The following is a 442,532-nucleotide window of genomic DNA, read 5'->3' on the forward strand; positions in this document are numbered from 1 at the left end:
AGCTGATGAAAGTGGCCGGGGTCGCTTCCTCCTGCTCGGAGATGGGACTTTCCCCACAGCCTTTGCAGCAGCACATGGCCGGTGTCTCCCGTGGAGCTTGGCCACCGGGGCACTGGGGCCTGCAGTGGCTTCTGAGGGGCCCATCCCTGCGGACAACTCTCAAGCTGAAATCCACTGCCACCCCCTCTTCCTGCAGTTCCAAGTCTGGGGGAGCCATCCGGGCCCGCAGCACGTACCTGGAGTCATGTGCTCCCCCATCTGACGGGTCACTTCAGGAACCCCTTCTTGCCATTATTACTGCTCATTTGAGGTGCTCACCCCACTTGTGGCAAATTGCTGGGTTTCTCTGCACCTCCCATGCCCATCAAGCACCTTCCAGCCGGCCTTTCTATCTCTTTCTACCCTGCTCTTGCCAGGGTGCGATACCCACTCCCCTGGGGAGAGAAGCCAGCGGCCCACTTACCACTTCCAGCCTCTCTCTGCCACGCCACTGCCCTCCCCCACCCACACCTTTCCCCAGGGGAGGATGCCTCCAAGGCGCTCCGCTGGCTGCCGCTGGCTGGAGCCCTTCCTCACGCCCCTGGTGTCCCGCTGCTTCCTCCACGGTGCACTGCTGCCTCGAGCTCCGCCCACGGGCTGGTGCCTCCAGGGCCTCTCGAGGGGGTTCCCGAGGGGGTTCCCGAGCACCTGGCAAGTGACCAGGCAGGGGAGCAAGGTGGGTGGAAGGAGGCCTCCCTGCTCCAGGGTCACTGGGCCGAAAGCTCCTGGCCCTCCCGCCCCACCCTCACGAATGCCTACGAGTTGGTCACTGCCAGGCTCAGTGGTGGGCACCGGAGGACTCACTGCCCTTTCTATGTTTCTATGTTTTCAAATCTCTTCATACTAACAATTTTTTTTAGTGCCGTTGAGCCATAAACAAAGAATGAGGAAGATGTCCCCCATGGGCAGATTTTCATGATCCCCGAGAGAGATAAAGTGGAAAGGCCAAGCCACAGAGGGGCCGTCGTGTTTTCCCTTGTGCAAGGAAGAGGAATTGCAGAACAAAACAGGAAGGAGCATGAATACAATCAAAGACATTTAGAAAAATCAGTTGAATTTGAATTAGAAATGTCAGAACCTGAGTTCATGATTCAAAAAAAAAAAAAATTCCCCACCTCCTGCCACTGACAGGGACAGAGGCCTCGGCCCCTCGGCCCAGCGCGTACCTGAAGGGCCCAGTCTTCCCCCCCCAGAAGGAACCAGGCCTCCTTGGAGGAATGGCTGACCCTGAAATCTCAGTAGGGCTTGGGGGTGTTTTTTCCAGAAAGAAGACGAGGGTGTTTCAAGAGGTCAGAGGACGCGCTTTGAAACGATCTCCTGCTGGCCAGACTTGGTCCGCAGCTCGGTCTGCCGAAAGAACAACTGCAATGATTGTCCAAAAAGGAAAAACTCCTTTGTTTCCTGTGCATTGTTACACCACCCACAAAACACTGACACGCGATGTGTGGGATTTTCCACACCGAGTAATCTGGCACCAGCGGTTACAGTTCATGTGGACCACACAGGCTCCAGATGGCCCCGGCAGACACCAGCTGCAAGCCCAGGCTCCCCCAGACTTCTGACCAACTGCCTAGCCATCGGGCATCCCATAACCCCCTGCCCAGGCTCAGTCATTTGCTGGCATGGCCCGCAGGACTCAGGAAAACTGCTGGATTCCTGGCCACTTATATAACAAGACACTCAAGGAGAGTCAGATGGGAGATGCTGAGGGCACAGTGCCGGGTGGGGTGTGTGCCTGCTCTGGGTGCCCCACCCTCCCAGCACCTGCAAGTGTGAAGCAACCTGGAAGCTCCTTGAACCCCCTTCGGGTTGGGATTTTATGGCGGCTTCATTACTAGGCGCGGTTGAGTAAGTCGCAGACCATTGGTGTGGGCTCAGCCCCCACCCTCTCCCTACCCCAGAGGTGAGGTGGGAGGGAGGCGTTGACTTGAGAGTTCCCTAATCACATGGTTGGTTACCCTTGCAGTCAGCGCCCCATCCTCAGTGACTTTTGGAAAGTCACCTCATTATCATAAGCTGGAGTGGTTGAAAAGGGGCTTGTTATGAAGAACAAAAAAATCCTTTCAGGGCCTCCCTGGTGGTGGCGCAGCGGGTTGAGCAAGCGCTGTGAAGCTGTCCGCAGCCTCTGCAGTGCAGGTTCGATTCCCAGCTGGCCGGGGAGATTCCCACATGGCCCAGCAGACCTCTCCTGCCTCGTCCACTGCTCCTGTCAGCAGTGTACTTTGGTCCTGCCTGCTCTGCTCCCTGCTCTGTCTCTGGTGAATTCTCTCACCCTCTGGAGCCCCTGGTCGGTACCCCAGTGCTTGTATAAATAAATAAAATCTTAAAAAAAAAAAAAAAAAGAACAACAATCCTTTTACCTTGATCACTGCGGGCCCTTCCAGGACCAGGGACCTAAATCCAATGATCTGTTTTCTACCCATATCACAACCTCAGAATTGTAAACGATTGAATAAATGAAAGTCCATACATTGTGTATTTGAAAAAAAGGAAAAATGTATCCCCTGCCATCAGAATTGAGCCTTTCCTTTCTTTAGTCTGAAATGGATCATTGAAAGTATCTCCTGTGCATGATGGATGAAATAGGAATTCCACCTGCTCCCTTAACCCCACTTTGGGGATATAGCGAGAAGAATTGAAGGGTCTTAAAGAGGTATTTGCACACCCATGTCCATAACAGCATTCCTCCCAGTAACCAAGAGGTAGAAGCGACTCCCTTGTCTATCAGCTATTGAGTGACTCTACCAAACACAGTTCATCCCTACTGTGGAATATTATACAGCCCCCAAAAGGAAGGAAATCCTACCACGTGCTACAGCATGAATGAACCTGGAGGGCATCATGCTAAGTGAAATCAGTCACAAAAAGACAAGTACCCTAGGGCGTCCCCGGTGGCGCAGCGGTTGAGCGCTGGGCTGTGAAGCTGCCCACAGCCTCAGCAGCGCCGGTTCGATCCCCGGCCGCCAGCGAGGGTCCCACATGGCGCACAGACCCCTCCTGTCTCCCTGCTGCTCCCCTCAGCAGTGCACTTCATCAGTCTGCCTGTTCTGCTCCCCGCTCTGGCTCTGGTGGATTCTCTCGCCCTCCCACGCTTCTGACTGTACCCAGTGCTTGTAAAAATAAATAAATCTTTTTTAAAATGTTAAAGAGACAAGTACTCTATGATTCTACTTATGTGAGGTGTGGAAACAGGTTCATAGAGACAGAAAACAAAACGGCAATTAATGAGGGGGAGAAGGAAAATGGGAAGCTGTTTAATGGGCACAAAGTTTCAGTTTGCAAAATGAAAAGGTTTGAGAGCTCAATTGCACAACAATGTGAATATCTTAATACTACTGGACTATCCATTTAATTTTCATGTTGCATGCATGTTTTTGCCACTATTTGAAAACAATCTTTTGAGTTGATTTATAATAATAGTAAGGTTTAAAGTGTCTCTAGCTCAAAATGAAAAGCATTTACCCTAATTTTTTGGAAGCACATTGTTCACCCCACCCCACACTGTGTCCTCAGCATCTCCCATCCGACTCTCCTTGCTTGTGTTGCTTTATAATTGGCCAGGAATCCAGCAGTTTTCCTGAGTTCTGTGGGCCATGCTAGCAAATGACTGAGCCTGGGGAGGGGGTCATGGGGTGCCTGATGTATTCAGGCTAGGATGCTAGGATGCCCAGGGGCAGCTAAAACCATTTGGTGAAAATTTGCTGGGTCCAGGCCATTACCCCCATAGATTATTCTGAGTCATAGAGTGAAAAAGGTGTTTGACAGTGGAGAGAGATGGCTTCCTGTCCTAAATCATCAACAGCCGGTACCTGACATCACACGCCACCCAACAAAACAGCCCCATCTCTGACCAACCTCGCCAAAAAGAGTTAACCCGAATGTAATCAAACATTTAGGCCAGTTTATAGGAGGCTAAGAAAACAAATCCAGGGACATCATGAGGAAACAATCAGATATCCAGCCAGCCCTGGACACCCAGCAGGTCAACTGGCCGGTCTCTTTAGAAGGTTAATGGGGAGGGGGAGGGAGCGGCATCAAAACAGGGGAGGGGAGAGCAGGAGAAACTGGGGCCAGTTCACAGGGGACTTGAGGATGGGAATTTTATGGTAAATAAAGAGGTAAATCAAACATCCATCACACAAAAATGAGCAACAATGTAATATACACACACACACACACATGCATATACATATATATACACATACAGCTCCTTTTCCAAGGTGCGATGGCTGGCGTGTTGTGGTTGTAGGGGTGTGGGGGCTGCTTTTGAGAGAGGCAGGTGAAATGTTGAAGTGCCTTGATGTCTTCGGCTTAAATTCGAATAAAAAGATGCATAAATACATAACCAGCATGCATAAAGCAAAAGTGGTGAAATGTTAACTCTAACTCGGGTCTGACGGGTAGAAATACAGTCATCTACGGTGACTGGAGTTTTAAGAGGTGACCTTCCACTTCATGTATGTTTAACAATATTCCACAGAAGACTGAGATCCTGGTGGCTTGTCTGAGGGCCTCTCCGGGCAACTCCCTCCTCTCAGCTGCTGCAGGGCAGCAGCATTGTCCCCTTGACGATGAGGAGAGGAAGGGGCTGCTGAGTTGGGTGGAGTCTGTGGCATCACCACCTCTGGACCTGGGTCTCCTTCTCCAGGAGACCACAGTGGGTATGTGCCACCCACCCAGCCTTTGCTGATGGGCTGCAGGCTGCTCTCGGTGCTCCTCGTTCCCGGGGTGGTGGGCAGGGCACATACACTCACCTGGCACCCCCAGACCTGGGTGCTTCAATCAAATGGGAGCTCGCGTCCAAGTCCAGGAACCAGCCTCTCTGCGCCCCAGGCCTGGGCAGAGCAACTGTCAGATGACTGGGCGCGGTGGCCAAGGGGTGAGGGTTGCGCACTGTGGTGCACACATGCATGTCCATGGCACAGGCCCCTCCAGTCCCAGGGCTCCTGCCAGCACTCTGCGAGCTGGCTGTGTCTGTTTAGGGATGAGAACGCTGAAGCTCCAGGAAGCTGGGGGGCAATCAGCTTTGATTCAGCCACACTTTTATTGAGCACCTGCTATGTGCCAGGCACTGTCCTGGGCTCAGGGCTCACAGTCCAGCGGGGAAGAGACCCCTCATCCCGTCATTTCAAAGCAACAGTCAAATGTGATGAAGAGCTGTGGGGGGGGGCGGGGGAGTTATGGGGACACAGAAGCCACCGGGGTGCAGGGAGGCTTTCTGGAGCTGTGCATCAGCAGGGTGCTTTCAAGGGTGAAAAAGATAAAGCAGGAGCCTCCCTGGTGGCGCAGGGGTTAAGCACAGCACTGTGAAGCAATCTGCAGCCTCTGCAGCAGGAGAGCGATCCCCGGCCAGGGAGATACCCACATGGCGCAGCAGACCTCGCCTGCTGCTCCCTTCCGCAGTGTATTTCAGTCAATTCACCTGTTCTGCTGCCCACTCTGTCTCTGGTGAATCCTCTCACCCCCGCACCTCTGGCCTGTATCCCAGATCTTGTATGCATGAATAAGTAAATCTTTTAAAAAAAAAAAAAAACAAGAAAAGAAAAGGACAAAGCAGGCTGGTAAGAGGGGCTCCCTGGCAGAGTGACGGGGGTCTGCAGGCATTGGGTTGGCAGGTGTTGGCAGGTGGGGCTGGGGAAACAGACCACGCCGGCGTCTAGGAGTGACTTGCAAGGCTTGAACTTGAACACACATTAACCAGCCGCGCTCGAGAGACGGCAGGCACAGGCCCGCAGGGGTCGGATTTGTGAACCCGCTTGTCAGGAACAACCCCAACAGTCTGAGGGCCACTCCACTCCAGGTTGGCCGGCCTCCGGATGGGTGCTATGACACTTCAAGGAGGCCTGAGTGGCTTGCCTGCGGACACCCAGGGACCCGGTCTTTGCTCAGATCTCCCTATGGGTAAACTTGGGGAGCCAGTTCTCCGACCTGGGCCCATCCCTGGCGCTGGCACAGGGAGAAGGGAGGTGGCCGTGGCGTGCGCAGCGGGCTGGATCGCCGTGGGGACAGCGGCCGTGGCTCCCGGCCCAGGGTCTGGAGGAGGGAGGGCGGCGGATCAGGGCAGGGGGCTCAGAGGCCACCCCCAGCCTGGGGAGGCGGGACGCCCGCAGGTTGGGGGCGCTGGGGAGGCGCTGCCCGAAGCTGGGCTGGAAAGGGGTGTGGCTCCTCCCCTCCCGGCCGCCGACGGTCGGGGCGCGGGGCTGGGCGCCGCGGGAGCCGCAGCCTTTTCCGGGGGGCGGGCCCGGCGGCCGCAGCGCCCCGGCTCCTGCCCCGACAGGTGCGCGCCGCGCGCAGGAATGCGGCGGGCCTGACTCACCAGCGCCTCCTTCTACCTGCCGCCCGCCCCATAAAGCGGTCCCGCCCGCGCTCGCCGCCCGCCCTGCAGCCCGCCCTCCGGACAGTCCCGGCTCGGGGCGCGCTGCAGCCGGAGCCGCCGAGCGGAGCCCGCGCGGAGAGGGCGCCCGCGCGCGCCAAGGTAGGTCCAGCCTCCGACCCGGGCAGGAGCAGGGGCGCGGAACGGGAGCGCCGTCGGGGGATCGGGGCCGCACTTCGCCAGCCCCCTCCATGCCCTGCGCCCCCGTCGGGGAGACAGAGGCCCGGAGAGAGAGGGAGCGCCCCAGCTTGGCAGCCCCGCAGGGGAGCTGGTTGGGAGGGTCGGTGGCTTTTGTCTCCTGGCACTTCCCCTTCCTGAAGCCTGGCAGGCTCTGGCCCCCTCTACCTTCGCTGCCCAGGGCAGGTGCCCAGCCGGCCAGGGTATGCCCAGGGGCCAGCTGGGAGCAGAGAGGCAGGGGGAGCTCGAGGAGGTTCTCTGGGTCACACCTCTGGGCCGAGGAGTGGCCAGGGTGAAAGGCCAGGGTGCCGGGTGGGTGTGCACCAGTGCAGAGGCCGGGCCGGGGCCCCGCAGACCTGCTGGGCTGGCTCTGGGGGTTGCAAAGAGGGGAGGGTGGGTGCAGCCACCTAGATGGGCAGGGCCCATTGGGGGGGGGGCACAGTCAACAGGGACCTGGGGAGTCCCTGACGCTCCACTCCTCTTGGCAAGCACATGCCTACCCTCCTCCCGGAGCTGACTCAGAACACCCTTCCTCCAGGAAGCCCTCCTGACCTCACCCGACAGCTCTGGGGGCTGTGCCTCCTCCAGTGCCGCCCCCTGGGTGGTCTGCCTCTGGCTCCCAAGGTAGGGACCAGGCTCGGCCCCCTCCCCAGGGCCTCGGCACACGAGTCCCAGAACCTGGCACAAGTGGCCTGGTTGTTGCTGCTTCCGACAGCGCTGGGAGGAAGCTCCCCATGCTGGGGCCCGAGGGAGGAGGAGAGCCGGAGGGGCGGGGAAGGTGCTCTCCTTTGACACTGGGATCTGTGGGTGACACAGCAGCTGAGGGGCTGGCAGAGCGCCGTGCTCAGCAGGGATGGGGTTCGTGGGGAGACCTCCGAATCCGTGCGCGTTTGGGTCTCAGCCGTGCCCGTGCGTGAGCGTGTCCCTGCGTGCGGGAGCCTGGGTGTGCCGCAGCGTGCCCGCACTCGGTGTGGCAGTCACACTCCCCGACTGGGCTGGTACGGCCCGGGGGGCCCTTAGGGCCTCCTCCTCCGATGAGCCCACAGACATTCTATGTGTAATCTCATTGTTTTTAATCACTTTTAAAACTTGACACACAAGTCGATTCAAACAAAACACTCCTGAGCGCACAGCTCACCCCCTGCGTGTAAAGTAGAGGTTAAACGGGGGTGAGGGGTGGTGTGGACTGCAGGGGCTGGGCCAGGCCCCCCATGGCCTGCTGCAGGATGGGGGAGCCTTTGTGTCTCACCTCCTCACCTGGGAGATAGGGGCGTGCAGACCCCCCCTGCCCAGGTGGAAGAGCAGCCGCGCAGGTGAAGTGCTGAGCACGCTGTGTGCCCGGCCTGTGGGCACGGGAGGATGACTAAGGGCGGGCTGGGCATCCGGTGCCCAGCCCGCCTGTGTAATGGTGCCCCGGGGCGCCCAGGTCTGCGCCTGCATTGTGTGAGTGGGTGTGGTGCCTGGGCCTCAGGCTGCAGGAAAGTCACTTTCTGGGGACCCCCCTCCCACTGGCCAAGGGCCCTCTTAGAACCCCAACTGGTTCTGCCTGTGGATGTGGGAGCTGCTAGTGGCTTTGGGGGCTCCTGCCTTGCAGGGAGGAAGATGCTGCCTTCCTGGCCCCCGACACCTCCAGCCTCCCAGCACCGGGGCCTCAGCCCCGAGACCCCTGGCTGCCCCCGCCCCACTAGCCAGGGACCGAGAAAGAGCCCAGGGAGGGAAGCCAGCGGGGGGGTGTGGTCCTGAGCCGCGGGGAGGTGAGGGTCCTGAGGAGGCCAGGCCACTCCGCTCACTTTTGCCCTCAGCGGGCTGCAGGCCTGGTGGCTGCCACCAGTTCCTCTTCCCAGCGCGAGGCTGCCCATCTTTAAAAGGCCTCAACGATGCCAGTGCCCGGCCCCTGGGGCTCTGACACGCTGAGACGGTTTATAGTGAACCAGAGGCAGCAGGCGGGCGTTGGAGGGGGCAGGAGGAGGACTCTAGGTCCAGACGCTCTCTGGGAAGGGAGAATGGCTCCAGGGCCCCCAAAAACCTCACTCTGGGGCAGGCCGTGTAGCGGGGAGCGCAGGGAGCCACCCTGGCAGGCGGGTCAGCCACTGGGGAAGAAGCCGGGTGCTGCCAGCTGCCTCTCCGCCCCAGGCCCCGATGTTGGGAGGCGCCCTTCTCCTGAGCTCACCGCCCTCACCGAAGGGTGAAGGGCGAGGGCTGGGGCAGCCAGCGGGTGGGAAGGGAGAGCCAGGCCTTCCCAGGGGCGCCCTCTCCCCACCCAGACTGAGCCAGGCCCGCAGGGATCTGAAAGGCAAAGGCCAAACCGTTTCTGCTCACCCGCGGGGAGCCGGACGGAAGCCCCGCTTGGGACCAGCCCGGAGCCCGAGTTCTCCAAGGCGAGGGAGCCCCCTGGGCAGGTGCAGGCCCGCGGCAGACAGCCGCCCAGGCCGGCGGGGAAGGGCGCGCCTTTCTCCACTGGGCGGGCTGCGTGGCCTCTGGGCCCGTTTCCACGCCCGTGCTGAGGGGATGGTAGCGCCTCTCCTGCGGCGCCCTGGGGGGACCGGCGAGCCGGGCGTGGGGCGGTGCCCGTGACACTTGTGGCCGTTCCGCAGGAGGAAGAGCATGGCGGGGCCGCGGGCCTGCCCGTGGACCAGGCTGCTGCTGGCCGCGCTGCTGAGCGCCAGCTTCCCGGGGGACGCCGGTGAGTCCAGCATGGCCCTCGCTGGGGCCTCACCCAGACGCTCTGGGGGTCCCCGGGCCTGAGCCGCGTGGCCCAAGGACCCCGAGGGGAGGGAGGCTCGGTCTCAAGGGGGATGGAAGATGCCACTCAGAGACCGGGGCCCCGCTGGGTGCGCTGAGGCCTCAGAGCTCTGGGGGAGCCCTGCGGGAGCTGGAGGGGGAGGGACGGCAGGACGACTCGTCACCCGCTCTGGGAGGCCCGCGCGTGGCCGGAGCCGTCTCTGACCGTGGGCACATGGCCACGTGGCAGCTTGTAACTGGCCATGGCGGGAGACCACCCCTGGGTGCGCATCGTGGGTCCTGACCCTGATTCCAACTGTACAAAACCAAAGGGACTCCCAGTAACCTCTGAAGAATCTCTGAAGTTTTGCCTCATTCACTGACCTACTACGTGCTGGGCTGGGGCCAGGCACTGCGGCCAGAGCCGCCCACGAGACACACCCGCGGTCCCTTTTGCCCCCGGGCAGTGAATGAGAGAGAAGGCCAGGGTGTCCCAGGCAGCAGCGGGGCCAGGCCCCACCTCCCCTCCCGACTTGAATGGACAGCTCCAGGCGTGAGACCTGGCCCTGCCGGTTTCTCGCGCTACCTGGGGCCCACCATGTTCTCTCGGCCTCCATTTCCCCTCCGAAACTCGGGGGAGGGCCCCCCTCTCTCCGGTGAGGAAGGTCTAGCCAGCGCCGCCCGTCTCTGCCCTCCAGCGAACCGCTGCAAGAAGGCCCAGGTCAGGACCTGCACCGAGTGCATCCGCGTGGACAAGGACTGCGCCTACTGCACGGACGAGGTGACGCTGCCGCCCGGCCTGCCGCGCTGAGCTGGGGCCAGCTGGGGCCACCGCCCAACCCGGGCCGCTCCCCGCCGGGCACCCCAGGCTCATGCCAAGTCCACGTTCCCATACCCTCGGCCCAGCGCCTGGCCAGGCGGGAGCAGGAGCACGGGCTGGGGTCAGGGGGAACAGTCCAGGGAAAGCCAGCAGGGCGGCACTGCCCCCTGACCCCATCTCCTTCTGCCCAGATGTTCAGGGAACGGCGCTGCAACACCCAGGCTGAGCTGCTGGCCGCGGGCTGCCGGCTGGAAAGCGTGGTGGTCATGGAGAGCAGCTTCGAGATCACAGAGGTGCCGGAGTGGAATCGGGGGGAGCGGGGCTCTTCTTGCTCAAGGCCCGCGGTTGATGGGGGCTTGCTCTGTCCATCGACGGGGCTGAGACTCTGGAGTGACCCCCAGCTAACTGACCCCTCCTCTGAACACAGGATACCCAGATAGACACCACCCTGCGACGCAGCCAGATGTCCCCCCAGGGGCTGCGGGTCCGGCTGCGGCCTGGCGAGGAGCGGCACTTTGAGCTGGAAGTGTTCGAGCCCCAGGAGAGCCCTGTGGATCTGTACATCCTCATGGACTTCTCCAACTCCATGTCCGATGATCTGGACAACCTCAAGCAGATGGGACAGGATCTGGGTACCGCGGGGCTGGTGTGGAGGATGGGACAGGGGCTCACCCAGCTGGCCAACACCGGCTAGGGCAGGCAGGGCTCAGGGAGCTGCACCCACCGCACAGGAGAGACACCTGAGTCTCCCCAGGAGAGACTCCCCCATTCCCCGCTCCTTTCCTTGCAGGGACAAGCTCCCAGTCAGACCCCAATAATCTCTGGGGACTCGTCCTGGCCCTGCCAAGGGAGGCGCCTGCTGTGACAGCCGCTCCGGTTTCTCAGTGTCTCCCCTCCAGCTCGCTCCCTGCGTCCCTCTGGGACCCCCGAGTCTCATTCTCCTCTATAAGAGGGACAAGGACTCTTGCGAGCAGGAACTGGTGTCTCCTGTGCAGCGTGGTGACCCTCGGATGCTAGTTTCCCTCTTTCCCTGCCCGAGCCAGCCGGGGCCCCTGTGCAGGATCGGGGGTGCGGGACTCAGGGGCCTCTCTCTTGTCCTGTTAGCCCAGGTCCTGAGCAAGCTCACCAGAGACTACACCATTGGATTCGGCAAGTTTGTGGACAAGGTCAGCGTCCCTCAGACGGACATGAGGCCTGAGAAGTGAGTGGCTGAGTGGGCAGGACTTCAGTCAGGCGGCCCCCAGGCCCTTGACCTCTCGTTGAAGTGGGTTCTAGAAGACTGACCATAAATTCTTTGCCACAAATATTTTTGCCACGCAACTCACTGACCATAGGTAATTTTTTTGTTAAAAAGGCACAATTACAAAACTAAAAGAGGGACACTAGTCAAAAAGGACAGAATGAAACATGAACAATTAATACCAAAATTCAAAAGATATTTTTCAGTGAATTTTTTTCTTAATGAAAAGAGGCATATGTTTCCAAATACCAGGCTGAATTTTTTTTTAAGATTTATTTTATTTATTTATGCATATGACAGCTGGGGTATAGGCCAGAGGCACAGGGGGTGAGAGGATTCATCAGAGACAGAGTGGGGAGCAGAACAGGCAGATTGGCTGAAAGGCCAATCTGCTGAGGGGAGCAGCGGGGAGACAGGAGGGGTCTGCTGTGCCATGTGGGCAGCTCCCTGGCCCGGGATCGAACTTGTGCTGCAGTGGCTGCAGATAGCTTCATAGTGCTGCGACTCACCTTGCGCCACCAGGGAGGCCGCCCGATAGTCCATTCTGTGGGAGAAAGTAAAACAATCAAATCTGAAGTAATAAATCACAAAATCCTGTGGGAAATGTGAGTTCGCTCTGTGCCTCCCAGGCCCTTGGCCTCTTTCTCCTCCAGTAGTGTATGTTTCAAATAAGAAACCAACTCCTAGGGGCCTCCCTGGTGGCACAAGGGGTTGAGCACAGCACTTCGAAGCAATCTGCAGCCACTACAGCATGAGTTCGATCCCTGGCCAGGGAGCTACCCACATGGTGCAGCAGACCTCTCCTCGCTCCCCGCTGCTCCCCTCAGCAGTGTATTTCCATCCTTCTGCCTGTTCTGTTCCCCACTCTCTCTGGTGAATTCTCTGACCCCCTGCACCTCTGGCCTGTACCCCAGTTCTTGTATGCATAAGTAAATAAATCTTAAAAAAAAAATAAAAGGAAAAGAAACCAACTCTTGGACAAATCACTGTGACCTCAGCTCCGTCACTGGCAGCATCTCCAACCGACGAGCCGCTCCCATGGCCGGGCATCGCATGCTTGTGGTCACCGGCGTCTGTGTGCTAAATTGGGCATAGATGGTGTTCGAGAACAAGTCTCAGTTGAATTCGCTGGAGAAGTGATGTTCTCCGTGACGGCTGGGAATTGTAGCCGCCTCTTATATCCTCTGCCACTTGGTAAACTTGACTTGGGCGGCGGGAGGGCGGGTGGCAAGGGTGTGCAAACTGGCATGTGGCCCTGTGCCAGGGGAGACGGCCGTCTGGCTCTTCCGCTTCTGTTTCACGCTTCCAGCAGGTTTTATCACAGTGTTTGCTATCAAGTCGCCAGTTGTCATCACCCACTATTTTAAGGCCACCCCATCTGCTCCTCACGATGCAGATCAAAGGATCCAACCAAACTGTCAACCAGCTAGTTTATCTTTTTTTTTTAATGGCAGAATTGCCCCACGTGGTGAAAATGTTTGTGGCAAAGAATTGACTGTGAATCAACTAGATACGGTTGCAAGGAGCCGGGGTTTCTCCGGGGAGGGTGGCGCTGCCCGCACACCCTCGTGGGGTTTGCGCCGTCTTCTCCCCCTGACTCTCTCTCCCCGCCCTCTCTGTCCAGGCTGAAGGAGCCCTGGCCTAACAGCGACGCTCCCTTCTCCTTCAAGAACGTCATCAGCCTGACGCAGGACGTGACTGAGTTCCGGAGTAAGCTGCAGGGAGAGAGGATATCGGGCAACCTGGACGCCCCCGAAGGCGGGTTCGACGCCATCTTGCAGACGGCCGTGTGCACGGTGAGTGCGGGGATGGGGGGTCCTCTAGGGCTGGTGCCTCTCTGCAAGGGCATGAGCTGCCCCTGGTCTGCTCTGGTACCAGGCTCAGCGGAGCACAGACCCTCCCGACGGTGCTCGGACTTAAGTGTGCGGGGAGCAGAGGGTGCCTGGCCTGAGCCGCTGCTTTTGCTTTGGCCGGTGAGGCAGACCCGAGTCGTGTGGCTCTGGAATCTTCAGCACCTCCATCCGGTCTGCCGGGACCCACAAGGTGCCCGTGCCCACCTGGGCAGGGCAGCTGAGAGGGCATGTCTTTCTATGTGCACGACCATTTTCCTTCATTCTGAAGACAGTACCCCCATCTACAATTTGGAACATGAAAAGCAGAAAGTGCCACATTTCATCAACAGCAGCAGCCAGACGCTCACAGACCACGAGCAAGCCTTGTTCCCTTTCCCGTATCGTAGAGCTGGAATTAGTGGCTTGTACCTCTGAAACCTGCTCTTTTTTTGCTGAACCCCCTATAAGCTTTTTTGGTTGTAACATGTTGTCAAAGTCACCCCATATTTTCTTTTTTTAAGACTTATTTATTTATGCATACAAGAGCTGGGGTACAGGCCAGAGGTGCGGGGGGTGAGAGGATTCACCAGAGACAGAGTGGGGAGCAGAACAGGCAGCCTGACTGAAACACACTGCTGAGGCTCAGAGCAGCAGGCGAGACAGGAGAGGTCTGCTGCACCCTGTGGGTAGCTCCCTGGCCAGCCAGGGATCCGGGATCGAACTCATTCTGTAGAGGCTGCGGATAGCTTCATAGTGTTGCGACTCAACCCCTTGTGCCACCAGGGAGGCCCCACCCCATATTTTCTCTAACAAATGTTCATGCACCACCACAGCTCGTCCAGCCCATCTTTTTCTTTAACCTGCAGCAGAATGTTAAAGTTTTCTCACAGTGCAGTAAAGAGCCTGGAGGGATGATCCAAGAAAGAGGAGCCTGGTTCCATCTTGCGTGGCCCAGGGGCACGCACCACCCCCACATCACTGCCGCCCCCATCTCTGGTCTCTGAGAGTTGCTGTCACCAATGTTTGTGATGGCGGCATCGGCTCCCGGCCACATGGGAAGCCCTTGAGTCGCAGGGATGCACGTCCCCATGGGACACGACACGGGAGTGCCCGTCCCAGCAGAAGCCCAGCTTCACGGGCACCCCCTTGCATCCCCAGAGGGACATCGGCTGGCGCCCCGACAGCACCCACCTGCTGGTGTTCTCCACCGAGTCGGCCTTCCACTACGAGGCGGACGGGGCCAACGTGCTGGCCGGCATCATGCCCCGCAACGACGAGGAATGCCACCTGGACGCCAGGGGCACCTACACCCAGTACCGGGCGCAGGACTACCCGTCCGTGCCCACCCTGGTGCGCCTGCTCGCCAAACACAACATCATCCCCATCTTCGCCGTCACCAACTACTCCTACAGCTACTACGAGGTGAGGGGCCAGCCTGGCTGGGCAAGGGGGGGCTCAACTGGGGTGCAGACGCCCCCTTCCCCTTTCCCCTTCCCTCCGGCCTTCTCTTCCTGCTTTCCCTCCCCACTAACCCCCTTCTCTTCAGCCAAGGGTGGCGGGTAGGAAAGGTCACATACCCACCCCCCAGCCCAGCTCCCAAGCAGGAGGGGTGGAACGCACCAGCAGGCTCCCGGCCTCCGTCCCCATCTGCACGTGGGGCCGACCCCGCAGCTCTTGTCTGGATGCAGTGACCTGCTGCCCTCCCAGGACTCACCCAGCGTGTCTTCTCTCCTGCAGAAGCTGCACACTTACTTCCCTGTCTCCTGGGTGGGGCTGCTGCAGGAGGACTCGTCCAACATCGTGGATCTGCTGGAGGAGGCCTTTAAAGTGAGAGGGGCTCGGGCCTGAAGGGGAGGCAGAGTGGGCAAAGGATATCTCCAGTCAGGGCTGAGAAGTGGGACAGGGCAGAGAGGACGATGTCCCAGAGCACTGGTGTCCCTGGGCGCCCACAGCTGCCCGCCTTGACCTGGCCCCCAGCTCCTGTGGGCTCCACCGCTGTGACCTCCACCAGCCCCAGCCCTCCAGGCCAGGCTGGCGTGGGTGAGCCCAGCTGGCTCTCTGTCCTCCTACAGGCCATTCGCTCCAACCTGGGCATCTGGGCCTTGGAAAGCCCCCGAGGCCTGCGGACAGAGGTCAACTCCAAGATGTTCCAGAAGACAAAGACTGGGTCCTTTCACATCCGTCGGGGGGAAGTGGTATGCCTCTTGGGGGCCCTGGGGCAGCGAGACGGGCCCAGTGCCCTGCGGGGTGTGAGGGGGCATCTACCTGAGTAGAGGTCGAGCATGTGGCCTCTGAAGGCAGCCGGGCCTGGGTTGGAAGCCCCTGAGTCAGCCACTTGCACACACCTGGCGCCTACCTTTGCTTGTCTGTCACCTCCTCTGTGTGGCGGGGTTAGACAGCAGGGGGAGTTCAGGGCCTGCCGCAGGAGCGGGCCACGGGGGCGCCCACCCGGTGTTCCGTGCGGCAGCTGGAAGAGCAAGCTGTCAGCCCGAGGGGGTGGGCAGGGAGCGGCGTCAGGACCCTGAGGCTCGGCCACCAGGGCACACTGGCCTCGGTGGGGCTGACAGCAGAGCCCCTGCCTGCAGGGCACATACCAGGTGCAGCTACGGGCCGTGCAGGACGTGGACGGGATGCACATATGCCAGCTGCCGGAGGAGGACCAGAAGGGCGTCGTCCACCTGAAGCCGTCCTTCTCCGACGGCCTCAAGATGGACGTGGGCATCATCTGTGATGTCTGCACCTGTGAGCTGGTACGGCCCTGCCTTCCCGGGCCCGGGAGGGGGCTTGGGACCCCGCGTGAGGAAGCAGCCTGAGGCCACATGTCCCCGTGGGGTCCCCCGAGGGACAGAGGTGGCGGAGGGTCTGGTGGCCCTGGCTCCCTTCTCCCTACACACCCTCCACGATCTCTTTCCAGCAAAAAGAGGTGCGGTCTGCTCAGTGCAACTTCAACGGGGACTTCATGTGCGGACACTGTGTGTGCAATGAGGGCTGGTGAGTGTGGGGGCGAAGGCGGCTCCAGAGAGGGGCCCGGCCCCGGCAAGGTCCGCAGGCACGGCTGAGGGGGGCAGGAGATCACAGAAAGGGCTGGGGCGTCCAGTCAAAGCACTTTGAGACAGATAAGCGGGCCCCCAGGAGAGACAGGGTGCCCTCGGGACGGGGGGACGGGTGTCGGGCCAGAGAGACGAGCTCCTCTCCTTAGTGTTCTCAGCCCAGTGCGCGTGTCACCTCCATGAGCCCAGGAACCGGGGGCCGCGGGGGTCTTTAAAGCCTCAGCACCCTAAGTCTGCCGGCGTGCGCGGGAGGGCCCCAGGGGCGTCCGGGAGTCCAAGGTTTGGGGCTGGGCTCGGCCCCCGCTGTCTGGCACTTGGGCCTCAGCTTTCCCGTCTGTAAAATGGGTCAGGAAGGCCGAGCCTTCCTCGCAGTGGTGAGCAAGCGACCGGCTCCCCCTCAGGAGCGGCAAGACCTGCAACTGCTCCACGGGCTCCCTGAGCGACCTGAAGCCCTGCCTGCGGGAGAACGAGGTCGAGGCGTGCTCGGGGCGCGGCGAGTGCCAGTGCGGCCGCTGCGTGTGCTACGGCGAGGGCCGCTACGAGGGCGACTTCTGCGAGCACGACAACTTCCAGTGTCCCCGCGCCTCTGGGTTCCTCTGCAACGGTAGGCTCACCGGAGGGCGGCAGGGAGCCAGGGCCCCACAGGCGCAGTGCCTCTGCACCCCCAAATCCAGCCCCAGCCAGCATGACATTCGCCTTGAGCCCCTGCGTCCTCCAGCCTGTGCCGCCTCCCCACCCCGACACTCCCATTCACCCAGCTCCAGCCTCACGATTGGGGTACGGAGCAGGGCCTCTCCTCTCTCAGAAGAGGCCACGTTTCTAGCAGGCAGGGCCTAACCGTGTGTCCAAGGGCGAGGGTCACAGAGTCCGCACCAGGAGCGCGTGGAAGGGCCTGGTGGCCGCGAGGAGAGATGGGCGACAACCCACTCATCGCTGCTTATGCAGCCCAGCTCCGCACGGCCACAGGGTTCAGGCCCCGCTTTTCTCGGCTTTCCCTCCGTCCTTGCTTCTGTGCGCCTCTCCCTCCCTCTGCGTGCACGCCAGGCCAGCATTTGCAGAGAAGTGAAGGGAGCCCCCGGAAGGCAGGGCCTGGGCGCACACAGGGACGCAGAGTGGGGGAGTGTTGCCGGGAAGGAGGCAGGATCAGCGTGCGAGGGGTTTGGGTTCCAGTCCAGGGCAGGGCCAGTTCTAGTCTAATCCAAACTTTTTTTTTTAAAGATTTATTTATTTATTTTATACAAGAACCAGGGTACAGGCCAGATGCACGGGAGGATGAGAGGATTCACCAGAGACAGAGAGGGAACAGAACAGGCAGACTGATGAAATACACTGCTGAGGGGAGTAGCGGGCGCGACAGGAGAGGTCTGCCGCGCCATGTGGGAACCTCACCAGCCGGCCGGGATCAAACCAGTGCTGCAGAGGCTGCGGACAGCTTCACAGCGCTGCGCTCAACCGCCTGCGCCACCAGGAGAGGCCCTAATCCAAACATGTTTAAGGGGCCAGAACATGATTATTTTTAGCTTTGTGTATGGCCTCAGTCATGACTAAGTCTGCCCCTGTGCAGAAGGCAGCTGCAGAGACCATGTAACACAGTCACGTGGTCCCAAAATAACTTACACAAACTGGCGGAGAGCCGGATTTGGCCTGCAGGCCACAGTTAATAAACCTTTATTCTAGTCTAAGGGTGCTGGACTTTGTCCTTTGGACGAAAGGGAGTCATTGGAGGTTTTGATTTCATTTTCTACCTGTTTGTTCACCTTGTATCCAGCACCTTGCCAGGCTCACTTAACGAAAGCTGAAAATTCATCTCTAGATTCTTCTTGGCGTCTGGTGACATGTTCTGACACTTGCAAATAGTGACAGTTTTATTTCTTTCTTTTGATTAGTTAAATGTTTTATTTCTTTTTCTTACCTCATTGCATTGGACAGAACTCACTAGAGGTTCTTAAACAGGGGGATCACATGGCTGGTCTGTGTTGGGGGAAGGTGGGATGGAGGGAGGAGGTCCAAGGAGGTGAGGAGGAGATGGCCGTGCCTCTGGGTTCAGCTCCCGGAGGCTCTCCCCGAGGTGGGCAGCCTGGAGGGCCCATGCCAATGTGACTCCCTCTCTGCAGACCGGGGACGCTGCTCCATGGGCCGGTGTGATTGTGAACCTGGCTGGACAGGCCTGAGCTGTGACTGTCCTCTCAGCAATGCCACCTGCATCGACAGCAATGGGGTAGGTCTGAGGCCAGCAGCGTGGGGCCCAGAGAGGGCTGGGAAGCAGCAAGGATGGGGGTGCAGCTTGGCTCACGGCCTCTCTCGCCTCAGGGCATCTGTAACGGGCGTGGTCACTGCGAATGTGGCCGCTGCCACTGCAACCAGCAGTCCATCTACACGGACACCATCTGCGAGATCAACTACTCAGCGGTGAGGCCCGGATCACAGGGTGTGGACATGGGGCTCCAGGTGCAAGGTGGGGCGATGGATGGGGGGCTCCACCCAGGGCCATGGAAGCTGGCCAAGGTTTCGAGGCTGGAGGTGCAGGCTTGGGGCAGCCCGCTCAGCACAGCGCCCTCTTGCCTCTCCCCCAGATCCGCCTGGGCCTCTGCGAGGACCTGCGCTCTTGCGTGCAGTGCCAGGCCTGGGGCACTGGGGAGAAAAAGGGGCGCAAGTGCGAGGAGTGCAGCTTCAAGGTCAAGATGGTGGACCAGCTTAAGAAAGGTGTGGGGGCAGGGGCAGGATGGGGTGCTGGGGCAGGGACGGCCACTCATCTGGGCGGGAGGCTCATTAGCTAAGTGGCGGTCATACCATCCAGACAGGGGTTCCAGGCCTGAGAGCAGTTGCAGAACCCAGACAGACAGGGTAGGGGCACAGCTGAGCAGCAACCAAAGGGGCTGGGGAGGAGGCAGTGGCCTCGGCAGGGGCAGAGGCTGGGCAGGGGTAGGAACACCATGGGGGTGCAGAGCCTCCTCTCCTCCAGGTCAGAGACATTTTCTAGAAGCTTCCAAGCTGGGTGATGCCCAGGATGGGAAAGAAGGGGGCCCAGATTTTTGGAAGCTCCTGGGCAGAGCAGCCCCCCACTCACCCTTCCCTGCAGTTTGCCAGGAACGTGCCTTCTTCCCCAGAGATGTGCCTCCTGGCCCGGGGTGGGTGGGCAATATGGACCCCAGAGTAGAGGACACCCCACCAGGCCATGGGGTGCTGTGGGGGGAGTGGGGTGCCCTGCTGACTGACTGTGGGTGCAGCGGAGGAGGTGGTGGAGTATTGCTCCTTCCGGGACGAGGATGACGACTGCACCTACAGCTACACGGTGGAGGGTGACGGCACCCCCGGGCCCAACAGCACCGTCCTGGTGCACAAGAGCAAGGGTGAGCTGGGGGCCGGCGGGGCTGGGCAGGCCTATCCCACCGGCCAGGAGGGGCAAGGGCCTCCCTCCTCCGCTCCCTCCTTCCTCCCCAGACTGCCCTCCCGGCTCCTTCTGGTGGCTCATCCCTCTCATCATCTTCCTCCTGCTGCTCCTGGCGCTGCTCCTGCTGCTCTGCTGGAAGTTCTGTGCATGCTGCAAGGTGAGGGCCCAGGGGCACTGCCAAGGCCCCCACCTCACTGGAGACCCCCACCAGGGTTTCCATCACCCCTAGAGCCCCCGCCAGGGTCCCCGCCCCCACCAGGGCTGCAGGTGCCAGGCAAATCCAGCTCTAGTGCCCTACCCACCCCAGCCCCTCGACCTCCCAGTGGCCGATCCTGAGAACCCCTGTCCTGGGCCAGCCACCTGCGGAGGCCGCGGCGCCATCGGGGAAGGAAGGGCCCTGCCTGCCAGGAGCTGACAGTCTCCCGGGAGAGAAGAGACAAGAGACAGGAGTGCATGGGGGTTGCAGGGACGGGGACTGGGGTGCTCTGTAGTGACCCCAGTGTTGCAGGGTATTTGTGTGCGCTGGAGAGGAAACAAGTTCCGTGAGCAAATCCATTTGAGAAGCAGGTTTCTCCCGTGCAGGACTTCTCAGAGCCTTTGGCCTGGCAGTTTGCACAGGGAACCTCTAAGTGGGCCCAGGGATGAATTCAGCGAGTCCTAGACAGAGGCGATCCCAAGACCTTTGCGGGCAGTGGCAGGACCAGGGTCTCTTGGCACACACTTTGGGAACCCACCACACTGCCACCCTCTGTGCCCACACCTAGATTGCTGCCCCTGTCTGGCTCTCGCTGCCTCTGGGGAAAGCACAGGTGCCCTCCGGGCCACACGCTGGGGTGGGGCGGGCTGGAGCAGCTCACCTGGCTCCCAGCCTGGGGCAACTGTCCAAGCCTCCTCCCCACCCGCTTGCCTCCTAGACCTGCCTGGCCTGTCTTCCCTGCTGCAACCAAGGTAGGTGGCGGCCGGCGTGGGCAGGGCGGGGTTCTGCTGCCCTTTCCTCCGGCCAGCGCGGAGGGAAGCGGAGGCCGAACGTGCTTCGGGGTCCACCTGCAGAGGTGTGGCTGGGGGGCTGGGGGGACCCCAAGCTGAGGCCCCTGCCCCGCAGGCCACATGGTGGGCTTCAAGGAAGACCACTACATGCTGCGGGAGAGCCTGATGGCCTCGGACCACCTGGACACGCCCATGCTGCGCAGCGGGAACCTCAAGGGGAGAGACACGGTGCGCTGGAAGATCACCAACAACGTGCAGCGGCCCGGCTTCGCCAGCCACGCCGCCAGCACCAACCCCTCGGAGCTGGGTGAGCGCGGGGCCGGGCCCTGGCGCTGCCCTGGGGGCCTCGCACGGCACAGCTGCCCCGGGCCTGGGGCCACAGGAAGGGGCGCAGGCTTGCGCTGGCCACCCCGCCCTTCGCGATGAGCTCGCGGCCCACGGCCCCTGAGCGGCTCCCCGAGGGGGCTTCTGTGGTGCCGCTGGGCAGAGGGCTGAGGCGCCCCACCCCTACCTCCGCAGTGCCCTACGGGCTGTCCCTGCGCCTCGCCCGCCTCTGCACGGAGAGCCTGCTGAAGCCCGACACGCGGGAGTGCGACCAGCTGCGCCGGGAGGTGGAGGAGAACGTAAGGGCCGTGGGCGCCATCTCTGGGCCCGGGTGGGAGCAGGAGGGTGGGAGCATGACGGGAAAGCCGCCGGGAGCTGGTGTCTCCAGACAGGGAAGAGGGGCGCCCTTGGACATGTGCCCGGCCCGGGGGGTGTCCTGGGGTCGTCCCCTGCGGACGCTTCCAGAAGGGGGTGAGGTGATGGGCGTGCCCACCTGAGCGGCCCCTGGGCCTGGACGGCCTGGGCAGAGCTCGCCCCGCGCCCAGCCTCACGGCCCTCCCTTGCCCGGCAGCTGAACGAGGTGTACAGACAGATCCCAGGCGCACACAAGCTGCAGCAGACCAAGTTCCGGTGGGTGCTGGGCCTGGGTGGGTGCGGGGCAGCCTGGCTGTGCAGCCCGTGCCAGCGCCGAGCCTGCTGCAGGGTCCCTGGGGTTGGGACGGGCGGCCGCTAGCTGGCTCCGGTGCATCTGCCGGGGCAGCTTGTCCCTCCAGCCCAGGGACCTTTGTCTCACGCTCCCCTCTGTCCCCCACAGGCAACAGCCCAACGCTGGGAAGAAGTGAGTTGAAGACACGGGGTGCAGGTGCCCCCAGCCCCAACTTCCCCCCTGCCATCCTCCATCCCAGCACACTGCCCCCCTGCAGCCTGCTGCCCCCCTGCAGCCTGCTTTCCCCTGCTCCCTCCCCCCATTTTGCAGATGAGGACAGTGAGGGCCCCGGAGGTGCAGTGCTGGGCGGAGGCTGGTGCTGGGGGCTGAGGCTTGGGCAGGTGGAGGGGCCAGTGCGCGTCCCCCCGGGACTATGGAGTCCTGAATTTCCTGTGCTTGTTCCCTGATGGGGCGAGGACAGGCAGGAGGGACAGGCGGGACGGGACCCGCTCCTGGCCGGCCTGACGCCCCCCGCCTGCCCCCCCCAGGCAGGACCACACCATCGTGGACACGGTGCTGACGGCGCCGCGCTCGGCCAAGCAGTCCCTGCTGAAGCTGACGGAGAAGCACGTGGAGCAGAGGTCCTTCCACGAGCTCAAGGTGGCCCCCGGCTACTACACCCTCACCGCGGACCAGGGTAGGCGGCCGCCCCCACCCCACGCGCCCCGTCCGGCCCGGCGCCCCCTGGCCTGACCGCGCCCCGCCCCCAGAGGCCCGAGGCATGGTGGAGTTCCAGGAGGGCGTGGAGCTGGTGGACGTGCGGGTGCCCCTGTTCATCCGCCCCGAGGACGACGACGAGAAGCAGCTGCTGGTGGAGGCCATCGACGTGCCGGTGGGCACGGCCACCCTCGGGCGCCGCCTGGTCAACATCACCATCATCAAGGAGCAAGGTTGGCTGGCAGGGGGGCGGGTCCCCTCTGTTCCTCCTGAGACCCGAGTAGTGGGGGGCCTGGCCTGGCCGCCTCAGCGTGTCCCCTGCCCTCTGTGCCCCTTGGTCTCTCCCTCCGTACAGTGGGTCTCAGGCCCCTGGAGGGGGGTGAGCACCCCTGAGTCACCTCTCAGGGTAGGAGTGGTTGCTTCCGGGTCCCCTGGAGCTCACCCCCTCCTTCCCCTGGTTCTTCTCTCCCCCGTGGCCTCTGAACTCCGGGGACTGACCAAGCCAGGTCACCAGACAGGGTTGCTAGAGCAAAGGTGGCAGGGCCTGGCTTCTTGGCCTCTGCATCCATAGGGCCTGTTCTGGGCCCCAGCCCCACCTCCCCCTGTCCCAGGGCCACCCACCCTTGTCCTGCTCCCCACCCTCACCCCTGCCCACAGTCTCGGGGGCTCGTCTCTGGTCCTGGCTCTTCCTGGCCTCCTTTCTCTGCCCTGACCCTTCCAGGATGTGTACTGGACACTGATCCAGCTCCTCCACATTTTTTTCTGGAACAATTTCCACCCCCTTCCTCTGATCTCCCCCCTGCCCCGAGAGTGGTGGGCTGAGGGGTGACCAGCAGACTGCGGGGGTGAGAGGGAGGGTGGCGGGAGGTGGCAGCGGCAAAGGGCCGAGGCCAGGCCCTGACCGGCACCCGGGCTCCTTGCAGCCAGCGGGATCGTGTCCTTCGAGCAGCCCGAGTACATGGTGAGCAGAGGGGAGCAGGCGGCCCGCATCCCCGTCACCCGGCGCATCCTGGACAATGGCAAGTCCCAGGTCTCCTACCGCACACAGGACAACACGGCGCAGGCCCGACGGGTAAGGGGCTCTGCTGCGGGGGGAGGGCTCACACAGGGGCCCGGAGCGAGCAGCCGGCCAAACCCCTGGCTGCTGCTGGTGCCCGGCTGGCCTCCCCCACACATGTTCGTGTGCTCCTGTCAGCCTGGAGCAGGGGTGTCCCGCTCCCCCCAAGAGCCAGCGACACCTGGGAGAGACAGGACATGTTGCAGGGACATGTCCTGACCATTAATGTCCTCGTTCCACCATCCTTGGGGCCACCAGAGTAGCCAGCCCCCTACAGAGAGATGGACCCATCAGCTCAGGTTGGGGGGCTTTCGCCACACTCCCCAAGGGCCTGCCTGGGTCAGCTCCACTCAGCCACCATGTACACACGTGCCCCCACCCCCTTCGCCCCTGGCCCGGTCAGGAGCAGCCGGGTCCTGGCGGCGGACGTGCAGTTTGGCTTACAGGTGAGTTTGTTGTCCGACTTCACTACCAACTTTTAAAAACGGCAACTATCCATATCAAAAATTCTCCCCAAAAGGGCCTCCCGGTGGCGCAGCGGTTGAGCGCAGCTGCCTGCAGCCTCTGCAGCCGGTCGATCCCGGCTGCTCCCCGGCCACCGGAGGAGGGTCCCACATGGCGCGCAGATCAGCAGTGTAGTGAATTCTCTCACCCTCCTACGCTTCTGACTGTACCCAGTGCATGGACATGCCTCTAGGAAAAAAAAAAAAAATTCTCCCCAAAAGTAACCAAGTCTAGTGTCCCTGCACCATCAGGCCCATCAGGCAGACGCAGGGGAGCGGTGCTCAGAGGCTGCCTCGGCCCACCCCGCCCTACCCTTCCCTACTTCTCTTTACTGGAAGGAACAGTCCCCTTCCTGCTCCAGGGCCTCCCACCGGAATTCCAAGGAGTCAGTATGTCCAGAGATTGCCTGGAATGTGCGTATTATACGAGAGAGTCTGGCCGTCGGGGTATGCTTTCATAAAGGGACTTTGGCTCTACATAATTTTCAGAGACGATTTTATCATTTCCCAACTTTTCATTTTGGAAAATGCCAAGCCTACAGAAAAACAGGAGAATAATTACTCGTCTTTGCATGGACTCTCCACTGTTAGTACTTGCTTTCTCTCTTTCCATATAGATCTAGGACTTTCCATGCAGATCTAGGTGGATAGGCATGTAGCTGCGTACACAGACATACAGCTAGGTCTCCAGATCTCTTGGCTGTTTTTCATTTTTTTAAAAATTTTTAAAGTTTTTTCATTTTTATTTTCTTCAGACACGTCTCTTGCTAGAGAAAGGGAGAATTGTGCTTAGGTTTTTTTTTTTTTTGTTTTTTGTTTTTTGAGATTAAAATCTTACGAGAACTGGGGTGCAGGCCAGAAGTGCAGGGGGTGAGAGGATTCACCAGAGACAGAGTGGGGAACAGAACAGGCAGATTGACTAATACACTGCTGAGGGTTGCAGCGGGCAAGCCAGGAGAGGTCTGCTGTGCCATGTGAGTCAGCTCCCTGGCCGGAGATCGAACTCGTGCTGCAGTGGCTGCAGATAGCTTATAAGTTGCAACTTAACCCCTTGTGCCACCAGGGAGGCCCCTGTGCTTAGTTTCGGTTGCTGAAATACTCCTCAAAGCTGTAGACATGTAGCCCCAACACACTTCTGCAGCACCTGCTGAGAACAGGTCACAGCATTGTCCAGCCCGGTGGACCACACCAATCTTTGGTCCATGCTCAGATTTCCCCCGGCTTTCCCTCGTCTAGTAACCAGTCAAGGATCTGGCTTTGCATTTTGCAGTTCTGTGTCTTTATTCTCCTTTAATATAGAACAACCCCCAAGCTTTGTCTTTGGTCACTCTGACAGCTTTGAGGTGTGCCCAGGTCGGGTGTGCCCAGGTCAGATGCGCCCAGGTCAGTGGCAGAGGAGTCTGCTTTCACCCTTGAGCTTGCCCGAGGGGCGTGCATGGAACTGAAATGGTGGCTTGAGGCGCCACCTAGTGGCCATGCGTGAGAGGCTGCTCCCCTGCCGCTGATGACCCCAACCCCGCTGGGGTGTACAAACGCCACACAGGTACACACTCATCCTGGGGTGCTCAGGATACTCTGGGCATTGAAAGAAGAGAGCCAGAGCTGATGGGAGCGCCCCACCTTGGAGGCAGGGCCTGGAGGGATGCCAGACTTAAGTGTCATGAAAACCCAGCTCCCCCAGGTTGGGTCTTCACCTGCATGGGGCCCTCCCGCTCAAATCCCAGTGCCAGCCCCAGACCCGTGTGACCTTGGCGTGTCTCTTCACCTCTGTGTGCCTCATCTGTAAAACGAGGACAATAGCGCTGCCTCTTACCCGCTAGCCCTGCTGTGAGGGGTGAACGAGCTAGTGTGTGATTGTGAGGAGCTCCGTGCTTGGCACCCAGGGGTGCTGTATAAGTGCAGTCTGTTGACGCGTGGGCCGGCCTGTGCAGGATGGTCCCTGCAGCACGTGTGAGGTGGGGGCCGAGCATGTGGCCATGACCTCTCCGGCTTGTCTGACCCTGACACTGCCCCCCCACCCCCCAGGACTATGTGCCCGTGGAGGGTGACCTGGTGTTCCAACCTGGTGAGACCTGGAAGGAGCTGCAGGTGAAGCTCCTGGAAAAGCAGGAGATGGACTCCCTCCTGCAGGGCCGCCAGACCCGCCGCTTCTATGTCCATCTCTTCAACCCCAAGTTTGGGGCCCGCCTGGGTCAGCTCCACTCAGCCACCATCATCATTGGGGACCGAGGTGGGCACAGCCTGGGGTCAGCTCAAGTGGGTGTGGAGGAAGGGCTTGGGGGGGGGGCTCTGAACGGAGGTTTCCAGCCTCAGCAAGTGCAAATGCAGAACACGCAGGTCACCTGAACTTCAGAGAAACAGCAGACACGCTCGTATTGTGAGTCTGTCCCAGGCAATGCTGGGATATACTGACCTTAAAAAGCATGTGTTGTTTGAGATTCTGGTTTAACTAAGTGTCCTACATTTCATCTGGCAACTCTGCTCCCTGCCCGAGAGGCTGGGGTCATGCTGTGGCAGCCGGTGGCGCTGGGAATCCCACCCAAGTTAGGTCTTCACGCTTTGACCTAGTTTTTACTAATCCGCAGGCCTCCCTGGAAGCGGGGACACAGTCAGCTCTGTGCTGTCAGTCCTCACCCCCAGTGTGGTGGCCTCTAGCCCATGGTTTGCTGGGAAGGTGGGAGATGGGAGGATTCTCGGTGTGGGGGTGACAGTGGGGTGTGTGGATGAGAAGGAGCAAATGTTCTCATATGGAACATTCCCTTGACTGACAATGGAGACAGTGGGGCTGACAAATGCCATCCTCGTTCCTCCAGAGACACCCCTGGGCGCTCTACCACACTTGGCAGGATGCCCTCTGAGGCACCAGTGGGGCACCAGCCCCCTGTGGTGGGCAGGAGCTCTTCCTTGAGAACTGTGGGGAAAGAGCCTTGGGGGTTTAACTGGGTCTGTGGAGCCCCGAGGTGGTGAGAGTGGGTTCCTGCCTCCCTCAAAGAGGGGGTGTCTGAGCTGGCTGCCCTCTGACTTGACCACTATAGATGAACTTGATGAGATTATGAATCAGACACTGTTATCATCCGCACCCCCCCACTGTGAACTGGGCACCCCACAGAACCCCAATGCCAAGGCCGCTGGGTCCCGGAAGATCCACTTCAACTGGCTCCCCCCTCCTGGCAAGCCCAGAGGGTACAGGGTACGATGGGGCGTGGGGGAGGTGGATGGGGAGGTCGGCACCCCCTGGGGGGTGGGATGCTGCAGGCCAGAGGGTCCCTGAGGGAGGGGACAGGGGAAAATCCCGTCTGTGCCCAGGGAAAGGGGCAGTCCCTTTCCTGGCACGTGCCTCCCCCGGACACCCGTGCTCTGCCCCAGCGCTGCTGCGTGAACCCGGCCACTCGGCCCCTCCTTGTCCCACCCGCACAAAGGGGGGCGGTGAGTGGAGGGACGAGCAGCACTGCCCCGGCCGAGCCCCACTAACTGTCCCCCCGGGAGCAGGTGAAGTACTGGATCCAGGGCGACTCTGAGTCCGAAGCCCACCTGCTGGACAGCAAGGTGCCCTCTGTGGAGCTCACCAACCTGTACCCGTACTGTGACTACGAGATGAAGGTGTGCGCCTACGGGGAGCAGGGCGAGGGCCCCTACAGCTCCCTGGTGTCCTGCCGCACCCACCAGGAAGGTGAGGCTCGCCGGATCCGTCCATCTGTCTGTCCCCCGGCTGCCCTGATGCCAGCATGCCTGGCCCTGCCCTCCTGCCTCCCAGGACCCAGCCGTCCCTCTGCCACTGACAGCTCTCTTCCCCCACCCCCAGTGCCCAGCGAGCCGGGGCGACTGGCCTTCAACGTGGTCTCCTCCACGGTGACCCAGCTGAGCTGGGCTGAGCCGGCCGAGACCAACGGCGAGATCACAGCCTACGAGGTCTGCTACGGCCTGGTCAACGAGGACAACCGTAAGGCCCTGGACCCTCCATCCCCCGGGGGGTGGAGGGGAGTCGGGTCGCCCCGGGGGCCCAGGCAGCACTAAGTTTGTGGTTGGGGCCGGGCGGACGCCTTCTGAAGCGAGGGTGAGCAGCTCACGGGATGGCGGGGCTGGGCCTAGACGTGGGCAGTGCCCTGGCCCCACACCCTCACGGCTGCTTGGTCTGTCCTAGTAATGGGCAGTTCAGCGCCCCCATATGACCTGTGCACCCTAACGTGGGTCAGGCTCAGCACTCTGGGGGCCCAGTGGGGCAGAGGGCAGCACAGCGTGCTGGGTGCAGGCTCCTGGCAGACAAGCTCTGCCGCCTCGGGGTGCACCGCCTCCTCAGCCTGTCTGGGCTCACGGCTGGTCAACCCACGGGCCTCTGTCCTGGGGGGCCTCTGTCCTCAACCCCTGATGGTGTCAGCCTGTGGCCTGAGGTTGCTGAGACTCCCCAAAGGCCTGGAGTGTTCCGGGCAGCCCTCCTGGTCCCAGGATGTCTGCGTGGGTGCTCGGCCCCCCTCCCTCTTCCCCCTGGCCAACAGATGGGGGGGAGGCAACAAGCGCCACCTGGGCAGCTAGAGCCCTCCCACCCCACCCCAGGCAGGTGGCCTCCGCCCACGAAGCTTCTGGAGCACAAGCTTGACATCAAACTTCTCAGGTGTCATCTCCCAGAATCCCCTTTGGAAACTGGGGTATTTTCTGCCTCCATTCTGTTCCTTCTCTAGCTTCCCCAAAGTGTCCAAGTGGGGCCAGCCGGCTCCCCTCTTGTAGAGCCCTCACTCACTCGGACCAGAGGGGTTGTCCTTTCTCCCAGGGCCGCCTGTGCATCCAGGCGTGGGCAGAGGACCTCGGCTCAGCCTCCCTCTCGCGTGCCCTGTCAGCCTTCTTCCCCTACGTGGCCCCCAAGGCACCCCACATCTCGGCTCCCACAAGCCCCAGCCCGTCCTGTAGAGCAGCCCCCTGGGCCCACTCCTCCCACCCTCGCCCAAGGGACCTGAGGGCCATGGCTGGCCCTGCGCCTCCTCCACCGAGCGTCTGGGGTTCGGCGCTGGGCCGGGAGCGTGCCCGCACCGCCGCAGTGGGAGGCCTCCCGCGGGGGCACCTGGGGCGTAGGACCCGTCGCCCATGGGCGGAGGTGACGGTGGCCAGTGTAGTCTCCACTGGCCCTGCCACCAGCCAGAACCCCACGAACCCCTTGGCGAACCAGTGCCACCTCTCTAAGCCAGTCACCCCAATTCTAGGCTCGGCACATGCCGAGTTCACCAGCTCCTCGCTCCCTGCCTGTTCCCAAGCCCCCGGGGCGCAGTTCAGGGGCTGTTGGGGGAGGAGGGGTCCTGCCACCTCCCAGACGAGCTGGCACCAGGCTGGAGCCTGGGCGGCCCCGTGACGCGCTCCCCCCGCCAGGCCCCATCGGGCCCATGAAGAAGGTGCTGGTGGACAGCCCCAAGAAGCGGACGCTGCTCATCGAGAACCTGCGCGAGTCCCAGCCGTACCGCTACACCGTGAAGGCCCGCAACGGGGCGGGCTGGGGGCCCGAGCGCGAGGCCATCATCAACCTGGCCACCCAGCCCAAGCGGCCCATGTCCAGTGAGTGGCGGGCGGGGAGGCACCGGGGGACCGGCGGCCAAGGCTGGGGCCCCGGCTCACCGCCCCCCTCCCCGCCCCGCAGTCCCCATCATCCCGGACATCCCCATCGTGGACGCGCAGGGCGGGGAGGACTACGACAGCTTCCTCATGTACAGCGACGACGTCCTGCGCTCCCCGACCGGCAGCCAGAGGCCCAGCGTCTCCGACGACACGGGTGAGCCACGGGGTCCACGAGAGGAATTTGGGGGCCTGGTCAGCGGGGGGACTGTCGCTGGTGTCCAGGGAGCAAAGGGGCCGGTGACCCCTGGGCAGGGAAGTCAAGGCTGAAGTTCCCTTCCCGGCACCAGAGCAGGGGCCGCGGAGCCCGCGGTGGGGCGAGAGACCGCCCCGCGCCGGGACAGGGGGGCGGGCTCGCGGTCACGGGCGGCGCGCGCAGACGGGCAGGTGTGCGCAGCCTCGGGCGCGGGGCCTTGGAAACGGCCTCGCGACTCAAGGGTCCCCCGGCCGTGCCAGGGAGTCAGGGCCGGGGCCAGGAGGAGGGGCAGGCCCAGGAGCCCCAGAACAGCCACTGGGCGGGGGTGACAGGCTGTCCCCTCCTTGGCTGCCTGCCCAGTGTGGCTCGGAGACCCCCGCTGGGACTGTCTTAGCTCTGGCCCCGCGTGGGCATTCCGAGGCACCCCTCACCCTGCGTCATTTCTGCTCTTTAAAATGAGGCGCCGGGAGCGGAGTGCCGGAGGGAACACGCGCCTGCCCGGAGGCTCAGGGGCCCCACCCCGAGGGCTCGGGAGGGCCTGAGGCACAAGCAGTGGGAATGGAAGGGCCCGGCCCAGCGGCGGCTTGGGCTTCGGAACCTGCCCGAGCGAGTGGACAGCAGGGGAGACTCGCGGACGGGAAAGTGAGGTTCAGTGCAGTCAAGTCAGGAGACCAGGGCTCCCCATCTCTGGGCTGGTCCCCCGCCCTTCCCCACGAGGGCGAGTCTTCGGCCGCCGGGCTCCCCACGCCTGCAGCTCATCCCCGCCGACACCCCAACCTGGATCCCCTCCTCCGAGCCGCCGCCCGCGCCCCCGGCGGTGCCAACGCGGCCCTTCGTTGTTCCCAAGGCGGCGGCTGGACGTCGGAGCCCCGGCTGGGCGCGGAGCCGGACCAGCGGCGCGTCACGTGGCGGCTGCCCCCGGAGCTCATCCCGCGCCTGTCGGTCAGCAGCGGGCGCTCCTCCGACGCCGCCGCCGAGCCGTCCCGCGGCTCCCCGGACCTCGGCGCCCACCCCGGCGCAGGGCCCGTGGGCTGGGACGGCAGCAGCCGCGGCGCAGCGCCCGGGCCCTCCGGAGGTGACGGGTCCTGCCCCGAGCGCCCGGCCCCGCGCCCACCCAGCCTGAGCCCGCCGCTGCCCAGGGGCCCCGCAGGCGTTCGGGCGCTCGGGCGAGCAAGCCTGGCCCCCCAGTTGCGATGCTTCTGGCCCAGCGCAGTTCTGGACGAGTTACGGCCAGGGAGGCAGGCCCTGGGACCAAGGAGATCCCTCAGCGGCCTCAGGGGACACGTGGGCATTGGGGGTGCCCCCAGGGCGGGGCTGGCTGCAGGGGCAGTGTGTCTCCATGGGGGGCCTGGGGTGCTCAGACCACGCATAGTGCTGTCCTGCCTGGAGGACATGGGCTGCACAAGCCGGCGAGGCCCCGTGGACTCAGGGACGCTGGGCTTCTGGCCTTGGTTGGCCCGGGGAGGCCGGCTGTACCTAGCCGAGGTCCCACAGAGGATGGGTAACCCCGGGAGTTCCTGCCTCACGGGCTGCAGGCCTGCCCAGGCTGACCCTGCTGTCCTCCCCCAGAGCACCTGCTGAACGGGCGGATGGACTTTGCCTACCCAGGCAGCGCCAACTCCCTGCAAAGGATGACCATAGCCAACGCTGCCTACGGCACCCACCTGAGCCCGCGCCTGCCGCACCGCATGCTGAGCACGTCCTCCACCCTCACCCGGGACTACAACTCCCTCACCCGCACGGAGTGCTCATCCACGCTGCCCCGGGACTGCGGCACCCTCGGCTCCCGCAGCCTGCACAGTGAGTGCCGCGCTCCTCGCTAACCCTCTCTTCCAGCTCCAGGATGCTCGCTGGTCCTCCCACCGCCATCCTCTGCGCACACCCTCCCCCTCACTGTCGTTTTGTCCCGCCCTAGGCCTCCCTCCCATCTGGGAAGACGGGAGGAGCAGGCTTCCGCTGTCCTGGGCCCTGGGGTCCCAGAGTCTGGCTCAGATGAAGGGGTTCCCCACCGCCAGAGACTCACAAGACTCTATAATCCTGGCTGGGCAGCCAGCAGCGCCCTCTTGGGGCCCAGGTAGTATTAGGGTGGCCAGCCTGTCTCCACAGCTGTCCTGCTCCATCTGCCATCCATCCACACTGCCACCGCCGCTGCCCACGCCGCCCCCTTACGCTCCCTTCCATCCACATCCGCATCCGCATCCGCGCTGATGCCTGACGCAGCCTCTGCCCCGCCAGCAGTGGGGGCTGGGGCCGGGGCCGGAGGGGCCAGGCAGGTGGAGGGAGGCGGGCCGGGCACTGGCCAGCTCATGATGCTCGTGCTCACCCCCACTCGGAGGACGTACGGGAGGAGCTGGGCAGCCTGGAGAGGGCGTTTGCAGAGGGAGCTGCTCCCGGAGAGACTGGACAGCCGGAGGTCCAGGGGCCCCAACCCCGGCTAACTGTGGCCTCTATCTCCAGGCTCGCGCTCGGCTGCAGGTGTCACACCCAGCCGCCTGGTGTTCTCAGCCCTGGGACCCACGTCTCTGAAAGTGAGCTGGCAGGAGCCGCAGTGTGACCGGGGGCTGCAGGGCTACAGCGTGGAATACCAGCTGCTGAATGGCGGTGAGGGGCGGCTGCGGCAGGCTGGGAGGAGGGGTCTCGCGGGGCCTACCCCACCGCCACCATGGACACCCGGGGCACCCGGCTCTGTCAGGAATCCACCCAGACCCCCTGAATGTGAATGCTCCCCACTGCTCTTCACTGCCCCCCTCTTCTGAGGCTTTGCCTAACAAGGCCTCTGCTGGCCTATGAGCTGCCTCTGTGGGAACTGGGACGTGGCACTTCTCTGGCACACACACGGCAGGGTCCCAGGACCTAGGTCCATGAGGACATAGAGGGGCTCCAGGATTGTGCATCTGCGTACAGTGCACAACCTGAACAGCCAACCATGCCCTACTAGGCTGATCCCACCTATAGCCAAGCTACAGCTAATCCTGGGTAGGGGATGACCAGGTCTGGGGGGAACCTTCGGGAAGGGGGCAGCACCAGGCCAGGGGGCGGAATAAAGCTGCTCCATGATCTGCCCCACCCCCCACCACAGGAGAGGTGTATCGACTGGACATCCCCAACCCCAGCCAGACCTCAGTGGTGGTGGAAGACCTTCTGCCCAACCACTCGTATGTGTTCCACGTGCGGGCGCAGAGCCAGGACGGCTGGGGCCCGGAGCGTGAGGGCGTCATCACCATCGAGTCGCAGGTGCACCCGCAGAGCCCGCTCTGCCCCCTGCCCGGTGAGTTGCGCCACCCCCCGAGGGGGGCTGCCTGCATCGTGCCCACCCCCACCCCCACTGACCCTCTTCCCCGGCTGCACCCAGGCTCCGCCTTCACCCTGAGCACCCCCAGTGCCCCGGGCCCACTGGTGTTCACCGCCCTGAGCCCAGACTCGCTGCAGATCAGCTGGGAGCGGCCGCGCAGGCCCGATGGGGACATCCTCGGCTACCTGGTGACCTGCGAGCGGGCCCAAGGAGCAGGTGCTGGCCACCCCAGGGTCAGGGGAGCCCAGGGGAGGGTGGCGAGAGAGCCACAGAGGCTAAGGGCTTCTTCCCTGCCCAGAGCCAGCCACCACGTTCATGGTGGAGGGCGACAGCCCCGAGAGCCGCCTGACAGTGCCGGGCCTCCAGGAGAACGTGCCCTACAAGTTCAAGGTGCAGGCCAAGACCACCAACGGCTATGGGCCGGAGCGTGAGGGCATCATCACCATCGAGTCCCAGGACGGAGGTAGGAAGCCTCACCCTCTTCTCCCCGGCCCTCTGGCCACGCCCTCGGTGGCCCCCCTCCTGACTGGCCCATCTGGCCATCCCAGGCCACTTCCCACAGCTGGGCAGCCACTGCGGGCTCTTCCAGTACTCACTGCCCGGCGAGTACAGCAGCGTTACCACCACCCACACCAGCACCACCGAGCCCTTCCTCCTGGGTGAGTCGCCCGGTGGGGCTCCTGGCTCTCCTCGGGGGCGCGGAGGACTAACAGGGGCCCAAGCAGCATCCTCCGATGTCTCTTCCCTGGCAGATGGGCTGACCCGGGGTTCCCAGCGCCTGGAAGCGGGGGGTTCCCTCACCCGGCATGTGACCCAGGAGTTTGTGAGCCGGACGCTGACCACCAGTGGCACCCTCAGCACCCAGATGGACCAACAGTTCTTCCAGACCTGAGCCCCTTCCCCCACCCTATGGCGCCCTGGAATCCGAGCCCCACTCGCCTCCCCTCCCTGGCGCTGCTTCAGCCTCTCCATTCTCGGACCCCGGGTGCCCCAGCCCAGGGCGGGCCGATCCCAGGGCCGGTGCCTCTGACCACAGCAGGTCCCGGAAGGCCCTTCTGGCTGCCCCCCAGCCCCACCCCAGCCCAGAGCCCATCGGTAACCAAAGAGCTGGGACCAGCATGGCTAAGACCCAACTTTGTTCTGCACTTAATAAAAGATTTTGCTACCGCTGGGCTTCACCCTCTCCCGTCTGCGGGGCCGGAGAGGTGCCGGCGCGGAGCAGGGGAGCGGTTCGGACACCCCCTCCTCTGAGGCGCAAGCGCACCCACCTCGAGGCAGGCGGGCACGGTGGTCGGAGGCACATGTTTATTGAGACCCAGAAGCAGAGCACGGGCACCGGGCGAGGCGGGGCTTCGAGACCTGCCTGCCCAGGGCCCCCCCGGGCGCCTCAGAAGCTCAGCACCTTGGCACCGTCGGCCGCCTGGGAGAGGTAGAAGGTGGCGGTGCCACCGTAGCGGTCCTGTGGGAGAGGTGGGGAGGGTGGGAGGGTGGCCAAACCCCGGGAACCCCTTTCTCCTCCCTGGCCCCCGGCCCCCGGCTCCCGCCCACCTGTATGTGCTGCATGGCTCGGGGGGCGGCAGAGGCTTCCAGCAGCGTCACCGTGCAGCCCCCAAAGCCCCCGCCCGTCATGCGGCTGCCGTACACCCCGGGTGCGGAGAGCGCGGCCTCCACCAGCTGGTCCAGCTCCGGGCAGCTCACCTCGTAGTCGTCCCTGCGGGGCGTCAACAGGAGAGGGGCTGAGACCCACCGCCTGCGGGCAGCCTGTGCCCGGGTGGGGGGGGGCGGGCACCCCAGGGGCCTCACCTGAGCGAGTGGTGGCTTTCCACCATGAGGCGGCCGAAGGCTCTGTAGTCCCCGCGGCCGAGGGCGGCCGCAGCCTGGGCCGTGCGCCGGATCTCCCCCACGACGTGCCGCGCCCGCCGGAAGCCCTCCTTGCTCACCAGCTCTCTGCCAGCTGGGGAGGGAACGGGGTCAGCCCTGCTGCCGCCACCCGACGGCTCCAGGGCTCTGGGGAGGCAGCCGGGGGTGGAAGGCCGGGTGGGGGGCAGGGCTGAGCCGGGCCGGGGACCAGGTTCTGACGAGGCAGTGGGCAGAGCCCAGGGAGCGCTGGACAGGGCTCCCGGCCCTCCCTTCCTCACCAGCTGGAAAGCGGAGCCTGCCTTGTTGGGGTTCGGTGGGGACAGAGTGAGTGAACACAGTAGACTCCCAACGGGTGTGCAACGCAGCAGTTTAGCCCCCAGGCCCCAAGGTAGGACACAGGCCTCGGCAGCGTGGGGGAGATGCCCTAGCGCGGGGGAGATGCCCTGCTGGTGCAACAGGATGCGCTGGAGCCACAATGGCGCCTGGGAGCCTAGGGCGCCCTGCTGGGCAGGGAAGGCCCAGCAAAGCTCAGGAGGCAGGGCCCAGGCACCCCAGGGACCCCGCCAGCCGCCCCTGGCTCAGCTGTGTGTACCGGCAGCCCTGACACCCGGGGACTTTGCCACCCAATTCCAGGTGCCAGAGCGCTTCTGGGGCAGGGAGGGACAGCGCCGCAGACAGAAGAGGCTGCCTCAGACGGGGCCCCAGCTGGGAGGGGCAGGCCCGGAGGCCCAGCAGGCAGCTCTGAAGCAGTCAGAGGCCGACCGGGGGCCAAGGGGGAGAGGAAAGAAGGAGGGGACAGAGGTCAGAGACAAGGGAGGGTAGCCTCGAGGGGGGACAGTGAGGACTCAGCAGTGACTGAAGTTTCAAACAAGAGTGACAAAGGGGAGGGAGGGAGAGGCCAGGGGAAGTCAGGAGAGGCCTGTAGAGGAAGGATGATGAGTTCCGTTGTGGGTCAGTGAAGGATCCAGAAACCCAGGAGGAAGTGGGGACTGCAGCCGGGCGAGCAAGGCGCTGTGAACTCCGAGCTGGGCCCTGAGCCCTCCGTGGGCTGTGGGGGCTGTGGGCAGAGGACAGAGCCTGGGCAGGCTTGGGCAGGGCAGCAGGGCCGTGGAGGAGGCTTCTGGCTCCCACAGGGGGCCAGGACAAGAAGGCTGGGGTCAAGGTCAAGCGTGGAGTGGGGAGCCCCGGGGAGCTGAAGGTGGAGGCATGTGAGGGGGCAGGCAGGTTCGGGTTAGGAGATGAGTGGAGATGAGACGCACGTGCGCCCCAGATGGTCCAGGCAGGGAGGATCCATGGTGGGGAAAATGGAGGCATCGGAAGGGGAGGAGCCAGGCCGGGGCCGGAAGAAGGAAAGTGTAAGAGGGTGAGTGGGGGATGTTGGGGCAGACTGTGGAGAAGGCAGAGGGCGACCCCCCACCCCCGCCCCCAGGAGGGGCGCACACAGGCTGAGCGAGGAGGGACGGCTGAAGCATTCAAGCGCGAAAACGTGAGCCAAGGTCACCTGCACGGCTCTGCCTGTGAACGTTCACCAAGGAGGACAAGACAGTCCCTTGGGGCTGACCAGTGAGTCTGAGATGGACACCTCTGCACCGCCAGGGAGGGCCTGACCCCAAGGCCAGCAGCAAGGTCTGGGGGTGAAGTGTATGGGCTCACGGGACTGAGGCCCGCGTTCAGGTCTCAGCACCTCCACCCTCCGCGACATTGGAAGCGAATACAGTGAGTTAACATTTATGTGACCTTCTAACTGTTCAACACGCCTTCCTGGCCACCCACATCAGGAACCCTGAAAACACAGGTATCTCTTGACACTGTAATCCTACTCTTAAGGGCTTATCCTAACCAAAAAAGCATGCAGAGAGCAGACTTCTGTATGAAAACGTGCATCAGGGGCCTCCCTGGCGGCACAGGGGGTTAAGTGTCAGCACTGTGAAGCTACTGGCAGCGAATACAGTGTGAGTTCGATCCCTGGCCAGGGAGCTACCCACATGGCGCAGAAGGCCTCTTCTGTCTCCCCGCTGCTCCCCTCAGCAGTGTCTTTCAGTCAACCCGCCTGTTCTGTTCCCCACTCTGTCTCTGGTGAACCTCTTACCCCCGACACCTCTGGCCTACACCCCAACTCTTGTATGCATAAATAAATAACATAAATCTAAAAAACAAAAACAAAAAGCAAAAAACGTGCACCAGAACCTTCTGTGAACCTACCGGAAAAGGGTTAAGTCAACTCCAGCACACCTGTGAGCAGTACCAGGCTCTTAAAAAAGCCGAGTGGCTCACAGGCCTTTCGGGCACAGGAACAGGTCTGGGGCGTGAGCCAGTACAAAGGCGGGGGGCGAGACTGCATGTGCTCAACTTTGAAAAAAGAAGCATGGAAAAACACTGCAAGGAAATGTGTCCAAATGCTAACGGCGGCTGCAGCATTTGCAGCTCTGAGCGGAGGCCTGAGAGCTGATTATTTTCTCCTTTGCGCGCTGCTACATTTTCCAGCACGAAAACTTAGTTCTCATATAAAAAGAACAATATTGGGATTTCAAGCAGCCCCAATAAGGTTGGAGCCCGAGGCCTGCAGAGTTTGGGGGAGTAGGCAGAGCACGGCAAATCCCCGAGATGAGGGGTGCACGACAGGGTCAAAGACGGTGTCCAGCGCCTCCAGGACACGGCACACCCCTAGCGCTCACCTTCGAGTTCCTCCAGCTGCACCTCCCGGAGGCTCTCCTTGCCCAGCGCGCGGGCCACCTCCTCACACTGGCGCCGCCGCGCCGGGTACTCGCTGGAGCCCAGCGAGTGGCGGACGTTGGAGTTGGTGATGAGCACGGCCAGCCGGGGGTCCGACAGCGGCACCAGGTTTGTCTCCAGAGACCTGGGATGCAGTTGGAGTGGGGGGGGGTGGGCGACAAGGCCAAGTGTCTGCTTGGCGCACTGGGCAGCGGGCAGGCTCTACCCAGGAGCTCCTGGTTCTGCGGTAGAGGGGTACAAGGGGAGCCCTGACCTGCAGTCAATGAGCAGCGCGTGGCCCTTCTGCCCCAGCAGTGCGATGAGCTGGTCCATGATGCCACAGGGCACGCCTGCGAAGCTGTGCTCGGCCCGCTGACACACCTGGGCCCGGGCGGCTAGCGGCCCAGAATCTACAGCAGAGTGAGGTGAGGGGGGGGCCTAGGAGGGGGCCTCAGGGGAGGGGGTAGCTCCCAGACGCTCAAGGGAGATTCTCTCCTCCCTCCCAAAGCCACAGAGGGGAAGAAGCTCTGAACACAGGAGACCTCGGGGCGGGCGGGTTAGCCCAGGGTTAGGTGATACCTGGGCAGAGCTGCTGCAGGAAGGTGTACGTGGCCACTTCCAGGGATGCCGAGCTGGACAGCCCGCCCCCCAGCGGCACTGAGCTCACCATCACTGCACTGAAGCCGGGGAGGGGGGCGGCTGCAGGGAAAGTGGGGTGATGGTGAGATGGGCCGTCGTGAGGTGGGCGCGGAAGAGCAGGTTCTGGTGTGAGGGAGGTGGCTGCTACCAGACAATACGCCTCAACTGCCAGAGGTTACCAACCTGCTAAGCCAAGGGGCCCACGGCCCTCCCCCCTCCCCCCCTGAGGTTCCTGGCATAGTCCTCCTACTTCTGATTTAGGGTTCTGAAGGTCAACCAGCTGGGGTTGGAATCCTGGCCCCTTCCATCATGTCATGAACAAGTTCTGGACCCTCCCTTGGGCCTCAGTTTCCTCTTCTGTACAGAGGGGGTGCTCAGCCTTACCAGTCTAGCCCACAGTGGATTCAATGAGCTGAGGAGCGTGTGTCCGAGAGATGGTGTTTCTGGCACGAGTGTGCACGTGACCCTGACCTGGGCCCATACCTGGGTAGTGCTGAATCACGCCCTTGACATAGTTGGCCCAGCGGGGCGTCCCGGGCTCCAGGGACCGCTGGGCTGTGGGCAGTGGAAACTGCAGCCGCCGGGGCTCGTCAGCATCCTCAGAGGTGGTGAGGAGGGAGACAAGCCCGTCTGTCCGGGGGCTGCCCACCAGCACCGTCACGAGCTCCAGCGCCTGGCAGGAAAGGCAAGGGGTACAGATACCCACCCAGGTTCCGAGGGAGGGCAGTGACCTTGAGGCCCCACTTGGAATGGGAGTGTCTAGGTGCTGAGCTGGCCGTAGGGACTGGGGCCCCGGCCCCTTTAGCAATGCAGATGTGGACTGTGCCCGGAGCAAAGGCCCCCAGCTGTGAGGACAAGGGCCCCCTGCCCCCATAGCTCAACAGGAAATGGGGATCAGAGGCGCTCACAAAAGAATCTTTCTACTTTGGGGTGGCCTCTGCTGCAGGGTACTCAGTCCCTTGCCAAGCCGCTCAGTGGGGCCGGGAGAGGTCAGGCTCTGGTCCTGGCCCCACCAAGAAACAGCTGTGTGACCTTGGGCCGCTCACGAGCCCTCTCTGGGCCTCAGTTTCCTCCTCTGGAAAGTGCCCGGCCCGCGTCGGGAGGCCAGAGCTAGTTCACCCCGGCTGCTGAGGCCAGAGCCCCAAGCGCACCCTTCGCCTGCAACAACAGCGCCCCCGCATTTTGAGGGGGCCCGGGAGGAAGGCGCGGACCAGCAGCCCCGGAGGGCGGGCTCGAGCGAGAGGCGCCGGCACAGCCTCCCGGACGACCTCCCCGGGCGGCCCCGGGCCGTGGCCACGTGCCTGTCCCGCAACTCCGCGAGGGGAACCGCTGGGCGCGCACCTCCCGCGCCCCGGAGGCCCGGCCCGGCCCGGCTGCAGGCCAGGCTTCGGGGATCCCCGCCCGGCCCCTCACCATGGGCAGCACCAGGCCCTGGTTGTAGTCCGTGTGCTCCCCGATGAGGTTGACGCGGCCCGGCGCCGACACGGCCAGCTCGGGCGCGGCCCCGAACTCCTCCTGGAAGGCCCTGCGCGCCTCGGCCAGCAGCTCCCCGACCTGGGGCTGTCGCGAAGCGGCCATGACTCTCGCCAGCAGCTCGGCCCGCGCCGCCGGGTCGGAACGGGAGTCGGGGCGGGGCCGCATTCCTGCACGCGCCGCCCCCGCCCCGCCCCCGCCGCGCGCCCCGGCCCGGCCCGGCCCGGCCCGGCCCGGCCCACCTGCGCGCGCCCCCATCTCTGCGCGGCCGCGAGCGCCTGCCGGCGGCCCCGGAAGATCCGAGCTACCCTTCCCCGCGGGCCTGTCCCCGTCCTGCCAGCGCCACCCCCGGCCAGAGCGGCAGAGCGCGCGTCCAGAGGGCCAGGGTCCCCCAAGGGGCCGGCTAGTGCTGAGGCTGGGGGAGGTCGCCGGCTCTAAGAGGCTGGCAGTGGAAGGCTGAGGGGGGCAGGCAGTGGACAGCAGTAGAGCCAGATGCACCTGGAAGGATCCAGGCCCCTGCCTAGGTGGGTGGGCTGTGAGCCCCCCTGGCAGGTGCTTCCTGAGCCCCCAGCCTTGGTCTCAGAGGCTTGGTCTCATGCCCGACTGGCATAGTGGCCACTCTCCCCTCCTGCCAGTCTGCACCCCAAACCTTTGCGCTGGCCCAAGCCTAGTGTGGATCCAGCTCACTGCAGCCCACCCCACATGAAACCTTGAGGCAGAAATGCTGCAGCGTGAGCAGCCTGTTTGGGATGAGGGGGGCTTTGTGGAGAGATGCAGCCAGCAATATGGGCTGGGGTCTGCGAGGGTCAAGCTGCTCTGAAAATGCTGGAGGTTAACTTAGGGGTGAGTTGCCGTGACCTTGGCTTATGCAGGATTTTTTTAGATATGACATCAAAAGCCCCCACGACAAGGGAAAAAAAGGTCAATCGTACTTCATTAAAATAAAATGCTTTTATGCATCAGAGACACCATCAAAGTCAGTAAAAAGACCCTGGGCACTATGACGCTGTCTCCAGCCACTGTGGCATGAATTCGATCCCCGGCCAGGGAGCTACCCACACCGCACAGCAGACCTCTCCTGTCTCGCCCGCTGCTCCCCTCAGCAGTGGATTTCATCGGTCTGCCTGTTCTGCCCCCCACTCTGTCTCTGGTGAATCCTCTCACCACCCCCCACACCTATGGTCTGCACCCCAGCTCTTGTATGCATAAATCTTTAAAAATAAATAAATAACTCTTAAAATAAATAAGACATGATAACAAGTGCTGGTGAGGACAAGGTGAAATTGTAACAGGGTGCTCCCCAGGGAAAGGGGAGGTTCCAGGTTCCCTGACCCCTCAAGGAAGGGAGGCGCTGAGCAGGGAGGAGAAGCCAGGAAGGAGACTGGGGAAGGAGGGGGCAGGTTGGGGATCCAGAGGAGACCTGGAGGGGGCCCATGGAGCAGAGGGACATGTGCAGAAATTGTGCTGGCTTCTTGGTCTTGGCCTTGTGCCGGGGACTTGGGGGACATGGAAGGAGACACTTGAAACAGACGTGGGTGAGAGGCCCGAGGGGAGGTTAACAATGGCAGCCTTGATCTTGATTTTGATGTTCTCCTCCTGTCTCAGACGTGCGGGGCCCCTTCTGCCTCTTTCCTGTGGGTCCCCATGGGGAGGCACCTTAGATGATGGCAGGTTTTCGGCCTCAGTGGCCCTGCTTTGGGCCAACCCTGTTTGGCTGGACATGTACCCACGAGGGGACGGGTAACTTCGGGTGCTTGATTTGGAAACTGTTCTTTGTCTTCTCTTTGTTGAGCAGTAACTGTATTAAGGTCCTTCCCATTGAAGGTCTCATGCACTAGAGTATGTTTTGTCTTGATGCAGCAGATGGCAGGACCTACTTAGAGCAGGCAGGTTTGGGGTGCCCCCTCCCTGGCTTGTAACAAATGGGAACCCTCACACACCACTGGCGGGAATATGAAGCAGTTAAGCAGACCCACGAAATATGAGGCCTGCAGTCATCACAGGACCCAGCGACTTCACACCTAAACATGCTAATGTTTGCAGCAGCACAGTCCACATCTGCCAAAAAGTGGAAATAACCCAGAGATGCACAAAGTGTGGCGTAGCCTCATGATGGACTATTATACAGGCATAAAAAGAGAAGGGTGAGCTCTGAAAACACTCAGGTAAATGAAGGGAGCCTGGCGTGAAAGACCTCACAGCCCATGAGCCCTTCTCTATAAAATGTGCAGAACAGGCCAACTGTGGAGACAAAGTAGATCAGTGGTTGCTTGGGGCTGGGGGGTGCTAGCGACGGACACTGAGTACTCTCTGCTGTGAGGAAAATGGACTAAGATTGGCTATGACTGTACTGTATGTCTGTGACTGTACTAAAGCCATGGAACTGGGCAAATTGGACGGGATGTATATTATATCTCAATAAAGCTGTGGGGTTTTTTGAAGATTTATTTTATGTATTTGCACATACAAGAGCTGGGAAGTGGGCCAGAGGTGCAGGGGGTGAGTGGATTCACCAGAGGCAGAGTGGGGAGCAGAACAGGCAGACTGAGTGAAATCCACTGCTGAGGGGAGCAGCGGGCAAGGCAGGAGATGTCTGCTGCGCCATGTGGGTTGCTCCCTGGCCGGCCGGGGGATCGAACTCCTGCTGCAGAGGCTGCAGATTGCTTCACAGTGCCGTGCTTAACCCCTTGCGCCACCCGGGAGGCCCAGCAGTTGTAAATTTCACCTGACATCCTTTCCTTCTGAGCGCTCTTTGGCAGCTGCAAAACAAAACAATGCAGGAGTAACCCTGGGGCCTGGATGCAAGGGAATTAAACTCAGAAGCCTTGTGTCCCAGCGGCAGCATTGGGACGAGTCCCCTTCTCTAAGGATCCTCTGCCCACCTACGCACCCCTCCACCAATGCAGCCTTCCAGTCTCTGTCCTTCCCGTAGTGTGACTGCAGGCAGGTGACCAGCTCCTCTCTGAGCCTCAGTTTCTCATCTGCATTGTGAGGCTAGTGCTTCCCCACACTGTTTTCAGAGGAACTGAATAAGAATATCTTTGTGGAGCGCGCACCCAGCTCCAGGCGCTTAGTGAGAACAGAATAAATGTTTGCTATTACATCAGTCATCCATTCACTCAACAGCTGTTATTGGACTCTTCCCGTGTGCACTTGGCCAGACAGATAAAAGTTAAAAGCTTCAGGCTCTCATGCTTGCTGGGGGCAGAGGCAATCTAGGCCCCGTCTGACAGATAAACACTTGGTCGGGGAGCCCAGAATTTTCTGGGTAAGAGGGCAGTGGAGGAATCCTAACCGCTGCAGCCCCCACCCTTGTTTTCTACTTCCACTGTCTCTTTTTGATTGAAAACACACCCACTGGCCCCCTCTCCATCTTTTCTATTGTTTGGGTTGTTCTTGGAGAAACTTTTTTTTTTTTTTTTTTTTTTTAAAGATTTATTTATTTATTTATCCATTCATTTATTTAATTATGCAGGCACTGGGTACAGTCAGAAGCGCGGGAGGGTGAGAGAATTCACCAGAGCCAGAGCGGGGAGCAGAACAGGCAGAAGGACCGAGGTACACTGCTGAGGGGAGCAGCGGGCGGCAGGAGAGGTCTGCGTGCCATGTGGGACCCTCTTCCGATGGCCGGGGAGCAGCCGGGGATCGAACCGGCGCTGCAGAGGCTGCGGGCAGCTTTGCAACCCAGCGCTCAACCGCTGCGCCACCGGGGAGGCCCTTCTTGGAGAAACTTGATTTGTCCTAATTATTATTATTATTGTCCTAGTTATTCAAGATGGACTCTGGAACATTGATTTCATGTGGGAGATGTGTTTACTCTCCGTTTTTAAATCCTGAACCCCATGTATCATGTTACATGAAATTTGTTCAGGGGAAGTCGGCCTTGACCTTTGATTCTTCCTTCCATTTCCTGGCCAGATGTCCCACGAAGGGGGTGGCACCTTAAGAGGGACTCTGCACCCCAAGGTCTGCCTTCTACTCTGCTGGCTAAAAAACTCACTTGTGCCTGCTCAGCCGCCTGTCACACAGGCTGGTGTGTTGTGATAGAATTCCCAGTAGTGGGCGCCACAGGGGCACCCCATTCAGCCAGGCGGCCAGCGGCCCAGGCAGGCCTAAAGGTCGCCAAGACACTTTGTCCAGGACAGGCGCTCCGGAATGGCCTCCTGTGTTCTGGAGTCTGTTCTATGCCCCACTCCTGCGTCCTGTGGCCCCACTCAGTCTCTCTTCAAGGCATGGGGTCTGTTTATGCTCTGGATTCTCGATGCTGTCACAGCCTGGTTCTCCCAGACCTGGCCTCTGAACACACTCTCAGCACATGGCTCACGCCTCACCCACCCTGGAAGGTTCTTTGTGTTGCTATTCCCAGAGAGTAAACTACCTCCTAATTTGCACCCCCGGGGCCCTTCTGAAATATTGATGATAACAGCATATAATATTTCTTAAATGTAACTTTTATTGTTTTCCTTGCGGTAACTGGTTTACAACATTGTCCGTGAGTTCAAGGTAAAAGATCTCCCCCTTCAGGTATTGTCACACATCACACCCACCACGAGGTGCCTTCGCCCTCTGCCACGGTCCGGGTTCCTCCTCCGACTTTTTTCTCTCTCCTCCGCCCTCTCTCGTGGCTTCAGTTGTACACCCAGATTTCTAGGGTTTGTTACGAGCTCTGTCGGTACTGACCCTCTATCCCACACGTGACGCCATCCAGAATTTGTCTTTCTCCCTCTGATTTATTTCCCCGGCAACCCCCACCGCCCCCGCCTTCCCCGCAGCACGTACTGTTGGCGCTAGCACTGAGCCGTGGCACCTGCTTAGGGACTCGTGTGCTGGTTTACTCCCTGTGTCTGTTCTGATGGGTCATTTTTTTTTAATTTATTTTATTTATTTATGAATACAAGAACTGGGGTGTAGGCCAGAGGTGCGGAGGTGAGAGGATTCACCAGAGGTAGTGGGGAACAGAACAGATGAATCTACTGAAATCCACTGCTGAGGGGAGCAGCGGGGAGACAGGAGAGGTCTGCTGCGCCCTGCGGGTAGCTCCCTGGCTGGGGATCGAACTCGTGCGGCAGTGGCTGCAGTTAGCGCCATAGGTTGCGTCTTAACCCTTTGCGCCACCAGGGAGGCCCTGATGGGTCATTTTAAAGTCATGAAGCTTTGCACAGCTGGGAGGTAGGCCAGAGGTGCAGGGGGTGAGAGGATTGCTTGCACTAAACCCTTACAAGTGTGTTGGATCGGCACAGTTTTCACTCCCACTTCACAGATGCGGAAAGGCAGGACGGGGACGGATGGGTTAAGGAACTTGTCCGAGTGGAAGAGCTGGGCCTTAAACTTGCATCTGTCTGGCCTGAGCCCCTCCTCTCAGCCTGGCCCCTGAGGCCCTGACCTCCGCCTCTGTTGGCTGAAGGGCTCTGCCCTGAAGCTCAGCCTCTGGGTGAGGCACTAGTGGGACATCTGCTCTCCCAGGCCACTGCGGTCCCGGTTCCTCCATGGGACACGCCCTACTTGGGAGCCAGGCCAGCATCCAAAGCTCTTGGGAAGTGGACATCTTCTTTACCACCTGTGCCAGGGGCAGACCCAGCCAGCTGTGCTGTGAGGCTGCCAGGGCCACTCACTTTGGTCAGCAAACATGCCTGGAGCCTCCGCCAAGTGCCAGGCACCACTCCAGAGGCGGCCAAGACTCAGCCCCCGCCTTCAGAGCGCTGGGAGTTTCCTGTTCCCCCGTGGCCTCAGATGCCCTGCTAAGAGGGGCCAGCAGAAGGCCTTGTGTTTATTTGGTGCCCCCAACCTCTCCCTCAAGTTCTTGCTGTCTAGGCTGACGATCACCCCGCTGACGGCCAGGGAGCAGATCCAGACTCACGAGAGGCCGCCGACAGCTCAGTGCCTCCTCTGTCTCTTCCCGCCTCCCAGCAGGCCGCTCCCCCCCCCCAACAGAAACCGGAAGCCACCCAAACTGTCCCACCCTGGCCCACAGCACCACTGAGAAGATGTCAGGATTGGGGTCAGCAACTTGGGCAGGAGCCTGGCTCTTCCCTCCCCCGACTCCCTCCCTCCCCACCCAGCCCTGGCGAAAGCAGCTGTAAGACCAGCTAGCGGTGGGTGCTTCAGTGGCTGGCCAGAAGCCAGGTCCCGCCGGCTGGCGTGGTCCAGGCTGGTGACCCCTGAGGAATGCCCACAGGGGGCTGGCAGGTCCACCAGTGAGGTGAGGGGAGCAAGAGGCTATGCTGTGGGGGCCCAGGCGAGGTGCAGATAGCTCAGTTGTGGTCTCAGATGAGTGCCTGGGTGGGGTTGCGGGCAGTGGGCTGTGATTCCTTCAGTGGGGTGACTTCGAAGTGCTCCCACCCCAAGGGATGGGGAGGGGGTGGGGCTGGATATCCGGGAGCAGGGGAGCTCAGGGCTCATGCCCAGTAGGCCACGCCCCGCCCAGGGAGAAAGCAGCTGCAGGCAGGTGTGGTGAAAACCCCAGCCCTCAGCCTTGCCGTGGCAGGCTGGGTTGGCCGGACCCTGCAGCTCTGATGCCCGGCCCTTGGCGGCTACTCCCAAAACAGGCAGGCCGCATCCTGCAGGAGGTCCAGGGTAAGACTGTTTTTCCTGCCAGTCTAATGGCGGACAGCCAGCCAGGCTGTGTCCACCCTCTGCTGCTACGCCCGGAGGTGATGGAGGCCGGTTCCCAACGGCTGCGTCGGCCCCCAGCAGATGCCCATAGCACAAGACAGTGATGGTGAGGGGCCAGGGAGGGGGGCCCTGCAGAGTGGCGCTGGGGGAAGCTGGGAATGATGGGGAAGTGAGAGTGGAGGTGCAGTACAGCCCAGCCCAGTGGGTCGGCGCCCATTTCCCTGCATTCCCTGCATTCAGAGACATGGGTGAGGCGGCACCAGAGGTCCCTGGCAGGGGCAGGCCTGGCCAGGGTTGTGGGTGGTCCCCGCTGGTCTCCCTCCCCCTGGCCTATGTGTGATGGGGACTCTGAATCTTTTGAATAAGAACAGAGTTCAGAAAAGAAGCTGGCCTTGAAGTGTTTGGTTCCCTCATTTTCTTTTATGCCCCCTTACATTTTGTAAACAGGATGTCATTTGTTTTGTCTCTCAGATGCAAATTTTTTAAAAAGATTTATTTATGCATACAAGAGCTGGGGGACAGGCCAGAGATGGTGGGGGGGGGGGTGAGAGGATTCAGCAGAGACAGAACGGGGAACAGGCAGGCTGACTGAAATCCACTGCTGAGGGGAGCAGCGGGTGAGACAGGAGAGGTCTGCTGCGCCCTGCGGGTTGCTCCCTGTATTTCTTAGATGTAAATTGTCTGTCTGCGCCCTGCGGGTGGCTCCCTGTATTTCTTAAATGTAAATTGTCTGGTCCTATGTAACAGTCTGGGGTAAAGATCCAGAATCACGGCCACAGGCAGTCCATGAAGCATAACTGCCTAGTAGGGGAGAGGCCTGAGGAGACAGAGATGGGACCTGGGTTCTGGGCAGCAGTTTCACAAACATGTGGCCCTCGAGCCACCTTCCCAGGGCACAGGCTGCAGACTCCGGGGTGAGTGAGGGAGGCGGCAGGGAGGACAGGGCTTGCTTCTGCGCCTCCTCGGAGCTGATCAAGGACTTCTGGCTCTTCAGAATCACCTTACCAGGTGAGTCTGCGGCCTGACGGGGCAGCTGACGGTGAAGGGCAGCGTCCAATCAATACACAGGGCCCACGCCCCAAAACTGGCACCAACCTGGGCAAACTGACACACCACTAGGTAATGTGCTCCCACCCCCACCCCGCTGAGCGGGGCCAGGCTTTTCTGGATATTTCCCCACAGGGAATTTTGTGAGATCATCATTGAAATGAAAACCATTAACAATAGTTTCCTAACTTCAAGAACTTTTTGTCTTCTCAATCACGAGCACAGGATGCCTTTGTCAGCTCTTTTGTTTGCTTCCCCCATAACAGGCTCCCTTCCCTCACCTATTCCCCGGGGTATCTTGTGTGGGCAGCTTCCTAAAACAGCGTTATTTTTGCCTTCTGGGTCAAGTGCACTCACACAAGTGTGTTAATAAGTGCTTGTTGCCGCTTATTCAGACTCCAGCTGCCTGGTAAAATCAAAGACCTTTTCCACCTTCTCCATCAGGAAGCAGAGCAGGTCGGGGTCAAGGTGTTGCCCGCCTTGGGTTACCACAGGCAGCGCTCACAGCCAGCTCATCACCACAGCTAAGTGTCTCCACTCCAGTGTGCTCAGATGCCGCCGGAAACCCCAGGGCACAGGTGTTCCACCACCACGAGATGGTCCTGACTGCCAGGTGTTCTAGACCAGGTTACCATGGACCTTCTAGAAACCGTGTATTTTATTGGACCCACCTTTTACATCTCACAAGGCTATTACCCAGAATCTTGAGGCTTCCCAGGTGGTGTGAAGGGTTTAGTCTCAGCACTATGAAGTTATCAGCAGCCACTGCAGCAGTTGGATCCCAGATCCCTGGACCAGGGACCCCAGCCAGGGGGCTACCCACAGGGCGCAGCAGACCTCGCCTGTCCCCAATCCGCTCATCCCCTTCATCTCTGGCCTACACCCCAGCTCTCGTATGCACAAATCCTCAAAAAAAAAAAAAAAAAAGCTATCCCAATTCTTACTCTAGCTTCCCACCCCTTCCAAGGCCCTAAAACTTTTAAATATGGCAGGAATGTCTACCTTCAAATTTACTTTTGTCTGTTGACTGGCTGTCGTGCCGACTCATACTTTCTACATCGTGACTTAACCGTTGGCCACCAAGGATCAAGAAAACCAGCCTCACGCTGCAAGGGTGTCTTCAGACGGAGAGAGCTACGTCCTCCGGACCGTTAATGTGCCTGCTCTACATGCGCGTCAACAGGCTCACGAACCACCTCAGGTGAGCCCTTGAATTTTAAAGAAATTTATTTTCCTTGTCTTGTGTTGCACCTTGAGTAAAAGTATTTTTATTCCTTGAAAATATGGGGGTGCATACTAATACACTTCCAAGCTCACACTGCAGATATGGCAATCATATAGCATTTTTATAGAGAACCGTTTACATGCTTTCTACAATTATCTTTGTAAATGAAAGGTTCCTTTGCCAAGCAAAACGTGATTAAGTCAAACTAGAATACAAAGAACCTAGGTCATGGAAGTAATCAAAGCTCTGTACATTCAGTTTAGGTTTTCGACAGTTGGATAAACAAGTTTATTTGTAAATTTAGTCAACATACATAATTGACCTGAACGCTCCAAAAGGATCAATTTTAAAACCACTTGGAAGGCCACCGCTACGGTGCCTCTCCCGGGCGTGCACCAGATGTAACCTAAGCCAACACCCTCGGAACTGGCGGGGCGCAAGAAGCTGGCGCCGAGCACGCCGCCCCGCGCCCAAGTTTACTCTAAGGGTTATGATAATACAAATGCCGCAGGGAAGGCTGCTGTGCTCCTCCTGGCGGGAGAGAAACTCAGTCTGGTTAAGAGACCGACCACAACACAAAGGAAAGCTGCTGCAACTAGTGTGGACTATTCGTTAACAGATGATGCTGGTGTGAATTAACTTGTAGTATCTTCTAGAGCCCTTATAAATAAACCCCGCCCCCGTTAGTGTCTGCGTCATCAGCTAGAGGGTTAGTTAACATGTGGTAGAATGAGGACTTATGCAAGGCATAGAATGTGCAAAGCATCACTACTATGAGAACAAGCGCAGTCTAGTCAGGAGAAAACCAACTGGACTCTACATTACACACACCTTAATGACAAGACTCCCCACCACATGTGGATGTAAAACATTTAATTTAAAAATGTTGACACTACAATATATAAAATAGCTATTATAAATGCACATAGTGTATTCTATAGCTGCCAGGTTTACTTTTTTTTTTTTTCGTTTTCTTTTTTAGGAAACTGTAAGTTACACTGTGGTCAAGACTCCTCTTCGCCCTTGAAAAAGCCCACATTCTATCACAGTGATGTATGGTCAGACTTAACAGCCCCAATTGTTAAACACTTGGATCAAGTCATAACCAGTTTTATTGCAAAAGGACCCTGTACACATTTATCAATTCTAGTACCTTAATAGCTACCCAACAAGTCATTAACATACAGAAACATGCATCATGAGAAGCAGGAAGCATCACCCATCCCATCTGCATATTAGCAACTTGTCACTCCTGAGCAAGCGCTCACATCACTGAGGTCTGTGAACAGTCACTTTCGCAGTCATCCTGAGTGAGAGATGGAATGACTTAAGTACAAATGCAACATATTATAAACAATTTCTTACAAAAAAAGTCACAAATTAAACCAAAGTATTGTACAGAATTTACTACAAAACGCCTTAAAAACCGCCGTCCCTCAGGCTCGCTCCCCCCGTATCCGGCGCGCCAGCTGGATGTCTTTGGGCATGATGGTGACTCTCTTGGCGTGGATGGCGCACAGGTTGGTGTCCTCGAACAGCCCCACCAGGTACGCCTCGCTGGCCTCCTGCCGGCAGAGCCCCAGCGTTAGCCTCGGGCCGCGGGCGGGCGGGCGGGAGGCCCCCGCCGCCCGCCGCCGCCGCGCCGCGCCTCACCTGCAGCGCCCCGATGGCGGCGCTCTGGAAGCGCAGGTCGGTCTTGAAGTCCTGCGCGATCTCGCGCACCAGGCGCTGGAAGGGCAGCTTGCGGATCAGCAGCTCCGTGGACTTCTGGTAGCGGCGGATCTCGCGCAGCGCCACGGTGCCGGGCCTGCGGCGGCGACGCCCGGGTGAGGGCGCGGCCCGAGCGCGGCCGCCCCCCGCCCGCCGCCGCCATTGTCCCCGCGCCTACCTGTAGCGGTGCGGCTTCTTCACGCCGCCCGTGGAGGGGGCGCTTTTCCGGGCCGCCTTCGTGGCCAGCTGCTTGCGGGGCGCCTTCCCCCCCGTGGACTTGCGCGCCGTCTGCTTGGTGCGGGCCATTTCCCCTCACCTGAGGGGGACGGCCGTGAGCGGGCGGGGGCGGGCCCGCGCGGCGCCGCGGCCGGGGCGCCGCCTCCCTCCGCGGGTGACTCAGGCGGCGGGAGCGGCGGCCTCCCCCGGGCGGGGGGCGCGGGGAGGAGCCACTTCCCCCCGGCGGGCGGAGGCCCGCGGCGCGGCGGCCGGCGGCGACCCCGAGCCGCCGCGGGGAGCGAGCGGGCCGCGCCGCCCGGGCGCAGCCCCCGGGGACCCTCCCGGCCCCGCGCCCGCGCCGAGCCGCCCGCCCCCGGGCTCAACGGCCGCGGCCCGCCGCCTCAACGGCCGCCGGCGCCGCGGCCTCGGCCCAAGCGGCGCCCACCTACCTCCTGTGGAAGTCCCGGGCCGCTCCGCCGACCGCCGCGCCGCTTCGCCCGCCCAACGGAGAGCCGCAGTCGCCAGGCACAGGACAGACGCTCCCCCAACGAACGGCCAAACAGCTCTGCGCTCCAAACCCCCCCGATGCGCCTGGCTTTATACCCACGCTTCACGCTGCGTCTCTGCGTCATAGGACCCTTATTTGCATACACCAACGACTCTTTCTATTGGCGGGCGCCCTCGCCGACGCGCTGACATCCCCCGACACAAAGGCCGTGCTTCGGCCCCGTTCCCTGATTGGTGAACATCTAAGCTGCTGATTGGCTGTTAAAGTGGCCCGCTGATTGGACGAATGCAAAGAGGAATGGACGAATCAGGGTTTAGCACTCAGCGGCTCTTCTGATTGGATAAAATGGAGCTATGTTTGGATCCTTCCCTTGGTTCCAAAGCTCTACAATAGAAAGTCAATGCAAATGAATTGCATTGGTCCCTGTTAGGATTTAAGACTCAGGGTGGCCAGGCGCCTAATCTTATTTGTATCAAGCTAAAGCCATGCAGGAGAAGGAGAGGTTACTTTAAATAAACTTTTCTAAATATTTTCCAGTGTAAAATATGTTCCCTGATTAGTTTTCACTGACATTTTGACTAAGTGTGTAGTGTAGAGGATAATGAGAACTCAGTAACGTATGTTATATTACTAGGTATTTTATATGCCACACATGTACATTTTCACCAAAAAGCAATTCTTTTGTTTGTTGGGGTGAGGCCAATAATAGATAAAAAGAAAATGTCAATTAAAGATTTTATACGAACTGTTCTGTATATTCTTAGGCTATCACAAAATGCTTTGTTATTTCAATATACTTACAGAAGAAGGACCCTACTAAGGAACAAGTTTTTTAATTGTGTAATTCAACAGTAGGAAATAACCACAATCACAAAGGCAATCGTCCTAAAACTGTATTTGCATGTCCTTCAAGAGTAAAGACAACAGAATTAACTATGTGTTTAATGATACATCCTGGTAGATAGTACTTCTGAAGAAACATGACAAATGTGTGAAAATGGTAATCCTCACTTTTGCCTAAACAAATGTCTTGGATGGATTGCGATATCCAGTTCTTCAGCCGACTAAGGTATACAAAATACCAAAGTAAGCTTAAGGTTAAGACCAGCCAAACAAAACTCAGAAAATTCGGCCTCCCTGGTGGCGCAAGGGGTTAAGATGTTGCCTAGGAAGGTATCTTCAGCCACTGAAGCCCAGGTTCGATCCCCAGCCAGGGAGATTCCCACATGGCACAGTGGACCTCTCCTGTCTCGCCTACTGCTCCCCTCAGCAGCGTATTTCAGTCGTCGATTTGCCTATTCTGTTCTCCACTCTGTCTCTGGTAAGCCTCTTCCCCTGCCCCCCCGCACCTCTGGCCTGTACCCCAGTTTTTGTATGCATAAATAAATAAATTTAAAAACAAAAGAAACAAGGCTCAGGGCCTCCCCAGTGGCGCAGCGGTTGAGCGCTGGGTTGCGAAGCTGCCCGCGGCCTCTGCGGCGCCGGTTTAATCCCCGGCTGCTCCCCGGCCACCGGAGGAGGGTCCCACATGGCGCGCAGACCTCTCCTGCCGCCCGCTGCTCCCCTCAGCAGTGTCCTTCGGTCCTTCTGCCTGTTCTGTTTCCCACTCTGGCTCTGGTGAATTCTCTCACCCTCCCGTGCTTCTGACTGTACCCAGTGCTTGTATAAATAAAAATAAATCTTTAAAAAAAAAAATAAATGTTAATGTGATAACTTTTATCAATGTTAATTTTTGTTAATTCTGCCCAATGTTTAGGGTACAGGAGGAAATGAAGCTTTCTCATGCCATGCCGAAACTAGGCTGGAGACTCTTGTCCTGTTCTCAGAGCTGGTAAAAACCTGTCTAGCTGGCTGTCAGATATTCTGGGATGTAACTATAAAATACTTTCATCTTTTTACTGACTATTTAAATGACCTGGAGAAGGAACAAGCACCTAAATGAATGATGTTTGTGTTCCAAGTTTTGTTTAGGAAAATCCAGAACTGTCTCTTGCCCTCGACAGGAGAGACTGTTTTTGTTTCCATTTTGTTAATTATTGGAAAACTAAAACTGCTCGAGGAGAAGGTAGATACGGATTTATATTCATCTATTTAAGGATGATTAGTGGAAATACTTTGGCAGTCATATGATTTCCTTTATTCTGTTGTTACAGGGGAGGAAAAGCAATGCAGGAAAAGTTTAAACAATCAAAATAATGTAGAATGCGAGGCAGCAGTGTTGGCTACTGTCCTAGTTCCTGTTCTGTCAGAACTTGCTGAGTAACTCTGTGCAAGTTACTTAACCTCTCTGAGTTTCAGTTTCCTCTTGTAAATGAAGCCCGTTGGATGATCGCTCCCACTTCTGCCAGTACACACTTGTCCTGAAGCTCATGGTATCACTTAAGATCACTCGGGTATTTTGGGGATAACATATAAACCAATTACTTGGACTTACTAATAGGATTAAAGTAATACACTACAATTGTTTATACTCTTGGAATTTTTCATCTTCAAACGCCCCTAGTAGTTAAACAATTGATTTAGCCTGTTTAGGAAATAGCAATTTCTCAACTTTGTAGTAGACTATTTGGCTTCTGATGTGAGGTTAGTAAGAACTAAGTGTGTGTCATTCTGAAACACTAACAATTTTCCATTCACCCTACATTCCCTCATCCCTAAGGTTATTCGAACTCTTTAATGAGAAGATTCCTAGTTACCATAATGCTACCTAGTAAAATACGAGTCTTAAAAACAATGGATTTAAATATCAATAAATCCAATAGGGGAAACAAAGCTAAATGACAAGTGTTAAACAGCTCTAAAGACCTTTGTATAAAGCTTACGGAATCACACGCCTAGGGTGTGGGGGAATCTGGCTTATTCTACAAAGACCACAAATGATGAACTTGGCTGACTGCTAGGAAGCGGGGAGGGATGAAGTATTTCTCTAAAAAGAAAGGGAACTGGACTGGATTAGAAACCGCACCCGCTACCAAGTCCAGGCCCTCCTGGATCCTATGATTTGTTTCTCAACACCCCTGCAATTTGCCAGTGTACCCGAGACTATTCTAGACGGAGATTAAATTCTTCCTTGGCCCCTAATGTACTGGAAACAAGTTGGTCGGGCCAGGTGTCGAGAAGGGAGCCAAGTCGTGGAGTTCCAGGCTGCCGGGCTGATGAAGGATTATGGAGCCTCAGCACAGGCGGGAGACCAGAGGGCTGTGTGGCGTCGTCTTCTTTATCAGAGCTTCTGGAGCTGCCTTCCAGCAGGCAGCGTGGCCTTCACGCCTCCCAGGAGGCCCATGCCGCTGCAGAGTCAGGAGGAGGCTGGCGAATTCCAGGGGCCCGCAGCACAGAGGCCCAGATCTAAGAACGCACCATACAGATTCTTCAGCATCGCTCGGGGCCGGCATCGGAACCGAGCCCACGGCGCACTGAATACGGAGGCGGGGTACCGTGGACACTGTTGAAAGGGAATTTACACTTGGAGCTGTTTCACGGGTGTCGGCAGGGCCTCCCCAGCCCGGGACCTTTCCACTCCAGGGGCTCCGTTTCGGAGAAAAGGTTCCCCCATGAAGCTGAAGACGCGACGTACGAGCGAGAAACGCGGCGGACTGCAATCCCCACAAGCCGTCTCGGGCCGCCGGCATCCGGGACACCGTCTGCAAGGACCCCTGGGTATTGTGGTCCTTTCCTTTGGCAGCAACCCTCTACCGACGGTAAAATTCCAGTCGAAGCATGGACCACAACTCCCAGCAGCCCTTGCTGCCGTGCGGGGGGTCTTCACGTTCTCGTGGCGCGGCGCAGGCGCACTGGGTCCTCGGCGCGGACCGCGCAGACTGAATAATAAAAGGGGAGCGGCGAAGAGGCAGGAAGACAGGACCATGTCGAAGGGCCCCGGGCCCGGCGGCTCCGCAGCTTCCTCGGCGCCCCCGGCCGCTACCGCTCAGGTGCTGCAGGCACAGCCCGAGAAACCGCAGCACTACACGTACGTAGAGCCCCCCCCGCCGCGCGCGCACGCCTGACGTCAGCGGCCAGCGTGAGTCACGCGCGCAGGGAGAGCGCGAGGCGGCCTCTCCCTCCCCCCTTCCTCCTCCTCCGGCCCGGCCCAGACCGGTTCCAACCTGCTGGGGCCGGTCCCAACTGCCTCCTACCGCCACCAAGCTCTGGTCGGGCCGTGGGGCGGGAAACTCGGTCCCCGCCGCCGAGTGGGGAAGGCGGGAGCGCCGGCTGCGGAGCGCACACACCTCAGGCCGGGCCTTCGAGGCCTAAGTGTTCCTCAGACCGTAAAACCACAGTCCCGGGCCCTGGCGGGGCGTGAGGCGTTCGCGGCGCCGCCAGGATGGTGCCTGCGGGCCGGCGCGAGCGCCACCCGCGAAGGACGCTGGCGTGAGGCCCCGGCCGGCGACCCCGCGTCCTGGGCGCGGGAGGCCTTTTGTGTGGCCGAGGCCCGAGCGCGCTCCGCCGCGGCCGCTCCCGCCTGAGTCCCCCTCAGCCGTCGCCCCAGCCCTGCTCAGGGGCCGGGGGGTCCGAGTGTGGCCTCGGCCCCACCGAGACGTGGCACCAGAGGGAGCCCCAGATGCTGACACTGCGGCCAGGGAGCTGGAAGGCCTCTCTGGGACTGGTGGGGACGTGCAGGTCCCTGCGGGGCCCTGAAGCGAGGTGCTTTGGGGGAGACGGACGAATCAGGCGGCCCCTCCGGCTGAGCAAAACGCTGCGAAGTGCCCCGAGGGCCCGCGAGCGGCGGCTCCCCACGGGCGCCCGAGGGACGCGCACCCCCGGCAGCGCCCCTGCGTGTGCCGGGCTCTGACATGTGGAGCCCGGAGTCGGCACCTCAGAGCCGCCCAGCGACGCCCCCTGCCGAGCCCAGGCCCGGGAGGCGGGAGGGAGAGGCAGGCAGGGGCGCCGAGGTTGGCGCTCGGAGGACGGGCCCGGGGGGAAACCGGGTCGGGGCTGGCAGCCGCGGCTGTGGGACGCGGGGCTGCTTGTTGAGGTTCTCTGCTGTTAGCGGATAAAACGTGAAACTTTGTGCACAGCGGCCTGACTCCTGTTGACTGTAACTTCCCCGACGTGGCCCGGTGGCCCTGGGGCCTCGCTGGCGCCCGCGGTGCCCCGGGGGTTTGGGGGAGCTGGTCTGCCCCAGAGTCCGGTCAGGTTGGGTGGTGCCGTCCCCGTTCGGACAGGGGCGAACTTCACATATTTGGACCTAGTTAGGTTAGGGGGAAGGGATGTTCTGAGCTAATCCCATGCTGGTGAGGACCCACAGTCAGGCACCCCGTTTTGTATCGGGGCTGCCCTGTAACAGTTACAGCCTCGTTGCCGGGGTCACCGTTGCAGTAAAACGCCTGTAACATTTTGAGGGATGTGAGTCTGGGTCGTGGCCACCGCTGCTCGCGCGCGGTGTCAGCGAGCTCGCGGGGGCCTGGGGGGCGTCTCGTCGAGGCGGGGTTGCTAGGTGAGGCGGGCAGCCGCGGTGCGAGTGTCGGCATCGGGGTCGTCGTCCTCCTGGTGCTCTCGGGTTGGAAATCTGCCCTTGTGGGGCAGATGCAGCGCGGTCACCCTGGCGCTCGCAGAGGCTTAAGAAAATCAGCAGCAGTCGATGCCCGAGCGCAGTTGGAAGTTGTAGGTGTTGCCGTCTCTTTATTTCCTGTTGTCTGTTCATTGGTGTGTGTGTTTATGTCTTTATTCCTAAAAATCAGAGATGGAAATCCGTTGTCTTCCTGGGTAGATTGAAGTGGTTATTTATTTGTCTTTCAAAGATTTATTTATTTATACAAGAACCGGGGTACAGGCCAGATGTGCAGGAGAGTGATGGCATCCACCAGAGTCAGAGCGGGGAACAGAACAGGCAGAGTGAGGAAGTACACTGCAGAGGGGAGCAGCGGGGAGACAGGAGGATGTGGGACCCTCGCCTGCCCAGCGCAGCCTCAACTGCCCGTGCCACCGGGGAGGCCCTGAAGTGATTATTTTGAAAACTTCATCCTCTTACCACCCCAGGCCTGAGGAACAGGGAGCGTCAGGGCACTTGTTGGCTCTGCTTTCTTTTCTTTTTCTTCTTTTTTAAGGTGAATCCATTTGTTGATTTTGAGGATGAGGGAACAAGATCATTTTGATTGTAGGATTCGCTATGTAATTTGGAGCCGCCTTGCATTGTTTCATTCATCTTCTTGCAGCATGAATTTCCAGATTTTGTCCCAAACTGAATATGACTTTACGTGTTACATTGATCCCATTGTTAAATACAGATATAGACCTTTTTTTTAGTGTTGTTACCTGTCAAGATTTTTTTTTACCTTTTAAGTCTTCTTTATTCTTTAATTTTGTGGGTTTTGTGCCTGCTATTATTTGAGATGATGTAATTCATTTTTGCAATAATCCAGAAGAAACTTGCATTAAAATTGAGCCTCAGTGATCATAATGGCAGACAATCTTGGCAACACAATTGAATCCACCAAAAGCAAAAATTGCCTTCCCATAGGTGTGCTTTCTTGCCCTTTATTCTTGCCCCACAACTAAAGTCTTAGGGTATGAGCCCTTTTCCTAAACCAAAATGATTATTCATAACATAGTCTGAAGGGTAATTATTTTGTTGGCATTTTTCCCTGAACTTTCTTTTTTTTTTTTGAGGGGAGGTTTATTAGGGAAAGGGACAGAAGAATAAAGGACACTTGCATAGACACAAGCGGACAGGAAGAGCTGCCCTGAAGGAACAGGTTTGCTCAGAGAGGCCTGCATGGTTGCAGGCAGGCGCTCATGAGGAGAGCGGCCTCCACTGAGGGAGGTCAGTGAGGAGAAGCCCTGGCATAGTGCAGGTAGGAGGGCTGCTGCCCTGAGAGGGAGAGAGTTGGTGAAAAGAAGCACCTGCATAGTCACAGGTGGGCAGTGGGAGTGCTGCCTTCCCTGAACTCTTGAACCATCTTGCTTTAAGGAAAACTGAAGTAAATAATCCTCTCATCAAATTGGTACAGCAAGTGTGTGTGCTAGACTGGAGGAATCCAACCCTTTTAGAAAGTGATGATTGCAAATTTTCCTGTGTTGTACTATGCCAGGTATTTGATTAGCACTTCGTAAAATGCTGGTGTGAGTATGTTAGTATTCTTCCAAGAACAGAATCACGTGACCTCGCAGTAGGTAATCCAGCTTCATTTAGAACAAATCCATTTTGTACGTTACATTTTTATTAAAAAAAGAACAAACAGACTTAAGAATGGGAAATTTTGGAGCACTTACAATCTGAAATGTATGTGCAAGGTTAGTTAACTTTGGGCTTTTTACAATATAATGATTATATTAGTAAGTATATAGTTGGGGAGAAAAACCAGCCACATGAGATACCCAGGTTTCTGACCTCATTATTTTGACTTTATAGGGAAATAAATCCCAGAGATATAAAATCATTTTTGGATTTTTTAAACTGTAGCTGATTCTGAGACTTCTTAATGCCCTTGTGTTAAAGGAAGACAAAATTCTAGTTTAGCGAAATTTTGTTTGAGTCTTCTGACCACTGGGTGAGTTCTTATAGATGGAGAAGAGATAACGTTAAAGTCTCATCTACCCAGGCATTTTAGTTTAGGACTGTTTCTTGGGCATCTTTAAATAAGCATAATGTAGCAGTACTATCATAGATAACTATTTCAAGGCAAATTTGTTACTTACATAAATGTCATGAACTTCACCTGACTGTGTTTGATTGTATTCTGGAAGTCAAGGAAATGAATATGTATTTAAATCATTTATTGCAAATCACAATAAAATTGTAAATACATTACCATAGTACAAGTTGTTGTATAACAGGAAGGCACTGGAAGCATTGGTTAACAACGTCAGTAAGAATGAGTTAAATTACCAATAACTATTTCTGGATCTTGTTTACTTGCTTATCAAAAAGAACTGACTCCTTGCAGGACAAAAATTCAGAACCCACTGTGGCCTCTCATCAAACCCATAGAATCCCTATTAATAAGTGTGAAGCGCCCATGCTGAGGATAGACTCAAGCTTAGCACCTAGCTAATATTTGCTATAATCTAAATTAATGATTAAAGTCAAGATTTGCTTAATGGTTAAGTTTTTTTGTTTTAATCCAGCTATGTTAGATACTAAAGAAGGCTTCCCCACAATCCATATGCATCTGCTTTGACTGGTGGTTTCTGTCAACCTACAAAGACTGTGACTTATTGGTGAGGGCAGCTGGACAACTCTGAGAGCAACTTAGAGAAATCCATCTTGGGCACACTCTATAAAGGAGCTCCTTCTGTGGAAATAGCACCCCAGATAAGTGCACAAAAGCAAGACACCCTCGTGGACCTACTTCCTCCCGCTTTCAACACCCTGCTGCCTGAAGGTGAGGTCTCCTTCCTGTGTGTCTTAGAAGCCATGCGCGCACGTAGGTCATGAGCGCACTGCAGCAGCCTGAGCAGCATACTTCTGCAGGCTTTCCCGCCAGACCTTTGCCTAAAGGTTGTTTCCTCATTAGGAGACTCTAGGTCAGGAGAGTGATAGAAGTAAAGTTGCATTTAAAGCTACATTACTTTCAGTAGCGAATTGGCCTAGGGATGATTTTCCCAAGTAGGGTAATATTTACATAATGATTACGTGTTTTCATGTTTTGTGTTTTTAATCCAGCTATGCTTGATACTAAAGGAGGTTTCCCTACATAAACATCTTCTATATTTTGAAATTGCAACTATGGACAGTTATGGCTAATCCTTATAGATTGTCTTCCCTTCTTTTAACATCTTGGATGAATTTGGGGCACACTAATGTGTTATGTGAAGATGGATGTTGAATGTAAGTTTCTCTGCTATTCTTAGCCAATATATAAAAATTACATTTAGCTTAATTGCAAAAAAAAGTCAAGATTTTAAGTTCATTATCTTTCTGGACACTGAAGCTTTTTTGTTTTCTTACCATATAGATAAATACTCTCTAGATTAACTCCACCCAACCATCTTTAAAAACCTGCATGGGCGCTAGACATAGCTGCAGAGAAACTGGGGATAAAATCAGTGCATGTGATAGTAGGTATGGGTTTGGGGGTGATGGAAATGTTTTGGAATTAGATCGTGGTGAACATACTTGAAATGGGCCTCCCTGGTGGCGCCAGGGGTTAAGTCTCAGCACCTTGAAGCTATCCAGCTATCCGCAGCCACTGCAGCATGAGTTCATTCCCCGGCCAGGGAGCTGACGCACATGGCGCAGCAGACCTCTCCCTTCTCCCCACTGCTCCCCTCAGCAGTGTATCTCAGTAGATCTGCCTGTTCTGTTCCCTACTCTGTCTCTGGTAAATCCTCTCACCCTCCCACGCCTCTGGCCTACACCCCAGCTCTTGTAAGCTTAAATAAATTTTTTTTTAAAAAAAGAATCCTTGAAATGTAAACTTTAAAATGGTAAATTTTTATGTTGTGTAAATGACATCCTCTCATTTTTTTTTTTAAGGGTTGAAAAGATAACCCTTTGAGTGCATAGAGTTTGGAGCCCCTATTACTCGAGGGACATTAGATAATATGGCCAGACAGCACAGGTCAGTACAGGAAAGCCTGCATTTTGTTAAAAGCTGAGTGCCCTTTTCCCAGACTTCCCAGTGACTTAGTCCCATGTACCCATTTTAGATGAGTGTCCCGATGCCGTAAGTCTGCGAAGATGCTTTTGAGATAAGTGAAGTTTGAGATTCCTAGTTGATATTAGTTGTGCTTTAACTTGTGTAGTATCAGTATCGGAACTGATACTCATTATGAGGAACAAGCAGGTTGTCCCCAATGCCTTTGCAAAATGGATTGTGTTTAGTTCCCGTGGTGGGTGGAATGTAGAAGAGAAGGTGCTGTCCTACTAAATGTAGGATTCCCTCCTCCAGTGTTGTAATGATGGTTTGAATGCTCCCATGGCATCCTTGAAGGATAAATCATGTTTTAGGCATTTAAGATGATTATCAGTGGCTGTAATCACAAACTTTTTTACTATTTCTCTATAAAATTCCTCAACTTTCACCCCTTTTTTCTTTGCCAGTGTGTAGAATTTGACAGCAGTATCAAGAACTGATGAGGAGGAGAAGATGGAAAGGAGTCTAGCGACTTAAAAATCTCATAGCATTCTCTGTGAGGTGACCTTTTCCTGTTGGTGGCTCAATTTATTTAGGTGATAAAGAAGATACTAAGGCCTGTGACAGTATCATCACGTCATATCTGAATTTGTTGAAATGTTTTCCTCTTTTTCCTTGTTCTTTATATCACAGTTTGCTTTTTATGTTCGACTCATTTGTTTCCCATGAGTATTTGAAACACCGTATGGCCACCCTAAGTCTGAACAAAATGACTTCTAATGAGGAAGGGGAAGACCTGTGTTCCTACCTTCCTGTGAAATTTTGGCCGTTCATTAAGCTGCTACCCCTATTGAAGAAAAGTAGTTATGCTTAGAAAAGAAGAGGCTGATAAAAAAAGTTTATCGTGGTCTTTTATGACTCAGTGGTTTGAAGTAGTAGTTTTTATATCTAAACTTTTAATTTTGGTAACAACATATCTGTTCTATGTCATTTCTCCTGATAAGAGGTACCAGGTATTTGGTAGCTGAGTATTTGTATAAATCAAACCTACTCAGCCATATATGTTAGACTGCTACTTATATTAAAAAAAGAAAAAACACTTAAATTTGATAGTAAATTTTACTGTTGAATGAAGAATATAATGAATACCTAAAATGCATTTTAAATATACAGTATGTTAAACATTTCTATTATTACTTTTAGTAACTTAACGGTATTACAAGTTTGACCTGTCAAAAACTGACATATTTTAGGGCCTCCCCGGTGGCGCAGCGGCTGAGCACTGGGTTGCGAAGCTGCCCACAGCCTCTGCAGCGCCGGTTCGATCCCCGGCTGCTCCCCGGCCACCGGAGGAGGGTCCCACATGGCGCGCAGACCTCTCCTGCCGCCCGCTGCTCCCCTCAGCAGTGTCCTTCGGTCCTTCTGGCTGCTCTGCTCCCCGCTCTGGCTCTGGTGAATTCTCTCACCCTCCCATGCTTCTGACTGTGCCCAGTGCTTGTATGTATGTATGTATAAATCAATCAATCGATCAATCAATCAATAAATCTTTAAAAAAAAAAAAACTGACATTTTAAACAGCTTCTAGAGACTCACGTATACATATTTGCTGCTGCTCTTGTTTTTCCTTTAGCTCAATAAAGAAAAGCATAGTTAGCAGTTGTGGTGGCAAGTACTGACTCCGGGGCCAGACTGTCGAATTGAAGCCCAGCTCTGCCTCTTACTGGCTGTGGGCCTTTGAGCAAGTGACTTCCGCTTTGGGTGACACTTTCATGTGGATAGTGCCTGTCTCCTGGGGCTGTATGAGGGTTAGGTGAGTTGATACATGCAAAGTGCTTAAAACAGCTCCTGGCACTTAGCACAGTAAGTGCTGTTCTTACCTGTATTTGAACAAGACCCAAGTTACTGTTGTCATTTGCATTGCTGTCCCCTTCGGCAGCCTTACTCCAGGGCTTCCTTCAGCCACCTCTGCACTAAGGGACATTCTCTGGCTTTTAGGGCACATGTGGGTCAGTATTGTCCTCAGAGCACACGCCTCTCTTCCACATGGGTGGGACTTTTTCTTCAGTTGCCATCTCTGTGTAGCCTCCATCAAAACTGCTTTTATCCTTCATGATCGATTTGTGTTCTAAATGGATCCACTGCACAAAATAATACATCATTTAAACTTAATATATTAGAAAATGTTCAAATTGGAGGTATTTCAGTCCAGCTATATACAGAAAGACTTTGAATCAAGTTGTTATCTAGAAAGAATGAATTAGGATTTTTAGTACTACTCACATATTCTCCAAAATCAGTGTTATGACTGACCTCTCACTTGAACTTTTTCTCCTCTTAGCACTTCCAGGATCCTTGGAGTGAGAAAGTAGGATCCAGTTCTTGTTAGTCCTTGGGGCCAGGACAACTCCCAGGCGTCAGATCTTTCCCAGTGAAGAGGGGCCGAAGTAACTTGCCAGTGAGAGAGGCTCCCGGACCTCAACATCCATGCTTGTTTAAGTGCCTGCAGTGCTGTTGCGGAGGCATCCTTTGTATGGGCCTGTGTGTGGGGAGAGTCTGTAGCTAGGGGCTTCATACACCTCTAAGGTTTAACTGTTTCTGCTGCTTGGCTAAAAGCCAGTTACAAGATCAAAGCTGCCCTAAAAGTTCAGACACACTCAGAAACTCACTAGATACTTACTTTGAGGGAATAATATTCTCTGAGCTTTTTCTGCCAGAGAGAATGTTCTAAAGCAGGATCATTTCAGAAGATTTGGAAGCCAAATCCCTGTAGCCATACAATGCTTTAACAGAATCATCCAATTATTTGCCAACCTCCAGTTTTGGCTTTGTTTGGCCTGGCTTTTTAGTTGTTAACTCCCACTGGTGGTTATTGTTACAAAGTTATATGGTTTCTGGGTTATGTTTGGTGTCAAAACAATGTGTATTTATGTCCTTATTAACATTGAATCTAGAACTGCTAGTAGTTTACCTAAAGCTTTTCAAAAAGGAAAGATTTTCTAGCATTGTAAGGAGTGTGTGTGTGTGTGTGTGTGTGTGTGTGTGTGTGTCTGCGCATGCATGCGCCACACACACTTGGATAATTTATTTAAGATTCTTAATCTCTTTATATGATCTATTATTCTCCCTGAAGTAAAAAAAAAAAAAGTTCTCAACCCTTAAAAGAATGATTTTTTTTTTTTTTTTTTAATTTTTTTTTTTTGTGTGCGACCCCTGCCAGTGGCCGGGAATCGAACTGGCACTGCAGAGGCTGCGGGCACCCTTGCAATGTAGCGCTCATCCGCTGCGCCACCAGAGGAGGCCCAAGAATGAATATTTGATAAGCTATGAACTATGATCTCTGTGACTAAATTTCTTTTTAGGAGTTATCTGTGGGGAAGAAAAAAAAATGGCCGTAGGGCTACTATGAGTATAGAGACTAGCGGATTACAGGTTGGGGTCGCTGAGCCTTTGGTTATTACAATGGACTCTCCAGTGGTTTCTGGGTTGGTTGGTTGGTTGGTTGGTTGGTTGGTTGTTTTTTCTTTGCTAGTTTACAACCCTTTCATATCGTGGTTAGATGTCAATAAAGATTTTTTTTTAAAGAATGTTTAAGAATAGGATTATTTCTTATAATTTGAGATCTTATTTCTGATAAAGCTTTATAAATAGCTTTAAAAAGGCAAAATTCAGTTTTTATAAAATTGGCTACGATAAAGTTGAACAACTAGTGGCTTCTTAGGGATATGGGCTTATATTTCTAGTTGCCAGATTTCTGCCACCCTCTGTGAGTGGCTCACAAGACTGAGTGCCGAGTGCTCAGTGGGCTCCCCTCAATCGGACGCTTTGTCCGTGACCTCCAGGTTAAGGGACATACAGGGTGGGGGTCTTCTATCTGCTCAGTCTGTTACCCCCATTTTGTTGGGCTCACATCTCCATTCGCTGTTCATACTGCATTTTATCAGGCCGCAGCACTTTGTCTTCTCATTACTTCTCCTGATGCCGTCAGCAGCAACATCTTGCTTGTTTGCCTCTTTATACAAATCTGACCATTCTACATACATGTCTTCGTAAGATGTTGCAGATGATAAACTTGGGACTTAACCATGAAGAAGTTTCTGGTTTCTGAATTTCCAGAAGCATGTAACTCAGAGGTCAGCATTGCTTCTTAGCACACAGCTGCTGTGGACAAGGCATGTACCACTTGGATAGACAGAGCTATACACAAAGCATTTGGCATAGTATTTCAGTTGAAATGTGCTAGGGCCAAACTGGCTGTGTTCTCACAGTGCAGTGAGAATATGGGGGGCGGGGGGCTGGTGATTAAACCACTGTACAGTCAGGGAGCCCAGAAAAGTCGGAGAGTGAACCCCACATGGATGGAAAGTACAGAGAGGTGAGGGGAGCATATGGTGTGTTGGGGAATACCAGCTCCTCAGATCCGAGGTCGGCGAACTACGGTTCACATGCCAAATCCAGCCCGCCACCTGCATTTGTGTAACCCAGGAGCTAAGAAGTGGTTTTCACTTCTATGACACAATGAAAATCAAATTTTGGCATCCATAAATAAAGCTTTATTGCAATCCATGCTGATTGGTTTACAGATTTGGATTTTTTAGCACCTCAGAGTGAAGTGATTGTAGCAGAAACCGACCGTGGCAGTCTCAGGCTTTGCCCTGCTGTCCAGTGCCATGGACAGCAGCCCGCCACCATGGTGTGTGAGTTCTTCATCCGCTTGGAATGGCATGCTTTTAGGGCGCAGTGCAGTGTGGATTATTAGGAATTACAGAGTAGGCCTATTTTTAATAAAAAAGAACAGTAGGGAAAATGTCAGTGTTGTTACTCTCAGCAGCAGCACAGTGCCCCCAGCTGCCAGCAAGGCAGTGGTCAGAAAAGTTGGGACATTTTTAAAGGGACTCCGTCATCGCAGCAGAACTTCTTCACCAACATGAAAACGAGGCTACAACTGAAGTAAGTTTCCTAGTGGCTCATTTGTCAGTCAACCATTTACTGATGTTGAATTTCGTAAATTGTGCTTGCAGCAGCTGAAGAAATGTGTCCAGAGAAAACAAACTGCTTTAGGAGTGTCAGCCTTTCAGCAGGAACGATTTCTCAAAATGTTGATGTCATTGGGAGCAACATAAATAGTCAAAGAAGGAGACAGTGACTGCCTGCAGTTTTCCTTGGCCATTGATGAGTCAGCAGAGGTTGCTGTTACTGTTCAGTTATTCTGGAATCAAGGCTACCTTTCAAGTGACTGAGGTGCTGGCCTCTGAATAGATACAATAGCAGCTTTTGAGGATGGTCTCCAGAATGTTGAGAAAATGCTAATGTAGGCGACCTAAAGTATGATCTGCTAATGGCAACACTATCAGTTACAAGTGGTGATAGTAAGAAAATGTGTGGAGGGCCTCCCCAGTGGCACAGGGGTTCAAGTCTCAGCGCTATCAAGCTGTCTCAGCCACTGCAGCCTGAGTTTGATCTCTGGCCAGGAAGCTGACCTACATGTGGCAACAGACCTCTCCTGTCTCCCCGCTGCTCTCTGGTGAATCCTCTTACCACCACCCCCGCACCTCTGGCCTGCACCCCCCCCATGTTTCTATGCATAAGTAAACAAATCTTTAAAAAAAATGTGTGGAGCAGAAAAAGTCTTAAATGAACAAATTTACAAAGTTTATAGCCTATGAATGTGTAAGGTGCTTAAAGCCTGTGGTTATTCATTGTGTTATTCATCAGCAGGCACTTGGCAGGATGCTTGACTCTATTATTTGTTAATGAACCATTTGGATCAGTGAAGAACTTGGGGATTTAACCATCAATCCCATGAATTTTTGTCAGAAATAGATGCTGGGTATTGTGATACATCCCACTATACAACAGTTTGATGACTTAGCAGTAACGTTTTCTTGCAGTTTTTTCAGTTCAGGGCTGAGATTGAAAAAAAATTATTTTAAAGATTTATTTATTTATGCATACAAGAGCTGGGGTACAGGCGAGCAGCACACAAGACAGGAGAGGTCTGTCTCATCATGTGGGTTTCTCCCTGGCCGTGGAACCGGTGCTGCAGAGTCTGCAGATTGCGTCATAGTGCGGTGGTGCTTAACCCCTTGCGCCATCAGGGAGACGCGGGATTGAAATTTTTGTAGATGAGAGAAATCATTCTCAGACATAACTGAATGGCTCTGGAAATTAGTTTTGCTGTAGACTTGGTAACTTTTTTTTTTATGAATTCACCCTGAAATTATGAAGCAGAATATCACTTATATGTAAGCCTTACATTGCAGTGAGGTAATTTCAACACTAACTAAATTCTAAATTATGTCAAACTGCCTTCCTGTGCTGTCAAAAGTTAAAACGGAGCTGATTCCTCATTCCTATACTTATTTACCCCGCTATGATTTCAAACACACTACAGTTCTACCAGTGATTTTATATCTTGGTGTGACTGCAAAAGAAATGCCCCTATTTTAGGATCCAACTAAGGAGTTTATATCAAAACTTACATTGGAAGTGATTAAAAGGCCAGTAGCAAACTGTAATAGAATCTATAAATGTCTTAGAAACAGACATACTCAAAATCATGCTTAGGGGATGAGGTTGGCACTCAGCACCTATGTATGTGAAAGACATTTCTAAAAATGAAAAATGTAAAATCTTATTCAGAGTCAGCACTAACATTTGCAGCTCGATATTTGCAATCAGTTTTGAACATTTGCAATCAGTTTTGATATAAGAATCAACAACTTTGTAGATTTTATTATCCCCACCCCCAAAAAATCCTTTCTTACTTTGTTAATGTATGATTTTATTTTGCATTACGCAAATATTAAACATCCACTAGTCAGATGAATGACAAGCAATATAAGACATTTTCTATAATTAAACAATTTCTCAGGTTTTAGTCTATTTAAGAATTAACTGTGGAATTTGTCTTAGAATTGCAGATTTTGAGGCCTAGTCCCAGATTTTAATTTAGTAGGACTGTAGTGGAGCCTAAGAACTTGCAAATTATTGACCAACTCTGTGACTCTGCTAGGAGATAGATTATTATAGCTTGCTCTTTTTTCTTATGTGAACTACATAAATGGATGATGAGTAGGAGAATGGACATTAATAAGAACAGCAAAGGCGAGGCCAGATTGTTTTAGCCAAAGCTAAGCTGTTTTAGCCTCACTTATATAAAAATTTCAGATTAGAAAGACTAAGTGTCAAACTGAAAAACCCAGAGATTAGAATTTGGAAATTGTCTAAGGGCTTGAAATAGGGGTTAATGATGAGAGTGATTTTCTAGGGATGCTGACGTGGTGGGATGAACTATAAATAGCTGGAGAGCAAGAAGGTTTGCAGGAGGTGGTAAAGTGAGCATCGAGGAGTCACCAACAAGGACATGGGTGAAGGAAATGGGTGTGTCCGACTTCTTCACGTACTAAGGATGGGAAGTTAACGCTGTCCACCTCCTTACAGAACATGTACCATAAGTAATAGCAGCCGTGTGAACAGTAAGGCGACATCTTGAACAGGTTTTTCAGCTGGTACTCGGTGATTCTGGAAAGGCCACGAGAGAGAAGCAGCGGTCTGCGTTGCCCTCGTTGATGAGGTTCTGAGAAGAGAATTTTCTTTATTTTCATGACGAAAAGTGTTTGAAGGAGAGTTTTTGATGCCCAGAACTTGATTCATTTCCTTCTGAAGCTTTGCATCGCCTTTTCTGTGGCAAGTGGAGAGTGCAGTTTTGACACTAACAAAAAAAAGTCCATTCTCTCCACTAGACTGTATTACCAAACATTGTAGTCAGTTATCTTTATTTTTCTTTTCTTTTTTTTTTTTTTTGTAGTCAGTTATTTTTTATTTCATCAATAAAAATTTGTGGAAATTTGGCTTCTCATTATGTTGGTACAGAACATCTCGGTTTGGCCCTCGAAGTCTAAAACACTATCCGGTATTTTATTTATTTATTTTTTTAATAGAGGCATGTTTTATTTCTTTGTTTGTTTGTTTTGTTTATACATGCACTGGGTACAGTCAGAAGCGCAGGAGGGTGAGAGAATTCACCAGAGCCAGAGCAGGGAGCAGAGCAGGCAGAAGGACCGAAGTACACTACTGAGGGGAGCAGCGGATGGCAGGAGAGGTCTGCGCGCCATGTGGGACCCTCCTCTGGTGGCCAGGGAGCTGCCAGGGATTGAACCGGCGCTGCAGAGGCCGCGGGCAGCTTTGCAACCCAGCGCTCAACTGCTGCGCCACCAGGCAGGCCCCCTATCCGGTATTTTAGAAAAAGTTTGCAGAAAAAGTTGGCTGACCCTGCTCTGGAGTGTGGTGTGCTGGGCAGGGTGAGGAGCTGGCCAGTGGCGGCTGGGCAGGTAGAGTTGAGGAGGCTGTGCGGGCCCCTCCTCTGGCAGCGGGGAGCTAGATGCGCTTTAGGGCACCAGCTGCTTGCTCCCTGTTGTCTCCAAACTTGCCAGGTTTTCCTGTCAGGCATCTTAACAGTCTTCTGTTTCGTCACTGCTGAGGGCAGCAGCGGGGCGGCAGGAGAGGTCTGCTGGGCCGTGTTGGTCAGCAGCCTGGCTGGGGGTCAAACTCCTGCTGCAGTGGCTGCTGATAGCTTCACAGTGCTGCGACTTAACCCCTTGTGCCACCAGGGAGGCCCTGATTTGAAAAGTTTTTAAAGAAAAGTATTAGTTTAGCAAAGCAGTTTAGCAGTGTGGTACGGGAAGAAAATTTACCAAAAAGCTAATGTTATTTGTAGTGGGATTGAGGGTGATTTTCGCCCTTCTCCAAATTCTTTTGTAAAGTGGCTGTTTCTCTCATGACAATATTTAACATTTACAGATAGACGGTGAGTAGGATCGAGTGAGTGATGTCCCAGGAGGGAAGGACACCTTTGATGCGAAGCCAGCCCCAGCGGGGTGGACTCCAGAGACTGTTCTTCAGCCAGGGGGCTGCGCTCACAGTTGCTGCCCCTCTGCCCGCGGGTCAAAGGGTGGCTTTCTCCGCCGAGCCGAGCCCAGGGCCTCTCGCGGATCTTGACTCATCCCAGCCCCTGAGACGGCGCGCGGGGAAGCTAGCCTGTGTTTCTCTGCTCGGCGCTTACCCTCGAGCGTGGTGGGTCTTCTGGGAGGTGGGGGTGTGAGGAATTCAGCCCCATGGCCCTGTCCCCTCTCGCCCCCTTCTTGGTTAGACCCCACAGTTTGAGTTGCCTGAGAGTTGGCTGAACTGAGGAGTGTGCCTCAGCCTATTGGTTTCTTAGCTCTCGTGCTTTCAAACCTGTGAGGTGGCTCCACGGGTCGGGCTTCAGGGAGTGCATTTCCATGGGAAATTGAGGTTTCGTCCCAGTGCATGAGAATAGGAGCGCGCCTGTCCTCGCCTTCCGGCCCTGGGCTGCCTGTTCACCGGCTGGAGGGGCCGCGCGAGGAGGGGAAGGCTAGCCACCCCTTCCGGCGCTCAGGTCGCGGTGGCACGGCTCTGAGTGACTTACGCACAAGTTTAGACTCTTGCCTCGTCTGGTCATAGTGGGTTGAAAGTGGGTGCTCTTCCCCCAAGATCCGGTCACGCAGCCCCTCCCCCATGCGGGCTTCCTGCAGGGAAGTCTGCCCCCTCCCTCAGGGACCATTTTCTGCACTGTCAAGCCTTTCACAAGGGAAGGACACGGTTTCCAGCGCTCAGTGCCCTGCCTGCTGGTGCCTTGTAGTGTTGCCTTGTGGACTCGGCCTGTCATTTGGCAGACTTGGCATTTTAACCCTGCCTCATTGAAGGCACTGTGGTGACTTCTTAGATGCTTGCTCTCAGGACTTTATAATTTAGTAGAGAAAAGTACACACATTTTAATATGCAGTGCAGGGTAAGGGCTGTAAGTGTCTAGACGAGTGACGTAAACACTTGGAGAGGATTACTTACCCCTGAGGACAAGGGCAGGCAGGGAGGAGAGTTGAGACCTCAAGGAAGGCTTCATGGAGGGGTGCCTCAGAACAGTGTTGAGTTCAGCCTTGACAGATTTCTACAGGTAAGGAAGGGGACAGGAACGCTAGGCAAGTTACAGCTCTGTTTGCCAAACGCCAAGAACTCCAGCTTCACGGCTGGCATGGAGAGGAACCGGGGAGCCGCGGCGGAAAGGCACGTTGAGCCTGGAACGCCAGGCTGAGCAGTGGGTGCTCATCAGTTGCTCCTGGGGTTGCTGAAGGTGTTTAAGAAAGTCCCTTCACTGTGAGCTCCAGGACGAGCACAGCCCTGTGCAGTGTAAATTGGACGGGAAGGGCTGAAGCAAAGAGACAGGTTTACTGGAAGGTGCCAGGCTCCTGACCCGTGGCAATGGGGTGGAAATGAAGAGGCTTAAAATGAGGTGATGTGTTTCCTCTGTCCTCTCTGGCATCCCTGCTTCTCGTGCCCTCAAGCCACAGCATCTATGTGTGGCGCTGTGGACATGGCTGCCGCAAGTAGGCAGGCTGCCCAGTACCTTCTCCAAAAGGACAAGGTTGTGCCCAAACCAGGGGCAGCACATCCTAGGGTTCTTCCCCTGAGGGGAGTTCTCCCACCTCCCTAGGTGGACACGGAGGGCTGACACCAAACAGGCACTGCTCTCAGGGATGCCTGATTAGGCAAATAAAAACACGGTGCCAGTTAGATCAGAATTCAGATACACAATAGGTCAGTTGTACGTTTTCTCATGAAATACTTGGTGTATCTGAGATTTCTCTTTCACTGAGTGTCCTGTACGTGATCTGCCCATCCTGACCACATCCAGCTCCTGGCCCGGGACTCCACAGTGCCCTCTGCCATTCCCACCTGTCATCTGCTGAGTGAGTCTCAGCAGGAACAGTCAGGGCGCTGCCCACGAGAGGGACCAGCCTAGTTTGGGGGATTGGTATCGCAGTTCAGTGCCCAGGGGACAGGAAAGCTTGAGGCCCTCGCCTTCCTGAATTCTGTGCAGTGTCTCAGAATGGGCCTGGGGTTTGTGGTAATAACCCTAAAATTGGGCTCCTCCCATGCCTCACCTCATCATTTCTCCTGTACCTCAGTTTTTCCCCTCTCGTATCCCACAAAGGCACTTCAAGTTCTTGGACCCAGACATACCATTTCAAAGCTCATGGTGTTCCCTTTGCCTGAAACACCCCACATTCTTCACCCTCCTTCCACCTTCCTCTGTCCAGCCTGGGTCAAGGACACTCCTCTGGGTTCTCAGAGCCTGAACAACCTCGCTTGTAAGCGCCCGTGAAAATGTGGGTTACCTGGTATGGCTGGGCCCTGCTCCTCATCAGTGTCCTCGGTGCCCACACTGCCCTCACCTAGTAGGTGCTCAGTAAAGATGTGCTGAATGAGCACGATTGGATTTGGAGGCTTAACTGCCAGTTAACTCCCTCACCCTAGTTGTGCCCTTTGGGGAGCACCCTGTCCCAGCCTCTCCTTGCCAGTACATACCTGCACACTTAAGATGGGGGGTGGGGTGGAGGTTCAGCTCTTCATTCGCATTAAAGAAAGTCTTGTCCCTGACCTTACCTGTCCCCACACCTTCCGTGTGCCCAGTGGGCACTCAAGACACTGGCGAGACTGCCTTACCTGCTAGGTTCTGCACACACCCTCACCTTCTAGAACCATCTTTGCTGGCATCAAATGCCTTTTTTTTTTTTTTTTTTTAAATATTTATTTATTTATTTATACAAGCACTGGGTACAGTCAGAATCATGGGAGGGTGAGAGAATTCACCAGAGCCAGAGCGGGGAACAGAGCAGGCAGAAGGACCGAAGTACACTGCTGAGGGGAGCAGCGGGCGGCAGGAGAGGTCTGTGTGCCATGTGGGACCCTCGCCTGGCGACTGGGGATCGAACCTGCGCTGCAGAGGCTGCGGGGTTGCTTCGCAACCCAGCGCTCAACCGCTGCGCCACCAGGGAGGCCCCTCAAATGCCTTCTGTCAAACAGCTTGTTGCCCACGTTAGGGCTTCAGAGAATGAATAGAGAACTGCACTGCCTGTTTGTCTCCCCTGCCCCTCCCTGAACCTAAGAGCCCGCCTACGTGGACACATAGAGCTAGTGGACACCGCGTGTGTTCTGGGATGGGGTAAGTGGGTCTGGCTCCCTTCTCCGGGTGTGTCGAGGGTGTCTTTGCTATTAACATTCAGGGCAAAGGGGAGAGATGATGGTTGGGAGGAGACCTCCCCCCCAGTCCCCAGGTCAGTCAGGCTGCAAATCACTCCACTGCTGCAGCACTCGTGTGAGTACTGGGGTCAGGCCAGTACTGGGGTCAGGGCACACCTACCTGGTGAGTGCTGGGAATGTCTGGGAGCCATTTATTGTCCAGAGGACATCTTGTGACCTGGGCGGTCGGCCCTCACCCCGGAGCCCCAGGCCCATCCTTGTGACAGATGGGTGCAGCCTCTGGGGACTGGCAGGTGGGTGTGGGCCGCAGGGAATGCCACGGGAAGCTGGGAGTGGCTCCTCACACTCCTGGAACCTCAGAGAGGGCACAGAGAACAGACCCCGAGGTCTGGCTCTGCACTGTGCTTTGAAGTCTCGGTGGAATGCACACCCAGAGCAGGGCCCTCGGGGGACGTGGCAACTAACTTCTTGCTGGGAAGAGGGACTTAACTCTTGGCTTGGGGCTCTCCCCGCAGGTACCTGAAGGAGTTCCGCACGGAGCAGTGTCCGCTCTTCGTGCAACACAAATGCACGCAGCATCGGCCCTACACCTGCTTCCACTGGCACTTTGTGAATCAGCGACGCCGCCGGTCCATCCGTCGTCGGGACGGCACTTTCAACTATAGCCCCGACGTTTACTGCACCAAGTACGACGAGGCCACTGGCCTCTGCCCGGAGGGCGACGAGTAAGTGCCCCCGCCCCCCCAGCCTGCCTCTACGGGAGCCCCGCGTTCCCTGGGCCATATGTCCTCCAAGTAGGCCAGGGGACACAGGAAACCTGGAGGCGTGGGAGAGGCCTCTCCAGCCTGGCCGCCTCTGCACGGCCTGGACCTGGACTCCAACCTGGCATCCTCTGGGCAGACCCTTCCCCTTGCTCTGCTTTTGGGAAACCCTCCACAGGCCTGTCTCCCGCTAAGCCTGAGGGCCACATCTCAACCAAAGTGGCTCCCTGCGCATTCTTTCCTCATCTGTGCAGCTCTCAAGAACCCCCTCCCCAGCTCACCACTACCCGCTCACCCACCCCCTTCCAGCTGGGCAGGCTCTTTCAAGGCAGAGCCTCTCTAGTTCCTCAGATCCCCCAGATGTTTACTACAGAGCTCTGGGGAGAGACGGGTGCAACACGCAAGTAAGGAGGCGGCATGCCTGGGACGCTCAACGCTGCTTGTCACTTACTGACCTTGCAGAGGTGGTGACGGGCAGCCAGGGCCTCTCTGGATGCAGCTCACTGCATGCCTCTGTAGCAGCTCTTCTCACAGAAGTCACGGCCTATGGCCACACCCCCTCCCCTCGCAGAATCAGCCCTTGTGAGAAGCCATCATGGGACCTCTGGGCTGGGCAGCATTTGCTTGCACAGGCTTTCCCCCGCAGCATCTCCAGGATGCCCCTGGGCCCTGGCTAAGTTGCTAAGAGAGGACTTGCTGAGTGGCGGCTGCAGTGGGAACACTGGGCTCCTTCGGACATCCTGCCCAGAGGGCAGCCAGGGCCTCTCTGGGCGCTCCCCAGTTCCTGGCGGGGGTGGGAGGTTCTGCTCCCAGTGCGGGGCATCACCGCCGGCCTCCTTGACTCAACCAGCAGTGCCCCCTCGGGGCCGAGGGCAAAGCCTTCAGCAAGCACGGGAGGGCAGAGCTCAGGCTACAGGGCACAGGCAAGTGACTCCCCTGCCGTGCTGCAGGTGCCCGTTCCTGCACAGGACCACAGGGGACACCGAGCGCAGGTACCACCTGCGCTACTACAAAACTGGGATCTGCATCCACGAGACGGACTCCAAAGGCAACTGCACCAAAAACGGCCTGCACTGTGCGTTTGCCCACGGGCCCCATGACCTCCGCTCCCCTGTCTACGACATCAGGTGGGCCATGACTGCGGGTGTGGCCTGGGGAGCGCACGAGGAGCGGTGTGCGTGGTGCAGGAGACACGCAGCTCACCCACACCCCCGCCCTGCTCGCCTCCCCTCCCAGGGAGCTCCAGGCCATGGAGGCTTTGCAGAACGGCCAGACTACAGTCGAGGGCAGCAGCGTCGAGGGCCAGTCAGCTGGGGCCGCGAGCCATGCCATGATAGAAAAAATCCTCAGTGAGGAGCCGCGGTGGCAAGGTAAAGGCGGCCACACAGATGGCCGGGCCCCCTCCCACCCCTGCCGGGGCTGTCCAAGGACTGGACTTGAGCCGCTGTGCCTTCTCCAACCCCAGCCCCTACCTCTACCCCACCTTATATCCCCGTGACTGGGGGGAGCCTTCTGGGGGGGCTTCCACAGATACACCTTGCACTGCTCGCGTCACCCCTGCTGCTGCCCATGCCCCGTGGGGGCTTGGAAACATGCGTGCTCCTGCGTGGGTGTGAGTGACATGCCCACTTCCCTGTGAGTTGTGTCTCTACAGTGGCCTCGCTACTGGGTCCGTCATGGCCTTGCCCCATGAGGAATGTCCCTGTTCCTGCCTCTCCCAGGAGCCTCAGCTCCTGGGCCCTTTCCCAGGGACCTCTCCTTCCGCTTCCCTTGCCCTACCTGCCTGACCCCTCCTCTGGCCCCTGTGCAGAGACCACTTACGTGCTGGGCAACTATAAGACGGAGCCGTGCAGGAAACCCCCGAGGTTGTGCCGCCAGGGCTATGCCTGCCCGTACTACCACAACAGCAAGGACCGACGGCGGAGCCCCCGGAAGCACAAATACAGGTGCTTTATCAAAGTAGGCCAGCCTTGGGGGGTTGGGGGGTCCTGGTGGGGGCTGCTTCCTCTGTGCTCTCAGCCCTGGCATCATAGATCACGGAGAGGAAGGGGGAGTAGTCAGGATAGGGGAGCCTGCCTGGTCCAGATGATCTGAGGTGCCTCCAGTTCTATCCCAAGGGCCCTCTGCTAGGCCCACCCACACTGTGGAAAGTATCGTGACTGTAGCGGGGCCTCCTTGGGCTGCAGCTTGGTGGGAGGGCCTGGCCAAAGGCAATAAAACTGTCCTTGGTGACGCCACCAGGCTAGGCCAAGACACGGTCCCGACTTCCAGCCTCAGTATGACCCTCCCTCTGCAGCTACTCTCTATTTTTGAACCTGGTGTTGCCAGGTAGGGAGGCCAGAGAGGGGCTGTGGCGGGGTCTACCTGGCCTCCCACAGATCTTAATCTCTCTCCATCTGACCCCACCCTCCGGGACCAGGTCGTCTCCGTGTCCAAACGTAAAACACGGGGATGAGTGGGGAGACCCCGGCAAGTGTGAGAACGGGGACGCCTGCCAGTACTGCCACACCCGCACGGAGCAGCAGTTCCACCCGGAGGTGGGCCCTCGGGCTGGGGCTGGGCCTTTGGCGGGCAGCGGGTGGCCTAGCTTATCATTTTTCAGAAGTGAGGAGGGAAACAAGGGTCTGGGCAGAATCTAGCAGGACCTTCCCTGCCACCGTCCTGGAAGAGGGCGCACAGCCACAGGCTCCCCTGCACGGCGCCTCAAGGAGTCCTGCTCCCTCAGTTGGAACTCCCTGTTCTGGGCCCACAGAGACCCTCTGCTCCCAGTTTTGTTTCCCACAGGCCCCCTGACAGGGAGGACTGGACTGGGCATGGTGTGCCGCTCACGCCTTTGTACCACTCAGGATGTTTACAATCCAGTGACTGGGTTTTAAAAATTAGCATGCCCCTCTGGCCGCCCTGTTTTAGATTAGGGTGCCAGCAACCTCCCTAGGGCAGTTCCTGACCTACTGGCCCCAATGTGCGGCCTGGGCCGTGTCAGTGGGCTGAGACCTTGTGGGGGTCCGTGGAGTCACAGGCCGCCCCGCCCCTAGCTCTGCAGAGGCCAGAACCCTGAGATACTCACTGACAGCGCCTGTCGGACTGCAGATGGCAGGTGGGAAAGTTAGGCTCAGCGTAGATCCTACCCAGCATGCCTTGGGGTTGGTGGGTGTGGGCCGTGATCTTGGCTCCCTGGATACCCAGAGGCACAGTTGGCGGTCACAGCCATGGCCGAGACCAGGAGTAAAGAGCGCATGGAAGGCCCCTGGGTCAGGGCTGCTCGGTCCTGCACCCAGAAGAGAGGGCGGCCTTGGCATGGGGGTGGCAGTGTCTGTCTTGGGGTCTGAGTAAGAAGGTGGGGAGGCTTGGGGAAGGTGTGGAATGGAGGAGGAAGAGACTGCTAGGCTGAGCTTCCCACGTCCGCGTTCCTATGTCCCAGCCTGACTGCTCTGCTCTGCCCACCAGATCTATAAATCCACCAAGTGCAACGACATGCAGCAGTCGGGCAGCTGTCCCCGCGGACCCTTCTGCGCCTTCGCCCACGTAGAACGTAAGCTCTTCCCATGGCCCCCGGGTGCGCCCCTATCCACCCCTTCTCAGTCAGGGGAGGGGCCTCTCCCCCAACCAGAAGGACACTGTCCCCGCTGGCAGTTCCACTGCTCTGTCTCTCGGAACTGGCCTCAAAGCCCCGGAGTTCCAGGGTCACAAGACAGGCTGCCCTCAGTCAGGCCCACGTCCCTGGCCGCAGGAGGCACACTCCCAGGTCCCTGTAGGGCCCGGCAGGGCCACCCGTGACCTCACTAAGGCACCAGCACTGCCCTGCTGAGCCCCGGCCGAGCTGAGCTGTCCAGTCAAATACAGCACAAGAACCCCCTCCACCCCGTCCTCTTAGTAAGAGAAAAAAGAGAGAGAGAGAGAAACAGGTTACGTTAAATTTAACAATGTTTTAATCTAATACAAAATGTTATTTCAAAAATAACATCAAAGCATAAAGCTACTTTCCTTGTCTTTGAGGACTAAGTCTTCGGTCTCTGGTGCGCGTGTGCCCAGCCGCAGACCCGGCCTCAGGCTGCCTGTTCCAAGCGCACAGCAGCCTTGCGCCGCTCGGGCTGCTCCGTCTCCGCGCGCACCCTGGCCACCCTCCCAGCCGCAGCGAGGGGACTCAAGTGAAAACTGTCCACCCCAGGCCCCTTCCTGGTCCTCTTCCACCTCCTCCCGGCTCAGGCCGCCTCTCCAGGATGAGAGTGAAAAATGAGCTGAGGCCCCAGGCAGAGAAGTGTCTTCCTGACGCCACGGCGTCCCCGCCGTGGGCACTGTGACCTCGATTGAGGCAGCACCAACAAGTGCCATTAATGACTCAGGCTTTGGAGTCCCAAAGAACCGGATTCAAATCCCAGCCCTGCTGTTTCTCGGCTGGGTCGCGTTGGGAGACGGACCTGACCTCTCTGCGCCGTCTGCGTCTGTAAGCCGGGGGCCGGGACCCGGCCTGCATCCTGCAGTCGCGGTGCAGACGCACAGTGCACATGCCAGTCCCACGGGGGGCTCCGCACACGACAGTGACAGAAACCGGGCGAGCTGCCCTCGTGTGCAGGGGCAGGCGTGGTCTGCCTGGAGAGGGGCCGCGACGCGGCTGTGGATGGAAGGGGGTGCCTGGCAGCCTGCTGACCCTGCCCTGCCCCTTCCAGAGCCTTCCCTCAGTGACGACCTGCAGCCCTCCTCTGCCGTGTCCAGCCCCACCCAGCCGGGTCCCGTCCTGTACATGCCGTCTGCTGCCGGAGACTCGGTGCCCGTGAGCCCCTCCAGCCCGCATGCCCCTGACCTCAGCGCCGTACGTGCCTGTCCAGGGGGTGGGGGGCCCCCAGGCCTGCCCAGGGCCAACACCTGCCTCGCATGCCCCCCACACCCTCACGGCCTGTTGGGGGCAGGGAGGCCCTGGTATTTGGCCTTGGGCCAAGGGGTTCTGCCCTTTGTGACCCAGAGTTTTCTCTGTCAAGAGCTGGCGGGGGTGGGGCAGCTTCCCTGGAACCGGTGCTGGTCCATCTCGGTAGCGCTGGGGGAGCGAGCCTTCGGTCCCAATTCCCTCATGAGGTTTGGGGTCCTGGGGTGGTGGCTGCTGCCCATCGGTGAAAGTGGAACTGAGCCCATCTGAAGACGCCCCCTCTGCGGAGGGCACGGAGGCCGGGCTGCATCCCAGCCGGCAGGGTACCCACCAGCCACTTGCCTCCTCTGCAGCTCCTCTGTCGAAACAGCAGCCTAGGCAGCCCATCTAACCTCTGTGGCTCCCCACCGGGTTCTGTCAGGAAGCCCCCCAACCTGGAAGGCATTGTGTTTCCTGGGGAGCCCGGCCTTGCCCCCGGCAGCTATAAGAAGGCACCCGGCTTCGAGAGGGAAGACCAGGTGGGAGCCGAGTACCTGAAAAACTTCAAATGCCAGGTAAGGGCTGAGAGGGGTAGCAGGCGATGCTTCCGAGGCGATGGGGTTAGTTGCCTCCTGCTTGGGGCCCGAGAAGGCCGGCTCTGGGGAGCCCCGCTCCTCAGCCCTTCAAGACAGCTCTTCAAGGAGCAGAGCCGCCCCATATTATGTGTGAAGACAGGAGGCTCGAGGGGCAGAGCCATCGCTCAGTGCCATGAGGCCAGCCGACAGGAGCAGGGGCTTTGGATGCAGTGGCAGGGTCTAGAGAGTAGAGCCAAGGGCCCAGCGGCATCTAGCTGAGAGGTGGAGTCACTTGGGAGGAGAGGAGCAGCTCCCCTGATTCCTGGAGTAGGGGCAGCAGGAGCGAGGAGGAGGTAGGATAGGCCGTGTAGATAGGGGGTTGCCTGGCAGGTGCCCATGCCTCCCTGCCCCTGGCACCTGCAGCCCTGGTGAGCTGGGCAGGCTGGTGCTCGGGAGCACTCCCGAACTTGGGCTCCCAGCCCCACATTCATCTGCTGCTCCCTGACTTTTCTCTCTCAGGCCAAATTAAAACCCCACTCTTTAGAACCCAGGAGTCAAGAGCAGCCTCTGCTTCAACCTAAACAGGTACAGAGCTCAGCCCTGCCTCCCTTCCGGGTGCCCACTGGGAGCAGATGGCCCAGAACCCCTGGAGGCTTCAGGGAGTGGGGGGCACTACTTTCCCCACAGGCCAAGGGCAGGGCGATGGTGGAGCCCCGGCCCTCGCCTCCTGCACTCACTCACTCAAAAAATACTGAGCACTGGCCTCCTCCCTCCTTCTGCAGGATTTGAGGGGTGTGCGGGCCTGCAGCCCCCGAGCTGCACCTCTCCTCCAGTCTCTCGGAGGGGGTGGCAGTCCCCATCCAGGCGTGGGACAAGTGTTTCTCCAACCTTTCCTGCCCCACACCACGGCTTTTGCAGTGACCTCCCGTCACCTCTATTTGCTCTCTCGTTGCAGGACATGCTGGGCATCCTCCCCGTGGGCAGCCCCCTGACCTCAAGCATCTCTTCTAGTATCACCTCCAGCTTGGCAGCTACTCCCCCTAGCCCAGCGGGCACCAGCAGCGTCCCTGGCATGAATGCAAATGCCCTGCCCTTCTACCCCACCAGCGACACGGTAGAGTCAGTCATAGGTAATTAGGCGCTTCCGCTGCCCGGCCCAGGACTGGGTCTGCCGTCCGAGGCACCAGGTCTCCAGAGTGAGACTCAGTCAGCATGCCTGTCACCTGAGACCCGTCTTGGGAGAGCCAGGGGGTGGGCCCTCTGCTAAAGGGGCTCCGAGCCCAAGGTGCAGGACCAAGGCCAGCCCTTGGGGAAACTGGCCTTCCGCTTGCTCTGGGCGGGTGCAGCACCGCTCTGTGGGTAGGTCATTCTGCCCTCATGCACCAGAGGCATCCTCGGGCAGGGACTGCGAACATGCTGCCCCCGGAGTTCCAGTTGTGGAAGCCACTGCCCTTCCTAACGGTCACTTATGGTCCTCTTTGTGCAGCTCCTACTGCAGGCACTGGGGTAACAGAGGCAAAGAAGTGCTTCTGCCCTCGGAGAGGGACTCTGTTCCTACCTCCCAGCCTATTTCAGTGGGTGCAGGGGAGACAGCACCCGCTCAACACTAGCTACTGAGGCTTCAGACCTGCCTGCCCTCAGCCAGCTCCGGGGTGGGCTGCACAAACTGCAGCATCGGGACGAGACCTCCGTCGGAGGCGGGGCCGGCATTGGCACTCAGTCTCTCCCGGGGCATCAGACTCCTGTGGGCTGCACCTGCCTGGCTAGGCTGCAGCGCCTACAGAGGCTCAAGAGGGCCAGCCGGCCCGCTGCTCAATGTGAGGATGAGGCAGGCAGTGAAGGGCCGGTGGTCCAGGAGGTGAGGCCTGGAGCCTTGGGGCTGTGTGGATGGTGAGGCCGGGGCTCACACCGGCTCACTCTGTCCCTAGAGTCTGCCCTCGATGACCTGGACCTGAACGAGTTTGGGGTGGCCGCCCTGGAGAAGACTTTTGACAACAGCACAGCACCCCACCCGGGCAGCATCACCATCGGTAATGGGCAGTGGTCGGGCAGGGTGGCGTGGGAGGCTCCTGGGGCCCTGCCTGCCCCCCTCACTCTGGCCCTCTGCCCTCTTGCAGGCGGCAGTTTGCTGCAGAGCTCTGCGCCCGTCAACATCCCTGGCTCCTTGGGCAGCTCCGCCTCCTTCCATTCGGCCTCCCCCTCCCCGCCTGTCAGTCTCTCCTCACATTTCCTGCAGCAGCCGCAGGCCCACCTGAGCCAGTCAGAAAACACATTTTTGGGGACTTCGGCATCACACGGATCTTTGGGTAAGAGAGGTTGTGGCTTCTGGGATGAGGCAAGAACCTGGGCTTTTGGAAAGTGTTTTGGGGTGGGGGGTGCAAGTGTGTGTGTGTGCACGCGCATGTGGTTTGTGGCCAAAGGCAGCAAAGAACCAGTGTAGGGCAGGGGCTGTGACCCTGGAGGTGAGGTCAGTGCCTGAGCACAGCTCTCTCAGCCCTGTGAACCTGGACAGGCGACTGAGCTGTTCTACCTCAGTTTCCTCTGCTATAAAAAGGTGTAATGGCAGCACCACCTCATAGTGGTCGTGAGGCCTGAACAAAATCATGTGAATGAAGTGCCAGGGCCAGAGCCCAGGAACCCTGGCCTCAGGCTCACTGGTCTGGGTCCTCTCTTTACTCCTGTGTCCAGCTCCTCAGCCGCCCTGAGCTCACAACAGCCAGCTCCACAAGGGGCCAAGGGAGAAGTCCAAGCAGCGCCCCCCAGGCCCAGGGTGGCCTTCCTGGCAGGATCCACGCTAGGCCCGAAGACTGCAAACCCAGGGTTAGCCCCGTGTGGACTGGGTGCCAGAGGGCACGGTGGTTAGATGCAGGGTTGTGACCTGGGCCAGGGTCTTCATTGGCTTGTGGCTGGGGCTGGCCTGTAGATTCATTGAGGTGACCTCAGTACACAGCACAGCACTTCAGCCTGCTTCTTAGCAAACTATTCAAGATCAGACTCCCCTCCCCTGAGAGTGCTGGGTGCCGAGCCACCCTCTGACCAAATTTGGGACCTTCCCATATCTCCGAGGTGGGGCAGCCCGTGGATTTCTCAGCTCTTTTCCAGTTGTGAAGGTGGCTGTTCTGTGTCGAGCTGTTGTCCTCACTGCTCAGTGTGGATGTGTCTAACTGCCCCATGTTCTCGAGGCATCGTGACTGTAGCCTGACCTGCCCCACCATCCCGCCTCCCCACAGTCACCAAGCGGTCCTGTGGCTTTGGTGTGAGTGCAGCTGGCCCTGCCAGCCAGGAGCCAGGTCTGGTGGGAGGCAAAGGGGCAGACATTAGACCAGACTTAGGGGCGGTCACTACTGTGTGGGCCAGAGGCAGAGCCCGGCGGGACATGGTCTCGTGGGCCCTCTGCACCCGAGGTGCGTCTCTGAAAGCAGACAGGCGCCGAAACAGTGCAGCCTCCACAGGCCTGCGTTGCCACTGTGCGTGCGCCTGTGGTGTTTGCAGGACAGACTGTCGTAAACCCATTTGGTTCTGGAACATCCTGGCTGGATTAATGGGAAAAGGAGCAGGGAAGAATTCTGGAAGGATGTGGGGCAGAATGAGGCCAGGGGTGGATAGGGGACCCCCTCGGGAAGATGGGCTGACCAGAGGGCAGAGAGCAAGGCAGGTGGAGTTGCAAATGCCTGTGGGGGTGGGGAGAGCAGCCAAGCTTGTGGGGAAATGCCTTTATAGCCATACACCCTGCCACACGGGCCCCACCGCCTGCTGTGAGTGGACTCTCAGCACACTAGCTCAGCCTCCTTGCTGCAAGGCCGGGGGAGGGGCCCAGGGCTCTCCGCTCGTGCTGAGCCAGCTCTGCCAGCCTCAGCATCGGAGGCACTGGTCTGTCTTCTCTGAGTCTCCTCATGGGCCTCACCTCAGGGTGCATAAAAACATCCCCTCCCCGTAAGCCTAAAAGCGCTCACCTTCCCAGGCTGCTCTCCTGCAGCACTTCCCTGAGAGCAAGTGAGGGACCGGTTTTACAAATGCAGCTGACAGGCGGCTGATGTGACTCGGCCGTGGCGCCTGTGTGTTCCTCAGCCCGAGTCCCTGGGGCCTTACTCAGCCAGCCCTGGGCAGACTGGTCAGGTCCCAGGCCCTCGGCCCTGATGTTCTCCCCCTTCTCTGGCAGGTCTGAACGGGATGAACAGCAGCATCTGGGAGCATTTTGCCTCTGGAAGCTTCTCCCCAGGCACTTCCCCTGCGTTCCTGTCAGGGCCAGGGGCTGCCGAGCTGGCCCGACTGCGGCAAGAGCTGGAAGAAGCCAATGGCACCATCAAGCAGTGGGAGGAGTCCTGGAAGCAGGCTAAGCAGGTACGGCCCATGCCCACCGCCTTCCCCAGGGCTGCTGGCACCTGGCCCCGGCGGCTGGGGGTTGGGAGAGGCCAGGGGTCCTGGAGCACAGGGCAGAAACTCGGTTTTGTATGTCCCCCATGCATGGGAAGGCATCGGGATCTTGCCCATTGGGACCAAGGTGGCTGGTGTCCCGGGCCAGGATCACCCCTGAATCTCCTTTCTGGTCCCGCAGCACCCCTGCCTCTCCCGAGAAGCCTGCCTCTCCAGGCCCCTGGGTCTGGGGTTCTAGGTTCTGAGCTGAGCCCTGTCCTGCCGAAGCCTGCCCGCCCCTGGAGGTGCTGGCCAGCTCGCAGAGCTCTCCTCAGGCCGCCTTTCCCTACCCACAGGGCTCTCTGGCGTGTCCTGAAACCTCTCTTCTCTGCAGGCAGCATCTGCTCCTCCTTGCCCCCCTCCCCAGACAGCTGACCCAGCTTCCCAGCAGGCCCTACAGCCCCAGTGGCCCACACCGGCTCCCGGGGGGCAGGGGGCAGGGGCAGGGACCCATCGTGATGAGGTGCTGCCTGTTGGGCCCACAGGCTTGTGATGCCTGGAAGAAGGAGGCCGAGGAGGCCGGCGAGCGGGCCAGTGTGGCCGGCGCCGAGTGTGAGCTGGCCCGGGAGCAGCGGGATGCGCTGGAGGTTCAGGTGAAGAAGCTCCAGGAGGAGCTGGAGCGGCTGCACTCGGGCCCCGACCCGCAGGCTCTGCCCGCCTTCTCTGACCTGGAGGCCCTCTCGCTTTCCACTCTCTACTCTCTCCAGAAGCAGCTGCGGGCCCACCTGGAGCAAGTGGATAAGGTCAGCCCCGGGGGTCAGGGTAGCGCCGGTGGGGGAGCCATCGCCTTAGCCAGTGCGTGGGCCAAGGCATGTGGAACACGGCCTGCATGTGGGCCCTGCATGTGGGACACGGGCCCCTGAGGGGCCCTGGCTGCTCCAGGGATGGCCACCTCCTGAGTGGTCCTGCCTAGCGCCAGGGCCAGCAGAGGCCGGCCTGTTGGAGGGCAGTTAGGAGGAGTCCACCACTGCCCGGGAGGGAGGAAGTGGAGGTGCACAGCCTGGTGCCCACCACCAGCACTTCGTTTTTTTTATAGACGAACTGGCGGGAGCGGGGGTGGTGCAGGCCAGAGGTGCAGGGGTGAGAGGATTCCCCAGAAACAGAGTGGGGAGCAGAACAGGTGGATCTACTGAAATCCACTGCTGAGGGGGGCAGCGGGGAGACAGGAGAGGTCTGCTGCGCCGTGTGGGCAGCTCCCTGGCCGGGAATCGAACTCAGACCGTAGGGGTGAGAGCACTGGGACTTCACCCCTAGGCCACCAGGGAGGCCCGGCCGCCATCACTTCTGAGGGCCGGCACTGATCTGGGCCAGGCTGCCTCTCCGGGAGCGCTGCACGCAGCAGCAGACCTTCCAGAGAGGCCGGCCCAGAGCTCTGTGGTCTGCACGCACAGGTGTCCGGCTGGGTGCCTGGCAGCAGGGTGGCCCAGCAGGCAGAGCGTTCTCCCCTTCACGGGGACGCTGTCAGTATGACGCTCCGACCCCAGGGGCTGAAGTGAGAGCCGGGGGGCCCGCTCCGTGACCCGTGTCCTGTTCCCCGCAGGCCGTGTTCCACATGCAGTCGGTGAAATGCCTTAAGTGTCAGGAGCAGAACCGAGCGGTGCTGCCGTGCCAACACGCTGTGCTGTGCGAGCTCTGTGCCGAGGGCAGCGAGTGCCCCGTCTGCCAGCCGGGCCGGGCCCACGCCCTCCAGTCGTGACCCCACAGGCCCGGCCCCGGCCCGGCCCACCCTCTCACCTAGGACTTTTTAAAGTATATATATATATGTATGTATGTATGTATGTATGTATGTATATGTATATGACCCTGTATATGTATACATTTCCGTGCGCGTGCAGGTATGCGTGGTGGCCAGTGTGTGAACAGTGTCCGTGTGTATATCTGTATGTAGATATAGACACACACTTTAAAACAGACTTACCAAGCACTTTTTAAAAGAAGAACCTATTTTGCAGTCCAACCCCCGCTCCCCCCACCTCCCCACAGCGGAGACAAGTCCCCTCTCCCGCCGGCCTTTTGGCAGGGAATCTGTTTTTGTCTCTTTTTTATGTAGGAACTAACTATTTTTAACTTCTTCCTGGGGCCCGAGCAGGGAAGGGGGGGAAGCCCGAAGGGGCCGAGGGGAAGGGGGCAGCCTTCGGGGCAGGCTCTGCACCCCGCCGCACCAGGCCAGGCGTGTGGGGCGCCCGGGAGCAGACCTGGTCCCCAGCTGTGAGGCCTGAGGGGTGCGCCGGGGTCCGGGCCAGCCTGGCACCTAGGTTTACCAAATGTGTATTGAGTGCGGGGCTGGCCCCCCGTCCCCGTCCTGGGCCCTTGACGCTCCTCGAGGGGCAAGGCCCAGGAGTGCTACCCCTCAGGTTCCTGAGGCCTGGGCCCGCCCCGGTCCTCTCCGCGAGCCTCTCTGCAGGCCCCCTGGCCCCCACAGGCTGGCACTGCCCTCTGTTATCCCCCGGCTGTCCTCAGCTGTCCCCCTTCTGGCATGGCCCTCGTGCTGTCCGCCCCCTCCCTCTGGCAGCTAGCAGGGCATTGGTGGGGAGGAGCCGCGGACTGTGAGGACCAAGGGGGCGCAGGCCCTGCCCTCCCCGCCGGGAGGGGCTCCGTATGCATTCCTTGGTGCTCTCCGAGTGCAGCTGACGTCCTCCCCGCTGGGGGCGGGCGCCGTGTGCATGTGTGTGCGTGCCTGTCCGATGTATATTGTGTCTTAGCTTCCATTTAAAAAATTGTTCTGTACAGAGAGATACAGCAGGGGCGGGAGGGCAGCGCGGGCGGAGGGAGGCCCCCCCACTCCCAGCACCGGGGGCCGGGGTGGGCGCCAGAGGGCTGCGGAGGGTCTGACCCCAGCCTGGATCCCCCTTGGGCTCAGCACGAAAGGGCTTTCAATGAATTAAGTGAAAACTTTTTTTTACAAAAATGCAAAAATCAACAAAGCTCCAAACCTATTGGAAATAAAATATGAACTCGCAGCTCGCGGTGGGAGTGTGGTGACGTGGGGCGCACGGGAGAGGGCCGCCCGGGGGGCGCCGGACTGCGAGCCGAGCCGGCCTGGTGGTCGGAACCCGGCTTCCAGCCAGGCAGGCAACTCGGCCCCCTGACCCAGGCCTGCCGGGTGGGGTCGATGAGGGGACCTTTCGCCCTGGACACAGACCTCCCGGGCCTACGACTCGGGGCTGTCTCAGCTGCAACGATCTACTTCTCCCAGAGACCCCGGCCCCCTCGTTTCTCCGAAGACGGGCCTTCTCGCCAGGATGAGCCACGGAGGTTGGCCCCCCCCTTACCAGGTGCTGCGCTCTGAGCCACTCTCCACCCCTGCCCCGGCTGGCGTGGGGTGTGGGGGAGCCACCTCGTGGGCTCTTCCCTAGATGTCGCAGGTTCCGAGCCGAAAGGGGCTTCGGAGCTGATCTTACCTGCCCCCGCCCCCTCCAGGCTCCGTGTGGGCGCAGAGAGGTTAAGTGCCTCAACCGGGGTCACGCAGCTAGCTTGAGCGCCGAGCCTCTGCTCCCAGACCCGGGCAGCGCCTCCCAGGCAGGGCTGGGCCCCCGCTCCTGTAAGCCTGGCTACGTGGAGCAGCCACTCGCCTCAGCCTGGCTCCTGGGCAACCCCTGCTCATGGTGCCCCTACTGCCTTTGCTGGCAGAAACTGATGCGCCAGATACTTCTGTTCAAAGTCCCTGGCCAAGAGACATGATGCCAACTGTCCCAGCCCCTGCTTTGGCACCTGACCCCGACCTGCCCTCTCTGGAGTGGAAGCTCAGGCGGTCCAGAAGGCTGGACCGGGGCTTGGCATGGCCTCATGCAACCTGGGCCCACTACAGGCCAACGGTATATGGTCTAAGAGGACAATGGGTGGTTTTTGTTTTTTTATTTTTGGTAAGAAAGGTTCTAGGTGACCTCCCAGGGAGGAGGTGACAGCAGACACAGCCAGGCTGGCCTTTCTGCGCCCGCCTCTCGTACCAGCCCCACTGCCTGACGCCTCTCACCCCTTCAGAACAAGAAGGCCCGTGGCCTGAGGTGCCTTAGCCTGGGTGTCCGCAGGCCCCCTCAGGAGCGGACCTGGGCTACGTTCACTGTGTCGGCCACCCTCCCAGGGCAGCTGTGGCCAGTCTTTGGCAGGAGGGCCCCCTGCCTCCCCTGGGAGCCTATGTGCCTGCAGCCTCTGTCCCCATGAGCCTGGGTGGGGGTGCTGAAACAGGGCCCAGGGGGCCAGGCTCCCCACAGTGGCTGGAGGAGGCGCGCTGGGGGGCAGTAGCTGAGACCCTGCTCTTCAGGGAAGCTGATCCCAAAGAGGGGAGCAGAGGCAGGAGATGCCAGGCCGGATGGCTGCCCGCCTCCCTCCCCAGTTCTGCCACTGAGAAGACAGGCCAGGGCTGAAGGGTAGGAGGGAGTATAAATATTACCAATGGCACCCCCACCCTGTGGGCCCTGCTCTCATCAGAGGACCAGAGGGGGCTGTTCTCTGGCCTCCTGTGTCTGGCGCTCCCACGACGCCCTGGACCCTTTGGGGTATGAGGAGCCCCGGGCTCCTCAGGCAAGCCTGTCCTACCGGGGACCCAACCCCAGCCCAGCCTCCAGTGCTACTGCTCTGGCTGAGGGCTATGCTGGGAGGCCTGCTTGGCCCGCTGCCGCCGCAGCCTCACAAACTGCTGGGCCTCTCGATCCCCCTTCCTGCTCTCCAGTAGCTGCAGAATCGGATCCCCTGCGAAGAGAGGCGCTGGGGGTCAGCCGCTGGGGGAGGCCGTGGCGGAGGGGGCAGGGGACGCAGGGCTGCCCCATCCATCCTGCAGCTGACCTAGAAACCGCTTGGGGCGCCCCCCGGCCAAGGGCACGGGCAGCGGCAGTGCGAGAGGCGGAGGGGTGCGCCTGGGGTTGCCGCTGCCCCCTTGCACAGGCCCCGAGGCCAGCTAGTCAGTGCTCGGGACTGGCCCCTCATCTACACCCACAAAGGACACCAGTTCCTGTCACCAAGCTGGGGGTACGCTTCCCCAGGACGGCCCCCGTCACTGAGCGGCGCCCCTCCTCCCGGGCGAACGTGGCGGCAACCTGGCCACGGGGGAGCCGCACACGCCGGGCCCCGCCGAGCTCCCTGGCGCCCATCAAGCCGGAGAGGGACGCAGCAGCCGCCACCGCCGGGCCAGCCGGTTGCCTTCCCGGGAGCCCCTGAGTCCTCCCAGGCCGCCCGCCCTCCCCGCACCCTCGTGCTGGGCCAGGCCTGCACCTGGGACGTGCGGGGCTCAGGCCTACCGTTGGGCGCGGGGTAGGTGAGGGGCAGGCGGGTCTGAGGCACCTCGCCCGGCTCCTCGGCCCCGGTCAGGCCGGGCACCGAGCACAGCGGCAGGAAGGCCTCCCCCTCCAGGTCGTCGGCCCCCAGCGTGTCGTGGTCCAGCACCGTGAGCAGGAGGCACGCCCCGTCCTTGCGGCACGGCTCGGCGGGCACCAGGCTGCGGGGGGCAGTCGTTCAGCGGCCTGCCCCCGCCCGGCACCGGGCCCCTGCTTCTCGCGGACAGGCCGAGGCCGAGGTCGGCAGGAGGATGCCGCGGGCCGGCGGGACAGGGCGGCAGGGCCCGCTCGGCAGGGCCGGTCTCAGGCCTGCGGGTGCCGCCGGCGGAAACGGGAAAGCAGGGCCGCGGAGACCGGCCCTCCCCGGGAAGCCTCGCAGTCCCCTGGGAGCAGGTTTGGGCCTGTGCTAGCAAACTCTCGCCCCACATGCCCCCTTCCTAGGGCCCAGAGCTGGTGTCGCCAGGGCGCCCCTGCACCCCGGCCAGGAGCTGGGGACCCACTCACAATTCGAAGGTCTCATCAAACAGGGGGTGAAGGTCCTTCTTGTGCTTCTGGGTTTCCCGGGGGGCCAGCTCCGGGAACTCATACCTGGGCTCCAAGGTCAGCTGGACGAAGGGGTCACTGGAGCCTGTGGAGCGCGCCCCGGGAAGGATGCTGACTGCTGCTCCCCAGGTCCACCTGAGCCCCGGCCCCCAGCCCGGAAGCCAGGCCCGCTCTGCTGCATTGCCCCCTGCTGGCACTCCGGAGGAAGCGCGCCGGGGCTCCTGAGGGGCGTGGGAGCAGCACCTGGGCTCCTGAGAGGCGTGGGAGCAGGTGGGGGACCGCAGGTGGCCCTGGGTGGCCCTGGGCAGCCTCACTCACCGTTGGAGTCCAGGGGCAGCAGGCTGGAGGCGCTGAGCAGCTCCACACGCAGCTTCTGCTCCGAGGCTCGGTAGGAGGCCTTGACGGTCACAGCCCCCAGCTGCTCAGTGGTGGTTTCGGCCTGTGCATGGGTGGGGCGTGAGCAGCGTCAGCTGGGCCGGGGCAGGCCAGGGAGGCTCCAGGCGCTGGGTGCTGGGGAAGGAGCCTCACCTGCTGCTGGATACGGCTGCAGAAGTACTTCCGGATGAGTTCCCGGCTGGAGGCCGCCTGCAGCTCCAGGTCCCGCTGCAGAGCCTGGGGAGGGGACGCGGCCAGACCTCAGGGACTGTGACACCAGCCCTGGGAGCTCCCAGCAGCGGGGAGACGTCCGTGGATCTGGGAAGCCCCGGGGTGAGGGGCCACAGCAGGGCACACGCCCGCAGGTGCCCTAGCAGTGTCAGAGGCGCTCACTCAGTGGGTTCCCCAGGTGTGCCCCACCCAGGCTGACAAGACCCCACGCTTGGTTGATGCTCCGCTGTTGCTGTCTTAAAATTTCAAAACATTTTGGGGAGGGCCTCCCCTGGTGGTGCAGCGGTTGAGTGCTGGGCTGCAAAGCTGCCCGCAGCCTCTTCAGTGCCGGTTCGATCCCCGGCCGCCAGCGAGGGTCCCACATGGCGCGCAGACCTCTCCTGCCGCGCCCACTGCTCCCCTCAGCAGTGTCCTTCGGTCCTTCTGCCTGTTCTTCTCCCCGCTCTGGCTCTGGTGAATCCTCTCACCCTCCCGCGCTTCTGACAGTACCCAGTGCTTGTATAAATAAATAAATCTTTAAAAAAAAAAAAGTGTGGGGTAAATGGTGCCCATTTCCATTTGGGCTGGACCGTCTACATTATGTAGGTGTTCTTGGCTGGGGGCGAGCCCGACTTCCTGTCCCATCAGCCCTCAGGGGCCCTACCTGGAAGGTGGCCGTGTGCAGGGCCTCGGGCGGCAGCCCACAACCCTCTGCGTAGAAGCAGATCTCCAGGTTCTAGGGGTGAGACAGCGGGGGTGAGCCCGGGCCCTCTCCCAGCGGGTGAGCCCCGTGGCCCTGGCGCTTTACCTGCAGCGCTGTCTTCAGCCTGCTGGAGGCCAGGGGGCAGGTCCGCTGGGAGGCGGCCTCGGCCACCAGCACCGCGAGCGTGTGGGTCCAGAGCAGGGCCAGAAGGCTGGGGCGCGGGCAGAGCCGGACACGGCCAGGAGGGCGGGAGAGGAGGGTGCAGAGATGCTCTTGAGACAGGGGTAGCCTCGTGGAATGCAGGCCCGCCCCAGCTGCTCCCCACCCTCACACTCCACCTCCACCTGCACCCCAGGTGAGGCTGGGGTCAGGACTGCGGGCAGGAGGGTAAGCGGGGGGCAGACGGGGCCGGTCCCACCCTAAGTATCTCAAACCTAGTGAAAAATCCTTGGCAGGATTATCAAAAAACAATAAACAAGGGGGGCTGTTTATTGTTGATTGTCCCCCAGGGACAGAATCATGATTTGAGGTGAGAGTGGCCAATGGGCGTGGGACGTCCCGCGGGGAGGAGAGAAGAACAATCAAGCCACAGCCCTGACACGCCCTGGGACGACTCAAAGGCCCCAAGCCAAGCAGAGGCAGGAAGTTAAGACAAAATTAAATGTGTGATTAAGACTCTGGCCTCCCTGGTGGCCCAGGGCTCACGTCTCTGCACGCTACGGGCTGAGCTTGATCCCCGGCCGGCCAGGGAGCTCCTCACAGGGCGCAGCAGACCTCGCCTGTCTCCCCACTGCTCCCCTCAGCAGCGTGTTTCGTCAGTCTGCCTGTTCTGCTCCCCGTTCTGTCTCTGGTGAATTCTCTCACCACCCCAAAGATCTGGCCTGCCCCCCAGTTCTTGGATGCATAAATAAACAAAAAAAAAATCTTAAAAAAGAAAAAGAATCGGCAGCAGCTCACTCAGGCAAAGCCTCTGAGCGCTGATGTGCGCCGCAGTCCCAGGGGCCTTTGGGGCTGTCGCGGCAGGCGCGTCTTGGGGGAGAGTAACTTCCATTTTAGGTGAAAATCTCGGTGGAACAAGTGGTCCCCTATGGACGCCTATGGTCAGTCAGTGAAGAAGGCGGGCTCCTGGGGCCCACTCTGGAGACCCGAGGGCAGCCTGCTGGGCCCCGAGTGGCCCCCAGGTCATGGTGCCTGCAGCCCACTGCCACCGGCCCGCGCACTTCACAGCACTCAGAGTCCTCCAAAGGGCTCGGGCCATTGGCGCCATCTGCTCAAGCCCCACACCTCCCCACACCCTGACCTCTGCCTCCTGCTGCCCCGCGTGCCGCGCCTTGCTTTAAGGGAGGTCCTAGAAGTCCCCGGGCGGCAGGAGAGGACCCCGCTGCCTGTAAGGCTAGGAGGGCAGAGATGCAGCGGGGTGGGGAGTCCCTGAAGGTGGCCCGGGGCTTGGGGGCCTAGGATGGATGGGCGGGCTTGCTGGGCCGGGTGCCCCCCGTCCCTGGGAGCACGGAAGCGGCGGCTGGCGGCAGCCTCCCCCCGAAGGAAAGCCGAGGCGGGCCCGGAGCGGCTGCTGCAGACCTGCTGAAGTTCTCCTGCACCAAGTTGGTGTTCATGTAGCAGAGCTCCACCTCCAGGAACTTCATCAGCGGCAGGATGGCCTGGGGAGAGGGCGGCCAGAGGTCCGGCTCGGCTCACCCCGGCCACCCCACAGCCTGCCCCGCCGGGAGGAAGCGGGCCGGAGCCCCCGCACGCGGTCGAACGCCCGTAGGAGCAGAGCCAGGCCTGCCCCCGTCAGCCGCTGCCCCGGCCTCCGCTCTAGACCTCAAGCCTGCCCAGCTGGGCCTGCCTCAGGGCCTTGGCTCTGGCGCTTCCCGCCCCGGACACCCCCTCGTCTTCTCTGGCCTCTCCGAGGGTGGCGTCCCCCTCTGCCGGGGCTTGCCCTGACCGCCGTCAAACTCACAACCCCGACCCGCCTGTCCTGTGTTTGTGTTTCTCCTTGGCACGCCGGCTCCGGAACACACCGCGTGTGCACACGCGTCCGCACAGGCCCATGAGCGTGGACACATGCACGCGTTGGTCCTTGGGGCTCGCGGCTGCACTTCTAGCTCGACCCGCTCACGTCGCACTCCTGCCCTCCCCCTGCCAGACGCAGCTCCGGGGAGCCAGGGGTCTTGTGCTCGTTCACCGGCACTGCCCATGGCCTTTCATGGAAAAGCGCCCAGGAAGTCACGGCCGCCTCCCCCGCACAGTCGAGGGCGTTTCCCACGAGGCGCGGCCGGCCGGCTCTGCAGACACGACGGCTAGGCCGGCAGCCGCTGGGAAGGTTGCCCGCCGCGGCTGCGCGTGACCGTCAGTGCGGGGAGCGCCTGGGGGGCCCGCCCCTGCCCCCCTCAGCTTCCCGGGAGGAAGCCTTCCTTGCCCAAGCCTGGGGGACTCTTCTCGGACACCACCACCCCCTTCAGTCCCCTGCCCGCCCGACCCCTCTGCAATCTCAGGCCACGGAGCGGGGAAGGGCGGCGAGCAGGAGGCCACTCACATCCTCGGGCAGGACGGACTTCTTGACGTCCACGAGTTTCTGGATGTGCTTGGCGATGCCCACCTCCAGCTGGGGACACCGACGGCAGGCGGGAGGCCAGGGCGTGAGCGGAGGTCAGGAGAGGTGGGTTGGGGGATGGATTGAGGTTCAGGCTGGGGTGGGGTGGGTATCAGCCCAGGCCCTGCTGGGGGGCTTCGGGCCAAGGGTGGGCAGGGCGGGGTTACTCTGGGGACCAACAGGCACCTGTTCGGCCAGCGTGCGGACTCCTGTGCGGATCTCGTGGCCCAGTCCAGCCAGTGCGCCCTGCAGCTGGGCGTGCAGCGTGTTCTGCAGCTGCCCCTGCTCCAGCACGTCCCCCACCCGCTGCTCCAGGACGTCCCATGCCAGCTGGGCGGGCAGCTTGCCGATCACCAGGCGCAGCTGCTCCATGTCGTTCACCACCACGCACAGCTGGGGGCAGGCCAGGCACAGGATGCAGCGCCCCCCCTGCCAGGACCGCGGGGCCACCCCTGCCCAGGCCCAGCGCGGCTCTGGCCTTACCATGTTGGCTGCCTGGCCCTGGTCCTTCTGGCCTGCAGAGAGCTCACGGGCCCGGGCCTTTATGAGGCTGCAGTACACCAAGGCCAGCCGGCAGGTGTCCTGGGGAGGGGTTAGAGGGGATGATCAAATGGGGGGGACGGCCAGGAGGGATATATGGGAATCCTGGCCACTGGGGGGCTTTAGTACAGGCCTTTGGAGGCTGCTGGGGTGAGAGCTTGGGAGAAGCAAGGTGGGGCGGGAATGAGGTTGTCCTGGAAAGGTGGAGGATGCCGCACCTCCACGAACTTGACAGTGATCATGAAGTCCACCTCAGGGTCAGGCCAGTCCAGCTGCCGGGCGGTGTGACTGATCTGGGCGAAGCAGGTGGACAGATCCACTGCCGAGGTGCTGTGCTTGGTCAGCTCACCCAGGGGCACAAGCTGGGGGCAGGGAAGAAGCCAACAGGAAGGCTCAGGGCTGGCCAAATCCATGCCCCGCCCTCCCTCCTTGGCAAGCACAGGGCTGGGCTGGGGGCTGCAGGGGAACAAGCCAGGCTCTGGCCGGACCCCCACTGGCTGCAAGAATCAGTCTGTAAAGGGGAGCCACAGTGAACCCCAAGGATGTCAGGAGTCAGCTGTTTGCCCTCAACTGGCCTCAAGAGCACCTTTCAGTTGGGTCATCCCATTCTATGAGGTCCTGGAGGTGGGAGCAGAGCTGTAGCCCCAGCCCCAAGATGGAGACCCCGGCCGCCCAGGCCCTGCCCCCACCTCGTCCATCTGCACCGCTCGCTGCACCCGCTCCAGAGCCACGTTGTACGTCTTCTGCAGCCAGGAGGGGATGGCCAGCTGGAACCAGCGGTGGAAGCCATCCAGGGCCATCGCTCGGTCCCTGGGGAGAGCCGAGGCTCAGCCTGGGGGAGGGTCCGTGAGCCTCCTCGCCCCTGCGCCTGCAGCCGCCGCCCACCTCCGCACGGAGGCCTGGCCCAGCTGGTGGAGCTCCTTGAGGCTGACGTAGAGCTGGAACAGGTTCTCGCCCATCTCGGGAGACACGGGGCTGCGCACGGCCGCCACATGGTCCTGGACGCGCTTGGCCACCTGCAGAGGGAGACGGGGGGTGGGCTCCGGGCCCCGCGGGGGCGGCGCAGCAGGATCAGAGAGACTCACCAGCCACTGCAGCTCCAGGAAAGCCGTGGAGAAAAGGTCGATCTTGAGGACTCTGCAGGGAAGGCAGCCGGACGTGACCCCAAGACTCCGGGACTGAGCCCGGCGGCCCCCCCGGCCCCCCCCCACCCCCCACCTGCTCACTTCTGGAAGATCTTGTTCCACGTGCGCTGGCACTGGTGCAGGTCGCCGATGATGTCCTGCACCAGGCTCAGCAAGGCCTTGCCCACCTCCACCACGCCCTGGCGGGGACAGGGGTGGCCTGAGCAGAGCCTCGAGGGACAGGCACCCCACCCGCCCGGCCCCTGTCCTCGCCCCTCACCTGCACCATGGGCTGATGGTGCTGCTGCTTCAGGTGGAACCACTCGGCAGTGCCAGCCTGGGGGCACACAGGCGGTGAGCAGGGAGGGGCCTGGTCCCTGGCCTCAGCCCGCCCCCTCCCGGGCTGGGCCCCATACCCGCAGGGCCTCGGTGACCAGGTGAAGCAGCGGGGGGCTGTCGGGGCACAGTTCTCCAAAGGCCTTCATTTTGCACATCTGGACCAGCACCCTGCAGAGACAGAGCTGGGTCCGAGAGGCCCCGGACCCCGACTCCTCCTCCCGCGGGAGCCCCACTGAGCGAGGGTCGCGGGGAGCCACCGACCTGAAGAGGGACTGCAGCCGCGCTGGGGAGTCGGAGACGGAGAGCGGGAAGACAGACCGGAACCGCCGGACGAGGGACAGCCCGTAGGCCAGCAGCGAGCTGAACGAGGCGGCCAGCTCCTCCAGCTGTAGCCAGGGGCCTGGAGGTCACGGGGGCGCCCCAGCCCCGAGCATCCCCCCTGATCCCTGCCCCCCCACCCCGCCCACCTGCTCCTGCTTGAGCCGGCCCTGGATCCACTGGTACTCCATGCTGGTGATGGGGTGCAGGAGGCAGCTGCTGGGGATCTCCAGGTTCTGGTAGAGACGGCTGTAGGCCAGCCACTGCCTGCGGCAGACAGGAAGCCCTCAGCCCGGCCAGGGGGCACCTCCCTTCCTGCTGCGCCTCCCCGGAAGTCTCCTGTGGACCCCCGGGCCCCGGCAGAGGCGGAGGGCGAGCGCAGGACTGGCTGTTCCCACGGGGGCTTGTCAAACGCGCACGCGGCCCCCGCCTCTGAAAGAGAGGCGTCTGCGGCCTAAGAATTCAGGGTTTCCTGTTTCTTTTGAAAAGTCAGATTTGGAACTTGAGCCTTTGAGTGCAAGTGGCACGCCTGATGTTCGGGGACACGAGTGGGGGTGAGGCGGAGAGGGTGGGGGGCCCAGCGGCCGCCACGTAAGGCGCTTGGGGCCCCCGCAGTCAGACTAGACCCTCGGGCTCCGAGCCTGCTCCAGCGTCCGGGCTCCTACGTCCCCCTCTCAGGAAAGCCCATTTTCCCGGGGCCTGGGCGCTGTCCTCCTTCCCGAGCCCCTGCCCCTCCCCTCCCCCTCGAAGGCCAAGTGTCGGCCTGGTCCCAGGCAGCACCTCACTCCTCCGCCTGCCGCACCCGGGGGTGCCCCCTGCTTCTACATTCCTCATGGGAACTGAAAGGTCTTTGACCTCGAGTGTGCCCCTTCCTGGCCTCCCCAGGCCTCCGGTGGCGCTGGGTTGACAGGCCCTCCACACGGACGGGCGAGGTCAGTGCACAGGTCTGCCAGCCCGAGGCTGTGCACCGGGGATCAGGGCTGGGGCTGGGGCTGGGGCTGGGGCGGAGACCAAATGGTCGGGGGACTCAGGCGATGGGGGAGTGAAGCGGGCAGGTGGCACCGTGATGCCCTGGGCCCAACTGCCACCCAACAGCACAGCCTGCACGCGTAGCCCGCGGCAGGACACAGGCAGGTCTGCAGGAGCGGGTGGCACAGGGACGCTCCAGCGAATTAAGAGTTAGCTGCTGAGGGGGCCTCTCTGGGGGTGCAGGGTTGCAAAGTCTCAACGCTGTGAAGCTGTCACCAGCCACTGGAGCCTGAGTTCAATCCCCGGCCAGGGAGCTACCCACATGGTGCAGCAGACCCCTCCTGTCTCCCCGCTGCTCCCCTCAGCAGTGGATTTCAGTCAGTCTGCCTGTTCTGCTCCCCGCTCTGTCTCTGGTGAGTCCTCTCACCCCCTGCACCTCTGGCCTATACCCCAGCTCTTGTGTGCATAAATAAATGAAAATCTTTTTTAAAAATTGGTAGCTGATTCAAAACTTAAAATGCAACTGGGGTCAAGACAGGCGTCCCCGGGGCCGGGCACTCACGCCAGGGACTGGTGGAAGTCAGACAGGTCCTTCTGCGTGGCGTGGAGGAAGAGGATGGTGGCAGCCTGGGGACTCAGAGATCCATCCCAGGAGGTACTGCCCGCCTGAGGGGACACAGGGAGGGTGTCAGGAGTGGGCGGCAGGCCCTGACCCGGCCACCCAGGGCAGACTGTACCTGGTGCTGGGTGACCTCGTGAGAGACGAGCTGCTGCAGGAGGTGCAGGTGCACCCAGTAGCTGGGCTGGGAGCGACTGGCCTCGGTGGCTCTCTGCGGGGAGCCCGGGTGGTGTGAGCAGGGGGCCTGCACCGGTACCGCCCATCCTTCCAACCCAGCACGGCCTCCAGGAAGCCCCTGGCCCGGGCCCCAAGTCTACCCGCTTGTGAATGAGCTGGAACTGGAGGTGGCACTGGCCGCGGTCCGGGTAGGTCTCGGTGCGGGGCTCCAGCGGGTACCACTGATCCTCCCGGCAGTGCAGGTCCTGGCCCCGCAGGCAGACACGCCCGTGCCCATGAGCAGCGTGAGGTGCCCGGTGGGGCGCAGGCGAGGGGACAGGAGGCAGACACTCCCCAGGCCCTCATCACCCCCCACCTCTTTCCTGGGCCCCTTGGTGCCGCTCACCTGCAGCCTCAGAACCACATTCCCCAGAAAGTCGTCCTGGCCCTTGTCCTTCCGGGCCTCCTTGAAGATCCTGTTCCCATTGGGGTCCCGTGAGGAAGGTGGACCCAGAGACTGGGATCGACCCCGCAGCTGCGGCCACCCGGGCCTGCACGGAGCCTGCAGCTCGCTCCAGCTGTGCCCGGGTGGGGAGGGCAGAGCCCCAGCCCCCTGTGGCGCGGCCTCTCACCTGCGGAGCCCGTGCAGGTCCGTGAGCTCCCCGAGCTTCTGCCTGACAGACTCCACGGTGTCCAGGTCCCTGGCGCAGAGATGCGAGTGGGAAGCACCGGGGTGTCCCGGGTGCCCCAACCCCCTTGGGAGGAGGCGCTGCCACCCCCACACCCACCCCTGCCAGCCCCGTGGGCAGGGCCTGTCCTCACCACATGTCCAGATGAAAGCTCGCGCTGCTGATGTCCTCGAACTCCCTGCAGGGAGAGGGCGTGGCTAACAGTCTGGGCCGGGCCGAAGGCAGACCCCCCTGACCAGCCACCGGTCACTCCTGCCCAGAGCCTGCCCCAAGCTGCCATCCCTCGCAGCCCCACCCACCTCCTGTCCCTCCTTTAAGGCGAGGCTCGGGCTACCTCGCAGATGGACCCAGACTCGCCGGATCCCCCCAGCCCCACCGGTCCCTGCGGCCCTTGGCATTGCTCTGTCCTGCCCGGCCTCCTGTCTGCCCCTGCCTCGGACCAGGCCCAGAGGTGCCCCCTCTCCGGAGCCAGGAAGTCCTGCCGCGCTCACTGACTGGGCGACCCCTGACCGGCAGGCGGTGGGCGCGCGGCTCACGTACAGGATGAAAGTCTCCTCCCAGACAGGGTTCAGCGTCTGGGCAATGACCTGCGTGCGGTGGGTCTGCTCCTCTGGGATGGTGTGCTTCACCACGGCCTTCTGCCGGCGCCGGGACCCCGGGCTGCCCGCGAGCACGCCCACCCCCTGCTCGATGCCCAGCAGGCAGTAGGGGTCACTGAACCCTAGGGAGGGGCGAGGACAAGGCAGCCAGGCCATTGGCTGAGGTCCATGAGGGCCCCCGCACCCCCATCCCGCCTCCTGTGGGAAGAGGACTCCAAGGGTCAGGGGCCAGCAGCACCAGGGCAGATGGGGTGGGGGGCTGGGGCCTGGGGTGATGTCTGGGAATGGGCCAGGAGGTCTGGGACAGGCCGTGATGGGGAGAGGAAGGAGTCAGGAGAAGGCCTCGGAGCGCCAGCCCCGCTCACCACTGACATCCTTGCCCAGAATGCCCTTGGCCTGTTTCACTGTCGCCTTCAGGCAGAATACTGGCTTCTGCGGGGACAGGAGGCAGACCTGAGTGCCGGGGGGGCTGGGCTTCCCAGCCCATCCTGCCCAGGCTGGCCCTGAACCAGAGTTACCTGGAGCGCTTGGACCTGCTGCAGCCGCTGCTGGTGCTCCCCAGACTCCATGTGGAAGGCCTGGGGGCGTGGGGGAAGATAGCAGGAGGCCTGGGGTACAGGCTGAGGCCAGTGGGAGGGAGGAGAGGGCTCCCGGGTCCAGCTGCGGCCGGCTGGGTGGGGGCTGGGCTCACCTCCTGCAGGTATCGCAGCAGCTCGGAGGCCTCGGTCACGTGGCCAGGCTCAGGCTGACCCAGGCGGTGCAGGACGGTGTAGACAGCTTCCTCGTAGAGCAGGGCCCGCTGAGATGCAACAGGATCACCGCAGGAACCCCATCCACGTCCACACACCGCAGAGCTGAGCCCGCCAGCCACCCCCACCCCCACATCACAGGCCCAGATGCGGGTGGTGCAGGAAGCCCCCCACTCCCAGGCTGCAGCCATCAGCTTTGGCCAGTAGCCAAGGGGGGTGTCTTAGGAGGATGCCAGGCAGCTCCCCAGCACCTGCCCGCCCCCCACCACACCCCTGCCTACCTCTTCAGGGGACAGGTGGTGGGATGGCGGCTTGATCTAGAGAGTAAGAGAAGACAAGGTGCCTGGGGCCGGGGCAGGGCAGGCCCAGGCCTCAGCCAGCAGCAGCCCAGCACCCAGCCTCTGACCCCTCCGGGCTGCACACCTGCTCCCAGGGCAGGTCTCCCGGGGGTCCGGCCCCTGGGCCACCCTCCTCGTCCCCCAGCCCATCCCCTGGCCCGCTGTGGCTGGGGTCCATGGGCGCTGGAGGCTCCACAGCTGAGATCTCAAGGCCCCGATCTTCCTTCCTCCCCGCCCCCCCACCGAGAGGAAACTGCTGCTTATCGGGTGTCTTTGCTCACACCCCAGCAACGGAAGTGAGGCCCAAAAGTGGAGGTGGGAAACTGGGGGCACACCGAGCCAGCTTGGGGCTGCGAAGCTGGCCTGAACAGGGCCTCCCCCCCACCTGCTGGTGACTGGAGCTGGAGCAGCTGTGGGCTCATCAGCGGAGCGGTTGGGGGGGCTCAGACCCCTGACCTGAGGCCCAGGGGACACCTGGCAGACCCCCTGCTGCTCTGCTGACCCAGGGGTTGGAGGAGGCAGGAGAGGGGACCACACCCTCACTCCCAGCCAGAGAGGTGGGGCCGTGCGCCCGGAGAACGCAGAGCCCCACCCAGGCTGGGTACTTCTCCCCATTGGGGTCACTCCTACCTCCTGAGCTCTCTGGGGCAAAGGCTCCTGTTCTCTGACCCTGCGGTGCCTTATCTTGATGGCCTGGCGCAAGAGGGGAGGGCGCCTCCGCGAGTGGGAGAGGGGTGTCGCCATGGCGGCCGCGTTGCCCTCCTGGCTGTGCCCGCTGACGCTGGGTGAAGATAGTGAAGCCACAGGATTATGCAAAGCGCCCAGGCTGCCACCCTGTGCCAACGGAGGGGAGATGGCGGCTGTGGGGGAGGGTGTGGCCAGGGCTTCACCACCTCAGGAGGGCCCTGCTCCTTCCTGCCTCCAGCGAGTGGGATCCTGCGCAGATCTCTCCCAGAATGGAGGCAGAAGGTGGACCCAGTGGGCGGGTCCGGCCCCACCCCACCATCCCCCTGAGGCTGGGGGGAGGGTCCCATGCTCCCCAGCAGGGGGCGACAGCGCCGTCTAGGGCGATCCTGCCCCATCTCAAGTTCTGCGCCCAGCTGGGCTGGGATGGTGGGAACACAGCCGGACGCATGGGGCTCACACCCACCTCAGAAACCCCATGGGGGTTGGTAGGGTGGGGGCACCAGAGAGGCGTCTCCCCAGCGGGCAAATGCAGACCAGCTCAGCCTGCTCCACCCCACCGGCGACATTCCACTGAGGTGACAGGCCCAGCCCGTGCCCAGCAAGGACAGCCCTTCGGCCCCTGTCCCAGCAAGGACGGCCAGGAGGGTGCTCCCTTCAAACGCCCTTGTAGGGGGTTTGGTCAACCCGAGGAGCTCCTGGGCGGGGCCGGCCAGAAGGAAGAAGCTGAGGAGGTGGTGCCATTGGCCTCTCTGGAGAGGGTGACTTGTTCTAGGACAGGGAAGTGGACACTCCGCTGTTTCAGAGCTTGGAGACCCATGGGTGCCCCACCCAGGGCCTTCCTGCAGGCCAGGGCATGGACTGGCACCCTCCCCCCAAGGTTTTCGAGGAGGGCTGCCCCTCCCTCTGACACCTGCAGGCCTGGGGCTGGGCTGGGCCTTCGAGGAGCTGCCCTCCAGCTGCCCTGTCGCTGCCAGCCAGGCCCCAGGGGAATCAACGGGTGGGCTCAGTGGCTAAGCAATTGCCCGGAAGTGTGGACAGAGCTTGCCTGAGAGCAAATGGGCCCCAGAACAAGGGGCTCCGACAGAGGGAACGCGCTCTCCCCAGGGCCCTTGGCAGCAGCCGCCGGCCCGAGCACAGAGGTCAGCACACAGAGTCATGCAGGGTCCAGGTACTTCGTTTTTACTACTTCACATTTTCAGCAAACAAATCAAGGTGCAAACGAGGTTTATTTCACATTAATATATTAACTGGAATTTTTTTTTTGTCAAATAAATAGGGAATTCTCTTTAAATAACCATCTCCTCGCTTCACAGCCAGTCCAGGAGCAAATGAGAGCAAATGTGAGCGCATCCGAGGGCACGTCACCGACCAGGCGTGACGCTGAAAGGGGGGCCGAGGGCAGGGGAGAGATCACGGTCGGCTCACAGGCCTGGCCAGGACCCCAGGGACGTGGGGCCCGGTTCCCGCCCACCCAGCAGCCCCCAAGTGGCGTGAAGGGACAGACATGCACGCTCCACTTCTGGTCCGAGAAGTCCCTTCCAGAGGGCAGCGACGAGAGGAGGGAGACGAGCTCCAGAAACAGCAGAGGGAAGCAGAGTGGCCTGCTCTGAAGTCACCCAGCCCTGCCAGCTCCCATTACAGCGCCAAGGTCCCCCCGCAGGGACGAGAGTGACCAGGGCAAGACCTGGGATGGGGCGGGGCCCGAGCGGACCGGCGCGGGGAATGTGAGCGGCCCGGCTGGAGTAGAAAGTGGCTACCAAAGGAGGGCGCTGGACGGCAGACGAGGAGGTGGCCAGAGAGTCCCGCCATGGGCAGAGCTCCGGGAGCAGCACAGAAGAGGGGACACCCCCCGCTCCTGAGCGCCCCGGAGAGGGTGAGAGGGAAGTGCGCTGAGCAGCGCCTGGGCTCCGCGCTAGGGTGGGAGGCGGGGTGGGGGGCCCCGAGCGCAGGGGCCCCAGTTCCCCTCACACTAGTTCCTGTCAGTGCTTTATCATCACACCTGGAGAAGAACAAGCTCTCCCGCCCCGCCAGCCCCAGACTCGCCCCAGGGGAGGGGAATGAAAGAGCAATGGGAGCAGGGAGGAAGGGACGAGAAGGGCCTACTGGGTCTTCTTATCTTCCGGGGGGTAGTAGGGAGGCGGCGGCGGCTGGTTCTGAGGAAAGAAAGGAAAGGTCACGTTAGGAGGCTCGAAACAAGATGCGGTCTCCCCACCCCTAAATCCCAGCCAACCGTGGGCGCAGGGGCCCCTCCCTCGCCCCTTACCGTGGGCATGTACACATTGTGAGGGTTGCCCGGGTTGTAGTAGGCGCTGGCAGCTGCTTCCGCGGCCTTGGCTTCGGCTGTGAGAGCAAGCACACCCGGGCTGAGCCCCGCTGTCCCCCCGCCCCAGAGCACCGCGCAGCCGGCCAGCCCGGCCCCCTCTGTGAGGAGCAGCCCGGCCCCTCTGCCCCCGGCAGCCAGTGCGGAAGGTCCAGACCCAACAGTGAAACAGCAGCCAGGAGGGCCCGAGCCTTCCCGCGCGCTCCACGGCCTTTCCGGCCTCAACACCTCCCCCATCTGTGCCCCACCCACCCCACCGGGGGCCGATGAGACCGAGGTACTGAGGGGCCAGGACACACGCTGGCTGAGGCACAGGCCAGGCCGTGGCAAGGCCTCCCCTGAGGTAGCTGCAGACCAAGGGCCATGCAGCATTTGGGGCTCCCTGTGCACCAGGGAAGGTGAGGGCTGGCCCCCCAGGACGGCCGGCAGCCCAGGGCCTCACCTGCAGGAGTGGAGGGGACATCAGGCCCGCTGACTGGAGGCTCCATGGGCCCAGGATAGGGCGGCGGCGGGGGCTGCACATATCCCATAGCCCCATCCATCATGGGGGGTCCCGGATAAAACTCTGCTTGGCGAGAGAGCCACAGGGAGCCGTGAGCAGCCGGGCCTGGCTCCCATGGCCCGGACCCTCCGAGGCCTGTCTCCATTGCTCCGTCAGACCTGCCCCCTGGCCTGGGTGGGGTGGTTGGTGGGTAGGTGGGTGGGGAGCAAAGGACACACTCACCAGGTGGGGGCGGTGGGTAGGGGTAGCCAGGAGGGCAGGGGTACATTCCATTGGCGACTGGTGGGGGATAGACATAGGCCCCGCTGGGCATGTAAGAGTACCCATAGGCTCCATTGGGGGCTTCACCTCGGGAGGCTACAAGCACAAGGGGAGAGAGAAGTGAGTGTCGCCTGCCTGGGGCTGGGGAGAGAGCAGCCTCGGTGCTGGTGGAGGGGCGCTGCAGGGCCCGAGGAAGGTGCACAGCAGACACCTCCCCACTCCCCACTCCCCGCCGCACCTGAGCAGCCTGCTCAGGGACAGGGCGAAGGGCTGGATGGGAGGAGAGGTCAGCACTGGGTGGGGGAGGTCAAGGAAGGCTGGAGGCTGGGGGGTGGGTGAGTGGAGAAGGAGCTGGGCGCGTCTGCGCATGGGGTGCTGTCTGCGGAACACCCCCAAGACTGCAGACGGTGTGCCACGGAAGCGTGTTTGGGTTGTTTTTACGAGGTCACAGTAAATGTCCTAGAGTCCAGACAGCTTCGTCAAAGTGTCCACCACCTGCTCCAGGCAGGGGACCCGGCCTTTGAGTATCGAACAGAGTCGGTGCTAATTACAGGCCTTCCCAGTGCCCGGCCCTGCCAGCCGGGCCCCGCAGACTTGGCACTTGAGCGCTCAAAACACGGACCAAAGGTGACTAAATTCAAGTGAACGAACAAGACCACAAACAGGCCCAGCCCATACACTGAGCGCCTCCGTACCTTGCGAAGCCACCTGTAGCATCCGCTGCCCGAACTCGATGGCGCCCCCTGCCGTAAAGGTCAACTTGTAAGACGCGGAGCCTTCCCAGCCGCCTGCCAAGGGAACGAGGGCAGAAACCCATTAAGGCCGCTAAGGCCGTCGGAAGAGGCAGTGTGGGCGTGGGTCCAGGCCCCCGAAGGCCGGGGGGAAAGGCCAACTCTCCGGCGCCTGCCTCCCTGCTGCCCACGGGGCTGCCCCAGTGCGGCCACCTGCTCCTTGTCTGCGCCTGGAGCGGGGCCGGAGGGGAGCGCGGCGGCGGGGGGCCTCTCCTTCCTGGAACAAGCCTATCCTCCCACCCCCAATAAAGCAGCTCCCCGGAAGTGGGGACACGCAACAAAGCAACAACTGACGTTCAAGCTGAGAGCAGCTCTCGCATCATGAGGGGCCTGAGCTGGACCCTGGCCTCCCTCGCCTGGCGTCATCCGGGGGGAACCGTGCTCGGCAACAGCCGCGCGGCCTAGCCGGGTGCAGGGGTGGCAAGTTCGTCATGGCCCGCTCTCTGGTGTCTGCGCAAGAGCTGCCCCCAAGCAGGGCCTCTCTGGGTGGCCCCGAGGGGGAGCTGGCTACTCGGGACTCGGGGGAAGATCCTTCTTCCCCGGGCCCACCGGACAGCTGCGTGCACGTCCCCAGCCACAGCGAGCATCTCTCCTGAGCTAGTGTCACTGACCGCACTCCGAAGTGGTGGCCCAGCAGCCATCTGCCAGCAGCCCCAGGTCCTGGCAAGCAGAACCCACTCCTGCGCGCAGGGCAGCCCTGGGCTTGTCTTGGAAACTAACCCAGAGCCAGGAAGAGGACAAGACTGGGGTGCTGAGGGCCCAAGGCAGCAGTCAAGGGTGCCCCAGAGCACCTCTTTTGAAGCCCCATGTCCCTGCGTCCCCCATGACCCACCTCCTGCTTCGGCCTTCACTGTCCCCTTGACGTAGTTGGCGCCGAACACAGGCTGCTTGATCTCACAGTCCTTCATCAGGTAGAAGGGCATCATGAACGACTGCATGGCGTCCTTCCCCTTAGACAGAAAGATGACCTGCGGGGGGAGGGGAGGCCCTCACTGTCTGCGCGCGCTGCAGGGGCACCTGCGCCAGGGCCAGCGCCAGGGCTCCCTCTGCACCAGACCAGGAGGGCTTTTAAAGCAGAGGCCCGGAACAGCCGGGCGGAGAGGCAGGCGCGTCTGCCCAGGGAGCTGCACTGCCCGGGACAGCACGCGAGGGCACGGCTTGTCCCACGGTGGTGGGGAGGTGGCAGCGAAGGTGCTGTAGGGAGGAGCCTCTGGAGGAGGAGAGCCCCCGCTTGGCAGAAGTGGAAAGGATGGTGTGGCAGGGGCGGCAGGCCCCAGTAGGGGGCTGCCGTAACGTCCCACACTCCCCGCCTCAACAGCGACGAGTCTCCCAGCCCACACTTGGCGAACCTTCTGTCTCCAACCCCGGCTTCCATCTGTGGCTGAAGATGCCAATTTGAACCACCAGAGATGGGCTTTTGAGAGTCTCCCGTCTGCACTCAGCCCTGGGGACTAAAACCTGAAGACGGGCCCCTCTGCTCCGGCCATCTTTAAGGCCAACTCTCGGGCAGTTACAGGCCGCGATCCTTTCCCAGAAGAGTCATCTGCGTTTCTGCGACGGCTCTCAGAGCTGGCGCGGGTGACTCTCAGGCCAGGCCCATTCTGCTGCCTGGCAGTTCTCGCTCTGCAGGGTTCTGCCAAGCTCTCTGCCCAGTCCCGAGGTTGGGGCCAGGCAACTGTATCCCGTCTACCCCTTCACACTGTGGATGGGCACAAAGGCTTCCAGGCTACTTCTGGACAAATCAAGTAGTAACTGCCCGTCCCTGCCGGGCCTTGGTCGTCCCCGCAGCTGCGTCCAACTACGGAGATTTTGCAGCAACAGTTCTGGAACTTGCGTGAATTCACTGCCTGGTAGTTCACCTGGTGATTCTAGACCCCAAGGGCACATGACAGAGAAACACATGGAAGGAGGCGCTAACATTCCCCAGGGTTCAGAGGTCACTGCACTCACGAAGTTGAAGCTGGCCAAGACTCGCATCACCCCTGCCCCCCTGGGAGCCACCCCAAATCAACCGTGCAACTCACCCGGTAAGGGGTAAGGTAGACAGTGCCTTTCTTGGTCCCTTTGAAGGCCTCGGGCACATTCTTCATGTCATTAAAGGTAAGTTCCACATGGTCATAGGACATCAGGATGCTGCGGGGGGAGCAGAGGCCCTGATGAGACACCGCAGACGCGGACCTGGGGCTCAGGGATGGGGCCCTCCAGGTAAGCGGCTGCTGGGTGCTGTCCCTCCCAGCAGCAGCGACGTGCTTCGAGGACGGTTCACACGGCCACGGAAAAGACAAGCTAGTTGAGATGGACAGAATCCCCCAAACCCCCTCAGCCTAAGCAGCCCGTGCAGAAGAGCAGCCTCTGGAGAAGCCCTAATCCCCCAAATCAGGTTCATGAGCCGAGTCAACGCTTCTGTTTTCTTCTGAGTCCGTGGGGTAGGTGTTGTCTCTGTTGGTTTGTTTCTTAAGCCTGACCCACAAGCATTCTGGGACACAGTGCTATACGTCACCAAAGGGCTTACTTCAGAGTTCCTTTCAACCTGGGGTTCAGGAGCTGGGTCTGCGGGGATGTCAGCCCACGAGCCCTGGAGATGAAGCCCTGCGCGAGTCCGTAGTGTTCATCATGCTCAAAGTGGCTCAGGACTTGGAGAGTGAACGGTTCCTATTTTACACGGCAAATGCTAAGCGCTGACTTCAAACTGCAACTACACACACAATTTCCTCAGAAAAGAGGCTGACGCGTTTCCTGAAAGAAGGCGCGCCATTACTTAGCAGCACCGAGGCAGGCCAGGCAGGCGGCCCAGCAAGACAAAGGCATTCTTGTCCCAGAAAAGTCTGCTGAGAAAGAAAAACAGTCCCAAGAGATGCCACAGTGGCACCAAAAGGGTGTCCAGGCCGGGGGCCGGCTCACGCGCAGACACGCTAGACAGGAGGCACGGAGCTTTCTGGTTGCGAGCTATGAAGGTCCACAGGGCTGCTCTGTCATCTTCCTCTTCCCAAACACCACACCTTCCCTCACTGGGGCCGGGGAGTAGGAGGGAGAGCAGCCGGCAGGAGAGAGCAGCAGCAGGAGAGAGCAGCAGCGCCTGGAGGTCACCACCAGCAGCAGCTGGGGCCTCAGCCCCCAGCAGGTACGAGGGAGGGACTGCGGTGTCCAGCCATCTGGGGCCCAGGGCTTTCTCCAACGACTCGAGCATTCCTGGTGCCCTGGGCGGGGTGCTGGCCTGAGCTGGTACAGGGTTCTCACCCCACTGTCTCCTCTGGGGCCTAAGCTTCCTGCCGAGGTGCTTCTGCCTTCAAGAGGGGCCTCAGGGTCTGCACGGCTCCGCAGGGTCGGTCTGGTTTGACTCCCCACACCCAAGGAGCCCAGAGGCTGGAGAGAGTGAACCCATGGGGTGGACTGGGGTGGCAGGAAAAACCCTGACGTTGGGAGCGTGCTCTGAGGAGTGACCCAAGTCCGCGGCTGGTGAGGGAGCGAGGCAGGGACCCACCCACAAGGAAGGACACGGTGCCCGTGCCAGTACGACAGTCCACAAGTGCCGTGGGCCGACTTTCACCTCGGGCCTCTGTTTCCCTTCTGCCAACAGCAGAGGTGGGGCACGCAGGCGATCCCCTGGGAGTCCAGGGAAGGGCTTTGGGGGCCTCTCCTGCAATTCCACCTCTGCTGCGCACAGCGCTGTGAGCTCAGGCAAGTCACGGCGCCGCTCTGTGCCTCAGTTTCCCCACAGGGAAGAGGCGCACGAATCAGTAGCTGGGACCCAGGGTTGGCGTTTTGCGTGACCGCGGGGACAGGACACGCAGTGAGGGGCCGGCCGCTCGCTCTCGGCCCTTCCCGTCGCTCGGGCACCGACGCTGGCAGAGGCCGCTCCGAGACCCCACAACCCCCCCAGTCCGGCCCGGGCGCCCCATCCCGCCCCGCGCGGCCCCACAGCCGGCCCCGCCCCGCCCCGCCCCGCCCCAGCCGTTACCCGTCCCCGCCCCCCACCCAGCGCCCCTTCGCCGGTTCAAGCCCCCGCCCGCGCCCGCCCCCTGGGCGCCCCCACGCGTGCCCCGGCCCCCTCGCGCAGCGGGCCCACCTCTCCGTGTTGTTGACGATCACCCCGCCGCCCTCCGAGTGGTTCTTGTTGAGCGCCATAGTCTCTCGGAAAAGGATCCCGAGACTCGCAACGCACTGCGCTTGCGCGGCTCTTCGGCCCGCCCCTAGTGGCGTCGTCCGTAGAGAGCCAGCCAATCACAGCTCGGCGAGGAGGCGGCCCGCCCACCTGACCCGGGCGTCACGTAGCAATAGTTTACTCCCTCTTCCGCGGCCCCTTAGTTTCGTCTGCGTCACAAACAAGTACGAGACTACAATTCCCAGAAGGCAACGCTCCCTCAATCGCGACTTCTTCCTACGCTAATAATTGGGCGCATTCTGGGACTTGTAGTCCTCCGGGTCGGAGACCTGAGTTGACTCGGCAAATTACGTAACTACTCCGCCCTGCCAGCGCGCACACCCCCCTCCGAGCAAACAGGTGGGGGCGTCGCTGCGAGCTGATCGCTAAGGTCCGGGCCGCCTAAAGCTGTGCCCGCGGGAAGCGGGGTGTCCCCTGAGCCTGTCGTTCTCTGTCGTTCTCTCCCCTCCGCGAAGCCTGGAGCCGAGCGCGAGCCCCGGCTCTGCTCCGGGAAGCGGGGGGCCGGCCGCCGAGAGGAGGCAGGACAAGCGGGCGCCCCGCTGCGAGGGGGACCCGCACCCCGAGGAGAGCGGCGGGGCCCGCGCGGGACGGGGGCGGCCTGCGCCCCGACACCCCGCCGCGCTCGCGGCACAGCCGGCCTCGCGGCGGCGCTGCTGCTTCTAGAATGTTCTGTTGACCCGGTCCCGCCCGTCGGAACGGGACTCGGCGAAAGGCGGGGCGGCCGCTTGCAAACGGCCGGCGACCCGCGGCGGTGAAGACGCCCCACCGCCCAGGCGGAGGGGGAGGGGGAGGGGGATGGGGTCCCCCCCCCCCCGTGATGGGGCCGGGCGTCGTCGCCAGGCTGAGGGATCGGGCCTGACTGTCAGCCGGGGCTGATTTCCTGCGCCCGGGTCCGCGCCTGCCCCACCCGCGAGTGCGGCTTCCTTCCCGCGGGGAGGCTCGGAAACCGCCTCACGGGGAAAGGCCGCCGCCCGGTGGCCTCCCGTGTGGGGTCCGCGCGCGCGCAGGCCGGCCCGTGCGGGGCGGCGGCGGTGGGTGCGCGCGGGCACCTCTCCCCCCGGGCCGCGGGAGTCTGGCGCCGGCCCCTGCGCGGCCCTCACGGGAGGCGGTGCGGGCGCGACGCTCCCCGGGCAGGTTCGGTGCAGAGCGGGTGCAAATATATTCCCGTGCGGCGCCGGTTCGATCCCCAGTCGCGATCCCCAGTCGCCGGGCGAGGGTCCCACAGGGCGCGCAGACCTCTCCTGCCGCCCGCTGCTCCCCTCAGCAGTGTCCTTCGGTCCTTCTGCCTGCTCTGCTCCCCGCTCTGGCTCTGGTGAATCCTCTCACCCTCCCGCGCTTCTCACTGTACCCAGTGCTTGTATAAACAAAACAAACAAATAAAACATGTCTCTATTAAAAAAATTTTTTAAAAAAATCTAGATACGGATCTAGTTATAAAATTTCTGGAAAGATCCTCCAGACCGTGTTCCGCGGATCACGGAGGCGCGGCGCTGGGACCTGGGGCGGGCCGGTGACTCCGGGATACCCTGGTGCTGTGTATTTACCGTGTGCCTGTAAATGTGAGTAACAAATTTCAGAAAGAACATCCACCCCGGTAGTGGGTAGTCAAGGATGGCTGCTGCCCGGGGCCCATAGAAGGTCAGGCGGGGCAGCCCACCCCCACCCCCACCCCCTCTGTGGGTCTGGGTGATGGCAGAGGCAGGCTCTGAGGGGCTGAAGCCTTCACAGTTCTGCAGAGCCGGTGTAAGAAGGACTGTGCACATTCTGAACACTGCTGTGGTCCCCGGAGCCTCCTGACAGGAGGGGAAATGTGATGGGGAGGAAGTCTGCCCGCGGAGAGATAACAGGCTGAGCTGATTCTGGCTTCAGTGTCCAACTTAGGCAACTTGATGAAAACATATGGCCGTGGGAATACAGGGCTGGGGAGCTCCCAGGCCCTGGAGGGGGCTGGTTTCCAGTGCCCACTCAGAGGGCCTCAAGGACTGGTCAGCGCTGGACCAAGCCAGCAGGGGGCTGGCCTCAGACCTCCCCTGCCTTGAGGTCCACACAGGCTCTGTCCCTTACAGGTGACAGCGCTTTGCTGGCTGTCATTCTCCTGTTTCCAGACCTGCCTTCCCTGAGCGGTGGCACCTGAGATTTTTCTCCCTCATCCCCAACAACCATCAGGGTGCAGGGTGATTGCACCCCAGAAGCACTCACCTCTTTTTTTTTAATATTTATTATTTTATTTTTTATTTATTTATACAAGCACTGGGTACAGTCAGAAGCGCGGGAGGGTGAGAGAATTCACCAGAGCCAGAGCGGGGAGCACAGCAGGCAGAAGGACCGAAGTACACTGCTGAGGGGAGCAGGGGGCGGCAGGAGAGGTGGGGGTGGCAGGAGAGGTCTGCGTGCCATGTGGGACCCTCACTGGTGGCCGGGGAGCAGCCAGGGATCGAACCGGCGCTGCAGAGGCTGCGGGCAGCTTTGCAACTCAGCGCTCAACTGCTGCGCCACCAGGGAGGCCCATACACCTCTTAACCCCTAAGACACTTCTCCCATTTGCCCCAAGATGGGAACAGTTGTCCTGTGTGCTCCCAGACCATCATCGTCTGTGTGCCATCTTTTCAGTTTGTTAGCTGCTTCACTTCCTTTTTTTTTTTTTTAACCTTGACCCACAGAAGGCCTTCCTGGTGGCGAAGGGGTTAAAGACAGTGCTATCAAGCTATCGCCAGCCACTGCAGCAGGAGTTCAATCCCTGGCTGGCCAGGGAGCAACCCACATGGTGCAGCAGACCTCTCCTGCCTCGCCCGCTGCTCCCCTCAGCAGTGGATTTCAGTAAATGCGCCTGTTCTGCTCCCCACCCTGTCTCTGCTGAATCCTTTCACCCCCGACACCTCTGGCTTACACCCCAGTTCTTGTATGCATAAATAAATAAATATTTAAATAAAAAAGACCCATAGACACAAATGTATATTTATACATGAAATTGCAAGAGTGGAAACTTTCTGGGGCTTGAAAGAGTAAAAATCAGCTGAGGTTGAAATAGAAAACCCAGCCTTGCAGTGGGCTAATCAGGCTGGCAGGAGAGAGAAGCTGGCAGACAAGCTGGCAAGGAACCCGCTCTGCCTCAAGGTCACGCAGCAATCCCCTCTTTGCGGGATTGCTGCTTTCTTACCTGCAACACCTCCTCCAGCCAGGCTCTACCGTTCCCAACTGTTAGTGGGGGCACCCCAAGACTCAGCCGCTTGCTTCCTGACAGTACCCACTGGAAGGAGACAGCGGAAGAGACATGAGTGAGAGACCCGCGAGGAGCTGACCGTGGCGGCTGTCACCTTGGCTCATACTCTGATTTTGCTCCTCTCTTCCAGACTTGCCCGGCCCCTCCTCCCCGGTCCTGTGGTTCCCCACAGAAGTTGCCTTAGACTCGGGGCAAACTTTCAGGCCTCAGTAACCCCGCTTTGGGCCAACCCTATTTGGCTGGGCATTTACCCACGAAGGCATGGGTAGCAGGTGTTTTACTGAAAAACTATTATCCTTTTCTCTCTCTCTCTCTCTCTCTCTCTCTCTCTCTCTCTCTGCACCCTAATCCTATTAAAGTTCTTTCACTCCAAGAGAATACTTTGTCTTTATGCGGCAGAGGGCAGAACCCATTTAGAGTGTGTAGGTTTGGGGGGGCCCCATGGTACCGCTCAGTCTGCCCACTAACAAATTTCCCAGAACAAATCTTAATGCCATTAAAAGTTTATCTAAGAATAGCTTAAGCATTTTATCACAAGTGCTTTTCTCTCCAGAAGGAGACTGAATTACATCAGCTTTAAAAGAAATTATTTCCCCGAAACCAGGTTTGGGACCATTTTTCTTTTATATTGTAAGGCTGTTGTAGTTTGTCATTTTTAAATTGCTAGTTATTACACACTATATGGATTTTACCGTCCTCACCGTCAAAGTCTGTGTTCCAGAAGGAAAGGGGGGGGGCCGGGAGGCGGGGAAGGACAGTACTGGAATGGAGGGGGACACTGCCCGCCCCGTGGAAGACTCCGGGGGCGAAGACCACCCACATGTGCAGATCCCAGATAAGGGTGCTCGGGGTGTATCAGCGTGACTTAGGCGGATTCTCAGCCTCTTGGTGTGTGGGGGGTGGCTCTTTATATCTTACTTTTTGGTTCATTCTTCACGGATGAAGAGACTCAAAAGGCAGAGATTTTTCCAGCTCTCAACGGAGAGGGCAGGCAGCTTTCCTGCCCGCAGCGTGGGCTCCCAGGGTTCTCTAGCAACTGTCCCCCTGCTGGCTGAAGGCAGAAGTCGCCAGCGACTTTGAGGATACCAGGCCCCAGACCTTTGAGGGGCCAAGGCCTTGTGTGTGGACAGGGCTCAGGGTTAGAGGGCCGGAAGGGGCAAAATGAGAAGGGAGGTGTTTTCAGAGTCCGAGAACAGGAGCAGAGTTTGGGGGAATTGCTAGTGCTTGTCCCCTTGTGCTGCTCCCCAAGAAGTGGGCTGTGGTTTCAGGGTGCCTGAAAGGGGCCAGTCAGGAGACAGAAACCACAGTAGGTAGGAGAACAGAGAGAATGCAGAGCGTTGGGCCTCCCCGGTGACGCAGCGGTTGAGCGCTGGGTTGCGAAGCTGCCCGCGGCCTCTGCAGCACCGGTTCGATCCCCGGCTGCTCCCAGGCCACCGGGGGAGGGTCCCACATGGCGCGCAGACCTCTCCTGCTGCCCGCTGCTCCCCTCAGCAGTGTGCTTCGGTCCTTCTGCCTGCTCTGCTTCCCGCTCTGGCTCTGGTGAATTCTCTCACCCTCCCGCGCTTCTGACTGTACCCAGTGCTTGTATAAATAAATAAATAAATAAATCTTAAAAAAAAAAACAAAGCATGCAGAGATTTAACAGAAAGCTGGCTAGGTAACGCGATGACTGGCAAGGTGAACAATTCTCAGGTGTCAGGAGTGCATGAATCAGCCCCAGAAATTACCTTCTGAGCCAGGGCACAAAGGGCAAAGATGGCATTATTAAAACACAGAAGCTCGAAAGAAGAGCCTTCAAACCCAACCCTCTAAGGAGGGGCAGGGGCCGCTGGTGCTGGCGCTTCCGAAGGGGCCTCAGACTTGGGGGAAATGGCCAGCTGCGTATATGGGCTGGAGGAGCCGCAGCTGCCGGCGGTCATGGTGGACTCGAAGCCCCTGGCAGCAGGTGCTGGTCAGCAGCCCTGCCGGCCCTCCAGCGCCCCCTGCTGGCCGGGACTGCGAGGCGCCTCCCGCCGGTGATGCGCAGTCCCAGCCCGGGCACCGCCGGAGCTGAGTTGGGGGGGGTCACAGGCGGAATGGCGCCCGCCCCGCGCGCTAAATACGTGTACTGACTTATTCTGGTACCTCAGAAAGTGACCTTACTTGGAAACAGTGCTGCCGCAGGTGCAACGTTAGGGTGAGGTCATTCTGGTGGGCGCTGGTCCAGCACGACCCAGGGCCTTACAAAGAGGGGCAGTGGGGACCGCCCCGGCGGCGCAGCGGCTGAGCGCTGGGTTCGAAGCTGCCCGCAGCCTCTGCGACGCCGGTTCGATCCCCGGCCACGGGCGAGGGTCCCACATGGCACGCAGACCTCTCCTGCCGCCCGCTGCTCCCCTCAGCAGTGCATTTCGTGGGTCGTCTGTTCTGCTCCCCGCTCTGGCTCTGGTGAATTCTCTCACCCTCACGTGCCTCTGACTGTAGCCAGTGCTTGTATAAATAAATAAATAAATCTTTAAAAAAAATAAAAATAAAAAGAGGGGCAATGAGGAGTAGACACATTTCGAGTGGTAGTGCCCCCCCTCTCAAGGAAGGCCTTGTGCAGATGAAGGCAGAAATCAGGGGGACACAGCAGTGAGCCAAGGGCTGGCAGATATTGCTAGTAAGCCGCCCGGAGAGGCAGACTCAGAGGGACCCCGCCCGCACCTTGACTTCAGGCCTCTGCCTCCAGAACCAGGAGACAATTGATGGGTGTTGTAGGATGGCTGAGCTCAGAGCAGAAAGGGAGGTGGGCCTAATCCCTAACCTTGCCTAGAGGGCTGGGGCATGGGGGGGAAGGCTCAGCACACAACCGCTGCGTGGGCTGGCACAAAGGGCATCTCAGCAGCAGCCCCAGAGGACAGCAGAAGCTCTGCTACCCCCTAGCTCCTCGAGGTTACCTTTCTACAAAGGGAGAAACCACCCCTCTGACATACCCGTGGTGGAGTTTCTTACCCTCTTGGCCAAGGGCAGCTCATAATTCAATTTTATTTGATTTAAGACAAAATACCAACACTGACATTTCTTGTGCCTGAGTGTGACGGAGCAGATTCATGCTCAGTGCACTGGGCCAGTTCGTCGTGACCTTTCAAATAAGCCAGCGGGAGAAAGAAAACTCTGGGGACCCTCAGCTTCTGCCATTCGGTCGGTGGGGCCTGGCCTGGCCGGGGATCTGGAAGTGGGCTGTTTCTGGGCTGGTCTTCTGGCGGGATTGTTTCAGTAGTGGTTCCTCTGGGGAGGCAGAGCCTGGGGCTGTTACTGGTAGCTATGGAGATGCGGCTCAGCTGGAGGTTCCCGGTCCAGCCGGCCTGGCTGGGCCCTGTCAAGTCCAGTTTCCCCAGAGGCAGCTGTGAGCTCTGTTCTGAGCGATTCCTGCTGTCGGAGTGTTGACACAAGCCTCCTGCCTTCCATTCCACTGGTTGCCTCCCAAACCCCACAAAGTCAAAAAGAGGCAGGGGGCCCCTCCAAAGGAGCCGGTCTGGATCCCTCTGCAGGAGGGGGCACAGGGACGGAGGCGCCAAGAGAGGCCATTGTGCGACTGGCCCCTTTGTGCTACTTCTGGCTCCTCCCTCCTGGAGTTGGGGGGCTCTTCTCCAATTGGAGAAAGGTGCAAAGTGAGGTAGCCTTCAGTCCCCCATTTCCTCTCCTTGAACCATTTCTCACCAGCTCTCCTGTCACCTGTGACTATGCAGGTGCCTCTTTTTCTGTCTCCTTTTCTGCATACACCTGTCTTTTTAAAGTGTTAAAAAAAAAATTCAAATTTGATCTTTTCATTTCCCCAAGTGAAACCCTGCCTCGGCTTTCCATTTCTCTCTGGAAAAGTCCAGAATCTTTCCCAGACTCCGCCCTGCCAGGCCTGCCCACTCATCTCCGGCCACTCACCCTCCTTCCTCCATGGGGGCCCATTCCCTGCCCACGTGCCCTTTTTCTCCTGCCAACTCCTCATCCTTCAGGCCTGCGCCAGGGGCGCGTGGGGAGGGGCTCCCTGGAAATGCCCCTCCCCACCCCCATGAGGGCCCCTCCCCCAGGCCCCTGTCCTTTCCTCTTTTCTGCCTGCGGGAAATGTGTGTGCTGTTTTGTGGCATTGTGTGTGGAAGACACAACTTCCTCTGCCTCCTTAGTGTCCCCAGCCGCGCCTGCGCATTAAGTTGGCATCAGTCAGATTAGCAGGAGAAAAGCCAGTTTTATTTTCACATGTCCCTGGGAGCAGGAGAACAAGACTGAAAGCAGACCTCGGTGCTGCGAAATGAGGTTGTGTTATAGAGCAGCCCCGATATTGAACGGGTGCCTGCATGGAATTAGCTTTAGGACATCCTTTTCCCCCTAACAGCTGAACAAGGAGCAGAGATGGTGGGAAAGTCACTGAGTTCTAAGCGGGGCTGACCCGGGCTGCCGGGAGAGGAGGTCCTCTTCACCAGCTGGTTTGTGCAGACATCTCCCAGCCCTAGCACCCGCTCTGCTTCTGCTTTTATCCCTGTTTTACAGAGGGGCTGATGGCCTCGCCCGCCTGAAGACACGCAGCTAGAAAGTGGTGAAGTGTAATTTTTAGCCAAGGCTGATTCTAGAACTCACAAAACTTTCTCTGATGCTGGGGCAGAAAACATTTTTTTTTTTAAAGATTTATTTATGGGGGTCTCCCCAGTGGCGCAGCAGGTTGAACGCAGCGCTGTGAAGCTGTCCGCAGCCTCTGCAGCGCGGGTTCGATTCCCAGCAGGCCAGGGAGAATCCCACATGGCATGGCAGACCTCTCCTGTGTTGCCTGCTGCTCCCCTCAACAGTATCTTTGGTCTGTCTGCCTGTTCTGCTCCCCGTTCTGTCTCTGGTGAATTCTCTCACCCTCCCGCACCTCTGACTGTACCCCAGTTCTTGTATAAATAAATAAATCTATAAAAAAATAAAGATTTATTTATGCATAAAAGAGCTGGGGTGTAGGCCAGAGGTACGGGGGTGAGAGGATTCAGCAGAGACATAGTGGGGAGCAGAACAGGCGGATCTATTGAAGTCCACTGCTGAGGGGAGCAGCGGGGAGACCGGAGAGGTCTGCTGCCCCATGTGGATAGCTCCCTGGCGAGGGATTGAACTTGTGCTGCAGTGGCTGCGGATAGCTTCATAGTGCTGCAACTTAACCCCTTGCTCCACCGGGGAGGGCCAGAAAACATTTTTATGGTAAAGCAAAATCAGAGATTATGGCATAAAATACAGCATGTGAGTGTCACGTAAAGACAAAGGACACAGGACATAGATGCCTATTTCCTGCCTGGGGGTGGTCCCAGGTACCCCTGCGTCTTTAAGCTGGGGTGAGCTCCTTCTGTCCTTTCTTGGAGGACTCTTGGGAGACTGAGGCTTGGAGGACTCTTGGGAATCTGGGGCGATACCAGGGGACCCCAGGGCTGCCCACAGTTCCTAGACAGCTTCTGGAAGATGTAACTGCAGAAAGGGAGTGATTTTGTGCTCCAGAGTTTGGAGGTTGGCATCAAATGGGAAGGTGCCTCGGGAGGATGACACCAGACACAGTCCCTGCAGCTAAATGTTATTTTCCTCCCTGCGGAGAAAGCCCAGCCTGGGCCAGCAGAGTTGGCTGCAAACCTCTGCCCCACCCAGTACAGCCCCATCTCCCCAGCCAGGCCCCGGGGTTTGGCCACAGCAGGGATCCAGCCTCCAGTCTCAGGGCCTGGAGGAGGGGAGGTGGAGGCAGGCTCTTCTGGGAGCTTCCTTGGGGCTTGGGCGGGGGAGAAGAGAAGCAGGCGGAGGCGGGAAGATGAGAAGGCTCCCCCCTTCCTCCTGAGTGTGGAAAGGGTGTGATCAGGGAGGGTGCGGGACTGGCAGCCCATAGCTGCCAAGGGGCCTGAGCCCAGTGCGCAATCATTGTTTGGGACTCCAGAGCTCGCTTTCCCACAGAAACAGCTCAAGTGGAGGTTGGCGCCTCGCCGAGCCAGATTAGGCTAATAGCAATTCAGCCCCTGAAGACCAGAACTCTCAAGGCCATTGTCTGTGACTGGCGGGGCTCCAGGGAGCCCGGGAGACCACCGAGCTGGACAGTCCTGCCAAGGATTCTGCTGCCCTGGGAATGGGGGCCCAGCGACTCTTCCAGGGCTTGTGTGGAGACGTGTGAAGTGTGTGTGGATGTTTGCTGTGTGTTTGTGTGAATGTGTGTGATTGTTTAAACATCCCTAAGCCATGGAGCATGGATGGAGCTCCGCCAGACTGGGTGGCCTTGGGCAGCTCCTGCAGGTCTGTGCCTCAGTTTCTTCATTTGCAAATGGTAGTGGAAGAAAAGGTTTGCTTAGATGGGTGGGGTTCTCACACTTACCTTTTTAAAAAATGTCTTTCTTCAAACAGTCTTGATTCAAAGCCCCAGGAGCTGAGGGCAGGGGGTGGGGTGGGGGGTGTTGGTGGCTGCCTAGGGAACCGTGTGGAAAACACAAAACGCCAGGAGCAAGGAGGTCCCGCCCGGAAAAACAACATCCTGGCGGCTGGGGCAAAAGCTGGGCTCCTCGGGAGGGGCTATTTTTAGCAGTGGAGGCTGCAGGGGCAGGACTTGTAAGGCCCTGCTGTCTGGCTGTATAACTCACCCATTGTCCCTGCTGACCTTGGCGGGGAGGCCCATCTGCCCCTACAAGGCCAGGCCTCTTCTCTCTAGAGGGCACCTGGGTTGCAGAGAACCCAGGGAGCGGGGGGGGGGGGGGGGGGGCTGCCCTGGAAACCCCCTCTAGCCTCAGGGAGCAAGCCTCCCCTGGAAAGCAGGACCTAGGCTTCCCAGGCCTGATGGAGGGTCTGGGGCAAAGGGCCTGGGTCCTTCTTGGGAGAGACGCAGAGGTGTGTCGGGCTTCTGGGCCCAGGTCTCCCTGGTGGGGGCTGAGCACACTTTTGGGTCCAGCGATACCAGGCCCATGCCAGGGCAGGATGCAGGTCCGTTGGACGGAAGCTGAGGGTACAGAAATTTAGATGCAAGATCTCACAAGGATAAAAGCCAGCGCTGGGAGGGATGATTAACCAGTTGTTAAACCGGCTGTGGAATTCCCCAGGAATCTGAGGTAGGGTCAGAAAGGATTATCTGTTCCAGAAAACCAACCCAACAAGACCCCAAAGTGATAAAATTCCACAAGGGAATGACCCCCCACATGCAAGAACACTGTACAAAACACCCCTTGCTTTTGCAAAATGCAGCTCCTGCCCCCAAGACGGCCCACCTGTGTCTATGCAGGTGTCTCTTTTTCTGAATAAACCTTTGCCTGTTAGTGTCTAAGCGAATGTCTTTCTCCCGAAGAAGCTGGCCGGTGCTGCGGAGGGGCAACTGCTGAAATCTTTCCCAGAGGGACCCAAGAACCCCATGCGCCAAACCCTAACATCCGAACCCCATTATTTTTACTGTGGATGTTCTCACCTCCAGCCACACCCGGGGACGGCAGCCACATCCCTTCCCAGGCTGAGAAGGTGCGTGTGTGACACAAGTTCTAGGTCTCAAGCTTGCCCACGCCCCGAAGCCGTGCCCTGCTTTCTGGGGGCAACGTCTGCATTTCTTCCTGGGCACAGAGACCACAGGGCGGCCCGGAACGGGATGAAAATAGCCCCTGGGAACCAGCCCAACCAAAGCAAACATTCGGGCAGCCAGAATGACTCTAGGTGGGACCTGCCCAGAACCAGAAAGTGGGGGGCCCATAGGGTAGAGACCCCATCCTAGCCCTCTCCTTCTCAACCAGCATTTCCCTCCCAACTGGCATCCTAGGACCAATGGCCTCGGCTCCCATCTCCTGCCTTTCAAGCCCAGCTCTTGAAAGATGAGAGGTACTGGCAATTCTTGGTGGGCGGAGGAGAGAAAAGGGAGTCGTTCATTCCATCAACGTTTATTGAGCACCTACTGTATGCCAGGCACTGTCTCAGGAACCTGGAACAGGAGGATGGGGTAGCTTGGATCTGTCCCAGCCACACGCCCTCTCCCTGAAATGAGGCTATAGGGAGACAGGGTCTGAGGGGCACCGGAAGGGATCCGGGGTGGGCCTCCTCCCTGAGAAGTGGAAGCCCCATTGTCTGGAAGGCAGAGGCCTCTAGAAGTGAGAAGGCTGGAGATATGGGGGCCTCCAAGCCTGGTGCCTTCCCTGGGGCTCATGGGAGCACGGAGAAGCAAGCTTCCTGGGAGCTGAAACAGCTGGGGGGGGGCGTGCCCCCCAGCATCACCTCCTCTTCAGCACAGATATGCAGGACTTCTTGAGGGGCCCGATCTGCAGGTGGGCATCCACGCTCTCCAGGAAGAAGGCTGGCTTGAGCCTGCGTGTGAAGAGCCCGGCAAAGTGGCTGTCCAGGCGGCTCTGGAAGGGGTCAATGGGGGAGGCTGGGGCGCCACCCCGGCGGGCCCGGGAGGCCTTGAGCCTCCTCAGAAGGCTCATCTTGCCGTCCCGCACAGCATAGAAGGCCAGGGCGCGATCGGCGTATTCCAGGCAGACCCCAACCGTGGGCGAGAAGGGCTGGGACAGGGACGCCTCCAGCCCATGGAACCAGACGGAGTAGCTGCGGCCGTTCCACTGCAGACAGCAGGAGTGCGGGTTGCGGCCCAGCCGGCCCCGGTCGTAGGGCTCTTGCGGGCAGAAGTCTTCGGTGATGACTCCCACGCTCACCCAGCCCTCGATGATCTCCACCTCCCAGTAGTAGGTGCCCCGGTCCAGGGCACCCTCCCCCAGCACCTGCTCACAGTGGGTGAAGCGGGTGGGCGACTCAGGGTAGTTGATGGGGCACAGCACCCTCTTCACCCCTTTGGCCCCGTACAGCTGCAGGAACTTGTCTGCGGTGTCGCTGTCCAGGTCCACGATGTAGGCAACTGCTCCAAGGGCAGGAGGGGGAGCCGGGCTCAGGGCCAGGCTCCCCACTGGGCGCCCACCTGCCCGGGCTCTGCCTCTCCCCCCTGTGCTGCCAGCACAGCTCAGCTGGCTGGAGAGTACCCCACACGCTGCCTAGCTCACCCCAGGGGCGAGGGAGGGGAATCTAGGGCCTCAGGCACTGGGTCGGGCCCAGCTCCTCAGGAGAGCCCAGGGTGCGTGGAGTCCACTTACACTTGAGGAAGTAATCCCTGGGGGGCTCACTCTCCAGAGGGTCGGAGCTGTCGGGGTCCGGCAGCTCTGCGTCTGCCGGGGATGGGGAAGTCAGTGAGGGGGGCTCTGTAGTTGCCGGATGTCTATCCCCTCTGAACGTGCAACCCCCACCCCCCTCTGGCCCTTTCCTCCCACATCCCAAGCCACTTGGGCCCATGCAGGCTGGCACCACTGCTCTACGGGCCTCAGCCCCTCTGGGGCTTGGAACTCCCTTTGCCCCCAGGCTGTGGCCAATGGGCGACTGGCTACGACAGGGTGGTGGCTCTGGCCACTGGCAGGATTTGGGTCCCACCCTGCGCCAGGCACAGTTTCCATCCTCCACTCTTGAATGGGCACCAGGCCTGGGGCCTGTGCAGGGAGCCTGGGGAAGGGTGAGTCACGGGGTGGGGGGTGCACCCACCTTCCATGCCTGGCTTCCGAGGCCCGTCCTCGTCACTGCCCAGCCCCCGCAGCTGCTCCCACTGGCTGGCACAGGCTGCAGCCAACACGTCTCTCACAGCCCGAACAGCTTGGGATGACTGGGTGAAGCTGAGCTCCCACGGGGGACTGGGCCCCGGGCCGCACCCCTCCTCCAGGGCCAGCCTGAGGGCCAGAAGCTCCTGTGCCAGACAAATGCCTATTAAGGCCCTGTGGCCACAGCTCCTCTGGCTGGGGGGGCGGGGGTGAGGGCAGCTCTGCGAGGAGCCTGGCACAGCCTCCAGACTAGGCACCCCAGCTGTCTCGTCCCGGCCTTCAGGGGGTCAGCACGGCCCTCACCTGCAGGAAGCCGACTGAGTCTGCCTCGGGGACCTGGCTGAGGTTGTGCTGGGCGCGGCTTAGCCGGCTGCGCTGTTCCTCCTGCCGCCGCAGGTCGCCCTGGGAGCCGCCCAGCATGGTGGCCTCGCCCTCCTCGATGAAGCCCAGCACCTCGGCCTGGAACCTCTGCAGGGTGGCTTCGGCCTCCGCGAACAGCCGGCTCACTCTCTCCCGCTCCGCTGCGGCGGCGCTCTGCGCAGGGCGACAGAGGGGGCGTCACTGTTTTGGCCCCAGCCTCCCCACACCCCACCTTCCCACAGGGCCCTCTTGGGGACACGGAGGAACCAGCCCGAGCTGCCCTGGATCTCTGCCAGGTCAGGGGGCTGCACACGCTTGGTGCCACAGGCCCCAGCCCAGGCCCTTTTGCCGCGAATGGCACCACACGGCTGTGGCAGGAGGAGGGGGTATGCAGGAGGGGAGGCGAGGGGTGTCTGACCTTGATGAGGGTCACCGTGCGCCGGGCCTGTGCGATGCCAGCGCCCAGTTCGTCCATGCGGTCCTCCACGGCGCTCAGGACCTTGGGCCGCTCAGCCTGCAGAGGACACCCTCCGTGAGCACAGGGCCAGCCCTGAGCTGGGCCTCCAGGCTTCTCCAAGGCGAGGGGTGACCTGGTGTCCGTGCATGAGGGGGACCTGGAGTGGCCATGATGTCCCCTAATATGCCAGAGGTGCATCCCCAGCGCCCAGGGACAGTGCAGGCTGGCCAGCTGCGGGTTGCACGCCCCTCCCCTCTGACCAGACGTAAGCACAGCATCGGCCATGGCCCTCAGCGCTGTTCACACTCGTTTGAGAACTCCCTTCATTGGGAAAGAGGCAAAGAATGGGCGGGGGGCGCACAAGCCGGGGTTCAGCTGTCCAGGGGAGCACTGTTCCCAAAGGGTTCCCACTCCAGGCCCAAGAAAAGGGGATTCCAGGCAAATCCCCTGGGCCTTATGAGTCACTGCTCCAGGCAGGAGAGACGGAAAATCCCAAGCCAGAGGCGCCAAGACCCGGCTGGAGGCCAAAGGAAACAGGGGGGGGGGGGGGGGGGAGCGGCAGAGATTGCACAGGCCCCCGACACCCGCGGCCGCTGGACAGAGCGTCTGTGTGCGCGGCCCACCCTTCGCCGGCTCGGGCGCCTGCCACACCCATCCAAAGCCGCTGCAGATGCGAGCCGGGACCGGCACCAGCGCTGCGCAGCCGGCCTCCCGCCCGCTCCCGCTTCAGGTCCCGCGCGCCCTCGGTCCTCCGAGTTCTCACCGGTCGGTCCCTGCTCCCACCTCCCCATTCCCACGGAGCAGAAGATCCCACAGCGAACCGACGGCCCCGTCAGGGGGGACGGGGCCTCATAGACCCTCAGCTTGGAGGAGGAAACTAAGACCCAAGCCGGGAAGGATGCGCGCGCCCCGCGGGGCCTGTCGCCCGCCCGGCCGCCCGCGCGCCCTGGGCCCACCTCCTGGAGCGCGCGCTCCTGCTCCAGCGGCACCAGCTCGTGGCCCCGGTGGTCCTGGGCGGCGCAGGCCTCGCACAGGCACAGGCGCTCGGCGCGGCAGTAGCGCTCGAGCGGCCGCAGGTGGCGCGGGCACAGGCTGTCCTCCAGCCGGCGCAGCGGGGCCACCAGGCGGTGTCCGCGCAGCGCGGGGCTGCGCTCGTGCGGGCCCAGGTGCGCGGAGCAGAAGGAGGCGAGGCAGGTGAGGCAGGAGAGCGCGGCCGGGCGCGCGGCGCCCTCGGGGCACGCGTCGCATGGCACCGGCTCCTCGCCCGCGGGCCACGGCTCGGGCGCGCAGGGAGCCGACGGCTCCGGGGCGCTGGGCGTCGGCTCCGGGGCGCTGGGCGGCGCGCTGGGGGCCGTGGGCTCGGGGGCCGGCGCCAGGCCCGGGCCGGGGCCCGAGCCCTGGCGCAGCTGCAGCAGCTCGGACAGCGTGTGGTTCTTGCGGAGCTGCAGGCCGTCGGGGAAGGGCTCCTGGCACAGCGGGCAGCGCGCCGCGCCGCCGGGTCCGCCCGCGCCGCCCGCGCCTCGGTGCGGCCAGAGCGCGCCCAGGCAGGCCAGGCAGAAGTTGTGGCCGCAGGGCAGAGTCACCGGCTCCCTGAGCGGCTCCAGGCAGATGGGGCAGCTGAAGGGCCCGCTGCCGTCCATAGCTCCCGGCCGCCGCGGGCACCGCCTGTTCTGCTCCCGCCTGGGAGGGACCGGGGGCCGTTCGCGCCGCGGCGCCACCCCTTGGGACCGAGGCCAAGGGTCCGGCCCGCCAGTCCCCGACTCAGACGTCCGGGCAGCGCCACGGGCCCGCCCTCTGGACGGGGAGGGCCTACAGGGGCAAACGCCCCTCCCAGGGCGCCTGAGGGAAGGCGCAGCTGAAAAGGGTTGTACAGAGCGCGCGGGGCAGAGAGCGCGAGGGGGGCTCGCTGGAAGGAGGCCAAGGAGGAGTCCACGTCCCCTCCAGCCCTTGGCCAGGCTTGGGGCCCGGGAGGGGCAGGCAGCCCACCTTGGCAGGTCAGCACCTTTGCCCCAGGGCCCTCCAACCCACCCAGCAAAGGTCCTGAGCTTCTGGCTGCGGGTAGAATTGCTGAGGCCTCTTAGCGACTCTATTTACCCCAAGGGGAACTTGGGCTTTTCTAAGCTTGACATGGGAAATTGATGCACTGGCCCAAGTCCCTTGTCTGAGGAAATTAGTTCAGGTCAGCAGACACTTGTGGGCACTGGGCTGTGAGTGTAGCAGGGGTCCCCAAGTGGAGGCACTGTCAACACTCATCCAACGATGCACTTAAAGCCACGCATTTTATCCTATTTTGTAAGCTATACCGCCACCGTGCAATTTAAAGATTTATTCTTATTTGTTATACATACAAGAACTAGGGTATAGACCAGTGGGGGGGGGTGAGGACTCACCAGAGACAGAGTGGGGAGCAGAACAGGCGGATCTGCTGAAATCCACTGCTGAGAGGAGCAGCGGGGAGACAGAGAAGGTCTGCTGCGCCATGTGGGTAGCTCCCTGGCCGGGGATCGAACTCAGCCCAGTGTCTTCAAGGTGATAGCCTGAGACTTAACCCCTAGGCCACCAGGGAGGCTCCTATTAAATGTGGAGGGAGAGTTGTGACCCACTCTTGAGTGACTAATGGGTTGGCTGGCATCGCATTAGGCCAGGTTCTGTGGACTGCTAAGACGCAGGCATGCAGGAACGAGGGAGAGAGATCTCGGGGCTGAAGGAGTAGACGTGAACCGGCCTGGGTGTGCCCCGCTTGGCAGGAAGGCGGGTAATGAGTTCCATACGTTGGTTTCCACAAGAAGCACTTGATCATGACAGTCCCTTGTTTGCCAAGACCCAGGAACAGTTCGAGGCTCAGGCGTCAGCACCACCCAGTTCCGTGGCTTGGCCGCCAGGCTGCCTGGGCTTGCTGAGACCTCAGACCCGCAGGGTTCTGGAAGGGTGAGGGGAGTCTGCTGGTTGGGGGTTACTCGGGCATGAGACCCAGCCTGCCTCTGCTCCCCTCCCCGCAGCCTGGTCGGGGTCATCTGCCACCCTGGGAGGAAGGCCTGGGAAAGTGACTTATCAGGGTGGTGCCGTTTTGTTAATTTTATTTCCACTTTTAGCTTTAAAGCTGTTTGTACAATACATGAATTCCCTTTAAAATGATCAGCTAAGGGAAAAGGGTAACTGGCACTTTTGAGCCCTATGGGAGCATGTTCCTGCCCGCTTTTCCTCTCCCCTTGCAGGGGCTGTGGTAAAGCACGGGAAATGGAATCCCGACAGGTTACATATCTTGCCGGAGGTCACACAAGTAATCTTGTGGAGGAGGAAGAATTTAGACCCAGAAAATGCAACCTGAAAATAATCCTGCACCTCATGTATGATTCTGTCTGACCACAGTATTGCTTAAAAAAATAAAAAGCCAGGGCCACCCTGGTGGTGCAAGGGGTTAAGTCTCAGCACTATGAAGCTGTCCGCAGCCACTGCAGCATGAATTTGATCCCCGGCCAGGGAGCTACCCACACGGTGCAGCAGACCTCTCCTGTCTCGCCTGCTGCTCCCCGCAGCAGTATACTTCGGTCCATCTGCCTGTTCTGTTCCCTGCTCTGTCTCTGGTGAATCCTCTCACCCCTGCACCTCTGGCCTGCACCCCAGTTCTTGTATGCATCCATAAATAAGTCTTTAAAAAAAATAAAAATTTAAAAAGGTGTTTTTTTTTTTTTATTTTACACTTTAGGTAATTTAGCCCAAGTCCACAGCCATAAATATGGCTAAAGAGTCCTGTTACACATCTCTTGCAACAATGTTTTGATAGCCCCAAATCAAAGAATTTGAACGTCATTCGTGGCTACTCATTCTGATCAACGTTGGAAGGGTTGCTTATAACATGATCAGTCTGGGAAAATTTTTAATGACATGAAAAATGTTTATTAAATCAAAAAATGCACAAGGGGTTGAGCACACGGCCGTGAAGCTGTCCATGGCCTTTGCAGTGCGAGTTCAATCCCCAGCTGGCCAGGGAGCCACCCACATGGCGCAGCAGACCTCTCCTGCCTCACCCGCTGCTCCCCTCAGCAGTGGATTTCGGTGCATATGCCTGTTCTGCCCCCTGCTCTCTCTGGTGAATCTTCTCACCCCCTGCAACTCTGGCCTATACCCCACTTCTTAAAAAAATTAAAAAAAAAATACCCCACTTCTTAAAAAAATTAAAAAAAAATGCATTGTATAAATGGTCTTTTCTGCCATCAAAAGGCTGTGCAATGTAAAAACAAATTAAAATATATCAAAATGTTAAGGTTAAAAAAAAAAAGGACAAGAAAACAGACTAAGATGAGGAGGGGGAAGACCAGTATCAAATTTCCCCAGGACTCCTCAGTGGTCTCCACAGCCCCCTTGTGTCTGCGGGCTGCACAGAGCTGACTGGACAATCACTTTGCCACACACTCTGCCGCGCCCTCTTCCGGAGCACCAGGGCTCCCAGGCGCTGCGCTGGTCGTGGAGGCGATTCCCGTTGGAGCCGTGGCCTCAGGTGCGCAGGTCAGGGGCTGGGGCAGCTCTTCGGCACCCGGGTTTGGTGGCACCTGTGCCGGGCCCACAGCGCCACCAGGTTCCGTGCCTTCCTTCACAGCCTCATCCTGGAGCTCTGCAGGGAGCTTGGCCTCGGGCTGGTGACAGAGGGTCAGGGTCCGACCCTCGAGTAGCCAAAAGACAGGGTAGAGGGGCTGCGTGAAGACAGTGTGGAAGGTGTGTAGGGGCTGGGTCTTGGGCTCCAGGCTGTAGAAAGTGAGGGAGCCGGAGGTCAGGTCCACGTCCACGCCCAGGAGCCGCCCTGACACCCGCGGGAGGTACTTGGCCTTGCCGTCGTGCCAGGCCTGGGTTCGGTCCTCCTGAATGCACAGCCCCCAGGAGCTGGGCCCGCGGCCGATGTTGTCTGTGTGGGTCTCCAGCTTGCGGCGGGCCAGGTCTGGGTAGGCGACGCCCAGCGTCACCGAGTGGTTGGACAACTGCACCTCCCAGTAGTGGCGCCCGGCGTGGAAGCTCTGGGCACACCGCACCTGCCAGAGCTCGAAGCTGCCTGGCCCGGCCGCGCCCTGCGGCTTCTGGCAGTGCTTCACCTGCTGGGCCTGTCGGGACAGGTAGAAATGGCGGTTGGCGCTGTCTGGATCGAAGGTCAGGTTGCGATAATCTGTCGGGGAGACATGGAGCGAAGCTGAGTGCCAGGGAGCCACGGCCCCCCTCCTGTCCCCAGAGGAGGCAGCTCCACCGCTGGGACGAAGTGTCCACCAGGCGCGCGAGCGGCTGAGCGGCCCCGGCAGCCGCACCGCCTCACCGCGCTCTCCTCCCCAGCGGCCTCGGCGCGGGACCTTCCGTTAGCCTCAGTGCACAGATGAGGAAATAGAGGCTCACAGAGTGTCCCCGACTTGGGAGGAAGGGGAAGAATCAGGAGGACCCCGAGTCTGTGTGCCCAGAATCTCAACACCGCACGGGCCGCAGCGGCCTTGTGTGAAAGGCCTGCCCCCCTCGACAGCTGTGCAGGGCCAGGCCAGACCCGGGAGGGGGCAGGAAGCAGTCACTCTGGGCTGGACGGTCACAGCCTGCGCGCCACATCTGTGCGCTCAGTGCACACGCGTGTGCACACACACCCAGCTGAGTCTCCTTACTCTGCCAGAGTTTCCTCCTCAGTGGACAGACCGGGCTCCGGACTGGTGCAGGGGGACCTGGGGCCTCTAGGGGACAAAGCAGTGATAGGGTGAAGGGGAGGGGTGGTCCTGGGGGGCTGACCCCACTCTTACCCCCCATGGGAGCTGGGCCACAAGGGTAGGGAGAGATCTCGGGTCAGCCTTACTGCTGGAGAGCATGTCTGCAGGCTCAGCTGGGACCCTGGGGCTGCTGGCCTCGGTCAGGAGGCGGCCACACGGCTGATTCAGCATTTCCTTCAGGCCACCCACGTGCTGCTCTTCGTCCCACTGCAGGGGAGACAGTGGCCCGAGAGGCCCCGGATGCACAAGGAGCTGCAATTCCTGAGTTCCGGGGACAGCATGGTCGGCCCAGGCAGCAGAGGGGACACCAGTCCCCGCAACCTGCCGCCCTAGGCCTGGTACCTGGTACAAGGTCTGGTCATCCGACTCCTCCAGAAGGTCCCGGGCCCTGCGGTCATAGCGAGCCAGGGCCTCCAGGTGGCCCCGCACACGCTGCTCCTCCTCCTGTACCTGCGCCAGCGCCTGCGTCTTGGCCACCTCGATGTCCTCCAGCGCCCAAGTCTCCCATCTCTTCAGCGCCTGCAGCAGGCTGGTGACCTTGCTGGAGACCATGGAGGCCATGGTGCAGGCCGAGCTCTGGGTGGGCACAGGAAGAGCTGGTGGTCACCAGGGCCCTGCCCCGGGGGAAGACGGGCCAGGGGTCAGGGCCGCCCACTGGGCTGAAGGGTGGGAATATGGGGTCCCTGGAAAGTCTTTCCCCACTTGGCCCCTCACTGCTGCCAGGAGGGATGTTGAAGGTAGCTCACGCCCACGACCCAGGCCCCACGTCCAGCTGGGGCTGCTTGAAGGACACCGCGGAGCACCGTGTTGGGGGGCGCACACGGCCTCGCTCGCACCTGGATCTGGCTGCTTCGCTGCTGCAGCTCCTGGAGCTGGCTCTCGGCCTCGGCCGTCTGCTGCTGGGTGACTTCCAGGCTTGCTCTCAGCTGGGTCTGTCGTGCCCACCGGGGACCAAGCAACAAGAGGGCCAGAATTAGTAGTGAAGACCCCCCCAGTCAGTCAACAAACACCTGCAGGTGCTAGACACCCCCTCTGTGCCCCACCCCAGGCGAGACGGAGAGCGGGCCCGCACCAGCCCCTCGGTACGCACCCGGGAGACCAGGTCACACCCCAGGGGACTAGACGGTCTTCTCCCCACCCGGAGCAGGTGGCGCCTGGGCAGAGGGCGGGCCTCTGGCGTGCAGGTGCGGCCTTCCGGTGCCTCAAGGGGGCGCGCCCCTGACGCCAGGGGCCACCTCTCCCTGCAGCCGCCCCTTCCCCCCACTGGGCTGGGGCTGGAGAGCCTGTTGCGCTGCTTCCCCTCCCAGCAACGCTCTGAGGCCAGGACCGGCTCATCTCTGATCACGTGGTCAAAGCCATGAGAACTTTCTACACCCAGAGCGTGTGCTCTGTCCTGTCCCTTCTGCCTCCAACATGGCAAGATGTGAGGCTTTAGGAGGGAGGGCAGACTCCCAGGTCCCAGGGGGCTCCCTGGGACTGTCCCTGAGGTGCTCTTGTTCCCCAACACCACACAGCCCCAAGTGTTAGGGGGAGAGGATGTCCTGAGCCAATCCCCTGCAGGCTTGTGGACGCCACCCCCACCCCAGACCACAGCGTCGGGACAGCGGCAGAGACACATCCCGTCACCACCAGAGGGAAGGTGGCTGGGACCTGAGGGTGGGGTGAAGCAGCCTGGTGGGTATAAAACCAGACACGGGCTTTGGTGGTGGTGGTGGGGGGGGGGGTCCCCTTTTTGGCTCTCCGCCAGCTCCCAGCGCCCGGCCAGCTCTCAGGCCAGCTCTGGGAGTGCCACTGGGTTCCCAGGTCGGCGGATCCCGTAGGACGCATTTAAGACTTTGTCTCATTTCCCTTCCCTTGTAGATGCGCCCGTCATGAACCTTGCGCGCCCGCAGTGGAGGATTAAGTCCCTTTGAAGCGCTAACACCCTCTCTTCCCCGCCTCGGAGCAAAACTCGGCTGCTTTGTAGAACGTGCTCCCCTGAGCCCCATCCCGGAGCGGCGGCTGCTCTGCGCTCCCGTGGCGCGGGGCCTCCACCTCGGGGCCCCTGCGCGCTGTGCCCGCACCCTCTGACGTCTGCGGCCGGGGAAGGGCGCCCCCCACGCCACCCCACCCCACCCCACCCCACCCCCGTCCTCCCCGCGGCTCCCTCCCGCAGGCCTGTCGCCAGCTCCCAGATCTCCGGGCTCAGGGTCTGTTCTGACCCCCCTCCTTTGACCCGCGAAGAGGGCGCCCCAGCCGCCGGGGCTGAAGCTGCCGGCGCCGCCCGGGGGTGGAGAGGCGGTGGGCCCGGCCGACGCCCCTCCGCCTCCCGGCCCCGCAACGCCCCCCGGCCCCCGGCACCTGGCTCCCGCCGCCCCGCGCGCCGCGCCGCGCGCGCACCGCCTCCACCAGGCTGCTGAGCGCCAGGCTGCGGGGCGGCGAGGCGGCCGGGGCGCAGGGCCGGCGGCACTCGGGGCACTCCCGGGCGCGCGCGCGCCACCAGCCGCGGATGCAGCCCGCGCAGTAGCTGTGGCCGCAGGGCAGCGTCACCGGCTCGCGGAAGAGGCCCAGGCAGATGGCGCAGCTCAGCCGCTCCTCCAGCTGCTGCGCCGCCATGGCGGAGAGGGCGCCGGGGCGCGCGGGGTGCCCGGGCCTCGCCGCTTAAAGGGGCCGCGGCGGGGCGGGCGGGGCGCGGGCCAGGCCGGGGCGCCGGCGGCGACCTGCCCCCGTGACCCCCCAGGGCCGGTTCCGCTTTCCTTTCGGCCACGCGCTCCCCCTGGGCTCCGCGGCACCCCTGCTTGCTTCCCGGCACCCCTGCTTGTTTCCCGGTACCCCAGGCCAACTCTGGGACCTCCCTCGACCCTCAGTCCAGCTCCTGTGCGGGGACAGCCCTCACCTCTAGGAGGCCAGGGCCGCAGGAGCCCCCAGGAACCCGCGGGGCCTCCTGCCTAAGAACCACCACGAACCTCTTCCAGCCCCGGCCCCTGGTCCCAGCACCACCTCTCCATAGCATCTCCCCCCGCGCTTGGGCAGGCAGAGCAAGGGGCGCTGAGCAGGCCCATGAAGGCTCCCTCCTGACCCCGCGCACCTCCACTTTTTCCCCTCCAGCCCAGTTTCAGGCATTTGCCAGACTGGGGTGTCTCCCTTCTCAAGGCCAGGCCTTATTTTGGTGCTTTTAAAGTAAACAGTGAGATGGAAATGTCTGGTCACCCAGAGACAGAGACCAGTCAGCAGAGGTTTACTCATCACCCCCATAATGGAAACCCCACACAACCTCAACTGCACTGGAATCCCTGGCCGGCCTCTTGGCTAGCTGCTGGGGAGAGCATCTTGCTCACAGGCCCAAAAAGTGGAACCTCACTTTTTGGGAGAGAACACACAGTTCCTGCGGCCCAGCGGGGCTCCTGGCCTCCAGCTCCCTGGCTGGGGAGGGCGAGCGCGGCTGGGCGGGGGCTGGAGGGAGGAGAGCATTAACTCGTGACACCGGCCTCGTGGTGAGGGTTCACGGTGACGCAGCAGGGATTATGTCTTCCGTGTTGTAAAACCAGGACTTTCTCCTCTGGAAAAGGCACATGGACCACCTCACCTCTTGACTGGTTCCTAGGCGGCCTCTTCCCCTAGAGGAGGAAAGTGCCAGCACCACCCAGCGGGCCAGGCCTCCACCATGCTGTGCACAAAGGGCTGTTGCTTGGGGGGGACAACTCACTTTTTTTTTTAAAAGATTTTATTTATTTATGCAAGCACTGGGTACAGTCAGGAGCGCTGGAAGGTGAGAGGATTCACCAGAGCCAGAGCGGGGAACAGAACAGGCAGACTGATGAACTATACTGCTGAGGGGAGCAGCAGGCACGGCAGGAGAGGTCTGCGCGCCATGTGGGACCCTCATCGGTGGCCGGGGATTGAACCGGCGCAGCAGAGGCTGCGGGCAGCTTCGCAGCCCAGCGCTCAACCGCTGCACCATGGGGGAGGCTCGCAACTCACTTTTTCACCATTTACTTATGTAAGCATACAAGAACTGGGGTACAGGCCAGAGGTGTGGAGGGTGAGAGGACTCATCAGAGACAGAGTGGGGAACAGAACAGGCAGCAGCAGGTGAGTCAGGAGAGGTCTGCTGCGCCATGTGGGTTTCTCCCTGGCTGGGGATTGAACTTGTGCTGCAGTGGCTGCGGATAGCTTCATAGGTTGCGTCTTATCCCCTTGCGGCACCAGGGAGGCCCTGGCAACTCACTTTCAAGAGGCCTGTGGGAGCAGCCTGGGGCCAACACTAGTGTTTTCTTTTGAACTGGTCTTCAGCCCCTGGATCACAGGGCCCATGACATCCTCAGGAGGCAGAGGCGAGGGGTCACTTCCTGGTGGGGGGTCGGGGGGAGGAGGCCCTCTTCCCACCACACGTCCCTAGGTCTCACCAGAGGGATTCCTGCTGCTTCCAGAACACAGACCAAGACCTGCTCCAGCAAAAATCAGCTTTATTCACACCCCACCCCTGCTTCCCCCCGGAGGGGCCAGCCCCTTCACTCCAGAGCCCTGGTCCTGCTGGAGGGCTCCGAGGCTTCCTCAGGCAGGGCCCTGGCGAGCCGTGTCTTCTGTTCCTGCATGTACAGCCTGACGCGGGTGGGGGCTCAGGAGGCCGGGCCCACTCACTTTGAGGTAGGGGGCGCTCTGCCACTCAGTAGATCCCATAAGTGGGTTCGTGACTGTCCCTGTACCGGTCCAGGTAGCGCAGGGGCTGCCGGTGGGGGAAGCGCTTCTGCTTGGGGTGGTAAGGGGGCGGCCGCACAAATTCAAACACAGGCTCTCGCATGTCTGCAGGAAGAGGGAGCTCAGGTGTGACTGCTGCTGGCCTGCGCCCCTCGACCCGAGTCCCTCTCCCTCATCTGCTGGGCTGGGCCCAGGGCAGGACTGCCCAACCAGCCCGCCCAGGAGGCCCGTGGCGGCGCCCTCCCAGAGGCGCTTCTGGGGGAGGGTCAGGAAGTCTGAGCTCAGCCTCGCACCCCTCTTACCCAGAAGCTGGTGGAAGACGTGGGTGACCGAGTCATCCCAGCGGCACTGGAAGAAGGCCAGGCCGGCTGGAGTCATGGCTTCCTCGTGCTTCTTGTAGAAATCAAAAGTTCGGAAGGTTCGCTGGGCCAGCTGGTAGCTGTGAGAAAAGCGGGAGCATTTGAGAATGGAGCGGGGCCCCCAGCACCCCACACCCCCCTCCACCTCCACAGGCAGTGCTGAGAAGCCCCTAGTGCCTGCCTAGCACAACGACCCTCTGCTTGTCTTGAGAGAGACTTGAGCAAGAACCAGCAAGCCCGGGAAGTGGCTGAGCTTGGGGGTGCACGTGGAGAGACGGAGATTACCAGGGCGAGGGCCGGGCGTCCTCAGAGACGTCGATGGGCTTGTCCTGCTTGAAGAGCAAAAAGGTGAAGCGGTGGAAGCCGGAGCCCCGGGCGGGGAAGGGGGGCAGGTAGGGACAGGCCTCCTGCCCTTCGGCCACCCTGCTGCCCGGGATGTTGGTTCTGGTGGGAGGAAAAGTCTGTTAATGGTTGCCCGAGGCAGGTGGCAGCAGGAGCCTCTGCACCGGGTACTCCTCGGAGGCTGACACAGCTCCCGGGAAATGCGCTCAGCCGCAGTTGGAGCTCTGTGAACCCCGGATCAACTGCGGGCTTGCGGAGGGAGCAGTGGGCTCCGGCCGGGGAGGCGAGCTGAGCCGAGCAGCCAGCTTACTAGGCCCTGAGGAGCCGCTGGGGCTGCAGAGCCGCCACCTTTGGGTTGCTTCCCTCTGTGTCTGCTGAAGGCTCTGGGGCTTGCTAGGGGCTTGGCCTGGCCCGGTGCAGGATGGCCAGTGTACCTGCCCCAGATGCAGCTCCAAAGGGAGCCTGCTGCTCAGGCTGCCAACTGCGGTTGAACACAAATGACAGAAACCAGTCTCCAAGTCACTGGCCACGATGACCCAAAGTCCCAAAGCTGGGATCCCTTAGCCCCCAGACTGGTGCTCAGGGCCAAAGGCCACCAGGAAAATAAAAGGCAGCCCAGCTGGGGCCTGTGAGAGTTTCCAGGGGTCACAGAGGCCCTCGGTGGTAAGGCATATGGTGGCATAACCCCAGTTTTACAAGTGAGGCCAAGAGGCCTGTGGGAGTGGCCACTGGCTGCTCCTGCTTCTGGCTCTGTCTTCAGCTATTGGACCATAGGTCCTTGACATCCTCAGGAAGGGGTAAGAGGCTAATTAAAAATCTGTGGTTGTTGAGGCCTCCCTGGTGGCCCAGGGGTTTAGTCTCAGCGCTCTGAAGCTATCTGCGATCCCTGGCCAGGGAGCTGACCCACAGGGCGCAGCAGACCTCTCCTCTCTCCCCGCCGTCCCCTCTGCAGCATATTTCAGTAGATCCGCCTGTTCTGCTCCCCACTCTGTCGCTGGTGAATCTTCTCACCCGCACCCCACCCCCTCCTCTGGCCTACACCCCAGCTCTTGTATGCATAAATTAAAAAAAAAAAATTCTGTGGTTGATCCAGTGCAGCCAAGACTGGATCATTCACATGTGGCTCTTTCCAGGATACCAGGACCTCCCCCAAGGCCCCTGACCCCACGCCTGGGACTCACACCAGCCAGTGGACATATTCGGCATCCGGCTCCAGCAGGTGTCCATCTGCGCACAAACACACCCAGTGACCTTGGGCTCGGCTGCCCCCCACCCTGTCCCTTAGAAGGAGCTAAGGAACTCTAGCCGGCCCCACCCCCGGCTCCCCGGGGCCCTGGCTCATGGGAGGTCAGGGAGGCAGCAGGCCCTGTGGGTCCCAGACACTTACCCAAGTTGGTGAGCAGCAGCGTCCACAGGGAGCCCAGGTTTGCATCATAGGTCACCTCTGGGGCCCGGGCAGCCTGGTGAGGGAACGGGGGACCCATCGCCCCCACCAGGGTCAGAAAAGTGGTTGCAAACAGATCTTTCTGGAGGACAGGAGTCTGAGGGAGCCTTGGAGGAAGGGGCGCCCACTCCGATCCACATATTCCCGACAGCCCCTCACAAGGCAAAGAGGCTCACTGAAGAGCTCCTGCAGCTGCCGCCAGGAAGCCCACCTTCCCCCGCCCCCCAGAAGGCCCACGTGTCACAGACGGGAGCTCGAAGACGCGGGCAGTCCCGGAGAACACAAGACGGAGAGCGTTTCTTTCTTTCTACGCTCCTCTCTTTGCAATTACCATGGTTTTGTTTACCGGGAACCCAAAGAGACAGAATAAAACCCCTAATCTGGTTGCACAATAGCGGCCATGCTTGTGTCCCTCACCCACTCCTATAAATGCCTCCAAAAGGAGTTGCCTGTGGCCCTGCTCTGGGAGGGCTGTGCACGCGGGGCGGGGAGGGGCGCAGGTGGCCGTTACCTCAGTGGGCGTGACCTCATTGCCGTGGTACACAGGCATCACTTCGTCCTCCCCCACAGCGTAGGCCACGTGCAGGGCCACTCGGGGCACGAAGGTAGCACCATGGAACAGGTCTCGGTAGAGGCCATGGTACTCCGCCAGGCGCTGCTTGTGGTAGGGGCCGCAGGTTCTCTCCCACTCGGCCCGCACAGCCTCCAGTGGGATGCTTGCTGGGAAGGCATGATGGCAGTTGGGATGCAGGGTGGGACAGGGACACCGGGGCCCCTCCATGGGGAGAGCTTACCTGTCCGAAGGCGGGCAGCCCGCTCCTCCTCCACATTGGCCCGAAGCTCTCGGAGGACCTGTTTGCGCTCCAGCAACTGTTGGGTCCGGCAGACCTTCGGCGGAGGTAGCCCGATGTCAATCTTGTCTTTGGGATCTGGGAGGGGGGCGAAGGGCATGTTAGAGAAAGCAGGTTCAAGTCCCCATTAAGCTGACTGTTCCCACCGGGCCCTCTCACTTGCCCAGGCTGTGCTGCTAAAGCTCTCCCTTTAATCCACCAAACAAACACATCATGCGGTCTGTTCCACCTGCTGGTTATGGTCCAGTGCTAAGCCCACTGGCTGGAATTTGAGACTTCATTCTTATCGATAGCTAGACCAAGTTCTAGTGTGAATAGGTCAGGGGAAGTGGAGGCAGGTGATCATCCCAATTATAGTTGGGATCATGTCAAGTTCATTCACAGCTGACCATGGAAACATATATGGAGAACTAATACCTGAAGCTAGAAGCATGTCTCACAGTTTACTGGACAGCCATTTACACTCTAATTCAGCAGATGAGGGTGGGGCCTGGCACTCAGTATTTCTTACAAGCTCCTAGGCAATGCCAGTGCCGCTGGTCCCACAAGCCCTAGAAAAATTTTAATCCAAAACTTTCCCCTTTTTTTAGGCAGCAATAATACGATGCATTGACCTTTCACCATGGACGGCTTTAGTCTGAGAATTCCAATGGACTGTGAATCCTCACAGAATTTTTGTGGCATAGATCCATTTTTTTTTAAAGATTTATTTATTTATGCATACAAGAGCTGGGGTACAGGCCAGAGATGCGGGGGGTGAGAGGATCCACCAGAGACAGAGTGGGGAGCAGAACAGGCAGATCCACTGAAATACACTGCTGAGGGGAGCAGCGGGGAGACAGGAGAGGTCTGCCTCGCCATGTGGGTTTCTGCCTGGCCGGCTGGGGATCAAACTTGTGCTGCAGAGGCTGTGGATTGCTTCTTAGTGCTGTGCTTAACCCCTTGCACCACCAAGGAGGCCCGGATCCAATTATTTTAATTTACAATTGAGAAAACGGAAGTTCAGGGAAGTCACTCCTGGGACATTGACGTGTTTAAATCAGTGGTAGGAATTCCATGCCAGGGCCCTTCACCACCAAAAACAGGGCTCCATTCAGTAAAGTGTGCGCTCCTCAAGGGCAGGCGTCCTAGTCACCTGGTTCAAGGCTTTCAATCTTGTTCAGCAAAGCGTTGCCCGCCCAGGTGCCAAGCCTTCAGCGCACGCGAGGAGCCAATGGTGACCAAGACTGGCAGGACCCCGCTCTTACGGAGCTTAGAATTTGGGATGAAAGTAGTGAAAAGAAAGTCAGGAGACAGCCTGGTCGGGGCGGCGTGCACACACAGTATTTTAGGTGCACAGGGAGGGGGGTTCTAAGCCGGGGATGGGGGTGTCAGCAAAGGATTTCAGGAGTAGGCACATCTCCGCCTTCGGTGTGCGCAAAGGTCGGCAAAGCCCGGGGAGCGCGCTGGGGGCCCCCCGAGGCCGGCGGCCGCCGCCCCTCCTCCAGCCGGCCGCACCTGGCTTCTCCACGAAGTGCTCCCGGTAGGTCCGCCACCAGTGCGGGGCCCGCGCCTCCTGCTCCGCCCGGCGCCGGTAGCGGTCGAAGCTTCGGTACTTCTCCAACCGGTCCAGGTTGCCCACGTCGATGTCCTCGTTGGGCATCGGCCCCAGGGGGGCGGTCCGGCGGCTCAGGGGAGCTGCGGGCAGACAGGGGACGTCAGGCCGGCTCCGGCCCGGTCCGCGGAGGCCAGGGCGACCGCGGGCTCGGCTCCCAGGGGCAGGGCCGGGCCGGGCCCTCCGAGGCCGCTCCCCCCTCAGACCTCTCACCCGAGGTGCCGAAGCCCCGCCACCGCCGACTGCCCAGCAGCGCGGCTCGCCAGCAGGGCGCCGCCATCTTGCCCCGCGTCGCGCCGCCGCTCGAGGACCCGGCAGAGGCGGCCTGAGGCGCGCCTGAAAGCCCTGCGGGAGCCCCGCCCCGCCGGCTCGCCCGCTAGCCCCGCCCCGGAAGGCCCCGCCCCGCCGGCTCGCCCCGCCCCGCAGGCCCGCCCGCTAGCCCCGCCCCCGGAAGGCCCCGCCCCGCCAGCTAACCCCGCCCTCGGGAGGCCCCGCCCCGCCCGCTAGCCCCGCCCCAGGCCCAGGCCTCGGGTAGGCGCGGCCGGGCGGAGCGGAGTCGCGAGCGGCGCCGGCCGCTTCCACCAGGGGGTGGCGCTCATGGGGGCGGTCGGCCGGGCCTGGCAGCCCCTTCGACCCGCGCGGGTCGGCGAAGTCACCCACCCGACCCCAGAAACGGCGCCCGGAGCCCCCAGCGGAGCTGCAGAGGGGCGCGGGGAGGGGCGCCAGCAGGTTCAAGTCCCAGATGTGCCCTTCCTGCCGCCCTTGCAGTCCTGTCTCGGAAGGCAAGCCAGCAATGCCGGTGCGAACCTCGCAGGCTTGAGGAACCCTACACAGAGCTTTCACTGTGGCACACGAGTCGGCTTTCAGCACCTCTAATTTCCTATTATGCTTAATTTCCTTTTACGTAGTTTACTATAACGGGTCTTCGGAGATGTAAACACGGCCCAATCTGTTTAACCCCACCCGCCCCAGTGCCCTGCAGAGAAAGGCTCAATGACCCCGTCTAACTCTAAACTCATCTCACTGCTCTGGAAGACCAAGTTGTGGCCTGCGGATGTCCCTGCACCTGCCCCCCTCATGCATCAGGTGACCTGTTGGCCCCCCACCCTCAGGGCCCTGCCTCCTCTCTGCAGAATATGTTCAGAGGAGGCCTTCAAATGCCAGGCTGCCAAGGCTCTTAAGGGCACCACTGCCTTCCTCCTGGGGAGGGACGAGCCCCTAGCAGCGCGGACACCGTCCACCCAAGTGCTGTGCTACTCCTGAGGTGTGGCTGGGAGCTGGGCTTTGAAATCTGCCCAAGAACTCAGCCCCGGGCCCTCTCTTTGCTGTGCCACTTCAGGCAAGTTATTCAGCCTCCCGGGGCCTCTGTCTCTTCATCTGTGAAATAGGGGTGATGATCACCCTCTTCTGGTACAGCCCAGTCAGCAGGTGAGGAGCACAGGGTGGCGGCAGCGGGCGCGTGGCCAGGGTGGCCCTGCCAGCTTTCCAGCAAATAGCAAGGCTGCAGAGCAGACACTTCTAAGCAGTAAGTGCAAACTCTGATGAGCCGTGACAACAGGTAAGAACCCGGTTAATAAGAACATCGCAATGTAACGGGCCAGGCAAAGGCTGTAAACTGTTGGTCTGAAAGAGCAGGGACACAAGCCTGCCGCCCAGCGTTGTCCCCCTGCCTTCTGTGCACCCCGCATTTCCTCGGATAGGGGATGTCACTGGCTGAGAGAAGCTGCTTTGCAAGTGACTGACTTTATTAGTGGAGTCCCTCTGTCCTTGGGTCGCCTCCAGCTGGCCTTGGCACTCTGCCCAAGGTGGAGGAGGACACGGGGCAGCAGCTGGGTACGGCGGGGCCTGGGGCTCCCCCACGCTGTGGGCCCAGGCCAGAGGCTCTGGCTGTCATCTTCACTCCCACACAGCGGTGGCTTCATGGCGGGAAACAGCACAGCGAGGAACCTTCTCTCCCCATCGCTCTCCACACCCCACTGACACCCACCGTCCCCCACTCCTGGCTCTGGGAAGCCTATTAGAAGAGCTGAGATCAGTGCCCCTGCTGCGGCAGCTGGGGGCCGGATGCAGGCCGGCCTGAGAGGCGGGGCATGTCTGGCCTGCAGGTAAAACCTGACTAGGCAGCAAGACACCAGCCCTGCAACCTCCCAACCCCTGGGCCAGGGGCTAACGGCCCTTCAGATGTGCAGGTTGACTCTGCGTCCCTATTTAGAAGGCACTGGGCATTGTCTCCGGCCTCTCAGAAAGGGAGGGGAGGAGGCCGCTTGGAGCTTCCCTCGCGAGGACCCCAGAAGAGGTTCATCTGCCTGTGGAGGAGGGCAGGGCCTGTGGTGTCCCGTCAGACCCTTAGGATCTGAGCTGGGCATTTTTGGGGCAGGAGACCCAAGCTGTGGCTGACAGTGTTGGGGTGACATCCTCGAGGCAGGGGGTGTGTCTGTCTTAGCTGGAGCGCTGGGGAAGAAGGCGCTGGCACCCTGTCCACAGGAAGAGCTGTAATCAGGCCTCATGGCCCTCCCCGGGGCACCCCCTCCTGGGGATTGCAGCCAGGGGTGATGGCGAGGAGTTTGGGTGTGAGGCCTCTGGCGAGGAGGGTGGGGCCCTCAGGCTGAGTGGGACGTCACGTTGTAGGTGGCTTTCTTCAGCGTGTCCAGGAAGAACTGCTCGTTCTCCAGGAAGTCACGATCCTGAAAGGCAGACATGGTACGGTGGTAGCCCCCAGCTCCCTCCTATCCCGGCCTCCCTGGACAGGGACGCCAGCTCGGGGAACTGAGAGCAAGGAGGACCCCTGGGTGCCAGCCCAGCCCAACCTCACTTGGGGAGCAACCTCCCCACTTCCTCCCCGGCTCTGGGAAGCACCAGGGGCCATGGAAAGAGCACATGCACACAAGTGACAAAGACCAGGGCTCAGTCGCGGCGAGGCCACCTGCTAGCAGTAACTTCAGCCTCAGAGCCCCCGTGTGTGAGCTGCAGACTCCCACGTGGGAGGTAGAAACTCATAATGCCCGTGAACCCCTCAGCCCACAGGAGGTGCCCCCGAATGGCAGCTGCTGTCACTGTAATCACAGGTCACCATCAGGTCCAGCTGGGATGACACAGACACAGAACCTGGCCCAGAGGAAGGTCTCGGGGCCAGGACATGCTCCTCCCTGGTCACCACGGTGAGCACGAGGGCCTCGGGCCTAGGGGGTGCTGGGGAGCGCGCCTGGCTGGCTGTCTCTGCTCTGGACTCACCTGCTCCGCCGCGTGCCTCAGCAGCACCAGCTTGGCATAGAGGTTGGAGGGCCCCAGGCCGACAGGAGGCTGGCTGCACTGGGCGGCGGAAGCGGGAGCCATGACGGCTGGAAAGAGCGAGGAGGAAGTCAGGGGGCGCACGTGGGAGAGGCGGCTGCACACCCTGGGGCCAGGCTCCAACTCTCTAAAGCCTCTCTAAGCGCCCTGGTGCTCTGGCCTGCCGGGTCCAACTCCAGCACTTATCAAGGGGACTAGTCAGGCGGAGGGGCAAGATGCAGGCACAGACTCCACTGGGCCGCTGCTCATCTTGGCGACCGAGAAAAAATCATTCCCTGGGGAATCAGTAAGAAACCAGGGACCCACCTCATCGTGGAGGCTATGGTGGCTCAGAGACTTAATTACTGCTGTGAAAGCATGTTCCACATGTCTGTTTCTGAATGAAGAAAATCAGGATACGAAGCATGTGATATGATCTTGTCAGAAAACCCCAGAGTGTGCAACGTTACACGCCCGGGTGTTCAGGGTGGGTCTCTCGAGACTGGGGAGTGGGCTGAAGATGTTTTTAACAGTTTTCCTCGCTCCATCTCTTACCTCTCAGTCTGTGATTATCGTGCGTCACTTGTGTAAAAGAGGAACCCACTGGCCCCCCAGCTTGAGCGGGAGGGGGGCTCCCGCCGTGGACTTGCCCCGTGGCCACCCGTCCTTCCGCAGCCACTTACCACTCAGGCTGGGAGCCGCCAGGCCCTGGGCCTTGGGGAATAGCACTAAGGGGCTGGAGGGCAGGTTCTGTCGGACCCGGTCCAGCTGGATCCTCTGCTGGGCCAGACTCAGATGCTCCTGTCCCGAGAGAGGACACATGGTGAGGGTGGGAGGCCGGCGGGGTCTGGGGGAGCCAGACTGGGGGGAGCCTTGCCTGGTGCACGTGCTGCTCCTGCTGCCGTAGCTGCTCTTGCTGCTGCTGCACCAGCTGTAGCCGGGCCTGCTGCTCCGACTGCACCTGCCGGGCCTCCCGAAGCGCCTGCTCCCCCTCCTTGTACTTCTCTGAGGCCACCTGGGGGAGCCACCAGGTCAGCGTGCTGGCGGGGTCGAGCAGCGCCCGTGCCCACCCAGCTCGGGAGTTGTAGTGCGGGCACCTGGCTCATGCCCTCCACCTCCTGGGCGCGGAGCCGGAGGCGCTGGGCCAAGGCGCTGACCCGCTCCTTCTCCAGCCGTAGTTCCTGCCGCTCCCGCTCCAGAGCCTCCCTTTCAGCCACCAGCTGGTCCTCTTTGGCCCGGAGCTCGCTCGCTTTGATCTTGAGCTCTGCCTGCTCCTGGAGGCAGAAAGTCCTTGCTGTATTCTCCTCCAGGAGGAGCTCAGCGGGTTCTGCTCCGGTTTGGGGACCCCTCGACTGCCCTGCCATGTGATGGTGGATCAGTGCCACCTGATTCTGGCAGGAGGGGACAGGCCTAGAGGCCTGGGGCCAAGACTTGTGCAGCTCCTCTGAGCCCCAATGTCCTTTTTTTCGAGAGCATCTAAGTTACGGGGACACGGTGAGGACTGGATGAGGAGTGTGGGAAGCACAGGGACAACGGGTGGAGCAGTCAGGATGACGTGACAGGTTGTGATGACGTCATGGGGCTTGGCCTCCACTCTCAGGGTGCTATGCACTTTGCTAAGCTGATGCAACTAATGGAGGGGCACACAGAGGGCTGCCCGCTGCCCCACAGGCTCCAGGCCCTACCTTGGCCAGGCTGATGAGGGTGCCCTCCCGCTGGCTGTCCACCTGCATCGCCCGCTCCGCCTCGCGCTCTGCTCTCTCCTTACTCAGCTTCTGCTGCGCGTAGAAATCGGCCCACTCGGCCGCCAGGCGCCGCCGCTCCTCCCCACACTTGTGCATGACAGACTTCTGCTCCTCCAGCAAGGCACTCTGGGACGAGGGCAGGCAGGCAGGGGTGAGCATCTCTGGGCGTCTCGGCAGGGACAGCTGCTGAGCGTGGCGTGGGTGGACTCACCTTGGCCCTCTCCAGCTCCTCCCGCTCCATGGCCATCTGCTGGGCCGTGACCTTCCTCTGCTCCTCCAGAGCACATTTCGTGGACTCCACCTTGGTATGCTCGGCGTTCACCCGCCAGCGCTCCTGCAGGCAGGCCGGGGCTCAGAGCGTGCACCTCTGGGACTCTCCTGACTCCCATCAGGCTTGAGTGCTCCCTGGGAGCTGCGAAAACCCACCCGCATCTCCCATGCTGGGCCACAAACACCCCCTTCCCAGAGAGGTGCCAAAAGAGGATGTCTAGGAAAGCTGCCAGGGCCCAGGCCCCGGATTCGCCAGACATGCCTGGCTTGAGAATCATGGCTGAGAGGCACAGAGCAGCAACACCCACACTTGCTGCAGTGCCAGCCACAGCTCCCTGCCTGCCCGAGTCCTGGCAGAGGTAGAGCACCAGGTGGCTGCCACACTCCGTATGCCAGGGGGCACGGCACGGCAGGAGCTGAGGAGCTGAACTGTGCCTGGCCTGAGGCAGGCGCTTAGTAAAACTACCAAATGAAGCCTGAAGGTGGCTCACAACGCGAAGGTGTCTACACACCAACTATACGTGACGTCATCAGTGGTCACGTCTGGCTCAGGTAATTTTCATTTTCCTCATTTTGCCTGTATTTTAGTATCTTCCAGTGAAATGTTTCATTTTATAAGGTATTATTTATTTTTAAACTATTTTTGCGTTGGAGAGCTGGGGTGCAGGCCAGAGATGGGGGCAGTGAGAGGATTCACCAGAGACAGAGTGGGGAGCAGAACAGGCAGATCCACTGAAGTCCACTGCTGAGGGGAGCAGCGGGGAGACAGGAGAGGTCTGCTGCGCCATGTGGGTAGCTCCCTGGCTGGGGATCGAACTCAGGCTGTCAAGGTGGACCTTCATGGTGGTAACGCTGAGACTTAACCCCAAGGCCACCAGGGAGGCCCCAAGGTATTTTTTAAACTGTGATATTTGCTCATACAGGAGAGAGACGCGGGGAGTTCAGAAGCACGGCTGCCACGGCTTGGAGGTGCGCGCATCTCTCCCAGTGCCAGACCCCAGTGTTGGGAAGGAAGACGGGCGCTTCTGGAGTGGGAGGTCAGAACCCCCCCCCCCCGCCCGGGGCAGGGGGGAGGACGGGCCCACCTGCTCCAGCAGCCGGCTCTGCTCGTTGAGGCGCGCCTCCATCTTCCCGATGACCTCCTGCAGCCGGCTCCGCTCTTCCTCCATGTCCCGCTGCTGCTGGCCCAGCCTCTCCTGCAGTGCTGGGAGGGCCCACGAGCGTCAGTGCCCGCCCACCCGCCCCGCTGGCGCTGTGCTGGGAGAGGGAGGGACGCACCACCCCCGGCACCTCGGAGCTGCTCATCCCGCTGCCGTATGCCCAGCTCCCGCTCCTGGGCGGTGGTGACGTGCGAGGCCTCCACGCGCGAGGAGAGCTCGTTGAGGCTGCTGGAGAACTTCTCCATCTGCTCGATGATGCCGTTCAGGGACCTGGGGGAGGAGGGGGTCACCCTGGCCCGGGGACCTAGGCACCAGCCCCGGGGCGGCAGGGCCCAGGCAGCGCACGTACCGCGTGTGGGAGGTGGCGCTGGTGACGGCATCGATCTCTCGGTCCTTTAGCAGCTTCAGCCGCTGCAGCTGCTCCTCGTGGTCCGTGCGCATCGCCAGGATGGACGCCCTGCGGGCAGGCAGCAGGAGCCCACCTGAGCAGGACCAGGCGGACGGACCATGCAGTCGACACCACGGACAGCTCCCAGCCCCAAGCACAGTGCACCTCCCGGCCTCTCCTCCTCTGGCCCTGCCTCAGTTTCCCTGGCCCTTCTGCTTTAATGGTCCTGGGCCTCAGTGCCTCATCTACTCCTAAGGGGGAGGGCCCTTGCGACTCAGCAAAGGACTCTTCACACAGTGGTGGCGGGTGTCCTCAGTCCTTTCACGTGTGGCCTGGCTGAGGGGTGTTACAAGGCCTGCTCCACCGCTGATAACTCCCTCAGCCTCTGCTGAGTTCTATTCTTATTTAGGAACACTGCCCTGGGCACAAGAGCACCCCCTCTCCAGGGTCCGCCAGGTTTCCGGGTCCAGCTAGAAGTCAGGCAGGTAAGCTGCCCACTGGTCTATTAGGCCCTGGGTGGCTTCCTGCAGGTCCTGCCCGAAAAGCCAGTGACCTGCAGGCCCTGAGTCACGCCCCCCACCTCTGGAGGACCGGCTCCCCACTGTTGGGGGTGAGAGGTCAGTGTGCACAGCCTCCCTTGGTCTTCACCCAGATGGGGAGGGGTCAAGTGTGGCTCATGTCCGAGAGAGAGCTGGGGCTGAGAACTGGCTTCCTCCCGCCATCCGCCGAGCCAGGCCCTGTCCTCACCGCTGCAGCTCCTGGAGCCGCTCCATCTCCTGGTCCTTCTCTTGTGTGGCGGCTGCCAAGCGCCGCTGGTGCTGGGCTGTGAGCTCGTTGCGGGCCTGCTCAGCTTCCTGGCAGTGTGCCAGATACCGCGCCGACAGCTCCTCATTCTCTCTCTGCAGCCGCTCCTCCCGCTGCTGGTAAGATGTTTCCAGCACCTTGACACGGCTTCTGCCAACACACCACCAGCCGTGGGGCTCGGAAAGCTGCCTCCCAAGGGCTGTGAGTGCACTTGGGCTGGGGCAGGCCCTGAGGGTTGCGCAGGAGCCACGGGTACCTGTGGGCCTTCTCAATGAGCTCCAGGTCTGCCTGGTGTCGCTGCTGCAAACTCTCCAGCAGCAGCTGGTGCTGGGCCCGTTCCAGCTCCAGCTTCCTCACCTGGGATGCAATGCGAGGGACACAGTGGAGGGGCGTGCTCCTCACAACAGGGGAAGCCTTCCAGCCCTCAGTGACACCTTCCTACCCCCACCCGCCTTCACCTGGGCCTCCAGCTCAGCCTGCCGGGCCTCACTCTGCAGAAGCTGCATCTGGAGCTCGGCCGTGCCACTCTGGAGCTGCGCCTGAGCAGCCAGGAGCTGCTTCTGGTATCCTGCGCCGGGCAGCAGGCTCCAGGCCAGGGACTCTGGGAACAGGCGCTGTAGAAGAGCGCGAGAGATGTTTCAGGTTAGCTGGGGACAGGAAGCCGATGACCTCGGCCCTCTGGTCACAGCACTGCCCAGGCCCTGTGCCTGCCCTCTGGCTGTAGAGATGGACGAGGACGTGCCACTAAGAGGCCAAGGATGAGGCGAGAGTCATATGGACACGGCACCTGCCCCCTCGGGTCTGGTAAGGAACCTCCCCTTCCTCCTCAGAGCAAGATCTGTCCAAGCAGAGGCCCAGTCAGTCAGGCCTGACATCCCGTGTTAATAATCTGGTTCCTGAGGCCACCCACACCCTCAATCTCCCAAAGGTGTTGTGGGTTCCAGGGACCTGCTCCTGGGCGATGCGGGGAGATTAGGCCTCTTAGGCCCAGAGGTCAGAGGAGACCTCCACACCTGGGAAAGGGGTAGCAGGGTGGTCGGTGGGGGCATGGCAAGGACGGAGGAGGCTTTCTAGAAGGAACAGCAGGCTCCTACAGCACTGCTTTCTGACCGGAGCCTTCCTGCGGCTCTGGCTGGTGCTACCTCTGCTTCCATACTCGTGCTGGCAGACCAGCACCCCGCTCTGCCTGGGAGCAGCAGCTACATGCTGAGGAGCGCCAGGGAGGCCATCGGCCACCATGCATGCTCTTCCTGGCAGGTGGTGAAGCCCAGGCCTGGTTTCCCTTCCCTACCTGGACGGGCACAGAAGGCCCCGGGGGCTCCTGGGCGCTCGGGAGACAGATGGTAGGCTCTGAAATATCCACAGCACAGAGGTGAGTAGGTTGAAAAGACCCAGCAGGCCTGTGTGTGCGTCGGGGGAATTTCGCTTCACTCATCTTAGGGGGACCCAAAGAAGCTTGAGCCTCTTCCTCACCCAGAGTTAAACCCCCAAACAGCAGAAAACAAACCAGTGCTGGGGAGGTTTCCAGGGGCTGCTCCCCTCTCCGGGTCACCTGCACGGGGGGCCGGGGCATCCTGCTTCCACGGCTCGAGGGACCTGAGGACACGGGAGGGGTGGCGGGTGAGCAGCCTTCTGTGCAGGACACAGGGAGTAAGGGGAGCGGGCACGGGTCATCAAGGTCAAGTCAGGTTCAAAGCGCTGATGGGAAAGGCGGGGCGTCTCCGCGTGGTGAGGGAGACGGGAATGGGCTTAGGAAGCTCTTTACCCCGTGGGCCTGGTACCAGCCCCGCCCCTGTGTCAGTCCATAAGGCCGCACCCCCCACGTACCCTCCACTGTGGACATGCCCCGAGGGGGCAGGCCTGGCAGGTGGCTTTTGTGCTGCTGTTTCTGGCGTCCCCCCGGCCGCGGCGGCGGCGGCTTGCTCGAGCCCCGGCGTGCTGGCCCCGGGCTGGCTGCGGGAGCGAGTGTTCACTGACCGTGTGGCGGGCCCGGGTCGGCCGGAACGAGAAGGGGCCGGGACAAACCCCCACGTGAAGCCGTGTCGACATCTCCCCTTGCCGCTGCCTCCGGCCCGTTCCCACTGCCTGTCTCGCTGATTCTCCTCCCATCTTAACCCTGCGATTCGTGGGTCTCCCCCACCTTCCACATCCCCTTCCCTGTCTCAGCAGCCACCGCAGCACAATGTGTGGACACTGACCATCGGCCAGTGAGAGGTTAAGGAAGAAGATGGGCTGGCTGCAGGCACAAGGTGAAGCTCAAGTTCACGGCCTGGTTTGGGCCTGCTCAACTTCACACCGAGGCGCCACTTAACGAGCTACATCCTCATTCCCACCACCCTTAGGGGGGGGACATGCCTGGCCTCTCACAGAAGTGTCCAATTCACCTCCCCTTTGCTCTGGCTGCATCTTGTCACTCCCTCTGGACAAGCCCAGCTTTGCAGCCCCTTCCTCAGGCGTCACTCTGTCCTGCCCCACTGCACTGGCATTCTGGCTGCCAGGCATTGCCTCCTGGCCACTACCTTCTCTAAAAGTCTCAGCTTACACATGCTTCATTGATATTAGCCCAGCTGGCGGAGGCGCTGACACTATGGACACCAGGCTTCTACCAGCTCCAGGGCACTGTGGGCAGAGCCCCTGCTCCGAGGCCCCATGGCCTGTTTGGCAGACCAAGTCAGCATGTGCCCCAGCAGTCAGTCTCCGAGACCCAGCAGCACCTGGGCCTAGCAGGGAGCCAGACATTTCGCAGAGCCCGGGGAGGGAGAGAGGTGAAGCTGCAGGCTGCGCTCCGGACAGACCTCCAGACAGGAAGGTTAGCCTTCCCAAGGCCCCTGCCCCGTCCTCCCGCCACCAGAGATGCAGCCCAAGCTGGTACCTGCTGGAAGGCGGATGGCCCGCTGCCGCCACTGAGGTCAGGTGCTGCTCTCTGGCCAGACCTTGGGACTTCTTCTGCGCCAAGGCATGGCTTAGCCAATCCTCCGCCTCCTCCTCAGGTGCTCCTGGCCTGGACGCCTGGCCGGCTTTGGCAGGGGACCCCGTACCCTTGGTGGGTGGTTTAGTCCCTGAGGAGGGGGGCAGCCTGCTGGGGACCAATGGCAATTTCTGGCTTCCAGGAGGGAGTACAGGGGGTGTGGGGAGCACTGAGCCTCCCCTTTCAGCTTCTTTGGTGGGAAGGGGAGGGAGCAGGTCCGAATCGTCATCCTTGAGGCCCAACCAGTCAGCGCCTCCCTTCCTGGGGTGTGGGGGGCTGGATGTTGCTGGGGTGCTCTGTTTGCAGCCTGCTTCTCCCTTCGGATCTGCACCACCTTCTGCTAAGAACCTACTTCAAGACAGAAAGGAGGGGGTTTAAGGCAGGGGAGCCACTGCAGAAACATCCCCTGTGGGCGGTGAGTTTGAGGCGCAGGTGCCTGCACAGCTGCCGAGGCCCAGGGGCCAGCAGTCGGGAGGCAGTGCAGTGGAGGCCATCAGGACACACGGCGCGCCCGACCCCTGGTGTGAGCCTGGACTTGCACCCAGAGACAGGGCGGAACTCCCACCACAGGCCCTCCTCCTGAGAAAATTCAGTGGGAACAAGAGGTTTTTGATTTTCCACTGGCAGCCATTTTGTCGCCTTTTCATTGATTCGGCCGCTGTCTCTGTTGCTGGCCAGCGGCGGCAGGTTCCGAGGGTTAAGAAAAACTCGGGATGGGGAAAAAGGTCCGCATGCACAGAGCTCCCGCAGGCAGGAGAGAGGCTATGAGGCCAGTGCAGCGTAACGTGAGCAACTGCTGAGCGCGAGGCAAGGGTGGCGGGGAGTTCTTTGTAGCTATTCTTACAACTTTTCTGTAAGTTTGAAATTATTTCTAAACAAAAAGTTTAAAATAAGTATCAGAAGAGACCCTAAGTTTAGAAAATTCTATCCAACAGTTTTTTTTATTTTGGTGGCTGAAGAGCTCTTAGATGCAAACTGGAAGGAGAACCCTGCAGGATGGGCACAGCAAAGACCAGGGCACTGTTCTTGGGGAGCAGGGTTAGGGGTCCCCCTGGGACTGTGTGTTCCTCAGAGAGGTGTGCATTTGTGGCTTTCGGGGCCTTAGGGGCAGGGGGTCCAGCTACCTCCTTTTTCTTCCACGGAGGTGGGGGTGGGGGCTAGAATCCAATCTGGGCTCCTCTGCTCAGCCTGGGCTGGTGAGGACTGGAGAAGCACCGGTTCCTTCAGCACCCGCAGAGCCCAGCGTCTGGCTCCCAAACAGACAGAGGGTGGGGGAGGGAGGGGTGGCTGGTCTCCATCTCTGGGGCGAAGCTCCCTGCAGGCCTGCTTACCTGACTGACTGCCGGCGGGACTGCCGCCCTTCAGTGGAGCCCATGGTAGGCTGATAGGCCCCAAAGGTGAAGTCCTCATCGGCCCAGGTATCGTCTTTGTCTGTGAATTCAGGAGCCTGTGATCAAACTCTTTTGTGGCTGCAGAAGTTTGTTAAAAATTACCTGACTGGGGGCCTCCCTGGTGGTGCAAGGGGTTAAGATGCAACCAATGAAGCTGTCCGCAGCTACTGTAGCACGAGTTCAATCCCCGGGCAGGGAGCTACCCACATGGTGCGGCAGACCTCTCCTGTTTTGCCCGCTGCTCCCCTCAGCAGTGTATTTCAGTCCGTCTGCCTGTACCCCAGGCCAGAAGTGTGTGTGTGGGGAGAGGATTCACCAGAGACAGAGTGGGGAACAGAACAGGCAGACTGACTGAAATACACTGCTGAGGGGAGTAGCGGGTGAGACAGGAGAGGTGTGCCGTGCCATGTGGGTATCTCCCCAATTGGCAGGATCGAACCTGTGCTGCAGAGGCTGCGGACAGCTTCACAGTGCTGCGCTCAACTGCCTGAGCCACCGGGGAGGCCCCAAATCTTTAAAAAAATAAAATAAAACAAGCTGACTGGCAGTTTCACAGGAAGGACCAGGAAAGGTGAGGCTGCTCTGCAGGAAACAGGGGCGAGGGGCCGGTGTCAGTGCTCAGAGGGTTACGGGTCTGCCCCAGGCACCCATGTGCTGTGTGGGTTATAGGGCTGTTCTGAACAGAGGCTGGTGGGCCCAGGCTTCGAGAAACACCAGTCCAGAGCAGTGTTTCTCAAACTGAGTGCCACCTAGCAGCAGGTCAGATATGCAACCGATGTATTTACAAAGTGAACAGCGTACGGGTAAAAAGGAAACAGTGCTGAACGTGATGGCTGTCTCGTGACACATGCTTTCAGTGATCAACGTGTGGGTGATGTGTGTGAACCCTATTTTAGAGGGAGGGCTCTGACACGACCCAGGTTGGGGCCTCCCTCCTCGCCTCCCCGGCCCCGCCAGCGCCCTCACCCTGTGGCCTCTGGTACTTTCTGTCCAGCTTGAACTCCCTGTGCTCCCCGGTGCCGGGGCGGGCCAGGAGTTTCGGGGCAGTGCCTCGACCCAGCAGCTCATCCAGCTTGGAGCGCGCGGGGCGCGTCCCTTCCCTGCAGGATGGGACCCAGGGGAGGTTTCTGAAGAGAGGGCTTCCTGGGGGCCCCTGCTGCACCCACCCTCCAGCCTTTCCCTGGACCGGAAGCAGCAGGCTGGCCAGGGACTCACGCTCGAAAGGATCCTTACTGGTCTCCCGCCCGCTGCCGCTCTGCTTCGGGGCTGTCTCCGAACCCCAGCGTGGCCATGAAGTCATCCCCATCGTCAAACAGCGATTCTTTCTTCCGGATGGGTGTGTCTCCCGGGGTCAGAGGAATGGAGGGCCCTCAAAGACAGGACACGGGCACCTGGCTACAGGCGCTTTGGCCTGTGGCCTCACATGTGATATCTGAATGGTGTGTGTGTGGGGGGGGCCTCTGCACCCCCGGCCTTAGGGTGGGGTGGCAAGCACACACGGCAGCCGTCTGGTCTGCCCATGGCTCCTGACTCCTTGGCTTTGCAGACCGATAGGGCTCGGACTTGTGGCCCCCACCCCGGGGTGCAGCTGGGGTTCCCTGGTCCTACACAGGGGTGTTCAGAGAGCTCACTGCCAGTTGAACCACCCCAGGATGGGTCCTAGTGCGCGCCCTACCTTGCTCCCTGACAGGGGGCAGGCTCTTCGCCGATGCCGGTGGACGCTCTGCCCCTGGTGGAGCAGACATCTTCCTGGCGACATCTTCCTCCTCCCCGTCCGAGAGCAGTCCTGCCAACGGGTCCTCCAGGTCTGGTGGCCAGAGGGGAGAGCGCAGCTCAGAGACAGTGCTTGTCAGGAAAACCGGCCTGTCGGGGGCGAGTCTAGCTGCTCTGATGGTACCAATGCATAAACATGCCCTGCTGTGGGGTGGGAGGGGGCTGTGGCAAGGGGTCTGCGATCCAGACCAGGTGGGGGCTGGGCCTGTGCTGCGGAGGGGTGCCCGTGGGACCCCATGCTGCCGTCTACACAGCCATCTAGTAATGCTCCTAAGTCATGAGCAATGGAACTTGCACGCGTTCATAAGGGGAAGGGAACTTTCCCTCTGCTTTATAAGGTCTTCAGTTTGACATCTGGCTTCCTGGTCCTTGCCAGTAAGTTCCCCCAATATCCCAGCCAATACGACATGATTAGCCCCGCCCCAGTTCAGGGTGAGCTCCATCGTGGCGCCAGCTGTCTGCTCCTCTGATCTATGCAGAGCCCTGGCGGTGGGTGAGCAAGCAAGGGTTACCCTGGCTGTTCACTCGCAAAACAAGAAGGCCCAGCCAGCAGGCCTACGGTACCTTCAAAAGAAAACTTCCTGTACTGGTGCCCGAAGGGAGGTGACTTCTTGGTGGGAATGGCGTCCCCTGCAGGAAGCAAAGGGAAGGCAAGGTCATGGCCCAAGGTTCTCACGCTACATCCTGGTGGGGCCCAGGGACAGCATGCCCTGCTTCCTGGAGCGCTGAGGACTGGCATGGGACACCCCTCCGCGTTCTCACGCAAGGTTCGGGAAGTTACCTCCTGTGCCACTCACAAGTCACTCAAACAGAGATGTGCGTTTGGGAGAAGCTCACGCTACGCTAAGATTCTCCAGTTTAACTCCGTTGCTTCTCCAGGAGGGGCCGGATTGGACTTAAAGGTGCTGGAACGGCATCGCCCACGTCCCCAGTGTGTCCCTAACCTGAGGAGGTGTTTCTCACTGACACACCAGCAGGTTTGGGACCACTCGGCAGTTCTTCTTTCCCAGAACCCTTTGCGGCTCTTTTGCTTGAGCCTGGAGCAGATTTCTGCAGACCTAAGAGATCAGCATCCATGTCATCCAGATCCTGGAAAAGGAGGGAGGAGGAAAAGCCCACGGCTGCTCAGCTGGCAGATGTGATCTGCTGGTGTGACTCCACTTCCTCTGTGGGACACGCGGGGACCTGAGCACCATGGTCTTACGCTCTTATAAACTGTTCAAAATTGATGTCTTAAAATTCTTCTGCAAGGGCCTCCCTGGTGGTGCAAGGGGTTGAGTCTCAGCACTGTGAAGCTATCCACAGCCACTGCAGCATGAGTTTGATCTCCAGTCAGGGAGCTACTCCCCCGGCGCAGCAGACCTCTCCTGCCTTGCCTGCTGCTTCTGCTCCCCACTCTGTCTCTGAAGAAACCTCTCACCCCCCACACCTCTGGCCTACAGCTCTTGTATGCATAAATAAATAAAATAAATCTTTAAAAAATAATTCTGCTGCAAAGATTAGTCTGGGGCTCGATCTGTTAAGCAAGCAGCCAAAGGAATTGGGGGGTGGGGGCGGTGTGAAGAGACATTTGGAAAAAGAGAAAACTTCAGAGGCCATAAGCCGCCCCCCCCATCCCACGGTGGTGAGACCTAGTCAGGCGAGGCCCGGCCATCAACCACCTCTCACGAGCCTGGGGCACGACTGTCTCAAGGGTGAATCTATAAACCAGAAAAACTGACGTGCAGCTGGGGGGCAGGAAGGGCAACAGGTCACAGGCAAGGTCCATTCTTGCAGGAAGAATGGCTCAGAAACAATGTAAGGGGAGAAACTGGAGAAATGAAGGCTTGGTAAAGAATGTCCCTACTCCTCCCGCCCCGCCCGCACAGCTCGGGGCTCCTTTACCTTCATGGCCTGGAGCAAAACCTGCGGGTCTGCTTCGGAGACATCTGAGACCTGAGACCACGGAGGGCAAGGACGCAGGTTAGCCGAGGCCCCATCACCCCGGCATGACCCCGTCACCAGGTTCCGTTAGGGCAGGGGGAGAGCTTGGCTGTGGGGCACACACGGGTGTGGGAATGGACCCAGCTCACCTCGGCATCAGCGCCTGCCAGGCCTGCCAGGCTGCTGAAGGCATCGTCTTTCAGGAGGGACCTGCAAAGGGCCAGAGTTGGCACCCACCCACACCCTCAGGCACTAGAAGTTTCTAAGAAAGGAAGAGTATGTTACAGCATCACATAGCTTGGACAGACCCTCTCCGAGAAATAAGAATTGCTAAAAGGTGCATCACTGCCCAGCCAATGATTTTTAACTTTTTTAAAGCACCAACGCCCCTTTAAAACCATCAGGGAGGCCAAGGGGTTAAGTGGCAGCACTATGAAGCTATTGGCAGCCTGTGCAGCATGAGTTCTATCCCCTGCCAGGGAGGTGACCCACAGGGCGCAGCAGACCTCTCCTGTCTCCCTACTGCTCCCCGCAGCAGTGTATTTCAGTCAATCCACCTGTTCTGCTCCCCACTCTGTCTCTGGTGAGTCCTCTCACCCCCCTCCCCACACCTCTGGCCTGTACCCCAGCTCTTGCATGCAGAAATAAATAAAAATAAATCTTAAAAAAAAAATGATAAAGACAACAGTGAAGAGAAGAAACCAGAACTGCTCTGGCTAGAACAAGGGTGGCAGGGAAAGCTCACAGCTTCTTCCTATCTCCCAACTGCCAGGAGAACCTTAGAAGCACTTCAGCGAGCACAACCCAAAAGTTACTATCGAGGCCATCCTCTTATTCTGAGGACAAGAAAATGGAGGCTCAGAGATGTTCAGCGACCACCCAGGGTCACAGAGCAAGTGAAAGACAGGCCAGAAGGCGGGGCCTCTCCCCTGCAGCTCAGTTCTCGTTCTGCTCCCTGGGCTCCTTCGCCGCCCAGGAGCTGAGGGGAGGAGGCGTTCCAAGGGGCCACAGAGGGGAAGAGGCAAGAGCCCCCGGGCTGAAATGGGTCAGGGCGCCCCTGCCAGGCCTGGGCTTACTTTGTTCTGGCCCCGGAGAGAGGGTGCACCGGCGCTGCCCCGGTGGTGTCTTTGGCACGTGAAGCAAGTTTCCCAGGCTTCTCAGGAAGTGTGTCTGGAACACAAAGCAGAAGAGTCGTCACTCCGCTGGAGAACCCCAATCAAGAAGGCGAGAATTGCCAGCTCCCCACCGAGCTGTCTCCCAGGCCTTCGTACCGAAAGACGGGCCCATGGGCAGGTCCTGACTTTATCCTTTGACAAACCTGAAGGGGACGGGGAGGTCTATTCCCAGCAGAAAGTCAACCCTTGATGCCCACTAGTGCCAAATGAAGAGCCCCACTCCACACCGCCTCCCCGACCCGGCCAGGAAGAACCTCGTCACCCCCCAGCTGCCTGGGATCCACAGGCTTGGACATTGTGGGCGCTGCTCCTCTGGCCAGCAGACACGGGTCCACGGGCTAAGGCACGCATGTGCAGAATATGTAAGGAACTCTTGCAAGTCAATACTATTTTAAAAATAGGCCAGGCTCCGCATAGGCCTTTCTCCAAAGAAGGTACAAATGGCCATAAACACATGGAAAACTGCTCAACGCCATTAACCATCAGAGAAATGCACGTCAAGCCTGCAAGGAGAGGCAACTTTACATCCACCGGACAGGCTAGACTCAGACAGAAACAAGTGCAGGTTCCCCCCACTATGTGAACTAGACCGGTCCTCCTTGGTTATGAGTTGGTAGGTTATTTTTTTGGGTCTGGGATCATGCAGAATTTTTTTTTTTTTGTATAATGTAATTATTAATAGCACTTAGTAGTGTAATAGCATGATGGTAATAGCATTTCAAATCAAATCACGTAGGAATGCTCTACTGCCGGGTAGCGGGGGAAACCTGTATAGGCAAGAACATGGGGAAACGGAACCTTCACACGTTACCAGTGGGAATGTGTAAATGGTTTAGCTGCTGTGGACAATTGTTTGGCTGGCACATCTTCAAAAAGTTAACACAAAGTTACCATATAGTCTGGTCATCAAGAACTGAGAACATATGTCCACATGAAAAACGTGTGCATGAATGTTCACCATAGCATTATTCTTAAGTCTCGCCAAAATATGGAAACCACCCAAATCTTCATCAACTGATCATGAATAAACAAGTATCCATGCAATGGAGGAGCGTCCCGCCACAGAGAGGGGTGAAGGAAAGAATGCTGCAGTCTGGGTGAGCCTTGGATCCTCGGATACACGGTCAAAGGAAGCAGGTGCCAAAGTCACATACTGTGTGAATCCATTTTATGTAAAATGTTCAGGATAGGCAAATCCATAGCGGAAGAAAGTAGGTGAGTGGGTACCTAGGGTTGGGTATAGAGTTTCTTCATGAGATGATGAGAATGTTCTGGAATTAGTGTGAGGATGGTTGTACCACCTTGTGAATAAACTGACTGTACACTTGCAAAAAGTAAGTTTTATGTGAATTATGTCTCAATGAAAAGAAAAGGAACAAACTTAGAGAATTCTGGGGCACTTACTATCATCCCCCAGGAGGTCACCCAGGACGTCATCGATGGAGCCTGGAACAGAAGAGGAGCCGGCATGACACAGGAGAAAGGAGAACGTCCTCAGAAGCCTCACATCTTGAGGCCTTGCACTGGGAGTTCAGCGTCTCGCCTATTGGGACTTGGGCTCAGTTTGTCTTCATTGGCTGACTTCCTAACTCCCCGCAGCAGTTGAAAGACCTTGTGGAAAGAGACCCCCCTCCAGGGTAAAGGAGCTCCCTGGTGGCCCAGGGGTTAGTCTCAGTGCTATCACCTCTACCGCATGAGTTCGATCCCCAGCCAGGGAGCTGACCCACATGGTGCAGCAGACCCCTCCTGACTCGACCGCTGTTCCCCTCAGCAGTGTATTTCAGTCTACTACCCTGTTCTGCTCCCCACTCTGTCTCTGGGGAATCCTCTTACCCCTTGCACCTCTGGCCTGTATCCCAGTTCTTCTATGCAAAAAAAAAAAAAAAAAAAAAAAAAAAGACAGACCCCAGGGTAGAAACTGAAGATGATGGTGAAGATTTTCAGGAGAACCTAAATTCCATTTGACACACTGGTCGATAAGCCAGTCGGTCATACTCTGAACAAAGACTGTGCTTCTTCGGGAAAAGTCTCCAAGTTCTAGGCACACAGGAGCTTCTGTAGTACCGACAGCTTCCTTGTACCCACCCATCTAAGACCCCCAGAACTGGTCTGGAGGTAAGTCTCCTTGGCCACCCCCTCCTAAGAAGACAGAATCTGCCATGAAGAAATCAGAAAGACTCACACCAAGAAAATATAGCAGAACATAGGCCTAAACGATTATTGGACTCCAGGAATTATTTTTGGTTTAAAGGTGATGTTCCTTCTATCTTCCCACTCACCTTTTAGTCCTTTCTTGGTTTTTGGTGCCTATATTGGGAAAAACAGATCACATCAACAAATCAGTGAACGTGTGTTGAAACTGAGCACACAGGAAGAGTTATTCTACCTTTCTCCAAGTCAACAGAGGAAAAAAGATGCCAGAGGCATGTAGAGAAGGAAGCATTAGTGCTTTCCTAGAGTTTCTGAGAACAGACTTGCTGAGATCATGGGAACAAGCCCCACTAACCAGCTGGGGTGGGGGGACACTGCTGTGGGTGCCACAGGGTGGGCATAAGTCAGCTGATGTCCCCTGCGGGGCTGAAATCTGGGCTGGGGATGCTTCCTTCTATTTCATGTCTCTGACTCAACACCAGCGACAGACACTTCAAAATGCTTCCAGCAGGACACGGAAGAAATGTCTGCTCATTGCTTAATAAGACGATTAACATCAATGCTACTTTCCATCATTCTTCATCCTGGTCCTTGTCTTCCAGTCTCCAAGGTACTCCATGCAGTCAAGATCCCAGGAGTGAGGGTGTGTGGGCTAGAAGGTCCACATTTCCATATATCTCACTCTGCAAACCACCTACCATCCTCGAGGCCTTGGGGGCCACTGGCAGCTCCTTCACAGCCTGTCCGGGTCATTTGGATTCTGCCCACACCAGGTTCATCCTCCCTAATGAAGGGAATTAAACATGATGTAGCTTAAACATGATAGCGCAAGGCCTATCAAGGGTCTCTCCTTACCCACCCCAGAATCCAAAACCTACTTCTGTAAATTAAAAATTCTTTTTAGGGGAACAATTTAGGTGAGAAGCAAAGTGCCTCAGGTACATTAATGAGCTTCTGATGGCACGGGGTGACGTGGCATTGACACCAGTGGTCCTCATCCCTCATCCTGGAGGAGAATTCTGAGCTGGCCTGTACCCATCTCAGAAGGGAAGTGGGTGCCTGCTCTGTGGCCATACACCACCTGGATGCCCACCACGACCGTACAGGCAGCATTCAGCAGAGTGGATGTGAGTTCTGGTGACCCCTTGACAGGATTTTGACCCACTGTGGGACTCTCCTTCTACCCCCTCCATCCCCCAACATTCCCAAACCCCAACTTAGGCCTGTCTTGGAAGAAAGGAGTCAGAGGGGACCATTTTTATTCCTCGGATGTTGGCCCGTCCTGTTATTAGATTGGAAAGTTGACCCTGGGCCACTCTGAGTATCTGTGGTTCTCTTTCTGCAACGGCAAATTTCACGGCCTGCAAGTCCAAACACCCGCGTCTCACACCCCGGGACCTCTGCCCGCTGAGGCTCCCGCCCCGCCTCCCCGCCGCGGGAGTTTCTGAGGGTGGCAAGGGCCGATCGCGTCGTCGCAACTGCTCAGCCTACCCCCTGGGCAGCATCTTTAAAAGCCCGCGGCCGCCCTGAGCAAGGGCTCTCCGGACTCCCGCCCTCGGGTGCCAGACGGTGCGTCCCCTCAGGGCCGCCCCCCGCCCTCCCCGCCCAGCTCGACTCCGAGCGCAGCCTGTGGGCCCCCAGCCCCTGCAAAGCCCCCGGCCCCGCGCCTCGGAGGCGCAGATGGGGCCTGTCCCAGTCAAAGCTGCTGGACCCGGTACCGCTGAGCCCGGTTCGGTCAGGCCTCCCGCTCTGGGGCCCCACGGACGCCCATCTCTGCCTCCGGCCACCGGAAGAAAGGGGCGCGTGGCATCCTGGGAGCTGTAGTCCGCGACCAGCTCACCTGCAGGAGCCAAGGGAAGAGGGAGCGCCCGCAGGAACTACATTTCCCAGGGTGCTCCGCCACGGCCGTTGGCCGGGGCGGGGCCTCCGTTGCGGCTCCGTACGTTGCTAGGAGCTGCCCACACGCCGCTTTGGGAGAGGCCGCCGACCCGGAGGCTAGTGGTTCGCTTCTTCCAGCCCTCTCCGGAGGCCTCGCGGGCCTAGTCTGCAGGACCGACCAAAGTCCTCCAGCACGTTTCTGAGGACTGACTCGTGGGTGGGGGGTGAGGAATGTAGGGTTGGAAGATGGACGGGGAAACCAAACATGAGCGCGTTTATCCCACACCCCTAAGCTTAGGGAAGCGGCTGTAACTTTCTCCTTCTATTAGTCACATTGTTACAGGGCAGGGAGAGGGGCAGCCCAGACCCCGCAAACCTGCCTGTTCTAAATGGGTTCTGCCATCCGCCTCATTAACACTAAACATATGAGACTTTAATGGGAAGGAACTTTAATACAACTAGGAAACCATACAGAGAAGGCAAAGAATATATTTCTAAATCAAGCACCCAAAGTGACCCGTCCCCTCGTGGGTAAAAGCCCCACAAAGGGGATTGGCCCAGAGTGAGGCCAGAGAACTACCACAGTCTAAAGCATCTTCCAGTGGGGACCCACAGAAAAGGGTCAGAACCAACCAGACAAGCCCGGAAGGAAAAGAGCAAAATCAACATCAAGATAAAAGCTGCCATGGTCCCCTCCCCACGGGTCTCACCCACATCTGTGTCACCCCGTCCACGACCAAAAAGGCAAACGCAGTTTCTTCATGTCTCTTGGCTCCATGCGCCTCCTCCAGGTCTCCTCCCTGCTCTCCATCCCGCTTCCTTCCTCAGTCACCTCTGCAGCAGCTTCTCTCTGCTCAGCTCCACCCTCCTTTTGGGTGGGACAGGAAACCTGGAACCTCCCCCTTTCCTGGGGACCACCCTATTACACTATCAAAGCTGCGAAGCCAGAAGGAAAGCAGCACCAATAAAGACACACTTTTGTGTTAGAGTTTATTAAGTGTTTAATTTTACAAAGGAAAAAGGGGTTAGTTTGGTTTACCCGCAGGCCGAGCAGGGCTGGTGGGTCACCTCTGTCCAACCAGGAGTCACATGCTCTGGACCCAGGCACGGACTTGGTGCCCCCACCCCACTGATGTGTCCATCAGGGATGAGACGCAATGTAGGAAAATTGCACTGTCAGGAAGAAACCTCAAACCACAACAATAAAAGGAAAAGGACACAAGTTATTTCTTTGAACCCATAGCAACTGGAAACTACAAAGTAGTAGTCTGAGTGGTCTGGAAGATCACATACTGTTGCCTAATCTATGAAACAGGCAACAGTGTTGTTGCAAAACTATTTATTTAGGCTCACAATTCTTAAAATCACCTCCAATTTTCCATAATCTTCAAGATAAACAAGGGCCCACTTAAGGCAAAATCAAAACCAAACATTCTATTTACTATCATGAACTACAGAAAAAGATCCTGAACCCCACTGCCAAACATTCACGATGGAGTCATTTACATTGTGACTTCGTCTAATCTGCTAAGAAGGCAGTAAATACTGAGTTAGCTGAGATGATCTCTGTATTACTCCATGAAAAGGATCAGCTTTATCTGAGTCAGGAAGATCACCAAGACTTTTGGTCAGGGGTAGAATCATCAGTTTCCTGGCAAGGCTCCTCTTCCCAGTGGTGGTAGGGGCCCCCACAAACTAACAAGATTAGCAGTTGTTACTTATCATCTGCATCTAATTCTCTTCCTAAGGGGATGGGCGGAAAGAACTGAGGGAGTGGAGCAGGCTTCATGTAAAGAATTTTCCTTCCCCAGAAAACTCTAGGATCATGATTTTAACGTGCTACCTTTTGGAACTATAAAGCACCTGCGATTGGAAATTATAGGCATTGTGTTCTCAGAAAGCGTGAACATGGTTCCTGTTGCAATTAGGTCAACATTCTGAAGATAAACTGATCTTAGCAGTGCTGTTCTGAGACCAGACAGGGAAGGCCCCCAGGGCTTTGGGACCAACTGCGCCTTGAGGTCATCAATGTCCCAATACTAAAACACACCTCGGGACAGATCTGGTGAAGCCTATGAGAAAGCAGCTCCAAATACTTGAGCAAGAACCACCAACCAATCCTCATCCACTGTAAGTAGCAAAAATGTCTGTTATAGCGCAGCTTTTCAATCCTGGCTACTGTTTTTTATTTTTATTTTTTAAAAAGCCTAGCTCAGTATCAAAAGAATCATTCATTCTACACCATACTTATAATTTTGGTGAAGAACTGGTTGAAACTTATCTTTGCACCTTTTATAAAGGCAGCTCACGAGAGCCCAACCGGGTTGAACGTGGGTGATCTGGCTTCACAGAAGGCAGACAGGCCACTGCTTGTCTGCAGTGAGAAGCCAGCGGCCAGCGGAGCAGCCCCTCAGGCTACCACACCTTGTCTGCTGACACCCACTACCTGCTCAGGCAAGTCTCCTGCTTTCTCTTTTTTGTTCTTATGTGTTGCCTAAACATAAAACCTGTATCTTAAAATTCTGTCTTGAAATGTATGCTTAATGGTGCAGCGTTCTTTCTCTTGAAAGTACACTCACTGAGGTTTTATTCCATCTTTATTCTTTGATTACACTGAATAAAGTTCAAGGTAAAACATTCCAATATTAATAAAAATAGTAGCAAATATCAGATTTAGCTTTTAAGTAAAACTCAAGGTGCTAGACTGAGGCGGCTCTGAACCGACCACGACCAGTCTAAACCGGCCCAGCCAGACCCCAGATCCATGCAGCTGGCCCAGGCAGGCGTCATTTCCAACACCCTGAGAGCGGGGTGCCAGCTGCTCCCTGTGACTGAGTATTTAGCCACTAACTGAAATAATTCTGTATTTGACAGGTCATTATTAAGCAATTTAAATTAGTTATTTCCTAGAATTGGAACTATTGTCAAAATACACCCGAGAGAGAGATTAACTGAGTACTTCCCCACTTCAGTCTTGACACATTTATCAGCTGGTCCTCCCGGTGCAAGGATAAGGCTTGTCAGTATTTCTGCTGGACCTAAACATCTATTATCCTGTTCTCCTGGGACAGGTTCCAAGACAGAAACTACAATTCCACTGACTTACACCTCATTCTCAAGACTGTCTCTACATCTGGTTTCGTGAGGCAGATGGCACAGACAGAGTTAACAGGTTAAAAAAAATCAAGTGACATGTTGCTTTACACTGATTTCAGAAAAAAGGCATAGAGAGGTACACGTGTAATCTTAAAACACGGAATGATTGTGTAAATTATATTTGAGCTGAAAGGACATTAAAATTCAGATAAACTCAGAGAAACATTGAAAAAAGTCAGATAAAACCAGATATATGGTAAGAAGTCCTTTAGCTATAGTTTAATGATTATATTTTCTGAATCAAAAATCAGAACCCACAGTTAATGAAAGATTTTCTGCGCTACTCCTGGGTACAGGAGACCTGAGTGACACTTTTATTTTTGGAGTGCCAAATATTGTAACCTCCAAGCATTTTAATGGCTTATACCAAGATATTTTAAATCTGGATTGTTCCAGAAAATCCAATTAACATGATCACCAAAGTACAATAACCGTAACAGAGTTCTCACATGAGTTCTACTAAGAACTGTGACTTTCTTCTCCTCCCTGCAGCATCTCGTTTAGGGGAGGGAGAAGAGATGGCGGGAGGGAGAGCAAATACCACCACGAGTTGCCCAGAGTCCTACGTACAGATGACTGGGCCACCTGCCCCTTTCCCAAGAAGCCGGGCCCAGGGAGGGGCAGTGCTGCTAGAGTGACAACTCGGGAATCCTTTGAAGGGAAGATTCATGTCTAATTACATGGGACAGTGACCCTGCAGTAGGCCTGCGCTGCGGAAAATTCTCGTGTTGGAAAACACGCCACGATGGAGAGTTAGGCAGGAACACAGGGCAGAGGGCAGGCAGGCAGAAAACATGTCGAGCACAAACTCACATTTAGGTTCCTGATTCCTTTCTTTCCCCAGCCCTTTTCAGCCTGGCTCCAGGATAGGAAATTTAGCAGGAAAGCTAGGAAAGATTCCACCCCACTGAAAATACCTTTTCAAAACACTTATATATCCAGTGATAAGCAAGTAAGCCGTTAAATTCTGCTAATTATCCAAAGTCACAGCCTACTGGGATCAGCAGCATTGCAAAAGGAAGTCATACTGCATTTCTTAAAGCTTCTTTTGAATGCTTAACAGGTCTCTTTCAGTGTTAATTGCACTTAAAACACATCTGTTTTCTCACTTAATCTCGGCAATCTGTTCATTGTTTTCTTCATTTACAAAAAGAGGAAAGAAAGGGGTTGTCAATTTTTCATTTGCTTTAGAGCTCTCTGAATAGGACAAAAACTCCAGGCAGATTAGTGTGCAAGGTGTGAGGGAAGGAAGTAGACACAGTGGCTTTCAGCAGCAGGACGCCCCAGGACACTTCAGAGCTTGGACTGCAGACGCTTCAGGTACTTATGGTAGGACTCATGGACCTTTAAGGGAAGGAGAGAGAAGAAATAACTATAAGGAGCTTGCAGTGTAAAACAGCCCAGCTTTTTGAAAATCAAATTTGATACCCCTTGTTCACAAAGTGATGGCATTTGGGAAGTATGCGCCACACCAACGTGCACCTGCTCCCCCCACCGCCCAGCTCCAGGCCTCTGGATAAAACTGCCCTCCTGGGTCACTGCAACTTGATCTTGGGGAGAGGCTGCAGGCAGTCGCTCCTTGAAGCAGACCAAGGGCAAGTGCATCCTAGTGCCCCACTATGTACGCAACTGAACTTCTCAGCTCATTATTAAAGAGTCAAGGGATGAAAACTGCTCACTGAGGCAACAGGTTCTTTTCGACCTGCTGTTCAGGAAAGTGGCCCCAAGGCCATTGGGCTGCACCAGGGACTGCTCTTGCTTAAATGTTTAAATGAAGAATTTCAAAAGGTGAAAAGATAGGTTTTTTACCTCTGTTTTATTCAGTGGGGAGTTCTTGGCCCACTCAAACAAGTTTTCATACACATTCCCATCATAGCGGCCAAGCACTGAGTCCAGGGCCATATCCTTAAAATCAAAGGCATCCACCAAAGCAATGGCATCAGGGCGAATCACCATCAGTAACTCTTTTATACGCTGGTTTACTTGAGTAATTTGAGATTCTGTTAATATGCTCCCCTAGAAGAAACAGAACAAGCAAACAAATATGTAAGTATGTAGAACCAGATACTTACGTACTCAACTCTGAAGCAGACATCCCCTGCAAAGGGACTGAAATTTAGAAAACACTGACCTGCAGGAAATCTCCTGAGTGCTGGCTGATTCCATACAGACAATACAAGAAGCACAAATTCCTTAACACAGCTTGGATGGATTTCTCTTGAATTTTGAGGAGTTTCTCTGAAAAGAGCTTCGCTACCACATAGTGGCAATGCGCCTGGTGAGAGAGAACACCGGGATGGGAGCACCTATGAGCAGGAGTCAGGACAGACCTGGGTTTCTGAGCTGAAAAAAGGAAGGGGGTGGGTAGAGCGGAGGTTGTTGGGGGGGGGGGGGTTTAGGGGGAAGGGAAGAGAAGAACCTTTACCGACCTCGCTGGCTTTAACCAGGTCGACGGAAGTTAGGTTCCAAGCCACCTCCTTGCTTTTTTGGCGCATTACTTCAGTTTGGAGGTTTTTTGCAGCAATTTCTACTAATCTGTTAAGAAATGAAAGGAAATGGGAGCCCGTGGAAATGACCCACAGTACTCGCTGCCTCCCTCCCCATCCCCCCACCCCCGGCCCAGCGGGTTCCCTGCTGCCACGCTCACCTGGCCGCGCGTAGCTTGTAGGCTTCTGTCAGGCTGTCGAGGCTGCTGATGTCCATCACAACCGGCCGGCCAGCTACCTGCTGCGGCTGGATGCGCTGACTGGGCAGGCTGTTCAGGTAGGACATCATGCCGCCCAGCAGCTTCCCCGAGTGCACCTGGTCATAGCTCTTCATCAGGAACCTGAAAGCCGCCAGAAACGCACGCTTTCGTGAAATGTGGTTCTTGAGAAACAGAAGTTAAAACTCTGTGCCTTTAACCTACGAACCAGGGGTCTCATACTGGAAGGTAATGAGCACAAGATGAAACAGTGGGTCAGGAGGGGAGGTAAACCTCCATGTTTTAGGAACCAATCCCATGAGGACCACAGGCCACATGGGACTGGGGCCGGCTAGGAACGAGGGCCCTGACTCCACACTCACCTGGCCGTCTGCAACATCATGACAGTGTTTTCTCCCTCGAAGGTGCAACTCGGGGTGAAGTTGACGTAGATGTTTGGAAGACCACTGCAGTGAGAGTAGCCGTGGCCACCACAGGCCATACGACAGGCTTCGATAGCCCCACTAGTCGTCCAGGTGGTGAAAGCCTTCAAGCCTGCGGTGAGGGCGTGAAGCTGAAGGGGAAGAGCACAGGGCCGAGAAAATGGGGTGCTGATCGTCTGAACCCATGAGAAATACATCCTCAGCTAACAGCACCAGTCTCTGCTGAGGTCAGCCGCCATGTGTGTAAACACAGGACACACATTCCTCCTATCAGCCTGAATTAAAAACACGTCATGTTCCCTTCTAAACTGGTCCACGAGGCAGTCACTGCTCATACACCTTTGGCTCACAAATAACCAACACAGTAACATATTTCTGAAGCCTAAAAGCAAACCCCACAGGGCCTCCCTGGTGGCCTATAGTTTAAGTCTCATTGCTATCACAACTACGGCCTGAGCTTGATCCCTGACCAGGGAGCTACCCACATGGTACAGCAGATCTCTCCTGACTCCCTGCTGCTCCCTTCAGCAGTGTGTTTCAGCAGATCCGCCTATTCTGCTCCCCACTCTGTCTCTGGTGAACCCTGTCATATCCGCACCTCTGGCCTACACCCCAGTTCTTCTACACAAAAACAAGAAACTCTACATATTTTTACATATGATCTACTTTCAATTAGAAATATGTCCGTAGTTGAGCCTCCCCTGGTGGCGCAGCGGTTGAGCGCTGGGCTGAGAAGCTGCCCGCAGCCTCTGCAGCACCGGTTCGATCCCCGGCCACAGGCGAGGGTCCCATATGGCACACAGACCTCTCCTGCCACCTGCTGCTCCCCTCAGCAGTGTATTTTGTCGGTCTGCCTGTTCTGTTCCCCGCTCTGGCTCTGGCAAATTCTCTCACCCTCCTGCGCTTCTGACTGTACCCCAGTGCTTATATAAATAAATCTTTAAAAAATAAAAAAACAAAAACAAAAAAAGAAATATGTCCGTATCTTTCAAGATTATAGGGACTCTTTCCAAGAAATCTCAAAGTTTCATTTTCTCGGAGCATCACCTAAGAGACAAATACAAGACAGAAGGGCCCCACAAGGGAACGAGACTAAGCACGTACCTCAGGGAGTTCACTCAGGTCCCCATGGCCGATGTCTTCATTAATCCGGTAATAGGTCTCCTTCATATAGGCGCCCACAAACTGGAAGGCATAGGCAGTGGCCAGAAGCGGAAAAAGTTTATACTGCTGGGTTTGGAAATCCAAAATCTGTGGCTCCGGCTCGCTAAAATACATAGAAAAATAATTAGCCAACACTCACACAGAGCTCAGTGCTCTAGACACTGATACATTAATTGAACCTCCTGAAGAACCTGTGAGATGGCTACCACACCCCCATTTTACAGATGGGGGAAATGATAAAGAAGTTGCCTGAAGTCACACAGTTAATAAGAGACAAAAGCTCAATTTAAATCTAGGCTGTTCGGCTACAGAAGAGGACCATGCTCTCGACAACCTTGCTGAGCTGCCCTGGCTGGACAGAATAGCCAGGAAGTTCCTGTCTTAGTCCTTCTAGCATGACAAGGAAATGAGGTCTCATGACAACATACAATATCAAAGTCAGTTAACTTCGCAGGAGGAACGCAACCCTGAGGAGGCCCAACCCACCGGGTAGCTAAATGAACTGTGTTGACCACGACTGTGGAGAAGACCCAAAGCAGAGAGTTGAGCACCCGAAGTCTAAGAAGGGCTGCTCTTAGCAATTTCCTGTTTTCAGAGTAAGAAGGCCATCAGGGAGTCACGCCCAAGTGAAAGGCACCGGGAGTAAACCCTGGCACCGAACACAGTGGGAATCTGGCTGAACGTCACTTTAGCCTTCCCCAATCATTGCTGTTAGTAAATCAAACCTTTCCAAATGTCTTCAGTGGTTCGAACACTTCATTTATAGAGTTCAAGTGATTTTATTACTGTTTTTCTTAGAAGGTTATAGATAAAAACAAAGTTGATATTCTCCTTCTGCCTTAGGACAGGAAGGCCAGGCTCCACGCGGAGGCCAGCACGCTGCCATCCAGCTCATTTGCTCAGCCTGTGCATCCGCTCTATGCCCCATTCGGGGATTCTGACACTTGAAAGGGATCTCCAGTACTGACTGTGCCCATCTCAGAGGCCGGCCTTACTCTGGCTTGATTTCGGACTGGTGCCTCACGGCGCTGTAGCGGATGGCAATGGTGCAAGCCTTAGACAGACTCCGAGCAGCTTCTCCCACAAGGAAGGACCTGACGAACACCATGGTCCCGTAGGTCAGCTTCTTACTCGGGGGCTTCACGTATGTGCCATCGGGCTTCACCTGGAAAAAGAACACGGGAGGGATGTGTCCTCCTATTCACGTTGAGCAGCAGTTTAGGCCACTGTTTCTCACAGTGTGGTCCCCAGAGAGGCAGCATCACCTGGGAACTTGCCTGAAATACAAAACCTCAGCCCCCCACCTTGACCTGCTTTAACTAGCCCTCCAGATTATCCTAGTGGGGGCTGAAATTTGAGACCCACTGGTTTAGCAAATCTCTATACCTGTCAAATGCTTTTGATGTCACTGTTCTAATAAAAGAAGCATCAGAAGTGAAAACATGTTATTACCATATAAAAGAACAGGGCCATCTAACCCCGTGGTTATCACCAGCCACTGAAACCCCCGTGCTGACCCCTAAGTGTACCTGGGCATATTTCATCAGCATGTTTTCTCTGGGAATACGATAGTTGGCCATCTTCAGGTAGCCATTATCTATTTCATCAAAGCCAAACTTGGGGCCGATGTCTCCGATGGTAATACCTACCACACATGGGAGGAGAATCAAGTATTAACCCTCTACAACACTTGACTGCCCCTCCTTTATAGGCATATTATACTTTCTTGCATAGGAAAGTAGTGGGTTTATCATTTCTCATCTCAACCCCAGAGGAATAATTCTAACCTGGCAAGGGCTTATGGGTCTCGATATCCCGGAGGGGCACGATGAAGGCATGTAATCCATAGCATTTCCCCTTAGTGATGAGCTGGGCAAGAACTATGGCGTGATTTGAAGTCTTTCCAACTGCAGCATCAAAGAAAACAAGGGAGAAAAGTGAGCAAACATTCTTATATCTTCAGTGGACAGCAAGAAAAGACGGGAAAGGTTGGGTTAAATAGGATGACAGACTATGAAAATGAAGGGTGCCCAAGTCTTATGGCAGCACCATATCCAGTTTTCAGCAAGAAATCCACCTAGGTTAGTAACATTTATTGATGTTTTGGTTAAGCAATCCTTCATTTTTAATATTTATATATAAATTTTTAAACAGGTGAAAGAATTGTGTAAGTTAAAGTTGTCTTAAAAAAGACAACTTTACTTTCTTATTTCTCATTCATTCTCAAAGAAAATTTTAGGGCAAACATAAGAACTTCCATTTAAATCACTTCCTTTTTCCTCCCTTAAGGCAATGCTGTACATAACTGCTGAATCACACGGACTATTCACCTCTAATTATAATTAAACCAGAGACTCGGCTCCCTGGTTGACCAGCCACAATGCAAGAGCTCAAAAGCTGCATGGGGGGCCTCCCCGGTGGCGCAGCGGTTCAGCACTGGGTTGCAAAGCTGCCCGCAGCCTCTGCAGCGCCAGTTCGATCCCCGGCTACTCCCAGCCACTGGAGGAGGGCCCCACATGGTGCGCAGACCTCTCCTGCCGCCCGCTGCTCCCCTCAGCAGTGTACTTCGGTCCTTCTGCCTGCTCTGCTCCCACTCGGGCTCTGGTGAATTCTCTCACCCTCCCGCGCTTCTGACTGTACCCAGTGCTGGTATAAATAAAGAAATAAATCTTAAAAAAAAAAAAAAAAAAGCTGCATGGGGCTGATGCTGGCAGAGCGAACCCCAAAGACAGAGAGTATTTCCATTATGGAGCAGAGCTGCCATCAGAGGTTTCTGGTTAACACACTCAGAATATGTATGTTTTACCCACGCTAGTTTTTTCTAACCAAAATGTCACATATTACAATACAGAACATGAATAACAAAGAGATAACTATGCAATCTATGCTGATACACAGGCATGTTTAGATGAAAAACTAGAAAGCAGACAGTAAGACAGCTAGCCTTTCTGCACTCTGTGAACTACATAAACATCTACCGCACATGCCACAAGAGACTGTGAAACACCTTAGAATGGCGTAAGACTTAAGTTTTTTACCCCGTTTCAAAATTATTTTCTCATATAAGCTGCACCTTGTAAACACAATTTTATCCAAAAATGCTTTAAAAGTCACTTACGGCCACCAGGCCACCACTTGATGGACGTCACGGTAGGACTGTTGAGAATGAACTCCTGGGTCTTAGGGTCGTAAGTGGCTGTGGTTTCCAAGCCTCGAAGATGAGTGCCTGAAGACGTAAATTACATTTAGTTCTGACAAACGACGGGAAAAGTAGGTACGGGGTAAAATCTCCCACCCAGGTTTTTAAGCTTTAGTATCTCAGAGAAAAACTCTAATAACAACGAAACATACGGAGATGAGCTACAGTCGGCCAATGTCCGAGATACACGCTCTTCCAATGTCAGACAGGGCCTGTGAGCTGAAAACATACACGCCAAGCATGTACTGTGGCTACACTTAGCTTCGTGAGCCTCGACAGCACACTTAGGTCATTGAGACCAACCAAGAGAGAATGTAAAGGCAGCGTAGAGTTGCAGTTTCATAAAATCACAAGGTAGGAATTTCACAGGGAAGGGAACGGCCCTTTTCAACCCACTGAGTTTGCCAATTTCAATTTGTATGTGTTGGCTCTACTATACTATACTGATCGAATATTCTGGGATATTTTACTGTTACAAAGAATAATACAACGCAGCAGAAAAAGACTCTAGCTGAAGTTACTGTAAATGGGGAATTTATTTCAGAATGATAGCTAAAACGGAAAACATGTCCTTGAGAAGGCAGACCCAGTACAGGGGAAAGACCCAGAACAGAGACATCACCCTGATCCAATGCCAGGCTGAACCCTGGTCCTAGCTGGCTGGCTAGCATGACTACAGGAGTGCCAGTTTCATGTGTTTACTGGCACAGGGCTTCCCGTTTCAAATCCTAAAACAAATGAGCCACGATTCCCGAAAAGAGCTGCAGCACTAGGCCCTCAGCACCCTTCTCTGCCCTGACCCTACGCTGAAGCAAACCCGAGAAGCCCGTGGCAGCTGCTCTGCTGAAGCGAGACTTCAATACACATTCAAACTTGAAACACTCAGACATTTTCAAGTTGAAGAACAGAAATGGCCGAGAGACCCCACGTTTCCCGACTGGGAGACAGGAACCAGACACACAGACTCCTTCCCTCAGCGAAGCTTGTGGAGAACGCAAGGCAATTAACTAGAACACACAGAGACGTTTTCAAATGCACAACTGAACCAAATAGTATTCCACTTTGAGTCTTGTGAAAATTCCATGAAATACTATTTAGCACTAAAGCCAAGAGCCAAAATAGCTGTAGAATTAAGATGAAGTTGTCCAAAAGTAAGGAGCAAGTAGCAAACAGACACTAAGCCAGTTTTCCTGAAGCTGCTGAGCAGAAAGAGAAGCTGGAAGCAAATGAATGGCATTCAGAACAGATGAAAACAGGACACTCCCCAGGATCAAAAATAAGGTGGGTGGGGGATGAAAAATCGGAGCTGGACATGGTGTGAAACCTGAGGCTTGGAAGTAAGGCTCACCGCCTCCTATTTCTGGCCTTTGGCCAAGCCAACCTTCAGCCGACGTTACAGAATTTGCTCAATGAAGGCATAAATGACTCCAAGATCCAAAACGATGCACATTTTGTTATAAAAGCCACTCATTCCCCTCAAGCAAGTCAAAGAACACACACATGATTAATCTGTCTTCTGCAATTTGTGAATGTGGGTTAAGGTGGCAGCAGAACAGGCAACTGGACAGTGACGAAGATGAAAGACAGGGTTCAGGTTCTACAGCACAGACATTCTATCCATAAGTGAACCTGAAAACCCACTGAGTAAACATGGCCTGATGGTAATTCTTGACCTGCTGAAGGGGACTGCGACAAAGCAAGCAGCACCCATCCGTGGCAACATAACTTTTAAGTCTACTGACCAAAGCAATGTTTGGGCCAAGACTTGAGGCAGAGAAACCACCCGTGCTGCAGGAAGGCCACATCTAAACCGGGCACGGTATGGCTGTCACTGGGTGGGCATGCCACACATGCACAGCTCGCGGAGCCCCGCCCACCCGGAAGGTAGACTGAATGCACCGTACCATGACCCATCTCTGTCTGGGCATAAGTGCCAATGACCTCCAAGTTCCAGGCGGGCATGAAGAAGCGCTCCTGCTGTTCCGCGGTTGCCTGGTGAAGCAAGGTGGGCAGGAACATGCCCAAGTGGAGATCCAGAGGTTCAGGTTGCCCTCGGTGCACAGAACTTCGAAGAAATACCACGGATGGGCATTTGAGAGAGGAGTCATCAGGGGAGAGGGAGAGAGCAATTTGATCGGAGAACAAGGGAAGAAAAAAAAGCCTCCTGTAAGTATGGGTTAGCTGTTGGACTCGGTCGTGGGAGCGAGCACTGCCCCTTTCTGTATCGCTTTAATAAACTCAGAGCCATCGCCCTTCTCCTGCAGCCGGCAGGGAGCATGCTCATGGCACTCGTCTCCTTCACAACGAATGCAATTTCGATAATGCTTCTAGGTGGGAATGTTTTGTCAGTCCACAAAACACCCAGCACAGACCCACAATCTCACGTAACTCTGGCCACTGCATTCAGGTTCACAAACATCCAGCCATGTGCTGTTGAAACAACTGGATACAGAAGTTGACAGTGCTCTTCATTCCAATAATTTCAGAAATTAAAAAAAGACACGGGAACTTCTAGTAAAGACCATCATCATCATCATAATTACAAATAACAAATGCATGCATAACAAACTTTCCACTGCAGTTATGTAGGATTTGTCACAAATGTTAATAAACACTATAGTTTTCAGTCGTTTTAAATGCACTTTCTAAAGTCATTTTTTCCCCACTTCCTATTTGCGGATGCCTTAGACTTCTCAGTGTATTTTCCATAGGAAAGAGTTCTTCTACATAGTTCTGTAATTTTCCATGTTACTGTATTACTGGCACCGTGTTTAGCTGTCAATCAACCGTATGTTGCTCTTTTATCCTTTGTCTCAGACCTGAACCTGAACAACATTTTAGCTTTAAAATGTCTGTCTGTTCCATGGACAGTCAGGAAGACGAGACCCAGGGCACAGAGCTCAGGCAGGGCTGGGCAATCATGTCTTATAATCAGACTGCGTGCGACCAACCTGTCACACAAAAATCAAATAATATGTGACTTCCTCATCTTACAAAGAAATTAATGCTGAGATGAGTTAAGTGACTCGGGTCAAAAAGATAATGGCAAAAACAAGGATCTCAAGTCTACCAGTCGGCAGAATGACGGGACCAGCACAAGCCCGACTGAGGACGAGGATGACACCAAAACACCTCGCCAGGACCAAGGCTAGCCGGCGATGCTGAAGCCGAAATCCCGGGAGATGGGAGCAGCTGTGGAAAGTGGGTGAAAGGTCCACAGGACTGCTTTAAGCTATTTTTGCAACTTCCTATGAACTGTCATTTCAAAATATAGAGTTGGAAAAAAAAGAGGGTGCCTTTTCACTCACAAACCGAAATGCCAACTTGTTCCCAGTTCTTAAAAGAATAAATCAAGAAATTAAAAAACCATGCGTGCCTGGGGACTGCAAGGAGAGCACTCTTGGAACTGGAACTGAAAACTGGCCCGAGACCAGCCGCTTCCAGTGCTGAAAGGCTGTGCTCCAGGACTAGACGCTCGAGGGCAAACACAAAAAAAGAAAAATCAAAAAGAAACCAGAGCCATTTGCAGCTACGGCACGGCCGAAATGCAGTCAGGCTCGCAGAGGCCCATCCTGGGCGCTGTGCTGGGAGCAGGCACAACACATGCGGGAGCCAGGGCCGGCACTACCACATCCATAAACTGTTTTGAGGCTGATGAATGTTTTCAGGAGAAAACTGTCTCCTGTAACTAAGACAAGGATCATTCAGAGGTGGACGAAATTTAGAAATATCACGAGGAGAAAGCGGCCTGGATAGCTTTTTGACTTTAATCAAGCATTTGTTGTAAAAAAGTTGGTTATGCATGATAATGATCACATATTATTTCTAAATAATTTATTTTAATAATACAAAGCACCGTTTTATTTGGTGAAGCTCTAGAGTCTGCTAGTTTAAAACACAATCCCCCAAAGAATAAAATAAATAAAATCATAACCCCAAAAGGCCTTCCTAGTCTCTCCTTCCACGTGATACAGGACTGGAAAGGCTGGCAGTCAATACTGAGGACAAAATAATTAGATTAATAATAAGGAAGAAATCAAAATAGCACCTCCATGGACGGCATGATTACAATCCTAGGAAATCAATGACAAAACTCCATCAATAACAAATTAATTTAGAAAAGCTGCAGGTTATAAGGGGGAAAAAAATTCACTGCATTCTTATCAAGATGGTACAAGTACAAATTCCAGTGAGAGCTGATTTACAAAGGTAACAAAATGTTTAAAATGTGTTAGTGACTTAATTTAGGATATTAAAGATTTATTTAGGAAAAAAGTAAACTTAATAGGGTGAACAAAAGATATGAACAGGAAAGAAATGTCTAGTTCCTGGCAGAGAGGACTAAAAGATAATACTTCTTGGGAAAATATATGTATGTAATGTAAAATAACTTTCAAATCCCTGTAGAATTTATTTTAGAACTTGACAAACTGGGATCAGAATTCATCTAGAAGAGTATGCAAGAACACCAAACATATATTTAAATGTAACAATAATAGTGTTAGGCTTGTCAGATTTTAAACTCTCTTATAAAGCAACCGCTAGCCAAAGTTTATGTTAGGAGAAAAACAAAGAACAAATCAAGGGGATGAATTTTAAGTTCCAGAAATAGATGGAAAATTATAAAACTCTAAGACAAATCGGAAAGCATATTAAAACAAGAACAATGAACAAACTAGTTAATAAACACTTGTCATTCTGCATCCCATACAAGTCAACGCATTAAACATAGCCCAAACCAAAAAAAAAAAAAAAGGCAAGAAAATGTAAGATCATTATCTGAGATTTGGGGAAAAGAAAATCTAGTCCTATTTAGAGAAGGATGTATTGAATACATAAGGCCAAAATGTTAAACAAAACAGAAGGCAACAGCAAATACTGCAAGGATACGACATAATTCTATCAGACCAACAAACTAATCCTATTTACTAAACATCGCTTACACACAGGTCACACAGACTGTAAGCCAACCCGAGTACTGACACCCAGGTTCTCTAGGACTGGAAAATTAAACCTAACTCTTAGTATATTTAAGTAGGAAAAAGAAATTCAAGTAACCATGTTGATGGGGCTATGGAGACACCAGTACACTAAGAAGTTGCTCAATATGTCATAAACTGGTTAAATGTTTCAAGAAAAATCTTGAACTCCGTAACAGAAGTTACCCAATATGCATTACCTTCAATGCAGTAATCCACTCCTGACAAACATAATGCAAAGGCATAACCTCAAGGAACACAGTCTTTGTAAAGATGTTTATAGGCGTTTTCATGGTCATTAGTAACAGTGGGAAATTAGAATAGCCCAGGCAGTAAAGAGAGTCATTCAGGGCAGACGAGAAGACAGGAGACTATTGGGAGATGGAAGCACGAAGAGGCAGGGGAAGAGAAAGCAGTGACTTATGAAAATGGAGTCTATGGTGGATTTTTCAAGTTTCAAAGAAAGAAGGTGCTTTATTTCCTACTAGAGCATTAGTGATGGGGATTTGCAAAACTACTGCATCATCTGGAAGAACAGTGACATACACATGCTCGACTTTCCTAAGCAGTGACAGTAGCGCTACTAGCAGTGATAACACAAAACAAGGCCAGAAGGCTCCTTATGAGGTGCCTAGAATGTGAAATGATCAAAAATCTGTGAAGACCAAACAACCACCTGGCCTGTGACGTGGAGAAATGCATGGACAGAATAACCAACTCCTGGCCAGGTTTTCCAGGCTGTGCCTCTGATCCCAGAAATGGCCTCTGTCCAGGCCTCTGCCTCTAGCTAAGACACACAGACCATATCAGAATGTGTTGGGAGTCATATGCCTACAGAGACAGGTATGAGTGTAGAGGATGGAAGACACATTCTGGAAAACAGAAAAGTGGTAATGGAAACTTTCTGCAGGTGAGTGGATTCTAAGGTTCCTGGGGCACTAGAAGAAGCCTGATTAATACTGAGTCTCTTCAATCTTAGTGGCTATGGAAACGTCAAAGAATCCCAAAGTCAAAGTTAAAGCCAATTCTGTGAGAACCTTTTTTTTTTTGGGTGTAGAACTGGGGTATAGACCAGATGTATGGGGGGGGGGTGAGAAGATTCATCAGAAACAGAGTGGGGAGCAGAACAGGAGGATCTACTGAAATACACTGTTGAAGGGAGCAGTGGGGAGACAGGAGAGGTCTGCTGCACCATGTGGGTCAGCTTCCTGGCCAGGGATCAGGCCACAGTGGTGATTACAGAGACTTAACCCCTAGGCCACCAGGGAGGGCCTCTGTGAGAATCTTTACATAATTTTTATCTTTCAGATAATCATGGTTGACTAGCCAATGTTCCAAAGTTTCAGAATTAAACACATAAATTTGCAATGTACTTTATAATTAGAGGCAGAAGGATTAGACCAACAAGAGAGAGTACCATATCCAGACCCAGTTGGCCTCAGAGTAGCTTACACTTCAGCCTATGAGCAACACTATGTCAAATCAATATTACAATGCCTACTACAATGAAAATGGCTGTGCACCTCATGTTATTTCAAGATCCCTTTCCCTATGCACGCATCTCTCTCCGCCAGAGGACAAGTGCAGTATGAATAGAACCTTCCTTCCCTTAGGACACTTTCTTCAGGCTCAGTATTTCAGTATCTGCCGTCCTGAAGCGAAAGTTAAGTCTCAGGTGTTCATAACTCCAAGATTCAGGATCAGAATCTACTCTCCGCTCGGGATTATGATAGAGAACACTGCCCTATACCAGTTCACAAAACCGCACCAAATCAAACACTGAAGCTCCACTTTTCTGGTCTGTGCCTCCCTTCTCTTGCCCTTCTCTGCTTGCCTTTATTTGCATAATGGAATTATTATAATAATTAGGAGTGAGCCTGGCAGTTCAAATTCAAGATGCTCAAACCTGTCTATGGCCTTTTCCTTGCGAAGGAAACTTGCATAAAAGTTTTTGAAAGTAGTCATTTTATGAACAATTTAACCAAGAGTCCACAGACATGTATAGGGAAAGTGTATAAAATGTTACTGGAATCAAAGAGAATCATGGACTCCCCCGGGAGCCCCACCCTCTAAGCCCACTAGTGGGTAATGAGAGAGTAAGACACCTAACTGCTCTCATCCTCTATCCCCATTAAAACACTCATATTTAAGTTCATTAAAACATGGCAACTTCCAGATATTGCTGATGCAGTAATACGCTCAAGCATTTCCAACAGTCTTTAAAAATTAGACACCAACATCTTGGAGGGGGTGCTCTGGAATATTTTCAACCTCATCTTTATAAGCTGCTCAACACCCCCTATAATGGGGTCTACGCTGCGATGGTAAACGGCTTTAAGAAATAACGAAGGATGTTTCAGGCCAGAATCCTAAGCCAGTTTATGAGGTGACGACCTATGAGAAAAATGAAAAGCTGAATTTTATTCAAGATTCAACAACTTAAAATCAAAATCCTAAGTGTGTGGCAGCAGAACCAAAGCCAAATGCTGGGGGTCATTCAGCTGAAGTCCTGAGGTGGGTGACCCGTTGCCTCGCAAACGCGGACTAACCGTGGCCCAATTCCGTCTGGGCGTAGGTGCCAATTATCTGGAGTTCTTTGGATGCAAGCAGCCATTTCTCTTGCTGAGCAGTGGTGCCCTGATTCAGCAAGGTAGGAATAAACATGGAGTAATTGAGGCCCACAGGTTCCGGAAAATTGACCAAAAGTAGTCTACAGGAGAGAAAAGAAAAGGGTCTCAGCCTTACTCTCGAAAGTGCGTCCTGCCACCCATCCTTGCCAAACAGCGCGGCCCTGGGGATGAAGGTCAGGAAAACTGAAACTGCTTTCTTAGGAAATTCAATGTAAAATTTTGCCCCCTAAATGCCATTTTGCTCCTAAGAGGATCTAGTGTACTTCCTCTCCCTTAGTCAATTTGGGGTGAGAATTCTTCTCTAAATCCTACACTCATCCAGAAGGAAACTCTACTCATGCTTTAAGCCCAAAAAACCCTTTTGGTTTTGGTTGGGCTGGTGTTAGTTATTGGTCGGATATTTTGCAGTGTGTGCTTTTTAAGGTTTTACTCGTTCTGAGATCAAAAGGAACTCCACAGCCTACTTATAGAGCTGCTAGCAAAAGCTCCTACAGACGCTCTCTTCCTAAATAACTGTACAATCAAGATCAAAAATATATATTTCAGGGCAGAAGCACTGAGGCTGTCATCTCTAGAGGCTGTCAGAGGCTACAGATGGGAAAGTAGTAATGTGAGAATGTTAAGAACTTATCACTCAAGTCTTTGAACATGACTTGAGATGAACTCTAATCATCATGAAATTCAGTCATCAACTATCGTCTGATAAAACAAAATGCATGAAATGTCACAATACAAACTGCACACATTATTGGCCTTGGTTCCACTGTTACAGACATGGAGGTCCATTCTGTATTCTCTCTGTAGAGAGCTTAAAGTACAAGATATATGTTGAACTGATCTTCGTGACCTCAAGGGTCTGGGCAGGAAGTGGTGTCATCAGCAGTCTACCCTGGTCTGTTCAACAGCAGAGCACGAGTTACGGGCAAGATGAGGTAGGCTGCCAATCCGCACTGGGGAAGGCCCTGACACCACTGCTCCAGCTTAAAAGAAACAAAAAACAATAGTAAACACAACAGATTATCTTAATGTTTTATTTCCTAAGTACTACATGAATTAGCCCATTTTCTTTCCTGTCTTTCACAAATCATAATATACTTGGTGACAATTCTTTACATGTGCTTAAATATTAATGTCTATTATCAGTTGAAAAGAATTAACGGAACCACTGCAGATTCCACCAGAGAGAGTAACAGTTGTACCCTAAGTCATGTGCAAAAGTCAACAAAGGCAGCTCATTGGCTTCAGTGAAAAATGCTTTCTTTGCTGTTGATGGTTTTCAAGCATAGGTCTGGGGTGGAAGATGGCCTTTCAGGGGGGCCGAGGAAAGAGTTAAAGTCCAAGAAAGACTGGACTAGAATTGAAAATGCTTTTTAACCCTGAGATTCTATCATTTTTATACCACTAGCAAATGTTAACTTTTTTCCAAATGTTAAACTGAATGAGGGAGAGGAGAAAGCAGCACAGAAGAGGTGAGTTAATCAGTTTCCAGTAACTCAGCTCACAGCTGCCATGATGCAGAGCACACTGTTCAGACACAACCCGCCTCTCTGAAATGGGAGGCCTATGAGTTAGACCACCGAGAAGTAGCTCTCGCAAAGGCCAAGTGCACTGCAGTCCTCCCTTACAATCACTTCTTATCAAAACAGGACGTGAACACAGACGAACTTCTGAGAAATAAAAGCAGGTGTTAGGAATGATGGCAACATGAGACAATTCTATGCCCCCGAGAAGGCTGAGAGCAACTCAGTAAAGTGCTCTGGGTTTATGAAATGATGTCGACAGAAAACAAGTGACTCTAGGAAATCAGTTACTCCTATTTAATGTTCTTAGACATGCTGAGATGTTTCTGAGGTCACTTGAAAATCAACTCAAGAACAAAAAAGCCAAGTGCCTGTTTTCTATTGTTTAATTCCTCCTAAAGGCGGTGTTCAAGGAATCAGCTTGAAAACCCCAGGAAAACAAAACCTTGACTGTCACTAAAATTTAAGACTACCTTTAAGAAGTCACAGTTTTCTTTTCAAAGTAAACAGAACAGTTAAAAGGTAAAATTATAGAAAAGGAGATTAGGAAATCAGCTTTTATATTCCCCAAACACGAGGTCCTATTTTCTCAAGGACTGGCAAGAGCAGATCTTTTGTAGCTCACGTTGAGGAATATCTTAAAGTGTTAACATTCAGTGAACTTCAAAATATTCCCATGAGTTTCATTGTGTGACAGGGGCAGTGGGTATACAGGAGACCAGCAAATGCCCAAAATCTCCAGAGAGATACTACTGTATTTTATCAACTCCTCATTTTTAGCATCTAAGAAATCTGATCCACCTCACAATGAACGGTGCATTAAGAGTCAACAGGCAGCAATTTTTTCTTCGTGATGCATAATACATTTAGTGTGAGTTACAATCAGCGCCGGGTTCAGACTCAGCAGCACCCTGTTAAGGGCTACAGCTAATTCCCAATCTCCTCTCTAACCTAAGTTGCTTTTCCTGTCATACTGTAGGGACACTGGAAGGTTGTCAAAGGGTGTGTTAAAGCTTGTACATTATATTCACCAAATAGCAAGGTCTGTAAGCATGAAAAATGATACACGAAACTACTGGCTGGTGCCCACTGATCTTTAACCCACATAAAGGACTTTGTCCTATTTCACTGTGACCTGCCTGGAATCTGGTTATATATTAAAGATTATGAAATAATCTAACCAACTCTGAAACCCACCACACCAACCATTTAAAAGCAAAACAAGGGCCTCCCCGGTGGCACAGCAGTTGAGCGCTGGGTTGCGAAGCTGCCCGCAGCCTCTGCAGCGCCAGTTCAATCCCTGGCTGCTCCCCAGCCACCAGAGGAGGGTCCCACATGGCGCGCAGGCCTCTCCTGCCACCTGCTGCTCTCCTCAGCAGTGTACTTCGGTCCTTCTGCCTGCTCTGCTCCCCGCTCTGGCTCTGGTTAATTCTCTCTCACCCTCCCGCGCTTCTGACTGTACCCAGTGCTTGTATAAACAAAACAAACAAACAAATAAATAAATAAAAACATGCCTCTATTTAAAAAAAAAAAAAAAAAAAGCAAAACAAGCCTTTTCTTTTGTACCACTTTGTGGAAGAACAAAATCTTAACTTGTTTTTTATTTTTTTTTTTTAAATAGAGGCTTTTTTTTTTTTTAATTTATTTATTTGTTTGTTTGTTTGTTTTCGTTTTATACAAGCACTGGGTACAGTCAGAAGCGCGGGAGGGTGAGAGAATTCACCAGAGCCAGAGCGGGGAGCAGAGCAGGCAGAAGGACCGAAGGACACTGCTGAGGTGAGCAGCGGGCAGCAGGAGAGGTCTGTGCGCCATGTGGGACCCTCCTCCGGTGGCCGGGGAGCAGCCGGGGATCGAACCGGTGCCGCAGAGGCCGCGGGCAGCTTCGCAACCCAGCGCTCAACCGCTGCGCCACCGGGGAGGCCCTTAACTTGTTTTTTAAAGAAACAGTCTTCTAAGAGTTACTCTACCTCTATTATCTTTTCAGAACCACAGACTTCTAGGAGTTACTCTACCTGCCCCAATATCCCCATAGGCAAGAGTTAAAACTTCAAAAATTAAAGAGCTAGTAAGCACTGATTTGGGTTACCAAAACCAAATTGTATGTTTATAGGTAAAACCATGGAAAAGGGTTCCAAGGACCTAAGGGTGGGAGTAAATGATTTCATCTTGAAAATAAACAGGTTAGATAGAAAATAATTAGATACCAAAAGCACCAGAGGCAGCTGCATAAGAGCAGGACTACTGCAATATAAAGGCAGTGCCTGTGGCATGCTTCATTGGCTGCTGAATATACCCTATTCGTATCATTTAATCTTTATTGGTTAAAACACCTGAGTTCTTCTAAAATGTAGAAACCTAAAAGAGGAAATGCTCAGGGATAAACATAAGAAACATTATAGGCCAATGATACTAACATGGTGTGATTGCATCATATTTAGATAAGGACCAAGAAGTACAGATTGTATCTTGAATCAAAAAGTACAACACAATAAAAACAGAATAGTGTGAAAAACGGAGATCCTTTTTTTCAGTACACCAACCGAAGCATGCTTTTTGAGTTCTCAGAGGTACAAGAGAGCCGTTTAAACACTGCCACCAGCTTCAACAATGCTGGATTCTTAGAATTCTTCATATTCATTCTAAGGGTGGACTAGTGTTCTTCCATTGTCTTAAACTCCAGATTCACACACGATAATATGAAAATAGCACCTGTCATTGCTACCAATATTTAAATGTTTGATCTTGCAACTGACAAAAATCCTTCCCAATTCAGCGTCTAAACTGAGCAGGCCTCCCTTCTTACAAAGAACAAATTCATTCTGCGTTTAAGTCATTCAGGATTTAGGCACCTGAGCTGCAAGAACTTGTAGGATTCTTAGGAATAAAAACTGCGGCCTCTCCCCCCTTCATGATCGGCGTTCGACAAATGACATTCCTTCAAAAGACTTACCGTACAAACGTAAACACAACTTTTCTCACACTGTAACTCCAAAATAGGGAGAAAATATGCCAGTTGGAGTCTTCAGACGCCGAGCACCAGGACAGGGCCGTAGACGGGGGGTCTACAGTCGGGCGGAGACAGCCGTTCTCCCCGGGGCACACTTACTTTTTAAACCACATGATTTCGTCGGGGTCTGCGATGCCGAACTCCCTCATCTTCCTCACCATGGTGGCGCTTTTCCGAACAGCCAGATCGTACCGCTGGCTGCGGGAGAGGAAGTTGACGTTCTCGTGCTGGAAGTCGGGGTCCTTCAGAACCACGTTCTCTGAGGGGATCAAGGGCAGCCGGGAAAGCAGGTCAGGGCTCGGCCGCGGCGGGCTCCGTCTGGGGCACAGCCCCTCCCCGGGAAGGGCGCCCCCCTCACGCCCCGCTCCCCAGCTCCAGGCCGCCCCTGGAAGTCGGGGTCCCCGCGCCCCCCGCGCGGGACGAGAGGCTGCGGCCTACGGCCCGCGGCGCCCCCCGCCCTCACCGATCTCTCGGCGGCGCCGGGTCCTCTCGGGGCCGCCGTCCAGGACGTGGGTGAGCAGCTCGGGGTCGAAGCTGGCGGCGGCCCGCTCCCTGCGCAGGTCGGGGTTCATGGCGGCGGCGGCGGTGACAGCGACGACGGGAGTCCCGGCCGCGGCGCGGGCCCGGCCCTAAGAGCAGCCGCGGCGCCGAGCCCCGCCCCGCGCCGGGCCCGCCCCTTCCCCGCCGCGGCCTGGGCGCGTGACCCCGGGGCGAGGCGGAGGCGGCGCCCGCGAGAGCGCCGAGACCCCGCGGCCGCGGGCGGGCGGGCCCTGCTCTCGGCCGGCGGACCCCGGAAGCAGGTGCGGGCGCGGCCGGCGGGCGCGGGCGCGGGCGCGGGCGCGGGGAGGAGCGCGGCCCGCTACGTGGTCACGCGGCGCGGACAGAAAGCCCCAGGCCGGCGCCGCGCTCGGGCGACGGGCGGGGCCGGGAAGCGTGGAGTGCGTGCAGGGGGCGGGGCCGCGCGGCCGAGGAGGATTGCGCCTGCGCCGGGGGGGCTCGTTCGCCCCGCCTCTTCCGGCGCGCGCAGGGGCCTCCCCGGAAGTGAGAGGGAGAAGGACCTTCAGGGGCCTGAGTGGGGGGGTCCTCCCACTTCCGAGACCCTCCCAAAAGGGTGGGGGCGAGGGTCTGGGACGAAAGTCACAAGGGGAGCGTCTCCAGTTATCTCTTGTTAAGATAACTGTGTCTTTGCTGCCCGAGGCCTGGGCCGCGTGGGTGGTGGGCGTGCGGGCGCGCCCCAAGTTTATGGGGTGGGCGCGGCGCGAGGAATGAGGCCGGCGGCCTGTGTGCTTCGAGGTCTGGGGCTCCGGACTTCTTTATTTTCACAGGCGTCGAAGTCGTAAATGCACACGTTCAAAAACCTGGTGGAGGGGGAGGGAAGCAAAGGGTCGCGGGGACCCCTAGGAAGATGGTGGGTGTCCCGTGCGGGCGTGGTTTTTCAACTCCCAGCTGAAGAGGTGTGAATATACCCCCAAGTCACATCCAGTGCTGTAAACTAACAAAATCTTCCAGTGAAAAGATTAGTATAGAAGAATTTGCAATAACTAGCAAATTCCCCATCCTCAGAGGCAGCCACATTTAAGCGGCTGAACTTCTAGTTCTGATTTCTAAAGAATTCCTTGGTAAACTACCTATGTGCTCTTTCTTGATTGGGTCAATTTAGTTACCATCAGTCCAACACAGGGGGGTGAAGCTATTGCTTCCCCTTTATCTCTTCCTAGTTACAACATTTAATCCCCTGGTTTTTTAACCTGTAGGCCTGGTAGTGTTCCTTAATGCGGCAATTCTTAGATAAGGGCTGTGAGGCATTCACTTCCTGTGCAAAATTTAAAGGAGTGCCAAAAACCTTAGAGCATTTTAATGTGACTTAAAAGAATGCAAGGTAACCCACAATAGCGCCTCCCTGGTGGCGCAGGGGGTTGGGATGCAACCTGTGAAGCTGTCCACAGCCTCTGCAGCACGAATTCATCCCAACGGCCAGAGAGCTACCCACATGAGCAGCAGACCTCCCCTGTCCTGCCCCCTGCTCTGCTCAGCAGTGTGTTTGAGTCGGTCTGCCTGTCTCTGGTGAATCCTCTGGTGAATCCTCGGAGTACATCTGGCCTGTACTCCGGTTTTTGTATGCATAAATAAATTTAAAGAAAAAAGATAACCTACACTACGCAGATTACCATCATTGCTTATCTCTGCTCCAATATACCTGTAACTGATGGCTGCACTCAGTGACCCCAGCCATTAAAACATATAGTTGTGCTACTATGTTTGGATTTCATTCCTCTTGTCAAAAGCTAGCTCTTCAAATACTGTTGAGAAAAAGCTGAGTTGAGTGCTTACTCAGGTAAGGGAGAACATGACTTGTGAAGATTTCACAGTGTCTTAGGAGACGGTAAGGCCTTAATTTGTGGAGAATTAGAAGTTTGGTTTAAGGAGGGGTTTTATCAGTTTGGGGTCTTGATTAGGATTGGGTACGAACCACTGTAAAAATTGGTGGAAACAAAGTTGAAGGAACTGAGAGAGTTTCAGTGGTCATTCTGGATGCTGACATTCAAACCATTTGCCTGGACTGGACAGTCAGGAGATACAAAAAAAGCAAATGAAGGCACAGGACCAGAAAGTCTCCTTAACGGCAGGTAATAAGGTGTGGCTTAGTGTTTCTGTGTGCAGGCTAGTGTGGCTCTAGATGGTTTTGGTTTTCACTCCCCATAAATACATTCATCCAGTCAGTCATTTAATAATGTCCCAGGTGCTGTGTTAGGTGCAAGGGATACACTGAAGGAATAATGCAGAATCCTTGCCCTCCTGGAGCTGGTAGGCTAGTGGGAGGCGTAGATACTAAACCAGTAAGCAAATCACACTATATGAAATTCTATCCTTTTAGTAAGTTTCCATGAAGAAAATAAATCATGATGAGGGGATGGCATGATGGGATGGTGGAGAAGGCAGTTTTAAATGGGGTGCACAGGGAGGAGGTAGATGAGCTGGACCTGAATAAGAAAAGAGAAGCAGCCGTGGGATGGTCTGGAGAGGACTGTTCCAACCTGAGGGAAAGCACGGACTGTCCTGAGGGGAGGGGAAGGCAAAGGAGGAAGAAAGCTAAGCCAGGTGTAGACCTCATGCGACATAAAGGTCAAGGTAGAGGCTTTCAATTTTGTAGTTATAATGGGAAGCCTTGAATAGATTTTCAGGGGGATTGTGCAGTCTGATTCACGTTCAGACATTTTATGGAAATCTTCAAACCTGTGCAAAGGTAGAATGATACAGTGAATTCCATATACTTGTCTCCAGTTCAACAAATGTCAGCTATAGTTCTACCCGCATTAATTTTAAGTAAATCCTCTGTTACTCACAAAGAATCTTAATATGCATCTTTAAGCTATCAAATATAATCACAGTATTATTGTCACACTTGGAAATGTTGCTTCTTAACAAATTGTCTACAGTTGGTTTGCTCCAATCAGTCTTCAGCCAAGATCCCCACAGTAAAGTTGGCTGAGAAGCTTACATTTCTTCAATTTATTTATTTATTTATTTAAAAAAAAAAGATTTATTTATTTATTTACACAAGCACTGGGTACAGTCAGAAGCACGGGAGGGTGAGAGGATTCACCAGAGCCAGAGCAGGGAGCAGAGCAGGCAGAGTGACGAAGCACACTGCTGAGGGGAGCAGCGGGCGGCAGGAGAGGTCTGCGCGCCATGCGGGACCCTCCTCCGGTGGCCGGGGAGCAGCCGGGATCGAACCCCAGCGCTGCAGAGGCTGCGGGCAGCTTCGCAACCCAGCGCTCAACCACTGCGCCACCGGGGAGGCCCCCATTTTTTCAATTTGTTGAAAAAGTTCATTTTTCATGTGGAATTTCTTATCATCTGGAATTTACCATTACTGAAATGTCTTTTTTTTTTTTAAAGATTTATTTATTTTCATACAAGAACTGGGGTGTAGGTCAGAGGTGCAGAAGGTGAGAGGATTCACCAGAGACAGTGGGGAACAAAATAGGTGTGTCTACTGAAATACACTGCTGAGGGGAGCAGCAGGCGAGACAGGAGAGGTCTGCTGCGCCATGTGGGTCTCTGGCCTGGTTCAAATGCAGGCCATGGCAGGGATAGCTTAATAGCGCTCAGACTTTAACCCCTGTGCCAGCAGGATGGCCCATACTATGTATTTAAGATATCAATCCAGTTGATTTGAAGAGAATGGACAAATTGATGGAGACTTGGATGTGGGTGGTCACCTTGGAGACGGAGTGGATAGATTCAATCTGTATTTGAGATAGGACCGACAGAAATTTGTGGTAGAAAAGAAGCCATGAGAGAGGGGGTGACATAAGGAAAGATGGGGCGAGGGCCTCCCCGGTGGCGCAGCGGTTGAGCGCTGGGTTGCGAAGCTGCCCGCACCCTCTGTGGCACCGGCTTGATCCCCGGCTGCTCCCCGGCCAGGCCACCGGAGGAGGGTCCCGCATGGCGCGCAGACCTCTCCTGCCGCCCGCTGCTCCCCTCAGCAGTGTACCTCGGTCCTTCTGCCTGCTCTGCTCCCCGCTCTGGCTCTGGTGGATTCTCTCACCCTCCCGCGCTTCTGACTGTACCCAGTGCTTGTATAAATAAATAAAAAAAAAAAAAAGATGGGGCAGAGGCCAGCTGGGCATCGTACTCAAGCCATGGGAGTCAGTTCCGCTTAAAACGTAGTCCACCTGTGTCGGTCTCGCCTCTTGAGCACCCTTCAATGGGAGTTTACTGTTGCTGCAGAAATGTACAAACCTTTGCATGGATTTACAGTTTTCCCATAATGTCCTCTATCACAGTTGCTTCTCCCAAACAAGATCCCGTCCACTACTCGCAAGCACCTTTAGCTGCGTTACTCTGTGCGGGTGCCTGCACCGAGGACCACAGGCTCCGGTAGTCAGTGGTCTGACAACAGAAACAGATTGCCCCACCATTCTGGAAGCCAAGGGCCAAGGTCAAGATCTGTAGGCAGGGTTGGTTCATTCTAGGGGGCGTCTGCTTCATGTCTCTCTTCATAGTTTCTGATAATCTGCTGGGAATCGGCATTCCTTGACCTACCAGTCCGTACCTTTCACGCTCTATCTGCCTTCATCCTCACACGCCTTCTCCCGGTGTGTGTCTCTGTCCAGTCACCCTGATGACATCATTTTAACTTGGTTTCCTCTGTAAAGACCTTCTCTCCAAACAAGTCACATTGTGAAGGTGCTGGGGTTAGGGCTCTGACATATTTCTTGGGGGGAGGGGGAACAGCGTCACAATTCAACCCATGACTGAAGCCTGTTGCTTTAGTCTCTTAACTGGAGTGATTTCTTCGTCTTCTGTGTAAAGTCAGTTGTTTTGTAGACTGTCCCTCAAATTAGTCTGACATTTCTTCGTGATTAGGTTCAGATTGTGCAGTTTTTGCAGGGATAGCACAAAAATGAAGCATCCTCACTCTGTCCTGTAAAGAGGTCCACGAAGGTTGCATTTGCCAAGTTTCCTCACTGCAAAGAGAACCCCTTTCCCATTGCCGTTAATAAATAATTAGTGGGGAGACATGCGGAGACCATGTCAGTATCCTGGTCCTCATCAAACCTTTACCCAATATTTCCAGCCAACACTGAAAGATCGTTCCTAAACACGTTTTTACTCTGCAGTTGCAAAACTTTCAAAGGCATAATGAAATAATCCTTTTATTTGGTCACTGTAAAATTCATTTGGTTGAGATTACATTTAAAATTGGAAACAGGGGGCCTCCCTGGTGGCGCAGCAGTTGAGCGCTGGGCTGCGAAGCTGCCCGCGGCCTCTGTGGCACCGGCTCGATCCCCGGCTGCTCCCCGGCCACCGGAGGAGGGTCCCACATGGTGCGCAGACCTCTCCTGCCGCCCGCTGCTCCCCTCAGCAGTGTACTTCTGTCCTTCTGCCTGCTCTGCTCCCCGCTCTGGCTCTGGTGAATTCTCTCACCCTCCCGCGCTTCTGACTGTACCCAGTGATGTATAAACAAAAAACAAACAAACAAACTAAATAAATAAATAAATAAATAAAGGATGCCTCTATAAAAAAAAAAAAAAAAAAAGAGGACTCAGTGACCTACTTCCAGGTTGGTGAGAGCGTGGAGATTCTGGGAGAGAGCATGGACGCCCCTTCCCAATACCCTGCATGTCTTCCATCTGGCTTCTCCCACGCTACATCCTGTAGTGAGAATCAGTGGTCTATTCTGATTGCCGAATGGTTAACATCTGCCATCAAGGTTCTTCTTTCTGAACAACAAACCAACCCAACAACAAACCCAAAGCTGATAAAAACTACAGCTTGGTCATCAGATGTTCCTCCTCTGACCTTCAGTCTTCTTACAGAAACCTTGGCAATTGCTTAAGAGAAAAAGAGAGTCAGATTGGTTTATGATCCTTTCTGTATAGTATTTACAAGCTTCCCGGAATTTTTCTCTTGTTCATACCATGGATTTTAATCCCAGAAGTGGATTTCTGCCTTGGTAATTAAAAGGAGCTGATTGGCAGGTTACACCACGGCTTAGATTTTGAAAGAGATTATTTGAAATCCAGTTGAGCCACCAGAGGAGCCTGTCTTGCTATATCTCCTTAAAAACTTTCTTGCATGTGTGATAATGTACAAATAATAATTTACTGAGCCAGCTCTGCCCGATTTCACAGAAACGCCTTAATAAATACATCATAACTTTTGTTTGAAAACAGTTCATGAAGTGAAAATTTACAGACGTGTAGGCCCCCAAAGAGCTCTACTGCAAGATAATTTAAATAAAAACAAATTTGGTGATGTAGTTACCAACAGCTTAGCCTGTAATATATGTGGCCCTTGAGAGTAGAAAAATTATTTTTCAAGATTCTGAAGCTTCAACTTTTTGCTAGATTGGGCAGGACTGTCTCCATCACCCCAAACAAGAACTACATTTCTTTCTTCTCTTGGCTGTTTCTTGTTATTTTGTTTATTTATTTGCCTCATGCCGAAGATAGCATGAGGGCTATCTCATTTCTGGTGATCGAAGTGGCTTCTCCCTGGTCTCGGCTGTGAGGAACACCTGCTCTTTGGGGTAGAGGATGCTGCTGACCTTGGCCAGTGCTCCCGTCACACCAGCCAAACCTGTTCTGGACACTCTGTCCTGGGATGATCACTGAACAATGACCTACAGTCCATGACGTCTTCCTGGGGACGAGGAGCCCAATTGTGCAAGATTCTAGCTTACCTTCATTGTGGGCAAATGCTCTGTCATCTGGTTTCTGCAGAGGCCTTGCTTGGGGCTCTCTCGTGGTCGCTTTCTTTGTTCTGCCTCTGCTTGCTGTCCTAGCAAGAAACAGGTGAAGGCTGTCACCTTTAGGCTTTGTCACTGAACAATTACTCCTGAGGCCCTGCAGTCCTTAACACTTTCCACAAGGGACTCTGTAAAGGGCCAGGAATGGCCACAGTGCAGGTTTTCTATGATCCAGCAGACCAGGTAAAGGAGGAGTCAGGGTCCTCAGTGGTTTTTGCAGGTTTTGCAGGTCTTTTATTGGGGTTCACCAGGTATATGGCAGGCAGGGGTGCTGGGGGCCCGGGAGGCTGGCAGGCCTCCCGGGCCCCCAGCAGGTCTTCACTCTGGGCTCTCCAGCCTTCTCTCAGCTTCTGCTTCTCTTGCTTCTCTCTCGGCTTCTGTTTCGGCTTCTTGGCTTCTTCTGGCGTCCTCATGATGCCGTCCTTAAAAGCCCAGTCTTAGCCCAGGTGAATCCCATCTACCTATGCCCACACCCTAATTCCAGGTGTCTGCCATCAGGCATGCATTCAGGACCGCAAGGATCCATCATCTATCCTGATGACAGGAGGGCAGAAAAGCCTGACAGTTTTCCTTACCCTACAGGCTCCTTGTGTTCTGGACTGTTCTTTCTCATGTACACACAAACATACTGTAAGGCAGAATTGACCACAGTGCAGGTTTTCTGATCCCATGCAGACCGGGTAATGGAGGAGTCAGAGTCCTCAGTAGTTTTGCAGGTTTTTTATTTGGGGTTCACCCGGCATATGGCAGGCAGGGGTGCTGGCAGGCCTCCCAGCCCCCCAGCAAGTCTTCACTCTATCTGGACTCTCTGGCGTTCGTTCTGCTGCTTCTTGGCTGCTTCTCGGCTTCTGCTTCGACTTCTGCTGCTGCTGCTGCTGCTTCTGGCATCCCCGTGATGCCGCCCTTAAAAGCACAGTCTTAACTCAGCTGAATCCCATCTACCTATGCCCACACCCTATTCCAGGTGCCGCCATCAGGCATGCATTCAGGACAAGGATCCATCATCTATCCTGATGGCGGAAGGGCAGAAAAGCCTGACATTTTCTTTACCCTACACATACACACAAATGCCTGCAGGCCATACCCACACCCTCACCTTTCTAGTCCCCGCTAGTGTGCCCTGGAGATCTTGTGCTCTGAGGGTGTGTAAACTCTTGTCTTCTTAAAATGCCTAGTGAATGTTGCAGTGATTGTTATTATATAAATTTTTTTTAAAGATTTATGTATTTATGCATACAAGAACTGGGGTGTAGGCCAGAGGTGCGGAGGGAGGGTATGAAAGGATTCACCACAGACAGAGTGGGGAGCAGAACAGGCAGACTGACCGAAATACTCCCCGCTGCGGGGAGCAGCGGGGAGACAGGAGAGGTCTGCTGCACTGTGTGGGTCAGCTCCCTGGCTGGGGATCTAACTCAGGTCACAGTGGCTGGCAATAGTGCTTGATAGTGCTGAGACTTTAACCCCTGCGCCATTGGGGATACCCAACTTTTTTTTTTTTAATAGTTTTTAACAAAATATGTGAATGCACAGCCATCAAAACGATTTTAAAAAATTTGAAGACACCCAGCACTGGAACTAGGCCTTCAGAAGTGGCTGGTCCCAGACATCTGCTAATCTCTGTCTGCTTGATTTGCAGGAGTCTCCAAAAATCCATCTCAGCTATTTGGTGAGAGGAGCCAAGGATGCTGCCCACACCTGGCATCTATTACTTCCCCTGGGAGGTCAGCGCCGGCCATGTTCCCGAGGGAGCCTCTCTGCGAACATTTGGCCGGTGAGAATGTTTTGTATGTGGGGGGATATTTAAATGACTTTACCTAAACCCAACAATAGCAAATGAAATCATTTTATGTTACATTTATCTAGATGTTTTGAAAATGCAAACAAAATAATGTCTTCATTGTAAAAATGCAAACAATCGCAAAGGTGTGAAAAGGGCAAGCAAAAGTCCCTGGTGACCCCACTGTCTGACAGCCCGCTGATTGCTTTACCCACATTTTCGTGCACGTATGTACAGACAGCCACGTGGTAGATACACACAACATATGTAATGCATCTGTTAGTCACCTATTGCTGTGTAACAAATTACCCCAAAGATAGTGGCTTAAAATGAGAACAAATGCTTATCATTTAATAGTTTATTTAATTACTATGTGGGTCAGGAATTTGGGAGCAGCTTGACTGGGTGGTTCTGGCTCAGACTCACTTACAAGTTTGCAGTCAGAAGTTGGTTAGAACTGCCAACACCTGAAGGAGGGACTGAGTGGGAAGGACCCGCTTCCAAGGTGACTCATTCATATCTTTGGCAGGTCAGTACCAGCTCTTGTCAAGAAGACTGATTTCTAAAAATATAGGTTCCTTCCTGGGGACTAATTGAGGGTTCTCACAAGATGGTGGAAGAGCCATACAGTGGAATACTGTTCAGCAATAAAAAGGGATTAACTATGGCAGTATTACACAGTGTGGATGAATCTCAAAATCAGTCAATGGGCCATCCAATAGCGAGCAAAGAGAAAGCTACAGGCCTTTTGTGACCTATCCTTGGCTGTCACTCAGTCCTTTCTGCAGTAGTCTGTATATATGGACATAGAGAAATATCTCAAGCTAGATGAGATCCTATTATATTATATTGTACCATTTATTTACTTAATTGCATTTAGTAGACCTGGCTCTACGCCAAATATTGGAGTTTTATCATCACTTTAAATAGATCCCTTTCATTTTATTGTATAGAGTCATCATAATTTTTAAAAATATCTGTTTATTTAACCAAGATCTATGGATTATCAACAAAGACATCAATGTAAATGAGTGGGGATAGGATAGTCATTTCAGTAAATGGTACTGGAGGTTCCTACTGACATTCTCACAGGTGTTAAAAAAAAATTGCTTGCAGCATTAAAAAAACTCACAATAAATTGAATTCATAGATGTATCATCTAAACTATGAAATATCTAGAGGAAAACTTCACAGCCTGGCATTAGGCAAAAATTTCTTAGATAAGACACAGAAAATAAAAGTCATTAAATATGAATAAATTGGACTTCAACAAAATTGAAAGTTGCTGCTCATCAGAAGATACCTTTTAGAGAATTTAAAGATAAGTCACAAGGGAGAAAGTGTGTACCACCTGTGTGTCTGTGTATGTGAGGACATGATACCTCTACCCAACAAGTGACTTGTATTAGAATATCAAAGAGCACAAACAACTCAGTAAAACAAAGAACTGAATTGTAAAAAGGGCAAAAGATTTGAACAGGTGCTACCAAAGATGCACAGATGGCAGACAAACACATGAAATTTTGCTCAACGTCATTAGTCATTAGGAAAATGCAAATTAGAACCCCAAAGAGTTTCCTGCACATGCTAGAGTGGCTCCATTAGAAAAGATGGACAATACCAAATGCTGAAGAAGCCGTGACTGGATTCTTATGCACTTCTGGTGGGGACATACAATGGCACAGCTATTTTAGAAAACAGCTTGGCGGCCTCTTATAAAAGCTAACCATACACCCTCCATGTGTCCCATCCAGTCTACTCCTAAGTATTTGCCCAAGAAAAATGAAAGCTTTATGTGCACACAAAAGATTGCATATAAATATTTATAGCAATATTCTTTCTAAGAGCCAGAAACTTGAAGCATCCCAAATGTCTGTCTGTCTGACTAAATAAACAAATGGTGGGAGAGTCATACCGTGGAATACTATTCAGCAATAAAAAGGGATGAACTATGGCAATATGCAACAATGTGCATGAATCTCAAAATAAGTCAACTGAAGTAAAGAAACCAGGTCCCAGGCCTCCCCGGTGGCGCAGCGGTTGAGTGCTGGGTTGCGAAGCTGCCTGCAGCCTCTGCAGTGCCGGTTCAATCCCCGGCCTCTGGGCGAGGGTCCCACATGGCGCGCAGACCTCTCCTGCCGTCCGCTGCTCCCCTAAGCAGTGTACTTCTTCAGTCTGCCTGCTCTGCTCTCCCCTGTGGCTCTGGTGAATTCTCTCACCCTCCCGCGCTTCTGACTGTGCCCAGTGCTTGTATGTATGTATGTATGACTAAACAAACAAACAAACAAATAATAAATCTTTAAAAAAAAAAAAAAAGAAACCAGGTACCAAACAGGTACATGTTTGTATGACTGCATGTATGTAAAAATCTAGAAAATGCAAAGTAATCTATAGTGGGAAAATAGCAGATCAGTGGGGTGCTGGGAGAATCACAGGAGGATAAGAGGGGACTTGCCAGGGTGATAAAAAGTTATGTTCATTACCTTGCGCCGTCGGCTTCACAAGTGTGTGCAGATATCAAACTGCGTACCTTAAATATATGCAGTTCATCAGGTTATACCTCGTTAACACCGGAGGGAAGGAGCATTTGTAACAGAATGCCAAGAATGCGGGAGGGTAAAACACGTGAACAGACTCTACAAAAGAAGAAAGACATAGCAACTAGCAGTCATACAAAAAGACAACATTGAAATATTAAACCACTTTAAAATATACAGGGTCCTCCCTGGTGGCGCAGAGGGATAAGTCTCAGACTATGAAGCTATCAGCAGCCACTGCAGCACGAGAGCGATCCCCAGCCAGGGAGTTACCCACATGGCACAGCAGACCTCTCCTGTCTCCCCACTGCTCGTGTCAGCAGTGTATTTCAGTCAACCCCCGTGTTCTGCTCTCCATTCTGTCTCTGGTGAATCCTCTCGTCCCTACAACTCTGGCCTGTACCCCAGTTCTTGTATGCATAAATAAATAAATCTAATATATATATATATATATATATATATATATATATACACACACACAGACACACACACACACATGCACACAAATGGTGCCTAAGCACAGGAGAAGATGGCTAACATCATTGGTCACCAGGGAAATGCAAATTAAAGTCATCCTAATAAGGAATTTCCTACCCAATAGGATGGCCAAAATGAGAAAACTCACCACACCAAGTGCTGACGAAAATCACAGTAACTAGAACCTTTTTACCTGCTAGTGGATGTGAGCTGGCACAACCTCTGTGAAAAGCACGTTGGCAATTTCTTTTAAACAGGCAGCTGGGCTATACCATTCAGCATGCCCACTTGGGTGTTTACCCAGGAGAGATGCAGCACATGTCAGCCCAAAGACATGTATGGGAATGTTCTTACCAGTTTATTCCTAATAGCTCCAAACTAGAAGCAAACCAAATCAGCTGTGGACGAATAAACAAACGGTCTATTTATCCATTCAGCAGAGCACTGTTGAATAATAAAAAGGAACAAGCCACTGCTTTGCCCAACCACATAAAGAGCCTCAAGACCATTATGTTAAAACAAACAGAAAATGACACAGAAACAGTAATTCCAAAGGGCACCTGCACCCCTATGTTTATAGCAGCACTGTTTACAATAGCTAAGCTATGGAAATAACCCAAATGCCCAAAAATAGATGCCTGGATCAAGAAGAGGTGGTACATATACACCGTGGAATATTACTCAGCAATCAAAAAGGATAAACACATGCAGTTTGCAGCAACATGGATGGAGCTAGAAGGGATGATGCTCAGCGAAATAAGTCAGAAAGAAAAAGAAAAATACCGGATGGTGTCACTCATAGCAGGAATCTAGAAAACCTAAATAAGGGACCAGGAAAAAGACTAATCAATACAAAGTGAAAATCAAAATCAACAAGCAACTATAAACCAGAGACACACTACGGGGGGGAGCTGTTGGGGGGGGTAGGAGGGAGAGGCGGGGAGAGGAAGAACTAGAGTCAAAATAAGGGGGGGGTGCAATTGTATGGGGAATATAACCAAAATGAAAATGCATACATTGTGCAAAGATGAAAAATGATGTAAGAATTATATAAAGTAAGATATTATAAATAAATAAATACTAAATGAAATTAAAAAAAAACAAAACAGAAAAGCCTAAACACAAAAGACCACACGTTGTCATGACTCCACTTACACACGGTGCTTGAGAAGCAAAACACCTTTAGGGGCCAAAGCAGATCCGTGGTTGCCTGGGGTGGGAGAGTGACATCAAAGGGGCATGAGGAGACTTCGTTGGGTGACAGGAACGCACCAGGTAAATTGGTGGAGGTTGTACTTTTTTTTTTTTAAAGAACTGGGGTGCAGGCCAGAGGTGTGGGGGTGAGAGGATGCACCAGAGACAGAGTGGGGAGTAGAAGAGGTGGCGTGACTGAGAGGAGCAGCGGGGAGACAGGAGAGGTCTGCTGCGCCATGTGGGTCAGTTCCCTGCCTGGGGTTTGAACTTGTGCTGCAGTGGCTGTGGATAGCTTCATAGTGCTGCGTCTTAACCCCTTGCGCCACCAGGGAGGCCCAGGTTGTACTTTCATCAATGCTTGTTGACATCGATGTTTAATGCATGTGATTCACATCTCAGCAGGTGGACTGAAACATCTTTTCTGATTCACTGCTGCCATTTTTATTTGCCTGATCAGAGTGAGACTTAATATTTCCTGTGGATTTATGGGCCTCCCAGAACCTTTTGGGCTCATGGTGGTTCTGTCCATGAGTAGAATTGACGGCGCTTTCCCCAATCTCTAGGCTGAGCGTCTATGACACGGCCCAGTCCCACGTGACCCTGCTGGCTCAGCACGGACCTGAACAGCACCTCGTCCACATCTGTACCAAGTTGGTGGAGCCATTCCGAGCCCAGGTGGGCTCCCTGTACCTTGTCCTGGGGGAGCTGGAACACCAGAAGGGTAAGCCGTGGAACCACACCCCCTTTTCACCCTGAGTCTCGAGTTTGGGCAGTCATGGGGTGACTCAGAGCTGGGCCTGGCTTGTGACCACATAGGAGTCCCTCACACTCAAGGGCTCCTGGGAAACAGGCCTGACTGGGCTCAGAGTAGGCCTGCCAAGGAAGCATGGCGGGGGGAGAGGCCATTCCTTTCGAAGGTGTGGCGCAAGGCTGTTTGCTTACAATCCTTTTGAATCTAACCACCAGCCCATGACCTTCTTATTGCTATGACATAGAGGAGAAAACTAAGGCTCATAGAAAATGGGGCTGGAGTAACAGGCCAGGTCAGGGGAAGAAAGTAGAACACAAGGAATAAAAGCCAGTTGGGATAAAATCATAAAATCTCCAGGACCCAGAGCTGTAGTTGGTCTTTAAAATCTAGGTCCTGGGCCTCCCCTGGTGGCGAAGCGGTTGAGCGCTGGGCTGCGAAGCTGCCCGCAGCCTCTGCAGCGCTGGTTCAATCCCCAGCTGCTCCCCAGCCACCGGAGGAGGGTCCCACATGGCGCGCAGACCTCTCCTGCCACCCGCTGCTCCCCTCAGCAGTGTACTTCGGTCCTTCTGCCTGCTCTTCTCCCCGCTCTGGCTCTGGTGAATTCTCTCACCCTCCCGCGCTTCTGACTGTACCCAGTGCTTCTATAAATAAATAAATAAATCTTTAAAAAAAAAATAAAATGAAATCTAGGTCCTCTCATTCCTTGCCTGTGCTTCTGGCCATCCTGTGCGTTTCCCTTTACCTGGTTGGTTACTTAATATAAAATGTTGTGTCAGGTTATTTTTGGCTTAGATTATATCACAAACATTTCCCCATGTTTTACATTTTTCCAGATGTAGGTTTTTTTTTTAAGAGAGGCATGTTTTATTTATTTATTTGTTTGTTTTGTTTATACATGCACTGGGTACAGTCGGAAGCGCGGGAGGGTGAGCGAATTCAGCAGAGCCAGAGCGGGGAGCAGAGCAGGCAGAAGGACCGAAGTACACTGCTGAGGGGAGCAGCGGGCGGCAGGAAAGGTCTGTGCACCATGTGGGACTCTCCTCCGGTGGCCGGGGAGCAGCCGGGGATCGAACCGGCGCTGCAGAGGCTGCGGGCAGCTTCGCAACCCAGCGCTCAACCGCTGCGCCACGGGGGAGGCCCCAGATGTAGGTCTTGACAGCTACATGATACTTTATAGATAACACGTATCATAACACATATCCTGAGTCATGTGACAATGGGTCATGTATAGTGTTTCCATTTTTTGCTCTCATCAATACATTTATACATTAATAAGTGTATTAGTTGCTTAAAGAAATTATTGTCCATTCAGTCAGTAGGATATTATGCATTATAGACGGAGTTGTAAATTTATATCAATTGCCATTGAAAATATACTCACAAAACCACACTAAGAAAAAGCAGTTTACAAAGCAATATGTGTTGAATGATACCTTTTTTGTCTTAATATATCTCATACACATAAAAATTTGAAAGATTATTATTATTTGTCAAATATTTTATTTATTTATGCATATAAGAACTGGGGGCGTAGGCCAGAGGTGCAGGGGTGGGAGTGGTGAGAGGATTCACCAGAGACAGAATATGGAGCAGAACAGGCGGAGTGACTGAAATACACTGCTGATGGGAGCAGCAGGGAGATAGGACAGGTCTGCCGCGCCATGTGAGTCAGCAACCTGGCCAGGAATTGAACTCAGGCCGTAGTGGCTACAGATAGCTTGATAGTGCAGAGACTTTACCCCAGCGCCACCAGGGATGCCCCAGTTTGAAAGATTATTTACCAAAATGTTAATAGCAGTTACTTCTGGGTGGTGGGATTTTACAATGAAAATATGTTGCTTTTATAGCAAAAGGGGAAAAAAGATAAAAAATGACTCTGGGGCCTCCCTGATGGTGCCAGGGGGTTAAAATGCAGCCTATGAAGCTGTCCGCAGCCACTGCAGCACAAGTTTGATCCCCAACCGGCCATGGAGCTGCCCACAGGGCGCAGCAGACCTCTCCTGACTCGCCCGCTGCTCCCCTCAGCAGTGTACTTTGGTCAGTCTGCCTGTTCTGTTCCCCACTCTGGCTCTGGTGAATCCTCTCACCAGCCCCACGCCTCTGGCCTGTACCCCAGTTATTGTCTTTATAAAGAAATAAATCTTAAAAAAAAAAAGAGTGACTCATCTGTCTGTCACATGTCTGTCAGTCTATGCATCCATCTATCTCATCCATCCATCTGACATCTACTAGTCTTTGTCCATATTTTGATTTTTTTTTTTAGGGTTGTTTCCTGAAAGTAGAATCCTTGTGCTCAAGGATGTGAACATTTCTTTACCTTTCGTGGCTTATATTACCAACTCACTTTCTAAGTCACAGCGATTTTTAACACTCTGAAAATGAAATGCACTCCAGGGGAGAAAGTAATTAAATGGTGCTTACTTTATCTATACTTGATTTCATCAAAGTTAATCTTTAGTCAGGCTTAAGCCTTTGAGCTGAGAGCGCCAGCCCTCATAACTGATTTGAGAGAGTTATCAGGAGGCAGGATTGGGAATGTGGACAAAGGCCTTTTACATAAATGATTTCCACTTTGACTTCAGCCCAAATCACCTGAGCCTTTCCCTTGTAGTCGTGACCTCTACAGTGAGTCTTAGAAGCCAGGAACCCGGTGCCCAGTGTCTGAAAGGGTTGGCCCTCCCATTATAAATCCCATGAGGAGGGGGCGCTTTGACACCAGCCCGGAACAGCGGCCAGAGTGAGGACCTAGTGTGGTCATCTAGAATTATTGTGGGAAGAAAATGGAAAAAAACTTTAAAGTTTAAATTCAACTCACATGGATTTTAAAAAATTGACTATTTTTTTAAAAGATTGATTTATTTATGCATACAAGAGCTGGGGTACAGGCCGGAGATGCAGGGGTGAGAGGATTCACCAGAGACAGAGTGGGGAACAGAACAGGCGGATTGACCAAAGTACACTGCTGAGGGGAGCAGAGGGCGAGTCAGGAGAGGTCTGCTGTGCCATGTGGGTTGCTTCCCAGCTGGCCGGGAAATCGAACTCATGCTGCAGTGGCTGTAGACAGCTTCATAGGTTGCGTCTTAACACCTTGCGCCACCAGGGAGGCCCAAAAATTGACTATTTTCATCTCGAATGTAGAATATAGAGTGAGCTCCAGGTACCCATCACCCAGATTCAGCTGTGATCAACCCACATTCCACTGTTCTGTGTCACTATCACCTACATTCATTTATTTTGCTGATGTATTGAAAGCAAATTTAAGATGTTCTTTCATTTTTACCTGTAAATACCTCAATAAGTACCTCTAACATTACACCCAACAGAATTGTCATTTCTTAGTATAATCTAATACCTAGTCCACAGTCACTTCCCCCTGTTGCCTCCAGAAAAATGGCTTTTTACAATTGGTTAGTTCAAATCCAGATCCAAAATCCCTCCATTGGGCCTCCCTGATGGTTCAGGGGTTAAAGACATAGTGCTGTCAAGCTGTCTCCAGCCACTGTGGCATGAGTTTGATCCCCAGCCAGGGAGCTACCCACAGGGTGCAGCAGACCTCTCCTGGCTCCCTGCTGCTCCCCTCAGCAGTGTATTTCAGTCAATTTGCCTGTTCTGTTCCCCAATCTGTCTCTGGTGAGTCCTCTCATGCCCCCACACCACTGGCATAGACCCCAGTTTTGTATGCATAAACAAAAAAGTCTTAAAAAAAAAAACAAAGTCCCTTCACTGCCCTTAGGTTATCTATCCTAAGTCTCTGTGACAGTTCTGTCTCCCTTCTTTCCTTTTTTAAAAAAAGGCACTTTTGGGCCTCCCTGGTGGTACAAGGGGTTAGGCACAGCACTCTGAGGCTGTCCACAGCCTCTGCAGCACAAGTTTGATCCCTGGGCAGCCAGGGAGCTGCCCACATGGCGCAGCAGACTTCTCCTGTCTCACCCACTGCTCCCCTCAGCAGTACATTTCAGTCAGTTTGCCTGTTCTGTTCCCCGCTCTCTCTAGTGAATTCTCCCCACCCTGCACCTCTGGCCTGTACCCCAGTTCTTGTATGCATATATAAATAAATCTTTTTTAAAAAAGGCATTTATTGGAGAATGTGACCACTGGTCCCTGTGGAATTTGCTGGACACCACTGGCGATTGTTTCCTCCTGGTTGTGAGACCTGCTCCTCCTTCCCTTGAAATTCCCTTGCCGTGCCTTTTTCTGTCTGTACATCAGGCAAACTAAATAGTTGATGAGGGAATGTTCTTTACAGAAAAATTGCCATGAATAAATGCAGGGGAAATGGTTAAATTCTTTTTTTTTTTTTTAAAGTTTTATTTATTTATTTATTTGTTTGTTTATACAAGCACTGGGTACAGTCAGAAGCGCGGGAGGGTGAGAGAATTCACCAGAGCCAGAGTGGGGAGCAGAACAGGCAGAAGGACCGAAGGACACTGCTGAGGGGAGCGGCGGGCGGCAGGAGAGGTCTGCGCGCCATGTGGCACCCTCCTCCGGTGGCTGGGGAGCAGCCGGGGATCGAACCGGCACCACAGAGGCCGCGGGCAGCTTCGCAACCCAGCGCTCAACCGCTGCGCCACCGGGGAGGCCCGGAAATGGTTAAATTCTAATCACCACTCAAACAGCCTCCTTGAAATAATAAATCCTGGTCAACGATCATTATCTGTGAATGCTCAGGCGAAAGTTCAGTGCAAATCATCTAAACGTTACAAAAGCAGGCCCATCAATCCCATGTCTTGGCTGTGAGGCATCAGGAGGGCACAGAAGTTGTTTACTATGTTGAACTTGAAATCTAGCCATTCTTCCACCCACACCCCCCCCAAAAAATGGAACCTGAAAACTCAGCCCTCAGATCAAGCAGCATTCCTCAGCTCTGGCTGGTTTGCCTCTTATGTTACAATCTGTATTTTCCTTCAAAAAAATTTTCCCCAAGTTTCTAGTTTCAAAGTAATACAGTCTCATCGCTCCCAGCTGACAGGGGAGAGGCGGGTGAGGGCGCAGAGGAAAGGGTAGGTGTGGGAGGAGCACAGAAGCCCCTCCCCAGTCCCCATCGTGCCAGGGGGCACAGCTGGCTGCTTTCCTGCCAGTCCTGGAGGACATAAAGGTCACCCAGACCTGCGTCCCGCCCTGTGGCTGGGAGCCTTGAGACTGAGCAGCCCCAGCTGTGCCTAGTGCTCTCACGAGCCCAGGCCATCAGACACGTACAACCGGCTCCGTGAGCGCTCGCAGGGCTGTGTCTCGAGAGAAGGTCCAGGCCCCTCAGCGGAGTTCGGACACACGTCCTGTTGGGTTGAGCAATGCGGGCAACCGAGCCAGTCCTGAGGGAGCTCAGGGAACTGGCTCTGTCACCCACGCCCCCAAGCTCAGCCGCCCCCATGCTCAGCCCCCGCCAGAGTGGTTCATCCTCCTGGGTGTGGGCTGCAGCCTGACTCTCCGAATTCTGCCCCCAGGCTGAGTTAAATCAACATAGCAATGTAGGTTGGAAGGAAGGCGAGGTGGACACTTTAGCTTAATGAGTGCCTCTATCTCAAAATGGCATGAAAAGAAGACATTTTAGTGGCCAGGAACACGGATTGTATTTATCGGTGTGTCCCAATTGCAGAGAGGACATGAGTGGAGAAAGGAAAAGAAAAAACTTCCTTTAAGCAAATCCCAGGTGTCTTTCCTGTTTGATGTCACCTGACAAGACTTTCATAATGGATAAGGTCAGGTCGCCTCTGCTAGGTCATGTCAGCCCCTTCCCCTGCCCCTATCAGGCCAAACTGTCCCCTTGGGTGTATTAAACATGGGGTTCTCTTGGCCCTGATTTACAGGCCCAGTGGGTCCAGGATGCTAATGGAGATCGTGACTCCTCCTCACCCCCGGCACTTGGGACCTACAGGGAAGGCAGCAGGAACGGAGATGACAAAGGGTGGGGCCGGGGTAGAGGACTCAGCTTCTTCCTCTCTGGAGAAGTGGGGTCTCAGACTGCCCCCTAAGTTTCAGACACGTGCCTACAGGGCATCGTAGGCTCACAGTTCTCAGCCCAGACTGGCTGGCAACATCCTGATGGTGTCCTCCTGCCCCACACCCTGTCAAACGGGCGTGGCGGGGGAGGAAGAGCGAGAACACGGAGCGTGGCTGGCGCTCGGGCGGCCCTGCCAGCACCGTGGTGCGTGTGTCTTGCAGGTGGAGAGCCCCTGGTGAAGGCGCGGGTGCTGACGTGTGTGGAAGGAATGAACCTGCCTCTGTTAGAACAAGCCATCCAGGCGCAGAGGCTGCACCAGCGAGCCAGGGCCAGCGGCCAGCGGGATGAGGCAGTGCCTGAGCTCAAGTCCACTGGCCACGTGGGCGCTGTGGAGACCCAGGCCCCCCTGAATGACAGCCTGTCTGAAGCTGGAGAGTAGCGGTTGCTTATTTGGGACTGTCTCAGCCTGACAATCTCCACCTTCCTCGGCCCTTGCCAGGAGGCCTAAAGAGACTGAGCCCCCGGGGTGCTGGGGGCTGTGCCTTGGGGAGGCCATGGAGTGTTCCAGAAGGTGCTGGTGAATAAAGGCCCCAGGGGGAAGTGTGTGCAGGTGGTGCAGCGCCGGCAGGGGCCAGGAGGGGGCGCGGTGGAGCAGCAGTGGCGCCAGCCGCAGGAGCATAGGGTCTCTGGTGAATTCTGGGCTGTGGGGCTGAGGGGAGGCGGCTGAGGGGAGGCAGCCGAGGGCTCCCGGCCCAGGTGGGGGGGGCCCAGGGCCCAGGGGGGACACTCTCACCAAGGTTTCACCGGCAGAGGAGACTGAGTATCGCAAACAGACCCTGCCTAGCCCCTCACCCTGGCCGTGCAGCCTGGGGCAGAACTGAGGCTTCAGAGACCCTCTCACTCCTTGATCTCTGCCCTCAGCTGGCCCGTCCCCTCCAGGGAGGCCTCTGCATCCTTCTGGCTCCAGAGACTGGGCATGGCCGCAGTGGGGCTGGGGCGGGAGAGGTTTGGGCTCTTCCGCACACCACAGCGGGCACCCCCGAGGGCCTGGAGGTGCCTGCCTTGTGCTGGCTGAGGGCAGTCCCCCTCCAAGCCAGGGTCAGGCTGGATGAAGGCCAGGTTGGGGGAGGGAGGCAAGCCTGGGGGGCCTGGCAGGAGGAGTAGGGGGCTCCCTGTGGGCCACGGGCCTGGGGAGCTGGGACGCCTGAGGGGGCCAGCAGGGTGTCCCCTGAGGCTGGAGGAGGCAGAGGGCACTGGGCAGGGCGGCAAATGCCCGGGGTGCCGTCTTTTCCCCAGACAGCTCTCAGACATGGATGTGTTCCAGAAGCTAGAGAAGATTGGAGAGGGCACCTATGGGGTGGTGTATAAGGCCAAGAACAAGGAGACGGGGCAGCTCGTGGCCCTCAAGAAGATCAGGCTGGATTTGTGAGTGCTGGGACGGTCCGGTCTTCCCCGGGAGACCCGCAGCCCAGAGCTTTCCCTCATCTCAGGGTTTCATATGCAGCTCTGGGCTCTAGGGCGACCACAAAATGTAGCCCTTGCCTGGCCTCACCCCACTGGGCTTCGCCCCGGGTCTCCAGGAGAGATAAGTGGGTGTGTGGCTGAGGGAGCTCCCAGTCAGAAGCACCCTTCATGGTTCCTGTCTCCAGGGCTGTACCCTCCTCTCCTGCAGGGAGACCGAGGGGGTCCCGAGCACCGCCATCAGGGAGATCTCCCTGCTCAAAGAGCTTAAGCACCCCAACATTGTCAGGTGAGCAGGGGGAGGAAGCGGGAGCGGCCTTGCTCCAGCATGGCGGGAGCTGCCTCCTGACAGCGTCCCCTGCCCAGGCTGCTGGACGTGATGCACAATGAGAAGAAGCTTTACCTGGTGTTTGAGTTCCTCAGCCAGGACCTCAAGAAGTACATGGACTCCACCCCAGCCTCTGAACTGCCCCTGCACCTGGTCAAGGTACCAAGGGGACCGGCCGGCGCCCCGCCCCCCCAGCCCACTGCTGCTCAGCCGGCTGCTTCTCTCACTCTTCCAGAGCTACCTCTTCCAGCTGCTGCAGGGGGTGAATTTCTGCCACTCCCATCGGGTCATCCACCGAGACCTGAAGCCCCAGAATCTGCTCATCAATGAGCTGGGGGCCATCAAGCTGGCTGACTTTGGACTGGCTCGAGCTTTTGGGGTGCCTCTGCGCACCTACACCCACGAGGTACCTCGGGACAAAGGGGAGCGCAGAGACGGCCTCCACGCGCTCAACCACCCTGAAGGAGGCCGCTTTCTCACCCCAACAGGTGATGACACTCTGGTATCGCGCCCCAGAGATCCTCTTGGGCAGCAAGTTCTACTCGACAGCCGTGGACGTCTGGAGTATCGGCTGCATCTTTGCAGAGATGGTAGAGAGAGGGACAAACATGGCCACGGGGAGGCCACGGTGGGTGCGGGTGGGGCTCCAATTCTCCCGTGAACGTGGATTTAAGCGTGTTGGGCGCTGGCGGAAGCACTGCAGGGCCCTGATGCCTGCAGGGGCCTGGATTCCTAGCACGGCCTGGTGCTGACTCTGTATGGCCAGGGAGTGGCCCTCATACCTGCTCCCGCCCCGCTAGGTGACCCGCCGGGCCCTGTTTCCTGGGGACTCTGAGATCGACCAGCTCTTTCGTATCTTCCGCACCTTGGGGACCCCCAGTGAAGCCGTGTGGCCAGGCATCTCCCAACTGCCTGACTACAAGGGCAGCTTCCCTAAGTGGGTCAGGAAGGGGCTGGAGGACATCGTGCCCAGCCTGGAGGCGCAGGGCAAGGACCTGCTGGTGGTAGGTACCGGCATGAGCGGGGGAGGCGAGAAAGGCCTCCTGGCTGCAGCCGCTGTCCCCCGCCCCCCTGCCCTGAGTGACCCCTGTGTCAGCCAGCCTCTTATGTAACCCCGGCTCGCTGCGTCCCGGCCGATCCACTGCTGACCCGTGTACACAGCTGGCCGCCCTGTGATGTTGATCGTTCAACCCACAGACTTCTGGGTCGGTCCAACGTTCACGTCTCTCTTCTAAATAGCTCGGCGGCGATGCTGACCTTTTTTTTGCCCCCAGCTGCCTTGAGTCTTTAGTAATTTTCCAAAATTGCCTCATCTGAGCCTTTGCCCCATCCAAGCAGCTCACTCCCCCAGGCGGGCCCAGCCCTCCTCCTGCTTCTCTGTTCCCCACAGCGCCTTCCGCATGGCTGCCATGAGGCATCTCCAGACAGGCCGTTCCCTGCTGCCTGGGCTGCACCAAGGGTCTCCTCGCCCTCCTGTTGCGCTGTCTTGGCACACTGACCCCTAGGCCTGAATGCCAGCACAGAGCCTGCCAGTCTTGCCCACAAAGACTCGGGGCCATGGCACTGGCTGTGACGGGCAGGGGTCAGAGGCAGGCCCGCAGGGTTGGACTTCAGGCCGGTGTCTGCTGACCAGTGCTGGCAGCAGACGCCCACGAACGGTCTCCACCCCCGCTGCTCCAAGGCGGCACGTCCTGGCTAGGTTTGGGGCTTCTGCATTCCTGCGCCACCCCCACATTTGCTCCCTGGGCAAGTTTGGCCCCCCACTTTCTGTCTCAACTGAAAATGGGCTGGGCCGGACACTCAGTAAGAATGGGGACAGGCAGACTTGGCCTCTCTGAAGGCGACTGGGGGTGACTCAGGGCTGGACTAGAAGGGATTCTTGGTCCCCAGATTCTAGGAGTGGCCAGAACTAGCTCTCCGGCAGCCAGGAGGCTGTGCTCGGGCTGCGGCCTGCAGCTGGGACCTGGCACGGTAGTTCCTCGCCCCACTGCCAGGCCGCATCGTCTCCTCCTCCCTTCACAGCAGCTGCTGCAGTACGACCCCAGCCGGCGCATCTCCGCCAAGACAGCCCTCGCCCACCCCTACTTCTCATCCACCGAGACCTCCCAGGCCGCCCGCCCCTGCGTGCTGGAGCATTTCAGCAGCTGAGAAGGTGGAACCCACCGCCTCAGTCTCCCTCCAGCTGCTGCCCGGCGGCCGCCGCCCCAGTGACCCAGGCGAGAGAACCCACCTGGGGAGAGAGCAGCGCGCGGAGGAGTTTGGCATCAGCCGTCAGAGGCCGAGTTTGGGTCAGTCCTGCCAGCAGCTAGGAAGTTCCTGTGTTGTTTGTTGAGTTCGCCGGGGCCCTTTCAGCGTGGGGCACCGAGGGCCCTGCGTGAGGGGGTGTGACAGAGGCCCCGGGCAGGACAGGGACGCCTGCCCCGCCAACAAGGCGCTTCCAGTGCCTCACCTGCCTCGCCCTCAGCGGCACGGACCCCGGGGCAAGGGTGCCCCCTGCTGGTCCTTTTGGGTTTAAAATTCTGGGGAACGGCTCCAGAGCTCTGTCTGCCGCCCCCACGCGCTCACGCTGGTTTGCCCCTGGCTTTAAGAACAGGAAATAAAAGTGAATTTATTTCTGACCTTTCTGATGTGCTTCTGCTCACGGGGGCCCAGGGACTTGGTCACAGATGGCTGGAGAAGTGGGGACAGAGATGGGGGGCAGACGGGGCCATTCCCAGGCTGTCCGTGACCCGCCTCTGGATCCCGCGGCACCCCTCCCAGAGCCGAGGAGCTGCCGCCCTCTAGAAGCACCCAAGCACCCCATTCCCGCTTGGCGCCTCCGCTCCCCGCCTGGGAAGCACCCAGACCACGCAGACAAATCCAGTCCTACATTCTCGAATGTGAAGACTTGGTTTATTGGAAACACCGGGGCGGAGGGGCAGGGAGGGCAGCTGCCCGCGGCTCTGGGCATGGACTGGGCACCAAAGTCAGGGCAGCCGCCCAACACCATGAATGTGTGAGTGACAGAACAGCCCTCGGCCAAGGGAAGTCCACGCCCGGCGACGAGGCTGCCCCGGGTCCGGGCGCCCCTCAGCGCAGGCAGCGGGGCAGGGCGGGGGAGGCCACGCGGTAGTAGTGGTAGCCCTCCAGGGCCGCGGGCAGCAGCAGCAGGCCGCTCAGGGGGTCTTTCCGGCAGCGCCCCATGGCCTCCCTGTAGCTCAGCCTCTCCTTGGAGATGGGGTCTGTCAGATCCTTCTCGTAGCCAGACTCGTCCTGCAGGAGCTGCGCCAGCTCCTCGCTGATCATCCCGGACAGCACGGCCTGCGGCACGGGGATGCGGCCCGTCCTCTTGGGGTCGATGAGCCCCCCGGTCAGGTGCTGCACCTGCAGGTGCGGGAGCACGCTGTCCCGCGGCATCCAGCCCTTCTGCACGGCCTCGCCCACAGACAGCCGCTTCCTGCTCACCGGGTCCTCGATGCCGGTGAAGGCCTTCTGGGCGTTGAGCAGCCGCTGCGTGCAGGTGCCCTCGATCAGGCCCCGCTCCAGGGCCTTGTGCACCGAGTAGCGCTCCCGGCTCAGCAGGTCCACGATGCCGCCGGTGGCCGCCTGCGCCTCCAGCAGCTTCTGCCCGGTGATGGGGTCCAGCATGTTCTTGGCCATGGCCGTCTTGATGCTGCACTTGTTGTCCGTGGTCGTGTCGTACACGCCGGCGATGGGGAAGCTGTCGTCGCTGAGCCCCGGGCAGATGCTGGGAGAGAAGAAACAGGTGCTCTGGGGGCCCGGGGAGGGCAGCGGGGACTTGGAGATGATGGAGCCGATGGACAGCGAGGCGCAGGGCTTGGTCTCCCCGGCCACGAGCAGGGCGAACTCGGAGACGGGGAGGCGGCCCTCCTTGTAGAGGTGGTACTCCTCCTTGGAGATGCGCCGGCAGCGCAGCGCCGCCTCGATGGAGTACTGCTTCCCGCTCTTGCGGTCCAGCAGCACCGACTCCTCCCCGCAGGGCCCCGAGGTGGTCACCTCCTCCCAGTCGCACTCCAGCTCCTGCAGCTGCAGATACTGGCCGCGGTCGATGACGCCCCTCTTGTAGGCCTCGTACGGGGACATGTCCTTGCCCGTCTCGGGTTCCAGGATGCAGATCTTGGTGGAAAGGTTGGTCTCCCGTGTCTGGGTCTCCTGGTTGACCTCCTCCCGGCTCACCCTGCTGTGCAGGTCCCGGAGAGCCCGCTCCTTCTCGTAGATCTGGTCCTTCTCGTGGAGGATGGCCGCCTCCAGCTGCGAGAGCTCCTGGCCCCGCTGGGCCGCCTTCTGCCGCTCGCTCTCCGTCTTCTGGCTGCGCAGCTTGGACTCCTCCTGCAGGTGCAGCACCTTCTGCTGCTTCTGCCGCTCCAGATCCCGCAGCTCCTGCTGCAGCTGCCGGTGCTCCTGGCTGGCCTGGTTCCGGGCCTTCTGGAGCTCGGCCTCCTCCCGGGCCCAGGTCCTCCCCAGAGCCTCCGCCCTTTCAATCCGCTCCCGCAGGCGCCTCATCTCTTCCTCCCGGCCCTGCCGGGCCGCGCGCTCCCTGTTCAGCATCTCCCACACCCGGGACCGCTCGCCCTCCAGCACCCGGTCCTTCTCTACCCTGATCACCTCCTTGTAGATGGTCTTCTCCTGCGATTTGGTTTTCTGGAGGACATCGATCTGGACCTGCAGGCTCTTACACTCCCGGTGCAGCTCGGTCACCCGGGCCTTCTCCTGGTCCAGGTCCCGCCGCAGGGCCCCCGTGGACTTCTCCAGATCCGGGTCCTTCTCCAGCTTGACCACCTCCTCCATGATGATTTTCTCCTGCACCGCCGGGGGCCGCTTCTCCAGCTCCTGGATGCGCAGGGTCAGCTGCCGCAGCTCCTTCTCCACGGCCAGCTTCTTGCTGCGGTCCTCCTGGAAGCTGAGCAGGCCCTCCTGCTCCTCCACGCCAGCCTGCAGCTGCTGCACCTCCCGCTCCAGCTGCCGCCGCCGGCCCACCTCCTCGTCCAGGCTCTGGCTCAGCCGGCTGTGGTCCTCTCGGAGCTTGGGGTCCTTCTGCGTGACCACCACCTCCTGCACCACCACCTTCTCCTCGGGCCGCCTTCGCTCCAGCAGCAGGTACTTGTTCTGCAGCTCGTAGGCCAGGTCCTCGGCAGCCCGCCGCTGCTGCGTGGCCTCCCGCACCTCCTGGCGCAGCCGCTCGGCCTCCCTCTCCAGCACCGGGTCCTTCTCGTGGCGCACCACCTCCTTGTTCACCGTCTTGGTCTCCACCTTGGCGCGCTCCCGCTGCCACTCGTCGCGCTCGCCCTGCAGCCGGATGAGCTGCTCCTGCGCCCGCCCACTGCTGTTGACCAGCTCGTTGAGCTGAGCCTTTAGCCGGTCGATCTCCCGCAGCACCTCTGGGCTCCTCTCGTGCCTCACCACCTCCTGCGTCACCTCCTTGTACTCCACCTCGGGCTTCTGGGCCCGCAGCACAGCCAGGTCGGCCAGCAGCCTCTCCACCTGCTTCTCCACGCCGCTCCTCTTGCTGGCCGTCTCCTGCAGCGCGGCCCGGAGCCGGGCGGTCTCGCGCTCGGTCTCCGGGTCCACCTGGAAGATCTCATGGACGCGCTCCTGCACCTCTACGCGGGGCTTCTGCTTCCCCAGCGCACTGTACTCGCCCTGCAGCTCCCGCAGCTCCCGGGCCAGCGTCACATTCTCACTCCTCGCCTCCTCCAGGAGTTTCCGCAGCCTGGACGCCTCCTGGAGAAGGCCCGGGTCCTGCTCCACCTGCTTCACCTCCTTCACGATCACCTTGGGTTCCACGGCGCTGATGGCCTGCTCCAGCGCCTCTGTGCGGGCGCGCAGCTTGGCCACGGCCTCCTCCGCTGCCTTCCTCCGCGCCATGTCCTCCTCCAGCTGCAGCCTCAGCGCCTGGGCTGCCTTGACCATCTCCAGGTCCTTCTCCACCTTGACCACTTCCTTCACCACCACCTTCTCCTTCACATTGGCCTCCTTCTGCTCAAGGGCCAGCAGCTCCTTCCTGAGCTCCTCCAGCCGGGCCACGACGGCCGCGTCCTGCCCCCGGAGCTGCTGGATCTCACTGCCGAGCTGGGCTGCCTGGCTGTCCAGGCTGGGGTCCCTCTCAATTTGGGTGACCTCCTTGGTGAGCAGGTGAGGCTGCATGGCCTTCCTTTTGCCCTCCAGCTGGATGACCTTCTGGGCGGCCGCCTCCAAGTCGGCCTGCAGGACCGAGCGCTTCTTGCCTTCGTCCTCCACCTGGGCCCTCGCCCTGCACAGGCTGCTCTCCAGCTGGGGGTCCCGGTAGAACTCCACCACCTCCTTCTCCTCCAGCCTCTCCAAAGGCCGCTGGGTCCTCAGCTGCAGCAGTTGGCTCCGCTGCGTCTCCAGCTCCTGCTGTACCTGGGCCACGCGCCTCCGCTCCTCCTCCAACTGGGCCTTCAGGGCCTCCGGCTGCTTCCCCGTGTGCCTCACGCTCTCAGCCCCCTGCTGTGCGCCCTGGGCCACCTCGATGTCCTCGCTGAGCTCCCTCTGCAGAGGGAGAGGAAGCAAGGCAGAGCACAGGGTGAAGGGGAGGACGGGATGAGTACCCCAAGATCAGAACCCCTCCCTGCTCCCCGAGACTTCCCCTGGAGCTCAGGCAGTGGAGTGGGAGCGGAGGTGCTCGGAGGTAGGATTTAGAGAGGCCCATCAATGACTACTGTCATTGATGGGAGAGACATTGATGGCAAGGCCGCGTGCAGGTTGAGTGTGCGAACAAGACAGACCCTCCCTTCCAAGCCTCTCCCCTATTCCCTTCCATCCAGAGCCCCAGAAATGGGTGCCTGCCTATCTGGGGGGTGCTGGAGTATGGAGAAAGCAGGTAAGCTCTCTGCCGGTCACTGAGAGTTGTGGGGAAATTCTGACTCCTGGCATCCCAGGGGTGGAGCCCCAGGCGGCCTCTTGCCCATAGTGACAGGGTCCTGAGGCTGAAGACTTTGTCAGAAGCCCCTGTCTCTACTTCCAAAGGCAACACTGACCCCACTGAGGGAGATCTAGGGCCTAACTCTGAGACAGACACCAGCCTGTAAGCTGCTGGGGAGGCCCGGGGAGGGAGGCTGCCAGGCCTGCGGCTGTGGGTCTCGGCCGGCCAGGCTACCTCGTGTGGGGGTGGAGGGCTCTGTCTCATACCTTCTCCAGCACATTTCTGGCAAACTCCAGCTGGTGCAGCTGCTCCCGCTGAGCTGCCGCAGCCTCTGTGAAGGCCTTCGTCAGGCTGTTCTCCTGGGGAGGTCAACAGGAGGGAGAGTGTGGGTCAGGCCCCGAGAAGTGCGGCAGGGCCGCCGAGCCCGCTGGTCTGATCTCACCTGTGCCTGGATGCTTTCCTGCAGGGGAACCGCGCGGGACCTCTTGGGGGCCGGCCCTGCCTGGGTGGGCTCCAGGGAGCAGCGGTAGGTGTCAGCCTGCAGCTCATAGTCCTGAGCAGGGGAGAGGACACAGGCTGCCGGTCAGTGTGTAGGGGGGGCACTGGCGAGGGCAGGCGGATAGAGGGACAGCTGAAGCCAAACTGCTGACCTGGAGAGCCGCCTGCAGGTCCTGGGAGAGGCGAGAAGCCGCTGCCCTCTCCAGCTCTCGGCCCTGGATCTCCTGCAGCAGCCTCTGCCAGGAGGAAGTGAGAGTCAGGGGCGTGGGAATCTGCCTTTCCCTGGCGCCTGCTCTCGGGGTTCCTTCCTTCTCCCAGCAGTCCCTGTCTTCTGCCCGGTGTCCTCAGAATCACGTTACCGTGACTCTGATCGTGATAGTCACTGCACCGTGTGTCCTGTGCTGGAAGCACCAAAGGTCCCGCCCCAGGGGTTCTGATGGAGCAGGGCTGGGCCGCATGTATGAGAGTTGCTGAGTGCTGCTCTGCCGCTGGTCCAGCACCACCCCCTGAGAGGGTGCTGCGGCACAACAGCTCCTAACCAGAGCTGCCCCCAATGCCCGCGGGCATGAGGACCCAAGGCCTCTGTGGGCTGAGCTGTGCAGCTCTCACTCTGGCCGCTAGGGGGCCCCACACTCGCAGCTGCCCTCCAGGGAAGGGGCCAGGGAGCCGAGGCAGATGGAGGCCCAACACTGACCAGGGGCCTGACCTGCCCCCAGGCCACCTGCAGTGCCAGCCCCTCACCTTCTGTGCCTGCAGCTTGTAGGCGACCTGGCTGGGCCCGTCGCCGGGCCGCATCTTGTTGCGGGGCAGGTGTTCCAGCCAGGAGCTCAGGTTGTCCCTGCAGTTCTTGAACTGCTGGTGGGTTAGAGTGGCGTCCTGCACGGTCTTCTCCCTGCAGGGGGACGAGACCGGAGCAGAGGTGAGAGCCACCCTCTGGGGATAGCGCAGGGCCCTGAGGGACCCTGTTGGAGCTGAGCATTCAGAGATGGCGCAGACCCAGACCCCCGGGCAGTGCTGTCACGAGAGAGGAGGAAGCTGAGTCCAGACAGGTGGTCACCAGCTCAAGGCCACGCCGCTGGCCAATCACCCCTGCACTCCGGGGGCACAACAGTCACCCCCCACAGGCCCAGCCACTCACCGCAACTCCAGCTGGTCCCCCACGGCGTGGTAGCGGTCAGTGAGGGCCCGCACCTGGCGCTGCTGGTGCGGCAGGTCCTGGCAAAACTCGTGGAAATGATTCTGCAGCGCCCCGCATGCGTGCTCGGTGGCCTTCAGCTCTCGGTGCAGCCCCAGCACGCAGCCCTGCTGCTCCAGCAGCTCCCTCCGCTGGCGCTGGGACGAGGGGACACGGCATGATGCACCCCCAAACATGTGTTCAGGCTCAGCCCACCCCCACCCTGGCAGGTGGCCTGGTCCCTCACCTGCAGCTCCCCAACCCTCTCCTGCAGGGCGCCCGGGGCAGCAGGGATGGGGGGCTCCTTCGCCAGGGTGGACTCGAAGCCTCGGATGACCTTGTCAGCATCCCGGATCTGTCGCTCCAGACCCAGGGCAGCCTTGGCTCTGCCAGGAGGAGACTGAGGATCAGAGACCCCTGGGCCACACCTGGGCCACCCCCATCCTGGAGGGCACGCCCGAGCACTCACTTCTCCCCATAGAGGCTGCAGAGAGCCTGCACGTCGCTGTGCTTGTTCTTGACGTCATTGAGGGCCACCGGCAGCTGCAGGGCGGCGGGGCCCACGGGCCTGGCTGACAGGAACTCCTCGCACTCCCGCTGGGCGGCCTCCTTCTCTGCTCCCAGGCGCTGCAGCCGCTGGGCCAGGTCCTGGGCCGGGCGGGGTGGGATCAGGGTCTCTGCTCTGAGTGGGCGGGTGCACCCCACCCTCCTGAGGTCCACCCTACTCTGCCCCAGAGGCCGGGTAGATGCTCCAGCGAGGCCAGGGACCTGGGGACAGCCTGGCCCCGGGGCTCCTGTGTGCATGACCTCGGGCAGTCCAGCCTCTGACCCTCAGTGGCTTCTTCTACAGAATGACGGGGGTGGGCCAGTGAAGCAAGGCCCTGGGTGTCAGCGGAGCCGGGCCATCACCCCCTGTGGCTTCCTGTCACAGCCCTGGTGGTTCACAAAACCCGAGGTCCTTGCCCTGTCGCTCCAGGGCAGGCGGCACCGCCCCAGCTCTGTCCACGTGGGGTTACTGTGTTTGTCCTCTGATCAGTCACTCACTCCCCACTCCCTACGCTCCCTGCTCTGCGCCCCGCCCCGCCCGCCACTGCCCACCCGCCCGGCTAACTGGGCTTCCGCGGGACCCCAGTACCCTTTATGGGGCAGATGCTCTGACTTCAACCTGGACCTTTCGTGACATCAAGGACCAATTTGGGGACTTTGAGGATCCGAGAGAGGCCGTGACCTGGGGCAGCCCAGGGGACAGCTTGGGCCACGCATGACTTAAGGTGGGGTACAGAGGCCCAGCCCCGCCCTGCTCCAGCACGTGGGCCAGCGCAGGCCTCCGCCGGCCTGCTCTCCCCTCCTGCTTCCCCCCACCCGCAGGGGTCGGGCCCACGAGACTCCCTAATAACTGCCCTGCGGCCTCATCGCCATCTCAAGGTCAGCCTCCCAGGGCCCAACCTGCGGGTGGAACCCCGGACATTCATCCTCCTTCTGGACACCCCCCCACAGGCCCAGCTACAGGAGCAGCTGGGCAGGGTCGCACCAGAATGGCAGGGTCGCGCCAGAATGTGAACGACATGGCTCAAGTGTCTGAAAACCAACCTCGAACAATACATTTGAGTAGACGCCGGTTTGGAAGGACATACCCCCTGGAGCCCCCCACCCGGGTGTGGGGAAGGGGTGGCCTCCGCTATTACCGCGCAGAGAAGGCCTTCTTCTGGGGTCATGTTGGTCAGGCTGGAACCCCTGTGGGCGGGTTCCTCATCTCTCACCCCTCCCTGGCCTGCCCAGCCTCCCAAGGCAGGAGGAATCACCCCAAGATGCTCCAGGTCCTCCTGGGGACCCTCACCAGGACACCCCCCAGGTTCGGGGCACAGGGTCATGACTTTGGACCCTGCCTGAGCTGACTCCTCCTGGAGTCACCACGTTTCTCCTTCAGGACAACCAGAGGAGCTAGCTATTATTTTATCTGTTTTGGGGGATGGGGACCCCAAGATTCAGAGGTTAACCTGATGTCCAAGGCCACACAGCTGGTCAGCGGAGCTCCCCTGCCCAGGCCCTTCCGCCACCTGCTCCCTGTGGTGGCCCGTTGGCTTCCTTCCTCCCCCGCGCTCCTCCCCGGTTCACCCACCTTGTGGCTTTGCATGCGGCCCTCCAGGTCCTCCACAGGTGTGGAGCGGCTCAGGGGGGCCCGCGCCCAGCCCAGCACTTGCTTCTCCAGCTGTCCCAGGTCCCCGTGCAGCCCGGTCATCTGTGTCAAGAGCTGCTGGGCCTGTGGGTCGGCTGGGGCTGAGCCAGTGGCACCTGGGGGCGAGGGGGCCGTGAAGGTCCAGGGCCTACTCAGGTCTGAGGGACGGGCCACCCAGGAGCTTGCCAGCCCAGGAGGAGGTCCCTGAGCAGTTGGACCCCCCCATTCAGGGCCACCCCTGCCCTTGGGCTGCCCCCAGGACTCTCCTTCCTCAGTATCCACACCCCCACTCCCTGGCCAGTCCCATGTACCCTGCTGACCCGGCCGCGGGGGCTCCGCTGCGCTGGACTTCAGGCGACTCCGGGCGGCGGCCAACTTCTGCTTCAGGGCCTGCAGCTCCGAGGTCAGCCTGGAGGGAGCGGGGGATCAGAGAAGCGAGCCCTCCCTCCTTCCCTGCACCAGCTGGGCACCGCCAAGGCCAACGAGCGGGCAGGGGTCTGCGGGCAGGGAACGGCGGCAACCCCGGGGCCTGGTCTGGGCCCGCAGCCTCGTGCCGCTCCTGGTGTCCCCGCTCACTTGGAGGCCCTGGCCAGGGCTTCGGGGTCCGGAGCCGGGATGCAGAAGCAGGCAGCCGGGGCGCGCTTGCTCTCCCCGCCAGGGCGCTGCACCGCCCAGGTGTGCGGGTCAGTGTTGTCCAGCAGCAGGTACCTCTCCCCCCGCAGCAGCTGCACCTGGGGGCCGGTGGGGCGCGTGAAGGCCGAGACGGGGCAGGGGCTGGAGACAGGGCAGGTGCGGACAGGACCCGGGGCAGGAGCTGGGGCTAGGGGTGCTGGATAAGGCCTGGGCAGAGCAGGGCTGGGGCAGGTGTGTGGGCCGGGGCCCAGGCGTGGGGGGCTGGGAGTGGGGCGGGGCCCGGGTGGGGGCGGCGGGTGAGTCCCTACTTCTCCCGAGTCCCAGTCACAGATGCTGTCCACGTGCAGAGCCTTCTGCGGCGGGTTCCTGCGCTGGGGCAGAGGCGCCACCTCCCGGCTCCGCCGCTGCAGGTCCCCAACGGTCCTCTCGGCCACAGCCAGCTGCTTCTCCTCTGCCTGCGGGGAGCCCAGGCCGTGGGGGCTCGGGTCAGGCCCACCCCACCCCACCCCACAGGGGCCCGGGGTCTGGCGTCTGCAAGGGCAGGCTCCAAGTCGGCACAGTCAAGGAACGCCTCCCCGGGGGCCGGGATCCTGGGGTCTGCCGCCCCGGAGCGGGAGCTGGAGGGGCCTGAGTCAGCTCTCTCAGCGCGCATGAGGAAACTGAGGCCCAGAGAAAAGGACTTGCTGGTAACAGACCACCCCACCCCCGCCACTGGAGAAGACCCCCCTCTGCTCCCAGGCCTGGGCCCAGACCGTCAAGCCCCGGGAGGGGGGTGCAGGTGGCGGGAGGGGCCCTCACCTCCAGCCGACACAGCAGCTCTGTGAGGGTGCCCGGGGCGCCCCCGGGGGCAGGGCTGTACTGGGTGTTGAGGCTGGCGTTGAGCTTCGCCAGGGTCTGACTGACCGCGTCGGCCTCCTCCTGGAACTGCAGCGGGCGGGCGGTCAAGGGCGGGGGGCCGAGGACAGGCCCCTGGCCCGCGATCCTGCCGCCCAGCTGGGTGCGCGCTGGGGCCCTTTCTCCCGGGCAGCGGGACCCGCTCACGGGCGTCTCTGCCAAGGGCTCTTTGGTTTACGGAACTGAATTTCTTTGAGAGCCATAAGCCCCTCGCTCGTGCTGCCCGCGCGGAAAGCGCCGTCTCCTGGGACCCTGGGAGGCCACCCAGGCGCCCGGCGGACTCTCCTCCCAGCCCAGAGCCAGAGCGGAAGCTGGGGTGCGCGTCCCGGAAACCCCCGGGGTCGGGGCCGCTGACGGGGCCCTGCAGCCGGGCGCGGTGAAGTCATGGACACACGGGCGTGCCCTGCAGCCGGCGAGAGTAAGGAAGGAGAAACTCCTCGGTTTCTCTCAAGGCGCGGGGACACCTCGGGTGGGCACCCCCTGCTGTGGATGGCATCGGGTCTCTGTGGTGTCTCTGAGCCTGGGCGGGGCCCTGGGCCGCCCCCGTGCCGCGCCCGCCCTGCTGGCACGCGCCTCACCCTGCGGTAGTCCTCCACGTGCTGCAGCTGGCTCTCCTGGCAGATGCACAGGTTCAGGAAGTTCTGCCACTCCATCTTCAGGGCCTCCTGGTGGGCCTGGGGGCAGCGGGCAGCTCTGGGTCCTGCCCTGCCCTGGCCCGCCCGCCCCAACCTGGGCCCTGTCTCCCTCTTCCCAGCCTCCCTGGGGCCCCCCAACGGAGGGAGTGGGGTTCCCTGGCAGCACGTGGGCCTTGGCACCTGGATGGGCCCCACGGCCGGGTGCCCCAGCTCCACCATGCGCGCCCCGTCGTCCTCCAGCTGGTTCACGCACTGCTCCTGGCTCAGCAGCTCGTGCTGTTTGAAGTGCTGGGGGTGAGGGTGAGACGGGTGAGATGCACGAGAGGGGGGTGAGCACGCCCTTCCCCGGCACCCCGCCCCCTGCGCCCCGCCGACCTCGTACTCCCGCCGCACGCCCGCGGGGTCCGCCATGAGGTCGCTCCAGTCCTGCTGCAGGATGCGCCGCTGCTGCTGGGCCAAGGCGCTGAGCTGGCGCGTGCAGCCCTGCAGGTGCGTGTACAGGCTGCCCAGGCTCTGCCCGCGCCACGAGGCCGCCTTCTGCGCTCGGCCGGAGAGAAGGGGCCGTGAGAAGGGCTTCCGGGCGCTGCCCAGTGGGTGCAGGCCCCAGGCCGCCCGTCCCCTCCACGGCCCCCCCGGCTGCCGTCCTCTGCTCCCTGCTCACCAGCAGGTCCCGGTATTGGCTCCGGGTGGTGGTCGCGTCCTGTCTCGCCAGGGGGAGAAAACGCAGGCCCAGTGAGCGGGGAGGCGCGGGGGAGCCCTGACCCACCCCCGCTGGCTGTGTCCTCCCGACCCTGGAGGACAGGGCTGGGCTCACCCACCGGGCCCACGAGGCTCCGCAGCTGCTGCCCGTAGGCCTCGATCTCCTTCTGCAGGATGTTGTGCTCCGCGATCTGCTGCTCCAGCTCCGCCATGCCCGGCCCGTACTGGCCCTCGCAGACCTGCTTCTGCAGAAGAGCCGGGCTCAGCGCTGCGGCCGCCGTGCCCGCCACCCCCCTCCTAAGGAGCAGGCTTGGTCACGTGCGCAGGGTGGGCAGGCTGGCGAGCAGCCTGGGTGAACGTGCCCTGACCAGGCAGCTCGCCCGGGAGAGGGGCCCTTGGCCAGTGCCGTGGTGTCACCGACGACTGCCCCTGCGCCACCGGCCCCTGCACTGGGCCTCAGCTCTGAAAGTCTCCCGGCTCGGCCTCCTCACTCGCCCGGCCTAGCAGCTGCCTGGACGCCAGCAGGCTCCACGCCCCGCGCCCGCTCTGCTCTGTCCCTGCACGGCACCTCTTCTGCTGTGGCATCAGAGCCCAGTGCTCCCCCGATGCTCAGAGTACCTCTGCCCACCTGCCCAGGTAACCTCACTTTCCTCTCCAGCCTTCCTCTGTGCAGGAGCCTCTGTTCCTTCTTGCTAGAAGGTCCACTACTTCACCCGACCCCACAGGGCCCTCCTCCTCTGAGCCTCTTCACTTGCCTCCTCTAGCAGGAAGCCTTCCCTGACTGCACCGTCTGCGCGCTCCCTGCCCAGACCCCCCACTGCCCACAGGTCCAAGCCCTGTCGGGGCCGATGATGCGCAGCTCTGTGCCCTGCGTGACTTCAACCCGCTCGAGGGGCTTCCGATATTGGGGGTGGCTCCTGACCTGTTTCTGCTCCAACACCCGTGCCCAGTCGACCCGGGGCCCCATGTCGGGCGGCAGCACCATCCTCTCGTACAGGGCGCGATACTCGGCGCACTCCTGGGTCACCCGCTCGTGCAGCTGCTTGATGCTGCGGGACAGCCACAGCGGCCGGTCAGGGACGGCCCGGGGCTGCCCCGACGCCAGCGCCCCTCCCCCAGCTCAGCTTCCCGCTTACTCCTTCTCGATCTCCTCGGCCTGCGGGTGCTTGAGCCGCCGGGCCTTGTCCACGTCCAGGAAAAGGTCCTTCAGCAGCACCTCGGCCTCCTTCAGGTTGCGGCCGGCCTCCTGCCGGTGCTGCAGGGCCTGGTTCTGCTCGCTGCGCGCGCGGTCCTGTGGGTCAGGGCGGCGTCCTCACTGCCCAGCACGGCCACACGACCCCACCCGAGGCCTGGCTGCGCTGTCCACCTCGGTGCCCTCACCAGCGGAGGGCCAGACCCAGGGTGTATGCGGGGCGGGCCCAAGGACACCGGGGAGGCCCGGGACCCTGAACCCTGAACCCTCAGGTGGGAGTACCCCGGGGCCGGCCACTCCCTCCAAGAGCCTGGAGGGCAGCCGGGGAAGGGCTAGGCCGGTCGGCCTCATCTTCACCATCACAGAGTGGCTGGCGCTGGCGCCCCTGCCACCTGCTCCTCAGGCCTTACCTGCTGCAGCCTCTTCTGGGTCTCCAGGATGTCCCTCTCCACCTGGTCGGCGCTGGCCTGCATGCGGGAGATGAGCAGGGCCAGCTCCTGGGTGGCGGCCCTGGGGGTGGCGGGGACAGTGGGCGGCGGGGTTGTGAAGGGCCCTCTGTTCCGCCCGGGCGGGGCTGACCCACCCAGAGGGGCCCCCACCCCTCTGCCCGCCCCGACTGCCAGGCGCACTGCTCTGGAAGGAGGCACACCAGACTGGGAACCTCTGTGGTTTCTGCAGGGGAATCCCAGGCCACAAGTGGCACTGCCCCCCACTTGTGGGTCCCTGGCGACCTCCCTGTCCTGGCAGTGAGTTCCTGGCCCGGCCCAACAACCTGCTGTGCCCTCGGGCGGGCGGGCAGCCCCAGGGCAGTGAGTCACACTCAGCGGCTGCTAATCCCTGCGAGCAGCTGGGCCTTGGCAGAGGCAGCACATGTCCCCCCGCCCCAACGTCCTCCCAGCCCAGGCTCCACTCCAGCCACGCAGCGTCAGGCCTGTTGAGAGCCCAGGTTGGGACCTGACTCCCTCCAGGTCACAGGTCAGCAGCCCGGTTCCCAAGGTCCTTTCCGCGGAACCTGCAGTGTGCACCACACAGCCTCTATAGGCACCTGCTGTGTGCACTCACTCAGCCTCTATAGGCACCTGCTGTGTGCACTCAGCCTCTATAGGCACCTGCTGTGTACACTCAGCCTCTATAGGCACCTGCTGTGTGCACTCACTCAGCCTCTATAGGCACCTGCTGTGTGCACTCAGCCTCTATAGGCACCTGCTGTGTGCACTCACTCAGCCTCTATAGGCACCTGCTGTGTGCACTCACTCAGCCTCTATAGGCACCTGCTGTGTGCACTCACTCAGCCTCTATAGGCACCTGCTGTGTGCACTCAGCCTCTATAGGCACCTGCTGTGTGCACTCACTCAGCCTCTATAGGCACCTGCTGTGTGCACTCAGCCTCTATAGGCACCTGCTGTGTGCACTCACTCAACCTCTGTTGGCACCTGCTGTGCACTTGAGCCCTCTTTCCAGGGCCTAGAAGGCCAAGCAGCCCTAATACAGGTAGTGGCACAAGCTCTTCAAGCAGGGCATGCTGTGAGGTGATGGTCCTGGGGAAGCGGACAGCTTCAAAGTACGAGTCCCCAGGCAGAAGACCGCGCCAGCAAGGACGCAGTCTAGAGGAATTCTGTGGCCTGACAGCCAGGGTTTGATCCTTCTCCCTCTCTAGTGCCCTGTGGCCTTGGGCGAGTGACTTAACCTCTCTGTGCCTGAGGTTCCCTCTCTAGAGCGGGGCTTTAACTTATTCACAGCACACTGTTGGTGAGTTACGAGAACTAAGCGCCCTCTGAAGTGCCCCCGGGACAGAACCTGGGCAGGGTCAGCACATGTAGATGTTTGTTTTTATTCCACTAGGATGTAAGTGACAGGAAGGCAGGGACACCTCCACAGTCCTGGCACACAGTAGGTGCTCAATAACTATGTGCTCAATGAGTGGATTGCATGAGGGAATGATGAGCCCTATTGGGGGCTGCAGTCAGAGGGGGGCCATGGCGGAGCAATCCCCCCCGGGAAGCCGCCTGGGGCCAGGGTCCTGAGCCTCCAGGGACAGCTGCTCCCATCGGGAGGGGCTCACTCCAGCCTGGACAGGGCCCAGGTGCCCAGGGGAGGACAGGTCACTCCCAACAGGTCTTAACTGCTGTCTCCCTGCCCGCCCAGAAGCACAGACTCAGTGTCTCACTCTGATCTTTATCGGGGTAATAAGCCTTTCGTCTGTCCTCCCATCTCCACCCAGGACCCCAGGTGAGCTGCTCCCACCCACGCCCCGCAGAGGGGCGGAAGGCCAGTGAGCAGGAAGAAGGCCTGTCTGCAGGGGGTGGGTGGGAGGTGACTGGGTAAACTGAGGCGGGCTCTGAGGGCACCATAGTCCCAAGGCCTCTCCCCTTGCCCCACTGTACCCCCTCCACACGCTGCACACCCACACAGTAAAGGAATCACCCCAACCCTGTAACAAACTCTCAAGGCTGAGACGAGCCGTGTGGGGCAGCTGGGCTTCGGCGGAGGGGGCAGAGTCTGCCTCCCGCACCAGGGCCCCCTCCCACTCTGTGCCCAGACTCCTGGGATCTCCCGGGCCCACGCGGAGGCTTGAGAGCAGAGTGAGAAGCGGAGCCAGGTGCCCCGGTGTCCAGCCTCCTGGGGAGGAAGGAGCCGCTCGGGCCCTGACCTGCGAGACGCCTGCAGTGTGGCCTCAACGGCGCCCTCGAGCCCCTGGAGGACATGGGCAGCTCCGGGCTGTTCCTGGCCTCCCGCCAGGGCTGAAGCTGGAGAATCCAGCCCCAGGCCCTTTAGCCTCAGGACACCAAATGCCAGCTCTGGCAGCTCCGGCTGGCGCCTCCAGGTGGCTGGGGTACCAAGGCCTGGTACCACCCCACCCCCCCAGCCCCCGGCCCCCACTCACCGGCTGTGCTTGCTGGGAGAGCCCTTGGGGGAGCCCTTGGCCGGGGAGCCCTTGGGGGACCCCTTCCCCTGGGAGACTTTGCTCAGCCCCTTGAACATGGTGGTGAAGCAGGTGCCGGCTTAGGCTGGCTCCGGCGCGGGCGGCGGGCGGCGGGCGTGCGTCCTCGCGGGCTGCTCAGCTGGGCTCTGGCGAGGCGGGGTGGCCGGGCACCGGGAAGGCAGTTTCTGGGAGCCCCTCCCTGCAGGTGAGGCAGCTAGCGGGTGGCGGCGCGCATGCACCCACACTCACACCCGCTCCTGCACAACCAGTTTGGGAGGAAAGGGCGCAGCCCCGAGGGCGGGGCACCCAAGCCTGCCGACTCCCGGAGAAGGTCTGGACTTGTTACACCCACACCCCAGAGGGAGCGGGCAGGGATCACGCCCAGATGGGGAAATAGCTGGGGCCAGGAGGGCCGGGGCTCCGGACAGACAGACGCACCCCGCTCTGCAGGCTGCGCCACAGAGCCCGGCCTCAGCGCTCCGGCTCGGGGTTAATAGACGTTTCCCGCCAGCGCGGCGCTTTCTGCTAGAGGCAGGCCCGCGGGGGTGGGTGGGCCCCCTGCCTGCCCAGGGTGGTGGGTGGGCCCTGGCGCTCTGCTCACCGCCAGGCGTCCAGATCTCCGCTCTGTGTTCCCCCGACGTGACCGGGCAGCTGGAGGGCGTTTCCCGAGGCGGGCACATTTTATAAGTGGGCACCACCCAGCAGGCCCCCCCAGTCCATGACCGGTCGTCCTGCTACCCATCTTCCCGGCTGATTCAGCGTCGCCCCACCTCCCTGGGCTCTGGAATCCGATGCCGTAGAAGGCACCTCACTGGATTCTCAAATCCTCAGATCCGCTCGGGAGAGGCAGGGACTCCCCAGACCTCTCCCCCCGGGGCGAGCGTCAGCCTTCAGGTGCTGCCGAGCCTGGCTCTGGCTGAGCCCCCCCGGAAACCCGCTGCCCTTGGGCTTGCCTACTTGCTCCTACTCCCCGCTCTCCCCACCCTGTGCCCACAAGTGGCCCCTGGTGGCTTTTCTGAAGTCAGATAGAGCGGCCCACGCGGCGCTGGCGCTGGCCTCTAACCCCACTGCTGGGCGGGGGGCTCCTCTCGGCAGCTGCCCCCCCAGAGGAGCCTGACGTGGGAAGTTGCCAGGCCCCCAGCTCCAGGTGCTTTGCTTCCGCCCAGCTCACGAAGCCCCTTCTCCAGACACAGCTGGAGTCATCCCGGGGTTGGTGGCCGGCGGGCTGGAGGGGCAGGGACGCAGGCCGCAGGGGCTGAGAGCTGGGGCAGAGCCGGGACTGGCCCCTGCCCACTGGGACGGAAGTGGCCGGAGCCTCTTCTGGCTGCACCTCATGCACAAAGCACTGTGCTGAGCCTGGAGGGGGCACAGGGTCCGCCCGTGGGGACAGTGACGGGCGACGGTGGCACCGGGGCGGGGAGCGCAGTGGGAGGCTTGACAGACAGGACAGCACCAGGGGTCAGGGAGGCCCCCGCTCCAGCCGAGGCGACAAGAGATGAGCCAGAGAAGACAGGCCCAGCCGACAATTTTCTTCTCACCAGCAGCAGCACACCTGCAATCAACTGTTCTCGGAAGGGGCCATTTGTCTCAGTGGCCAGCCCTCCCGGGCCTGCACCTCAGGGCCGAGTCAGCCCTCTCCCTTATCTCTGAGATTGAGCAAGATGGCAACCGCCCAGGAGAGCCGGGCGGGAGGGCGGCGGCAGCTGGCGCCCGCCTCCCTGTCATCTCCGGGCTGCCTCCTGGGTCAGGCAGGTGGGGGCCTGGGCCAGATGTCCAGACTCCAGCCCGAGGAGCAGGCGCAGCCAGGGAGGCTCCAGGAGGACGGGGTGTGGGACAGGGCTGAGGCCCTGGGGCAGGCGGGTTGGGGGGGCACGGCAGCCAGGCTGGATCTGGGGGAGCTGAGCTTCGCCTCCTGTCTGCAGAAGCCCTCCTGGAAATAAACTACTGGCACCCCTCACACGCCCCGGAGATGAACACGGACTGATTCACTGCAAAAAAAAAAAAAACAAAAAAAAAAAAAACAAGAGCTGAATTCCTGGCGTGACTAACTCAGCAGCAAATCGGACCCCGGCTCCCCAGATAAGAGGTGCCATGCAGGAACAGGCCCAGCTGGGCCTCCCAGGCAGCTCGACTCCCCGACTCTGTCCAGGAGAAGGGAGAGAGAGGCTAGGCTTCCTCCCTGGCTCCACAGCCTTTGCAGAATCATCTGGAAAGACACTGGGTTTTTTATATGTATGAGTCATTCATACAGTGTCCAGATGGGGTTTGCTGTTCCTCAAGGTCCCCACGGTCCCCACAGTCCCCACGGCCACAGGCGGCTTTTGGGGGACATGCAGCCCCTCTGAATGGAGAGGTGCTGCCAGGCTAAGATTCAAACCAGATTTCAAAGACTAAGTATGAACAAAAGATGCTAAATTCTCATTAATATTTTAAATGCTATCGAGTTAAGTGAAATGTGTTTTATTATTATTTTTTTTTTTAGAAGTGGAATAAAGGCCAGAGTTGTGGTGGGTGAGAAGATTCACCCACGAGAGTGGGGAACAGAACAGGCAGATGTGCCGATATACACTGCTGAGGGGAGCAGAGAGGTCTGCCGCGCCATGTGGGGTGCTCCCGGGCGGCCAGGGATCGAACTTGGACCGCAAAGGCCGCGGCCAGCTTCACAGCGCTTTGCTCAACCCCCTGCGCCACCAGGGAGGCTTGAAATGTGTTTTTAAAAGCTGATAAAAATATTGATTTCACCTGTTTGTTGCTTTTTTTTTTTTCAAAATGGCTGTTAGAAAGATTAAAATGACAGATGTGTCACCAGAGAATAAAGAATAAGGGGGGAACTATTTCATTTTTAAAAGAATGAAAGAGGAATTTAAAACACAAAATGAAAACTGTGACAAAAGTGGAAATGACAGACGTGGCTGGCATCTGTGCTCGCACTGTGATTCTAGCGGGCAGCTGTGACGGGGAGCTGGCGGGCGCCCACGGCCAGGCTTCTCAGACCTCACCCCTGCCACGTCGCCTCTCTGACAACCAGGCAGGAGGCCCGGGACCTGGCTCCTCGTCCAGCCGGGAGGCCTTCCCCTGGCCTGGCGCTTACTTCCTCCTCTGGGCTGAGAGGTTTCAGATGAACAGATCCCAAGCTCCCTGCAGCCCGAGGCAGCCATGGCTTCAGGGCCCACTTATGCACACCCAGTGCCCAGAGCACCAGGCGGCTGGTGAGGGGCTGAGCCCGAGCTGGACGGCCATCCCAGCTGAAGGCAGCCCGAGCTCCTGCACGCACACAGCTGGGCAACAGGGTGGCCCTTTGGAGGGTTGCCAGGGCTCAAACGGCCCACGTTCTCCTCCAGCTCAGAGGCCCCTGCAGGGAAGGGCATTGTCCTCCCTGCCCCAGCCAGTGGGAGCCGTCACCTGCCAGGTCCCCACAGGCTCGCCGAGCTGGTCCACGACCGCTCGTCTGATGCCCCTGTCCATGGAGGAGCCCTCCGCCGGCGGGGCTGGACTGGAGGAGGAGCTAGGGGACAACCTCCAGCGTGCAGGCACCCAGCGGAGAGGGGGCCCACGCCGGGAGTCCCCAGGGGGCTCTGGGAGAGGCTCCTAGGGCTGCGACGCTCCCAGAAAGCCTGAAAAAAGATAAGCTGAAGGTGGCTGAGAGAGGCAGCTGGCCTGGCTGGAGCAGGACGGGCAGGAGGGGCTGCCAGCTCTTTGGGGCCTTTTACAGGGAGGGTCTAGAGGAAGCAACTAGAACAAACCACAAACCCTGCCTCTGTTGAGAGTGGCGCTCCCCACCCTACACGGGAAGACAGAAAACAGGGGGGACCTCAGGAGTCTCACGTCGTGAGCCGGTGGGCAAGGCAAAGTCCAGGGCAAGGTTGCCCTGGGTGTCTGTCCCTCCCTAGGAATGGCCTCTGCCCCGGCTCTGGGCCCGCTGGCTCATCCACCTGTGGGGCCAGGGCTGGCACAGCCCACACCTCCGGGACAGGGCAGCGCCTGGGGCTCTGGCCACCCCTGCGTTCCAGAAGTCTGGCTGCCCATTCCCACTCGGGGCTCCAGGTCTCCCCGAGTAGCCCAGGGGCTCTAGGTCTGTCACCTTGAAAACAGTGAGTCACCGTAATAGCTAGGTCTGGGCACCTACTGTGGGGGCGACCTGGCCAGCCTCTCAGGAGGTCAAGCACCGGGCAGGGCAGCGGGAGAGTGCGTGGTCCTGACGCGTGGCCGGGCGCCGTGGGACCAAGTCCCGCTCCCCGCCTGCGGCAGGAAAGGGTTCCCTGCACAGCGCAAGGGCTGCGGCATCCTCAGGACGGCGCGGCGGCCTGCTACCTGGTCTCCAGTGCCGGGAGCCGCGAAGCCCGCTGCGGCTCGCTGGACTCCCCTGTGGCCCCTACACGCCGCCAGAGGCGCGGGCAGGCCGGAGGCAGGGCAGGGCCCGTCCGGAGGAGGCGCAGGCTGGCTGGGAAGGACCCTGGGCCCACCGACTCAGAGGGCAGCCCGCGCCGCGGACTCGGCTCAGACCCAGAGGGGGCGCTTCCTCCCCGAAGAGGACGGCGAGAAGCAACTTCCTACAGACCAGGTTCCCTCGCCTGGAGGCTCGGTCAGAGCTGGGAGCCCAGGCAGGGGAGGGAGCTGCAAGCTCGTCTCAGGCCACCCTCTCCCACCCACGCGGGGGCAATGGGAAGCGCCCACTTGCCCAACGCCTGCTCTGACCTAAGTCCTCTGCACGTTTTCCCATAGACACCCCGCTTGACGCTTGACGGGTGACGCCCCCACGGGGAGGTCCAACAGCCAGCGGGGTCACAGGCCAGTGAGCCCCGAGCAGAGACCCACGCGCCCACCGGCCTGGGCTTCTGCGCTCCTGCCGGGACACGCTTCCCGCAGGGGGCACGACCCACACGCAGCGCCAGCTCTCAGGCCGGCGCCTGCCTGACTGCCCTGCCTCTCGAGGCGGCCCTGGCAAGGCCGGGAGGGCGGAAGGATGTGCTTCTCCTCCCGCGCACAGTCCTAGTTCCCGGCGGTGAGCGAGACCATCTGCCGAAGTCGGGGACACAGAGGCGCCGGGCTCCCTTCCCCATGAGGCACAAGGCAGGTGCAGCCACGGGGCGGGCCCTCAGACCGGCACCCCAGCGGGTGGGCTGTGACAGCAGCTTGGGCTGTGGGGCTCCTGACAGCCAGGGAGGGGGAAGCTTCCCACACGCCCGCGTCAGTGCTCAGCCCCCGGGACAGTCTCTGGCAAGTGTCTTCCGAAAAAAAAAAACACAAAAACCAGAGCCAACACGTATCTTTGCTATCTTTGGACGTTTCCGAGCCCGCTGGGGACCCCCAAGCTTTTCCAGGCCGCAGGCACCGTGTGCTCTGGGGATTCTGTGATTGATCAGCTCCGAGTCATCACTGACGCCGAGCGTGTGAAAACTGGCATGGCCGCGGCGATGGCCGTGAGCGGGCAGAGCGCCGCCCCCCAAAGTCCATTTCCAGAGGGGGTCATGGCCTGAGCTTCGGGCGGATGGTCCAGGGCCACGCGGGTGAAGGGGCCACGCTGAGCCGGGACAGGCTCAGCGGTCACCTGAGGAGAACCAAGCTCGGCAGTTTCATTCCACAAAAAATCTAATAATTCCCACTTGGCCTCACGGCAAGAATGCGTGTGAAAAGGGGGGCCGGGGGGGGAGGGGGAGAGCCCGCGAGCCCCAGCCACCGCCTCCGTGCCTCGCTTGCTCCCAAACAGAACCAACAAGGTCAAAGGTGGCAAACTTGAAATGGTGTCTTTTTGGCCCGACATTCAACGTTCCGCCTGTTAACTAAACGCCAGCTTTCCCCCAGGATTGCCAGTCACCCCTGCTCCCCAGCCCGTCGGAAAGCAGTCACTGGCCCAGTTGCTCTCAAAACCGAGTCGAGCATTCTCCTCACCCCTGGGGTCCAGAGCCGGAGACTCCCAGGGTCAACACCTGCAGTCACCCCAGAGGCCCCCCTGGGGGAGGGAGGCGAGCCCAAGAGCAGCAAAGACCCACTGAACACACCAGGCTGCACACCTCAGCCTTCGAGTGTGGCCGGCTCTTTGGGGAGGGGGGGGGGGGCCTTTGTGTCCCCAGGGCTACTCCTGTGAATCCTTCCAGGAGTAGCCGGGCACCGGAACCAGTTCCCACGAGGTGGCGTGTGGCTCCCCAGGCCTGAGGGCAGGACGGGGTCCTGCTTTTGGTGCTCCACCCCCGGGACACGGCCTGCTTAATGCTTAACATCCAGGATCTGCTGTGAAGGGACACACGAACTGACCGGGAAGGTCGGCCTTGCCAGGTCCATCTTAGGTAAATACGTGCTTGTAATGCTCAACATGGCCTGTCACGGCCTCGCTGGCTGACGGCGGCCACCGCCATGCGGAGCCACTGATGGGGCCCAGGAGGGAAGCAGTTTGCAGTGTGGCCACAGAAGCAGCTCAGAAATGGCAGAGCCTGGATTCGGGACTGAGAGCAAGACGGAGGGGCATCACCCCAAAGGGTGGCAGAGGGTGCTCCAGCAGGGCTGCCCCCAGAGCAGGTTGGAGAACTGGCCGCATGGGCCTTGAACTGGGCCCTTGGCACTGGAGGGCAGCTCTGCAGAGGGTAGCGAGACGCAGAAGCCCGGATGGCAGTCTGGTGCTGCTGAGCACCCTGAAGAGGTGGGGCAGGAATGGAGCCACCACCACCTCAGTCCACCAGGGATGCTGACTGAGCCTTGGGCCTCCACTGCATCCCGTGCTCTGTTTCTGGAGGGAGGCAGAATACCCTTCCATTGTGTGGCACTGGGCAAGGAAAGGGAAGGTGGGTCAATGGTCAAGCGTCTGCTGGAGGACAGACCTGGGCTTGAGGGGACCTGGACGCAGCACGCGTGCTGCCTCGGTGACGCTCCGCAGGCCTACACGGCACATTGGAACGTGATTCTGGAGGCCGACAGCAAATCTTGGGGAGGTCATGACCCGAGAGTCCTTGACAAGACTGGATTCTAAGAAAGCAGCCACTTTGCAAACTTCCCACCACCTTCGAAGTCTGGCACCCCCTCTGCAGCCCTCGGGGAAATGAGGCGCCCCCTCACCTGTCCCCCCTGACGCAGCCTGCTCAGACATCTGACCGCTGGCCTGCTCTTCAGGCCACTCCTGGGCCCTGCACTTCAAAAAAAAAAAATTTTTATTTTTGCGTAGAACTGGGGTGCAGGCCAGAGGTGCCAGAAGTGAGAGGATTCACCATAGACAGAGTGGGGAGCAGAACAGGCAGATCTCCTGAAATCCACTGCTGAGGGGAGCAGCGGGCGAGGCAGGAGAGGTCTGCCGTGCCCTGTGGGTTGCTCCCTGGCCAGGGGCTGGCCTCAGGCCGCTGTGGTGACAGTGCTGAGACTTAACCCCTAGGCCCCCAGGGAGGCCCCGGGTCCTGCACTTTAGCAGACACCCTCCGGTGGCAAATCCTCTATCCCGTGAGCTTTTATTTCCAAAGGGATGCAGGGGTTTCGGGTCCATCTATTTAAATCCCCTCCATTCCTCGCTTTCTTACGTGCTGTTGTGACGGTTACTAATAACACAAATTAGAACTGAGCGGGAAGGAAGGAAGGTGATGGAACTACCACGGCACCGAAACCCAGGCAGGAAGCGCCTTAGAAACGGTGCCTCCTCCGCTCCCACCCCGTGAGCCAGGACCGCGCGGCGAGGCCCCCAGCGCAGGGCGGCGTGAGCGAGGGCGTGTAAAAAACGGCAGAGTCTCCAGCATCTTCGCCTTTTAATATAAGATTTGTTTTCATCACTTGTGAGCGTAACATATTTCTTCTAAAAATAGAGCTCTTTGCTTGTTCTGAAACTTCTTGACTTTCACTTGGAGGAGAGGGGAGTAAGGCTGACCGTATCCCGGGGCACCGCCCGCGTCTCCTTGTCACGGACACACGGCATGGGGCCGCGCTCGCCAGAGGAGCAGCTCCCTTCTGAGGCGCAGAACTGGAGAAACGCGACCCAACGAGCCCCCACCCGCGCCCGGCGTGGACCTTGAACACTCTACTGACTGAAGGTTACAGCCCCGGCTCCACAGGCCCAGGCGCGGCGGCCCCTCGCCCGGGAGGTGGGAGAGGGGCCCCATCCCTGGGCAGAGGACAAGCAGGCCCGCGAGCACACTGGCTGGGACGTAAGTGCACAGTCACGGACGGGGGACGCGGGCCCAGCGGGTACATGCCCGCCCCGGGCCAGTGCAGACCTGGATTTAATGTCACGGAACTTGCCGGCCTTTTCTCACAACACAGAAGAGTCAGTAACTCCCCCGGCCCCCAAGGTGGAGCCGGTTAACTCCTGAATCCAAAGATGCCTTTGATGTACCCAGTGAGGCCGCTCTTGGTCTTCTGCTCCAGCTTGTCCTCGAGGGGAGGGAAAGCCACGTGGTTGAGGGCCAGGTCGAAGAACAGGGGCTTGCAAGGGACCGGCTGGAATCCCGGGGGGAAGTGCACCAGGCTGGCCTGCTTGGTCACGAGGGAAGGGTCCAGGCAGAAAGTCTCAAACCGTTCGACCAGAGGCTGGAGGTCAAATCAAAGGGAAGAATCTGTCAGTCACAGGCGAGGGGCGGGACGTGGCTCTAAGCGAGATGGCCCAGCTCAGGACTCCCGCGCGCTCACTGACCAAATGCGTGCGTGTAAATGCGCTCCCGCGTGCCCCCTCTACAGCTGAGACTGAGGCCTGGGAGAGGACGAGGGGCTGGGGTTGGGGGCAGCCCGCTGGACGCTCAAGACAGAGGTCCGGGCCAGGGGTGCCGCCTGTCACCGCAGGCTCCTCAGCCCTGCCGGGACCACGTGGACCGCAGCCCACGCCCTCCCACAGGCAGCCGCCAGCCTCCGAGTAAAATGAAAGAAGACAACGAGGCACCGCCTCAGAGCCGAGGGCTTCTGCTCCACAGTGAGCGCGGAGGCCCAGCCCTGGGTTCCCCGAAGTCAGAGCCCAGACTCACCTTGTTGTCCTTGACTTGGGAGGAGATCTCTGTTTGATGGGAGTCACTTGTATCTGAAAGTTCCACCGCGATTCGGTCAGAACAGGGACTTAAACGCTACAGTCACAAGGGGCGCTCAACACACCTGTCAGCCCTAAATCCAGAGAGCAAGCGTGGCCCGCATGTGGGGCTCGCGTGGGCCCAACTTCTGCTGAGTAGCAGCGCAGACAGACAGACGCACAACCCCAGAACCCACGCTGTCAGCCCAGCCGAGGGAGACAGCGGGAGACACCACCAGGGAGGAGGACAGGGACAGCGTTTCCCTCGGGTCTTTCGTACAACCTGATGCTTGATATGGCAGGAACAAATCAGAACCTGACAGAGTAACCGAGACAACCCCTTTCCCCTTCAACTGGAGCACAGGGGTAGGAGGGAAGAGGAAGGCGGCTGAGAGGGGAGGGGCTCACCCAAGATGGCGGCCGCCTGCAGGGAGCACTTCTCCGACCTCACTTGCGTGATGAGCTCCTGCACGTCAGGCAGGTCCTGCAATGATTCAGAAAACATGCGCTCGCGAGCAGGCCGGCCAGGGACGCTCGGCGCTCCAGCCCACGGAGCCAAGCCACCCCACCAGCGTGTTCACAGCACTGCGGACTTCTCGAACACTCTGCCCTCCTGAAAAGCAAAACCCAAAAAACTAGCTGCAGCGGAAGTGACAGTGCCTGGGAACGACGACGACGACCACGAACTTGACTTAGAGGCAACGTCCCGCGTGCCGGGCATGGCTAACGCATCGTCACAGTCACTCCCGGGCAGTTTGAACTCCCACTTGCAGAGGAGACAAAAATGCAGTTAGCTTGTGCCTGACCCTCTCCGCAGCAGCAGAGGCGGCAGTCGGGAGCAGGCCACCGGCTCCAGGGCCCTCACGCAGGGTGTCCCCCGAGGGCAATGCCATCCTCCCGCTTCAGTCTCCTCTGTGGCAACATCTGGAATGACCCGGGGAGGTCTGGATGCTGCTGGACTCTCACGCCTCTGTTCTGACACCTCTCCCCCAAGCCACCTGGCACGTTAGGCACCACGCCTTTCTTCTCTGCTGAGAGTGCTGATCCCCAATGGTCACCCCACCCTCTGCCCACACCCATCCAGGCCTTCCCATCGCTGTCTTTGCTTGAGGACGCGCTTCCTTCTTTTGTGTTTCAGAGACGGGCTTGGACACGAGTCCTGTGGCTGGGAAAGCTGCAAGCTCCCCGAGCAGGCTCGCCCACCCACCATGCCCACCCCGGCCAGCACTGTCCCCAGCCAACAGCGACAGCCCTAAGGGCAGCAGCTCCCAGAGCTGGCTCACGGCAGCAACGGGAACCTGAGCTGACTTGCCTGAACACCGCACTCCTAAATACCCCTTAGGTGCCAGCACCTGAGAACCCTCCACATCACAGCTGTTCGCTGGTGTACAGCTAGAGTCTCCGCCGTCTGTGACACAGACCAGATGCGGGAGAGCGCTCCAGAGCAGCAGGAAGCTTCGAGAGTCCCCAAGCCGCCTGCGAGCCTTGTTACAATGCAGATTTGAACCAGCGGCCTGGGGAGGGGCATGAGCGCCTGCACTTCTAGCCACCCCCATATGCGGCCTCTGCGGGGTGCACACTTGTGTGGAAAGGCTTGGGCAGTGGGTCACAACTTGGCTGCATATTTGAACCCGTGAGGGTTCAACCCCAGACTAAAACTAGAAGCTACACCATGTAGAACCGGGGGCTCTGGGGCCTCCCCGGTGGCGCAGCGGTTGAGCGCTGGGTTGCGAAGCTGCCCGAAGCCTCTGCGGTGCCAGTTCGATCCCCGGCTGCTTCCCGGCCACCGGAGGAGGGTCCCACATGGCGCGCAGACCTCTCCTGCCGCCCGCTGCTCCCCTCAGCAGTGTCCTTCGGGCCTTCTGCCTGCTCTGCTCCCCGCTCTGGCTCTGGTGAATTCTCTCACCCTCCCGCGCTTCTGACTGTATCCAGGGCTTGTATAAATAAATAAATCTTTAAAAAAAATAAAAATAAAAAATAAAAAAAAAAGAACCGGGGGCTCTGTAGGTGGGACCCAGATACCCTTTTTTTCAAAATCTTCGCGGGTGATTCTAACATGCAGCCAAATCTGCAAAGAGGCCTTCAGGTTCCTAACTCAGCAGAATGGCTTTCCTGCTTCGTGCCAAAACCTGGCATGCCCCTCGGGTGCCGCGGGCTCGGCCCAGGCCTCAGGGACGCACCATGTCCCTCCGGCAAGCGAAGGAGCAGCTCGAGAAGCCGCAGTCTCTGTGGAGTCTCAAACCACAGCTCTGCAGCCTGAACAAGGAGAGGCCAACGACTCACCTTCAGGCTGTTCTTGAAGGCTCCAGCATCGGCACTGACTTCATTGGCGTATTTCAGGACTCGGTCATACAGGACAAGGGCTTCGCTCCACTTCTTCACCAGCACGTAGGACTGCGCGATGAAGAAACACCTGACGGGAAGGGAAAGAGCAACAGCTACCAAAGACCAACTTCCTTGTGGTTCAGGCGAAATTTTATTTATTTATTATTATTTTTAATTTAAATATTTTATTTTATATAATTCTTACATCTTTTTTCATCTTTGCACAATGTATGCATCTTCATTTTGGTTATATTCCCCATACAATTGCACCCCCCCCCTTATTTTGACCCTAGTCCTTCCTTTCCCCGCCCCCCCCCACCCCCGTAGTGTGTCTCTGGTTTATAGTTGCTTGTTGATTTTGATTTTTACTTCGTATTGATTAGTCTTTTTCCTGGTCTCTTATTTAGGTTTTCTAAATTCCTGCTATGAGTGAGACCATCCGGTATTTTTCTTTTTCTGACTTATTTCTCAGGTGAAATTTCAAATTTGGAAACAGGTTTCTCTGCTCAGGATGGCTGCGAGAGGCCCAACGTGGTGTCCAGACTCGCAGGCTAACCCGCAGGCTTCTGGCGAGACTGGTGACCGGGGAAGCCAACACAGACCTCTCGTCTTTTGCTTTTCCTGAATAACCAAATCTAAGAAACCTCTTCCTAACAGAAATAACTCCATGAGGTCGACACAGCATGAGTACCACATGCCCGACAGGACAGAGGGGCCCACAGGAGCCAAGGGTGCGGACAGCACAGACGGGGCGCCTGGAGAGCTCAGGAGCACAAGGTGGCCAGAAAACGGAGCAGAGAGCACTCATGGCTCCGCCTGGCCAGCTGCTAGACCCCCGTCCTCCCAGACCCCCATGTGCTAGACCCCCATCCTCCCAGACCCCCTTGTGCAAGAGCCCCATCTGCCACACGATTCATTCAAACACAGAGCTAAAGGCCAGCCAGCTTCCTCCAGACTCAATCTGGGTCTCCAGAGGCGGCGCTGCTTCTGTGAGCAATGCCCTCTCCAGCATCTGGCCATCCCCCTGGGCAAGGGAGGAGACCCCTGATATGTGTGCTCCCAGCCCTGCCCGGGGGATCAGTGCGGCACACGGTAACTCACAGCCACCATCTGCAGCAGAGCTCACCAACACGCGGGCTGACTGCTCTCCTCTGAAGGCAAGGGAACAAGCAGCCACAACCTCTTCCAGGGAAGGGACAGACACACTGGGCGGGTGGCGCCTCGGGTCCTTACCTGTAAGCCTTGTACACCAGGGTCTTGAGGCCTATCTCCTTCTGGAAGGCTCTGTCCTCCTCTAAGCCAGGAAGCTGGCGCAGTTCAACCAGATTCTGCACAAGGAGACGACTCATGAGAGGCGGACAGTTTCTGACAGGTCTTACAGGGACACACGGGGGGAGAGAGTCTGTGCCTCAATGGGGAACCATCTTGGCAGCAGCCACACCGGTGTCACCACTACCCCTTCTTCTCTGATAAAGAAGGTCAAGCAGCCCTTTACATAACATCTTATGTCCTGCAGAGATTTCTTGGGCCATCACTGCCATGGGGGACCTCTCTGGCTTGGGACGTCGCTCTAGAGTGGCCCACTCCTCTGGCCCCGACAGGTTACCTGCTTGATGTGCATGCGTCTCACTCACTGAAAACCCCCCATGGGCCTGGACAGTGCAGCCTCAGGCCGCTCCCCAGGATTGAAGTGCTCAGTGAACCCCGTGGGTGCTGTCTCTGCACACAGTAGGTCTGACCATTGGGGCCCAGACAGCTCAGCTGGCACAGGACAATGGCATAGTACAAAAGCACTGTCTTGTGCCTAGTGCCAAGCACCTCCTGGAGTCACATTCCTTCCCTCTAGAGCAGTACATCATTTTAGGGCTCTCCCCGGGCCCCAGGGTCACCTGCAGAATGATGTCGTAGAGCCGGATCAGGTCCTGGGGCCGTGGCGAGCGCTTGCTGTCATCTTCTGGCTGCTGCTGCAGCAGCGCCTTCTGCAGGCCCTTCGCCATGCTCTCATTTCGCTTAATCGCTGTGGACAGCTTGATGTAGGTCAGGTAGCTGGAAGGCAGCAGGTGTCAGTTCAGGTTACGCTTGGGGAAATGGACGTTCTGGGACAAGCAGGGGCCACAGTCGGGACTGACAAGGGGAAGTTTGGGGGTGAGCGTGTGTCACACTCCAGGGCCATCTGGTCTGGGCCTCAAGCCTGAGGGGCCCTCAGATCTGGCTGCTGTTCAGTGGCAAATTTGCAGGGGACCAGTATGAGATCTTCTGGTAGAAACTGACTTTAGTTTGGACTATACCCTTTGTATCTTTTTTAAAAAGCCCCACAGCTACTAGTTCAGAGGCACTGCTGGGTGAGGTGACCCTGGACGGCAGCCAGTCCAGGAACAGGGCTGAGTGTGGGATGAAAACATGGTGACCATATAAATGTCTGCTAAGGAGCAATTTGGCCCCAAGAAGTCTTGTTGAGTTCGGCAGAGGTCTGTGGGCATCTCCTGGCATGGGTACAGCGTGGTGGGAAGGCTCCACGGGGTGAGGGTTCCATAATGGACATAGAGGATTAAGGGACAGTGATGGTCAGTGTGCTGACCACCCAGCCTCCTAGTCCTACTCAGCTTCAAGATCAAGGGCAGCTGGAGTGTTTCAGGGTCTGACCAGCCTAAGAAAAGGGCCCTCGGGAGAAGGGCAGCGCTAAAGGGCACCTCCAGTGAAGCCCTCAGCTGAGAGCCACGTGTACGTGTGAGCTGCCAGCACACAGGCCGCACCAGAGACCTGAGGAAGACCTCCAGCAAATATGGGGTGGGAGGGAGGGGGCACTGTCTGGAAGAACCAGGCTTTGTAGGGAGAGGTAAACTTCAGGAAAACCACTATTTTTTTTTTTAAATAAAGATTGATTTATTTATTCTACAAGCACTGGGTATAGTCAGAAGCGCAGGAGGGTGAGAGAATTCACCAGAGCCAGAGCGGGGAGCAGAGCAGGCAGACTGATGAAACACACTGCTGAGGGGAGCAGCGGGCACAGCAGGAGAGGTCTGCGTGCCACGTGGGACCCTCGCAGGCGGCCAGGGATCAAACCAGCGCTGCAGAGGCTGCAGGCAGCTTTGCAACTCAGCGCTCAACTGCTGAGCCACCAGGGGAGGCCCAGAAACCACTATTAATAACCCAGAAGGGAGGATATTAGAACGAGAGACTATATTTTAAAAGCAATATTGAAAGAACACAGATAAGCCCTTAAAAATCAAAATGCTCGGGCCTCCCTGGCGGTGCAGCGGTTGAGCGCTGGGTTGCGAAGCTGCCCGCAGCCTCTGCAGCGCCGGTTTGATCCCCGGCTGCTCCCCGGCCACCGGAGGAGGGTCCCACATGGCGCGCAGACCTCTCCTGCCGCCCACTGCTCCCCTCAGCAGTGTATTTCGTCAATCTGCCTGTTCAGTTCCCTGCTTGGCTCTGGTGATTTCTCTCACCCTCCCGCGCTTCTGACTGTACCCAGTGCTTGTATAAATAAATAAATACATCTTTAAAAAAAAAAAAAATCAAAATGCTCTCAGAAACAAGACCGCCTACAGAAGAGTGGAATGGGGCGAAGGAGGTCAGGGTGCAGCGTGGGAGAGGGGAGGGGAAGCGCTAGGGGGATAGTGGAACCAAAGGCTTCTATCCAAACCCCAAGAGGCATCACGCATGTCACTTAGAGACAAGGAGCTGACCACTGGCAGCGCTTCCGAGGAATGGGAGGCAGCTTTTCCTAAAGCTTCGCAGAAGCATCTGACTCAAACACCTCAGCCGCTACCCATGAGGCGGGCGGGCATCGAGCCGTGCGCGTGGGCCATATGAAATGCAAGGGCTGCCTGTTCCTGCTGTCGCTTTATCCACAAGGTCAAAGGCCTCCCCGATCCTGTGAAACCAGATCCTGATACTAGATGGAGCTGAGGGGGGGGACAATGGACTGCGGGGCGAGGCGCTTCATAGTCTGGAAGTTTCCCAACCGAGCTCAAGTTCCGGGGGCCTTTGCAGGGTCAGGAAGCTGATCCTCTCGACTCTGATCCTGCGGCTGCCAGAGACAGACATGGACCTTCACCTCTGGAAGCCTCCTGTCCAAGGGGCTGCCAAACTAGAGGACAACCAAGGGCCTCCTGCTCCCCATTTCAGGCACGCGTCCTTTGGGAGTCAATGTGATATTCACGTAGTAACAGATTCCCTCAGAAAGGAGTTTTTGTGGTTTTGTTTCTCTTTTAAAAGGGGGAGGGTGGGGGCTGGCTAAAAATATTGCCCAGGTTCACTAAAAAGTGACAAGCAGTGACAGAAGAGCTTAAGGGACATGGAGCAGAGGACTCCATGAAAGGGAGTGTTTTCCCAGGTAATCTATTTCTCTCCAGAAGTCCACTTTCCCTCCTTTCTTCTATGAAACAAAGTTCTCTACCTTAAAAAAAAAAATTGCACTTGACAAGGCGATTTTAAGAGGCACATGAAAGAGCCAAGGCACAGAAGCAGCCGAGATGTGCCTGAGGGAAATCTGGGAGGAACTTGCACTACCGAACAGCAAGACTTATTACCAAGTCCCAGTAATTCACTGTCCTGCTATAAATGCGGAGGACACATGAGCAGAGCAGAGCCCGGGAAAAGAGCAGGCAGGGACAGACCGGGATGCGGGAGGACGGGGGCCAGCGCCTGCACCGACAGCCCGTGCTGCAGCAAGAAGGCGGGGCAGGACCCGGCCTCAGCCAGATAAACTCTAAGCAGAATTAAACCTAAATGGGAAAGGAACAACGCAGAACCTTCAGAACACAGAATCCCCCGAGGAGCCTGATGGGGGAGGAGAAGGGACAGCGCTAAAGAGGGGGAGAATGAGTCTACAGGGAGCCCCAAAGTCACCGGTCATACTCGAGTTCTTAAACAGTTAAAAAAATTTAATTTTATAATATACAATGCAATATATATACATATCCTTTCACGATAAATATATACAGATGGATGCATGATGATTATTTATATTAAATTGTAAATTAAAATTTACACCAACACATTTTGTTCCAATGATATATTTCAATGTTAAAAATATGAAGACTCACAACGCTTACCTGTGCAGGTACTGAAGATTGGACACCTTCCCCGACTCTCCATCGAGGGTGTAATCTCTCTGTTTCTGCAGAAAGTGGAAAAGGTAAAGAGAGTACAGTTGAGCCCAGGCCTGGCGCTGGCCACCTCATTCAGTGGTCCCCAAAGTGCCCTGGAACACAGGTGCAGACTCGACAGAGTCAGGGCTCCTCGAAGAGCCAACATCTACTGGACATATTCTAGAAAGAGGGGTCACTCAGCTGCCACAGCAATAAAAACCAGACTTAAAAATAAGACAATTCAGAATTCAGACTAAAAATAAGAGAACACAGCCAGCAAGGCTTGCCCCTGGGCCAGCGTCCAGACCGGAAGCACTCCCAGAGACATCCACAGCCCACAGCCCCACGTTAGGGGCTGGGCCTTAGACCCAAGTTCAAGGCCTTGTGCTGTCAGCTCTTGCTTCGTGGCCGGCCGTCCAGTCCACATCTAAGCCCGGAAGCTGCCCATATGTCCCCTTTCACGGTACCCGAGACCTGGCAGACGGGACACAGTGACGGTCTCTGATTAGCCTGGCTTAGCCACGTGTGTGAAAAAGGAACCGCAGCCCCTTTGGAGAGGGAGGCAGGAGGGCCAGCAACACAGAGACAGAGGGACTGGCGCAGAGGTCAGACAGGAGAGCCACTGTGCTGCTGGCTTTGAAGATGGGGGAAGGGCTCACAAGACAAGGGGTGCAGATGCCTCCCAAAGCTGGAAGACTGTTCTCTGGAACAATGGACATGCTTCTCCTCCAAAGCTGCCAAAAGGACACCGGCCAGCAAGCCCATCCGATGAGCGCCACTCCCAAGAACGGAAGGAGAACCTCTCTGTGCTGGTTCAAGCCACGCAGTCTGTGGAATGCTACGGTGGGAAGTGGAGCCGAAAGGCCCCGGCATCAACCCGTTCGCTGCATTTGGCGTGCGGGGCCCCCAGGCGCTGAGAGTCAAGGTGGAGGGTGGGCTCCGCGGGGCCCCAGAGCGGGTGAGGGAGCGCGCAGTCCACAAGGGCTGCTTAACGGGAGAAGGAAACAGCGACCAGCGCTCAACGAGCATTTCCTGCGCATGTTAATCTCCAGGCAGGAGGGCAGATGCTGGAAAAACACACAGCGTTTACAACCTAGAGATGAGTATGACTAAGGGAACTGAAAAATAAACACCTGATTATCAAACAAAAATCACCGCTGCGGCGCCGGGTACCCAGACAGCGGGGCGAGGGCTCTGAGGGCAAGGCCCTGGGGTGGGCTCCTCGGAGGCGGCCAGCCCTAAGCTGGACCTGGCGGAACGGGTGGAGTTTGAATGGGTGAAAAGGGGGAGGGGGGATGAGGCAGGTGCACGGGGTGGAGGCCAGCGCGAGGCGTGCGGCGAGCTGGGGAAGGCCCACACGGTGACACAAGGCTGGAGTGTGTGGAGCAGCTCAGGGCTGACCCGTGCGCCTGCGCTCTGAGCCCCCGAGAGCGAGGGGCCACGAGTGCCTCTGCTTCCGTCCACCTCAGCTCTAACACCTTGGTTTTAATGCACTTTCTAGATTATAAATCAGATGAGAAACAGGGAACACCATTTGCAAACAAGTACATCAGAGGTGCAAGCTCCCCTGTATTTATGGGGGCGCCCTACTGTGGGCGCTCGGCGACCACTGCTCCAGACCCACACGAGATGGACCTGAGGAGATTCAACTTGTGCGTCTCCCAAGAAAGGCCTGGAGAGGTGGCTGACTCCAAGGCAGGAGAGCGACCAAGAGGCCGCTGACGTCTTGACGTGAGATAAAGGCTGCTGGGAAAACAGGCGGGCTGACAGTTGGAGAGAGGCGCTACCAAAGGAGAATAAGCAGGGTTTTGTGAATGGGAAGAAACACCAATGGCTCTGAGGCTCTCCGCCCAGACGCCGGGATGAGTCTGGGTGCCGCCACGGGGAAGAGCACTGGAGACGTCGCCTGCAGGTGAGCTGGGCCCAAAGGCTTAACACGCAGCACGTGAAATCATCAGGAGGAACGGGGCAGGGAAAGACTCTCTCAACCCGATGGAGCCCACATTGGAAAACGAAACAGGGCAGGAGTCACGGCGCTAGGACTGTGGACCCCGGCGAACAACACGCACTCAGGACCCCTGTTCAGAGCAGGAGTCTCGGCGCGGCTGCAGCCTACCTGGTCAGGCTTGAGCTCTTCCCGCACGGCCTGGAGAGCGTCCCGACACTCGCTGAGCATGGACTCGAACAGACGCTCCTTGGTCTCTTCACTTTCAGCCTACAGGGGTCAGATGGAGGAAGTTTCTTCTGAGTGAGCCATATGCTGGAGGGAGGAGGCACAGAGGTGCCTCCTCTGTGCCTGCAAGCACTCACCTCCCCTTATTACACATGAACACACGCATCCAGCCAAAGGCACCCCAACTCAGAGCTCACGTCAGTGGTACCCATTCTCCACCACGCAAGCGTGTTCTGACAGCTGTAGTCACAGGGAAGGGGGAAGCAGAAGCGAACACACCACGGGAGCGACCCGTCACTGATCTGAGACTGTGTGAAGCAACAGATGCTTAACATTTTTTCCTATTGTAGAACTTTCTACTCTACCTCTGCTCTGGCATCCCCTGACGGAGCTTGGGGCGCTGCTACCTCACACCCGAAGTTTCCTTCCTTCTCCTCTCCAAATTGAACCGCCGACACGGTCCTGTAAGCCAGCAGAGTCGCCTTCCCACGCGTCACCCGAGAGACATGAAGGCTGGGTTCTTTCAGGTCCAAGCGTGAGAGTAACAGTGCTAATCAGTCCCCATCAAAACCGTCATCAGACGAGGTTCCTCTCACCACGGAACCTCTGCGCTCAGAGAGCCCGTGAGGCTGAGAACATTTTAGGGGAGACCAGGTTGGCAAGCACTCGACAGCCTCTGCAAGAGAACAGGGCGTCGCCCCCTGCTCGCCGCCTGGGATAAGGGAAAACGTGATTCATGAGCTGAATACCTGCCAAACCGCATTATCACGCCAAAGAATCTGACGGAGCAGGAGGGACAGACGAGAGGCAGAGGGGAGAGGAACCGGAGTTACGGGCAGGCCCACTGTGACAGTGAGGCAGCAACATTCCATTATTCTGTTTGACTTTCCACTGAAACTAACATCCAAACTGGCCTCTTGACATCCATCTGACCTCTAAGGAAGCCCCAAAGCAAGCCAGTGCTAACCACTACTTTACGAGACTGCTGGGAGGGGCTTAAAGAAAACCCTTTTCTTCTCTTAAGAGCTCTTATGTTTTTCCCAGTTTTCAGTGTGAAAAAAACCTTCCTTGTGAAGGACCCAACAGAAAGCAAACATGCCTTCCTCTTACATGCGCGGGGCTCTCCTGCGGCTCACTACCGTGGGGCAGTCACTCTGCAGAGAGCAAACGTGGCCCCCGCCGGCTCCCCGGAGCCCAGGGCAGCGCTGTCCAGCAGGGCTCCCCGCGATTACGGAACTCTGCACCCGCACGGCCCGCGCCGCGGTCACTAGCTACGGGGGCCGCTGAGCACTGGCCATTGTAAACAATGAACGTTTCAACAGGCACAGGTGTGAGAGGGCCGCCCTAGACGCCACTCCACACAAGCCCTGTGAGCACTTCAAGTTCACAAGACTCTTCATAATCATTTACTCAAACTCGCCGGCCAAGCTTCCCAGGTACAGGCCCTGTGGGATGGGGGCGAGCTGGAGCGAGACGAAGAAGACTTGGCACTGTTTCGGGAGCAAAGCCCCACCCCGCGCAGCAGACCCCGACGCTACAGCAGGGCGAGGTCCAGCCTCAGCTGTGGTGCCAAGTGAGCCAGCGAAGATGTCACTAACACCCTTTTTAACTTGGGGGGGCCCTGGGGGAGCAGAGAAAGCAATGCCAGAAAAGTGCAAACCCTGTTTTACCAGCTACACAGGCTCTGTCGCCTTTCCTGTAAGGAGGCCGACACGAACACCAAGCCTCTTCACCATCATGTACTACATGCCCCTCTGCATGAGGACACCTCTGCACCGAGATGTCACACACGCGTAGAGTTCTCCACAGCTCCCAGAAAGCTCTAAGTTCACGGAGAATTCTACAAAGTCTTAAAGACATGCGGAGGAAGAGCCTATCTGAAGGCTTCCGCAAGCAGCGGGGACTCCCAGCAGCTATCCGCTGGCCTCCAGACTAGGCCCTGAGCCACACCTGCGCTCGGCCACACAGCGGCAGTCCCCGTGTAAGAACGTGTGGTCTGGCTGGGCCTTCCTCCCAGGTGTGCCGATGACATAGCGAAAGCTTAAGCCCAGAAGTAATATGTTCCTCATTAGTCCCAATTAATCAATATGTTCTAGTTCAAGTGCTAGAAAGCCACACACTCCGGGGTGTGCTGCCGACAGCCTCATGCCAGGTCTCCAGGCTGGCCAGTGCCAGGGAAACCAGCGCTGTGTGTGCCAAGGACAGACCCCGATGTCAAACACAGAGCTCCAAGGCTGTTTTCACTCGTCTACAGAAATTGCTGGAAAGTGGCGTGACTAGGAGACAAACAAGGCTAGCCTGACCACATTCTCCACCACACCCCTAGGAAAACTAAGGAGATGGGAACCAACCCTTACCCACCCCAGTGAGGGTGAGGAGAAAACACAAGGAAATCTGGCAAAGGATACAAACCTCACTTAGGAACAGGGTTTTTTAAAAAAAAAGGATAAATGGGTCGTCCCTGGAGGCGCAGGTGGTTGAGCGCAGTGCTGTGAAGCTGTCCGCAGCCTCTGCAGCACAGGTTCGATCCCCCCCAGCCACGGGGCAACCCACATGGCGTGGCAGGCCTCTCCTGTCTCGCCTGCTGCGCCCCTCAGCAGTGTAACTTGTCAGTCTGCCTGTTCTGCTCCCCGCTCTGTCTCTGGTGAATCCTCTCACCCTCCCGCGCATCTGGCCTGTACCCCGGTTCTTGTATAAATAAATCTTTTTTTTTTTTTTTTTTTTAAGATTTATTTATTTATTTATTTATTTATTTATTTATTTAAGCACTGGGTACAGCCAGAAGCGCGGGAGGGTGAGAGAATTCACCAGAGCCAGAGCGGGGAGCAGAGCAGGCAGAGGGACTGAAGTACAGTGCTGAGGGGAGCAGCGGGCGGCAGGAGAGGTCTGCGCGCCATGTGGGACCCTCCTCTGGTGGCCTGGGAGCAGCTGGGGATCGAACTGGCGCTGCAGAGGCTGCGGGCAGCTTCGCAACCCAGCGCTCAACCGCTGCGCCACCAGGGAGGCCCCGTATAAATAAATCTTAAAAAAAAAAAACCCAAAATATTGCCCAGAACCTGAGACATTAAACCCATCAATGCTGCAGGCACTTTAAACCTGTCCCCCCTTGATGTCTACCAGCACCTCATGCTGCATGTACTGGCGACGGCTCGGCGGGGCACGCATCAGCAAAGCAAAACAGCGACCACTGACAAATTAAGACAATTAAGACACTGATAATTAAAGATGTGAAGACTCAAAGCTTAGCTAAAGAGACGAAGGATTTTGCAAGTAAGGATCTAGCAGCTACTTAACCCTCAGCTCCAGTCTTTTCGGTCTCAGTCTCTCTGAATTATGCCTTCCTTCTATGCTTCTCAGTAAACTGCTACCTTAGCATTTAAACATCGTAAGAAAGTCCACAAGCAAGTAATCACCTGGGGCTACCAAATGTTTGTGTCCCAGTTCCCAGAAGGTGACGGACACCAAAGCCACCAGTTAGGACAGAAGACTGTGAAATGAAGAGCCTGCATCTGTATCTCAGGCGCAGCTGGGGCGTCCAGGACGAAGGACATCACCACCAGAGTGAGCACTGGCCAAGCCGCCAGCCCACGGCCCGTCAGAGCCAGCCTCTGTCTGCTAGTGGTAGCAAGGCCGACTGGTTCTTCTCGGGATTAACCTCAGACAGCCGAAGGGCAAGTCCATATTTAATAAGTCATGATTCATTCACTTCAACAGAGACTTACTCAGCTACAGTGCTAGACCTGACAGCTAGGGATTTAACTAAACTTGGACACAATTGTTTTCCTCACCAGCTTGATGTGGTTTATGTGTGATGCAGGACATTAGGCACGTAACTGTTCTGAGTGTTAAATAAAACCTTACCAGGATTCCCTGGGATTAACACACATTTTGTTTGAGCTACAACTTTTACATCTACCACATTATTTAAAGGCCTCTAATACTCAAAAAGAGAGCCTAACGCACTGTCATACCTTTAAAAATCACATGTAACAGTATTCATTACAACCAGCACGTTAGCCAGGCACTTAACAGGAGAAAACACTACAGGGTCTATAAACGCTAAAACAAGGAATTGTAACAGACTATACATGTCAATAATTCAGTAATTTACATGGAATTAATAAATTCTTTTTTAAAACAAAATATATCCAAATGGACAGGGCCTCCCCGGTGACGCAGCGGGTTGAGCTACATGCAAAGCTGTCTGCAGCCTCTGCAGCCCGGGTTCGATTCCTGGCTGGCCGGCAAGAATCCCACATGGCGCGGCAGGCCTCTCCTGTCTCGCCTGCTGCTCCCCTCAGCAGCGTCTTCTGTCTGTCTGCCTGTTCTGCTCTCTGCTCTGTCTCGAGTGAATTCTCTCACCCTCCCGCGCCTCTGACCTGTACCCCAGTTCTTGTATAAATAAATAAAATCTTAAAAAAAAAGAAACACGATTAAAAGAAAAACAAATTTAAAAAACTTTCCCGCAAAGAAAATTTTGGTTCTAATGGTTTCAGTGGTGAATGAGAGCAAAGGTGTAAGGAAGAGGGGCGGGTGGGGAGAGGTGAGGACAAAGAGGGGAGGAAGCACAGTGGGCTATGGCGGTGGGCTATGGCGGGGATGCCTGACAGTGGAATCCTAATGTCACTTCACTTTTTAAAAATTTATTTTTTAAAAAATAAGTGGAAAAACACTGACCGATCACACACTTTCAGAAATCAGAGAAAGGACTATCTCCAAACTTGTTCTATGAGGGCTGTCTGACCCTGATAGCAAACCCTAAAAAATACAATTATAGGCAATTATAATTGAAAAGAGATGCAAAACTCTTGAAGCATTAACAAACCAAACACAGCAGCACATACAAAGCACAAGACAGCAGAGCCAGGAGGCGTTATCCCGGGATTCCAGGATGTCAACAATGACGATAAATCAGAGTCATTCACCATGTCAACAGGCTTCAAATTCTTCCCCCTTCCGCCTTTATCTTTCCAGATGCAAAGAGCTGAAACTCTCTCACACGGCTCCTTCCAGCCTCTGGTTTCAAACACTGCTCAGGCCCCCGAGACTGTGGAACGACGAGGCCCGCGCAGTGTCCGCGCGCCTGCACAGCCAGGCTTCCCGTCCCCGCCTGGCCGAGGAGCAGCCACACCGAGCAGCGACAGCGTGGCAGCCGGGCAGACGCCTCGGCTACAGGGCCTGACCTCCCTGCGCGCGGCATCTTGAGCACGTCCAGTGGGAAAGCTCCACCCTTGTGTGCAGAAGCACTTGCATATTTGTGTGTGTGTGTGTGTGTGTGTGTGTGTGCGTGGGACCCTCGCTGGCGGCCGGGGATCGAACGGGCACTGCAGAGGCTGCGGGCAGCCTCGCAGCCCAGCACTCAACCGCTGCGCCGCCGGGGGAGGCCCTCACTTGCGTATTTTTTAATCGACGGATGGAGACAATGTAAGACAGAGGAAAGTGGGCTCCAAAATGTCCCCAACAACACGCAGAGCTGATTCCGGAAGGGTTGTTTCCTGCTTGGGAAGGACCTTGAATACCGCAACGAAACGGAGCGCGCTGAAGAAACTGCCCACGCTAGCGGGCTCTTCCGCTCTCTCTTCCGGGCAGGGCCCAATCACAAAAGCTTTAAAATGAATATTGTCTCCATTAAATTGGGATTGAGAATTATTAAATAACGTCATTCAATCAGAAAAGAAGTTACATACATTTAGATCTACCTGGTAGTCTCACTTCAGGCGACTGACTTTACAATTGTAATCAAAATACAGACAGCTGGCTAGACAGAGTCACACCTTCCTCTACAGGGCTTCAAAACTATACAGCTCGCAAATGTCCAATATGCTGTCCTTTGAAATAAGAGAAAAAAAGTGCCTTGACTAAATAACCTTTAAAGAGTCCCCCTGCTAGCACCTGTGCTCAAGAGGGACCGCAAGCAGGCTGCACCTGGAGACGAGCGCGCGCCGAGCAGGCGGCGGGAACACAGACGGCAGCAACACAGACGGCAGCGTGTGTGCTGAGCTGAGTCACTGTGTTTTTCATCTATTTAAGTTTGGAATAATGTTGCTGTAGTTTCTTGGCAATGTCATCAAATCTTTGGTCAATCTTGAACTGCTTTAGAAGGGGCGCTATGAGCTAAAGATCTAGAAATCAACCCTTTGACTATTAAAACTCGAGACTTTAAAAAATGTACACAGAATTCGATTAATCATCACATGGGTGAAACCGACCTTCAATCTTAAGATTTTATTTATTTATTTATTTTTGCATAGAAGAACTGGGGTGTAGGTCGGAGGCACTGAGGGTGAGACGATTCACCAAAGACAGAGTGAGGAGCAGAACAAGAGGATCTGCTGAGGGGAGCAGCGGGGAGAGAGGAGAGGTTCTGTTGTTCCATACGTGGGTCAGCTCCCTGGATGGGAATTGAACTCAGGCCGTAGCGGTGAGACTTAACCTGTAGGCCACCAGCCAGACCCAACCTTCAATCTTAAAAGTAATGGCTTCAAGTGCAGTTGTGAAATGCTCTCACATGATCTAAGTTAGCCTACAATATTTTATGAGTAAGACAAAAAGACCTCCCTGATACAGGTTTTTCTTCTCCATGTGTAAAAAGAGAACTATATATTAAGATAAAAAACCCCGATACTTGGGCCTCCCCGGTGGCGCAGCGGTTGAGCACTGGGTTGCGAAGCTGCCCGCGGCCTCTGAGGCGCCGGTTCGATCCCTGGCTGCTCCCCGGCCACCGGAGGAGGGTCCCACATGGCGCGCAGACCTCTCCTGCCGCCCGCTGCTCCCCTCAGCAGTGTCCTTCGGTCCTTCTGCCTGCTCTGCTCCCCGCTCTGGCTCTGGTGAATTCTCTCACCCTCCCGCGCTTCTGACTGTACCCAGTGCTTGTATAAACAAAACAATCAAAGAAATAAATAAATACATAAATAAAACATGCCCCTAAAAAAAAAAAAAAAAAAAACAAAAAACAAAACCCCGATACTGTGTCTTCCCACGTGGGAAATCCCCTCCCCGACTAACCTGACGAGCTGGAGATGACTCTCCCGCTGAGGACTGTTTAATGAAAGCTCTGCTTATTCTGTCTTTGTCAGGCTCCAGGACCCTGCTTGTGTACTTTGTTAAGTGAAATTACAACCAGCTACTCACCAAAGTCCAATAAAACGATCATGTTACTAGCCTTCCCAATGGCTCTAGGAGGATGTGCATGACGGGGGGGGGGGGGGGGGGGGACCTGAGCTGGAGTCCAAAGGGCACGGCCAAAGGCAGGTGCTCCCTAGTGAGAGGCACGGCCCTGGGCCAGCTCCAGGGTCTCCGGGGCTCCTGCCAGTAACTCACGACTGAGTCACCCCCACACTCGCCACCCCCCACGAGGTTAAAGAGACAAACAGGAAGTATTTTGCAGAGTCCGGGACACTGAGGAGGACCATGACCCCCCGCTCATCTCCGCAGTGTCCCTGTCCAGGGGAGCACCCGGTTTTTAAAAAAAATTTGTGACATGATTTGTAAGGACATAAATAAAATCCTTACAACATGTTAATAAAAACAGGATGCCAATCTGATCTCAGTATAATTCCAACACATTAAAAAAAACCTCTTAACAAAATGAAAAAGGCGAAAAGGCAATGAATGCCAAGGCAGGAGGTACTAGACATGATCTTTTAAAAACATCATTTGTATCTGCTAAACTTTAAGCATGAATACATTTCTAAATTACCTGATACCAGCTTCCTGCTTTGATCTATGTTTGCAGCCCCGTTCTTAAGGAGTTCCCGCTTACTTGCTCCCACGGCTTCCACCCACCCCCCATCTAGCCGGATTCTCCCGCCCCACCGTCATTGACGCCTGGCACGGAACAGCAACACTCTTCTCCCAGCATCTACCCCTTTAAAGCAAAAGCATGAGCCGAGCTGAGCAGCCACCACGGAGTCCCGTCAGAAGCGGGCCCGCCACTCGGCCCAGCACCGACGCACTCCCGGGGCCTCTCGGCCCTCAGTTTCAGGAAAGGCCAGCTTTCGCCAGCTTCTCACTCCCTTATCTTCTCTCCTTCAGGCAAATACCTGGGAAGTGAGGGGCAAAATGCAACACGAAGGCACAAAGGAACTGCCCCTACCAAAAGTCCCCCCCGCCAGAGTAGCCATTGTGGAACAAGTCCCTGCGAAGCCTGGATGCTTAACACAACTCAGCAGCACACGTCACAGAGCAGCCCCGTAAACACATTATTCAGGGCGCAACAGCTCACTTGCGTCTCGTGAAACGCCACTGGCATCCAGAGAGCTATAGCGCTGGCTGGTTTTCTGAGATGCCCCTCCCCTCGTACGGAAAAGGAGCTGTACAAGGCACCCCAGTCACTGTTTACTTTGTACAAACCAAGACCACGGTGATCTCTCATCTTTAGGATTTATTTGGCTGTTCACGCCCACGAATAGGTACCAATTATGTCAGTTTAGCAGCATCAATTAAAGTACAGCTTTGCATAAATATGACATTTATTCCACACATGAAACAAGACATTCTGGCTTAGCGAGGCTTTCCTTAAAGGGTCCTCGAACAAGAGGCGGCCCCTGCAGGGTCGGAAAGCTTGCACAGGTCAGAGGCCTGAGGGACATGAACGCTAAGGCACCGCACCACCTGCTGGGCAGAACGGAACCCCGCCTCTCAATGCTCCCATCTGTATGCCGCCAGTGCCTCGCCCTCTAAACATCACAACTTATAAACGCAGCTTTCAAAATAACTTTATTTAAAAGGGCGCATCTTGAGACAGTTGCCAAATCCCAAACAGCATTGAGATAAATTTTTATTTTTCCAGAAACGAACGCCAACCAGCACTGCGTCTTAAACACACAAGGATCACCTTCAGACACAGACAGAAGAGCGCACAGGCACCTCCTTACCTGGGCAATGGCCGCTTCGTTATCAGCCAGTCCTAACAAGAAGATCCTCACTTTGTCAATCTTCACCGGGACCGTCCTCCCTCTCCACTCCACCTCGCTCATGGTAGCTGCCTGCTTGGCTCGGGTCTGAGTGATCAGGGCCTGGGGAGTAGTTTGGAAAAGTTAAAGCTTTAAGTGTGGATGTGAGTGACAGAGGAGGAAGAATGTGGCAACTATTGTTGGTCCCTTTCTAGAATCAGCACATCACCCCTTACGGAGGAGCGTATACACACAGTCATGTTTCAATTCCTCCTCGGGATCATATAACTTAGCTTTTGAAATATAAACATTAAAATGACATAACGAAAGGTTAACAAGAGAATTCCTAAGTGTTGGTAAGGGCGTATGAAGAAAGCAAAGCTGTACAAACCACAAGCGGAAATGTAAACTAGTAGAAACTTACTTAAAAACATAAAACTCCCAGGCCTCCCTGGTGGCCCAAGGGGTTAAGATGCAACCTATGAAGCTATCTGCAGCCACGGCAGCACAAGTTCGATTCCCGGCCAGGGAGCTACCCACATGGCGCAGCAGACCTCTCCTGTCTCTCTGCTGCTCCCCTCAGCAGTGTATTTCAGTCAGTCTGCCTGTTCTGTTCCCCACTCTGTCTCTGGTGAATCCCACCCCCAGCACCTCTGGCCTGTACCCCAGTTCTTGTATGCATAAATAAATAAATCTTTAAAAAAATGTATAGCTAAACTATACAGTAATAGCAACTACCCCTTGGTGGTAGAATTTTAATTACTTCTTTTTACTGGACTTTTTCAAACCAGAGACTTTTCCATAAAAAGACACAAATCAGATTACCTCCAATTTTTCAGCTAGCAGCCCCTCGGTGCCCCCTGACCTCAGTCTCATCTGCATGAGTTCGTTGATAGCTGACTGGTCCCCTGGAAAAAGAAAGACAGGGAGACTCCTCAAAGGCCTGGCCTGTTCTCCTGAGAAACGCTAGCTTCAACTCAGACTCAGAAGGGCTCCTCCCGTCTGCAGGTCGCTGGAGGAGTGCCAAGTCCTTTCACAAAGCTCTGGGGCAGGACAGAAGATGGAGCAGGATGGAGACAGAAGCAAAGGAACAGCTTTCAGTGGTTTTGAGGAGGGCCTGCTTGGACAGTTCTACTGTGTCCCTCAGCTAAAATCCAGGCCCAGAAGGGCATAAGGGAAAGCAGAGGAAGTTAAATAAAACCTCCAGGCTCCCGGGATGAACTCCCACCAGTCCCGACGCGTGACGGTCGGCGGTCACCCACCGATGTTGTAGGCACAGTAGCGGATGTTGGGCGAGATCTCCTCCACGCGCTGGTTGTACAGCACGGCCTGCTCTTCTGTGAACGCGCTGGCGAGCTTCTCATAGATGGTCCTGTGAGGACAGAAATGCCAGGCTTCACAGCGGCCTTATTTTATGAGAATAAACTCACAAAGACAGACACTAAAAATAAAACAATGGCCCTTTGACGCCCAACTACCAGAACTAGCATGTTGATGGCTGAAAGGAAATAACTAATGTTTCTAAAAAGAAGAAAAAGAGAACTTGTATAAACTTTCACAGAAATGACCACTAGCTGATCTACAGCTTGAATCTGAACACCCAGCGACAAAGCTGGCCACAGCCTTGCACGGGGACTTACTTGCACTTGTTAAATGCCTCGATGGCGGCTTTCCACTCCTGATGTTCAAAGCGCAGCATTCCTGCGAGGTAGGCCGTGTACGCCTGCACCAAGGGGAGAGAGGACGGCTCAGCACCCAGGAGGTGTGAGCCGCCCGAGCCTGCTACTTGCTTCCAAGTTTGATATCAAGAAGACAGACACCATCACTTGCGTTTAAGAGAAAAACTCATGTCACCAATAAAAGGTGATACACAGTCACTGGCTCTCATCTGTTTCCCAGGAGAGCACCCCAAAATAAAAGAAGTCTGTTTTCTTCATTTGACTTAACAACCTGCTCCTGACTGTAAGTATCAAAACTTGCAGTATTTAGTATCTCTTTCACAAAATTAATTTAAAAAATGCCTGCTCTGTGAATTTTCCCAGATACAAGATGCAAGATTTCCACATACATATCCAAAAAAGCCTGAGATTTTTAAAGTTGATTATTAAAAACCAAGAGCTCAAAGACAAGAGACACTAATTTTTAAAGAGCAAAGCCTTCCTTCCTGACTGCTGATCTGTAAGCTAACATACTGTCCTGTTGAACTGCAGCTTATTGTTAAGCCCCCTCCCCGCGCCCCAGCGAGGCCAAGACACCAGCCTGAGCCTCCAGCTTGGTCTTGGCGTCCACGCGGCAGCTCTCGCACAAGCGCTCCAGCTCCTCCGCGTGCTTCACAGCTTTGCGGAGGCGAGACAGCAGGTGGAAGCGCTTTCGGGGCTCGGTGTTGGCCTCCTGTTTGAGCTGCATGGCATAGCTCCAGGCTCTTTCAGCGTCCATCAGGACCAGCAGCAAGTACCTGTACGAGGAGAGGGAGGAGCGAGCTGAACACAGGCCAGGCTGCTCTCCAAGGCGTGCTGCCGCTCTCACCCTTGGAGACACCCGCGTGCAGCGTCGGCCAGGACTCCCCATCAGCACCTCGCATCCTGACTCTGGTGCCTCCTCAGGTTTCTAAGCCCTGAGCCGACACACCTCACTGCAAAGTCGGCCACCGCCTGGAACCTGGCCAGCCCAGGCCGACCCCTCTCAAATTTTAGCAGATAGAGGCAGTCCAGGCACATGGCTGGGTCTCATCTTTCAATCAACACCCCCTCACCCCAACCAAGTTAGAAACCACATCCTGAAGAGGCAGTACACTACAGGAGTTATAGGAAGGTTCTAGAGTCTGAGTGGAATCTCAGTACCACCACTCACCAGCTGTGTGGGGTTTGGGCAGAAGTATGACCTTTTCTCCCTCTCCTACACAGTAACACACTCAGGCCAGAGCTGGCACTTATGAAGTGCAACACAAGTCAGCAACTTTGATATTATTCTGGTGAATCTCCTGTAAAATTACTTTCTGGATGAATCTTCCTTATACTTCAGCTTGACCGTGTCACTCCAGGATAAACGATCTCACTCCCTTAACTCTAATGCCCCCATTAGGTTTAACCAGCATGTCCTGCTCCGTGCCACTGCAGTCCTATGCTCAAGTGCCCTGTGTCTCTGGACACCCAGTTCTGAGTCTCACTGCCTCCTGGGAGAACATTTCAGCTCCTCAAGGGTGTTCACACACTGTGTGCTTCCCCTCATGCAATGTTCCTTCCTCTCACAAATCCTTCAGGGCCCAGCCTCCTCCAGGCAGGTCTCCTGGCTACCCCATCAAGAACCCTCTCCAGGGCCTCCCAGGTGGCGCAGCGGTAGAGCGCTGGGTTGCGAAGCTGCCCGCGGCCTCTGTGGCGCCGGTTCGATCCCCGGCTGCTCCCCGGCCACCGGAGGAGGGTCCCACATGGCGCGCAGACCTCTCCTGCCGCCCGCTGCTCCCCTCAGCAGTGTACGTCAGTCCTTCTGCCTGGTCTGCTCCCTACTCTGGCTCTGGTGAATTCTTTCACCCTCCCGCGCTTCTGACTGTACCCAGTGCATGTATAAACAAAACAAACAAACAAACAAATAAATAAATAAAAAAAACATGCCTCTATAAAAAAAAAAAAAAAAAAGAACCCTCTCCAGACTTCGGCATTCGAAAGAGTAAAGGACACATAATAGGGAAGGTCTCTGTTTTATACTGTTCCCTGTTCTGTACTTGAACAACATCTCCCAACAAGCGCAGAGTCAATGAGGTCCAAGGACTCCGCCTCTCCAGTCTACCCCCAGGAGTGTCTAGTTCAGTGCCCACACACTGGACGGCGGGCAGCCAACACTGTTCAAAGGCCTAGTAGCAGACATTTTAGGTTCTGCAGGCCATGTGGCCTCTTTCATGACCACTCAGCTGCTGTATCGTAAAAGCAGCTAAAGCAACCTAAGCAAGTGGAGTGGCATGGTCCAGCGAAGTTTTACTTACAGAAATATGTGGCAGGAGGACCAAGTTGGCCTAAGGCTGAGAAGTGACCTGCAGGACCTGTGATAGGCGTGGCTCAACAGATCCCTGCTCTAGCAGACGTGAAGCACGGCTGTACCTGACCCCGAAACACAACACTCTTCCACAGCAAGAAGACACAGTCGTGCCTCACTTACGGTAGACTGAGTTAGGAGAGCACCTGAAAACTGAAATTTACATTCTAGAAACCCAGTAACTGGTTATATTCTAATCACTGGCTTCAGCACCCACCACTCCACCAGCTCCGGGACAAGTTGCTAAACCTCTTTGAGCCTTAGCGGCTCCATCTTCCGGCCAGGAAAAGCACAAATGCCCACTGCACAGAGCTGCTGAAAGAACCACTGGGGACAGCGGGAGGGAAGGACACCACCGGGCCGAGGCTGCTCAGGAACCAGCACCGAGCGGCCAGTACCTGTTATCAGTCAGAAGCTCTTCAGTCACCTTCTTCCCTGTGAACTTGTGTCTGTTCCCCATCTTGAAGTTGAGTGTTTTCCGGAGCCGTCTCTGTCTGCGGGAACAGTAGCCCCTGCAAGAGACCACACACCAGAGCGCCCGGTCACGCTGACAGGAGTGTCGACAGTCAATCCATGGGGGCCAGTGCGGAACCCTGGGACTTTGTAGAGATGCCACACATCTCCTTGCAAACACAAGTGTGCCTGGTATCACGAAAGCACGAAGAGAGGGCGCACACAGCACCGTTCTCAGAGGACCTGCACTCCAACTGGGGGGGATCATGCACCATAAAATGACAGCCACGAAGACAAGGTGATTGTCAAGGCCAATGTAAGGACACACGCCCTCATCCTCGTCTTGTTAACCCCCTTGCGGGAGCAGATGAACAGAATCCTGCCGGCTGCGAGGAAGGGGTGTCCGGTGGGAGACTGGTGACAGCGAAGGCAGAAAGGAAGCGCAAGCACATTTGGAGAAAAATGAGCTCATTAGACTATCACTAGGAAACGCGAGGGATCATTTCTCATGCCAAGTCTCCCTCCCCTGTGCCCAGGAAATGATTCTTCGTGATAGTGCAGGGCATGATAATCAAGTTCTTTACACGTCTATCTTCTCACGATTATAAACTTTCACGCAGGGGAAGAATTTACTTTCAAATTTCACCCAGAGCCTTAGCACAATGCCTAATAAGCAGATGTTCAATAAATGTATTTTGACTAAATTAGTATAAAAATAAATATAAAATATACCAACCCTTAATCAAATGATATAGCATATAATTTATAATGCGAGATGGTATTTAAATGACACTTAGCATTCCAGCCTTGGAGCCACCAGGGCCCGGGTTATTGAAAAGAAGGAAGAACTGTCTGATTTAATCTATGAACTAAATTTTCCCCCCTCAACTGCTAATATCAGCTTTAATTATCACTTGCCCTTGTACATAAAAACCAAATGGAAAACATATACGTTATGGGCAGAAAAAGAAACTGGTGGAAGCATCCCGGCAGGAAGGACACGCTCAGCAGCGCCTTCAGGGTGCCCCGCTTCCTGAGCGCTGGCGGCTGGGTCGCTCTACTCGCGGGACTGAGCAGGAACAGGCGAGACATGAACGGACAGGCGAGCCATGAACGGAAGTTCATGTGACCAACTAGCTAGCGGGGAGAGGGAATGATGTCGGGCTACAGACCGGGTAACACAGCAACCAACAAAGATCACGTGTACAAAACATTGTCATGGACAAGGAGAAATACAACTAACGCTCTACAGACAGTATGAGCAAACTTATGAAACAATGCATTGAGAAAGACCAAAAACACATATAACAAACACACTGTCGTGCTAAGAGAAAAACGGTACCTCTCACGGCCAAAAAAAAAAGATCCAGTTGCAAACACAACATTGAATAAAGTTAACAACTGGGGGGAAGACCAAAAATTGCAGCCAACCGAAAACTGCTCATGGGGGACAGGGAAGCAGACCTGGCCCACCGGGTGACAGGCTGCCTAGAGCGTGGCCCCACTTGTGTAACAGTCTAAAAAGCAGCAGCGACGAGTGTCCGCCAGGAGCGGGGCGCGGCAGAGGAGCGCCTACTGGGGAGCTGAGCGAGAGGTGACGGAAACGTCCTGCACCTCACTGCAGTGGCTACCTAACCACACACCTTGCTCAAACCTCATCGAACCGTATACCTAAAAAGGGTGAATTTGACTTGGGTATCCAATATGTAAGTCTGACTTTTTTTTTAAGATTTATTTTTATGCATACAAGAGCTGGGGTACAGGCCAGAGGCATGGGAGGCTGAGAAGATTCACCAGAGACAGAGTGGAGAGCAGAACAGGCAGACTGACTGAAATCCACTGCTGAGGGGAGCAGCGGGTGAGGCAGGAGAGGTCTGCTGTGCCATGTGGGAATCTCCCTGGCCGGCCGGGAATTGATTAAAAACGTAATCAGAATACTCTTATCCTACCTAGCCAGATTATCAATAACTGAACCCATGATGCAGAGGCTGCGGATAGCTTCATAGCGCTGTGCTCAACCCGCGCGCCACCTGGGAGGCCCTAAGCCTGACTTTTAACAGAAGGGCAGTGGGAACACATCGAAGCTTAGTAGCTGACCTGAAGGGGCTTACACTGGCCAGACCCAGTCAGAGCAGCAGTGTAGTAATGTGAGCACACATCCCCACGGACAGAGGACGAGGTAAACTCTAAGGACACACAGACACACAAACGAATACACTGAAGTTCGATGAAGAACAGGATATTTACATAGCTTCAAAGTATTTTCTCACAAAGTACTTGGTAATCACAAAGGGCCAAGGAGCAACTTCCAGCTGGGACCCCTGGAGTAAGCAAGTGGTCCAGGGAACAGCGCTCCGGGGACGAGCGGCAGTCATGGGGCCCTGGGCCACGAGGTGAAGGCAGCATCGCTCCTGTGACTCTCCTGACAAAGACACAGAACCTGAATCTCACCAGAAGGAGGCTGCAAGTAGACTCGGGCAGGTGACAAGCTACAAAACAATCGGCCTGTCAATTTCAAAAGCAGCAAGGTCTTGAGAAATCAAAGAAAGGCTACGGAGATGTGTCAGGGAGAAGACTGAGGAGATGAGACGACTACAGGGATCAATTCTGACCTGGACCGTTTCACTATAAAGGAAACAACAGGGACCATTAGAGACTCGTGAATGGGTCTGAGGAGGAGTCAACAATTTTAAGACATCTGAAAGAAAATCAGAGACAACTCGGGCCTCCCTGGTGGCCTAGGGGTTAAGTCTCAGCGCTATCACCACTGCTGCCCGAGTTTGATCCCCACCAGGGAACCACCCACAGGGCACAGCAGACTTCTGTCTCCCCGCTGCTCCCCTCAGCAGTGTGTTTCAGTGGATCCGCCTGTTCTGCTCCCCACTGTCTCTGATGAATCCTCTCACCCCCTGCACCTCTGGTCAGTTCTTCTACACCAAAAATAAAATCTTTTAAAAAAGAAAATCAGAGAAAACTCAACAATTTTCTTTATTATTTATATCATCATTGTATAAGATGATACTGAGGAGTTATTGATAATCTGGCTAGGTAGAATAAGAGTATTCTGATTACGTTTTTAAAAGCTCCATTTGTTGGAGACAGAAACTTGAGTACTGTTGGGTGAAATGGTATGACAGGTTTTCAAATAATCCAGGAAGAAAAGCAACGTAAATCATACCGAATGCTGGTGCAGCTGTGGAGCAGCCGGCGCACACTGGCACAGGACTTAGGGCACCTGTTGGGCCGTACATTACTAAGGCCGAACTAAAGCTAATCCTAAAGAATTTCACTCCAAAGTGTATATTCAGAGAAAATACTTCCCTCCACCAAAACGTGTGTAAGAAGGTCCATGGAGGCACTATTTCCACCAGCCCAAACAGGAAACTGGCCAAACGCCCAACAACAGTAAAGTGGAAAATAAACAGCGGGGTAGTCGCATAAGGGACTACCATCCAGCAAGGGGAACGTGCAGGCTACAGCTATATGCAAAATGGAAGCATTTCAGGCATACGGTTGAAAGAAAGAAGCCTCTCCCAGGAATAGACACTGTCCAATGCTATGTAGATCCATCTCAACAATAAGCACAACTGAAGTATTAGAACTCACAACTGTGCAGGTGCCTTGGTGGGGGGTCTGGGACACACACCCAAAGAGGGGTGATTCTATGGCTCTGAATCATAACGAGTGATGTAAATCAATGCTGCCTCAATACAAAATAAACATTTCAAAAAAGAAAGAAATCAAGATCACGGTGACCCTTGGGAAGGAGGGGTTTGTGATTGGGAGCTAAAGGGGGACTTCTGGAGTGCTGGTTAAGTGCTCTCTTAATCTGGGTGTTGGCTAATGACTGCAAAATTCATCACTTTCGGATGTAAACATACTTCAAGAAAAAAAAAATTTTTAAAGCAGGGAGTGGGGCCTTCCCTGGTGGCACAGCTGTTGAGCGCTGGGCTGCGAGGCTGCCCCGCCAGTTCGTTCCCTGGCCGCCAGCGAGGGTCCCACAAAATAAATAAATAAATAAAATAAAAGCAGGGAGAGAACGGATGAAGCAAAAAGGGCAGAAAGTTGATAAATGTAAGAACCAACTGGTTCATTTGTACTATCACCTCTACATTTTTGAAAATTTCCTTAACAATTAAGAACAAACAAAACACCAAGTCGAAACAGACTCCTGTGTAAAACTCTCTCCTGGCTCGCCCTCACACCCACATTAACTGAGGACAGAGTTACCCCGGGGCGTTCAGCCCTACACATTCTGGCCCTGCCTACTGCTCTCACTCCATTTCCAACCACCACCCTCCTTGCTCCCTCTATCCCGCATTGCAGACCCTTCACTGCTGACCCTTCACCACAATGGCTGACTCCTGGGAATTAGAAGCCGAGGTGTCCAGTGTCTTAGCAGGACTTTTAAAAATCAGCAGTAAAAGCCTACAATATCTACAATATAGAAATAGTTGGAAATTTCTGCTTTCAGAGTACAGGACTGTATTATAAGTAGGTATCTATTTTAATTTGTAAGAGTCATATTAAATTTGTTTTCCAACTTGAAGACTGTTACAAAAGTTTACCAATAAATTATAATTTATTGGAAATTCCCCTTATATGATATGGCAATACTGGAAAGTTTTGACTCTTACAACATGGCTAAGTTAAAACATAATTTAACTAATTACTGTTATTTTTGAGCAGAAGCATCCAAATGTATCTGCAATATTGCAAGGCAAAATGGACAGAGATTGGCTTCTTTTACCACAAAATTTTAAATTTGAAAAGTATGTGTACACTTGGAGGATTTAATATAAACAAAGAGCTAGACCTTCTACGTATATATTCTGATGTAGGAGAATAAATAGAATAGTAACAAAAACAAGGTAAGTCTGAAAATTCCACAATGAATTCTACACACCTTGAATATGATACTAACCTGTACCTCTGAAAATCTCCATGCCGTAAGCCATGCTGCTGCTGGGATTCCTTAATAATCTGAAGAACTGGAGCCAAGATTAAGGAAAAGCTTACAGTGGCAAGAATCCAAATAAGTCAAAACATGTCCCATTGGTCTATATTTGATCAAACCACAACACATCAAACCTTTTTTAAATATTTAGTACATTACCTAGTGAAATCTCTTATAACTATTTTCAGTAACTATCTTGTCACAGGACAGGGCTAAGAAGGTAGAAAAATTGATGGTGGGAGTCATATGTTATTATGACCAGCTAGAAAAGAGCACTATTAGCCATTGAGGATTGCTGTAACCCAGCAGCTTAAATAAATCTACTGGATTCTAAAACTGCTGATAGCAACTAGGGTGGTTTCCACTGATTTACATCTGGATCCAATATTTTACTCATTCAGGCAGACCCAGGTTAAAATGACGTGTACTTTTCCTCTATTTGCATAACCTCCTACATCTGGCAAATCTTTCCTTAACAGCTGTGATGCTGCATGAACCTGTGGAGAGCACATGCTACCCAACTAGATTATGGTCTGCATAAAAATATTAAAAATCCTTGTAAAAGCAAAGCCTGGACCAAAGTCCCCTTTCTAAGAATCTTAAAGTATATTAAGAGTATATGCCAAACTTTAGGACATCCAATGTCCACAATTTTAGTTTTCTTTTAAAGTTTCTTCAACGGTTTTCTGTAAACGTATTTTAAAATGCTGACCACTCAAAGGCCTATTTCAGAAACTAAAAAAGGAACAAGGAGGTATGTTTGTAGTAAAACCAAAGCATTCTAACACCCATTTGGAACTATGACACCGGCTCAGAAAGGAAAACTCCAAACCATTACACAATTCATGAAGCTGTCAAGTCAGACGTGTTATTTCAGAAAACGCTCCTACATTTTCTCCACGTACTTATGCTAGCCAAAAAGTCACAAACCAGGGTGAGAAGCACTCGTGATACACTGATAAAAACCAGAAACCGATTCCTCCAGCTCAATCCGAACGACTCAAATAAAAAGCCTGCGGGCCGACGGAGAAGCCCCTCAGCTACGTGCGGCATCAGAATCAAGGCGCAATGTGCCTCGATCTTTAATACCCGGCCTCTGGCGGCTGTCAGGAAAAAAAATATGAAGCCAGAAAGTCCAGGCTGTGGTTCTCGCCCCCCGGGCAGGCGCCGGCCCGCCGGACCGCGGCCGGGAACTGCCGAAATCGGCCCGACACCGCCTCAAAGAAAAGGACAGTCCCCCCCGGGAGGGCGAAGGGGTCGCGGGAAGGCGGGCGGGGACGCAGAGCCCGGGGCTCCGAGCGCCGGGAGAAGTGGGGGCGACGGACTCCGCGAGCCCAGGAAGCCGCGCCCCGCGCCCCCGCCCGGCCCCGCCGACACGTCGCCAGGGCGAAGGCCGCGGCGCTCGAGGATACTCTCCAAACTCAGGCTGTCCCCGAATTCTTTGCTCGTCTTCGACCCGGCCGAGGGCCGCTCGTTCTCCTTGTTCTCCTCGCCCCCGGCCCCGCGCCCGCCGCCGCCGCCGCCGCCGCTGCCCGCGCCGCCGCCGCCGGGGACCTGCTTCTCGGCAGCCATCTTGCCCCTGCGCCGCAGAGCAGGACGGGATAGAGGAGGCGGGACGGCCGGGCGGAGAGAGCGGCCCGCCGGCCGGGCTGACGGGATAGCGGCGGACTCTGACGCCCACCGCCCTGCCCGCAGGCGGCTACCACGCGTGCGCCGGAGCGGCCCCTGGATGCGGCTGCTCGCGCGGCGCCGGCGGCGGGGCTGGGGCTCGCGGGCGCGGGGCTCGCGGGGGGCTCCCGGGGCAGCCCCACCGAGGGAGGCGGGCCCGGAGACGCGCCCTGGCCCGCCTGGCTGCGCTGGGGACCCGGCTCGTGTGGCGCGCGCAGAGGGGGCGGCTGGCTAAGGACTCTGGATCTCGGGGTGCAGCTCTCTGGGGACTCAAAAGATGGGGTTGTCACTGCCGGAACAGAGCGCCCCGCGTGTTAGGGAGCCGCCTCGGCCTCGTCAGCCTCTGCCCCCCCCTTCCTCCCCACCCACCGTGAGAAGGCGGTGCCTGGGGCCGGCAGCACGTGGGCCCGGTATGGGGGCCCTTCTCTGGACTTCGGGGCTCGCGGTCCGAGGAGGGAGAGGTGTGGAGGGTGGGAGACTGTGAGTCTTTGCTCTGCGGCAGGGCCATAGCCAAGTCGAAGATGTTGAGCAAATAGCTTAATCTCCCTCTAAACCTTTTCCCTCATCTGTGAAATAGGGGCAGCCAATTAAGACGGGGTAAATGATTCATTTCAAAGAAAGTCTCTGCTCAACATCATTATTCATTAGGGAAGTGCAAATCAAAACCACAGTGAGCTATGCCCGACCTCTACTAGGATTTCTACTAAAGAAAAAAAAAAAAACAAAACCTAATAGGAAATAACGTGCTGATGAGTTGGTGGAGGTACTGGAACGCTGGTGCACTGTTGGCGCGGATGTGAAATGGTGCAGCCCTGTGAAAGACGGGGTGGCAGGACCGTAAGAAAATGAAAGAATGGGGTCCTTCCTCGTGGCCTAGGGGTTAAGTCTCAGTGCTATCACAGCTGCGGCCTGAGTTAGATCCCCAGCCAGGGAGTTGACCCACATGGGGTGCAGCAGACCTCTCCTGTCTTGCCCTCTTCAGTAAATCCACCAGTTCTGCTAAGCAGCGTATTTCAGTAAATTCACCTGTTTTGCTCCCCACTCTTTCTCTGGTGAATCCTCTCAAACACACACCCCACACACACCTCTGGCCTAAACCCCAGTTCTTCTATGAATAAATAAATCTTTAAAAAAAAGAAAATTAAAGAATAGCTGTATAATCAGATATTCCACTTTGGGGTACATATCCAAAAGAACTGAAAGCAGGTTCTTAAAGAGATATTTGTATACTCGAGTCCATAGCAATGGTATTCACTAAAGAGGGGGAAGCAACTAATGGTCCTCAAAGAATAAACAAAATGTGATATATATGTGTATTGATAGAGCATAGCTAGCTACCTAGAATTGAGCCTCAAAAAAGGAAGGAAGTTCTGACACATGCTGCAGCATGAATGCGCCATGCAAATATTGTGCTAAATTAAGCAGGCCAGTTGCAAAAAACCAAATCTGATGTGTATTCATGTATATGAGCTATCTAGTGCAGTAAAATTCATAGAAAGCAGGATGGTGGCTGCCAGGGACTGGAGTTGGGGAAATGGGAATTATTTAATGGACTTAGAGTTTCAGTTTTGTAAGTTTAGAAAATTTTGGAGACTGGTTGTACAATGATGTGAATATTTAATGCTACTGAACTGTATATGAAAAAGTGGTTTGGATGGTAAGTTGTATAACTTGTTGTAAGTTGTATAACTTGTATTTTATCACAAATAAAAAAAAAACATCAAAGTCTCACCAATGTCCACTGACACATGAAGGCATGAGAAAAATGTGATAAAAGTATACAATGAAATACTGTTTGGCCATAAAAGGGAATGAAGTACTGCACACAACCACATGGACAAATCTTAGAAGTATTATGTGAAGTGAAAGAAGCCACATAGAAAAAGGCCACATGCATGTTTCTATTTATAGGAAATATACAGAACAGGCTAATCTCCAGGCAGAAAGCAGTGATTGCTTGGGACTGTGGGGAGCAGGTGAGGGTGGAGATGATGGAGGCTGGTAACTAACATACAGGGGTTTCTTTAGGGAGGGAGAAAAATGTTCTAAAGCAGATGGTGGTGACAGTTGCATGGTTCTGAATGGACTAGGAACCAATCACCACTTTGAGTGGAGAAATTATATAGTATGTGAATTTAAAAGAAAAAAAGCAGAAACCTTTACCTAAGGAAAAAGATTCACACCATGTTAGTTGTGTAGTAGTAGTAGTAGTAGTAGAGACTCTAGAAGGGCGCCTTATTTCACTCAGACTAGAAGTCATGGTCCTTAAAATGGATTTTTTAAAGTGTCCTACATGCTCTGTCTCTCACCTCCTCCAATCATTCTCCTGTTCATTCCACTAAGGCCATCCCAGCCTCTTTGCCCACTCCTGCTTTTAGGGCCTTGCTGTTCTCTTGATCTGGAATGCTCTTTCCTTAGACACCTGCTAGACTAGCTTCTTAACAACCTTCAAATCTTTGCTCAATGCCCCCTTGCTTATAAGGTCAGCCTGACCACTCTTTTAAATGGCACCATCGCCCCTCCCCAGCACCCCCAGTACCCTCACCCTGGAGTCCTTTACCTGCAAGTCCTTAACCTGTAAGAGCAACATTTCTAGGTTATCATCTGGCTCATGGATGATCTTGCTGTGTGTGGCTCTCACTGGTATATCCCAAGAAACCCAGCACAGTGCCTGGCAAGGAGTAAGTCCTTAATAAACACTTGTTGACTAAATGGATGGCAAGCATCTCACACGTGAGCTCTATTATCATCCTGGTCAATGAAGAGGCAAGCAGGGCAGGATAGGAACAAAGTTCCTGTCCCCAGAGGAACAGGTAGCTGGGTTTCTGGGACTGAGATCATAGGGGGGTGGGGAGAGGGAAAAGAATGTTCTTGACTGGGACCCAAGGAAAGGGGGGGGCCCAAGTGAAGAAGCAGAGCTCAAGCTATAGTGGCAGAAGGTGGTGATTCCAGACCCAGTGAACTGCAGACAGGTTTAAGCTCTTTAGTAACAGCAATGATTCCATGTCACAAGTGTGGGCTACTTATACATCAAAATAAGAAGCAAATATTTAAGTTTTATTGCAACCTGAACACCCCCCTGGCCACCTAGGAGGAGGCTACTGGTGGATGGGTTTCTGCTATTTTGTGTTTCCTTCCAGTTTTCCCCTCCCGGATATCTAAGGGGAAGGAGAAAGAGGAGTTTCATTCATTGTTTCACCCAACTGGCCTCGCGCCTCTGCCAGGTATTTTCACCAGAGTCCTCTGAGAAAGTGTTCTATTATCCCACATTGCAGCTGAGGAGACTCAGGCTCGGCGCCAAAGACAGAGCCTGCAAGCAAGAGATGGTCAATGAATATTTATTGGATTGAATTGGAGGGGAAACATCCAATGGGGAAGAGAACGCGATGAAACTAACCAAGGTCCTTCAAACCTCCCTCCACCCTCCCCAGCGCTGTCCTCAGGTTCCCTTGGGGCGTGGTGCTCCTGGGAGTTAGAAATGAGAGGCCTGGCGCCTGCTATGTGGCTGTCCCACCCACTGGTACCAAAAACCCGAGGTCCTGGGGCCTCCCTGGTGGCGCAAGGGATTAAGCACAGCACTGCAGCCTCTGCAGCATGAGTTCGATCCCCAGGCGGGGAGCTAACCACATGGCACAGCAGACCTCTCCTGTCTCCCCGCTGCTCCCCTCAGCAGTGGATTTCAGTCAGTCTGCCTGTTCTGCTCCACACTCTGCCTCTGGTGAATTCTCTCACCCCCACACCTCTGGCCTGTACCTCAGTTCTTGTATGCATAAATGTTAAAAAAAAAAAAACAGTGGTAGCATCCTTCCCCACCCCACTTGCTGAGGGGCTGCCCACAACTCCTTCGAGAACTAGCCAGCCCAGGAGACTGGGCGCCCCCACTAGGAAGAGGAGAGGTGTATCTGGCAGTGCTGCGCGCACACAGATTTTGGGGGTCAGTCCCTCCACTACTTAGGCTTCTACCTAGGAGGTCACTTAGCTGCTCGGCCAGGCACAGTGGACCCCGGATGGTGGGGTCCACCGATGACGCCGGTGGTGGCGGGGGTGCCTGGGAGAAGGCAGAGTGCAGCCCGGGGGGTGGGCAGCCGCTGCTGGTCGCTGTGGGGTACCACACCACCCCTCCAACTGCTCACTCCTCCTGACCCCCGTGCACCCCCATCACAGCCCCCGCATCTGGGTGGGCTTTCAGCTCTGGGTGGGGGGGCGGCAGGGTGGGAGGCCATTTGCATCTCCACAGCCAATCAGTGTCTTTCTGCCTCCAGGCTCCTTCACTGGCGGCAGATGGCCAAGATCAGGTCCCAGGCCTTACTGTTTCTCCTCCCCAACAGGAAAGGGACCTTCACCCCATGGGCTCGGCTTCAAGGCCATAGCAGCGGCTCTAACGTGCTGCTGCGTTGGGCAGGCTGAGAATCCCACGTGGCAACAAGAGTGCCCCAGATCTTTGCTCTTGAGCTGCCCCTGCCCCCAATCTGCCCATTCTACATGGAGTCAGCTCAGTGTTGGGGGGACAGGAACACTCTTGAGACTGTGCCCACCTCGCCCTGTGGAGCACAAGGGGCTTTGGCCAAAGGCTTGGGTAGCTGGCGAGGTGTCTGCCCAAATTGAAAGGCCAAGTCAGGGCCTCCCCGGTGGCACGGCAGATTGAGCGCAGTGCTGTGGCGCTGTCCTCAGCCTCTGCACACGGGTTCGATTACCGGCCAGCCAGGATTTCCACATGGCGCAGCAGACCTCTCCGGTCTCGCCCACTGCTCCCCGCAGCAGTGTATTTCAGTGGATCTGCCTGTTCTGCTCCCCGCTCTGTCTGTGGTGAATCCTCTCACCCTCCTGCTCCTCTGGCCTGTATCCCAGCTATTGTATAAATAAAAAATAAATTTTAAAAAAAAGGGCCAAGTCAAAGAAAGGTGGGTGTCCTGCGCTTGCCCAGCCCTGCTTGGGGCCTGCCCAAGTGGCAGCCCATTCCAGGTGGTGGAAATGGAGCGGGACAGGGAAGCCCGGGCAGGTGCAGCGGGAGGGGCTGGGTCCCAGGCTTTGTCTCTGGGTGTTTGCAGAACCCAGGCAGGGGGTGGGGTGCCAAGACCAAAACTCCAGGGTCTTTGCACAGTGCAGCTGCCTTCAAGCAACTGCCTGGTGCCCCAGAGAAGGACGGAAGCAGAGGCGGGAGCTCGGGCACTGTCCTCTGCCTGGGCCCTCTGTGCAGCCGCTGGGATGGCCCTGTGGCTCCTGCTCCCTCTCGCCTTCCTCGGTCTAGGTGCCACCCAGCCGTTGATCCAGGGGCGAGGCTTCCACACCCCAGCAGTCGGTAGGGGAGGGTAAGCTGGTGAGCTCTGGGATTCAGGCTCCAGGGCACCCTGTTGACTTCAACCTCCATCCTTCAGCCTCGCCACCCTTCTTCAACCTCAACTCACCCCAGGAGGCTCAGGAAACCATCCAGATCCCTCACAACGAGAGCGCGCCACTGCTGGTGGACGTGCAGGTGTTCGTGTCAAACGTGTTTAACGTGGTAAGTGCCCAAGTGCTCGGCTGGGGTGGGACAGGACTCTGCCCAGCGAGTGCTGGGGTCCCCTGCCCCCCGTGATGTGCTGCCCCCTCCCCCAGGACATCCTGCGGTACACAGTGTCCTCCATGCTGCTGCTCCGGCTGGTGAGCCCCTGCGGGGAGCGGGGGTGGGAGGGAGAACTGAGGTCTGAGGCCAGCTCAGCTCTCGTCCATATGCCACGGGGCGCGGCGTGGCCCAAGGGGGGCCTTAGCATCTCTGTGTCCCCAGTCCTGGCTGGACACACGCCTGGCCTGGAATGCGAGTGCACACCCTCGGCGTGAGGTCACGCTGCCCTGGGACTCGGTCTGGACGCCAGGACTCTCCATCCAGGAGGCGTGAGTTCTTGTTCCAGGAGCCCCCGAGCCCACCCCACCTCCTCCCTGTCAGAGCCCCGAGGACCTCCTGACTACCCCCGCTGTGGCCCTGGGCCTCACTGCCACCTCCCTCCCTCTGGGACCCTGACAGCAGCAGGGCAGCCAGCACATGCCCAGGGCTCCCCCACCCCTCCCCTTACCCACGAGGTAAGGAACTGGGGTTCCCGCCACAGGCTCTGGGTAGACTGGCAGGACGAGCACCCGCGGGTCCGAGTGGACCAGGATGGCCACGTGGAGCTCTACCTGGCCCTCACCACCGAGACCAACTGTGACTTCGAGCTCCTTCACTACCCCAGGGACCAGAGCGACTGCAGCCTCAGCTTCTACGCTTTCAGCAATTCTGGTGCTGACAAGAAGGGAGCTGGGGGCTGGGGCTGTGGGGGGGCTCAGCCAGCAAATGGGGGACATAGGTGCCACGCCACTTTTCACAGCCCACACCAGGGCTAGGGGAGCTGGAGACCCAGGAGGACGTGCTCCTGCCCTGCCCCTCCTTCCGGCCCTCCTCTGGGCCTCAGCCCCAGCCCTACCAGTCTGTCTCCTCTCCTGCCCCTCAGCTACCCCAGAGCAACTGCCCCCAGCAGCCCAAGTGCAGCGGCTGGCCCTTCGGTGAAGGTGACCAGCTCACTCCTGTAAATGTCCTGAAGGTGTGGTCACCCAGTGACCCCCTGCAACCCCTCAGGGGATGTTCAGTTTGACAGAGAAGCCCAGGCCCGCCATGCGCAGCGTGATCCACCACAGCAGCTGGGACCCTCGTCCTTCCCAAACATCCGTTAGAGCGAGTGTGCCAGTGAGTGGGTATGGTTTTTCCCTCGTGAAGTGGTACAAAGCCCACTTATTTTTACAAAGAAAGTTCATCTACGAATCTGATGAGGCCTCTCCTCTGAGGAAAGCCCGGGGTGCTACGAAATGAGGTTTGAGAGGCTCCTGTAGGAACCAGTTTTGTGTCCCAGTCTGCCCCTCCCCACCAGCCAATCCGACCTGGACTCCGGCTTGGCACAGACCCGGTATGTGGGGGGTTTCCTCCTCCATCAGTGCTCTCCCCCCACCCTTTCAGTGACGGAGCTGGAGTTCAGGGCCACAGCGGTGAACGAGATCGTGAGTGTCAAGAGAGAATATGTAGTTCGGGATCTGAAAACTCAAGACCCACCTCAGAAGCTGGTGCCCTGCTTCCGGGTGACGGTGAGTCGGGACGGGCGGATAGAGGGCAGATGGGGGTGTTGGGGAGGCTGAGCCAGAGGTCACGACACACTCCCTCTGCTGCCCAACGCTGGAGGGTCCCGGCTTGCTTCCCCCCAGCTGTGCCTGCAGAACACAGCGCTCAAGGCCATCATTGCGCTGCTGGTCCCCGGGGAGGCACTGCTGCTGGCCGACGTGTGCGGGGGGCTGCTGCCCCTCAGGGCCACCGAGCGCATCGCCTACAAGGTGACCCTGCTGCTGGGCTACCTCGTCTTCCACTCCTCCCTGGTGCAGGCCCTGCCCAGCTCCTCCTCCTGCAACCCGCTGTTCAGTAAGCCTGCACCTCACCTGGCAGGGGGACGCGGGGCTCTGCCTAGTGGAATGTCCCCCACTCCTGCCATCACTGCGCCAGCCAGGGCGCCTCTGCCCAGACCCTGGCACTCAAGGCACAGGGCCACCTTCTGACCGGCCCCTCCCCTCAGTTTACTACTTCACGGTCCTGCTACTGCTGCTGTTCGTCAGCACTGCGGAGACCGTGCTGATGGCTGCGCTGCTGGTCCGGGGCAGCGTCGGGGTCAAGAGCAGCCCCAGCCCAGCCCTGAAACAGGAGCAGCGGGACCATGGCAAGCCAGCGCCCCGTCCTGAAGGTGGGCAGGGGCTGAGGCCCTTCCTGGAGGGTGTGAGGGATGAGGCAACTTTCGGCAGGGCAAGCCCAGCAGGCTGCACCCCTGGGGTGGGCTGGGGCCAGGGGTCACTAGGCCCTTCAGCAGCTCCTCACATTTGCTCTGCTGGCCTCGCTGTCCCTGCGCTCCCCTTGGGAAAAGTGGATCTGCAGCAGGATGACCTCCCTAGGCCTGGGGCCTTCAAACTCCCCCAGATAACCCTATGCCCGTGGGGCCTCTCCATGGGAGTGACTCTTCAAGCCAAGGAGGCCCAGGTGGCAGGCCCCAGCGCCCCTTAGTCATGAATCTAAGGGAAGGAGAAACCTGGTGGACACCCCTGGGGTTCACCCTCCTCCTGAGCCCCAAACAGCTCCTTTTCTTCACCTCCTATCACAGAAGGCTCCCAAGGAGTAAAGGGGTCGAGGAGGAGCTGGGCCGAGGCTGTTGACCACATCTTCTTCCTGTTGTACGTGGTGGGGGTGGTGTGCAGCCAGCTCATCTTCGCTGGACTCTGGATGTGGGCGACGTGCAAGTCTGACCCTGCCCCTGGCGAGGCCTCACCCCACGGTGGGCAGCCCAGGCTGTAACGGGGCGAGGCCTGGGGCACACACCAGGGGGGAGGTCCGAGACGGGGTCAGTGGAGAAAGGGGGAGGGAGGCCAACTCTCCCCTAAGGCTGGAGGACCCCAGGCCACCCGAGCTCTCCCTTCTGTTAACATGCATGCAGGGTAAAATAAACCCATCACCCAGGTTCAAGTGCACCTCAGGGGTCTGTCTTCATTGAGATTAACTGATCACTCTTGTCCAAGTAGATGAGGTGCCCAACCCACACCCAACCCACACCCAACTCCTGGACTTCTCCTCAGTGCCCGCCAGACACCCAGAGGCCCCACGCGCAGCCTCTGGGCCAGGAGGCAGTGGGGATGGGACAGGGAGTGAGCCAGACCTCAGGGGTCAGAACCTTGCCTCGCTCCTGTAGTGTGCTGGGCCCCAGGGGGCAGACGGAAGGTACTCCTGCTGCAGTCACTGGGTGTGGGAGGGACACTGGGGGAACAGAACACCCCAGACAGGAATGCGGGTGCGGGGCACTAATCCAAGAGGCAGGGGCCGTCCTGTGTGCTGTTTCTCCAGGTCCTCTGCTGGGATGGGGCCTGCTGCTCCCAGCCTTGCCCACAGTTGGGCCTCAAAAGGGGCTCTCCATGCCCAGCCTTGAATGGCCGGAGGTGGGCTGTTAGGCCTCCGCTCTCGTACATGCCAGGCATCTGGGACACAGTCCTCCTCCTTGCGCCTCCTGTCAGGAAGCCCTCATATGGCGCCCGCAGGCTGGGGTCAGTGCCACAAAAACTCAGGTGTGAAGGTTGGGTGGGGAGCGTGGGCTGTAGGACCAGAACCAGAAGGGCTCAGGGTGGTGAAGAAAGGTCCCCGTCGCAAAGGATGTCGGACTCACCGGGCCCAGAGGCAAGTTAACACTGGTTTATCTGTCCAGCAACACGCCGGCCTGGGCACCAGCTGGGAGGTGCTCACACTCAGGCGGAGGTGTCAAAGAGGCGGTCGATCATGTCGCCCACTTGCTCCACACGGTACTTGATGTACTTCTCGGGGTTCTTGGTGAAGGGCACGCTGCCGTACCTACCAGGCACTGAGGTCAGGGGGAGGCCCTGCACCCCCAGCTCCATCTTAGTCTGTGGCACTCCTGATGGGGTGACCTTGGCTGATGTCCCTGTCTGGCCCCACACCAAAGCCCAGGGCGCCGGAACTGCCACCCCCGTGGGGGCTCACCTGTGCAGAAAGGCCCCATAGGTCTCCTTGACAATGTTCTTCTGAGCTTGGCGAATCTTGTCCCTCTGCTCTGTGTCGGGAATGGCCCAGGCCTTTTGGATCTTGCACAGTTCTTCAAGGCCATCGTTGAAGCCCTGACCACCAAAAAGGTGGAAAGAGAAGCGACCCAGAGACAGATGTTGGGGTCCGTGTCCTGACAGCAGCAGTGGGGAGCAGGGGCAGGGAGGGGTGCCGCTCACCTTGAATCGCTCCTTGATCATCTGCCGCTCCTTGTCCCGGAGCTGGGCCGAGGAACATGCAGAGAAAGCGTGGCTCAGGGAAGAGGCCTGTCCCTGCCCAGCACCCAGCCCAGCCTGCCCGTCTCCAGTGCCCAGATGGCCACAGGCGGCCTGTGCTCTCTCAGCTCTGAGGGACACTTGTCTGTTTTTACCAGACACACGACAAAAAGTCTCACATCTGCTAGACACCCCTCCCAGGCCAGGCCTCCAGCCCACCTTGACTCCCGGCTGGAATACAGGCAGGTTCTTCTCCATGATGTAGTCAGTCACCTTTATCCAGCTGCCAGGAGGGGACAGAGCAGAGGGCAGGGGAGGAGCGGCCTCAGACAGCTGCTTCCTCCCTGGGCTGGGCTTGTGTCTTTTAAAAATACCTGGACCTACTGGGGGCAGGGCAGGGGAGGATTCGATCTGGGTCACAATTAAACAAAACACCACTGAGATGTTTCCGCAGGAACAGAAAAGGTTTAAGCTTCTCAATTTAAATGACGAACCAGAAGTGGAGTGTGTTCGCCATGCCTCATGCATACTAAGCACGGTGTGCTGTGAACCCCATGGCCGGACAAGATGGGGAGGCGGGAAGGAAGCAGGAGACACACTCGCCGGGAGGAAACACAAAGGGAGAGACACACACAGAGGACAACGCGAGAACAGCGTGCCCGGGAGCGTGCGCTCAGCCAAGCTCGACCACCCTGACAATGCTGCCTTCGCGTGGGCTAAACGTGGGCCCACGTCTGCTTCGCCAGTTCTGCCGTCCCGGCTGGTCACAGTGAGCCCCTTGAGAATACCCCACAACTTGATTTAAAAATCAGCTGGAAGTCTGGGGTCCACAGGGTGGTGAGACCCTGCCCCGATGGGCGCAGTGTCCCGGGGCTCAGGGAAGAAGAGCGGGGAAGGGGCACCTGCGCTGGTAGGTCTGGATCTGCTGCTCGATGTGCTCCCGGTAGGAGCGCTCGGCCGTCTTCTGGGTCACAGCGACCAGCTGGATCAGCTCAGACCTGGGGTGGGGCAGCGAGCAGGACAGAGTTGGCTCCATGGGACCTGCCCCCACTGGTCCCCGGGCCGTCCCCCGACCTGGACATGGGGGGTCGCCGCCTGGCCAGGGGCAGGCCCGGGGAGAGCTGCGGCCGGCATCGGGCCACTCACTTCTCCAGGGCCTTGAGGATGTAGTTGTAGTTGTTGTGCAGGAAGATGGCGCTCAGAGCTGGGTCCTCATACACCTTGGACTTGCTCAGCAAGTTCAACTGCAGGTTGCCCAGGACTTTACCTGCGCAGGGGAGGATGGAGTCACCACCACCGGGCAGTGGGAACAAAAGGAGCCCAGCCGGGGCGGAGCAGGGGGGGCGGGCCCCAGAGACACTCACAGATGTAGGTGCTGAGGAGGCGCTTGCTGAACTCGGAGCTGTAGCTGGTGGCGGAGGAGCTGGTCTCTGGGAGAGAAGTCCTGCTGTTACAGCCCCGTCAGCAGCGGCCAAGGCCCTCTGACCTCCCCTCAGCCCAGGGAGCCACCGGGGAAACACTGGGAGGCCCCCGAGGCTTCCGGGCAGATGGGACTGAGGCGCTCTGGGCAGAGCCTGGCATCCGCTGAGCTGCGGAGCTCCCTGCCCGCCGCGGGAACCCTGCCGCGCACGGACGGCTTGCGGAGCCCAGCCCCTAGCCCAGCCCCTCGGTGGTAGCAGGCGGGGGTGAGAGGGTGGGGTGGCTAATGAGTTGGCCCATGACGCAGGACACAAGTGAGATTACCCCAGCCCTCGGCCCCCTAGTGCCTGACCCGACCCCGCGGGGTGGGACCCGCAAGGCCCACAGAGCCTGCCTGTCAGTAGCAACATCTTAGCACTGGCTGCCACGGCCCCTTCGCCGCCCTCCCCGCTTGCTCCGGCCTCCTCTCCTGGGCAGCTGGACGGGGCCCTGCTGCCTACACAGAGGGGAGGCCAAGGGCGGGGGAGAGGGGAGGCGCGGGAGGCAGGGCTCGCCTGGAGAGACTGGGGGTGCTGAACACCAGAGCGCCACTGGGACAAGCTCAGAGACAGAAGGAGGCCGTGGAGGGAGCTGAGAGGCGGGAACACCCCAGAGAACCCATGTCTGTCTGCCCCCCACTCCCTGAGAGGTCCTGTTCTCTTGAGGGGTCCCCAGGGCGTCTCACCGCGGGGCTTCACAGGGGGAGGATGGGCTGCAGAGCCCTGCTGCTTACCTCGGGGGTCTAAAGGAATATTGTATGTGTCCCCGAGAACTACGGAGTGAGAGGCAGTGCGGAGGGGGCGCAGGGAGACAAAGAGGGAGAAAGACGCAAAGTGCAAAAACAGGTTAGAAACGCGAGTCACCCGCCAGCAGACCACTCCCCACGACGGCGGGACACGGGCAGCAGGCCAGACCCTCTAGAGATCCGGGAGAGAGGGGAGGCACCGGGGGACCTCAACCAGGCAGGCCGGGTCTCCATGCTCAGACACTCTCTGGAGAGCCAGCCCCGGAAGCCAGTCCCAGGGCCGAGGCCGGCCGCCCAGGGAGGCTGGCCCACTGAGGGGCAGCTGTGAGAGGCCACTCGGGAGCACAGGCTGCGCAGGACAGGGAGAGGCGTGCAGGAGGGGCGGGGGAGGGCACCTTCAAACAAGCAAGCAGGGGGCTCTCCAGAGCCGGAGATTCTCCCACAGGAGGAGGGTGAAGGAGCCAGACAGGGAAGGGAAGTCAGTCAGGAAAGGCAGCCAACCCGTCTCTCCTGGTGCTCAGCCCTGGGGGGCCCAGTCAGCTCCAGGGTCCTGCCATGAGCTACATGTCCATCCCGCTCCACTGAGGGGAGCTCGCTGGTCAGAGTTGGCCGGTGCCCCCAGGGGGCCTAACCCTGCATCTCCAGGCAAGAGGGAGGAGGGGTTGCCAGCAGGGGGCATGCTGGGTGGTGCCAAGTACCTTGGGAGGCTAGCATGGCACCCGCCGTCTCCTGGAAGTCCAGGAGCTGCTGCAGGAAGAGGATGGCCTGAGTGGGGAGAAAATGGGGCCAGGAGGTCAGGGTGGGAGCCGGGGGCCGAATGCCTCCCACAACACAGCCTCTGCCCCATCCAGGGCAGGGGCAGGGCCAGGCACTCCCAGTGAAGAGGCGGCTGCTGGCTTCAGCTTCTCCCCGCAGGCCTGCCTGCACCACCTCCATCCTGCATCCCGCATACCGTGCAGGAAGGCAAAGGGTGGCACTGGGCCCACCGGGCCCTCCCCACCCAAGGGCCTTGGGCAGCACCTACGTTGCTTGTGAGCTCGTGCACGGTGCCATCCTTGGGCATATTGTACTCCTTGTCTGGGTCATTCTGCAGAAAAAACAGTCCAACACCCTGAAACAGCTGAGAGGCGCCAGGCCCCACCCCAGGCCCTGCCGGTCTGCACGTGGTGCCACCTGCTGGCAGGCAAGCATCAGGATGGATGCCTCTCAGTGACAAGGGACAGCAAGACAGACAGGACAGGGAAGTGGGGCAGGAGCGTATTGCTGGGGGGCTAGAGGGAGCGTGCAGCCCTCTGGGAAGGAAAGGGAGGAGAGAGGGCACTGACTAGCAGCGCTGCGGGCTTCCCTCAGGGCAGACCTGCGCTCCCAGAGGCCGCTCTCTGAAAGAGTGCCCAGCCAGGTCGCGGCAGCCCAGGGGGCAGTGAGGAGGGAGGGAGCACCTTGATGTTGTCGGCGAAGTCCTCCAGCGCTTTGGCTCCCACGGTCTCCATGGAGGTGATGAGGCTGGGCAGCTTGTTCTTGGTGCTGGCAGCAGTACCCTGGGGAGCACATGCTCACTGCCAGCCAGCCCCCGGCCTCGGCCCAGCGCCTCCCGCCCCTCACCGGGGACTGACTCTTCTCCACTCACCCTGCAAGCACCTCTGGGGCCGGGGCCCTGCAGGAGCTGCGTCCTCTCACCCTCCAAGTGGGTGGGGAGGGGCACCGAGGACGGGGTTCACGCAGGAGGCACGCCAGGCAGCAGGATGCCTCCACATACCTGAAGCACCTGGTCAAACTCGGGCTTGGTCTGCTTGAGGTGCCGCAGGATGGGGAAGACGGTGAGCACGGCGGAGAAGTCGTGCCGGATGATGGCCTTGCGGGCGGCTGACACGATGTTCTCCCCCTCGAGCATCAGCCCGTCCAGCGCATCCTGGGGGCGGTCGGGGAGCCAGCTCAGGGGCGGGGCAGAGATGGAGCTAGTTCCCAGGGGAGCAAGGGGTGCATGAAACGCAGGCCGGCGCGCCGCACAGGAGAACCGAATGGGACACGCCACCGGGGACAGATCCCCAGGACAAGCAGGGGAGGCGGTGGCTCTTCCTGAGGGCCAGCAGGGGGCCTGTACTCAAGCTCCCAAGGGACAGTGTCCGCTGGGGGGGTTATTGGGGGGGGTGCCGGGGGGCAGGGGTTGCAAGGGGCGGGACCTGAATGAGGGAGTCGAAGGTCTTTTTCTGATGGTGCTCAGGGATGACATCAGTCAGCAGCTGGTACTCGCTCTGGGCCAGCTTGACGAAGGCACTGATGCAATGGATGCAGGCGTCGGTCTCCACGTCCAGCATGTCGTCTCTCCCTGGGGACAGCAGGGCCTCTGAGTGGCTGGTTTGGGGGGCTCTCTCCCTACTGGGGGCGTGGGTCTCCCCAGCTCTTGGCCTGCAGCCAGACAGGTGGCCAAGGGGGAGGAGGAAGACTGTTCTGGCAGAAAGCTGAGAGGAGGCCCGACCAGACAGCCAGGGGCACCAGGGGCTGAGTGCAGCCTTTGTCCTGGCTTCACGGTTGGCTCTGCCGTGGGCAGCGCGGATGCCCTGGAGCGTCAGGTACTGGAGGTGGTGGGGGAGGAGGAGAGGAGGAGGGGAGAGGATCCTAAATCTACTTCCTGGAAAAGGTGGGTCTGACCGCAGGCCTGAAGATGCTGGGTTGTGCTGGGAATAGGGCAGCTGGTGGGAGGTGGCAGCGCCCACCTCAAGGAGGCGGATGCCATGGTCAGCCATCTGAGAGGATGCTGGACCTCAAGGTAGTGGCCAGGCTTGCTAAAACGCATGGGCTACGGCTACGAGGTGAGCGGGCCTGGCCCGGTTCTGAGAAGAGGCCATCTGAGCCCCAGAGCAGGAGACTCCCAGGTCATCGGCTGCCTCATGAGGAGACAGGACGCCGCTACTAGAGTCTGGGGCAAGGGTGCCGTAGGCCAGCTGGTCCTATGTGCCAAGGGCCAGGCTCCGAGGAGTCAGAGCTCCGGGGTGGATGCTGGAGTCAGGTGGCAGGACCTCCCTGCCCTCCAGGGAGCCGCCCTCCCTCCCAAGCTGCCTCCCGAGCACAGTTTCGGCAGCTTCTCGCTTGGCCCAGCCCAGGGGGTCAGACGTGCACTCCCATCTGGAGAGAGGCCAGGAGACCTACTGCCCGGAAGAAAGAGACCGGAAGAGAGGCGAGCAGGCCGGACCATCCTCAGGGCAGAGCGGCCGGCCGGAACAGGCCCTCTGGGAGCTGTGGGCCCCGGCGGCGCTGCCCTCGGGCTGGGCTGCGGTACTCACCGGCCAGCGGCCCGTGCTTGTCGTTCAGGGCCTCGGACAGGTGCTTAACTCGGAAATCATGCTCGTGACCTAGCGAGACGTCGGCCGCACAAACACAAGCAGCGTTTATCCACAGGCCAGGCGGGCTGCCCCTCAGGGCCGGGAAGGAGCCCTCGCTCTCCAGCAGAGGTACGAGTTGGGTAGGGGAAGGGGCACCGGAGAGGACTTGGAGCCTCTCTGCCTCGGACCACACTGGACACAGCCGTTTCAAGCCCGACTTGCAGCGCTCAGGACCAATCTTAGGGGTTCCCAAAGCCCAGAGGCCGAGGGAGGGTGCGGGGCACCAGGGCTCCACAGGGCTTTCGCCACTTCCAGGGCTCGATGCCCCCCCCCAGCGCCACATTTGGGGGGAACCCCAGTTAGGAACGTGGCGCTGCTGTGTGAACAGGGTCGGGCTTCTCGTGTGCTCCAGGGCAGGGCTGCCCTCCCTCTGTCTGGAGGTGGGGACACGCCACAGGCCACCCGGCCCTGCACGACGCACATGTGGCCAGGAGCCCTGGGCGGGCTTGGTCCTGCCACTGCTGGTCTGAGCGTGAAAGGGCTGCCCAGGACAAAGAACTTTCTCTGAGTTCAAACAGGAGACAAGGACAGAGACGGGGAGGGAGGGAGCCTCAGGGAGGGCAGAGCTGCCGTCAGCCAGACAGGACTGGGCCGAGGGCCACGACACTGGTCCCTACGCCAGCTGGGGCGCGTGGCATCAGGACCTGCAGTCCCCACCCCTGCTCCCCTCTCTGGGTTTCTCCCGAGGCCCTCCTGGGGGGTGGGAGGCTCTGCCCTGCCACATGAGTGGATACATGGTGGAGGAGGAGGGGACAGGAAAGGAACACGGGTGATTACCTTCCAGAGGAATGAGGTTAGAGCCCCCCTTTTTCCCATCTAGACCATGCTGGGAATACTGTTTCAGAAGGTTCTGAGCTTTACGGATCGTCCCTGTCACCAGAGCCACACAGAGAGGAGAGAAGGAGACCTAGGAAATGAGCGAGAGAAAACAGCAGCGGCCCTCCACCTGCGCCCGGCCCCGCCCGGCGGTGAGCATGCCCAGCGCGCCTCCCAGCTGGCCCTGCCCGGGGCCCTGCACACCACGCCAGAGCAGAGGACGCCTCTCCTCTCCAAGCAGAGCCCTGGGCCGGCCAGGCCTCGCACTGCTCTGGGCTGAGCTCACTTTGGAAGCACAGACGGCGAAGGAGACGAGGTGGCCCAAGACCCAGCAGGAGGAGTAAAACTCAGGACAGGGCGGAGTGGCAGCTCCTTTGGGAGAGGAGGGCCTGGGGTCGGGGAGCTGCTGACAAGGCTCTCTCACCGAGGGCCCGAGCAGGCTGAGCTGCACCGGGCCAGGCAGCGCTCTCGGGCATGCTCAGTGCTGGGGCAGAGCCCAACCAAGTGCAGGACAGGCAGGACCCGGGGGCGGGTGACACGGGCCTGGGTTTCCTGGGAGAGCAGCGCCCCACACGAAAGGCGGGGAGACCCACACACCAGGAGTCACCCGAACCACCAAGACCACCACCAGAGCAGAGGGGCAGGAGGAGGGTGGCTGCTCTCGGCCCGGGGAGAAAACAACAGTTAGTATCACAAGTAAAAACAATGCAAACAGAACGCGGCGCCCACAGCCTCTGTGGGTTGAGACATCTCAAGGCAGAACACGTGGGGAAATAGGACAGTTTTTAAAACAAGGGAGTCCAGCTGCCTGGTTAATAAAAAGTGGGGGGGGTGGGGGACCCTGAAGCTGGTCCCTCTTCCCAGAGACTCCTGCATGCTCCCTTCCCGCCCTCCTAAACACAGTGAGGCTCTTTGGGTCCTGATGGCTTCTCAAAGGCCGGGGGAGGCCAGGGACAGGGCCTGGAGTGGCTCGTTCCTTCTGTGGGTGTCACACACACCCCCAAGTCACAAATCACCAAGTCCAGGTGGCCCAGCATCCATCCCCTGGGGTTCCCTCCCTTCGATGAGCCGCCTGCTAATGACTGAATCAGATTCCTGCCCCACAATGGGCCAGAAGCAGATGGGCAGCCGGGTCTGTGGGAGCCTGGCCAGCACCTGGCAGGATGCAGATGGGGCCACTGACGCAGCAGCCACCAAACCCATCAGGTGCCCAGTTACCAGGGACAACGCTAGGGTTGGGCTCTCCTGGCCTACCGGGCCTGCCTGCACCTCTCCCGAGTCAGAACGATGCCTGGGGCCTGATTCTGCACTTCCCAGCATCAGGCTGAGCCCACCAGCTCCTGACAGTTCTAGAAACCCCCCCAGAAAGCACAGGGACCCTCACAGCCAGAGCTTTCTCCTCTTGGGCCTCCAAGCCAAGAGCCAACTGAGCCCCTGTCATCAGATCCCTCTCCCCAGGAGGTCCCAGCCCTGTGTGGCCAGTGAGTACCCTGGGGACAGTGCAAGTCGGGTCGCCAGTGGACAGGTCACCAGTGGACCCCTCAGAGAAGAGACAGAGGGGAAGAGCTCAGAGAGGCCAGAGGTGGCCTCACAGAAGCAGCAGGTAAGGCGAGGCCCAGGTGGCCTCACAGAAGCAGCCCTGCTCCCCACACAAAGGCGGAAAGCCAGATGGACCTGCCCACGGCAGCTGTCACCCGGCAGGTGGGCTTAGCAGAGCCATCCCAGCGGTTTCTAGGGGAGAGGCCCGGATGTCCACTCTGGTGGGGCACATGGCAGAGCACTTCATGCTGGGCTACCCCACTTTCTGCTCTGCTCACCGGGCCCAAGAATGACCCTGCCTTTCACCAAACCCCAAATAGAGGCTCTTGCCACCTGGGAGCAGACACCTGCCCTCTGAGGGCACAGGACTGCAGAGAGCACAAGAGTGCCCGAGGCAGCACATAGGGGCTGCGGAAGCAGGAGCAGCCCCCAGCTTCCCTGGTGCTACCAGCAACAGCCCCAGCCCAGGAATGTGCCCCCTCTCCATGAGCCGAGGGCAACATCTCTCAGTGGCCAGAGGCAAGTCAGACTTGCCCAGGCGTGGCTGACACAGGGACATGGCTTAGCTGAGCTCAGCCTACACGGCACATGGTGACGGGGAGAGGCCAGGCAGGGCCGGATCAGCCAGGATGCCCACAGCCATGGCCCTGGTCTCTCCCTAGGCCTTCCCACCACTGGGTACTAACTTTAGGGTGTGGAACAAAAGCCCAGTTCAGTTCTTCAGAGAGGATGGTCTGGGAGTCTTTTTTCCTTCCGGATCGACTATGAAAGTGTAAGCTCTCAGGCCTCCCTGGTGGCGCAGGGGTTAAAGTCTCAGCACTATGAAGCTGTCCCAGCCACTGCAGCCTGAGTTGGATCCCCAGCCAGGGAGCTACCCACATGGAGCAGCAGACCTCTCCTGGCTCCCCGCAGCTCCCCTCAGCAGTGTATTTCAGAAGATCCTCCTGTTCTGCTCCCTACTCTGTGTCTAATAAATCCTCTCACCCCTGTACCTCTGGCCTGCACCCCAGTTCTTGTACGTATAAATAAACCTTTAAAAAAAAAGGTGTAAGCTCTCCCTCATCTACCTCTTGGCTACATGGCACTCCAAGCCAGCCAGGTTTTCTGGAAGGTGAAGGCTGCAGTGCCCATCCCTGTCCTACCTGCTGTTCCCACTGGGCTGTGGCAGTGAACCTGGCCCCCCTGACAGGACAAGGGAGGGCGGGGAGGGGGCCCAGCAAGCGAGTCTGCCCTGTTACCTGCCTTTCCATGTCTGAGGCCCCCTCCCCACACTGGGAAGATAAGTGTCTGAGTCCTGGACGGCGGGGGCTGGGGGCAGATGCTTCCTGCTACAGTCACTCTGAAGACAAGCTCTGGAGGGGCTGCCGCTGCCACACCCGGGCAATCCAGGTCCCACTGGGTCTTCAAGGGGGGCTGAGGTGGGGCTCACCTGGCCGCTTGACTGGCTTCTTGGTGGGCGTGTCTTTCCTCTTGTTGGGGATAGCAGGGGAGTAGGGGACCCCAGAGGAAGAACTGCTCTTCCGGAAATGCTCCCTCAGGCCCTTGATGGAGCGGTCCAGCTGGCTGGAGCGAATCTGGTAGTACACGTTCATGAAATCTGAGGAGACATGGGCGACAGGTGGCAGCAGGTTCCCTGCCTCTGCCGTGACACGAGCCTCTTTGCCGCGGACGCCGCTCCGGGCACAGCAGCAGGCCCGGGGTTGCCACCTCCCGCGCCGCCCGCCATCTGCTCTGGCTCCCAGCCACCCACTGGCCTCAGCCCAAGTCAGGCAAGTCTTAGGGAAACAGAACTGGCAGTTGGTTCTACATTTTTGCAGTTAAGGGTTTTTGTGGATAGAAAGTGTGAAGCGAACATCCAGATTGAGCTCAGTAAGGGGCTGCAGGGTGAGGCATCTTAGTGGGGGCAACCAAAGTCAAGAAATGAAAACACATCATCTCTCCAGCCATGAACGGAGTGCATGTCAGAAAGAAAATGAGCGGCCGAGAGCACTAATGGCTGAGGCGGAGAGAGAGCTGGCGAGGGGCAAGCCGCTGGGCGCGGCCCCCCGGCCGTCAACCTGGAGAGGGTCTCGCCAGGCCAGCAGGCACACACCTGCTCGGACACCTCCACCTGGGGGCCGCACCACTTAGGAAGCTCTGCTCACCGCAGCGCTGCCCACGGAGGCCGGAAAGGCAGAAAACTCCGTAATGCCACGAGCGAGAAAAAAGAGGGACAGCAGACACGGCGGCACATTCCAGCAGCTCCCAGCTAGTATTCCCGGGAACCCCAGTGTGAACAACGTACCAAGGCACAGAGGTGCTGCTTGAAGGGTGCCTAGGAGTCAAGGGATCCCCAGGAACCTCCTGTGCAGCCCTAGGTGCCCCCGCAGCTAAGGAGCCACCATGTGGTCAATACTCGGGGGCGTAGGACCGGTCACCCCACCGTGCCGAGGGAAGTGGGTAATGGCGAGAGCCGGAGAGCTTCAAGTCTGGAGTTTTTGTGGCTAACATTTTTTTTAACTCAAGATTTCTTAGTTTTTAATCCCAGCACTGGCTGTAGGAAGACGGTGCCGCACACCCACGGACTCTCACGTGACCCTTAAGAAGAATGGGGCCGGGCCTCCCTGGGGGCGCAAGGGGTTGAGCACCACACTATGAAGCAATCTGCAGCCTCTGCACCACAGGTTCAATCCCCGGCCTGCCAGGGAGCTACCCACAGGGCGCAGCAGACCTCTCCTGTCTCCCCGCTGCTCCCCTCAGCAGTGGATTTCAGTCCGTCTGCCTGTTCTGCTCCCCACTCTGTTTCTGGTGAATCCTCTCACCCCCCCACACCTCTGGCCTGTACCCCAGTTCTTGCATGCATAAATAAAAATAAATTTAAAAATAAAACAATCCAAATGGCTTAAAGAAATAAAGGAGAATAAAATCCCACACCCTCTGGCCGGACACACGGCCCCGCCTCCCGCTGCTCACCTTGGTTGCGGCCATATTCCACCAGCCAGCGGGAGATGCGGATGACGTCCTGGAGCACGCCCTCGGGCAGGTGCTCCAGGGGCACCTCGTCCTGGACCTCCAGCTCGTCCTCGCCACTGATCAGGTCCAGGATGAGCACGGGGGAGACCACCTTGCTGTGCCGGGTCATCAGGCTGCGGAACTCAGACTCCAGCGACTCCTTCCCCCGCTCAAACAGCAACTTCTACAGGGACAAGGGATAGGAGGAGAAGGCAGCGACGCTGGCACTACTGGCCTCCTGCCCCGCTGTCCTCTGCCCTCCTCGGCCTTCATTTCCTTTAATGTTGGGAAACCTTCCTTGACTTTTCATCTCACATTTCTCAAAAGGCATGTTCACAGGTGAAGCCAGGGTTTTTACAAGAAGTAGGTACTTCATAAAGAACAGCCGGGCCTCCCTTGTGGCGCAAGGGGTTAAGATGCAACCTACGAAACTCTCCACAACCACTGTAGCACGAGTTTGATCCCCACCCAGGGAGCTACCCACACGGCGCAGCAGACCTCTCCTGACTTGCCCGCTGCTCCCCTCAGCAGTGGATTCAGTACATCTGCCTGGTCTGCTCCCCACTCTGTCTCTGGTGAATCCTCTCACCTTCTGCACCTCTGGCCTGTACCCCAGATCTTGTATGCATAAATAAATAAATCTTTAAAAAAAAAAAAAAGACCAGCTACTACTTCTTCACACTACTATTAATTTGTCTTCTTGTTAGAAAAGGGATTGCAAAAGAAAAAAATAACATACGTTGGAATAGATTGAATTAAAAACTTGTGTGCTGCACATCCACAAAGCGAAGACAACCCACAGGGTGAGTGGAAATATTTGTAGATATTTGCAAATCAGATTTGGAACAGACATCCAGAATGTCCAAGAAAATCAAAAATCTGTCCACACAAAAGCATGTGCATAAGGGTTCCTGGGGCATCATTAATAAGAACTAAAAATCAGAGTGCCCACAAGAGATGGATAAGCAAAATGGATCCACACACATAGTATGACACTATTTGGCACCTCTTGTATACCAGGGACTCTCCAAGATGTTTCCAGGCATTAGCTGCATTTGCTCCTTTGCACTTATGTTTTATGTAATTTATAGCTTATTGTTACATATGACTTAACTTAATGAAACTATAACTGAGTAATAAAAATGCATGTCTCAGATTTCTTAATACAGTAGGCCTGAATGCCTATCACGTGTGTAATGTAGGGTAGACTTCTGTCTAGTCTACTCTATTTTCCTTTAGGCTAGTCCAGTGTCCAGGACAGGAACTTATGTCCCCAAACCTCTCACATTACCCCACTCTCCCCTTACCACTTTGTTGAGCTCTGGGCTGTCCGGGCTGTTGTCCTGGAAATACTCCACGGCCTTCTGAATCTTGGCCATGCTTCCCAGGTACTCTTCCAGCCTGCCTGTGGGGCTGGGGAGGAAAAGAGCCATACCAGCCTTCTGTGTGTGTGTGTGTGTGTGTGTGTGTGTGTGTGTATAAGATGGAAGAGGCAGGAACAAGGGCGTGGTATTTGGAAGGGGAAGGACAGAATTAACACAGGGGACTCCCAGGCTCAAAGACCTTCTACTCCTCCTTTCTAAGGCCTAGGAACAGGAGGAGTGGAGGCATGAGGAATGTAACAGTCTGGGCCTCGCTCACCCCTCCCTGATGATCTTCTCAGTGTCAGTGGCCACGTGGTAGTAGCTGATGACATGGTCTAGGCAGGACAGAGTCTTCTCAACATTCTCCTGCAGCCGCTGCAGGTTCTCCGTCTGCTTGTGCACGGGGATAATGGAATTCTCCAGCTTCATAAGGCGGCTCTCAAAGGACGACAGGATGGACACCTGGAAGGGGTGATGAGCTCTGTCCCAGCACTGCTTTCACCCACCCAACCTTTGCTGCCTTTTCTTTAGCTTCCCTGACAGCAAATTCTGTGAGGGAAGGGATGGGGGCGCCTGTTTGCCACTGTATGCCAGCACATAGGGGGTCCAAACAAACTGGAGGAAACTTGAGTTTCCAAACCAAGCATCAAAGTCACTCCCAGACAGACACCCAGGATGGCTTCCCTTCCAGCCTTTGAAGTCAAGTCTCAATTTCTGTACTGTCTGAAGCTTCCTAGACTGAATAGGGCAGCCTCAAATGCAGCACTGGCACCTTCAAGACCTCTGGAAGGGTGAATTCCATTAAACAAGGATTAAGACTTCATTGCTGTGTCACTAAATACACTCCCAAGTTTGTATCTACTCAGTCTGTGCTTCTCTCATGTCCTCTAGGAGTAAGGAAGGAAGCGCCTGGGTGATGAACACCTGTTGTAGGCCAGGAACTGAGCGAGATGTGCTCCCGTTAATTACTCCACCGTCACATCAGGCGGCAGCACTATCTATTTTTGCAGAGCAGTAAACTAGGTTGTCCCCATCATGAGTCACACAGTGAAAAGAGGGGCAAGGACTAGATCCCAGCTCTCTCTGACTTCTGAGCTTGCTCTGTTCCTAAAACTGTCTAGGATGAAGGCTGGGTTTTCTCCACCCTCAGTGATAGGGGAAGTGCTAACCCTGCCATCCGACTGGCATGGAATTGAGGATGACACCCAGCGGAACTCACCCCACCACACAGTGTGTGCGCAAGGAGAGAGGGCGAATGGAGTCTGCAGGCAGAACAACACCTGGGTTACTGGGGGCGGCTGCAACCTCAGTGAAGGGGCAACAAGGGGAAAGACGCTGGGAAAGAGATTTCCCACGCAGCTGCTAGAGACCCATATTTTACCACATCACGACCCGGGCCAGACCCGGGCCTGCATGACCCGAGCCTCCGGGTCGCAAGGCTCTCGGCGGGGGCTGGGGGCCGGCCTGCCCCTCCCCCCGGCAGCTACTCACCATGTTCTTGGTGAGCTGGTCGCTCTTCTCCAGACTGTCCCGGATGAAGGACAGAGTCTCCTCCTCCTGGGGACAGCGGGGTTGAGACATCACCAGACGCCGGAGGCGAAAGGGGGAGACAGCGTCCCGGCCCGCGGCCTCGCCCCCGACCCCCGCTGGGAGGGGTGTCCCCTCCCACGTCCCCCCGAAGCAGACGCCCCGGCCGGATCTCGCCCCAGCCGCCCCTCCTCCCTCGCTTCCCAGCCCCACCTGCTTCAGTTTGTCCTCGATTTCCCGCCGCCGGGCAGATGCCTCCTGCGGGGGGATCATCGCTTCCTCCCGGCGGGACTCACTCCCGGTACCTGGCGCGCTGGGCCCTCTCGGCTCCCGTCCCTGTCACACCCACTTCCGCCCTTGGCCCCGCCCCGGGACGCGCGGGTGGGGCCACGTTTGGAGCGTCGGCGGAAGTGCGTCCGCGCGGAAGTCAGTAGCCGACCGCGGCAGGCGGCCATCTTGGATGTGGCTGGGACGGGCGGCCATGTTTCTGCTCCGCGCAGTTTCCCTTGCTCCTTAGGCGAGGGTCCCCAGGGGTGTTTATACCCTGTGGCTGGCAGGGCAGTTAGAAGTCACTTGCGTCTTCTTTCAAAGACATACTTTTACAAAGATCCTTGAGGAAGGCGACCAATTCATTTCCAGACCTCATTCTGGGTCCAGGCCCCAATGTCAGGTTCCCCATTGAAAGTGTCACCCAGGCGGCCCCTAATATCGTTTCCTCCTTCTGCCCCACCTTACACAGAAGCCCCGGGTGGGACATGGGATAGAATGGTCGCCCCTGCTCCCAGTGTCATCCATGGCCATAGTCTTTACTTGTGTGGCCAAGTTCCCTAAGCTGGCTGGGTGCTTGCAGCAGTGCATCCCCTGCACCAAGCCCCACCCGAGGGTGTCTGTTTTGGGGTGTGGTTTTGTTTGTTGGGGAGTGAGACTCAGGCTGGTGGTAGATGAGAGGTTTCTGTTGCAAGCTTACCTAGGTCTGGGGAAAGTGCAAGAGGAGAGCTGAGAGTCCCCAGACCTGTGTGGCGGGTGAAGGGGTGGGGAGCCCTGACTGGTAGTGTCAGTTAAGGACAGACTGAGGCCCACCTGCATGGACTCAGCAGGGGCTCTGAGGAAATGAAAACGGTTTGGAAGATTGCCCAGGTGCCTTGGCCAGAGCTCCTGACTCTTTCAACTCCTCCAACCACAGCTGTAGGGGCGTGGGGGTGATGCTCCCTTGGGTCAAGTCTCCTGCAGGGCTGACCTTCTGGATTCATCACCACAGACAACTCTCCCACCAACGGGCTTATTCCTTCCTCCACCCCTTGCGTTCCACCCTGCCTCTGGCCCCGGTCCTGGTGGAAGTAAATGGCTCCATGACATTGTTGAGTCCCGCCATGGACCTAGTATCCAGGCACAGGAAGACGATGAGGAATCTGCTTGTGGTTGAAAAGGTTTGGGGCTGCCAAGCTGTAGGGCTCCCAAGTTATCCTTCTCCCCTGAGGACCCAGCTACCCAAAAGGGAAGAAGAAATGGGACAGCAGGCCTGGAGAGTGATTGGTGTGGAGGACAATTTAGACCTGGACAATTTAGGTCCCCATGAAGATGGGACTGAAGGAAATATTTGGGAAATGCAGACACTGTTATGCATGAGAGTGGGCATAGAAGGCAGAGGCGCAGCGTAAGCATGCTTCCTCTGAGGTGGTCCTTGTGCAGCGCTGAAACCTAAGTGCAGGGAAGTTAAACTGTGGGGATGAAGAGTCACAGCACAGAATGAAAGGATGAAAGGATTTTAGGCTCACATGGACCAGCCCTGGAGCTTCCTTCAGCACTTACGCTCTCTGGACTGCACCTAGTCCATAACAGATGTGCAAGAAAAACACTGATAACACCTTGTTCTACAGGTCTTAGGAAGGGAACCCTCTGTGATTGTGAACCAACACTTTGAACTTTGTAAAATACTGTGTTTTTGAAGATAAGCTACCTGTGTGTGCTTTTTTGTATGTTCTCAAAGTTCTTCCACTGTCATTTCGGTAGCCAGCCACCAAGAACCGAGAGCCTTCTGCTCGCCCATCTCCGTTGCACACACCATCTTTGCATTATCTTGGCTAACCCTCATCTAACACAGAGGAGTCAGGCACAGCTGTTGTCTACTTCCTGCAGCTGACACAGCTGAGGCAGGTCAGCAGCACTGTCCACTTAGCAGGCCAGGAGGTGGTTCTGAGGCTGTTTTCCCCCTGCTAGAGAGCTCAGAAGCTGTGTTGTTATGCAAAGCTGCGAAACTGATTTTGCAAGAAAATTCATTGTGAAAAGCAGGTTGTATTTACGACAACCACATCTACTGAAAGGCAAACAGAAGGAAAAGATGAGCTTATTCTCAACCCAGCAGAGATTGGCTCTAATTCCCAACCTAGACTCAGCGCATTACTCTACTTAAGCAAGAGGAGCAAGTGATATTTCAGCTGCAGCTTCAGAAGCCCTGGTTTTCATTCTCAAACTTTCAGACACCACAAAGGTGCCAGGCACAACCCAGCCCCCCACTACCCACTCAGAGATTCTCCTGCCAGCAGAGGGAGAGAATTTCTCCCCTTCAACTGTTTTGTAGTTTGCTACATCCTAACCCCAGACTTTGTGCTCTTTCTGAGGAATCGGATGTATAATTTGTCCAAATTAGTGTTGCCTGGCCTGGCCTGAAAATGCGTCTGCTATGATGTAAATAACCACAAAAGCAGATCATAGAAGTGTATGTTGCCTGGAGTTCCAAACATTTAAAATAGGATGCAAGTCTCCCTGGTGGTGAAGGGGTTAAAGTCTCAGTGCTATTAAGCTATCACCAGCCACTGCAGCCTGAGTTTGATCCCTGGCAGGCCAGAGTTTGATCCCTGCCAGGCCAGGGAGCTACCCACATGGTACAGCAGACCACTCACACCTGCTGCTCCCCTCAGCAGTGGATTTCAGTACATCTGCCTGTTCTGCTCCCTACTCTGTCTCTGGTGAATCCTCTCACCCCCCATAACTCTGGCCTACACCCCAGTTCTTGTACGCATAAATAAATAAATCTTTAAAAAATTTTTCCTAGATATTCTCATTTTGTTTATTTTTTTTTTTTTCAGGTGAACTTTGAAATCATTTTCACAACAGCAAGTGGAATATGCTAAGCCAACTGGTTTGAACTCAGGCCCTCAAAGAGGCTGGGGCTGTCCACAGGGAACCAAGCCCTCTGGAGGGATGGAGGCAAAGTGTGATACTGCAGAAGGCGGGCCAAAGGCGGAGCCATCAAGGTTGCAAGAGTGTGGGCTCACTGCCCAGGAGAAGAAGGACCTCACAAGCAGAAGCTGAGTGGAGGAGACGCCAGGCTAGGGGCACCCTTGGGAGCCCTGCTGAGGGCAGATCAAAGGCTGGCCTGGGGCAACTGGTTTCACAGTTGGGTGACAGAAGGAGCAGAAAAATCTAGGCTGCTGGGCTGAGGGTGTCAGTGGATACTGGGCAGACCTGGGCAAGCCTTTAAAGAACTGCCCCCACCACGCCCCCAGCCAGGCTTGGCCTACAGAGAGGGTTTCCAACAAATCCGTGATGAACAAATAAATGAGTGGGTGACCACAAAATCGAGCAGGGGCACGGAGGGAGGACCAGGGGATGAGCCCAGAGTGGGGCAGCGGGGGCAGGAGGTCATTGGGCCTTGCAGGGTAGCCTTGCGCTACCCTGACCATCACAGCCATGCACTGCCCCCCACTCTCTGGCGCCCCGCCTCCCTCCCCCACAGTCCCCCCAGGCAGGCTCTGGAGAGGGGCGTGGAGCAGGTGGGAGCCTGGCTGTGGTCCCACTTCCCATGGGGTGGGTTCCTGTGCAATCAGCTGGCACTGCAGGGGGGGATAAGAGGGGGCGCCCCCCCACAGGTAGAGGTGAGTGGGGCCTCTCTACTGCCAGCCCCGCCCGCGCCAGCTGTGTGACTCCAGCCGGGGGAGGGCCCCTCGAAATCAGCCCGAGTACAGTAAGCGACAGGGCCTGAAGACCCCAGTCTGGCCAGGGGCCCCCTGGACCCCAGCGTGAGCGGGTGGGCAGGGAGGGACCCAGCTCCTCCTTGCTGCTGTCACAGACCCTCCAGGGCCCCTGGGCGCCGGGGCACCTGCCTGGCTGACCACCTGCGAACCGCGCCCAGCAGCTTTTCAGTTGGTGTCCGCTGGGCTCGGGGAGGCGGGGTTTGTTCCTGAGGCCGGGGTGACCGCCTGGCGGGCAGGGCCGGCGCGGGGAGTCCAGAGGACGGTCAGCGACTCCCGCACACACGCGCGCGCACACGCGCGCGCACACACGCCCCTTCCCTCAACCCCGTTTCACACGCGCACGCCTGGCGGGCCCCTGGCCGACTCCGGGAAACCGTCTGAGGAAACCCGAGGGTCTGAGGAAACCCCAGGGTCGTCTCCTCGGCCGCGCCCGCCTCCCCGCGCGGGGCCCCGGTGCGGGCCGAGGGGACCCGCCGGGGGCGCTGCCCGCGCTGGGCGGAACCCGGGCCCGGGGGGTCGGGCGCGTGGCGGGAGCCAGAGGGCGCCGGGGGCCGCGAGGGGGCGCCCCGGGGGCTGGAACCTGCCGGAAGGTCGGGGGCGCCAGGGAGGGAGGCCAGAGGCCGACGGACGGTGGGTGGGGGAGCAGCGTCGGGGCCAGCGGGGCGCTGCGGGCGTGCGGGAGAGGGGGGGCGGCAGAGGCGGTGGCTGGGGCTCCCCGCGCGCCCCCGGCCCCGCCCCCGACCGCCCCGGGAAGCGGGGTCTCGGCGGGGACCCCAGCCGCGGGCGCCCGCGGCCTTTCGGTCCCGCACTCGGCAGCCGAGGACGCCGGACGCCGACGGCCGCGCGCCCCAGCCCCGGGGCGCCCCCGTGCCCCCTCCCGCAGCCCCGCCGCCCGGGTGGGCCGTGCGCCCCGCACCCGGGAGAGCGGCCCCCCGCGCGCCCCCGCAGCCCCGGGCGCGCGGCTACGGCGCTGCCCTGCACGCCACCAGCCGCCCGCGCCCCGAAAGCCTGGCTCCCCGGGCCCTGGGCCCCTGAGCTCCATCCCGCAGCCCCCGCGCCCTGGCAGCCCGCGCCGCCGCCCCGCAGCCCCGCAGCCGCCAGACCTGGCTCCCCGGGGCCGCGGCCCGAAGGTGACTCAGCGCTTCCCGGGGCCGGGGCCTCCAAGCGCCGTCCTGGCCGCCCGCGACTTGGGGGGCAGCCGGGAAGCAGCCGCTTTCCTTGGCCTGGGGGCAGAGGCCGGGAGCGCCCCCACGCTTGCCTCCTCTCCAGGACCCTGGGGGGCGCAGGTTCAGTCATTTCTTAATCAGGTGGGGGGCGGTGATAGAGCAGAGGCCGCCCCCGGGCTGCCGCCTTGGATCCTGCGTCCTGGCCCTGTGCTGGCTACGTTTGCAGGAAAGATAGTGCTCTTGGGGCCTTCGGGAATTGGGTGCACTGAAGGCCCTGGGATGTGGGCTACAGGAGGGAGAATCGGGGCCTGCCCTGGGGGAAACAGCCCCAGCCACCTGCGCAGGTGGGAGACCTGGGGAGGCACAGCTGTGTGGACTGGGTTTTCAAGAATAGGTAGAGGGGTCTGGGGGAGAGGGACGACAGGCACTGCTGTGGGCGTTCGGTGGAATACTACTCAGCCATGAAAAAGAACACTCTAGGGAGGCATGCAACAGTGCACTAAATTTCCAAAGAACAGGCTGAGTGGAAGACGCCAAACCCAAAGTACAGTGTGCCATTTAGATGAACTTCTAGAAGAGGCAAACCTGATTGGTAGCGACGGAAATCCAGCAAGTGCTGGGTGTTTCAGGAGTGGAGCCCTTTCTGTGTCTTGCTGTGTAGGCATCAACACTGACTGTGCCATATGCCAAAGATCTGAGCACGTGATTGTGAGTTTTACCTCAATAAGAAAGAGGCACATTTCTATGTGTACTGACATCAAAAACCACAAGGGGAGAGGAGATGACAGCTGATGAGAGATTTCAACAAATGTAGTCTGAGAACAGATGAGGAAGAAGAGGAAAACCAATCTAGATGAGTCCAGGGCTTGCCTCCTGGGGGTCCACCACGCAAGGAGGTGCTGAAAAGAAGTGGGGCGACTTTCTCCTGAGATCCTGCCCAAGGCCAGAACCCAAAGGTGAACTTTGTGAACAGAGCAAACCCCTGAGCCCACCTTCCAGCCCTTCTCCAAACAGACTGGAGACTTGTTCCAAGGCAGCTGATCCAGGCTCTGGCGATAGACACGAAACACTAGCCTGAAAACCAGGAGATTAGGTGAAAGTCTACATCCTGAAAAACAGACCCCAGGCCCCTCTCCTGGCCCAGAAACCACCATGTTCGCCTCAGGCGCTTCTGAAAAAGTTTGAAAGATTTTTCTCTGAAATAATAAAATGGTCTAGGGCCTTCCCGGTGGCGCAGCGGTTGAGCACTGGGTTGCGAAGCTGCCAGCAGCCTCTGCAGCGCCGGTTTGATCCCCGGCTGCTCCCCGACCACCAGAGGAGGGTCCCACATGGCGCGCAGACCTCTCCTGCTGCCCGCTGCTCCCCTCAGCAGTGTACTTCGTCAGTCTGCCTCTTTCTGCTCCCTGCTCTGGCTCTGGTGAATTCTTTCACCCTCCCGTGCTTCTGACTGTACCCAGTGCTTGTATAAATAAATCTTTAAAAATAATAATAATAATAAAATGGTCTTCGTCTTCCCTGGTGGTACAGGGGTTAAGATGCAACCTGTGAAGCTGTCCACAGCCACTGCAGCACGAGTTCGATCCCGGTCAGGGAGCTACCCACATGGCGCAGCAGACCTCTCCTGTCTCCCCGCTGCTCCCCTCAGCTGTGTATTTCATTCAGTCTGCCTGTTCTGCTCCCCACTCTGTCTCTGGTGAATCCTCTCACCCCCCCACCTCTGGCCTGTACCCCAGTCTTGTATGCATAAATAAATAAATCTTTAAAATAAAATGGGGCCTCCCTGGTGGCGCAGGCAGTTGAGTGCCACACTGTGAAGCTGTCTGCAGCCTCTGCAGCACAGGTTTGATCCCGGCCAGTGAGAATCCCACACGGCGCAGCAGACCTCTCCTGTCTCGCCTGCTGCTCCCCTCAGCAGTGTATTTCGTCAGTCTGCCTATTCTGTTCCCCACTCTGTCTCTGGTGAATCCTCTCACCCTCCCGCACATCTGGCCTGTACCCCAGCTCTTGTATAAATAAAATAAATCTTTTAAAAAAAAAACTTTAAAAAAATAAAATGGTCTCAGGGAGAAAAATCTGATGCTGGCCATTAGGACCTCCCATCCCCCCCACACACGCACACATAAATGTCAGGATGTCTGTAAGTGAACGCTGGCTGACCGAATGCCCCTACTTGCCAAGAGCACCAGCAGCTTTTCAGTGCTTCAATCTTAAATATGAACTTAGAGATAGGACGAGCAGACATTTGAGGAAAGTCTTGCACCTGAAGGCAAGAAACCAAAGAAATTAAATTAATTAAAAGACCCTGTAGGGGGCCTCCCTGGTGGCACAGTGGGTTGAGCACAGTGGTGTGAAGCAATCTGCAGCCTCTGCAGCACGGATTCAATTCCTGGCCAGCCAGGGAGAGTCCCACATGGTGCAGCAAACCTCTCCTGTCTCGCCTGCTGCTCCCATCAGCAGTGTTTTTGGTCTGTCTGCCTGTTCTGCTCCCTGCTCTGTCTCTAGTGAATTCTGTCACCCTCCTGTGCCTCTGGCCTGTACCCCAGTTCTTGTATAAATAAATCTTAAAAAAAAAAAAAAAGACCCTGTAGGAACAGGAGACAGGGCAGAAAATCAGAAGAAAACATCAATCTCTGTATATTCAGAAAGTCAATAGGATATTACAACTGGGGGCCAAGCATGGGGGGCTATATAAAAATGGGGGGAGGTCAAAGATAACGGAGGTTTTGGAAATTAAAATATGATTACAGAAATAGGAAATTCCTATAACAGGGCTATAAGCTAAAGCAGAGGTGATTTCCAAGAAACAAATAAAAAGATGAAGTGCTAGGAAATGACAGGGATGTTTAACATCTGGAATAGTAGTTTCATTTTTAAAAAAGATTTATTTATTTATACAAAAATTGGGGTACAGTTCAGAGGCGCTGGAGGGTGAGAGGATTCACCAGAGACAAAGCAGGGAGCAGAACAGGCAGACTGACCAAAGACACTGCTGAGGGGAGCAGCGGGCGAGGCAATAGTTTCAGAGAAAAGGCTGCGAAGGAAATTATCAATAGAGAATTTGAAACAAACAAAAAACAATTGTAAACCATTTCTCAGATTCGGAGGTCCCATTGCAGCGAGGGACCATCACAGTGAACCAAGCAAAAGGCCCACCAGGGTGCGCCACCCCCGCACTCCCAGCCAGTGAAGACCCTAGCCTTTCCTCAGAGAGGGGAACAGATCAAAGATGCAGAGGGAGCTGGGGCCTGACAGCAGCACCGGATGCTGATGGCTGTGCCTTCAAGTTTTGAGGGCAATTTTAACATACAATTTTGTAGCCAGCTGAACTAGCAAACAAATAGGAGAATTTACTACATGCTTAGACATTCAGGTTCTCAAAACAGGCACTTCCTATGTACCCTTTCCAGAAGCTTCCACCTTGCATCTCCCCTGGCTCCTGAGTGCCCTGCCAGGTTACTCCAGAGCCCTCTTACCTCCTTACCCTCCAACAGGCTGCCCCCAACTGGAGCCCCGCACATCCTCTTGCCACCCCAACACAGCCTCACCCCACCCCTTTCAGCTTCCCTCCCCACTGGGCTGGGACTGGAGTTCACCTTTGTGCCTCCTCTACTACCCCGACCCTCTTCCACCTGCTCCCATCGTCCGGAAGGCCCCTGCTTCGCTCCTCCCACTCTCCCCCCCTCCCAAATTCCCATCCCGCAGCATCGAGGTCTATCCTTTCCCAGCAAGCCCCTCTCTCCTCCAAACCCACGCCCATCCCCACCGTTAAATAAAAGCTTTCCTAGGCCTGTCTTCACCACTGTCCACAGTCTCCTGCTTTTCTCCCCATTTTGCAGCTGAATTTGCTGCCTGCTCACTCTGGGTTCTGCCCCACGGTGCTAATGAAATGCCCCTCAGGAGGCCAGGGCCCTCCTGGACCAGTGCCAGCTCTCTTCCTGCTCCTGCGGGCTGGCTCTCCGCAGGGTCTGGGGCGGGGCCTTCAGGGAGGGAGCTGGGAGGACACCAGGCTCCCTCCTGCCCTAACACTGGTCCTCCTCCATGTTCTCTGTTCCCCCTCAGTCTCAGTTCTGGAAGATTCCATGTGCTAGGACTTTAGCTTCTACTTTCATTGGGGTGGCCCCAGGGACTCTGTCTTAGCCCTGGGTTTGTTCTTCCAGTTTCTGGAATCCACAAACGGTCTCTGCTGTGTCCATTGAGTAACTTGGGGTGACGGCCACAGGCCAGAGCTAAGGCCACCGTCCTCTTCTCCCTCCCCCCAAATTGGCACCATTTTATTTACTATTATTCACCGGTGACCTTACCAGGTACCCGTCTGTGCCTGCGCCTCCTGGCCTGCATTTCCCAGGCCTGGGCCAGTGTTCTCATCCTTCAGCTGCACGTTCTCTTAGGCAGTAATGCCCCTTCCCAGGGCCCCTGGCAGTCACCTCTAGTCACCTACATGGACGGGTCTGGGAGGCTACTGGAAACTAGGAGCTGGATGGGAGTCTGGCAGAGGTCAAAGTTCAAGACAAGTGCAGGCAGGTTTCCCTTCTGGGTCACAACGGGCTGTGACTCCCATCAGGCCATGGGGTCACTGCACTTCAGAGTTAGGGATGAGATACCAGAGGTCAGGCTGCTCAGGTGGGCAGGGTGTGGCTTCCCCTCTCTTCATGACCCACCCTCCTTAAGGGGAGTGCATGGGCCCAGCTGGTGGACAGCGTTTGGCTGAGTGCCCGCCCCATTGCTGGGATTCCTTCTTCAAGTCCCACTCCCCTCAGTACAGCCCCCACGAAACAGGGCACCGAGGCGCGGGGATGGGGGTCGAATCCCAGCCCGCTGTGAGGGCCAGCCGCCCACACCCCTGACACCCCCCCTCCAAAACTGGCCTTGACCCGTGGTCCAGCCCACCTGGCCTCGTGGGTCAACACCAGCTCCTGACCCAGCCTCCCAGGCAGTCCCCACCAAGTCAGGGGTGATTTAGCCAAATGCCAGGAATGGGGGGCTCTCAGGCTCCCACAGATCTTCTGGCCTGGGCTGCCAGGGCTCTAGGGGTGTCAGACTCTGTGACCCCAGGGTCTGTCCTGGCGCGCAGTGGGGTGGGACCTGCAGGCATGCTGAGCTGGCCACAACTCTGTCCTGGTGACTTGGGGTGCAAATGGGCAAGAGGCCCTGTGGGCTTGGGTGGGGTAATAAGAGATGGCGGAGGCTTGAGCGTCAGTTTCTCCATGCCAGCCCTACCCCTGGGTGCTCTGTGGTCCTCATTCTCAGGACCTGGGCCCCGGGGGCGTTGAGAACCGTTTCTTCTTCCTCACTGTGCCCCCTTCCTCCCTCCTCCCTGGGCTCACTCCAGCCACTCAGCCCACTCAGCTTCTGCAGGTATTCAGGGCCCACGGGCTCCCTCGTGACCCCACCCAGACCCACAGAGTCAGCACGCAGGCCCCTCACTGTTTCCAGAACAGGGCACCTGGGCATTCCTTGACGTTGCCCTGGCAGGAATGTTCTCTCCAGCACGGGTGCCCAGGCCCAGGCCCCTCTGCAGCCCCCGGCCTCCTGGGTGTTTCCTGCCTGCAGTCGCCTTTGCCAAGGTCTTAGCTGCTGTTCCACCCTTTATGGAGGCCCAGCCGCATTTCCTGCATTTGTTCATTCATTCCATCAGCGTTGGAGAAGCTCGAGGCTGTGAGCGCAGGAATGAGCGAGATGGGCAGGTTTTCTGCCCTGGGGTCTGCAGACTGGGGGCTTCTGGGCCCTGGGCACCGGAAGGCAGGGTCTGGAAGGCACTCGGGCCCCCCTCACCTTCCCTGCCAAGGCAGGGTCGCAGGCCACTGAAAGCAAGTTAGAGAGCCGGGGGATGGGGACAGGGCTGGATGCCCAGCGTGAGGCAGGAACTGGGGGAGGGGGGCGCCAAGGGGCCAGGCCATTGGCAAAGTCAGTGGGTGGCTGGGAGGGGAGGAGAACAATCGACAGTCTCCCAGCCTCAGCTTAATTCCCTGGGCAAACAGCCTGGTGTGAGGGCCCAGAGGGCCAGGGTCTGGGCGGGGTGGGCTGCTCGCAAGAGGCTGCCACCCAGTTCCTGGGACGCTGGCTTTCCTGGCGCTTGCTTCACGGGGAGGGGCTGGGGCTCACACCAGGTGCTCCCCACTCCCATCAGCAGGGCCAGGGGGCTCTAGCGGGAGGCGGCCGTCAGCACTGTTGTCCCATCTTGGTTAATGTGTACCCCACCTCTCCCTGCCCTGCTGCTCCCACTGGTTGGTTTCTGGGGGGCAGTGCCCTCCAGCTGGTGCCTGCCTGTTCCTGACGCACATGGGGAAGTTCAAGTCCCAGCATGCCCATCTCGGTGGCTCTGACCTGTGTCACCTGTGCCTGTGCCCCAGGAGGAAGGTGACCCCCCAGGGCTTCCATGCGCCTCCCCAGCTCACTCTGGTCAGGAGGACGAGGAAGGCCTCTGGAAGCCCCCTCCCCTGCCCCCGGGCGCCTCCCCTCCCCTGTCACCTGTGTTTTCCTCTTCATCACACAAGAATGTGTCAGCAGGACCTGGGCTGGGCTCCCGTGGCCATTGTTAACGCAGGCCCCTCCCCACACCCCCGCCCCCGGCAGGCCTGGGCCTGCCCCAGAGGCCCACTCCCCCCTGCCAGGAGTCCAAATACACCTGTTTACCTTTGGGCCGCAGCCCAGGATGGAAGGACCTGACTCCTGACCACTCTCCCCCTCCTGCCCTCCGGCTCACCCTCTTCCTTCCGAAAGCCTGGGGCCCGGGGGTGCCTGGGCTGGGTTGGGGGGGAGCAGTTCCTGCCCAGCCTGCAGGAGGCCTGGCCTGTTTGTTTCAGCAAAGCATAGGACTCAGGGTTGCCGGGAATGCCCAGGGCCTTCCAGACATCCCAAGAGTCCTGGAAGGGGAGGGGGTGGCGGGTCCCCTGGAACAGGATGTGCCCGGCGGGAGGGGAGGCCCTCTCAGGTCCAAGCGCCTGCCCGTCCCCCTTGCACGAGGGAGAATGGGGAAAAGGCAGCAAGTTAGGGGACAGACGTGGCTACTTGCTTGGGAAGGGGCTCCCCCAACCCCTAGAATGGGGTGGCTCAGGGGCCTGTTACTCAAGGGCGGGTTTCAGGTGGGGGCGAAAGGAGGAACTTGAGCAGAGAACGTGGGTCTGGAACTCGAAGTCCCCTTCCCCTTCAACACAGGGTGCTGGACCCAGGCCCCAGACCAGGCCACGGGGTGGGCAGGCGTTCAGGGGGTCCACGCAAGTGGCCATGACGGGGCGTGGGGATGCGGCAGGGCCCTCTTCTAAGGACATGCCCTCAAGTGCCCGGTGCCGTGGACCTCCGTGTCTGCAGCTCGTGGTGGAAGGGCGCACCGCATCTCTCAGGGACTGCCAGGAGCCCAGGGAGCATCTTCTCCAGAAAGCCCCCCGCCAAGGCTCAGGGAGGGGAGCTCGGGGATGCTGGAGCCACGTCTTCCTTTCAGAGTCTCCGTCTAGGCTTTGGCTGCAGATTGAAAGCATCTGGGGACCTTTAAAAATGCTGATGCCTGGGTGCCACCCCCAGACTCTGGTCCCACCGGGGGAGTCTTTCGTGCAACCAGGGACTTCGGCTTTCACTCACCTAGTGGGGCGGTTCTGCCCCTGACCTTGCCCCTCTGCCACTGGCCCTGGCCGGGCCCCGGCAGAGGGTTAGGAGCGGCCAAGCGGCGTGTCCACCTGTCTGTCTAGACCGTATCCCCTGCGGCCGGGGTTGGAGGCTGATCCTGGGCACCATCGGAGACCCTGGAGGCTGGGGGCCCTGGACAGGAGGGATGGTGGGGGTGGGGCAGAGAGGAGAGCCGGCGAAGGGAGGCTCGGGCAGGGCTGGCCAACTGTGCAAGGGGATGGGCTGGCTTCTGGGCTCCGCGAGGCCACAGCCCCCTGGCCCTGCCATGTGTGTGCCCTTCTGAAATATTTGGAATAATTAACAAGTGAAAGCAGCAAGTTAGCAGGGGGAATGCCAGCTTGGCCTGGGGCCGAGCTTGAGTGAAGGGAAAGAAAAGGGATTGGGGAGAAGGAGGTCTGTGGGGGAGGCTGGGCAGGACAGTGCCCATTTGTGTGTGTGTGTGTGTGTGTGTGTGTGTAGAGGGGGTACCAGGCAAAATTGGGGTGAGGGGATTAAAGATGCCAACGCGTATCTCCTCTGCCTCAGTTTCCCTATAGACCGCCGGTGGGCTGGCTCCTCACGGAGTGTGAGTGGGTGAGTAGGGCCTGGGTACCTCGACTTTCCCGGTGGCCTTCTGGGCTGGGGCGGGAAGGCGTCTGGCTGTGGGAGCAACACCAGGATGGGAAGTGGGCCCCTCAGGGTGAGGCCCTCCGTCCTCATACCCAGTCCCTGGGGGAGAGGGCCGAGGGGGAGGTGCTGGAGTGGGGCCCAGGCTGGGCCCACACAGGCGAGCCCGGGCAGGCCCTCACAGTGGGGATCAGAGCCCAGCCCCGGGCAAGCTCTGCCTTTGAGAGTCCCCAGGGCCCGGAAGGGGTTGTGCTTCCTCCGCTGACCACGCCGCCAGGGGCCGTGGGCGCCATTTCTCCCCATTGCGCAGATGGAGGCGCTGAGGCCCAGGCTGCAGGGATGCCCCCCAACCCCCACAGCTGCCTCTTGGCCCCTTTCTCCCTGGGGATACTGAGGTGTGGGGGTCATCGGGAGGCATCCTGCAGGCCTCCAGCCATCCCTCCTTCAGGCAGGGAAGAGAAGCCCCCCCCCCCTGCAAAGGAACCAAAACAAGCCACCCCGGTCCTTGTCACGTCCCCCAAAAGTTGCAAGCAGGTCCATCTCCAAATTTTTTAAAACTTTATTCTTAAAAATTGTTTTATTGTAAATAACTTTCCATGAAAAAGGTTAAATTGCCCCATGGGGCAGGAGGGTGGATGTGGGACGCAGCCGGTGGGGGGGGGTTCAGGGTGGGGGAAGAAACTCCCCTCCAAAAGTGCAGGCAGGGGTGGGGGCGATTCCCCCTTCCTGGTCCCCGTGGTGCTGGCCCGCGCTAGACACCCCCCAGACACCCCCGTGAGGCCTTGGCTACAGCTACTCACTACGTTAGTGTGCGGTGCCCCTCCCCCCCGCAGCGCCGCTGCCCCGACCCCAGCCCCACCGCCGACTCCCCGCTGCTCTCAGCCTTGCCGGGCTCGAAGGTGAGGGCTTCAACCCACTGCCCCACCTCTGGGGATGGAGCCAGAAGACCCCAGAGGCCTTACAGAAAATCTCCGTGCCCGGCACCCCGACCTCGCTCTGTCTTCTCTCTGCCCCCCTCCCCCAGCTCCACCCCATCCACTGCCACCCCAGCCCCAGGGAGGCTTTGCCGGGAGAGGCCTCCAGGGGGTTAATTTGCTGTCACCTAATTAGCATTTGTTGTACCTGGGAACTTTCTCTGGATAGAGACCTGGGGAGGCGAGCAGGAGAAGCGGGAGCTGAAGTGCTCTGGGGCCGGCCCTGTGCGGTCGCTCCCAGCCCGGCCAGGCCCCCAGGCTGCGCTCGCTCCCCCAGTGCAGGGCGCCTTAGCCGGCCCCGGGGCGGGGCACGAGGACCAATGAAACACTGTGTGTATGGGGGGCCGGGGAGGGGAGGCAGCGATTCTAGTCCCGCGCCCCCAGTTCTCAGCCTCCTGGGCTCGAATCTGAGGGCGCCCGGGCTGGGGCGGTGTGGCCTGTGGGGCCAGCTCTCGGGAGGCCCGGCCCAGCCCCTGCCTGGACAGTAGGGGGTCCGTGGGCCGGTGTTGGGGGGCGGTCTGGGCCCCGACTCGGGCACTGTCTGGAGGTGGGGCGGGGCCTGGTCTCTTACAAGAAGGCGCCCACGCTGGCCCAGTCGTGCAGGTCGGCGGCCAGGCTGGCGTCCCCGGCCTCAAAGAGGGGCTCTGGGGGCAGGCAGCCGCTGCCGCTCTCGTCCCAGGGATGCTGCAGGAAGGACGTGGCCAGGAAGGTCTCGTCGAAGTCCAGGCTGTCGGCAGCCTGCTCCGCCGGAGGCCCCCAGGTGGCGGGGCAGTCGATGTGCCGCCCGTGGACGGTGAGGTCCACGTCCCCGTGCGCGGCGGGGCTCAGCGGCGGGCTCAGCTCCAGGGCCTCCAGCGCGCCCAGCTCCCCGCCCAGAGCGCCGGCGTCGAAGATGGCCTCCCAGTCAAAGTTGCCTTTGAGGGGCTCCAGCTCGCCCTGCTCCTCCTGGGTCAGCAGCAGGGTGCTGGGGGGCCGAGGGGCCTTGGCCACCCGCTTGGGCAGAGGCTGTTTGCGCTTGTGCCCCAGCCGGCCCTCGCCCGCGCCCCAGCCCCCCTCCCCGGTGGCCTCCTCGAACTCCCGCAGCAGCTGCTGGGCCTCGGTGTTCACGGTCAGCGGCCCGGCCCAGGGCGCGGCGCGGGGCTCCTGCGCGGCCTGGCGGGCGAAGGCGGGGTGGATGTGCACCGGGGGCAGCCGCCGCTTCTTGAAGGCCCCGCTCAGTAGCCGCTCAGCGTACTGGGGGTCAATTCGCCAGAAGCCCCCCTTGCCGGGCTCGTCCTTCTCCCGAGGGACCTTGATGAAGCACTTGTTCAGGGACAGGTTGTGGCGGATGGAATTCTGGGCGCGGGAGAGAGCGAGAGGCAGAGGACGCCGGGTGAGCGAAGGGTCAGAGGGTATTGGGGCTCCGGTGCTTGTCCGCCCCCCACCCGCGGCCCCCCCCACCCCGACGGGGCAGGGGAGGACGGACGCTGCTCTGGGACACCAGCCACAGGCACCCGGAGCCGGGAGTGCTGTGGGGGGCTTTTGTTCCCTGTTGCCGGGATATCTGCCTGCCCAGTCATCCGAGCCCCGAGCTGCAGGGTGGCTCCAGTGCCACCCCCGCCGCTTGTGGTCTCTGGCCAGAGACCTCAGCTCCCCCAGGGCCTGGACCGCCATCTCCCTCGGCCTGCGCTGGCTGGCCTGTTTGGAGCGGGCACAGGGCGGGGGTGGGCGTCGGCAGGGGTGTGTGTGTGTGTGCAGGACAGAGTGGGGGGGTCTGATGACTTTCCTGGGTTGTGGAGCTGGCTGCTGCCCCCCCAACGGTCCTCCTCCTGCCCCAGGCCCTGAGGCCTCAGGTGATTATAACTCAGCCAAGAGCACAGTGCTTATTCCGGGGCCTGGCTTCCCAGGCGTGGGGCAGGGTGGGGGTCTCTGCTTTCTCATTGAGGCTACAGGTGGCACTACCCCTGGGTCAGGGCCCAAGCAAATGCAGAATAGCTTGGGCCTGGCCCCTGTGGGTGCCCCAGGAAAGAGGCTGGGCATCCTCCAGGCCACTGGACCCACTGGATACCTAGTGGCCAGACTCTTCAGGACAATGCCTTCCCAACCTGAAATCGCCATCCCGCCCAGGCCGCTCCCAGGGGCTGAGTCCTGTCCAGACCATGCTGGGGGACAAGGGTCCAGGGTCAGACAGCAGGGCGCATGGGTGGGTAGGGACCCCTGGCCAGGAGGGGATGTTTACATGGCGGCCCAGGCCCCTTGGCTGCTCTGTGTCAGGTTCTGGAGACTTGGAACATGAAGCCAGAGCGGCAGGCAGAGTCCCTGTGGAAAGCACCTGGCTCAGGTAATTGTCCCCCCAGGGAGGTTGCCTGGGGGTGGGAGGGTGGAGGCAGGAAACTGGGGAGGGCCTGGGTGGGGGGCAGGGACAGAGCTTTCGGAAGGCCCAGACTCCTTCCACTGGGACACAGCCGCCTGCACGCCCTGCGGCACCCCTCTTTGGCCCCTGCACCCCAGCCACCTTGGAAAGCTGGTCACAGAGCCTGGCAGGAGGCAGTGCTCCAGCTTCCTCTTCTGAGTGGGCCCCACAAACCGTGCTTGGGCAAGGCAGTGTCTGGGAATTCTAGGACTTGGGACAAAAATGCGTCCCTCAGTCCATCACCCGCCCCCAGGCGACCATGAGCAGGCAGAGTCCAGCCTCAGTCGCTGGCTGGGTCTGCTGGACCAGCGGCCACTTGAACCTCACTGAACCCCTTGGCCAGCACTGTCTGCGCCCCACCGCCCTCCGAAGGCCCCCCTCCTCCCTCTCTGGAAGTTAAGGGGGGGCCGGCCCAGGCCCGGCTCCTTGCGGTCCTCGACAGCTTCCTCTCTTCAGGGCCCCAGGCTGCACCGAGCAGACTGCCTGGGACTGGGGTGGAGTCCAGTGATCGAGGCGGGCAGGGGGAGAGAGAGGGGGGCTCACCACCCGCACCCCTACCTGCCAGGTGGGGTCTGCGTGGCGGAAGTAGCAGAAGTTGTCGGTGATCCACTTGTAGATGGCCGACAGCGTGATCTTGGTGGCCTTGCTGGCCTGCATGGCCATGCAGATGAGCGTGGCGTACGAGTAGGGCGGCTTCACGTGCGGGTTGGTGGCGTAGTCCACGTCGTCGGGGGGCGGGGCCTGCAGCCCGGGGGTGCGCTCCGGGACGTGCAGGACGAGGTGGGCTTGCCGGCGTGTGCGGCTGCCCCAGGCAGGCGGGGTCGGCCGCCAGGGGCGAGCCGGGGGCAGCCGAGCCTGGCACCTGGTGGTAGCCGTGGGGGTCGGTGCCCCCGGGGGGCAGCGCGGGGGCCTTGGCGTTGAGAATGGAGAATTCCTGCAGCCACTGCAGGCTGGTCAGGCTGTCATCCAGGGCGTCGGGCTCCTCCAGGCCGCCCTCCGGCCCGGCCTCCTCGGCCGCCACCGCTCCCGAGAGGCGCAGCCAGCTCTCCGCCATGTCTGCGGGGACGCTCCGAGGGGGCGGTCAGCATCCACGGGCTGAGCCGCGCGTGGCCCGCCGCGCTCCCCGGACCGCCGGCTCCCGGGGCTCCAGTTACACCGCCTGGCGGCCGCGCGCTCCCATCCCGCGGGCTGGGGGTCGGCTCCTCCCGGCGCGCCTGCGGGGCCTGCGGGGCCACAGCCGAGTGAGGAGCCTCCCCCACCCAGGGGAGGGGAGGGGGCGCCCCCGAGGCTCCTTCCCCCCGCTGGGAGGAAGCTTTAGGGCCGAGTTCTGGGAACTGAAGCGGTGCCCGGGACCCGGCTCCCTCAGGTCCGCCCCGCTCCCCTCTCGGAGGCTGCAGAGACGTCAGCCCGGCGAGGGAAGAATGTGGGGCGTCGGGGGCGCGCCCTCTTCTTCTTCCCGGGGCGGGAGGTCACACTCCCCCTCCCCACGCACTTGGAGAGCGGCCGGGGCCGGGAGGGCCGCACGCGGGCGGGGCAGGAGGGTCGTCTGGTCCCGGGGAGGGGATCCGGGCAGCGCGCCGGGGAGGGGAGCGGACAGGCCGCGAGTTGTGGGGGCGCCCAGAGCGCCTCGGACGTCGGTCGTTACACCCACCACCCCGTCGGGGGCGGCTGGGAGAGCGAGCTGGACCCACGTCCCCTGTGCCGCCGTCCACGGCCCGCCCTGTCCCTTACCTGGCTCAGAGCGCAGCCCCGGTCAAAGGAAGGTTCTGGAAGAAGTTCCTCCCGCCCCCCGCGGCTCTCTGCCCCCAGCTCGAGGGCCCTGCCAGCGGCCCTCGTCGCCCCCCCGCCCGACGGCGCCTCTCTGAGCGCCCGCGGCTCCGGGACCGGCATTAAGTAGCCGCTCCAAAGGCTTCTCCTGCTGCCATGGCGACGCTCCGCCCCCATAAACAGCTTCCGCGGCTGCCATTGGCCGGCACGTCTCCAAGGAGACCGCGGGCGCTCGCCGCTCGCTCCGGCGGTAACTCTCGGAACTCCCGGCTCCTGCCGCGCTCGCCCGCGCCGCCCGCCCCGCCCGCCCGCCCGCCCGCCCGCGCCTTCCCGCCCGCGGCCCGCGCGCAGGCCGGAGAGGCGCGCGCCTGCCCCCCGCGGCCCGGCGCCCGCCCCCGCCTGTGCAGCCGCCCCGAGGGGGCGACGGCCGCGGGGCCCTCGGACCCGCACCGGGCCGGGCCGGGCCGGGCCGGCGAGGGGTCAGGCCCGGGAGCCGACAGCCCGGGGCGCCGGCCCGCCCCCCGCGCGCTGCGGCTCCGCTGCTCGTCTCCGCGGCCTGCGCCCCGCCCGAGCCCGCGTCCTGCCGCCTCTGGGGCCGGCGGGCGGGCCCAGCGCCCCTGCCACCCGCGGCCCCGCCCGCAGCCCTGGCCGCCCGGCGGGCGCATCGCATCGGGGGAGGGTCTTCCCGGCCTGGCGAGCGGCGCCCGCCCCGCGGGGCTCCCGGGAGCTGCGTTCCCGAGGCCTCGGTGGGGCAGGGCTGTCCCTCCTTTCCAGACAGCGGAGGGAGCAGAGCCCGTGGGTAAAACCCGGGAAAGCCAGGGACTTGCCAGGTTTTCCTAGAGGGTCATCTGCCGTCGGTGTCACCTGACTGGGGCGTGGGGACTGGGGCCTCCCGCCTCGGCCCTGGCCCCCGCCTGTCACCAGCTTTCCTGCTCAATTATTGAGGAGCAGCAGGGCTGGGTGATCTCTGGTTTAAGGGCTGCTGAGGTGAGGGCGGGGGTGAGGGCTCCTTGCTGGACCACTGCCCAGGAGCCGGAGGGCCGGGGCGCTCAGCCTGCTGCCCGCGAATGCCACCCCAAGCTTGTCCTTCCCTCCCCTCAGCTCCCCCAGATTCTCTGGAGCAGAAAAACGACCAAGTGCTGGAGAAAGTCGGACAGAAACTCACACAAGCCAGCTGCGCCGTCAGAGACTCCTTCCCTTGTAAACAGTTTTATTCACTTTAAGTCATGCAGCAATCCATAAATATTGCGTCCTCCACGTCCCACTGCCGTTCGCCCGCGAGCATACGGGAGCACGAGGGGCACCCCGATGGCACAACAGCACACACCGCAGGCGCCAAAGCGAGGAGAGCCACCACAGCCAAGGGCAGGCGCACCGGACGCGCTCTGCCCAGGGAGACAGCCGAAAGCGTGTGGGCCGTGCCCGGGATGCCCCCGTGGGCACCAACTCTGGTGGGGTGGGGCTGGGGTGGGAGGAAGGGAGGTTGCGCGAGGAGGCCGGGTCAGCACCCCACTGGAGGCTGCCTTCGGTGTCAGACCTGGTGTGGCCGGGGGCCGCTGTGTGTCTGTGCACCGGCCAGGCCCGGCCCTTTCTCCCGGGCGGCCTGCCTGCCGCAGTGACCTCTTTGCACATGATCGGTGGAGCAACAGGGCTGGCGGTGCCCGGTCCCTAACTGGGCTGAGGACCAGACCCTTGGGGTGGGAACTTCTGCTATGGACACAAGGTAGAGATGGGGCGTGGGGGTGGCAGGAAGTGTCTGAGAAACAAGGTGTGAGGGGTTATTTCTAAGCCCGCTGTGGAAGCCAGGTCGGATGACTCCTTCTAGTCTCTGTCCGGAGAGCACCCGACGGGGCTGTGGCTGCTGTGAGGACAGGCCCTCCAGAAGGGCGAGGAAAAGGCTTCCTGCAGGGAGGGAGATGTGAGTGCCCTCCAGGCCCAGGGCCACTCCCCCTTCCCTGGTGCTCCTGGGGTGCCACCTTCAAGGAACTCAAGAAGAGGGGTCCCTGCTCAGATTCCAAGTCTGCAAGGGGCTGAGGGTGCTGGGGGAAGGAAGGGTGCTCAGTGGGGCCTGAAGAGCGGGGTTGGGGACGGTGGACTCAGGCCAGGCCCACGTCACATGGTTAGGGCCAAGGCGGACGTGAGCCACCCCCATGCGACAGCGTGAGGCCACCACCCGCCGGCGGTTTCAGAGGCCACACGGAGGGCGAGGGCTCCCGGGCACGGGGTCCAAGGCCACTAGCCTTGGAAAGGGTTCTGACGAGCCCTCTAGGGTGATAGGCCTCAGGCGCTGCCATATCTCAGCCTCAAGCTGTCCTGTCTTCCTAGTCTCATGCTCCGCCCACCCCTAAAGACAGCAGACAAGGCAGACATTGGGAATGAGGGGGGTCTGTTGATAACCCCGTGTTGAGAGAAGTCATGGCGGGGCTCGCTCCTGGCCTTGCTGGTTCAGCTTAAGTTCAGGCGCCCTTCAAAGGCTGAGCGGCCCACGAGGGGAATATCCATCTCTAAATGGCTCATAACACCTATGGAGGGCAGCCCCTCCCCTCCCCCAGCAGGCTCAGCAGGCCTGGACGGCAGAGAGGGTAGGGGGACACCCAGGCCAGTTGCTGGGCCCCCGCTCAGCACCCCACACCCACTCCCTTTGGGCTTCCTGGGAATGCATTTGAGAATCGCTGGCCCACCCCTCTCAGCCTGGCTCGACTATGAACACAAAGGGGTGCAGCCGGGGACGGCAGGGCTGAGGGTCCACACCCAGCCGCAGGAGATGGACGTGAGGTCAGGCGGCCTCCCGCACGGAGCTTCTAAGTGTGGTCCGGGCAGAGCCCAGGCCTGCACCTGGGCAGGAGAGACCCTCCGGAGGGCCACAGCTGCGTGGGGAGGCCGGGGCTCCAGGTCTCCTACCTAAGCAGACCCCCGGGGCACAGGCCGGATCTGCTGCCAAAGCAAGGCTGCCCTGCCCGCCAGCCCTCAGGCCCCGTCCTCGCCCTTCCTTGAGGCAGCTCCACTTCCAGCCCACGCTTCCCCTCCTCGCAGCGGCCTCCCTCCACCCCACCCCAAACTGGAGGTTTCCAACGGGCTGTGACATACAGGGGCTGGGCACTGGTCCTGGAGCTGCCCACGCCGGGCAGCTTGGCCTACCCCTTACGGGGAGAAAAGGTGCGCAGGGAAGCGGGGGGCCGTGGTCCCCAGCCCCTCCCGAAGACCAAGACGCGGTGGAACAGTCCCTTGTCTCTGCAGAGGGGCTCAGGAGCCGCCGTTCACGGTGCTTTGGCCCCAGGAGAAGAGGCTTCTGGTCCCTTCCGGCGGGCGGGGGCGGAGGCGGCCGGGGCCAGCTCTCACCGGGGTACAGTCTGCCAGTGTCCTGCTGAGGATGCCCAGGCCAGCGGTCCAGTGAGGCCAGGATGGAATGTGGGGGCTGGGGCGGGGGGAGCCCTGGGCCAGGGGCGGCTCTCAGACAGCCAAGGGGCCCCAGACGCAGGGTCTGTTCTCGGGGTCCTCCAGGCTGCCGGATGACAGGCGCCGGCGCTGCAAGTTCCGCCGACTGGCGGCGTTGTCGTCGGGCTGCCAGGGACCTGGAGGAGAGGAAGGGAAGGTGTGAGGAGCCAGGCCTTTGGCAGGGCCGCCCAGGAGCCTGGCACAGAGCTAGCAGGAGGTCTGTCACCCGAAGCGCCTAAGCGTGTGCAAGCCACGGCTTGGGGGAGCGTGGGGAGAAGAGGGTGCCCATGGCTGCCGGAGCTGCCCCTGCCTTGGTCTCGGTAGTCATGGCCACCGAGGCCCAAAGGCAGGGAGGGACACGCGAGCTCCCTGTTCTGCCATCTTCCCTGTGACCCACTGGCTTCTGTTTGGTTTCGCAGTTTGCCCGTGTCAGAGGGAGGAAGAGGCTGCAAGCAGCTGTGCTTGTCCTCCGGGCAGGGGGGCAGTGAGGGGGGGCTCTTCGGGGCCCAGCGTGTGTGTTTGCTGTGGGAGCCGGGTGGAGCAGGAAGTGGCTGGCTGCCAGCAGGGTGCCAGGGACAGAATGGCATGGGGGAGGAGGGGCCCTGGCTTCAGCACCCCTGCCCCCCAGCTCTCTCTGCGGCCCAGCAGCAGGCTGGGGTTGCTATCAGCGGGTGCCTCAACCCCAGGAGAGCCTAGCTCAGGAGCCTTGGGGCCCCCAGGCATCACCCGCTAAACTCATTGTCCTCCCCCAAATCGACCACCGCTGCCCAGGCATCACTGGCTGTCCCAGCTGGGATTCCGCCCTTGGTTCCTCTCTGTGGCCAGCCCAGCACTACCGAGCTCACCCCTGGCTCGGGGCAGGGTCCGGCTCCTCCCAGCCTGTAACCGCTGACCCTGGTCCCAGGAGACGCTCATGCTCTGCTCCTCCCTCACAAGGCCGCAAGACTGGCAGGGTGCCTGGCTCCCGGGATGTGCTAACAGCCAGCCCCAGGCTGTGCCCCGCCCTCTTCATCTGGATCTCCCTGCAGCTGTAACCCCCAGCAAACTGGCCCTTTCCAGTGCTGCCCTCAGTTGCCCACAGGCCCAGGCCTTCGCTTCCGGGAATCTCTGGAGCTGCCTCTGTGGCCCGCTCCCTCCCTCACCAGGCCAGAAGTCCAGGGTACCCTGAGTGTTCCCCCATCACCCGTCCCTCCCACTTATCACACTGTGTGGGAATCCCTGAACCCCCAAACCCCTGGGCAGGGCCGAGCACAGGCAGGCCCATCAGAGGCGGAGGCTGGTCCTGAGCTCACGGCATCCACACCCCTTCCGTGCCAGGAATGTTAGGATTAAGCGGGTGCAAATGGCTTATTTCCCATCAATGTCCCTGAGTGATAATCCACCCCGAGGCTCAGCAGTCTGAGGAGGTGGAGCAAAAAAGCCTGAGGGAGCTCTCACGCCCACAGAATTTGGGGCGCTGAATTTCCTGTGGGTGCAGGCGTCTGGGACATGGGTCAGGTGCCGCTTTCCCTCTGGGGGGGGGGTGCTCGACCTGTGACAGCAGCAATAGAAGGCTCTAGCCTTTTCAGTTTGGAACCCCCGAATAAAGTGAGTCGTTTGTTCATTCGTGTGGTTTGGCAGATCTCATACCTATTCCTCAATGTTTATGGGGCAGGACTCCGGAGCTGCGGCTGTGCGGTGGGAAAGACCAAGAGCAAATGGTAAACGAGAGAGAAGACACACAGACACGCACAGAATCAAAACGCGGCCGCGTCCTGGCCGATCCACAAGGACTCGCCGTGGAGAACCCTGGGCCGGGAAACTATTTCCTCTGGAGCCGACTCGGGGCTCTTCTCCCTGGGCCCTGACATGCCCCGCCGTGAAGACACGGGGCGCGAGAGCCGGGAGCGGCGCCCGAGAGAGGACGGGCCTTGGCCCCTGGCGTGGAGCCCGGGGTTAGACTTCCCTGGAGGAGACAAACAGGTGCTTCAATTCAGACCCCGTTGGGGGACTCAGAAAAGAGAGCATGGAGCCCCCTAGAGGTCGATTTGGGGAGCACACTTAGGGAAGTCCTGCGCCCCTGGCCTGCCTCTCCCCAGCCGCTGGCTCCCTTTTTCCAGCGCTGTAACCGCTCAGTGCTGTCAGGGCCTCCTCTGCAGCGAGCAGGACTTAATTTTCAGTGTCTACGAAGTGTAGACGTTCTAGCAGCATCTGAGGCTTGGGTTATGAGGCTTGAAGAACAGAGTGAATTCTCTGCAGGTCTCCTCCGCCATTTCCAGCGTGCACTCAGCACGCCCATTCTCCCATAGTTTGGTCATTTAAAACACGTGCTTGTAAGTCCACGTACAAACCCAGACGGCCCTTTCTTTTCTCCGCCTCGTACCCCACCCAGCGGCTCGTCCAGGCGTGATACCCGGGGATCAGGGGCCCCTACCCCTATCTCCTGCCACCATGGGTGTCTGTCGGTCCCCGGGACCAAACTGACTTGGTTTGGCCTCGAAACGCTAACCTGCTCACCACCTACTCCTGCCACCTGAATGCCCCCTTCGAGGACCCCTCACGACTACCCTCTGGTGCTGGGGCCCAGGGTGACTGGAAGCTTTTAGGAGAAGGGGCGGGGCGGCCACAGGCTCCCTCCGCCTAGCTCCTGAGGGGGGACCAGCGCGGATGGCAGGTGGGTCCTGACAGCTGCCTGTCCTGGGGGAGCACAGGTTGCCCCCTCGGGGGAAGCAGACTCAGCAGAAACTGGGCTCCAGAGCAGTCGACCCAAGGCCATGCCCAGGCCAGCGAGGAGGCCACGGGTAAGTCGGGACCAAGAGCTGAGCATGTAGGAGACCTGCCCCGGGGCCTCACAGTGGGTGCCCCTGTTAATCCAGCAGACTCTTCCAGAGAGTTCCCCAGTGCTTTGCTATGAGTGTGGTGCTAGCGGGAGACCCAGGGAAACGTTTAGCCAAGCCAGCGCTTTCCCGCGGGCCCGAGAGCCCCAAGGCCTCGGGGAGAGTCCGTGGAGCACCCCACGTTCCTCGCCCATGTGCGGCCTGAGCTGCGGCCCCAGATCAATCAAAGCATTTCCTGAGGTCACCACAGGAACCCCAGGGGTTTGTTCTTCCTCCCAGTCACGCTCCCTCCCGCAGTCCCCTAAGTGAAGAAAATATCAACAAGCAGGTTGGCCGCAGGGAGTTAGGAAGAGGAGGAAGCAGAAGGCGCGAGCTCCGTGTCCGCCAGTGTGGTTGGCTGGAATATTCCCTTTGCCAAAAACGGGTGGGGAGCCCTCCAGGGAGGCAGGAGTCTCCTCTCTCCCGTGCAGCCCAGCCAGGGTCAGCCAGCACAGAGCGGGGCGTCACCCTCCCAGGGTCCAACGACACCAGCTCAAAGCAGCCCAGCCCACGGCCCCGCGGCTGTGGGACAGGGATTCACAGACCCTCACTGCTATTTTTTTTCCCTTGGGAAATCTCAGAGTGTACACGGGTCCTTGCCAGTCAGGAATGGGAGCCCAAGCAGGGGCGTCCGGGCGCCCACCCGCAAGCTCGGGTGGGCACAGCTCAGCGGGGCAGTGTTGGCACAGAGCAGACGCAGACTTTCACACCAGGTCTGGGCAACAGAAATGAGCTTGAAAAGAAACAAACCAGACACACGGATTCACGTTTGGCAAAAAGACGTGGAAAATAAACGGACAGACAGAGCGAGGGAAGGCGCGGGAGGGCAGCGGTGACGTGGGCCTGGCTCCGGACCAGACCCGCGCCCTGGGGTAAGCAGACTCGCCGTCGGGCTCCCTGGGCTCAGGAGAGCGGGTGGCGCCTCCAGGACAGACTAAACAGAGCGTGGCCAGGGAGCCTTTGGGAGGCCGGGAGCGTCTCCTGCAGATGGGGGGATGGAGAGTGGCAACCACAGGAAGTGGGGCTGCTCCGAGGCCTCCAGCCACTTCACCGAGCGAGTAAAGCACTGGACCCCAGATGTGAGGAGGTGGTTCTGAAGCTGCAGCTGCCTTCACGTGGGGCCCGTGTAACTACCCGGATCACAGGCAGCACACGTAAGGGACACCGTCGCCGCAACAGCAGCAGGGACAGCTGTGACTGAGTCCACTTGGGCCAGCTGCAGCCTTAGAGCAGCAGCTTAACAGGAGGAGGAGGGGCGGAGGGGAGTTGGGGGAGCCGCAGGCCCCTGCTCAGTGTGTTAACACAGGACTTTCCCGACTCCCGGTCAGTGTCCTGAGCAGGACTGAGGGCCATGCTGACAACTCTGGTCCAATTTAAAGCCGGGGCTCCAGGGAGCCCTAACTTCTCCTCTGGGCTCCGCGTTTAGCAAGCACAGCAGGACTGGCCACGCTGACAGGGTCCCAGAGCCCTCGCTGGCTCACAACGTTGGCTTTCAGATTTCTCCCTGATGCTAAGGTCCAAGGACCGACCCTTCCAGGGCACTATGGACTGATTCCCTGTCCAAGGGCTCAGGTTATCTCTGCAGGATGAGAGCGGGGGTGTCTGCCTCAAACTTCCTGTGGAGGACACAAGACCAGGCCACCTGCCACAGGCGGAGGCGAGGTCGAGAGGAGAGGGCACGTCCTGCCCCCTCCCCATGGGGGCGATGGGGGTCTCTGCTCCTCCTTCCTTCACGTCCTAACATTCCGGCTCAGAGCGCGGGACTCGGGATGCTCCTGAGGCCTCCTGGCTTCTTTCCAGCAAGGGTTTCCAGCATCCTAGCACAGCCCACGCCTTCTTGCAGGAACTGCCGGGCAGGGGACAGAGCCCCGGGGTGAGGGCGGGGTGCGAGCAGGGAAGCGTCTCCCACCAAGGCCATGTTCAGCAGACTGCCACTCACCGGGTAAGTGGACCTCAGAGCACAGCTTATTGTCCAGTGCTTTCACGCTGGCGACGTCAAAGTCATTGTTATTGTCACACTCCATACCTAGAAATGCGCATGTCCTCTGGCCTGCAACGGAGCGAATGCAGTTAGAGAGGGCTGGCTGTGCTTTTCTCTGCTTTGCTGTCCTCAAAATAAAAATCTTAAGGATGGAGACAAAAACAAATCAAATCATATGTTAAAAAAAAGACAATAACTAAGTGGGTAAAGAGTGGACAATAAAGGAGTCAGACCGGGGCCTGCTGTGTTCTCTGCCCTGCTGCTTCCCTGCTGGCCCCTCTCTAGCCACGGCTCCTGGTGAGTTGGACTGCTGGGGGTCTGGGGGAGGCGGGCTCCCCCAAGAGCTGGGACCCAGCGCAGAGCTGGGCCAGGTGAGGTCCCGGGGGAGTTCGGTGGGGAGAGCTGGGGAGTGCCCAGGAGGGGTGACACTGCTCCTGCAGCATCTGTGGGTGCCTGCGGGGTGTGCTGGTGACCCCACGGCTCTGTGCAATGTCAGGACCGCAAACAATGAAAGGTGTCAGGCGCCCTGATTTTGTTATCAGCGCAGCCTCCCTACGCTCACACAGTCATGATGTACCTAAGACGTCATTTGGTATTTTGAGTATGTTTGAAGGGACTGATCCGAAACCTACAGGCCTGGAAGAGGAAAAGGGCAAAGTTTTACTTCTAAGCTCTCGTCTTTATCTCTTCCTTGGCAAGGCTGAGAGAAATCCCCAAGGGGGTGACGGAGTGTCGGACGGAAGCCGCTCTGTGCCTTTCAGAAGCAAGTGTTCTACGGGGACACTCACAAGTGACTCGGGAGCCTGCAGCGCTCAAGACGTCAGCCGAGTCGCTGAAGCTCCAGCCCCTGGGGTTGGCGTGCAGAGGTGCGGCTGAGGCGCAGCATGGCGGCCATCCCCTCCTCCAGGGCTACTCGGCCAGGCCAGACTGACCAAGTCCACATGCACACCCCCTGAACACCCAAGCCACAGCCAGCGCCAAAGCAGAAGCAACTCGGATGACATCTGCATCCAGGCTGGGGTTCAGGTCTGCTTTGGAGGTGCCCTTCTGCCAGAGGGGCCTCAGAGCAGCCGAGGGAAGACACACAGGTCCCTGGAACACGGGGTGTCCGTTCTCAGGTGTGATCTTCCCTGCCCCGCCCCGTCTTCCTACTTCCTGGCTCTGTGGAGCCCCCTTCTCTTCTAGCCTTACTCGGAACTCAGTTCCCCCAGGTGAAGCCTGAGTCGTCACACCAGCCTGCTGAGCCCCGACGGCCCGCTGGGCCGCGGCCTCTTCACACCGGGGCCGTGCCGCGCTGCCGGAGCCCAGGAGCCAGCCAGCCCCTCCTCCACGGAGGCCAAACCACACCCGCCAGCACGTCCCGTGGACGTGGCCTTTCCGTCTGATCTGAAGCAGTGAGGGCGACAGTGCCCAGTTTGCCAAGTCCTGCCCCTTAGGATCTGCAGCCCAGTGGCCCACCTCAGGGCCCAGGCGCCTGCTTTCCCTGGTGTGAAGGTAAAAGAAGAGCACGTGACAGCAAGATGGGGGAGGTGACGGTGCCCCCGAGCTCACAGGACATGGTTTAGCCGCTGTTGCTGAATTTTGGGGCTGCTGGCGCAGCTGAACGGGACTCAGCCAAACAGCTGAAGCGGAAGGACGCGTCGGGAGCCACCCGGGAAGCTTCAGAGCGGACTCGATGTCAACGTAGCCCTGGGTGTCCTCTGTGGCATCCTCCACCTGACATCCTTGGCGCTGGGCCCCAGAACGAGCTGGGAAGGTCCCAGGGGTCCCCCAGCACCCTGCTTGTGTTGATATTCCATCAAGAAGACCACCTTTCCCCAACAGCCGCACCCCGGCCGCACCACCACGTCACCCCAGTGCCCCTTCCTGGCGCCCCACAGCACCCGGGAACGCATGATCACGAGAGGGAGCCAAAGACCGTGTCTTTTACCATCTTCTTGCGTGGGGGACCCGTCCTCGTCCTCCATGACGTCATTTCCCTAGGACAGAGGAAGGCGCGTCAGGCTACGAGCAGCTGCCTGGCACGGGCGGGCGGGGGACAGAGCGCGGCGCCCACCCTGACGGTGTCTACCCCAGGGTCCAGGCCTGAGAGTCCTAGAAGGCTCAGCAGGGGCAGGTTCTGCTTGGCGGGGCGGGCTGGGCCTGCGGGGACCGGGTCTACGGCACCTTACTCGTGCCTGGGTGGTTAAGACCAGCCGGCTACAGTCCCGCGCTCACGATGCCCTCAGGTGGAGATAAACGTTGTCCAACAAAAAAGCGAACAGTGAGATGATAAAACTGTCAGAAACCCCTCAGAACCCAAACCCTGTCTGGGGGCAGAGCTCCTGGGAGAGCGTCCAGCTGAAGAGCGAGCTCCAGGGCCAGCCCTCCCTGCAAGCTGGGGGTCCTCAGCTGCCCACATGGCCTGGCAATCCTGTCGCCCCCACTGGATGGGGCTTCTGCATGGGCCCACGGGCTGGGGGCCTGCAGGAGCCAGGAAGTGCCTGCAACACAGTCGTCCCTGGTGGACACTCACTGGGCGAAGGACAAAGTGGGGGCCAGGGTGCGGGCTCTGGTGGGAGCTCCCTCTAGCACTCACTCCAGCCCTGTCACACCAGACCAGCACCCTCTGCTCATGCCTCCGGCCATGCACGCGGCTGCTCCGGCCACGCCCAGGCTTCTTCCAACACAGCCCCCTCCGGTGCACGCCCGGCGTTGCCAGCATGTTACCTCTGCGTCTTGCTCCTCCGCAGTGAGGCCGACAAAGTTGCGGTCTGGTGACGCCCCAGGCATCGCCTGTGAAGGGAGGGAGTCAGGACACCATCGCCCCTGCTCCCCGGCCAGCTCCCTGGTGCCCAACAGAAGAGCGGGACCAGGGGGTCTTCTGTGAAACCCTGAGCCCCTGGTATGTGCGGCCTGGCAGGGGCAGAGCTTGAATGAGCCACTCCCGACAACTGTGCAGCGCCCCGGGCAGCAAGGACACCCCCAGGCCTTACCTCTCCTTCTGAGGGGGCCCTGCTGGCAGCTCCGGGTGAGGGGAGGGCCTCTCCCTCCTCTTCGGTGCCAGGGGCGATGTAGGAGCCGGACATGGAGGACACGGTGTCGGTGCTGATCTGGGAGTGCTGGCTCTGGGAGGACACCATGGACATGACTGACTGGGCCAGGCTGCTGCTGGCAGGGTCTGTGGCAAGGGGAGGAAGCAGACGGGAGGGAGGTCGGGCCTGGCTCCTCGTCCCCGGACTCGGGCCAGACGACAGCGGCCTCAGCCGGCCTCCCCGGGAGGGTTTCAGATGCCAGATTGCCAGGTCCGGCCCCTTAGGTTCCAGAGCCCCGGAGCCCAGCTCGGGGCCCAGGGGCTGCTTCCCCTGCTGTAAGCCAGAGGGAGAGCACGTGACGGCGGGACTGGGTGAGCGACGGTGCCCCCTGAGCTCACAGTGCATTCTGGAGGGGCCGTCAGGGCCGCATGGACCAGGCTGAGGGGAGGACGTGCGTCTCTCCGCCTGTACCTTCTGGGGAGGAGATGGTGGAGGAGAGCGGCGTCCCCGTGCAAGAGGAGTGGTCAATGGCCCCTGATGAGGACAAGGTGAGATTCTCACTTTCTGGAGTCACACCTTCTTCCTGGGGGGAGACAGCAAGGGGCAGACGCGTGAATGCAAGTCAAACTGGCAGAGGATGGGGTGTCGGCGGGGGGCCCAGCTCGGAAGGGCGTGCAGGAGGCGGGTGGGCGGGTGGTCAGGCCCAGCAGAGCGGCCCCTCCTCCGTCACCCTCCTCTCTAGTGCCGCCCGCCCGGAACGCGTCTCCCAGGGGAGCCTGCGGCTCAGTCAGCCTCGGCGGCCAGGAGCAGCACCTGCCGGTCACACAAAGACTGCGGCTCGGGTGACACAGGTCAGCCAGCAGCTGTGACATGGGGACACCCCAGGCTTCCCCGGGGTGAGTACACAGCTCCCCTCTGAGGAGAAGAACACAAAGCCGGATGGGGGGCTAGCTGCAGCGCGTCCGCCTGCCTCCCCACCTGCTCTGGATGAGCCGCTACCGGTCACCCCCGCCAGGCAGCCGGGAGGTCCACTCAGCCCCGGCCCCTGCTTCTCTCTACAGATGGTGCTGGGCCCCGCAGTGGCTCCCACTCCGCCGGAACCAGCCTGGCCGGGACCTGATGTGCCACCCCCAACCGCCTTCCTCTCCGCGTGCAGACGGTGTCGCGTCCAGCTCCGGCCCTCCTCGCCCCAGCGCCATTGCTCCCATCTTGGCTGCCACCCGCAGGCTAAAATTCACTCAGCAAACACGGCCCGAGCGACACCCTGAGCCCGAGAGGCTGCCGCTCGCCAAGTGCCCTGTGCCTCCGCCCTTCGCCCTCTTGAGTAGCCTGTGAGGGCAGCGCAGGGGCGCGAACCTGTTTCCCTCCACATACACCCCCAGCGCTCCCCCACCCCAGGCTCCCCCCTGTGGCTCCTGCCTGGGACCTCTGTGGGGCCCTGGCTCTCCCTCCCGCTGACTCACAGGCCCACAGGCCCCGAGCTTTGCCCTGTCGAGTGCCCGCCCCCAGGCCAACGGTCAGGGCAGAGGCACCCTGAGGGCAGGGGCCGGCTGTCCCGTGGGGGGGCCGAGTGGACGACAGCAGAGTCGGCAGTTACCTCCCCGAGGTGCTGCGCCGGCGCCCGCTGGGCCAGGGGCCCCTCAGAGTCGCTGCAGGATGGCTCGTCCTCCTCTTCGTGCAGCACAGACGAGTTCTGGGAAATGGATCTTGGGAGCGGAGGGGAAGCAGCTGCAACCAACGTCCACTCACAGACAGAACGTGCCCCCGGAGAGCCAACGTCCAGGAGGAAGGGGCCAGGGGAGCCCCCGGGCTTAAGCAGGGGTGGGGAGAGGGAGGGAGCTCTGGCTCTCTGGGGTCGGGAAATCCAGGTTTTACCTTTAATTCCTTCAATAACCGTGTCTGAACTTGGGGAAAGGCACGGACATTTTCGGGGTCTCAGTATTTTCATCTCTAGAGTACCCTACTTTTATTCCCCGTCTGGAGGTGTCTCATGGATTGAAATGCTTAAGAGACACGGAGCACAGGGCTCCCCCCGGCACTGGATGGAGCGACACTCCTGGGGCCCCAAGTGACCCTGACTATGTCCTCTCCCCTACACCTCCCCCCTCCCCCCCAAGAGAGAACACACAGGAGACTCGGGGGTCTGATTCCCCTCGGGACCCACATGCCACCCACTTTCATCCCTTAAGAACTAGCACAAGCTCCCTCACCCCAAGCCTTCAGTGGAAGGAGAAGCCCTGGGCACAGCCCAGAGGGTCTACACCACCGCAGGGGCCCAGCGTCAAGGCGTGGGCCCCGACACTCACTTGGAGAGACTCCTCTTGAGCTTGAGCCCCTGGCTGCTGCAGTCAGACAGGCGGTCGAGCGGGGACAGCGTCCTGACAGGGGGCAGGTGGCCGTCGCTGCCATAGGAGGGCAGCGTGCCCGAGAGGTGGCCGTCCCCTAGCACGTGGAGCGGGGGCACCGCTGGGGACGGTGTGAGGGGCCCGTTGAGGGCCTCCAGGAGAGACACCACTTCATAACCCGGCGGAATGTTCTCTGAGGACTAGGGAAGCAAGCAGACCGGAGGCAAATGCGTTAGCCCGTGTGTGCTGGCACACGCGGAGGCCGCGAGCGGGGCAGGAAGGGCAACAGCAGAGAAGACAGGCTCCCAGGTTGCGCCCCCAGATGAACTTCTTTTCCTGACTAGAATGGAAAGATGCGTTGCTTGCAGGAAATTTGGGAAATACATAAAGGAGAAAGAAGGAAAGAAAATCATCCATGACCACAGTCATCACTTTTGTTAGCATTCTGGCGTCCTTGATGCTGGACGTGCAGCTCGGCATCCTGCTTATGTCACCGGACACAAACACTTCCCTCTCTACGCTGCGAGGCTCCTTGCGCTGGCTACTTGGGGTGCCCAGCTCCACCTCTGACCAACGTCTGAGGGGCGCTTTTGTGTGCAAACCACTTTTCTCACTCTAAGGCTTGAGCCTGCAGGTGTGAGTGTTCTGAAGCCACTCCCTGCTCCCAGCAGCTGGCAGCCGGCCTGCCCTCTTCAGGGGGTGCTCCCAGAGGGTGCTCCCACACGCCAGGCAGAAGGCCTCAGGAATGTCTTTTTTTTTTTAAGATTTATTTATTTATTTATACAAGCACTGGGTACAGTCAGAAGCGTGGGAGGGTGAGAGAATTCACCAGAGCCAGAGCGGGGAGCAGAACAGGCAGAAGGACCGAAGTACACTGCTGAGGGGAGCAGCGGGCGGCAGGAGAGGTCTGCGCGCCATGTGGGACCCTCCTCCGGTGGCCGGGGAGCAGCCGGGGATCGAACCCGCGCTGCAGAGGCTGCGGGCAGCTTCGCAACCCAGCGCTCAACCGCTGCACCACCAGGGGAGGCCCGGGACCTGCAGTGTCTTTAACAAAGAAAGTTTGAACATTTCAAAGGTGAATCGAGGACGGTATCTCCTTTTAATTTGCCTACTGTTGATTTTGAATGCGGCTGACTTTTCAAAAATGATGGTTAACCAGCTGTGCTTCCTCCTCTGAGGGTTTTTAAAAGCTCCTTTGCCCAAAGATACTAGCCCTTCCTCGGAGGTGTATGTGTGTTTTTTAATTTCAACGCTTGTGGTTTGCCTTTTAATTCTGAACAACTCTTACACAAATGAAGGGAGGATTTTTTTTCCTGTGGTAAAATCTACATATATCGTGACATATGATTTTTGTAGTGGCCCTTCGCTTTTAAGCTTTGGGAGTTTCTCTCATCCAAAGTCAGCTAAAGAATCATCTATGATTGATTCTAGATGTTTAATGCTTTTTCGGTCACCTTTGTGTCTAACCTGGTTATAGTCGCTCCACCTGGAGTCCACTTGTGCCCTCAGGACTGAGGTCCGATCCCGAGACACCTCCCTCAACAGCCGTCACCAGGAAGCTCGCCCAGTCGGAGGAGGCAGGGTCTGGCGTGTGGAGCCGCAGAGCTTCCTGGCCCTGACACTACCAGTCACACCACAAAACCCCATTATTGCCCTTACTCGGTTCCCAGGCTTGGTAGCCACAAAATGGGCCTGAGGAAAACAGTTCCCTTATTCAAGGATTAGCATAAACACAGAATATTGTTTACAAATCTGAGATAGTCTTTCCCTGGTTTCTGATTGCGGGGCGGGTCCCAGGGTCAGACCTCACTGCTGCCCCTGACACCGAGCCCCTCATTTCCCGTGGTGCTCCTGGTGGGTCTAACACCACGTGGCCTCAGCCTTGTGCTGCAGTTTGGTGACTTGCCGGGAGGCGTGTGAAAAGAGCCAGCCAGGAGGTGACAGGGCGTCCCCGCGGGGGCTGGTCGGAGCCGACTTACCGAGTGTTCCTCCGAGTCGGAGGTCTGCGATGAGATGATGGGGTTAAAGCTGGTGGGGGACAAGGGGCCCAACTTTTTCCTCATGGCTCGGATCTGAAGCAGCGCCCGGAAGGCTGTGAGGAAGCAAAGGGGCCGTCAGGGGTCCCCAGGGGGCGCCCGAGGCCCCCGAGCCCCGCCCCCGCCCGCCGGCCCAGCTCACGCAGGCGGCAGATGGGGCAGTTGTTGGCCTGGTAGCGCAGGGTGTCCGCGCAGGTGTTGCACAGGCAGAGGTGACGGCAGGGCAGGATCAGGGTGTCCCGGACGTCCGACAGACACACCACACACTCGGCGCTGTTGTCGCTCACCTCGTCCTCAGCCACCTGGCGGGGGGCAGGACGTGGCCGTGACGCGAAGGCCTCGCGTCCCCTGCTCTGCCAGCAACAGCGGCCACGTCTTCGTCTACACTGGATGTCGCGGTGGACCAAGCGAGTTCCTGGACTCGGTTCCACGTACTCCAGGACGTTTCTCTTGGGCTCATGAGGGGCCCCCCCACCCGGAAACCAGGGGGCAGAGCTCCCCAGAAGAACTGATGCAGACTGGCCCCTCACTTTTTAAAGACTTATTTCTAAAGTGACAAAAGCACGATCATCCAGGGCGGGGGAGGAGAAAGCACCCGGAGGGCCACAGCGGCCCCGGAAGATCCGTCAGGCGCGGGCGGTACTTGCCTTGGAATCCTGGGTGTTGTACTTGTTCTCGATGCCGTAGATCTCCTGGAGGAGGTAGCTGACCCCATCCACCTGGAGAGCAGACCCGGGAGGTCAGGGGCAGGTCGACGCCAGGGGGAGGTGGGAGGGGGGACTCGCCCCGCCCCTGGAAGCCAAGGGCTACTGACTCACGAGGGGGGAAATCAGAGGCCTAGGCAAGGAGAGGATGAGCTTCTTGACCCAGGTTTTCTCTCTGAGAGTGGAAAGAACGTCAAGTGTTTAACCCGCCCACCAGTCTCTCAAAGGGGAGCGGACGGCACACAGCCACCACCGCCAGGCACAGACCGGAAGGCGGTGGAAGCTCCTCCATGCCATGAAAGTTTAGAGGTTATAAAAATAAGGGAATGGAAAAAAGAAAGCGAGGGGACGGGGGTGAGCAAGAGAAAGAGGCGGGGAACACAGAGCAGAGAGAGCAGGACCGCGAAGGGGAGGCTGAGCGAGCCGGGCCCACCGCAGGGCCGCCCCTCACCACACTCAGCAAAGACCCACCTTGGCCTGTTTCGTAAGTGCCCCACGCCGGTGCCCAGCTCCACTCGCCTGGCCTGGGCCACACCACTGCCCACGCTGGCCCTTCTGATGTTTCTCTGCGTGGGCTGACACTTCCCCACCCCCCTCAGCACCAGCAGCCCCTCCCCAATGCCCCCCCACCCCGGTCCCTGATTTCGCCCCCCTCCCTCCAGCTTCACCGAGTCTGCCGCTAGCGCCAATCCGGCAACACAGGACAGATGAGACACTCGCCTCTACCCACCTCCCGCCTTCTCCAGGCCTCCTGAGGAAACAGGCGACCTCCCAGGCCCGCCCTCCAGGGAGCACCCTGGGCTGAGGACCGGTCTCCTCGGACTCTCTTTAAACCTTGCTTTAACCTAGTGAGCACACGGGGAGGACAAGTACTACTGACCACTACCGACCTCGTTAAGAGGTGTCTCCAGCACTTGACCCAGAAGCACGAATATGAGAATTTCAGATGTCTGCCACCCTCCCGTGGGGCGACCTTTCACTGCCTCTCAACCCAGGCCCACCCACGGGCTCCACACCTGGAGTCCACTGTGCCCTCAGGACTGAGCCCCGATCCCGAGACACCTCCCTCAACAGCCGTCACCAGGAAGCTCGCCCAGTCGGAGGAGGAGGCAGGGTCTGGCGTGTGGAGCCAGGCCTCCTCCCCCAGCATGCGTGCGTGGGAGGGAAGGTGCCGGCGCCCAGGGGTGTCGGGCTTCAGCTACACGTGTGTGCCCTCTAGTTGTTCTGGAAGGGGCAGAGCGGCAGCGGGCTCTGACGTTTAGAAAAGAAATGGTGGAATAAATTCAGCCCAGGGCTGGGTTCCCACCGATACTTTGTCCTTTAGTTTGAAATGCCGCTTGCCTTGACATTTGAAATAAAAAGAGCTCTCCCACCCTAACGCCAGGGACAAACCTCGCCCTTTCTTCCCTCGAGTCCTCTGCGCAGATACTGGCTGTCTCGAGACCAGCAACGCGGGAGCAGGAAGACGCGCGCGAGCAGTGTTCCTTTCAGGCCACCCAAGTGGTTTCTAACACAGAGAAATGCTCCCTTCCGCCCCCCCCCCCTGTTTTCTTCTCCAGTTTTGAAGAAGTGGGGGGGGGGCGGGAAAGAGTGTTTAGCGAAAGGGCAGAACAGAGACAAAGCACAGGCAAGAAATACGGGGAGCAGGGGAGGCCGACAGCTCCGGCCCCAACACTCACCACTTGTTTCTGTTTGAGGGGCTTGACGCAGAAGGTGCCGTCGGTGTGCTGCAGCGGGTCAGGACAGACGCTGTCAGGACAGTGGGGGGGGCCCAAGGTCCCGGTGACCTGCATTTCTCTCCCCCACACGCGTGGATGCCTCCAGGGCACACCCGGACTCCCAGCACTCCAAGGCCTGACTGGGGTCTCGTCTGACCCTCCCCTTGGAGGAGACCCGGGGCCACGCAGTGTGTTGATGGCGCAGCTGGGCGGATGCCACTGGGGCCCCGAGCGTGTCCCCTCCACGCCGCTGCCTCCCCAACCAGACCCTCTGCTGGGTTCAGGCCACCACAAAGCAGGGTGTCCTCACGCAAAGAAAGGACCCCACTGACCACGTAGGGCCCTACAAAGGTGCTCTTACCTTCTCGAAAGTGCCCAGCAGGACATGGCAGTGGCCAAAATACTCTGAGAGAGAGAAAGACGCAGGGGTGAAGGTCAGGACTCGAGCCACACGGGCCCTGCGTGTCCTCCCACTGCCCGTTCCTTGCGGCCGGTGGTCCCCAGCCGGGGCCGCAGTGTCACCCATGCTAGCCTCAGCAGCCCAAGGAGCTGGGGACGGGACTGGTGTGCTGCAGCTGCCCCGGTGACGCCCACGGAGAAGACGTGCTATTCTGGGGCACAAAGGGTGGAGGGTGAGCCCAAGAAGGCGCCTACCGTCTCCCTCATCCACCACAGCCTGGACCACGAGCGGGTACACCTCTCTGTCCAGGTCGAAGCTGAGCTGGAGGGAAAGAGGGAAACGCAAGAGGACGTGACATGTTCTGCTGGCACAGGAGTCGCTCGACAGCGGCTGGAGGAAGCATGAACCTCAGCCTTGCTCCTTGTTCAACCTTGGAACTAAGTCCATCCAGCTGCAGCCCCTAGTTTTAAAAAATCTGGCGATTTGGTCTGTGGACGTGACCTTCCAGGTGTCCCAGGTGAGGGGTGACTCTGGAGACAGGCACGAGGCGGGCGGTGGATCCCCTCAGAACCTGACCACGAGGCTGGGGGTGAGCAGGGCGGCCCAGCCTGCCCTCCGCTGGCGGACCCGCAGCACCCGCACCAGCCGGGCCCCAGCAGCCCGTCACCCCCAGTCACTGACCTCGTCCTCGGCCCACTCCGAGGGGTCCACGGTGTGGGAGGGCAGGCAGAACTGCTGGCACACCCCCCGCTTGTAGTGCACCGTCTCCGACTGCAGGCTGTTGTCCTTGGGGATGTAGCTGCGGATCAAAGAGGGAGCGAGGGGAGTTGCCCGGCTGACCTCTGCCTGCCCGGGCAATGATCGAGCCGCTCCACATACCAAAAAGAAAAATCTCCTTTATCGGCTCTTGCCTGTGCTCTTGCTGGATAACTACTGAATCCCTTGGTTCAACCCACACCCCCAGAAAGGTGGCTACGTGGAGCTGCAACAGCCTCTTGGGGACCCGGAAGACCACGCCCCCAGGGCGGGCGAGGGTGGCACAGTGGCGCCCGGCTCCAGGATTTCCAGCCAGACACAGCTCTCGCTGTCGCCCCACGGGTGGGCACTGGGCTGCCTGGAAGGGGCGCCCCGCGCCCCCCCCCCGCCGCCCCTACCTGGCAACGCCATTCTGGAACTCCTCGGTGGCCTGGTAGTAGATGGTGATGGCCACGCGTGCGTCCGTGTCGAAGGTGAACTCCACGTTGTAGTGGACCCTGGCCTTGCCGGCCTCTTCTCCGGGGCCCTTCACTTCCTCAGCACATCTAGAAAACCACAGAGACTTTGGGGGGGCGAGCCGATCACAGGTGTCAATCTGTCTCTTGGAAAGTTTTGTGTGACCTGCGGTGGGCTCTGCTCAGGCCCTCGGCCGGGGGCGCTGGCCTTCTCACCTTCCCGAGGCCCACAGCCGGCTGAGCTCCCCTGCTCACTGGCTGCTGTGGCTTTCGGGCGTTTTTTGGTTTTCATTTTAATCGAAGTTACTACTTAGATCATTTAAATCGCTTCCACAGGGGCCTCCCTGGTGGCGCAGCAGTTGAGTGCTGGGTTGTGAAGCCGCCCGCAGCCTCTGCAGCGCCGGTTCGATCCCCGGCTGCTCCCCGGCCACCGGAGGAGGGTCCCACATGGCGCGCAGACCTCTCCTGCCGCCCGCTGCTCCCCTCAGCAGTGTGCTTTGGTCCTTCTGCCTGCTCTGCTCCCCGCTCTGGCTCTGGTGAATTCTCTCACCCTCCCGCGCTTCTGACTGTACCCAGTGCTTGCATAAATAAATAAAAATAAATCTTAAAATAAATAAATAAATAGATCGCTTCCATGGGCTGGTTACAGAAACAGCAGCAGCCACTCGCTCCACTCCCGCGCAGCTGAGGCCTCTGACTCCACCCGCAAGCCCCCCTGGGAGTGAGCACCCCCCACCACCGCCACCCGGATTCTGTGCAGCTTGCAGCTCACAACTCCCAGGGTTTCTTTCTTTCCCTCCCTGCCGGCCACCCCCTGCCACCTTTTCCGCCCCCCGCCACCCCCAGGCTGAGGCATCACAGTTCCTAAGTTCAGTCCCACATCATGGGGTTACATCGACATTTTTCAGTCCAGCCTCTGCGCATCTGTGATTATTTTTTTTTTCCGGCATGCGTTTCTCTTAGGGTCTGTGGTTATTTAGTTTAGTCTTTTTTCAGTTGCTTAGTTTTCCATCGGCTTCACCGCCAGTCCAAACCCAGGGTCTCCGCTGGTTCTGGGCCATGTGGCCCAGGCCCCTGGGCCTGCTCCCATCTGGACCCCTGGCCCTCGGACCAGCACACAGCGGCCACCCTGGCCCCCTGGTGAGTCCTTTTGCCTCACTTCATGCTTCCTCTTTTGGGGGGCAGGCATCCATTTGGGGGAACACAGCTTCCATCTTCTTGGAAACGGGTGTGCTGGAGGCATAACCTTTCAAGATTTTATTCCACACTTGCACGGCATTGGCAGTCTGGCTAGGTAAAGAATTCTACGTGATAAATACACAAGCAGCCATTTGAAGCATCACCGCCTCCCGGCTGCGGGTCGCTCTCCGGGAGTAGCAGCTGTTGTACCGTGACGCCCTTTCTCGGCACCGATCGTCATGCGGGGCCCTCAGTAGCCTTCCAGTGAGGAAAACCGGTGCCCCGGGGTTCTGGGAAGGCTTTAACTCTGTATGTCTGATTCCCCAAAGAACAGTTTTTATCTCTTCTGCCAAAGGCCTGGCAGCGGCATTCTGAGGGCAGGGGCGGAGGGGAGGCAGGGCCGGGCTGGAGGGCTCCGCACCCAGGCACCTACGTTCACTCAACCCTCTGGTTGGAGCCCAGCCCTCAGGTGTGCCCGGGGCGCCCCTGTCCGGAGAGTCCTGCTTTTGACCTTTCCAGCGGGAAGGGCTGCCCTGGCTGCAGGAAGAGGGAGACCTTCCCGCCAACCCTCTTGAAGCCTTGCACCCCCACGTCCAGGGGCCCCGGCGCTGCCAATTCCGGAGCCTCTTGGACTGTCCCCGAAGGGCTGGTTCTTCCTTCTGCTCACTCAGGAGCCCCAGTTCCTGGTCGCCGGCGGCAGCTGACACTCACATCTGCTTCCTGTTCCTGAAACTCTGTTCCCGTTGCTCTTGTCCCGCCCCAATTCCGTGGAGTCTGCTTTTAAAGAACACTCCATCGTTCAGTGGCCTTTTGAGAAGCAGCAGAAGATGTTCAACCCTCCATCTTTGCCTGAGAATCTGAGAATCAAAATTCACTCTTCCCACAAGCTCGGAGAAACCCAAGCCTTCACCCCAACATCCTCGAGCACCAGGCGTGCCGCTCCCACTGTCCCCTGTGTCCGCACCAGCGCGGAGGCCCGGGCTCCTCATCGCCCGGCACACAGGCTGCAGCCCGGCACGCTCGAGCACCCAGCAACGGAGGGGCTTGGCGCTCGGCTCCAGGGCTTCTCTGTGGTGTCGTCTGGCGCGGGGACTGGGCTCACATGGGCCTGGTCTGGCTCTCGAACCCGTGTCCATCAAAGAGGTGGGGCATGTGTCTGTGGCGAGCGGCGGAGCTGACGACGCTGGTTCCAGGGTCTCCTTAGCCTCCATCTGCAGGACGCCCTGTCTCCCCAAAAGGTGGGGGCCAGCAACAGACTTGCCCATGGAAAAGTGCCCGGCCCCCAGAGCTGACCCAAACGGGCAGCAGCTAGAGAACTTCAGGGACAGAGGATATTAAAAAGTAAGAGAAATGAATGGCGGCTCAGGCCAGGAGTTGGGGTTGGGGGGGTCGGGGAGTGAGCACAGTGTGGGGGGGGTCGTCTGGGTGGTGAAAGCCTTCCAGAGTCACACAGCAGTGGGGACCGCCCAGCCCAGGGACACCAGCAGGTGAACTGAGAGTTCTGTGAACTGAATCCCCATACAGGTGCAATATTAAACAAATTATCAGGGAGAAAGCAACGCCCTCATGTCACAAGCCTCGTCTACACAGCACAGGCGGGTCTCCGAGTCACCATCCTTGTACGTTCAGAAAAACCGGGACCTCTGATTTTCCCCAACCGGCTTGTCTCCCCAGGGAGCCAGGGAGCCCGGGGGACGGACTTCTGGTCTCAGGGAAGGACAAGGCGGCCAACGCCGGTGGAGCAGACACTGACCGTGCCGGACAGCCAGCGGGGGACGCTGGGAGCTCCTTGGGGGGCAGGGCATGCGAGACAGAAGAAACAGGGCAAGGTAAAAAACAAGACCCCTATCCCGAGCGCAAATCTCCCGATTCTCACAGAGGCTGGCTGAGGAATCCGCACAGTCCACTGTTCCCCCTCGATAACTTTTCTTTAAAAAATAACCTCATGAAATCGGGATCAAAGTGAAGCTTCGGGGAAGTCTGAACGCTCCAGACGCTAGACACCCATCTAAGGAGAGCGCCGTCTCCCCCGGGGTGGGCGGCCGTCCCTTGGGGGCGGGCGCAGGAGGCCTGGTCCCCGACTTACTTGACGAGTCTCAGGGTGTCCTTCCGGATGTTGATCAGGCTTCGCAGGGTCTTCACAGGTTCTTGGGGAGGCGGGGCTGCATAGGGGAACTGTGGAGACAGAGGGGGGGCGGTGAGCTCACAGCTGGGGGCCGCAGAGCACGCTGGTGAGGAGCGCTAAGGGCTGGCCCCCACTGAGTGAGGACAAGACCCCCCTCATCAAGACCCTCACGTGAAGGAGCTGCTCGAGGTCACAGCCAGAGGCAGAACTGGGGCTGGATGGGGCAGCAAAAGAGCTGGATTTGTCTGCTCTTTTCCACTCTATGGCGCTTCTTCATGTCGGCACTCAAAACGTGGCTGGCTGATAAAATCTCTGGCGGACGCCCCAGGTTCCCAAGGACACACCGCGGCCACGTTCGTCACTAGAGGCTTTTTCTCTGACCTCGGCCCACAGGGAGCCAGCGGGGCAGGAGAGAGCCACTCGGTGCGCTGGAACTGAGGAAGGCAAGGGAAAGAGAAGCCCCCGCTGTGTGCAGAGCTGAGGCCCAGGCAGAGCCAAGAACGTGGCCCCTGCGGCTCATGGTTCCTTAAGGAACAAGCCGGGAGCTGCCGGGCTGGGGCGGGGGTGTCGCCGAAGGCTCACGGCTGTCTTCATCCCCATCACCATTTACCCGGCCCTTCTCTCCGTCCCCACCCAGATGTCTGGTTTTGCGGTACTGAATTGATGATCATGAGGCAATAAGGGGAAACAGTGAAATATTTAATTGATGTTAGAAAATTAAGAATGATTTAAAATGTTCCCAGTATTGTACTAATGTTAACGGGGCCATGAGCAACTTTTATACCCAGTGCCCAGAGAACCATCTGGTCTCTGAAGCTTTGCAAAGCCGCAGGGCTGGAGTTCAGGCATCCGCCCCACCTCTGCCCACCCCTGCCGTCAGCACATGGCGGCCTGGCACCCTCCACGGCGCCTTCCCGGTTGTTGCCGAAGGTGGCTTTGACCTGTGATGCGTTCAGCACTGTGGCTGGTAACTCACAGATCTGAGAAGGCGCCTTGTGAGAAACACATTCCATCCACCAGAGGTGCGTTCAGATTATCCACTTGGTGGTCTCATAGCAACATTTTACTCTTGAAATACGCCAGTTGGCTTTGCTAAGGGCAGAGCGGGACAGGGCCTCGCTGAAAGCTGGAAAATCACCAAAAAGTACAAAATCAGCCATAATCTCACTGCTCGGCACAGCCCAAGGGACCATCACAGCAGGCCTCCGCCGGCCCCACCACTGCCCGGGCCAGCTCTGTCTGCACCTGCTGTTGCGTTGTCTTTCTTCGCTGAGAGAAACAGTGAACACTCGTCAAGTCTGTCACTTGACGCCACCCACACATTAGAGTTGGAGCCGACCTGACTCACTCGGCTCCGAGTTACTCAAAGGCTAAATTGGCTTTACTCTGTGTGGCTCCAGGTGCCAGGGGAAGGCCTTGTCCCGACATTTCCACGTGCCTGTTTGATTATGTCCGTGGGACAAACTCCTGGCAGTGGAATTACTGGATCAAAGAGTAAGCATGTTTGTAAGACTTTTAAAAATATTTTGCCCAATTGTTCCCCGGAAAGCTGGTCCCAGTTTTGCTCTCCTTGTCACCGTGTCGGGGGCCTCGCGTGGAGGCCATCTGTGGCCCGCCCCCACCCCGGCGGTCACACTCAAAGAACCTAAAACAATTTTAAAATAAGCTTAAGCAAAAAGTAATTAGGCAGGAAAATCTGACACAAATGCAAGTCTATGCTAAAGCCAAAATAAATGACTTTGGGATTAAAATTGTTTTCTGGAGTAGCGTCGCTAATCGTGTTCACCTGCACAGGTACCGGGCGTGATCCACGGCTCCTACCTGAATTTCTAAAAAAAGAGGTGGGGATGTTCCTTCATATTTTACCCTTTCTCCTCCACACACCCGCAAAAAAGGAAAAACAAAGGAAAAGAAAAAAACAAAAGCTAGCATTATCTTCCATTTAGCACAGAGAGTTGGTAACAGAACAGTTGGCCAGGAGGCCCGAGGTGCTCAGCTCTCAAGGAGAAATAACAGTGGGACTGACTGTGTTACAGGAACTATCCTTTAGACTATAATAAATTCACATTTTTGGAGCTCCCCTCCCTCTCGCCTCCCCAAAAAGTAAAGAATAGGAAATCTGTCAGGTGTGCCTAACCCTGTTTGTGGGCTCGCTCAGGTGAGCCTTCGGGCCGAGGTCGTCTAGAAAGCCTTGAGGAAGAGGTGGCTTTTGATCTGGACTTTTGAAGGACAAATGTAACAAGCATAAATTTGTAAATTCGGTGAGGACAGGGGAAAAAAAAGGAACAACAGCAACAGAGGCAACCTGAAGAAAACATTCTCTGCTCTTCACACAGCCTCTCCCTCCTCCCTAAGCCAGCGCGGGCCCCCACGCCTCTCTCAGCTTCTTTGCGATCTTCTTTACGAAAATGCTCATTTCTTGAGCACTTACTATGGGCCAGGCACTGTGCCGAGCTCTTAGAGAAGGAAGTGGAGTAAGAGGCCCAGCAACCTCCCCGAAGTCCTATAAGATTTTCTTTTTTTAGATTTATTTTATTTATTTATTTATTCATTCATTCATTTATTTATTTTTTTAATAGAGGCATGTTTTGTTTATTTATTTATTTGTTTGTTTGTTTATACATGCACTGGGTACAGTCAGAAGCGCGGGAGGGTGAGAGAATTCACCAGAGCCAGAGCGGGGAGCAGAGCAGGCAGAAGGACTGAAGTACACTGCTGAGGGGAGCAGCGGGCGGCAGGAGAGGTCTGCGTGCCATGCGGGACCCTCCTCTGGTGTCCGGAGAGCAGCCGGGGATCGAACCGGCGCCACAGAGGCTGCGGGCAGCTTCGCAACCCAGCGCTCAACTGCTGCGCCACCGGGGAGGCCCCAAAGTCCTATAAGTTTTAGGGAGCAGAGTCGAAGCCAGAACACATCCCACCCCCATCTTTCCTAAGAAGCTCCTGGATGAAGCTTCGCACTCTGGAAAGAGTCCCGAGGCTCAGCGTGCTGGCCGCTAAAAGAGCTGAAAGCACAAACCTATTCCTTTGCTCATTCTTTTTTCTTATCGAGACGCCGATGAACGTGGTCACTGGCCTGCGATATCCTTAAACCCGCGCCCTTACCGAGGTATATTTAAAGGAAAAGGAAGATCTTATTTCAGCTCAGAACCCGAGACTGCACTCGTGTGCTAACAGACGAGCGTGACCTGGAAGCAAAGCGTGGCCTTCACAGGCCTGAGGGAGACGAAGACAAAGCTCAGGCTGGGCCTGGGACCGAGTTCTTTCTGGAAGCGGCTGCTGTGCCAGCCTACGGTACCCCACTCAACGTTGAACCCCAGCGTCGACTGTTCCCTCAGTTCACACCCGCAGAGCTCCCACTTCTTTCCTGTGGCCTTGGAAGGGGAGTTGTCTACTGGGTTAGGGTGACAAGAAGACCCGACAGTCTTTCCTCTCGGACACAAGCTCCCTGGCACAACAGGGCCCGCAGGCGGGAGCCAGCCTTTCCTCTCTTGCACCCCACGCGCCACCAGGCCCACGGATGGAGGAGACCGACAGGCCTGAGGCTCACAGCCTGCATCTCAGGGTCCCCTGGGGTCAATAAACTCTTCACAGCGTGTGCGTGTGGGGCACTTAATGCAGCTTCTAGAATTCCAGGGCACGGGGGTAACACCGACAGGCTCCAGGCAAGGCTCCTGGACAGAAGTGGGGTGTGGCCTGCTCAGGCATGCTGGACAAGCGCAGAGGCCAGCACTCCCAGGACAAAGAGCAAAAGGAGCACGGGAGAGGCGAGGGGGCGCTCCTCTGTGCCCCCGGCTCTGCAGGCCTGTCACCCGCCGTCACCCAGGGGAAGGCGACCGCAGGGCTTCCGCCTCCACCGCCCTGGAGCGGAGCCCTTGGCCGCTGGCCGGGTGTTCAGGGACCCGGCCACAAAGGGTCACCGCAGAAGCCTCAGGTCCTGCCGGCCTGGGGGAGCGTCGGGATCGGGGTCCCCCCGTCGTGCAAACGCGGGCGCCTCAGCAGCAGCGGGGTCTCGCGGGGGCCCGTCACGGCGGCGTGGGGGGCGCAGCGCCAGGGACGTCTCCGCGGGGGACCCGCCCGGAGGACGCGCAGAGGACGGGCTCTCCCCCACTCCCTTCCCCCCACCCTCGCCGCCCGGGTCCCCGGCCGAGCCGCACAGGGGGTCCCTGAGCTGTTTCCAGGACGCCCCAGCCCCAGTCCCAGCCGGCCGGGGACCAGGACGGGCCCGACGCCCCTCCCGCATGGGCGCGCGGGTGCAACACCCGCACCCCGAACCGGTGAGCCAGAGGCGGGGGGGGGGGGGGGGGGGGGGGGGGCAGCGCCTTGGGCCCCGAGGCCCGCGGCTTCCTTTGCCGTTTGTCGCGCATCGGCCAAGCGCCACCTGGCGGCCGGCGTGGAACTGCCGCCTGTCCCGCCGCGGGTGCGCTGTGCGTGGGGTGAGTGGGTGCTGGGGGTGCGCCGTGTGTGGGGTGAGTGGGTGATGGGGGTGCGCCGTGTGTGTGGTGAGTGGGTGCTGGGGGTGCGCCGTGTGTGTGGTGAGTGGGTGCTGGGGGTGCGCTGTGTGTGTGGTGAGTGGGTGCTGGGGGTGCACCGTGTGTGGGGTGAGTGGGTGCTGGGGGTGTGCTGTGTGTGTGGTGAGTGGGTGCTGGGGGTGCGCTGTGTGTGGGATGAGTGGGTGTTGGGGGTGCGCTGTGTGGGGGGGTGAGTGGGTGGGGGTGCGTGTGTGTGTGGGGTGAGTGGGTGTTGGGGGTGCGCTGTGTGTGTGGGGTGAGTGGGTGTTGGGGGTGCGCTGTGTGGGGGGTGAGTGGGTGCTGGGGTGCGCTGTGTGTGTGGGGTGAGTGGGTGTTGGGGGTGCGCTGTGTGTGTGGGGTGAGTGGGTGCTGGGGGTGCGCCTGTGTGTGTGGGGGTGAGTGGGTGTTGGGGGTGCGCTGTGTGTGGGGTGAGTGGGTGCTGGGGGTGCGCTGTGTGGGGTGGTGGGTGCTGGGGTGCGCTGTGTGTGTGGGGTGAGTGGGTGTTGGGGGTGCGCTGTGTGTGGGGTGAGTGGGTGTTGGGGGTGTGCTGTGTGTGGGGGGTGAGTGATGCTGGGGGGTGCGCTGTGTGTGGGGTGAGTGGGTGTTGGGGGTGTGCTGTGTGTGGGGGGTGAGTGGATGCTGGGGGGGTGCGCGTGTGTGGGGTGAGTGGGTGCTGGGGGTGTGCTGTGTGTGGGATGAGTGGGTGTTGGGGGTGCGCTGTGTGTGGGGGTGAGTGGGTGTTGGGGGTGCGCTGTGGGGGGGGTGAGTGGGTGCTGGGGGTGCGCTGTGTGTGTGGGGTGAGTGGGTGTTGGGGGTGCGCTGTGTGTGTGGGGTGAGTGGGTGCTGGGGGTGCGCCGTGTGTGTGGGGTGAGTGGGTGTGGGGTGCGCTGTGTGTGTGGTGAGTGGATGCTGGGGGGGTGCGCTGTGTGTGGGGGTGAGTGGGTGTTGGGGGTGCGCTGTGTGTGGGGTGAGTGGGTGTTGGGGGTGCGCTGTGTGTGGGGTGAGTGGGTGTTGGGGGGTGTGCTGTGTGTGGGGGTGAGTGGGTGTTGGGGGTGCGCTGTGTGTGGGGTGAGTGGGTGCTGGGGGTGCGCTGTGTGTGTGGGGTGAGTGGGTGCTGGGGGTGCGCTGTGTGTGTGGGGGTGAGTGGGTGTTGGGGGTGCACTGTGTGTGGGGTGAGTGGGTGTTGGGGGTGTGCTGTATGTGTGGTGAGTGGATGCTGGGGGGGTGCGCTGTGTGTGTGGGGGAGTGGGTGTTGGGGGTGCGCTGTGTGTGGGGTGAGTGGGTGTTGGGGGTGTGTTGTGGGGGGGTAAGTGGGTGTTGGGGGGTGTGCTGTGTGTGGGGGTGAGTGGTGTTGGGGGTGTGCTGTGTGTGGGAGTGAGTGGGTGTTGGGGTGCACTGTGTGTGTGGGGTAAGTGGGTGTTGGGGGGTGCAGTGTGTGTGGCTGTAGTGTGTGGTATGGGGTTTGAGTGTGTGGTATGGGGTGTGTGTACCATATACCTAGACAGATTTGTAACCATTCTAACTTTATTTTGTCAAACTGCCCCTATGGCTGCACTCACGCTCTGGTTGCAGAAACTACGACACTGCAAATGGACCCTCAGGACAACACGGCGCTTGCGGCGCCCAGGCCCTTCCCGGGCCTGCACACAGGACGATGATCCATGTGCAAGAACAACCAACTCCGACAAAGGGCGCGCGGGACCTCGTTGGCTGACATGGGCTGTTAAACCCAGACCGGCTCGCCCTGTACATCTCCGACCCGGCCGCTGCGGGGCGCCCTCCTTGGAGCCCGGAGGGTGGACGCCCCATCATCTTCCCAGCACCTCAGTAGGGTCAGCCTGCGCTCTGCTCCCCTCCCCACCCCCAACATCTCCAGGGCGCCCTGGGTCCTTTCTAGGGAAGCCTCCCTCCTACAGCCATTACCGCGCTGATCTCTTCCAGATGGATGCCCCAGCACAGCTTTTACTGTTCCAAACGATGCAATGAAACCCCCTGAAAGGAATCTTAACAGGAAAAAGGATATATATAAAGAAAAGTAAATTAATATGCGCGGTGCAAAAAAAGAGCTCAGAGCACCAAAACCTGCTTCCAGAGGAAAAGGAAGTCATCTTTAACCATTTATAATTAAAATAGAAAAGTCCTCATTTCCTACATCAGCAGACATACAACATTAGTGCCAGAGAATCAAATAATAGTTACTATGGAAACCAACATCTGGGGTCATATGACGGACTCATTTGCAGGACTACATAAACCCTTTCTTTTATGGACTTCAGGGCTTTTATATTTAAATTCAGTTCCTTTTTCATCTGAAGCTGGTTATTTTCTCAGCTTTCTCTACTTCCCCTCTTCGCAGACACTCAGTGTGTTCAGGGCTTACCAGGGGATATTTTTAGCCTGCTGATGCTTTAGAACATTTTCTCAGCTCTGTGCGAGGGGAGGACAGTTTCGTTTCTGCTTGAGCACTCAGGCGACTGCAAGGTGCCCGTTTAACCAGCTGCAGCCCGGCGAGGCCTACGTCCAACATGGCCGGGTGACAACCGTTCCCCGACCGTCCTTGTGGGGAGCCCATCGCCACTTTAGAAAGGCCGGTGACCCAAAACAGACAAGAGGCAAAACGCCCCTTTCACTCCAGTCACACACGCAGGGGACAGCGAGGGGGTCATGAGATGACCTGGGCACAAGATGCCTGTGTCCAGGGGGCCCTGAGGGGCCCCGGGAAGGCAGTCTCGGTACAGTCGGGTCCAGGGCCGTGCCGTGTGACATCACACCCACTCGGCCCTTTTCCAAAATCTCTGCCCCTCCCACGAGCCCGAGGGTGATCAGGAGAGCGGCAAAAGCCGCTGCGCCCACTGCGAGTCTCCAGACCTCCGTCAAGGCCAGAGACACTCATTTCCTGCCTCTTCTGTGGTCTTGAGTCTCACTGTTTGGGAGGCCAGGGGACACCGCCACCGAGGCACGGGGCGCTGTGCGCTGGTGCCTGGTGCCAAGCAAAGCCTCCGCGCCCCAGGCAGGACGCCCCTGCCCAGTCCCGCAGCGCTTCTGAGTAAAGCACCTTCCTGTGGTTTAGATACCAAGGATTTTAGCCTAACTCCAGCTGGTTTCAAGGAGAGTTAAAAGGGGAAAAGACGTGCTTTTGGCAAAGTGGACACTGGCAGATTCTCCCAGCGGGATGGTGGGTGGTAACGAGCGGCCAGAGAAGCGACTCCTTGGGACTCGTGCCCCTTCCAGATGCCTGACTTTGGATTTCATCTGCCAGACTCACAACCCAGCTCGCAAACAAGACACAACCGTCCACACGGGATTCTGAGCTGCTGATACTGTATGTAAGGAATATGGCTACAGAGGCCCCGGGGTCGTCGAAACAGGCATTTAAAAAGATGCAACAGATTTTCCCCAAAGAAGCAGATGAATGAAACTCAGCGAGAGGTTTCCAGTCTTGTTTAGACGGAGGCATCTTCAAAGGCCGATGACTAAGAAGGGCAAGTGGACCAAAGCCTTCCCCACTCCAAACCTGGCAAGTAAAAACCAGAAACTGGACACCCAAAACCTGCAGTGTAGTTACCCTCGGTTAAAAACAGAAGCGCGTGAGTTGTCCTCAAGCTGAGTAACTCCAGGCGTCTGTACCCCTGCAAAATGGATGGACTCGAAAACTGTCTGTGAGCAGCCCGAGATTAACTGCAAGGTCGCTTGCCAAGCCCTGCACACTCTGGAGGGAAAAGGGCGCTCGGAAGTGCCCTCCGCCAGAACCCGCAGCGCTGGGGAGATACAGAAATAGTCCAGTGTGTGAGCCAACCACACGCAGAATTCTACGCCCGGGCAAGGGCTGGCATTTGCAGACACAGTCCTAGGAGGACACCCTGCTGAGTTAATAATCGGGTGATTTTCATCTCTTTGCTAATCAGGAGATACTAGAACGAAATCATTTGAATTTCGAAGTTATAGCTACTCAGACCGCTGCTCTACAGCTAGTTAACAAGGGGACACCTGCCCTGTTCAGCTTCCTCAGGTTTCCAGGTGCTGCTCTCCCCGCTCGCCGTCAGTCACAGTGAGCGGCCCAGGTCACACGGACCAGGCAGGGAGCCGCCTCTGGCTTGCAGGAAGCCTCCGCGCATGTAGACAGCGTCCATCGTGGGGCCAAGCGCCAGACTCAGACGAAACGTAAGTCTCCACACTCCCCGTGTCGGAGCCCAAGGCTTCTCCCTCACCCTGGGTTCTGCCTCCCACCTCAGATCCCTGCACCTCTGGCTTTCTGTCACCTGTCACCTGTGTCCCTCCTTGCGCACCTCGGCCCTTTGAGCCACAACCTTCAGTGCCGCCGATTTTCCTATTCTCTACGGCTTTTCCTCTTTTTACTGATTTCCCGTGTGCTAGTAACACCCTGGGCTTCTGAGTATAGTGTAGGGCTTGTCAGAGGCAAGTCCAGTTCATCAAGAATAAACAGGTGTGTCCTGGCATCAACCATAAGCTTTCTGACTCCCAAAGAGGCAAGCCCAAGTTTAAAAGGGGAGCAAAGCACAGGCCATACAACAGATAATTCTCCAAAAGGCAACCCGCTCTCCATTCTCCTGACAGCTGGCTGCTGGGTTCATCATCCTTAGCCTCAAATGTGATACAAAGATTCCTCAAGCACAAGTTAATAGACTGTGAAGAAAGCACAGAAGTGTCATTAAGTGGCAAGTCAAAAGTTCAGCAGGCAGATTCAGTGCCTGGCTTCTAACAGGAGAATCAGGGAAGAAGAGAGATTTATAGGGCAGACTGGACAGACCCACCTTGACCCCATGGTCAAGGTCACCACCTCCACCCACAGTCAGGAGCCCCAGGGCCCTCTGCTGGGACGCCAGGAGGACACTTCCTTCTGTCCTCACCCCCAAACCCACACCCCTGCTCCAGTCACAAGAAAACATCAAACCAACCCAGGTGGAGGGAAGTTCTCCACAAGAGCTAACCAGTGCGTCTCTAAGCTGTCAAGATCGCGGAAAAACAAGGAAATGATGAGGAAGAACGGGTGTGGCCCTAATGAAGTCAGCTGTTCTCAAAGCCTTTGTTCATTTTTAGTTTGACCATGTGCCGTGTGAGGTGTCGGCGCTCGGGGGGGCTGGCCGGAATTCTCTCTCTCTCTGTAATTCTGTGAGTATGAAGTCGTTGCTTTTGCTTTTCAGAGTTTCAGCGAGAGAAATGCTGAGGCCAAATGGAAAGCAGAGTTGCTCAAAGGGAGTGTGTAGATTTGGGCTGTGTGGTTTTAAACAAATTGCTTCACCTACTAAGCCCCCACTTCCTTACCAGTAAAATAAGCTTAGTAACAGCGACCTCATCGTTTGGAGATTAAAAGTCGTTTCCATCAGGGTCCTGTCAGGAAGGCAGAAACCACACCCGTTATTTGAATGGAGACTCTAATCCAGGGGCTGGTTAGGTAAATCGGGGAGGAGCTAGAACAGGAAAGGGGACACTTTGCTGGCAGAGAGAAGCAGCTCCCACCTCTGGGGGGCAGGAGGGAGCAGAAGCCATGGGACTGAGACAGATTTCTGAGCTGGGGGTGCAGTCCAGCTGGTCTGGATTTGGGGGGGAAGCCAGAGGCTGGAACCGTAGCCGCCTAGGGAGGAAGGGGTGGCTGGGCGAGAGGGTGGACACAGCCCGCGGCCTGCAAGCAGGGGCCCTCCTCTCCTCCAGCCCTGCCGGCCTCCAGCGCCCCCTCCTGGCAGAGCCCGCAGGGGCGGCCTTGGAGGAAGGTGGGGCGGAGGCCCAGTGAGGAGGGTGGTTTGGGGCCTGGAGCCTTGGGGCAGCGTTGCCCGACCAGCCACGCTGTTATTTCTTACCCCTGTGAAGTGCTGGGGCCGCCCGGGGCTCTTCCTCTCTTTCCTTCACAAACACTTTGCAGTATGGAAACGCAGAGGCCCTAAACCTCTAGCGTTGCCTGCATGTAGAATTTTAATTAGAAAATGCATATAATTTAATAAATGGAAAAGATGGACTACATTCTGTGCTATAATTATAGCAGCCTTTACCGCACAGCTCATATTCCCGCGCTGCCTCCTGACGGAAGCGTGAGTCTGACTACAGTCTGTCATCAGCAGGGCTCCGCGCCTGCGGGGGGCCTGGCCAGGCCGGCCGAGGGCACGAGGTCAGTGCTTCTCGGGACGGCCGTTTGCACACAGCCCCGTTAGACTATTTCACCCAGAAGGCTTCAACTTTTATAGAATCCTGTGAAGCTGTTTCATTAAAATTGAAGGCCACAATGCATGTGTTAAAAAGTTGAAAAGACTAATCAGGTTTTTCTCTGAAATGCAGCCCCAGTGGGGATGGTTTCCCGTCAGACAACAGGAAGCGGCCGTGAGATCGTGTGCACGCTCCGTTTCAGAACATTTCAAAGAAATTTCGAGGAAATTCCTCCATCACGGGGCCTTCGTTTCAGGGCTGGACACCAGAGCTCTGTGCTGGGCGCACGGAAGCAGCTCCCTCGGGTGCGAAGGGGCACTGCCCAGGGCAGCAGGACTCGGGCCACAGAGCCCCTTGCTGGGGCCTGGCAGATGGCGGCTCCTCTCCGCCCACTTCCCCGTGTGCGGTGGTGTCTGAGCGTCCCTGAGAGAGCATAGCTTGCGGGCAAAAGTCACGTTAGGGGGGTCTCTGAACCAGCAAGAGGAGAAGATGGAAACAGGGACTCGGGGTTGCCATGGGGTGCTGGGCCGGCAGGGGGTGCCAGAGAGACTCTCCAGACTCAAGTACTTGCCTGAGGCTCACACCATTGGGCACAGGAACCAAGGAGCCCAGGCCACAGCCTAAGGAGCGACATCTATCTAACCAGGAGTGAAGCCCCGCGGGTCCGGCCAGTGGGCTGTGCAGGCACCGAGGCAGCACCAGGCCTGGAGGGTCCAGGCCCCGCTCCCCCCGTGCACACAGTGGTGAGACACACAGCCTCGGTGAGGAAACTGGCCTCTGTGCCTCAGTTTCCTCAGCTGTAAAATGGGGTAAAGGCCCTGCTTATTTTGTAGGGCGACAATGATAAAAAAAAAAGTTTTGAAAACCAGATGGTGCTGGGCTGTGGAGGACTGTGGGGCTTTGGCAGTGGGTGGTAACATCCCTGAAGAGGGGTGCGCCTGCCCCCTAAGTCACACACAGGGCCGGGAACCCGCGCTACCGCAGTGGACAGTAGTAAGAACATAGAGCTATGAAAATGGGTTATCATTAGTGATATTGTCTTCCTTGGAGATTTCTACCTGTCATGCAATTTTGAGCACTTGGCAAAAAGAACATCCCCCCAAAACAGGGGCCTCAGGTAAGACTCTCTTCCCTTGGAGTCAAAATCCCTTGCGGTGAATCCAGCCAGGCCTCATCCAGTGTGGTGGGGGCAGGAGGCCGACCCACCTCGCACGCTGCTGGAATTTAACCCCTAGGAACAGCATGCCCCTCGAGGACAAATAAATTCTTACCACCAGGACTGAAAGGCTCTTGGAGATTCTCAGTCTATGATTAGCAGGGATATGGGAGACACCATCTAAGGAAAAATGCAAGTTGAGCAAGTCCTCCCCAAGGCCATGGTGGCCCCAGAGGGCTGACGGACATGGCTTCTGCCCCCACCCCATCCGAGACAACTCTGAGGCACAGGAGAGGGCTCAGGGCTGAGAGGCCCCCCCTGCCCTGCCGGTGCTGCTGGGGAGCCGGTGACCCTCCTGCCCACCCTGGCACGCACAGTCTAGAGCTGCGAGAGCTGCTCCCGGAGTGGGAGCGAAGGTTGCGGCGCCGGTTCCACCCTCCTGCGCCACCCTGGCACGCTCATTCTCTCGCCCTCCCGCTCTTCTGACTGAGTGCATGTGCATCCAAAGCCAGGGGCTCCCTGGGTGAGGGGGAGTCCGGGCCTCAGACAGGGCCTGTGAGTCACTCTTTCCAAGACACTGTTGTTTTAATCAGGTGAATCCTCACTTAAGTGCCTGGATGGGTACTTGGACTTTCAGCAAACGACCTGTAGCGAAAGCAGGTCCTCCATCATTGTCCTTTTATCTTTTTTTTTTTTTTCAAGAAGATTTATTTATTTATTTATTTTTATTTGTACAAGCACTGGGTACAGTCAGAAGCGCGGGAGGGTGAGAGAATTCACCAGAGCCAGAGCGGGGAGCAGAGCAGGCAGAAGGACCGAAGGACACTGCTGAGGGGAGCGGCGGGCGGCAGGAGAGGTCTGCGCGCCATGTGGGACCCTCCTCCAGTGGCCGGGGAGCAGCCGGGGATGGAACCGGCACTGCATAGGCTGCGGGCAGCTTTACAACCCAGCACTCAACCGCTGCGCCACCGGAGAGGCCCTCTTTTATCTTTTTGTTCAAGGTTGGCTGGGAATGTTTTTCCCCTTTCTCATCAAGCTCATAAAGAAACAATGTGGGGCCTCCCTGGTGATGCAAGGGGTTAAGCCCCACACTATGAAGCGATCTGCAGCCTCTCCAGCACTAGTTCGATCCCCAGCCAGCCAGGGAGCAACCCACATGACGCAGCAGACCTCTCCTGTCTCGCCCACTGCTCCCCTCAGCAGTGTACTTAGGTCAATCTGCCTGTTCTGTTCCCCACTCTCTCTCTGGTGAATCCTCTCAGCCTCTGCATCTCTGGCCTGTACCCCAGCTCTTGTATGCATAAATAAATAAATCTTTAAAAAAAAAAGAAAAAAGAAACAATGTGGAACAAAAGGATGTTATCTGAGGGCCTGCTTTAAATCCAAATGTAGGGCCTCCCTGGTGGCACAGGCGGTTGAGCGCCGCACTGTGAAGCCGTCCGCAGTCTCTGCAGTGCGGGTTCGATCCCGGCTAGCTGGTGAGAATCCCATATGGTGCGGCAGACCTCTCCTGCCTCACCCGCAGCTTCCCTCAGCAGTGTGTTTCGTCAGTCTGCCTGTTCTGTTCCCCGCTCTGTCTCTGGTGAATCCTCTCACTCTCCTGCACATCTGGCCTGTACCCTGGTTCTTGTATAAATAAATAAATCTTAAATAAATAAATAAATCCAGATGTAACTGGCATTCAGTAACACGCCCTGCCGGGTGCCCAGTTCTGCGAATGTTGGCACACACATGGCCTCGTCAGCCCCAGGCACTCCTCCACTCCTTCAAGCCCTTCCTCCACCACTGGTCCCAGCGGCCATCAATCTGCTCTTATCCCTGCCATCTGCCCTTGCCAGAATGACAAGCCACATTCCCTGCATAGGACAGCCAGGGCCTCACTTGCCTGGCACAACCCACCATGCGTTCAGCTGCCCCTGAGCCTCTCAGGGGCCCAGTAGGCAGTGGGCAGAGCAGTAAGACTCACTACAGCTTGAGAGGCCCCTGCCCGTCCCTCCAGCTCCGGAGGGCAGGGGCGGCCCTTGTGCCTCCAAAGACAAAGGCCTCTGACTTTACTCATCCCTCTGTGACCCTCGTGGCTCCCTCCTTCAGGAACGTGTAGGACCAGACACAACTCCATCTCCTTCCAGTTTAGATGAATATTTAGTATTAAAAGAAAATGTTGGGCCTCCCCGGTGGCGCAGCGGTTGAGCGCTGGGTTGCGAAGCTGCCCGCGGCCTCTGCGGCGCTGGTTCTATCCCCGGCTGCTCCCCGGCCACCAGAGGAGGGTCCCGCATGGCGCGCAGACCTCTCCTGCCGCCCGCTGCTCCCCTCAGCAGTGTACTTCGGTCCTTCTGCCTGCTCTGCTCCCCGCTCTGGCTCTGGTGGGTTCTCTCACCCTCCCGCGCTTCTGACTGTACCCAGTGCTTGTATAAACAAAACAAACAAATAAAGAAAGAAAGAAAGAAAAACATGCCTCTATAAAAATATATATATATATAAATCTTAAAAAAAAAAAAGAAAATGTTAAGTTCCTGGGGCTGAACTGAGTGTAGAATAATAAGAAAATTCTATCAAGCTTGCATTTCAATAGCATGCTCTTCCTCCTGCTGCCAGACCTGGCCGTATCACACACTGAGTCATTTCAAGCAAAGCAAAATACTGAGATTTCGCTGGATTTTCTAAGAATCACCCGAGAGCTTCCTGCAGGTCAGCACAACAGGAATGCGCAAAGGACATGGACGTGCAAGAAAGGGAGGCCGAGGGTCCGTGCGCCCAGAGCGAGGGAGCGACAGAACTTTCTAGCAAGAGACAAGACCACGAACAGGGATTGTTGTGAAAAGTCTTTTCATTTTGCTGAAAGCCTAAACCAGAATGCATGTTCGTTCTCTTTCCACTCAAGGTAATCAACTGTTTCTGCGGTTGTCTGGTATCTTATGTGAGCCACCTCGGGTTAGTTATCAGTGCTGAGGCCCCTGGAACATCATGGACGAGACTACGCAGGTACCTCTGCTCCCTCTGACTTCCTGCCCAGCAGGGTAAAGGGACTGAAAAGAGAAGAAACCATCAAACCACGAGCACAGGGTGAATGGGAGAGGAAATGACAGATGGCCAGGAGCGGGGGTGGGTGGGCCCTGACTCCACCAGTGGAAACTGATTTCCGAGAACAAAAAAGGCTGCAATCCCAAATGACTGAAATGCATTCGTGCCACAGCACCCCAGAAAGGCCCAGCAGATCCCCCTAAAAGTGGGGCACCTGAGGCTGGAGGGAAGAGCCTGGAGGTGAGTGCAAAGCCATGAGGCAGCTTGGCCTTTTCTGTCTTGGGGCCCCAGGAGCCTTTCGGGCAGGGCTGCGCCATATGGGCCTTCGGGCCTGGTCAGCATCAGCTGAGGGTCAGTGTCCACTGCTGCAATCAACCAACCAGTGACTTGTGCAAGGAGGGCGGGGCGGCACTCAACGTGGGCAAAGCCTAAAAATTATTAGCGAAAACTGTCTTTTCAACTAGAACAAAGACCAAATGGAGGTGACATCAGAGAAAAAGAAACTATCTCCTCCTCCTCTACTTCCTTCCTCTAGTGGTTTAAAATCCACATTGATTTTGAAATTCTTATGTGGAAAAGGTAACCCGCTCAGGCATCAGCTCCCCAACACAGTTCCCGCTGTGCTGTCATCCCAGCAAAGCGCCTCCTTTCTCTCATAATTTTAGGTCACACTGCAACCCCTTTCTAGAGCTTTGAGCCATAAAATTGTGCCCTGAAGCCTACACACCAGACTGACAGAACTCGATCTCTGTTCTGCATCTCATAGCAGAGCAGTGCCATGAACAGCAGCGTCCACCCACCAACCTCAGCCAACGCGGCCTCCTTAGCTAAGGGAGGATCAAATTCAGTTGATGCTTTTTGTATTTAAAACAAAACAAAACAAAAACAACCTAGGCAGTAATTTCAAACTATCTTCCCCAAGATACTTACTAGTAGCCAAAGGAAAGAGGGCAGCTCTGCCCTGAGAAAGCCATGTGGATACCATCTCACTGCAGCCGCTGTTGGCGGTGGGCAGGGCTGGGCACACAGGGGGCATCTGAGGGGCTGGCAACAGCCCGTACGAGGGCGTTTGTTTACAGTGTCTTTAAAATGTAGGCATATGGTTTATACATTTATAAATATTTTGCCATTTACAATCAAGAAAGGAAAAAGGGGAAAAACAATAGAAAGTAAACAAACCCTCCTCAAAAGGCCGCTGGCTTTCCAAAGTTGTCTTTTTGATGTAGTGAACTTTACATATGCTGTGAAGTTCCCTTGTTTATACTTTTTTCTGCACACCAAAAAAAAAAAAAATCTATCCCCCTCTTTGTGAAAAAGTAATTACTCTTAATGCTAACTCTGGAATCGAGGGAGCGCTGAAGCCGACTCTGGGTAGAGCCACCGTCTGGCACACACTCTCGGGATCTGGAGGTGTGGCTGGTGCCGGCTTGACACCGCTAAGGCCTGCGTTTACCTAGTCAGTGTTATTCACTAAGTGGCAGAAGCAACTTTCCCTAGTGGAAGGTATTCAAAGTCACTTCTTCATCTTTATTAAGACTAAAAATAACATTGATGCAGTGGGTTTTTTGTAAGAACATAAAAACAAGCCAAATTTAAAAATGGAAGGCTCACAATAACTTCATTTGCATGGTTTTCTAAAACTGAGTAGTCATTTCTTTCCTAACACTGGTGTATCCGGAAGCCTCACCACCTGACCTGGACCCCACGCTCACGACAGTCAGCACTATTCACAGCCACCAAGAGCTGGGAGCAGCCCAATTGCCCCCTGGGGGTGAGTGACCCTTCAAAGTGGGGTCTAGAAGGAGCCACGGCCACTCAGTAGAGAAGAAAAGTCTTGTTGGGAACAGGGAAGGCCACATGCAAACACAACTAGAGCCATACTTCACTCCATGCCCAGAAGATAATTCAAAGCAGAACAAAGGTCTGGAGAGAGGAAGCGAAACCATGAAATACTTGAAAGGAAACAGGACACTCTATGGGACATCTGCCGCAGAGAGGGTTTGGAGAACTCCACTCTGACAGCAAGGGAAACAAAAGCAAAAGTAAGCAAGTGGGACCACATCAAGCTGACAAGCTTTTGTGTCTCAAAAGAAACCATCACAAAAAAAACAAACGGGGAGAAGATATTTGCACATCACACATCTGACAAGGCGCTTGTTTCCAAAATATATAAAGCGCTTATACAATCCCAAAAGAAAAAAGAGACAACCCTATCACAACATGGGCAAAACACCTAAATCGACATCTTTCTAAAAAAGACATTGAGAAGGCCTACAGACATAAGAAGAATTGTTCAACATCACTTATTATAAAAAAAAAATGCAAATCAAAGTAAGAGATAGCACCTCACCCCCTGAGAAAGGTGCACATAAGAAGGGAGACGACAAGGGAAGGTTGGCAAGGATGCGGAGAAGGAGCTCTCAGCCAGCGCTGGTGGGAAAGCAAGCTGGTGCAGCCTCTCTGGAAAACAGTATGGAGATTTCTTAAGAAAATAAAAATGGAAATTCCGTATGACCCAGCAATACCTCTACTAGGTAATTACTTAAAAAACATGAAAACTCCAATAGGAAAAGACTATGTACTGTCCACGTTGCTGAGCCAGGGAACCAACCGAAGTGCCCATCAACAGGTGAACACACAGAAATCATGGAATATACACTCAGTGGAGTATTACGCAGCTGTAAAAAGGATTAAACAGTGTCTTTTGGGGCAAAATGGATGGACCTCAAGATGATTATGTGAAGTGAAATGTCAGAAAAGTGAAAGAGATTGGATAGTTTCACTCATCTGTAGGATATAACAAAGCACAAGCAAAATACAGCAGGAATCAACCTTGGACTTGGCGAAAGAATGTCATGGTTATCAGAGGGAAGTGGGGGAGCGGGGAGGGAGAGGGGCTGAGGGAGGCAGCTAGGGTTGGGCAGTGGTGGTTTGGTGGAGGGTGAGTGGACTGTCTGCATCTATGGAGAGGTAAAAATGGAGCCCATCTGTACAATGGAATATTATTTTGTATTTAAAAAGAGGGACATAATTTTTTAATTGAGTTTTTATTAAATTACTTCTCAGATTGAGGTAATGCCAGTTCACACCACTGCGTGTTTTAAGGGTGCAGGCTCACACCCCCTCACACTTGGTGTGACGTGTGTCACCAGACCATGTCCACTGCGAGGCCCCATTGCCCTCCCCCACCGCTACCCCGCCCCTCCCCGGCATAACCTCAATTTTCTAGTCAGATTTCAAGGGTTTCTCCTGGTTTGGCTTTGTCTGTTCCTCCGCTGGGTTTCTTTGTCTTCCATGCGCGTGAAATCATCTGGTGTTTGTCTATCTCCCTCTGACTGCTCCGGTTTAGCGAAGGACACTCTGATGTGGGCCGCGACAGGGTCGGATCCTGAGGACACAGGTCTGCGGGGCACAGGTGGGTCACAGGGACTCCACCTGCAGGGACACTGAGAGTCACGACCTCAGCCGGAGAGCAGAGGGGTCAGCCGGGGCCGGGAGAGAGGGGCGCGTGCTCTGTGGGCCAGTTTCCATTTTGTGAGATGAAGGCGGTTCTGGGCATGCAGACGGCATGGACCTGCAGGCTGTTCCCACCTGCGCACCGAGCGTCACGATGGAACGTACTATGTGGCAACCAAGAAAACAGTGAGGGGAACAGGGAGGTGGAGCGGCCTCTGGGAGAGCCTCCACGGAGGCAGAGCTGCTACAAGAAAGGCTTTTTAAAAAAATCCTAAAGTAGAACTATGTAGAGCTCTCGGGTCCGGGAAAGGCCTGTTTCCTCCGCCCTCTAAGGAGCTTGGTCTCCTTTTATTCGCGGGTGTTATAAAGCAGCCCACACCCGGGGCACACGGGGTGTCCCCACGCCACCGCACACCGTCCCCACACGCTGGTCCTGCTCCTGTGTCACTCCTCGCGGCCCTCTCCGCCCAGGGCCCCCTCGCGGGCCGCGCCCTTGCTGCCGTTCTCTGGAAAAACCAAATCCATTATTCTATGGACTTCCTTCACTTTCTTCTTCTATGTATTCTCCTAGACCGGCTTCCTTCCTCTCGCAGGAGTAGTTCCTTCTCTATTTTTCAAGAAAATTAAAATGTTTTTCATTTAAAAACAAAAACATGTTTATGGGGAAACTTCCCACAACACAGAAGGAGCAGAGGGTGCGGCGTGAGTGTGTGTTCATCTGCGTGGGCACAGCAGGCCCGCTCTGTCTGGGGCTGCCTCCCGGCCCACTGCAGACGCACGCTCGTTCCCAACAACTGCCCGGGCGGGAGAGCCTCGCTCCTGCAGCCCTGCCCAGGCGGGAGAGCCGCACGTCTGTGTCAGTGAATTCCTGCTGTGAGCTGGGGGCCGAGGGGCACGCGGAGCATGCCATCCCTTCACACAGCGATCCGGGGAAGAGAAGTGTCTGGGCGAAGGGCACGCGCAGCTCAGAACCACAGACACTGCCAGACTGATGCGCGAAACGGTTTCCGCACGACTCTGAAGGAAGAGAACATGCAAAAAGGACAAAAACAAAACCGAAAAAACAATGTGAGGGCCTCCCCGGTGGTGCGGCGGTTGAGCGCTGGGATGCGAAGCTGCCAGCAGCCTCTGCAGCGCCGGTTCGATCCCCGGCTGCTCCCCAGCCACCGGGCGAGGGTCCCACATGGCGCGCAGACCTCTCCTGCCGCCCGCGGCTCCCCTCAGCAGTGTCCTTCGGTCCTTCTGCCTGCTCTGCTCCCCGCTCTGGCTCTGGTGAATTCTCTCACCCTCCCGCGCTTCCCAGTGCTTGTATAAATAAATAAATAAATCTTTAAAAAAAAAAAAACAAAAAACAATGTGAGCCTCAGTTGTGACCCCCACCCCTGGACATGCAGCGGCCCTAGACCTCCCCTCCTCAGGCTGACGGGAGATGGGGCATGGGGGAGGTCATAGGGTTAGATGAGGTAATTTGGGTGAGTCCCTCAGGTGGGGTCCCTCAGAGGAGCAAGAGTGATCACTCTCCAGGCCAGGACGAGCCGAGGGTAGCGGTGTCGGCAAGTCAGGAGGGGCCTCCCCAGGCACCGAGTCTGCCGCCGGGCCTGGACTCCAGACGGGGAGACACCACTGCCTGCGGCTGAGGGCCTGGCCTGTGTGTTCGCTGCGGAGCCTGAGCAGGTGAAGGCAGTTTCTGAGGCGCGGGCAGCGCTGGCCCCGAGGCTGCCTGCCCCTTGCTGGGAGGCCAGGCCACACACGGCCCGCAGGCTCGTCTGGGGGGCCGCCTGCCCCTCCGGGGATCCGCCTGCGAGATTCTCTCCCTCGACTCGCACGGCCCCCCTCCCAGCCCAGGCCCACATGTTCGCCTGCCGAAGCTCCAGGCCAGCTCAGCATGTTGCGTTTTCTCACCTAACGTAAACTACGTCAGGACTGGTCTCCTGTCTCTTCCCCTGACTCACTCCACACCGGTAGGTGTTTGAAGAGTTAACTTTACCACCATAATAGTTGTCGTCTTTTGAATCTTTAAAGTATTTCTGCAAGAGAAGTATTTTTCGCACGTTCACCATCGTGTCTGACCGACTGATGGGTGTGTTCACAGATGGTGAAGCAGGCTCCAGGGCAGCCAACACTTGCCCAACACCACAAACCAATCCGGGCAAAGCTGCCCGGCCCTGACCCCTCTGCTGCTGTCCACAGAGACGTGAACTCAGCAGTGTTCACGGCCCCTCAGACAGGCCCAACTGTCACCCCGGCCTCCCCTCCCGACAGCCCTCAGGATGAGCCACTGCAGGCTGGGGAGCCCGGGGTGCACCTTGGTGCCTCCTCCTGTAGCCGTGAGTCTGCCTTCAGTGGCTGGATGCCCCCAGAGGACCCTGCCTGCCCCTCTGGTTCCTGTTCCCTCAGGTGGCAGAGGGCTCTGGCTGGTCTCCCCAAGGAAGGTAGCACAGTTCAGCCGGGGCGGGGGGAGCCATGGGCCACCTGCTCCCCTCACCCCAAACCTCATGCAGGCTCCTCAGGCTGGCCCAAGTCTCTCCCACTTTTGCTGGCAGAACGTATGACTCACAAACGTCCCGTGAGGGGGGAACGGCACCATGGCTGGCCCTGAGCTCTGTGTGCACAAGACTCTACCTCACAGACGGAAATACCACGAGTGCCTTTCTAGAACTCTCTCTCCTCCAGGCCTGTGAATAACAGGATTCCACATATAGAAACCACACTGAAGCAGAACCGCGGGGCTCACATCTCTGGGGAGGAGTAGTGGCAAGCCATGGGCCCCTGGGCTGCAGGGCCGCTGTCACTGGGCTCAAGCCCGCGACGGAAAGAGCCAGTGGCGGGTCACCTGCCCAGCCTCACGGGACGGGACCAAGACCTGACAATGCCTTCCCTCCAAGGGGAGAGGACTGGCATCGGGTGGAGTCCAGGTATAGCCCATCCTCTGAAAGTCCCAAGGTCCTTGGAACAACTTAAGTTGCTCAAAAAAGGAGCAAAGCTCAGCATCAGCTCTCCCTGGCCAGGAAGGGGAGCAGTTCTCTATCGTTCCTCCTTGCTGATTCAGCACGCAATGGCCTTAGCCCTGCCCACAGACAGGAGCAGAAGAGCTTCAGATCCTTTCACTTTTAGGAGAGACTTAAAAATCGGTGCTGGGCCTCCCCAGTGGCACAGCGAGTTGAGTGCAGCGCTGTGAAGCTGTCCGCAGCCTCTGCAGTGCAGTTTCAATCCCAGCTGGCCGGGGAGATTCCCACATGGCGCGGCAGACCTCTCCTGTTGCGCCTGCTGCTCCCCTCAGCAGTGCTTCCATCCGTCCGCCTGTTCTGCTCCCTGCTCTGTCTCTGGTGATTTCTCTCACCCTCCCAGGCCTCTGGCCTGTACCCCCATTCTTGTATAAATAAATAAATCTTTAAAAACAACAACAACAAAACTAGTGTCTACTCTCTCTACCTAGAACTCCCGGTGTCTGCAGAAATATACAAGCTGCAAGATCAGCACAGGCAGTTTACCTGGCCCCTGCCCCACCTGGTGGGCCCATGGCAACCTGCCCAACCTAACACTGAACCCCCCGCCTGACAGTGGTCACTCGCGAGCTGAGCCGAGTGAGAGCCTGGCAGAGTTCAGAGCGTAACAGCAAAGATGCAAATAAAACTTGATTCCAGCCTCTCTTTAAGCATCATTTACAGATACATACAATCTAGTCTTTTAAATCTGACTCTGAAGACTTGCTAGTAAACTTGGCTTCGAAGGACCAAGTTTACCCGGCTGGCAGCAGGCCCCTGGGCACCAACTTAGGCCAGTGACACCAGGGAGTCTGATCATTCAGAGAGGGCAGGAGAAACCGCAAGTCCCAGCAGCCAGGAAGTCGACGGCATCGCTATTTCATACAACGTATTTCAACGCGCCTCGCCCCGTCTCCACTCTCTGGGGAAAAGGGATCTGCTCGCCCCAGAGCTCTTTTTAAAAGGCTGTTCCCTTCCTCTGCCACCTGATGCCCAGACTGTCACCCGAGCCGGCGCCGCGTCCCTGGGGAGTCGAGGCTCCGTGGGCCGAGCGTCAAGTCAGCCTTCATCACTGGCCTGCCCCAAACAGGCACCGTGGGCAGTGGCGGCCACGGCCAGAGCTCAGGCCGGCGATGGAATTACACACCGAGAGAAGCCTCGGAGCCCCTGCGGGGGACGCATCACCACCACGGTCACCTCCGGATCCCTGTGCACGGCTCACACGCTGCACCGGGTGACCCGCCCAGACAGGCCCACGGTGGGGGCATGGGACCCTGAGCTGGCAGCGGGGAGGGAGGCCGGGTCCCGCAGCTGCACCACCAGGTTCAAACCCCGAGTCAGTCACACAGGAGCCTTTGCTTCAACTCCTGGCCTTGGTCTGCTCACCTGTCGAGGAAAACCAGCCCCAGGGCCCGAGGCCAGTGAGCCAAGTCAGGGGGCCAGGAGGGAGGGAGGGGGCACCCCCGCTGGTCCTGGCACCGCACCACCTGCTTGAAGTCGCCCTGGTTTGCTCTTGGACATGGGGAGACTATATCTTCTGAGAACCTCCGCGCCGTTGAGTGTGCTTGGTGCCCACGACCCGCAAACAGTGACCCCAAGTCCAAGGCTGATGTTCCTTTGGGGAAAGGCCTCCCACTCGAGGTCAAGGCCTCAGGAAGAGCTTGGGAGCTTGCAGGCCGGGAGAAACGTAAACAAGGCAATTAAACCTGGGAAGCCCGCCCCGTCAGAGAGCGCTCCCATGAGCCCGGAGAGGCCGTTCTCGGCTTTAAAAGCATCTTTCTGGCCTAAAGAGGCAAAAACATTGAAAACATCTAAACTATAGTGGCTGTCACGGAGGAGAGAGAGAGAGAGGAGACGGGACGGTGGCAAGTCCCTGCCAGGAGGGCTGATTCCACCGCAAGCTGCTGCGGGAGGGAAACGTGGCTCTGGGAGGAAAGAAGGTCTTTCTGCTCCCGCTGCCGAGGAGCAGCAGCCAGATGAGAGGCGGACACTGGCCGATGAGCTGGGATCTGCACCGTGAAGGGTTAAGGACCTGGCGTTTTGAAAAGAGCTGCTGGACTCAGAAGCAGAACTCACTCCAGACAGGAGGAGGAAACCAACAACAAAATACCATTTTTAAATTCAAGCTCAGAATGGAAGACAGTCACCAGGCTCATCTTCCTTCAAAATAAAAAAACAAACAAGTATGACTCCAGGTCCTTTATCTGCCTACAATCTTAACTATCCCCCCTAACCTACATGAGTCAAAAACCTCTGGAGGGGGGCGGCCCGCCTGCCTTTCCGCCTTGTTTTGCCATCAGGAAACGCCCTCTGACCCGGCTTCCGGGTTTGCGCCAGGGAGGCGCCGACCCCCTCCCAGCACAGCGCCTGGCACTCGGTGTCACGATCCGAGACCCAGGAGGCCTCCTGGGCCGGCACTCTGGGCGGGCTCCTGGCAAGGCCCTCGCCCCTCAGCCTCGATTCAGGGCCGGCCCCACGCTGCCCCTCAACACCAGCACGGCTCGCCCCTCCTTTTCTCCTCTGCGGGCTCTGCCCCTGCCGCCATCTCCCCTCCACGCGTCCTGGTCCTCCGTTCTGTCTGCTCCACTCACCTGGGAGCTTCTGGAGGCAGGCAGGAGACCTCGAAGCCAAGAGAAGCCGTGGAAAGGCCACTGACCGCGGCCAGGCAGATCTAGTTATGTGACGCTGGGAAATGTTTGCACAAAGCACTCAGAACGGCGCCCGGGACGCGTGCCATGTGGGAATGCACCTGCAGGGACTGCCCTGTGGCCTCAGCGCCCTCACTTACAAATTGGACTAACAATAAACCCTCTGTCAGGCGTCTGCATGGAGACCAGAATAACTGAAAATTCTCTAGGACCTTCCTTAGCGCACAGCAGTCCCCCCAGCCGCCTGGCCGATACCGCCACAGAGTCTCAGGCTGGGGGCAGAGAAGTTCCAGAAGAATCTAAGGAACGAGCTGAATGAACCGAGACAGAGTCGGCTATCTGCTCCGCTCCAAGGACACTTTCCAGTCATCATTCAACTGATCTTGTTATGGGCTTGTCACTCCCAGCAGGCTTTGCTCTAGATGCTGGGATGCAGCAGCCACACAGTCTTTGCCCTGGGAAATTGCACTGTGAAGGGGAAGGCGGACGATAAACAGAGGAAGAGAGGAAGAAATAAAAGCTTCTGTGTGGGAGGTGACAGCGTGCAGGCTGGAGAGGGCAGGCAGGGCCCCCTTTCCTGAGCCTTCCTGTGGGCAGCTCCACCAAAGGGGCGCCGCCAGGCTCCCGGGGCCCTCTCAACTCAGCTCCGACACCGCTGAACCAGCGGCAACAATCTCATTTTCCTAGGACTGTCTGAAGGGGCTGCGCCGCCCACTGGGAACCATACCGTCACTGGCCTGCTCCCCAGGAAGTTCAGGTCGCTGTTCTCTCCAAACAGGTACCCTTCGGGGTGCGTGGAGTCAAACTTCTCTCCTCCCATAATGAAGTGGCTGGCAAAATAGCTGCCTAGAGAAGGAGACAGAAAAATCACACAAATTAACCCAAGTCAGGAGACGACGCTAAGCAGCGCCAGCCGTTCCAACAACCCAGCACGTCCTCCCCCAGGCCGTTGGCTTCTCTTGACTCCGGACAACGGCGCGGAATAGGCAGAATCACCGCGGGGACACCCAGGCCCCCAGACGTGAGCTAGACAGCACTTTCCTTTTGACAGTTCTAGTGGGAGCCGGGAGCTGGCCTCCGCTGCACCACCAGCCGCAGGCCCAGGGGTTCCACACGCTTCTGTGCACAGAGATGTGTGTTGTCCCGGTTTGCCCCGAAACTTGAAAGAGTTGGTCTCTGTCCACAGTGTGCTCAGGAATCTGCACTGCAGGTATCAGTGTGCACACACACATGCACATGCCACACGTGTCCACATGCACATGCATGCACACATATGTCTGCACCGGGCACATACATATACACTGGGTGCGCACACATGCATGCACACGCCTTTCTTTGCCTAGATCCTCATCATCCAGCCTACATCCTCACTCAGAAGTCTTAGTACCGCTCAGTGCCACACCCATCACCCTCACTTGGCTCGCAGGAAAACGGGAATGTAAATAACACATGGCGCCTGTGCTCACCACCAGTCCCCGCGGGTCATGGAGTTCAGCAGCACTACCGTTGAGTGCAATGAAAGAGGGGTACACACATGCATGTGCGCGCACACACACACACCCTGTCTCAAATTCACTCGCAGAGCTAGTGGCCAAGGCTGCGGTGTCAGGAGTGGCAGGACTCCTTGCCCCGCCCCCCCCACAGCCAGGAGGCAGGGGCTTGTCCGACCCCCACTAGATGCACCCAGCAGTCAGGGGTCCAACTCCCCGCCTCCGCCTGCAGACCCAGGCACCGAGCCAGCCCGCAATGGTCCCAAAGTCACCAGGGGAGGCTTAGAGGACACCGAGAAGCCCATCGGGGAGACTCCCCACTTGGATGGTTAATCGGATGCCTCTTTACCCAAACATCCGTGATCTCACCCTCAGGGAAGGCAAGGCCGAGCTGGGGCGTCTCAGCTCCCCTATTTCTGGGTTAACTCAGAGAATCCGCAACATGGCAGTGCAAGGTTTATGTGATACGGAGCTGGGGTGAAGACACCCCAAACCAGTTCCCATTATTTTTATTTATTTAAGCATACAGGACCTGGGGTACAGATCAGAGGTGCAGAAGGTGAGAGGATTCATCAGAGACAGAGTGGGGAGCAGAACAGGCAGACGGACTGAAATCCACTGCTGAGGGGAGCAGCGGGCAAGACAGGAGAGGTCTGCACGTCATGTGGGTAGCTCCCTGGGTGGGGATGGAACTCATGCTGCAGTGGCTGGCGACAGCTTGACAGCACTGAGACTTTAATCCCTTCACCACCAGGAAGGTCCCCCAGTTCCCATTCTTGTTGCAGATTTACAGTACACTCGTAAAAATGAGGTCCGGCCCAAGGAAGGAAGACAGGACAGAAAACTCTCCCAGCACAACTGAACCAAACATTCGCTTTTGGGTTTTCCACACAAGGAGCCTTAGTCTAGAGACACAAAATAAGGTGATAAAATCACTCACCACAAAGTGAGGCAAGGCTGTAATTAAACAGCAATCACGGGAACACTGTGTGAGAGTAACAGCCGTGAGGAGCCGCGAGGCTGCCAGCGCCGCAGCACACGGGCCGCTCGGCCGACCAGCGGGCAGTGGTGACTCGTGTCTTGCTCGCTGGCCCCTTCCCTGGGTACACGATCTGCAGAGAGGGGTGCCTGAGCAGCAGCAGCCATCTCAAAGGACTTAAGGCACTCCCTGCTGAAGCGCAGTAAAATATGTTTTCTGCACATCCAAAATGAGCTTTTTATCACACGTTAGGAGAAATGAGAAGCTGAAGATTTTACACGGATGGATGCCCAAACCGTGACTGAGGAGCAGGTGGGGAGAAGCAGGGTGCTCTCTGCAGCTGCACCCGGGGCAGGTGGGGACAGTGACACCCACAGTCAGCCTGGTCCTCAAAAGTGACCTGGGGACTGCTGGGCTCGAGAAGGGGACAGAGATCTACTGGGAATGGCTTTTATTCCTTGCCATCCTACTACCAAACACCAGCAGCGGTGCAGAGCTCGCTGCAGTTCCGCCTTGCAAGTGCAATCAAAAGCGCCAATCCACAAAGATCTAAAATTAGGAGCAATAATTCACAGATGAAAAGTGAGTGATTTTTCATTTCTGTAGTGAATGGGTGTCAGTTCCTTTAAAAAGCTGGTCTCCTCAGTACACACAAAACATAAATCAGTTAAAAGGGAAAAAATAAATTTCAGACAACCACAATTTTGCCTTTTCCTGTCTTGGAAATGGATCCAGCTCATAACTGCCCCACACAGAGCACATCGGCCGCCGCAGCCCCGGTGACTGTCCACTCGCCCAGGTGTCCAGAGGGACCAGTGGGCCAGCTACCACGGCCACCTCAGCAGGCAGCAGCGCCCAACAGGGACACTCACGCTTCCTGGAAAAATGCCTCTGGGCCACTTGTGGATAGTTCACTTTTTAGCATGAACAGCGCTCTAGAATCAGACATGGTGGGGAAAAGAACCTACCAAAGTACTTCTTGGCCTATTTACTAAGGAAAAAAATATATGATGAGCAGATAAGCTGCGAGTTTCCCATTATTACTTAGCTATGATTTCTTAGCCAAGACGTATATTTAGGATTCTTTGTGGACTGTGGGGAGGCACATCTGAGGTCTGGCACAGACAGTTCACACGTCCATCATCTCCACAAAGCTGGGAGACAGGCGGACACGCTACACACACACAGACGCCCCGACACAGACGTCAGACAGGAGGTCTGGGCGGGCGGGAGGGGGGCTGGGGTTGAACAAGCAGAGTCCAGTTTTGCAGGAAGAAAAAAGTCTAGAGGCCTTAACATCACTGAGCTGTAGCCTCAACGGAGGCGAAGATGCTAAGCTCAGCGTCATGTCTTTTTTGCCACAATAAAAGCAAGTATCAAGGGGGGAAATCCACGTGGGAGGACCCAGGATGATAGTCACTGATGTGAGTCCGGTATAAAGGGAGAAAGGCTCCTCTGACCAAAATATCAAACTAATTACACTGAACATCACAGTGCCGTCAGGTTTTCAACAGAAATACGTGCTGTGAAGAAAGAAGACCTCCTGAGCTCGTGCTGGGGAGCCTACGAGAGACTCAACTTCAGACCCAGCACCCTCGCAACCCCTGCCGGGACACACCAGGGCCAGAGGCCAGCGCTGAGGACAAGACAGGACCTTAGCCGGAGCGGGACCGAGTGGTGGCCCCGGGGAGAGGCCTGCAGGGAGTGACCGTTTGGGCTAAGCAAGAAAGTGCAGCTCGGTGGGGAGAGAGCGGGGGGGCACTCGGGGAAGGTGGACCATCTGCCCAGGGAGCCGGCACAGGACGCCACGCCGGGAGACGGCGCGGGTGAGTGAGGGATGGTGGGTTATTCCACTGCGGCTCCTCGCAGGAGACCAACCGCGAGAGAGAGCCCGGCTAGCGAGAAAGAGGAAATACAAGCGACGACCAGGAGCAACGACCCTCCCTTAACTCCAAAATCTACACCCGGGGGCGGGGGGGCAAACAAAATATCCCGCACAGCAGAACACCCTGCGAACCCACAGACGGGCAAATAGGACACGAGCAACGGGCCGGCGTGCCATCACGTCCAGCGGTTGCGCGCGGGAGAGGGGCTGTGACGACGGGCGCTCACCCTGGAATGCTTTAAAAACAAGCCGTGGAGGATAAATCATCCATTTTTTGATAAGATGGTTGCCCACAGGAGAGGGAGGGACAAGGTGGGGGTGCGGGGCTAGACGGTCGATTTCTTCGAGTGTTGTTTTGTATAATGAACACTGGAGTCACAAATATTTCACATAATCATAAAATTAGATTTATGATTAATCATAATCATTTTTATTTTTTTAAAGATTTATTTATTTATGCATATAAGAGCCGGGGTACAGGCCAGAGGTGTGGGGGGTGAGAGGATTCCCCACAGACAGAGTGGGGAACAGGAGGATTGACTGAAATCCACTGCGGAGGGGAGCAGCGGGGAGACGGGAGAGGTCTGCTGCGCCCTGTGGGTAGCTCCCTGGCCGAGGATTGAACTTGTGCTGCAGAGGCTGCGGACAGCTTCATAGGTTGAGTCTTAACCGCTTGCACCACCAGGGAGGCCCCAATTAGAACATTTTTAAAGCAAGCCCTAAAATCCGAAAGTAAAAGGCAACATGAATTCAGGCCAGCACCCACACTGTGATACCCAAGGGCCGTTTCCCACGGAGGGGCCAGGGCCCCCGGGAGGACCCTTTCCAGGTCTGGGGGGCAGCGTCCGGCAGGAGACCGGCATGTCTTGTATCAGAGTACGAGGGGAGAAGCTCCTCTTGCAGACACCCCGGGGATACACGGAGAGGGCGAGACAGAACGAGAACAGAGTTTTGTTCTGAACACTAACACCCTTAATAATGAGTGAACGGTCCATCCCCAAGCCCCCCCACCCCGAAAGACGGCAGAGGGGTGCCCAGCAGGACAGAAGCCCGAGGAGCCAGCCGGACGCACGAGCACACGCGGGCACAGTTTTAAAACCCTAAGGATTTGCAGGAAACCGAAGACCATGATAAGACGGTCTCCCTGCTCGCCCTCCCGATACGCGCACATTCACCCACGCGGAGGAGCCGGAGGGGGCTTTGGGGGCGCGTCCCCTGGCCTTCCCTTCCCCTCGCTGTAATGGGAAGGGCGACCGGGCACCTGACGGCACTGCCAGCCAGACAAAGCCCAGCTCTTGTTTTCTCTCCGGCAAAGGCAAGCGAGAATTGTAAAACAGATCCTTTACTTCTCCAAAGCGTTCTCAGTGGACAGAGCGCTATGCGGCCACCAAGGAACTGTCAATGTTGTGTTCCGGATGTCTGATGGGGGACACGGGCTCCGAAGTCCAAGGCAGAGCCTCTGTCTGAGATAAAATATGCACCCCAAGGAGTCAGACTGAGGCGGACCCGGACTGCCTGCTCAGCGTGGTGTTCTCCAGACCAAAGGCCTCCGGGTCCAGGCGAGCACTTAGGAGCCTGCCCTGTTCTCAACACAGGCGACCCCGCACAACTTTCGAAAACACCAGGCAAAGCCTGGCACTACCCGTAGTGTCTGGAACCCCCCAGACTTTCGAGCAACAAGGCCCTTATGTGTTGCTCAAGGCACAGGCTCCACACTCAGCCCAGATGCCGGGACCTGAGCACCCAGCGCTGTCTGAGATCTCACCTCAAGGACTCTGGATAAAGGTCCACCTCTGGGAACTCGTTCTCACAGATCAGTGACAGAACGCTACGCAGCCGACAATAATATAATTCACAAGGCAAGAGGTACAGGTTGGGGCAGCGCAGGGGTGAGGCTACCCGCCTCTGATGCGTGGGCATCGCAGCCTGTGTGATGGGCGAGATGGCACAGACCAGGAGAGGTCCTGCTGCCACAGGCACATTCACCAGAAGGTGGACCAGGGCTTTGCTCTGGGTGGAGGGACTTCATCCTATTTGTACTGTCATCTTTTAATTTTTTTCCTGTATGGCTTTGGTGGGTTTTGTTTGTTGGTCGGTTCTCTAACAATAAGTGGACGCCTGTTATTTGTACAACCAGAAACAAACCGAAGCTCCTTTCGTTAATAAAATGGGAAGAAGATCTCTTAAAGCTTGGCCTGCCTGGAAAAAATGAACACCTCTGTATAAGAAGGAATCTTTTGAAAACTCGAGATCAAGAAAGAAATGACCTTATTTGACTCTGTGTTTACACAATATATTTTTTTAACCAAGTGGGAGGAAAAAACAACTATTGTAAAATCAATGCCATCACACCAGCACCAATAACAGCTAGCAATCAAATGTCATTTTCTAAGACTGTTGATAAAACAGAAATCAATGAACTTGAGCTTATCAGGATAACTCAAGACCCCACTCTCTCACTCAAAAAAAAAAAAAAAAATCCAGGGAGCCTCCCTGGTCGTGCTAGGGGTTAAGCACCGCACTAGGAAGCAATCCGCAGCCTCTGCAGCACGAGTTTGATCCCCGGCCAGCCAGGGAGCCACCCACATGGAGGAGCAGACCTCTCCTGTCTCACCCGCTGCTCCCCTCAGCAGTGTATTTCAGTGGATCCGCCTGTTCTGCTCCCCACTCTGTCTCCGGTGAATCCTTTCACCTCCTGCACCTCTGGCCTGTACCCCAGCTCTTGTATGCATAAATAAATCTTTAAAAAATGCCGTGTAAAATTAAATACGGGAAAGGAAGGTAGGAATCCTATCGTCCTCACGTCTTTACAAAATCTTCATCCACACGACATTTCAACAACTTTAATCTTTACATCACACCCCCTTTGTGCCCCTCAACGCCAGTGCTTCTGTTATTTGTGTTTTTATTAAATTAACAACAATATTCAAGAAATCCACGCCTTTGACCGAAAAATTCGATACGGACCAGCATGTAATTTTAGACGTGACCTGCTCGACTGCAGGAGACCTGTGGCTTATCGGGGCTCCCTCCACCTCCGCACACACCCGGGACTCGGCTGGGCTTTCTTGCTTTTTTTCCCGCCTCGTGCTGTTCGGCTGCAGCATCTTTCCCGGTGCCTACGCTGGGGCCAACCCCGGTGTTGGAGTGACGCCGGGGTCCTCCCCAACAGCCGCCTCTGAGGTGGGGGGCGCTGGTGTGGGTTCCTCACAGAGGAGGGAACAAGCACACAGAGAGGACGAGCGTAACCCACCCGGGGCCTCTAGCGGGCTACTTTCACTCAGGGGCTACCTGCGCTCCTTGGAGACCCTGAACCCCACTGGGCCCCCACGGAGTGTCCAGATGTCACTGACCACTTCCCTGACTGACGGACATTCCCTGCTCTTCCTATTTATTTTTGTTCCAACTTGACTGTTTCTACATCTAGAATTTGCCCCTGTGGACTCTGTGAGATAAAAGATCTTTTTCGCCAGGAACTTGCATCGCTGCTGGTGGGAGTGCAAACTGGTCCAGCCACTGGGGAAAGTTGGGTGGAGCAGTCCTCGCACTGCTAAACACGGAGCCAGCAATTCCACTCGCAGGGATCTACCCAAAGGACACACAAACACTGATTCAAAAGGACACCTGCACCCCTCCGCTTACTACAGTACTAGTTATAATAGGTAAGACTTGGACACAACCCAAATGCCCAAGAATAGATGGCTGGATCAGGAAGACGTGGCACATATGCAATGCACACTACTCAGCAATCCCAAAAGATAAACTCATGCCATTCGCAGCAACATGGCTGGAGCTAGAAGGCATGGTGCTCAGTGAAATAAGTTAGAAGGAAAAAGAAAAACATCGGATGATTTCACTTATAGCAGGAATATAGGGGAGCCAAATAAGGCATTAGGGAAAAAATAGTAACAATAAAAAAAAAATAAACAGACAACTATAAATCAGAGACACTCTGCAGGGGAGGGGGCGGGAGGGATCAAAGCGGGAGGGCATGTGCATTTACACAAGGGACTCGGCGCGGTGCGCGGGTGAACGGGTGGTGCAAACTCTATGTGGACTACCCTTCCGAAAAGAAAGCAAATATTGTAAAAAAAGAACAATGATGTAAAACACATACAGATAAACTTTTTTTAAAATGGATTTTTTTTAAAGATTTATTTTTATTTATTTCTACAAGCACTGGGTACAGTCAGAAGCGCGGGAGGGTGAAAGAATTCACCAGAGCCAGAGCGGGGAACAGAGCAGGCAGAAGGCCCGAAGCACACTGCTGAGGGGAGCAGCGGGCGGCAGAAGAGGTCTGCGCGCCATGTGGGACCCTCCTCCGGTGGCCGGGATGCAGCCGGGGATCGAACCGGCACTGCAGAGGCTGAGGGCAACTTCGCAACCCAGCGCTCAACCGCTGCGCCACCGGGGAGGCCCTAAACTTTTTTCCCTAAATAGGGAGCTTTACTAAATCATTTATTGAGGGTTCTGCTTCCCCAGTAACTTGACCTGCTACCTCCCCCCAGACCTGCCTCTCCGGAGGCAGCACACCTTGGTCTGCCAGGCCGGGTCCACAGGATGGAGAGCCAGACCCCCCCAGCGGGGCCGGCCCTTGCTCACACCCTCAGCCCCCGCCCCTCCCTTCCTCCTTGGGGGGCTCCCGCAGCCCCCTCTGTCAGAAGTTCCAGCACCTCCCAGCTCCCCTAATCTCCACGCGGCCTCCCCACGCCCAGGCTGGCCTCTGGGCACTTCTTCCACCGCCTCCAGCCGTGACCTCACCGAGGGCCGGGCCATCTTCCTTCCCAGTGGCTCTAGTCCTGCCTCTCCTCCGGCTTCTCACCTGCATCTTCTCGAAACGTGTTTTCTCTTCCACGTAGACACACGCGCCAAGTCCCAGCGGCCCTAACCATCTGCCCCCACCCACCCCCGGCAGCTCCTCCGGCTTCCCAGCAGCGTCCACCGCTGCCCCGAGACTGCTCTCAGGACGCCGACCAGCCAGGGCCTTCCAGACTCTTCTCACTCCTTCACCCCGAGCAGGCTCACTGCGGAGGCTCTTTTCGCCTGCTTCTGGTCGCCCCCGAGGGGTCAGAACGGGGTCCACTTGAGACACAGCTGGATGCCAGCCTGAGGCTGCTCCGCCAGCCGTGGGCCCAGCGCACACTTTTCGCTGGGGAGGCCCGGGGCTCTGGACACAGGCCGGCTTCTCCTTCCAGCCTCCACTCAGCAGTTTTTGTCTCTGTCCCCAGTTTTGTTTCGATCCAATTCTTTAACCACCTGCCGTATCTTGGCCTCTGGGAATCTCGTCCTGGCCTCGCTCATGGAGTAAACTTTCCTTCGGAACGGAGGGGGAATACAGGGCGCTTGAGCTGCAGCGCAGGCATCAGCAGGCCTCTTAGCGAAGGCACCCTCCTGTCTTTGGAATGGGCTCTTTTGGAATAGTGAGCTCCGTGGGGTGGAGAGTGACACCCCAAGGCTGCAGGCCTTGTGCTGGTTGATGGAACCCAAGTTGCTTTGTGCTGTTTGTCTTCTCAGGGGGAAGAGCGAATGGCTGAAGAGTTGGGGGTGCTGAGGGCGGGGAGAGGAAAGCAAGAGAGCCGGAGGCCTGGTGTTGGGGCCCAGGAGCCAGCAAGCTCCGCCGAAGCGTGTGAAGGTAACAGACCGGTCGCCCCTCCGGGTGACTTTCCGCTGTGTAGACGCAGCTCCAGGTGTCCCCACAGACGGTGGAAATCTGTAGTGTGCGTACTCAGTGGGGATGGAATTTGGAGGAGAAATTGAGGCAGGAACTGTGCTGACCCCACTGTGGGGCAAAACGTGAGCTGGGGTTGGGAGCCAAAGCGGCACAACACGAGCCACTCGGGAGTCACCGGCTCCTGGGCTCTGTGGCTGGGGGAGGGGCGGGCTTGTCTAATCCAACACGCTCTGGACATCTGGGACTCGTTCTAAAAGCCTGTCTGCTCCAGATTCCTGATTCTGTCGACGGCGCCTTGGGTCATCCAGGGTAAAAACTGTCATCGTCGCCAAAGCCACAGGAAGGTGCTCTGTGCCCGGCGTCCTCATCCAGCCTCAGCCCAGCGCGGGTTTGGTGACGGTGGGTCAGCCGGCAACAGGCCATGCACAGCGCCACCCTCGAGTCTGGCCCCGACCGCTGACACCACCCTTGGGCCCTCTCAGCTTTGCCTCCAACCCTCCTCCCAAGCTTCACCTCTCACTACCCTCCCAGGTGCACGCTCAGCCCAGTCAACGCACCGACTCCTTGTTCTTGGAACCCATGGGAGCACTGGCCACCTCTAGGCCACGGCCAGCGCGGCTCTCCACCTCGGCTTCCCCAGAGCCCTGCAGCCTTCACAGTCACTTGCCCTCAAGTACCCGCTGTTGGTCTTAGTGGTCAAGACCTTCCTTTATTTGATTCAAGCCCAAGGAGCATCTGGACTAGCTCAGTCTGGGGCGCTGTCCGGCGAGATCTGAGCACATGCACACGGGCTCCGTGGGTTTTGTCTCCATTTCTTCTTTTTTTTTTTAAAGATTTTATTTATTTATACAAGAGCTGGGGTACCGGCCAGAGGCGCGGGAGGGTGAGAGGATTCACCAGAGACAGAGCGGGGAGCAGAACAGGCAGACTGACGAAATACACTGCTGAGGGGAGCAGCAGGCGAGACAGGAGAGGTCTGCTGTGCCATGTGGGAATCTCCCTGGCCGGCTGGGAATCGAACCAGCGCTGCAAGGCTGCGGACAGCTTCACAGTTCTGTGCTCAACCTGCTGCGCCACCGGGGAGGCCCTGTGTCTCCATTTCTTTTGGACTCATAGGCGTGGCCTTGCTGGATCATGATGTCAAATGCAAAGCAGAAATTTATGTTTAACTTTTTAAGACACAAACTTTTTTCCAAGTGGCTGTACCATTTCACATTTCCATCAGCAACACACACAAATTTCAATTTCTCTGTGTTCCCACCAACCCAAGTGTTGTCTGTCTTTTTTATTTCAGCCATCCTAGCCGGGGGAAGAGTTATCTTGCTGTGGGTTGTTTTTTTTTTAAGATTTATTTTTATTTATTTATGCATACAAGAGCTGGGGTACAGAGGTGAGAGGATTCACCAGAGACAGAATGGGGGAGCAGAACAGGTGGATCTACTGAATGTACTGCTGAGGGGAGCAGCAGGCGAGAGAGGAGAGGTCTGCTGCGCCATGTGGGTCACTCCCTGGCCGGGCATCGAGCTCAGGCTGATGTCTTCAAGGAGCGAGCACTGACTCCTTAGGCCACCAGGGAGGTCCTCTCTCTTTTCATCTTAATGTTGTCTTTTAAAGCACATTTTTGATTTTGAAAAAATGTACTTTTTTTAATGGACTGTGCTTTGGGGGTTATATCTGAGAACTCCTTGCCTGATCCAAATCAAGTATTTTCTCCTCCATCTTCTTTTAGGGTTTTCAAGTGCTGGCTCTTGCATTTAGGTCAATGATCCATTTCTAAAACAGGTTTCTGGAGACAGAACTCACATACCATACGCTGCCTATGCAAAGCATACGAGCTGATGATGTTTTTAGTATATTCAGAGCTGTGCCACCATTTGCTACCATCTAATTCTAGAACATTCTCATCACGTCAAAAAGAATCCCACCAGCTGCACGCCTTACTGCCTCCCTGATCCCTGCAGTCACTAAATCTACTTTCTGCCTCTACAGATGGGAAACCCCCCCTCTCACCCTCCCGGACCTCCCCCATACAGTTCCTGTAAATGAGATTACACAGCCTTCAGCATCTGGCTTCTCTCACCTAATGTAATGTTTCCAAAGTTCATTTGTGCTGAGGCAGTTATCAGCACTTCATTTCTTTTTAGTGCCAAATACTACTCTGCTGTGTGGCTGGACCACACTTATTGATCAGTTGTTCTGTCCATCAGCTGATGGACATCTGGGTTATTCCCAGCTTTTAGCCACAATGAATAATGCTGCACGAATGTTCGTGTACACGTTTTTTGTGTGACTCTTTCCCGCATTTCTCTTGGACATATACCTACCTAGGACTGGAATTGCTGAGTCATATGGTAATTATTTCAGGAACTGCCAACTGTTTTCCAAAGCAGCTGCACTGTGGTGCCTTCCCACCAGCAGGGTATCGGGGCTTCAGTTTCGCCACATCCTCACCAACACGCACCATCATCATCATCATTATGTTTGCCACACTAGTGGGTGTGAAGTGCCATCTGATAGCAGCTCTGACGCACATGTCTCCGGTGGCTGATGATGTAAAGCATCTTTTCAGGTGCTTACTGTCCGTTTGTATATCTTTTTTGAGAAACACCTACTCACGTCCATTGCCAACTTTTACTTGGGCTGTGTTTTTGAGTTATTCGGATTCTTTATATATTCTAGGTAGAAACCCCTTATTATATGTATGGTTTGAAAATATTTTCTCCCTCGCTATGGGTTGCCTTTTCATTCCATGACCCATCCTGGGTTAATTACTGGTGATGCGAAGAAAGGGTCCGAGTTCTTTTTCTCTTATTTCTTTGCTTGTTAATATCCAATTGTCCCAGAGTGTTTCATTGAAAGAAAAAGACTAGGCATTGGCTTGATGCCCCTATCAAAACCAACTGGCCATAAATGTAAGGATTCACATCTGGCTTGCAAGGATTGCACATCTGCTCCATTGACCTGTGTTTTTCTTTGGGGCACTGGCCAGAGGTGTGGAGGGTGAGAGGATTCACCAGAGACAGAGTGGGGAACAGAAGAGGCAGACTGACGAAATACACAGCTGAGGCGAGCAGCGGGTGAGTCAGGAGAGGTCTGCTGTGCCATATGGGTAGCTCCCTGGCTGGGGATCGAACTCGTGCTGCAGTGGCTGCAGACAACTTCATAGGTTGCGTCTTAACCCCTTGCGCCACCAGGGAAGCCCCAGCTGATCAATTTCTACAAAATTATTTGTGGGGATTTTGATAAAAACCATACTCAGTTTATGGGCTAGTATGGAGAGCCCCCATACCTCAACAACACTGAGTCTCCCAACCAATGAACATGAAATGTCCTTAATTTAGATCTTTTTAAAATTCTTTAGTTAAATCATCAATCTTGGCAACATTTTGGAATTTTCAATGTATAAGTCTTATCTTAGTTTATTCCTGAGAATTTTATTCTTTTTGATGTTCTTGGGAATAGGATTCCTCTGTTTTCAGATGATTGTGTATAAAGATACAATTTATTTTTGTATGTGGAACTTGTATCTGCACCTTCCTAACTCATTAGTTCTGGTAGGTTTTTTGTGTGTGGAATCATTGGTATTTTCTACAAGTAGGATTATATCATCTTTGGATAAAGACAGTTTTACTTCTTCCTTTACAATCTCACATTTTTTTAATGACTTAAGTTGTGTTTTGTTTTTTTTCAATTGTGTTCGGTTTGCCTTCTTGTACTAGTTAGAATCTCTAGTGGCAAAGACGCACTGTGTTGTTCTTCATCTTAGCAGAAAATCATCCTGTATCTCAACATCAAGAATGATGCTAGTGATGGGCTTTTTAATAGAGATCCTTCATCAGGTTGAGGAAGTTCTTTTCTCTTCTGCATTCCATTAGAGTCGTTTTTTTTTTTTTATCACTGATGGGTATTAGATTGGGTCAAATGTTTTACCTGCATCTAGTGAGACGATCGTGTGATTTTTCTTTTTTGTGTTATTAATATGGTGTCTTAACATCGATTGGTTTGTGAGGTATTAAGCCAACCTTGCATTCTTTCTCATATCCCACTTGGTCATGGTATATTCTAGATTCTTATTTATTTCCACATGCATGCATTCTACCTTTGACAGTAGGTAATATTTTGAAAGGAGCATAATTTTTAAATGGTGATTTTTAAGATTAACTTTAAGATTTCTAAACATGTTTCCACGGCATGAGTACTATTTTAGCAACTGAAAACATAACCTGAGTACCTACTTAGAAAGAATAGTTAAAACAGGAAGTTACTGCCTCCTAAAAAAAAAAAAAAAACCACAGGAAGTTACTATAATGGTTCAATTTTATATTTCAACCTGGTTAGGATGTGATATTTTCCCCAAAGCTAGTCTAGATGTTGCTGTGAAGATATTTTGTAGATATGATTAACATCTCTAATTAGTTGACTTTTGATAGAAGAGAATGATTACCCTTGATAATGGCAGTGCGTTTTATCCAATCAATTGAAGGCCTTAAGAGCAATAACTGTGGTTCCCCAGAGAAAAAGAAAATCAGCCTCAACAATGGAACACAGAAATCCTGCCTGAGTTTCCAGCCTGCCCGACAAACTTTAGACATGCCAGCTCCCACATCATGTATTTCAATCATGCCAATTGCTCAAAATAAAGCTCTCCTACATATATATCTCCTATTGGTTCAGTTTCTCTGGAGAACTATGAATGAGCCAACAAATGGTTTGTGATTTTAATGCTCCTTTCGGTGACCCACATCACAAATTACACGTTGACAGGAGGGTTTCCAGGCAGAGAAGACTTGCTGTTTGCCACAGGCATCCAAATTACTGAGTGCAGGATCAGAAATGCCTGGAGGGGCACCATGTGATGGACAGCAGGTGTGCAATGATCTGCATTCATGGTGATAGAGAAAAGAGATGCCAAGGAACAGAAGAACAGAGATCACCATCAAGTAGGGAAGTCAAAGGTCCTTAACCTTAAGACAAAAACCAAGAAGTGGAGCAAATCAGTCTGCTCTCAAAAATATTGGAGATTGTTAGTGTAAAAGAATCACAACAGTTTCAGTGTGAAAAAATAGCACTAGCATTTGAACTCTTGATCTTGGTTATCTTTAAATGGAGCCACATTTGTTTTTTTATAGTATTAAATGTATTTACTACTAATTTTAGGAAGCTACTTAATTTTAAGTAAAGTATCAAACTGCCTATTTACTCTGTAAAAGGTTCCAGACTTTAAAGTTCTGCTTTCAAAACCAATTATTACATTGATGCTCCTGAAAGCTAAAAGAAACTGTTATAATTAATTGACAGGCGGGGACTTATTATCCAAGCTTTAAACACTGTTCTTGCACATAGGACCAACCACCCGCATTTATGTGCATGCCCATGGAACAATAATTTGGAGAATGATGGCATCAGCTGCTCAGGACTCTGATTAGCATTCTGAAATTTCATAATGGTTTACCTCTTAACACCTGTGCAAACTCCCATTTTCCAATCAGGTATGGAATTAAGCTATATTTGTAGTATGGCTTATTTCTTTCTGGATAGAGAAAACAGGCCAAAAGATTTTTATCAATGTGGTAACCTCTTTCAAAAGACGGGCATGCATGGGGCCTCCCTGGTGGCGCAGCGGTTGAACGCTGGGTTGCAAAGCTGCCCGCGGCCTCTGCAGCGCCAGTTCCATCCCCGGCTGCTCCCCGGCCACCAGAGGAGGGTCCCACATGGCGCGCAGACCTCTCCTGCCGCCCGCTGCTCCCCTCAGCAGTGTACTTCGGTCCTTCTGCCTGCTCTGCTCCCCGCTCTGGCTCTGGTGAATTCTCTCACCCTCCCGCGCTTCTGACTGTACCCAGTGCATGCATAAACAAAACAAACAAACAAACAAACAAATAAATAAAACATGCCTCTGTTAAAAAAAAAAAAAAAAGATGGGCATGCATGCATAAAAACAAGGACCTCAGTAAAGCCATATCTTTGCTAAACAGATGATCTTCACTTCCAGAAGTGAAAATCTACGAGAAGGATTTAACAGCATGTATGGCTTCCAACTCAAAATTTACATGGGCAAAACCAAATGCAGAAGAGTGCTATAAATAGCTTTCTATGCTAATGTAGAAATACTCTACAGAAAGGCACCCCCACCATACTTCCTATACTTAAGCAATTAATATCAAGTATTCATTAACAAAGCTAAAAATCATCTAAGAACATATGTATAACATTAATCATTGCTGCACTGCTGGCAACAGTAAAAGGTTGAAAAGCAAACTCCCAAATGTTCAATAGGAAGCAATGCTAGAAAATGATGGCATATGCATACAAAGGAATATTATACAGTTGTCAAAAAAGAACCAAGAAACTCTCCAGCATGGAGATAATATGAAAAACATCCCTTGAAAGTGAAAACAAACAAGGTGCAGAACATTCCAAATAGCAATAATGTTCTTGTATTTATATAAGAAACTCTGGGGTCTCCCTGATGGCACGAGGGTTAAGCAGCAGCACTATGAAACTATCGGCAGCAACTGCAGCATGAGTTTGATCCCCCGTCAGGGAGCTGACCCACATGGAGCCAGAGACCTCTCCTGTCTCGCCCACTGCTCCCCTCAGCTGTGTGTTTCAGTCACTCCTCCTGTTCTGCTCCCCACTCTGTCTCTGGTGAATCCTCTACTCCTCCCCCTCCCCTGCACCCCTGGCCTAATACACCTGGTTCATATATACATAAATAAACCTTTTTTTAAAAAAAAAGAAACTCTGGAAGAATCCCAAAGAAATCAAATCAGTTACATGCGAAAGGGGGGATGTACAGGGAGGTGAAGAGCCGGGATGGGGTGGGGAGGCAGGGGTGTTAGGGGGAGAGGATGTCCTGAGCTAATCCCATACAGGCTTTGTGGACCCCACCCCCACTCCAGACTAAAGCCATCAGGACATTGGGAAAGACAAATCCCGTCACCACCGAAGGGAAGGTGGCTGGGACCTGAGGGTGGGGTTAAGCAGCCAGGTTGGATATAAAAACCAAACACGTGGGCCTTGGGCTGGCTCGCTCTGTCGCTCACCTCCTGGCTTCACGGCTCCCGGCTCGCGGCCAGCTCTCAGAGCGCCATTTGGGTTTCCAGATCGGCGGATCGGGTAGGACACATTTAAAACTTTGTCTCCCACTTTTCTCCCTGAGCTGTGCATTTCCTCATTTCCCCTTCCCTTGTCAATAAGCCTTTTATTAACCTTTCGCGTGTGCCTGCCGTAGAGCATTGGTAAGTCCTTTTAAGCGCGCGGGTGAGGACCCACAGTCAGGCACCCCGTTTTGTATCGGGGCTGCCCCATAACAGTTGTACTGAGAATAACATCCTCACTGGATACCTTTTCACTCTTTTACATTTGGAACCATGTGGCTGTCGTACTTACTTGAAAAATAAGCCATCCTAAAAAACTGTGTTTCCACCTAGCTCTACTTTTTTTAAAAATACAAACCCAAGTTCCAACATGAAATCAGCTGTTCTCAATAATTTTTAAACGTTTCCAGTTCAAAGTGCATACAAAACTAAGGGGTTTCTTTAGAAACACTAAACAAAGAAAAGCCATTTTTGCTGGACACTGTGACGGTTGCATGGGGACAGGTGACAGCGCTGCTTTCTGGAACAACTACTTTATTCCACAGACAGGATTCAGATCCTGTCCAGAGGGCAGAGGGTGAGCCGGCCTTGGCGGGGTCAGCCACCTGCAGAGCTCTGACTGGGCTATTTGCTCTGTCCTACCAGGACTCAAGGAGACGTCTCGAAATCCACCCAGTCGGATTCCTCCACATCACCTGAGTTTTGTTTCCATTCTGATGCAGAACAGCCTTGGCTCCTCAAAATCATCAAGGACGAGTTCAAAATTCAATTACTTATGAAGCAGCAGTGGCTGGTGGCTCAGTGAAAAAGCACTAATGTGCTGAGGACTCCGGCCACACGGAATCATTTCTCTGGGACTCGCGTTCTTCCTGGCCAAAGGAGTTGTCTTGAGCCAAATTCTCTCGCAGCTTCCTTTCAGGTCTAAAATATTGTTATCCTATAAAGAGCCAGGTCAATTAAACACCAGACGACGTGGTGGGAATCAAATTGGTGCAATCAGTGTGGAGGGCAACCTGACTCTGTCGAGTAAGGCTGGAGATCTGCAAGTGTGCAGCCACCGGCAACCCCGGCCCGGCCCAACTGTACGTCCCGGGAGGACAGGGACAGAGGAGAGAATGACTCTTTCGAGCTTTAGGAATCCCGGTTGGTTTGTTTCCCCCCCCACCTACTTTTGCTGCCGTCCAATTACCTATAACCAATTCCTTCTTTAGATGCAAACTCAAAAAATAAAAAGATGAGCTGGAGGGTGGGCGATGCCTCTAGCCCAGGGCACTGTATAAGATCATGCACATCTCAAGTACACAAAGGTTTGCTAACTGGGACGTGACTATCCTGGTTCCTATTTCTGTGTTTTACCTTCAACATAAATCATTCGGCCCACTTGCTGTAAAGATTTCCCTAGTACAAAACTTCTCATTAAAAATGAGGTACCAGAGGCTTCCCTGGTGGTGCAAGGGGTTAAGACGCAACCTATGAAGCTGTCCACAGCCTCTGCAGCACGAGTCTGATCCCTGTCCGGGGAGCTGCCCACATGGCACAGCAGACCTCTCCTGTCTCACCCACTGCTGCTGCCCTCGACGGTGTATTTCAGTAGATCTGCCTGTTCTGCTCCCCACCCTGTCTCTGGTGGATCCTCTCACACACACACCCCACCTCTGGCCTGCACCCCAGCTCTTATATGCATAAATAAATCTTTCAAAAACAAACAAAAAATGAGGTGCCATTAGGCAAAGCTTTTAAAAGACTGGTGGAGAGAAATCTTGAAGACCATAGACATCGAGTGTTCGTTAAGAAGGTTTAGTTTGCACCACTGTCTTCGTATTATCATCACCCAAGACTCACCCAGGCATCGCTGCCCTTTGGGGACGAGCCTCCTGGGATTACCCTTTGGGGACGAGCCCATGCGTGAGGGGTACAAGCTCTTTGGAGGCAGCAAACTCCACGAAAACTCCAAGCTCAGCAAAACACGCTCCATATTTGGATCAATAAGAGCTAAGTGCTGGAGGGTGGGGGAGATCCAAGAATACTTGTGCATATTTTAGTCCATTTAAAAGCAAAATGCATGGCTGTTTGCTACGGCCATAATTAGCTAAGGCTTTATCAAAGCACTAATGACGGCCAGCTTCATCCGAGGCAGCTCTAAAACAGCTCTTCATCATAGTCCTCTCCGCCAGGGCTCATTTTTTGGCAGCAAAGCAGTGAGAACCACAGTCTGGCAGACGCTCCGCAGGGTGCGGGTTCAGTGTCTGGTCCCTGCCTTCACCTGGCACCCACCGGACACACTGCTGGGAACCAGCTCCTGGCCTTGGCACGTCTTTATTCCACCGCCCCAGCGCTGACCCGGCTCCGCGATCACCGAAACCCTTCTCCGTCCTAAGCCAAAGCCAGGAGGGGGGCCCTGGTCCTCAGACGTCTCGAGAAAAACAATGAAAAGGCAGGCGCAGAGCGCGCGGCCCCCGCAGGCCGGAGCCGGGGTGCGGGCGCCCCGGACGCTCCCCCCAGCGCTGTCAAGGCTCGGCCGCCTCGGGGCGGGGGCTCCGGCCGCGGCCGCGCATCTCCCCCGGGAAGGGCCCGCGAGCAGGCGCGCCCCGCGCGCCCCGGCCCGGCCTGCGCCCGCTCCAGGCCCCGGGCTGGCTCTGCCCTGACGCCGCGCCGCGGGCCGGGGGTCGCCCGACCCGGATGCCCGAGCGTCTCGGCCCCAGACGCTTCCTCGGGCGTCTCCCCCGCGCCAGGGATGCGCCGGCACCTCGGCCTCCGCGCGCAGCCTGCGGCGCCAGCGGCTGCTCCAGCCCGGCGCGGGGCGCCCACCGCCCGGCGGCGCCTGGCACAGGTGCCCGGCGCGGAGCCCGAGCCCGCCCCGCGCGCGCGCAGCTGGGGAGGAGGGGGCGCGCGGGGGGCGCGGGGGGCGCAGGGGGGCGCGCGGGCACCCCGCCCCCGGCGCCGCAGTCCCCGCGGACACGCGCCCCCCGCGCAGGCCCGGCCCCCCGCGCCCCCCGCGCGCCCCGCGCCCGCGCGCCCCGCCCGCCCGGCCCGGCCCGGCCCGAGGGGCGCGCGCGGCCTCACCGGACTTGGGCGGGTAGCGGTACACGGCGCCGGCCGGGACGTCCACCTCCTCCACGCCCGCGCGCTGCCGGCTCGTCAGGGCGCCCATGGCCGCGCCCGCCGCCGCGCCCCGTCGGCCGCCGGCTCCGCCCGGCGCTGCGGCTCTGGCGCGGGAGCCCGGGCGCCGCGACCACCGGCCGGGGCTGCGGGCCGGGCGGGCCGGGCGGGCCGGGCCGTGATGTCAGCGGCGCGGCGGGCGCGGGGCGCGGCGGCCAATGGCGGCGCGGGGCGGGAGCGCGGCGCCAGCCAATGGGCGGCGGGGTGCGGGGTGCGGGGCGCGGGGTGCGGGGGCGCGGGGCGCGGGGACCCCGCCGGAGAGCGCGTCCGCGGCCCGGGCGCCCCGTCCCCCGCGGGAAGCTTCGCCCGCCCCGCCCCGGCCCGTGCCGGAGCCGGGCCCCGAACCCGCCGAGGGGCGCCCCGCGGCCCGACGGTGCCATGGGGGGGCAGTAGGGGACCGCGCGGCCTGCGCCCCTCGCTGGACCCGCGCCTCCGTGAGCGCTCCGCGAGCCCCGGCTCCGGGGATGGGGGACCCCGGTGTCGGTGTTGGCGCCCGCCGGGAAGATGCCCCCCTCTCGCAGGCTGAACCCCACCCGCCGCCTGCGTCCTTGACAGCTTGGGGGGGCGCAGCTGGGAGAGCGCCGGGGATCAGGTCAAGGCGGTCGCCTCTGGGGCCACCTCTCGGGAGCTCTGGGACAGCCGGGGTGTCCAGACAGCCCGGGGGCAGCAGGGGGTGCGGGGGAGCAGCAAGGGGTGCGGGGCGGCTGCCGGGTGAAGACACACACGACAGGGGAAGCTTGGACAGACAGAGGACGTCATCCCGAAGCTTAATTACAGACATTTGTGTTTTCAGCCTTTTGTTTTATTTGTGGGTCTGGTTTTGTTCGCTTTTGTTTTTCTGCGAGGGTGGACGGAGCAGCAGAAGCTCCCGAGGCCACGCCGGACTCGAACCTCTCTCCAGCCAGGGTCAGAGAGGGCTGCGCCGCGGCGGGTGGGGAACCAATGCACCCGACGTGACTCTTCCGACTTCTGGGCTTCTCCCGGCCTCCCTTCTCCGGCAGGCGTCCCCAGACCCGGTGCTGAAGGCTGGCGAGCCTCGGCTTCCTCCAAGGGCCCAGGGGCCAGGACCCCACGGCTGTCACTTACATTGACAGGATGGCCCGAGCGGCAAGTCTATGGCGGTGACCAGCTGATGGGCCCCCTCCGGCCCCCACCCCTAAGGCCTGGAAGGCTTTCAGGGCACCTCTGGGTGGGAACTGCTCTCCCTCTTCACACCCCTGTGGCCTCACACCTTGTCCCATCCTGTAATTATTGGGTAAAGGTAAAAGACAAGTCATGAAGGTTCTAGAATCCTCCCGAAATAGCGTAAAAAGTTGTGTTGCCTTTGAATCCCCACCTCTGTCCACAGGCTTGTACCGGCCTTGCTCTCAGCATTTTGTCCAGGGGCGATCATCCCCTTTCCGCACCTATTGGTGTCGGGGGTTTCTTCTTCCCAGTCGGGCCGGGCCGGGCAAGGATGTGGCTCCGTCCGGCAGCTCCGGCTGCCGCCTGTTGCCCATAGGGATCTATTCTGAGAGCCCCTCCTCGGCCTGTGCTGAGCCTGGGAAGCGGGTTGGTCCCGGTCTTGGATAACATTCCCCAAGCCTATAACGTGGTTCCTCCTCCCACATATGAGTCACCAGGCCAGTGCCTGGAAGATAAACAAGGCGCGGAACGTGAGCGCTGCTCGGATGCTTTCTATGCTCAGGCTGAGTCAAGGCTCGGCTTCAAAAAGGAGCAATAGGGACCTCCCTGGTGGCGCAAGGGGTTATTAAGACGCAACCTACGAACCTACCTGCAGCCACTGCAGTGCAAGTTTGATCCCCGGCCAGGGAGCTACCCACACGGCGCAGCAGACCTCTCCTGACTCCCCGCTGCTCCCCTCACACTGTATTTCAGTTGATCTGCCTGTTCTGTTCCCCATTCTGTCTCTGAGGAATCCTCTCATCCCCCAAAACTCTGGCGGTGACAAAACTCTGGGGTGCCTGTACCCCAGTTCTTGTATGTATAAATAAATAAACCTTAAAAGAAAAAAAAAACGAAGCAATAACCAGCCACCAAGTGTCAGGAGGCAGAAGAGAAAGGGAAGGGGTGGTTCAGAGAAAATTCTAGGTCAGAGGCTTTCCCCAATGAATCAAGTTAGAGTCCCTCGGACAACAGGGTCAGGCCACCCGCTCACAGGTAGAGACCAGAGGACGCAGCCACAGCCCAGGGCAAGGGGAGATAAGCGGCCACACCTTTCAGCAGTCCCTCTGGAGGGGCCAGCCCGCATTCCTCTCCCTCTCCTTGACGCCACTTGGCGCCCTGGACAGAGATCTGGGCCAGGGAAGGCCTGAGGGAGAAGAAGGCAGAGACAAAAGGAAGTATCCAGAAGTAACTGCCATCTAGAGGGCCATAAAAATGCTTTTAACTTGGGAAAAAAAAAATGGCCTGGGGCGGGGTGGACGGTGTAAGCACCAGCAGGCCTGTGTAAACAGCTGCGCAGCATCCTGCGGAAGTTGGCATTGCAGGGTGCAAGCCTTGCTCGGGCATCCTCGGGAGGCGGGGAGGTGGGAGCCACCTGCTCCATCAGGTCAGGGTCCTTCTCCCCAACCTCGGATCTGGGGAGAAAGCACCAGGAGGAATGATTTCTGGGTCAGCTAGTCCCTCGGCACTTTTCCTCCTGCTCATTTCGGCTGCCCTGGTTTCAGCTCACATGGGCATGTCCCACCTCGGTCACACCTGCGCTCATTTTAGCCGCGGTGCAGACGCCGCTAACGGGAAGCGGGGCACGCCTGCAGGTGAGGAGCTGACAGACCTGCCCTGGATGTAGCATGAGTCCAAGCCAGGGAGGCTGGGGGCCTGGAGGAGCTAAGTCAGGCCCCTTCTTAACCCTTCCGGGGCCAATTCTGCCCCCGTCTGGGAAGACTGCGGCCTGGCTGTGCTGAGTAAGCGCGTGGGTCTCTCCAGAAGACACCAGGTCCCTGGTGGGCCTCTTGGTCCTCAGCCCGTGATGTCAGTGGATTAAGGCTGAATCCACTGGCAGCGAACGGCACGTCCTGCCCAGGCCCGTGGCCCAGGCTGACGTCCACCAAGGGGTCGGCGTCCACAAGTCCTGGGGCCCTGGGAACAGTTCCTCTGGCCGCGCGGCAGTTTCTCTGATGAAGAAAATAACCTTGTCCATTAGGAAATCAGCCATCAGGCTGTCATTTTGCTTCTTGCCAAATGTGAATTCCTTATTGTGGATTTCCTCCTCAGCTGCGGCCTGAACAAAGAGAGCTGTTCAAAAGGCTGCGACTTCAGCTGCCTTTGTAGCTTCTTTATCTACTTTTCAAGGGAAGACAAAAAAAGACAATGTTTACGCTGCTGCTCCGCGGGAGAAGAGCAAGGCGCCTGGGGTGTGACCCTAAGCTGCCGCTCACTCTGTCAAGCTGCGTCTCACCTGCCTCGCCCTAGTTCTCAGCCTGCTCCTGAGATGAGGCCCCGGGGCCTCCGTCCCAGGCAGGGATTAGTTTAGAGGAATTAGCAGAGTCAGCTCCATCTTGCTTCAGCTCAGCTCAGCCAGCCATGATTCCCGGCCTACAAGCCCGTTTCTGTACCGTCGCCGGCCCCTCCTTTCCCGGGATCTGAGCTCACCCCCCCCACCCCCCAGAGGCTGCCTGCACAAGTCACGGAGGACAGAGGGGCCCCGAACCTTTCAGCCCAGCGTCCACGTCCCCCCAGGTGCCCCGCTGCCCTTCTTGGGAAAACCCCTCAAGTGGCCAGAGCCCCCAGCATCCTAGCATCCTGCTCCCCAGAGCAACCAGAATGTGGAAGTGGCAGTGGGGAGACAGCTCCCCCCCTTTAACTACTGAGGTTACTTAGGAAATTGAAGGAAGAAAGTGAGAACAGTTCTCTTCCTCCTCCAGGGTTTCCTGAGTACCCTGGCTGGAGCACCAGTTCTGGAAAAAGCCTACAGGTCGTCTCACTGAGCGCCCCCGCTTCTGCAGTGGAGGGGGACCAGACCCGCCCCAGGCTGTCGCGGGGCAGCCAGTACCCAGGGTCCGCCTGGCAGTGGGAAACCCATCTGCTGCTTTGGTTTCTTTTCTGAAGGGCCGACTGTCTTCTAGAAGCAGCACGAGGGGACTGAGCAGCGTGGGGGAACGCTCAGAAGCCCAGCAGAGCAGCACCCAGCACGCCATGAGCGCCCCTAGGAGTCCGGGACTGTGCTCAAGGTGGAACAAGAAGGCCATGACGCTTCTCTCAGCTGGCGTCTGCCTACTCCCTCCCTCTCCCGTGTGAAACCCGAGCTAAGGTCAGCTCCTCTGGGGCAGGAACCAGAGGGCAGATGAGCACCGAGGCGCCAGGGGGCACAGTCAGAGGTTAGCTCCAACTCTTAGCAAGTGGGTTAAAGTGCCAGCAAGAGGGTCCCTGCAAAGTGCAAGCGCGGGCTAAAGCCCACCGCAGCAGGCACGCAATGGCCTCCTGACGACGACGCCGCAGGTGTTCCTGAGCCAATTGCTTCTTTAAGCGATAATGAAAGTGCTGGCCTCGTCAGGCACTTCAAAGGCCGCGCGCTGTGCCAGCCAGGGCAGTAACAGAGCTCTCCCAGGAAACTGCTGGAAGCCTTAGATCTTTTTTATGTGCCACGAGGTGTCTATTATATTGTTTCGCTGTATATTGTTATCTTTTATGGTCCATGATAAAACCCACGTGTCTTCCTGCCCCTTGGTCCTGGTTCCTCCCGTCCACGCTCGGCCTGTCCATGAACCTTCCTGCCGTCGGCGCAGCCGCTCCCTCAGCCCCAGCCTTTCAGCGGCTCCCAGTTACCTTTCAGGAGTGCGTCCTGCTCCCAGCAACCCCCCTGCTCGTGCCCCCAGGCAGTTCTCTCTCCTGCTCAGGTTCGTTCATGGGAAAGCCAGCCTCGTGTGCCCACTTCGTGTGCCAAGGCGTGTGCCATTCTGAGGAAATCCTACCTTTTCCGTGAAGTCACCTCTGGCCCTTCGCTGGCTCTTCTCCCTCCGAAGCCCGCTGCCGGATGATTTCTGTGTAACTCTTGCACTGCGGGCACACGGGACGTCACCAGCCCCCCAGGGCAAAAGGCACGCAAGGCTCTGGAGCCAAACAGAAAGAGGTTCCAGTGTCACCTGCATGTCCCGGGAAAGCGCCTTCGTGTCTGCGCCTTAGCTTCCTCCTCCGTGAACTGGGGAACAGCAAGAGCTGTTTGAACAGGGGACGGGACGGGGTGGGGAGGGGGGCACAGCTCGGGCGCACAGCACACGCTCAGCCAATGCTAACTTTGCAAATTCATTATTTGCTTCTGTCGGACACGGAAAGCCTGTAATTATTTTTGTAGCACCTGCAGAATAGTGGGACCCCTCCATGCAGTGTTGTGGCTGTGATCACCCTCACTGTGGCAGTTCTCTTCAAAGAAACGCGATGATCAAAGAAATGAAGAGGCACAGGGGCTGTCCGCGTGTGATCCTTTGTGCCCCTCACCACCATCCGTGCCCCCCTGCCCCCCTCACCCCGCCCCCCCCTTCCCCCTCACTCGAGCCTCTGAGTCCTCCGGTGTTTATTCATGTCTGACAGTGCCCGGCAAGTACTCTGCCTTGTCTGTCATCCCCCTTGGAGGTGCCCAGCAGAGTGTCGCTCACTCTGACTCGTTAGTGCACGTAACTCCCTCGAGCGCCCTCATCTTTCCTTTTGGCTGGAAAGTATTCCACCTTTTTTTAACTTGCAAAAATAAATAATTTTTTATGAAATGGTTGGACTCCAAAGGGTAGGATTTTTTTTTTTTTTTTTTTTTTTTTGCACATAGAACTGGGGTATAGGCCAGAGGATTCATAGAGACAGAGTGGGGAGCAGGACAGGCGGATCCACTGAAGTGCGCTGCTGAGGGGAGCAGCGGGGAGACAGGAGAGGTCTGCTGCCATGTGGGTCTGCCATGTGGATCAGTTCCCTGGCCGGGAATTGAACTCAGACCACAGTGACTGCCGATAGCTTCATAGTGCTGAGGCTTTATCCTCTGTGCCACCAGGGAGGCCTGACTGTTAACTTTTGGAGATGAGCTCTGGCCAGCCAGGGGCACCCTGCTTCCCAAGGCCTCCTGCCCTGGCACTGAGGCTCCAGGGGCCCGCCAGGAGCTGTCTCCCCGCCTTGGGTGGTGGCTATGAGGGACCAGAGGAAGAGCCCATCTGTGCCCCTTCCTCCCCGGGGTTGATGCTACCCCCAAGTGGCCTGCCAGCCCCGCGGGGGGAGGCCACTGTCCACTTCTCATCATGTGTCATTTGCTAACTAGAGAAAAAGCTCCTTGGGGCCTTGCGTCGTGGCGCAGCGGTTGAGCGCTGGGTTGTGAAGTTGCCCACAGCCTCTGCAGCGCCGGTTCCATCCCCAGCTGCCGGCGAGGGTCCCACATGGTGCGACAGACCTCTCCTGCCATGCCCGCTGCTCCCCTCAGCAGTGTATTTCGTCAGTCTGCCTGTTCTGTTCCCCACTCTGGCTCTGGTGAATTCTCTCGCCCTCCTGCGCTTCTGACTGTACCCAGTGCTTGTACAAATAAATAAATAAATCTTAAAAAAAAAAAAAAAGAATTGCAAAGTGTACACAAATGATCCTGAATGGGTAAGAAATGATAAGAAGTTCTCTAAATTAACTTCCGTATGAAAAAAATATATAAATATATATATATATAAAGAAAAGAAAAGAAAAGAAAAAGCTCCTTGGGCTGGGCCCGCTGTTGAGAGTCGATTATGCCGGGATTTTGTCAGCGGCTGTTAAGCTGAAACAGGCCATAATGGGGCTGGTTTTGTTAGGGGGAAATGATGTCCCGAGTTAATCCCATACAGGCTTTGCGGACTCCACCCCCACTCCAGACTAAAGCCATCAAGACTCTGGGAAAGACAAATCCCATCACCACCAAGGGAGGGTGGCTGGGACCTGAGGGTGAAGTTGGGCAGCCAGGTTGGATATAAAGAACCAAACAGTGGGCCTTGGGCTCTCTCTGGCTCGCAATCTCTCGCCTCCTGGCTTCACCGCTCCTGGCTGGCGGCCAACTCTGAGAGCGCCATTTTGGGATTCCTGATCGGCGGATCGGGTAGGACGCATTTAAAACTTTGTCTCCCACTTTTCTCCCAGAGCTGTACATTTCCTCATTTGCCCTTCCCTTGTCAATAAACCTTTTATGAACCTTTCGCGTGTGACTGCAGTAGAGCATTGAGAAGTCCTTTTAAGCGCGCGGGTGAGGACCCACAGTCAGGCACCCCGTTTTGTATCGGGGTTGCTCTACAACAGTTTCACCCCAGATACCGTCACAGGCTGCAAATCAGGCCCCTCTCCCAGAGCCAGTTTACCAGAACACCCCTGGCCGTAGGTGTCTTCGAATCCCCCAGAAGGGCTAGCCTCATCATTTCTAGATAGTAAATGCTCTAAATAAATGACTATTTTTAGCTAAGGAAAAATCTAATAACATACTTGTGGAAAACTCACATAGTTGCACATTCTGAAAAACAGTGGAACAGATCAGTGTACTTCTCCTGTGTTGTGGGGACCTCGGGCATCAGGAACAGAGGGGGGTGTCTTCACGTAACAGATGAGGGGGGTGACGTCATCCTGACTCAGCGTAAACGCAAGATTCTTAGAGAGAGGACGTGGTTACAATAAACGCCTTTTTAAATCGTCTGAGGAACACTGTCCTTGAGCAGGAACTTGATCCAGCCACTGTGAGTGCATTATCTCATTTAATCTTCACAACAGCTCAGAAGCTGGGGACTATTACTGTTTGCAGATGAGACACAGGCACACGCTGAGCAGGGAAGGGAGCAGGAATGTGCCTGAGGCGGACGGGGGAAGGTCCTACCCACCCAGGGCGGTGCCGACCAGCCTGCAGCAGGGAGTCTACCCTGGGCCCGGCCAGCAGCGGAGGGGTAAAAGGGCAAACCAAAAGGGCAAACCACTGGCGTTCTCGACACCCTTCCTACCACCACCCACTGTCACCTTGCCTTCACCTGCCTTCCTTACCCTCCCCACTTCCTTCTTCGTTATCTCCTCAGAATTAGGGCCAATTTTCAACTAGCCCTTTGACCCGCCATCCTCTCCAGCCCTCTTGGGCCTTCAGCTTGTCTCCAGGACTGTGGTGGGTGAAGAGTGCGCCCCTGGGAATATGTCAGGGTCCCCGGGGCCTGTGGCTGCCTTCGGGCACCTGTCCCCTCGCTGCAGGCCACCTGCTGACTGGGCCAGGGCTCCAACTGGGCGGCGGGGCAGCTCTGGACAGAAGCTCCCAAGGGCAGGCAGGACACCAGCTTTCTGTCTGCTCCCAGGACCCAGGACATGAGCACGGATGTGGTTGGTGCCAAGGCCTGTAATGGTGTCCCCCTAATTCTGTGTGCAGCCAGTGTTGGCATTCTCAGTGAAGACTCCCTTCCTTTTTGGTGGATGCTGCTCCGTGTTTGGGGACAGCACCGTGCCTGGCTTATGGTGAACAACGCGAGGAATGTTACTTTGGGCTGGTCAACCGCGGGTGTAACTTGGAAACCACGTTGGGCGCCAAACTGTTGTAGAGCAACCCTGATACAAAAAGGGGTGCCTGACTGTGGGTCCTCACCCGCGCGCTTAAAAGGACTTATCAATGCTCTACTGCAGGCACATACGAAAGGTTAATAAAAGGTTTATTGACAAGGGAAGGGGAAATGAGGAAATGTACAGCTCTGGAAGAAAAGTGGGAGACAAAGTTTTAAATGCGTCCTACCCGATCTGCCGACCAGGAATCCCAAAATGGCGCTCTGAGAGTTGGCCGCCAGCCAGGAGCCGTGAAGCCAGGAGGCGAGAGATCGCGAGCCAGAGAGACCCCAAGGCCCACGTGTTTGGTTTTTATATCCAACCTGGCTGCCCAACTCCGCCCTCAGGTCCCAGCCACCCTCCCTTAGGTGGTGATGGGATTTGTCTTTTCCAATGTCCTGATGGCTTTAGTCTGGAGTGGGGGTGGGGTCCACAAAGCCTGTATGGGATTAACTCAGGACATTATTTCCCCCTAACAACATCAGGGTGGCTTGGGCCCTTGGGAGTCATCTCCTGCCCTGAGGCGCCAGCCTTCCTGAAGGCGGGGTCCATCACTGCCAATTTGACATATAAAATGACATATAAAACGGGGGCTTTGTTTTAGACAAATGCTTCTCACCCAGAACTTCTTTTCCTTTGCCCATTCATCTTCTCGGCGTTCGCTGGCTTCCTGGACCTTCTGAAACCTTCAAGCGGCAAGAGAAATGCCCACTTCACTGTTTCCCTCCGTTCTTCTGGGTCCTGGTCAGTTGAAAGTCCCTCCGTGACTCTGGGATCCTGAGTAAGCAAGTGAACATCGGCTCATCCTCACTGCACAGCAGCCTGCAGGGGGTCTACTGAGCCCAGCAATGCACTGCTCTCTCCACTGCTGCTGCACGCAGTTGGGGCCACCTGTGGCCTGCAGGCCAGTGAACGTGAATACAAGTATGTCAGGTTAAAGTACTGAATAGCTGATGCTCAACTCTCCAGGCCCCTCCTTGCCTGCTGGCATGATCCAGAAGGTGCAAAGAGGCAGAGGAGCCTTTGTCGGAGGCTCTGTGGGCCATGTGGCAAGTACTCATTTCTGCTGTAGGTGCCCGTCAATACATAAGCATCCCAGGGTGCCAATAAAACTTTATTTAAAAAACAGGCAGCAGCCTGAGGGCTATAGTTGCCCCACTCCCAGCTACGCAGCTCCCAGCTGGGACTATCACTGCACTTTTCTTGAGGGCACTTTTCTTGAGCATCAGGGCAGCAATCTCATAAGACTAATTTTCATGGATAAAGAAAGTGATACTAACCACCCACCTCCCCTGCTACCAGGGCCTGGCCTGGCTTAGCTTCTCCCCTGCCCCCGGGGTCTCCAGACGATGCCCTGAAGGGTCCTTGCTAAGAATCTGCTTTCAACATAGCTCTGTGCTTGGGCTTGCACGTTCCTGTTTTGAAAAATTCCCTTCCTTCTCTTCCCTACCTACCTACCTAAATCCTTTCAGCTTCAGCTCTTCCTCCTCCAAGGAGCCTTCCTGGACTAACTCATTGGGACCCATAATGGCTACTTTGGATCAGAGCTGCTGTCTGAGGTCATGAAAAAGAGAAAAGAGACTCAGCCCCTTTGGGAACGAGCCATGTTGACGAGGGGGCTCTCCTGAGCTCACCCAGCAGCATTTGGCTACTGCACCTGGCGGAAAGGGGAGTTCAACCATCCGAGTCCATCTGTCACCCACTCGCACTGCTTGGAGATACTGGTTACACGGAGGATTAAATGACAAAGAAAAGCAAGGGAACGGTGAATGCAAATCTCTGGGGAGGAAGAGGAGCTCTGCATTAGGGGAGGGTCTTGGAGGGTATTCAAAGGAGGGTTTTAAATAGTCTGGGACTAGTTGGGTACACATTGGGTTAACAGGTGAATGTTAAAAAAAAAAAAAAGGTAGATCAGGTAGGAAGGTCGCCTCAAACCTTATAGTCAGGGGCAGCCAGAGCCAACCGGGTGAGGGAGCAGAGAGGCAGATCCGGGCAGATCAAATTCTCTCCCACAAGAGAAGTTCCAGGGACCCTGAGTCCATGTGGACAGAACCCCCCTCGGTGCTCTCTCTGCCCTCTCTCCCCACCCACCCGGGGGCAAAGACACAACCCTGATGTCTCTTTAAAAGGACTGCCAGGGACTCACCCACTGTGAGACACACCTGGCAACCGAGGCAGGGCTGGCACCTTATCACTGGGCTGGCAGGTACAGGACAGAACGCACAGGCCACTGGTGCTGCTTTTGGGGAAATGCCATCGACTCTGCTGGGAGCGGTCTGGCCTTTGTCCCTTGTGGGACATGTGACATTTGGTAAAAATGTAATCTGGTGTAAACCAGCATGAACTCATCCCCAGAGGACTGGCTTTGACCTTCTTGTACCTCCAACCACACAGACCAGCTTTTGTATCTTTCTGATACCCCGGAGAAGAAAGGTGGATTCCAGGGGCGGGCAGGGCTAGAAAGAAGAATGTGATCGTTAAGAGCACAGGCTCTGGGAGCAGAGGATGCCTTCAGATCTCAGCTCCGTGCGGAGCTGGCCGAGTGACCCTGGGCAAGTCACGCAACCTCTCTGACCCTGCTTCGGTCCTCTGTTATTTGGGGGTGAGCCCAGTCCCCACCTTACTGGGTTGTTGTATCGCATGAGGTCACCCATGCTGAGAATTTAGCACAGAGCTGGGTTCGTAGTGGAGTCTCAGGAGACACAAACTTCACTTCTCACAGAGGAGCAGTCCCCCCAGGCCCCCCAAGGTCTTTAAGGAAAGAGACTAGAGGAAAAGGAATACTTCCAAAGCAGCAAGCTCTGCTGAGTCCACAGCACAGTATAAGCAGCACACATTCGCAAAGGAAAGTCCTAGTGAAAATAGGTTGCATTAGGGTCTCCCTGGTGGCGCAAGGGGTTAAGACGCAACCTATAAACCTGTCCACAGCCACTGCAGCACGAGTTGGATCCCCGGCTGGGGAGCTACCCACAATGGCGCAGCAGACCTCTCCTGTCTCACCTGCTGCTCCCCTCAGCAGTGTATTTCAGTAGGTCCGCCTGTTCTGTTCCCCACTCTGTCTCTGGTGAATCACCTCTGGCCTGTACCCCAGTTCTTGTATGCATAAATAAATAAATCTTTAAAAAAAAAAAGGGCCTCCCTGGGGGCGCAGCAGTTGAGCGCTGGGCTGCAAAGCTGCCCGCAGCACAGGTTTAATCCCCGGCTGCTGGGTGAGGGTCCCCCATGGCGCGCAGACCTCTCCTGCCGCACCCCCTGCTCCCCTCAGCAGTGTACTTCGGTCCTTCTGCCTGCTCTGCTCCCCGCTCTGGCTCTGGTGAATCCTCTCACCCTCCTGCGCTTCTGACTGTACCCAGTGCTTGTATAAATAAATAAATAAATAAATAAATAAATAAATAAATAAATAAATCTTTACCAAAAAAATTTTTTTTTAAAGTTTTAAAAAAATAAAGAAAGAAAAAGAAAAGGAAAATAGTTTGCATTAAACGAACAAAAACTGACCAGAGCATCAAAATCCAGGCAAAGAGAAGGCACCAAGGCACCTGCCTGTGCTGGCCTCACCTCAGGGGGCTCGGTCCAGCGCTGCCTTCCCTTTCTCACCGGCATCCACCACGCATCCGCGTCCTTTCCCGTCTCCCTCCCCTTCTCTCAGCATCTTTCTGCTCCTCCTGGCTACCCAGTCCCTTTGTCCCGACATCTTGGAGCAACAGTAAGGGGGAGAAAGAAATTTCAAAGGAGAGCAGGAGAAAGGAGACTTGGGGATCCCGCGGATCTGCGCTCAGTGCTACCACGAATCAGTCAGGGCCTGTGTGACCTTGAGTGGGTTCCTCACCCTTCTGAGCCTCAGGCCTATTGGCACATCCGGGAAGATGTGCAGAGGTGAGCAAAGTTCCACAGGGCACCTGTGCGCGGTGGTCTGCGCCACCTGGGCCTCCAGTTCCCTCTCTCAGCCTTGCTGCATGCTTGGGTTGGGAGAGGAAGGACGGGGAGAGGAATGGGAATCTAAGGCGCTGCAGAGATGGGGGCGGGAACAGCAGCTCTACCCAACCCCCTGCAGCCACCACCACCCTAGCCAGCCAGTGCCCTCCTGCCCTCCTCAGGGGCTCACTCCCTTTCAAGCCCCGGTGGAAACCCCGGCCTGCTGGCTCTTGTTCGGTTGGAACACAGCGTGGAGGAAGGCGGCGTGATGTAATGGGGAGCCTCCCGGCCTGGAGCTAGAGGAGGCCTCACGCCACCCTGTCGTTACTACGGCCTTGGGTAGGCGCGGCCCCTCCTGCAGCCTTCGCTGCCTCCCTTGCAAAAGGGGGTGGAGGGCAGCTGAGGCCTGAAAAGAGCTCACAGACAGTAAGCCGCAGGAAGGTGCCCAGCTCCCAGCTGCGCGGGCAAGCGGCAGATATCTGTGGGCTGCTGTGCCCGGCTCAGCTCCGCCCGGCGCTTGGGCCTTGTATACAAGCCCAGAGGAAACATTCAGAAAGTTGTTTCTCTTCTGAGTTGCTGCATCATCACTGGTTCTTGGCCTCCACCGCTGACGCAGGAGGACTTACTTCCTGCTGAGGGTACCACTGCGTTTTATTTGTTATTAATGGGCATGTTTTTATTGCTCTGCTTTACCTGCCCCACATTGTCCTCTCAGATTAAAATAATAATACGTTCAGATAATGATACCTTGCTCTTGAGGAGCTGCTTTCATCCTCATGGCTCACAGCGCTCTACAAACATGACCTCATTCATTCATCCTGAGCTGGGGGCGGGCACTGCTGGCTCTCCAGGCCCATTCATCTCCAATCGGCTTCTCAGAAGTCCGGAAGGAGTGAGCATTATCCACGGCTCACCACCACAAAGCCCCACGGAGCTGCACCGCGCTCCCTCGCCCAGTCTCAAGGGACCGTACGCCCACAGAAGATGACCAGACCTGAGTCCTTCGGCTCAGGGACCTTGTCTCCCAGGCCTCTCTGAGGTCCTCACAGCTGTGCCCTGTGAAAGGTTAAAGAAACCTTTGGGGCGCAGGAGACAGCGGGTTTGGCATTACGGGCATCTCCAGGGCCCTTGTCTTCCTTGAGAACTTGCTCATTGAGACCCAGGCGCTCCCGCGGCCTGACGAGCCTCTGCCAGGGAGAGGTTACCACTCACGGCCCTGGCATGTTGGACGCCTGTACGCACTTGTGGAAACTGGAACACCCCGTGATGACGGTGCTTCCTCCTTCTGGGGCTCCCTGGCCGTGTAGGCTGCTGGCGCCTCACTTTTGTTTTCACCTTGCAATTACTGGAAGGGCAGGGCGGCAAGGTGCGCTGGACTCCCCGGCCGGCCACACTCTGGGCCCCGGTGAGCAGCTGTGGCGAGAGGAGACAGCGGGTCTCAGCAGGCAGAATGCTGACTCCAGCCCCTGCCGAATAAACAAACAAACAAAACGGGGTACTCCTACTCGTGCCCCAGGCTGTTTTCCTTCAGCCCATAAACACTGGGTGTGTCCTTCCTTATTTGCATAATTTTTAAAAATACAGCCCAGCTTTCTAGTGGGAGAGTTCGCTTCACTCTAGACAACATCAAAACACAGCCGCGTTGCAGGGCCTGGTGTCCTGCACACCCAGCCAGCTCAATACACTCTGTGCCTGGGGCTTCAGCTTCAAAACCTGGGGGGTTTATCGGAAACAGAAACTCTACCAGTGACTCCCCAGCAGGATTCACCTTCCCGGCCTCCCCAGCTCCTTCCTCCCTCGGCCTGGAGCTCCTCTCCCGCCCCCACAGCTCCCAGAGCAGCCTGGAAGGTCAGATCCTAGCCCAGGAGGAGGTGGACACTCAGCCTGCAAACGTGACGTGGCCGTGAGCCGCCTCTGCGTGTCCATGTCTGGGGGTGGGGGGCAGCACCTGCGCGCAACCCCCTCCCTCCCTCTCTCGCCCCCCCTTTTTTTTTCAGGCTGCAGAAATGAGAGCTTGAGTTGGGGCAACTGATGCAAGAAAAAAAAGCCCAGCCTGGGTGTGGGTGCCTGAGGGCGCCTCCCCCTTGCAGCCCTACCCGGCACGCGTGCGCCCCGTCTGCACGGCTTCGGGGTGCACCGCTCTGTGCCCGGGGGCCCGGGCGGGGCCGGGGCGCGGGGGGCGCTGCGCGTCCACGGGGCCGCTAGAAAGCGGGAAGGAGCCCCGCTTCGAGGCCGGAGCAGCCGCAGGGGCTCCGCCGCCTGTGCCTCGGCGCTCCGGCTCTGGGGGTGACCGCGGCCCCCGGAGGAAGTGAGTCAGCGCCGCCCCGCCCCGCCCCGCTCCCCCAGCTGAGGCGCCCGCGTCCATGAAGCAATGAATGGACGGGGCCCCGCCCCCGCCCCCCGCCGCGGCCCCGGGCCAATCAGCGGGCGCCCCCGGCCTCGGGCCGCGTTCAAACCGGCGCCGGCTCGGCCAATCGGCGCGCGCGGCCCCGCCCCCGGCGGCGCGGCGCGGCCAACCGCGAGCGCGGACGGGCCACAACACGCGGCCGGCCAATGCGGGGGCCCCGCGCGCCGGCGCGGCCAATGGGCGCGGCCCGGCCGGGAGCGCCGCGGGGCGGGGCCGCCGCAGGGTTCGCGGCGGGCGTGCGGCGGGGCGGGCGGCCGGCGGCGCGGGCCAATCAGCGGCGGCGCCGGCCGGAACGTTGGGCGCGCCCCGCCCGCCTGTTGTTTGTGGCGCCGCGGCCGCGGGGCCGGGCCGGGCCGCGATCTCGCCGGGCGGCGGCGGGCGGGGGGCGGGCGGCGGCGGGGCGGGCGCGGAGGGCGGCGGGCCGCGGCCGCCGGAGCCATGTCGGGGAACACGGACGAGCTGCGGCACCAGGTCATGATCAACCAGTTCGTGCTGGCCGCGGGCTGCGCGGCCGACCAGGCGAAGCAGCTGCTGCAGGCCGCGCACTGGCAGTTCGAGGTGGGGCCGGGGGCGCGGGCGGGGGCCGGGGGCGCGGGGGGCCGGGGGCGCGGGCGGGGCGCGGGGGCGCGGGCGGGGGGCGCGGGCGGGGGGCGCGGGCGGGGGCCGGGGGCGCGGGCGGGGCGCGGGCGGGGCGGGCGGGGCGCGGGGGGCGCGGGCGGGGCCGGGGGCGCGGGGCGGGCGGCGGGGCCGGGGGCGGGGCCGGGGCGGGGGCGGGCGGGGGCGGCCCGCGCCCACTGACCGCCGCGTTGTCCGCAGACCGCCCTGAGCGCCTTCTTCCAGGAGACCAGCGTGCCCGGCGGCGCCCACCCGCCGCAGATGGTAAGCGCCGGCGTGACAGCCATGTTGCCGGGAGGCCGCCCGCGGATGTAAACAAAGAGCCAAAATGTCTTCCAGGAAAGGCCGGCCGGGCCGCCGCTCCCCCGCCCGGCCCGGGAGGGGCTCGCGCCCGCCGGGGGCGCCGGGGGAGGCGCCCCGACCCGGCCCCGGAGTGGGGGTGCTCCAGGGAGCCGCCTCGCCCGGGGCAGCCTTGACCCCTCACCCCCCGGAAGCCGGCGCCGCGGGGAGCGGGGAAGGCCCGGGGACCGGCCCCCCAGCGCGGTGCGCCCCCCTTTCCTGGTCGTGGGAAAAGGACAGGCCCGAGCGCGGAGGCGCGAGCTGGGGGAGACGCTGAGAATTCGCCTTTATCTCGGGAGTGAGGAGGCCCAGGCAGGGCCCGGCGGGCCGGGGGGGGGGGGGGGGGGCTGACCCCAGGCCTGGGCCCGGCGGGGCGACCCTGCTGCCTGCGAGGCCGGCCAGCCTCCCCCTCCCCGGAGAGGCGCGTCCTCTCCCCCGCGTCACCCATGCCGGGGCAAGTGTAGAGCTTTATTCCCGGGAGGTCCGTGTGGCCTCCGGAGCGCATTTTTGGCATTTTTACCACTCGGTGTCCTGCCCATGGCTCCTCAGAGCGCCCGGGGAGCTGCAGGTGGCCCCCCGGCTCATCCCCAGGACTCTGTTTACAGCAGATGGCAAAGGACGGCAAGAGGGGTCTGCGCGGCCTGGTTAGCCGCCCCGGCTCCTGCTGCCTCTAAGACAGAACGACAGCGCCTTGGCTGAGGGAGGCTGGGAGCCGTGCTCGCCCTGGGGCCTGGCTCCGCTGGCCGCAGGAGTCTGGGCACCCCCTGCTCCTCCTGTGTTTGAACTGGGACCGGCCCTGCCTCTATCCCCTGAGAGAGCCTGGGGGTTCGCTCCACCGCCCGGCCTTTAAAGGCCAGGAGGAGCTGGGACAGCTGCTGGCCCATTAGGCCCTGCTCCCTCCTGGCTGCAGGTCCCCAGGCGCTCTAATCCTCTGGAAGCCACCCTCAAGGCAGGCGGGGCGGGTTTGGTTACACTCGGGTGGTGTGCCCTCCCCCGGGACTTCCTCAGCGCAGCGGAGGGGCCATCCCTGTCCAGGGACCGTGGATGGTTGTCCCTGGAAGGTCACTGCTCACACAGTGGCCTTCACCTCAGCAGAGGGCTCCTGAGTTGGCCTGGGGGGGACCCGAAAAAGAGAGGGCCTGTGTGGCCTGGGAGGGCAGGGTGCGGTGGGCGCCGGGAGGCTCGGGCACAGGGAACCTCCAGCAGGACCCTGGGCGCGGCAGGTCCCAGCCCTGACTGCAGCACAGAGAGGAGGTCGGGAGGTTGACGCCCTTGCCCGAGCCCACGGGCAGGTGAGCCGGGGTGAGGAGACAGGCCTCGCTCGCCTTGTGAACTGGGGAAGTGGGTCACGATGCTGTGATGCAATGGCCTCTGCCCCCACCCCACCCCCGTTCATTGTTTCCTGCTGCCGAGAAGTCAGCCTGGGAAGGGGGTAGTGGAGGGAGGAGGAAAAGGGCCTGCCTGGGTGGGGCCAGGCCGGCGGCCCTGAGTCCAGGAAGCCTCGGCCCTGAGGAAGACTCTGGTCGGCTCCCTGGCTCCTGACGGTGCCCGGCCGGCTAGCAGGGGAGCGCCCCTCCCCTTGCAGGGTCTCCTCCCCATTTTCAGCTGGGGTGTAACTGCGGAGCTGTGAGGGGTCCCTCTTGCCAGGGGAAGCGCCCTCCAGTCTTGCCCTGCCCTGCGTCCCCCCTGCCAGGGGGAGGGGCAGGTGTTGCTAAAATTAGGAGAAATTCAAAGAAGGACTCGCGCTGCCCGAGGCTGCGAGTGGTCAGAGCAGCTTTGTGCCCGTCTTGCGGTCGGCTCCCGCTGCCCGCGCCCTGGTGGGGCTCTCCTGGGGGGCACGCCCCTCCCGCCTGCTGCCGGGCCCAGGGACGGCCTGTAGTCTCTGGTGGGCCCAGGGAGAGGGCCAGTTACAGGACAGCACCGCGTCTCAGCCGCTGCCCTTCCTGGGTGGGCTCCCCGCTCAGGAAGAGCCAGAGCAGCGAGCACGTTTGGGGTTCCCTCCCCTCCCCGGGCTAGTGGCAGAAGATCCCACGGGTTGCGATGTTCGTGACTCTCCCCGGGGCTGGAAAACAGACGCTGGGGAGGGGGTTATGCTGGGAACACAGGAAATTGAAGTCCTGGGTTTGTGGGGAGCCCCGGCGTGACGTTGCACTCTGCTGGAAGCAGGGGCGGGGGGCTGCACCTGGGGTGCAGCGTGACGGGGGTCCTGGACCTCGTTCCCTCCTGTGTCACCTGGAATGGGCTGTGGAGGCAGCCCGGGGTGGTCGTGGGAGCCAGTGAGGACAGAGGCTGCTGGCGCAGGCCCGTCCGGGGGGATGAACCCAGGCCCCCGGAGAGTGCAGTTTCGCTGAGGTTGGCCTTGGAGGGGGGACCCTGGATCTGGCTGCCTGCCCTGGACCAGCAGCCTCGGAGCGCTGGAGGGCGGATTATGGAGAGAGCCGGCTGGTTCTTCCCCTGGGGTGTCCTGGGCTGCTCCCTGGTGCTGTTTCCATCCGACACCCTCGCTTTCTGCTCGCCGTTACCTGTTTCCCGGCGCCCGCGGCTCGGGGTTGTCCTTGTTTTTTTGTTTTTGTTGGGTTGGGGGGAGACCGATGTTGTTCTACTGAAGTCGTGTGGGGGCTGAAGAGGGGGCTTGAAGGTGGGGCCGGCCTGGGGGAGATCCCCTCCCCGCCGGCTCTGCTGGTCCCCCGGGGCGGCCCGCCTGACACCTGTGTTCTCTCCCAGCAGATGTGCACCCCCAGCAACACCCCTGCCACCCCGCCCAACTTCCCCGACGCGCTGGCCATGTTCTCCAAGCTTCGTGCCTCCGAGGGCCTGCAAAGCAGCAACAGTCCCATGACGGCCGCGGCCTGCTCCCCACCCGCCAACTTCAGCCCCTTCTGGGCCTCGTCCCCGCCCGGCCACCAGGCTGCCTGGATCCCACCCTCCTCCCCGACGGCCCACAGCTTCCACCACCTGCACCACCCACAGCCCACGTGGCCCCCCGGAGCACAGCAGGGGGGCGCCCAGCAGAAAGCCATGGCTGCCATGGACGGCCAGAGATGAGACTGGACGCCGCTGGGCGCGGGGCCGGAGCTGGGGGCAGCCGGGGTCGTGGGGCCGGGGCGGGGGGCCGGGCGGGTGGGGGTTTCCTGAAGATGGCACTGGAAGATTTTATAAAAGAGTTTTTGTGGGCAGCAGGGGCGGGGGGAGGACAGTAAACTTCCTGAGCCACTTGGGTCCTTCAGGAGTTGCTCTTCAGGCAAGTTTTTTCCTCTTTTTAATATATAACGATAATATATGCGGATCTATAAAGACGACTCGTGTATGTGAGCGGGGGCTGCCTGACCTTGGGGGCTGGCGGTGGCCCGGGAAAGCCAGCGCCGCTTCACCCCACTCCCCTCCCCTCCTGGAAGGGGGGCCCGCCGCTGCCCCTGGCCAGGGCCCGCCTGCCGGCGGAGGGGTGGGCACCGCTGCCCGTGCGAGGCGCTCCCTGCCCCAGAGGCCGGCTGCTCGGTGACCACGGGCCCGTCACCTCTGGGTGCCGCCGTCTCGATGGGTGCACAGGGCCAGTGGGAGCGGCGAGCCAGCCCGAGGCAAGGCCCCCCTGCACGTGTCCAGGGCCTGGCGGGCAGCGGGGGGGGGGGGGGGTGTTGCCCCCGACTGAGCTCACCAGGCCACATTTTCATGTAAAAACAAAAACCTTTCCTCACCTCCCTGGCTTCGGGTGCCTTTGTCTCCCCGTGGGCAAACCCGGGGCAGGCGCGGGCGCTGTGGCCGGCGCGCTGTTCAGGGCCGGGGCTGGCGGGACGGCCGGGTGCAGGTGAGGCGGGCGGGCACTCGCTTGGCTTCTGTGCCCATCCCGGCCTTGCTTCCCCCCCCCCCCCCCCCGCTCTTCCTGCCCACGGCCTCCCTCCTGGCAGCGAGCTGGGGGGCGTACAGGGCTAGAGATGCCCAGGGTGCCACCGGGGGCGTGGTGGGTCCCCAGAGGGACCTGCTTCCATCTCCTGCCGGCCGCGTCCAGGCTCCGGGCGTCAGAGCAGGGGTCTGGGCGAGAGGCGGCCCCTCCGTGCATCCTCTCCCCCGCCCTCCACCCAGGGTGCCACAGCGGGTGCTGGGGGGGTGCACAGGGTCTGGAGGTCAGGCCCCTTGGGGAGCCCTGCCTGGTGAGCCAGCCCTGGGCCTTCTCGGGGCCCGGGGTTTGCCGGCGGGGCGCCGTGGGAGCGCGGGGAGCATGGCTGCCTCCGTGCCCTGGCACGCGGTGGTGCCCCTGCCTGTGCCGTCCTTGGGCGTCTTTGTCCTTTCAGTTTTGTTTTCTGCCTTGAAACCCAGGAGGTGCCTCCTGCCCGGCCCCTGGCCCGCTGTGCTTTCCCCGCGGGAAGGGGGAGCCCCTCTGCCCAGCAGGTGTGGGGCTGGGGGGTCGCCGGGCCCCGGGGGAGTGTGGCCCCTGGCCTTGGCACGCCGCCCCCCTGCCGAGCTGGCGAGGCCGGCCAGGGACGCAGAGGGAGCGGCCACCTGACCTTTCCTGGCGGGTGCGAGAAAGGGGAGCCCGAGCAGCTGGGGGGAGGGGCCGGCCTGGCCTGGCTTTGCCTCCCGGAGAAAAGAGCACCCCGGGGCCCCCACCGCGCCTCCCCCACCCGGCCGGAGCGCTGGTTCACAGGGAGGTGAAGGGGCGCGCGGCCGCTGGGGAGGACGGGGAAGCACCTCGTGTCGCGGCCCAGCCAGCCCCGCCCGGCCCTGCCCGCAGGATGGGGAGAAAACCCTCTCGGGGCTGCCACCCGCCCTGCTCTTCCTTCCTGTGTGACTGTGTCACCTCAGCTGGCCCTTTCCCATGTTGGGGGAAGGCTGGGGGTGGGGGGAGCCCCGTCTTTGTGCCCGGACGCGGACGCTTCCCTCTGACGCCCCAGCGGGTGAGAACACACCTGAAGGCAGAAAACTGCTCCTCGGGCTTTCTGGGCCGCGGGGCGGGGGTGGGGCTCGTCCCTGCAGCGGCTGTGCCCTCTGAGCCCGGCCCGGCTCCTGCCGCCTGCCAAGCTCTGGGACCATGGGGGGGTGACAGCACCAAGCTCTGGGACCATGGGGGGGACAGCACGAGCGCTAAGCACATGGCGCTCCGCGAGGGGCCTCCCCGCGGGCACGCTCCCACGCCTGCCCCCTCCCCTGCCCTCCTGACTTCTGCCTCGGCTTCCTGGAGAGCGGCGGGGGACAGGTCAGCCTTGCCCGTCAGCCCCACGTCAGGCCCCCTCCTGCCTTGCAGCAGCCACCCGAAGATCAGCTGGCACCCCACCTTCCCAGGCGGCCGGTGGTGGTGCTCCCCGGAAGCCATGCCAGGAGCTGGGAACTGCTGAGTCGGCAGTGGGGCGGCAGCCAGCAGCTGGCACCTGCACCCTCACCTGCCCTCCAGGATACAGCGGAGGCCGTGTGCTTGGCCCCGAGGCCCCAGAGGCCAGGGGCCACCCTTTAGGCTGGTCTCCCCAGAGCGGGAGGCAGGGCCAGGCCCGGGGAGACGGCGATACTGGCTGAGGTCGTGGACCTGAGGTCTGGCCTGTGCTACCGCCTCCTGCACCCTGGGTGCAGCACGCAGCCCAGCACCCTCTGGAGGGCACCATCTAATTCTCAGGCTGGAAAACAGCCTGGGGCCCGCCTCGGCCCCCAGCAGCGCCTCCTTCCTCCCCGCTCTTGAGCCGGGCCCAGGAAGCCTCACCAGCCGGAGCTTCGCAATGTTTATTTATAGCTCTGCTCCGTCAGCGGCCCGGACCGCGGGCCCCGGGTGGGCTCCTCGAGCCCCTCCCCAGGAGGCACGTCCACATGCAGCCCCTCGGGCAGGCTCCCCGCCTCGCTGGGGCTGGACTGGCGGGCGGTGTTCGGCTGGGAGAGGCGGCCCTCGGAGGACAGCGGCCTGTCTTTCCGCTGACTCGGGGGAGCTGTGAGACAGGAGGGCGACACGGCTCTGCCTTGCCCCCCACGCCCCCAGCAGCCTAAAGCCAGGGGGAGCCCGGCCTGCAGCAAGGGGAGCCCCTCACACTCCACAGACAAGCACGCTGTCGGGGCCGCCGGCCTTGGGGCTGTTGGCTCTGCCGGGGGGCCTGTTCGGCAGCGTTCACACAGACAGCGCAGACCTTCCCTACGGCACCCTCCCCGCTCCTGCCCTGGGCGTGGACTGTGGCGTGCTGGGGGGCAGGAAGCTAAGCACCCCGAGAACATGTCCCGGGAGCCAGGCTCACAGGCCCGTGCCTCTACCCTCCACTGAAACCCTCTCTCTGGGCCCGCTGCCCTTGGTTTCCAGCCCTGGCAGCTGGGCACTGAATTCCAGCTCTAGCTGTGTGACCCTGGCCAGGTTCCTTAACCTCTCTGGGCCCTGGTCGTCTGAGCTGTAAGCCCGGCTACGAGGCCCTGCCTCTGAGTGCTGGCATGAGGACAGCTGGCTGGCACATGATAAAGCCCCTCCAATAAAGGTGCGGCGCGTGACCTTCAGCAGCACGTCACGCCTGCTGTTGCCCTGCCCCCGGGCTCTCACTGAGTGTGGAACTGGGGGTGCAGAGCCCCTAGGGGTGGGGCCACTGCAGTGTTACAGGAGGGCCACACCTCCCCACAGATGCTGGGGGCTGGCTCCGAGCAGCACTAACCCAGCACTAACCCCTAGTGACACGTGAGGGGAGGGCCAGACTTTTCACACTCGCTTGGAAGTGGCCGGGGCACCCCCCACAGGCCGGCGTCCCTGCCTGGCCCCCACGTGTGACTGGGTCCTGGGGCTGCAGTGCCCTGCCTTCAGGCAGGATTCAGTTCCTGGGGGTCAGATCGGGCTCGGAGGCGGGGAGGTGTCCCTCGCAGACAGTGGCCCGGGGCCTGGGGCAAGGCTGGGGGCCAGCAGCGGCAGGACATGGGCAGGGTGGCCGGAACCTGGGGCTGGAGCCGCCTGTTTCTACCGTGGGGCATCGTGGCCTCCGCCCAGCAGACCAGCGCCAGCAGGCCCTCGAGTTGCCGCGGGTCTCTCCCTCTCCCCGGGGCCCCAGCCTTCCACTCCTGACTCTCTCCCAGCAAGTAAGGGTCACACCAGGTCGCAGCGGGGCCAGGGCCGGGGCCGGGGCGGGTGGCAGAGCCCGGGCCGGGCGCGCAGGTACCTGAGTTGTCTCCAGGCAGCATCTGCGCACTCTGGGGCCGCAAGGGCAGCTGGCTGTGCTCTCGGAGGGACTGCTGGCGCTGCGGGTGCAGCCGGGACGGCTTGGCCTTCTTCGTCATCCCTGGGGACCACGGGGACGGTCAGCTCAGAGATGCCAAGTGAGAGCTGGTGGGGGCGCCGTGGGGATGGGTAGAGGGTGCTCACAGCCAGCCTCATGGGGGGCCCCTTGTCAGCGCTCATCACCCATATGTCCACCCGTCCGCCCACCTCCACTGCGCTGTGGGGACAGCTCACACAGGCCGGGGCCGGGCGGGTGCTGACCCCACGTGTGCGGTTCCCAGGGGAAGGCTGCCCAGCACACCCCAGGTCCGGCTAGCAGTGGGTGTTCAGGGGAACCACTGGGGGATGCCTTCCGCAGGGGGCTTAGTGGAGGGTGTTTTGAGTTTTGGGGTGGGGCTTGGCTGAGGTGAGGCTGGGACGTGGCTGAGGCAGGGAGGCAGGCTAGGGGCATCTGAGTGGGAGATCAGTAAGAAGAGGGCCCCCGACACCCCAACCAAGGCTGAACGTCTGTCCTCCACCGGCAGGTGTTTGCAGGGGGCGCTTGGAGACCCAAACCAGGAGAAGAGGAGGTGGCCAGGCCTGCCAGGAGGCAGAGGGGCATGTGGGATCTGTGCAGGAAGTTGGGGGGGGGGCCTCTCAACTCCTTGATACTCACTGTCCTTGCTCAGGACGCCTGGCAGCCTCGTAGCCATCCGTCCCTTGTAGATGTGTCCATCCAGGCCCAAGATGTCCACCTCGTCGTGCTGTGGAGGCGCCAAATCTGTCACCCTGGGTGCTCAGAACTCTCTCCTCCCCGCCCTCCTCGAGGGGTCAGGTCCAGGCCCCTCCCGACTGCCCTGGGGGCTGGGGCGGGGTGGGGGGGGGGGGGGGGGGGGGTGGGGGGGGTGCAGAGCACAGGGAGCAGCCAAGTAAAAGCCTGAGGCTCAACTAGGTCCTCAGAGGCAAGGGCCCGTGGCCGCCAGTGCTTCTTCCAGAACACTTGAGAAGCGGGGTCGCATCAGGGCCCTCCTCCCCGCACCCCAGGCCCCCACCTTCATGGCAATCTGGATCTCCTCGGTGGGGTACAGGCCCTGGGGCAGGTGCTGCAGGCGGTTGCGGCGATAGGGATAGGTGAGGGTGTGGCTGCCCCCGCAGCGCCGGGGCACCGTGGAGTAGGTGTAATCGGACATGTCTGGCACCCTGCTGCCAGGACAGCGGGGTCACCCGAGCAGGTGCTGCAGGGACAGCCCTGTGCTGGGGCCCGGCCGGAGGGGGCAGGGCTGCTCTCTGCAGGGTCTGTGGGAGCTGGGGTAGGGAAGCGGCCCGGGAGCTGGGGTTGAGGGGAGCACTGCCCACAGGGCATCCCGAAGACCACGGCACACACAGCACGCACACGCCTCACACACCCACACACATGTTCACACACGCCCACGTGTCCTCACGCCAGCGCACACGCACCCTCCAGGCTTCCTGCGGTGGGAGGGTGGCCTCCCGCCGAGGCCCGGGCTGCATGGCCCTACCGTTTGTAGCAGGGGGCGCTGGGGCACTGGGCCTGCAGCAGCTCACGGATCATCTGGCTGTTGGCCTTGACCGAGCCCCCAAAGTGGACCTGCACCTTCTCGATGTCCATCAGCATCTTGGAGTGCATGGTGCGCAGCCGCCCCACGCTCCGCTCCATCTGCCCCAGGTCGCCCCGCGGGAAGGAGCTGCCCAGCTTCAGGCTGCTGGACAAGGGTGGGCAGAGGCGTAAGGCGGGCGGGGGCCGAGCCACTCGCAGACAAAACCCTGTGCTGCACCCCAGTAACCACCCCTTTTTAAGCAGAATCAATGAGGCAGGAGCCCTTTCCACAGCACCCAGGGGGCCGAGGGCAAACTTCCAGGGAAGGGTCCAGAGCTGGGAAAATGGCCAGAGCTGGGAAGTGGTTCCCAGTGGCTCGAGCAGCCCTGGGCCCCGGCTGGAAGGAGGGGAGTCCCTAGAGGGAGCCCGTGGGGCAGGCGCTGCCCATACTTGCGGCTCTGCTGCCGGATCTGCTCCAGTTCAAAGACGGTGTAGGGGCGGGTGGAGCGGTGGCCAGGCAGGCCCGGGCCCACGGGAGTCACAGGGATGATTCTGGGCACGGACAGAGAGGGGGAGGGCCAGGTGGGCGGGATGCGGGCTGAGAAGCAGGGCAGGGTCGGGAACGAACCAGGGGGGAGGGGGAGAAGACATGGAGGCAGGAGGGAATGGAGGCCCGTGTGGGTGCCCGGCCCCACGATGCCACTCACTGTCCGGTCACGGGTGTCTCCAGGGGCCGGTCACAGGAGAGGCAGTGGAAGTGGACCAGCAGCTGCCTGTTTGGAATGGCATCACGAGGGTGAGCACCCTCCTGGGGGTCTGGAGCGAGCGACACGGGGAAGCCCGAGGGCTGGGCTTCCGCAGGCCGGGCCGGCCGGGAGCTTGGCTCTCTGGCCACTGAGGCCCGGCGGGCCTGCTCCCAGGCCCGGCTGCTCCTGGGCACGCCTGCTTCCGGGCACACTTGCAGAGCCCACCTGTCCTACCCAAGCCCAAGAGGCAGGTTCCTAAGGGCCTGGGGCGGGGCCGGGGGAGGGGAGGGGGGCCGCATAAGCCTCGGGGGCCCTCTGGCGGCCACGAGTGGAAATCCTGGGGTTCAAGCCAGGCCAGGTCCTCCAGGACTTCACGGGACCCCTCAGGGCACCACCTGCCTCAGCCGGCCCTCACCTGCGCATGGCGGCGGCCTCGTCCGCCTGGTAGAGTGGGGAGCGCTCCTTGAGCTGCTGCCGCAGCGACTTCCAGCGGTCCTCCAGGAGCTGCTTCACCGGGTCCAGCTCCAGGCGGTCCAGCTGCAGGGTGGGAGGGCAGGCGGGGGCAGGCAAGCTCTGAGAAGGCCGTGGGGGCAGCAGTGCCCGCAGAGGATGGCGCTGCCCCAGCCCGGGGGCCCAGGAGGGCCCTTCTGCCCCCACCTTGCTGTCCATTTCTAGCAGGAGTTTGTCCACCATCTTCTGCCAGTCCTGCTCCTGCCCGCTCATCTTGGCCACCAGCTCCTGCATCATGTGGTTCAGCTGCTCCGTGGTGGCATCAAACTGGACACGGCTCACCTTGGCCGCCAGGGCACTCTTGTCGGCTTTCTGCCAGGGAGAGAGAGGAGGTGGCACCCCCGTGGGAGAGAGCTGGGGAGGGCCCCCGCTCCCGTCACCCCCTCCACTTCCGGCCTGCAGGGAAGGGTCAGTGAGGCCCCAGCCCCCGCCCGAACCTTACCACGTCGATCTCCATCTCCAGGTGCTCCCTGTTGGCCTTTTCCCGCTCCAGTTTCTCGATGCCCTGGTACAGCACCTGGCAGAGAGCAGGGACTAAAGAGCAGGGAAGGGAGAGCAGGGGGGCGCCGTACCCCCACCCCGGGCCTCACGTCGATGTCCTTCTGCTTCTGGCGGTGGTCCTCGATGAGGCTGCTGGTGGTGATGTTGAGCTTCTCACAGTCGCCCTGCACCTGCAGGATGGCGCTCTGGACGTGGCCCAGCAGCTCTTCATCCTGAGAGAGACAGGAGGAGGCTCCCCAGGCTGCTGCTCACCCCCCGGGATGGCTGCTTCCTTCGTAAGTCGGTAATTATGGCATCAGAGGGCATAGAAGCCAACGTCAGACGCCGTCTGGCTCTCGTAGACCCCACAGCTGCCGCCGACAGTGAGGAAGACTCACCGCCCGGGTCCACCTGCCGGGACGACTCCGGCCCCACCTCCCTAAGAACTAGGCCCCGGGACGCCTGCAGGGGTGTCACAGGGGCACGGCCACCTGCCCTGAGGGCCCTGCTTCAGGTTGAGTCTGAGTTCCGGACCCCAGGCCCTAAGACAGGGGCTCTCCCTGCCAGTCAGAGGGGAGTCGGGAGGGCCTGGGAGACTCCTGAAGGGGTCTTTTGGATGCCAGTCCCAAAGCTGCCAGGAGGGGCATGGTCCCCAGGGGCACAGGAAGCTCGGGGAGAACTTGCAGGCGCTCGGGCCAGCCTGACCCCGGCCACACCGCTGTGTCCCCGTGCACGTCAGTGCCCATGCCCCGAGGCCCCCACTGGCACGGCTCCCCCCCGGCCACCCCACAGAGCCAGCTCTGCCACGGTCCTGGCGTCGCCCAACAGCGGGACCAGGGATGACTGTGTGTCCCTCCAGGGCTCCACCATGGAACATGGACCCCTGGTCCCCTCCCTGGGGGCGCACTCAGCCACCCCTCTCTGTGGGCTCGGCCCCTGCGGGGCCCGTGTGGCTGTACCAGGAGGGCGGGGCTCACCTGGCTCTGCAGCTTGGCTTTCTTGGAGGGCCGGGAGGCCGCCAGGTTGTTGACCATGTCCTGCAGCTGCTCGTAGCGCTGCACCAGCGTGCTGACCTGGTGGCCCAGGTCCAGGCTGCAGGCCGGGCAGGTAGCCTCCGGGGTGAGCTCGCCCGGAGCTTGGGTGATCAAGGTCTTTTGCGGAACCATGCTCATGGACAGCAGCGTGGAGGAGGAGGCCAGCATGTTCTCGATGATCGCCCTGAGCTTGTCCAACTGGGTATGGCGAGAAGGCAGGCGAGGCGGTGAGTGGGGCCCGACCACGTTCCGCCCACGCAGTCAGTGCCAGCGCCCGCTGTGTCCCTCCCCTGCCGGGGTGCAGGCAGCCAACCCCCCTGTGCCCTCAGCCGCGTGGCCCGTAGGAGCAGCTGGCCTTGTGCCAACCCACAGTGCAGTGTTCCAGGGAGGGGCGTGTGAAGGGAGCCCTTGCAGGAGTTGAGTGTGAGCACACATCTTCCCCAGCTAAATTCCAGGGGGGTGCTGTCCACTGGTCAGTCCACAAACCCTCAGAGGACCCTGATGCCCCTACAGGTATCACTCCAGGCTCAGAGCCGCGGGGAGGTGAAGGGGTGGCCCCCAGGCTCTGTCCCCATTTAACTTGTGATGACCAGCCCCAGGACGGGAGCAGGCTCCTCCCACTGGTCCGGGAGCTCAGAGGCCACAGGATGGGGTGGGCTCCAGGACACCCAGTGCTGGGACTGGCCCAGACAGAGGGGCTGGGCCACCCAAGGCCGAGCTCTTGGAAGTAAGAGGAGCGGGAGAGACACTGCAGGCCCGGGGCAGCCGTGGCGAGGGACACAAAAGCGCCGGAGAGCAGAATGGAGGAGGCAGGGTGTTTGAGGGCCATGGCGAAGGACGGGGCCAGAGGCGCTGATGCACACGGGGACACAGTGGCGTGGCCGGGGCCAGGCTGGCCTGAGCGCCTGCAAGTTCTCCCCCAAGTTCCCTGTGCCCCTGGGGACCGTGCCCCTCTGGACCGTGCCCCTTCCGGCCAGCAGGCCTGTGGCTGGCGCCCGAAAGCCTCGACTCCTCTGAAGTGTCCAGAAGAGTCTGCCCCAGGACCTGGGACAATGAGGATGGACTAGTTCTCTCTAGAAGAGAGAGGCCAGCGGAGACTTGAGGGCGGCGGCCCTGGGGGGCAGGAAGGGCCAGAAGGAGGAGCCGCCTGAGGAGGAGAAGCAGCCATAGGTTTGGGAAGAGGAAGCCAGGGGGCCTGAAAAGGGAGCCTCGACAGCAAGGGAGGCCCACCCAGCGGGGAGCAGCCTCTCTCAGAGGTGCAGGAGGGCCCAGGAGGCTGCCCAGCTCAGGTGGGTGCTTCGGAAGGACGGGTGCTGCTGCTCACCCCACAGGACAGTTGGCCTGGGGTTGCAGAACAGCAGCGCCACCGCCCAGCCATCCCGGGGTGGTCCAGAGTGTGGCCTCTTGGGTCTCACGGGGGCTCCTGACATGAGCGCCTGTGGCCTGTGGCCTTTCCTGTCTGATCGCTGTGCACTCAGGATGGTTCCTGGTCCTCCTCACTGGGACTATTCTGGGGTGCTAAGGATGGCGTCACTCAAGATGAAAAGCAGACATGATCAAGAAGACAAACCCAATGTAAAGGCGGGCAAAGGATTTGAACAGATGTTTCTCCACAGATATGAAAATACAGAAAACGATATTCAATGTTGTCAGCTGCAAGGGAAATGCAAACCGAACAGTAACGAGACGAAACTTCACATCTGTTGGGGCGATTCTCCTTTGTTTCGAAAGAAGGAAAATCGATGAGGCTGTGGGGAAATGGAAACCCTCGCACCTCACTGGTGGGAACAGAAAAGGGTGCAGACAGCAAGGCAGTTCTGCAAATGCTTAAACAGAGGAACCACTGAACCCCGCAATTCCACACCCAGGCGTATGACCACCTGGAACGGCAACCTGTGTCTACACTGAGAGTCGAACATGAGGGTTCACAGCAGTGTTACTCGTAATATCCAAAGGCAGAAACAACCCACACGTCCTTGCGCGCGTGCGCGGGCCAGCTGGCTGTGGTCGGGCGACATGGACTATCACTGAGCCGGGGCAAGGATGCAGTCCACGCCGCAAGAGGTAGCAGCCTCAGAAAGAGCATGCGAAGAGGACAAGCCAGATACAAAGGGCCACAGGCCACGGGTATGAAGACCGCAGAGCGGGTGAGCTCGCCGAGACAGGACACACGCCCGCCAGGGCCCGGAGGGGAAGTGCCCGGGGCTGCTTCCGGGGAGATGAAATGTTCTGGAAACCTGCCGCGGCGATGGCGGCACAGCGTTGTCATTGTACTAAGAGCTGCTTGTTCATCTGCGGAGGGTGAGCTTTAGGAGATGCCGGTTTTTTAAAAGATGAGGGGAAAGACTTGATGCAGTCGAGATACCCTGGAGAGGCACCTTCCCCTGCACAGGGGACACACCTGCCGACGCGCCTGTGGCCTCAGAGCTGGTTTTGGATCGGGGGGACTGAACTCTAAATACCACCCCCCCAAAACACACATCCGCAGGGGAACTGAGGAGCAGCGGAAGGGCAGGGCACCCCCAAGTGCACAGCCAGCTCTGAGAAGGTCCAGTCCCTGCGGCTGAAGCGCCCGGAGCCCTCACCTGGCTCTGCAGGTAAAGTGAGGCTTCAGAGACAGAATTCTCCATGGTGGCCTTGCCGCGCTCTTGACTCTCCCTCAGCTCCGCCAGCTCCTTCTCGATGTCGGACACGGTGAGTCTGTGAGGACAGCAGTCAGCCTGGCCCCGCCGCCAGCCCAGGGCCCAGGCCACGCGTGCTGTCAGGGACAGGGTCCCCCCACCACCTCCTGGGAATCCCAGGCCTGACCTGTCCTGGCAGGGGGTGCCCTGGGAACTGGCCCAGCCCTGCGTAGGGAGGGCTGAGTCTAGCCAGCGCTCTCGCTCTCCCCGGCGTGCTGGGAGCGGGACCTGCGGGGGAGGGGGGGGTCCCCCCAGCAACCTGAACCAGATAAGGGCAACCTGAGGGCAGAGGCGCGCGCGGTGGGTTCTGTGTCCGGTGACCCAGAGGCTGCGCCCGCTCTCGGGCGGAGGGCGCTGACGGCAGCACTGGCTGCGGGGGCGCGTTACCTGAGGACCCCCAGCTGCAAGCTCAGCTGGCCAGGCTTCAGCTCCTTTCCTTTCTCCAGCTCTCCGCTGTCCAGGATCTTTTCAATCTTCTCCAGCTGCAAACGTGGGAGAGGCGGGGCGGCCGGCTGGAGTTCTCGGCTTCCCGCGGTGCCTGAGCCGAGCAAGCCCCTCCCGCCCCTGACCCCTATCCAGCCCTCCGGGAAAGCCGCATCCCCTGCTGACTTCTCGGCGGCCGCCCTGGCCTCTCCTCTCCCCTGACATCCCCGCGGCACCGAGACTGAAGCCGTAGCAGCCCCGGGCCCTGACCGCCGCCCCGGCAGTCCCACGGGCTTGGCCCTGACCCTGCTCTGGCACAGGGGTCGCTGGGCACCAGCACACCCCAGGGAAGGGGCACAGGCTCCTGGAGCGCCGGTCTCACAGCCAGGACGCGCGCACACGGACCCAGAGGTGCACGTCCCGGCCGCTGGGCCGGCAGACCCGGTGAGGCAGCAGCGAGCGGGCGCCCACCCAGGTGCCAGTGGAGGGGGCACCAGAGGCGCCCACAGGCAAAGCGGGCAGCCGCTCCCAGACTTACTTTGGCTTTTTCCTGCCGAAAGTCTTTGGTCAAGTTCTTCAAGGTCTTCAGCTGCTCCTGCAGGTCGGGCGGCATCGTCTTCTTGACTGAGGCATGAGGCCGGGGTCAGAGCGCGCAGAGTAACTTGGGGCCCCGCCCCCCCCCCGCAGAGAGAGGACCCAGAGAAGGACAAGTCTCATCGCTATCCTGCCTCTCCTGGTGAGCTGGGGGGCGGGAGGGGGGAAGGTGGAGCAGGGGGTCCCCACAAAAAATCCCCCTACAGCCTAATAACCTAAGGACTTGGGGAATACTGACCCACAATTCCCACCCGGCTCCAAAACCTTCATTCTTCTCTGGCCTGGAGTTGTGAGTGGGCCAAGGTCGGGTTTGATGCGTCCACACTCTGTCCCCCCCCGCCCCGCAACTGTTGTTTCCAGCACCTCCCCCTTCTCCCCAGCTGGCGCCCAGAGGCCCATAAGGAAGCAGAACCTGCCTCGCCCTCCCCTGCGCCCCTGCCTCCTGCAGGTTTAATTCTCCCCTTTGGATCGTGAAGCCCACAGGGGGCCCAGAAGGCTGCGCTCTCCACAGGGGCTCGGGAAGACCAGGGTGTGGAGACCAGGGGGAGAAAAGGATGAAATCAACTTAGAGCAAAGCTGGCAGGCTCCGCCCCCACAGAGCTCACCCACCCATCGCTCCCAGGAGGAGCTGTATCTTCTCCAAGTCCGTGAGGCCGGCTTGCGCCTCGTCCACATCCTTCAGGCTTTCCTTCAGCTCCGTGTACAGGCTGACGAGCTCTCCCAGCAGACGGAACGTTTCCACGGCAAAGGGGAAGTGTGGGCTCAATCTCTCAAGCGAATCGCGTCTTTCTCCCTGAATGCCACTCTCTTCCCATGAGACTTGGTGGACTTGGTCTGGAGCCATCTCCGTCTCCGTGGAAACTTTAAACTGGTTTGGATCCAAACCCAGGTGGGCGTACGCATCTACTCCCCGTGAACGCAGGGAATCTGGAAAGGTGTATCCATGGCTACGCTCGTCTACACCTGGGGTCATCTGGTCAGGCCGATCTGGACCAGGTGATACCAAAGGCTGTCGACCTGGGAGCGCAGATCCCACATGCGTGCTTAATGGTGGCTGGGCTGTGCCAGGATGCACCACGCCCTTCTGGTATACATCTGGTGGTGCCAGACCTTGGCTGGCTGGGACAGGTGATGCCTGACTATACTGATCTCTGCCAGGAGGTTCCACGCCATGCTGATACTGGTGCGGGGACGTAAAACTTTGAGCATCTGGGCGGAATTCTGGAGAGCCACGAGGCTCTGTGCCCGGTGGTATGAAGTCCCGCTGATACTCTTCAGGTTGCAACAAGCCACGCTGATCGGCACCAGGCTGCACAAACCCATGTGGGTAAGCACGAGGACGGCCCAAGCCACGAGGATAGGCACCAGGCTGGACAAAGCCACGAGGATGGACACTAGGCTGGACAAAGCCACGAGGATGGACACTAGGCTGGACAAAACCACGAGGATAGGCACCAGGCTGGACAAAGCCACGAGGATAGGCACCAGGCTGGACAAAGCCACGCGGATAGGCACCAGGCTGGACAAAGCCACGAGGATAGGCACCAGGCTGGACAAAGCCACGCGGATAGGCACCAGGCTGGACAAAGCCACGCGGATAGGCACCAGGCTGGACCAGACCGGGTGGGTGTGCCCCAGGTCTGACCATGCCAGGTTGAAGGAAGTCATGTGACTCTGCAGCAGGCAGTAACAAACCACGCTGTCCCACTCCAGGTTGCACCGAACCAGGCTGACCTGCACCAGGTTGCACCAAACCACCCTCATCTGTGCCAGGTTGCACCAAACCAGGCTGACCTGTGCCAGGTTGCACAGAACCACCCTCATCTGTGCCAGGTTGCACCAAACCAGGCTGACCTGTGCCAGGTTGCACAGAACCAACCTCATCTGTGCCAGGTTGCACCGAACCAGGCTGACCTGTGTCAGGTTGCACCGAACCATCCTCATCTGCATCAGATTGCACCGAACCAGGCTGACCTGTGCCAGATTGCACAGAACCACCCTCATCTGTGCCAGGTTGCACTGAACCAGGCTGACCCGTGCCAGGTTGCACAGAACCAAGCTGGTCTGTGCCAGGTTGCACCAAACCAAATCCAACCTGATACATTCCAGGTTGGACCAAACCATGCTGATACATTTCAGGGTGCACCAAATCAGGATAGCCTGCATGAGGTTGCACCATACCTTGCATATACATCCCAGGTGGGACCAGACCTTGCTGACCTGCATCAGGTTGCATCAAACCTTGCTGACCCATTCCAGGTTGGGCCATAAGAGGGCGATGCATTCTAGGGCGCACCAAACCAGGCTGACCTGTATAAGGTTGTGCCAAACCAGGCTGGTAAGTACCAGGTTGCATCAAACCATGTTGATGTGCTCTAGTCAAGGCAAGCTGACCTATACCAGGCTGGACAATGGCAGGTTGACCCACACTAGGCTGACCCACACCAGGCTGACCCACACTAGGCTGACCCACTCCATGCTGGACCACACCAGGTTGACCCATGCTAGGGTGACCCACACCAAACTGACCCATGCCAGGCTGACCCACTCCAGGCTGGACCACGCCAGGCTGGGCGATGCCAGATTGATCCATGACAGGTTGACCCACTCCAGGCTGGACCATGCCAGGTTGGGCCACACCAGGCTGGGCTACACCAGGTTGATCCATGCCAGGTTGACCCACTCCAGGCTGGACCATACCAGGTTGACCCACGGCAGGCTGGTCCATGCCAGGTTGACCCACACCAGGCTGGACCATGCCAGATTGACCAATGCCAGGTTGGACCATGCCAGGTTGGGCCATACCAGGTTGACCCACTCCAGGCTGGACCATGCCAAGTTGATCTATGCCAGGCTGGACCATGCCAGGCTGGTCCATACCAGGTTGACCCACTCTAGGCTGGACCATGCCAGGCTGACCTATGCCAGGCTGGACCATGCCAGGTTGACCAATGCCAGGTTGACCCATTCCAGGCTGGGCCACACCAGGTTGACCCATTCCAGGCTGGGCCATGCCAGGTTGACCCATGCCGGGCTGGACCATGCCAGGTTGACCTATGCCAGGCTGGGCCATGCCCGGTTGACCCACTCCAGGCTGGACCATGCCAGGTTGACCAATGCCAGGCTGGACCATGCCAGGCTGGGCCACACCAGGTTGACCCACTCTAGGCTGGGCCATGCCAGGTTGACCCATACCGGGCTGGACCATGCCAGGTTGACCTATGCCAGGCTGGACCATGCCAGGCTGGGCCATGCCCGGTTGACCCACTCCAGGCTGGACCATGCCAGGTTGACCAATGCCAGGCTGGACCATGCCAGGCTGGGCCACACCAGGTTGACCCACTCTAGGCTGGGCCATGCCAGGTTGACCCATACCGGGCTGGACCATGCCAGGTTGACCCATACCGGGCTGGACCATGCCAGGCTGGGCCATGCCCGGTTGACCCACTCCAGGCTGGACCATGCCAGGTTGACCAATGCCAGGCTGGACCATGCCAGGCTGGGCCACACTGGGCTGACCCATACCAGGCTGGACCATGCCAGGTTGATCCATGCCGGGCTGATCCACTCCAGGCTGGACCATGCCAGGCTGACCTACACCAGGTTGGACCACACCAGGTTGACCCATGTCAGGCTGACCCACACCAAGCTGACCTATGCCTGGCTGACCCACACCAGGCTGACCCATGCTAGGCTGACCCACGCCAGGTTGATCCACGCCAAGCTGACCTGCTCCAGGCTGGACCACACCAGATTGACCCACATCAAACTGGACCATGCCAGGCTGACCCATGCCAAATGGGACCATGCCAGGCTGACCCATACCAGGCTTGATCATGCCAGGCTCGACCATGCCAGGCTGACCCACACCAAATGGGACCATGCCAGGATGACCCACACCAGGTTGACCCATACCGGGCTGGACCATGCCAGGCTGACCCATGCTAAGCTGAACTATGCCAGGCTGAATCATGCCAGGATGATCCATGCCAGGCTGGACCATGCTACTGGGCTGGACTATGCTGGGCTGACCCATACCAGGCTGGAACATTCCAGGAGGGAACACACCCAGCTGACCCACACTGGGTTGATCCATGCCAGGATGACCCACACCAGGCTGGACCACTCCAGGCTGACCCATGCCAGGGTGGACCATGCCAGGCTGACCCACACCAAACTGACTCACACCAGCCAAACCAGGCTGATCTACACCAGGCTGACCTGCCTCAGGTTGTGCCAGGCTAGATAGGTATGCACCAGGTTGCATCAAAGCACTCTGGCTTCCACCAGCTTGAACCACAGCAGGCTGACCAGCCCTAGCCTGGATCGCACCATGCGGCTCTAAGACAGGTTGGATGAGGCCAGGTATCCCCAAGCCGGGCTGTTCTAAACCTTGCTGGCCTGCAGCAGCTTGCATCACACCGGAAGATGCCAAATCATACTGGTCTAGAAGAGGAGAAGCCAATCCTTGCTGCTCCGCAGCGTACGTCACAAATCCATGCTGGTCTATGCCAATGGGCACCAACCCACGCTGATCCATGCCAGGTGGTCTTATACCACTCTGGGCCCTGTCCAGCTCTTCCCTGCCATGCTGGTCTGTACCAGGAGGCATCAGACCAGGCTGATATGGACTAAGTGGACCCAGATCACGCTGATCTATAGGGGCCAGTGCAAACACTTGCTCATCTCTGCCAGGCACAAAAGGTAGCCCCATACCATACTGGGTCATGTCAGGCTGGCCCAAGTCCTGCTCCATCCCTGGCATCGACATGCCAAGCTGACTCACAGTGTGGGGCACTACGCCCTGCGGAGAAGAGATAGGGTGCGGCAGTGCACCCTGATCCATGCCAGGCAGTCCTAATCCGTACTGATATGGACTCTGATAAATGTCACTCTGGCTAAAGCGCACCCCCACTTGATGATCTGGGTACGCGTACGGCTGCTGCTCCCCGGCCGAGGGGAAGTCCTGCTGGATCGGGCCAGGCTGCGCCTCTCGTGCATCTTGTCTCAGAGGTGCTAAGCCATAGGGCTCCCTCGACCTGCGGCGTTCTGAATCGACTCTGGAGTGGGAAGGAGGGTGAGGGGGGAGCTTCGCCAGGCCAGCTGGGTGCTGCTCTCTGGCAGGAAGCCCTGCAGCTGAGGCACCTCTGCTCTGTGCCTGGCCAAGGGCCCTTTCCATGGAGAATCTTGGGCCTCCCGTGTCGGATGTGGTCTGCTCGGAGCCTGATTCGTGGGCAGAATATGCACTGCGGTCAGTACTTGGATGCTTGGAGGAGGGGGCACCTGGCACGTCTCTCCCATTCGGTATGGAAGATGGCCTTTTGCGTTTAGGGAGGCCCATTGTTGACTCTGAGCCCTGGTTGAAGAGGAAGAAAGAAATCAGTAACTACAAGTAAGACAAGACGGTGAGATTTGGCGGGAAGGAGAGCTGGGCTATTTGGCTTTAGGGCCCTTGGAGGAAAATCCCCTCTGGCTCCAAAACCTAAGTGGACACAAAGATAGACTGACACACTCAAAAGGCAGGTCTCTGGGCTTTTGAGAGCCTTCATATTTGCAAATGGCATTACGATCCATAATGTCCTCATTGGGCCTCCCTGGTGGCGCAGGGGTTAGAGTCTTAGTGCTATCAAGCTATCACCAGCCACTGCAGCACAAGTTCGATCTCCGGGCAGGGAGCTACCCACATGGCACAGCAGACCTCTCCTGTCTCCCCTCTGCTCCCCTCAGCAGTGGATTTCAGTGGATCCACCTTTTCTGCTCCCCACTCTGGTAAATCCTCTCACCTCCAGCTCTGCAGACCTACATCCCAGTTCTTCTAATCAAAAATAAAAATGGAAAAAGAGCAACGTACCTGCCTTCTTCGCTAATCCTGACAGTGAGCACAGGCTGCAAGAAAATGGCAGGCTAGGCCCTCACCTGGTAAAACCCAGTGGCTGCGAGGTGCAATCAAGCAAGGCAGACACCAGGGGGCACCACCTGGGCAGCCACCTTCTAATTCTGTCACCTGTGCCCCAGAGAGGCCTGCGCCCTTGGCCTCAGGCTTCCGCAAACAAAACAAAGGAGAAAAGGAAACTGAGGTATGGAGAGACTGTGGAAGTGAGTACTGAAAAGACACCCCAGGCCTCGCTGATGTCAGGAAGTCACCTGAGATGCGAGGGCCACGCCACAGGTTACTGCCCCACAGTCAGAAATGAGAAGAGCAGAAAACAGGAGGAAATCTTCAGCTAAGCTACGAAGCCAACCAGTCATTCTTTCCTTTTTTTTAAAGATAGATTTATTTATTTATACAAGCACTGGGTACAGTCAGAAGCACAGGAGGGTGAGAGGATTCACCAGAGCCAGAGCGGGAGCAGAACAGGCAGACGGATAGAGTACACTGCTGAGGGGAGCAGCGGGCACAGCAGGAGAGGACTGCATGCCATGTGGGACCCTCCCCCGGCAGCCGGGGATGGAACCAGTGCTGCAGAGGCTGCAGGCAGCTTCGCGGCCCAGGGCTCAACCGCTGCGCCACCGGGGGAGGCCCACCAACCAGTCACTCTTGAAGAGCCTCAGGAGGGAAAAGTGACTGAGTGAGTGTCCTAGGGCAGCTGCTGAGAGTGACCACAGACGGAGAGGCTTAAAGCAGTGCAAGTCGTGGTCCTCCCTAGGGGTGCAGGGGTTAAAGTCTCAGTGTTGTCAAGACCATTGCCAGCCACTGCGGCCTGAGTTCAATCCCCGGCCAGGGAGCTGACTCACATGGCGCAGCAGACCTCTCCTGTCTCCCCGCTGCTCCCCTCAGCAGTGGATTTCAGTGGATCCGCCTGTTCTGCTCCCCACTCTGTCTCTGGTGAATCCCCCCACCCCACACCTCTAGCCTTCTCGGCCACATCGCTGGCCACATCCAGATCAGCCAGGATGGTCTCCCGGGTCAAGATCATTACCAAGGCAATCACCCTGCAAGGCCCCTTTGCCATACAGCTGACACCCGCAGGCTGTGGGCATGAGGGCATGGGGATGTCTGGGCCATTCTTCTGCCCACCACAGGGCTGAGAACCAAGTCCTGCTTTTACAGAACAAATATCTGGAATTCTTAACAGCTCCAGGGCTGGCAGGGAGGGGGAAGGGGTCGAGGCTGGTCAGTTTCCATCGAAGGCAGCACGTGAAACCATATCATGTCTGAGGATGTCTAGAACTGGGCACAGTAGGAGCCGAAGCTGCCGTGGCGCCCTCTCCCGGGCCTCTAAGTAACCACGCAGCGGCCCACGGCCCCCTCCCTGCTGGAGCGCCTGGAGGCCAGGGCACAGCCTTGCTTTGTCCCTCACGCCCTGTGGCCCACACCTGGGTTTGCCAGGGAAACCAAGGAGTCTAGAGTCAGACCCCAGTCGCTCCCTGCTGAGACGATGCCAACTCCCGGGCCTTCCCACGTCATCACGATCACCGGACCTTCGAAGGCAAGTGTGTCCAGCGCGCTCTCCCGCCGCACCTCAGGACGCCTCAGCCCACACCATTTTATGATGCGTCATCATTTTATGTCTTAGCAGGAAAGCTGGGCGAGCACCCCACCTGCCATTCCCATCACCCCAGGACACGACCACGTCCTTATTCCTGTTCCTCTGGGGACACAGCCTAAGCCCAGACTTTCTCGTTTGACTCAGCCAGCTGACATCCGGGCCAGCCCTGGACGCCCGTCCGAAACTGCTGCTCTGGTCTGGGTCCCGACGCGGAAGCCTTCCCAAGGCTGGTGACAGCCCCGCTTGATCCCGCCTCCGCCCAGCAGGGCCCCTGTGTCAGGTGCTCCTTTCTGCTTTATAAGCCGGTCGTCCCCCAGACCTCTGGACGGAGACTGTCCTTCACCTCAGACACTCTTTCTGCATAAGAACCACGGGCTCAAGGCCCCGGGCCTAGTGAGGTGGGCACTGCAAGACCCTTCTGTCGCGGACTGTCTGCCTCTGGGGTTCTGGCTATGCCCGATGCCTTCCCGGGTCACAGGGAGGTGCACCCTGCTAGAGCGCGGCTTGGGCCTCCTGCTTCCGGCAGGCCTCTTGCCTTTTCTCACCCCTACAGGAGGGATTTAGGAAGAGGAGGAGGAGGCAGCGGCAGCAGCAGCTCTGGTGCAGGAGCAGCTTGAAGAGCCACCCCGTGGCCCACCAGAACTTGCTCTGGGACACAGCACTAGTCCGTCCTCCGTCCGCCCATCCCGGCCCATTGCATCGAGCAGCTCCTCTCCCTCAGAATGCAAACTCAGCGCCGCCCCCCTCGGTGATGCAGATGAGCTTCCGTGCTGACCACACACTGCCCGTGCTGCCCGCGCCGTCCTCCAGGGGTGCTGTGGATGCAAGCAGAGGAAGGGCCTGGCGGGTGCCTCAGTTTCTCCACCTGTCTACCAAAGCCCACAGCAAACCTTAAGGGGCTTTGAAGCCATGATTTCACATCCCACCACAAACCCACAAGGCAGGAGAAAGCGGTCTCGGGGTGCTTGCTCAGCGTGAGCCGGCACAGCTCTTTCCAGAAGGGGTCCTCTTGCTTCTCAAGTGTGTCGGTAGGAGCAACTGTGAAAGCAGTGACACCTCCCGAGCCCTGGAGCTTTGGACGTTGTGCGGGGGCATCTGCCCAGAGCAGGTGCTAGTGCAGGAGGAGCCCTCGGTCCTGGCTGCACCTCTAGGTCTGAGCCCCAGAAGACAGGCTGCTCACTTCAGACAAACCACAGAGATCTGGCCAAGATGCTTCGGCTTAAAAAAACACAGTGAGGAGAGAGCGAGGACCTTTCCAGCCCTCGCCCTGCTTTGCAGGCAACTCTCCCAGTTCCTGCAGAGGGCGGGGGCTGGAGACCAGCGAGGAGACCAGAGAGGTCACCGGTGCCCAGAGAGCGCGGGCGTGCCCTGGACAGCCACTAGGTGGCGCCAAAAGGACGCGCTCTTCGCCTGGCTTGGTCTGGTGTGAGCTTTAGGGGGAGACCCCGTTGCACAAGGCTAGGGAAGGGAAAGGCGGAGACCAAGAGCGCAGCTGACCCCCACCCTTGAAAATACCCATTTTCAGGGCCTCCCCGGTGGCCCAGAAGTTGAGCACAGCACTGTGAAGCTGTCCGCAGCCTCTGCAGCGCCGGTTCGATCCCCGGCAGCTCCCCGGCCACCGGAGGCGGGTCCCACATGCCGCCCGCTGCTCCCCTCAGCAGTGTACTTCGTCAGTCTGCCTGTTCTGTTCCCGGCTCTGGCTCTGGTGGATTCTCTCACCCTCCCGCACTTCTGACTGTACCCAGTGCTTGTATAAATAAATAAATAAATCTTAAAAAAAAAGAAAATACCCATTTTCTGGGCCTCCTCTGGTGGCGCAGGCGGTTGAGAACAGCGCTGTGAAACTGTCCGCAGCCTCTGCAGCACCGGTTCGATCCCGGCCAGTCAGCCAGCGAGAATCCCGCATGGCGCAGCAGACCTCTCCTGGCTCGCCCACTGCTCCCCTTAGCAGTGTATTTCAATCTGCCTGTTCTGCTCCTCACTCTGGCTCTGGTGAATCCTCTCACCCTCCCGTGCATCTGGGCTATACCCCAGTTCTTGTATGCATGAATAAATAAATCTTAAATTAAAAAAAAAGGCCCATTTTCTTCAGGGGGAGTGGGGCGGGGGCTTGAACCAACATGGCTGCCTGCGCCCGGCCCCAGCACAGGTGGACATGTCGCCGGCATGGGGACATCCCCCAGGGAGGGTGTGCGTCCAGGGGGGCACCTCATCCATTCACAGTGAGGACAGCCCACCAGGGAACATTGAAAAGCGATGAAAACCCATCGAAAAATTTTCTATTCAACCAAGTGGCCAAGCTGAAAGCAGCGGGAACTGGCAGACGGGCAGGCAGGGCCCCCCGCACTCCCCCGGCCCCTTCTCTTAAATTGGATCCTGTCCATGGACAACTTGACAAGCTACCTGCATCCCAGAGCCACCTGCGGCTCCTGGAGTTCCCCTCTGTGTAGGCCCACATGTGAAGGTCACATGGCGCGTGAAGATGGGGACACTAAAACCACCCAGTGTGGGACCCACGTGAAATAAGTGAAATAAGTCACGAGCACCCCATCACGGAAACCATGCGACCGGCAGAGAGGGGGACTCCCAACTGCGGCCGCCCCTGCAGCACCTGTGAGGCCCTCCAGCCGTCCGTGATGGCGTGCTCCAGCTCCTCCCAGGTGACCATGGTGGCCTCTTCTACATGGGGCTTCATGTGCAGCCTCTGCTTCATGACTTCCTGTCAGAAAACACACCCCCGGAGCACCTGGTTTCACTCCAGGAAACTTCAGGGACAGAACAGAGGTGACAGGCGGGCCCCCCACCGCCCTAGCACCGGGGAGAAGTCGCTGTCCAAGTGATGGGTGAGTCAACCCTGCTGGAGGCCTGGGCAGGGGTGCAGTGTGCCAGAGACAGAGACACGCACCTCCACGCTGCAGGGAGGCTGCCAGGGGGCTGGGGTGGGGCACGAAAACCCTCTCCAGGGCCCCGCAGGCAGCTCCTCACCAGAAAAGCCTCCTGCTCTTTGAAGGCTTGCTCTAGTTCTTCCACCCGCTGCACGATTTTCTGGAAGAGAGTTCAGACATGGGAGATTCAAGCAGCCCCCCCATGTGGGTCCTACACACGCGTGCACACATACACACACGTGCACATACACTCAACCCATGCACATGTGCCCACCCACACATGCACACTCACGGGCTCATACACAGGCGTGCACCCTGTCACTCAGGCTCAGGGAAGAGACAAGGTATGTGATCTCAGAGAGGCCGGCGGGCTGAGGGGGCTGCTGGGGACAGGGAGCCAAGAGCAGATGTGAGTGCAGGATGGAACCCCTTGGTCCTGGGGGTCCTCACCCTGCCCACTGGGGCTGGCCCCCTGCAAAGAGAGGCTGGGCCCCCTCAAGGGTGTCGGATTGTGCCTTTTCAAGGAAAAAGTCCCTCAAGAGAGCGAAAGCCAACTGCTGGCATGTCAGTTGCTCCTTATACCTTGTGCACATCTCCAGAATCCAAGGCTCTAAGAGGTAAAACAGGACTTCATCCTAAAAAGCACCCCAAAACCAAAGAACCACGGGCTTTCAAAAGACAGGCTTGGGAGTTGCGGGCCAGAGGGTCTTGGCCGCCTCCGCCCGGCACCTTCCCAGCCTGCCCGGCCCGCCGTCCCCCCAGCTGCCTTTGCAGCCCCTCCCTGGGCGCCTGCCTCGCTGCTCCCCTTCCCCTCAGCTCTGACCCGACCTGGGCCCCCTGTGGCGCGGCGGCCCCGCTCTGCCTGGCATCTCCGGGCTGCTGGGGTCCCTGGGCCACTGGAAGGCGCGCGTGCTAAGGATTCGTGCTTCCAGGGCGCAGGACACACGGACGCCCGCGCACCCCTGCTCCCCGCGGCTCTACCTGCGCGCGCCTCTCAACACCCCCTTTCCTCGATCTTGTTTCAAGGGCCATTTCCTCGCCCCACATCCTGGCTCAGGCCCCTCAGGGCGAGATCGGGGAAGGGGTGACTCAGCCCCAGAGGCGTGTCCCCGCGTCCTCACCTGCGGGGTCAGCTCAGGGAGCACCTGCCCCTTTTGCTGGGCTTCCTGTGCCCATGGCTGGACCTCCTGCTCCGTTGGCTGGGCCTCCTGCGCCCCTGGCTGGGCCTCCTGCGCCCCTGGCTGGGCCTCCTGCGCCCCTGGCTGGGCCTCTTGTGCCCCTGGCTGGGCCTGCTGCGCCCTTGGCTGGGCCTGCTGCGCCCTTGGCTGGGCCTGCTGTGCCCTTGACTGGACCTCCTGCGCCCTTGGCTGGGCCTCCTGCGCCCTTGGCTGGGCCTCCTGCCCCATTGGCTGGACCTCCCGCGCCCTTGGCTGCTCTTCCTGCGCCTTCCGCTGCGCTTCCGCCGCCTTTCTGTACATGTCTCTCAGGCTCCTGGAGTCTCTCTTGCCGCCCGGGTGCTGATCCGTGCCCTGCCAGGGAGAGTGTGGGCCGCGTGGGGCCAGCGGCGCCCGGCTGTCCCTGCTCCCCCGCTCCCTGCTCCCCCCTGCTCCCAGGGCGCGCCCAGGTGGCATGCCCGGCCCGTGAGCAGCGGCGGCCACTGACCTCGGCGTCCTCCTTGACGTGTCTCGCCGTGGCCCTTCCCGCCACCCAGGGCTGCAGCCTGGCCGCCTCTTTGTCGTCCAGCCACTCCTGCGTGTCCCGGCGCATCGTGCCCTCCGTGGCGGTGAGGTGGGTCACGATGCCCTGCACCTGACTCTCCATGGTCTTCAACTGCTGGCCCAGGTCCTGCACCTGGCTCTCCAGGTCTTTCACCTGGACCTCCAGCCTAGCCCCGCTGCTGCGCCGCTTCTCCTTGGGCGGCGCCCCCTGCAGGGCGCTGAGCGAGGCGCGCGGGGTCAGCGCGACGCGGCTCTGCTCGGGGGACGCGGCCGACTGGAAGTCGATCAGGGTGCCCGTCAGGTTGAGGCTCTTGAGCATGGCCACGAGGAGCGTGTGCAGGGCCGTGAAGTTGACGGTGCCCACCTCCGGGGTGCCGATGGCGACGTCGGCCAGCTCCAGGAGGGACACCCTGGTGGCCGCCGCGGGCAGCATGGTGCGCACGGTCCGCGCCGGCGAGGGGACAGGCGGCCGCGCCCAGCTCGGCGTCCGGGGCCTTTCGGGGCGCCCCGCTACCGGGCCCAGACGCCCCGGGCACCGTCCGGAGCCCGCCTGGAGGGCCGAGAGGAAGCGTCGGGCCGACCCGGGACCAGAGCTCGCCTCCCCCGCGGGGTCAGGGTACCGCGGCCCCCGCCCTCCGCCGCGCTGCCCTCCGGTCGCCGCCCCCAGTCTCCGAGCTCGGGCTCGCGGCCAGCGGACGTTTGGAGCAGGAGCGCGCCCCGCTAGCTCCCGGGGGGGGGTGGCCCCCAGCGCCCCCAGGATTCCGCGAAGAACGCACCCAGCGGAGCCGGCAGGAAGCCCGCGCCGGAGGGACCGCCCATTCTCAAGGCCACCCCAATGGCGGGTGGGAACCCGTCTTCACAGGGCCTGGGCCAGCCAGAGCATCCCCTGAGGCGCTGCTGCTGTTCCAGAAAGCCCTGTGGGGCCTAGCCCAGGCACCCGCCTCAGGGGGTTCATCTGCTTGGGGGGGGCTACCTAAGGTTCAGCTAGACTCCAGGCTCCCCTAATATAGAAACACCCAGAGGGGCCACGGAGAAAGGATTTAAGGGCATCATGACAACCAGCTGAATGTCCTCAGCTCTTTCCATGGGGCAGGGGGCACAGAACTCAGGGACACAACCTGTGACCTTGGCCCCTTGGAGACGGCTGGGGATCATCTTGTCCAGTCAGAAGGGAGGGCAGCGTGGAGACAGGCCACTCCCAGAGGTCCAGGCAGCGCTGCCGGGCCTGTCCCTCTCACCACTGGCATCCAGTGAGATGCCAGCATTTCACTCACAGGAGGCAGGACTGGTGTGTGCTCCAGAGGCCTGACTCCCACACCAGATTCTTCCGGAGAGCGTGTGAAACTTGTATGCAGGAAAGCTGAGCACCCGCGGATGCGTCTGTACCACGCACTCCTGTTTGAACCACTTTTCAGATCTCGTTTCTTAGTGTGAGCAGGTAAAACTGATTTAATTGAAACTGCCTCCCCACTGCAACCCCCCCCCAAAATACCCCAGTGCCCACGGGGAGTGGGGTGAACCCAAGGATATGTGATCGCCATCGATCCCCAACACCTGACACGCAGTAGGCCTTCGAGAGACAAACGGGAGCGTCCTTGCACTGACGCGCTCGCCTTAGGAGAAACCAGGTGTGCTCACAGGTACGCGGGAAGCCCCAAGCACCGGCTGCGCTGGAGGCCATGACGTGTAGGTCTCAATTCTGAGTTGAGCGACTTTCCAGAACGTCACGCCTCCTATGCCAGCCGGAGCCAGCACAGCTCCGGGTCCTCGGCTTGTCACGTCCCGGAGACGCCGCATCATGCCAGACACTAGTCACTCAATGCCAATGGAAAGAGCACATTCTAATAGGCTGAGCCTGGTCCTGGGAAATGTCTAGCTAAGGGCTTCTGCTAAATAGACCTTTTAAAACCTCTTAGAAACAGGGACAGCAACGCTGACTGGCGGTGGAGACGGAGGCGTCAATGCAGTGGAGTCGGACAGAAGCTCAGCTTGCAGTCCACAGCCGCTGCCCGCCCGGAAAGGCCCGGCTGTGGGCCTGGGGCGACGAAGACCCAGGTCTCCTGAAGAGCAGCCCCAGCTCTTCCTCCACCACACTAGTTATTTTATAATTAAGTTCTTTGCTCGAAATTCCCCTGCTTGGACTATTAACAGAAGGCACTTTACTTGTGTGCTTGAAAAAGCTAACGCGCTCCAAGTCTTGATTGTGCGCTGAAAACAGGTCAGGTCATTAGGAAAAGGATTAAAATGCCAAGGAAGCTTCCCCGCGGAGAAACACAATTGTGCAAATAATTGAATTGCCCTTTATTATCTCTCGGGAACTGCAGGACCAATAAGCAATTCCAGTTCATCCTCCCGTAGACGCCTTCCCCCATCACTCAGCCCCGCAGCGAGGCCTGCCTGACAAAGGCGGCGGAAAGGCCCCGTGCAGGCCCGAGGAGCTCAGTGAAGGCAAGTGCCTCCTTTCACACGGCGGAAATTTTTTTTTAATTTAGATTTTTAATTTCTCACTCAGCAAGGCTCTCGCGTCAGTGCTCAGGTGTCGGGGGAAGGGGCGAGCTGCTGGCGGAGGCCACCGGCCAGCTCTGGGCCAGCCTGAGTCCGGGTCTCGCGCACAGAAGGCAGCCCCTCGAAGGCAGGCGAGTGGGCAGCGCTGGGGGGTAGTGAAGAGACCAGCAAGACCACGAATCCTTTTATTTGCAACTTAAGAGCAACACAGACCTCCAGAGCTAGGGTGCTCTTCTCTAATCCTTGCTAGGAGTGACGCCAGAAATGCTGTTTACCGGCTGTGGGGATGGCAGTTCCTCAAAGAAATACAGGATTCCCGCTAAAGAGGGGCGTCAAGCTGGCCGGGAGAGAGGACAACTAGAATAGAGGGTGCCAGGCGCTCAGCTTCCCTAAGCACGTTCAACATTAACGTCTGCGCTTCCCTGCAGCTGAAACACCAGAACATTAGCATCGAGACTGTCTGCCCTGAAAGTCTTTTCCAGTCAAGATTTTCAGATTTTTTTCACGACGTCCATTTAGGGGAAGGACGGTGGCGGCGGCCCTTGCCGGGGTTCAGCCCTCTGCTCCCTGCCTCGTGACGAGCTTAGTGCCTCTCACCTCCCGAAGTGGGGAGAGGCCACCTGGCTGAGACCCCTCAGTCCTCCCACGAGGCAGTACCGTGCAATCAGCCCTGCCCGTCACGTGCCCCCGAGGAGCCGAGGAGGCGAGCCCCGGCTAGTCGTCCACGGTGATGTTCCGGAAAAGGTAGGCCATGGACTCCCCGTTGTGGATTCTGCGAATCGCTTCAGAAAGAATCAGACTGATGTCCACTGTCTTGATCTTGGGGCACTGCAGCTTCTGCACCTCATGGGGGACGGTGTTGGTCACTACCACCTGTCAGGCACCATGGAAACACCGTCACTAACGCGTCACCTGAAGCACCAGGGCGCAACCCCTCATCCTCTCAGCATAGGTCTCACCCACTAACCCTTGTCAACCTGACACCAGGCAGAGGGCTGCTGTCAGGGCGTGTGCCCCCATGGGGCAAGACGCTCCTGTTCTCAGGAAAGAGGTCAGCCTGGACAGAAAGACTCCCAGTGTCAAATGACCCGAAGTGCAAATATTAAAATGCACGCAGCAAATCTAAGCATTCATCCGCCCCAGCCCAAGGCTAGGCCCAGGAGGCCCATGGGACTGTGCTCTGCCCCAGGCAAGGGCCGCGCCCGCGCCTCTGGCTAGATGTCCCCAACCCTTCAGGCACAGTGGACCTCATCAATGGAGGACTCCTCGATCAGGCGGGGGGCCTCTGCGGACAGGATGCCGTGGGTGGCCATGACGTAGATCTTGTAAGCGCCTCTCTCTTTCAGGATCTCCGCGGCAGCCACGAAACTCTCCACGTCATCAATGATGTCATCCTGAGGAGGGAGGAGGGAGTCTAAGGAGTCGCCCAGGCCTCCAGGCCATCTGCTCTTCCCCCACTGGGTTTCAGAGGGTCCTCTGGGGTCAGAGCCCTCGGTGGGGGTCAGGGAGGACTCCCAGGAATGGCACAAAGCAGCCGACTGGACTCTGCAGCTGCCGGCACACAGCCGGCAAAGCCTTAATCACAAGTGACCTTCACGCCAGTCTCCTGTCATCAAGAGTCACATCCCTGTTCCCGACTTCTGACAAAGCCCACAGTCCACATCCCATGTACTCTTTTCCAGGAGAAAAGTCAGGTGCTGTCCCAGGCAGCAGATGTCACACAGGCGCCAGGATAAAGGCATACACCTGTGGACACGCCTTCAGCCCAGCACAGGCGCTCAGAGCAGGGAGCCAGGACAGCCTGTCTCTCCCTCAGCTCGTGGCCCGAATGCCTGCGGCTGAGTACACAGGTCAGCTCCACGTTGGGGCCCGAGCCCCCCCACCCCCAAACAAAGAGTATCATTCAGGGGCTGAGCTTTCTTGCCGGAGTTACTCCAGGCCACAGCGGTGACCCTGCTCGTCTGCACGAGGCCACGACCGCCTGTCCCAGAGAGTGTGGGTGAGAAAGGACAGGCAGGGCCATTTACACCTGTCACCATGCTGGGGAATGGGGTCACACGAGTGGACACCTCCAGGAGTCCCAGCACCCCACAGGGCGAGGGTGAACAGCCATACCACGATGATGGCGATGCGCCCGCCGACGTCTCCCACCACGGTGATCGGCGGCTTCTCCTTGGCCATCATTACTAGGAGGACACAAGTCACAAGACCCCGTTAGCCACGCACCACAGCAAGTGACCACGATCCTAGAGTGGCGCCTGGTGAGCTTGGGGCTGCCAGCTGCTGTCACAGCAGCAGAGGCCGCCATAAGTGCCATCTCACACTCCTCAGGAGCCCCATGAAAAGGCACAGGGCACAGGGGCCTCCCTGGTGGGCAAGGGGTTAAGTTCAGCACCATCAAGCTATATCGGCACCGCTGCGGCCTGAGCGCCCATCCCTAGCCGGGGAGCGACCCACCCACACCGCGCAGCAGACCTCGCCTGTCTCCCCGCAGCTCCCCTTAGCAGTGGAATTCAGTCAGTCTGCCTGTTCTGCTCCCCACTCTGTCTCTGGTAGATCCTCTCAACCCCCGCATCTCTGGCCTGCACCCTAATTCTATGTAAAAATAAGTAAAAATCTTAAAAAAAAAAAAAAAAGGCACAAGGGAATAGATGAAATGTATAGATTTTACTTTATCCAATACATCTAAAACATGATTTTAATATGATTATGCAAATTTATTAGCTTATCTGTTTCCTGGCTACAAATAGAGACAAATTTATTAAGGATGTTTTATATTTTTTGCATACATTTCAAGTCTCTGCTTTTGGGGTGCCTTTGTACACACAGCACTTCTAGGCAGAGCCAGCACAAAGCCACTCCCAGCAGAAATGTGTCCGGGAGGGATAACGAAACATAAAGGAAATGCCCTGCCAGACGGCAGCTAAGCACTGGTGCCACTGTACTTTGCCCAAAGCGACATCTCAACATCAGATAACCCACACGATCTGTCTCCGGGAACCGGGACTTGATGACAGTAACTGAGTCTGTCATCTCTTCTGCATTTAACTGGTCCTTAAAGTACAGGTTTCTTTTCTTTTTTTCTTTTTTAGAATTTTTTTTCCTTTTTTTTTTTTTTTTTAAGATTTATTTATTTATACAAGCACTGGGGTACAGGCCAGAGGCACAGGAGAGTGAGAGAATTCACCAGAGACAGAGTGGGGAGCAGAACAGGCAGATGGACCAAAGACACTGCTGAGGGGAGCAGCGGGCAAGACAGGAGGGGTCTGCCGCGCCATGTGGGACTCTCGCCAGCCAGCCGGGATTGAACCCACACTGCAGAGGCTGCGGACAGCTTCACAGTGTGGCGCTCAACTGCCTGTGCCACCAGGGAGACCCCAAAGTACACGAGTCTTAACTCACTCCAGAGGTGGCATCTGGAAAAGGCCTATGGACATGCAAATGAGGCCATGGAGGAGGGAAGTAGGATTTGTTGTTAAAAGGTGAGAACATTGAGGGAAGAGATTATTTTAGAACGGGCTAAATAATCTGCTTTTTGGAAAGCTTTTTATTATTTTGAGTATTTATGAATAGTGGGGGGCGGGGGAACAACCCGGGCGAGGATATAACTTGGTGCTCCTCGCAAGACTCCAGGCATAGCCTCAGAACAGCCCTTCCTGTCGCGCTTGTGCCACTGCAACTTGGCACCGAATACACCCCTGGCAAATTCCAACAGACATTCCCCAGCTTCCCACCCCAGAAACACAGCCGTTCCTTGAATATGGACAGTCCAAATGCTCCCCATATAACTGCCCCCCCAAAGGGAGTGGAGAGAAGAACCCATCCATACTAGGAGTCGCTTCGACCGGCTCTCAGAGTAAGCAGGCCATGGGCAGGTGGATCTGCAGCCACCAGCTCCCAGAGAGAGGCGGTCCCTTTCCTTAATCATTTTTCTCTGAAATAGAGAAAGTTCACAAGCCAGGATCCCTTATCAAGATGCATGGGAATCTGGCTCCTGGTGATGCAGAAGACCCCAAACATCAGCTGGCACCCGTCTGTGCTGCTGTACCCCACCTCTCCTCTCCCAGAAAGCTCCTGTGGGTCTGAAGTAAAAACAGGCTGGGCTGGGATGGAGGCTAACAAGGTATCAAAGAAGTCATTTCTCTCATGCCCAGCCCCCCTGGCTTCAGGCTCTGCATGAGACAGACGACAGCCTCGCAGGGCTGGGGGATGTGAACAGACTCCAACAGGTGAAAAAGATGCCCCAAATTATCAAATAGCTTGCCCAGAAAACAAAACACTAAAAATGCAACAGTTTCAGCAAAAGTAATACATGTGCTCAAGGTCAAATATAAAGGTCACTAAAATTACCCTATGTTTAAGATTTTGTCCTCTGTCTCCATAGTATCAAAGGAAACCCAGTTTGCTACAGGATAAAAAGGAGTCATGCACCATTGCTTGTGGCCAAAGTCACTTTTAAACAACACCAACTTGGGCCTCCCCGGTGGTGCAGGGGTTAAAGACAGCACTATCAAGCTATCGCCAACCACTGCAGCGCAAATTCGATCCCCAGACGGCCAGGGAGCTACCCACATGGTGCAGCAGACCTCTCCTGTCTCCTCGCTGCTCCCCTCAGCAGTGGATTTCAGTGGATCTGCCTGTTCTGTTCCCCACTCTGTCTCTGGTGAATCCTCTCATCCCCCGCACCTCTGGCCTGTACCCCAGCTCTTGTATGCATATATAAATAAATCTAAAAAACAAACAAACAAAAAAAAAAAAACACCAACTCACTGTCCAAGTAAAATAATGCTGCATTTACAAAAATCCTTGATCTCTCCCCACCCCATCCCCATCCCCCAGGGTCAACCAAGTCTTCCTCTTCCAAAATAAAGACCCGTATTTAGGGGGTCAAAGGACAACCGGTCCTTTCAAGTACATGAGGCACCCTTGACCTCAGGGAAGTAGGACCAACTCCACCTTACAACTGAAACAGAAACATCTAGACAACTTCACTGGGAATATACCACCTAAGACAGGGCTCTGCAACCTCAGCACCAAGATACTTGGTCCCGACACCTGCTCAGAGTAAAGGTGCCAGCAGAGTCTCTGGCCTCTACTTACTAGATGTCAGGAGCACCTAAAGGTGTTCTCAACAGTCTCTGGGGCCGCTCTGCACGTGGGTGACTTCAAGCTGAGTTCAACTGAGGCCCTGCAAGCTCACAAGACACTTCCAACTCACCCCTCACACTAGGAACAGGAAGTGAGAGGTACTGCCAGGACAGGTCCCCACTAGAAATTGCCTGTGGAGAAACCACATCCACGGCAGGGCTGCCGTCCATGCACAGAGCACAGGGCTGGGGAGTGATTCCCGCCCACCCCCCCACCATGTGAGTGCCCCTTTCTTGAAGTCCCGGGCCTACCCCACCCTTGGCTCAGGGCACATACCCCCACTTTTCCTTAAGGCCTCTGGGACCCTCACTTCATGTAGGTGGCCTCTCCTGCTAATCCATCTCGATGTTCTTTTTATTAATCAACCAAGCCAAAAGAAAAAGAAGCCGAGGAGTTGGGGGGAATCTCACCAACACACCCGACCTCCCACACCCACTGATGGTTGAGGCAGCAGCAGAAGCGCCTATAGGCAGCACCAAAAGCCCCCAAGGGAAGCCTCCTGAGTGGAGAACTGCTGCTCTGAGATGGGCTCCAGGAAAATTAAACAGTTCATCTTCCTGAAAAATGCAAGGACTTGGAGGATGAATATTTGCTTTTCCCTGGCCCTGCCCTGGCGTTCTGGTCTTGGTCCTCACCACTACCAGACCCCTGAAGCACTGCAAGTATAGCTGACGCAAAAGTGGAAGGCCAGTTACTACAGTGCAGTATAACTATACAAACAAGAAATTACATTTTTCAGAATCCTCTTGGCTCAATCTATAAAAGGGAGTCACGGAAGACGAGCCTATGGCCATGTAAACGTCAGCGCCAATACACAACAGGTGGGTGGAGGACCCACCGCCTTCTGCAGCACCCGGGATAACGCGAGGTGACAACCCTAGGTAGCACAGTGACGGTCCCAGAAGAGAGACACTGACCACACAAAGGGCTGCGCTTGCTGGCGGTACCTATCACAGTGACCTCTGAGCCAGAAGTTGAATTTCCTGGTCTTTGTGCCGTGAGTACCTTCATGTGCTTATGTAAGAACCCGGGCCAAGGTTAACCCCGCGGCACCTGCTGGGGTGTGTGCACGTCCCACTACAGGACTTGACCCCGGGAAGTGGCCGGAACATGTGGATTCACAGCTGAGGAAGGAGGTAGCAGAAAACGCCAGGGACCTGGCAAAGACACAGGAGGCGGCAGCTGCGCCAAGGATTTCTCTCTGGCCAAGTCTGAGGCCATGTGAGCATGAAAACAAAAGCAATGGATGTATCCCTGAGTCCTTGGGCAAGTTAGGGATAAGCAGGCAGCTTCAAGGGCAGTGCAGGGACCTCAGGAGAGTTAAGGAAGCTCCAGAGATAAGGGCAACAAATTCCAAAGGGGACTGATAGTCAAACACCACAGGACTAGGAGCAGCAGGACATTCCCGGACAAGGATCATAAAGGAAAAAGATAAGGGCTGGGACATAGGGGCTTAGTTCTGGGCACAGAGACATTTAGGCAGTGAGTGAGACCACTGAGAACTAACCAATCACAGAGACGGGTGGGGCCTCAGAACAATCAGGAAAGCAGGTCCGTGTTCCCTGAGACACTCCACTTTGCTCCCTCGCCCCTCCTTGGCCTGGTTCTACTGGCCTGGGGGTCCCGCTTTATTTCTGTTCCTTTTCTCCTCAATAAACTTTTTCTTTCTCTAAACAAACCTGCCTCTTCTCACTTGCGTGCCTGAGTGCCTGCAAAGTTCCTGCTGCAGCTTCGTGAGACCCCAGCCCGTGGGGGTCAGTGGCCGGGGCTCAGCGCTGCCCCCACAGCCTGGGGTCCGTTCCTAGCCGGGAGACTAGGCCTGAACACCTGCCATTTCGGTATCATCATGATGAACAACGTCAGGGTCTGTGACTCCACACTGATGGAGTGAAGGGTGAAGAGGGAAGATGGGAAAATCACTATTTGACATGATCATAGCTTAACTGATTCGACCAAGCAGTGCTGACGTTATGGCAGGTGCTGGGTTTGGTGAGAAACAGGATAGTAACCCAAGATATTCTTTTTTTTTATTTTTTAAACACCAGATATTCTTAATCACAAAGGGGAAAACGGGGTAACTGCACAGCGAAGCAGCCAGCAAGGGCCGGGTGAGAGTGGGCAGAGCTCAAGGGGATACATCTGCACCGGGACACACAGAGGCGCTCAGCGGTACCGCCTGGGGATGGAGCAGCGGGAGCGAGGACTTGGTGGGGAGGGCAAGGCTTTTCACTGTAAAGGATTTGCACTTTTTTAATTTGAAATTTGTGATGTGTTCAAGAACTTTAATTATCAAATCTGCAAGAAATTTAGTAAAATGCTGACAGCAACATTTTAAATTTAAAAGTTATCACTTCTCGGGCCTCCCCTGGTGGCGCAGCGGTTGAGCGCTGGGTTGCGAAGCTGCCCGCAGCCTCTGCAGCGCCGGTTTGATCCCCGGCTGCTCCCCGGCCACCGGAGGAGGGTCCCACATGGTGCGCAGACCTCTCCTGCCGCCCGCTGCTCCCCTCAGCAGTGTCCTTCGGGCCTTCTGCCTGCTCTGCTCCCCGCTCTGGCTCTGGTGAATTCTCTCACCCACCTGCGCTTCTGACTATACCCAGTGCTTGTATAAATAAATAAATAAAATAAAAAATTTAAAAAAAAATAAAAAATAAAAAAAATAAAAGTTATCACTTCTCTTATTTAAAATCCCAACGTTGAAAACAAAGAATGGAAAATTAAAGGCATCGCTGAAATGACCCTCCTATTTCCCCACCCTTTTAATCTCTGTGTTTCTGGGGCAAACGGATAGATTTTACAAAGATATCATCTCTGTCCTCTGGAAAGCACGACGCCTCCTCCACAGAGGACGCTGGCGGCCACGGAAAACAGCCTCCACACTGTTGGATTAGTCAGTCAGTCAGTCAGTCAGTCAGTCAGTCAGTCAGTCAGTCAGGTATGGGGTCAGAGGGCCAACTGCTAAAACAGGTGCTGAAAATGGTCTGATCGCCAAGGTCTGGTATTGACCTGTGGCTGTTTTCACCCCAAAATATAAGTCTAAGGTTTCGTGCCACTACACACACAACTTCTGAACTGTATTCAGGTAAAATTATTTCACACTGTCCGAATGCAAAGTGCTGCCGGGTCAGCTCAAACGCCCTCACATGTCTGCAAAGTGTGTGACCCCGTCGCCAGCGGGCTAGGGCAGAGCCACGCCATCACGCAGCAGGTGTCTAGGGGGCACTAGCTCCTACCAGCCATTCACTGTTCAAAACTCTCTGGCATTTACAAATGGAGGAACAGCAGCGAGTGGCTCTTACATGGCAGCTCCAGGCCGGGGTGGACAGTGGCGTTTCTGACCATCGGCGGGGAGTGGCGGCCGTCGTCCATGTCCAGCTCCGCACACTGCGCCTCTCCGTGGATGACAGCCAGGCCCAGGCGCAGCCGTTCCGCGTAAGACTGGGCCCTGCGACGGGGACAAGGGCAAGTGTGGGAGGCGGCCCGGGGCGCGCCTCAGCACTCTCATCATAAACAGAAGCATCATTTGACCTTTTAGGGACACACAAAGGGTTACTTGCCCAAATCGGAATGGGGGGCTGGGGCCGGAAGGTAACAGGCCAGGAGGCCTGTGAGTGGAGAGGTGGCCCGTATCTGAGACTCTCACATTCACATTTGGAGGCAAGAACTTAGTTCAAAGAGTTCTCGTAGCAGCCACGCCCCCAAAAAGGCTCCCTGCCGTTATTCTTCTCCTGGGAGGGCGAAGGAAGAACTTCATTTTCTCCCAGAGGAAAACTGAGTAATTCAGATGGGCCGCCTGGAGGCTGGTGGCAACATGGGGGCGACCCTGATAGTGGAGGGCAAAGGCCAGCCAGGGGCCCCCGGGCCGGGCAGCCCAGGCCAGGTCGTCTCATTCTGGTTTGGGAAGGACGCGGGTAGGGTGTGGCTTCTTTACCTTTTTGCAGCATCAGGAGATTTAGCTACAATGACTGCATTTCTGTAATTTGGAATCTAGATTTGGAAGAAAAATGAGACAATACTGAAAGGTTATCAAAAAAAAAACACCTGGACACTGGCATTATTACACTTTTCCCCTCTTAGGAACCACACTGGCAATCAGATATATAGAACTTCATTCACACGTTTAAAAACATTTGACACTCATCAACTAATGTCAGTGCAAAAGGACTGCTGCATCATCAAGAAGGCAGAGCAGAAGTGCTTCTTAAACTTTTGGAAAAACATAAGCAAACTACTAAAGAGTCTTGGAAGGAAATCCATTTTTAGTCAATACAAGCTACGATCCTCCAGGCCTGAGCACCCCCTGGCTGCCTCAGGCATTAAGCCTTAAGGGAAAGGTCAGTGATGTGCCTTGCAGAGAGGAATCCGACCCCAGGACACTAGGCGGGGCCTCTTGGGAGGACAAGAGGTGTTTGCTGGTGGCTCCTCACTTCTTCCTGGATATACTGAAGCAGGAAAGGTGAGGCTCTAAGGTTGTCCACGGGAAAGCTGAAAAAGCCTTGGATTTCCTTTTGATGAAGGTCCATAGTGATAATGTGAGTTAAACCTGAAATTTTAAAACAAAAAATTACAAAGTTCTCCCCTACAAGTTAGTGGCAACAGAGGACTCACAGTAGACGCCCGGCTCCTGAGATGAGGGGGGCACGTGAGCCAGCACTTCCAATACAGACTTAATCCTATGACCTGAGGAATGCGCCAAGCCAAAGTAAAGGAGCCTAGAACCTTCCACACAGATAAAAACTAAAGCTAGAAGAAAGTACTCCCCTCTACCGTTATTAGCCTGGTTCTGAAGATCCAGAAAGGAAAATTCAGGTAAAGGCGAAACATAAACACAGAATTCATAAATACTGAAGAAATAATAGATAGAAAAAAGCAGCAAGGCCTTGCTTAAAGCAGCCAGGAGGAAATAGTAAAGGAGTGTGACTAAAGGAGAGGGAGTAAGAAAGCAAAGTGACATACACACTAGAGGGAAAGAAATTCATGCGACATAGGATAAGGTGCTGGAGCTTGGTGTGATTTCTAGATGTCACAAAAATGGATCAAGTATTCTTGGAGAAAAGCAATAAAGACAATCCTCTCATAATTAACGGTGCTACTCAAGAAAAGCACTTACGCAAACGGGTTGCAAAGGTCAAAGGGCACTGCCCAACTTCCCTGGCAGACCCCAGTGTCACTTGTTCTTTCCAAATACCCTTTTTCTAGAGAATGGGATTCAAGTGTTTCTGAGGATCTGAATGTATATACTGGCTTTTTTTTTTTTTTTTTAAGATTTATTTATTAGAAGCGCGGGAGGGTGAGCGAATTCACCAGAGCCAGAGCGGGGAGCAGAGCAGGCAGAAGGACCGAAGTCCACTGCTGAGGGGAGCAGCGGGCGGCAGGACAGGTCTGCGCGCCATGTGGGACCCTCCTCCGGTGGTCGGGGAGCAGCTGGGGATCGAACCGGCGCTGCAGAGGCTGCGGGCAGCTTCGCAACCCAGCGCTCAACAGCTGCGCCACTGGGGAGGCCCTATACTGGCATTTTTAATAAACTTCAGACTAAACAAAGTCCTGGTAACTATACAGTGTTGTCACGTTTATTTATAGGCCAGGAGGTACGTCACCACCACAAAATCACAGAATAAAAGCAATGAAAATGAGCCGCTGTGCAGAATGAGAATCAGGGAGAAAACAATGAGTATGTAAGCTGAAGGAGTAGTTAAAAATGACAATCAGGGGGCCTCCCCTGGTGGCGTAGCGGTTGAGCGCTGGGTTGCAAAGCTGCCTGCAGCCTCTGCAGCGCCAGTTCGATTCCCTGCTGCCGGCGAGGGTCCCACATGGCGCAACAGACCTCTCCTGCCATACCCACTGCTCCCCTCAGCAGTGAATTTCGTCAGTCTGCCTGTTCTGCTCCCGGCTCTGGCTCTGGTGAATTCTCTCACCCTCCCGCGCTTCTGACTGTGCCCAGTGCTTGTATAAATAAATCTTTAAACAAATAAATAAATAAATAACAATCAACATCCAATTTGAATATTATGCACAAAACTTGAATTTGGCTGAGACAAGTGCGTAATTCTGGACCCGAAACTCAAAAGATGAGATACAGATGCCAAGACTGGCAGCTAAAACTCTGAGGAGATGAAATACAGAAGTGGGAGGATGAAAAAGTCCCAGATTAGAGCAGAGCAGAGAACAGAGCCAGCGACGCAACTCTAAGACAAAGAGCAAAGAAACCATTTACACCCGACTGGACTACCCTAACCAGAAAGATGAGAAAGGAAACAAGAAAAAGCAATTAGTGAACCACACTTAAAAAGAGCAAACTGGGGCTTCCCTGGTGGCGCAAGGGGTTAAGACGCAACCCATGAAGCTGACCGCAGCCACTGTAGCACGAGTTCGATCCCTGGGCAGGGAGCTACCCACATGGCGCAGCAGACCTCTCCTGACTCCCCACTGATCCCCTCAGCAGTGTGTTTCATCAGTCTGCCTGTTCTGTTCCCCACTCTCTCTGCTGAATCCTCTCAATCCTCACATCTCTGGCCTGAAGCTCAGCTCTTGTATGCATAAATAAATCTTAAAAAAAAAAAAAAGGGCCTCCCCGGTGGCGCAGCGGTTGAGCGCTGGGTTGCGAAGCTGCCCGCGGCCTCTGCGGCGCCGGTTCGATCCCCGGCTGTTCCCCAGCCACCGGAGGAGGGTCCCACATGGCGCACAGACCTCTCCTGCCGCCCGCTGCTCCCCTCAGCAGTGTACTTCGGTCCTTCTGCCTGCTCTGCTCCCCGCTCTGGCTCTGGTGAATTCTCTCACCCTCCCGCGCTTCTGACTGTACCCAGTGCATGTATGAACAGAACAAACAAACAAAACCAGCAAACAAATAAATAAAGCATGCCTCTATTAAAAAAAAAAAAAAAAAAAAAAAAAGAGCAAACTAGGGCCTCCCTGGTGGCGCAAGGGTAGTTAAGCACAGCACTATGAAGCTATCTGCAGCCACTGGCAGCATGAGTTTGATCCCCGGCCAGGAAGACACCCATATGGCATGGCAGACCTCTCCAGACTCCCTGCTGTTCCCCTCAGCAGTACACTTCAGTCAGTCTGCCTGTTCTGCTCCCCACTCTGTCTCTATTGAGTCCTCTCACCACCCTGTGTGTCTGGCATGCACCCTAGCTCTTGTATGCATAAATAAATAAAACTTAAAAAAAAAAAGGAGAGCAAACTAGTTGTGTGGGGGATGAACTAGCCTGGACAGGGGTCCCCAGGCTACCCCACTCACCGGCCTTGGCCAGCATGGAGGCCAGGAGCTTGCACACGATGGAGCCCCGCTTCCTCATCTTGCTCTGCTTGCTGTAGGGGAAGTAGGGGATGACCCCGATGATGTTCCTGGCACAGGCAGTCTTCAGCGCGTAGGCCATGATCAGCAGCTCCATCACCGCGGTGTTCACATCTCTGAAATGGTGACAATGGGCACATCTGGATTCATTTCACTGACTAACCCCTAAAAAGAGGTCACCGTTAGCCTGTAAACCTGGGCTGCTGAGGGGTGTTATAGGGACTTCATGATCACGCAGGCTTAGGATGGCATCTCCTGAACACGGCGGGTGGGGATGGGGAAGCCTCGTCCCTGTGGCTCCTGGGGTCTCCAGCACATGAATCCACTCTCTCTGCTGTCTAACCAGGACATGTCACTGGAGAGAGCCCGGTGATGCCACATCAACTGCTGGGGGCCACCCCAGGGACTCGGCTCAGGCCGCCTTCAGGGACGTCAGGGACACCCACCGGCCATCACGCCAGTTGCCAGCGCAGAGCTGATTTGGGCTTTCTTTTGTGGGTGGAGGGCGGGGAATCCTGGACTTTAGTTTCTAACACCTGCCCCATGTAGCATATAGATTCCTGACAAAGATGACCAGACAAAGGCAGAGACCAGGATCTGACAGTCAAGGGGAAGCTGGTTCCCCTTGAATAAAGCAGATCGGGACCCTCTGCTCGGCCACCAAGCCAAGCTCTGCCCTTTACAACAGAACAGGAAGGAGCCAAAAAAGGAGCCCTGAAATCCTTCTCCCGTTGCTCTCCCCCACTTGAGGTGTCCATGTGCTCACACGCCCCCTTGGTATAATCAGTGTCTCCTCCACACTCCCCCAGAGAAGCAGCATCACCTTGTGGGGCTGCCCCCATCCCGCGGGGAAGGGCTGTCTGGTGTCAGCGCCAGGCCTACGTGTAGCAGACGGGGCGAGCGGGCCACTGAGCGAGGGGCTGAGTGAACATCACGGGAGGGTTTTGTCATGGACCGTCTCTTGAAACTCGTGTTCATCTGGCTGAGGGGACCGTGCTTAGTGCCCCTGGGAGAGAGTGAGCGCCGAGACGCCCTTTTAGCAGCGAGGTTTCCACGTCCAACTCGGGGAACCTCCCCTTATAACGTGCATTTTCATAACAAAGTAGGGTTAGTTATGTCGCAAAGCACTTCTCCCAGAGGGTAGGAGCCTTGATCTGGGCTAGATGTTGGGACAGTGACAACGTTCCCTATGGACCCGACAGGTCCTGTTATTTTCCACTCAGCTCCTTCCTCTGAAGTGAAGTGGAGCATTTTTCTCCTTTACAGCCCCAACTTTGTAATGCTCAAGTCTGGTACCTAAAGGTTAGCAGTCACACCATTTTGGTATAATCAGGACAAAACCATTAAACACTTTCAAGGTGCTCGAAATAAATACTTGGTCAATTTTAGTTCGTTCATTCATCCAATGAACAAGTATTTACTGAGCACAGAGTCATGAGGCGTGGCTGGGAACGGTGCAGCGAACAGGCTGCCTGCATCCTCAGGGAAGGCCAGAGACCCTTGCCGGGCTGTCACCTGGTGCAGATCCTAAGTCACGTCAGGTTTTCCCCTCCCGAGATGCTGATGCTGGACTCCAAAAGCGCCTCCTCCCACGCTGACAGCCAAACTGAAGCCTCGTGGGTGCCGCAGGCCAGGAGCCTCAGAGGACTCAGGCCCATGTTAGTGGGACACCAGGCAACCAGAGCAAAGGTCTCGTCCGTATAGACTGCTTGTCAGAGTGTGAAGAGAAATTAGGGCCTCTTAACCTTCCGCTGTGTGACACGGTGTGGCCCTACGCGCTCTTCCACCTGCTGCTGTCCCCAAAGTGCTCCGTTACAGCCGGCGGACGCTGGAAGCGTGCGTCCAGCTCTCAGGTGAAGCCACTCGTGTAGTTGCAGGACAGCGAGGTCTGGACAGCCCACCACAGGGAGGCCCGACAGGGAGATATTAATGCAACTAGATCAACAACTTCCGAGGAGTCTTGATTTCAGAGTAACTTTCTTTTCTTTTTTCCTTTTTTTTTAAAAAAAGATTTATTTATTTATTATTTATACATGCACTGGGTACAGTCAGAAGTGCGGGAGGGTGAGAGAATTCACCAGAGCCAGAGCGGGGAGCAGAGCAGGCAGAAGGACCCAAGTACACTGCTGAGGGGAGCAGCGGGCGGCAGGAGAGGTCTGCGCGCCATGTGGGACCCTCCTCCGGTGGCCGGGGAGCAGCCGGGGATCCAACCAGCTTCGCAACCCAGCGCTCAGCCGCTGCGCCACCGGGGAAGCCCCAGAGTAACTTTCTTTTCATTAATTACTAATTATTCCCATGAGGCTTTTCTTTTCCACTTTTTCCGCTCGCTAATGGCCTAAGCTAAGGATTCGACATCCTCCAACTCAAGGATGAGGAAAGCCTCCCACTCCCCACCCCTGAGAGGCCAGGAAGGAGACAAAAGGACCTTTGTCACACTGACTCCCAGTCCCAGTGGCTGACAGACATGGGACAAATGGGACAGCAGGCAGCCACCTCGCGGGCGAGCTGGGGGAAGAGACGCTGGCCGGCAGCCCTCGCTTTGTTATCTTTCCCTAAGAATGTTCCAAGCACATCCTGGCTTCTTGTGGTCTCTGTGTCTGAGTGGGACAGCCTCAGTTGTTTACCAGTTGAGTAGTTTTCTTTCCCGGAACACGGCACCCCGCCTATTAACCCTGCGCTGCGGCTCCACGCTCGTTAAGCAGCAGACAAGAGCGTGAGGTGAGTCCACCTACACCGATTCGGCCCCAGGAAAGGCAGAGGCAGCCCAGCACAGCGGTCACCGGGCAGGACCCAACCCGCCCTCCTCCACCAGCTGGTGACCGCGGCAAGCACGTTCTAAGTGTTCTCTCAGGCGCGAGCCTCTTATGTCACTTCAACAGATCAGAACATGTAGCGTAAACAGGAAAAATGCCCTTTAAACACCACGCTGTAAGCCGATCTGTCTTAGCACAACTGCTCGGAGGGTAGATGTGGAAGGCCCAAGGCACCTGCTGCTCCAGCTTCTGGCACAGAGCGCCCAAGCCGGGCCTTTCCTGCCGGGAGGGTGAGGAAGGTGCCCTTTGGGACACTGATGATGACACTGACCACACACCCCCAAGCGCGGGGCTGTCTGGGGTGGGGGACAACGACAACCTCCGCTACTGGAGTTCTGACTTGGGGCAGCCTGGAGGTCGGGCCAGTCACCCACACCGGGATTTAATCCACCCTCTATGCAATGGCGCCTCCATAATGAAACTGAGGGAGGCGGCCTGGAGCACTTCCATGTGACGTACTCGAGATGTGGGCACGAGGTGCTCCTGGCAGGGCACCTGGCAGCACCACTCTCCCTTCACAAGCTGTAACACACACGCACGGAGCAACGCCTACCATGTCCCTCCACGGGCCTTGAGGTCACACCCACTTGCTGGTGAAAGGGAAGGTGTCAGGCGCCCACGACAGGCCGGCCACGCGTTGCAGCCCAATAAGGCACCGCTCAGCCGTGGGGAGACGTGGGCCTGGGCCAATGCCTGAGGCGCGGACCATGCCCTCGAGGAGGCTAGCAAGGAAGTGGCAGGCAAGTAGAGATGACAGTGCAACATGAGGAACAGGAGCAATTCCAGAAAACTCTCTTTTGGGAAGCATTTTCTTCAACATATAAAAGCATTTCTAAGCATTTCTGAGTGCGGGAAAAAATGGAACCAAATGAAAAGACGAGTCCCGTCTCTAAGATTTTCAGAGGAGGGGCCTCCCTGATGGCACCAGGGGTTAAGCACCGCACTATGAAGCAATCCGCAGCCTCCGCAGCACGAGTTCGATCCCCAGCCGGCCAGGGAGCAACACACATGGCACAGCAGACCTCTCCTGTCTCCCCGCTGCTCCCCTCAGCAGTGTGTTTCAGTCCGTCTGCCTGTTCTGCTCCCCGCGCAGTCTCTTAGGAGTCCTCTCTCCGCCCTCACTGCCCCCGCATCTCTGGCCTATACCCCAGCTCTTATATGCATAAATAAATAAATCTTTAAAAAAAAAAAAGATTCTTAGAGGAAAGCAGCACACCGAGTGACACCAGCCCTTACCTGGGTATTGTCTGGATGATGAAAATATCTTGGCCACGAACAGATTCTTTTATTTCAACTCTTGTCTCTGAAAAAAAAAAAGTTCTATAGTTTTAAGAAAAGCATGTCATGATGCAATAACTGTGTGGCAATTGGGAGAGAATAAAGATGGACCTAAATCAATACTTCACTTAGTGCACCAAAATAAATTCTTAATAGCTCTCAGGATAACATGCCCGTATGTAAAAAAGAATTAAGCTAAGGGGAAAATAAAGCCAAAAATAGAATAAATGGCAAAAGGAACAAGCAGGTCTTTGTAAAATCCCAGGGTCCGAAACAAAACCATCACCAAAATAAAAAGACAAGATGCCTGGGGCAAAGCGAAGCATATAAACAGGTCACATTTAACATCCCCATTATTTTTTGAACAAATGCTGAGGTCTTCTCTGGCCAGGCCCACGCTGGGGCCCCCCAAGAGGACCAAGCGGACTGCCCTGGTCCACGAGAGACAGAGCATTGCCACAGGCTGGCCAGGCCCCCGCCCTGGCCGCAGTACCAGCCCTGATAAAGGAGAAGCAGCGAGCGAGCTGGGGCAAAGGCCCCACTGCCAGCTGGAATATGCAGTGAGGACGGGCGTGGGAAGCAGCAGAAGATGGGGTCAGGGGTGGGCAGAGGTCCACTCAGAAAGCAGGGAGAGGAGGCCGAGCAGCTGGACCATCAGGACTGCAGATTTTCCCTAAGACTGTTAAGAAGGCCAAGGGAGAATTCAGGAGTGCACAGGGAGTGACCCACCTGTTGGCAAAAGCATGCTGGCTACGGGGAGAAGGAAAAAACTGGCAGGACAAGAGCAGCACCAAGGAGCCCACTCCAGCTGCTTCTGGAAGGTCCAGGAAGGCGATAGAGGGGCAGGGGCCTGAGCAGTGCAGAGGCCCCAGCGACAGGCCTGGACAGGGTATTCTGTGGAGTGAGAGCACCCAAGATGTGCGGGTGGACGAGATGGCAGGTGAGGAGCAGAGCTCAGCACCCAAAGGGGCCTTGTGCCTACCAAGGAGACTGTACCGCAGGCAGGAGCAAGTCAGAAAGATTTGCACTTTAGAAATACCCTGGTGGAGGGGAGTGGAACGGACTGGAGAGGATGAACATGGAGGTGGAAGGCCCGCTGGGAAGCAACTTCAGCAGGAGCAGGCAGGCCTAGACGGTGATGGAAGGATGGAGGAAAGGGTCCTCATTGACCCAGCGTCCCCTCTGACTCAAGTGCGTGGTTTCATGTGCTGCGCAGAAGCATCACTGTGAATTCAAACCACACAGCCGGCTCGCTGACTGGCCAAGTCAAAGGAGAGTCGGTGTGGCAGCTGGAGGACACTGGGGTCCATCAACACACACTGCCTGCCTGACCCCGAGGAGAGGGCGCCCTGGAAACTACCCTTCCCTTTGCAAGCACTTGACATCATCCTGTCTTAGGAATGTATTTTCTCAAGCAATTTACCCCACAGTTGTGCCTTAGAAACAGAAAAGGAAGAATCAGGAATCCACATTTTCCATTTGCAAAAGCAATTCTGATTCGCTCACATAGCTCTGCCTTTGCAAGGACTTACGGCCCCACCAGGCAACGGCCAGGCAGGGTGCCCAGACTCTCGCCCGGCCAAGCGCTTTCCACCAGCTCCATATAAGGTCGCAGCTCTCCACCCAACCTGGGTGAGAGCGGAAGCTGGTCACCTCCTTAGGGTGAGCAGCGACAGGAGACTGGCAAGAAAAACTCGGAGAGAACCGAAAGAGTGTGCAGCCACTCCAGCTCCCCGCCACCAGATCATTCGCCATGCCACCTGATGCCATGCCAGACAGGGGGCGCTAGGAAGTATTTATCGAATACAGTCCAAACAGGAAAAATGAAGCCCACACGCTCTACATTTCACCTTTTCTTCATTCTGAAATGCTGGGAATTAGCTGAGAAAAGGAGAAATGGAGACTTTAGGGAAAATAAAGTCGCCGTGGAAAGGGAAGTAAACCTCTAACGCTAGAGAGAATGATGTTGCTGGCTAACACCTGCCTTTTGAAAACATGTTTAAAAACATAGTTTGGAGAACAGGCCTCCCTGGTGGTGCAAGGGGTTAAGTCGCAGCACTATGAAGCTGCTTCACCAGCCACTGTGGCCTGAATTTGCTCCCAGGCCAGGGAGCTGACCCACATGGCGCGGCAGACCTCTCCTGTCTCCCCGCTGCTCCCCTCACCAGTGGATTTCAGTAGATCTGCCTGTTCTGCTCCCCACTCTGTCTCTGGTGAATCCTCCCCCCTCCACCGTACCTGTGGCCTGTACCCCAGTTCTTGTATGCGTAAATAGTCTTGAATAAACAAAATGAAACATAGTTTGGAGAACAAAGACTCTTTAAGAAATCATGTTAACTTACCTCCATTGGTCTCCTGATACACCACAGACTTCCCCAACTCAGCACCGAGACGCCTGCAGGGGGGGCAGAAAGGCAATTAAGGATGCTTAAAAAGGGCCTCCTTGGTGGCACAAGGGAGACACAACCTATGACACAACCTATGAGGCTGTCCGCAGCCACTGCACCATGAGTTTGATCCCCGGCTAGGGAGCAACCCACATGGCACAGCAGACCTCTCCTGTCTCCCTGCTGCTCCCCTCAATAGTCTACTTCAGTCAATCTGCCTGTTTTGCTCCCCACTGTCTCTGGTGAATCCTCCCACCCCCCACCCCTTTGGCCGGTACCCCAGTTCTTGTATGCATAAATAAATCTTTAAAAAAAAATAAAAGATCAAATTAAAGAGCTTCTGCACAGCAAAACAGACAATGGCCAAAACAAAGAGAAACCCCACTAACTAGGAGAAAATTTTTGCACACAACACTAATGATAAAGGACTGATCACAAAAATCTACAAAGAGCTGAGACTCAACAAAAACAAAGAAAATAATCCAGTCAAAAAATGGGCAGAAGAGCTAAAAAGAAACTTCTCCAAAGAGGAAATACAAATGGCCACCAGGCATATGAAAAAATGTTCAACGTCACATGCAATCAGGGGAATGCAAATCAAAACTACAATGAGATACCATCTCACACCAGTGAGAATGGCACATATTAAAAAAACTAGCAACAACAAATGTTGGCGAGGTTGGTGGAGAAAAAGGCTCTCCTGCACTGCTGGTGGGAGTGCAAACCGGTCCAGCCACTATGGAGAGCTGTGTGGAGATTTCTGGACCTACTAAACATAGAGCTTCCATAGGATCCAGCCATTCCACTCCTAGGTATTTACCCAGAGGACACAGAAACATCCATTCCAAAGAGCACCTGCACCCCTATGTTTATAGCAGCACTGTTTACAATAGCTAAGCTTTGGAAACAGCCCAAATGCCCAAAAATAGATGACTGGATCAAGAAGATGTGGTACAGATACACCATGGAATATTACTCAGCATTCAAAAAAGATAAACTCATGCAACTGGCAGCAACATGGATGGTGCTGGAAGGGATCATGCTCAGCGAAATAAGCCAGAAAGAAAAAGAAAAATACCGGATGGTCTCACTCATAGCAGGAATCTAGAAAACCTAAATATGGACCAGGAAAAAGAATAACTATAAGAAAGAAAAAAATCAAAATCAACAAACAACTATGAAACAGAGACACTGGGGGGGGGGAGGGGGATTGGGGTCAAAATTGGGGTTGCAATTGTATGGGGATTATAAAAATAAAAAAAAAAGTGAAAAAAAAAAAAGAATGCTTAAAAAAAAAAAACAACCCTCCAGTCCTTACGCACATGTTAACAAAAAGACAATCATGAGGAATGGAAAATCTGCTGTCACTGCACAGGAGTTTGAGGTGCTCACCATTTTATAACACTCTGCTTTACTGGAAAGAGCTCCCAGTCAAAGCTTAAATTCTACTTCCTATTTGAATAACAATTATCTTGGGAATCCTTCCCAAACACATTCTTAGTTACTAGGAACTATTCCAGAGACACAAGCCAGAGGTTGGGGCCTCCACTGTGGAGAGGGAGCAGGTGCAAGCAGTTACCTGGTCGCATCCTGCGCAGAACAAAGCAAGTGTAAAAGGCACTTCTGAGACAATCGGGGAACGTGAACAATGACGTAAGGAAGCCACGGAGGGTAGTTTCTGTGCTGTCAAGTGGTCAGCACGGCCATTTTAGGAGTGTGTCACATAAGGCAAGGATGGAATCTGGTTTAAAACACTCCAGGCCCAAAACGAAATAGCCTTAAAAAGGAATGAAACTTTGCAACGTGCAGCATCATAGGGAACCTTATATTGCAACCATTCTAAGTAAAATAAGTCAGAGACTAAGAGCCAAATATTGCAGCTTCATACCCAGAAGGCACAAGAATAGGAAAACTCATACACAGAAAGTGGAATAAAGGCGGGGGGATGAGTAATTAGTATTGAATGGCTATGGGAGTATCTGTTTGGGATGAAAAAGTTCTCCAATTGAAGATACACAACACTATACTTCATATCACTGAATTATACACCTAAAAATGTTTAAAAATACTCCAGCCCCAGAAAGTGAGGGTCAGGTGACAGAGATAAAACAAGATTAACAAAAAGAGCTAGTGGAGATGCTTGGGGGTAATTATGACAGACATGTGACTTATGTAACACACCTTTTTCCAATGACTCAAGTACATACTCAAAAAAGTCTGAGAACCCCTACATGAGGTGTAGATCTGAAAGGAAGTGTGGAAATAAAATAGCATCTCAAGAGCATCCAATCTATCTTCAAACTTTGTGTAGTGGTAAAACCCTTTTTTTTAAATGAAATCTTCCTGAGAAATTCAACATATGGAAAAAACAAGGAAAACAGTTGTAAACATTTATTATTTACAGAAATGTAAGACCTTCTGGAACAAAGCAGGGCACAATCTCATTTAAAAACAAAAATGGAAAGGGTCTCCCTGGTGGGGCAGGGGTTAAGTTTCAGCGCCATCAAACTATCACCAGCCACTGCGGCACAAGTTCCATCCCCGGCCGGCCAGGGAGCTACCCACATGGCGCAGCAGACCCCTCCTGTGCCCCGGCTGCTCCCCTCAGCAGTGGATTTCAGTAGATCCGCCTGTTCTGCTCCCCACTCTGTCTCTGGTGAATCCTCTCACCGCCCCCTCCTCTGGCCTGTACCCCAGTTCTTGTATGCATAAATAAAAATAAATCTTAAAAAAAAAAAAAAGGGAAAACCATGTCAATGTGTCCTCTGTCTGCCCCCCCCCCAGGTCGCTGTGTGGTAAACCCCAAAATAACTACGGCTTCATATTGAAAGTCAGTATTTTACTTGGCCTCAGAAAGGCCCAATAATCGGAGGCCAGAAACAGAAACGCGGTGGCAGGCCGAGAAGGATGCTTTTACTCCATCACGTTTAAAACTCGAGCTGAAAATTGGCCTATTGAGAAAATGGGACTCGGGGGCCCCTTCCCTGCAAGTCCACACAGACTGTGAAACAACCCGCGCAGCCGCTTCTCGGCTCGGAGGCGCCCGGGGCCGCGACGACGACTTTCCCGGCGGGCCGGGCCGCGGCCTCGGCCTCGGCCTCGGCCTGCAGCGGCGCCGCGCGGCTCGGGCAGGGGCTCCCAGGCCCGTGCTCCCCACGCTCGGGGCGCCCCGGCTCCCCAGAGGCCCGGCCCGACCAGGCCCCGCCCACGCGCGGAGTTCGGGGAACCCGGCCTCGGGGGGGTGGGGGGGCCGGCGGCGCCCGGGCCGCGGCTCCGTGGAGAGCAGGGGCCGCGCCCACCGCCCCCGGGAGGCCCGAGCGCACCCACCGAGGGGGGCGCCCCCTCGTTCCCGCCGAACGCGGTGTCGGGGTGCTCCCGGCCACGCCTTCCGCTCCGCTGGGAGCCCCACGCGCTGGCCTCCGCGCCGAGGAGACGGGAATGGCGGGGGCCCCGCCCTCCAAGGGACCCCACGGGCCGTCGCGGCCCCCCGGGCGTGGGGGAGGGGAGGGGTCCCCAAGCGCGCGGGCAGGAGGGACGGCGGCGCCCCAGCGCCCGGAGAGGGGTTCAGGGGACGCGGGGAGGGGAGGCCCAAGGAGCCGGGGGGGGGTCCGGGTGACCCGGGGGTCGGGGGGCAGCGACCCGGTCGGGGAGCGCGCAGAACGCCCCTCAGCCGCCGCTCGCGGGGGGCTTTCGCCCGCGCGCGCCCCGAAACGGCCGAAGGGCCGACCCCCGCGGCGGCGGCGAGCAGGACCCCGCGGCCCGGCGCCCCCCGCGGCCCGGCGCCCCCGCGGCCCTTACTCGGTGATGCGCTTGGCCAGCTCGGTGCAGGCGGCCGTGGAGTTGGCGGAGAAGACGCGGTAGCCGGTGCGGGCGGCGTTCATGGCCGGGGGCGCGGCGGGGCGGGCGCGCGGGGCGCGGAAGGCCGAGGCCACGGACAGCGGCGGCAGCAGCAGCAGCTTCTTGGGCATCGTCCGGCCCGAGGCGCGCTGGCCGCGGCTCGCGCGGGGCCGCACCCGCCGGGCTTCCGACGGCGGCGGCGAGAAACCAGCCCCTCGCGCGGGCGCGGCGGCCCCGCTCCCGGACCCGAGGCCGCGACCGTCCGGCCGGAACCCCTCAGCCGCCCGCGCCTCAGCCGCCCTCAGCCGGAGCGAGGCCGCCGCCCCCTCCGAGCAGCGAGCGGCGCCGGGCTAGAGCGCCCGCGGCGCCGCCATCTCAGGTGCGGGCAGGGCGGTGGGCCACCCCGAGAAGCTCGGCTTTCCCAGGGAAGCGTCGCGGATTCACTCCGCCGCTAGATTTTGTAGCTCCCGCAGCGGCCCTTTTTCTCTCCTGTCCTTGGGCGGCGCAACGTGATTTGGTGGTGGTCCCGGTCGTTTCCAACTTTTCTGCCAGGATCCAAAATGTCGGCTCCTGGGCGGCTAGCGGGCTAGATGGGCGCCTCTATGGTAACACAGCCGCTGTTCGCTCCCGGGCGCATGCGTCCAACAGAGCGCTGGGCCAGTGGGGGCGGGGCTCCACGCAGGTGGCGCTGCCTGCCGTAGTAGAACGCCCCCAAGATGGAGCCTGGTCTTTGAGACTTTGCCCCAGACGCCTACCTTGTGTGCGCGTGGAGGGCAAGGTTCTCTCCACTGGACAGAGACACTCCTGTCAATGTTATGTTTTCAACCATAAATGTCCTCTCCGCGCCCCTCCACTGGCTGGGGTCTCTCAGGCTCACTCACGAAGCATCTGCTTCTTCACGAAGTCTTCCCATGCCCCCCTCAAGCACAGGACACTGTCCTCGCGACTGGACTCTCTCATGTGTACTTGCTTGTATTTTTATTTCCCTGTGTGAACATGTGTCCCCCCGGCCAGGAGGTACACCCTCCTGGGGCGAGATCGTTTTACTTAGTGCCTCACGTTTCCCTGTGTCCAGGGCAATGTTAAGGGTTTAGAGGCAGGTGATCAATAAATACTTGTTGGGGAAGGTCCAAGAACAAAGTAAAAGGCAAGAGGCGAAGCATTCTGTCGTAGCTGTCAGCTACGCCCCAAGATTGGGGGGAGGAGACGGTGTTGAGCCTCTCACGTGGATAATATCTTCTTCTGAAAATGTCCTTCAGGGACTCTGCCTGTTGCGACATTGCGCCCGAGGCAACAATAGGTTCTGATTTGTCTTGTCAGAAAGGCTCACGAGCCTGAAACGTCAAGACTTGGAAACTGAACTGCTTGGGGCTGCCAGATCCACCCTCTACTGCAATTTCCAGAATTACTGCCCCTCCCACCCCCTCTCTCCCAGAATAGGTTTTTTTAAAAAGTGAGCATAAGGGATAAACAACAAGGTCAAATTATTTAAGTAGTGCACACATGTCCAGCTGATAGACCCAGCCAAAAGCCTTGTTACCTTCTAAATCAAAAGGAAACCACTTCACATTTCCCCTGTATACACCAGAGAATCCCTCAACCCCTCATACACTCTGAACTGATCCATCTTCCGTGCCTCAATTCCCAGAACTGCACCTTCTCCTCCATTTGCTCTGCAGTTGAGCATAAACTGAGATCCCCAGTCAGAAAATCGAGGGGTCCTCTACTCTTTCTTGCCCCTGGTGTTCTATCTCTACCCATTTCTCCATACGTGAACACTTACTGAGCACCTAGTGTTTACCAGACCTGTTTTAGGTGTTTGGGATACTTTAGTGAAAGACGAAGCTGTGCCTACTTCTCTTTTCTGAGCGAAAATTCCTACATCATGATGGTTAATTTTATATGTCAACTTGGCTAGGCCATGATGCCTAGATATGTGGTCAAGCATTACTCTGTAAGTTCTGGGAAGGTGTTTTTAGAGAGTAAATTATTAAGATTAACATTTAAATGGATGGAAACTTTGAATAAAGCAGATTGCCCTACATAATGTAGGGGCCTCACCCAATCAGTTGAAGGAAGGGCTGAGTAGAAGAAGGACTGACCCCTGGCCCCCTCCCCTAACAAGACTGAACCCTGCCAGCAGGATTCAAACCTAGTCTGCCAATCATCCCACCATTCTCAATTCATGAAGTCTCCATAATCACAAGGGCTAGCCCCTCAAAAGAAATCTACGGGGCCTCCCCAGTGGCACAATGGGTTGAGTGCAGTGCTGTGAAGCTGTCCTAGCCTCTGCAGCATGGGTTCAACTCCCAGCCAGCCAGGGAGCTACCCACATGGCACAGCAGACCTCTCCTGTCTCGTCAGCTGCTCCCCTCAGCAGTGTATTCGGTCCATCTGCCTGTTCTGCTCCCTGCTCTGTCTCTGGTGAATTCTCTCACCCTCCTGTGCTTCCGACCTGTACCCCAGTTCTTGTATAAATAAAATCTTTTAAAAAAGAAAGAAAGAAAGAAATCTGTGTGTGTGTGTGTGTGTGCATCATGTTGGTTTTCTTTCTGGAGAACTCTCTAACATGGGATCTGCAGGAAGGAGAAAGAGGCCTTGTTCCTTTTGTAAAGTTTGTCTGTTTTGAAGTTTGAAGGGGCTTCATTTGAACAGTTCCCCCTCTTTTTGTTTTCTTTGTTTTGTTTTTACTGTTTCTCTGTTAGACCAAGGGGATCCTTGCATCTCCAAGCCCCACAGACATTTCCCAAAAAAAAAAAAAAACAGAACAAGCTCCGCTCCACACAAGGTGACATCTTTCCTATTCAAGCCCATTTCAGTTTTCAAGTTAAAAAAATGATTCCCTGGCTCATGGAGCTGCAGGTTCAGCAGGGACTATGGAAATATGATCTTTGTTCTAAAATGGAGAGGACAAAGGGTGGCACCAGCTCACTTGCTGTGAAGAATTATCCCGCCTGGACTGCAAGACAAAGGGGAATGTGTTCGGAGGGCTCAGCCCTGCCCCGGGGTGGGGATGAATTACTCGGAGACAAGGTCAGTCTTTGCAACAAAGCAGAACATTTCAGGCAGTGATTCAGGAGCTTTGCCTCCACGCTGCACTACTCCAGCTTAAACTTTGGAAAAATGGGAGCCTTTTCCTGTTTTCCTTCTCTGAACAGGACTCAGCAAGCTGAGACTGAATGATCTTTATTTCTAAAAATAATACCAACTTGGATCTCGAAGCTGATTCTCTCTATAGGATATCAGAAACCATGCTGGGGGCGAAAGCAAATACAAGGAGACTGAGCCAAGTGCTCCAGGGGTGACCCTCCCCCACTTCTGCAAGGACAGCAGTAGCAGCAGCTGCTGTGCCAGCCGCTGGAAAATCCAACATGGACCAGCAAGGCGGGTCTCAGAGAGACAGACTCTCGGACAGGGGTTTTCGGGACGGGAGGGTGAGAGAATTCATGGTGGAGGCCTTTGGAGGTTATCACAAATACCCAGACTTGGGAGATTTTTGAAGGCTTTGGTGCAATTATCCTTCCTGTGCCTTCTAGAGCTTCTGCCAAACAGGAGACATTTCCTTGGCCATATTGCCACATTTAGAGCAGCACTGGTAAAATGTGATCAAAGAGAAAGAAATGGGGGTGGGAGCTGTGGGGGCTGAGAAGGTAAGAGATGAACATGAAGGAGATGGGTCACAACAAATCGTGGACCAAAATTTCCTGGCTCAAGTGTGCCAAATTTGTCAGGTCCTATTAACAGCTAAAACCCCAACAATAGACAAGGCTGGAAATTGTTATGGTCCATATGATGCAGCCACTAAACACCCAGGACACTGGGAGAGGCCATGGGGTACACAGATAAGAGGGTCATCGCCCTAGCCAGCCCTTACCTGCTGTGAGACTTTGAGCAAAAAATATGCCTTCCTTTGCCTCAGTTTCTCCTCTGAGCAGTGGAATAGTATTACTTCCTGCACAGAAGGGCATTGTGAGGGTTAACATGCATCAGGCAGTCGGAGCAGGGCCTGGCCTGTGTGAGCTCTTAGGGGAAGGGAGACAGGAAGTATCTGTACACATTTGTTAGCCAGGGGGCAACCAGGAAAACAGCACATTTGTTATTTTAACAAAGAATGTAATACAGAGAATTGATTTAAATAGATATTACAGGAGAGCAGTGGCAGAAAGTAGACATAGGTGGGGGGCGGGGAGAGATATGCCCACCCTAGGAAGCAGCTGGGCAGCTGCCGTCCCCACGTGGCTGGGGGAACCAAGGGGAGTGTAGATTGGCTTCTAGAAGACTGGAAGGGAGCATTTCCATAGAGCTGGGACTCTGTGAGGAGAGGGCATTGCCCTGCTGGTGCCAATCTCTGAGCACAGAGGCTGGTTCTGGAAGTGCAGGGAATCCGGAAAGTAAACCAAGTTCCTTGATGGAGGATAAGAATAGAAAAACTTGGGGCCTCCCCGGTCAAACGCTGTGAAGCTGTCCACAGCCCCTGCAGCATGAGTTCAATCCCTGGCCAGGGAGCTACCCACATGGCACGGCAGACCTCTCCTGTCTCCCCGCTGCTCCCCTCAGCACTGTCTTCAGTCCATCTGCCTGTTCTGCAACCCGCCCTTTGTCTGGTGAATCCTCTCACCCTCCCGTGCTTCTGACTGTACCCCAGTTATTGTATAAATAAATAAATCTTTAAAAACAAGGAATAGAAAAACTGGAAAGTCCAAGAACCTAACTCATACAAGGAGGTGGGGGTAGAAGGGATGAGTATAATTCATTAACCCAGTTACAGAAACCAAGACCCTTAGGCATCAACACCCAGATCAGGAGGCGCAACACCCCGAAACTATCAGGCTGCTATAGGGAGTGTCAATGGCACAAACCATCCACCCACAAAGATGAGCCCCTCCCTGAAGATGATAAAACCTAATGCAGCCCCCACAACGGGGCAGCCCTCTGTCTGCCCACCTGTGCCTATACAGGTGCTTCCTTCCACCAACTCTCTCCCTCTGCAGGGCAGCAGCAGCCTCCTGCCTGCCCGTGACCTGTGCCTGCCGGGGCTTCTCCTCACTGACCTCCCTCAGCAGAGGCCTCTCTCCTCGAGGCCGCCCGCCTGCAACCACGCAGGCTTCTCAGCAAACCTGTCCTTTCGGGGCAGCCCTACCTGCCCGTTTGTGTCCACGCAAGTGTCCTTTACTCTCCTGTCCCTTTTCCAATGAGCCTGCTCTTTGAACAGCAGCACCGTCTCTGCCTCCTGGAGGAGCTTGCCGCCCACACGGGAGCCCTGGGGAAGCCTTCCGCGTGACCCCAAGGACCCCGCACTCTCCGAAACGCCATCATCCCCATCACCAGGGCGAAGCTCAGGAGGGTGGAGGCGGCCCGGCCTCTCCTCCTGCCGGCCTGCCCCACGGTGCCCCTGTTGGCGGGGCCTGGCCGGGTGAGGCAGTGGCGCAGGTGGCGCAGCATCACCTGGCGGGCGTGATCTGGGGGCTCAACGCTGCCGGTCTGGGCGTCCCAGAGCACATGGTTCGGAGGAGGAGGAGGGTGGGCAGGGCGGGGGGAACAAGACCTCGGGAGTGGGTTTAAAGGCAGGCCTGAATGACTGGTGGCCGCAGGAGGAAGACAGGACCACATTGGTTGGCACAGTGCAGAAGGGGGGATAAACAGAGTTGGGGGGTGAGGTCAGACAAGGGCAAAGGTCATTCTAGATGCGGGAGAGGGTGGCAGGCGTCCAACTCCCAGATCCACCGCCCTGCATCTTCTCAAGAGTGGGAGCCGAGAAGGCGGTGAGTAGGCACCGGGGCAGGGGATGGTGGGTGGGGGGGGGTGGTTGTCACAGTGTGAACCCGGGAGCATCAGAGCCATCAGGGCTCTGCAGGAGCTACAGTTCTTGGGGCCTCGGGGGGAGCTGGTGGGGCTACAGTGAAGGCAGCCGCAGGGCTCCCAGCCCAGGAGGGGGCAGCACATGAGCGGCTGGTCCTGGGCTGGCCCTGGTGTGGTGACTCAGCGGGGGCGCCCCCTCCTCTGCACACCTGTGCCTTCATCTGTGAAGGACTGATCACCAGAATGTCCACCTGGGCTGTGAGATGCTGTGTGCATGATAAGGCGGAGGGAGTGAGGTGCCTGGAGGGATCTTACCTGTTTTCCGAGGATTACCAGACCCACGGGCTAGAGCAAAGAACACCCCGTACTAAGAGCTCCCGGGGCTGGGGGCTGGGGTGGTGCCTCTCAGCACGGACCTATAAACACCACTTGTCACCCAGAACTGCTGGGTCTCTGTCCCATTCCTGAGGGGTCACCTCCAAATCCTTGGGATGTCCGAGTGATGGGCGTACCTGCTATTCAAGGTGGTCCCTCCTGACACCCGAATATTTTACGATAAACCACATGGTACTGGGCCTCCCTGGTGGCGCAGCGGTTGAGCGCTGGGTTGCGAAGCTGCCCGCGGCCTCTGCGGCGCCAGTTCGATCCCCGGCTGCTCCCTGCCCACCGGAGGAGGGTCCCGCATGGCGCGCAGACCTCTCCTGCCGCCCGCTGCTCCCCTCAGCAGTGTCCTTCGGTCCTTCTGCCTGCTCTGCTCCCCGCTCTGGCTCTGGTGAATTCGCTCACCCTCCCGCGCTTCTGACTGTACCCAGTACTTGTGTAAACAAAAAACAAGCAAATAATAAATAAATAAATAAAACATGCCTCTATAAAAATGAATAAATAAATA

General features: G+C 57.7%; 22 protein-coding genes and 2 long non-coding RNA genes across 66 annotated transcripts; 7 read left to right on the forward strand and 17 right to left on the reverse strand.

Moving 5' to 3' along the window:
• The first annotated feature begins 9,193 nt into the window (after positions 1 to 9,193).
• Positions 9,194 to 34,120, forward strand: ITGB4 (integrin subunit beta 4). 2 transcript variants are annotated; one of them, XM_037493398.1, is made up of 39 exons: positions 9,194 to 9,272; positions 10,009 to 10,091; positions 10,322 to 10,423; positions 10,558 to 10,762; positions 11,235 to 11,331; positions 12,995 to 13,166; positions 14,361 to 14,624; positions 14,940 to 15,029; positions 15,275 to 15,397; positions 15,788 to 15,952; positions 16,117 to 16,193; positions 16,654 to 16,856; positions 18,367 to 18,470; positions 18,563 to 18,661; positions 18,826 to 18,955; positions 19,480 to 19,602; positions 19,694 to 19,800; positions 20,558 to 20,591; positions 20,746 to 20,937; positions 21,150 to 21,253; positions 21,526 to 21,584; positions 21,769 to 21,792; positions 22,149 to 22,297; positions 22,371 to 22,550; positions 23,241 to 23,389; positions 25,903 to 26,107; positions 26,913 to 27,067; positions 27,367 to 27,547; positions 27,680 to 27,817; positions 29,233 to 29,415; positions 29,498 to 29,629; positions 31,238 to 31,468; positions 31,584 to 31,742; positions 32,126 to 32,269; positions 32,748 to 32,936; positions 33,021 to 33,176; positions 33,259 to 33,423; positions 33,509 to 33,619; positions 33,713 to 34,120. In XM_037493398.1, the coding sequence occupies exons 1-39, from the start codon at positions 9,194 to 9,196 to the stop codon at positions 33,850 to 33,852; spliced, it is 5,403 nt and encodes a 1,800-aa protein (XP_037349295.1). In that variant the 3' UTR covers positions 33,853 to 34,120. The 2 variants fall into 2 exon arrangements, with proteins under 2 accessions (XP_037349295.1, XP_037349294.1); XM_037493397.1 differs by lacking the exon at positions 31,584 to 31,742.
• Positions 34,121 to 34,195: 75 nt separating this feature from the next.
• Positions 34,196 to 39,779, reverse strand: GALK1 (galactokinase 1). The gene is made up of 8 exons (XM_037493402.2): positions 39,585 to 39,779; positions 38,655 to 38,844; positions 38,112 to 38,231; positions 37,807 to 37,942; positions 37,496 to 37,677; positions 34,764 to 34,914; positions 34,509 to 34,671; positions 34,196 to 34,419 (listed from the first exon to the last, which is right to left on the reverse strand). The coding sequence occupies exons 1-8, from the start codon at positions 39,747 to 39,749 to the stop codon at positions 34,348 to 34,350; spliced, it is 1,179 nt and encodes a 392-aa protein (XP_037349299.1). The 5' UTR covers positions 39,750 to 39,779; the 3' UTR covers positions 34,196 to 34,347.
• A 9,605-nt stretch (positions 39,780 to 49,384) lies between these two features.
• LOC119231876 (histone H3.3A) lies at positions 49,385 to 51,032 on the reverse strand. Its single transcript, XM_037493687.2, has 4 exons — positions 50,904 to 51,032; positions 50,417 to 50,554; positions 50,182 to 50,335; positions 49,385 to 50,093 (listed from the first exon to the last, which is right to left on the reverse strand). The coding sequence occupies exons 2-4, from the start codon at positions 50,542 to 50,544 to the stop codon at positions 49,965 to 49,967; spliced, it is 411 nt and encodes a 136-aa protein (XP_037349584.1). The 5' UTR covers positions 50,545 to 50,554; positions 50,904 to 51,032; the 3' UTR covers positions 49,385 to 49,964.
• A 3,731-nt stretch (positions 51,033 to 54,763) lies between these two features.
• Positions 54,764 to 85,235, forward strand: UNK (unk zinc finger). Of its 2 annotated transcripts, none has more exons than XM_037491451.2 (16): positions 54,764 to 54,929; positions 73,050 to 73,259; positions 74,246 to 74,422; positions 74,532 to 74,665; positions 75,106 to 75,241; positions 75,715 to 75,832; positions 76,743 to 76,827; positions 77,963 to 78,105; positions 78,510 to 78,710; positions 79,230 to 79,295; positions 79,666 to 79,840; positions 80,639 to 80,740; positions 80,828 to 81,016; positions 82,870 to 83,051; positions 83,609 to 83,866; positions 84,664 to 85,235. In XM_037491451.2, exons 1-16 carry the CDS (start codon positions 54,826 to 54,828, stop codon positions 84,817 to 84,819), a joined length of 2,436 nt encoding a protein of 811 aa, XP_037347348.1. In that variant the 5' UTR covers positions 54,764 to 54,825; the 3' UTR covers positions 84,820 to 85,235. The 2 variants fall into 2 exon arrangements, with proteins under 2 accessions (XP_037347348.1, XP_037347346.1); XM_037491449.2 differs by lacking the exon at positions 54,764 to 54,929 and adding an exon at positions 72,064 to 72,496.
• Positions 55,405 to 72,069, forward strand: LOC119230386 (uncharacterized). Of its 9 annotated transcripts, XR_005121753.2 has the most exons (6): positions 55,862 to 59,283; positions 59,565 to 59,729; positions 59,857 to 59,963; positions 60,378 to 60,462; positions 60,551 to 60,567; positions 60,945 to 61,851. It is a non-coding gene; the product is annotated as an uncharacterized LOC119230386 (long non-coding RNA). The 9 variants fall into 9 exon arrangements; XR_008549431.1 differs by lacking the exons at positions 59,857 to 59,963; positions 60,378 to 60,462; positions 60,551 to 60,567 and adding exons at positions 62,108 to 62,287; positions 62,816 to 72,069 and having other exon boundaries at positions 60,945 to 61,038; XR_005121747.2 differs by lacking the exon at positions 60,551 to 60,567 and having other exon boundaries at positions 55,863 to 59,283.
• A 1,571-nt stretch (positions 85,236 to 86,806) lies between the features above and the next one.
• Positions 86,807 to 100,037, reverse strand: UNC13D (unc-13 homolog D). The gene is made up of 32 exons (XM_037494320.2): positions 99,888 to 100,037; positions 99,201 to 99,236; positions 98,862 to 98,969; positions 98,689 to 98,748; positions 98,536 to 98,602; positions 98,112 to 98,292; positions 97,705 to 97,749; positions 97,515 to 97,583; positions 97,289 to 97,358; positions 97,044 to 97,148; positions 96,845 to 96,937; positions 96,670 to 96,773; positions 95,288 to 95,405; positions 95,082 to 95,206; positions 94,898 to 94,988; positions 94,762 to 94,818; positions 94,584 to 94,681; positions 94,443 to 94,494; positions 94,243 to 94,373; positions 94,047 to 94,167; positions 93,576 to 93,719; positions 93,301 to 93,399; positions 93,004 to 93,210; positions 92,761 to 92,829; positions 91,803 to 91,882; positions 90,330 to 90,435; positions 90,186 to 90,257; positions 89,465 to 89,548; positions 89,255 to 89,375; positions 88,898 to 89,021; positions 88,358 to 88,554; positions 86,807 to 87,812 (listed from the first exon to the last, which is right to left on the reverse strand). Exons 1-32 carry the CDS (start codon positions 99,999 to 100,001, stop codon positions 87,691 to 87,693), a joined length of 3,270 nt encoding a protein of 1,089 aa, XP_037350217.1. The 5' UTR covers positions 100,002 to 100,037; the 3' UTR covers positions 86,807 to 87,690.
• A 1,046-nt stretch (positions 100,038 to 101,083) lies between these two features.
• Positions 101,084 to 108,429, reverse strand: WBP2 (WW domain binding protein 2). 4 transcript variants are annotated; one of them, XM_037493886.2, is made up of 8 exons: positions 107,885 to 108,429; positions 105,843 to 105,951; positions 104,651 to 104,786; positions 103,723 to 103,815; positions 102,989 to 103,123; positions 102,707 to 102,829; positions 102,208 to 102,284; positions 101,084 to 102,097 (listed from the first exon to the last, which is right to left on the reverse strand). In XM_037493886.2, the coding sequence occupies exons 1-8, from the start codon at positions 107,941 to 107,943 to the stop codon at positions 102,044 to 102,046; spliced, it is 786 nt and encodes a 261-aa protein (XP_037349783.1). In that variant the 5' UTR covers positions 107,944 to 108,429; the 3' UTR covers positions 101,084 to 102,043. The 4 variants fall into 4 exon arrangements, with proteins under 4 accessions (XP_037349783.1, XP_054545226.1, XP_037349785.1 ...); XM_054689251.1 differs by lacking the exon at positions 107,885 to 108,429 and adding an exon at positions 107,300 to 107,657; XM_037493888.2 differs by lacking the exon at positions 107,885 to 108,429 and adding an exon at positions 106,331 to 107,293.
• Positions 108,430 to 118,334: 9,905 nt separating this feature from the next.
• Positions 118,335 to 123,210, reverse strand: TRIM47 (tripartite motif containing 47). Its single transcript, XM_037494394.2, has 6 exons — positions 122,525 to 123,210; positions 121,530 to 121,625; positions 121,055 to 121,285; positions 120,699 to 120,897; positions 120,260 to 120,331; positions 118,335 to 120,027 (listed from the first exon to the last, which is right to left on the reverse strand). The coding sequence occupies exons 1-6, from the start codon at positions 123,206 to 123,208 to the stop codon at positions 119,387 to 119,389; spliced, it is 1,923 nt and encodes a 640-aa protein (XP_037350291.1). The 5' UTR covers positions 123,209 to 123,210; the 3' UTR covers positions 118,335 to 119,386.
• A 1,825-nt stretch (positions 123,211 to 125,035) lies between these two features.
• On the reverse strand, positions 125,036 to 129,892 carry TRIM65 (tripartite motif containing 65). Its single transcript, XM_037493338.2, has 6 exons — positions 129,827 to 129,892; positions 128,134 to 128,229; positions 127,640 to 127,873; positions 127,384 to 127,558; positions 127,199 to 127,264; positions 125,036 to 126,723 (listed from the first exon to the last, which is right to left on the reverse strand). The coding sequence occupies exons 1-6, from the start codon at positions 129,890 to 129,892 to the stop codon at positions 125,966 to 125,968; spliced, it is 1,395 nt and encodes a 464-aa protein (XP_037349235.1). The 3' UTR covers positions 125,036 to 125,965.
• Positions 129,893 to 131,192: 1,300 nt separating this feature from the next.
• Positions 131,193 to 136,868, reverse strand: MRPL38 (mitochondrial ribosomal protein L38). Its single transcript, XM_037494170.2, has 9 exons — positions 136,778 to 136,868; positions 136,468 to 136,647; positions 134,914 to 135,048; positions 134,631 to 134,839; positions 134,063 to 134,135; positions 133,857 to 133,902; positions 132,619 to 132,777; positions 132,277 to 132,413; positions 131,193 to 132,079 (listed from the first exon to the last, which is right to left on the reverse strand). Exons 1-9 carry the CDS (start codon positions 136,842 to 136,844, stop codon positions 131,943 to 131,945), a joined length of 1,143 nt encoding a protein of 380 aa, XP_037350067.1. The 5' UTR covers positions 136,845 to 136,868; the 3' UTR covers positions 131,193 to 131,942.
• Positions 136,869 to 137,570: 702 nt separating this feature from the next.
• FBF1 (Fas binding factor 1) lies at positions 137,571 to 157,502 on the reverse strand. Of its 10 annotated transcripts, none has more exons than XM_054689542.1 (31): positions 157,420 to 157,502; positions 156,797 to 156,940; positions 156,278 to 156,363; positions 155,708 to 155,735; positions 154,833 to 154,874; positions 153,330 to 153,423; positions 152,403 to 152,463; positions 152,215 to 152,265; positions 151,275 to 151,419; positions 150,895 to 150,960; positions 150,233 to 150,364; positions 149,791 to 149,926; positions 149,524 to 149,657; positions 148,498 to 148,597; positions 147,071 to 147,517; positions 146,026 to 146,151; positions 145,706 to 145,794; positions 145,490 to 145,548; positions 144,657 to 144,812; positions 144,455 to 144,555; positions 144,142 to 144,348; positions 143,356 to 143,463; positions 143,137 to 143,276; positions 142,932 to 143,050; positions 141,788 to 141,910; positions 141,517 to 141,702; positions 140,929 to 141,105; positions 140,709 to 140,846; positions 140,515 to 140,632; positions 139,796 to 139,902; positions 137,572 to 139,248 (listed from the first exon to the last, which is right to left on the reverse strand). In XM_054689542.1, exons 3-31 carry the CDS (start codon positions 156,278 to 156,280, stop codon positions 139,165 to 139,167), a joined length of 3,477 nt encoding a protein of 1,158 aa, XP_054545517.1. In that variant the 5' UTR covers positions 156,281 to 156,363; positions 156,797 to 156,940; positions 157,420 to 157,502; the 3' UTR covers positions 137,572 to 139,164. The 10 variants fall into 10 exon arrangements, with proteins under 10 accessions (XP_054545524.1, XP_054545517.1, XP_054545518.1 ...); XM_054689543.1 differs by lacking the exon at positions 157,420 to 157,502 and adding an exon at positions 157,298 to 157,373 and having other exon boundaries at positions 156,833 to 156,940; XM_054689547.1 differs by lacking the exon at positions 157,420 to 157,502 and adding an exon at positions 157,298 to 157,373 and having other exon boundaries at positions 147,071 to 147,514.
• A 912-nt stretch (positions 157,503 to 158,414) lies between these two features.
• On the reverse strand, positions 158,415 to 180,834 carry ACOX1 (acyl-CoA oxidase 1). 4 transcript variants are annotated; one of them, XM_037491444.2, is made up of 14 exons: positions 180,702 to 180,834; positions 180,338 to 180,497; positions 175,631 to 175,791; positions 168,022 to 168,129; positions 166,691 to 166,810; positions 166,433 to 166,548; positions 165,899 to 166,068; positions 164,844 to 165,006; positions 163,680 to 163,870; positions 163,261 to 163,440; positions 163,043 to 163,148; positions 162,745 to 162,888; positions 162,423 to 162,629; positions 158,415 to 161,957 (listed from the first exon to the last, which is right to left on the reverse strand). In XM_037491444.2, the coding sequence occupies exons 1-14, from the start codon at positions 180,808 to 180,810 to the stop codon at positions 161,907 to 161,909; spliced, it is 1,986 nt and encodes a 661-aa protein (XP_037347341.1). In that variant the 5' UTR covers positions 180,811 to 180,834; the 3' UTR covers positions 158,415 to 161,906. The 4 variants fall into 4 exon arrangements, with proteins under 4 accessions (XP_037347341.1, XP_037347340.1, XP_037347342.1 ...); XM_037491443.2 differs by lacking the exon at positions 175,631 to 175,791 and adding an exon at positions 170,007 to 170,167 and having other exon boundaries at positions 180,702 to 180,832; XM_037491445.2 differs by lacking the exons at positions 180,338 to 180,497; positions 180,702 to 180,834 and adding exons at positions 170,007 to 170,167; positions 176,456 to 178,432.
• TEN1 (TEN1 subunit of CST complex) lies at positions 180,506 to 200,806 on the forward strand. Of its 2 annotated transcripts, none has more exons than XM_054689550.1 (4): positions 180,506 to 180,528; positions 189,133 to 189,267; positions 194,045 to 194,202; positions 200,392 to 200,806. In XM_054689550.1, exons 2-4 carry the CDS (start codon positions 189,179 to 189,181, stop codon positions 200,607 to 200,609), a joined length of 465 nt encoding a protein of 154 aa, XP_054545525.1. In that variant the 5' UTR covers positions 180,506 to 180,528; positions 189,133 to 189,178; the 3' UTR covers positions 200,610 to 200,806. The 2 variants fall into 2 exon arrangements, with proteins under 2 accessions (XP_054545525.1, XP_037349514.1); XM_037493617.2 differs by lacking the exon at positions 180,506 to 180,528 and adding an exon at positions 180,982 to 181,038.
• Positions 200,807 to 201,370: 564 nt separating this feature from the next.
• Positions 201,371 to 204,373, forward strand: CDK3 (cyclin dependent kinase 3). Of its 4 annotated transcripts, none has more exons than XM_037493614.1 (7): positions 201,371 to 201,595; positions 201,843 to 201,920; positions 201,998 to 202,118; positions 202,195 to 202,365; positions 202,424 to 202,549; positions 202,760 to 202,963; positions 203,982 to 204,141. In XM_037493614.1, exons 1-7 carry the CDS (start codon positions 201,480 to 201,482, stop codon positions 204,105 to 204,107), a joined length of 942 nt encoding a protein of 313 aa, XP_037349511.1. In that variant the 5' UTR covers positions 201,371 to 201,479; the 3' UTR covers positions 204,108 to 204,141. The 4 variants fall into 4 exon arrangements, with proteins under 4 accessions (XP_037349511.1, XP_037349512.1, XP_037349513.1 ...); XM_037493615.1 differs by having other exon boundaries at positions 203,985 to 204,141; XM_037493616.1 differs by having other exon boundaries at positions 202,448 to 202,549.
• A 655-nt stretch (positions 204,374 to 205,028) lies between these two features.
• On the reverse strand, positions 205,029 to 219,725 carry EVPL (envoplakin). Its single transcript, XM_054689381.1, has 22 exons — positions 219,628 to 219,725; positions 217,154 to 217,253; positions 216,688 to 216,842; positions 216,474 to 216,600; positions 215,671 to 215,796; positions 215,514 to 215,552; positions 215,228 to 215,389; positions 215,033 to 215,140; positions 214,796 to 214,891; positions 214,122 to 214,247; positions 213,632 to 213,778; positions 213,267 to 213,421; positions 213,002 to 213,099; positions 212,634 to 212,806; positions 210,984 to 211,162; positions 210,762 to 210,900; positions 210,479 to 210,672; positions 210,082 to 210,232; positions 209,493 to 209,576; positions 209,285 to 209,395; positions 209,109 to 209,201; positions 205,029 to 208,469 (listed from the first exon to the last, which is right to left on the reverse strand). Exons 1-22 carry the CDS (start codon positions 219,723 to 219,725, stop codon positions 205,029 to 205,031), a joined length of 6,102 nt encoding a protein of 2,033 aa, XP_054545356.1.
• A 7,631-nt stretch (positions 219,726 to 227,356) lies between these two features.
• SRP68 (signal recognition particle 68) lies at positions 227,357 to 258,154 on the reverse strand. The gene is made up of 16 exons (XM_037491794.2): positions 257,968 to 258,154; positions 256,523 to 256,589; positions 251,544 to 251,657; positions 249,379 to 249,574; positions 248,760 to 248,842; positions 248,382 to 248,491; positions 247,945 to 248,027; positions 247,102 to 247,242; positions 238,169 to 238,267; positions 236,017 to 236,081; positions 232,846 to 233,002; positions 232,190 to 232,284; positions 230,915 to 231,044; positions 229,040 to 229,115; positions 228,594 to 228,646; positions 227,357 to 228,165 (listed from the first exon to the last, which is right to left on the reverse strand). The coding sequence occupies exons 1-16, from the start codon at positions 258,125 to 258,127 to the stop codon at positions 227,938 to 227,940; spliced, it is 1,857 nt and encodes a 618-aa protein (XP_037347691.1). The 5' UTR covers positions 258,128 to 258,154; the 3' UTR covers positions 227,357 to 227,937.
• A 4,092-nt stretch (positions 258,155 to 262,246) lies between these two features.
• On the forward strand, positions 262,247 to 266,558 carry ZACN (zinc activated ion channel). The gene is made up of 10 exons (XM_037493339.1): positions 262,247 to 262,328; positions 263,472 to 263,522; positions 263,599 to 263,723; positions 263,819 to 263,863; positions 263,988 to 264,094; positions 264,307 to 264,476; positions 265,188 to 265,312; positions 265,430 to 265,640; positions 265,792 to 265,956; positions 266,368 to 266,558. The coding sequence occupies exons 1-10, from the start codon at positions 262,247 to 262,249 to the stop codon at positions 266,556 to 266,558; spliced, it is 1,272 nt and encodes a 423-aa protein (XP_037349236.1).
• Positions 266,559 to 267,429: 871 nt separating this feature from the next.
• Positions 267,430 to 282,209, reverse strand: EXOC7 (exocyst complex component 7). Of its 7 annotated transcripts, XM_054688944.1 has the most exons (21): positions 282,058 to 282,209; positions 281,809 to 281,874; positions 280,595 to 280,779; positions 280,261 to 280,366; positions 278,915 to 279,137; positions 277,392 to 277,559; positions 274,385 to 274,477; positions 273,509 to 273,577; positions 272,408 to 272,553; positions 271,984 to 272,136; positions 271,667 to 271,765; positions 271,252 to 271,314; positions 270,926 to 270,992; positions 270,216 to 270,254; positions 269,389 to 269,454; positions 269,171 to 269,291; positions 268,927 to 269,022; positions 268,244 to 268,307; positions 267,989 to 268,030; positions 267,750 to 267,883; positions 267,430 to 267,599 (listed from the first exon to the last, which is right to left on the reverse strand). In XM_054688944.1, exons 1-21 carry the CDS (start codon positions 282,115 to 282,117, stop codon positions 267,497 to 267,499), a joined length of 2,163 nt encoding a protein of 720 aa, XP_054544919.1. In that variant the 5' UTR covers positions 282,118 to 282,209; the 3' UTR covers positions 267,430 to 267,496. The 7 variants fall into 7 exon arrangements, with proteins under 7 accessions (XP_054544919.1, XP_054544920.1, XP_037348142.1 ...); XM_054688945.1 differs by lacking the exon at positions 273,509 to 273,577; XM_037492245.2 differs by lacking the exon at positions 270,216 to 270,254.
• A 14,031-nt stretch (positions 282,210 to 296,240) lies between these two features.
• On the reverse strand, positions 296,241 to 299,630 carry FOXJ1 (forkhead box J1). The gene is given in 4 exon segments (XM_037493699.2): positions 296,241 to 297,519; positions 299,135 to 299,322; positions 299,325 to 299,366; positions 299,369 to 299,630. Coding segments are annotated over 4 exon segments (1,260 nt in total). The 3' UTR covers positions 296,241 to 296,751.
• Positions 299,631 to 301,499: 1,869 nt separating this feature from the next.
• Positions 301,500 to 367,548, reverse strand: RNF157 (ring finger protein 157). 5 transcript variants are annotated; one of them, XM_054688772.1, is made up of 20 exons: positions 367,461 to 367,548; positions 348,003 to 348,121; positions 323,308 to 323,396; positions 319,986 to 320,132; positions 319,513 to 319,630; positions 319,086 to 319,152; positions 318,793 to 318,836; positions 318,393 to 318,440; positions 316,657 to 316,728; positions 316,152 to 316,311; positions 315,953 to 316,065; positions 313,935 to 314,173; positions 313,226 to 313,334; positions 312,100 to 312,211; positions 311,590 to 311,774; positions 311,324 to 311,389; positions 310,545 to 310,593; positions 308,573 to 308,683; positions 305,408 to 305,448; positions 303,878 to 303,915 (listed from the first exon to the last, which is right to left on the reverse strand). In XM_054688772.1, exons 1-19 carry the CDS (start codon positions 367,546 to 367,548, stop codon positions 305,408 to 305,410), a joined length of 1,977 nt encoding a protein of 658 aa, XP_054544747.1. In that variant the 3' UTR covers positions 303,878 to 303,915. The 5 variants fall into 5 exon arrangements, with proteins under 5 accessions (XP_054544746.1, XP_054544750.1, XP_054544747.1 ...); XM_054688771.1 differs by lacking the exon at positions 305,408 to 305,448 and having other exon boundaries at positions 301,500 to 303,915; XM_054688773.1 differs by lacking the exon at positions 303,878 to 303,915 and having other exon boundaries at positions 303,925 to 305,448.
• A 797-nt stretch (positions 367,549 to 368,345) lies between these two features.
• Positions 368,346 to 382,093, reverse strand: LOC119232054 (uncharacterized). Of its 3 annotated transcripts, XR_008549625.1 has the most exons (6): positions 382,061 to 382,093; positions 380,712 to 381,430; positions 376,669 to 376,826; positions 372,470 to 372,607; positions 368,893 to 370,838; positions 368,346 to 368,798 (listed from the first exon to the last, which is right to left on the reverse strand). It is a non-coding gene; the product is annotated as an uncharacterized LOC119232054 (long non-coding RNA). The 3 variants fall into 3 exon arrangements; XR_005121998.2 differs by having other exon boundaries at positions 368,346 to 370,838; XR_005121997.2 differs by having other exon boundaries at positions 368,346 to 370,841.
• Positions 382,094 to 382,791: 698 nt separating this feature from the next.
• Positions 382,792 to 386,409, forward strand: UBALD2 (UBA like domain containing 2). Of its 2 annotated transcripts, none has more exons than XM_037492119.1 (3): positions 382,792 to 382,929; positions 383,188 to 383,250; positions 386,050 to 386,409. In XM_037492119.1, exons 1-3 carry the CDS (start codon positions 382,810 to 382,812, stop codon positions 386,368 to 386,370), a joined length of 504 nt encoding a protein of 167 aa, XP_037348016.1. In that variant the 5' UTR covers positions 382,792 to 382,809; the 3' UTR covers positions 386,371 to 386,409. The 2 variants fall into 2 exon arrangements, with proteins under 2 accessions (XP_037348016.1, XP_037348017.1); XM_037492120.1 differs by having other exon boundaries at positions 386,053 to 386,409.
• A 2,617-nt stretch (positions 386,410 to 389,026) lies between these two features.
• Positions 389,027 to 411,015, reverse strand: QRICH2 (glutamine rich 2). Its single transcript, XM_054689056.1, has 20 exons — positions 410,527 to 411,015; positions 409,986 to 410,393; positions 408,965 to 409,024; positions 408,591 to 408,698; positions 399,099 to 403,845; positions 398,434 to 398,519; positions 397,860 to 397,954; positions 397,377 to 397,491; positions 394,735 to 394,989; positions 393,868 to 393,990; positions 393,720 to 393,794; positions 393,425 to 393,589; positions 393,183 to 393,304; positions 392,729 to 392,794; positions 392,472 to 392,573; positions 391,984 to 392,184; positions 391,516 to 391,663; positions 391,140 to 391,227; positions 390,426 to 390,545; positions 389,027 to 389,228 (listed from the first exon to the last, which is right to left on the reverse strand). Exons 1-20 carry the CDS (start codon positions 411,013 to 411,015, stop codon positions 389,029 to 389,031), a joined length of 7,773 nt encoding a protein of 2,590 aa, XP_054545031.1. The 3' UTR covers positions 389,027 to 389,028.
• A 1,835-nt stretch (positions 411,016 to 412,850) lies between these two features.
• Positions 412,851 to 436,034, reverse strand: PRPSAP1 (phosphoribosyl pyrophosphate synthetase associated protein 1). Its single transcript, XM_037491964.2, has 10 exons — positions 435,806 to 436,034; positions 431,963 to 432,015; positions 429,579 to 429,645; positions 425,473 to 425,645; positions 422,660 to 422,775; positions 422,164 to 422,219; positions 421,532 to 421,677; positions 415,203 to 415,273; positions 414,335 to 414,481; positions 412,851 to 413,960 (listed from the first exon to the last, which is right to left on the reverse strand). Exons 1-10 carry the CDS (start codon positions 435,973 to 435,975, stop codon positions 413,802 to 413,804), a joined length of 1,158 nt encoding a protein of 385 aa, XP_037347861.1. The 5' UTR covers positions 435,976 to 436,034; the 3' UTR covers positions 412,851 to 413,801.
• Positions 436,035 to 442,532: the final 6,498 nt, after the last annotated feature.

The sequence above is a fragment of the Talpa occidentalis genome, unplaced genomic scaffold, assembly GCF_014898055.3.
Source record: "Talpa occidentalis isolate TD23 unplaced genomic scaffold, MPIMG_talOcc4v2.1 talOcc4.7, whole genome shotgun sequence".
NCBI lineage: Eukaryota > Metazoa > Chordata > Mammalia > Eulipotyphla > Talpidae > Talpa > Talpa occidentalis.

Coding starts and splice junctions, on each gene's coding strand:
- PRPSAP1 (XM_037491964.2), bottom strand. CDS start 435,975: ATGCCCAAGAAGCTGCTGCTGCTGCCGCCGCTGTCCGTGGCCTCGGCC. Junction 422,220..422,659: donor TTCAGTATATCCAGGAAGAA/GTGAGGAGCCAC, acceptor TTCCAAATCTAG/ATTCCAAATTACAGAAATGC. Junction 421,678..422,163: donor TCTCCTGATGCTGCAAAAAG/GTAAAGAAGCCA, acceptor TCCCCGTCGCAG/GGCCCAGTCTTACGCGGAAC.
- ITGB4 (XM_037493398.1), top strand. CDS start 9,194: ATGGCGGGGCCGCGGGCCTGCCCGTGGACCAGGCTGCTGCTGGCCGCG. Junction 11,332..12,994: donor ACGGACATGAGGCCTGAGAA/GTGAGTGGCTGA, acceptor CTCTCTGTCCAG/GCTGAAGGAGCCCTGGCCTA. Junction 33,424..33,508: donor CATCGAGTCCCAGGACGGAG/GTAGGAAGCCTC, acceptor TGGCCATCCCAG/GCCACTTCCCACAGCTGGGC.
- EXOC7 (XM_054688944.1), bottom strand. CDS start 282,117: ATGATCCCCCCGCAGGAGGCATCTGCCCGGCGGCGGGAAATCGAGGAC. Junction 271,315..271,666: donor ACTTCGCCGACAACATCAAG/GTGCTCCCTCCC, acceptor TTTTTTCTGCAG/AATGACCCAGACAAGGAGTA. Junction 267,884..267,988: donor TGATCAAGGAGCGATTCAAG/GTGAGCGGCACC, acceptor TTTGGTGGTCAG/GGCTTCAACGATGGCCTTGA.
- ZACN (XM_037493339.1), top strand. CDS start 262,247: ATGACGCCGGTGGTGGCGGGGGTGCCTGGGAGAAGGCAGAGTGCAGCC. Junction 264,095..264,306: donor GGACTCTCCATCCAGGAGGC/GTGAGTTCTTGT, acceptor TTCCCGCCACAG/GCTCTGGGTAGACTGGCAGG. Junction 265,313..265,429: donor TGCCCTGCTTCCGGGTGACG/GTGAGTCGGGAC, acceptor GCTTCCCCCCAG/CTGTGCCTGCAGAACACAGC.
- GALK1 (XM_037493402.2), bottom strand. CDS start 39,749: ATGGCCGCTTCGCGACAGCCCCAGGTCGGGGAGCTGCTGGCCGAGGCG. Junction 37,943..38,111: donor CCTGCAGCAGCTCTGCCCAG/GTATCACCTAAC, acceptor ACTCTGCTGTAG/ATTCTGGGCCGCTAGCCGCC. Junction 34,420..34,508: donor GAGCCATGCAGCACATACAG/GTGGGCGGGAGC, acceptor CCTCTCCCACAG/GACCGCTACGGTGGCACCGC.
- LOC119231876 (XM_037493687.2), bottom strand. CDS start 50,544: ATGGCCCGCACCAAGCAGACGGCGCGCAAGTCCACGGGGGGGAAGGCG. Junction 50,336..50,416: donor AAGAAGCCGCACCGCTACAG/GTAGGCGCGGGG, acceptor TCGCCGCCGCAG/GCCCGGCACCGTGGCGCTGC. Junction 50,094..50,181: donor CCGCCATCGGGGCGCTGCAG/GTGAGGCGCGGC, acceptor CTCTGCCGGCAG/GAGGCCAGCGAGGCGTACCT.
- EVPL (XM_054689381.1), bottom strand. CDS start 219,725: ATGTTCAAGGGGCTGAGCAAAGTCTCCCAGGGGAAGGGGTCCCCCAAG. Junction 213,779..214,121: donor AGCTGCTGTGTCGGCTGGAG/GTGAGGGCCCCT, acceptor GGCTCCCCGCAG/GCAGAGGAGAAGCAGCTGGC. Junction 210,673..210,761: donor AGAGGGTTGGGGAGCTGCAG/GTGAGGGACCAG, acceptor CCCTCGTCCCAG/CGCCAGCGGAGGGAGCTGCT.
- UNC13D (XM_037494320.2), bottom strand. CDS start 100,001: ATGGCGACACCCCTCTCCCACTCGCGGAGGCGCCCTCCCCTCTTGCGC. Junction 90,258..90,329: donor GGCTGAAGACAGCGCTGCAG/GTAAAGCGCCAG, acceptor TCTCACCCCTAG/AACCTGGAGATCTGCTTCTA. Junction 89,376..89,464: donor GCAGCCGTATCCAGCAGCAG/GTGAGGCTCCTT, acceptor ACCCATGCACAG/GCCGAAACCACCACTGAGCA.
- WBP2 (XM_037493886.2), bottom strand. CDS start 107,943: ATGGCGCTCAACAAGAACCACTCGGAGGGCGGCGGGGTGATCGTCAAC. Junction 102,830..102,988: donor CTACCCACCGCCCCCACCTG/GTGAGTGTGTCC, acceptor CTCGCCAAGCAG/AGTTTTATCCGGGACCCCCC. Junction 102,285..102,706: donor TGTCCCCTCCACTCCTGCAG/GTGAGGCCCTGG, acceptor TTGCTCTCACAG/CCGAAGCCAAGGCCGCGGAA.
- TEN1 (XM_054689550.1), top strand. CDS start 189,179: ATGCTGCCCACACCTGGCATCTATTACTTCCCCTGGGAGGTCAGCGCC. Junction 189,268..194,044: donor TCTCTGCGAACATTTGGCCG/GTGAGAATGTTT, acceptor CCCAATCTCTAG/GCTGAGCGTCTATGACACGG. Junction 194,203..200,391: donor GGAGCTGGAACACCAGAAGG/GTAAGCCGTGGA, acceptor TGTGTCTTGCAG/GTGGAGAGCCCCTGGTGAAG.
- TRIM65 (XM_037493338.2), bottom strand. CDS start 129,892: ATGGCGGCGCAGCAGCTGGAGGAGCGGCTGAGCTGCGCCATCTGCCTG. Junction 127,559..127,639: donor ATGACCAGACCTTGTACCAG/GTACCAGGCCTA, acceptor CCCGGAACTCAG/GAATTGCAGCTCCTTGTGCA. Junction 127,265..127,383: donor TGCAGACATGCTCTCCAGCA/GTAAGGCTGACC, acceptor TTTGTCCCCTAG/AGGCCCCAGGTCCCCCTGCA.
- UNK (XM_037491451.2), top strand. CDS start 54,826: ATGTCGAAGGGCCCCGGGCCCGGCGGCTCCGCAGCTTCCTCGGCGCCC. Junction 79,296..79,665: donor CTCTGCTTCAACCTAAACAG/GTACAGAGCTCA, acceptor CTCTCGTTGCAG/GACATGCTGGGCATCCTCCC. Junction 79,841..80,638: donor CACGGTAGAGTCAGTCATAG/GTAATTAGGCGC, acceptor CTCTGTCCCTAG/AGTCTGCCCTCGATGACCTG.
- RNF157 (XM_054688771.1), bottom strand. CDS start 367,548: ATGGGCGCCCTGACGAGCCGGCAGCGCGCGGGCGTGGAGGAGGTGGAC. Junction 313,335..313,934: donor CTCAAGAGGAGTCTCTCCAA/GTGAGTGTCGGG, acceptor TCCGCTCCCAAG/ATCCATTTCCCAGAACTCGT. Junction 308,684..310,544: donor GTCCCCCACGCAAGAAGATG/GTAAAAGACACG, acceptor GCTCCGTTGCAG/GCCAGAGGACATGCGCATTT.
- UBALD2 (XM_037492119.1), top strand. CDS start 382,810: ATGTCGGGGAACACGGACGAGCTGCGGCACCAGGTCATGATCAACCAG. Junction 382,930..383,187: donor CCGCGCACTGGCAGTTCGAG/GTGGGGCCGGGG, acceptor CGTTGTCCGCAG/ACCGCCCTGAGCGCCTTCTT. Junction 383,251..386,049: donor GCGCCCACCCGCCGCAGATG/GTAAGCGCCGGC, acceptor GTTCTCTCCCAG/CAGATGTGCACCCCCAGCAA.
- SRP68 (XM_037491794.2), bottom strand. CDS start 258,127: ATGGCTGCCGAGAAGCAGGTCCCCGGCGGCGGCGGCGCGGGCAGCGGC. Junction 247,243..247,944: donor TGCTAGCTGAAAAATTGGAG/GTAATCTGATTT, acceptor ACTACTCCCCAG/GCCCTGATCACTCAGACCCG. Junction 233,003..236,016: donor AATCTTCAGTACCTGCACAG/GTAAGCGTTGTG, acceptor GCTGCCTTCCAG/CTACCTGACCTACATCAAGC.
- FBF1 (XM_054689549.1), bottom strand. Junction 153,424..154,832: donor TGACCTCCTGGGGGATGATA/GTAAGTGCCCCA, acceptor TTTGTGTTCCAG/ACACACTTCCTGAGAAGCCT. Junction 145,549..145,705: donor TGGAAACCTCCCCAGCACTG/GTTTGTTTTCTG, acceptor TGGATATTTCAG/AGCCTACCATCTGTCTCCCG.
- CDK3 (XM_037493613.2), top strand. CDS start 201,480: ATGGATGTGTTCCAGAAGCTAGAGAAGATTGGAGAGGGCACCTATGGG. Junction 201,596..201,842: donor AAGAAGATCAGGCTGGATTT/GTGAGTGCTGGG, acceptor CCTCTCCTGCAG/GGAGACCGAGGGGGTCCCGA. Junction 201,921..201,997: donor AAGCACCCCAACATTGTCAG/GTGAGCAGGGGG, acceptor TCCCCTGCCCAG/GCTGCTGGACGTGATGCACA.
- ACOX1 (XM_037491444.2), bottom strand. CDS start 180,810: ATGAACCCCGACCTGCGCAGGGAGCGGGCCGCCGCCAGCTTCGACCCC. Junction 168,130..175,630: donor CCAGACGGAATTGGGCCACG/GTTAGTCCGCGT, acceptor TTACGTCTTCAG/GCACTCATCTTCGAGGCTTG. Junction 162,630..162,744: donor ACTCAGGAGATTTCCTGCAG/GTCAGTGTTTTC, acceptor TGTTTCTTCTAG/GGGAGCATATTAACAGAATC.
- QRICH2 (XM_054689056.1), bottom strand. CDS start 411,015: ATGCTGCCCGCGGCGGCCACCAGGGTGTCCCTCCTGGAGCTGGCCGAC. Junction 393,590..393,719: donor TGGAGATGGAGATCGACGTG/GTAAGGTTCGGG, acceptor TCTCCCTGGCAG/AAAGCCGACAAGAGTGCCCT. Junction 393,305..393,424: donor TGCTAGAAATGGACAGCAAG/GTGGGGGCAGAA, acceptor CCCACCCTGCAG/CTGGACCGCCTGGAGCTGGA.
- MRPL38 (XM_037494170.2), bottom strand. CDS start 136,844: ATGGCGGCGCCCTGCTGGCGAGCCGCGCTGCTGGGCAGTCGGCGGTGG. Junction 136,648..136,777: donor GCGGGGCTTCGGCACCTCGG/GTGAGAGGTCTG, acceptor GTCTGCCCGCAG/CTCCCCTGAGCCGCCGGACC. Junction 134,840..134,913: donor GGCTGCCCGCCTTCGGACAG/GTAAGCTCTCCC, acceptor ATGCCTTCCCAG/CAAGCATCCCACTGGAGGCT.
- TRIM47 (XM_037494394.2), bottom strand. CDS start 123,208: ATGGACGGCAGCGGGCCCTTCAGCTGCCCCATCTGCCTGGAGCCGCTC. Junction 121,286..121,529: donor GCACGGTGACCCTCATCAAG/GTCAGACACCCC, acceptor CGCCCTGCGCAG/AGCGCCGCCGCAGCGGAGCG. Junction 120,028..120,259: donor CAGGGATTACTTCCTCAAGT/GTAAGTGGACTC, acceptor CCCTTGGAGCAG/TTGCCTACATCGTGGACCTG.